At 39.4% G+C, this 488,594-nt stretch overlaps 3 protein-coding genes across 6 annotated transcripts; 1 reads left to right on the forward strand and 2 right to left on the reverse strand.

The window, feature by feature from the left end:
* Window positions 1–112,392: 112,392 nt before the first annotated feature.
* Window positions 112,393–198,193, reverse strand: HIBADH (3-hydroxyisobutyrate dehydrogenase). Its single transcript, XM_074574916.1, has 8 exons — window positions 198,040–198,193; window positions 189,427–189,587; window positions 184,826–184,935; window positions 182,253–182,374; window positions 127,189–127,322; window positions 126,546–126,622; window positions 118,737–118,893; window positions 112,393–113,391 (listed from the first exon to the last, which is right to left on the reverse strand). Exons 1-8 carry the CDS (start codon window positions 198,119–198,121, stop codon window positions 113,233–113,235), a joined length of 1,002 nt encoding a protein of 333 aa, XP_074431017.1. The 5' UTR covers window positions 198,122–198,193; the 3' UTR covers window positions 112,393–113,232.
* A 14,509-nt stretch (window positions 198,194–212,702) lies between these two features.
* Window positions 212,703–280,381, forward strand: TAX1BP1 (Tax1 binding protein 1). Of its 4 annotated transcripts, XM_074574917.1 has the most exons (18): window positions 212,703–213,003; window positions 215,969–216,152; window positions 231,750–231,852; window positions 236,970–237,157; window positions 238,733–238,891; window positions 249,716–249,864; window positions 249,995–250,085; window positions 251,647–251,832; window positions 253,974–254,201; window positions 255,526–255,672; window positions 256,924–257,017; window positions 258,174–258,292; window positions 259,549–259,674; window positions 261,586–261,657; window positions 268,499–268,673; window positions 269,028–269,176; window positions 278,511–278,596; window positions 279,253–280,381. In XM_074574917.1, exons 2-18 carry the CDS (start codon window positions 215,976–215,978, stop codon window positions 279,452–279,454), a joined length of 2,451 nt encoding a protein of 816 aa, XP_074431018.1. In that variant the 5' UTR covers window positions 212,703–213,003; window positions 215,969–215,975; the 3' UTR covers window positions 279,455–280,381. The 4 variants fall into 4 exon arrangements, with proteins under 4 accessions (XP_074431018.1, XP_074431020.1, XP_074431019.1 ...); XM_074574918.1 differs by lacking the exon at window positions 251,647–251,832 and having other exon boundaries at window positions 212,796–213,003; XM_074574919.1 differs by lacking the exons at window positions 256,924–257,017; window positions 258,174–258,292.
* Window positions 280,382–281,510: 1,129 nt separating this feature from the next.
* On the reverse strand, window positions 281,511–480,864 carry JAZF1 (JAZF zinc finger 1). The gene is made up of 5 exons (XM_074574921.1): window positions 480,546–480,864; window positions 370,928–371,000; window positions 312,224–312,420; window positions 290,573–290,742; window positions 281,511–284,005 (listed from the first exon to the last, which is right to left on the reverse strand). Exons 1-5 carry the CDS (start codon window positions 480,658–480,660, stop codon window positions 283,829–283,831), a joined length of 732 nt encoding a protein of 243 aa, XP_074431022.1. The 5' UTR covers window positions 480,661–480,864; the 3' UTR covers window positions 281,511–283,828.
* Window positions 480,865–488,594: the final 7,730 nt, after the last annotated feature.

The following is a 488,594-nucleotide window of genomic DNA, read 5'->3' on the forward strand; positions in this document are numbered from 1 at the left end:
AAAGCCTGTGTGCCATTTGGGTCACAAAGGCAGGTTTTTACAACAGGGCTGTACTGCAGCACTGAGCAACTGAATCATGCATTGCTGGTAAGGAAGCAGTTACTCCTGCATCTATTTAGCTCATTTAGTCTAATCTAACTTCAGATCATGACACCAGGTCCTCCAAGAAAAAAGGCAGTAGCATCACTAATTACGGCTCCCTACTTTTGATGTCATTAGGGCAGCCGACACCCATGTCTCTGACACACCTCCCGATTTTTGTATTATAACATATTCCAGTCGGCCACTTGTGTCTCAAGGACTGTGCCCAAGCATTTGTAAGCTAATACCGCAAAACAGACAGGAAAAGGGACAATGTGACCTCCATTTTCTAATGCTGCTCCACAGAGAAAAAGCCACATTGGCCAGTTGGAGTTTGGTCTGGGATCTCCAGACCCAGATGCAGGAATAAGAGATGCTGCTACTAATCGTGCTGGCACCCAGTGCTGATCTCCCTGGCATTGTCCCAGATAGTATTCCCCAAACTAGCATTCCCCAGCCAAACCCAAATCGTAATTAACACCACACAGGGGCAATCTCCTGAGATTTGGAGCAAGTGATGATCATACCACGCAATTTTAGCATATTCAGAATCTTACGTGATTCCTACATCTAATGCAAATTTTGTACTTTCTTTGTCTTTGGTGCCAGCCTCCCCCTTTAGGCAAAATAAAGATACTCCAAGGTTTGATTTTAAACTTCTCGATACCCAAGTGGGCAATTGGGGTGACATTTCTACACCGTGATGCATGGCTTCATGGTGATATGGCAACACAATATCATTGGTACATACCTCCACCAAGGGCAAAATCATCTATCCTGATAGCCCTAGTCATTTTTTTATGCAGGAGCATAATTCTCACAACAGCATCTCCTTGAAAAAACAGTTGTAAAGTCAAGCATCTGTGTGCATGTTGTTTCAGTTTGTCATAACCACCCCTTCAGCAAGGGATGTTACTTATTGTCTACTTTAATCTGCCACACCACTAGAAATGAAAGAGTTGTTGTTATACCCTCACATTGATGCTTTTTCAGTAAGTCTCCAAGAGGTTATTTCCCAGACTTGTTAAATTTTTGCTTTATAAATTGACAGCTTAACTCTAGAAGAACCCACAGCTTGTTCTGTACATCACAGACCATTACATTTCTCCCAGTTATTTTTTACTGAGCCCAATATGATGCGTTTGACAGCGAAAGACTTTTAAAGCAGGTGCTTGATGTGACCAGTTGTATCAGCCTATGGAGAATCTTGGTAGTATATGTCAACCATGATTCACCACAAAGGCAAACAGAACAGACCAGACCAAAAAAAAAAAAAAAAGAAGCCTCCAGTCTTCTTTATTTCTAATAAAAATTGTTCAGCAACTTATCCTTCTGTTCTTCTCAGCTAAATCACTGAACTTTTATTATCCATTATTTTCCATGAAAGAAGTTTACATACTGTAGTAAAGTACCTCTCTGTCTTCCCTCTGACAACCTAAGTAAATGAAATTTGTGTGACCTCTCAGCGTGAGGTATTTTCTTCAGTTATTGAGCTCTGAGTGAGTCTTTCTCTTACACCATCTCCAATTTTACAGTCTCCCTTCTCAAAGCATGGAAGCCATAACTACCTACGCAGTGTGAGGGTATTAAGCATTTGTTCCAGCAGCAGTCTGTCTTTTTATTTCAATTTAATGTTTCCTGTACAGGCAACCAAGAACTGCACTAGCCCAATCGCAGATCTACAGCACTGCAATGGGACTGCATGTTCACACATTTCTCCACTATAACACTGCCTTTCTCCACCTCTGTCTTCTAGGACGTGTTCCTCAGTCTGTAAGGACAGCTTGCATCCATGTCTTATTTTATGCTTCTCAATATTTAGAATCTATTTGTTTGTCAGGTCAAATTTCGCTGTGACATCCGTGCGCCTCAGCTGCAGCACTGCCCTGTTACCCAGAACAGATTTACTAGGGGAGAAGAAAAAAGGGATTTTAGCCCCCTGAACACCATCTTCTTTTCATAGATGTGATAGCAGCTACGTAGGTATGCAGGTGCCACATACACAATGTGGCACGTTCATCCTTGACAGAAATTTGCTCGACATTGGGTACGTACATACTTCTGACCACCTGATTACAGCAGCCAGTAGTGCTGAACACACCAGTCTCTGTAGAACCTCGTTAGCCGTAATCCCATTTCATGATAAGTCTATACCGGCAACGCTTTTTTGCGCTCTTTAAATCAGCCAATTCTTAACTTGCTTAGCGTAGTCTCTGACACCTACTGATTAGGGACACTGTATAATATGTTAAGATTAGAATGTTGTGGGGTAACTTCCTTACAAAAGCCTAGGCTCAGACATTTGTAAACTAAACCCATAATCTCTTAAAACTAAATCAAATGTGCAATGCCAAGACCTCTTTTTCATAAAACTATGTTGATTGACATAACTTACATTCCTCTCCTGAATTCTTTATTAAATTCATCCCATGTCAGTTTTGCTGTTATTTTATTTTGGTGCCATGCTAATCAGCCCACAGTTACAGGGTCACTTCTTTCTTCCCTTCTGAGTAGAAGCACATTAGCTTTTCTGAAATTTCACCAGTATTCCAAAATTTCACCAGTATTCCAAAATTTCTTGCAAAAAACCAAGAGAGTTCTCCTTAGTCACATCTTTAAAGACTCTGCAAATTTGCTGCTTATTATTATTTCTCTATCCCATTAGGTATTTTTTAATATCCTCTTTAGTTAATAATCTCATTAAAAGTACTAAATTTTCCTCTTTTGTTAAGATTACATTACCCTGATTTCCAAATGAAGATTAAAACACTGATTCTCCACTTCCAGCTAGTATTAGATTCACACTTTTGAGAATATTTCTTCTAGTTTTGGTATACTTTAGAACATTTTCTTACTGCTTTTTATCCCTGGATTTTTCTTACTGCTTTTTACCCCTTTTGCTTCTTATTACCCCTGGATTTTTCCTGTTGTCTTTAGCTTCCTTTGTTAACTTCCCGCATTTTATAGCATTTAATGCATGATAATTGCTGTCTAATACAGTTCCCTCTGCATATTGTATGGTGATTTTTTTACTTGAGATATTTGTCTTCATTTGACTTTCTCCCAGGACTGTTCTGAAGTTAAGAAGCTGCCCTCCATGTAGATATTGCTCAGTATTGCTCATATGCAATGTAATTTCCGGTCTCTAGCCACCCACCAGTTTCCAGTCTAAAAATTAATTCATCATAACGAGGTCCAAAAAATAGTTTTTTTCCATGCTGGACAACATGCCTTTTAAGTTGGGGCAAAAAAATCTGTGATTCTTAGAAACTATCATGATGGTTTACTGCTAGCTGCATGAGATAAAGTAGCACACGTGCTGAACTGAGTTTGTCCAGATGCTACTATTTTTATTCCTAGATATTGCAGACAAATGTTTAAGAGGTAATTCATCCAATTCTTGGGTTTGATTTGGCAGTTTGTGACACATCTGTGTCAGCATCCCTGGTCTTTGTTAGTTAGTACATCAATCCATATGCTTTTGAGACCTTTTAGTTGTGAGTTGTAATTACTAAGTTGGTCTTCTCTCCTTCTGCTTGCTGCTTTTACCTACTTTATCTGCTTATCCAGGTTATAATCTGCATGCGATGCTCCGTTCGCATTTCTCATCCCACCAGATGCTAGTGATGCTGACTATATCTTTTTGCTAATAAGACTTTCCTGTTCCTTCACTGCATTATCCACACACTCTACTACTGTTGTAGAAGAATCCGAAACATTTCTTTTCTTTGCATTCCTTGTTAAATTACTTCAAGGTTTGTTGTTTATTATACCATATTTGCAGCTGGAACCATGTTTGTATCTTCAGCTGTCTTCCCTGGAGTCATTTTACTAATAGCCTCCTGCTGTTCTAGCTAATTCCCAGCCACTCCCTCACCCATGAACAAGACACACTAGTCATACAGCCGCTCTCCTATTAGTACATGTCCCATTATTCCACCAAAGCAAAAGCTTCAGACCAGAAGCAAAGTCCTGAGGACACTTCATATTTTCTGCTGTTTGTAACTTGTAAGCATGGAAGGATCTCCAAAAGGTTTGTATCTAGCTGTTCCTCTTGCTTCCTTCTCAAATCCCCAAAATCTTTCTTTAACCCTCTGCTACTAGTTGTAGTGACTATCAGAGTGGACATTTCTAGGATGAATTCACAAACCTGTCTGCTTATATAGTGCATTGATTCTGTTTTTTTTAACATAATAATTTTGGTCACTTCAATGTCTTTATGCTTTTTAAGCCCATGCTTTCAAAAGCCAATGGCACTAAGTGTTTGGTTTAGCAAAGGATGGCTGCATCCCCATAGCTCTTAGCCAATAGCTAAGGGATTTGTTGATCTCAGTCTATTTCAGTTCAGTTCTTTTCCTACAACTTCTATACTGCCCAAAGCTTTCAGTCATCTCATGTCATTCTGTGCCACCATGGAGACCTTTAGTGCAATGCTCAGTGATGACTAATTAGAAGTGAAGGCACGTGGATGCATTAAACCAAATCTTAAATTGTATCTTTGAATCTGAATAGTTCTTCTAGCACTGTTCTGAATCTTTTCCCAGTTTGTCTGCATCCTTTCCAAAGTGAAGATTGTATTCTAATGATGAATTTATGCTACATATAGTTAAAAAACCTCTCTGTTGCTACCTCCATTTGAATTACCCCTGTGAGCTACCACATCATCTTGGGAATTCATGTTCAGTGATTCTCAATCCTTCAGAGGTTTCAATGCTTTCAATCACAGGCTGCCCCCGATCCACATCCTGTGATAAAGTCAAATACAGGATCAGATGTGGGGCCATTTACCATTTGATCCAGGTAATTTAGTTAAAATGACATGTCCTTAAATATGTATTTATGTTCAAAGAAATTTGCATTCTTTTCTGATGATTCCCCCCACCCCCCCCCCCCAAAATATTGATAAAATTAATGAGCAGTGATGATCCACAGGAGAACTGCTGAAGGAAATGTGATCGCTTTCCCTTAGGTGAAGACTGTCTCCTCTGCTGATCTATTATTAGTTATCTAGTTTTCAACCCGTTTAATATGTGTTATACTCAAATAGCACAATTTTTTTATATCAGAATCTGGATTAAATCAAAAGGCATTCAAAGGCTGCTAGAAATGCAGATATCTTTGCCAACAAAACATATTATCATTAAAAAAAAGAGTCAGATCATATTAACAGGATTCTTCCTTAATAAAACAGACAAAGAAAAAAACACTGTTGGTGACAACTGGTTGTGTTGCCATCTTGTCATTCTTTGTTAGTTGCATCTTATATTACTTTCTGCTCTTTGCCTGGGAGCAACTATTCATTTTAACTTCAGTATGCTGATTTTTTTCCATGGTCTTTGAAACTGCCTCAGAATTATAAGATTTGCTACATGCCTTTAATACATCCTGTATTCTTCAATGTCCCATGGCATTCTTTGAAAGGAAGTCTAGAATTCAATTCCATAGATAGGTTATCTACTTGATTTGATCATCTGCATTTGCAGACTGCTCTTCAATCAAGCACACGTGGGACTTTTTATTCCGCTATTTCAAACTCTTCTATCTGTTAGCAGACAGGCCAGAACAGCTTTGCCAAATGGACTCATTTTGATCTTGCTATTTGAATTGTGCAGAGCTTTGAATTTTAACCTTGGGCACGGCACTTGCTGTGATTATGTTGTATTCAGCGCCACTGCCTATTTGGAATTCACTTCTTATCCATTTCTTTCCGGCATCAGAAGCCAACCCGCTATAGAATATACCAGTGTAGATTTAATTAAGCGACTTAGTAAAACCTTTGTTTCATTAACAGAGCTTCATCGTCCAACCGCATTTTGCTATCGGAGACCAGTGCCAACACCTTTGCGTTGTGTCAATTCTCTCCAGGGTTATTGCAAACAAAGCTGGTCTCTACACCATGCTTCCCCTTGCAGTCTCACATTCAGTTTGGGCATGTGTTTTCAATTGTACGCTTCATTCTTTCAGCACTTATTAGATACTTGGATTAAGAAAACATGCTTTCTGCTGTGTTTCAAATACCTTTGCAACTCTGAATTTGTCTCTCACATTAAAGTTGCGGTGGTCTAGTTATCCTTTATTTTGTCACAGATAGTTTTGTTTAGTCTGTTAGTCTGTTAACATTCATGTGATTTGGCTTTACCACACAGACTGATGACTTAATGGGACAATCATTTCAACAAGGAGGTAGTTCCTGCTGAACAGAATTTATTTCATTTAAAGAGCTGTTTTTGCATGCGTCTTCTTTCTGCTGCTTTGTGTAACACATCCAATTCCCCTTGCATTTACCTTCTTCACTTTAAAAATCTATGCTAAACTTTTCCACACTTCTAATTGTTCATTAGTTTTGCATCCTTCTGCTGTCCTCTTTGCAGTAACACAATATTGCAGGGAAGAGTATACTACTGCCTCTCTCTCATGTTGAAATAATTCCAGTAGTATAATTTTAAAATCCCTTCTGCCCCTCATATTAGGCTTGCCTATAGGCCAACAAAGGTATCTCAGACTTAACTCTAGCAGAGCCAAGGTACCTATCCCCACAAAAAGCTCTGTTCAGCAATTGCTCAACCCCAGAAATATCTTATTCAGCTGCTGCCAGACTCCAATGGCTACTGCAAAGAGGATTGAGGGAAAAAGGACTAGGAACTAGGGATCCCAAACAGCTTGAGAGACTAGGCTGTATGCAACTGACTTTTCTTTTTTTCTAAAGGAAACCCTCAGAAAGGGTATATGGTGTGATCCAGGTGGCCCCCGATGGGGAAACACAACCGCACAGCAGCCCCGTCGCAGGGTGCTGACTCCACTGGATGTCTCTCTGTGCTTTATCACATACACAGAATCACAGAATGGTTCGGGTTCGGGTTGGAAGGGACCGTAAAGATCATGTAGTGCTTGTGCCTGCTCCTCTTTGCTCTTGGAGAGGGAGTCCCAGTGCCTAATGCCGGCTTCTGGATTCGCTGCTGGGACCTGGGGTACTTCTGGAACTCGGGTTGCCTTTTTTATTGTGGCTTTAGTATGCAAACAGTATTTGTAGCAAAGCACACAATACTGAACTACCCTGTTCTGTCAGATGCTTGAGACAGGATTTTTAAAATTGCAGTGAGGAAGTACGTGCCTTGCAGCCACTCTAACACTATTCTTAATAGATACATACTTTAGAATTTAGTCATGATTTTTCCATCCAAATCGGATTCAATTCTATGCAATATTCATTCATCTCCCTTGAAGAGGCACTAGTTTGTAGTCCAAATTGTTGGGTCTAGAACAACTTTTTTCTTGTTTCTGGCAACATTTGCATTTTAAATGGTTTGCTTTTAATAGCCTGTCTGCAAACCTCAGCGTTACACACAACAAATTCTGAAGTATTATTGATCAACGCAGTAGCTTCTGAATCATGCCCGGAGCTTGCGCAGAAATGGCAGCAACAAACAATTTAAAACAAAGTTGTATAAAACAGAACTTGTTAGTGCAACATCCCCCTCTTCAGACACAAGCCTTCTGTAAAGGTAATTAATGATGGCTGTTAACAGCAAGACCTAATTTATAAAGGAGCCAACTTAAGACAATCATGAGGAAATGAGATAAATAATCAGCTGAAACAATAAAGATCAGTCGTGACATAATTGCAGAGCAGCATTCAAGGGCTCAGGAAATCTAATGCCTTTCTCTTCATTAATCAGAGTAAGTATAACATTACAGATGTTACTTATTCAAGACTGTTGTGTGTGCATATGAATGTATACAGCACGTCTCCGAGAGCAGACACCAAATCTACTATCTGTAGCTTTCCTATTATCATCTATGCGTAGAAAAGACTGGTGTTTTGGTTTTTTTATAGCAGAATTCGTAAGAACTTAAAAGTTCAGAAAAGCTGTTTTTAAGCTAATATATAGCTTTGGTGGATACAATAAAACACAGCTTTCGTGTTTCCAGCGTTGAGGAAGAACACTTGCAGTTCTAAAGATCTCCCCCAAAAGACAAATTAAACCAGAAAGGATTGCTTTAACTAGGTTCACCTTGTGGCAATCCCACCTGGGGAAACTCTGTAGCGTATAACCTGGAAATTATGCAGTCCAGCCTGGAGAGCCTTAGGTAATGTAATACTTGCCTGCAGTAATGGAGTGAAAAGCATTCCATTACTCATAACTCAATGTCTTGCCATCCCTGTATATGCCAATAAAACCTCAAACATGTTTTCCTCTTAACTGTGAGCAGTTAACAGACTTTACAAGTAACCATCAGCTATAGCATCTCCTTGACAGATCAACCCTGGCTTCTTCAGCTAGCCTAGTGGAAACAGTGGCTCTCCTTGCAAGTGTAGCTCCTCTTAACAACTGCGGGCATTTCACTTAATGGTTGGGCGTATTTCTCTGCATCCCTTTTATACAGAATTTCAGCTTGGTCTCCTCCTCTTGCAGGCAGCTGAGTTAGTCTTCTCTGCCCCGTCCTACCTACTACAAGGGGTCTTTAACCAGTTGTGTGACACAGGACTAGTTGAGAAAGACATAAAGGGCAGCACATGGGCAAATCCAACCATTCCACAGTATTTGCTCCCACTTCCAAGATCCTTGTCCCAGCTCACAGCTTAAGCTCAGGAAAAAATGTTCCTCTCTTCTTGGAAGTCAAGTCGCTGGCCTGCAGGCCAAATATTCTTGCAGGTAGCAGTAATAGATATCTTCTAAGGAGCAGAGATCTGCTGCATATTCCCCCCTCCCCAACTTGCTTTTTCTCACAAGCTCCTTGCTGAAATATGTGGTCATTGATGTGAAACAGAAAATCTGCCAGTGCATGATGCTCTCTAGCCATGTGTTTTGTTCTAGGCCAGGATGATAACCTTGCCTGTTACTGTGGTGGCCTGATATTTCCCATGATGTGATCCTTCTTTGAGTAACTTCCAACTTTGCCAAACACCACAGAAATTTTCTATGCTGGGTGTACACTTCATGGTGAATTTATATATACACACACACATATATTTATGCAGAAAATAAACTGTCACTTCTAAGAAGGAATATGGAGAAAAACGTGGTGTTCTTCCCATGCTAAAAATGTCTGCTGACCTTTTGTTTGGAAAAACATAGGTCATCTGTCCCCTATCTTGAAGTCTGGCAGCCTTTATTCATTTGTGGCCTTTACTCAAGGATAAGCCTTTTACCATTCCTTTGAGACGCTCTCCAAACTTGCCATCATGCAAGTCTTTGGAAAAATTATGGCTCTCAAGAGCTCTGTAGGAGTATTTTAAGGCTGAGTGGGCTACAGAGCCATACTCTCTCTTGTGTTCTCAGTCTTTGACCCACTGAATCATGACTTCTTCCCTAAGCAGTGACACAAGAAAGTCTCTCTTCCCCAGAACGTTCCACAGCTTGGGAATGAGGACACTGGCATGAGAAGTATGAGACAGGGGGTGTAAATCCTATTAAGGGAAGTAAAGCACAGGCACCTATATATATGTACACATATATATACATATGAAAGTAGGCAGTTCTTTTTCAGCTAAATTTTGAAATGAACTACGGCATTTCAGGTGAGCCAGATCCTGTAGGCGATGGCAGAATGCATCTATAACACTTTGGTGACTGAGCCTCTTGGAGAATGTGACAAGAGTTTCTAGTTCCTGTTCTAGTGAAGGAGTCAGATACATGATGAACTTTTCAGAACTGCTGACCTATGACAACGCTGGGATAGCAGATGCAACTCTTGGCACCTGGGAAGCTTTACAATAAAATAGAAAAGCACATATGAAATTTAGAGGCTGACTGCTTTGCAAGGAGACATTTACAACTGCAGTTTTGAAGTTAGTGCTTAGATTCTGCCCAACTTTTTCTTCAAGGCTATAAATTTCCTGAAGATTCTGCCTGCATGGAGCTGACCCCAGGTGGTTTTTCCACCTTGAAGGCCTTTCTACTGCTCAGTCTTTTGTGACACAGAGGCACTGATTCCTCTCTTCCACCAAAGATGTCTTCAGTCAAAGACTATAGTGCCAGTGCCAGTAATGTGCTCCCAAGGTTATGAATGTTCCCCTGCCTCAGCAGTAGGCTGAGCCAAGCTCTCAAAGGGCAATTGCTTCTAGTCCAGGTGTTAGCAAGATCCCCCCCAGGGTCTTCCTAATATGTATGATGGATTTCTACCATCAGCTTGGCAAATGCCAGAGACTTGTTTGCATGCACAACAAGAAGGGCTACCAAGAACTTGGCTAGGTGAGAGACCTTTGCTGGGTTATCACAATGGGCCTCTGCAGGTGTTGTGAAAATGGACACTGTAGATCCTGCAGCGAGAAATACGATGGCGAAGTCCATGAATAATTCTGTCTTCATGGCAAAGGTTTGAATGATATGCAGTAAGCGCACCTGGAGAGCACAGAGTGACAAATGCAGAGAAAATAAAATAGTAAGTACCTGTTCTTTAGGCTGATAACCTCTTACCCGAATGACAAAATATTTCTGCTGAAAAAACAGCACATAATTGCATAAGGAAAGGTAGAGAGAAACCAATCTAATTTTTGGCTTTTCCTAACTTTGGTTGTTTGACTTCGCAACTTCAAAGCTGTTTCTTTAATATTCTTTAATTCTCTTAGTTTCCAAACACTGTTTTATGCTTCTTTTGTCATCCATTGTCCCCGCTTCCTAGATGTTGGTTTCCTTCCTCCATTGCAGTGCTGAAGCTTCTTGGAGTAAGAATTGCATTTTTAATTAGTGTCTATGTGGCAACTAGCACAGCGGGCAACTGAATCTCATCCCAAACACATCATTTATGCACCTTGTTTGGGTCACCTCACATCTGCTTATATGATTTGTTTGGCCATATGCATAGGTAGCTTCTGCGCAGTTAGAGACTGATTTGAAAATCAGTCAAGGGGCTTGACAGCACATCAGATATGATGGATCAAGAGTTCAAAGAAGGCCATAACCCAGAATTGCTGCTGCTGAACCACTTTTGGAAAGCTGATCCATTGCTCCATGAAAGCAGAGGTTAAAGGGATAGTACATTTGTTTACTGGGAGGGATCGGGGGGGAAAAAAAAAAAGAGACCGTTGTATCGTGTTCTAATATTGACAGAAGGGACTTTATTTAGGTAGTGAAAATGAACTGCAGCATGTGGGAACTACCAACACGCTTCACTGCACATCAGAGTGAAGGAAGTATACAAGTAGGCCCGTGGCTGAGAAAAAACCAGAAATACCCAAGACTCACAACTGTGCAGGCTTTGGTCTGGGATGTGAGAATTTCTTGCATGTTTGTGAGAGAGAACTGCCTCCTTAGCAATAGGGGAACTCAAAAATAAGGCAGAAGGAGAGAGAAAAATAGAGCTGTAGTCAGCTACCAAAATGATTGAAATTTGGGATGAAGTAGTACTATATTCCAACATACCTTATTTTAAGAATGTGATCTGAGACTCTTTTGGTCTCAGTTAGACAGCACTGGGAATTGTGTTGGTAATGAAAGGAAGAGGAAAGACACAGTAAGGTTTGTAGTGGTTTACCACTGCAAGGTATGCTAGTAAGATATTGTATTAGTAGTTTGCACACGGTGCCTGCAATGAAGGCCAAGGCAGAGAACATCAACCAAGGAATGACTGAGCAAGCAGGATTTCAAGGAGAGGAGTGAAGATGTGAGACTGCATGTGAGACGTGAGTTTGAGATCAGAGAGATAAGATGCGAGATCAATTTTCATGAAGAGATGAAAAGTTTGATCCAGCACCCTCTGAGGTCAGTGGAAATGTTTCTATTGACTGGTCCCTGGCCCAGTGGTGTAGGGTGTAATAAACATGATAAGCATGAGTTGCAAGCCAAATGCACAATGAAACACAGACAATGATGAACAAGAGTCAAGAAAAGACCAGCAGCTCCATGAAAGGTTTCATTATTGGCATGTACTGCTGCCAGAGTAAGGCAAGCATTTTATCCCTGCATTTTCCATCCAAATGATATTCATTTAGAGGTGGGTTTAGCTGTATAGCTCTTCTAGTTACTACTGGCACACACTGACTATGAGCCACACATAGGAGTTCTCGGAGGCTTTCCGGTAGTGATGTGGTTGTGATTTTTAACAGCAAGAGTGATGCACTTTAACATGAAAGGAGACTGACATCTGACTATGAAGTGGTGATGTGGATATTTTCCTGATGATTATTTAATCAAACAGGAGAACTGAAAGTGTCAAACAAGTATCAGCAATTTATCAAGAGCCAGTTGTAGAAAGAAGCGTTCTCTGAATCATCAGTGTGATAATTACCACTGACATTTCCCCAAGGGGAAGTGCATTTTTAATTGTTACAAATATAATCACACTTCTACAGCGAAGTGGGAACACAATTGTTTCAAGTCCCTTTCTGGAAATAGAATTGCCTAAATTTTCCATGTGGAAAAAACTTTGCGATAAGAAATTATTTGGTACACCAGAATAAATATGTCATTGCAAAGGTTAACTAAAATACCAGCTACTGTACTCTAATTTCCAGAAGAAAATACATTTAATAAGGGTCTCTGGGTTAAGTCCTGGCCCTACTGTATCTGCAGCTTCCTTAGCTGGGCTGGAGTTGACTGAGTTTTCGTGGTGAGGAGAGGAAGGACTGTGTGGTTCCTGCTGGGTGAGCAGGAGCTGTCTCCAGCTCCCACCGCCCCTGCCAGTGGCCACAGAGGAGCTAACCTTCATGTAACCCAAGGAAGAGCTGCTTGAAAAAGAGCCCAAACACCTCTTGGGGCAAAACATGACTCACCCACTCATGGTGAAAGGCCTGTGGACAGGCCCTCTCAGGCTGTCCCTGATCACGTAGCCAAAGGGACCACAAAAGCTGGTCCTCTCATGGCAGCCCTAATGTGACGAGTCACATGCAATCACTCTAAGGTGGATTTTTTTCAAAGGGCAGATGAGAACAAATTTGCTATGTTTTGCCTCCCTTTAGCTCCCTGTTACAAACAAAAGCCCTTAATTACTCATATTCCCCATTTCAATCTGGCAGGTGTGTAAATTGTGGGATTTTTCCTGACAGGATGCTGGAAGAGTGAAGGTCTTCAGTGCAGACACTAACTTTGCGGGTGATCAGGCTGGCTATCGCTTGTTGTCTGATGAAATGAACTGAGCTAATAAGGAACTTGCCACTGCTTGCCAACTACAACATTGCCTTTATTAATTAAGGTAGCAGAACTGGCCTGAGGTTAAGATAGGTAAGTGTTGCAGGAACAGATTATGTCTTTTACTGGACCAAAATTGCATTTTTATCAGGGCAGCAAATCCTTCATTTCGTTGAAGTCAATAGAAGTAATTTAAAAAAATAATCTCTTAAACTAAAAATGTTATCAGGTGTTTCAGCTTCTCTGCTGGCACAGAAGAGCAATGCTGGGGAGGGGAAGGCTATTTAGTCCTTCCTTAGTAGTGTGTGCTCTGTTATACGATGCTGTCACCATCATGGGGCTGCCCAGCCCTTCCATTTCCCCTTCCACTTATTCAGGTGCTGCGCCTGTCCCTGGAGCATGCAGGTCACAGACAGGCTGTTTTAACTAAACGGTGATTTATAGAAAGCTGCAGTCTTGCTGTTCAGAGGTGTTGATTTAGCTAACAGAGGCTGAACATCAGCAGATAATACAATCTGATAAGTAATCTACACGATTTAGGATTTCAGCCTGCAAATTTATGAGAAAAAAAGCCCCAAAAACCGTTCGGCTAAGAACTATTTGGTTCTACTCCTTTTTCATTAAGGACCTTAGCTCTTCTTCAATTGAAATCAATAGAAATTCAACTCTAGGTTAAGCAGACACCACTCAGTAACACTGACAGAGGTATGCCAATTTAGTGTGGGCTGCATTTATTCTATTAGATTGCAATGCTCTCCTCCCCTTCATAGATAAAGTCAAAAGGGATGTTTTTGTCCTGTGTGAAAAAAGAGACTACACAGAGAAAAGAATCAAACTTTTTTTGCATATCCCCTTTCTACATGCATGCACCATCTTGGAAACGGCACACAGAATTTAGGTGCATGTGTGTATATGGCATTTTCGGAAAAAAAAGCCCAACCCCACAACCTAAAAAACAACCAAACCCCCCAAAAAAACCTCCCCAAGCTCCCCCAGTAAACCAGTTTCTCTTTTTATGGGGCTGTGAGACTTAACCTTCTTGCAGATCTGTTTTATGACATTGCCTACAGCTGGAGTCCCTTCAGTGATGGGTTGTCCACCCTCTTCTCCCCACCCATCACCTCATCATTGCTGCAAAGCCATTTGGAGCTTTTTAATTCCAACTTTATCTTCTGTGACCTTGTGTTTGCTGTGGGTCGGGCACCAGGCGTTGGCTTCTGCTAGCAGTAGGTGGGGTTTCCAGTCCAAGCATTTCATAGGTCCGGGTCTTCTTAGCTGTCAAGATCAAACACGACCAGGTGAATTTATCCTGTTATGGTCAAGTCCTTGTGCTTGACTCTTACATAAAAATTACATCTTTCAACATAGGTCTTCTAAATGAGGCCAGTGTTTCAAGGGGCTCACTGCACTCAAAGGTTCACGAATGACGTTAAGCCTCTGCAGTAAATGCACGGCACTTACATTTCACAGACTACTAAAAGCATGGAGTACTTTCAATTACAAAAATAATTTGACAATGGCAAACAGTTGTTGAAATAATTATTTAAAAAACAAAGCCCTGAAGAATTTGGCAGGAATTTGCTCGCTTCAGACTTAAAATACATACCAAATTCATACACCCACTTTTTCCTGGATGTCTCAAGATCTTGCTTCCAGTGTAAAGTTGGAGAGCTATGAGATCATTCTCCTATGGAAAAAAAAAATTCACTAAAGATGTGTTTAGTCAAACTGATGTCAGTTGATTTGACTGATCACACTTGATGAGATTTGACACATCAGAGCAGTGTGATTCATGAGCTAAGAGAGAAGGACTTTTTAGCAATTTGTTCCCAACTTATAATGTGACATCAGCGCTTCTTGAAAGCTAATCCAACATAGAGTAGGCAACCCATTTTCTAAAGATCCATCTCCATTTATACCGTTCCAGCTAATATTCCTTAGTAAGCCTTTAGACTTTTGTCTGCTTAAGATTAAAACATTTTTTTTTGAATTATGAACATTCATCTCTCCTCAGAGAAGATAAGTGTCCCTTAGGAGGGACATGAGAGAAAGATTTGTGAGACCTAACAGATTTGTACAAGAGAATCATGACAGGTATTTCATAATGGAAAGATCCTCAGAAAGATAATTCTTTAGCATACAGATGAGTTTGCTACCTTAGCAGATGTTCACCTTTTAAATAAAAATATGCTTTTAAGAGATCCTCTGAAATGTCACAGTTATCCCCATTACTAAAAGATATCTTGATTTATACTATTACAGTTGTTGAAACATTCCTAAGCAATAGGTTCTGAAAGCAGTACTTTACCTGCCCCGCAAGACATTTAATTAATTCCATACTTTCATTGTAGACACTGCAATTAAAATAATTCTTGACTACCTCATGGAATTTTAAACGTTTTCAAGAAATGAATTCAATACAAGATAGTGTGTGTGCAATTCTGCAACTTGGCCTCCCAGCTGTGCAATAAATTGCTGGGAGAAACAATTAGTGTAGAGTCATTTGTTAGAGAATGAACCAAAAATGTATCTAAAAATGCCAGTACTAAATGTGCTGACAATTAAGAGCAAATTACTTAGCAAAGATGCCATGTGTTCATATGTTGCTTCAGCTACATGCATTTGATGTCTAGCACCACATTTTTGTTTAAGACATAATTGCACATTTTGTACAATTTTCTATCTATACTGAAATAAGGTGATATGATGCCAACACTTTTTAGGCAGGACTCCCCAGTGACTCCAGTTATCACCATACCTTTTCATTCCAAGGGCAAAAATATTTTTAATTAAATGTGACGCAGGCCTTACTCATTCATTTTGATTATTTTTCCCTTGCCCCCCAGAAAGTTTTATAGGGCAACAGAATGAGAAACAGAAATGACTTACTGTGGAATTGATGTTACGTGAAAAGATCTCTCAGGGGAAGCAGTAAGACTGTCATTGCCCAATCAACTGAAAACTAGACTAGACAAAGCATGCATTAACCCTTTGCAGAAGACATTGCAGCATTGGTTGGGACTTTTAGGATGACCTACAGACTCTCAAGCCCATACAGGCTACTCAGGAGAATAATTTGTGGCGAGCCATTAGAAGTTTCAATAAAAGCACATAGATACACAAAAATTAACTTCACAGTACACACAAATTACCTTCTTTTTTTCCATCTTACTGAGATAATTTGATAGTGTTCAAGAACAGATTTAGTGTTTACATTTTTCAGACGTGCTTGAGTAACCAGGAACTGAACCCTTCCCCTTAAATAAGATCTGACATAAGGAATCACTAGAACTGGAATTGCTCCTTTCTTTGAAGTCTAGAGAACAGGCAGCACGTTGAGAGAGGCCAGTGGCAACGTTTCACCATTCATGTTTAGCAAGACACAGCCGTAGCCTTCCACAGACTGCTAAGGGCAACACGTTTCCATTTACCTGCATTTCAGAATGAAGCTGAAATCAAGATGAAATATGGAGGTGCAGAGGAAGAACAAAACAAAAGTACACTATTAATAGAAAGTTTATCCAAATCCCAAACTGTGACCTAGCTTTCCAAACAATACTATGCTAGAAGTATATCCTTCAAACCAAGAAAACTATTTGTAGAGCAATAGATGTCAAAATCTGTTGCACTTCGGTCACATTTAAATCAGACTTCTTTCAAGATGACTTAATTCACTCCTTCCAAATCTGCTTTGGATAACAATAAATGAAAACTACTGTATCATGCACATGAGACTGTTGTGAATCAATAGCACTTCACAGTTAAAAAGGCAGGGAAGAGATCTATTTTAGCACTTATAGGAAAGAAGCAACTTCTTTTTGACAACCATTTTGCTATACTCGTTAAGTGCCTGGTGCTTTTTTTGAAGGTAAATCAGGACAATGGGCTGGGAATCTGTTAAAAAGGAAGCAAAGGAGCACACACTTCCAACTCTCCCGACAAATCTCTAAGGTTTATTACTTGAAGTTATGTCCAGATAAAAACATTTGTATTGTTCATATCGAATAAGTGTATTGTCTATAGATCTACCTAATAATTTGTAAACATCACACATTTATAGAGAGCATCAAGAATATCTTTACCTGCTGTAATTCATTTGTTCCATATTGGTAGGTCATACAATATGTTCAGATGAGATTGATTGGTAACATAATCCGTAAGAAAATTAAACTAGTTCATCACTGAATAGATTCATTTTCTCCTGCTTATAGTTATTAATTTCAGTTTTTAGAAGCTTTCAAAGCCTTTTACCACCCTGAAAGAAAAGTAAGCGTTATTATCCTTACCTCCACAGAGCCTGGTCTTTCCAGAAATCTTGGCAGAATGAGGAATAATGTCTTGTAGCTATGTCCTTTCACTCAGATCGTCCTTCATAATAGACTTCCATTTTGGACAGTGAAACTGTAGAGTGTGGTGGAGAAGGGGATAACTAAACATCCTTTATTTGTGCAAAAGATTTTCTAGCTAAAATGTTGGCAACAGTTAAGTCTACGAAAATATCATTAGCCTCAGGCTCCCAATGACATACATTTTTTCTGCCCTCTTAATCCCCTCCAACCCACTGTAATCCATTTTTCTGCAAGGAAGCCATCTTATCCAAGATCTTTGTTCTCCATATAATGGGGTTTTCTTAGGCTTCTTGATTTCTTTCTTGCCACCATTCCCCCTGCAACTTACTAACTTCAACAGTACCCGTCTTTCCTGTATTTTCTCTTACTGCCTTTTCATTATCTCCTTTGATCAGTTTTTATTTTCCCATCTCCCTTTCTCTGAGGATGTAAGCATGCTCAGGAACAGTACCATTCCTGAACTTTCAGCTGTAACTGTCTGTGTGGATGATCTCTGACTTCGGAAGCTGCCTCTCTCCAAGCTCACATCTCTCTTATGACCGCTCCATGTCTTTAAACCCTTGTTTATTCTGAAATCTTCCTTTCTAACTAACAGTTCCTAAAGCTACCTGTTTTTCACCCTCTCCTGTCCTAGTTAATTTTGTATTCAGCCTTACTAACCTTTTCCTTTTTGCTTTTCTCTGTTCTTTTTAAAATATTGCAGTGAAAGCTATTATCTTCTTCTGGTAATCTGCAGTGGACGAATCCTTCCATCCTTTTGGTGTCCGTTGTCTTCTTTCATTCCCCAAGTCCACTTCAAACTCCTCCTCCTTGTTTACAGAGCCCCTCTCTGCATGTCTAGTCATGCTTCATCTCACGCTCTTCTTTTCTTGACTTCTTCCATTCCAGTAGCAGAGAAAGACCTTTCCAAGACTTCTTTATCTTTCTCTTTTTGGGGACACAAGCATTCTGACACATTTTCCAATGCAGGGAACACCTTCCTCTTCCTCCTGCCGGAATCCTCATTCTCTCTTTTCGTTCAAGTCCTTTTTTTTTTAAGGATCATTTATTTCTCTGGGCGAACAGTCTACAAATTCTGTTTTCCCTGGGCAACTGTTCTGAATTTTTTGTCTGTCTTTATTTTATTACGTTTTGAAAAACATGCTATAATTCTTTCAACAATGGCAAAGTTCCGTGCCATCTTATTATCAGGGCAATGCAGTGGTTCCTATTTAAATATATAATGCCTTTATATTAATGCACATGTTAAAATAAAGGCATTTTGGCATGGCTCTGTTCAAATCTGATCCAAGTTTGCCATTCACTTTTTTTCCATTTAAAAACATTTTGCTGTCATGGCCAATAAACTTTTTCTCTTGTTGAAAGTTGTGTAAGCTTAAGTCTCAGTTTATTAAAGAAAATATTAAGAGCTTTTTTGATTGTGATCGATAAATGGGTAGAGATATTTTAATAGAAATGAGTTCTTCAGATTATCAAACATGGTCGTACTCAACATCTAGAAGCTAGTATATACAAATTAAGATGGGAAGTAAGATTCAGTCTTTAATTAGCCTTTGGAATAACACTAATAGGAATGCAATGAGTTCTTCTTTATTTTTTCCCTTAAATCAAGATTGGATATGTTATATACGTAGCTTATTTCAGACAGAAGTTCTGAGTTTAACACGGGGAATTCTAGATGAGTTTTGACAACTGACTATCACACAAGACGACTGTTATCCTTAAAGTCTATGAGTGAAGGCCTGGCCCCTTTCAAGTAAATTAAAAATATCCTTGATTTCAGTGAGGTCAAGAGTTTAACCTGGGCATGTATGAAAAATAGGGCTAGTCACGGACAGATGACAGCCAAACCTCCCTCTGCCCTGGGGTCTTCATGGGCCTGTGGTGGATCCCACATGCCAAAACGTCTTAAGACAGCCTCATGCCGACAAGAGTTTCACATGTTTTTCACTGACATGTTTATCAAGTGACATGATGTCTTTAAATGTTTTAAGCTGCACACCCTCTTTTCGTGCCTTGCAGAACAGGAATGGGGTTTGATCTGTGCTTTAAGATAAGCAAGTACTTTGCAGAGTTGAAGTAAAACGTATGACACTCTCAGTTGGTTAACAAGGTGGTTATTTTCTTGTTGATGAGGGAGAGGAGAGGGTATTTTTATTTTGTTTGTCAGGTTAGATTTCCTGAGGGGTTACATCATGTGAAAGAAACCTTTCAACCCTTTCATGCTGCAGCAGAATTTAACGCAGTGTGCTTCTTCCCATGAGGCCAGAAACATATTTCTGAGTGCAATAACCCAGGCTACTGCCTGCCAACTCTGAAAACTAAAATTCTCTATATAGCAGCTCAGGCTTCTTGCCACAATCTCGCCTTGAAGTGTTCACTTCAAGAGGTGCTTGTTTTTCACCACATCACTGAGCGGAACACTGTTGAGTTTTTGGCCTTTCTGCTGGTACCTACCAAATTCAAAGTAGGTTGGATTTGGGGGGTAGCTATATCCAAATCCTGAGGAGCACTAAGGTAGAGATATTTTCCTTTTAGACAGTAAAATACCTCTAAGGACCTGGGCCATCAGTTCTGGGAACTAAGCTGAAAACACTGTCTAATTTCTTGTACATCTCTTTGAATAGTTGACTGTTATCATCAGAAAGAAAAGTAGACAATGAATGCTCTACGGAGAAATGTATTTGAATGATTTTAATAAATTATGCAGGGTTTTTTAATGTAGGTGATCATCTGGCAAAGGTTAGGTTGAGCCCATCACTCATTTCACTTGTGACCTGTCAAGCACATTAAAATACAAACGTCTACTAGTAAGAAGCTAATGCCTTAGACTACAGCATCTCCTCACCTTCCTGCTAATCTGAAGTTCCCAAATGAAATACCAGGTCATTTCCAATAATGACCACACAATCAAATGATCAAGTATAATTAAAACAAGAGATTAATCACTTTTGCCTGCGTCTGCAATTCCTGCTTAAACATTGTCCACATGCCACTATGTAATTAAGCACCTAACTGCCAAACTCTCTTTCTGAATCCAGCATTTCTCTCTTTATCTCTCCCTCCCACCCATCCTGACTCGCATGTTAATGTCAGAGTGGAAAATGGCAGAGAACCAGGGTCTGCTCCCACAGAAGCCAATGGCAAAACTCCCACTGGGTCCAAAGCTTACTTCCCCTATGTGTACATTTTTACCTTCACATGGATTCACATAAAAGATAAATATTTTGCATAAAAACTTAATTATGCCTAATTGAAAGAAAAAAACCCATGCAATGGTCTTTGCTGCATATCAGCGCATGCTTTCCTCTTTACAAGATTAAGATCCATTAACCCCCAAACTGTTAAATCTCATCCAGAATAACAGTGCCTAATGCTAAAGCTGGCTTATAAAGTGTGGGAGGACAGATAAACTGTCTTTTCCCCTGGGTTCTCTCTTTTTCTTTCCCTTTCCTTTTCAAATGACCCTCCCCAAATAATAGAACAGTGTTTTATGTTTCAAATGTACCATATGGCATGACGTGAGTGCAGTTTAATTACATATTAGCATATTCTTACAACAAGGGTTGGCTGTTCAAAGCAGCTTGACAAAACATGAATTAAAATATTTGCATGAACACTTTTGGAGTAAATCTGTCTTTGTTGTCATGAACATTTTTTTTAATCATGGCTGTGTGATGATCTTACTAAACTTTCACAGCATGATATTGGGAAACAGCAAGAAAAAGTAGATCATCCCTTTTCTAGTCGGGATTTTAACTGTTATATTAAGGACCACTGAAATATACGAGTGACAGCAACTCACAGCTCCCTATGATTTTCACTATTCCTTCAAATTTTGAGCTGAAAAAAGAAAAGTAAAACTAATGATAAGGTCAATATTCCTTTAAATTACAAACTAGTGAAATTTGCTGGTCAAGATTTACCCTGCTTTCTGTCTCATTAAGAATGTTTCTTTACTGATACATTTAACCATCCTTGTGCTGTCCTCAGCACTTGCGGATGATCAATGGCATCATTTGGTGTCTTAAGAAGAAGGAAGCAATTAGCAGCAAATTTATATGAAAGATTTCTCTGAACATGAACCCTCTCCTACACTCTGCCTTCTCTCTTATTATTTCCCCTACTATTGCCGAAGCATCACATTTTAAAATATATTTTAAACAAAACAAACTGAAAAATACCTACCCAGACTACCTACACATCGTTTGCTGCCCTCGGATGGTGGCAGGAACATACTTCTCTTTGGTGACTGAAAAACAGTTTGGGGCATTTTTTGCAAATATCTATACATGAGTTTCACGGAATTACTTCTGTGGGTAATCACTCACACAAGTAATTGTTTGAAGGCTCAGACCCAACATTTGTTAAGTGGTCTGGATCTTGCCTGTACTGCCATTTCAAATCCCCAGTGCTCAATGAATTTGGGGCATTCTCCAAACGTGCTCCTGCAAGCCTTTATCAGTTACATTTTCCTCACAGTTTGTCTTGAATTGTTTTTATTTTACTTCCCATGGGTAAAATTCTTGGCTCTTTATGGTCTGGATAAAGCCTATATACCCCTGAAGCCTACAGAAGCGGGATTATGTGGAATTCATACGGTGCATTGGCCGGGTGCTGGCTCCCTGCGCATGGACGAATGGCATCCATGTCAAATCGTTAGTCCCACCAGAATGCTCTCTAAAGTGATAAAGACGACTCGTGTTTCACAGAGATTGGTGGGCCAGCTACATCTGATCAGGCCTTTCCCATCATTTGTTCCAGCCACTCTTGTACTGAATGTTATCTTTGGAGAATTTTTTAAAAATATAAAAAGACCATTCAAGAGTTTGTCAGTAAAATGTATATCTAATTCAATTTGGGGGATAATTTTCATTTTAAGCCTGATTTTAGCCTCAGCTAATTTTCTGTAAGCAAAATAAAAGCTACTTTCTTGCATGAGACATACAAAAATAATACACTTTCCACTGGTAAGTTGTGTGGGAAGAGGAGCACTGCTGCTGGAAGGAGTCATGAGGTCATGAATAATCAGCCATTTTAGCATGACCTCTTTGATAGGTGATCTTGGTCCTAGCTACAAACTTTACCATTTAAAATATGTGCTTTCTCCTGATCCTCCATATGACTAATACAGTGCATTTTTTTTCCCAAACCAAAATGCAAATCATTACTCTCCATGTGCAGAAGTCTCCTCGAGAGTGATCTTCTCTTCTTGCCATTCATGCTTGGGGTATTGTCCTTCCACGTGGCCCGTGGGTGACGTGCTGGGCAGGCGTAGAGGCAGCTTGTCAGGCAGGGATGGAGCTGATCTGAAACCAGAGGGCTCAGCCTCTGCTGGCAGACAAAGGGGAGGAGGAGGCAGAGCCTGACCAAGGGCTGAGAAGGCATGAGGGCAAAGCTTGCAGCCTTTGGGGCAGAGGTGCTCTGGGTTTCCCAGTACTCTCAGTGTCACTCCTTGCCCCATGGGGCAGTAGCCAGGCTGGGCTCTAGCGTTAATTGCAGGCAGTGGGGCTGTTGCATTGGCCTCTGCTAATTGCTGGCCTGCCTGCTTTTTCCATTGTCTGGAGACAAACCTGAATAAGATGTTTATCCCCACGCAGCTGAAAAGTCACTCATTAACCGGGTAAGAAAAATTCTCCTTTTACTTGTTTCTCTTTTGGTAGGATGAACTGGTCTCTTGATCACTCCCTCAGGGGACCATGACACATGGAGGCTGAGAGGGCAAGGAGAGGATGCTATTTCCCCCCACCCTCTGAGGCGGGCAAGTGCACTGCCAGAGGGGACCATATGAAAATGAGGTAGAATGGGCAAGAGTTTCTGGGAGACCTCGGGGAAGGACTGTAGGCTTTGGGTTGGATTAGGAACAGAGCTAGAAAGGTGGTGGCAGCAAATATTGTAGAAAAAAAATACGGAAAGAACTGTCTGAGGGCCAAAGAAGCAAGGACAGGCAACAAGTGAGGGACGGTTGACTGCAAATAATGAAAGAAAAGGAAAAAAAAGTTCAGGGATGTGAAAAAAGGAAAGCCATCTTTGGATTGGGAAGTTCTGCTTTCACATGGGCTCGAGAACAGAGCTGTTGCTCCGCAGGTAGCTGCGCAGGCAGGCAGTGATGCCAGCCTCCAGCCCCATCCTCTGAGCCCGTCAGCATGGCATTGACAAGGCAGCCTATTCCTGCAGGAGTTCACCATCAAAATTACTGGGATCTCTGAGCAAGTGCGTGCCCTTTCCTCCTTCACACCAGGGAAGAGGAAACTATTTAGCAGACTTGGTTTCTTGGGGTAAGCCAAAGTGTTAAGAGAGTCATACCTATCAACCAGTCACATTACTAATAACTCAGTTAAATAGACTTTTATATTAGGAAAACTTTGAAAATAAGCTGTGTGGTTTGGCATATTCTAAGTTTAAAGTGGGGTTTCAGTTTTGCAGTGTATTTCTGAGGCTTTTGCTTAAGATAGCAGAAATCCAGAAATCCATCATATCGGTCCATTTTTACTGAAGGTCATTAGAGGCACCTAAATCTGAACCAGAAAATATGATTTAGATCCGTAGACCAGTACCAGTTGACTCATACCCGAAAGCTTGCAGGTGAAATGTCTCAGCTCCCTAAAACACAGCTGAAATTGGGTTTGAGGTTTTGGCTTTGACCAGTCTCTTTCCAAATGGCTCTTTTGGTGAAGTAAGTTATTCAGGGAGTACAGAGGCAATAATACTGAGTTATAGACTGTATTTATAACTTCTGAGCTCTCAAACAAAGCCATAAATGTACATTCCATAATTCCCAGACAAAAATAAACAGAGCCTGCTATTTCTAATCCATTCCTCCTTTCCCTGGGTGCTGATTAGATTGCATATCCTGAAAGGGATGAATTCAGGCTCTTCTGAAGTTATTTCTTAGAGGTTCTTTTGTGATTTAATGCAAATGTTTTGTAGATTTGAAAGATATATGGCACAGCTGTTCCTTCTGCATATGACAACTTTTGTCTAAGCTCTTCTGAAGGAAAAAAATCAGTTATTCATTTGCCACGGGATGCTGTGTCCTTCTTAAAGCCTGAAGATCATCTTCTCATTCCAGAGTCTCAGATAGGGGATGATTTTGACCGTCACTTATCTGACACTAATTCCATGTTTAGAATACTGAGGGCTGGTATGTTTTTATCTTCTCTCTTAAAAAAGGAAAGACATTTCCTGGGCCAAAATGAAATATCTTGTAATGAATTCTGATAAGCCTAGAATAACTAAATAAATTTCAAGACTTTACAAGTAATTCAAGTATCAGTGTTTCAAATAACATAACGTGTAAGAATTTGTTTCCGCAAAAATAAAGTCCCCATGTGACTTAGCTGAACCCATGTTACTGGCAACTGTCCATATTTTCCCCTTAGATGTTACATTTGTGCTTCAAAACCAAGTGGCTAACACCAACCTCTCTTTGTACTGCTGTCAGCCTATTCACGTGTAAAAGAACACCCCACTGCCTAATCCCTAATGTGCATTGAAATCCAGAGTAGCCATTTCAGGTTTGATGTCTATGGGTCATCTTTACCTTGGTAAGGCTGTGGGTGGTGCCTCCACAGCCTCCTTCCTCCCAGTAGACCACTGCTAAAAGACTAGCACATTAATGACTACAGAAATTTTATAAAGGCAAGTGCTTCCAGCAATCTGAAGATAAACCAATGCTCCTTTGCCATCAGTGATCTGCCCAACTCACAGAAAACACAGGCATTTTGGCTTTTCCTGTTGGGAACCAACGTATGCTAGATCGAAGGACAAAAGCATGTCACAGCATCAAATTCCATTAAACAATACATGGATTCAAGTCATTGAGCATATTATGGGAGTGACAAAAGCCTTAGGTTAATATATTATGTATATGAAGGTCTTCATGTCTGCTAATTCCACACTTCCTACCTGATTAGACCTTCAGGGACAAAAAATGTTAGCATTCAGTGACATTTAAAAACATGCATTGATAATACAAGAGCATTATGTTTGTGCTGTAACCACCCAATACCTGATAACTACAAGCCCAGGAAATTCATGGTTAAATTGTGCTTCAAAGCAATGCAAACACATAAAGATGTGGAAATACAAGTCTAAGTAATAGCAGCTCTGCCCTTTCCTACTGGTAACATGATGGAATAAAGAAAGTTAGGAAGAAGACAGATTTGTGTTTTCAGTCCCAGATTGATTAAACTGATTTGTGGTGACTTTTTTCAGACACCTCTCTCCTCTTGGAAGGAGCAGAATGACAGGTTTTGGTATTTAACAGCATACATTCACAGGAATTACATGGATTACATTTGTTCTTTGCCTGTGATGATATCTTTTCCTCATTCTCCTAGGCCCTGCTGTGTACCTGGGAAATTCCTCTTCCTCTCAGGGCAAATATTTCTCTTTTTTTTTTAAATTATTTTTTGAGACAGGAAATTCAAAGCAAAGGGAGCTGCAAGTATCATGATGGAACTTTTGGTAAGATCTATACTGTGATGGTAGTCTGTAGCATTCTTTTTCTGATGTCTCCAGAAGCAACTATACTATTAAAAGGCAAGTGGTAGAAAGAGAAGGATATCTGAGCTCACTTGCAAGGAAACAAAGAAGAGCTGTCTCCACAATGCCTTCTCTCAGCTGCAAGGAGGCACACAGCTCCCATGAGCTCTCATGAGGTTTACACTTGTGTTCAGTGGAAGCACAGAAACAGAGGAAAGGAGGCTGAGATTCTGGCCAAACATCAGGAAACACTTTCCCACTGCAAGAGTGACTGAGCAACGGCACATGTTGCCCAGGGAGGTTGTGGCATTCTCCTCCTTGGAGATATCTGAAAGCCATCTGGACATGGCCCTGGGCAACTGGCTGTAGGTGGCCCGGCTTGAGCAGGGGGGTTGGACTGGATGAACTCCAGAGGTCCCTTCTAAACTCAGCCATTCTATGACTTTGGCATAGGTGTACTTATTTTACGCAGGTCTAATTCAAGACTTCATTCCTGCCTTACAAAATCACCTTAATTTTGAGAAGAACCAGCCATTTTAATCTGAAAGTTATTTTGTCTTCTAAATTGGATGTTTAATCTTTTTTTTTGTTAAAATGATCAACACCAAAATCAAAGAACAAATGTGATGTTATGGCAAAAGTCTCTTGCAGAGAGAGTGTGGATATATGGGACCTTAAAGTTTTTTTACACAAGCAATATTTTTGTCTTCCATCTTTGAGTCCTGCTGGGTTAACGCTCATGGACTACGATGGAATCATGCATATCTTTCACACCAGGGTAGATGCTGGCAGCAAGATCCACTCCAATAAATAGTCTGAATGCCTTTTATGTCTCTGATGGTTCAAAAAGAGCCACAATAGTATTACAAACACTGACCTCACAGAAAATCTGATTCTGGACCTTAGGTCAGCTTTTCAGGGTAAATAAATTAAGAAAACACAAAACCAAAGAAAATTTATAATAATTTTCATGGGACAAGAACACAAAAAGTTCTGGGCTACATATACACCAAGGGACTTGATTTCAGCTGGTCTTAGCTTGTTCCAGCATTTCTTCCATGTGTTTTACTTATTGCACTCTAATTGACCTAGCCAAATGCTGGAAGAACAGTTCACACAGCTCAAAATTAGTCTTGTTCTTTCTTCTTCACAAGCCAGAGGATGAACAGAATAATTGTAGAGGCTTAATCCCGTGGAACTGTACTCCATTAGATTCCAGCATTAGCAAATAGCTGGGAAAAATTCCCATACTGACATGTGAATAGTGCAAAAGCATGAGTTTTATTAATTCAATCTAATTAAATTATTCACCCCTTATCTATGCAGTAAGTCAAACTCACTGTTATGCTCCACAAAGACAAGAGTCTTAATAAAAACCAAATATTAGAGGTGTTGTTTGACAAGATGCAGCTTATGACAGAAAATGGTTTCCTTTCCTTGAAAAGGATGTCATTATGATCATGTTCACTGATGATTAATTGTAATTATTGTGTTTTGTTTCACTTAATTCCCTCTAGATAGGTTCATTGGATTTCTGCTGTGTATGTGTGTGTGTGAACGTACTTTTTACTGGACCTCTCACTCAAATATGAACGATGAAAACCTTGTATGGATCTGTTTGGAAATGGTAGCCAGCTTTGTTGAAATGCAGAACATCACCCAGCTGGCATAGTGAAAGCAAATGACACTCAAGCTTCAGAGTCTTTGCGAGTATGCTTGAAAACCATTTCCTTTACATCTTTTAATGCTTCACAGCATTGCCTCTAATCATAACTAACGCTTACTTTGTGCCTAATGGTGCAAATATCATGTATGATGGCATTTTATCTGAGGTGGCATAAAAACAGTGCAAGAAATCATTAGAGAAAATGTTAAGCAAATGTGAAAAATCAGCAAAGTTTAAAATGAAATGTTCTCTCTTGATTTCATACATTCCTGGCATAATAATACTGTAGCATATCATTATCATTAGTTGTGCTGCTTGAATTAAGGTTATATAAACCAGTTGGGTATACCCTTGCGTTAGAAGGCGTTCTTGGCAGTCTGATTCCACCACAGCTGTCTTAGCTGCACTTTTATAAGAAGCCCTGGAATGAAAGACAATATATCTAACCACCAGTTTGACCCTCTCTTCATTCCGGGTATGGGTTTGCTTCATAAAAAGATGGAGGGAAAACTTGCATTTCCACAACTCTCCAAACAGAGGCCAGAAACGGTGGGAAATACACAAGTAGCAAGAGATGACTCCGAGGCTCCCTTTAAGGAGCTGAAACCCAGTTTCAAACACTGTCCTGAGTAGCCGGGTGTTGTAGTCAAAATAGCAGTTCTAGTTGTGAAAGGGAATATTTAATCACGACGACTTTCAGGTTTGGGTTTTTTTTTCCTAGTTGCAAATAGTGCTGAACTCTCACTTGAAATCAACATAGTGGCAGGCAGAAACTGGCAGGATTGTGGCTCTGTGCACCTATTTTAACATTTGCAAACCATGACTGAAAGAATAATGTACAGGCTAAATCATACTTCCCCCTCCAGTCTTCCCTCTTCTCCCCCTCAAAATAATTAGGAATTTGTGCTTGTGTCCATAATGCTGTTTCATTCCATTCAGCTCTTCCATAAACTAGCATAGATAGTTGAGCTACTTTGAATCCAAAGCGAAAATTCTTATCTTCTGACAACAATCCATATCCCATCCTCATATAAGCACTACAAATTTAATCTCATTTGTTATACACAAATTTAGTATAGTTATAAAGGTAGAAAGGTGTATATTACTATGAGAAAACAAAAAACCCCATCCTTACACCCCAAATGGTACCGTGCTTCTAAATTGCAGGTGCTATATTGTATGCACTGCCTATGTGTCACAAAAACTCTCTTCTGAGGATGGACACAGATTTGTACTCAGATAAAAATATACAGGACGCACCCAGGATATGAATATTCCCTGTCACTCTTCCACATACAGAGACTGGGCATGTGCACATGGACACGTCGCATGCACTTTGAGAACATCACTTGAGATAATTCTAAGTTTGGTGCAGGGTCTCTGAAAGAGCACCACGTTATTATGCTTCAGGAGAGTTTGCTCACATTTCAGTGCATCTGCTGCACTTCCTGAACCTGCTGGCCTAAGCATGACTGAGCGGTGAGATGCTGATAGTGGTCTCTCAGAATCAGATCAACAAGACAGCCATGACGATTAGCCTGACAAGACTTACAGTTATAGTGTAAACACATACACAGCACAAGTGTTTGGGAAGCAAACGTCAGAGTCATTCATTTGATGTTTGTGTGTACCAATGTATTTCTAATTCTTCCTTTCTGTTTCACAGCATTGGACTACATGGCAGAGAGGGAAGTGAAGTAAACTGAGTCATACCTTCTGATGGAGGCCACCTTGAAACGCAAGCTATGGTTTTAAATGGCAGCTGTAGTCATTTAGCTCATTTAGGCAAGAGGAAGTTCAAAAGGAAGCAGAGCCCTATGAAAAAACTCAATTTGTTTTGCAGGGAAATTTTATATCAAACAATAAAGCCATATTCCTTTTCCGGTAACAATATCCACTACAGAGTTTTCAGAGCTCAGAGTGGTGAAGAAAAAGGAGACAGAGAGGAAACAGAACCTTCAAATACCTGTCCTTCCTGCACGCTTTCTGCTGAACTGAATTTTAATTTTATGTAGAAAATACTTGTGCCATATCTATATTCTGTTATATTCCCAGGCATTCTCTCAAAAGAAAAACCAACAGCACAATGCAAATTTTTATGCACCTAAGTGATATGTGCTCAGAATAGTGATTGGCCCCCTGTGGGATAGGGAAAAAATGAAAATCTTTGCTAATTAGACACCTTTATAATAAGGAAATTTAATGGTTGCCGTTATGCAATCAAGAATGAGAATTTCTTCCATTACAAAGAGCTATTCTTCACTACTATGCCAGAGCAACCACTAATTTTATTTTCAGATCAATAGTTTGTATGTTGAGTTAATAAATGTGAAATGTTAATGCAGTATCAAACAGCAATTTAGGCCTCTGGGTCCTAGTAACATCCCTTCTAATCAGCACGCTCTGCAGTGATATATAGGGCTATCTATAGGGACAGATGAATCATACAATACAGAGAGCTGCTCTTAGCTCTCATAATGATTCCAAGCTGGACAGGCTCCTCCAAAGAGGAGCTGACCATACATGCTTTTTTATCTTGTTTGTCTAATAAAATCTGTATAATTGTGAAACTTGTTTTCTCAAGAGATATAACGCATATTTATTCCCTGTCTCAGGCCAGTTGAGCTAATAATGATTGCAATCAATAAGAAAGTCTTTCATCAGTATAGTTTTCTAATAGACACTTTAAGGGTCTCCAGCTATCAGATGAACCTACTTACATCTTGTGTGTAATTTACCAGAGACATCTTGTGAAAATTACTTAGAGGCGTTAACACTTATTTTCATTTGAAGCTTGTGAAAACCCTGCAAGATCAAGGGAAAGAAAAAATATTTTATCTCTGCATTAGAACTGTAACTAGCAGGTTCAGTTTTCAAAGGCCCCCCTTCACAGCCTCTGAAATTACACAAGGAATGGTTTCATGCCAGCTTTCACATGCAATTCAACTCAAAAACATGAGTTTTACACAGGCCAAAAATATTCCTATGAAAGCCAGGCATGCAATATTGCATTAAAAGTTAAGAGAACATATTTGAAAATTTGCCCCTAATTGTCTAGTCTGCTGTGCTTGCACATGGATTCACTGCCAAGGTATATTTATGGGACACGTGAAAGTCATTGTTATTCTCTTTTTGTTCCTCTTGCCTGCTTTAGTCATTTGGGTTCTCTAACATTTTCCATATGCAGGCGATGATGGCAGCAGAAGGCCTCAATGCGAGGCTGTGTGAGTGCCTGTTGCTCTTCTTGACAACCAGGTCCCTTCTTGGGTCTTCTCAGCACTCAACGAACTCTTTGGCCACATGAAGCCCAGGCTAGCAAGTTGTATTCTAGATTAAGCAACCCAATGTAACCATTTTGTGGTGTCACGAGGCTGCCGGCTTTCCTGACTAGGCCGTGATTCCTGTAATGTTTTATTTTTTATTTGAAGCCCCAGGTCCTAGGACCAAAAGGATCCTGGCTTTTCTTCAAAGAAAATGAGTTTCCAGTCCTCTTCTTTGTGATGGAAGGCTTAAAATTGTAGCTTAAAGGCAAACACGGAGTGTGGAGCTTTTTGTTTTTAAATACTCTGATTTCTAAACAAATCTCCTTATTTTTAACATCTAACTCCTGATTTCAGAATTAGATGTGATAATGATACCGCAAGTTCTACCAAGCACATCATTTCTATTACCCTACTGTTGTTATTTTTATGAATAATAGTGTTTCTATCTCAATGGTTATTTTAAAGTGATGCTTGAAGGTCAGCCAAGCTGGAGTTTGTTCGCATTAAATTTTGTTTAAACAGTTTGCAAATAGTGATCTGCCTCAAATGTATTACAAACACATTATGTAGGATTTCTCATGTAAAAACCTATGTAATTTTTTACTGAAAGATGAAAGTTAAAAATTTTGATAAACAGAACCAAAGGTGCAGACATTATAGCTTCATGTGTTGCTGCTGAATGTTTTTCCCCTTATCATATGGAAAAAAAGGTGAAAAGCATTTCACATCCTTCGCACAGAGGACTTGTCTTTGCAGAACTAGAGTAACTGTAAAACCATTTGACCTGTTTCCATTCAAATTATAAGCATGCGTTTGAGATTCAGTGGGATGGCACACATTTTACTGTGCACAGGGTAGTATGCGATAGCTGAATTAGCACGGAAAGAAGTTCACACTAAAAAGTTTTATTGATGTGGGACTTTAAATTTTAAATATGAATGAGTAGGTATTCCGTTGTGATATAGTCCAAGTTATACAAAACCAGAATTGTTCTGAATATTTGCCATTTTTTTCCTAACCTGTGTAGCAGGCAAAACACCTACTAGAGAGAGAGAATCTCCTATGTCGTATACAGTGAATATAAAGCATGCGTATCTTCACATCAGCAAAGATAATGCGCAGAGACAGATCATTTCAGATAAATGAAAACAAATTAGACTCCAAGTACCGAGCAGCAGTGCAAATTCAGTGTCTGCTTTCTAAATGAATACACTCCTAGCATTGCTACCAAAGTGGTCTGAGGTTTGCCTGTGGGTTATCTGTACAGAGATTGTCAGGACCTTGCAATAGCCATAGCAGAAGATTCAGTCAGTGGTGTAACCTTCCCATCTGAGCCACTCTATGAGTAGCCATGTAGAGTTCAGAGGTCAAATTCAAGACTTTATAGGAAGTGTGAGAAAAATTACCTTTCAGTTTAGGGGTCCGGGAGGAATCCAGCCATTGCAGTAGTCATTTAGAACGCCAGCACAATATATATGCCAGCAGATACCTTGTTATTATGTTAAAATAGAAAATAATGACAAATTTTAAAAGACAGGAAAGAAATCAGTAATATGACTTCCGGTCAGCAAAAAGCTATTACAAATTATCCACAGAGATCTGAGGTAAATATTGCCTCTGAGCATGGTCGTCCATGCAAGATGAGTGTTCCCATAAAGCAGTGATTCTTGATTATTTACCCACTTAAAAATAACCCGAATCTCCAGCAGAGCTGTACAGGAAATTATTCTAATATGTAGAGCCTTAGACTACAGCAATAGCCCCTCTGTAGGTACTCCTTCTCCTTACACCCTTTGGACTCTTGTTTTAAGGCCTTCTGCAAACTGTGCAATGCGAGTCCTGGGTGAGACCTTGCTGCTTAGCTTAACTTTCTCCCCCAAACCCTTCAAACATACCTGCTTCTTGCTGCTGACATAATGATATAGACAACTTAGGCGCTCGTTTTAGATTGTCTATATTTTATTGTGTGTGAGAAAGATACCCGAATGCAAGTAAGATGCTGGCTAGGTGGACTCCAACTGAAAATGTTTTTCCTGCTTTTACATAAAGACCTAGGTACTGACAGAGTACACCATTGCAAAATATTAATTAATCGCTGATGTACAATTAGGTAGAAGAATAATTGAAAAAAGTGATTTATTATTTATGAATTATGGCATTTTAATTATACCTAGACAACTCCTAATAGTTCCTTTGAATAGTTCCTATGCCCATGCACTTTACACATGTGGAAATAAGCATCCAAAATGACTTTCTATCACAGGCCCTTCTGTTTAATCTTTTTAAATACTGGCACAGTTTTTCATGGCAGTAATCTGCATTAGATTTTGCAATGTCTGGGTTCAGTTGAGAACTTTCTGGACCTTGCTTGCATCCCCTGTGAGAACAAGACATTTGTAATTTGAGGACTATAACACTTATCATCATGCTGGGTATAAATAACTTGCTACCTGGCACATACTCCTGAGTATCTGTTATATGTCCTTTTGTAAAAAATATTCTTTAAAAAGAACATTTTATAAAACAGATCATTAAAAAGTCATTGGACTTGCAGAAAGAAGCTCACTTGTATGGTAATTAGTAAAAGGTGTGGATGACTTTTCAGACTACTCTGAAATAATGTCAGTCTTACAGACTGATCCTCAAAAAACATTAGCTGATTTTTGGACTGGAAGGGATGTACTCTGGGGGCCGGCTGCTAAGGGGCTATCACTTGGGAGGGTATCCCAAGATCTGGTTAATGCTTTGCTAAGGAAACAATCTTTTGACTACAGCCACATCTGGGACTCTGTAAATGCATATTCTTATCGCCATTTTAAAGACAGTGCTGAGGTTGAATTTCTAAAAGTAAAGTTTGAGCAAGAAAGGAAAAAGAAAACCATTTTTTCTGTACCAGCTGGAAGGAAAAATTGACCAACAATTATGACTAGTTTATTATAAAATGTGGTACTTCTTGCTGAGATGCGCATGTTGGCAAAAATTTCTTATGCCCTCTATCCTTTGATACATTTGTAGGAAAATATTTACAATGAAAATACTGCCTATTCAGTAAACTATAATTTCACAACAAGAACAAAGCTGCAGCAATTACTTTCCTATCAAGTAATTCTGTGGATTTATACTATCATTTAGCAGGTGGCCTGTTGACCTTCAGCCACCACATAGTTCTATGTGTTGTAAAGTATCCGTCCTTAAAATATAATATTTACCTGATGAGAACAACATTATACTATTTATGAAACCATATAATTTCAATAGTCAAACTCAGCAAGATTTTATTGCTCTTTCCACCTGTAATCGTGGAACAGCTGATTCATCAGACCATAATCACCCCTTATCAATGAACAGCTTCACTAAAACTCTCAAAGTGACTTGTTTTCTCATCATTCCTGCAAGCACTGCCTCTCCCTCCCACCCCCCACTCCCTTTTTTGGACAGTAAAAGAGTTGTCTCAAAAGGTTATAATTAATTACCGTTCAGATTAATACCAGGGAAACATTCATGCAACAAACTCTTCACTGCCTTGCTGAAAGAAAGTTGTATACTTTTAATACCATGAGGATAAAATTCATTAATATCTTAAAAAATTATACATATTTTAACAGTTAGTTTACCTTTTGTCTAAGATGTATTCAACTAAATATTCCTTCAAGGATGGGGACAGTTTCCTCTGTTTTTCCTCATTCATTACCATAGAATACTTCTTAACAAGCTTTCATCTACCTAAGAACTTTTCCCCTTTAAATCTTTTCACAACAGACATCATTCACTATGGTCTGCAGCATTTGTTAAGGAATCAAACATCTGGGAAGCCAAAAATTTTCTTATTTATTCCCTTCCATTTTTTTTTGTGCAGGGACAGGGGAGAAATCTTTCCTTTCATAATAGCTGAGGCTCTATATTAATGCATGACTGTAGTCAAGTCATGCTTCAGGGTTTTAGTGAATTATTTGCAAGGATCAAGAAGGAATACCCGACACTTTGGTATGCAACTGGAATTTGAATATGGATTTTTTTTCTGCCTCTTGTTTAGGCATTTGCTCTGGCAACAGCTGGGGTGGGGAAACTAGGCAGGACGGCACAGCACTCTGAACCTCCTTTCTTGGGTGTTTCCTGGTACATGATGTTATGATTTATTCAGAGTCAAACCCTTGACCAGAGCTGGAGTGAAGGAAGGTCTGGCAGGAACCCCATTTTTTGCAACGTGGAATATCGGTCACCTGTCAGAATAATCTGAATCTAACAAATTCCCTGCCCTGCAGCAAGACGAACTGTTAAACTAAAGAGCACGGTTACATCTGCAGAGCAGTAAATTAATGCTCTTCTGCAGATAGATGGTTGGAGCGTTCACCATAAATACCTCAGACTACCCGTTTTCTCCTAATGGCATACAATCAGTGTACGACTGATGAACTGAAATACTTCAGATTCACCTAAGTCATTGGACTCAAATCTGTCAACAACTGTACTAAACTGCCTGGCTTCTGCTCTGCAAAAGGTCAGGCTCAACAATGCGGAAGATCCCCCGTGGCAAGGGGCTCTGTGAGTCTGGGGGTTTTGTGCCACAGAATTTTAATCTCTCGCTTATGTTTGCAAGGGAAGAAAAATAGCATCATAGGGACCAAAGAAATGCCGCAGTAGAACTCAGCATGGATGACTCAATAAATCCAGGATCCAGGCTTCAGGAAGGACTCCTGATGTCAGAGTGGGTGGCCCCCTCATCTCATCTCTTTTTTTTTTTTCAGTAGAGCAAGTATCTGTTGTACATAACCAGGTGATCATGAGAGGTATTTGTCACTACACTCAAAGTAAGGGTTGGTTATTACTCTGAAGAGAAAGAATTACCTTTTTAGATGGTTTCCCAAGCTCCTACTACAACAACGATTACTCAGAAACTTTTCTATTATTCTTTCAATAGCATTGCTGGGGAGATCGGGCTTTTCAGATAAGCAGCACCCTGCACTGGCAGAGCATGTGAAGGGGCAGGGATGGCCAGAGCAAGCTCCTCTCTGTGAATTCCTTAGCCCTCCCTTGTGTCTGAACCGACCGCCTAAATCAGAGCAGTTTCCCTACAGCTCTATTCTATGTCAAAGTGACATCCACAGTTGTTACTGTATATTCCACACTCCTGCATCCTCCATCCACTACTTTCTTTTGCCAAGGGGAAGGTGATATTTGGCTTTTATAATTGTCTTGCCAATATTTCTTTGAAAAGCGAATATTCTTTGTTTTATTACCTTTGCAAAGTGACTTACATTTCTGTGGTAGTGGTGGCACATTGCTCAGATAAACCAAGAGGAATTTTATTTGATTCATAGCTATATCTGAAGTGCTAAGAGGCACCTAAAGGAAAAAAAAGAAAAATGGAAAATACAGATGGGGTCAGACTCTCAGCAAGTAAAAATTGTCATATCCTCAATGCTTTGGAGTGATCTTGCACCAGCTGAAGTTTGACCCAGCATTGAAAACGCTGGGAAAGACAGTTTATTAGTCATCCCAGGTAAATGGAAAGAATGCTTAGAAATGAAAGACAACACCCTTTATTTGACTTCTTCAAAACATTTTTAGGCTTTACTGTTAATAAGATTAAAAAGGAGATGAGCAATAAAGATATTGGAGCCAAGTTTATTATGAGAAAAAGTACACTTGAGGAAGAGTGCTCTCCCACCACTTAGACAGAAAGTTTGTGTACACATCCTTCCATTCACGTTTTTTTATTGCTGTTTGCCTAGGAGAAAAAAAAAAAAGTGCCTATTAAAAGAATGTGAGTGGGAGTGCATTGCCTCCCCTCTCCAGGTTACTCTCGATGCACTGATCCACGTATTTCCCATAACTATGCAATTTTCTGCCAGTCATGATGGTAGACCCTTCAGTGGGTGAAACATAATACTTCCCTTGAAAATAAAGCAAGTCATCTGACAAGCTGTGTTCCTCCTGTCTTTCACGGGCCATTCAGTGACTTTATTTTGCTGGGGGAACAAGGGGAAGTTTATAATAGGATCAGTTTTGTTTGCAATTTGTTTCTAATAGATGCCAATAAGCCGGTTAACTAGGCTCTAGTTAATGGAAATTTTATTGTTTTTCCCCCTGCAGTGCACATGACCTTTTCTTACAAGAGTTTGTGATTCTTGAAAACATGTATCTGCTGCCTTGCCTTGCCTCAGGGTCTGCTTACAAGAGCAGGGATATGACCATAGGCTGTTCTGAACTTGTTCACCAGCCCTCTGCTTTGAGTAGACCAAAATACTTTGATCATCCTGTCAGTCGCAAATTTACAGCAACATACTGGCTTTTGTTCCATGTGTATTTCTCCAAATATAATATCTCCCTCAAGAAATCAATGATAAGCTGTTAAACTAAAGAGCACGGTAACATCCACAGAGCAGTAAATTAATGGTCTTTTGTGGATAGATGGTTACAGATTTCATCATAAAAAATGGATAAAAGATTACATATCACACAGAGCGAAACTTTTAATAACTCAACATGACTTTTCTTAATGGGTTTTATTCATTTTAATCATTATAGTGTCAATGATGATTATAGCCTTATTAGATTCTGGTGATTGAGGAGCCTGTTTATGAGATATTGAAAATCTTAGTCTGTTCGGAAGTGGAGCTGCAGTCTGTGTAGGTTTGATGTGTAACTTCATCTGCAGAAGTAGGGCTTGCCAGAAGAGTTTCAATTAATACTTTTACTAAATTGCTCCTGTCTGTAGTGACCTAGGTCACAGATGACTTAAGGATTCCACAACATCGGCTTCTCAAAACAGTAGAACAACAAGAGTGTAAATCAAAGAGAGCCAAGAACTAAAAAAAAAAAAAGGAAAATAAAGGAGGGGGAATCATATGGTAAAAGAAGCTTTCCTTTCTAGCAGCCACATAAGGATCCAGCCTTAAGATACCACTCTAGGCTAGGTCTTCCTTCCTAATGATGGAGCTTTTCACACAGACTTAAGCCTATATGAACACTCACAATTAGAATGCCTTTTAATATTATCTGGAACACGAACAGAGCAAACAAAGCCGGTGCAACAACACTGTGTAATTACCTTTGCATTCTGAGGGAGAATTATTGTATCATTTTTTAAGAACTGTTTCTAAAAGTGCACATCTATCTATGTTAATTCCTTTTAATGTGGACAAGAATACACCAGACCACCATTTTTTTTTTGGCTGTTGTTTAAAGCTTGTTAGAAGAATCCTTTTCCTTGTGAGGCCACAGATATAATCTAAACACTACAAAATGAAAATAATGCCATAAGTTTGTTTATAATTAAAATGAAATATTTTTAGTAATCACATGTAGCTCTCTCTCAGGAGTGCCAACTTCCCCTTATAATTCAACAGCATTATGAACTATAAAAAGGTTTAGATAAAAGCCACAGAAATCTATCTATCTATATCAATTGTCCTGAATTAATTCTTCTTTCGGGTCCTGAAAATCTGAGGGGTCCTGCAGATGCATCCTACTTCTTCACCTCATTCTGCCCTGTGGCCTATCCCCTCACCATCAGACAAGTGGGGCTCAGGCTAGCTGGGTCCCTGCAGGTGCTAGCAGGAGGCTTGTCCCAGTCACTTCTGCCTGCCGTCAAGTACTACAGGAGCTGGGAGCTCCTCCTATGCTGGGGGAATTGGCAGGACATCTTCAGAGCTGCCCGTGTCCTTCCTCCCCTCCCCTGTGCTTTTCTGGGTACGTTCCAGGTGCAGCAATAGGCAAGTCTGCAGCACCTTCATCTCCTTGTCTGGCAACTACTGCTGGACAATGTCATGCCTGTCTTGCAGAATTTAGGCAAAACTCAGTGTAATCCCTGGAATCCTTTATCCTGAATAAGGATGTCAGGATTTGTCCTGCTAAGGATTCAATTAGACCTTGCAGTGCCACTGGATGTATTCTTTTTTGCTTCTTTTAAGCTCTAAAGAAATGCTAGCAGTCTTCAAGTATGTAAAAGGCAGTTCAGACACACAGGAAGTGAGCTTTTCTGTGTTCACTGGGGATAAAACAGTGAGTGTTGGGTTTAAATTGCAGCAAAGGAGGTTTAGACTAGACATCAAGAAAAAGCACTGTGGATGGCTAACAGTACAGATAGGGATTGCTTGTTGGTCATGTAGGGAAGCTGTGGAAACGTCACCTCTGGAGGTCTCTTAAACTGCCAGGGGAAGAACTAGACAGCTTTCAGAGTCCATTTTAGCCCATTTTTTTGATGATTTCTAAGATTCTCTTCCCTGTTCACAAGTTTACACTAGTTTCACCGTTTTGTTTGTTTTTGTTTGTTTGTTTTTTTTTTAAAGTTCCAGGTGGTCAAATAGTTTCTAACTTACTTAACCTTACTCCAGATTTGAGTTCTTCAATGTGAGTGTTTCAGGTACTGCATTTTCTTTTCTATCCGTTCAAGTTGTACCAGTCATCACAAACGGGCTATCAATATTTACTTTCTTAAACCACCGTATTTGTTACTGAATAACCATACTTACAATAAAGGATTATAATGAAAATCGCATCATTATCACAGTGCCACAAATGGATGCCAGAGGAAACCAACCTGAATTAAAAAGTCTGGCAAAAATCCTTCAACTCAGTCAACATGTAGTTCCATGCAGTAGCCACGTGGGTCTGTTTGCTGTTCTTGATTCACTCTTCTATGATTCCATTTGCGTTGCAGACAAAACGCTCCAACTGCAGTCCAAGAATGCGCATTTGCTATCTTCTTACAGGTATATCTGGTAGATGAAAAAATACAAACTAAAGTCCCAGTGATTCTCACATTCCTTTTCAGCATGCCAGGTGTCACGTATTACTTCATATGGTTAATTCTTATATTGCTATATTAGGCATCACACATGTACACAACCAAGGTAAAGAAGCAGGCCTTCAGAATTACCATTTCTACAGCTCGTTCACTTGATTCTTCTTTTCTTGCTAAGCCTATTGGAAAGGTAACATATAGAGAAGGGGGAGAAAGGACAAAGCATGTTTGTTTTGGAAATGTCTGGGGATTTTTTTTAATTAACGTGCCAATCACTTGGTAAGCTGCAGGGCAGACTCAGTAGCTGGGACAATCCAAATAAAGCCCACATGCTCCTGTTTCAGTCACCTCCCTTTCCTCAGGGCAGCCTTATTAACTCAGAAATGGGAGCCCAAGGTTTAAAGTAGTGCTACAGACTTAAAAGCAGAAATCTTTCTAGCTCTCTCTGCGCAGATGAAAAGTTGGGAATCAGACTCTCTCCCTCTTGATGTCTCTGTCTGGACCATCTTGTAGCTTCTCAGCTGACCCCATGTCTCTCTCGCTCTCTCCGATTTGCATTTATTTCACAGGAAAGCTGTTATATGCTTTCAGAAAGGACCAAGTACAGAAGCAGCAAATAATGGCCTGCAGTTTGCCATGCCCCCTGTGACCCAAAAAAAAAGGGGCAAACATATTTTGAGCCTTGGAGCTGTCGCAGAGCTCCGTCTAGATCCATTTGTCTGTGCCCTGGTGCTCGCCAGACAGCAAGCTCCTCCTAAAACACAGCCGAAGAGCTCCTCTCAGCTGCCTTGCTCCAGGAGTCGGGGAACGATGCTTTCGACTGTGCTTCTCCCATTAATCAGAGAGCAAAGCAGCCTGCTCCTGGCCCACATCACCAGTAAATTACTTCCCGCTGCCTGCTGGGGTGGGGGAGCGGAGGGCTGGGGCTCTGCCGGCTCCCTGGCAGCCTGCTCTGCCCGTCAGGCACAGACGGGGATGCGCAGGGGCCACCCAGGGAGACTTTCACTTCCTTATTCCCTGGCGTGTGTGCGTGGGGCAACCTTGCCCTGTATTAGCAGGAAACGCTCCGCAAATATATCAAAAGCACCAAGGCAGAAACTTGCAAACTGCGGTTTCTCTTTATCCTTATGGGAAAGGCTGAGAGCACTGAATAGAAAACAAATACCTTTCTGAGCTCTCCCATCAAGTTTTATAGGGATTCCTACAGACCGGGCTTCACAGGTAAGCATGGAGATGAACATGGCTACAGGAGCCTTCAGAGCAGCGTGACAACCAGATATCCTCCTAGTCGGCTTTATCTCGCTAGGTTTTGTCTCCATCAAACATTATGAGACACCGTAAAACTTCACATCATTCCATCAGAAGATGGACCAAGTTTCTCTAGCGTGGGCAAACATTACATTAGGGTGTGCAGGATTTGGCCAAGCATGCTCAAGTCTGCATATGTTACCACCTAGTGACTGTTCACGGGACATTGCAGCATGTTCTGCACAACGTGATGATGTATTAGGAGACGTATAATGCAAGCAAATAAATGATGATTTGTCAAAATGACTTACCAGTGCCATTAAATTAATACAGAACAGCATCAGTAGTAAATTTCGTGATTAAAAAAAAAAAAGCCCTGATTTCTTTAGAGAGAGAAACCAAAAATATTCTCCAAATATTTGGGTTTTCTTCAAGCAGCCTATTCTGTTTCCTGGAATTTGGCTGGTAGGTTCACGGTCCCATCTTTTTTTCTTTTATTGAGGTAATAACTAATCGTTTCTGCTCCATACCTTTGTCATACGTAATTGCCATTTTATTGTTCCCTAAGGTCAATTTTACTAAGACTTTTAAAAAGCTGAATTTAAAATGACTAATGCCGATTAAAAGTAGGAATTCAAGGTTGCAAAGCCTATCACAGCCTTATGCTATTTCCTGTGGCTGTATTTTAAGGTAATTAAGAGCAGATCTCCCTGTAGTGCATCTTTGTAAAGCAACTGCAAGTGTATTAAGGCGCAGGCCTACCTAGTAAATATTCACGCTTGTTTGTGAGGTGGGAAGCTTTTCTCAAGCATTTTTCTAAATTATTCTTCTCTTGTGCATGTGTGTCAATAAAAGTTCTTCCAGTTGGCTATCACCAGAATTAAACTGCTTCCCCCAGAAGAGTCAAATCCAGGGATGGTGGCATGTCATATAGCGGCGGTTTAATCCTACCATCTCTTACTCACCCCAGCAAGGCTGATACAGCTTCTGGTGGGGCTGACCATGGTTCAGGATGGGATCTCCAATCCAGAGCTTCCTATACAGCTGGAGAGGATTGCCTTCAAACTAAAATCTCAGCTATTTCTCTGGATCTGCTACCAGTGCCAGTGTCTTTGACAATACGGGCTACTAGCTTATAAAGATAGTGAGAGTTTTTGCACATTTGAAGTTCAAACCACAAAAAAATAGGCTTCAGTAAGCCCGATGGAGTTAATGAGCCTGGTCGCTGGGCATGGAACTCTTTGCAAAGGTAATGAGTTTTACCTTTCAGCAGAGCTTGCCAGATTTAGTCTATTTCTGCTTTTACTCCAAGGGTTTTACTTCACAGCCCAGAATTCACAGCTGAGAAAAATAAAGGTACAACTAAAAGTTTCTGGAAAGACACTGCACAGCCTGTGAAAAAAAGTTGGCTAAAGGATGACACAGAGGAAATATTTTTATCGTAATTATTATGATTTTTTTTGCAGTTCTATGATGCCTCTTTTTAAAAGTACTATAAACATTATTCGAACCAGGTTCCCATTACCAGGAAAGGTCAAATCTTACAGTAGACTCACAAAGTCAGGCTAGCCATTAGTAAATAAGGGTTTATGGAAAACTCATAAAGCACCTAAAGTGCCAGCGTATGTAATGTATCTAATATAATAAACACTCTGAGGGGAGTCTAGGAGTGGAAAAAATGCAGTTTCTTATTATAAAATATTTGAACGCAGTCGAGACTTTAGAAATTGATCAAACTGCGTGAACCAGAAGGCTTCGTTGCGAAGCCTGAAAATCCAGGAGACCTTTAGCTTGCTGAGAGGAAGCATTTTAGCAGACCCTACAGGGTGAACTGTTAATACAAACTTACATTCACAGTGCTCTCAGAAGTTGTGTAGGAGAGTTATCTGGCACAGCCATTGTTAGATTCACGTTACACTGACTACTGTACAAACAACTGCCTGGTTTTAGATTACAACAACTATACTGTACTGCCAGTGAGACCAAGTAACGCGGGAGGAATGGAGCATATCACTCATTTCAGTTGCCTAGATGCCTTTTAAAGAGAGTCACTGAGAAAGCCAGTCATTGATGGCTGCTTGGCACTGAGTTAGGCTGTTTTCCTGAGCAAGGATATTCCCACAACAGTTATAGTCACCTGGTATTGTACAAACTACCTGCACAGAGGCGTTTGATTTGACACTCCATCGTTGTGCTATTTTTGGCACGCTCCTTCCTAATTTGTGATTAACAAGGATTAGGTTGTTTTCACTTTGTAAGGGCTATTTATAGCTCAATAGCAGATTTCCCCCCACCCCTTCCCACTCCTACAGTGCATCAATGGCACAATTTTAGTCTTAACATGTGATCACAATTATACAGTCATGTTAAGTAATTAAAAAAAAAGAGCTGATTATGAAATACGAAGGACTAACTAGAGACGTATAAACAATGCACTGCATTTATGCAATATTTATTTCTCCTAGAACTAGGTCCTGACAAGACTTTGTATGATGCTTTCACAACATGCCTCCTTCAAGTGGACTATGCTGTTTAGCAGTTTCAAAACACAACAAAATCCTGTGGGACAGAAAGTGTGGAATAAACCTGAACTTGATATAATAGTAGGACTCAATGACCCAAATTTTTATTGCCCCTGAACACAATGGGATTTTTAAGACTGAATTCAGTGGGAGCAGGAACAAGCCTGAAAATAGTTGTCTAAGAGGGAATTTGATGGAGATAACAGGGTTATGATGCATTTGTAAAACACAAGAGAGATCAGTGTGACATAGGACAGTGCCCATAACAAATTGACTGGGGAGTATTCGAAGTGGCCAGTATGCAATCCTGATTTAGGATGAAGTTATTAAAAGGGCTGAATGCTGTAACACCTGTGCTCCCGCTACAGTTAGTAGCTAAAAAAAAAAAAAAAAAAAAATCAAACTTTTTAGTATTTATTTTAAAATCTGAATCTTTGTGAATCTTCAGATAGGGACAGGAAAAGGGATTTAACCTGCCTTCCTCTATATTGCCGACCCCTCAAAAGAAAACAGTCATGTGAGAAGTAGCAGATAAATGGTTCTACCCAGAAATTACTGCAATATACAGGGCTCATCTATGCTGATTACTGTTATCAGTATTACTTTCCAACAGACAATAGTTGTATCTGTCCGAGATAGATAGCAGGTGCATATGTGAACAGCAAGAAGAAACAGTTGTGGATTCAAGAAAAGGTATTGTACATAACGGAGCTTAACAAGCACAGTAGTCTTCCCAACTTCTTCCATCATAGAAGTAAAAGTCCTTTCAAAGTAAGTTGGCTGGATGATGCAAGGTGGGAGATATGTGACAGAGATATTGGCCACAGGTCCAGCAGAATGGCCAGTAGCAGACTGCTGATATCAGTGGTCCTGACCTCTTTGACAGGACAGGTGTATGTACTAAGGGTGGGATCCAAATCCTGTACTACCACCTATCTAAAAAATGAGGTTCCTAGTCTAAGCTAGCCATTGAGAGAAAAGAGAGCTTTTCATCCCATTGTAAGACAAGTGTGAGAAGAGGTGTGGTGAAATCTTTGGAGGGGCTTGTTTCCTTTGGGGGACAACCGCAACAGTCTATACAGCTGAGATGGCAAGCTTTTGGACTGCCCACAGTGCATGAGATGCATCCAATGTCTATGGCTGCAAAAAGTCTGCCTGGAAGCTCCCTTCTCCCTTGCCATCCATGCTTGCCTACTCTGATGCAGCCATATGTTGTTAATGGGTAACTCAAGCCTGAACAGCTAGAGAGCTGGATCTGTACTTGCCTGCTTAGATCCCTGGCTTTGTTTGCTTTCCCAGTTGTGCTATCTTCATGCCCACTTAACTGCCGCATGCAATCCGTTATGCATGCCCTACTGAGCCAAACTTGTGCTGTTCTGTTGCAATTCTCATTTACTCTTCCTCTGGTTGTTTGTCAGCAGATGGGTCCATTACCAAAGCTTTGTTTGTGCTGTTGTCAGATAGCCTCTTCCCTCATCGTTGCTCCGTATAGGGATGTAGCGTGCTTTGCTGGAGCTGTAGGTCTTTGCTGAACCCCAGGAGTGCACTTAGAATAAGCTCTGGGACATCAGAGTGCAAAGATGTGGTGGACAGCCCTACATGCGAGTGGCAATTTCCAGTTCTGCATCTCCCTTGGGCGTTACTCTCAGGTCAGCCCTCCCTTTCTTCCTCTGGGCTTTCCTCCCGCACTGTACTGCCTGCCGGGGAGCCTTCAATGGAGCCCACTTTCTGCCTCAGGGTCTTCTACTGGTGAGAGTTAATGCTTGAAAAAACTGTGGCCCAGAAAAATTGGTAACAGGCTGCAGTCAATAATAAAATGGCCACCTTTGTCATCTGCTACAAACCTATCCCCTACTTGCCCCCTCTCTGTTTTGTCCTCTTAGTAGACACGCCTCTTAGTAGTTTGGTGCAGAGATGCAAATCTCAGCTAGCTTTGATGTCATGAATACAAATGTTGCTTTTATTAACCTTCCAAACGACTGCTACACTGGGCCACATCCTGCTTTTAGTTAGTCAAATGCAAGTAATGTTTCTGCTTGATTTCTTTTCTGTTTTCCAGATACTCGTGTTGCTTTGATATAATTTTACACAATGGTGTTCTTATTTTCATGTGCCTTTTTGATTAGTTGGTCAGTTACATATTATTCTCCTTCACTGATAATCCCTTCACCTTTACTGTACAGTTTCCTACCTTTACTAAAAAGTGAAACATGAATAAGAGCCATTAAGCATAACCAAATATAATGCAATGTACTTTAGGAAGTCATTACACTTGTTCATTTGCATTCTTTATTGCTTGTTTTTCTTATAAAGTATCAGGAAACATGCAGATTACCATTTGGTTTTATTACTTAAGAGCTCCAGCCATCCTTATTTAAGATTAAAGTCATTGTTGCCACAATAGCTCTTCCACTTCATCGCAAATGATTGAGTTTGCAGAGAAACGCGTTCAGCATAAATGGGTTCTGCTGGATCTCCAAGACTCCCTCTTAGATTAGGGCAGGTTTTTAAGTTGGGAAATGACATATCTGAGCTGTGATCAGTTGTGCTACCCAGACAAGTCTATTTAAAAGCACTTTCCATTTTAAATATAGCAATAAAATACCACACTAGCAAACCTTCTTGATAAGAGTAAAAGCAATACATCCAAATCCAATCTAAATTTGACGTTGCCTAGAACAAGAATTCACATTGATAAGTCAGGACTCATTTACAAGGCCATAAATGGGTGGGTAGCTATAATTTGGGTATTAAACTTGTAAAATATATTGATGGCATGCAAGGGCTAAATAAATAATTTACTACACGAAAATTGGAAATCTTTACACAGTACTTAATTGACCAGCCACTCTCCCATGTTCTTGATAGCTTCCTATTTTGCATTTTTTTTTTATTTTTCACACACTGAAATTTCCCCCATGTGTATTTTTTTCCAACTTCAGAGAATGTTCATAAGTTGCTATATTTCTGCAAACATAGCCTGTTTCCATCTTTGTTTCGTCAGTCAATTACATTCTTTTTGACATTTTCATTTGTTTGTTTAAAAGCATGAATGAATCAAATGCCTTTTCTGGGCACGGCTCCGCTGGTGCTATTCTGAAACCTAAAATGAAATTGCCTCAGTGATCAGCCTAACTTTGAATGTTAGTTAAATCCATTTCCCGCTCAAAGCAGACCAAGATACTGTAGTTAATGGGTATTCCAGTGATCACAGTAAGAGTGAGACTGGCAGCTTTATACAAGCTTATAAAAATTCTTATGACCACCTCACTGGGCAGTGTAACTCGGGGTAGTTGCAGAAATGCCAAAGAATTTTGGCTTTAAAGGAGTTTTGCCACCCATAGATAGTGAAAACCTGGTTTTGAGATTCCACACAGGTCCTTGGTTGACCCTACCCTCCAAAGCACCCCGTGGGTCATAAATCAGACCTACTAAATGTATAGGCTTTTATTTTTAATCATCACACTTGTTTTTTGTTATATTTCTCCTCTAAAACAAGACCTCTATGGTACACTCCCACCCCCATTTCCTGTGACCCGAGGAAGAGAAGTGGGGGCTTCCACCCACCTCCCCAGCTATTGTCATTTTCTTGGGTAACTGTGTCACTACTGTACATGCTGGTATCCCTTTGAAGCTCATGTGGATTCTCCATCTCTCTGCTGGAACAGTGAGAGGACAAAAATGTGCCTTTCTTCTCCCCATTAGGGGTGCTGTGGTCTCTCCGTGCAGTGGCTTTCACTGATTAAAGAGTTCAACTGCTTTTTAGAGGAATCATAGAATCATAGAATAGTTTGGATTGGAATGCACCTTTAAAGGTCACGTAGTCCACCTTCCCCCTGCGATGAGCAGAGAAATCTTCAACTAGATCAGGTTCCTCAGAGTTCCATCCAGTCTTACCTTGAATGTTTCCAGGGACAGGGCATCTACCACCTCCTGTGCAACCTGTTCCAGTGTTTCACCACCCTCATTGTAAAAAATGCCTTTCTTCTATCTAGTCTAAATCTACCCTCTGTTAGTTTAAAGCCATTACCAGGTCCTATCACAACAGGCCCTACTAAAAAGTTTGTCCCCATCTTTCATTAAATACTGAAAGGCTGCAAGAAGGTCTCCCGAGAGCCTTCTCTTCTCCAGGCTGAACAACCCCAATTCTCATCCTTTCCTTATGGGAAGGGGAGGTGGATTTAAATTCAGGTTCCTCTTGGCCTGTTTTGGTTCATTCTCATCTTTAGCCATTCACAGCAACGTACTGTGCAAAGAATTATGTTCTAGACAGGCAGCGGTAGTGCTTCCTCATACACGCATCCTTGGAGAGCTTCCCACTGGAAGCTCATGCTAGCAGCAGTTATTTTTCTGCTACAGTCAGCACAAGTTTCTCATGAGATACAAGGTAGAGTGCCAGTGGACTTTGCAGGCATTAGTGATTCCCTGTGAGGGTCCTTTGCCAGGATGAAATGCCATGATGAAACACAGGCCATACCACCCCAAATTATACACCAGACCCGAGGTAAGCACCATAGAGACAAAGGAGCAAATCCGGAGGGAGTACGGCAAATTCATGGTAAGCAAAGGGAGCGCTTTGCTCCAGCTGCTCTGGGCCACTGCCATCAGCTTCCCCATAGTTACAGGCACCCTGAGACTCCCATCTAATTCCACTTTCCACCTGCCCTCCCCAATAAATTCCTTTTAAAATGATAGTTATTTTTGCTCAAAATACTTCCATTGTTTCCTGAGGAATGTCACCCCGCTCCCAGTTGGGACCCTGCCCCACGGGTTGGATTGTCAGCATTTCGCTTGGCAGCCACGTGACCATTTTGGACCCCAGACCTAGCTTCAGAGTAAAACATTTTGGGGGTGAGGGGAAAGTCCAGTATTCCTTAGACAGTGGTAGGGTGGGATTTCAGGAAGTGTTGTTGTACCCAAATTCAGACTGAAAAAGTCTCTTGGCTGTAGGAGAAAGGGTACACGCTGGTGGAACTTACACGCAAGGGAGCCAGAAGAAAGCAAAACTCAATGGTCTGCTTTACACGTGTGTAGTACGCTGCTGCCTGAGGGAGTAAGAACCCACTTACAACCCCGCATGGATTACCCTGGCTTTGTCCAGGTGCATGAAACAAGCAGGGCCACACATCTGCTTATTTCCTCTCTGGGGATTAGAAATTGGGGGGTGGGAAATGAGTAGAGTCTGGGGTCCATTCTCGCTCGCCAGCTCAGCTGAGCTGGTGAGTGCTTGAGGGGGTTGGGGGAGGAAGGGTGGAATATTATTTTATTTCTGGCTTAGGCCAGAGGTAAATGACTGCCTGAGGGAATAGGAGAGGAGAAGGTGTGCTGCTGAGTTACAGTGCCTCCGGGGGCTCCTGCTGCAATGGCACAGCTATGTAACATGCTCCCTGGGGGATTGCATCTGAAATAAAAATGTAGCCTGTTACTTATTGGCATTAATGTTCACTTACTAACGTCTTTTATTGCTTAACTCTTCTATTTTGGCGCCTGGGTAACTACTTAGGCTCTTTTAAAGTCACTGGACCAAATTCAGAGATCACATATCCAGAGATCTATGTAGAGTTCACAACTGGCAGAGCAGTGTGGATTGAAAGTAGTAAATTTAAGAAAGTCTAGGGAGAGAGTCTGAATGAATAAAAGGATCATGGCAGATAAGATTCCTGTCCCCATGCCCATTTACTTTCGATCAGCTTAACTTGACTGGGACCTTGCATCTCCCTGACTTCTCTAAATACTATAAATTATTTCTGAATCTGAGGTGTCTCTCAATGAAAAAGGATGCTGACTCAGAGTCAGGAGTTGTTTGTGGACTCCTAGTGCACTCAAGAAGCCTTTGTGCAATACTTGGTAATATAACATGGAGGTCTTAGCTCTCCAGTAATACAAAGTTCACAGGCAAAACAGCATCCTCATAACCTTATATGAAGCTTTCCATGAACTATGCCACCAGTAAACCTGTCCTTAACATGAAAAAAGCACCCAATATTCAGTATATTTCCAGAATCAAACCTCTACCTCATGTCAAGGTGGTGACGTGCTTCATGTAATTAAATAAGGAAGAATTTCCTTATTTAATTACATGAAGCACGTCACCACCCTGTCTGCACTCGAGTCCATAACTCAGACACTTGTTTTTTTTTACTGGGCATTTCTCTGGGTCCTTGCATCCTGGCCACATGCAGAGAAAACCCAAGAAACAGTCCTTCTCATCCAGCTCTTGTGACTGGTGGCGTTGGCTCAACCCCCAAGATTCCCCATGCACAGCATGGGCATGGATGTCAGGGGAGGATTGTTGTTCTTTTCTGGCCTTGGCTAGCAGACTGGGCTGGGTGCTGGCCATCGAGAGTGCTGCTGTCAGGTTCCTTTACTCCATCCATCACTTGGTGCCCATCATGCTTTTCGATGTCACCTCCCACTCGTGGGCTCTCTCCGTTTTCGGACTCTCTCACATCATGTGCTCACTCTTTCACATCCCTTTCTAGTACTTTCAGCTCCCACTTCCCATCGGTATGTATTCCCCAAAAATATTTTGCACTTTCTCATCTATTTTCCTTCAGACGTAGAAGGTACATCCCTAAATCCTTACCAGATGACCTTGTTATCTGCAGTCGAACGCTGTCGTGAAGCTCTGCTCTGCCACATTGCCCTTGAAAAGGCCATCAGACCTGTTGCCTACAGTGGGCACCCCTGCTCCCCCATCAGCATCTACCCATCCGGTGTTTCCTGTCTTTTAAAAGAGAGAAAAGACTACTTTTTTACTGTTCAGCTCCTAGCACCTTGGGACCAACCTCGTTGCTCTAGCCACTGAAAACATGTGTAACAGTATCTTCCCCAAAAGCCACAGCCATTTTACAAAGATGTAAAATTACATGCCAGCCCAAGGGTCCTCCCATGCTCCTGAGCCATCGCACAGCAGCTGGGAAGGAGAGGGGAGGAAAGGGAATATACAGAGCTCCTCAGTCAGGCAGGAGGAGGAGAAGAACCAGCTCTGTGTATTTAGTTACAGTTAATTATAAGTTTATGACCTTATGATGCAATTGTTGTATCCCTTGCTCAATATACTTTTCAGGCTGAGCACGCTGAACATACAGAGGGGGTGTATTTTATGGCTGCAGTGTTTGCTTGAGCTGTGCAGATAAGAGAGCTGTAGAGAGGTCTCTGCGCAGGACAAAGCGGAGCCATTTTGGCCACGTGGTATTGGCAGGGTCCGAGCATCTCTGCCAAAAGAGCTTATGAAGTGTAGGTGCAAGCCATGCTGATCTGTCGTCCTCTGCTTTTTCCGGCAGCAGGGGTTGAATTTTGTTCTTGCACTTTCAGAGGAGAGGAAAGCTAAGGGAGGGAGGCGGTGTCATTAACCCGTAAGGGAAATGAGAATAGGATTTATTTATTTATTTTTTCAAAAAAGGCAGCTTTGGAATTTGACATTTGTTTCACCCAAAGATTTTCAAATGCTGCACAACTGTTTTTCACACTGTTCATATATATTATGCCCATTTTATGGATCAGCTAACTGATTTGGAAAGTGAACAGTAAATAGAGTGTCATTTGCAGGTCTATGAATAGATTCAAAGACCCTTGAAAACTTAATCCACTTGATCCCACTTAATGCCTTCAAGATGCATTAACAGGACAAAAAGAAGTTTAATTGAAGTGCATCAAACTCAGTTTAGGCACTGTAACCCTTGTGCTTACAAGGGTAGCCACATAAAAAAAAATAAGGAAACATTAGCTTGCATTTCCCAGGAAAATAAGTAAGCGGGAATGTATGCCACATCCTGGCTGGCATTTTAATCTCATCAAAGCGGAGCGTTAAAAATGGCCGTTCTTTCCCTACTGTGCTTTCCAAGATGCACAGCACAAATGTGCTCTGAACACAACAGAACTAATTGAACAATCACAGCAAAGGAGGTCAAAACCCAACAAACAGTGTAGCATCTAAAATGACTCTGGAGGATTTTAACAGATGGACACTTGTAAATCTAACAGGATTTCCTACTGGTGAGAATGCCTTAGGTAAAATTCAGAATGTCTCATTAAATTGTCAGCCAGCTATGAGGCATTGCTCATGTGAATATGAACAGCTATGCAGCTTTACTGTAAATACACACAGCCATGTATTAACATAGGCCTGAAAAGCAACATTTGGATGCGAGTTCATTTAGAAAACCCTTTCAAAATTGAAGGAGGATCAGATGTAGTGTTTCTGGCTGGGATCCATTAGAGATACAGAAGGGAAATTAAGCTGGGGGTCAGGCTTTTTCTCTCCCCATTCTCAAAGTCGTCTGGCTTTTCCTCTGTGTGCACTTCCATGCAAATTTGCAAATTAGTTTGTTTTAGACTTCTCTAAACCCTTTTGCTGTTGCTTTCTTGTAGCCTTCTGTGTTCTTATGCTGTTGATGAAAGGCATCAACAGATCCAACGCAGGTATAATAGTGCTCTGTGTCTCCCAAGTAGGTGCCCTCATGCCAAGAATGCGAATGTAGCTTAGCACAATGCAACAACACAGCGGTTGCACGTTTCCTTTTTTACACGTTTGTTTTACATAGTGCCAGTGATCTGGATAAGGGCAATTAGTCTGTTTCTCACCAAAATGCTGTGTGTGCCCCTTTACCTCCTCCAGCAACCCTACTGCTTATGAGATCTGTGAGCCTGTTGTTCAAATCCACATTCCTGTACAGTCCCACTTTCTCGGTAAGAAATAGTCTCTGCTGGGTTTATTGGCATTTCTCACAGTATCTGAGTTCAAAGAAAATGATTACAAGTTAAGACAGAGCTCTGTTCTTTAAAGCGCCACAGTGTATAGATCTGTTGAGTGATATATAACATAGAACAACTTCCAACTGAGGAAAGCTTAACACAGCTCGGGCTAGCTTGCTGATAGCTGCTCAGCTCCTAGAATTACTGCTTACAAACCATAAAGGCCCCAGCTTGAGTTTCATGGAGGGGGTGGGGGGTGGGGGGGGGCGATGTGTGTTGCGCACACCGCAAGTACAGCCACAGGGCGGGTAACCCGCCAGCTCCCTAACCTCAGCCAAAAAATCTGGCCACTGCCTGACAGGCAGAGTATGTGTACTCGCTGTCTATCAGTGGCAGCAAAACAGCTTAAAGTCAAAAAAGAATCGTGTGAAACCACCGAGTTCAGTCGCGGGACTATTAATGTGCCAGATCGACAGGCTTGGTATCTGTTAAAACTGCCCTTCATTTCTCTGATATTTTTGGCAAGGAAACAGCCCGTAAATATAAACAGATCACTTCCCTCCGTACTGAAAAGCAGGCACCTCGGAGGGAGGAAGCACAGTGCATGTTTATCAGAGTCATAAATTCTGCACAAGGTTTTGGAACCGGCACGCAGGGGCAAATTTCATGATCGAGCTAAGACACTCAAGGAAGGACAAGCTAGCCAGGAGAGAAAAACACATGCAGTGTAACCCCCAAACCACCGTGTACACCTCTGTTGAGGACTGTTTGCAATACTGTGAGTAGGGAAATTGTGCCAAAACATGACACACGGGTCTGTGATTATTGACCAAATCCCTTAGCCGAGAACAGACGCAGCACTCCTGGTCTGGAATAGTAACTGTGGAGTTGTATTCCCATCCAGCATCCAGACAGAGAGCCTTCATCTCCCCGACATCCCTCTCCCACTCCCAAGGCTCTAGTATTCAGGCTGGCACTGGAGAAAGAGCATCGGAGGTGCGTGCAGGAAAACAGGTTATGGTAAGTTGCCCACACTGGTACAAAAATCATGTTTGGTGACAATGTAATTCCAAAGTAAATAGTGCACAGCATATTGTTACGCTTAATAAAGAAAATGCAATCTTAATTGGAGCATTAATAAAAAAAGGTAGGCCACAAATGCTGTGCAGGATACTTCATACTATGTTATATGAATACTTTATATTTACTGCAGCTGATCAGAAGTGCAAATTGATCTTAACGGAAGACTGTAGAGGGGGGACATGTATTGTGATATTTAAAAAAATAAGGATTTTGATTAAAAAATGAAGAAGTTATTAAAAATCCATGGTTTAAAGACTATTTTTTGTAGAGGCTACTATTTATTTTTCAAGTTTAAATTATCTTCATTTTCCCAGTCCAATTTTCCCCATCTTAACTGCTCACCTTTGTTTGAATTCTGCCATCATCAAGCATGTACATTACTGCTTTATCAGAAACTTGCTCCATCCTCCCCCCCCCTTTTATCTTTCAGCATCCTTCTCCTTTCTTTGTACTTAAAAGTGTTTTTCTTTTCACACGTTCCTAAATTGAGCCTGAAGGAGAGAAGGAGGAAAATTACTAGCATATTAATGATATGCTAAACCTTCAAAACAAGAAGGCCATAAAAACAGACATAAAGGTGGAGTTCCTATATTCGTTTATCCATGCTTAGTGGGTGTTAGAGTTCTTTCTCAGCAAAAAAAAACCCCAACACTTGAAACTGTGTCTCTTGCACTGGAGCGATGCTGGTTGTCGTGGTTATGAAGTTGCACAGGCAAAGCAAGGTGGAATCAGGCACCAAATCCCTGCAGTGGGAGAAACCCCTCAGAGCTGCAGCGGTACCCTGCCCCGGTGTGCTGCTGTCCTGAGCGTGCCTGGCAGGTGACTGAGCAATGCGCCTTTCTCCTGCACTTCGGCAAATCAAAGGACTCCAAAAGATTTGTGAGATGTGACATGTTGACAAAAGCCTTGTTGACTCTTCCCTGTTATGGCACATTTATCAATATAGCTACTAGCTCTCTTCTGCACTATAATCTCTACCAGGGTGCATGGCAGAGGAGTCAGACTATAAGTCCGATGATCAACCCAAGAGTCCTTTTTGACACCACTTTTGCCACTTTATATTCAGCTGGCATTAAGACATATTTGATCAGTAAGTTATCTGTACCACAATTCATAAAAAATTTTCATACTTCAGTTTGTTTAGACCTCTTCTGTGAATATTGCCTGACTCTTACTGTTCCGTTTTCCCGAATTGTCCTACAACCTTTATTATTAACAATAAAATGTAAAAATGATCCTTAGATTCATCCCTTTAAAGAACAGCTCTATTGTAAGAACCTTGCTGAGGTACTCTTAGTGAGCACAAATGCAAAGGATTCCTTTAGATTATCAATAACAGTTTTATCTTTCTTAACTGTTCCTTTTATATTTCGTTAGTGTTTTCACCATGCCAGGTCTTTGGAAGGCATCCTGTTTCCAATGAGTTTGTTATTATTAGTTTTTATGGCTGTAGCATAAAATCTGAATCCAGATTTGAACTTTCCCAGATTTTAGAGGTTCGGATTTGGACTATTATAAAAATAGGATCAAGATGTGGGGCCTGAGGCATGGTCTTGAGCCTAACATTGGTTGCAAATATGGCTGTGCCCTTGCAAAGTGACTTGGTAAAATAGCATGGTGGGGCTCCAGGTGCTCGTTTTCAGCTTATTTATTTCACACTGAACCTCTCGTGAAAAAAAATACATTGTTCATGCTCTGCAAATGGGACACAGGAACGGAGTTGATTTCTTTTTAGGTGTAAACATGATCAAGGCTGCACAAATACCGCACAAGGTACAAGGTAGTCTGGAAGCTCTTCACTGCTAACGATCACATAGGAGAAGAAAAGGACCCACGTGTGAGACAAAGCCTGTATGTTTCTCTCTTACAGGGCTGTTGGGTCATCTACAGGGAGGACCTACACATTTGCTCTCTTGTGTTATGAGCCACCACAAGCTCGCTGCAACCAAATTCTGATCTGACTACCAGCCACGTAGCCATAGGGAAGATAGTGCCCTGGCTAATTAAACCCTTCTGAGAGACAGGTATATTACCGCTAAGATGCAGTGACATAGCTTTTAGCTATCTTGTGGTCTAGGCTTACACCTTCTGGGATTGTACCATTTAGTGTATTCTGCAGACAGGCTTATGGACCCATCTCGAGGAACATGGCTGACTGACTGAATTCTCAGTCTCCTCCAACCCAGCAACCTCACTTTAATTTTCTACAGGCTGCTAAGAGTAATAGATGACCTGTCATTCAAATGGCCATCTCTCTTATTTGCCGTACTCTCCTTCTCTGGTATATCCCATACTTTTGCTGTCTGTCAGCCCTCGTTGTAGCTTCATATACTGTCATTGAAACAAGACACATCATAGGTGAAAAAAAATATTAAAATGATGATGTTGTGTTTGTGATACACTGGCCTGTTTTTCTGTCACACCATTTCACATGAGTCAGGTGAGTAAAGAGAAGTTAGTTTTGCTTTTAGGAAGTTGGTTTAATAAAAATAAAAGGCATGGGGAAGGTTAAGTTTTGATGAGCTGTTTTTTAATTCCTTACCACATATCCCAGTTCTGTAAACAGTAAATAAACTCAACAACAGATTCTTCTGTGACTTTTACCTTACTTCTACTATTATTAATTGTCAGAAAGAGAAGAGAGAAGTGAAGAAAGGAAGAAAGACAGAAACTAGCCCAAGAGGCTTACTTTGGGGAAAAAAAATTCCTAATTTGCAACTTCTGCTCATGCATTACCTTTTCCCTGAAAACTCATGGCTTAATGTTAAGTACAGCAGTACCAAAGACCTGATTTACTGTGCACATCAAATACTGCAAATAACTCTCCCATGTAAAGAAGAGAAAGCTTTTCTGTAATTGAGCTCTCACCAAGAAGAAAGTGGAGAAGGCAGGGGAAGACACAACTCCTGACATTATTCAGTTCCTACATGCAAATTTAAAAAATTACCCAGAGAGCAAAGAGCCATAGGTTTTTTTGCCTTTTTGTAGAAAAATTAGCCATTATTTTGTTGGAAAAGATTCATGTACAAAGAGGTAAACTCTGAAGAAATTCTCTGTCAATTTGTTAGAGACAGAAAGCTTTATCTTCCCAGAGAAGCAGAATGTGGAAGCAATACAGGCACTTTGAAGCAGAAGACTGCTTGAATTGGGGGAGGAAGAGAAGGGTGTAAAAAATCTCCCTTGTACTTGAATAGCAACTATTAAAAAGATAAAATACTCTGATAGACTTTTTTTCCCATTTTTTAATCCAAGCAAGCAGCGTGTTTCTCTTCTCTTTACTCAGCAAGTGCTTTGTCAGCAGGACAAGGAAGAATTTAGATTGCATTTTTAACATGAATGCAGTTGCAAGGGATGCATACCACGTTCACAAAGCAAAACCATCTCACTTGGCCCTCCCTGGCTAGGGAGTGTTCTCCCAAGGAGGGCTGAACCTCACAGAGTTGGAAAGCCAAGTGCCAGGTGTCCCGAACATCCTCTCTGCCATGTATCTTGAATATGCTGAGAAAATGTTGGGGCAGGGAGGAGCTGCATCTCCCTGTCGCACTTCTCAGTGAGCAAAGGCTTCCAGCTGCTCTCATGCCACTGCTAATGTGCATGTTAAGAAGGTCCTATGTGGTGACAGCATACCTTTTTTCTCTGAGTATTCCAGGAATTATCAAGTGTCATTGAACTGTCCATGCCAGCAAAGCGTCCCTCCATGGCAGTCATGAGGCATGCAGTAGAAATTTGTAACAAAAATATTTTGGCAATCCATTCATGCTTATAATTCCAGATGGCACTAGTGGGAGAATACCTGATACTCTCTTGCTCTGTAGGCCAACCTGGCTCTCTAATTGAATCCAGGAACAGCAGAAAACAGTGAGACCATGTTGGCTTCGTTGGTTTTGGGGCCTTGAATTCTGTGAGCTCAGCTACGTGCCAGGACTGGGAACCAGTGCAAAATCCTAGCATCCTCAAGGCTACTAAGTGTCCCAAATTAAGTATTAGTTAAAAGATCTTGGAGAATTTTTTAGTTTCCAGGTGAATTCAGTGCCCTGCATGTAGTCTCCAAGTAGGTGGATATTACAATGCCTAATGTTTAGGCACACACCCACAGTGCCTGGGCATGTCTTGCGCAGCTGGCAAGGGTTGCCAATGTCATGATCTACCCTTTTGCTTAAGAACCCAGCAATTAGTGCTTTCCTTTGGGATATGAAACACCCAGGACCAAATAATTCTTCTGACTCCTGGGACATGTATGCACATCATCTTTGAAAAACCATTGCCCCAGGTGACAGCGTGTTCAGAGAAGAGCAACAAAGCTGGTGAGGGGTCTAGAGAACAAGCCTGATGAGGAGCAGCTGAGGGCACTGGGATTGTTTAGCCTGGAGAAAAGGAGGCTGAGGGAGACCTTATTGCTCTCTACAACTACCTGAAAGGAGGTTGTGGCAAGGTGAGGATCGGTCTCTTTTTCCAAGTAACAAGTGATAGGACAAGAGGAAATGGCTTTAGATTACACCAGGGGAGGTTTAGGATGGATATTACGAAAAATGTTTTCACAGAAAGGGTTATCAACCGTTGGAACAGGCTGCCCAGGGAAGTGGTTACATCACCATCCCTGAAGGTATTTAAAAGATGGGTAGACGTGGTGCTTAGGGACATGGTTTAGTGGTGGTTTTGTCAGTGTTAATGGTTGGACTCGATGATATTAGAGGTCCCTTCCAACCGAGACAATTCTATGATTCTATGACATGGGAAGTTAGATTCAACCACTTCTGCTGAAGCTGCTCTGCTATGTGTAGAATAGTTAAATATTCACGGTGAAGAAGGAAGGAGAAAGAACAGCCTATGGTTGGTTTGGGCTGCAGAGAGACAAGTGGAAGTACTAGTGTGCCCTGTGCTACCTGCTCCCCACAAGGTCACCATCCCCCCCTCTTCATTGAGGTCGTTCTCTGGCCTCTGCCACTGAATGGTAACTGATGCTGGGATGTCCAGGGGATCATTGAAGTGGAGTGAGAGGCATGGGATGTACTGCAGGTGGCTGGGCAGCAGCAAGGTAGAAAGAGTCTCCAGGTGCTCCAAGACTTTTATTTATGTCCCGACTTGATGGCCTCTCCACCCCAAAGCCTCCACAGCTGATTTCAACATTTATTCTAAAGAATATTTAATTCAAACATAAAGTGACTAAGCTTCAATGGAAGAAAGAAAGGCTTTCCCACCACAGAGCCCTGGAAGAGATAATGGACAGACAGCGCATGCCCTTGTACGATGCGTGGTCAGATCCCCTTGGGCTTGAGGCAGCAAAGGTACTTAATGTCACAGTGGCACCTAAGTTGTCTTGTAGAACCAGCTGTAATTCTCTTCTAGCTGAAAAACAATCCCATTTACAGTAATTGTACATGTGTTTACAGCTTCCGGAGGGAAAACAAATAAAGCAATTAATGTAACTTACAAAGCCAAAGTGACTACTCCACATGAGGAATGACTCACATGACAAAACAATATTTTCTGAAGTGATCAATTTCTTAACAGTTCAGAAATCAGAAATAAAGAAGCAATTAATGAATATTCTTTTATTTTAAAGAAGTAATTACTGAATATTCTTTTATTAAAAAAAAGGTGTAAAATTAGTTAATGCCATTAGGAAACAAAAATTCTAAAAATTAAAATAAATAAAACTACATGCATTCTACCCTAGGAAGGTTTTTGCCTTAAGACATTTTAGAGTCCCTGAAATGAGTACACACTATAGTATATCCAAGATCCATGGGTTGCGGCACATGCATCTACAATAGCTGTCGCACACAATGCATGTATAGAACCTTTTACAGCAATCCTGCGTCCAGGGAAATACTCTCTTTGACTTCAGTGGGAATCAAAGAGGCCCTTAAGGAGTAGAAGAGTATACCATAACAGAAACAATGCTTAGTTTAAATGTGAATCACAATGCTGCCATTGAGTTTATGCTCAGTTTAACCCATTAAACAATGTAAGATGAGCAAAAATTACTCATTTCCATACTGCTGATTTTGCAGATGGCAGAAACCCTGAGTATGAAATAAATAACTTGCTCTTAATAACTTTCAATGTGGATAATATATTTAAATGTAGGAAGATATAAATGATGTATTTTTATTGCATTGCTGGTTACCTCTCTGTATCAATTCAGATAAATGCAAAAGTTTAAAATTACAAGGAATTGCCTAAAAAAGATTGTCTGTTTGTCACAAGTAAAACGGTGGGAAGATGATACTCTTATGGAAAGTTCTGAAGATTGAGTCAACTGTATCAATATAATCAGTACTGTGTTTCCTGAATGACTGGTCTGGTTGTATAGCTGTGTCTGTACCACAAAAATGCAATGATAAAACCACACAGAGGAAAAGATTGGAAATCACTGTGCACAATCTAAGTAATATTCCTCTACATTATTCTTCATTAGATGGATTTGCTTGTCAATATACCATGTTCATTCCAAAAAAGAGCACTCTGAAAAGACAAGATCACTCTAAAGTGCTCTTAGCACTTGAAAATAGTGTAGCTGTTGAGTGGGGTTTTTTTTAATAAATATAATGAACAGTTCTTACAACCAATGCTTTGGGAGTTTAAAAGATAAATTATTCATATTCGAAGACAGGATGTATAAGAACTAATTTATCTGACATATTAGGGAGCAGCAGGGAAATTGGTGATTATGAAATTTATTTGCTTTTCTACTGGCTAATTTGCAGTTATGATAAATTGTAATGAAACGGTTCTTATTCTTTCTAGGTAAAGCTGTGGTCACTTTCTGCATAGCTGCTTACCTTTGTGAGCCTTTTCATCTCTCTTTTTCTACTGGACTTTGTCCATTCCTCTTTTCATCATCAAATCTTAATTCCACATACAGAACTGAATAAATGATAGAACACACAAAAACCTCTAATCTCCTCTCTTTCCTTCCATCGACCCTAGTTTGTCTGCTTTCTCCGTTTTACTACATTTTTCTTCCACTTTCTTTTCCTGTGTCCGTTTTTTCTTGCCATGACCATAAGGAATTGAGAGAGAGGAAAAGATGTGCTCAGTACCTGCAGGCATATAATCTCTGTGCAGACCTGAGTCCATCACACCCATAACCATCTTGCCGCAGACCCTTTCCTTTGCAATATTCCCTGTGGATGTAGCTGTCTCAGGTGAAAAAAATGGGTTATCAGGTTCTAAGGAAGCATAAAAAATCCAGAGTGTCGGGGGACTGCAGGTATTATTGGGGGCCATTAAAATGTATGAGACTATACCTTGATGTTCTTCTGAAAATCTCTCATGCTTAGAAATGGAGCTGCAGCATTTGCACAAGTGTCCATGTAACTTCTTTCTGAACTTCCATTTTCCACTGGTCATATATTCCTTCCTCCTGAGCTCTTGCACCACCAGATCTCTAACTGTTTTGAGGTTTGTTCTTTTTGGCTCTGCCTTACTAGAAAAATGAGTTATGTCTAAAAACAGGAGCTGGCAAGGGGGGCACCCGCAACAGTGGTGTTGGCCTTGTGAGTGGAGACAGAGAGATTCAAACTTGGCAGGTGCACAAAATGCATCCATGAGACACTGGACACCACCAGCTTCTTTCATGTGGTTCAAAAACCTTTTGGGTAAACTGTGACTTCCAGAGCTTTGAAAGTATTTAACTTCTTTCTGAGTTCAGAGTGTAGCAATCCCCTGAGCTGAAGATGGTCTGTAGCTGGACACGAGCTTCTGCAGTGCCCTGCCATTGAGCAGCAGCTGAGCTCACGCACAGTAATTCATCCTGCATGACCTATTATTTCTGAAAAAGTCAACGTGCAGAGGGTCGAGACAAAAATCACAACTGATAAACAGACAAGTGAAAAAGCACTTAACACGTTTCTAGGATTTGGGATTTGATTCTCACTGCAAATGAGAGAGAAAAAGGGAGAGCAGAACAGAGAGAGGGAGGAAGGAAGACATCTTTCTAAGTCTACAAGAATAAATATCCTCCTGAGCTTTCAAAATCTCCTCTTTCAATGTGACTGCATTATCTTATTTACAAGAAAAATATTGTATTGTGACATATACCAACCTACAAGCATAATATATATCATACCTATGCCACCTTATATCCAATCCAGTTATCTGCATCAGTGCTGTAATCTATTTGGATAAGGATCCAATTATTTGGGAAACAGATGTTGATTTTATTTCAGATACAGTTCTGGGATTATTGTTCCCTGTCTGTTTAAAAATATTAAGTTAAATTATATTTTAAGGTACAGCATGCTTCATTGTGATTTCCATTGTAAATCCTGTGGAATACATGTTAACATTCTGCTTTCTTACGAGCAGAGGGAGAAAATAAAAATTTTCAATATAGAATTTTTTTCTGTGTGTGATTTCAAAGCAGTATGTATGAATTAAACTTGGAACCACCTTCCAAAATAAACCGGTAAACTCATAATGAAACAGATGCCAACAAATTTGTAAAACTCTCTCTGGAGACATACTCAATAAGACTGCAAACTATGTATATTTTTTTATTAGTAATGACTGATTTTTTTGGAATGGACGAAGATTAGATTTGCAGCAATTAAACTCATAACAGATATAATCTCAATAAACAAGTTTGTATACAAAGAACACTGTGCTTTAGCTGTTGCTTTCTTAAAGTTAATTTTGTTTTCCAGCTGCTTCTTATCTGGTCAGAAAGAATACAATCAGGAAGAATACAATCAGACTGGTTGCATGAAAGGCATGTAGCAAAAATTTCTCCACCGCACTAAAAAGACAGTAAATTTGGCTTGCTTTGTGTTAAGGGCTCACTTTAAATCTCTTCATCATTCTACGTTGTTACTTTCAAAATCACCATTTCCAAATTCTCACTGCTCTTAGACACTCTTCTTTCCTAAATTACTTTTCTGAATTTTGAGTGTTAAAGCTTGAAGTTGTTTCCACCTGATCACAATACCAAATCAGTTTTGGTTCTGGGATTGTGATCTCCATTAGGCCCACCAAGTAATTTTGATTTCCCGTTCTTAAAAAAAACCCCAACAAGTGTTTCCAGAGATCTTTGAATGCTCCTCTTAAACAGAGGTGAGTCTGTTTAGCAAGACCAAATGAAGTTTTGTTCACAATAAGTGTCAAGAAACTCAAGACATGGCCTCATACGTTTCCTACTGTAGCGACTCCATTAATATCCCTCCTTAAAGGCCACGTGCATATTGCTGCTCCTCTGGCCAGGATTAACAAGCCTTTCTTTCTACGTGCCATTTGAAGCATCAGGGAGGACTATGGTTAAGAGCATGGAGGTTGCTCCCATCCCGCCACTAGCACAGGTGCTGTTAAGCCCCATGTGATGCTCACGGCAGCTCGGACATTTTCCCACCTTTCAGAAAGGACAGATGTTTCTTTCCCGAGGTGATTCATGGAGCCAGGCAGATGTTGGCATTCGCTATCACTAAAACAGTTGTCACAAGCCACCGGAGGAATGAAATAAAGAAGGTGAAAATACCTACCAGAGCAATGAATACTCCATAAGACAAAATCCAGCATGTTCTGTAGTCTGAAGTAATGATACTTTCAAGTTGGTGTTGATCTCTTACACGGAAGTGTTAAACTTGAGAGGGTAAAAGAGAGGCACTAGACATCAGAGGGTTACCAGGTATACTGATTCTTTACCTCATTTTAATTTAACCCAATATGTACATTTACACTTTATATACAAATCTGCTTTATTTACTAGGTATTTGAAAATCTCCCCATGATACCAATAACCCATCTTTTTCTCTAGGTGAAGCAGGTGAGACTTTAAAGAGGAAAGTTGCATCCAGCAGCACAAGATAGAGTTCTCTGGAGTAACAAACCCCAATGCTTCCTGCTGCTACAATTGCCATAGAAACAGAAATGCCACTTACACCGCTCTCCCTTCTCCGTAATGAAATATTGCCACGTGAGGGGATTTAGAGGGTCGCATGCAAAGGCCTTGATCCTGCAAGGTGCTGATCACCCGTGCTGAGCTGCTGGGACCCTGGTTCCCAAGGTATTTACATATATCACATCTATTGATTTTCAAAACCAAAGGAAGTTGATGTAAAAAGACTTCTGAGGACGTGAGCCCTGTATGCCTTTTAATTCTTACTGAAAGGGCTGAGGGTTTAGGACTTAACTCATTTCCCATTGCTACTGTCTGGGCCTTCTGCTGTCTAAATAATAGGTGTGGTCCCTTCATAAGTCTGCTTGGTATTTATCTGAGGTTAGAATGGGCCACAGAAGGCAGCCACCGATGCAGCGCAGACAGGTGCCAGAGCAGCCCTAAGCACGTTGGTTTACCTTGCCCAGTTCTTACTATTTTCATATCCTTATTTCAATCCTGTCAAGTCAGGTGGCTGAAGCATGATATATTGCTTATCTACTGCTGAGGGTACCAGAAACCGTCCAGAGCAAGTAGCCAGATAACTGTCTACAACTTAAATAAAATTTGGGTTTTTTTTAGATCCACAAAGGGATTTCATTTCTTACAGAGAAAGCAAACTGGGGCAATAATAATCAAAGTAATATTTACCCCTTAATAACTGCCTATTTTTATACCAGTGCTAGAGGTTAATAGCACTGTTATTTACTCCTCTGCCAAAAAGTACTGAAGGATATGAAATGTAGCAGTCAATAAAGCTGAGCCGTCAGATAAATAACATTCATATTACTCTCTGACAAATTCTTTTGCTACACGGGGATATAAATAACACTAAGAAAGCAGTTCCTACATTACAAGTTTACTGATGTGTAAAATGTAATTTTAAAAAGAGCCCAAAGCACCAGGAGCGTGACTGGCTGCAACATGATATATAGAAAGAGATATATGGCATATCTAACACCTGTAAGGAGAAGAAACTGGGAGAGTGAGACATCTTTGTGAAGGTGGGATGCAGCACTAAAGTGGAAAAAAATGGAAAGAGCAACTCCCATTCAGAGAGGCGATGATAGCTTTGCGCACTGAACAAAGCTTCAAAATAATAATGATAATGTTTCTGTTTCTGTGTTCCCAGTCCTCAGAGGGATGCATTGGCCAGGAACAGGCTGGCTCTCATGGCAAAATTGCATTGTGTTTATGTTCATAAAACAGAGGGTGTGATGAGCTCCTGATGCAACACAGGAGATTTACCTCTGAGGGTTTTTTCCATAAGCACCCAGGATGGACCAGGTTGCATCCCTCCAGCAGTGAACTGCCACAAAGAGGGACACAGTCCCCTTTTGGCCAAACCGTCTGAACTTAGAGTAACACTTCATCAGTTCAGCCCCTTGAAAGTGAAAAAGAGCAGAGTTTGCATTTTTATATTGGATTTTGGAGTGACTCGTTAAGAAGAGAGATATAGGTGGGTGGGTAGGTAGGTAGGTAGGTAGGCAGATAAATAGATAGACAGACAGACAGAGGAATGTATTTCCTAGACTAAACAGGTATAAAATACTGGCATTAGCAAAAATGGATGTGGAAAATGGCAGCATGCATGAAATGAGTGTTGGGGACAAGAAAGAAATGTGGAAATGTTCTTCAGTGTTGTCAAATGCTTCATGCAGACTTGTGCCCCTTTGCAGCGTGTGTGATGGAGAAAGAATGAATTGTTTCATCCAGGAGAATTGTACAGTTTCTTTTAATCGCTCTGCCTCCAGTTTCTCTACTGCTTACTCTTTCAGAAGCCTTTCTTTGTGATGCTTTATATACAAAACTATGCTGGCTGAGCTACGTCCACAAAGAACACTGAAAATCAGCGAAATCTTCAGCTTCATCTAACATAGATCATTAAAATTAAGTTCACACCATTATGGTGGAGAGGCCCTGCAGCCCTTCCTGCGCTCTCCTTTGGCTTTGGTCCCTGGCTGGGGAGAGCTGGTGCTGGGCAGGAGGCAGGATCCTGCCTCGGACCCATCTCTGCCCTGCGGGGGAGACCCGAGCTGTTCGACAGTTCCACAGCTCCAGAGGGGCTCCGCGGGACACCTGTGCGGCCCCGCTCAAAATGCTGTGTAACAAGGCTCTTCGGGTGACTGCTTTCAACAGGTTTTATTTTGGAACTTATTGGATAATTACATCCCCCACACAGTCTGAGCTGGGTATTTACAGGAGCTCTTGTCCTGCAAATCGCCATGTGCTGTGTTTTCTGCTGTTTTGTGTCATTAAAGAGAATTTTGGTATCTGTATCATGCTACCTATCAATTATAAAACTTTCAATTATATATACACAATAATTTTTATATATATATTATTTTTATATGTAATTATATATACATATAATCCAAAACAAATTATAAAACTGTCAATTTCCTGAAATTCTGATTTGGGAAAATGTCAGTCTTGTCTAACGTCAGGTGCAATAAGCAAGCCTCTCTGCTGTCACCCATCAAAGACCCCAGCGACATCTGCTCAGTGCCTGCCTTTTGTCGGGGGGAGAGAGAGGTGAAAGAAGGACAGAGAGAAAAAAGAAGGGTGGACTGTCAGCTATTGACCTTACAGCTGAGCTTGGCTATTGCTGAGGTGGATGACTGTTCTTGAATAGTCTTGGATTTTTCTCTTTTTATGAGAGATAATAAAAAGATAATTTAGGGTTATTGCCCGTGATCTTCATATTTTGAAACTTCTTGGAAATATTATGTTGATATTTTAAGGTCTGTGTTTCCAGAACAATTGTGTGTGTCTCCTCTTGTTGAATTCCAAGTGATCATCCTCACAGCATTAACAAGCACACAAAGAAATGAGAATAGGAAAGCACTTTCTAAAATGCCAGAAATGTCCAGCTAAGAAAATTTGTAGCACAAACCAGAAGCGGCAGAGTGTTTAAACTGTAGCAGCATAATGACAAGAATAAGCAAGTGCATTGATGGTTTGGACTAAATATATAAGTAATAAATTTCAATCAGATCTTGACGGTGTGGGATTATTTAGATGCTAGTGGAAAGATGTCCCTTCAGACTTTTCCCTACTAATGGCAAAAGCATTTTTGTAATCCAAACAACTTTACACTATGTCTTCTTCCAAGAAAAATAAATAAATTACTCAAATTAATATTAATTAAGGATATATGGGAAAGTACTTCTGCAGCAGAGGAGGAAGACCTCTCTAATTTCTTTTAAAATGTGTTTCAGATATGGTAGCTGCCATAATCAAAAGGATACATTTCTCAAACATTATGAACATATCCATTTGGGAAGTCAAAACAAATATGATGTAGACCCAGCTTTTGTCATAGATAAATAGTTCTTTTTGTAGCAAGCCCTGGAGTATTTAGAGCAACCCAGCTCTAAATACTCTAAAAGTCCAATGAAGTGTCAACTCAAGCCAGGAGCATTATTATTTATTGTCAGTTAGGACCTTCATCACTTATAGACATCACTGGAAATATTACTGGTGATTGATACTGATGGCAATGATGATTACTCTTGCAATAAGCTTAATTAAAATAATGAAGTACTGTTGCACAGAACTTGGTTGTTGCCCAGGCAGGATAATGTATAAGCAGCACAAGGAAGTCATCAGCTCGGAGAGTGCTTCATATTTCAAGTGTGACATCGCTAGGGAAGCAAAGAGGCATTGTGTGTCATTTCTCCACTATTCCTGCTCCATTTCCTACGTGTGTGCATATACAAATAATTGCTGGAGTAGACACCACAGCAATTGCCTCTTAGATATTAATTCTGACTCTCTACCATAAAGAAGCGTATATTGGTCATAGTGGTGGTATTGTTGTTTTTACAAGATGCTGCAAGTCTCTGAGGAACTTTTGTGTCATCATTCTTCAGGGAGCTCTTCTCTGACCATTTAGTTCTGACAGTTTAATTGATCTTCACCTGCCACTGTGGGTAACCCATGCAGTCAAAGGTTATAAGGGACCTGGAGAGAGGAGAGTAATTTCTGACCTCTCTTGTTCTAGGTAGCCAATCCCAGAAAAAACCCCAAGCACTAAGGTATAACATCATCTCATTATTCTGGGATAGTCGACTGAAGCTATTAGCTGTGCATTTAAAAGCTCAGAATACAGATGTAAACTCTGAACCCTCCAGGCTGGCTGAGCTGGTCTCAGACCCAGGTCTTCCACGGAATGGGAAGCAGCTGTAAAGATCATGGGCATCTCCAATCTTAGAACAGGAAGATCTGCATTTGTAAAGGAGAATACTGTCCCCATATTCTAGACTTCTTGGATTGGGTTAATTAAGACAGTAAGCTGTATAAACATTTAAGGGCAAGCTGGTTATAAGGGTTTTCATAACCAGATTTGTATTTCTGGCCAGTGTGGCCTAATGATTCAAAGATTGAAAGAATCACACATCTGTCGTATTAGGTAAGACGTGAACACTCATTTAGGAGGAAATTTCATAAGAGCTTAGGAAAAAGTCATTTGGGAGCTGGTAAAATGCAATTGTGCAATCAAATTTGGAGCTAAGTCTAGAGTTGCCACCACATTGTGCCATTGAGATGGTCTAATTTTGCATATTCTGTCACTTGTCCTTCCCTATTTCTGTGTCCAAGATCGATGCTGTTTAATGCTACTTTGCCTGGAAGCTTGCACCTTGTCCCTTTGACTCTCTGTAACTTATGAAACATGCCAAGTGTTTGTTTTTCTTCCCTGCTACTTTCCACTTACTTTAATTCACTGAGCACTTCTCTTTGCACTCACACCAAAGTTTTGAATATAACCTTCCTCTTGAGTGAGAAAATACTGTAAAGGTAAGCAATATTTTGTATAAATTACACACTCTGCAAGTGAAAAGGAAGAGACAGATGATGTCGAGATGAAGGAGAAAGGGCACAACTTAGGCACTTTTGTTACTCTTACAGACCTGCAGATTCCTCCGGCACAGGTGAGGATGCATCCTCACCAGCACCATTCCAGTTGCTCCAGCCGCCACAGTTCCAGTACCACCAGTATCCTTTTGATTTATGCCAATAAATTATTTTGCTTGAATAAATTCCCTTTTCTCATTAGTTAAGCCTGTATCCCATCTCTGTTAGAGGAAGGGAAAACTACAAAAGAGACATGCAGTCAGCTCAGTAGTGATGGTTGTAAAACTGGTTTCACATAAGATGTTATCAGGGTTCGAATTTTCTTGTGCATACCAAGAAAGTATATTTGCCTTTGCAATGAGATGTTTTGCCTATTAAACGCAAAACAAAGTGCCAGCTGCAAAGTGGGAAACCACCTGAAACCTCTCCTACAGTCGTTACAGGCGATCATACAGAGACAGTATTTCTTAAAAAAGGGAGAAATGTTTCAACTAACACAGATGTGTTTGGTTCAGCACCTATGTTCTCAGTGGAGAGCAGGATGGCATTTTCAGGAGGTACATTTGACCCTATTCTGTAGCACAATAAAATCCCTGAGGCTTTGTGTCTTGATATACCACTAAGCAGCTGAGAAAAATGTTGCCCCACTTTGGCCGTTTGATAAACTTACAGGGAAATGCATTCAGCAGTAATTTCTAAAGAATTGCATCAGGAGTGGAGCAGCAGAGAGAGACCAGAAGGGAAAGAGGAGAGGAGAGGGGGTGTGGGAGTATGTGTGTGTGTGTGTGTGTGTGTGTGTGTGCTTGGATGTGTGTGTCGGAAGCTGGCCTGCCGGCAATATTGCTCTCCCAACTGTACTCCAGCTGAGAGAAGCCTTATGCAAGAATTACTCAGAGGCAAGAGCGTTTCAGCTAAGCAGGAATAAGAAGTCTACTTGGTGAAAATAAAGAAAACCTGTGGAGTTACCCAAAACGTTAAGGTTTGAGCCAGAATGAGGAATGAGTGGGAAAAAACCCCAAATTAATATAAACCATCCCAGACACTCAAGACTATACATTTGGGGGCTACACAAAGCCAGACAGCTTTATTCACAAAGCAGGTAGGCGCTCAATTTTAAGTAAATGTGCTTAAGTGCTTTATTGAATAGGGAAGAAAATAGGCAACATTTAAATGCTTTTCTACACAGGACAGTGGTGCATGTTATATGAATTGGGGCTTCAAAGAGTTTCCACAGAAAATGTAGTCCTTCCATCAAAAAATCCAAACACAGAAAGGCTGTAAATTTTCCTTTCAGACCCCAAGTGTGTCTACGCAGGCATACTATTCACACCTGAATTCCTCCCTTTCAATGCTGATTTGGCAGTTTTGCCTATAAAATAGCGAAGCAAGGAGTCTCAAAACACACCATCACACATACCTCAGGGAAAGATTCTGGTGTAAGGTCAAATATGAGGACCAATTAGGAAGTTAAGAAGAAAAATTAAAGCATTTCGACTATGACTCCCAGAAGGCACCACAGCAAAGTTCCTGTTTAATTGTTTTTTGAAATGCAAGCTTTCAGTTCTGCTGAACCTTTTTCATTGCAAACAAGAAGACTGTTCAGTAGAAAACTTTGATGACAATCACTTTTTCCTATGTTTGTAATACTTCTGAAAGGACGAATTAATACCAACCCTTTTCTGTCCTAACATTGTTTTTATGCCCAGATGCAGAACATACACATTTCATGCAAACAGGTCATTAAAAACTGTATCTTACTGTTAAAAATTACCTAACTGTTATATATCAAAACATAATTATAAATGAAAAGCCATGAATGTGTGAGAGTATTTCCAGTGGGGCTCTGTGGGGACTCTTTCTCTGCTAAAAAGAAATACTAATCATTTTATATGGAATGTAAAAGTTATGAAGCATGTCCGGTAAGGATGGAGGAAGTGGTTAAATAATGATGAGGATAGGTCAGGTATTATTGTAATCCTGGTAATGTGATGAACTGTAAGCGGTTAAACAATATGCATTTTAACATATTAATTTACAAGGTCATATAGGTAGGAAGAAATCAAGTAGAGAGAATGTATACTATTAACACTGGGAAAAAAGTGATTTTGGAAAGGACTGAGAGGTCACAGCAGACAGACAATTAAATATGATTTCTCAGTGTAAAACTATGGCCAAAAAGTTATGTGTTAACATAACTTCTATGTTATGTTAAAACATAACATAAAAGTTAACATATATAACTGAGGATAAGAGGGTAATATTGTCAATAAATACGGTATCAGTTAATTCATTAGTAGAACGCTATGTCTCTTTTTTAGTGTCCTTCCTCAATAAGGGTATCAAAGCATTTCTTGAGAAAAGATCTACAAGAATAATCTGAGGCCTGGAAGGTTTGCCTTATGAAAGAAATTATATATATTTAGCTTATGAAGGTGAAATATAAGAACTAACTTAATTCTGGTTTATAAACATCCACAGAATCACTGAATGTGATTCACACAGAACGTGATTCTGTAATAGAGGAAGAAGTTTTCCACAACCTGATGTTTTCAAATTAAGATCAGGTTGTTCACTAATATTTGTGCTGTAGCTGAACTAAAAGCGGGTATCAGCAGCTGGGCATCTACAGTCTATGCAAACAGCCTGTTAAGATGAAGTTTATTGCTCCATATAGTCTTCACTGTTTATCGATATATCAGAGGAGGACCATTGTACGCGGCACATCATGGAACAGGCTAGCCCAGCGTGTGTCAGAGGAAGCTGATCTTATCGAGTGCAGAAACCAAAGAGAAGGTAGAAGGTCACACGACCCTCCAGACAGCATTGCGCAGAGGGAGAGGGAGAATAATCATCGCTCTTTCTAAGAGTGGAGAGCAAAGTAGCAATGCTGCGGAGAAGGCAAAATGGTTTAGGAACTTGAGGTAGGATCCTATCCAAATTAGTTGAAAAGCAATACGATGATATTAATTCCAAGTGATAAATAGAAATCAATCCATACTAGAAAGATTGATTAGAAAAGATGATAGAATTTGAAAGATTAACTTTCTAATCATATTCATATTCATAATCATTGAATCATATCTTGTTCTGATCTCACTATAGCTGCTCTGCAATCACTTATCAGAACCACCTGAAACGGCAAAAAAAAAAAAAGATGAAATAAAGAAGAGAATAGAGACTAAGCCAGGGACTGTTATAATGGCATGATATAAATCTTACCAGGATTCTTTTGTTTTCCTATCTCAAAGATGAAATAACAGAAATCGGAGAGCTTGGAAACAGCTAAGTGTGATAAGGAGTATGTAAATGCTTCTTATTTTGAGAGGGTTTACATTAAGGAGAAGATGAATTTAACAGCTGAGAATAGTATATAGCATCATATCTAGTATAAAGAAAATGGGAGACTGCACTTTTGGTTACCCACAGTCTTAATTAAAAAATAAAAGACAGTCAATAAAATTAAGGGGTAACTTTTTTTTTTTTTTATCACTGCCTAAGCCACGTGACACAGACCCTCGTTTTAGCAAAGTACTTAACAGGATTGAAAAAGGTATAGCCAAAAGGTATAGCCTAAAGGTATAGCCTAAAAGAATAGCTGGCATCGTCTTAAAATAAATTTTTAAATTATTTTTTTAAGCATGCAAATAGACCCTCATACCCAAGGACAAAAGCCAGCCGCTAGACGACAGACAGAGGCTAACAAGCAGCTTCCCTAACGGAGCCATTACTCCAGAAGGCCCCAGCTCAGCAGTTCTTCTCTTTTTAGGAAAGCATGTTGAGTGGAAATGTTCAAAGGGGTAGAGAACAATTAGGTGTGCAACTCCCACCCAAAGCGGGGGGAGGAGGAGAGGCGAATGCCAGACTGCCACCAGGCTGTTGAAAAATCTTCCCATGCCTGAAGTTAAGCATGTGCTTAAACGCCTTGGACTTTCACGGTAGAGACGGGACCCTGGATTAGAGGACTCATGGAGTGGATCAAGCATGGGGAGCCCTACGCTGCTGTACAATAAAGCTGAAGTCTCTTTTCCTGTTGTTAATCTCTTTCCTGTCTGTTAGCCTCAAGGCACAGTGAAGAGTTAATTGATTTTCATCCAGGAAAAGAGGACTTCACTGAAAAGTGCAGTCATGGAATTTTTTATTTTATTTTAAGCACCAGGCACACCTGCCAGGCCTCCAATTATTCCTCAGGAGGAGAAAGTCTACTGTTTTTCCTGTGAGGAAACCCTCTGATCCAAGCACTTGTCAGAGGTTTGTACTTCATCTATGCACTGTGTTAATCTGTCTCCCCTTTTAAAACCCGGCTGCTGGTGGAGGTTTTGGGGGTGCCTGTCCTTTTGTTTAGGTGTTTAGTGGTTAGGGCATTTAACCAGAGAAAGAAAAAGCCAGGGCTAGTTTCCTCCTCAGCCGGGGGTGCTAAAACCCGGGGGAAATGTCCCCTGCAGCCCTGCTTGGTTGCCCAGCAATGAGGGAGACAAGGTTTTTGAGCCCCTTGGGCTAGGCCGGCCATAATTTCTGGGGACTTGCCCAGAAAAGGGGAGTTTCCTTCACGTAGCATCTTTTAAAAAAAAGCATTTCGTGTGGGACCTGACCTTGCTTTAGGAACCTGGAGCTGAAGAGAGAAGTTCTGCACCACTTTGTGCAGCAGCATTTGTTGTGAGGTTGAGCTCCAGCACAGGCTGTTGAAGCTGCATCAAGGTGCTGCCTCACTGTGAGATCTGGACCATTTTGGGCGAACCATACACAAGACATTCCCTGGGAGAGCACTCCAATCACCCATGGACGTCTACTGGTGTTGTTCTGAAAGCTCCTCAATTTGTCTCCCAGCCCTAACACAGACAATGTGGACATTGGGTCCTCAGTACCAAACATTTCCCTCTGCAGAACCCCTCCGGTCGCACCATGTTACATGTAGATGAAATCTTAAATGTTCAAAATCAGTCTAATTCTTATTTAAAGTACCTCTGTCTTTTTTTTATGGTTTTCATCAGTCATGTTTTGAGCCGCTACAGCAGTACTCTACCAGAATAGTTTTTATAGTATTACATGGGGAAATGAGACACGCGTTGCTGAGGTTTGAAATTAAAAAAAAGAGAGAAAAGGAAAAAAAAAAAGAAAAAAGCAAAAAATATTTGTGCTAAATTCAAAATTGCACAGGAGGCTATAACAGCTCTACTTTTTTTTTTTTTAAATACCAGCATGAGTTCTGTTGTGTGTCTTGTACCCACTAATGGATTTTAACTTTATTACTATCCAGTTTTATTGGAACTAATCAGAAGACTGTAGGAATGAAAGGACTCCCACATTACTGAAACAGTTAATTTTTTTAAAGCCAGGCTACTGAAGTGCAAGTTAAAAGGGAGGAGCAGATCAAATCCATGTGCGGGTCATTTAAGAGCTCAGTCTCATTTTTGAAATATAGATTATCCAGCATAACATGAATTCAGCATTTCTGTGTAATGTTGTTTCATTGATTGATCCCTTAGGCCAACAGGACTTGGCTGTAGATAGATACCTAAAAAATGAGTTTTAAAACTTTACCGTCTTTTAATATTTTATAACCTGTCAAAAAAAAATCAGTTAGAGGCTCTGCCTTTTCTCAAGTTCCGATATCACGGCAGCAGATCTTCAGCAGAAATGCTGTTTTTTTTCATCCAACTAAATGGTAGTTGCCATTTAGTAGAAAGCACACAGCAAGTCATGACTCCAAAGAAATTCCTGGGTGAACAGTAGCAAAGGTGAAACGAATGGCTAACACCTGCCAAAACCTGCATGGAGAGTGCTGATGTCATCAGCAGTGCCATCACTTCGCAGGCAAAGCCTCCGCTCAGGTCTTGACAGGTAAGGGTAGGAGGCTATGACTTTCAAATAGTCTATTTTAAGATGCATTTTCTGTGTGGTCTTTTAAAGTCTCACTGAAGCCTGGGCAGGACCCAGCCTTTTACTCATCAGGTCCTTATTTATGTTTATTTATAAGCTTTTCCACGGAGGTCATCCTGGTACTATGTGAGTGCATTATGTATATTAATGGCCTTGTCCTCAAGCTACGCTAAGAGTGATGGAAGCGCGATTCCTCCCTCTGACAACGGGGAACCGATGCAAAGAGGGGTGAGGTGATGGGCCAAGGTCACGCACAGAGTCTGAGGCAGAATCTCATGTGCCCCAGCCTCAGCCTTAACTACTGCTCTCCTTTTTGGTTAAGTTATAGCCATTTACTTTGGTGGGAGCTGAAGCTTTCACGACACTTCCCAGGGTCAAGTCTGAAACGTCTGTGGCATAACAGCAATGTGATAGACAGTCAGATGGATACACACGTACACAAACTTCAGGACCGAAGCTTCATGAGCAGTTTCACAGACATCCCTAGAGCTCCACTGGGCACTTTCTGTCAGCAATATGGAGGCAATGTCATCCAACAGACACAAAGGCGGAGGACGAACTCCTGGCTCCACCATAGGCTCAGCGTGGGAGTATTGGCAATTTATTAAACTTTGCTGCAGCGTCCTGTAAAACAGACATTGTGACGCTAGAGCCACCCTGCCAAAGCCTTTTTGAACAAAACACTCAGATCAAAAGCGGTTGTTCAGATTTTGATATCCTTCATGAAGCAATTCACTTTTTAAACCTTGTCACCCTAAAGATACAATACTGTGCCCTAAGAAGCTGTCCACTGGAGCACTGGGAATACCTGGTCGGCATCACAACGATGCTTAATACAGTTAAGCAGCATCAGTAGCAACAACAAGAAAGTATAATATTTGCCCGTTTGGGACAAAACTGCATGTGGAACTAGTTAGCCCGCGTGATAGTAAAATACTAGCAACCTGTATTATGTTGACATTTAATAACCAGTGAAAGAAGATGGGAAAACACAAAGGAAATTGCAGTCCATCCTGAGATATGCTGAAAAGAAAAGCATATTTCTCTCATCTCTTAGAAGACTACCGTGCTGTAGCATCAGAACTGATAGTCCAGGCTAACTGGCAACGGATTTAAGGTTTCAGGACACACAGCAGCTGAAATTGAAAGTAATGTGGACGAAGGTGATGTGTTTAGCCTCAGGAAGCATGGAATTAAACTGTCTGCTGGTAGGAGGTGGAGGGAGGGGGAAAAGCTGGAAACGCAGCAGTCCCTTGTTTCGGGAACAGCAACAACCCACAGGAAGGTGGGAGGGGGAAGGAAAGAGGGGGATGAAACCACAGCAAGTTTTCCCTTCAGTCTACCTAGCAGGAGATTAACAAAGAATATGCTTAATTATTGCTTCCTGCCCACCTGCCTAGTTGCTTCAAGAACCAGAGCTCACTCAAATAACATTCACTCCCTTGGCAAATGCACTCCCAATGGAAGCGGTTACAAATTAACCAAGTCAGTTTGCTTCTCTTACCTAGAAGGAATTGCAATTATTTTGCTCTACCTTTTTTTTTTTTTTTTTCTCCAGACCTGCTGGTGAACTTTCATTTTTCAAGGATCAAAATCTGGATGTCACGCTGGGGTAAATCAGCGTAACTTCTGTTCGAGGCAGTGATATTGTCTGCATTTACACCAGTCAGTCATCTGTCAGTTCTGGATGATCAAATCCACTGTCCTATTTATTGCCTTCAGTAATTCTGTGTTATCCCAGCCAGTGCTAGATTTATTTTGTTAATAATTCATGGGTTGCCTTCAACTTATGACTCTCTGTGCTACACAAATGATATGGAGTAATTAAACTACCTTTAAAGCACCTTGAGTGCTGTTGGCAGGAACAACAGCAAGTATTTAAAAGAATATTTAATACCATGGACTGCCGGCATGCATGCTGGGAAACAAGCTCACATCCCAGAGCCTACCCTGGGCCAATCACAAGAGAATGGCTTAATTGCTTAATCATATAAATTACAGTCACTTAATCATTTTAATCACCATCAGCCAATTAGCTCGGAGTTATGGGCTCTGAGGTAACAGTTATGCAAATGTTTGTTCCACTGCAAGCTATTAACAGCCATATTTTCTATATCAAGCTGACAGTGACTGATGCGAAGAGGGAAGTGAAGAAAGTGAGCATTTATTTAGTATAAACTTCTTTCCTTCTGATTATAATGAAGCAAATTATAGGAATGGCCTTAAAGGAGAGCAGTTGCCATTTTTATCACAGAAATTACCCTCCATCGGTTATGCTGGTGTGGGCATGCTGAGGTGCTCTCCTAGATGTTTTTGCAGAGTACTCCCATGATTGCTCCAGCGTCCCAGCATCTCTGTCGCTATTAGTGAACCGTTTCACTAATAGGATAGGAACAAATGTTAGCGTTCAGTTACTGGAAACCTGCAATAGTGAGTGAATGCTAGTTGGTTATAGTTCATCAACAGTGGATGATTTTCTGGAATACAGATGCGAAACCTTTACTGTGTAACTTTGGGTCTCACACGTTCTGTTTCTGTCAAAATCACCCCAAAGTTTCATCTCCATGACCATAGTGTCATTGTGCTGGCTCAAGTGATATTTACTGCTCGCAGCAAGGATCAGAATTTAGCCACAGCTCTTTCTTATAGGTGACAGAGTACGGATGAGGTTTTTCAGTATTGTACGGATCCTTTGTATTGCTTGGGTAAAATGGGGCAGTGCAGCAAAAACCCAGATGTAAGAAAAACAGAGCAGCAGAAGCATCTTTGGTACAGTAAGGCTCATGGGTGCATTGGAGCTGGGACACACAAGGCTTTTGTCTGACCAGAAACCCACTGGTATTAGTTCTGTTCAGGAAATACGTTGTTCTGCCCATCGCCAACTCAGTCTCCCTTGAAAGGCACGCAGAAGTTTCAGAGCATCATTCCTATAATAAACCTGAGATGGTAAAAAACCAAACCAAACCAAACCAAACCAAACCAAACCAAACCAAACCATGGAATGGACGGGGACATTAGTTAATATTACTCTTTTATAGTATATATTTATCAGCCAAAAGTACACTTAGATACCGAGTGGATAAAAAGGGTGCAACCACCGTGATTCTCTGGAGCATTCAGGAATTTATCACTAAAGGAGTGACACAGCTCTCGGAGAAACACGTAGGAGTTGCGAAGCCTCACATAGAAAATGTTACATTTGGTGTGAGAAATCACAAATTCCCCATTCTCCCAAATGCCTCACTACCACCAAGAATCTGAGTTAAAAGGTTTCCACAAAACTCCATTAGCTTTAATAATATTTTTGCTTGATTTTTGAGTGTGTGTCGTGCTGTTTTAAAATATTTGGAGTTGCAAAGTTCCATATTTGTGGTACTAAGAGGCGTGATTCCATATACATACGTATCCCTGTCATCAGAGTTATGTATCATGGCTTGAATTAAATCTGCCTACTAAGGACATCAGTAGAAAGAATAATATACAGTTTTAAGCTGTGGTTATTTGAAACCAGTTAACCTGTTGGACTCTATAATACTCTTTTAACAAATTATTACAACATCTATTAACGATTTATTAGTCATTTATCAGTTACTCATAAACAGAACCTTAATGTAAGGCATGATCATTTTGGCTATTTAAGTTAAGAGTCGGTTTGGGAAGATGACGTATAAGTTAAGAGTGACTTATTTCAGGACAGAGGGACTGATCTTGTCAGGTAGAGCAGAAAAACCAAGCCCCTCCCTATATATTAACCAACAAAGAAACAACTAGAGGCTGAAAATGCTGCTCACAAAGTGTTTCCTCTTTGGTGCAAGGGAGGGGGAATGAGATATGTTTCTTAGAGTTTCAGCTCAGTCTCAGTGATGCCATGAATAAATCAGCTATGTATGTATTCTAAGTACCTTAATGAACAAAGAGCTACAAATAGGTTGCCACCTCTGAAATGCAAAATATCTGGCAAAGCTGGGGAAAAAATTGCTGCTGCAGCTGCAGATGTGTCTGTACACGCAAAGCAACTCTGATGCCAACCAGTAAAGTCTATAGTAAAAGCAGCCAAGCTGAATGGCAACCGCCCAGAGAGCAATCCCATTCATAAGAGGTCTGTGAGCTACGAAAATATTTGCATACAAATTTTATGGAGGAAATTGAAATTGAGATTAAAGCCTTGATCTTATAAAAAGACTAGACCAAGCAGTGGTCTGTGCCTACAGAGACAGGATCCATCCATGGCACATTGCACAAGCACAGCGCTGTGCCCGCATGGATGGCACAGCCCCGAATGGCCTGGGGATCTGTGCCACAGCTGCAAGAAAACCCAGACCTGAGGCTGAATTCCAGATAAGAAGACCAGGCCAGGAATGACACATCCTTTCCTTGTAAAGGAACGAAATGCCTCATTTCGCAGTTCCAATGCCCCAGTGCTATCGCATCTTTTGATGATCTCACTTGGGAGAAAGCCTGAAAAATTTAAGTGATTTCTGCCTAATTTCTGCCTTTAAGTGATACCTTATATTTCGTTAGCACCAAGGAAGCTACCGTTGAGTAGTGGTATCTTTCATCTGTGTTGACAGGGTCCCCTGGTCTTTGCCGTGCCCTCGGCAGAGATACTTATGCCTGGTAAGCACTGCTTCCTCTGTCAAGGTCGTTCCACAGCTTCACAGACATGCTCTGCCTGAAATAAATTAATAACGGAGCACACCTATCAATATTTATTACAATTACTTGGGCAGAATGTAAAGCAAAGGCTTCATCCATCATCAGCGTGCAGTCAGACCATTGCAATGACCCCAGGACCAGGCCCCCAAAACCTTCACCCGCTGTAAATGGTGTTATGTCCTGTCAGAAGCGAGGGTTGGAGCTGCGGTTCTGCTTCTGCAAGGAAGATGGAGCCAGGTAAAGAGTCGAAACAAGAAGAGACCTTCCTGCAGAGGAGAGAAAGAGCTGCCAGGCTCTAATTAGCCTTCCACTAAAATATTTCCCAATGCCAAAGAGGAAGTGTGTTGCCTAGGATATTCATTTACCCCGTTAGGCTGAAGCCCTCCAAAATCTTTCTAAGGCCACATGCCAGAGGATGTCTTTAAGATGGGGGTTGTACAAAACCTCTCACTTCAGTAGCTAAGTGGTCATATTATAGCCTGTTGCTTTTCAGGTTTAAAAAATAAATGCAGCTGTGATTTTGTATGTGTGCATGCACTCTCTAAAGGTCTTATTTTCTTTCTAGTTTATTGAATGACCACCAATTGTCATATTTTGCATCTGCTACTAAAAAAACTTTTTGGTGGATGTTTAAAAATATGCTTTAATGTCAGGTTTTCTTCATTTTTTACTAGCACTATTGTTTTCCTATTCCTACATTCACTTCAACCAAGCAGTGTGCGAGGAATGCCAGATCAGGCTTCCTGAAAATTAGGCTCAATTAAGCCAGGTGGCCTTCGATTGTTAACGATTGATTAGAAAGCAAAAGACAGATTTACAGCAGATTAGTCAATAACTGAACTTTTTTCTTTTTTTTTGGTAAAAGAGATGTCCTTTCTGCCTGCTGTTATTTTTTGTATTCCATTAAGATGCCTGTATTTATGTTACCGTGTCTCAATAGAAAGGCTTTTTTTATTCTATTGACAAATCTGTCACTTAGAAAAGAACATAATGCCACTGCTGTTTTTACTGATTAGTGATAGCGATGACTATATTAAATACGATAATGATCTTAATATATTGTCATTTAGGTACACGATGGTGCTTGTTTTCTGCTTGTAGGGAGGTCACACTGTACCACACTATTTGTTTTCGTTAGTATGTTGAGGGTGGAGAGGTGTATCGGTGCCTAATCCCAGGGCAGGAGCAATCTCCACTCAGGAACAGTGCTGTGCAAATGTTTTCCTCTCTGATATTTCTAACCTTACAATGAGGACAAAGAATCTTTGACCTGCCTTAAGCAACAGTGTGCCTAAGGAGTGGCTTGCATCACAAACCCAATCAATATTTGTTTCAGGCATTTTATTCCAGACAGGCAAGTTATCTGAGGTTGTGAATACCAGCAAACACAGGTAGATGGCTATAGTCAAATTCAAGAAAGGGCCATGGCAGCAAACTGCAGCCCCAGTGGAATATTAGGAACTTCAGGGAGGAGCATCTGAACAGGAGTTTTCTGAATATCAATTTTGCCCTGAATTCCTGTTTGAAATGAAGTTGGATGGTGGTATGTCCACTAGCTGTAATACCAATTACAGCTTAGTAGCAAGGTAGCTCTGAGAAAGATCCTAGCCACTTTTGGTTTGAGAGGCCTAAATATTTTTGTAATTCTGGCTCCATAATCAGCTGCAAATAGAAGCATCTTACAGCTCATCACCAAAGCATGGTGAACAAGATTTTCTTTTGTTCCTCCTCCCCATCTCCCTGTCTCTGACATCTTCACCAGCTGCAGGAAACAATGAACAGCCGAACGATAACCAAACTCGAGACACGGGTGCATCGACGAAGGCTGGTCCTTGCGTGGCCTGCAGTTTGAAAGCAGACACCAAAACCTGCTGAAAACAGTTGTAGCCTGTTTTCCAGTGACAGTGAGTACCAAAACCCACGACTCTCCTTCAAGCACCAGTATAGCTGGGTAAGCCTTGTCTTGGGCATGTCAAAGCCTTGAGTGCACTCAGTGGCTATTCCCCTTTGGCCCAGGGCACATTTTCCCCACTGGCAATCCAAAAGCAGCGTACAACTGCAGAGTTCTTGAAGGCACAGGGAACTGCAAACTCCTCTTTGACTTTCTCCCTTTGCGGTGATTGCATGTTTGGATTCGAAAGATGTTTAAGGGCCACAGGGAAATTAGGACAAAATCACAGCTGTACTGCTTAAGAAATGTAGGAATAGAAAGGACATGGTTAAATTAATAGGGGTGTTCTGTTGTTCAGATCTGGGAACATGGAATACAAGCCAGGTCTGGGCAGTGAATGTTAAAGCAGCAGTAAAATGGGCAACATTAAAAGTATAAAAGGACTATTATAAACTCCTGATTTAGCCTTCTTAATAAAAACTGAAAGCTGGCATTGCTTCCAGTAAGGGCTACTGAAAGTGTGACTGTGTTAGTACAGGTGGGGCCAGAGAGAGGGAAAGGAAGAGAAAACAGAGCATCAGGAGAAAGCGTGCTTTTATTGTCTGATTTTGGTTTTTATTAGCAAAGTTTGTAATGAAAAAGGGGTAGCTGGATTCCTCCACTTTACATAATGAAGGGGAGCCTGAAGAGTTCCCATAGAGAAAGAACTCATCTTTTTAACATGCTTCATTTTCCATCTTTGAATCCAGAGGTTTCGGGCCCCAGGCATCAGCTAAGGCAGAAGTTAGACTAAGGAGAAACAGAAGAGTTTCCTTCCTTCTTTTTAGGCTGGCCATGAGTGAGAAGTTGTTTGACTTTTCTTAAAGACCTTTTACTGTGCATTGGGGTAAGTCAAATGACCTTGTATTGCCTATGGGATGAAAAAAGCAAGCAACTCTAACCCCACAAAAAACCTGACTGATCCTCTGGAGGCTTCCCTGTCTTTGCCTGTGTTGACTGCACAACGGCCTTCATCAGTATGCCTCCTCGCTGAAGTCCCTTAGCTACATGCTGAACTAAGGTGCCAAGGGCATTGAGGGACAAAATACAACCTATTGGGATATTGTGAGTGGCTTTTGTCAGTGCTGCTTCCACAGAAGACAGCAACCTCTTCTCCAAGTGTGCTAGACTTCTGGCAAGATGTCACCAGTCAGAAATTCAAAGCGCTGAAGGCCTGACCCTACCCTGGGCATTGGCTAAAGGCTTTATTATTAGCTTATGACCAAGCAAACTCTGTTCTGTTTGTTCTTTTCTCATAGACAGAATATTGAATTAACTGATGAATTTTCCCCTGAAGAACTCTGTCTTCTTCCCATTGCTCTTTCTCCTTTAACCCTTAAGTATAGCCTCTGAAATAATTGAGAACTAGAGCTAAAATAGCTAAAAATGAAACAGCTGTTAACCCTGATCTTTCAACTGTTCAATTTTAGTTACTCTTGTAAAGACCTTTAATAAGGGACATAGAGTATTTTTATTATCTTAACTAATTCCAATTATTTTCTCAGTTGTGTCATGCAATATGCTACTATTGATAAAGTTAATGCAGATTTTTTTTCTTAGAAAGAAGTAGGTTAGATCTATTTGTGACTGACCAAGGCATTTGGTTTATTCTTGCCATCTCTCATTGACAGAGATCGGAGTAAAACAGACAAATAATTGAAAGACCATTTCCTCCCAGTTTTGAGTTGATAACGGATTTACATTGACCTATGTTTGCAGTAATGCAGGTGTGAGTCAGGATCATTGAGTATAATTAGTTTCTGCTTCCTCAGTGAACAATACAACATATTTGTCTGCATATAAATGTCTGTATTTACAGGCTTAGGACTTTATGAACGATTTGTCAGATCAGCTTCAGTGAAATGGTGTGATCTGACGATGCTAGGAATAAAGTAGGTGGTATACTGAGTACCTGCCCTTCCACAGAGGGAACACAGTGTTCAGCATCTTGCAGGATTAATCCCTAACTGAGGGCTGTTGTGATTCACATTTATAACGACCAGCTCACCCTAATAAGAAACAAGCCACATTTCAAACTTTGATCTAAATGTAAATTGGCTGCCGGTCAATTAAACAGAAATTAGATCATCACTCACTAGGCCAAAGGCATCAACAATATGTTGATGTATTTCTCAATAGCAATTTCTCTAAATCATTCTGCAGCTGTAATCAGAAAAGGCAACAGAGGTTCATTTCTCTGCTTTCTTGTAGCTCTGTCCCTTTTGGGTCCAAGAGGAGGCAGCTGTGGTCGCGCTCCGGTGCATGGAAGTTCTGGAAATCTGGTGAAAGGAATCAGGTGACGATTTGCAAACTGTGGTTTCTGATGCCACACTCCCAACTTAAACAAGGTCTCGTGGCTCCCAAGCTGGGAGGAAAAGTCTGTTTTAAAGAGCTAGACAAAAAAACTCACTAACTAGGATGGAGGTATGGACACAAGTGTAGGAATTTCTATAGATTTAGACCCCCAGAGATGAAAAGAGTGTGCTAAGACACTATAGGACAAAATGTCCTTATCGTTCCTTGAATTTTAACAGAAGAAATCATGGAAAGAGGTGAGGAATCGGCATCAAGGGCTCAGGGAGATACTAGTGCAGTAAATACAGTAATTGTTCGCTGAGGGAAATAGTATGTCAGGAGTGCTTTGCAAAAGGCAGGAAAAGCAGCTGTTTGATCCTGTGTTCATGAGTAATACATGTCTTACAGGTCTGTGATTGTCTACTATGCATCATGTTCTCTGTATTTCTATTTCTATTTTATTCCAGATAATTATAAGTGTCTAATATTCCCACAAGTACAAAGCTACAGTGATGTACTTTCATCTCTTCCTGAGGTCTTCATGTCATTTTAAGAATAAGAAAACCTTCCCTAACTAGATAAAGTGTTTACTCCAGACCAAAAATATATCCACGACTGTAAGAGACTCTGAGAGTGTCTCCCAGTCCAAAGGGTGTCTGAAGATTCCTGTCAAAGATCAAAGGACTGTGCAAAGGGCACGCTTATGTGGGAATCTGCATGCAGTTTACGCACTCTGCTGGATAAGAAATGCTGTGAGCATGGCTGCCAAAAAATCCCTTTTGATTGTGTTAACCTGGTTTGTACCACCATTGTCATCATTTTACCTTTGTTTTGAACTGAAATGTCAAGGATTATAGATAGACAAATAACACTGAAGGACTGTTAAAATGGACAATTTTCCATAAGAGGCATCCATTTCCAGTGGCCTAGCAACTGCCGCCCTGAAACTCTAACAACCATCTACTATGTATCACTGCATTTCCAAAAAATTACTATCTTTGGGCTGGTCTGAGTCAGGACAAAGGTTAAGCCAGGCCAGTTCAGCAGCAGAAACCGTCCTTTCTGACTTTTAAGGAAGAGGGAAGGATGGGAGATAGGGGGAAGGTGGACCAAGGGTTTATAATACAGAGAAGGAGGCTGACAGGAGATTGGAGGCTGGCAAGGAAACATGGAAAAGTAGAAGTGAAAGCAAGACAGGCAGAAGGCAATTAGCTGGGTGAAGAGGCAGGATTTGGAGACTGAGAAGGAACTGTGGGATGAGAGAAAGGAGAGAGACTGCATCAGAGGCACCACTGAGGCTAGCAGGCTGTGAAACAGAAGTGTGCCTGAAGGGACCAGAGAGGTCACACAAGGCGCTGAGCACGGGAGGCTGGGTCTGACTGACCGAGGAGACAAGAAAAAAGAGTCCAGATATGAGGCAGGATTGAACAGTGAACATGAGGAGGAGGGGCTGCCCAGCTCAGTGAGGAAGGGCGGTGGGGTAGGAGGATACTGTGCTCTGACAGAGATGCTGCAGGAGACACGGCAAAGGATTGCGCTTGAGATGGGAGAGGAAGATGAAGATCTTTCCAGAGCCATAAGTGGTAAATGAGATCCCCCATCTGAGTCTCACTACTCCTCTGTCAACAAATAACTATGAAAACTGGTAAATATTTCTAGTACTAATCTCCCAGAACGATGGCAGCTTAGTACTATTATCGGTTACTCCATTAACTCACCTACTAGAGGTCCAAAGGCCCAGCTCTGCTGATGACCCATAGGAGTGTCAGTGTGACGCCATGTGATGGAGCTTGTTTTTCCATATGCTTTCCTGAAAGCCCTAGGAAATTGGCCTCACAAAAGCATATTAAAAGGACTTTATTAATACAGCAGAGTTAATCAGAGTATAAGCTAGGAAATGCCAGAAGTGCCACAACCAACTGACTGTTACTCCTCTGGGGTGTTGCAGTCCCCACTAATAAAATATCACAACCAAAATTATAATAAAAAAAAAAAGCAAACAGATTTTTTTGGGGTCAGTCATGCTGTGCTCACTTTGAAAATGACTGCATGGTAAGGCGAGATTTTAAAAGTTCCAAACAGAAGCAATTAAGTTGGTGAAAGAAAATATAGCTATTTGCAAATATGCCTTCTCCTCCTTCACTCTCCAGTGCAAGAGTACTCCTAAGGGACCAGTTAATTTCTGCATGTGTATGTACTGTTCTTTAGGTCACAGTACAGCAGACTGAGACACAGAAGTTCAAGCCAAAATTGTTTTGCAATTAAGAAAGTGTTGCAAGGTGAAGTTGTGAGGGGAAATAATAAAAAAGGAGGTCTTTAGTATCATAATTTTTTTTTTTTTTTACTTCAATGGGTCTGAAGCATGTGTTTTAATCTAAGGTACATGCTTGAGAAACATTGTTTTGAATTAGGTCAGACTAAGGTGTTTAAGAGAATTCATGAATCAGGGGCAAAGCTATATACGCTACACATTGTGTAATGCTTTGGTTTAAGGGTCTCTGGTTATCAGAGAATAAAACTGAAGTAAATCATGTTAGTCACATACATTAGGAATAAAACCTGGGAAAGGACTGACATACTTTAAGCAGCCCCCATAGCGGGCATCTTACAGCTAACGGAGTCCCTGCCTTACAACAAGGAATTACTTTCCAGCAGCCCAGTGAGATATCAGCACAAATTAAGACTTTTCCACTGTCACAAAGAACACTTTGGATTGAAACAGGGTCTCCTGAGTCCTAGCCCAACCTTCACAGCCCTAAGCAGTTGTATGTAAACCCCTCCACACTAACTAAAAATAGGCTAAATACATTTTAAATGGCAAGCTTTTGAGAATTGTATTTTCTCAACAACCAGCCATGGAATACAGAACAAAGCAGAACCCAAGTGTTAATTGCTCCAACCCCATAATTAAATGCAGACATACTGTACTCTGACTGTGATTCTTGAAAGCTTGCCCACTTGTTTTTTTTTTTTTTTCGGTCCAGTAAAAGAGAACACCATCAATTTTTTGTTGGAGTAAATGCAGTTTGCGATAGCTGACGTGACAATAGGTTATTGGTATAATTACGATCAGAAATGCCTTCGTGCATTAGCCACAAGCTAAAAAAAACCCACCACGCAGTAGTCAAGCCACTGCAAATTATTCTGCTTATTAACATCCGGTACGCTTTAGAAAGCAGTGAATGCGCATGTGTTTATTTTGCGGTTCTGTCGGGGAACGGCCCTGGGATCAGATTTAGTGCATGCCTGCCTGCATGAGCCCATGCTCTTAGTTGGACAGATACAAGCCTGTCTGGCCCAGAAGCCAGACATTCACATCAGCACAGCACCACCAGCAACCTAATGCGTGTTGCTTCTTTGCTAGTATGTCTTCATAGCTCGTGACCAAAGGCCAACCTACATACATCTGGACAAAAGCATTTGCAATTAGAGCCAGCATCACTCTTCCTCCGTTTGTGTCCTATGATCTCAGCCAACATGAAGAGTTTTCACCTGATCCACAGCCTGTAGGTCCTGCTATCCCTCTCCAAGTCTGACCTGCGCTGTTGGCTCTATTTAGGAACTAAATGCAAGTTGAATATTTATGATTTAGATGTGCCAAGATCAAGACTTTACATCCCAATTAAATTCAAGTGGTTCGTTCAATAAACAAGAAATCCCTTCCAAAAATTGAATCAACACATTATATGCCTTCAGGGCTTGGACCCCATAGGCTACCTTCTACTTGCATTTTATTTGCATCCTGCACATTTTCTTTGTGAGGGTCTAGGTCTGCAAACAAAACCAAAGCTGAGATTTTCATATGATCACTTGTGGATGCTTAAATCAAACACCAAGTTTAATAGGCCACTGTAAAATACGGGCAATAATTTTAATTTCCTTTAGAGGGTGGGCAGCATTAGGGCACTGCTCTCATCACTGCCTGTACATTTGTGAGGTCCCTTCATGTGGGTAGGAAGGCAGAGGTGCTTTTGCCGGGGGGGTCCCCTCTGAGGAAGCCCGGCTCATGTGCTTGCACTGTGGAAGTGCACTGAACCAAAATGCAGGTTACCCCACGTTCACGGCCCACCTCCTTAGTCCTGGCCCCACCGATCCTTTGGGCATTTAATGTCTGTCTCCAGATTCCCATGCAGAGAGGGGTTAAAAGCATTGCTACACTTACAACCCACGCTCAACGGACTTTGTCCCACAATGGTTTCTGCTGTGCCGCAGCAGTACTGGCTGGTAATTTGAAAGGTGCTTTATGATCCCTGCAGAGTGAAATAAACTTGTAAGTGAGAGGTAAAGCCTTGAGCCCGAATAGTGCTATAAAGCTGTTTAACTCTAGCAAGTTAGACAAACTCAAATAATATCCCCTTGGGGGCTGAGTAAATTCTTGTGGGAGAGGAGGAAGAGGATCAAGATACGGTGAGGGAAACACTCGGAAGCTGCAGTGCTGGTGGCAGTATTAGGGCTTTTGCCTGGAACACAGACCGTGCACCTATCGTTCCTCCATCCGCAGGCCACTGGGCTAAGCACCCCACCTGCAAAGCAGCTCTCTGAGATTGCACAGAGGTCTTCTAACTCTCATTTGAACCTTCAAAGTATCTCTAAATCTGATTTGATGATTTCCTGACCAGGTGTACCTGTTGTTTTTTCCCTCCTTGGTATCCAAATACAATAGTGAATAATCAATGAATTTTTTTCCTCCCATATCAGTTCTGTACCCTTCCATCACATTTGCATTCTGCCTTACATATTTCCTTATAAATAAGACACTAAACCTGAGGAAGTCATGGTTGCTTTAGGGAGTCTCTGACACAATTCAAACATCTTCCTGGAAAAATACAAATTGTTCATTTCTAAATTTGTCCTACAGTTTCAAACCAGAAATAGAATTCTTCTGAAGCTGTTTAATACAGTGCAATCATTAAAAGGCTGTGGTGTGCTCAACCAAGAGGCAATAGCATCACTTCGAACAGGTAAACCATCCCTGTAAACTGTCTTAGAGATCCTTATTAATAACAGTAAATAATTACTATTAGTTCTATAATCAAACTGTTTTAGGCCCATGGGAATGCAGAGAGAGAGCCGACTTCTCCAGTGAGAACTGCAGCCATTATTTTGGCAGCATTGAACCTAGATTTATGGTATTCCATTAAGAAGGAATGCATTAACTCTACAACTGTCACCACTGCATTGATGTCAAAGGAAGTGCTCTGCCTGGCTTTGCTGACTTGATTGATGGAAAATAGTATATCAGTCTGGTCGCTCTCTCTCTGATGAGAAAGGCAAGTATCCTGGATCCCTGAAGCTATAGCAAAGCTCCATTTTTTTTTTCCTACTCTTGGATAATTTTCCTGCATTCTTTGGCCCTGGCCATGGAAAAGGAAAAACAAGACAGTTGACTTTTTTACATTGCCCAGAGAGGAAGCAACCCAACAGGCAGAGCAATGAAGTTGAACCTTTCTCGCCTTCCACTCCAGTTCAGTTTCAAGCTTGAACTTTGCACAAACACTATCACCACGATGGGCCAAATTTAAACAGCAAATTTGAACAACTACAGAGTTGGAGATCAGTGAAGATTGAAACCCAGTCAAAATCTTGATTGCAGGATGAAGATTTCTTACCACGGATCCACTCTCCCAGCAGACTGCAAAAATATTGGATCCATCTCTGGTGAATACTTAAAATAGCACCTATTCCTGTAGCACATTAAAAAGGCACTTATTTTTTGCAAAGTGGGGAAGTGCTGCTATTGCTCTTGAACAGATGGAGAATTGAGACACACAGGAAATGTCTAGTAAGTAAAATAACCAGGGACCATGCTCTGGCCCTGAGGCCAGGCAGCACAGCATGGCTCAGCTCTACATACCATAGTCTCTTCTTTCCCTTCCCCACCCCCTCAAATGCAGGGTATTTGAGTCGAAATTGCCTGCTGGGAACGGTCCCTGGCACATGCTCTCCCCTGAAGCGTGTCTGTGAGTTGTCTGGAAGAACAGCAATCAGCGCAGCCAGGACTGCGCTCAGGAGTGTGCTACCAATTAAAGAGCATGGACAACTGCCGGCCTCTGCTGACGCCCTGCTCTGTCTGTCAGGGGAGACACAGCAAAAGGAGCGTTCAAGTCCATAAATACGATCCTTGAGACTCTCTTCTAAACCTACTGACATTTCAGTTTTTAACAGCAGGCTGTACCAGGTGGGTAACATTCTGCGTACGTCCCCAACAGCTTCAGCTGTGGCGTCCCAGGATATTTGCCTTTCTGCTCTGAAAGATTTCAACGAGATCAGGGAGAGCACTATTCTTGTCAGTCAGGTCAGGACAGTAATGTAAGGATTACATTACAGGATACATGATCACCCTTATTGGATTTGCAAATGAGATCCCCAAGTGTACGCACATGCATGTGCGCGCGTGCACACACACATATGCACAGAGCTGTGCACACATATCCACGCACAGTCCAAGAGGCAGTGCCCAACAAAACCTTTCAGAACCATCTCACATAGACGCAGCAGACAGGTTTCTGCAAAAAGCGGTGCCTAAATCTCTTAATAAACCAAGTGGGGTCTTAAACCCTCCTGTGTCTGGCCCTGCTCCTGCCTGGGGAAGGCACAGTGGTTGCGGTGCTGACCAAGGACTGGAAAAATCTGAATTCCTCAAAAACCAACAGGACAGGACCACAGCTAAATTACATACCATAAGAGGTGGAGAAATCAATACAACATGTTTTGTTTTCACTTTCAGTCAAGAAGTAAAGTCAGATTATAGAAGATACCATTCTATCAGCTTCTTGCCCATATGCATTGATGGTTTTGATTCTATGTCTTAAAAAATATCCATAAATTTAGGATGCTTTCTGTTAGTTTTCTTCCTGTGTTATTATTAGAAATTGTCCCTGTAGACTTAAAACTAATGTTCTCTTTACAGAAATAATCTCTATTATTCATAATATTTTTGGCCTGAAATTAGTCCTTCCACAAAGCCTTCCCATCTCAGCTGAACGATTAGTCTCTTTACTGTCTTGTTTCACTGCCCTCTTCTGTTACTCATCTGTTCATACTTCATCTCATCCAAAGCTTTTGCAAAAGCAAGGGGCTTACAATGATCTCATTAATCAACGTTTCTGGAGTTAAGATGTGGGGAAGTCTCACCCCTGCACATCCTCTCATCATTGCTGTGCTTATCATCATCTTAAATTGGTTTGTCAACCAGCCGCTCACCTCAGTTGCTGTTTCTTGCTATGCCAGCATCACACTCCCTATAAGAAATCATGAATTATGGTATATAGAGAGGTTCATATACCCTCGAGCCAAAATAATCACTCAGAATTTTTTACTGACATTTCCCTCACAGCCTCTTGCACTAATGGGTGTTTCTAATTCAAGTTTTTACATTCTCTTTCCTCCAATTTTCATTCAAGTATCATACTTTTATTAAATGTGAGCCAGTGAACTAACTCACTCCACTGAGTTATTTCACAAGTGATTAACATGGATTATTTCTTAATTAATTAATTAGTATTAATTCTGTATCTTTTAAAATGTACTTACATATTAGGATTCTCTGAATTGCCCTGGTGTAAGAATTGAGACTGCAGCATTCTTGTGGTGCTGCTTGAAGTCTGCTTGTATTCACAGCATGGAAAAATCAACGTAAGCCATACAGAAAAGATCATAAACATAGCCGGGTACAGAGCAGTTCAAAAACTGGTCTTTTCCACAATAGGAAGCAGGTTTTTCTCTATATTTGCTTGACCACCATCTTGCCCTTTCTAACACACTTAGTCATCACCGTTTCAGAGTACCAGGCGACGTGATTCAGCAATCTGCAGGCGAAACACAGCACAGATGTGTTTGGTCAGTCTGCTGGCTAATTGATAACACATCAGCTGACAGCCTGCGGGGCAACTGGCTGCAGATGTCTCTCGTTGAGAGCCGTGTAGCTGTGATGACCATTATGAGTGCATTAAGCTTCAGATTTTGTATTGTTCTAAAGGACTCTGATGGACACTTAAATATTCTGAAATAAATATGCTAAACATATTGACTGACTATCAGATTTTGTTATCAAAATCTGCAGTTGCCAGGGGCTTGTTTTTCATATATTCATAGAAGGTATAAATGGAAAGAAGCAGCATAAACTTTATTTGATAATACATATTTTTAATTGTTTGCATAAACCCTGGTAGGAAAGAACTCTGTGCAGCAACCCAACACACGCTCTCATCTTTCTGTTTGATTGCAGATTCCAAATAATCATTGTCAGGACTGGCAGCACACAACAAGCATCTGTGTCTCTGCTTCAGTTTCTATTGCCACGGTAATTATCTGTATGAAACCGGTTCTTTACGATAATATGTGCTCTACCATAACAGACCCAGTCAGTTTGGTGCAATGGCTCTTCGGAGGATTTGACTTTTTATGATATTGAATCAAAAAGAAAGAAACAATCTGACTGAATAGCTGACTCTTGAGCTAAAACATGTTTTATCCATTCATTTTTCAACAAGCTTTCAAGGCTGTACTGCATAAAGTTTATTTTAGCTATCAAAAAAACTATCAAGATGTGTTACTCATTTTAAACAAATGTTCCTATTGTAGTGTCAGATTTACATGTTTTTCTGGCTCTCACTCAGATGGATTCTTCATGGGGATCAAAGTGATAAAGTTCATTACATCAGAAAGCTCACTTAGATCAACTTACAGCACTTCAATGAAAGCGAGTTTCCTTTGCTGGAACAACTTAAAGTACATGCATGTATTTTGATGTTCCTGGTCCCAGTCTTGGGATGCTCTCAGCCCAACTACTCTCCTTGGCTCCAGAGGCACAGAAGAGGTCATGCAAATATTCCAAGGTTGTACCCATTAAACACAGGACACAGTGTTGAAAGTTGTAGCTTTTACAGACACTGAAGTTATTTAACACTCTACCAAGAGCCTGATGCGTCACTCGGGAAGACTTTTATTGTCTTCAGTGGATTCATGATTTTGTCAGCAGGCAGACACAGATTCGGTTGCATATTTAAGGAACGGCCAGCTTCTCCTACAGCATATTGACCTACTGTCCAAACAGTAACATTCCTTTACATCTACTCACCTATTCATGAAAATGAAAGTAACATCAGGTAAAGAATGTTTTAAACTATTTTTAATGGAAAAATGCAGATCCACCCATCAGAACATTTTGTGAGAAGATGTCAATTACATAAATATTACAAAAGTTTGGGGGATCCAGAATGGAATGGCTGGTGAGAGGGAACAGGATAAGTTGTGAACACACAGGGTCAAATTCCCAAACAGCCAGGGTCAAATTCCCAAACACCCACATTTCCTGAGTTTGCTTCAGCTATTGAAATGTCGGATCTTCTGAGCTGGAATTTTTTTCTTTCCTTCAAAGAAAGGAGCTCGAGGCCTCATGGCAAGACGAAAGTGAATGTCAAACATTGGGATTTTTTTCCCAAAACAGAATTCTTGTTTTCCAGCTACCCCTACCTAAGCAAATAAAACTAATGACCTCATCATCTTTCATTTGCATAAGCTTTCTGATTTCATACCACGTTACTTTTTTGGAGAGAATTTCTTCCTGAGCTGATCCCTGTAGCCCAAGATTAGTAGTCAACTGTGTTTTCTAATAGCTAAATAGTTCTGCCAACAGTCACTTAGCACAAATGTAGTCTATGATGCAGCTGTCTGAGTTATCTCCAAATTAGCTTTTTCCACCCTGTGGTCTTTAACTTCTGGAGGGAAATTTTCTTTGACAGGCCCACCTAAAGGGAGCCCCTTTTACAATTGCGAGTTAGGAAGTACTTCCATTCTGTCCCAAAACTTCAATTCCTCAGCCACAGATCCTGTAGTAAATGGAGGAGATGAGGCAAAGACAGGCTTGAAGCATGCAGACTGTTTCATGCCATGATTATAGATAATGTCAATCTACTACTATATTGCCTACACAACTACTGCCAGCCCGTGTGACAGAAATGTGCTGACCTGTGCAAAGATAAGTTAAGTACTCAGCAAAACGGATTGTCGCAGAGTTAGGAAGTGATAGGTTGAAGGCATGTGTTTCCATGGGTTCCTAGAATGCTAACTGTGAATATTTGTAAATGATGCGTGGATACTTTAGATCTAAGCCTAAGTACCTACACAGTTTTGCTTACCAAGTGGCTTTTAAAAATGACCAGCAAAGACTTGCAGATTTATGCTAAATATGGAGCAGTAAAGCTACATGATATTCTACAGCACTTTCCTCTCCCTCTCCTTACAACCCTATTTCTATGTCTGGCATTAGAACCAAGCCCCATTGAGACTACCAGGCATGAACCCTTGCCATTTAGGTCTTAGTGCTAAGACATATTCAAAGACTTAAATCCAGTCCCTCCACTCTCTTGTTCTTCACAACCTGGGGAGAAGATGAGGGCAAATATGAGAATCTCAGGAGAACAGGTGATTTAATGAAATTTTCACCATGTTGAAATGAAATCTTGCTGGAGACCCTTATAGGATTTCCCTGCCATTAAACCAGAATCTGAACCTCAGCCAAAGTTCAGCCTTTAACTTGAAACCCAAACCCTGATTTAAAGCTGATCTTGACCCACATCTGGTCAACATCTTCTGAGTTTACATGCTAAAGAAAGCTTGAGCTGGTTTTGTTCTTTTTAAAGGTGATGTGCTTCTGTATGAAAGGTGAAGAAGAGAGTGTTTTCATTGTATTATTATAGTAACTTACATTTATATAGTATTTTTTTATCCCCCAAATCCTAAAGTGCTTTAGAAAGCATACAAAAGGATCTCTTAATCCACTTCTGAAATACACCACTTAATGCAATACCATATAGCAGCTTAGGAGAGGATGCATGCCAGAAGTCTTTAATGACCACAAACAGACAGGACCTTGGTTTTAAGTTTCACTCAAAACACAGTAGCTCCATCAGCACAGTCTCTTAAACTCCAGACTGGGTCGGCAGTTCAATTCCAACTCCAAAGAGAGATTGCCACCTACTAAATCATGGACGCCACTCCCGACAGCACCACCACATTTCGTGGAGCCCTTCTGCTCAAGCCCTGGTTGTCCGCAAATCCACTCCAACCTGTGAGATGCAATATGCCTATGCTGGAAAGTGTAAGAAAGGGTGGTAAAGGGGAGAACAGTATCAGAGAGGAAATACTTGCCACCCAGTCTACACTTTCTTCTCGAGAAAACACAGTCAACCTGTCAGATCTACTTTTAGTTATCATCTTGTTTATAAAAAACACATAAAGGAACTTAAAACGTAACACTGAGGCATAGAAGTCAAGCTATTCACACATAAAGTTTAATGAATAATTTACATTAATTCATGTATCGATCACATAATCTATTTTAAAAATAAACATAACAGCCCCTCCAGTAATATAAACCAAAAAAATATACATTTCCATGGTACCTGAATTATTGCTCTCCCCAGAAATCCTAGACGCATCCAGTAATATCGACAATTCACAGAGGCTGTTTATTTATCATAGAGCACAACAGCAAAGAATAAGTTTCTGAATCAACCTGAATATTTCGATGACAAATTAATTTTTCACATTGTGATAAAACTCAGGTTTAGGTCTTCAATATTTTTAAGTTACCAATCTTTTAAAAATACACAGAGATGAAAAACAATCCTTGTAATACTTACATGGTTTATATGTATACGAGTTCTATTGAGTAAGAGCAAAAAATGAAAAAAAGATTTGCCTTAAGGGCAGATGAGGAGACCAGCAAACGAAGCCAAAATATATTTCAAAGGACAAGGCTTGCAATTGCTTAAAGCTGAAGGGTAATTTTTTCAAGACTGGCTAGCAAGTTGGGAAGTCTCATTTTTTACATGTCCAACTAGATACATCTCTAATTTTCACTAGAGGTCTTGAATTTGGCACTCCAATTTGCACATACTATTTGAATATTTTATCTGGAAAGTGAAATTAGAGGAAAGAAAGAAAGAACGATTTTTGTGCATTTTATCTACGATAAGAAAGTGGAAGGAGCGGACAAAACTGAATATTAGTTTCAAGTTTCCAACTCAGCCATTTTCATTTTCCAAGTAGAAGGCCATAAAAATAATACAAGAATAGGGTCCGCTTGCATAAATCTGGAAAGCTATGATCTCTGTATCAGGCTAAGGCAGCTGCAGAGGAAAAGTCCCAAGTGATAAGCAGGAGCAATGCTGGGATGCAAGAGCTAATTAATTGAGTTTCATTTAATTCCCTTCAACTTGATCATATACTTTTCCTGTAAAGTAATTTCTGAAGAGCTTAGCTTGGCCCAGAAAAATTAGAGTGCTGCACTAAACTAGGAGAAACAGTATCAAGTCAGCTTTTTCCTTAGTAAACTATGCAAAACCTTACTGTACCATTAAGGTACACAATCCAATTACTAAAATACGTAAAACTGAAATAGTAAACATGTAGTTTGATTAGATGAGGTTATAAAAGCTGTGGTAGTAAAGTCAACATTTGAATCAATCAAGTTTATGAAAATTAAACTAGCAGAGCATGAATAGATTACTTAAGCATGCAAGCATTACTGAAGTATTCCACGTTTATTAGGGAAAATAGTGGAAGTTTTGTTTTCATCTAGAATGGTGTCACCTATAGGCATGGCCTCTGTCACCTCTTTAGTGCTAAATAAGGGAGCTTATCATGCTTAGTGGCAAATGCCTTTTCAGTAATTTTCATTGTTTACTATTTCCCACCAAGGAAACTTTCAGGCCATTATTTTTGGTGCTGCAATGCATTCAAATAATCATCATTTTGCCCACGCAAACAATGACTACCATTTTTGCACTCCAAAAGTGCAAAAGAAGGTCCACCGTGCCAGACCGCCTAACTCGTGCTGAACACAGAAATGTTGTTTCCGAGCTATGAATGCCTGTTTCTATGAGAGAATGTTTCCAAATGAAGCTGTTCAGGTTTCTGCCCTAAAGCTTTCTCAGTTTTCAAACTACAGCCTCCATTGGTTACAATGGAAAAAGGAAATGCAAAACCAAAATTTCAGGTTAGTCTTTGTATTCCATTTGTAAAAATGCATTCAGAAAAAATACCTATTTCAAACCTGAATGCACCAAAACAGATGGAGTGCGGATAATTTCCTCCCGTGTGTTCACATTTCTGTCACAAGATTGTTTCATATACACAAAAGGAAAGGGTCATATGTTATGCAAATGGCAATAAGAAGAAATGCAGTATCAAGTCTGAGAACCCATCGTGTGTAACAACACCTTGAGGGGCACTGTCAATTGCTAAAAGAAAAAAAGGTGGCTGCTGCCTAGGGATGCATATCTGCTCTGTTTATGGCCCTTCTGCTTCCTTTATTATCCCAAATTGACACATTTTCCTTGATCTCTTTCTCTTGCTCCAGAGATCCATTCAAAGGTTATTTTCCCAATGAGGAAGCAAGGCTTTAGGCAGATTTGTTATCCTGAATTTAGCAACTGTAAGGCTAATTCATCCCTCTACTTGGAGGGGAGATATCTTCTCATCTGCTGACCACCTTAGTCTTTTTTTCAGCCTTTCCTTGTGGCCTTTGGCAACAGAGTTGTGTCTCTTGTCTTCATATCAGGGAAGTTAGGCTATCTCCTTTAAACTCTGACCAGCAATGTCCAATTGCTTGAGGGTTTACAACAGTTAAAAGGGACGTTTTTTGTTTTTTTTTTCTTCTTTTTTCTTCTTTTATTTTCTTTTTTCTTTTTTTTTCTTTCTTCTTAGTAGCTGCTATTAGCCTTACCCTCATGTTTCAGTGAGTTTTCTCCCAGCAGGGAAACTGCCTGCTGCAGGGTGCTTTGTTGCTTTCATAAATCTCTAATTAGGTCCCTATCTGATTTAACAAGAAGTCAATCCTGTCCCCAGTCATCTTGAAAGCTTTACAAATCTTTGCTTTTTGAAGATCCCAGTGAGAAAAGAGCCTCCTACCTATCCCACAACTACTCTTTTCTACTTGCTTTGAAGGCATTTCCTATACCCTAACCTCGTCTCTAAATAAAATGAGAGCAATTAAATAGGAAAACATGGTAACATATATTTCTGTGCTCAAAGGATGTCTGTTGAATGGTTAGGAATGGTTCCTGACTGAGGATAAGGCCCTTTACTGGCAACAACAGGGTTCATTAAAACAGGTACAACTCCACAATGCTTTGGCAATATCAAGATATTATTTGAATTTCAGAACCTTTGGGGTTTTGTTGGGATCTTTTTATTTGTTTCGTTTTGGTTTTTTAAAAGATTAATTTACTTTAATGTTATCCAGCAACCACAATTCTAGACTTGCCAAAAGAGGGCCACTGGTGGAATTTGTTAACATTTTCTCCACTCAGAATTTGATCACTCCTTGCTTAGTAGGTCTAGAAGGAAAATGGAAGAAGTAGCTGTTTAAAAGTTGGAAACACAGTCTGGAGATTGAGACCAGCAGAACACAAGCATTGATTGTGCGTTTCAGTTCCCCCGCTGGACTTTTAAAAGGAAATGTAACATTTCCAGAATCTGAAGAGGTTATTTCTGTACATACAAGTGGGATTAAGAACAAGCAGTTTCCCTGATAGCAAAAATTGAAATAGTCATACTCATGTTACCCACCTCCACAATTTACATGACCACTTCTTTTGTGGCTTTTGTCCCCACAGGAAGCCCATCTTAATCCAGTGGTTGCCAGTGCGGCCCACCTTTCTCTGCAGCTTTCAGCTCAAAGGCCGGGACCTGACGAGATTACTAAATACATCTTTCATGAAGTCATACAAAGCACCTTGTGAGAGGTGCTGAGTGCCCTCAACTCACAGGATCGGGTCAGTAGAAAACTGGAAAAATATGTACAAAGCAGCAAGAGCGCGGGGGAGCAGACTGGAGAAATGTCACAGTGTGCTTTCCTTGTTGTCACCCTCTTCTCTCCACATCCATCACTTCACTGCTGTCTATGACGGGATGCGGAGCTATATGGTCAGACCTGACCTGACGCTTTTCTGTTCTTACACAAGACTACAGTTCAAAGAGAACTATTTTGTATGAATTGTTCCATTGCAATTATATGAGCAGACATTCACACAGGAAATAAATCACAGCATTTATTAACAGCCATATTTCCATGAGGTGCAAACTTCGAATTTTTAAAGATTTCTTCTCCAAGCAATTCTACAAGCATTGTTGAGTATAAACAGGGGGCAAGGAAGAACTGGAGACAGAGCTGAGAACATAATTCATGTCAATAAGAACTTCAGTTCTTGACATCACTGAGAAGATAGACACAGAAATAACTTTTATTGCTATGACATAGCAGCAAGTGCCAAAATCCATCAGGAATGCACCTGTATCTCACATTTAGCTATTACTGGGCATTAGTATCACAAATCATTAGTACAAAAAGCTAAAAACCCCACCCCAAATCCTAAAGGACAAATATATTGAACAGTAATTACTGCATCTTTACAAGGCTGGAGCCTCTGTTTAATATTGAATGCAAAGAAGAAGACAAAGATCCAAAGATGCTGTCATGCAGCCTGCAGTGATCCTGACTGTGAAACCCAGTAGCTGGGTGACTGAGCTAGAACATGTTAAAAGCATTCCCAAGGATGAATTTGTCACTATTCCTTGTGAACTGTTTGATGATTAATTACTGTCGCTGTCAGGAAACAGCACTTTCATTTTCCTCCCTTGAATTTTTCAGGCTTCAGTGTTGAACGCTGGAAGGGAATGAGCATGCCTCTCTGCTTGCGCTAAAGGGCTGGACAGTCTTGGACGTGTCCACCCATCATAACCTGTCCTGTTCTTCACCTCCTCTTTGGAAAGCCAGCTGACGCATGCGTCCTCAGCATTGCTCTTCAGGTACGTTTTCCACACGCTGAGACAGCAGCAGGGTGCCACTGGCATGGTTAGGCCAGGCAGGGTGGGGGACCGAGGTGCCTTTGGTCAACATAGTGGCACTGGCAGAAGCTCCAGAGTAGGTGACATTCCAGCAGTAAAGTAACACTTCTGCTGGTGTAATCTATTTATAGCTATCCAAAGCACGACTTTGCCTGTGACAGTGCATGCATGGGATGAATACTTTCCAGGTTGTAGTTTTCACTAGTACCACTAACACACACCCCGTGCAGTTGGCCAAAACACTCCTGGAACTTTATCCAAGATCACATCCAGCTTTCTAATGTGCGCATATCTCTAAATATCAAAGCTAGCCACCTTATCCTAAAAATTAACACTGGGACATCACCAGCGCTAAGGAGGAGCATTAGGATATTGATGTGCAAATGAGCAGACTGGCTGAAGTCTCAGGTTAACTCTAATTTTAAAGCTACTTGGTAGAGACATTGTCAGACACAGCAGGTCGCTTCTTTGGAGCTTGGGTTTGCATGTCAATACGCAGCATGCTCCCTCCTTAAAGGTAGATGGTAACTGGAGAGGGAACATAAGGTAGCAAGGGGCTCTTTTGAGGATGGTCTTTATGAGAACAGAGATTTAATTTTGGGGGGTATAAGGTAAGTGAGCAAAGACACTGGCAAATTCCTACATGTTGAACACGTAGACTAACTGTGGAATAAAAATGAGATTTGGAGATTTGTCACCTGGCACCGTTTTAGAAGCGCACCAAGTGTATTGCAAGGGGCTCACTCATGTGAAAGTCATCCTTTTGATCTAAATCAGAAGAAACACAGTATAAAACCAGCTCATCAGCACACTAAAGGGTCAGGAATCCTGTGGAAAAACCTGTAGACACATTTGCACATTACAGCAATACTGATATCATGTGTGACAGTGACGAGCTAGAAAGCAGGGGTTGGAGGGATACCCCCATTTGTGATCCCACATACAAAACCTCTATGAATGCTCAAAGAAAACAAGCAATCTATTAAAATATATTGGATCTGTTAAAAAACTTGCATTCCACTTTAAGGTAATAACAGAAAACAGTGACATTTCTGCTGCCTGTCTCTTACCTCCTGTTAGGTACATCGTATTATTTGCAAGCAGTGACAAACAAAATTGAACACTTCTCCAAAGGTCACATCTATCACAGTTTTTATTTTCTCATTTGATTCAGTGTATTAGGGTCTTGTTATTTATTCTATTTTACCTGTTTGGTGAAGTAAATCATTCTTCCTCTGGATAGAAACCAAATGTTATTTATAGAATTGAGTGGATATTTCACAGCAAATAGCCTATCCAGTCAATTCAAATTTTCCTTCTGTTCATTATTTGTTTATGATTAGCTTGCTATTTGTTATCTCAAATTAGGGATAGTAGATCAACCTAGATCAATGGAAGATTTAGGCTGCCACATGCAAAATCATTGTACTTCATCAAGTTACAGCAATTGAAATTATTGCCAGTTGAATTCTAAGTATATTCTTCTGCATGGTAGCAGAAAAGCCTTCAAACAGGACATTGCCACTGCATTCAGGGTGGCCTGGCAAAGTTTGTCTTTCACCTTGAGTGTGACTGTCGTGACTCGCAGGGCCATCCCATAAAGGGAAACAGACAAATTTGTAGCACTTAGTACAGTATCACACACACCTTGTTTCCACAGTAAAAATCATTAACTTAACAGTTAAAGCCACTGCATGCTAGGAAGAATTTCTGACTTAGACCCCAAGTTATTTTCACGGTGGCTTTTTTCATGCAGATGGTTTGACCACCAGCACAACTCTTTCCCCTAGAGTCACTGAGGACTCGAGGATCTACCCAGTTGTGAAGTGGTCCTTTTGTGGGCAGAAGGCTACAGTGAAGCCACAGGTTTCTAACCTCACCACGGAGTAGAGGAGCATGAAGCCACCTCATCGCAGACCAGCATGCTTGGGCATCTGTGGGAAACACCTTGCTAGAGGATGTGGGAAGGACCAGGGCTCCATCCCTGTTCCACCCTCTGCCCTTGAGAATTATGCTAACACATGTTTTTGTATGTGACAAAAAACATACTGGAAAGAGTCCAAGGCCATGAAGGTGATGGAGGGACTGAAGCACCTCTCCTGTGAGGAAAAGCTGAGCGAGCTGGGACTGTTCAGCCTGGAGTGGGGTCTGAGTAAGGATCTTATAAATTTATATGAATAGCTGAAGGGAGGGTGCAAAGAGGATGGAGCTTCTGGGCTCTTTTCACTGGTGCCCAGTGACAGGACCAGAAGTGATGGGCACAAACTGAAACACAGGAGGTTCTGTCTGAACATCAGGAAACACTTTTTTGCTCAACACGGGCACAGGTTGCCCAGGGAGTGGAGTCTCCGTCCTTGGAGATATTCAAAAGCCATCTGCAACGGCATCCTAGGCAACTGGCCCTAGGTGGCTCTGACTGAGCAGGGGGGGGTTGGACAAGATGACCTCTGGAGGTCCCTTCCAACCTCAACCATTCTGGGATTCTGTGAATATTCCAAACACCTGAGGCCACAGGGATGACAGATCACTACTCGGCATAGCAGTGGCTGCAGATGTCAACAATGGGTTGTCCTTGTTTACCTCTTCATCTATGAAAATGTTGAATAGATCAGGTTCCTAATTGTGACCCTGTAACTCCTGACTACTAGCTTCTTAATATTTGGCTAACTTTCATCAATAAATTTGTTGATCTCACCTCAACTTTCAAGTCCAGACAATTTGCCTCTCTGTTCATTTTTGAGAGATTCTGTCATACAGTAATACAATTCAGAAGTGACCTACACTGTTCATATTCACTATTGCTTGCAAAATTATTTGGTTTAATGATACAATCTGATTTTCATAAAACACTCGACACTTTCTGGAACTTGAAGAGCCATATTCCAATTTGAATTGTGCCAAAAAAAAATTAATATGGGAGAAAAGAAAGAAATGGTAAGGTTTCCATTACTCCAGAAGCACTCAAAATTTTTTTACTTGCTCATGTCCAAGTGGCACAACTCAAGTCAAAGACAGGAATAAAGATGTGTGCATACATCAAAAATATCTGCTGCAGCTTTTCTCCTTCATATTCAGAAAAGTTCAATACTTCTCAGGTCAGCCATACAGCACAGCTGATGAACACGCCTAATGCTATGACAATTCTTCCCATAGAGATGAGGAAGTCCACAGGAAGCGGAATTACTTTCAGTATCATATGCTTTTTAGTAAATACTTTGGCAATATTCTTTTAGTACAGTACAATTTGTTAGCCTTTATGGCATGCAGTAAATTAATAAGACCTACATACTGATTTTTATTACGTTAGGTAGAAAGATCACAGCCTTCTCAATGTAACTGAGCAACTGTAAATTACTGTTAACAACTACATGAGAGAGAAGGAAGTGGAAAAGTCACCTCCACATTGATGATTGTTTCCTATTCTTCCTTTGTGAGTTTGGGGAAGGGAAGCTTTCAAATAAAATAAATAACTAAAATAAAGAGGAGACTAATGGGTTGGAAACCTGTATCCCTACCAGGGCTACCGAGGACTTTGTAGCTCACCATCAAAGGAATTCTTTACAACTAGCAGGATTGTCAGCCATTATGTTGTTAAAATACATTTTTCATGAATGCAAATGTATTTTGAAATCTTTTAAAATCCAGGGTCATAAAACAAGCCCCCACAGAGAGTAGTTTTTAAATCAAGTTAATATATCTTGTTTCCACAATAATAACCTGGATAGCTCTATAAGAATACAAAGCTAACTGAGTGTTGCAACTCCTGTATTAGAAAAACCACTATTCAGGCCAGTATCAGTATACTTCCCAGAGTCAGCATTTACAATATGCAGAATATGGTCACAGACATGACATTTCACCAGAAGATACAATTCTAGCGTGGATCTCACTTTGGATGACACAAAGAGAATCCCTGCAGAAGTCCATGAATGTGCTTGGATACAAAATCAATGTCAGTAAGAAGAGGATCAGCTCCGCACTGCTGGTAGTCTAAGGCTTGCAATTGCACGTTGACCTGAGGTGGCACAGGTAGTTCTCAAATGTTAAAATAACAAACTGAGGTTTACAGCAGCAGTGAAAAATCAGCTGCTCTGAAAAGACGTACAGGATCTGTCTACAGCAGCAGAACAGTAGGAGCAAATCCGGAAAGCTACACAGTTGGTTTTGAGGAGCCCGTGCCCATGCTATAGGTATTTTATATCTGGAGCTTTCTCCAGACCGTCTGCAGTCTGGTCCTGTGCACAGAAGGCCCCTGAGCAAGTCAGAATGCCTGAGACAGACCTGGAGCAGCATCCTGCTCCATTGCTTCATCCGAAAGAAAACCCACTCGCATACTCTGGAATGGCTCTGCAATGTGAATCCAAGTATGGTAAATGGGTATGGTCAGAACATACGCTGTAAAGCCAGTTCCTGCTCTGGACAACATCCCTGGTTTAGACAGAGCCTTAGAGGCTGATACTGATGTAGCTGTTTTTGAAGGAGAAGACACTCCTTTTGAGAGGAGACTTGATGCTCACTTAGTCAAAAAGCCAGTTCAGGGAGCAGGAGCAAGGTACAAGATTTGAAAACAAGAGTGAACATGAGGACATAAAATCCAAACTCCTTAGTGTTTTGAATTTTGTCTATTGCTTGTGTACCACCTGTGTGAATATTAGGGGTTGCAAAGGTACAAGAGAAAAAAAGTGTGGTTCAAATGGTGCAGGGGAGCCAAGGGAGACAAAACATGCTAACAAGGAAAAAGAAAGAAAAAGAAAGCTATAGCAACAGCTGGGACAGCATCATATGCTGCTTTTAGGGATGAGAATGACATGTCTCTGTGGGCAATGATTTCGGACAGAAAAAGACGTGTACGTGTGATGGAAGAAGCGAGGAGACCACGTGACAGACTGGCTATGGGAGGAGGCAAGTGGGAGACACTTTTTACAGACTGTGATCTGGAGACAACAAGGAGAACAGTCGGTGGGGGGGAACTGGGAACCAGCAGCAAGAGAATCAATAGAAAGGTCAGGTTTACACAGACTAAATTGAAGAGGTTTCTTTGCCCACCTTGGAGGTGACACGAAGCAGTATGAGCAGAGACAGAAACCTAAGAAGCAGCTGAAGACAGGAAGAGGCTTCCAGAAAGCTCAGAAAGATGCAGATGCTTGGGAAGTGCTGGACATGTGGGACAGCTGATGTGTGAAGCCATGCGGGTCCCTGAGCCCACTGTCGCCCTTGGTTGGACTCGGGTGGTTGATGGGACTTGGTCTGGAAGGGAAGGAGGCAGCAGCTGTAAGAGCTCAGGGTCGGGGCACAGAGGGTGTCCCATCTCGGATCACAACTTTGTCCCACCAGGTTCTACTCTTTGCCCACAACCGTACTCAGCACCCAGGCCATCAGAAAAGCAAGAACAGACATGGTGTAAAGCGGCTAGAGACAAAATAATTTTCTGCCTGCTATTTATATCCTTAAGCATAAGATTTTATTATGGCTTGTTGGGTAGCTATATATTTTACCAAGCCCTTTAAAATAATTCCAAGAATTTGACACACCGGTTTCCAAGAAGAGAGCAAAGAATTCCAAAAGGTGTTTTACATGCTGTGAAATTGCAGGTTCTTTCCTTTGTTCTAAATTTACTAGTAATTAATTTCCTCTAGCAATCCCATATTTGAATCTTGGCACTATAAAACCGAGGGGCTGAACACAAGCTTTCAAAGGCAGACGGCTGATGGGCTAATGCAGAGTGCCCTGTAATAATGTAGATTTTATTTTTTGAGGAAGTGTTTGGGTAATGTTCTTATCATAGCCTAAGTGAAAAACTAGCATCTGGCTGATGAAATAAATAAATAAATGAAAACCAAACAGGGATTTACAGGGAAGAGTTTCTAAGTATATTTAGTCTGTGCGTGAAAATTATATGTATTTTCCTCAGTCCGGCCTTCCACCCTATGTTTTCAGGCACAAAGACACTAACCTGAGTTTATTTCTCAAGCAAAACGGGACACAAAATGGAAATAGTGTAAGCAGTGAAAAAACAGATTCGTACCATTTTTCACTGTTAGTAGGTTAAGGCAGAACTACATGATTAACTTTCCTCTGTCTAACACCAGTATTCTGTTTTAAAACACACATACCTCCATTATACTCTTATTTGTATACCTGTCACCCCAAAGTTTGTGGGATCATTAATACAGAAAGAATCTGGTCTATCACTTTTAAGACCTTTCCAGCTGCAGCAGGTTTGCACTGAAGCTGCTCACGCTGGTTTCAGCAATGCTTTGTGGGGTTTTCTCCCCCTTTTGATATTTTTGTCTCCCCACCGGAAAAAGTTGCAGTTTTGCTGCTTCCTTGATCCAGAAGAATAGCAAACCAGGCGAAAAAGAATAGCAAAAGGCTGAAATCAGTTGAAAAGTAATGCGCTGTAAAATGCGAAAGACACTGAAGTACTGTAGCTCTTCTACACTCGAGGGTGAATTTCACCATCTGCTATGTTGTTGACCTCCTTTTGTATGAGACAAAAGTAATTGTGGGGATCAAAAGAAGTTTAAACAGGGAAAAATGTCAGTGCCAAATTTGTAGGCTGCACACAATTTGTGCACGCAAACCAGCAAGCATCCACAAGGCATTTATTTTTATTCTAAGGCGATGAGTATTTTACAGCCTAGCGAAATCCTCTTCAGTGAACGCTTCAGCTCCGGGATCCTTCTCCCGCAGACACCAGTGTTTGCTTCCCAACCCTCTCCCTTGTACACGCTTTCTCCAACCGAGGATGAAAGCCACCAATGAGCAGAGAGAAGTAACTTTTTCCCAGATTTCCAAGTATGAGCTATTTGTCTCCTTCCCACACTCCGGCACTAAAGAGGCTCAGCAAACATGCCAGACTGCCACTCACCAATTGCCTATTAACAGCTACGCAGAGGAAAGGCACTATTTCCAGATCAGGATCCTGCCCCTTCTCACAAAGCAATTTTCTACCGAGATTTCTAACTAAAAGGAACCCAGTAGCTTTCCCTGCAAGTAAATAGCTTGTTAAGGCTGGAAGTAGGGTTTTGTGTGCAGAAATTGTCCTATGCAAATCAGAGCTGATGAGCACTTAACTAATCTGTTTACAGACCAGAGCTGCTGGGCAGGCCTCGGCGATTTTCTATCAAAGCAAAGAACCATTCTTTATGGGCATCTGGTTGTCCCTGAATTGGTAGTTTAAGCATATACCCTTGCTTCAAAGAAAGATCAAAGGATTTATTACTTCTAAATGAGTGCATTATTTCCACTTACTACTTTCTTGTTTGCAATGTGTTATTAACAGCACCGTGGCAGGGTTACCTTAAGACTTGAGTTTCTCATAGATTCCTGAACGTGATTTTAGATGTTATATGTAGCCGATAATACACAGGCTGCTACATCGACGGAGAAGGAAGTAAAATACTAGCAAACACATTAGAAATCCATTTGTGGAAAATGGATTAAAAAAACCTCCAAACAAACGACAAAGCAAACTAGCTATATAAAAATGGTTCTTTTTCTTTTTTACTGTAAATGTAAACAATGAGTCTGTATCAAAATGACAGCCGCGGGTCAGTGGACAGAGCCAGTTTTGGCTCCTCTTCATATGAAAAGAAACACACATCGCTCCCGCTCTCAGAAAAAGCCGAGATACCGCAGTCACGAAGTAGCACAACGACCAGTTCAATGAACAAATTCCTATTACGCCGTAAATGCCTGCCATCCCCATCCTTTTGGCTTACTGTTTATAGCTCCATTTACTTATTAAGTCTGGAAGAAACAAGGGAGACACATTCATTATGTGCTTTCTGGCACTATTGGGAGCACATGGAAAGCAAGTAAGACCTAACATCTTATTTGCAGGCACACTGAAGGCCTACAGTTAGCTCGGGCACGGCACTGGAAAAGGAATTTTCGGGAGGAAGCGCAGAAGTAGATTCCAGGCAGCCAGGGCCAAGGCAGACAAAGCTGCCAAAACTAGAGCCACAAGCGGCCCCAGGGAGAGTTTGGAGAGGCTGGTGTGATGTTTATTGCTCAGGCGGTGGAGTTGGGTGGTGCAATGTGGGACAGGAACCACATTCTGCTGGCTGTGACTTTAGTGGTGGTATCTAAAGACGCCTGCGGACTCGGTGTCTCCGTCTTTATCATGGTGCCAGAGGGAGAGGATTGCGGTTCCCTTATCTGTTTTACAACGAAGCACTTTCCCCTGATAGGCCTAGCAGGTCACACAGCACAAGACGCTGCCTCCTCCTCCTCTTTTATTAAACACAGACCTCATTTGCATCTCCATCACATAAGCTAACAGAGTTATCTATCCAGGGACCAGCAGAGGAGAAAAGTCACAGCAACGAGAGATGAGGACAGGATCCAGTGGCTTTCCAGAGAGAGTAATGTGTTGGCATTAGGCCCTGTGACCTGCCGATCTCCATTTGCTTAGCAGTGTTTTCCTCTCTTTCTCCTGACAGGGACCAGAAATTGGCTATTTTTGAGCACGAACAGCAAATGCAGCTCTAACAGTCAAATACAGGAAAAAATAACCAACTGGCATACTGTGGGCTCTTGGTGCCATGCAATAGATGGGTTCAAACAGGCTGGAGCTTGTATTAAAACCTTGTATGTAGAAATGCAGAGGAATTCATGTCTTAAACCCACGTGTCTGAAACTCCAGCTTCAATCACCTGTAAGTGACTGAAGATAAGTCCTTTTTGTGGCCTGCAGACTGACAGCTGCCTGACACAGTTACACGACACCAAGGGGACTTGCCCTCAGCATCGTACAAACAGAGGAAGAAACAACAGGGCACAGACTGCCAAAATGATGCTGTAAAACAGGCAATAGCTACAACATCCAATGTGTTAGCCCACTAAATATTGGTCACTGAGAGCTTCTAGGCTCTATAGCCTTCGAATAGAATCATAGAATCAAAGAATTGTTTTGGTTGGAAGAGACCTTTGAGATCATCAAGTCCAATCATTAACTCAGCACTGCCAAGTTACCACTAAACCATGTCCCTCAGCACTACATCTACACACCTTTTAAATACCTCCGGGGATGGTGACTCAACCACTTCCCTGGGCAGCCTGTTCCAATGGTTGACAAGCCTTTCAGTGAAGAAATTTTTCCTAATATCCAATCTAAACCTCCCCTGGCACAACTGGCAGCTGTTTCGTCTTGTCCTATTGCCTGTCACTTGGGAGAAGAGACCGACCCCCATCTCACTACAACCTCCTTCCACGTAGTTGTAGAGAGCAATAGAATAACGTGCATGACGACAGGAAAGCAAAAATGACCTCCTATTGCTAGCCACAAACTAGCCACTTTAGGTACTGGAAACAGCTTGTCTACACAGCATTGCTGCCCCAGTATTTGCCCAGCTTCCCAGGAAAGCCCTTGGGACTAGAGAGCTGTAGATATGCAAACAAGCTAGTTTACAGCTGGCTCAGGTATGCCTGCAACCGGTGATTACAGCCCAGTTAACACCGCTAAATCATTTGGAAGAAAGCACTCAAAACAAAATAGGCAGCTCAGAGATTTTAAGATCTATTCTGTAAGTTACTTTCCACATCACTTGCTTCCCAATGGCTGTTGGTGCTACAAGTCGCCTGCAGAAATCCAAGCTAGTTTCGTCATGCGGCTCAAACTGGAAGACAGACAGCAGCAACACTCAATTCTGGCCAAATAAAGCTTATGTCTGACCACATTTGAAGGCGATTACTTTTGTCTGGTTTCTCCTTTGAATTTCAACAAGACAGAATACAATTCATTTCTTTTCTAAAAATACTGTAAGGACTGAAATGTATTGTAATGATTTGGGCATTTCTTTCCAGGGTAGCTGCATTTCAGGTACATGCAAACTTATCTTTTTATCAGTTGTATTTCCATTGTTTTTGTCCAGCACTCCAAGTAATTTTGAAATCAGTGAACTTCATGAAACATAGGTTAGCACATTTATTATCTCCACATATAGCATTTACTTTAGCAAACAGAACACTGTCAACACTAACAGAGGCTCGGTAAAACTAACTGAAGAAACAGACTGAGTTATCTCTGACCTCAAATGAAAATCCAGACCTCGTCTCAGGGTCAAGGTCAAGAGGAAGAGTTGGGTGTAAATGCAGAGAGCCAGACAGCTTTTAATTATACAGTAGTTATGAGACATTTAGTACTTTAGAAAGGTTTATCCACCTGTTTCAATTTACCCCAAGTGCTCACAATCCATGATGAATGCCAACCCCCCCCAAAAATCACTGCCATATGGATGCCTAGTTCCATGTCACACATCTATTGAACGCACCAGCCATAAAACTATTCATTTTCTGTCCACCTAAGAAAACTTTGTGACTGTTGCTATTATTTTTATTGGAAAAAATTCATGTGTAACTGACAGCCAGCAGGACAGGTTGTGACAAATCATATACAGAAAGCAACATATCTTAAAGATACCGGCAGCCTTTAAAGATCATACATCCATTATGCTGTTGCACAGAATGGCGAAGAAATCCTTGCTACTGAAAGCTCAAGCTTTTCAAACGTACCATTTATTCTAATTTGTAGATGTTGAACTAAACTTCTCCCACTACTGAAATATAATTTTTCAATTTTGCAAGGCTTGTGGTAAGAGTTCTAACAACTTGATACTGAAGTCAATAAAAAGGCTTCCCTCTTTAATGTCACTTAACATTAAAGGGGTCTTATCAAAGCTCAAGTCTAAAATACTGCAGAGGACCCTACCTCTACGTGTTGTGCACCAAGAAAACACAACAGAGGTTTCTAAATTGCATCAAAGTTCCCACAACTTATTAGACAGCCTTGTAAAGACAGACAATATTCTCGGCTTCTCCTGAGAAAAGCCGAATTACATCTCTTCTTATATGAAGGAGGAGAAGACAATAATGATGATGTAAAGACATATCAAAAGCAACAGGCATCACTACCAATGAAGTTAGTACCCTCAGAGTTGTGCCTGGGTATGGGTCTTGCTGGTGGACTAAAAGCATAGGAAGACATCTACTGCATTAACACGGTAGCCCTTGTATGATGGTAGCCCTTCTCTGCTTGGTCCAGGGGCAGCCCCAGCCTTTCTGTTCCATAAACTGTTTAATAAATCTTCTTGTGGCAAAGAGCCGTAAGATTTAAACAACTGAAAAGACAGGCAGCTCTGTTCTCAGGCAGGAAGGCACAGCAGCTATTCTGTCCCCCCTCAGCATCTCTCTCATCCACCCTGGGACAAGGCTGGGATGGAGACTGGTGACATCAACTTCAGCACCTCCTGCCGGCTCCGTCCTCTCACAGCCACCACCCCAACTTCTCGTAATCCTGAGCCCAGTAATGTGGCACCACAATCCCTGCCACAAGGGATGCGCTTGAGCTCCTCCAGAGCTGCATCCTGGCCACATCTGCACTGGAATCACGCGGGCATTCAACACACGCTGCGAAATCTTGGCAGTATTGTACTTAATGGCAAAATTCCCATTGATTAAAGCAGAGTCAGAATATCACGTATAATACTTTTACTTGGTCAGAATACCTCCTCTTCCTCCCGAGGCTTGTAAGAGCCATAAATAAAGTTAAAGCAATATAGTACTCAGCAATTTTAATAGAAGGCCTCCTCTGTTAAACGACCACCAAAAATAGTTGCTTAAGATGGGTTATACTGAATCATAAATGAGAGAAGGCTGCTTAGAATTTTTTTTTTAAAACCATCACTACTTTTATTGGTTGTCAATGTTTTCCTGTTAGTCAATAAATGCATTTGATATAGGTGAGTTTCCAAAGTAAGCATGATGGGAGGGCTAGTTTAACATTCAAACTAATTTAAAAAGAAGTTACCTCAAGTTTCCCTTTGGGACATTTACAAAATATGCAGTTAATTTGTTGCACCTAATTTGTGTGTATGTACTGGGAGGTAATTAGTGCAGAAATTCAACCAATTTTACAATCTTTCTGTTCAGCTCAACAAATTACTGTTTTCAACACCTGTTTCTGGCAGTGACAATAGTTTTAGTACTTGCTTAATTTCCATAGACCAGAAGTACCCCATGTGGAGCAAAAGATACATTATATACATACGAACACACAGAATACCCATAGCTAGCATGAATACCACCACCGTGATATGTATCCAGTCACACAATATTCCCCTGCAGAATTAGGGAAAAAATGTGTATTCTAATATAAATTGTATTGCTGGCTTCAGGTATTGGACATCATTAAAGGTTTCAAGGCACTTGCCATAATAAGACTTATTTAAAAAGTTGTTTCTAACTTCGCCAAACTAACTGCTTGTTCTAAAATTTTACATGCTGGCTGTCTGCCCTGAAGCTGGGTTTTTTTTGGGTTTTTTTTTGTGTTTTGTTTTTAATTTCAGCCAACATCCTCCTCCAAGAAGGAGACCACAGAACATTTTGTTGGTTTGCCAAAATAGCATTCTGGCAGCCTTTACTCCAACTTGAGCACCCTGTGCTTTGGAGTAGGAATTTAAAATTTGTTCAGAGGTTGTGGGGGAGGAGAAATGAACCCCAGGAAGCCTAAGCTACAAGCCTTTGGGAGAAACATAAAAATAACAACGAAGTTTCCACATGCTTAACAGAGGCTTTATGATTTCAGAAGCTAAAAGCCTCAAAGAGCGTGTCTCACTGAGTATATTCTCTTTCCCCACAAGTCCCAACATTTATGTGTGCATATAATGTCTTCAGAAAACAACTGATGATGCTTCCTGCAAGCCCAGGGTCACAGGGAAGCCCAGGGCTACCGGCAAACACGTTCATAGCAAACGCTGCTACATGCTGGGGTGGACAGCAGAAGGAAGCATCTCTCAGCAGTCCTGCTGATGCCAGCCAGATCTCCAAGTCAAATACAGAGGAGACAAACTTAACCAAGACTCTCCCACAGTTCCTTACCTCATCCATTATAAAACTTGGAAATGAACAAGGATCCTCCTGGCAAAAACATCCTTCTCTACATGACCTCAAATTAATTATGAGCGTAGGTCCATCCTTTGTATTATGCGAGGCAGGAGTCCCATAGGAAAAATTGTTATAGTATGTGATACTGTTATCAAAGGTCAAAACACACATCGGCAACTATAATTCCATGTTTCTGCATTTTCTAGCACTTGAGTGGTTGACTTTGCAATCTGAATAGTTTTTAGTGCAGGTAGTTTTGTGTCTAATTTCATGGAATGAATGCAAACCTGTAGACACAGTAGTTTTACCAAAAGAGAGACCAACAATTTTTTAAAAGTAAGATTTCTCCCAGTAGTCCTACATTCATATAGAACATTCATGAGCCCCAAATCCCTGAATAACCTAGAATGTCAAACAGTTTTCAAGGAAAACTGAAAGGAGAACAGATCAACCAGTACTGTTTAATGACTTCGTATGATGTTACTAATGTGTTAAAATATAATGTCCAAGTTCTCAGAAGATTATTCACAGACTTGAGCTAATTCAAGCACACCATTTTGTTACCCAAATGTGCACATATATATAAAAGGATCCTTCGTACAACCAAAATAGGAATGTAAACACGTAACTGACCATTAAGCCTAGAGCCTGCAAGTAAGTCTGAACGTGAGTAGTTCCAGCGAAATCAGCATGAGTATTTACATCCATAAAGCCAAGTATGTACCTGTACTTTTGCAAAACCATGGAGATGGAGAATGGTTACGGTAATACGAATGAAAATATAGTACCATCTGCATTTCACAACAAGAGCTCTTGAAAAGCTTGGTTTTGCAAGATAATCCGTAGAAAACCAAGCACATTAAAAAATCAGACCACTTAGTACAAGTTTTTGGTTAATTGTGTGTGTACAAGAGTGCATCAACACAAGAAGCAAATAATCATACAACAAGTATTTACCAGTATAGATTTTTATTTCTTTTCAAAATAATGGGGTTTATTTAGATTTAAAATACTTCAGTAATTACGTAAAACAAATGTACACTTTGTTAGAACTTCTGGTAAGTGCTGTTCTTGAGTTCTGAAAATGTGTGACAGAATACAAGAAAATATAAAATTGGGTTAGCAAAATACAATAATGAAGCTTTACAAGAGGGACACACATTCTATGTTATTTTAACTAAGTCTATCAGGTAAACATGCTGTAACAGCTCTCCACTTAGAAACACGTGCCTATAAATTTAATCTGCAACCTGAATCCCAGGAAAAATTCACTACTGATCAACTCAAGGCTGGTAGGTCCAAGGAAAAAAACAATCCATCTCAAGCTGTGTTTCTTTATTGAACAAATCTTCCCTTTTTCCATAAAGTATTCATTTTAAACTTTAATAGATCACTATATATCATAAAATCACTATATAACATTCTCTTACTATTCAAGATTCACCTAAGTTTATAGCCATAATGTAAGTTATTTTATATGCAAACAGTTAAGTGTTTCATAAAAAAAATATTTATTTATTGCATCTAGAGGAAAAAAAAAACTTTGACGGTTCTTAAAAAAAAAGAAAGAAGAAATCACCGTCTGGCTAATTGCCAAACAATCCTTTCCTCTGGCTTGCTTTTTCAAGAATTATGAAAAAACCCTGGAGTTCGCTGTGATCTAGACAACCAAAGATGATTAGTCTGTATGGGATCAGTATGCACAGTGTTTGATTAAACTCACATACTTCTCAAACGGGCTATCAGGATAAAAAAATGTGGTTTGTTATTGTGTCCATTTCCAAAGGACAGCTCACAAGTTTTCCTCCTCACGTAAAAACTGGAACACAGCTGAGAAGTCTTTTAGGGCATAGCCTTTTGCACACATCATCCTGTAGATCTGATGTGCCTGGGATCCCAAAGGAACTGGTGTCTTTGTGTTGGTGGCAGAAATCTGGGCCAAGCCAAGATCCTGTGGGGAGGGAGAAGAGGGAGGAATAGGGCAGAGAGGAAAAACGGAAGGAAAGAGAAAAGAGAAAAAGTCAGGGGAGAAACAACAAGGATATAAATAGCCAAGTACATATTATAGGTTATTTGACTTCCATTGTGAAGAGAACTCTACTGCCAATAAATACAATACTCCAGCCTTAAAATTTCCGTCCTGGAAGAAGGAAGCCTTGTTTAGTTTTTCATTTTTAAACAGTAACTGTTATTCAACAGAAAAACCCCAAACTTTGCAAGGCATGCGACCTCCTTCCGGAGAGGAGGAATTTTAAGATTCTTGATCACTACATAACCTGGCAGCAATACTCAGACTCTTTTCCCCCACTTTGTTATGTCATCTCCAAACCCCAAATTCCCCTGGCTATTCACTTAAGCATTTCACATAGGTTCTAATTGCATTGTTTTCTTGTTTGGGAAAGAGGACATCTTTCTTTCTAAAAACAGGTTAAAAATCAAGCAGGAGGGATTTGAATAACAACAAAATTGAAGCCACTTAGCCTACATATATTTACTGTAACGTGACCAGTTAATAGCAAAATGAGAGGCATAGGCCACTTTGTGAATATGAATGGTTTGCAGCCTAACTGGAAGGATGTATCAAAGAATCCCTTAGGGGACTGTCCTGGGTCTGCTACAAATCTTGAAGATAAAGGGATACAGAGAATAATTCTACTGCATTTTTAAGCACCAAATTTTGGGGAAAGAAGCAGGGGAGGTTGCAAAGAGGATGAATTTGGAACCTGTCCTCCAAGAGTCCTTGGTCAACTACAGCTATAATCTGAAATAAACAGGACAGAACTCAAAGGCAAGTACCAGGCACTATGACTAACCACAGTTAGCTAAAAATAGTCGGCTGCACGCATGCTGGACAGAAATGACAAGCTAGGCTGGAGGATGTCTTGAATTCTAAGCTGAATCAGACACGAAACCAATCAAAGAAGGAAAAGCTAACAAGGACCTGGATACATAAACAGATCTCTTGTCTAAGTATGAAAGTAATGCTTGGACTTAAGGTTGCCTTTATAAGGTCTTGCTAGAGGAATCAATTTTGCGGTCCACGTTCCAAGAAAGTTGCAAAAGAACCTCTCAGGCGTTATGAGGAAGTGCCTGGATTTTCTGTCCATCCAGGAACATGGTGGTTCATAGAATTTGCTGTGTTTTTATTTTTTTTAAATAACAAATCTTTGATACAGAAGAACTGAGAGACTGTAGTACTGCTAAGAGCACCTTTGGCTTCTCAGGGATGACTTACAAGACAGGTCTTTACTTTCTATGTGTCTGGATTTGAATTAGCACAAGGAAATTCAAGATCTTACTCTACTCTCTAAATGTCACTTCAATCTGTAAATCGGCTCTATAAAGGTCATTCTGATACAAATCGGAATTATAGTTACTCTTCCTATTACCCTTGAATGACTTCAAGGTCTAGAAAAATTGGAAAAACATACTTATCAGATGTCACAGGATCCAAAATATTCTTCATCTGCATCTGGGCAGATCATTCCTTCTTGCCTAGCAATTCTGTTGAAAGACTAATGCCCTGATAAATCTAGGAACAGTTACTTTAACCTCACTTACAGTAAGATATTCCATCACATATTCCTAGCCTCTTCTAAACCCTCTTTCTGAAACCTGTTGCCATATTATCCATGTTACTCAACAAAGCTTAAATCACATCATGAAAGAGTAGAACGGCAAAATCATCTAACACCTAGTGAAGATGCTTGGTTTTAGTAGTGGTGATCGTGATCTGTTTCTCTCTGAAGAGGCATTCACAGAGGCAATCCCTGAAAATTCTGAACAGACTGCTAGCACAAATACAATTTCATAAATCGTGTGTGTTCACTTTAATAATGAAAGTCTGGCTCCAAGATGGTTGTAACATCAGACAGCATCTCCATAATTAAGTGGACAAGGACTCCTTACTCCAAAGGGCAGGAAGGTTGTTTTGGTTCTTTAAACTCCGTTCTATAAATTAGAGCTTTGAAGGAAAAAAAATTACAAAATGTAAGTAAAGCTTATCTTTAGCTTAAGTTGTGAAGTATTTTGCATCTTTTCTCTTGAGGTTGGAGATTCCTTGAGTGAAAAATAGTACAAAACAGCTCTGAAAGAAATTTGCCCTTTGCTGACCCTTTTGGAAAAGTAAAAATCAGAGCATAGTTTATGGCTCCTCTCATACTCTTTGGAACTGACAACATCTTCCAGATGTCTCACTGTACCTACTATTCTAACCACTTTTTCTCAGCTTGGAATAGGGAAACAGATTCTCTTTCAGGACACAGCTGCCAACATATTTTAAAAAAAGCAAAAAAATGCTCACTTTGGAAACACCTGGTTCCTCGGACTCATTTTGCAGTTGATGTAAATGAAACTCTTCCATTCAGAATAAAACTCAAAGGCTGTCTTGACATGAGTCAAGAATAGTATGATATAAATCTATCTCTTCTCAGGATTCAAAGAAGACATTTGATTAGCAACTGTGCTGCAAATGAAAGACTGAATTGCGAATGAAAAAGGCCTGCAATGCCTCAGACACAAAGACAGTGAAGGGAAGTAAACCAGACTTTAAAAATGCAAAATCTTTAGAGCACTCTTCACATTAAGTTGACTAAATTCTAGGTTTCATTGTCAGATTTCAAGACTGAAGAGCTTTTCAGAGATGTCTGACAAAGTTTTCTGACCCAAACACTTAAAATAAGGATCCTTTGGCTCTGAGAAAGCCACTGGTGACAAAATGCTTTTAAGAAAGCCTTTGACTTCTGCCACATCTGATATGTGAGCAGTAACCTGAAGTTTAGTAACTGTGTTTAGGGACTGTGTGTTACTGAGTCACTCTTAGATGTTTTCATTATGGAGTATTCTCTTCTCAACCTCAGGGTTGTACCTACCTCCTTCTCCTTTGAATATAGGTTTTCTTTTTTCTTAAGTGGCAAAAGCATGCTCTGTATTTCACAGAAAAAAAAGTCCCCAACTCAAACAATTCACAAACTGTTTAAGTCATATACCAGGATGAAAGGGATAGTAGCAAAAGCCTTTCCACAAACTAAAATGTCTTAAAAGAGGTCACCACTACGCCAAATAATACCTTGAATATGATCAGCTCTGTCTTGGTTACTTACTCATTCAAGTAATCTTCTGTCTATATAGAACAACAGCATTGTTCAAGAGGCATGAGAGGAATTTAGCATCTCTCCTTATTGAGGATTCCAGCCTAAAAAAGGCCATCTTCAGGCTGCCTGTCAGGCAGGGCTGGCAGGAGGGGCATAGTCAGAAGAGGTGAACAGCAATTACAAGCCTCTCTGAGGAACTCTCCTCTTAGTTATCACTGATGCTCTATAACCAAAAGCTGGCAGTTTCAACAAGTGCAAGCCAAGCTGCTATTCCTCCAATGAAAGGAAGATCTTTTAAGGCAGCTTCCAGAGGACATGAAGGTCCCTCTTAGAAGCAGACCAAAATTAAAGAAAAAAAAACCTTTACAGAGAAATTTAAAAGGAAGGGAAGGAAATATGCACCCCCATCCACTTTATATTATGAGGTTATTCTGGACAAGAGTTATGAATCATAAGAACAGAGATTGCAGGGTGAAACAGGGTACAACAGGCAGAACAGATTCTGAACACAGCACACAAGATGGAAACAAGAGCTTTGACACTGTGCCAAAATCAAATTGCTTATCTCTAATCAACAGGCCTGGCAAACTCCAAACAATAACCTAACACATTTTATAAATCAATAATTTAAATAACATTTTATTGTCCCCTATCTTCAATGACACGAACATGACGTAAAAACTGCTGCTTTCCAGTATTTTAACACATCCCTCAAAAGAAATGAAAGCTCCAGGTTGTTCGTCCATAAACATAAAATGTAGCAGGCCAACCACTGGGGTTTTAAGCCATGCTGCATCAGCAAAATTTTTTGGTGCTACTACATGCAAAACAGTCTGGACCCACTCTGGACAGAATTTGGCTAATTCCTCTGAATATGCAAATACACCAATTGACATAAATGAACTGCAAAATGACAGGAACAGTATCACTTGGCAGGTATTACATACAGGAACTCCAGCACTGTGGAGGTTTGCATGGCAATATCTGAGTTTGATCACCAGCTCTGAGAATGTTGCTGTAGTTTTAAGCACTTAATTTCCACTGTACGTGGAATAGCTGAAAATGGCCAGAAAGCCTAACCAACTGGGAGCGCTCATAAACTGGTATTCCCAAAACCTGTCCTATATGAACTCAAATGCCTCCCTCAGGGCGGTATTGCCATGAAACTAATATTCAGTGTGACATTTCCTGCACTTACATGCTTAGATGACAGATCTCTTCCAGGGATGGTTTTATGATTTACTTTAGGCAATCAAATGCAGAAGTAGTTGAAGAGTCAGAGTTCTATAGCTCCTTCCTCCAATTGTGTGTCCTCATCAGTGGGATGCAGAGCCCTGACCTCCTTGCCTACTTTCGTCTGGCCTCTAAGAGCTTAGCTTTCCTGACCACAGAGTGACTCAGGGCAGTGCTTTTCCTAGAACAGCCAAGAGCATGGCAATAAGTGTACTCTCCTGGGATGGGACAGCTGTAGGTTACAACTTCCTCATGCTGAGATGGACCTAAAACCCAGATCTCCCACTTCATGGACAAAAAATTTAGATTACTAGGTTATTACTCATAAGAAGCACTACTTCTGCCACCAACAAAGACATTTCAGGAGAGCTCACAGAATGGTGTGGATACCTGCAGAATATCAGTCTGCTGGGGTGTGGGTTGAGACCTGTCTGTCTTCTGCATTCCAAATGCCCTTAGGCAGAAAGACAAGCACATAAGCAGTTGGCATAGCAAGCAAGGGGAGAGTGTATGTCCAGTAGCACAGTTTAAGGTATCTGGAATAGATTGGGCTCAAAATCTTAGATGCTTATGCCACTATTCACACCTAATTAGGTCACCTGGATTTCCCCAAATTGCTCTCTTGAGTTTAGGGTCCTAAATTCTAGTCAGCAAGAGGCACCTAAATGGCTTGCTGAACACGTGCCATACACACAAATCCATCAGGACTCCTGGATTAAGGCAGAATTTAAAAAGACAGCACATATAATCTCACTGAGTGGCTCAGAAGTAATAGTAGCTAGAAAGAGGCTGGAGGCTAAGGAAAAGCTGCCTACACAACTCATTAATTTAGAGCTACAGTAAGAGGCTGGATTCCACTCTGTTCATGCACGCATATTTCCCTATAATCATAATTTTTCACTGAGAAAAATGTTCGCTAGAAGCCCAGAGAGAAGCAACTGTACACAATTTACACGCAAGTATTATGTACCTTAGCCATGAGTGTTGTTCCAAAGCCACCTTGATAATTATTAGCAGATGGTACTCCTTCCATCACTCCAGGAACAGGGTTGTATGTGTCGCTTGACCAACAGCGACCTGAGCTCATATTTAGGATTTTGGCCAGCAGCTTTGGGTCAAGGCCTAATCTGTCAAAGGTCAAGGAAGAGAAGTGTTAATGTCAAAATGCACAAGACATGGGTGACTTGTTTTATATCTTAGGACCCTAGCGTCATTTCTCTCCCTTTATTATAAGTCATGAAAAATGACACAGTATTGATATTGGGGGTAGGGATGCTGTCTCTTAAATTAAAGAACATCAATTCACTGTTTAAGCAGCAGGTTTTCAGAGCTTTTTCTCCTTCTGCACTAAGTAAATCCCCTTCACCTAGCAATTTTGAAAGTGCAAGCAAAACAAAGAACTCTGAGAACAGCAGTTCCCTTGTATTTCAATTACTAAAACACATTCTCTGTTCTCCTGCCCACTAGGTCACATACTTGTTCTTCGTATCAAAATCATATTCTTTAAAGCAGAACAAAGCAAAAAGTTCACAAGCAAATGTGGCAGTGTGAAAGTACTTGTGCAATGGGTTTATATGTGCACACTCATGCATTTTTGATGTAAGCAAGACAATGGAAATGATGATCCTGCTCTAATAAGTGAACAAAACCACTACACTTTTCAAAAAATATTACTATGGTATATAACTGCACATTCTTTGCTTTTCTATTATTAAATCTTCATTATACACTCCTGCTTAGGTGGCAAGCCTGCCTCTCACTGTGACATATGTTATCTATTCGCAAACATACATTATAGTTCCGGGTCAACCGTTGATAAGGTTACTGATCCTGATAAAACAAAGCTTGTCCAAGTAGAAACGTCATTTGTTCTATCACAGAGCTGATGGCATAAACTGCTGCTCAACATGGACTCTGAAAGTACTTCAATACTATAGAAAATTAATCCTCTTATGGATTCACATTTATGCTGATATAAAGTTGTATGTGTAATTTTACATGAATTACATTTATAGCAACAATGAGTGGCAGCATCTTATCCGCCCTGTACGCATTTACACTCATGACAAAGAAGAAAGCAAGGGAATTATCTCCAATAACAATCCAAGATGAGAAAAGGACATTTTAAAAGGGATATATGACAACGTACTTTGCCATGGACAAGCAAACATGTTAAAAATAAAATGCCTTTTCCACACAGTTCCAGCTGAGCTTTAACCTTCGTAGAAGTCAACACTCTACATTAGTTCTTACACCACAGACTTCTTGCAGATCTCCATAGCCATGGGGATCCTAACACTGATTCCAGGCACTGTGCTGCTCAAGGTTTTAATGTGTAGGTAAGTAAAGCTCTTAACCAATCGAATAGTTGGTAAAATTTATGCCTATTATTTCAGTAGGCATTTCAGATTCGAAAAAATACATTTAAGACAGTGGGCCCTACAGCATGGTTCCTGTTCCCATAACAGCACGTTTCCTGCAGTTCTGCCCTCCTAATGCAAAGCAGAATCTCTTTCTGTGCTGCAAAGGTAGCTTTTTAGCATTACTGCTGTGCAGTCTTATTCATAACTTGCTGCAGCAGCCCCTGGAATTCAATGGAAAGTCCCCTGCTGGCCTGAATGGGATCAAGCTTTATTCTCCTCCCCATTTTTTTCCAATCCTCTGACTCAACTGAATTCTTTCAACTGCCATTCATGTAAAAAAAACGTATTTTCCAGCACTGATATGTTTTCACAGTATTTTAATTGTACTTTCACCTTGTATAGTGTGCATCAAAGTCTTCATGAAGAACCACTCCGAATAAAGGCTTTTATTGTTGTCATCTAAAAAAAATGCATTGGGAGCAGACAATGCCTGAGCTTTCCAATACACAGAGGTTGCTTTTTTGACCAAATCAAATCTCTTGGCTTGTTTGTTTCCTTATCTTTGTTACATCCAGATCAGTATTTTTAGCCGTGTAGTGCCTGCTTGTGCCGTATCTAGCTGCGTGCAGAGGCCCGTAATTACAGCTGTGAGTACACCGCAAGACAGAGAGCTTATTAGTTCAAAATGCATATAACCCTCCTGAAGAATGAATGCTCTTCTCACAGTGTTCCAACTACCTCTCTGAGAAAGTATACTTTAAAAGATATATGTGTATTATACAGATATGGAAAATATTGTCTGCACTAGATCTGGCATATTTTTGCTCTAGGAAAAGAAAAAGGAAGATAGTGTCAGCTTAAATCCCTGCTTCTTCAAACTTCGTTGCTCTTAAACACCATGCAGATTCTCTTCAGGAGACCTGAACCTATTTTTTTTTCTCCTTTGCAGCAAGTGTATCATTAATAAGAGCAAGTTAGAAGTGCTTTGCATTTCATCTTTCTGAGGATTCATCCACTGGTGCATATATAACTGACAGTTAAAATTAGACATATATTAAAATCAGTTACTGAAGAAGTCCTCTGTCTTCCACTGTGCCCAAAGCTTGTAATGGTCTGAAACCAGCTAGAATATACAGTAATTGTCATTCAGTGAGAGTCTATCCTAGAAAGTCATGCTTCAGTGGAGAAGACTGAGTTTCCATTTGAAATCAACAAATTAATCCAAGACAGGTATCTGAAAGGGCAAGTTTAATAGGAAGCAGCTACTGGGCTCTCAACCATGATAAAATGTTATTGCTGTTTCCCTGTAAATTGGCTGGGAACATATGATACTCTCTGCATAAGAGCTCCATTGCTGTTCAAGAGATATACTGCTCAAGCTATCAAAATGATGACAGTCTGCCAGTCCCCATAACAACTTGCCATTGGACGTGGCAAGAGCTTGTGCATGCGCGTGTGAATTTACAATTACCAAAATGTTCTTCTCCCTTATAAGCAGAAAAGAAGTTCATGTATTAACTGTACTTATAATAGAGCAAAAACAATTGCTTCCCTCAAATCAATGCTTCTTCAATAACATTGCTAATGAACTGAACAGCAGAAACTCAGCAACGGACACACATAACAAAAAAATGGTTGAAATAGGATCCCTTCAAGCCACTGATCAAACTCAAGTTTTGCTGAGCTTTGATAAAAGAATGTGCTGAAATTTTCATACATTCCTCCAAGAGTTTAGTCTGGAACAAACAGAAAAACTGAAATGGCATCTCACAAAAAAAGACATGTCCTGGTCTCATTTTAAGGTGTAACAACTGAAGTAGCTGAATTGTTGAGTTTCCCATCCCAAGGTGCTTTGGATAAATACCACATGAAGTTGCAAATATTCAAGCAGAAAAACTGGCTGCTCACGGCCTGGATGAGCATATGATCTGCTGGATCAAGCACTGGCTGGATGGACGGTCCCAAAGAGTGGTGGTCAATGGAGTTAAATCCAGCTGGCGGCTGGTCACAACTGGTGTCCCTCAGGGCTCAGTGTTGGGACCATTTCTGTTTAACATCTTTATTGATGATCTTGATAAGGACATAGAGTCTATTATCAGTAAGTTCGCAGATGACACCAAGTTAAGCAGGAGTGTTGATCTGCATGAGGATAGGGAGGCTCTACAGAGAGACCTGGATAGATTGGATCAATGGGCCAATGCTAACGGTATGAGCTTCAACAAGGCCAAGTGCTGGGTCCTGCACTTGGGCCACAACAACCCCATGCATCGCTACAGGTTTGGGGAAGTGTGGCTGGAGAGCTGCCTGGCAGAAAAGGACCTGGGGGTTCTAACTGACAAGTGGCTGAACATGAGCCAGCAGTGTGCCCAGGTGGCCAAGAAAGCCAATGCCATCCTGGCTTGTATTAGAAATAGCAGAAGGAGGGAGGTGATTGTCCCCCTGTACTCAACACTGGTGAGGCCACACCTTGAGTATTGTGTCCAGTTCTGGGCACTTCAATATGAGAGAGAGATTGAGGTGCTGGAGCGAGTGCAGAGGAGGGCAACGAAGCTGGTGAAGGGCCTGGAGAATAAATCTTATGAGGAGCGACTGAAGAAGCTGGGACTGTTTAGTTTGAGGAAGAGGAGGCTGAGGGGAGACCTCATCACTCTCTACAACTACTTGAAAGGACATTGTAGAGAGGCTGGTGCTGGTCTCTTCTCACAGGTAATTAGTGATAGAACAAGAGGGAATGGCTTCAAGCTGCAGCAGGGTAGGTTTAGAGTGGACATTAGGAAAAAATTCTTCACAGAAAGAGTGGTCAGACACTGGAATAGGCTGCCCAGGGAGGTGGTGGAGTCACCATCCCTGAACGTGTTTAAGAGTAGTTTAGATGTGGTGTTAGGGGATATGGTGTAGGGGAGAACTTTGTAGAGTGGAGTTGATGGTTGGACTCGATGATCCCAAGGGTCTTTTCCAACCTAAATGATTCTATGATTCTATGATTAGGACTCTTGTAACATAGCTAAAAATGACTTTGCTATTGGTGTTTTCAACAAAGTAAATGCTTTCAAATATCATTAATAACCTCCACAAGACTTTACTCTAGCCCCATGCTGAAAACAGCAGAGCCACAGTGCTCTTGGAGGAATTCTTTTTCAGGGCACTCTTTCTAAAATTTGCAGTAGGGATGTGCCCAGGGCTAATCATCCCTCAGCCTGCGGCACATATTCCTCTCTACACTGCTGATTCCCCTTCCTGCTCATGTCTTCCATCTACAGCCCAGGAATGCTCACAGAAACCAGATCTAGAGGCTGAAACTACGTTTAGACTCAGCCTCAGAGGAAAAAAGTTCTTTTACCGTCTTTCCACTTTATATATCTAAAAAAGCAAGCAGGCACAAATCCATATACAGTAAAACTGCTTGTGAAAGAGCTGTATTTGCAGCTTTTGACCTATATCTGGGTGCTACCACACTCCCTCCTTGTAGAGACGACTTCCTCTACTGTTGGAAGCACAAAAGTGATTTTGCAGTGAGGTTATTGCCACAGAGCCCTTATTGCTCTCCTAATGCCTTACAGCCCAGGCATATTAAGAAACCTTGTCCTATCTTGTGTCACCACATAAGCCCTTCCCCAAGTCTGGGCAGGTGGTTTCTGAAGGGACCACAAACCACACAAGTTGCACTATCATGCTACAAAAAAAGAAAATGCAAATGAAAATGTGAATTCACATCCAGAATGTCTGCCACACCTCCTAACTTTCAGTAGCAACATTCCTAAAGCATCAGGAAATTAATGGAAAAACAAAACAAAGCAAGCATTTCAGTGGTCAGAATTCAGGATGGAATTTTTTTAAAAATTAGTTACGCAATCTAAACCAAATCACTTCCAGTGAAAATGGACATCTTCATTAGTAAATGAAGATGATTAGTAAATGAAGATGATGTTAGAGTAAAGTAGAAAAGTAAGTGTAATACCAATGCAGAAATTACATAGCAATATTGCCAGTTTTTCTGGGAGTTTATTGTGGAATTTTTGCTCAGTAATGTCAGTTTTCCTTCCTCCTCACCACGCGCTATTTGCTACTTATGTTGAAGTCTGGAAAAATTATATAATTTCAAATATAAAATAAATAAAACAATAGTGGATGTCATTTAAAAGTCTGAAATTAATAAAACCGTAACTCACTGCTTCAGAAAATGAAAATTTAGGCTGCATGGTTTATGAAAACATTAGAGAAGAAGTGGTTTATTAATAGAATTAATATCACACTGTTTTGAAGACTCAAGCTCAGAGCATATATTGGTTTCTGGAAGGTGATGTAATAGGACTTTCTAGTTAAATCTAGTTCAGTCAGCAATATTTTGAATAATTAATTATCCAAAGTCCCTAAAACTCAAGATTTAAATGATGTAGTAGAAATACACAATGTATGACATGAAGATATTTTATATTCTATCTAAAAGTTAAGAACATGTCTAAGCTCCACAATTCCCATTATGAATTTTTTAGATATCCAGTGTCCTTTACCATTATTAGGTCAGAGTCAGATTTTCTTCACCAGATATGCATTAATCTAATAAATCAAGTTCAGCTTCCTACACTCTCCAGACTAGGCAGCCACACTAGCCTTTGAGTCTTAGTCTTAAAAAAAAAAATCCAATAAATTTATTGATATAGGAAAACTTCTAATAATAAGAATTACAACTGTTAACTTGCACATTAGAAATCTGTACCCACCAAAAGTGGAAAGCTCTTATTCTAGTTATAAGCAGAAGTAATCTTCTCCAGGATTTAAAACACAGCACATTAAAATCAATGCAAGGGTTCTGAAATACTTCATAAGGCTTTAAATTACAGCCTCTGTCTTAAACCTCATGCAGTTTTGGACTAATTGAGATTCTGCTCTTCATATAATTCAGGTTACAATCAGCAGGATTCTTCTACAACAAGCAGAGTTCCTTTTTGATTACCGTCATTGTAGGGTAGGAAGGTTTGTGTATTGCCACCTTCACACTGGATTTTTGCTTATAAATGCTGAATACAAATTTGGCCAAAATTTGAACTGGAAATGGATAAAATGAAAAATGAAAATTCTAAACACCTTCAAGCTACAGCGGCTGCAGACCTCAATTCATTCTGCACAGGGCTTACATGCCTGGAATATCTGTCTTCCGAACCTCTTGATTTTATTTTATTGTCAATTTTAACTCTAATCATTCTTACAAATGTAGATAAAAACATAATGAAAAATCAGTTGCATATGTTTTATTAAGCAAACCATGACTCAAAATAGAACCTGATGAAAGCTTTACACTACAGTGGATTACAATAGTTGTTTACAATACTACTGTTTTTATTATGGCTTGATGCAGACATGCTTCAGTATCTTACAGACTCTCAATTTTAAAATGTAAATGGTACAGGATATTGATAAACCAATTAGCACTGATGCAAAGCAAATTCCTCTTTTATCTCAATTACAACATGACAACTTAATAGGTCAAGATAGTCTAACATCTGAGACAAGGGCAATTCAATAAAACAACTGCATCTTGATATGGTAATTAAGAGGAAATGTGAATCCATTACATTGCCTCGTGTTTGTGCGCACATGTAGGCATTCTTTTTTATTTATTTAAATATTTGATGCCCTCTTGCTGTTTTTATATTGTATCAAATCCACATGAGCACATGGTCTAAAGCCCAGCTGATAAGCATCTACAATATTTGTAGTTTTAGCAGGCCAATTTTCAGGATGCAACTATGCAGATAAATAATCCATGAATTTTGTTTGAATATACTACCACTTATAAGTCAGGTGCATCACCTGATAGAAAAGAAATAGTACCCTTAGCATTGACAAGAGTGTAGTGGAGCATACTGCAGCTTTTTGACAAAGTAGGAGTTTTGGCAATCAGGACAAACTGCAGTAGTAAAGTCAAACAGGAAGGCAGATTTCTTTTTTATGCTTTGATCTTAATTTGATATACATACTGTACTAGAAGTTTTACTTCACAATATATTTTGGAACAATTTAACTAAGTAAACAAAGCCAAAAAGAGCCATACAGGAGTATAATACTCTGAATACACTGTATATTAGCTTAGAATACAAACAGTTACCTCTATATAACCTCTGCATGTTTATAATGCAAGACAAACGTTATTGTACATCGTACTACACCAGAACAAATAAACTCTTAACTTCAGATGCAGAATGCAACAACCTGTAGAGCCAATACAAGAGAATATTCCTGTTCTGAAGAGTCTTATTTTAGTTTAATAATCCCTTTAGCATTTATAAGAGAATTTCTGGCTTTATCTATGGTTTATCTATGCTATCTAACCATTGTCCCAGCAAAAGTCAACCGTAAACCACGAAAACTGTTAACACACAAAAAATGCTTTAATCCAATACAAAAATCAAACAAACCTGATTCCAAGATTCATCGCCTCAGCAGTTCCAATCATACTGATGGCCAAGAGCATGTTGTTGCAGATCTTTGCAGCCTGAAAGTAAGTTAAATCGTCAATTAGTTTCTGCATTTTCATAGAGCTATCATGTATGAATCTTCTTTAACCAGCTCCCAGACAGTATGATCAAATATGTTCTGACAGCTCTCTTCTAAAGGTAGCACCAGTAAGCACAGATCTACAACAGTATAAAGTCAATGAGAACTGTCCTATGGTTCCTTCAGAGATTAGGAAATACTTTTGTTCTTAGTACAGTAGCTCAGTTAGTATATATGGCATATAGGGGCTCTTTGTCCTTCAGAACATAAATTTAGAAGAACAATTAAAAACCTGTGTTCTCTAAGAAGTATAATCTCAACAAGCCAATATGGAGAAGCACCAAGTCAGATGTTGTGGTGTCTCCAGCTATACAATGTGCTGGAGAAGAATGCCATGAGATTATTTTCTAAACATATTGTTGAAGACGAGTAAACAAGCAAACAAGTACGAAGGTACACAATCATGCACTTAGTTCTGGAATAAAAGAGTAGGTATCATTAAAGAAAAACAAAGCAACAAAAATAAAAGACTGAGATAACTAGTAACCCCTCAGGAGGCATTACCTGTCCGGTTCCAACCTCTCCACAGTAGACCACATTAGAACCCATGCATGTCAGCAACTCTTTTGCAGCATCAAATTCTTGTTCCACTCCACCAACCATAAAAGTAAGGTTTCCAGCTCGAGCAGCTCCAACACCTGAATCAAGTCAACGTTGTATTCAGTATCACTATCTTAAAAAAAACCTTAAATACTTTATCTTATCAGTAAGGGTCTGATGATGTAAAATTTATGTGCTTAATACTTCACTTATGATGAACCTCTCTAAGTCTATGTAAAGTAAGTCTGTAGTCCCAGTACTTACCAGATCAGAGATCTTTATTCTCAAACATTTGATGAAGATAAAGCCACCTTATCTTTCAGGCATACTGGTGGCTAAACAATTCGCAAGACTTACAGAAAACCAGCAACGTCACTCTTTATAGTTCCATATGAAGAAACAATCAACCCTTCCTGCAACTTCGCACCCCACAAAATTCACTGTATCTGAATTACTAAATAAAATTTGTTTTATCAAACTACTCATTGCATATGACTATTGACAAACTATTGCTCAAAGTTAACTCTGCTTTTATCAGCTTTTCCAAATCTAGGCTAATTTTTATCAATGCTTCCTGATTTTCATGTAATCGAACATCTAAAAGACACAGGCATATAAAATCAAACCTTCTGAATCTCCACAGTTTATTATGTTTCTAGTCTGAAGCAAAATTCTACTTAATTTGAGAAACGCTGGGTTAGTTTCCTACACATAAATGTAACAAATATACAATTATGTAAAGAACTACGTAAAAAGAAATATAAAAATGATTCACACACATACACAAACACACTATTCCCAGTTTTATTCCCGTAAGTCTGTCCTGTCTTTAACACAGGTCAGTAAGCACACACCATAGTTCTTTGATTATACAGTTTCTAAACACAAATCCAGCAATTTTTTCATGTGATATTTATCACCTCCATGAAATATTCTATTCTAAAAGAAGCCCAATTCTAATATGAATTACTCATCCATCCTTAATCTCCTCATCCTCAGCATTTAATACGTAGAACTGCTAAGAAAATTTGGCCCAAACTGATGAATATATGAGCATCCTCACTATTTTTCACTTACACAAGAAGCACAGCCAATATACATTTTCTGTGTTATGCATCAAACTTTGGCCTGTTAGGATGTACATCTGCAGATAACAATCTACTTTGAAATTAAACGTGCTCAACTAGGTACAGCGTTCTCACAAACAGAATATCCAAGTGAAACAGTTTATTCTTCTTCCACATGGTAGACCATTTTGTTTCTACAGTAAGTCAGGTTGCTCTCCAGCTATGATTCACAGTTCTTTGTCACCAATTAGCTACCATAATAAACATTAATAAATGTTTTTATTGAAATAGTTTCCAGAGGGTAACTGGAACTGCCTTCACTGAGCTAGATGTTGTATAGCGACAAATGAAAATGCACTCTTAAAAAGCTTATCAGTTGAAGATAGAGCTTCTATTTAAAAAAAAAACCCAAACAAACAACAACAATCAAATAAAACCCCCAATCTAACCTCAAATAGCAAAAATGTTATTCTGTTAGAAGTATATCCCATTTAAACGGGACATTTCTGCTTTCCTTGTTCCCCATTAATAAATGAAATTATGCAATAAAGAACAATAGAAAGAGAAAACAAATAAGGCCATAATGAACCCATCATGGCAACCAAGTTTGTGCACAAAAAGTTCTGCTAAAGTGGGCAACCATAGCAGGCTAATCAGAGCTTTTCTCAACTTAAAGCCTTAAGTCCATGTAACTGCTGTGTCACAGGTAAAGAATGAAGTGGTCAGTATAGGACTTCCTTTCCGACATCAAGGACAGCTACACTGCAGCTCCCCATGCTGAAGAATTTGAAGAATTTTTGTTTGCTTTCTCATAAAAATTTCAATCGATGCACTGTCTCTGTGTGACTGTCTATAAAGGCCACTTTCTGTATCTGTCAAGTTTTTACTTCCCCCATCCTGCCTTCGAACACGCACCATCTTTTGAAGTCACTGGGGAATTTCAGACACATTTGACAGATCAAGGTCTCAAAAATTAAATACCTACCAATTATATGAAAATAGGCAACAGAGGAAAGGGGCTCCCACTGATGAAGTGGTTGATCAACCTATATTACAACCTAGAATCACAGACTCACAGGATTGTTGGGGTTGGAGGGACCTCTAAAGAACATGTAGTTCAACCCCCCTGCTTGAGCAGTGTCAGCTGGAGCAGCTTGCCCAGGACTGTGACCAGTCGGCTTTTGAATATCTCCAAGGATGGAGACTCCACAGCCAACATCTTCCGGTATTTGACTGCCTTCACAGTAAAAAAGTGCTATCTTGTGTTTCAGATGGAATTTAATGTGTTTTAATTTGTACCAATTGCCTCCTGTCCTGTCACTGGGCATTACTGGGAAGAGTCTGGCTCCCTCTTCTTCATTCTCTTTCATTACTTTTTCATACACATTGATAAGATCTTCCCTAGGCCTTCTCTTTGTGCTGAACAGTCTCAGGTCTTGGTCTATCTTCATGGAAGACGCTCCAGACCTCTCATCATCTTTGTGGCCCTTAGCTGGACTCACGCATATCTTTCTTGCACTGGTGAGCCCATAACTGGAGCGTTCATAAGAACTCAGTCAGTCTATTTATACAACACTGCAGCTCCTAGAACAACACTGTTAAGGTACTGAAATGCCTGCAGTGGTAAAGATCTTCCTGCTCAGGTTGAGAGACACCATATTTGCAGCCAATCCTTAATCTCACTTGAATGACACATCCCCAAGCAACTCACAGGAACTGGGCTAAGAGTAAAGCCTAGATTTAGAGAGCTAACAGAGCTAACACAAACTGGTCATTGTCATCTTGTTGGCTACCAGTTTACTATGTACACGACCGCAAAGATTGCTACATTAATAAACACAATGATTTTCATTCCATTCCTCTAGCTATTTTTATTCAAACCACATAATGGCCTTTACCACTAATCCTGTGATCTGACCTGCAGCAAATTAAGTAGACAATTTAAGTCAAAGCTTACAAACAAAATCCAGTACTATCCATCATAGGTCAATAGCCTTGTATCTAGATTACAGACTGCTAAATAGCTTCAGAGAGTCATTTATTAGAGCAAAATTAATGCTGACAATAGTTTTCAGCTGGTTAATCTTCTGACAGCTGCACTCTCTCACTTGTTCAAACACTTACATTTCAAGTAGAAAAAATAAATTAGTTAAGTAGAAAAAAAGAGCAATTTCTTGTATAAAGCAGAAGGCTTGGAAAATTCTCTTTTTAAAAACAAAAACCTGTTTACTTCATGGTAAATTTTACCATCTAGGGTCCTTGCCAACTATCAGCTATTTTATCAGAATTAAACAAGCAACGCAGCAAATCTATAACACTAGCAATTTAAAAAAAAAATAAATTGGCAGGGAGCCTAGGAGTAAAAGAACTGTAACTTCAGATAAAAATAGAAAAAAAAATCATTAGCCAAGAATGCACAGCTTTATTTCACAATCACAGATGCCATACCAACAACACACGCCAGTAAAGTATTATCAGCTTCTAACAATACAAAAGAGAGAAAGGGAGAAAGCAGAGCAGCTAATATAATTTTAAAAAGCTAATGATTATTTTTCATCTTCTGAATTTTTTAAAGATCTCTTACCACCAGTGCTTTATGTACCACTGCTGATTAGGGTCAAAAGTCCTTCAGAATCTATTTGTTCTTTCTAAAATCCAAAAAGCCTCTTCTCATCCTCAGGGAATGGTTTTCTGAGAAACTGTGTTTGTGATTAGCATGTGTAAGATTTCCTCCTCTGCAAAGCAAGAATGCTGGAGCCCATGGCTGCAGTCCTACACTCGGCATCTCTAGGATGATCTGCCCACACCTGTGTGCAGAATCCTTCAAGGAGGTCACAACAGCAGATCCCACAGAGTAGCAGCTCAACACCAAGTCAGTAGGTCATAACACCATCAGAGTTTTTCCCAGAGATATAAACTGACAGGAACAGGTCTGCAGATAAATGTGCTAAGAGATCTAGCTAGTGAGGGAGCATGCAAAAAAAATAATCTGGGAAAAAGCATGGTGAGAAGTTATAGAGTAGCACTGCAGTACGGCATACCCACTTGGAGATGGGTTTCCCACTCAGGTACTAGAAAGTTTTGGACCAAGATCTGAAAAATTATTTTCTTTTACCAGAAGAGGTACATAAAGAACTGCGCTTCAAAGCATCCTCTTGCATCTGGCTAAGTTACTTGTGGGGCAAGGATTAGTTGAACCCACATGCTTCTCACTTTGTTTGCCAATGGATTGCTCAGTGAACCTGATGCAGAGCAACCAAATTTCAAAATTCTAGATGAAAATGTGAATGGAGGATTAGGAGGCCTCATATGACAACAGCAACTGGTCGCAGCAATCCTGGGAAAGTTTGGAGATGAGGTCAAGTTCTAACCTCCAGGCCAGGCAACCTAGTTCAGTAGCCACCTTGCCCTTCCATATTCACTATTCATTCCTTATTACAACACCATCTTACAAATTGGAAAAAGTCTTGTAATTTTCCACTGCTGTTTCCAGTTAAAAAAAAAAAGAAAAAAGTCTTACCTCTATAGCTACATCAATAAAAGCAGTGTGGTTTATTTATTTTTGTTGTTTTAGTTTGTTTATTAAGAATACTATTTGCCAGAAAAGAGATGTTCATGTGAAGATGTTACATGAGAGTATCTGCTTTTGGTTTCAGTTTTATTACTTTGCCATAAGAAGTGCAGAGTGCAGATAAGTTAAAAAGAAGTGATATTATAAGGCTATGTCTTACAGTACCATCACAGCGGTGATGCTGAAAACAGTTATGTTGCTGAAAACAGAGCACCCAAGCATATCCCTGTGTCAAAATATTTAAAGCACTTGTTGGGTTGCACCTGCAGATAAAAAAAAATCGTTGCTGACAAAGCTGAGAAGAAAAACTGCAACATTGTGAATATAAGCTTCTTCAGAGACTCCAAAGGACAAGCTGGAGATGAGGGCTACATCATCAAGAAGCTTAGGCAAAACCCCATCTATTTTGTCATTTTTCTATTCAACATGCCGTCTATTGTGCAATTTTAACAAATAATTTTGTGTTCTAAACTGGATAAAAAATAAACAAGAAAAACAGTGCTAGAGTTTTAATCCTCCCCCGTTTCACAATGTTGCACCCTCAAGCCTAAGAGTTGAGGCTTTGCCTGTTAGGCTTTGGGAAGTGCAAGGGCACACTGGTCCTTTATTCCGATGTTTTTGCAAAAATGCAGCTTAAGCGACTGTAGTTACCTCAAACAAGCAGTTTCTTGTCATGTTTGCTCTGTTTCAGATAGGTTGAACTCGAGAGCCTGCATCTGTGTATCTTGTGCGTGTGTGTGCGCATTTTTAAGGACTAAGCAGTTCTTTTAAAGTACCTGCCAGCTCACATGAAATACTTTGTCTTTTGCAACTCACAAAAAGTTAAATCAAGATACACAAGGAAAGATTAACTGAAAAGGTTACTATTGTTTTGCCGCATATATAAATCCAAATCCAATTAAAAGGCATGTATGGGCAAAATCAGCTACAAATCCCTACTGAAAATAAAAGCAGGATATTTAAAATTATACTACAAATTTAAAATAACCACAAGGAGATGAGTTATTTTCTTAAATTTAAATAGGGTATCATTTTTTTCTACTTCCTTCACAGACAACTCTGCCATCCTCAATCTATTTCCAGGGAAGAAGTAAACGGAACAGTCTCAGAAAAAGACCCCCACAACACCCCACCACTCAAAGGGCTTGTGTTTCTCCCTATTACAAAAATCAGCATCAAAGGGAGACCTATGAAGCTATTCTGCTGCCTATAACTAAAACCCAGTAAATCACTTAATTTGCTCAAAAGAACTTAAATGTTTTAACCAGTCTGCCATCAGCGGAGATAAAGAAGAGGGCCGATGGGACCGGCCTGCAATGTGAGCCGTCTTTAAAATGCAATTGTTCTAATCATTTTCTACAGATGCAGCCTCACAAGGGGCTGCTGTCACAGGGACCATTTACGACTTGTTATGGTGTCTCTATTGTTTACCAGCGACATTCGCTAAAAAGGCGACAGCTGGGACAGAAAGCTGCTCCTCAACGAACAATATAATCCCGTGAAAGTAATCAACAAATTTAAGGGTGTTAATTAACTTTACACTTTATCATGTTCAATTAGTTGTCCTTTCTCGAAAAGATTGCCGTGCACAATCGGTTTAGAGCGTGCCATGTTTGATTTGTAAGTGATCACTGTTTCTGTTTCAAAGTCCATGTCAGATGTTCTCTGGGGTTTTGGTGACACAGATGAATGGCTCCGCACATGTTAGGGGGTGATCTGGTTTAACATAAACCAGCATAACATAACCCCTTGTTAACGTATCGCTGGCCTTTCCAGAGCAAGAACAGAAACGCCCGCGGACGCGCACATACATGCACAAAACCCCCACGGCAGCACCGCAGACGACGAGTCAAAGTTTCATTTTTGTTGAAACGCAAAGACACCAATAAATGGGCAATTTTTCATCATTATATCTCAAAGCAAGACTTGTCTTTTAGGGGCACGCTTGGGATCATTTCTTCCCAGCAAGATCCCTGGTTCTGCCGCATTACGCACTATGCACAAGCGCCTTCGTACATTTTACATAATACACGCTGCCTTTCCTAATGGCAGCTGAGCAAGCGCTGGGCAGATGCCCTAAGTTCTTGTGTGTATCAAATTCTGTGGTGGCTTTTGAATGCCTGTACTGCATTTATAATGGCAGGGATTCTAGAAGAAAATTGAATTAAACTATCATTAAAATTTGCCATTTTCCCTTTAACACACGCATTTCCACTTGCTGACGGGACAAGGCAAAGCTCACAATGAAGCGACAATGTACTTGGAAGTGCACCCTAATGAAAGTCACTGCTGTTTCTCTCCTCTGACAAATAGAGCTTTGCATCACCATACCTCATAAACCAGTGATGTTTGAACAAAAATGGAAATGGACGTTCAGGTCAGTGTTCGAAGATATATACAATGAACACTCAATATTACTGCAGACAAAAGCACGCTTAAGGAAGTAGAAGTGTCTCTTTTACAGTATAATCTAACTACACAATTTGTTAAATTATGGTTGTGCAAAGAAAAAAGCCTAGTGGATTTTTATTCTGCAGCAACAGGCAAATTAAACACACATTATCATCATTATTTAAGCAGTTACATTGTACATAAAAACAAACTGCAAAAAAACCCACCCACAAAACAAAACAAAATAAAAATGCAAAGAAAGCCCAATGGAAAAGTTGTTAACTCTGAAAGCTAATAATGGACTAGGTTAAATATTTAAGAGGGAATTATAGACTATATCAGAAATAGCTGAAACCACAAAACAAAGCAGTAGAAAACATTAGTTTTCTGCTAGGAAGAAGATCTGCAGGGAGAAGGGAAGCGGTCGATAGATCCTTAAATTGGACGCAATAGCTGTTCTTCTATCCCAAGTTGGCAGCTGCTACATTTGCAGACCTGGTTCATTATTTACCCATAATGACCATCAAGCTCCAGTCAAAGTCAGATCACAACAACTGTCAGCAGCTCTTTTAATTAGCCTTGTTTGAATTCAGATAAATATCACAATGGCCCAGCTTCTGCTGAAAAAGCAACAGAAGACTGCAAGGAATAAACTGTGCTGACTTCCTAACAAACAGTATTGTGAAAAAGTCTGGAGACCAGAAGTTTATTTTTTTTAATTGAGGAGGGGATTGTGATGTGCACATTATTATTTTTCCCCCACGCAATATTAATATCACGACCTACAATTCCTGTTTATGGGCAAATTTGTGCATCTCAAATGCCAACTGAAAGCGTTACTCCACAATCTGAAAGGTAAACTTTAAGAGATGGTTTACAGGTACTAATTAAATCTCTAACCTCTGTGAAATCATACGTTTTGAAAAACTGAATCAGAATTAAGGAATGCACATATTAACAGGATTATCCTCTCTCCTAATTTATCTCCTTCTGTTTGTTTATCCTCAGGGAACATAATCTTCTGTTGCATCAAGCCACTCTCATTCTCCCTGTGTCAGCAGCAGAATAATAATTCCCTCCTCCTCCTCCTCCACCCCCGCCTCCCACAAGCACAGGCAAGAATGAATAAGAGTGGATCAGACTGTGTGCATCAGCATTAATGCTCCACGCAGCTATTTTTCCTAGCAGTAGCAGAGACTGAAAGAAAGATGCAAGAGAGGTGCGCAATATGCTACCTGTTCTGGGCAGCCCAGCATGAGAGGGAGTAATTAAACAGATTTTGCCTCCTAGAATAATACGAAGGCAGAAGATGCAGCCAGAGACTGCTTTAGTAGCCTTTTTTTAGCGCTTCCCTTGCTGTCATGGTTGGGTTCCTATTTTGCTAGGTGCTCTCTGAAGACAAAAGGGAGTACCAAAGTCTCCAGTCCCACATGGCAATCTGGGAAGTGTTGCTGTACGTGTAGGGATCCTCAGGGGCCTCAAGGAGAACATGCTTAGGGATTTACATGAATCATGAGGATACACGTATATAAACAATAGGTACATACATGTGTTATCATAGCAGAGGATATCCCTTTTGGGCACAGAAAAAAAATAAGTGAAAATCATCAGCAGCTGAAGATAGAAGGTAGTGTAGAGGGAAGGATAAAGAACCGATTAAGCAAAATAGCCGATATGGTAATGAGAAGCTTTATGCTTTTAAAGGAAGCCTTGAGTGGAATTCTATAGGGATTAGTACTTGAACTTGGCCATGGACACTGGAATAAAAATCTTCAATCTGATTTAGATGTATTATAGAAGGATGCCAAAACACAGAGAAGAATATGCCCTCTCAATAAATCATGTAAAAACTGAGTAGAAGCTGTTCTTAAGGCAGTTTAATATGGAGGGAATGCACCAGGAAAATTTTACAAGACAGTTTTAAGTAGCCACTGATGCCTCCAAAAGGATTAGCCAAAGAAAATAAGTTGCAAAAGGCAAATACACACAGAAGATACTTTAACTTTTTCAACAGAAGTGCAAGCTGAAAGGCCTGATGAGATCGTTCTGTCTGCAGCAGTTTTTTTTAAAAGCACTATATTTAGTTCTGGTCACTGTAACGTCAAAGAGAAATATCAAGCACCTGAAAAGTTACCAAGTACAAAAGGTTAACAGCATTGCAATAAGAAAGCAAATAAAGTACAGCTGATTAAATTATTTGCTTATTTTTAATACCCAAAATACTGTATCAAAAACATTTAAAAACAGTAGTTCATGTCAAGAGATCTTTCTTGTCAAGACATCTTTCCTATTCTCTCCCTTTAACCCATACTCCACCATAAAAGCCCTAGAAAACAGAAAAAGCCCTTAGGCGCTCTTGCTGGAGTACTAGATTTAGCTACTCCTTTATCCATTCCTAACATTTAGGTACGTGGTCTAAATCTCATTTGAGGCTGCAGACCTATTTAGATATACTAAAATTAACAACAATTGCAAGCATCTACAGTCTTGGGCAGCAAAACTAACTGTGTAGAGCTTAGCGCAGTTCAAAACAAGTATTTTGTTTTTTATTTGAATGTGAGCAAGAAGGCTGGACAGCCAGTGAAGAACAGGAGCAGTATATTCCATTTATCCAAGATACCAAAGTTCCAAAGCAGAATTCAGGTCAGTCCAAATGTAAAACACAAGGCACTAGGCTACCTGGTTAACCATAGCTAAGTTCTGAGTGAGCACAGCACCAAATACAAGAGAAACATCAAATACAAGAGAAACAAAGAAAATAATCCATCATCTTCTTGCCCAGCACTACTGTTTGAAATCCTAGCATTTTAGGGGAAGTCCCAAAATGAAACATGAACATGCACACAATTTCTCAACTATGTGGGCCAGTATTAAGCGTCCATGCAACTAAAATTCAGCAGACAGACTCTAGCACAATTCCCATCTTGCCTGGATGAGGCTTCAAGTCCTAGAAATAAAACTTCATCTTAATCACATATTGCAAAAATGAGAACATTTCTTGCCTGGCATTAGAAAGCTGACAGAGCCGCATATTTAACACGTGCTGAGGCCATCACACTCCTGCTTTCCTCAGAAGGTTCCAGTCTATGCAGAAGATCAGCAACCAGAAAATAGACTGTTACAGGACTATAGGAGAAAAAACTCAAAGGGATGAACATTTATAATGCGTCCTTAGAAAAAGAAAAGGCAAAATCCCAGAAGAGCTGTTCTATCGGCTCTAACTAGAATCCACAGACAATATCAAAATGAATAACGACACCAAAACGCCAAAAGCCTAACGTTTGTGTGTGACAGCAAAATCCACAAATAGAACCAACAGCCCACCTTGGCATCCCTGCTTTTGCCACCTTGGCATCCCATCTGTTTTGACTGAGCAACATACACGCAAATTCATGACCAGCAAAACTAGACGTGTGACCCAATTTGCTGAGCTCTGTAAATGACAAAAAGCAGTGAGCCATACACCACCATGTTTTCAGTTTTTGCTAGTTGGACTTGAATGTCTCTATCTGGAACACCTCTGTTCACCTTAACTTCACCTCTGTTCCACCTTAACTCCACAGCAAAATGCAAGTATATTTACACAGGACTGTAGAATAGATGTACAATAACTGAAACCCTGCATTGTAACAGAAAAACAAGGACCTTTGAAGGAAAAATAAACCAGGAATTTTTAATATTATTGTTTACATATTTCTCCAGCATTAGTACAAGCATAACAAGATATTAATCCCCTTTTAATAAAACAAAATGCTTCAAACACTTTAGTCCTTTATGATTTTCTTTACCTTGTTACCCTCATATAGGCCCCCAAAAGCAACAAAACACTGCAGCATGTTTTTTTGCTGAATAAAGAAGGCATTACGCACATTGCTAAAAAAAAAATACAAATAATCACATTGAGGTATACATTTAACCTGCACTGCTCAACAGGTATGGGTTTAAGTGCTCTGCTTAATAAAAGGTTCGCTTTTTAGAAAGCCAGCTGCAGACGCCTAAAGTCATGCAGATAAATTTCTATCGATACATTCATTAGTCCTTTCCTGTTATAGAAGAAAATAAACACATTGTAAACATAGAAAAATAAAGCAAAAAGCATTAAAATGGGGTGGAACAGCATAACATACCTGTTCCTAAGCATTTCTGATTTATCCAAGAGCTGAAGATGTAGCAGTTCCATACCCCAATTCCAAGCAGTAGGGGCATATTTATATTTGCAACATATAAAAAAGTATCTAGTATTTAATAGCAGCAATCTAGACAATATTTTAAAATAAAATAGAAATGTACAACCAGAAAGAAGTGTCAGGCAGGTAATTTTAAAAGAAATCCATCTCCAGTATTTTCTGCTGGAAAGTTGTCCAGCTGCGAGTTTTAATGTTATCTGTTTGGGGTACAGTCTATGACAGGGCAACTGATACAGCTTTACCGACTGAAAACAGAGAGAAATTCTTAACATTAGGACTGAAGACTGCATTGAACATTTTTTAACGAACTTTTGCAGATTGCCCCTTCAAGTGTCATCAGTGGTATAAGGACCAAGAATTTTTTTCATCATTTGAACCACCATCAGAGAGCATTGCTTTAGACACGTCTGTCCTTTCCACAAGCACTTCAGCATCAAATCTTGCCTCCGGATACAGTAAACAGCCCACACAGCTTCTCCTTTAAAATATATGCTTATTTTTAAGCACGCCTAATTCTATACCCATACAGTAACAAAGCATTTTCTGCTGCCCAGTTTCAGCATATTCACAGTTAATTCTCGAAGCTTTTATTCGGCACTGAAAAGGCAAAGCAGTATTATAACGCAAGATGACAACAACTGCTAGAAAAGCTGCCTAAATTGGAAAGATACAGAGCTTCCATTTAAGGAATCCCTTCGTTATAAGGCCTTTCCCAGTTCTATTTCCTGTTTAGGGATCCTCTTCACATAATTCTATTATTACTCCTCTGCAAAAAGTTAGTACATCTCTTTCAGAGAACTAGATTTAGCATTGCCCTCCAGCCTAAAATGCAGTGTACTTTTCAGTGTTCTCAAGTGTACTTGATGCCACTTATCCAACGAGTTCAGACCCTTGTAATTTAATCAAAAGTCATACTTCTTTGTGTATGAACTAATTCTAAGTTTAGTATGGAAATATTTTTAAAAAGAGATACTATTTTTATTATTACTTTCATTGTTTCAGGATGAACAAATATGCAATCATATGGTTTAAATTTACAAATCTTTACATGCTCCAAATGCTGCAGTTTCATGAAACAAAACATATTTTCACATTTAACTGTACTGAATGACAACTTAAGGAGACCCACTATAAAATAATTTGTGTACCTCTTTTTCCCCCCACTAACTGTAAGTATTCCTACACTACAACTTAAGCAATTTTGCAGGAAACTAAATTCGCCATTTTTCTTTAATGTAAAGATATCTAAAGTCAATACTTGCTCTGGTCTTCCATTTAAAAAAAAAAAAAAGAAACGAAAAAGAGTGCATTTTGCCTATGAACAGAATCAAGAGGGTAACAAAGTTAATTATTTCTCATAATCAGTAATTATGATTAGATAAGAGAGTCTTTGGTAATGAACTGCTCTAATGATGGAGGACCTCCATCCTAAGAAATATAATAGTACATTAACATAACTGTGTATGCAAAGTACATAGAACCGCTGCCACAGTTAACTTGTCATTGAATGATTAAATAGGAATTCATAATTAGAAAAATCCACAGTGTAATTTATTGGCCTTCCTGACAGTTCTGGTTCATTAGAAGTTGATTACCAAACACTGACCTCTAGTGGCCTACGGTTTTTTCATGTTATCTTGTTTCTCTTAGCAGATTTTAGTTGCTATTTAACATTTAAAAAAATCCAATTTGAGGAATTTAAAATGTTTCCATTCTTAACTCCTTTTTTTTTTACTTCTCTTAAAGAATACAGTGTGCTAATTGCTTCAGAAAAAGGTTTCCCTTTCTGTAACCATTTACATAAGAGTATAAAAGTGTATATATATATACATGAAAAAAACCCCAACTTCTCAGTTTTAAAGTCAATATTGAGGTTAACATGGTTCTCACGCTAATTAATATTTACACACTGATTACACATAATGTCTTCTAGAAAAAAACATAATATATTAATAAAAGAATCACTTCTCCAGTGTCAGTTACAAAGACCTTGAGAAGCTCATACTTCAAGTAAGCCTTCATATCTCAAAGTGAAGTGCCTCTAAGCGTTGCCATTGAACGACAGTCACTTTTGCACTACACCAAGTTTTACTGGCTCAGATGGAGAGGGCAGAGGACAGGGAGAGAGAAAACTCCCCAATTCTCTGCTCCAGGTAGGAGAAAAAAGCCCAACATTTCATATGAATTGATAAACACATGCCTTGCAATACTCTTAACTCAAATTTCGTTTTTAAAGAACGCAACTTAAATTTAAGTAAGATTTGCATTTAGCTGCAAAATCTTTTAAGCATTAGAGAGTGGAACTTCCCCTCATTCAACATAATAACATATTTAGACTGACTTCTATTTTAAAATTTTCCATTATGATAGATATGTTTTTTCCTTGCACTAGGACAGTGCGATTTTTTTTTAAAGTATGAATGTTTTTTAACAGGAAGTAGCACATCTGAAACTAATATAGAAGCCCCTGAAACACAGTATTAAATAAAAATCCGTAGTCAGTGAATACAAGCAATTTAGATTTCAGTTGTTTTCATTTTGCATCTCGTTCTTTTTACATCACAAACATTTTAGAAATGGTGCGGATGTATTTTTCTTCGCTTCTGTCTAACACGCAACTGGCTACACAAACTATGGCCCTTTATCGGAGAGAAGATAGAAAATAAACTGCATAGTCCTGTTTCATACATAAACAGATTTTTTAGAGAGAACTATTCCGTTCTCCCAGATGGGAGAAGTCCATCACCCTTGCATGTTGGAAACAGCTTTAACAATTGTTATAAACAGAGAAATGGATATAGCTACAGGATAGAGATCCCCACCCCTGATTTTCGCGCGTGTGTGTGTGTGTGTGCGCGCAGATGCGTGCATGCACACACACAGGATCCTAGCTGTTTGTGGCGATGATTTAATATAGTGACTGGATAATGAGCTGTGCTCCCCGCAGCAAGTGAATCACCATTTAATGCTATTATCAACAGTTCATGACCCACCGGCATGAAATGTCAGCCTGATTAATCTGAACACTACTGACCTCAGAGAGGAAAAGCTACCTTGTTGCCAGAATTTAATATATAATAAAATCATACACAGAATATAAATACCCGATCAAGCAACGCCATTAACAGAAAATCTACTTTATTTTGCTCTACTGTTTCTTTTAAACTTGCTAAGGCACAATTATTTTTTTTTAATAAATACTTCTGTTTAGTCAAGCAGGAAGCAATCCGTTAGGACTTATTATTTTGATGTACAGTGAAATGTTTCAAAATGGCTGTCCAAATACAAACCCCAGGTCGATACAAATAAGAAAAAAATTAGAATATGCTAGTGTAGGACTTGCTGCTGTCAATTCATATCAGAAAAGGATCAGAAATTGTTCTTGCTTTTCTAAGGTCAATGAGGCAATAAAAATACCGATCTGTAAATCGGAAACAATTTGAGCGATGCTGCATAGCTCAAAGAAGAAAGCTACCTTAGCTTAGTAAGACCAATATACTTCAAGAAGATTAGAAACTTGTGCCAGTTATATCGATGAATACATGGGGAAACGCCCCACATTTTATTACATTTACAGTAGAGATTTTCCCTTATGTAATTCAGTATCATGATACAGCCCCACTCAACACAATTTGTAGCAATTTACTTATTCCCCGTGAAGAGCAAACCATGAAACAAAGAAAAACCCCACCTTTTACCAGTCACAACGAGGTTGGTACAATTTTGCTATATCTTCTCCACGTCTTTTTAATTTAACTCGTCTAGGAGACTTACAAAAAAATGCAGAACTTTTAAGCTAGCTTTTCAGAATTCTGTACATCACGGTATATAAATAACTCGGATTGAAGCTGGTAGGACTACATGGCATTTAGCTGTCAAATTACATTAACTGACACAAACATAGTAACTACTATGGTTTATTGTTAAAACACAGTACTGCAAAATAGGTGAAAACTACTGTGGTTATTTTTAAAATGAAAACCACAATGGTTTCACCCCTTGTTGTCACTGAAAGGGTTAAGGGATTTTCAGGACAAGGGACTGGAAAAGAACTGAGCAAAATCCCCAAAACAGCCCACATATGAATGGAATGACCGTGGGTGAGACAAGAATTATCACTCCAAGTATTGACTTATAACCGCTGGCAGCCACGGAAAGAAGAACATGTCAAACCGACTCGACTAAAACTTGGACAAAACACGAACCCTGATGTCTGAACTCCCAGTTAAGAGCTCAGCTGGAAATGTAAAGAAGGAATAAAGGAATTCTGGACACTTATGCAGGAAAGTAATTCATGCTGCCAGCGCAGACATATGTTTAAGCTTTGCTTTTCCATTCAGAAACCAAACAGTCCTCGTAAGCCAGTTGACTAGTAAGTGTTGGCTTGTTTTGCCAAGGCTGTCCTACGTAGCTGCAAATGCTGCTAGTTGTGGTGTGCCCGAATGGGTAACAGTATCTGCCACCAGCTTAGAACCTCTTCTGTACCCCTCCTCTGAACTTACAGAGGGAAAGGGGTTTGCCATGGAGTAGCACAGCCCTGGTGCACTCCCTCTCAGAAACATCAGGCATTGTAATAAGAAGTGTTAACACAGAGAGGCTGTGTTTAGGTCTCCCTCAAGCACAAACTGTACCCCTGTCTGCTGGGATGTCCCACATCCTTTCTTCTATCTGTAACTGATGACCACCTTCATGATCACAGTGCCCCTCTTACTGTACTGCAGGTCAGCTCACCTACCAGTCTTGCACTTAGATTGCCTCTTCTGCTCTTACAAAGCTACGTAGCCCCCTTCTGCCACCCAAAGCTGCTTTGCTCCTGTGGTTCCTCACTGTCCACTCATTCTATGAGCCCTTTTAAAGACGTTGTTTGTCATAGCCATTTTTGTTCTATTCCAGTAAACCATATTTCACCACTTTTGCCTCTTGCAGAGGAAGAGGAATAATGGAGGCGGGGGGACTTCTTTCTCCCCGTTCTAAACAGCTCCTTGACACAACCAAAGTCCAGCAAAAAGTGCAGGCCTTTCAGACTAAGGTAACAGCCCTTCACAGTCCTGACTGTGTTGGGTAGACACTACAAGTCACAACAAGTGGCAGAGATTCTGCATACAAACAGGGCGTCAAAGATAAAACAAGTATTAACTAACAGTTTAACCAGAACTGATATGTTGGACAGGCAGATTCCCAAACCATTTTAGAAATATCTTGAAGGTGGTGGTGGCTTACCACAACAGTGGTAACATGAAAGACAGCACTGATGAACTTAGAGAAAAAGGGGACCTGCCATTCTTGCCTGAAGGCAGGCAGATGTCAGCCAAATAAATCTGATTTTCCAAACCCTGTGTAGTTCAGTCCACTTTATTTACCTGCTGTGTTGCTTTATTTTGCTTCTACTCTTCCTCATCATGTAAAATAGGCATATAAAGAGAACAAGACAATTAAAGTATGATAGAAAGATGTTATTTGCAACTCAAGCATTGTAAATAAACTCAGTAAAATTGCAGATATCAACTCTAGAGTGGAGGTGCAGATAGTAATCAAGGAAGGGGATTACGAGGGTTTGCAAGGTGAAGAGGCAAGGATGGAGGACAGAACTGATCCTGTCCAGGAAAAGTTGAAAGGAAGGACCAAAAGCGAAGTAGAGATTCAGTAGAGCACTGCCTCCTCTAAGTAAAATTAAATAATGGTGAAAGTTAAAAGGAACAGATGAGAGATCATTTTGAATTATTGATGATGGCTGCACACACATTTGCACACACACATCCTCACATATCATGAAAATGAAGAAGAGGAAGGTGACCAGTGCAGATATGTGATCTCAAATTTATATCAGATGGAAAAATGCCATAACTATGAAATAAAAACGTAACCCATATGAAGCAACCTTAACAACAGTAAATAACAAGGAAAAGATCCTTATGTACATAAATCTGCTACCAAAAAAATCAGACAAATTAAGCACAGAAAACTTAACAGCGGACAAGAATTACTTGTTACTGCTCAAAGCAGTAAAAGCAACAAGGAAAAGGACGTCAATGAGGGCACAGAAACATTTCTTCTTAAGAGAAGAGAAAAAGGTATTAGCAGCAAAATCTAAATAAATAACAAATCCTTTCAAAAGCCACTTGTTGAGAAAAACAACCTCAGAACTGGTAAAACCTATACGATTCATACACTGGAAGGAAAGAAACAGCCATCCCTAAGGGCAAACAATTTTCTCATCTTGAGACACATTTATTTCCTATTTTTAAAACTTTTGATTTACAAAAATCAGATTGCACTAGAAATGCACTGAATCATATGCACTGAAGAGATGTAATTATTGTTAACACTGGAGAAAGAAGTCAGCAAGTAGCCCAAAGCCTCCCATTTTCAAGTATTCTCTAGAACATTTTGGCATGCATGTAATTGGCTCAATAGATTTGGATTGTTTTTTCATCCTTAGTCACAAAAAAATTAATGAGGAAGCAAGAACCTGGAATAAACAATGTAATTTGGCATGTTTTCTACTTGGTTTATAGCTAACTATAAAATGCCCAAGATGATTCTGAAATGTTAGCAAATGAGAAAACAGTGGCTAGAATAATTTTTTAAAGTATGCTTTTAAAAGCTCTTAAATGAAAAGAAAAAATACATTTGCTTTCATAGGGAGATAACAGTACAGTTTAAAATTAACTTTTTAAGTACACAGGAATGTACACGAAGAAAGAAGAGCACTTGCTTCATATAAACACAGAAAATAAGGTTTTTAAGAGGTTATCCTGCAATCTTTCTGTGCATACTCTGGTCTTATAATATGTAATTAGGAAGCATTCTTTTTTTTGCCCCAAAATGTAGCCCCCTCAGAGATTTGGCGTTTCATTCATAAAGAATGATAAGGAAACTGGGAAGGAAAAGTGAACTCTAGCAATTTATTTCAGAATACAGACTTAATTCTAATAAACACTCTCTAACAGCAAAGTCTTCCTAATTTTTGTACTGTGTCTCTTAGATTAACAGGGGGGATCATGTACACGAAGTATGGCTCTGTCTCCCTTTGTATCCCTTCATCAACAAACTACAGATCAGTGGGGGCTTTACTAGGAAAAATACATAAATATGATCAGGTCAGTACTTAATATAAACTTTTTTGGCTACATATCCAGAGCCTCAGAGGGAAGTCAATCTGTGCTCTCTGTACTACGAACCCTCAAAAAAGAGGCTTTGATGACACTTGCATCTCCGCTTTCCTGGAGAGTGGGGGAAAGAAGGAAGAGAGGAGAGCCGTTTATTGAGAAACTTACAAGCATATTTAATGCTATATAACTGTAAATAAGTAACTGCTCCAAATTTCAATTTAATATTAAAAATGACATCAGAAATTAAATGCCTGAACCAGCTACTGAGCAACTGGCATAAAAGCAAAGCATCCACACCAGAAATTACTAAAATTGGCACAGGCAATACCCAGAGAGTAATCAGATCTGCTAAACACAGCCTAACATTATGCTCTTATCAGGGAAGGTAATCATACCTGCTACAACATTTGAAATACCAGCCCCTTAATCACTTTTGGCTAAACATATAAGGTGCACTTTGGCATTTCAACAGTTCCATTTGCTGTGTGTAAAGTACAGTTTTTCAGACTACATTTGTTGTCTCTGTGCAGCCTCTATATTTTTATCCCAAGTACAACTCCTCACTTTCTTTGTGCAAAATGCACACACAAAAAAAGGAAACAAAAGGGATCAGAATCACCTACAGGAAGCAAAGATGCAGCACTTACTATTAAAGAGGCTATTTTCCACCTTGTGTCAAGGGTTAGCTAGAACTCAACATAGGACACAGTAGAACAATTATTTAGGAATTTCCAAATGTTGCCAAGTTTCTCTTCTTGAGGTAGCTGTTCAGTGTTTCGATTAGAGATTTGCACTATTGTGCCAGGAGGGACTGGTCGATCAATGATATTTCTCAATAATATTATATTTAAATTCATGCCCAAAAATGTTACATGATAGGTTAATGTCCTAAAAAGGACGTTTTCAGAATCAGATAAAAAAAGCACTCAAAAGGTTTCCGCTTATTTAGCATATGGGCTTACAGGGATTATATACACATCAGACTTAAAATATTTCCCCACCCCAAAACAATATATGTCGCAAAAATTCAGGGTGGCAAGGGAAGACGGTTTTGTTGAGTATGCTCTCTACATGCCTATTTTTTTAATCTGATGGACACAAACCAGTGACTTGCTCAGTCATCATTGCTATTTGAACAGAAATGCTTTGAGGTTTCCATTCTACAAGCTAAATCTTGTGAGTTTTATGTTGCAGCATCACAGGGCTCAACAAAATTTATAACTTGTGATTTCAGCCTCCTTTGATGAATAGATATAAAATTAATTAAAAGGCTTAACGGCATTATTCCACTTCTTTGAAAGTGGAACTTTTCGCAAATTACTTATTGCATGCTAAGAATTTATTACAGTCAATAAGAAAAAATACAAGTAAAAATATCTAAAGTCTCTAAAACAATCAAAGTGGTCTTTATTTTGACAATTTTTCTCATTCGTTCTCCATTCATATGGAGTTCTTTTAAGAGAGAACCCTTTCTGGACAGTCTCTGAGGCGGTATCAAAATGCTCTTGATAAAAAAAGCCTCACCCATCCCTCCAAATTGTGAAGTTTTTGGTCTTATTATAACAGCCTAATCTATCTCTTCTTGAGACAAAAGGGAACTCATACATCCTGCAACAGAACAAGATGGATTACACAGATAAATTACAATAGGACATTACACAGCTGATTACAGACAGTGCCAGAGGGGCACCAGCCTGTTAAATCCAGGGTGCAGTAGTTCAGGCAGGGAATTCGAGACAGCCCACAGAGAAGCAGAATAAGGACCCAGCATTAAACTTGTGTGCTAGAGCAGACTGGATGAATAGGATGCTTCACAAGGCTGTTTCACACTGCTCTTGCCAATAGAGAGTCCTCTGTGCACAAGAAGGCCTTTGCTGCTCCCAAGTATCCTGAATTCAGTTGGGTACAACATCCTCCTTCATCAAAAAAAGACTTCAGTCTGACTAAAGCCATGGTGCAAAAGTCCAGGCAGGGAATCCCAGCCCACCTGCAGAGATGTGAACCATTAAATTAGAGAGGGAGTCTTATAGGGGTCCCCCTGCTACCTTCAGATTACGAAGTGGGTAGGGAAGCGCCTACAGCCAGGTTGCCCTGACTTGAGAGTGGTAACAGAGCATGGCTACAGTAGAATTAGGCATAACTGTTAAAGGTACTCAAGCTTTCAGAAGTGGAAGGTAGGAATAGATAAAGGTTGTGATAAGTCATAACCATAAGTGACAGGACTAATCCAGTGAGGAAGGCAGAAAACCTGGTGGCAGAATCGACTGGCCAGGTTTACAAAGGCTGAACATTACCTGCCAGAAAGAAAGAGAACACAGTAAGAAGGAAGGCACTAATGTTCATCTTTGACATAGAATTTTTCAGAAAAAAAGTAAAAGTTAGGGCTACTGGTTTGACAGCAGTCTATGGATGACTACGCCACAGAAACAATCCAGACACTGATGCTTGAAGAAAAGTAGAAAACAGGTCTCTCCTCCAGCCTTCCCAAAAGAAAACAACTTAATAAACTTAGTGAAGCAAGAAGATCCTTAAGAAATTAGGATGGCTAGGGATACCACATCCAATAAAAACCTATTATTAGTTCCCTCAGTTTGTGGGAGTTTGCATACATCAAAAAAGGGACTGCTCAAATCACTAGCCTGTATGTTAGACAGCAGGTGACTACTTGTTTTGACTATGTCACCTTCTAAACAGGGAAAAGTAATATCAATGAAGACAGAAATAATAAGCAGGTGAGAGTATATAACTCCCATTAGTGGTTTTATTACTGGTTTGGGAGTGGAATGACCTGGATTCTAAACTCCTGGTGAACAGGAACTTTCCCAAGTTTGGGAGAGGGGACCGAGTTTAAATCAAACAGCTTAATGCTTAGTGTCTGGGGCTCAGGGATGTTAGGGCCAAGCAACTTGGAACAAGAGAGGGATACTCCTAATTTTTTACATCATTTCTTGGAAGATGACAGAGGAAGAGATTTCTAGTATTATGCATATTCTTTTCCTACCTATACAGAATATTTGTGCATGCTATCCAAGTAAAATAGATGTTGCCTCCATTGTTACTAACACTTTCCTTTACAGTGTATTTCCATGAGCTGCTCCCTTTAACTGAACCTGCTAAATCTAGAATACAGCAACATTACTACCCATGGAAGAAATACAAGGGGAAAAGCTCCAGTATTTTGTCTTACAAATTTATTAAGCGCATAAAAATGCATTTCTGTCACTGACTGGGCATGCTTGGTTAGATGCATATTGTTAATGAAATATTGTTATTGAAACTAAACATGTAGAAACTAACACCAAGTGATAGATTTCCAAACAAAATGCTGGAGAACAGGTTTGTCCTGTCCTTGTTAAAGGATGGAAAAAGCTTTCAGAAGGTTCACTCTCAGCGGTAAAGCAGCAGCTATTTAACAGAAGCAGGTTTCTGAAGCATCTTAACAACTCTCACTGGTGACTTGTTACATCTTACCACTGGTCCCTGCAGGTCCTGTACCCTGACAGGCAGAATGAAAAGATTCTCTAACGGGGCCACTGGCTGTCAGAAGCCACCAGCTGGCCTGCCAGGGCTTTGCAATTGCAGGGGCCAGCTGACAGTCTGGGTGTTGCTGACCATGCTGAGAAACGTGCCACCCAGCTGCTGTGTGGTCACGTCCATCTGGAGATCTCCAGCCAGACAAATCTCTGGGCCTGTCAGATCTCTTCAGCAAGCCTTGTTATGCAAATTCAATTACTCAAGTGTGCCCTATTACTGCTGGCTAACTGCTCCTAGAACCAATCTCACACTGACAGTCAGCTCACATTTCTACCCACCAAAAGTACCTCATTTATTCTTGCTCGACTGTTCCCTTGTATCATTAAGGCAGAACAGACAGAGTCCATAGTACTGTAACCTCTCTGCAGTGGGTTACTATTCCTTGCAAAGAGCTTAGAGAGAAATTAATTTAAAAACATACAGCCTCTAATCAAACATGAGTTAAAGCCACACTACCTCCATAATTTGCCGCTAGAAACGGGAATTACAAAACTTTGACAAAACTCTAGCTCATCTGATGGGTATTTTAAAAGGCAAACAAATAAACATCAAACAGAATATTCAAGAAAGTGATCGTGTTTGAGGTTATTTGCTTTAACGCAGGGGTAACGGTAATGAAAAGCAAGATTTCTCATTTTATCTAACACAGCAGTGTTTAGATTTGTTCAACTAGCAGGACTGCTGCAGCAATAACCACCTACTTATTTCACATATTTATTTACTGAATCTAATTTAGATGTAGTCTGAGCTATCAGTAGTTTTCTCTGACGCAGAGATATGAGAGATTTTACTTAGAGAACTCACTACGTAAGTACAAGAATATAAAATAGAAAAGTTTGGTGAAGATTCAGAAAGGAAGAGTTAAGCATCGTACTGTTGATTTGCTCAGTATATAAGTAAGTTTCCACTCAAAACACCATTGTGATGATGCCTTCATTTTGAAAAGTTATTCAAAAGCTGACAAAAGAAACATTAACAGATAAAACACTGTTAACTAGAACAAACTAGTGTAAGTATCTATATCTAGCATATAAGCCAAATTCAAAACAATTGTGTTTTCCAAATTACCACCAAGCAAAAGAAATATTGTTAGTGAACAAGAACACTAAAGTGGTTTACTAAAGTAAAGAATGCAACTACAGCGAGTACAAGGCATGGTTACTTAGCTAGATCAACACACAGTGTGTTTTACAACCATTTCGGGTCTCAGGGCAGATGATAACGAATCAAACCAAGTCTCTCTAACCTAATTCTCTTCCCCTCCACAGAAATGAATGAAGTCGCCTTTCTAAGCGTTGATTCATCTTTCCAACTCCTTTCAACAGTGAGTTTTGGTAAAGTGAAAAGGACTGGATGGGAGCTTTACTTCAAAAACTTACTCTCAAAAGGTTTTGTCTTCAAAAATGACTGCTAAACAAATTTTAAATAATCAGTGTTGGAAGACTGGGGAAAAATATTAGGATGCAATCCTAAGTAAGACTATGAGTTGATTAATGCCTAGGAACCTGAGCTGTTGTAAAGGAAGGTATGAGTCAAGCTTTGAGAGGAACTGGAAAAATGGCACAGCACACCATGCTGGCAGAATGCTTGGCAGCGAGGGAGCGGGGGAGATGGGAAGAAAGATATATTTGAGAGAGTGGCATCGCTGTGTTAAGTCTTGAAAGGGGAAGATATGCGATGCAGACAGAGATCAGAAACCAGGAAAAGGATTCCAGGAACTCATTTGCAGCAGACTGCAAGATATGAGACTTTAGGTGAAAGATAACAGCAGCGAGACAAAGGATCATGAGAGACCAAGGAGAAGTTAAAATACGCAGCTTGCCAAGGCCTTAGATAATTGGGTCATGGACCACGGTCACACCAATAGTATGGGAAGATTCTAAAACAAATCTGAGTGAAACGTCTGCAATATTTAGAACACACCCAATTTCTTGTAAAAAGAGAAACAAAAGTCAAATATCATAGTGGGACGGGAGTGTGAAAGAGAAAAGTAGTAGCGATGGGGAAGGACACAGCTGAGTAAAACTGTACGACAGCAAAACCCTTCTAAGACTGTAAAATGGTGGGAGGGAGATGGAAAGATGATTTTGTGAAAGAGCGGAAATGATAAAGAAAATGACACATCTGCAGGTACACCAAAAAATGGACATCTGAATTCAGAACAAAACTGTTACAGACAGAAAAAGTGATTTTGAAAGAGCCTTATGTTTATTCTTCAATTTTTATAAAGGTACTCAAATTCAATTGAGCAAGGTAACTTGAGCAAAAACTTAGCATCCTTACTGAAGGATCCTCACAAATGGTGTAAACAACCCCAATTAAGTCAGAAAGATTACCGTTCCCAAAGAAAATTATTTTTGTTAACTTGGGCAGGGGTAGATGGGAAAAAGAGCAAAAGAGAAGTTTAATGGTAATGCAAACTATTGGCACATCTGGTTTTGATTTAGGAGCATTGCTTTCGAAGCAACTTTAAGAGCCTCATTCCTAATGAAGCCAAATATCTTCTTGTGAAAATCAACTGAGGGATGTGCATGGAACTCACATCTTTCTCCCCATCCTCTCCTTAAGGAGGTGGCATGAAAAAGCATTTTCTAAAAAATGGGCGACTAGGAAAGTCTGAGAGAATACCAAATCTAAAATGAGTTTCATTCTACTTGCTAGCCACAAAACCCACAGTATCCCTATTCAGGGATAAATTAGCACTCTGTGAAACTTCTTTTTCACTGAAGTAATCCTGAATGACACCTTCCAGACAAAACGATGTGGACAGCTCTGATGACAAAACCCTCGGGCTACCAGTGTCTGACAAAACCAAGTCAACTTTGCTACAAAGGTTTTGTAACAATAATGCAAATATTGCTGTCAAACTCAGGCTATTCTTCTCTATTTATGTTATTTATTTATTTATTACAAATCAAGATACAACTATATAAATGGAAGTTAAAGGAGCAATACTGACCCATGTTCCATTGGCAAACAAGACACGGACAGATAATCCAAAGAGAGGTATTTCAATAAAATGGAGCAAAACTAATGTCAGCTAAATCAGTCACCTGAGAAGTACCCTCGAGATCATAGTATTCCACCACTTAGTATTATCCAGCACTGATCCACCCTAACTACTTCAATTAGTAATTTCACCTTCTGTGTTTCTTAGTTGCAGAACTGACAGCCGAGTTCCTAATAGTTCTGGTTTCTTGCTAAGAAAAAGGGCATAACTATTTCCCACCAAGAGAATGCATTCAAGTAGATAGGGAGAAATAGCTCCTCTTGTTGACTCTTTCAGCCCAATCTCTTGTTCCCTATGAGAAGTAAGAAGAGGTGCACCACACAGGTATTTCTAAACCAAGTGATAAAAGCACTGTGGCTTTCTTCCAAAAATGTCAAAGAAATCAGAAAGTCTGTTCATGCCATTCTCACAGCAAGTTTTATTCCTGCATTATGCAGGATTCTGCAGTGATGTTTCATATGAAACATCATCTTTAAAGCTCACACGGTTCAAGGTTCTCATTAAAACCGGTAGAACAGCTTAGTCTTCCCCACACATACGTTCAAAAATTCCAGAGTCAAGAAGAGTCAGGGGTTTCTTTTTTCAATCTGAGAGGCTGAAATCTACATGAGAATAACATGAAAATTACTTACTCTTAACCTCTGCTATTTCTTAGATGCCTGATGCAGTGAAGTATGAAAATGTATATGCCTCCTAGATTTTTGCTTAATCATGTCTAATGAAGCTGTGGGTGTTCTTGGTAGATGTACATACTGATTTATATCTTTCATTTAATCCTAACAAGCTTCTTCCCTAAAAGATAACTTACATCAGTGCATTCATTTCATAGATTAATTCTGCACTGCATTAGAAAAAAGCTGAGTGCTAGTTTTGAGTTTGTTGTCTTCGAATTTGGTTGAACGTCCCTTTATCATCATACCTTGAGAAAAGCCAAACGTGGACGGGCTCTTTATTCATCCTACACTATGCCAGTGTATATTCTCATCATGACCTACTTTTGGAGATCTAATTTTTAAAAGGAAACTGTTATTATTTGCACCCTTTACCTTTGTTTCAAACTCTGTTTCAACAGCCTGAAAGTTTCCCCATTTCAGCTGCATCCTTGTGAATGCAGTACAACCAGAATATGTTACCCATGAAACTGCGTAGCACATCACTCATTTCTATACTGGATTTACATTTTAGTGTTATTTTTTCAGACCTGCTTCTCATATACTCTAACATTTATTTGTTTTGTATGCTGATCCATATTAAACAGAAACTTTCACTAGTTAGCATGCAAGGATATACAATGAGTTGCATTAAAAAAAAGAAAATGTCTTAAGTGCATTCAGCTAATTCAAAATCGGGCAGCAATGAGGAGTTAATCAAGTGTCTTTCCCTTAGTGAGTACCACTTTATATTTATCAACACTGAACTGGATTTGACTCCATGCTGCTTGATCACGTATCTTAATTTATTGCCTTACAATTTAATTGAATGTACTTTTGTCATCATATCTCTAAAAAAGCCAATGTACCTTGGTCTTTTCTACTCTCAAGTCTCCAAAATTATTTTGAAGGACTTGTAAAAGATAGAACGTTTTTTTCTTTTTTTCCAGATAACCGGTTCGCAACATGGAGATCAAATTGTGGGGACGGGAGGGAACTCTACCACCCATATTTCCAGATTCATAGAGTGGCAGAAGGTAGTGAGAGGTGCGGAACAGAAAGGAAGGATAAGATAGCTGTAGTTCTGTTTTGAAAGCAGAGACAGATCTCAGAGAGATTAGAGAAGTAAATTTCTCATTAGATCAGAATCGGTTCACGTAGGGCCACTGCTACTCATTAGAGGGCATTTTAAAGGGTTAGAAAGAGCAACCTTTATGTCTAGCAAGCGCTTCCATTCATCTGGGCTGCCAGAAAATGTTTGGTCCTCTCCTTTTGCAATGATTCGCTTTGACTACCCAGCCTGTCACATCCAGTCACTTACTGACGGCAGCCAGTGTTTTTCCTGGGCTCACTGGAATACAGTTGAGAGAAGAGATCCTTTGCACTAAAGGTGGCTTCTGCACGGTGTTGGGATCCTTTCAACAGCAGCTGTTGGGTATCTGCTGTACCTCTCCCACATTCCCAGCAACCACCATGCTTCTTCTCAGAGCCTGTTCTCATAAAGGAATTAAGAGTAGACCCAATGGATACACAAATACTAAGAGCAGACATCAAACAGGCCCAGAAGAAGAGAATGTATGTGTGGTCCTGAATGCAATTCTTTCCGTATTTAATTTGGTGCAAAAACCTAGCTCATCTGCTTTTACAAAATTTGATCCCTTTCTATCAAAATACAAGCCAAAGGAAGAAGATAACAAAGTAGGAACACGTATGTTTCCTTGCCTCAGCTCATTATGAGCAGAGTGCTGAATGTTTTCTGTGAAAACCATTCCTTTATGTACGTGAGATTAATAATGGAGCCTGTAAGGTCATTTTTCAGCAATTTTCAAGTTCTCTGAAAACTGAAGTGGTCAAGTCAGAAATATAATCAAGGCAGAAACAGAAGGATGTCTATGACAAGTGTTCACCTTGTAAAGACACTATGACAAGTAATTTATTCCAAAACAGATGGGAGCTGTTATTTCCATATAGCAAGCTTCCATCCAACTCACTTTAAAAAACACAAATATAGTTAATCTGCAAGATTTTAACACATGTGATCCAAGCAAAGGCTTAAATAGTAAACGCTTCCCAACATTTCACAGAATTTGCCAAAAGACAAAGTATAGACTTGAGATTTTGGAGAGAAAAAACTAAAAATAATTGCAGACATAGGCAAGGACGTGGCCTAACAGAGGCACCTGTAAAGAGGTGGCAAAGGACAACAACTATTCGGACAGTGCAATTAAGAAAACAAAAACAAATTTACAATGGCTCCCTCCAAAAGATATACAAATCTCTAATATGCAAAAGAATCAGGAGTTACTACCTCCTTTATCATTAGGTGAACATCCAGGGGAAGATCTTTTCCCACCGTATTTTTCTCCATAACTTTGATATTTACATTTACCTTCCATTCTACCTACATAAAAAGAACATTTTAAAAGACTAAAACACAGAGGTAAAAGAACATTTACTACAGAAATATCTCTGCAAATTGTTCTGAGAATCTAGACTGTATTACAACAATGTGTATTTAATAAAAATGCACTCTACTGATGCAGATCTGCCTGATAAAATTTTGAACCTATTTTTGTCCCAAACTTTTATTTGTATAATTCTGACATGACGATAGTGCACCACTACCGCTGCTTTATTACTTTAAAAGGAAGTCTGGGCAAGAAATACACAAGTTCACCCTGTACACAGACTTTTCAGCTCTGCCCTTTGATTTTATATTTAAGTATTATCAAGACTGAGTATTAAAAGGTTCATAATTATACTTAATTATTTTCCAGTTTTTAACTTTGTGGCACTGTCACTAGATTTCTGCTTCGAGCATGTTTACAGCAAAATCTACACCATGTCAGACAAACAAGCCAACTACAAAAGAAGTAAACTCACATACTCAAAAGTGTACAACCAGAGCAACAAAAAGTTCCTGCTCCTTTTTACAGCTAACTCAGGTATTTATGTAGTACTACATAGTACAGCATGCGAATACAGCTTCAGACACTACCCAAAATGCAATCAACCCAAAATGCGTTTAGTTTCTTTCTGAAAAGAATTATCTTGAGAAAATTTAAATTTTGATATAATTCAAGATATAAACCACAGAAGAACATACAGGGACATGAGAGCATTCTTGGGAGCAACAAATAGGATTATTACCTTGATGAAAAAAGGACAAATGATATGTCACCCAGTTATGTGGCTGACGCCAATCATAAGTACATCTTTTCAATTTCAGTCATGTTCTCTGGAACAACGGTTCCTTCAAACAGAGTCTCTGAGGTCTCATATGAAAAAATGTTTATGCTAAGTAAATATAAGGAATTTGGATTTAGCATTTATTTTGCTGTTTGAGCAAAAACTACAAGTCACACTTTCTTCTGGAAGGTTGCTGTGGCCAAACAGGCTGTTATCTGAGATTTGTATTTCAACCATTTAGTGGGCAGTGTTAAGTAGGAAGATTTAAGTGAAGCCACTATCAGTATACTTCACAGTCCTGACAAGCCACATCTTCTTTATGGCAAAAGAAACTCTTAGTTTCTCCACTGCTCCCAGCATCTGCTACTGAACTTTGAAGTTAATGAGTCACAAAACTTACGAGTGAGGAGACAAACATGGAAAAAAATGTGCAATATCAGGAATAAAAGATGATGGCAAACTACAGAGATGGCTTGAAGCAGATTTGCAAATAGGAGACTGGGAGAAGGAAAGCGTAGAGTCACAATGAGAACCAGGAGACCCAAGTCACAAATAGGAGACCCAAGGAGAACAAGAAGAGAGATTTATACTATAGCAAGTTTTTCTTGCCTGGGAGAAGCACTTTCACTTGAAACACTTCACTGGAGGAAGTTAAGATGATGCCATATGGCCACCTGGTCAACGCAAGGAAGAGTGGGCCAACAGAGGGTTATCATTAAAGAGGTCAAGAGACACATACAATTAAACCATCAAAGCGATAGCTATACCACAGATAAGATAACGCAGTAGGAAAAAAGGGAAAAAAAGGACGGTGGATCAGAGAATTTAATCTCGTGGAATGACAGGCAGGAACTTTTTAGTTACAATTTTCAATCATTCTAGATAATGAAAGCTTCCTTCTGCCCCCTGGAATGGCTTCTTTGCAATTTGCTTTGCACATGTTACAAGGAGTTTTTCTACTCTGGCCACTTCCACTCTGCTGTGGCGTACAGCCCACTGGATCAGTTTCCAAGCAAAATGAAATCTTACAACAGGTTCATCTTGGCTTCAAAGCAGGAAGCACTGTATTAAATTTCTTCCTGCTTAATACACTCCCTTTTAAGGTTCTGCTGAACACACAGGTCATGGGTTTGGGATAGCAGTACCATGCAGCGAACCGTGTGCAAGATTCCTTCAGTTCTCTCCAAACCTCTGCTGCAATAGGCCCACCATAATGGTGGTCTGATACCACCCCTTTCACTAGAGCAGCCATGTCCTCCCTTTTCTCCTGTCACTCTGTCGTCCTGTTTATGTTGATCAAGCCTCTGCTCTAGCTGTATTAGCCGAGGGATCTATTCAAAAGAATAGCTGCTCTGGCCAGGCCCCCCACAGCACACTGGATACTCTAATAATTGCAGCAAGTGGAAGGGGATAGTAATCATTAGGATAAACACTCTCCTGCACTCTTAGCAAGGACAGAGATGGAAATGGCCAGGAGGGTTGGAACTAGATGACCTTTAAGGTCCCTTCCAACCCAAACCATTCTGTGATTCTGTAATTACTTATTTCCCTTTGTTCTTGAAAGCAACATTCCAAATCTCCCATCATACTGAATCAATTTCTCTCATGTTTAATGACTCAAAAGTTGATAGTGCTGGTCTTGGTGATAAGGTAGAGCCACTGCCAAAAATGGAGCCCACAGGAGCATTTCTATAAATATCTCCCCAGCCACCAGAGAAAAGAGTAGACGAACTTTGGTAAAGTCACTTTAGCTCCCACAGTAAAATCGCATGAGTTGCATAAAGAAGGGTGCTTGTGCTCTAGGTAGTCTGGAAATGCTGCTAAACCTCAGGTGGCAGAACTGGAGGCTATGTCAGGAGGAAAAAATTGCAATATTCCTTAAGATTCATCACCCCAGTGAGTCACAACATTCACTGAGGCAGTACTTCTCCAGCAAGAGTTTCAAACCCCTAAAGCAAAGTTTTCTTTACTGGAAACTCCTCCAGTAATCTCTGTATCTATGCATAGCGCTGACTATATTAAGCTGAAGAGGCATATAGGCTCCTTCCTACAGATCTGCTGGGTAGATTATTTCCCACGAGAACAAGCTGTACTGATGTCATCAAACCAGACAGACATCAACTCTTTTCATCACAAGGTATGAAAAACCATCTCTATGATCTGTACTTTAACTCTGGAGTTGGAGAGGGCCCATGAGTTTAACCCTTATCTCCTGCTACTCTTTGGCCTTTTCACTGAATATTAATGCACTAACCATTTATGTAAGATGTTAAATGTCATTCTCGAAAGCTCTCACTCAAACAGAATTTACAGTCTGTAGGAAAGCTAATGAAATAGCATAGGCTGAAGCACCAGGAATATGTGAAGGGTGCTTCATAACTACATTTTCTTTGTGTTTATTCTCAAGAATAAATACAATCACCCATCTTTCTCAAAGTTAAAAGGAGGCAAACTAGAATCAGTGCTCAAATGAAAAACAGCTGACTGAAAATAAATGTCACTAGCAACAAGTATTTATAGACACAAAATGTGGAAATGACCTGAAGAACCTGCACTCCATGGCATGAGTGCAGTAAAAGAAACAAGTAAAGCGGAGTATCATTCCTACCAAATCTGGCCAAATCTCTGGCAGCAGAACACACGCATACAATGTGTGGTTAGCCAGAAGTCTGTCTGTCCATTGGGCTTTGGACACGGTGTAATAACACACTGCATATACGAATCATGCCAGAATTCCCATGTCACAGAAGTGGGGTGGTGGCAAAGAAAGAACAAGGTCCAGCAGAGCCACAGAAAAAATCCCCACCACACAGCACAATGCAGAAACTCCAACCAACACCCAAATACACTTAAAAAATTACACAGACACTGAGCAAAGCAGCCCATTCCTCTCCCAATAGCACCCCACTGTATGAGTCCCTCACTGACCTGAGCTGATTTCACAGTCTTTACTGTTATTACTAGAGGTGTGCTAATTCTGAAACTAGCTATCCAAGAGACATTCCTTTCCATTGATAAATACAGCTTCCAGCAAATACCATCTACCATATTCATCCACCACCAGCAGATGTATGTACACAAGGTATGGAAACTGTATGGCAGTTACTCCCAGATTATAGATTTCAATTCTGTGACAAGAAAATTAAAGAAAAGTGTATGAAGGCACCCACTAACCACAGTGCACTCTAAGCTAAAATAGATTGTGTAGTTTTCCCCATATATAAATAAAAATAAACACTTATAAACAAAGAGAGCTTCAAATGAAGACACTTGTTGTATTTTCTGCTTTAAAAATAAAGCAGAATCAGCTCAATTATTATGGCAATGGACAGAGGAGGACACTGAAATTTAGGCATAAGGATTTATGGCTCATGTATTGCTTATAGTCAGAAAAGGGTTTGACTGTCTGACCTGTAGCAAAATACATTGGTACTGCTGGTAAGACTGGTAACACATCCATGTGTGCTGCAGGCACTGCTTCTGCTAGGCATTTTTCAAAATAGGTTCTTATAAACTTTTAATTCTTATTCAGTCAGAAATTAAGAGAAATTAATTTCTGAGACCCTATTAGAAGTGCCCCCAGGTAGCATTTAAAAAAAATATAATTTGTACCCCACTTTCATCAATTACTCATGCACCAGTGCATGAAAAAGAGTAATTACTTTGATCATCCATTCCTAGAATACCATAAGGTCAAAGATTCAGTATCAATAGCTTACTTGCACTCTGTCAGGCCTCCAGGACAGTGTTTTTGTGTTATCTGGACACTTAATGTCTTCTGACAGCCAAAAAAGGTCTTCAACAGAAGTTAGTTTGTATTTCCACATTATATTGGCAGCATGGCAAGGCTCTTTCTTTTAAATATAATGTATAATTAGGTGAAAAGCATTACAGAATAACACAATAGATCCTATTACACTTGCTGCCAGAATAACACAATTTGATCTTATTACACTCGCTGCCAGACAGCAAAAAAACAAAAATGCAGCAAACTAAATTTCTAGGGAAAGATAACAGAGGATATTTCTTAATATGCTCATGTTAAGAGGGTTACTGAAGTATCCCTCAACATATGTAAAAATGTGGTCACAGTGCCATAAATTCAGTATGTGGGAAGTGTTGGTACTAATTACTGGTATAGAACCTTGACATTAGACATTGCAAAAAGCAAGCATCAACTAGACTAGTTCTTTGACAGCAAAGAGATAATTATTAAGCTTCCACTCTTAAGGAATTCCCAGGACTTATTAATGCTAGCACACAAGAAAACCCTGATCAATGAAGAATGGAAGATTTTTTCACTGTGATAAAATGACCTACCTCTAAGAAAAATGGTATCAGACAATAAAGACCCACTTAACAACTGCTTTGTCATGGGTTCACTACAGATGTCCTAATCATATAATAATTTTTCATTTTCACAGAAGTATCCAAGGGGTTATTGACTAAAAATGCTAACAGTTCCTTGAAGGCTGCAGAGTTAGAAAAAGAACTATATATTGCCTATTTACTTTCCTTTGGCTTTGTTACTACCTATCCAAGCAAAGACAAGCTACCAAATTTGTGACTGAATACACACAGTGAAAACCGAAAACCACATGCTCTAAGAAATTATAGGATCATGTATCAACTTGTCTGAATTCTGGATCCCGAACACAATTTGACATGCAAAGTGTATTTTCAAAACTGCTTAGATAATGAGAATCTTAAGTTCAGCTACATGTGTCTTTGGATCACTGGCACTGTTCAATATTTTAAGACCAATTCCGAGACTCTCAGAACAGTTATATTTAAAATTCCAACAATATGTATGAGGTATAGTGTTCATGAAACCAGACACAGAAGTTTCAGATCTGTCACAGCCCCAGAATATCAGGACTAACTAGAAAAGTATACCTGCAAAGAATTTTCATTCTTACACGTGCTTCTTTTCCTTAGCATTTTGGGATATAACTCTGACATCTGTATCTGACCTCTGCACACTGGCTACAAAACCTCTTCTCCAGGAGGGAAGTTTGGCAAAGAACCTGGTTAACCAGATAAGGGTGGTGGAATCTCTATCCTTGAAGGTTTTTTCAAGACTTGGCGAAGAAAGCCACAGCGTACCCCATCAAATCTTGGCAACAGCCTTGCTTCAAGGGAGATGCTGGACTAGATGACCTCCAGAAGTCCCTATAAATCAGGAGTTCGCTGAAAATGAGACACCAGGACAGTATACTGGTATTTTCTGTCCCAACGAGTGACATCCCCATCAAATAGATAGATTTCAGAACAGCTCTGGCATGCAAGAAGTAGTCTGGGATGTACTAACCAATATGGCTTTCTAGATTTTCTAGCTTTACAATGCTTTCTCAGGTTGTTTGTGCCCATGACAAAGCCTTGAGGAATCTTCTTCATCCAATAGGTCTATAGTTTTTCTATTAGTCAAAGCAAGCTTATCATTAACAAAGCTATTCCTTCATGGTATAATATACTCATTCAGACAAACTCCTCCCACAAGACATAAAAGCTTCCTATTCTTCATTTTGAGAGAGACATAAACCTTTAGCACTTTGAGTTCATCCAAGCCAGCACCCATATGCGTACAGTACCCTCTCTTCCCTGTGACCTCCTTCCTGGTTCCAGTTAGAAACTCTGGATCCGTCTTACATACATGGATGACACTTCAGCTTTTTCTTGGGCAGTTCACAGTCCAACAGTGTCACACCCTGCCTCCAATACTCATTATAGCATTTTCTACTTAAGATATTTTTCTTCAGGGTCCACCTGTCTAGGAGAGCTGCATGCAGCAGAGACTACATGAATAAAACCACAGGTGAAGCATCTTCAGCACACTGCTCTCACTTTAAAAAAAAAATTCTCCAAAAAAAGTCAAGCACCCCCTGCTCCCCAAGAAACTTTAGGAGAAAATTTTAGGCTAAGGTAAGACTTCTAGGACAGTCTTATTTCTCCTTGCCTTTTGAATTCCTGCCTTTAGAGAATGTTCTTCCTCCAAAACAGTCTCCAACACCTCACTTGCCTGTCCATTTTTACTGTGAAGTAAAAATGGACATCCTCATCCCTTCCATCCTCATTTTCTTTCACCATACACATCCATGCCCTCAGTCATGCAAACTGGCCTGTCAGTAGAAGAAAACCACATTGCTCAGTAGTTCATCGTCATTCAATACCTACAGCTCTCAGGTACTATCTTCTAGTTGCTTCCCATGCATACCCTGGGTAAAGTACTGATTACTCCTACTGTTTGATACTCTTACTATTGATTACTCTTACTGTTACTCTATTGGTGTTCAAAGGATACAGGTTATTTTCATAATATAGGACACAAGTATGTCACTCAAAAGAAAAATAAGGTTAATGGATGAACACAAACATATTCTACAGTCAGGTCAGTCAGCCTTGAAAAACATAAGGAAGATTGTTAAGTATTACAGAATAAAATCTAATTCTATGACAAACTATAGTTTCATCTAATGTAATAGATATAACTTGTACTATGCTGGTTAATTTTTCTGCAAAACCATCAAAATGATAATAAGTTTCCTATAGTCTAGCAATATGGATAAAAACTTTAAAACTGTTTTTTTTTTTTTAAAACAAAAACTTAATTGATTTTTATATAAAATGTTACAAAACCTGACACTATTAAAGAAGGCAAGGTGTTGATACTATGTTTAGAACACAACCACCCCCATTCAACACACTGGGTGGAACTGACAAAGAATGTCAGTTTTGCAAAAAATGGTAACATGTTTTTCCACTGTCTGATCATATTAATCTGAATTTCCTATAATACTATACATTATATATGTTATTTATATATAAATAATTTCAAAGTTATCTCAGTCTTGTGAGGTGTTGCAGTGTTGCAACTTTTAACCATTAAATGATTTTACACAGATACAAAATTTGAGATCGCAACATAATTGTTCCCAACAAACTGAAAATCTATCAATTCTCCTTTCTATAAAATTTTTATAGCAGCAACAAAAATTATTTCACTAGATAATCATTAATGCCACGAAATAATTCAACAAGAAGGTAAGGTGTATACTACTACAATTACTGTCGTTTTATGGCTTCAATACATATTTGTGTGGAAAGCTGAATGCAGTAAACACATCAGAGAATATCTTATTACCCAATAACACACACAGTCAGCTACCTCATTGGCATTATAAAATGATTATTTTAGGTTCTTGTTGTTGTAAGGAAATTTTACACTTTTTGTTGTTCATTTTATTGGGTCATTTCTGTTATATAAGGTAGGGCACTGTAAGATAAGAGAAAAGAACATGAATATAAATGCACACACGCACACTATTTAACATGTCCTATCTACTAGCAGCTAGAAAGTATATAGTCCATAGGTGAGAACTTTAAACAGTTTATGTACACTATTACTTGCTTGAAACATTATTTCTGAAGTCGTTAAAAAAAGTCAAATTAGGAACAAGCAATGATGTACTTAAAATTTCACGATCAATTTTTCTCAGCTGTCACCTAATTTAACAGATGTTTTATTTTTAAGAAAACAAGAAAAAATTTGAAAGTATTTATATCAGCCACCTTGTTCACGAACTAGCAAAGGACGAAATGCATGTTTTCCAGGATGTGTATTATTCCTTCAAGAGAGGAAACCCCTCGCCTGTTGCTCTAATGAGTACCTTTTTTAGCATTTTCAATAGAGTAATAACGTGAAACAGAAAACCAAACACACACATAAAAGATGTTCTCCGACACCTTCTCTTCCCTCTTTCTCATGAAATGAAGCGGACCACAACAACACCATAAAAGAATTAGGATTTTATTTTCCAGTTGCTCTGTTCAACGCTGCAACCACTTGCCTCACCAACACTCCAGCATATACCCCACTTCCCCACAGAACAGCTTTTCTTATTAGAGTTTCTTGGTGTCCTGGGAGGGAGAAGTTCTGCAACCTCGCCACACTTCATCCGGTCAGGCACAGCCCTGAGCAAAGGTACAGGAAAGTATAACTACAGGAGAAAGACGTTTTAAATGAGTAACAGGACTGACCTTTGAAAAGTCACTACGCTTCTTTGAAGACATTGTTCCTAACTGCTCTCTGTCCTGCTCCATTATCCAACAGGCACCAGCTGTGAATTCTGCTTATCAAGCAGGTTCTGCAGATTTCAGTTCTGAAACTCGCTGGTTTTCTGAAACTTATCTATTTTACACCCAGTTCAGAAGACTATAATTCTCTAATCCCAGAAAATGGTGAAAACAATGGTCCCAGGCATCTACTTTAAAAGCCTGAGGGTGTTTTCTGCAGAAGCAGCTTTAATTTCTTCCTCTACGTTTAATTCCAAGCAGATATGAGCTGGAGTATAAACGAGAGGTTAGGAGTTTCCTATGTTATCATTAATGTGGTATCTTCACTTTCTCACTAGCTAGTGTTTTGTTAAAAAAATAAAATAAAATAAAAAATTGGATTTTGTTTTATTTTAGTAGTGGGATTCCAGTACATCTGCTACAAATATGAGAGTCATTGGAAATATGAAGACATTTTTCCCCCTTAAGAAAAGGCCTTTCTTTACTTTTTGAAATTTCATGTAGCGTTAAAACAAAATATTACTAGGAACATCAGCTGCAAAAAATCATATGCACAGCCACATCCTTTGTATACATGTAGACATATCTCAAAAAACCCCAACTTTTGATAATAAAGTAGCCAAACATTTTTCAAATTTTCTAAAGACCACATGCTGCATATTTAAGCATTTCCATTTTTACTGAGCCAAGCCAAAAACATTTACAAACAGAAGGATGAAAAAAAATTAGAAGTGTCTATGTAGGAAATAACTCGTGTAAAGTTTAAAGCAGTAAGTACACAAATACTATAAAATCCAGCCACTCTAAAATGACTGTAGCTGTAACTGATTATAGTAATTAAACATTCCTATTATACACTTTTATTGAATTTTCTATTTTAAAAAATGCTTCCCAAACCACTTTAAAAATGGGCAAAGCAATACACAACATTGCCATGGTTTTGACACAATATGTATACACTTACATATTACTGAAGTCAAATGAAAAGTCAAAGAGAATTGTGTTTTCTGAAGTCATTCCATTCTATGATTCTATGATTAAACGACATTTTATTACTCTGTTCTCCTTTCTTCCCCCATTCCCCAATTTTTATCTAGCTAGCTCAAGCAATGCATTGGATCTTAAATGGATACTATTATTATTTTTTTTTCCTTTAGCCGGACGTTCTTGTTTTTCACCTCTGTGCTGTGAATCCCACAGCAGCTCCCAGCAGCAGCGGTGTCACACTGAACTGAACCGGCAGACAGGGAATCAAAACTGTGTTATGGTTAAACAGGTCTAGAAGCAAACTGCTCCAACTTAGAGAGATTCTTTTCTCAGCAACCATTATTTTTAATGAGGCCAGTTTACTTTTGGAATCTTGGCAAAAAACAGTCATTTACTCTAGTCCTAGAGCAATGACTGCAAACTGGGCAAACATAAAGATTACATGCAATGTAAAATCTGCATGTGCATATCATTACACAAAAAACCCATGATGTGCTGGGAAAGAGGCCTGTCAAGCTATCGTGTTTGTTAATGAAAAGAACAGTTTTATTCCAAACCAGTCTACTGTATCAGATTTGATAAAACAAGTGTTAACTAAACGTCGTCCTTAAAAGCTTTGATGAGAAAATCTAACACGTTAAACTAAGAAACAGTTCAAGGACAGCAGGAGGCAATTCCAGAACACAGGCGCAATCTATAAAGGCAAACTACCACAGCTTTTTGATGTTAAGTAAGTAGCAATATCAGTATACAACAAAGCTTAGAGGCAGACTGTTGTATCAAGTTTAAAAGTTTAATATCCAGGGTCAAAAGCCTCAATTACCTATTCTACTACTTCATTTCTTAGGGAAGAAATCAATGTTGAAGTATGATCTGTTGAAAGCATTAGCTAAGCTATCACATGAAGTTTTCCTTATTTCCTTAGTATCTGAATTTTTAGTATTTTGGTTATGCTGCATCTCAGATACTCAGACTATAGCAAAACATATACGTTTGGACTTGAACAAGGTGGGAGGTCAGAAACACTTACTTTGAAAACATATACATTTCTTAAAATGGGTTATGCCCATTAAATGGCCTAAGAAAAAGGGCAACAGAAGAAGAGTGGCACTTAGTAGAACTGCAGATAAATCACTGCAGTAGCACTTTAAATTCATCCGTTTCAGGGGAAAGCATAAAAGTACACATTCAAAAAATACAAAACTGGGGAAAAAAATTCCGCCTTACTCAAACTAGAGATTTACTATGGTTTTGACTATGTTATTGTACTAAATTTGTCAAACAGGCCACATGACACGTATTACTAGCTATTTAATAATTTAATTGGTGAAATATGATTTTCCAGTTATTTTTCATGGGTTTGTGCTTTCTTTTGTCCATTTATAAAACACTGTGGAGGGTGTGATTTAATGATAATTGGAAAAGGAGGAAAGATATCTTTTTAAGGCAAAAAAGGAAGAAAAAAACCAAGTTCATAATTGTAATTTTTCATCCTTATTTTGAATATAGCAACATACTTTTGCACTCGACACAGGAAACCACATGGATTCCTCTACATGTTCTTCTATGTCTGCCCACTCCACAGCTTTTAGAAAATTATGGTGACCTTCACAGTGGATGAATCTAAGGTAATTCATTAAGTTAAACAGGTACACAATTCTGTTGTTATCACCTTACCAAAGCAAAACATGTTTTGCTAATACCCTGATGTGGCAATTTTAACAGTTTTTACCTTTTGTAAATGAAATCTAGAATTAAATCACTTTTGGTTTTAGAAATATTAATCATCATTACCAGGTATTCTAACTTAAGCCCTAAAAGTTAGAGAAAATGAATGGAGTGGAGGAGAGAAATGTCTTCTGTACAAATCTTTTTATAAATTATCAATTGCCTATTTTGAGCAGGCTGGGCTGCAATGCCACCTGGTGGCTTAGAAAAAATAACAGGGTTCTGTTTGAACAGTGCTTAATGGCTTGGAAAATATGCAATATTCTATAAAAATACCAAACATGGCAACAATGTTAAAGTTAATAATTTGCGTTTCTTAGCTAACAAGTCTTTTTTCTTTCTCCCTCTCTCTCTCTCTCATTTTCACGTTCCCAGTGTGCACTGTTTTAAGTTTTAAAGTTCACATGTCCATATCTAACTTCAGCTGGAACTTTACAATTGTTTCCAATTGTGAGTTGAACTTGCTGATGAGTATATTATACTGTAAACAGTTGTACACATACACACAGAGTCTAGTTCGCACAATTAATGCCAAAAGTTGAATTTTTCCCCATTTGAGGAAAAATCAAATACAGCAGAAGTCTGAAAGGAGGGTTACTGAAATGCTTTGTAAAATTACACTGTATAATTAATTCCATAGTAAGAACGTTTTTATGGTGTGTGTTGGTGACCTTTTATTACCATCAAGTTCACAATGCTGGTGGGCTGCCTTTTAATCCCTCCGCAGACAAAGGCCCTAAATAAACACAGATCCCTTCCTGGGAAAAAGTCCTCTCTGGTTAAATGGTAAGGAAATGAGTAAATCATTAGTAATCTTTAAAGCCAAAGCTATAAACTCAAGTTACCTTAAGTTAAAATGAAAGTGTCCTGCAAGAGTTTCAAAGTTCTGTCACAGATAGAAATCTCCAGCTCTTGACTCCAGACTAGGCGCCAGCTGATAAACAAACAATTTAAGTCAAGAGCTGGAGAATTCCCAGCTTTTTCATTTAATGGCTTTGGCCAAGAGTATTTATTGCCTCCAGTTTTATTCTCACTTAGCTCTAAGAGGAAATTTAAACTCATCATTATCTTAAAGCCCCATATGGGCCACAGTCAGCTCACCTGATAGAGCTCCTTTTACTCTGCATAAGTTCTACTCCCCACTAGAAGTGATGTAATAGTGTAAACTAATTAAATGTAGTTTTAGGCTGACTTTTTAATAGGCTAAATAAATTTTGTTCAATATGGTTTATATTCCCACTTGGGGCAGTAACGATTCCAAAAAGTTTAACTTTACAATTTCCAGTCTAAACTACTAGTAGTTTACTCCATAAAGAACAATTGAAACAAACAAACAAACAAACAGTCTTTGGAATGAGAGCACCCAACTGTTAAAAGCAACTGCAGCTGAAAATTCTTTGCCATAAATTGTTCATTGGCATCAAAAGGTACACAGAATTGTACAGACTGCATAACAATCCCAGTACTTTAAACAAAACATTTCAGGAATGCAAGGACATACATGTAATTAAAATTTGGTGTTTAGTACTTGTTTGGGTTTTAGAATGAAAATAAGCAAACCTATTGAGCTGGGAATAAAATATTAACTAAGCATCTGTGGTTAAGCCAAAGTGTGGAATGCAGTCAGCAAGTCCAACACTGAAATATTTTAACCTAACAACAGGAAGATGGCATCATCCTGTGCCTCAGATGCCACCTTCCTCCTTCTTCTGTTCTAAAAGTATATACCAGGAGGAGGTCAGAGTTCTTTCATACAGATCCTAATGCTTATTTCACCTCAGAGATTTTTACACCCGTCATGATTTAGATTCAGCACTTGCCATCTCATCCCAGGCATCGCTCCCTAATAAAACATATTTGTCCTGCATATTAATAGATTAGAATCTTTGAACTGTGCTTAGTGAAAAGTCTGATTACCATTCCTAAAGGGTTAATAGAACTCAAACTTGAAACCAGAAGGTTGTATTCCCCTCCCACCAGGCCCCCTCCCCGCAAAATACTTTCCTAACCTGACTTGGCTGAAAAAGCCAATTAATTGTTCCAGTGTCTGCCAAGACTTCTTATTTCTTTAAATATGCGGATAGTTTGAGACAGATGGCTATTCCAAACCCAGGTAACACCCCTAAATGTGGAAAGAATGAGGGAACATGAATTATGATTAGTATTTTAAATGGATTTGTAATGAAACGGACGGATATCTCAAACCTACTGTATTTCCAGCTTATATTATTTAAAAAGAAAAACATGGTGTCTAGATGTCTCTGCTGCTCCACTGAGTATACCCAAGCAGTTTAACGCAAATTGCACTAAAATATGTGGAACTAGTTTTTCTGTCTTCATTAGGAACTGATTGAACAGACACTATGATGTCATGTAAAACACACGCACACACGAAGCAACCACCAAGTGACAGACAAGAAACTTTCTGAGCGTGAGTCATTGCAATCCCTACAGAAACTAGTCATTTTAGGTCAAGTTAAGGTCATTGCAAGGCAGAGAAAAGAAACTCTTACGGCAGTTGTATGCCAAGTATCTGGCTTAGCACTGAGTGGAGAACTGCAATTAAATCTTTATTTACTTTTCTAAATGAATAAGAGGTCTAAACTATACTACAGTACTAAGGAAAGCAAGAAAAAAGTCCGTAGAACTCATTTTGCAACATCTCCGCTCATTAAGAAGCTCATACTAACAAATTGCTGCTGACTGAGCTGTACATGGAGTCAATGTAAAGACAAAAGAGAAAATGAAATATTCAAATACTAACTGTTAATAACTAAAATGCTAATTCATATAAAGGTATACAATTTTACTGTATTGTAATAACATAATCTCTTATATTTTAGAAGGGGCAGCAGTTATTTATATTTGTTGATAGCCTTTCCACTATCATCAGTTAAATACACCAGATTTATTGTATGTCTTTTCCTGTAACTTCAGATTTAAGCCACAGGTTTTATTTTTGAAATAATCTCCCATTTGAGTTAACAGGAACACCTGCATGTAATATACTTTGTGCATTTTTGAAAATCCTTCTGTAGTGAACATGTACACTAAAACACATGCGGGTATGAGCCAATACTGACCTATTTCTAAATACTGGGAAAAGTTTCCACAAATGTATGAAAATTAACACAAGAAAAGAAAATCAGGGACTTTTTTTTTTGGAGAGCACATTTACATTTTTCTGGCTATTTTTAGTTTGCTTTCCTTTGTTTGTTTTTTAAGGAAAAGCAAAATGTTGACAGCCAATGGGCTATACTTACAAAATAGGGCCTTCATGCCTGAACTATGACTTCTCCAGCTTAATTTTCCCCCTCCCTAAGTTTAATTTCCATGCAGTTTATTTAAATACATTAAAATTATGGAGTTCTATCTCATCATAGTGAGTACACATTCATAGTGACAATTCAATTTCATAGGAACTACCTAATTAGGGAGGCAAAGTCACGATGGGCTGCACAAATTAGCTCCAGAGTTCTAAGGTATCCAAGTTGCATTGCCCTCCAAAAACACATCCTCAGCTTGGGAAGTTCAGATCCAGTTGAAGCAACACACAGAGGTGACCAAGAGCAGATACCTTCCTAGTGAGAGTTGTCAGTACAGGTACGTATTCTAATAATACTTGGCAAAGTTGCAGACAAAGTTCATGGGCATTAGGAACAGTTAAAACTCTACACTAAAGCTACACACCAATAAAAGAAATACTCCTTTGCAACTGCAGTCTATGCCAGGCACTTACAGACAAGTACCTTTCAGCTAATAAACCTTCTCCAGTTCTCTCATACCTCAAAATCCTGTATTTTTTGTCATGGGAAATCCAGAGCAACAACGAATTTAGAAAATGTGTTTTATTTCATCAGCCAGTATAGAGGATACTCAAGTTGTCATAGCTGCAACCTCATGAGAAACAGTAATACACCTACTAGAGTGGATGAAGGGAGGGGACGTAATTTCTGCTTCAATTAGTTAGGAAGTGAGGGACAGCATTTAAATTGAGTCAGCCACTGTTGTGCTTTAGAGACATAAACAGAGTAGTAATGAAAAATAACAACTTGCAAAGCCCAAATATATAGTTCTGCTTCAAGGTCATGTTTGCTGGAGACGCTGCTTTGAAAATAACCATAAAATATTCTAACCCAATACTATCCCATTTCCAAGAAAGGCAGAAAGAAATATAAGTCATTGTGCTAAGTTATATTTCAACAAGGTTTAAATTATATATCAACAAGGTTAGATGCTGAAAATAGCAAACAATAAATCCTTGAACTTAGGTGACACCAAACAATAAATCCTCTATGCTTAGTTTGTGATGAAGGATATTTCCAAATAATTAAAACAATCAGCTTACAAAAGCTGATTTACAAAAAGCCCAGCCAAAGCATGCCCAGGATGTCAGCTCTACATAGTGCTTTGAAACCCTTGAGTTTCAAAGATAATAACTCAGTAGTATAAAACAGACAGATTACCCCACAAACACTTAACAGACACTAAGGACACACCTCTTCAACTTGCACTAAATCCCCATGGAAAAGGATGGACTTAAGTACATGCTTAAGTGTTTTATGCCGAATTGGAGCTTTATAGATGTGCTCTATTAAGGTACTTCTAATAATTTTCTTTTCCATGACTGCATATAGTTTAAATTTCTTGATCCCTAGCAATAAAGGGATACCAGTGAAAATGTTATTAAAATTAAAGATTTGATAGTGATGAACTAATCATGTGTCTTGTGACGTATGCTGCTCCTGTAAGCTTCTGTTTACAGAGTCCAAAGCTGAAAACAGTATGTTTTAATATATACTAAAGTTTTAGCCTTCAGTGCTTTTAAATGCAAACAAACTAAAGATACATTAATAAAATTTTAAATGAGTTGTCTCTAAAACATTCAAGATTTGGAATTTTGACCTACGAATTCATTAACAACTGGAATTAGGGAGGAAAAAAGCAAGATGGAGAAGACTTTCAAATGCTTCAATGGGATCTAGTGCCCTATGGTTCATTAAGCTGTTGGTATCTGTCGCCATAATTAACTATATTCGTGCTTCAGTTCTCCCTCTTGTTAATAAAACAGAAGACAAAATGCAACAAAGCAGTTTTATTACTTGTTTGTCCAATCAGTAATCTGCACGAACTACCTGAAAAAAGATGACCCCAAAATGATGAGTACGCATGAAGCTGCCAAACCATGTGTTCTCTCCCCACTTTGTCTTACAGTGAGTAGCTTTTTCTTGTAACTCAATAGCAAAGAAAAAAAAAAGAAAAGCTATTGTACTTTACTGCTTCTTGTGCAATGTGATGAAAGCACTGACTCAGAAACTTGTTTTCTATTTTCAGCTGTATTATTTGGTCTAATAAAAGCTTCTACCTCTGTACACGATTTCCCTTCTTTGTATTCTTAAACCACGATGTAAAAGAACACTGGTACTGCGTTACTATGATTAGTACTGATACATTATAGATATGTATTATTTGTGTGGCAAAAATTTAATTAGCATAATAATACAGTACTATGGTAAGAATTTATGACTAAAAAAAGAGTCGAAATTCCTCTGCGGTTCAGCATTCAGCAGCAAGGGAAACCGGCAACTCGCACTACTTTTAGACTCCGAGGATTACTGCACCCAAGCAGTAATTTACACACATCCCACAAGAAATGGCAGAGCCATAGGAAATGCCACTCTCAACCACATAGGGTTGCGTTTGACTGACAACTGCATTCGGCCTGTCTTTTTCCAATTAAGCTCCATCTGTTTCCTTGGTTGGACTGGTTGGCTTGAGGCCTCTCAACAGAACATCCACTGTGTGTTACAGCATCCACTCCCCAAAAACCTTTCCCTGCCAAAAGCCAGGGGATGCTTCCTCAAAGCACGTCATTGGGTAGGGGTACGCGAGACGTGTAGGTGGGTGGGTGGGAGTGGACGTGTGGCATGCGAGCACTGGGAGCAACCTGAAAAAGCACGGTTTTAGTAACTTTGACACATCCAAGGAAGGGTTAATTACCTCCAAAATAAAACAAAAAGCACCATTTTTCTTTCATTATATACTCTGACCAAAAAGCTTCTTAAACCAAAATTAAATACTGTGTTCCCTTCCACTCCCCAGCATACACACTCTAAAATAAATAATGGCCAAACTGATTTAAATGAAATTCTGTAGAAGAATTTGTGCTTGGATGAAAATGGCACATTTGAGCCTGAAGCAAAAGTAAAACCGCCAAGTTATAAACCTCTCAAAGGGAAGGTTTATAATGGAAATGCCAACAGACCCTTAACTATAGTGGAGCTGTTAGGTGCCAACATATAAATAATTTTAGTTTTTGTGGTCACTTACGATAAATTAGATACAGTGCAAGTGGAAACAGTAGGGTTCTGATTCAGTAAATAGTAACGGCCAAGAGTGCATGTTTGGATTTTCAGACAAGTATAGCATAGATTTGATTCTGGCTCTGAAATGGAGTCTATAAGGGACGTTTGGACTTTTTAAAGTAGTAAGCAAGCCATATTCTGAATTCTTGAGGGCTTGTAAAATAAAAACTCCTTAACAAGCTTTGCTGCCTACTGTTTCAATCTTCTAAGAATCCTTTAACCCAGTTGCCAAAAAAATGCTCCATTCAAGATTGGTATAATTGTCTACTAAGGAAAACAACATACTAAGTAAGTGCACATAGTCACATTTAGTATTAAGAGCTGCTAAGCACACTAACACAGTGTGAAAAAAGTGCCAGTGACCAAACAGTAACAGATTAATCACCTTTTTCTTTAATAGGCGTGCCAGTCGCTGCAACGCTAATAGAAAAGCCTTCCTATAGTCCAGTTTGTTCTAGCACAGGAATGATGCATTTAGATGCTCAGGTATGTTCATTTTTGCCCTGGGAGGCGTTTATTGCATTGTTTCATAGCAGTCACGCCTTAGCATGATATGTTGAGGCAGTGAGGGATGCTATTAGTGCGCTCTGTGGGAACTTCCACCTTGGAGAGGGTGGGAGCCCTCAGAGGCAGCCAGGATTCAGGCCAAGCCTGCTAAGAGGATGCTCCATCTCAGGAAACTCCTGCTTGCCAAATTCACATCAGCTTCCCATTTAGCGCTTCCGCTACAAAACCTTCCCACTGCCCCAGCATCACCCCTAACTCCCCACAAATATAAATTACAAGATGAGCATCTGCAGAAATAGTAGAGTTATATACACTCCTAGTTTACTCTAACTAGAGCTCTATTACAAAGCTTCACATGCTGATAACGCTACTGAAGATTCGTTTCTCCAATTGTCCTCCAACTTTAAAAAGAGAGAGCAAATCCCTATTCTTACAGCATACTCGACATAAACCACCTTATTCAAGACAAAAAGCATTTACCTGCTCCCAAATACTGCTTTTGTACTACTAGCAATTGTAGCGATTCTGGAAAATAGTTTAATCAGAAAAATGTTGGACATCAGAAATTAAAGTTTGAAGAGCTAACTATGTATAGTCCTATATCTGTACATATTATCTATGAGTTACTTGTTTATTGATTTCTGAAAAGTCATCATTTTAAGCAAAACCAAGAAATCTAACACAAATGAAACACAAGTAGTATGCTCCTCAGCCAGAACTAAAAGTCTGTTGACTTTCTCTGTACTCACACTGGCAAATGTACTAAGAGTGACGAGCCACACATTCCCGCTATACATTCTCAGAAAGCAAAGGAAAAACTGATTGAAACCAAAATGACAGCAAAATGTATTGCTTCTGACTGCATACGGTTAAACTATATAGTTACTGTGTAACTAGGATCTTACACAGTTTGCAGCAACTCATATCAAATAAAGCAAATGGATAATAATTACATGTCAGATTAGTATTGCTGCCAATGACCTAAACTACACATTAAAAAAACCCATTAGTTTACCAACAGTTAAACATAAAGGGATACTATCAAGTCATTATGTGGATTTATTTAAAATACGTAAAGGTTTTAATAAAGTGTTACACAGTGTTTCACACTTCCCCCTCCTCCTCCCCCTTTTTACTGCAGACAAATTTAACATTCTTCCACAGTACAGAATAATTAAAATACAACTGCTTATAGAACCAGGACCAGAAACTGAACAGTCAGCATCAGGGTTACATTTCCATGAGTTAACTCTGTTCCTGACAAGCCATCCTTGAACTCTTCTTATGAACAGATAGAGGTTAAAACTGTCTAAGGTCTAGGAAATTCCACATACTGTTTCCCAGTGAAACTACAGGAATGAAAACAATAATTAAGATTTAAGGGTTAAAGTTGTAGGTCAAATATAGTACAGTAAGTAATTTTGGTTTCACTTCAGGTCCTATGTTGTGTCTGGCATGAAGAGAACTGCAGTTAAAAACATTTTCTTCAGCTCTGGAACCGCATGAATCTCTGCTGTCCTCTGCATTTCAGTAGATCGAAGTGGGCAGCCAACAGGACTAAATACTGTTGGACAAACTGAAAGGTGAATATTTACATAGTTTGTATGCTCACAGCTGAATTCTAAATGCTTTTCAACAGTAAAAGGCAACAGTAAAATGCTTTTATTTAATCATATGAATCATGGTTGTTTTTTTTTTAAATGTGGTGGGAGGAGGAAGAATTAGGAAATCTTGATATTTCTGCGAGCTCTCTGTGGATTAACCAGGAGCAGTCTTGCTAAGGACAAAAACTCAATCTATTGAATTGTCTCACAATGGGCAATACTACAGTGAGCACGGTAAATACGGAGTAATTTTGAGGTATTTCTTTAAAGCACAGAGGGAGCACTTCTGCTAGAACATTCTCCCCTTTTTTATTAGCACAACTTAAAGAGACTTGTCAAAACATAAAGACGCCCTCCGCTACAAGAGAACTTTCTGCAACAAACCAGTGACTTAGAATGGCTCCGGACTGTCAGAGAATATCGTCGCACATAAATCCCATCCTTGCCCAACTCATCACCATGACTTTAAAAAGGAAACACAAGTAACTCATAATACTAACATCATCTAGATGTGACTCAACAGAAGATCAGCGTTCATTCTTACTGATCCTGGATTCAGCCGTTGAGGGGATCAACAAACAATTTACTTTCAAAGGCCTGCACTACAAGACAAAGGCAGTGGTCCCTGCCTGCAAAGTTTCCCCCATCTGAGTTTTTTCTTCCTACTCCTTTAAAATTGTTTTAAGTGTTTAATGGGCCTACAGAGGAGTCTTCTTCAACACAGAGTAGTTTGCATGAATGTGTCCTAAGACTTTGATTAAGGTACTTAGGATGTCAGTGTTTCTTGTCATGTGTCTAGAGTAAGATCTGCAGATCTCCCTTGCTGAATAAGAGACAAAATAAAATGTGTAATTCTAAATCTTCAGTGGCCCAATCCACTTAAGTAAGTCGATTTTCTCTGGACTTTTTTTATTTTATTATTATTTTAAACAACAGGAGTTGCACCCACAGACTGAAAAAGTCTGTTTAAGGCAACACTGAATTGCACGTACAACTGCTTTGCATTAAGATTAAGAATAAACTGCATTTTCTCCAGTGGCGCCTCCAATGCTTATAGCTGGTGGGGACTGTCCCCACACTGAAGGCTGCAGTGCAGGCACCGTGTACTCCCAGTTCTACTCTGTGCTGCACCTTCCAGTTTGTACTTGGTGCTCTGGTGGGCTGTGGTGCTGGGCTTGGTGCCGACACGTGTGCCATCCACATTTAGCATAGTATGGAATTAGGACTCAGTAGGAGTCAGAGGGTTATTAAGGTCTGGTGCTCATCATCCCCACTATCCCAAGCACAGGAGTCACGCTAGGATTTTTGACTAAATGAAAAATACACACTTTGATCAAGAGACTCCGTTTAAAGTGCAAAAAGAGAGAAAAAGAAGCCTACAAACATTTAAAACCAAACCAAACTTTGTAGAAAGCTTCGAAGTCATCACTGCATTCCAGAAACATTTCCAAACACCACCTGCAACTCCTTAACTTTAAAAGTTCTCTAGAAGCAGCAGTCAAAATTTAAAAAATTAAATTAAATTAATTTTTATTCCCTAGGACTTATGACAGGCTGAAATATGAAGATCTTTCTTACTCTGTGTATCTCAGAACACTTGACAGTATGAGCCAGACATTAGCATTAAAGTAACCACAAGCAAACAGAGCAGCTATTAGGAATGCGGTAACAGCTCACATACAGGCATGGATATTAGAACCAGTTTTACTGAAAAAAGGAATGTTGGCTCTAATTCTGCAAGTTATCCCTTACTCTTTTTCGAAGAGTGCCGCAGGGATTTTTAACTTCCATCTGGACAGTTTTCCGTTAACTGTTTTTGAACTCCATGTGTGAGAACACAACAGAATTGTAGACATTAGAGATGGAAAAGACCTATTAGATCATGTAGCCATCCTTCTGCCAGTTAAAGATTTTTCCCTACAGAACAGCTCCTAGCACTTTGCCCAGTACAGTTTAAAGCATGTCGAGATATTTGGCTTCAACCACCTCCTTTGGAAAATTATACCACAGTGCATGAAGAATGTTCTTAGGAAGTTTTTCCTGGTAGACACAGCATGAATTTTTCTTTCCTTAATAATTTCCAGCCTATTATTCCTGGTAATATCCCACTGAGCCAGTATGAATAACTCATCTTTACACCTTCAAATAAATGGAGACAGATATGTTTCCCTACACATTGGTCACTAGTTGGCCAGACTACACACAGTTTTATAGCCAAAATATACACTATACTTTAATAAAATCAGTCATTCCACCCTTTTAGTCATTGCAGGAACAATTGTCTCCACCCCAGTGACATTTTTAGATGATACTCTCAACAAATCTGTTTATTCTTCCTTGCCTTCTGCTACCTTTTGCATTCTCCATTAAAAAAAAAAAAGCATAATAGACTCAAAGAAAAAAAAAATATCCTCGCAAAGTCAGCACATCAGTAAATGTGCTATCTAACTTTTGCAACAGCAACTGCTGCCAACATCATGATTTCTGCACAGGGTTTACACTTCCTCCCTCCCCAGTGTCAAAATATGCATTTTGCCAATGTGGAACATTTTCAAGATCTTCATTCCTTTCCATCTTCTCTCCAACAAAAGAGGTCTAATAAACTAGCTTTATTTTGACAAACGTCAGTATTGTTAAATAGTTTAAAACATAAGTTATTAGGAATCAGAAGCATTTTAGGCATCTCAGATTTCAAAGTATTTCTTTGTCGTCATTTCAGCTTCCCTAAATCAGTTCACCTAATCCTTCCCTTCTTTTGTTATCAGTCACTTCCTGCAGTGCATTTACCTCACTTAAATTTCAGAATAACTCAATAACATGTTTCAGACTACCTGTAACATTAGGTTGTACATTGTAATTTCTACTACCATCCCTAGACCACAAACTTTCAAAAAAATTAATATGATCAAATGCATTCATCAAAAATGTAAACAGAGAAATTAGGAAACATGTCAGGAAAGAAAAGATTAGGCAAGACAGAGAGTGACGGAAGAAGAGCAGAAGTGAGGTGAAAATGCTATGCTCACTCCCAGAAGCACAGAGAACACTGAGGCCATTCTGAGTACACAGATTCAGTCTTTAAAAATAAAGCACAGAAGCATAAATCCATAAATAATAATGGAGCAAATATTGCTATGCCTCTAGATCTTTTCCTCACCAACAAGAACATCTGCCCTCATTCCTCAACAACAAGAACATTGAAGGGGACAGGGTCAGAATTATTACGTCTAAATTCATGAACCTGCTTTTTCTTGACAGTGTTTCAAGGATCCTAACAGATATTCCAATCACTGCATTAGCAGGCCAAAACCAAACAAAACCTCTCTACCACTGAATACAGGAGATTCCTTATTTCATGTCTTCTGTTTATTAAAAAAACTACATAATCTCTCAAATTAGAGATGTTGAATCAACCAACCGACTCTTCCACTCCCATAAAGTCATAAGACTGTATTTCTCTAAAAATGCACAAAGCTAAAGACACATAGGAAAGCCAGTTAAAAAGTAGCTCTGTGAAGGCTCTCCCAACAGAAGAGAGGTCCATTAACCAGCTTTATTCTGGCAAACATATTGATCATGCTTTCTTATTAAAACAGAATTTACAAGCTAAGAGATGCAATCTTTGAACAACTCATTTTTATTATTTAGTCTAATCTTAAAACATCTTTCAAATCATCTTTGCAAGCATTAGTGTGCACAGACATAGTCTTAAATCTTCTGCAAGGCCCTCTCCTCTGCTTCCCTTGGAAAAGACACTGCCATAAACCTTCAATGTCCATGTAGGAGAAAGAGGTTCACAAGTTATTCTGTTTGGCCTATTTAACCTCTGCTATCAGTCTGATCAAGCCATTGAAATACATTCACTTCTCCAGTTTTGAGAGGTGTCTTTTTTTTTTTTTTTTAAGGTGCAACTGTGAAACATACTGCTTTTTGAAAGGAAATCAAAGAATAGATCTCCACAGTATTTTTAAACTTTCTTTTTCTTTGCTCCATGTTAAGTACAGATTTGGCCATACAGGGAATAAGTCTGCAATTCACTCTTCAAGGACTCACATTTTACTTCATTACTAGGGAGCTGAAGTCTCAATTTGTCAGTGTTATTACTAATATTCTTTCCATCACTTAACAGTTAGCTGGAACTTATGGAAGTAGTACTATATGACGAAACAGTTTGAAATGACAGCTGGAATAGGAACTCCAACCTTTTCTAACCAGCTCCAAACCATGGTTCCTACAAAAATATGTTTTATTCTACTATTTATTACCAACTTAATATGACTACAGTTCTCTACATGACAGCTCTTATTAACAAGTAGCAGTCTGACATTTGATTGATGACTATCTTGGCTAAAGTAGGCAGCGAGGGGAGAGTTCTAACAAAATTTCATTATTGGATCTAAAGAACCATACTTACAAAAGAATTGAAACCAGTTTATCTTATCTTAATTCCAAAAACAGAAAAAACAAATCAGGCTGTTACATCTTTTTGTGAAGTTCCAGCAGAATGCAGTACAACATATTCTGAGCAGAAGAGGAGCTGATACAATTTCAAGAGTCAGTGGAAGGGAAAAAAAGTTGAAAGGGTAATATCTGAACACTAACAATGCTTACAATGAAGAAAGCATCGCATCAGAAATAAAAAGAAAACATTTCACCCACTGTACTTTAGATAATGCATATTTTGTATATTGAATTAAAAAGACAGAAATGTTACAGCAGCATCAGTGAAACTACTAGTAAAGTTTGCTCTGGACTGCAAGCTGAGAATCTCTACCATACTTTCAGTGAAATCAGTCGGAGGACAAACTCGACACAATTCTTAAAGGCTAAATTTAGATCCCTTACTCAGCCAGTAGTGTCTTTAGTGCCAAGTCAGTCTTAAATACACTTCTGTGATAATGTGTGCTTTAAAAGCCTTTTATACACACAAAGACACAGAATCCAATTCTTTGCAAAAAGATAAATTTACTCCTCTAGAATTAAAAAAAATAAATTAAATAAACACAGCTTTTGAAGATGTTTTCTCATTTGTCATAAGCTCACAAAGCTCACAAATCAGGGCAGCACTGCGAACTGTGACACAACTTTCTCATGTGGACCTGCAAGAGATCCTAATCCCAGGGTAAAGCGATTGCTATCTCTAGACAGCATTAGCAGCATTATCTGCATGCAACTACTGGGATGATAAGTATTTTCCAAAGTCAGTTAATACAAAATAACACTATAGTAACTTGGTGCATCAACTTCTACTTAATGGGTCCTGACTGTAAGCAGCAAGTAAATGCTGTAGGCCAATCATATGAAGAAGACGGCACTTCATTGGTGCACAGGCCCATCTGAAAAAGATCAAGGTAAAGAATCTTTTGGGGGTAAAGGCTGCAAACAAGCTACTAAAATCTGGCAGTAATGCTAGACTTAAGATACTTCATTTACAATGTCAAGACAGGATTAAAATCATCACTATTTCTCCATAAAGTTTATAGACCAAACAATTTTCAAAATATTACTTAGTTTGTGAAATAACTTTTTCACAGTGCAGATGAAAATTAACATCCATCAGGCAACACCCAAATACCTAAAAACAGAAGTGGAATTGTCTGGCAATAACAGCTAGTAAGCAGACAGGTCGAAAGACGACAGTTCAGGCATGCTGCTTTCTCTTCCTCCTCACTGTGTCCCACAAATGCCCTCTCTTACGCTTCTGCCAAGTCTACTGCATTGCATAGCAACAGAATAATGCCTGCCAATTTCTAGAGCTGAGCATACGTCTCCATTTAGTGTCTTGTCTAAAGGCCAACAATGCAGTCAGGACGTACAAAAATACCCCAAAGGCTTCATGTGTTAGGTCCTGAAAGATGGCAAGAACAAAGCATAACATTAAAGCTTTTTCTAACAAACATACTTAACTTCTCCACATTTTCAGCAACTGCCTGCTCTAAACATGATTTGTACAGAGCATTCCTTGGCATTCACAAACATTACATACCAGAAAGCTAAGTATCAATTCTTTCCTCCTCCTTCAGAAAATCACTCAATCTGTAATTGATACTAAACACCAAACGATTTGCATTCAAATAAACCACTAACATGCCAAAAGACATTTGTATTCAGACTAGCCAACTGTATGTTATCATATTAACCCGGTCTCAGCATTACCATTTTCTCAAGGAACAAAACATCCAAAACAGTTAGGGTTGTTTTGGAATCAAACTTTTCTTTCTTTATTTCTTTGTATTATAGCATAGTTAGCCTTAAAGCAAAAACTTACGGGTAAAAACAAATTACAGACATTTCCACAATGTAAATAATTCCCTCAGGTAAACAACATATTTGGGGGAAAGCGATTGAAGAGAACTACATAAAAGATGTCAGAATTGCCCAACTGATAAGTAGAAGGCCATACTGTGTTTAGAAAAGGATCAGATAGATATATAATCCATCCACAATATACTTTTTTGCTGTGGTTTTTATTCCCACACTGACAAGTCATCTAACTTTATAAAACAAGGACTAATATTTTGGCTGGGAAGCAAGAATCTTGTCTTCCCCATTACATTCTTCAGTATCGCCTACCTGGGTCTTCCTAATTTCTGTTCATGTTAGAATTTGTACGAAAATTTTGGTATCTAGTGTGTAGCCAAATCCTGCCTTGGTTTTCAGTTGAAAATTAAAAAGATGGTTAGTTTTTGGTCCTCACCCTCAAACCAGGACACCCACACTCATCTTCATGATCTAAAATTCAGGCTATGCTCAGGAAGAGCTTTGACAAACTGTAAGGCCAAATTCTCTTCTACCCTGAGTAGAAGTTAAATTAAAAGGACCATTGTACCATGTCACGTTGAAAGCTCAGTTTCTCCAGGTCTAACACATATTCCTATACTCTAAAAATATTCCTAAAATAACGTACATTTCTTTAATGTAATGTAAAAAAAAATAAATACTGTACATATAGCAATGAAAAGCAACATGTAGCAACAAGGGTACAAACTGGTGTCTGAGATTGCAAATAAAGAGACATGTCCAGTATGAGGTAAACTGTTAATGAAGACTTACCTCCAGAAACTGGAGCATCCATGAAAACAGCTCCCATTTTTTCAACTGCTTTGGCTAATTCTTTTGAAACTGCAGGGTCTATAGTACTGGAATCTATTAGCAATGAGCCTTTCTTCACTTTCCTGAAATAAAGATTAATTATTCAGTATTCATTGCACAAGACATCTGCAACTATTACCATGGCACTGGCTTTCCACAGCATGATAAAATGTACAGACACTTTTTGGTACGCTAATAAACACAAAGTTTTAAACTCTATTGAGCAAGATCTGCTCAGTATGTATACTCCTGAGCATGCATACTGCACAATTTTGAATGACTTAAAGCACAATAAAACCTGAACACAAAAACCCGATGTTCTTCTTAAACACTATTACAAAAAAATAGACAAAAAACATGCACTGGGAAAACCTGCCACCATGCAAGCTTGAGCAGTACATAATATACAGATCATCTAAGAGGCATTCTAAGCAACTGAACTAAATGTTGATACAGCCTAAAATTTCATATATAACAATACAATTTTCTTTCTATATATATATATACAATATCTTCAGTCCTTATCAGAACAGCCTGATTGCATTATTAATCATTGTTACAATTTATTGTACTTAAAGATCATAACTAACACCATAAAAGCCCACTGCAGATTTAAAGTGAAGCATGGAGAAAAATGTTAAGTTTTCCCACTGATAGCTAGTAAATTTAGGCAGAAGAATTGTATCCCAAACTGTAGAACACAAAAATAAATGTGTATGTGTTTGTTTAAAAAAATGCAATTAAATTTTTTTAATGCTCTCAACAATAAAAAATTGATTATATTTTTATCCCTCTTTCCATTCAATTGCACCATGATTTAATGTCTACTGGACCAGCAAACACCACAAAAACAACCAACATAATTTTTCAGTCATAAAAAGGTCGGTAATTTAAAGTTACACATGACAGATTAAAAGCCTCGCTGCACCTTGCATGCTGCTGGCAGTGCAGTGAATTTCACTGAATCGAATTACCTAGAAATAGTCTCTCAATATATACATACAGTTGTGGACCCCACTGTAGCTCCAGACTCAAATAGTGCCACATAGACCGAACTTGACCTTTCCCACAGAAGGGATGAGCTGCTGCAGTAAGTTTGCACTCGAAAACCAGGGTGGCAGATACAGTAGTACATCATCTCCCCTTATTTTCAGGACAAGGAGCAGTGGCATAGGCTCCTTGGTAACACAGCGAGATGACTAAATTAACCCTTAAACGCTACAGAGCATCAATGTTTTCTTCAGTAAAGCTTAAAAAGCTTCAGGAAGTTATCAGTCAGACCAGTCACCAAGGACCAGGTCACTCAGAGTGACAATTAACCACTACTGTCCAATTACACTTCCTTCTTTTGAATACGGAGGCTGAGAAACTGCAGGAGTACAGGACTGCTTTCCACATCCTCTGTTCCCTGCAGTATTTTCCACATCTAGGTACTCAAAAGATTAACTGGCTGTATTATATCAGTAAGCACTGCCAATCGGTCTTCAAAGCACTGCCATCCTGGATACTGTTCTCCCACAGCTGTTTGTCCAGCTTTGTGGGACTGATCCAATTACCCTTCTTCCCTGAAGGGTCTAAGCTACGGATACTTAGATCTGCTCAGTCCTACTTTGTGGGGAATTAAACTATGGATAGTAAGGGAAGGAAGCAACTATTAGTTACTACAGAAAATCCCTCTCCTCTATCTAATTTTCTAATCACTGCACCTTAATATTGTCTACAATCAATAACTAAAAAAGCTATCATCAGTTTCAGACAACCTACTGTACTTTTGTCTGCTGTATGTTTCTTCATTTACATTATTAACCTGGATAGCAGTAAGATCCTACATGATCCTCAAAGGTATTCAATACCCTTAGTCAGCCTTCTAGGAGCAGTGCACACGTGGCCATAAGAGCCTTTTAAATGATATTTACTTTTCAATTTTGCAAGTCCAAAAAGTCTGAGTATTAGAATTCTGCAAAATATGGATTTGAGGCTCTGTGGAAATCCCTCCGCAAAAGTTAAAAAACACTGCTTCAGATTAAACAGCCTCTTTAGATATTTTCTTGTGTAATAAACAGATAATAAGAGTAGAAATCAATAAATCCTCGTCAGCTATTCTATGTTAATGCACTTTAATATTATGAGAGACAATGGCATCTCTTTAGAACATTTCAGTTACAGGATTTCAAATTAAAGAAAAAAGTATTTGAGCAAATAATTGTTGCCAGCAAATATTCTAGTTACACTCATCTGTAGTACGTTACATTATGGTAAAAGAAACATGCAACTGAGCAGGCAGGTTGTCTCAAATTCATATCAATTATTATTCTACTGAAAATAAAATCAAGACTTTAGCCAAAAGCCATTCGAAAGCAAGCACAGCTTAAGAAAACTCATGTAATTAGAAATATCAATAGTGACAAAACAGAGGAGAACATCAAGTGCCCTAAAGGCACAGCAAAAGTTACAGCAACAGCGATCATTTGACAAACTGTGTAACACAGCCTAGAGTAGGACTGGGAATTCTCCAGACTACAGCAAATTCTTACTTTAGAATTCCATTTGCTCCTGTGTAAACTTCTATCGCATTGGGACTAGAAGGCAGCATGGTAATAATTCTGTCTGCTTTTTCTGCTACATCTGCTGGCGAATCTGTTACCTTTTCAAGAAAAAAAAATAATACAATTATACAAACTTACATTTCCTGAAAAAGAAATGTCAAACATGTTTGCTGAGTTTGGTTTTAGTATTTGCAAGTCACTGGTCACAACTAAGCAAGGCAAAAAATCAGAACACAAGACAAACTCTGCCCTCCTAAAGGAAATGTTAATTAATCGGATTCAGCAACAGAAAAATAAAAAAAAAATTGAAAAGGATGTTATGTTACAGAAGTTCCTCCAGAACATCCATCAATGGGGATGCTTGTATCCCATCAACCCATTCATGAATCTTCAATTCATTATAAACCATGCATCTATGCAAAATACTGCTCTACAACGTTTCTAAGGAGGGTCAATACTAAGGATGACAAAAATCTCACTTTCTTCCTTGGTTTATACAGCATTGGAAGATAGGAAGACTGAGTAAAAAAGAAAAAAAGGCTTAATGCACCTCTGAGCCTCCCCTTAAAAAAAAATCAGATAAACTAATTGATGATTGTCACAATATTATGGCTGACATTTTCAAAAAAAAAGAAAATTATCAGCTAAAGCATACTTCACCAAAAATGTGTGAATAAGTTTCAAAATATATTGTTAGCTATTTGTTGTTAAATAAATATACCTAACTTACCTTCCCCAGCTCATTCTCAGAGGCAGGCAGTATGGTATTTAAGACGTGTACACAGCAAGTGAAATACTGACAGCTAAAGTTTTGTCAATGACTAGTTTTAGATAATTCACTTATTTAAAAAATACATTGTTAACAAATTCATAGCTCAGGGAAAACAGCAACAACAAACTACAGCTTATTCTTTTATCTTCAACCCACAAAGACCAAATCTGATTTCACTCATTCGGGTAGTTTTACTGAAAGGAATTAGTTTCCAAGCAGGAAGCAACATGAGCAGAAAGTAGATTTTGGTTGTGGATAGGGCTTGTAGTACTTATTTTCTAGTTATTGTTGCTGAATGATGAAGAGGAACCTTAATATTATAACGAACTATTCCGCTTGATAAATTATTTGCCTCGGGTTTTTAAACTTTAAGAAATGTCTTAAACAAAATTTTATATGCAGTTATTAGTCAGTGTGAATAAATTAGAATTTCCATATCACATGGCTTTAGGGTTAAAGAAATTGCATTAGAAAAAATTGGTTCCTTTCCATAATGTAGACAAATCAACAAATTGATGACCTCGTTTCACCATTCCTTATCTATTTTTAACTACAGGTATTTAACTGACAAATACCTGTAGTTAAAGGCACTTATGTAAATATATTATCTTTTTATATACAATGCTTTTAAGGTCTCAGTATCAAAGAAAGCAAGGTATATACACATTTGTAAGAAATGCTGAATAGCATCTTGAAGGATTTCTGGGATACAGCATGATAAACTTGATTTCTGTTTTACTTACTGTAAAATAAGTAAAAGAAGGGAAGACTGTATATATCCACTGAGCAAAACTCTCTCTCAAAAAAAGAGTAAAGAAACCGGCATAGGTGGGACTTAGAAACACACACTTTCTGTTTTGAAAGAATAAGTTAATACTACAGAAAACATCTGGTAAAATGCACACAGTTATAAAAGGAAACATACTCTAGTCCAAACAACAAAGGTTAGGAGGAATAAATGAGGCCATTATAAGCAGAAAAGCTTCTATACCTGATTAGTTAATTTTATGACTTGCTTCCCTGGAGACCAGAAAGCCTAAAACTTTATATAGGAGTATGACACCTTTGTCTTTAGTTCTGAATATCTCTGGTTTGGTTCAGTCCCAATGTGTATTATTAGAGCAGGAGAGAGGAAGTAAGTACCAAAAAAGTGGGAATTAAAGTGGAAATTGTCATTCTTGGCTTTTTGTTACTGTAAAAAAAATGATTAATAATCCCAGTGGAAACCTACCTACTTGGTTCACCAAGCAGCATACAGAACTTTTTTTTAATTTGGGACTTCATGTCTCAGAAATAAAGTTGAATGATTTGAAAGCTATTAAGAAACATTAAGCATTTGAAATCATTACGAATATATGTGTAACTTCAAAAAAACATATCCAATACTAATTGCTGATTACTAACATAGATTGTACTGTCTCAGAGCAGCAACGCAGCAAGTTCCACACATGTTCTGATACTTGACAGTTCAAGCAAACTCTTGCAGTATGCAACTGGATAGGGGAGACTTTTCTTCATACTGATCATTGGTTTATGCCCTTAAATATGCGCATCCACTTATATTTATTCCAAAATGCTTCCTTATTTTTTCTTTATATTTATCATCAGTCAATTAATAATCCTGTTTGCCTGAAATGCCATCCTCACTGAATACACTGAAGAAAGCTCTATTTTTATGGTGCTTTATGCATCAGATGACTTCAGTAACACTCTCAAACTTCCAAATTTGAGATATGATTTAAAGATATGTAAACTGAAGCTAAGTGACTGTGTGACATACGCACTCTGCTGTATGAGAAAGAAAGTGATAACTATGAAGAAGGGGAAAGAGAGAGCAGAGTGTGGAGGCAACCTACTTGCTCACAGCACTGATCAGTATTCTCCCTTGTTTGCAGCGTGGCAACTTTCTCCAGGTTTCACCCCAAGCAGTTCCGTATCCTCCTGCTTGCCCAGTTTTCCCCTTACTGTTCACCATCAGTAGGTGGGGGGCTGCCTCCTAAAATATATACTACCTCCCAGCTCTTCAGAGGCTAAATAAAGGGGAATCACAGAATATGCAGATTTACAATCAAATGTGCCTCATCCTCCATATACCTTAGTAGTAGCAATTACTTTAAACAATGGACATTTGACAACATTTACTGTCTCTTGGGGGAATCTCTTCACCTCTGCAACACTCCTGATGGTTTTACCCTACCAGCCAGACCAAAGACAAAGCAGCCCTTGGAGCCCAATGTTCCTTCTACAGCAGTTTCTACAAGGCCCTCTGGACCCACAAGTTTCCAAGTCCTGAAAAAAATGCCGGAGTAGGATTTACACCTATAGATCAAAAAGAGGAAGTTATGTTTACATATTTTCTTTAAGTGTGTTTTATTTGTATTTAAGACTACCCATGTATTCTCTTAGTGATTCACAATCTTAAAACATAGTTTGGGCTTTATTTTTAAAAGCATTACAGTTCACCTTGAATATCACATGTGAAGTCTTGCAATGGATGCCAAGAATTCTATTACTGTGGCAATAAGCTATCCAAATGGGCAGCCACAGCAAAGAACATGAATTAAAAATAGAACCAATTGTTCAAAACAGACTTCCATTTGCCCAGCCTCTTACTCAAGACAGGTCTGGCTCATCCCTGAGGGTCTCAGCTCTTTAACAAAATAAAAACAGTAGCTAGGAAAACAAGCTGAAAAGCTTACTTTCTCACTTAAGGCCCAGATTCTGTAATTATTCAGAGGGAGCTGCAGTTAACTATCAACAGGTGCACTACATGATTTTATCTTTTGTGAATCTTGACGTTACTTCATTATTTAAAACAGCTGCAATTAGCTCCAACAGTTTAGACTTTCAAGTCATACAACTCCTCTATCTAGATCTACCTACAATTTCCTTGCCACGGCTGGAAAATTTCCCCCTATCCTCTACACTGTCCCATCAGAGGATTATTTTTGCATTGGTTTATCTTTACTGGAATACATTCTTTTGTTTCTGTGTTTTATGCACCTATCCATCCATCCAACCACAACTATCTAAACTACTGTAGCTTTGAAGTATGTCAAAAACATTCAAACGGGTTTCAGACACTTAGAAAAGGCAATCCCAACCATCTGAGAGACTGGATGCATTTCTGGGTGTATTTAAGGATCAACAAAAGCAATAGCACTGACTGGAATGGGGCCAAGATTTCGCAGGGTATATGGCAGGAAGGTAAACCTCCTTAATGTGATCAATTTCCTTCCCTCCTTTTTCCTTTCCATTCCTTCCTCTTCTCTCACCATAACCTTCCTCACCTCCAAGAGAATAAGCACTTAAATAATTAGATTTTTCCCCTGCCCCTGAGGACTGCACCTTGAAGCAGCAGGAAAGCTCATACGTCCCTATAACCCTTACAGCTATGCCAGCAGGAATTTTTAACTAGGGTCATCAAACCCGAAAAGGTCAAAGTAGGAACCAGATGAAAAGCAGCCCACTGGCCATCTAGACCTGGGGGAGGAGGAAGCAGGAGAAAGGAGGAGGTGAAAGAACAGGCCATCAACCTACTCATAAAAAGGGAAAAAAAAACCCAGCTAGGGAAGTCCAACAAGGTAGCGATTCTGGCTAACGGCATGAAAATTACTTAAGGTAGAATCATGACTTTGCTCCAAGAGAAACCTCCCAGATTCAGATTGTATTCACTAAACTGAACACAATTAATTAATTAATTAATTACAATTGTGATCTTAACAAAGAAAAAAACAGATTATTTAAAAAATAACACATGCAAGAACCATTCAATACATACAGTTACTGTTGGAATAAAGAAAGTTTATTACTATACCTGAGCACCCAAGTCTTGAAATTCTTTACAAGCTTCTGGGAATACATCATATGCAATAACTGGATATCCATGTTTTACCAGGTTTTTTGCCATTGGATTTCCCATGTTACCCAGCCCAATGAATCCAACTGGGGTTTTGGAAGCCATTGCCCTAGAACACACTGATTTCAAAACAATAAATATCAATATATTTGCATTTTAGAGTAATGTGCAACAATGATGTAACAAAAGCTAGCATGTAATCTGTTTGCACTGATTTAGACAACTTAAATAGTTAAACCTAAAAAGGGCAGAAATGTGATTCCCACTCCACATAACTTAAACCATAGATTATAGCTGACATTGTGCCACAAATACCATCCCTGAACGATTTTTTATATAGCAAAAACCTCCATATTTTAATTAGGAAAATGTGAGTGTTTTAAAAAGCATAGTAATAATCAAACTTGAGCAGCATCCCTGAAAGCTGAGGCCTGGGTTTCAGTCTGAGAGGAGCTCAAATGCAGGTTTAAAATATGCAGGCTTGTCTCTGTTTTGTCATGTGCTTAAATACTAAACTGGAAATGCAAAATCAAATTTTATACATATTTTACAGACCCCTTATTTGCAACTTTGGTTGCAGCCCTGGGATTTAGCACCTGTTCTCTAGAAATGGATTGAGGCTGCCATTTTATTTCATGCAGCCCCTCATAGATAATAACTGGACTCTTCTGATCCTGCATCCAGATATAAACCACTAACCTAAAAGCAGAAGTTTCAATAATAAATCATTGCCAATTCTTTGAGCCATGTAATCACTTGCACTACAGTTTAAAACTAGAACTACTACTATAGAACTACTGTTCTATACTCTAGAACAAACTAGAGTATAAATACAAAATGATGAAGTCTTTACAGATATAACCACTGTATTCTATGTGCTGTACTACCAAAACAAAACTATAAAGCATAATCTGCAATCTACAGAAAACACTACAGTTTCCGTCAGTTACTTTTTACAAGTAGTTAGTGAGTATCAAATGCTGGATTGTAAATAGTGTAGCAGGCGTATCAAATGCTGGATGGTAAGTAGCGTTGCAGGCATCCATCTACCGCAATCACTGTCTCATCACTCTCAACACTCCTAATCCAAGGGCAGCACAATTTGGCAGTGCCAAGATTTCTTTGCTGATTACATAAAATAATTTCTCCTTTACAGCAAAGGAAAAACTTATGCAGAATAAAAACTAAGGCATGTGGCAGCTAAGCAGCCAGAACCACGGCTAACTAACTTCGGAACTACTGTAACTCTGAAGTGCATGTACAGAAAATGTGCCTAAGCTGGATCTAGACTCTAAGAGGTCTCAATGCTTAGCAAAGAATCCTCTCTAGGCCAATAACACTTGATTAATCATTTTAAAGTCTTTCTGACTGTAAGCTCCTTCTTAGCCAGCAATGGTCATGCTCTTTCATCTGCAGCACTATTTTGGAAGTGCCACATTTAATAAATCAGGTTCGTTGAGAGAACTTTGGTCTGAGACAGTTTCCACAGATGCTTGCAGCTATTACATAGCTAGAGAAGTAGCACAATTTAAAAGAAAACTGCACTGGGAAAATGCTTAGTGCAAACTGAGATAAGCCAGGAAAAGAGCACATTGCTTTTTTAAGAAGTGCTACATGTCAAATCTAGGAAACAAATTAACAAAGAGCCTAAAACACCATCATCAGCCATAGTAATCATCTTGGAGTCTTTTTTTCTCATAGTTTCTATGAGTCAGTCTTCCCCAATACATCACATAGACTAATCTAAAATTGTTCCTTTTGCTACTCTGAAGGTTCCAGCTACCTGTGGAGGTTCAAGTCCACAATTTCACCATCTTTCTTTCTCTACCTCCTTATATAAGTGGAACTTATTTACCTTGACTTCAGTAAAGGTTTCAAAACAGCCTCCTCTAGCCTGGTAGCCAAATGTGGAAAGTATGCGCTGGGCTGGACTGCAAGGCTGCCTGATGGAAGAAATATTTACTGGACTGTTGGGCTTAAAGAACAGTGATCAGCAGTCCAAAGACTAGCAAAAACCAGTTATGTGTGGTGTTCCTCATGGGTCAATATTGGGGCTGCTGCTGCTTAAAAATTTCATCAATGACTGTGATGATGGGACGTAAGCACCCTCATCAGTTTCACATATGACACCAAACATGGGGGAATAGCTGAAAAACTGCGGGGCAGGGCTACCATTCAGAAAGACTGGAGAAATGGGCCTCAAGAAGTTCAACAAAGACAAACACAATGTCCTGTACTTGGGGCAGAAGATGTCATTGCAGGCTGAGGACTGGCTAGAATCATAGAATTGTCTAGGTTGGAAGGGATCTTTAAGATCATTGAGTCCAACCATCAACGTAACACTGCCAAAACCACCGCTAAACCATGTCCCTAAGCACCACATCTGCCCATCCTTTAAATACCTCCAGGGATGGCGATTCCATTACTTCCCTGGGCAGCCTGTTCAAACGTTGGAGAACCCTTCCTGTGAAGAAATCTTTCCTAAAATTTGTACTCTAGACCAAAAGAGCCACAGGTTGCAGCTCTGCAGAAAAGGACCTGTGGATTCCCGTAGACAACAAGTTGAGCATGAGTCAGTAGTGCGTCCTTGCAGCAAAAGGCTAATTATACTGCCCTACGTTAGCAAGAGCATACCCAACAAGTCAAATAAATCGGTGATTCCACTCTACGCAGCACAATACACAAGACGTGGTCAAACTGCAGACAGCCCAGCAGACAGAAAGAAGTCTCTGCTTAGCCTGGAGAAGCAAAGGCTAACCGGTGTCTTCCACTACCTATGGAGTGGGAGGGAAGAAGAGTTACAGAGCAAATGAAGCCAGATTCTTCACAGAGGTGCACAATAGAACATGGGGCAATGGCCAAAACCTGCAGGAAGGGAAATTCTGGCTGGAAGTAAGAAAAGAATCCTTGATGAGGGGAAAGGTTCTGCACTGGTACAGGCTGCACAGAGAAACAGTGGAACCTCCATCCTTGGAGCAATCTTGGAGCACCCTGAGCAACCTGATCTAGCTTTAAAGTTAGCCTTGCTTACAAACCTCAGTTTTCTTTGTTTCTATGAATTCCAAGGAACCTCATCAGAAGCATAAATCTGGCTACCATGTCTAAGCTCATTCATGTAGACTCTTCGCTTTTATCCCGATTTCTTTTCTCACACCATCTCATGGACACCCAACCAGCACCTCAAAATAAACGTCAAGAAATCTCCTAATCATTTCCAGAAAACTTTCTTGATACCTCTTTCACGTAAGACTGCTTTGCTTTGATGACTGTTCATGGCTATCATCACATCTCATTATTAAGATATCAATTGGTAATTGGACTGCAATGACAAGCCTATTGCCAACAAACATCTCCATCAGTTCTCTAAGACATCTTTTCGCAGTGTAAATATCCATGAAACTAACTCATTCTTCTACTGTAAGGCCTTCCTTAAAAGTCTTCATTTGCAATGTCCCCAGAAGGCACAGCAACAGTTAGGCTGGAATATGAGGCAACGTGCTGACGGGTATTATTAGTTTTCTGTCACTGTATTCTATTATTTCCCCTGTTGTCTGTCTTCATTGATTTTCTCTTGTCTTAGTTCATGAATTAGGGACCATTTTCTGTTCTGTGCTAACTAGAACATATTCAAATCCACAGGAACTGGGACCCGTTAGAGAAATAGTCCAGTTCCTGACTCAGTTTCTGACTTCTTAGTTTGGTTTAACTTCTCATAGCCCAGTGTTAAATTAGCCACTTAAAAATGATACAATTTGATTAACAGCTTCGAAAAACCTCCAGATCCACAGGTACTCAAATATAGGAAAATCACTTTAAAGGACTGATGAAACTAGCTCATAGACGTACCTAATAGAGCTGATTTCAATTAAATTTGAATCAACAGCATTTAGAATCAGGGCATATTTTTTAATGACTACTTAAGACAGTGGGGGTTTGCGAAACAGAGGATGTTTAAGAAGACACGATTTTTCACATTTTCACATTAGACGAAACTCCACAGGTGCTATCACGGAAACTGATGTCCAGCTTGAATATCTAGACACTGTTTACCGTTTGACACATGGCACAGGCTCAGTTTTGAAATAATTGTATAATTCAAACATCTAAGGATTGATAGTCTGCAAACCCACATACACGTATGCTTAACTAATCCCATCAATTGTGTAAGCATTTGCAGAAACCGTCCCTGTGGTATTGAGTCCATTTTACTTCAACCATAAAATCTACAGTAACCTGCTGCAATCACATGGCTGGAAAAATGCCCAGTCCACATTCAACTTCTAACAGAGGGCAGAACATCAGAAGTAAGAGCAATAGAAGCTACTTTTAAAATAATCACTGATACCATGTGCAATTAATTCTCCTTCACTGGGAATAGAACCAGCAATGTAGGCTGATCTATAGATCAAGTTATTTGTAAGCAAAATCAGCTACAGCTACCCTGACTCCAAAGAATTTGGGCTTTTCCCAAACATGTCCCTTGAGGGAACGTGCTCGCAGAGCCCTGTGCCTATGAAGACTCTACTGATGAGAAGCATGAATTTATGACCCTCTTGCCATATTGGGGGCTTACAGACAATACAGATTTGAAAAGTCAGCCTACAATAGAAACACCTAACCTAATCTACAATTTCATGAGAATTTTACCTTTAAAATAATTTAATTTAAAAAATCAGCAAGAGTTTATGAATCTATGGATGCCTTTTCTTGAACAAAACATGTCCATTATGAGAGTAAATTCAGAAATGCACAGATTGCAATCTTAGACCTTAGAACCCCTGGTCTGTCAGTGACCTAAAACTTGTCTTTTGAAGCTTCTACGTAACGATAGTAAAACCAATTTTCTTTTTAACCTGGACAATGACAGTTACAAGTTTAGATCATTTCAGATGTTTTCATTTTACACTATCTCCCAAAGTAATGACTCTTACAGTCTCAAGAAAGAATTTCAGGTCCAGTGGTGCCTTGAATTCACTGCAAATACTAGACTGCACGGACACTATAATATGCAATGCAGAGGACATCTCTTTGTGTTCAAGCAAAAAGGAACTAATAGCTGGATAGGACCACAGGCAGTACAGCTGGAAAAGGTCCAGTATGTTTGTACTCTAAAGGAAAGCACAGTCTAACTGGCCAAGAACAGGACTGAGAATCCAGCAACTCTCAAACTGTAACCTCAACTATATTGTTTATTTTTTGGCTTTATAAACTCTATTTTGAACCATGTTCACCAAAATGTCTAGCTCCTGGGATGGAATCCCCAGCTCCACAGTCAAATGAAAATGATAAATCTGGCACAAGGGATAATAGACCAACATATTCCTGTCCCATATGAATTTCCTAATCAGAGTAGTTGCAACTCATATTAACACTCTTGATCAATCTGGATCAGTGAATCTTGAGCTCTTTTCCAACCCAGTAGGTGTGATTTAACACGAGCCTGGGAAAATGCCCAGAAGAATCTCAACAACTGAAGTTGCTGCTGTTGCTCAGGGCTTTATGAGAAGGTACAATTGCCTATGAAGTAACTTGACAAGGAGAGGGAAACATGATGACAATTCAATTTGAGCCACTAAATGAAGGATTTTGACACTGATTTAGCATCTTAAGTTATGGTACAAGTACAACAGAAGACATCATCCCTTTTCTCCTTCCTGCTTTGAAAGAAAGGATCAGAGAGACCTTCTCTGTTTTGTGCAGACTACTCTATGGAACCTCATAAAACCCCTACTGAAGTAGATCCTGGAGGGAACTAGATGGAGAAACACAGAAGTTAGAGAGGCCAGCTGTACATAGGCAGAATCAGGTCTTTCTGCTCCTAGAAGCTTTTGCCAATGGAATTTAAATTGCCCCAGTGTCATAGGCTTTTAAAGGTTATGCAATGATTTTGAGAACTGCACTCTGCCAAAATCATAATTTAAGAAGATTACAATTTGGCCAGCTTTACATTGAAAACACCCCCTTGCTTTTCCTTGCCTCTGTAAAGGTCTGCTCATGAAAACCAGACATGCTATCTTGTAAAAGTCAGAGTCTTCTTACCTCATTTTTCTTGTCCGTAGCTATACCTCATTAAATGTTTTCTAATACATTAAAGACAAAAACATGTAGTATGTACTTTTCATCTAAAAAGAATATCAAGTGCACACTTGATCCCTTAATTAAGTAATGTGCTGGACTTCAGAGCAGCAGGTCTTTCTGTCATAATCCTTGCTTAGTAATTAATGCTTCTCTGCACCAGAGCATGGAACCATTTGACAGTTCAAAACCAGCTCCTGCATCAACAAAAGTACTATTTAACTATTAAGTGAATGGTCTCTACTACTCATCCAAAACTATTTGTAAGGACATTTTTGTTCTCTAGCAGGGTACCACCTTCTTTGATGAACAGCTCCCTCAGCTGATTAATCTTCATTCACCAGAAAATCTTCCTTTGTCATCCACAATACCTCATTAATACCTCCTTCATCCTCCCTAGTGGTCCCCACATCCATCAAAAATGTACTTTTAAGTAAGGTCATATACACCTTCTCCATGAAGCACCTTTGCCAGTGAGAGCTAGCTGCAGATGACAAGACCACATGGTCTCTATCCAACCTGCTAATACACAAACATACATACCCAAGATGCTTCTCCAAAATCTGCCCTGGTCTATTTTCCTCCTAGATGATTTAACAGCCTCTGGTATAAACACACAGAAGAAACAATGCACCATGGTCTGAGCCAGCTGCAAAGAGTAACTGACCAAGTAACTAAGGAGCATTGAGTAAGTGAAGGAAGACAGCCTGCTCCCCAACCAAACTGTGATGTTGGACAGCTCTTGGAGCTGGCAGAGTTCCTTCACTAGGATGGCATTCCACTCACAACGACATTTGATGAAATCACTACTCAAAGGACAACTTTTAGACTACTCAAAACTAAAGAAAAGGATGGCAGACCTAATAAACGCATTAGAGATGGGGAAAGCTCGACATATAACTAAGCAGTAGAGCTTAGCGGTTAAGAAGGCTTAATGCTTAGACCTTCATCCCGTAAACACTTCTCAGAGTCAACAGGACTTTCAGCACAGTCACTACTGACAAAGTAAGTCAGAGCTTAAACGCTGTGGGTGAAATTCTGCTCTAGGGAAGTTTCTTGGGAGAGTCACAATTTCTCTTTACACTTAGTCACAGTTTCTCGCTCAGGTCTTCAGGCAAAAACAAAGTATATTTTTCAACTTCAAGGGCCGGTGTAGTGTTTTGGGTTGCTTTTCACTCCAAGAAACGAGATCCCTTCCATTTTTCCTACATTAAACACAACTGTTGGAATATTAACCAAGACAGCGGATTTCAGAGCTCTTACAGAAATATCTGACAGCTACCATGCACAGAAAGTTCAAAATACATTGAAAGCTACTGCTTTCAATTGTGGTATCACAAAAGGTACTAAATACACAAACAGGTGCCCTGTATTTAACTTTACTAGCATGTGACCAAGATGCTCGCTGCACCTGAGCTATTACTTAGCACAACACCAGAGCTGCAACTATAAAAAAAATCATGCATTAGCAGAAGAGAGACAGTCAAGCAAAAGTAACACTGGAAGCTAATCTCAAAATTAAGTGTCAAAGACTTTTCATTGATCAGTTTAAATGAGGTTTAAAGGGGAATTACAATTTTTAAGAAGTTACTTAGAAGTAATTAATTCCTGTTGAGATTTTAGAATCATATGATACACCATTTAAAATAATACAGTTCTTCCACTTCACTACTTGACAGGTCTTCACCTATTTGTCTGTTTGGAGCCTAACTACACAGGAACATACACGAGCAACAGACTGCTATCAAAATGAGATGGAAAAGACTACTGAGGAGGTATTTTCAATTATCTACTTCAGCAGCTAAAATACTTGGAAACAGCAGCGTGATTTCCAAGTTAGAAAAGGGAAAAGGTTTGACCTCCAATTCTGCAAGTACGTTCTCCATTCCCTTGCACCAACGAGTCATTTAAAGGTGTTTGCTCCTTCCGCCGCCCAAGAATCAAGCATATCTGCAAGTGAGCGCCTGCGGAGCTGGAACAGGAGGAAGCACTGCTGGATTTACCTTCAGTTTAAGGAAAATAATCAGGATACAAGGATCGCGAGGGTTGAACTGCCCAACGCTAGGTGACAGGTACTGCTAACGTGTCATTGGTGCCACAGGAAGCACTTGTGGGCTCCGATGATTTCCAGGCACGCTATTTTAAGCAAATTATTGAAAACATTTATTGAGCTAAGCCACCCCGGAGCCCGGTACGGCCTCAAGTAACGCGGCAGCCGCTTGGCGGGACGGCGCCGTGCCAACCACGACCCCTCTCAGCGCTCCCCCGTGGGGAGGTCCCTCCCGGGCCACCCTCACCAGGGGCGCTGCACGGCGGGGCGGCCCCGGGGCCCGCCAGACGCGGGGCCGGGCCTGTGGGGCGCGGAGGCCCCGCGGCCGCCACGGGTTGCGCGGCGGCAGCGCTCCCCGGCCGAGCCCCTTGGAAAGGCCCGGCCTTTTCCCCGCCCGGCGGTCAAGAGCGGAGCGGCTGGAGCCGAGGGGAGGGGCAGCTCCTTACCCATCGCTGCGCGGGCGGCGCGCACCCGCCTGTGCCAGCGCCACCAGCCCGCCGGTCCCCCGAGCACCACAGCCGCGGCCATGCTGCGCCCCCGCGCCGAGTGACCTCCGGCCAGCCGCCACCCGCCCGCCGCCACCGCCCGCCCGCTCCGAGCGGCAGCTGCCGCAGCCAACCACAGGCGCCCTTTGGCGGGATCCAGCCAATGGCAGCGCAAAGTCTCCTCCCCACCGCCGGCTGGCTCCGCCCACCGCCCCCGTGACGGATGGGGCCGGACGAGCTCCCCGGAGCGGGGCGGGTCGGGGGCTGGGCAGGCGCTGGGGAACCTTATTGGGGCAGCGGAGCTGGCGGCGGGTAACCGTGTCCTGTTGCCCGCGGCTCCCCCGGGGGTGGTGTTTTCCATCCAGCCCTCCTTCTTGCCTGCGTCTGCCCGCTGCGGCCTCCCCTTCCTGCGTCGCCGCCGGGAGGGCCTCTTGGCTGAGGAGAGGGAAGGCAGGCAGGGTCGCGGTTGTGGCGGGGGCGGTTTGTGGGGCCGGCCCCGGCCGTGTGAGGGCCGAGGTACCCACAAGCATGTGGCAAACGGCGCCCCCGGGGTGCGGGAAGAGGCCGCGTTGTACTGGTTTTGTCAGATGATCGTTGGAGCTTATGACAGGCTTCACCCTGCCCAGAGGCAGTTCACGAAGGCCTGACAGAGGGTTTATCAACATCGATGGAGGCTTGTGTTTGGACAAGCCGTTAAAAGCCGTGCTGCTCGCCCACAGCGTAGCACCTGACAGGACTGGGAGACCTTGCTGGCAGCGCCCAGGGAGCTCCAGGCCCTTCAGGGGTGTGAGGCAGCAGGCCAGGCTCTGGGGGAGGGTGGGCTAAGGGTGGGCAAACGCTCCCTCCTCAGAGCAAGGCTTCAGCTCCAGTCCTGCAGCTGCCACGTTTCTCTCTCACGAACAAAATGGTTAATTTCCTGGCAGCAAAACTGGCCTTAATTTGTTGTGGAGGAATGCTGGGGACTCCCTCAGTCATTAGGTTGCTCTTGCTAGGTCAGAGCTTTTTTTGTAGCTGTTAATGTAGTATCACTTACAGACTTCTGGGAGAGCGTAGTCATCAGGAATAGATCTCAGGTCTCTCAAAGTTACCTATTCACTCAGTTATATGTTAGCAAAGAAAGAATAGGCTCGATATATGAGCCTGGCTTTTCTATCAGTACCATATTATTTTTTTTAATATATTTGCCCCTATAAAGCAACGGATGATACACAGTTACATTAACCCAGCTCAACGTAAAGGAATTTTGCAGGCAGTAAAGAAGGCTGTGGTTATATAGTAGCTTTACTCTGACATGAGTAAAGCCCAGCTTTTCTCATACTGATTTCATACTGTTACCCAGTTGCTTCTTTCTCTCATTGCTTCTCAGCTGAGCACCAAGACACACTATGACTTGAGAAGAAAAAAATATCTCTGCAGCTAAGGCAATGGAAAGAGACACAGAAAAACAGAAAACCTTTAATTTGCTAGCACTTTGCAAAACATTTGAAAAGCCAGAGGCTCACATGTACCAATATTTTCATAAGCTTACTTGTCTGTTTCACCATGCCATTAGAAGTGTGCCAAGTGAATGAAGCTACTGAGCTATGTTTACTTTTCTCCTCAGTGGTGACAAGGTTGACAACCATCTTGAGCACAAATTTTGTTGGGATGGGAAGAGGTGTGATTCCTCATCGATGCAGCTATGCTGGCAGAAATCTGTAGTGAGGTGTAGTCCAAATAATGTTTTTGGAAGTCATTAAAACCTGAATTTTACACATAATCCCATGGAACTTTGAAAATGTTTTTTTTTTGCCTTCCAGCCTGATTCTTCGCTGCCTTACATTTTCAGAGTCATTGCCCTTTTTCCAACTGTCTGTAGACTCCTATCAAGTCTGAACTTAGTTAGAAAAGTAAGTAATTTTATTTTTTTGAGAGTTTAAGTATAGATAGGTGGATCAAGAGAAGAGTCTAGTGCTACACTTGGTGTGGTCCTTGCATCCAGATTTTTAACTCTCAATAAAAGATGCAGCTTTACCTGCATAGCTGCATATTTCTCTAGACCTTTAGCATGTTTAAGAGGGTTTTATTTGCATAGATATAAATAAAGCATTCTTTGTTTAAAAGGTATATAAGGAGAATTTCACTTTGTACCAGCATACTAAATATACACTACAATCACTTCCAAACAAAGCATGAGAAACTGGAAGAAGGGGAGTCCTATTGATAAAAGTGTAGTAGACTTAGCCTTATATTACTTTGCCGACACAGCTGTGAATAAATGGTATTGTTACACACATGTCCACTGTTACCTTACTATAGTTTTTACATTGCTTTTTTACAGAACATGCTTTTGCAGACAGATGAAATACCTGTTATTACATTAAATGAATGCAATGAACACTGATACAACTGCTATTAGTAGTTTAGTACTTCTAAGGTAGCCACTATGGGAAGGAAGCATTTGCAGTAACAGATGATGCAGGGCTACCCTACTGCAGAGCATTTGCAGGAGAAAGGAGAAAATTAAATCAAGAGTGTTGTTGTGGTTTGTATTTTCTCCAAAATGCCCTCTAGTGATGTTTGAACTTTTGGTAGGCTTATAGTAAAGTTAGCTCATTTTGTTAAAAATAATTTTGCCTTTCGTAAAAGTTTGTCTCACTATAAATTAAGCCTTCCTAGGTAATTTTGTTTTGTGTGTTTGTTATTTCTTTGCCAGCCTAATCACATTCTTTCCACACAAAATGAAGAAAAAAGCTGTGTTAACTTCAAAATACTTTTCAATTTAACTAAATAGCCATGAAAGCTTTTGCTTATATTAAAACCCAGGATAAAAATGTTCTGGTTTTTTTCCAACAAAGCAGCAGTATCTCCTTACTCACACCTAGTAAGATAGTGTTTCATAAAGATTTGTATGTGATGATTTCTGAAACTGTTAACTAGTTAAAATGCAAATAAACTATTATTTGTATAGGTTGGTTCTACAAATTATTGGTTTTTCCTGTGTTAAAAATGGAGATGCATACCTCATTTGAGTGCATACAACCCCTACTTTTTAAAGTCAAATGTTTTAAAGTAATGCGCGTAAAGTCTAAAATTGTCTATAAAAATAAATTCATTAGATATTTTAAAATATCTTGAAGTGCCAAAAAAACTTTCCAGAAATCAGTGATTACACTGCAAACTTGCCACAAAGGGGAACTGTTAACAAGTGTGCCTTTGCCAATGGTAGGAAGATTGCCAACATCTAATTGGCTTTAAAGTTTTGTTCTATCAATGGTGTATTGTATCTTAAAAGCAGTAATGCCAACCTTATGATTTAGGCATGAAATAGGACCTCAAAATATCTGACTGATTATGGCAAGAAGGATCTATTTTCTTAAGGAAAATCTGCTAGCCTACTTGTTGCTCTAGTGTAAGTAAAGAGTTCATTTTGTACATTACAGCAAAAAGAACAGCATAAAAATTATAAATGAAAATGACAAGTAGTAAACATGTAACTGGTACATTTCTGTTTTCATTGGTAAATCTTACAGTGCTTTATAAAAAAGAGTATAGAGTCACTATAAGAACTGATCTTTAAGTCATTGTTGCTCCGCCAGTCAGTCCAGTCAGTTCAATTGCTTTTTGACAGCTTTCTATACTAGACCCATGAAATGAGCAGGATTTAAAAAAAAATCCCCACTGCTTTTGCTCCGGCTGCTCATCCCCATCCTTGCATTACAATTTACGGCCCTCTCAGGTATGCTGATATAACTGGTTTTAACCCACATCCTTTCACGCATCCATTTTACAGTCTGCCCCAACAAAGCAAAGGGAAATATATGCACTATGTCATATTATGCTAAAGGCATTTATATTTACTTTTAGAGCCTGCCCCTGACTTTACCTCTATTGATGCGGGATAATTACACTTGATTGTTTTTTTTTTAAATTTTCCATTACTATAAGGAGATTTCCTTTTCAGGACATGGAGTTTTATAGTCTGTGTTGATAACTAAGGACAATTTTCACTGAATTTAGCAAGAGTTACAGGGATACAACACCTTTAAAATGGTACCCTCACTGCAGAGTAATATTTAAATTCAACATTAACACTCCCTAGTTGTAGCCAAAAGAAACTACAGTGGATGCAACAGTACATTTCAGACTTGATTCAAAATGAATTGGCAGCCAAGCCTACGGTGTTTTATTCCTCCTTCTAACCTTTCATCTTGCATTTGTTGCCTTTACTTCTCTGCATTGGAGAGCTTTCATAATGTTTGTAAAATGCAATAAAAGTGCAGTGAAGCTGCTCAGGAATCCCTGAGCTGCAAATAGGTGGAGCTGGGAGAACATTCCAGAGAAATATCCCTACATATTTCCTCTCTGACTGGTCACTGCTGGAGACAGACTACTGGGCTAGAGGGACCTTGAGTCCAACATAATACGACATTCTTCACACTTGTAAATATTCGAGTTGGGATTCTTAGGGCAGCATTAATTTCCTAGCTGTGTGCACTTCACCAGATAACTAACTGGAATATGTAAGCAGCAATGCAAGTGGTTATTTTTACCCACAGAAAAAAAAACTCAACCTTGTGTAATCTGAACTTCTTTCTTTCTTTCTGAATTGTCTGATATATTCTGCAGCAGTATGTAATTTAGTAACCAGCCATGAACTGAATATGCGTGATATTCTGAATATTGCATATACTTACAGGGAAGCAAATTCCAGGCTTCTGTGGGAATGTAGTGCCGTGGGGGAACATAGACATTTTGTTTTGGTATGAACTGTCTGTTTTGTCAAAAGCGTTTGTACTGTAGTTTGGGAAGTGGTCATATCTCACTGGGACATCAGGTGAATGTTAGAAAGGGCAGGTTACTGCAGGGTACCAGTGCATATGTATTTGTACTAATTGATACCAATTCCAGTTAAGCACTAGAGTTTTTGCCCTCTTTTTATCCCTGATAAATCCCATTAAGATGTTTAGCCTAGACTGTGCTGACTGGGTTTCTTGGAAGAGCTGAAAAGATTCAAATACCTCTTTTCCAGAAGAATTCAATCGTCTCCATCAAGTTCTCTTCAAAATCCCACCCAAGTAAAACACAAGAGAGATACTCCATCTAGATGAATTTCATTGGAAAATGGTGTGAAGAACAAGTCCTTTTAATCACAGCATTTTGCTAAATGGAATGTTTTGCAGTTCTGGTTATACGGAAATTCAATCACTACTATCTTTTACAAATAATTAGGATGTTTTATGTGGGTTACTGCCTATAGGTTGCACCACGAACAATGTAGAGCTGTTCCATTTGGCAAGTTGGCACAAAAAAATTCAAAGTTTAAGGACCTGCATAGCATCCCATAGTAATTTGGAGTTGGTTTCATTTTTGTGTTTTAGCTGAAAAATATGTTTCAGATTATTTTAATGCATTTAGAATCTGTTGATGTTTGTGTACAACACCTTATTTTTATAAGCCTATTTTACATGACATAGAAATGCAAAGAGGAGGATGACTTTGGTTCAGACTTAGATGAACAGCTTTTCTAAAAGCAGATGAAGGAAACAAATTCCAAAAGAAATGTTGCTACATATGATAAATATTTGTTATCAGTCATGGTCATTTTATTTTGACTTCTACCTGCAGTGTACTACATATAGAACATATAGAATTGGTGTGGGAATTGCAAAAAACAGTCACTTAATGCCCTTCTGCCAGTTACAGGATACTGACATAGGAAAAGAAAATGAACACGGTAGGGCAACATGGAAAAGTTACATGCTAAGTTGATCTCAAACATAAGGGCCCCGAGTAAGGATGAGGTAATTGTTGCCCAGGAAAAGGTGCATGCTTATATAACACAGAAAAAATAGTTATGTTTTTCCCAACCAACATATGTATATCAGCCTAAAAGCATCAACCTCACATTACTCTGATAATACCCTGAACTAACCTCCTTATGATGTAGAAAGAGGAATCGTGGCACTCAGTCCTTGGGTTTTCCTACACAAACGTGTAAAGCACACTGCTTCAGAAACATTTTCTTTGTGTGGCATGCTCTTGAACAACGTCTTGGCTTTGCCAAAATGGGAGTAAGGTGTATTAGAGGATATTCACTGGCTTGCTAGTACCCAGGAACCTAACAGGAATTAGTACCCGGAACATAACCTATTGCAGATGAAGAGAGCAAATTAACTTTTAACAACGAGACACTCTTACTTAAGTAATATAATTCAACACGAACCAGCTTTTATTGTGTATACTTGATTGCAAAATTTGGACTCAATTTTGTATGGTTTTTGTGTGCAATTAATAAAAATTTAATTCCTTTGGAATTTAAGCTATATAGAGCATATAGGAAACTTTATGTGCAAAAGGACTGAGAAGACTTTTACAAGAACAGCACACAAATCAATGTGGATCAACTTATCTCCTATATTCCACACAAAGACAAAATTACTGCCATTATTGTGGTCCTATATTGTCTATATCGCCTGCATTGCCTAGACTGTCTTGTCCATTGAAAGATTTTTGAAAGGAATTTGTAATAAAAAGATTTTGAATGTATACCAACATGAGGCAATTAGTTGCAGAATCTTTAACAAATCTCCATTCTGCCTAATTGAAAATTTAAGATGACTACACTTTATGTAACATTTAAGAGTTCTAAATACAAACCACACATTTAGTTTAAGTCTAGCACTATAATTTCACCATGTAGCATGCATACCTATGGAATAGCTTGTTTAGTATTAATTTTGTTTTATATCTCTGTTATATATTAATGCATTTCCCTAATGCAGACTATTTTTATAGGTTACTTTTAAGTAACAGCACTTAAGAAAAGTAATAGCTGCAGTGAAAATTTGCAGAAGAAACTATCAGATAACAATACATTTTAGAAGGAATATGCTGCTTGTTCATTAAAAAATGATCCATGCCTCATATGTGCCGTGATATGAATTCCAGTAGAGCAGAGTAATTAGGGTGTTGGTCACCAAAACAATAGCATCATTTGGTAAAGGTCAGCATTATAGTGTCAGAGCTCTAACAAAAAAAAAAAAGGGGGGGGGAGAGATGCAATAATTAGCTTTCCTAAAACAAGACAAGGCAAACCTTTTGTTAATGTACAAATTACTGAAGTTAAAAAGTAATTTAATTTTTGTTGCCTCAGCTGGGAGATAAATTAAGATCATACATTACACAGAGAGATGTTGATTCCACTAAAAGTAACCAGTTAAATCTACTTGAGAAGTACATTTAAGAGTCTCCCCTTAAAACACACGATACTAAACTAAAACTTGGCTCGGATTTAAAACCTGCTACTGTTACAATTACAACCACTACTAACTAACTAACTAAAAATCATACCACCACTAATAAAAACTTAATTTACTATGGACACCTTGAATATAACTAAATATAATATAAATCTGGTCTGTTGTGCCTGCCTTTTGATGTCAGACAACTTCTAGGAAAAGATACACACGAAAAACCATGACAAACTTCCAAAATTTGATTTAGGAAAACCAGAGTTTCTGAGTCAGACTTCCTCATTATTATTATTGCTGTAAAACTGACATAGTATGCCTGCTCATGTACACAAACTGAAGCTTTGATTTGCAAATAAGATGGAATAAAAAATATTTTCCATGACTGATTTATTTGAAAGAAAAATATTTTTTGAATGTTTCCCCCCCCACACCCAGTAACACGTTATCTTCACTGAACACGAAATCAAACTTTGGTTTGTTACTATTAAGAATGAACATAAATGTATTGTTATCACTAGAATAATATAATCCTATTATCATTTTATTAGATAAGCAGTGACAATGTTGTGTTTGTAATAGCCTCTAGAGATAAAATAAATCTAGCAAGGGAATGTCAGTCTGGTCCAAGACAGATTAAATGTAGAGAACTGGAATATAGTTCCCAGTAAACAAACACTTCGATGTCAGGAGGTCATACTTGCTCAGCTGTTCTTCATAAGCCCTATTGGAAATAACTTTCATACCATCACTGAGTATATTTCATGCTACCTAATAATACTGAGGGCCAAATACAGTTGTGATATAAATGATTTCTAAGTGAAACATTGAGTGTGAAATGATCAAAAAGCAGTATGTAAATGGCAGACCAGGATGATGCTAGACATCCAATGGGTGCAATTTGTAAGATCTGCTCTTCTGTGGGAGAAAAAATTCATCCCATTTGGAAGCTTGGGCAAATTCCCATTGACAAATCAGCTGATTTGGCCCCAACAGCCCTGTGATTAATACAACAAAAACTAAGGCTAACTATATTTGAATTTAGAAGAGGACTAGGAAGAATATTCAGCCAATGAACTCTCCCTTGGTGGTTGACTAATTGCAGCAGAATGGGGACTGCAAGTCAACAAAGGTCTGGGAAGAAGAGAGAGAACTACAGATTGAATTTGCTTTTGGCATCTCTTCTAACAGGGAGAAGAATGCCTGGATTCTGGGAATGCTAAAATAAATAAATAAATAAATATAGATCAATGTGTGGCTTACTAAGGGTAAAGTTCTCAAAAACTGTTAAGATAACTTGGTGTTTTTCAGACTCATATACCTCTATCTCCCAGTTTTAAGGAAATGCTGCACTACCTAGAGGCAGTATTAGTAACAGATACTGTTGACAAGCTCAGTCAGGTCTCAGTGGTGGCATTTAAGCAGGCAGTTTCATAAAGCCTTAAAAAGTCTCCTTCAGCACAAACATAGTATATTCAAAATATGCAGATACACAGACCAAATGCTGCCCGCTGACATATCCCAGTAAAGATAACTGAACACTGTCAAAGATAACACACTGGAAAAACAGATTCTAACCAGGGTGTTTGTGTACAATACACTTACTACAGGCCTAACAGATCCTTTTAAAATATTCCTTATACAGGAAATTAATTTGTGAAATACGAAAAGGGATGAAAGTTTTTTTAAAAAAAATATAGGATACGTGTGGTAAAAATACAGTTTGCACTTCTAAGTGGTGCTGATCAAATAAAATCAGAAAGTCTATTACTTTCTGTATGTAAATTTGCACAGCAAATCCAGCATACTCTGTACAATGCTAATAGACAGAATAACAAATAATTGGGGGTTGAATTAAAGACAAATTTTAATTTTAGCACTGTGCTTCCTAGTAATGGATTTGTACGTGATGTATGTAACAATATGGTTATTATTTTTTTCATAGAATTTAAGAACTCATAATGCAGGACTTTCAGAACTCAAGCAGTAGGAGAAGGCGAGTACCAAGACTCAAGGTCTGTTGACTGAGACGTTTTCCATACAAATAGCAACGCATGAGATTTAGACCCCTCCTGCAGGCTGAATGCAGGACTATGGGGGAAAGCAGTGTAAGGCCAAGTCCAGGCACAACCTCTCACAAGTGCACTGCATGACCCGACAAGCACTTCTCTTTGGTGCCGAGTCAAGTGTTAGCATGAACTCCCGCGTCAGTTGGGTGGTATTGGCTGTGGCAAGGAGCTGTGGAGCAGCACCAAGCTGCCCAGTTTGAGCACGTGATGCGACAGATGCCACTGCTCAGGGAGCAAAGAAATGAGAAAAACTAGTAAAGCAGTGGAGACACAAGAACTGCTAGAGTCAGGATATGGGAGCAGGAGACAGCATTAGTATGAGGACTCAGACATCTTTAGATCCTTAGAGAAAAATCCTAAAGATCCGTTAGATCTTTAGAGAAAAATATATACCATTATGAGAGAATAGGAAAGCTGCCAAGCTTCTTGCAGATACAGTATACAGACACTTCTGTGCTCTGTCAGCAGTGGCAGCCAGTGCTGGAGGGGGACCCAGAAGGGGATACATGAAACATGCTGTAGGTAGCTGTGGAAAGTCTCTTTCTACTTTCAACCCCTCAGGGTTAAATGCTGTGCCCTGAGGTACAAGAACTTTGAAATCTCATTGCTTGTTTGTTTCCTGCCACATGTAGTTTTCCTGCCTCTGAAAACAAAATGTTGGTCATTTGGGAGCTTCCTATTACTTTCAGATAGGAAAGATAAAAGGCAGGGAGAAACAGTAAATCTACAAAAGCATACAAAAGAAAGGTATTTACCTGTTCTATATCTGCTAAGATTTAAGTGACACCTACTCAGTGGTCATTTACATCCAGTTCTGTGTATGCCAGTAAGAGGTATGCTAGAAGGAAAAAAAAAACCCTTGCAAACATCATAAATAAGAAATGAAACACTCCCCCAGACCTGGGTCTCCAGTGCACATATATTAATTACACACCAGAGAGTAAAGCCTCAGTATGTGCAAGCATTTAATTCATTATTTGCATTTATTAAAAACATTCCTTTTCACTTTAACAATACAGTAACCCAACAGTGAAATAACAGCAATTCAAATGCAGTCAGACATGCGGTTTCTCGTGCCCATTGTACAGTGCAGCGCTGCCAAGTCTCACACCTTAGGAGTAAGCTCTTGCTCTCTCCTCTCGCTGTCACACCCGTACATGCACACACATACAAAATTTACATGTCTGCTCTCACCTATGCTCTTTGGGGAAAACCCACAAATTTCATCAATCTCACTCATACAGATTTAAAAATCCTGGCAGCTTTTGAATAGCTTTTCTTCATCAGCTGCAATTAAGTGTTGGAAAAGAAATCCAAAATATACAGAGAGAGACTTTCTCCTTAATAGGAAATGTTAGCAATAGTATGTGATTTCTTATATGTTCCAAAGTTTTGCCACGCCATCTTACTGGAAGGCAATGTCTGCATGCCCTGTGATTAGATTTCCTTAAACGCTGGGCAATTCAGTGTTGTCAGCCATAATATAAAACATTATTTATAACTATTTAACTGTTTTAAGAGTATAGTTAATAGCTTTCTGTAACATGATCTTAAAGAAGTTGATTAAGTGTGCTTTACAACGTGACCAGAAAGAGCTTCCGATTAGTGACATCGATATATATATTTTACATCTCACATGGCCCATACTTTTAAAAGTTTGGAGTGTTGAAATAGGAGTCAAACCAAAATGAAATCAAATCATTAGAACCGAAGCGTTTCCTTACCACACTTCATCAATATCATCATGTCACGCCAATAGATTGAATATCCACAACATAAAGTACCTTTCTCTGGTAATAAAAACTAGAAATACACAATTTTTCTGTCACTCATACAAAGCAAAGATAGGCCTCAGGGGAAGAATTCAGGGCTGGATCCAAAACTCATCATGGCTTTGGTTCAGGCTGTAACACAGAAAGTAAACAGAAAAAATGTTAGGCTCTGGATCTGAATAAAAGTTCAAATATACCCAAGGTTAAACAGATGCGATGGGGACCCATTTCTAATTTCAAGTCTATAAATTGCTGAAGGAGCTCAGAGGTTTAAAAAGATAGTGTAGTTACGAAAGTAGTAAATGTTTTCCAAACATGGTTGACTCTGTTCCCCAAGAGTCTGTAATTGCCCCACACTTCCTTTAGCAATTCTGGTTAGCTGCTTACAGTTTTTATTCTTCATTCATCTTGTGCCTATAGAGGGGCTAGTCTCATCCTGGCAAAGAAAGTCTCAGTATAATTAAAAAGCAGAGGGGCTTTTATATCCCAGGCTGCATTTCACACTCCTTTTGAATCTAGTGAATGTTCAAATCCAGTTACTGCATTCACATACATTTTTACCTTATTTAATATTTTTATCAAAACCACAATCTTAACTTGCCATTGTTTATTTGTCCTCATATTTATGCTTAAGAAACTGAGACACTAACAAAAGGGCTCTGCCAGCTTTTTATTTCCAAATAAATACCCTGGTGAAAAGTTTTTCGACAACAAAATGAGACATATATTCTTGTGGAATTGTACCTCTAGATACAAAAAGAGAGAAAACTGATTTATTTTCAGCCTAGAGAAGAGAAGGCCACAGGGAGACCCTATCACTATCTACAGCCAGTTAAGCAGAGGGTATAGAAACGATGGAACCAAACTCTTTTCAGAGGTGCGCAGTGAAAGGACAGGAGGCAATAGACAAAATTGGAACGCAGGACATTCCAATTCGATATACAGAAACTTTTTTACAATGAGTATTTTTAACCATTGGAAGAGGTCCTCTAGTGTTGGTGGGATCTTCATCCTTGGAGACATTCAAAATATGTCTGGGCAAAGTCCTGAGCAACATGCTCTCCTTCGACCTGCTCTGGACATCTCTTCCAACCTCCATGGTTCCAATTCTATGAAATACATAGGGAGAATTGCATCAAAAAGATACTTGACATTCAGCATTTCTTCCTTAAAAAAAAATCACAAATATTGGCTAAACACTGATTCTACATGCTTAGAGTACAATTCTGGTATACCCGAAAAGTCTACCATTTGTCGTAAAATAGTGGCTTGAATGAAAAGGTTTTCCTGTTACTGAAATCAGTGGGGCTGGAAAGGTGAAAATCAATTCAGGAGATGGTATGATTGCCATCATACTTGTACTAAGCTTTTGTAATTGAATTAGTGTCTTAGTGTTAGAGAGTCTCACAAGACGAGGGTTTCACTAGAAATGCTGATCAAACTTCTTTTTTTACAATTTTTAACATTTTGCAGAAAATGTAGGCAAAGATAGAAAAATAGCGAGGTTTTTTTCTACTCAGGAGCAAGTTTTCCAAAAGATTTGTATCAGACGGATGAATTTCAGGAGATAGTATCTCATGATCCCTGCCTGGAAAATTCAGACTTGACCATTAATTCTCAGCGCAAGTGCAAGTTTCACCAGTTCCAGCCACATTTTTCTTGATCCAAATCTTTGTTTCTACCAGTGCAAGCATATTGATTGTTGATCCTGGGATCACAGTGCGCAACTTGGCCATTTGGCTAAAGTCCTTCATTTCCAAAAGGGGCAATAACAAAATGAGAAAAGGCGCTGCGCCGTCTTTCCGTAGAATAGCCATAAATTCTAGAGGGATAAGATTGGCATTTAAACTTAGGGTACAAATACATACATGAGAACACTTACTAAAACATACATTTATTTCAGTAAGAAATGTTATTAATTTCAATAATTGAAGAAATATTTTTAGACTTATGTGGTTAAGATATAGAGTTTAAAACCACTTTTTTTCCTGAAAATTATGGATATAAGCACAAGAAAAGATTACTCTTGATTCATTTGTCCTAATATTTACACTGTACGTGTGACAACCAGCATATATAGTTTTTTACCTCTTACATATGCATTTAGCAATAGAAATAATAACTTAATACTGAATTATGACTAAACCATAACGACCTCATTTGACTGAATGAACATTGATGAACTAAGCACGGAAATACCTCAAAAAAAATAATTGGGGTAATTATTTTTTTAACTAGGAAACAAGAGGGTTTTTTTCTAGGCATTAACTGTAAAAACTATGCTAGCTGCCAAAGAACATGTTTCTTTCAAACCTCCCATTGTATTCCCATAAACCAGCGTTATAATGGTGCTAAATGAAAGCAAAACTACTTGTTAGTCTCACCAACATTGGTACTCCCCAGCTAGTGACTGTAAACCCTGAATTCTTCCCACGTCCCAGCCCACGTGAGAGCAGCATCTTGTGACTCTTAGACAGCCCTTTATCAGGTCACAAGGGGCAAAGAGCAGTGAGGAGAAGAAATGCAGCACAGAGATAAGAAGAAATAGGTCTCCCCGCCCCCTTAGAAACATTCATTGCTTTTCTGATTAAGCAAATTCTGATTACTAGTTTCATTTTCCACTACTAAAATTAGTAAAGGAGAGAGCGTGGCACGTACATACACTTCTTGTATCTTTGTTGTGCTTTGGGCTGTGTAAAAAAAACCCAGTCTTCTAAAGTGACCTATTAGTACAATGCAGGGAATTTATTGCTTTCCAGGGAAAATGGAATAGATGGATGATACTAAGAAATTATTAATTGTGTATACAAATCAAAGGATTACTTAGTAACCTGGGATACACCTGAAGGTGTAAGATTGTTTTCAGAAAGAAGAAGCGCGAAACAAGCACGTACAATGAATAAGCTTAATTACTTAAAAGGGACAGTTTCTGTGCTCCAGCTTGGTTTCATTTCTCTTAGGACTGACCACGAAAAAGCTGGTGAACTCATCAAAAACCTGTCAGTAATTTTAATAATTAATTCTATAATATTATCTGATATCAATTCTAATATAATATTATGTCCCTCCACATAACCCGCTTGTTGAGAAACAATATATAGCATATAACAACACGAAAACATGTAAGAAACAGAAGCAGCAAAGAGGTAAAGGTGATCTTGAGGACGTTGTGGTAGCAGCCAATGCTGGACGTACTGGGAGAAGCCCCACATACCAATGTCCGTTACTCAGCTCTGTTCTTTGCTACTCATCCCTGTTACTCTGGTAAGCGACCTGTGACTCAGCTTTGGATGAAAATCAAGCAGAGTCCGTGTATTTATGAGGTAATGTACTTTCATGGAGACCCGCCAGTGCACGCAAGCAGGAGAACAGCACATAAGCATTTACGGTCACTCTTATCCCACCCCTCCCTCCGCTTGGGAAGACCTGCAAAGGCCGGGAGGTTAAAGGTGGCCACTTACAAGGTGCCAGGAAGTGGGGTGGAGGAGGAGATGATTAAATTAGGGTACGTGGGTATCGTAATGTAATAACGAAGGTGAAGCGAGGGAACTGTGGTAAGGGGTAGGTGCACTTTACGGAGGTAACAGCTGCACGGTGCTACACAGGCCGGCAGCACTACCCTGCTCAGTCCCCCTCCCCACCCTGAGGGACGGCGCGAAGGCCTGAGGGGGCTCAGGCAGGGCGGGCCTGGCCGGACCCCACGCCCGGCTGCGCCGCCGGCTCCGGCCGGTTCCCCGCCCCCTCGCAGGCAGGGCCGGGGCTGGAAGTGACGAGGGCGAGCGGGCGGGGCTGCGAGGCGTTGATGGCGGAGGCTCCGTGTTGATGTCCCCGGCGCCGTCCGCGCCGGTCTCGGTAAGGGCCGTCTCGGGCTTGGCTTGGGGGAGGACGGGGACGAGCAGGTCTGATACCCTCTTTCCTCCCGGCCTCTGGCAGCCGCTGGGGCGGGCGGGGCTGTTAGGCCGCGGGCCTCGGTTCTGCGCCACCGGGAAGCCGTCCCCCCTCTCAGCCCCCCCTCCAGCTGCTTTGTGCCGGTCCTAGTCGGGAAGGGAAGAAGGGGGGCCCGGCTGCCATTGCGGGGGGCCCGGGTGGCCGTGCGGTGGGGAAGGCCCGGGGCAAAGGTGATCGGGGGCGGGCAGGTGAGGCCGCGGCGGCCGCTGACGGGGCAGGGCGGGAGGCGGCAAGGCGCAGGCCGGCCCCGCGGAGCGGGGGAAGGCAGGGCAGGCCGGGACCGGGGGTGTCAGGTGCGCCCCGTCCCGGCGGGACCGCCGCTGGAGGACTGCGGGAGGAGCGGGCTGGGGCGGCGCGGCTCGTCCTGGTTCTGTTTTTCCTGCCTGACGAGCTTTTCCTCCTCCCGTCCTTTTCCGTGCGTAAAACCAAACGCGTTCCCCAGGGAGTCGCTTGTCATGTCAGTAATGAAGCCTAAGTGTAGCTCTACCTCCTCCTCCTCCCCTCTTTCCCAGCCGGTGGCTGCGATCTAATTAAGCAAGCACCCAGCATCCCCTAAACTATCCTTGAACTGTAAGTAGATCGCAGCGTCACCTAAGCTCCGGGGATTTTCCTGCTGGGCAGCAGTAATCCCAGTTGATTCTGCTGTTCTGCACAAGTTCAGATTTGTGAATAGTTCTGCTTTAGGCTTGGAAACCAGCCTCCCTTCACTGGTTTCAGTGAGGATAGTATTCGGCTGTGGTAGCTGGCAACCAGCGTGCAAAAATGAATGTTTGCGGGGGGGTGGTGGTAGCTTTTTTTTTTTTTTTTTTTGGTAATAAGCGCTTAGAATAAATTTAGATTAATCCATTTTTTAAAGTAGACCTACTTTAAAAAAAAAAGCTAGTGTCAGTTGTTTTTGTCGTTAGTGGTTTGTTTACTCTTCTTGTGTTCATCATGCTAATGAAAACTGAAACAAGTCTGTTTCATGTCAATATTTTTTGGTTTCAGGTACTACTAAATTGCTAAAAAGGAATGAATTTGTTGCACTTGGAAAAAGTTAAAGGAATTCTGTTTCTTTTATAATTGTAGAAACTGCTGCTTCATACCATTTATAGTTCAGAGTAGATTTGAGAGACGTCTTAAATGTAATCTTCTGTTTTGAGAGGTGTGGGAGTCTTCAGGATTTTACCATGCTGTAACATTTCCTGCGCTCTTCTGGACTCTGATGTTAGATAGCAGATAGGACTTATGTGTACCCTGTTGTCTCTCAAAAGCCGTCTTTTTGTCTTTACTCAGTGTCTTGCTTGTGTAAGTTCTTGGTCTTGTTATTCGTATCTGTTAATCTTCATAAACTCGGCATTTTATCTTACTACTTGTGTTGTTCAGGGTAAAAACTGCTTTTTATGTAACGTATACCAAAATAATATTATGGCTGCCCATACATATTTTACGTGTTACACAAAATTAGGCAGTAATAAGCTTAAAACATTGAGGGCTTAAACCTAAAAAATCCCTGTTTACCTTTTACTTGTTTTGAATGATGAACACCCGTTTATTTCAGAGCGCATTTTATTTCAGAAAACATGAGCTCTTTGCTACTTCTTTTTTAATTGGTGAAAAGAAATTTTAAAAGGCCATAGGAAATACCCAGAAAGCCATTAATCTTTTAACCTCTTGAGACTTGCAGTCCCTTTTTTGATTGGTTTCTACATGTATCTTCAATGAAAGTAATATATTATGTCACATACTTGTCAGTTACCTCATCCAATGTGTGAATTTGCTTGGTCAATACAAAATTACTTTTAGCAGCAATTGCAAGAATAGGATGGCTTATCTTTCTAGAAATGTGTTGGATATGTAAAGCCTCAGTCCTCCTAATAACAAGTGTTTTGACAAACTTGTGGTTGTACATTCAAATCAAACACTTGAAACTGCTCAATTGCCCATCTTGCATTTTTGGCAGATACTGCCGAATCTGAGGAAGGGACGTTCTGCTTGTGAAGCATCTTGTATGGCTGTAATTTTTAGCACTTGTGTATCCTGAATGAATGGGTGAATGGAAAGCATGATTAGAAGCTTTTGCAGTCCAACTGATTAGTGTTAATCTGTCAAACTATGTGCAAACCTAAATGGTCCCACTATCAATGAAGTACATTGTTTATGGTAATGAAGCTAAACATGCAGGGCTGGGAACGTGTGTTGCAGTGAGAACAGTAAAAGATGTCTACAGACTGCTAAACAGAGGCAAGAGGACTCTTTTGAAGACAAAAAACAACAAACAAAAACACCTCACCCAAACAAACCCCTCCTGTTTAGATAAACTTTCTTGGTTTTTAAACATGTCTTAAAATGGAACTTTGTTACTTTTACTGAGAGGGGAAGAAAAACTCCATATATAAAAATGATGTCAGAAGCACCGGGCAGTACAGATTCAGAGAAAAGTTTAAAGTGGGGAAACTACGGAGCTTGCTTTTTCCGTCCTTGCCACATCCAGAACCATTAAGAATATTTAATTAAATTAGAATCCTGCTTCGTTTTCACACCACCACTTTTATTTCCCACTTTCTGCCACTGTCTCTAATACCAGGGGCATTCAGCTAAGCAATGCTTTTTCTCCATCTTGATGTCATCGCTGAAATGAATGTCCTTTAATTCTGAGAGGTGATTGTTTTGGAGTGATGCTTAGGCAGTGCACTTTGGTGGACTTGGTCTATAGCTATCTGTTTTCAGAACAGAGGAACTAATTGTTAGGTTTCTCTGTCTTGGTTAATAGATTATTAAGATTATAACAGGTTGTTATTATTATAATAGGTTATAATCGATTATTAATATATTTTTACACTTATTTTTCCACTATATTGAAGTAGCAACTTTTACAATTTTGTTACAGATCAATCATGTCATCCTTTCAAGAAGTTCCATCTTCAACTAATGCTTTGCAGACTTCCAATTTTGCACATGTAATTTTCCAAAATGTGGCAAAAAGTTATCTTCCGAACACACACCTTGAATGTCACTACACTCTGACCCAATTTATCCATCCTCATCAGAAAGACTGGGTTGGTATTTTCAAGGTAAGTAAATCTTGTTCTGTTGCTATTTCTCAAATGTTTGCTGTCTTCTCTCTTATCAGTTAAAAAAAGTTTAAAAGAATTCCAACAGTAGAAGCTCTCTCCTAAACTTAAGTGGAACAAGGCTGAAGTGATGTATTGGTTCCTGCTATTAGAGTGTGAGTTTTGTAACAGAGATCAAACTGGAGATCAAAACTAGAGGAATGAGTATGCTGTAAGCCTGCTGGGTGAAAGGGAAGGTGTGATGCAGTCATGTCATGCAGAATTAAATGGAGATTATTTGAGAAGCAATGCGTGGGCACAGAGTGACATTGTGAACAGGATTATATGAAGAGTGTGAGCCATGGTAAGTGTGAAATGTGTGTGGAAAGAACAAAGACTAAGCTGGAGATATCCTCACCCACGTCCCTGACTCGTTTTTGTTGCTAGAACAGGCTGAACGTATTGATCGCTAAAATTGTTCAAAACAGACCCTTGAAAAAAAGAGGGGTGAAGCCACATCTAAGTTGCCTCACATCAGCGATTTGATTTATTTGGAGTTATTTTTAAAGGTTAATAAAGTTTCATTTATGGGATTAGATATTGATTAATTCTTACATCTGCTTCTATTTAAGACCTTGATCTATGTTTCTTTGTTGATATAGCTCTTAGTAGATGATGCTTAAACGCTTTACTTGAATTGTTAATAGCAGTTTTGGTTGGGGCTTTGGCAGTAGGGAAGGGGGAAAGGTAACAGACTATCTTGGTACCAGAGGACATTTCCCTTAGAACTGTTCAGTGTTTAAGAAAGTAAATGCTTTACTTCACTGTAGTCTGCAGATTGGCAATGGATTGTTAGTCTCTATTCAAGATAAGGTACTCTTCTGTAAAATAGAAGTACTATGCTCTGTAACAAAGCATTTTCAATGCTGTGTGCAATGACTATACGATCACTAAATTGTGTGAGGAAGGCATTAACTTACACAGGCGCATTTCTCTAGTGGGAAGTCTTTAAAAATATGTGTATATGTATCTTGATTATCTGCAAAGTTTTGACGAACAGTGTGATTGAGCACACTTGAATGTTTAGCTAATGGCATTAATGAAACTTTAAAAAAAGTCTTTGTCAAAACTTCAAAGAGCATGCTGTTCATATTGCACATAAGCATTTTGGAATTATTTAAATGTAACTTGAGAAATGAATGTTGTGGCTTTGTCCATTGATCTAAGTGAGGGAGGCAATCAGACAGGACTCTAAAATACTAATTAGGAAAACAAAAAAAAAAAGGTGTGAAACAGTTTTACAGTGACTACATGAAATGCTGTGTACAATGGACAGGTATCTTTGATTTCATCTTGACTGTGATGGTAGATTTCTGTAAACTATTGGTGTATGAGTTTTATTCTGCTTTAGCAGTGGTATGTAATACAGCTTTGGCAGTCATTTGAGGAACATGTTGAGCTGGTATGAGCTAGTACTGCTGCTGAAAGAAACTTCTTCTTTTGTGCAGGGTGATTTGTTTCTTGTGCTTTCCCCTCCTTTATGTGAAACAAGCTCTTGTGTGATGAACCAAATCAGGGAATTGATTGAGGTGAAGACTAACATTTTGTGACTGGATTATTTTTTATGGAATTCCCCAACTGAATTTCCAGTTCACCTAATTCTCATCAACAAAAGGGAAGGAAGCATTGTGAGATGGGGAAAAGGATGAATATCGTTTTCTTTTTGTGACTGTGTCAGCTTATACTGAGTTAAGTGGTGTGAATATACTGTCTTCGTGTCGTTATAGTACAGTGAGTTAAACGGAGCCAGCTGTCCAACTGTGTCTGTGTCTACAAATATGTATGAGTAACGTTTACAGTAAAATAAACTGTGAAAGTGTAGTCATCTTGGGATAGACAGAAGTTGTACTATATGGTGATCTGAATGAAAAAATGAGTGACTTCTAGAGAACTGATTGTTCCTGGATAATCAACAAACCACTTGGAGATGGTTTGAAAACTGATGAAACAGGCAGGGTTTTATCATTTATCTTTACTAAAGCACATAAGAAGCATGTGATGCATGTTTAGTAAAGTGATTTTCAGCATAAAAAAAAAAAGCAAATCTTGACTAATTATGCAAACAGTAATTATTTGCCTTCTGTATTGGCCTAGTATGCAAGGGAAGTGAGGCTTCTGTGAGAAAACTCAAAGCATTGATTCACTGACTGCTCACGCAGAGGGAACAGAAGTTCACCTTGTCTTTCTGAAGTGAATAACTTGCTTAGAAAACAAACCTGTTTAAGCTGGTGCCAGCTTAAGTAAGCTTAAGTAAATGTCGAATAAGATTTATTTCCCCCCCCCAGCCCCTGTGAACATTGTGTTGTGTTTGGTTCTAATGTTGGCTTTTGTTCCATTTTAGGTGGCAGTGGCTTCAACTGTATTCTGTCCTGTGTTTGCTCAACTGGTTAGCTAAGATTCTTTTTTTTTTTTTTCATTTAACTGAACAAAATCTATAGGTGCCTTCTTAAGTGAATGGTTTTCATTTAGGTTGGAAGTCCAAGTACGTTTCTTCAGCAGCAATGATGTCTTGAGTAGATATTGATGATTTGTATCCTTGTATCATCCTATTTGTTTTGCAAGTCCAGCTGTTTGTGCAGCTGCACAGTGAAATGTATCAGGGAAGTGATCTGCCAGAAAAATACAGCGCCTCCTCCCCTAGCTTTTACCACCTGATTTCACAACTGGTTTGTTTCTTCAGCTTGGTCACTGTCTGATGCAATGGGCAGCTGTGCTGGCATCACTGTGATGGAAACAAGTGGACTAGGAAGGTGTGTTGGGGAAAGTCTATGCCTACTTTATTGGCATGGCTGCTTAATGTGGAATAACAATTGAAGCTTCTTTTTCGAATCTTTTCTAGAGTTCTGTTCTGAAGAGCAGCTTTTAAGGGTTTGGTTTGTTAGTTTGTTTCCTTTTTAAATAGAAATGGAGCTAATAGTTCCAGAAGCAAATCCTTATTTCATATACTGACTCTTAATTTCTAGCTTGTGAGTTTTTAAACGTTTCCATAGTGTGTGCTACATGTCTGATAGACTGTTTTTATTCCATGTACATTTGCATTTGTGATTGTTGTAGCTGCCATTGGTGTTGTGCAGCTTAAGTGAAAAAATTGATATTAGAAATGGAGTCCATGGTAGGAGCCATGAATTGCTTATAAAAGTTCTGTGTGTCTTACTGCATGTGTTTATTAATAAATTTATGTATTACTTCATTATGTAAAACTTCCTTTTTTCTCTTCATTATATCAATCTTTTCCAGCTGGTATACATTCTTTGTCACTTGCTATAGTTAATGCTTGTGAGTTTTCCCTCCTCACTAGGCATGTTCCCAGTTTTCTGTGTCTGCCAAGTATTCTACTTTAATCACTGAGCATTGGCTTCTATTTTGTAATATGAAAAGATAATGGCTTTGTTGAAAGTACCACAGCAGGTTCCTTCATGTTTGCAGTTGTTTATATAGAGATATCTTCTTCTCAAGGATATTTTACAAAGCAATTTAAAATAAGGAGCCAAGGCAAGGTGAAGTACTGCCTTCCTATTCTCCATCAGAGGTATCAAAAAAGTCTTGTTGGGAGGTAGAACTTTGGACTGAGCTAGCGATTTGTGGCATTACAGCATTATGACACAGAACTAAATACTAAGTAAATCAGGAAGCAAATAACTATTCTTCTAAAACTTAACAGATTCTATCAACTTCTCTGCATATGCTCTAGATGAAATGTGTTTTTTTGTTTTTTCCAGGGTGATTTAGTAAGTTGTTGCTATATGTTGAACTTTTGTAATGCTGAGTGTATGACACTTTGTGGCGGTAGTAGTAGATTTAAAACAGTTCCCAAGAAAGTATTTTTCTGTTGTTTAGAAAAATGCAAACGCAGTGTTTGTGACCTGAAAGGGTAATGTTGCATATAGCAGAAATATTATATAATTATTATATGGAAGAATTATGGGACTGGAGCATTTATTTTGTGAGGAAAGCCTGAGAGACCTGAAGTTTAGCTTGGAGAAGAGACGACTGGGAGGGGATCGTATCAATGCCTATAACTACTTAAAGGACAAGTGTCAAGAGGATGGGGCCGGACTCTTTTCAGTGGTGTCCATTGACAGGACAAGGGGCAATGAGCACAATCTGGAACATAGGAAGTTCCATCTAAGCATGAGGAAAAACTTCTTTACTTTGAGGGTGGCAGAGCACTGGAACAGGCTGCCCAGAGAGGTTGAGCAGTCTCCTTCTCTGGACATACTCAAAACCTGCCTGGATGCGTTCCTGTCCAGCCTGCTCTAGGTGAACCTGCTTTGGCAAGGGTGTTGGACTAGATGGTCCCTTCCACTCCTACCATTCTGTGATTATTTCAGATATACCAATTTTCTTACAAACTAGATGTGTCTAAAGGTGTATTCCACTACCTTTGGGATTGGACCTTTGGCAAAAACTTGCAGGAGGCAGGAAGTACAATAATGATGATGATGTTACCCTTCAGAACAGAAGTCCTGAAAATGCAACATTTTATTCTTCTTGTATATATTAGTCTTTCCTTTTCTTCCTTGTCCCCTACTCAAGGCTTAAAAGCAGGTTTTGACTCAGTCTTCCAGTCTGTTGTCTTTCACTGCAGCAGTTTCTTTTTGCTTTTGTGACTTTTTGGAGGGTCATTTGTAATCAAGTGCCAAAAGATCTTGATTGGTTATGTCCTTGCTTGTTACCCAAAAAAAAAAAAAGTCAGTTTTACAGATAAGTACTGGTCTAGTACTTGGCATGGGTATCCCTACCCTGAGTCCCTCTTCATGCAGTTTTTTCTGTGCAGAAGAACCTGATGGTTCCCAGTGTGGAGTGAAAGGGTAGAAGGCTTATCGTTCTTGATTGGTTTCATAGGAGATCTGGGCTCCCAGAATGATCCAAGACCAATGTCCTCTCTTTATTCTTTTCTGCTTATCTCTGATTAATCAAAATCTGGAGAGGCCCTTAGAGTAATTTGAAATTTGATTTGAAAAATGAATTAATTTAAATTAATTTGAAAAAGAATAATGTGTGCAAAATGGTCTGTCTGGTAGGTAGTCCTAATCTCTGGGTGGTGAAGTCAACATCTTGTGTCTTTATTTCACAATAAAGTGAAGTAATCATATGGCCACGTGATATTTTTTGCATTATTAATGCGTAATGTCCAGATTTGCAGAAGTGTTTGAAAAACCTGTTTGGCTTTTAGGAAGTAGTGCTTACCCCTCTGTCTAGGGCATATGTGTGCAAGTAGGACTGACAGATGTTCAGTATACAAGGGAGGCAGGTTTATTGTACATCTCAAAGGCACAAGGCAAGAATGTTATGGGCGTAATAAAGATACTGCTTCAAGAGAGTAGCGTTAAAGGTGTGGGTGTTTGTGGGATATATCATAATACTTTCCAAGTTTCTGAAGATTTAATTTTGCTGAGGCCAGCAAGCTGGGAAGACTGGCAATATCAGCATGTAATCTTACATATGTTAACCTAATGGCTTTGGTCTTGCTGTGTCATTAATTAACTTTCCATCAAAACTTTTCTGTTCCTCAGTTCTAGTTGGTATATTTTTTTATAAGTAACCTACATTACCATTCTTCTAGGATGTTGACTGAAGTTACAGACGTGCTTTTACATTAAGGCAGTAAATCTATCCCTAGAGAAGAAAAGGAAATTTTTTATTTCTTAATGTCCATGTTCTTGATATCCACAACTTAAAAATGGTGAGCCAATGTTCTGGTAACTTATGCAAAAAACTGAATAACCAGGACTGGGAAGATTTTAGTAACCTACCTGAATGCAAAAAGTGCCTGCTTGCTCTGAGAAGGTACTCAGTATGTAGGAGGTCACACCTGAGCTACTGTTTGTGCATCAGTGCAGTATTAAGTGCAACTTAATTTCTGTCTTTTCAATGTACTAATTTATAGCAAACCTCAGAATTAACTTGTCTGTGGTCAAAAACTTCTGTAACAAAATTTAGCAGTGGATTTGATGGACACCTAAGAAATTGGTTGGTGGTTTTGTTGTGTCACGACAACATAGATATATTTTTGCATAGTACTCTAGGTTATGTAGTCTCCTTTGGACTGCAAATAACAGTACAACTTGTGTGGGTCATATCAATGTCCCAGTTTTGTTGTAGATTGAATTTTTTTCTAAATTTTTTAAGATATCAATTACTTCCATACACAGACCACATTATGAAGTACAGTGCAACAGCTGGATGTGTTATTGACCACATGCATGTAGAAATACAATTTTTCTGGCATGGAATCATCACTGTACAGCAGGGCACGATAGATACAGGAATGTGTAGTGGAGAGTGTGTCCTGTTGTTAAAATAGTCAGGAATAGAATTATTGGAATTCATAATGTTTTGAGAATTGTTATATCCACAAGTTAGAGTGATTCTTTTGGTTTCTGATTTACCTTCTTTGGAAAGATATGTCTTAAATAACTGAGTTAATCTTTTTCTCACAAAAAAAAAGTCCATGTCAATGTTGTTAACTGTTTCTATACTAGATGAAGAGAAGGATAATCTAGGTTTACCTGATGATACCTTTGACAAGAAATTTTGACGTTTAATTCCAAGTGTCATTAATTTTTAAAAAATATTTGCTATGGTAGGTTTGTGTGGTCAGAGACAAAATTGGCATAACAAAGTAGTCAGTAGCTGGTAACAATTTTGAAGTAAAAATAAAATGCTAATTTATAGTTTTCATGAAATGTGATAGTAAATGAATGTTTCACTTAAGCCCTACTCACCCTTTTTTAATACATTTTCATGCTTATCTCTTAAAGTAAACAGTAACTTTGTTAGTCTTTGATCTGTCATAACATTTCCCTTGACAGCCATTTACATATGTACCAAGTTTTCTTTTAGGGAGTTCATATTGTTTCTATATTTATTTTGATTTATACCTAATAAGAGAGAAAGTTTATTCTGTGGTCTAGGCACTCTGTCAATGTCATTTTGACATATTTCTCTGAACTCTGATGTAGAAATACAACCAATGAGAGATGATAATAGATGAGAATTCTGATAGTACCTTGATACTGCAACAAATACCATATGTTCTTAGTGGCTCAAGTTAAAAGATTGCCTGTATGTGTTTGTAACATTCAGCAGAGATGGACTTCTTCAGGTCTGGGCATGAGAGAACATCTTAAGAGTACAGTCTATGGTCTAAACAGAGTACCTTGCAGCCATCTTCTATCCCAAAATGTTTCAGCTTTAGGGCTCCTGCTGTATAACAAATTTTTATCTCAGTATGAGCAGCGAGGTCATGTCTGAAGTAAAGCCTTAAATGTCTTGGACTGATGTAAGCTGAAGTTGTGTGTGGTATAAGGTGATCACAGAGATATTAAAAAAATCAAGGTTGTAGTTTGACTTCATTGTTTACTTATTTTTAAATGTCTATTCCTTAATGTTACTAAAGTGTACTTAATACTTTAATAAGTATTTCTCCTCATGTCCGTGTTCTGAAGTTTCTTATACGGTTTGATTCTTTCAGAATTGGCATCTAGATATCATTATTTGATGATGATGCATGTGTTCAAAAGTATATTGTGTCAGTGGCATGTCAGTGTTGACAGTAAACTATCAGTAATTTTGTCCAGTATGAGCTTCACTGCCCCCAGATGTTTTAATTTTTCCATCTGTTAATTCGGTTAGAAGAACTTGTTACCTGTAGCTGCCTTTTGTGGACTGTTACGGGCTACAGTAGCACTGTTGTGACTTTGAAGTAATGTTACCTGAACTCAGGGTTCTGGCACAAACAAGGTCTACTGTGGAGAGATCACTTCCAGGGATGCTGGTCTCAATTGCATTTTGCTTGGACACTTGTGTTTTCTGTGGTTTGGGTCAAAATGACTGTTTCTTACCATTTGAAGTATGTAAAGGCTGATGACTTACTGTTGTCAGTAATAATTATACCGTATAACATGTATCCAAAGCCTTATCTACTGGCTGTAATTTTGCGTCTTTCAGAGGTGGTTTATTGTTTTCTTGCAGTACTTGAGGTACTTCACCAAATTAATTTCTAAACTACGTAATTTACCCTCTGAATTACAAAAAGGGCGTAACTTTTACTCTGAAGAGTTTTTTGTTTGCTTTGTTTTTGTTTTTTAAATTGGGTCATATTAGGTATTTACAATAAAGGCTCATTAGTTATGTCAAAGTTGGTTCAGCTAAGTAAGTGTTTCCTGGGTTTGCTTTTTTGATCTGCTGTGATTAGTACATGTGTTGTATAGATCGGTAAGACACTTTTAATGCTGCGGAAGGAACATTGCTGCTGTTCCAGTTGTGTAACAGCATTCTGAGGCCAGGGAGAAAACGCCAAGTGGCTTTTCCCTTACAGTGGTGTTTCTTTAAAGCACTCCCTCTCAAGATTGGGTTGACTGACTTTACCAAGGCATTATAAAAGGAAAGAAATTGTACAAAATAGAAAAACAGCGTTTATTTTCCATGTTCACCTGAAACTCCAGAAATGAAAAATGAAGTCTGAAACGATCTTTACGCTGCAAACGCTCTGCAGTTGTAAGGCAGAGCTTTTGTCTTAGAGAAGCTTACGTTTGTTGTAAAATGAATCAGATGACAGCTAAAGGAGATACAGTGAAGTAAAATGGTTATTATTTTTCCTCAGTAATATATTTGGTAACTCATTATTGGCATACAGACAGGCACATTCTAGCTATTTTGTGGAAACGTAGTGTGGGCGAAATGTAAATATGGGGAAACTAATTGCGCTGTGTGGCATTTCAGTAAGAAAGGGGCTTGTATGTGTGGGGCAGCACAGAAGAAGAAAACGTTTTCATGGTGAATACATATCTATTTATTAGTAGAAGGAAAACCTGTCTGGTATGAGTATTGCGGACAGCTGAGTTGTCCCTGCTTGCCCAGCCAAATTGCAAAGTACTCAGAGTCAGGCATCTTAACCTTTACCAGACTTCAGCATTTCCTCTGTGACTACAGAGTTGGTTTATATAACTAAAAAGTAGTTTATGATGTCCTAAATTGAAATAAGCCTTTTTGCTCAAAAGTAGGAAACAGGAGTATAGTGAATGGATTAGTCTTTAATGGCCTATTAAAGCTTTCTGTTTTATGGAGGGAGAATTGAATCAAGTGAGGTTTGTTTGAACAACACGTTGCTTGTACATAACATAATCTGGATATGACATGTTTGTAGGAGACATGATGTTTAGTCATATTTTTGGTCTAAAAACAGGGCTTGAGAAGGTGAAAGTAGGATTTGGTTTCTGGATTATTAATCTGTTGGTTAACATGTAGAAAGCAAGAGTGTTGGATTTATGCACAGCTTTCTAATTTAAAAATGGATTTCGGAATTTGTGAGAATTAAATGTAGAGAAACAGAGAAGCTGGAAGACTGTGTTGCAAAGCAGGTTGGTAGCAGAGACTTTATTTCTAATTCTGATTATAATGTGTATTTCTTTTTTTTTCTTGTTGGTTTAGGGAAATTGTATCACCTAAGTCTTATTTGCTCTTTTGTCTAATAAATAAGGACGTTAATATTTGAGGTTTTAACTCTGAGCAAAATGTGTTCAGAGTTTTCAATGAATTCCTTAAAAAGTAATGATATCAGCACAGCCAGTCAATGCATCAGATGATGAACTTGAGTTCAGAACATGTCTTGTGCGTGCTTTAACAGGTCATTCTCCTTTTTCTTCCTCTGAACTTCAGAAGGTTTTGTGCAGGAGTTCTTGTGTAATTTGTACTGTTTGTGTGCTTGAATGTGGATATTGTAATGTCTGCCATTACCGATGCCAAGTTTTTAAATTCGACTAGCAAACTGTGCCTCTTGTACTTCTCCTGGCTCACAGAAAGTTTTACAGTGTCTCCCATTGAAATTTCTCATTTAAGATTTCCGATGGTAAGAAAGTACTAATGTGCATTTGTTTCAGCTTTAGCGCTTTGATTGGAACTTGGTTTTATGTTAGTAGTTGACAGTATTTTTTGTTTGCTACATTGTGTTTTTAGTTGGTTTTGGGTTTGTTTTTTTTTTTTTCAGATGGTATGTGAAATTATTTTCATTAAAGGAGTTACAGCTGAGGCTTTTGTACAACAATGGAATCTGTAGCTGTTTTGATTGAGATACTGTTTCACTTGAGTTGCTTTCATTTTGGGAGTCTTATTCTAAATTTAGTACCTTTTTTTTAGTTAAGTGCTTTTCCAGTTAACAGTATCAACTAAATATAAAGAAGCATGTTATAGAAGTATTTTTATCTGAGTTTTGTATGCCATTTTAGTTAGCATTCTAATGAAAGAGTTGTGTTGTTTTGGGGGGAGGGGGGTGATGTTGTGTATGTTGTGGGTTTTTTTGTATTTTTTTTTTTTTTAAACTTTGGCTTCATGTTTCAGTACATCAGAATATATTCTTCCTTACAGAATAGGACTGTAACTTCACATGAGGCCCAAGCAGGACTTTAGTGTGGGTTTTCACGTTTCCCCTCACTTCCAGTTTTTTAACAGCTTTTAAGTTCTAATTATTAATGTAAATAAATGTGTTCGCAGCTTAAGTAGTTAGATTGTAAATTTTTAGAACTTGGCCAGCAAATGAGGGACACAAAAAATTAAACAATGTAATTGAAGACTTGATTTCAAATATATTTTTTTTTATAATGGATATAATTTCAATGATTATGCTTCTTCATTGCTACTTAAGTTCAAATACAGAAATGAAGTTTACGAATCTTTCTGCAAACATTTGTGTGATTTCTGTAATGTTTTCATGAATACATGTGCTCATTGTTAGTCATATCAGCTGTTTTGGCAGTTGAAATGGTCAAACTCTTGTTCTTACAGGCCTGAAGATTTTTCTCTGATAACAGTAAAAGACTTTGCACTTTGTCTGCCCTTGTTTTCTGATGCGTTGTGCTAGTGCTGCTGTTCTTCCATTTTATTTTTTTTAATAGAAATAATATCGCAAGATGCTAGTAAATTAAATACTTAACCACTTATTTCCATTTCTTTCTTTTGTGTAAAAATTGTTAGGGTGTCCTGGAGTTTTTTTTGTGGTGTTTTTTTTTTTTTTTTAAACTTTGAGGCAACTGGAATTTGAGTGTTGCGAAAAAGGAAGGCTAATAGACACAAATTTGTGATAAGAAGTCTATGAATTATTTAAATAGCATCTGCACTTTTTAACATACATTCATGTTCAAGTAGAATACTAGAAAGAGTCTGGACATAAACTAAAGCATCAGCCCTTCTTTTTTCCATTTTCGTGCTGAGGGCTTCTCAAATATTTGATAATTTCTCTGCTTCTGCTTGTCGGAGTAACTTCCAATTCTACATACAAGCCTGCATTTGAAATTTATCTTCTGCTCTCTTACTGTTCTGGGATTTTCCTGGAGACTCCTGCATAGATAAAGCTTAGAGATATGAATAATCAAAATAGATTTAGAATTGGTTTATTTTCATAGGGTAGATTTGGTGTTCTTGCTGTTTCAGTGCAAGTACAGTGGGGTCAAAGGAGCCACATCACCCCAAGAACTGGAGCATCAGCTGCAAAAGGCTTTGCGAGGTGGCAGGATAACGTTTATCTGCTACTTGAACATTGTTCTATGGAGAAAATATTTTTGAAAATGAAAGGCTGATCTTAATTTATCTGCTTTTAGCTTAACAAAATTTACCTTAGAGTTTTCAAAGTATGAAATTAAGGAATTTGCTGGCCAGGGAACTCTCTTTAAAAGTCTGTGCTCTGGTATTGCTGCTTCTAAATTCTATCGCTTTCACAGAAAGTGGCATTTAAGTAATTGCAATATGCAGTTTTTTAAAACTGCATATGCAATAACTAAATATATTTATTTTTTAAAATGTTTTCTCAGTTTTTCTCCAGTGTACACTACTGACTGGTATTATTTACCCCATGCTAACTGTATTTAACACCACCTACTTGTTGAATCATCTGATTTCTCGAATCCTACACTATTACCAGGAAGATGCACAAAGCGCAAATTCTTATGATTATGAGATAAGCTTCAACTTGCCCTTTTTCAGTATGTCCCAAGCAGAAGTGTATGGCCCTGTTGCTGTAATGGTCTTTTTAATTAAAACAAACAAAAAAACCCAACAACAAAACCACCTTAAATAGGAATTTTTCTCCTGTCAATATAGTCCAGGCAGGGCCTTCACAAGAAAAGGGTTCTTGTCTGGGATCTGGACTCTTATTTCCCTCTGGAGACTAACCTGGAAGGTAGTCTGTGTTAATTGTAATAAGTTTTATTGCTTTGATCAGCAGTCAGAGAAACTGTCTAGCTTTTCAGATTCCTTTTGTTAAAATGAAAATATTTTGTCGAAGCTAATATGCCTGATGATGAGGAGGATGCTGTTCATTTTGTTTCCAGAGCTGCAGTGTTTTGTTTTCTTCTTGATACAAAAATCACTGCAGGGCTGTTGATAAGTATTCCCATCTTCCTCATCATCATTTTCACTTTTTATTGATTTCCTTTGTAGGTTTTGCCACTAGGCTTTGTTTATCTCAATTTTTATTTACTTCCTCTTAAGCAATATTAAAATTTCCTTATATAGTTTTGGCACTATTTTTAGGCAACTATTGGTTTTCCTTCTAAGCTGAAAAGAAAGATCTTTGTCAAAGGTCACATTTAGATGATTACTGAGCCATCCAGTGTGTGTTTATAGTCTTATATCTGTGATAGTATAATCTCTTCTTCCAGGTGACAGGTGGTGGGACGGGAGGAAACAGCCTTGGGTTGCACCGGGGAAGGTTTGGTTTGGGTTTTGGGAGAGATTTCTTCACGGAAGGGGTTTTTAGGCATTGGTGCGGGTTGCCCAGGGAAGTGGTTGGGTAACCATACCCGGAGGTGTGTGAATGTGGTGCTTAGGGACGTGGATTGGTGGTGAACTTGGCGGTGCTGGGTTGACAGTTGGACTTGATGATCTTGAGGGTCTTTTCCAACCTAAACCAGTCTATAACTTGCATGTGCCCATTAAGAAATAATTGGGTTATCAGGATCATAAGAGTGTAAGATGGGGGAGCTTTGGTAGGGAAAGCAGATGATGGGTGAGAAGAAATAGGGGGAATTGCTGGAGAAGATATGTGCGGGTATTTTCTTCTTCTCAGGTTATCGCCCACTAGCTCTTGGTGTGTCTCAGTTTTCCGTTTACTACTAATCTGTAGCCCACAGATTAGAGTCACACTTGAAAATATGGCACCTGCTGAAAAACAGGCCAGGAGGGTTATTTGTTCTCTACATAATTACTCTTTTTGTTTGTATCAGTATGACTAAGGTTGTAAATAAAATAAAAATCCTTACGTGGATTACTGTTACAGGTAAAGTATTTGTAAAAATAAGTTTTGGGTTCAGAATGGATTATTAAATTTAGAAATGAACATGCGATATCTAAAAAAAAAAAAAAAGCTAAAATCCCAGAGAAAAACTGAATCAGGAGTTGATCTCTAGAAGGACCATTTTTGGTTTTATATTTACTGTTCGTTTTTTTTTTTTTTTTTTTTTCCTTCTCACTATGTTTTCCAAAGTGTTAATTTTATCAGAAGGAAGGATGTTATTTTACTGAGGAAAATTAACATCAGAATCAGAGTGTGTGTGTTTTTTTTAAACAGACATAATAATAATAATTCTGGACATAATAATTCAGTTTCCCTTCTGAAGTTAAAAAGAACAAGGTGGGGACTTTTCACTCCGATTATTACTTTTAAAAAGCTATCTGCTTGCTTTATTTTAGGGCAGCAATGGTATATGCCTCCCTTTTTTTGAGGTAGAAGCAGCTTCAGCAATAAAGGGTTATTAACATCTGAGTTGGATTTGAAGACGTGGCTAATATGAAAATTCGCAAAATATTTTTCCTCGTGAACTTTTATAGAGGAAAAATTGCCTTCACCCCCCTTTCAAGTTACTAGACGAGCTTCCCATGTTACTTCTAAGATATTTAACAGGGTGGGAATAACAGCCCCAGGAAATCTCATTTCATTGACATCTTTAAAATCTCCTTGATAGGACATATTATAGAAATCTTCATAACTTTTGCTAAGAATAGGCTTAAGATGTAGTGGGTGATTCCATTCTGGTGGATGTGTCATGAGTCTGCACTGCTTTTATCTAATGAATGTTGTCTTAAGGAAGTGACTCCTGTTAGCAAAATGAAATTTTCATCTGGTTTTGCTGTCATTCATCCTTGTTTTTTAAGAATATAAAAAAGGTGTGGTCATCTCAACTAGTTGTTTTTTTCCAAACATTAGCTTTTCCCACACTTCTTAACACAAAGTGAAGAAGTGTAATGGACAACTATGGAATAATCTATTCAGAATTTTTGTTACTAATGCTAATTATAATTTACATATGTAATTGCTGTTGAATTACTTTCAGTTCTGCTGTTCTCTTTGTCTATCTAAATATCTGGGTTTTTTTTCCTGTTTTGTGTTTTTGTTTTTTTTTTTTAAGCTGACAACTCCTTAAAAAAACAGTTCTTAATGTTTTTAAAACACAACATTGCAATGAATCCTTTATAAAGGAGGATTTGGTATGAACTTGAAGTTCAGAAGTTTTGTCTGTTGATGGTAATTTCATCTTTTTTGATTATGTTTTTTTGTTTTCTTTTCTTCCTGTTGAAATGCTGTCTTACCTGATAAAAATCGGTAAACAATTTGTTTCCTTTCCTCCTCTTAACTCTTCCAAGACAGCATACTCAGCAACTGATAAATCATACTACACCTGGCTTTTCACAAGATTTTTTGGTATTTTTTTAGTCAGTGGAATAAACCAGATAGATTTATTCTTCTCCTTTTACTGTTATGCTATTATTAATATCCATTGCTTGGGGTTTCAGGTTTAGATGCATATTGGAATATGTTTCCTCAGAGGATAGCATTTCTTACTGTATAGAACTGCATTCTTATGAAAAGTCTGAAAGCAAATGTTTATTGAAGTTAGTGGGAAGACTGCACCGACTTAGCTGAGTTAGGTTTTCATGCTTATTTTTTTTTTCTTCCCTGCAGACATAGCATGTATGTATGGAAGAATTCGCATTCCAGCAAAATGCTGGTCTTTAGTATTGCAGAAGTTGTCCAAGAAGTGCTAGTTCAGCCCTGTCAGATTTGGCCTTTTCAATATAAGAGAGAGCTAGTTTTTCTTTCTTTTTGTTTTCTCATGAGCCTGTTGGATTGTGGACACAAAATAGTCAGCATTGGCAGAACTTACACTAAGAAAATCTCACTATAAACTTCAGAATTAATCTTTTTGTATTTTTAATGTAGTAATGCATATCTTTATAGGGAAAAAAATAATGTACAATAGTAGTTTAATGTATAGTGAAAACTGTCTGGTGTTTTAATTTATATAGACCCTTTTATTGCCTTAGACCCATTTATTGCTTTAGGTAACAAGCTTAATAAAATTCATGCTAAATCTTTGACATGCTTGTTAAAATATTCCTGATTTGTGAACATTGTTAAGTATCTTTTTATTGCATGTTGAAGCAGAAATATGCATATTACAGAATGTTGTAAAGGCTAGACCATGGTATCTTAACTGTGTATAACAAATTCTTCTGCTAATGTTTTCTCTTTCTTTTTTTTTGTTGTGGTTTATTTTATTTTAGGTTGGTTGGAGTACCGCAAGAGATTATTACACATTCCTTTGGTCACCTCTGCCAGAAAATTATGTGGAAGGATCAACTGTTAATTGTGTGCTGACTTTTCAAGGTGAATATAAAGCAGTATCAACCTGTGTTTTCCCTCCTACACAGCTCTTTTAAATACTTATCTGTTCATTACAATGCTGAGGGTTGTGTAACAGTTCTAGACTTTTGCAAACATAAATTGGAAGAGAATCTTCCACACTTCACTGTCAAGGAAACTGTAAGGAGAAGTATGTGACTTAGTATGTTTTTACGTAGTAATGGGCAATATTCATGACTGATAGAAAGAGAAGCTCTGCTAGAAACGATTGAAATACAGAAAGTGACTTCATTTAATCAGCAGCAGGGTTTTTTAATCTCGGCATCTCTTAACACGTTGTGTCTTTATATTGTCTTTAGTCTCTGGACTTTAAACATCATTCTCAATGTAAAGTGGTTCTCCTCAAAGAATAAATAATGCAGATGACTGGTGAAGGTTCAGAGTTGCAGAGGACCTTTTGACAGTGAGGAATTGATGAAAATGACTGAATTTTTTAAGAAAAGCATGAAAAACAAACCAGAAAACGTTACAGCACTGTACAAATCTATAGTATAACTGCATTTTCAACACTGTGATCAGATTCTCTCTCTCACCTTCGCGATCTTAAAGAAGATCTAGTAGAACAAAAGAACAAAGTGCAACAAGGAAGATAAAAATTAAGAAATGTCTTCTATGTAAAGGTGTGGAGTTACAAAGATGAGAGCCACACTCTTCCCATTAAGTATAAAAAGGGCCAATGGCCATAGATTATGGCCTGGGAGGTTTACATCTGACATTAGGAAGAACTTTTTACCAAGAGGGATTAGTGCAGCACTTGAACAGGTATCCCTGGTTTGAAAGGATGGGAATTCTACACAGTTGCTTAGACACAGCCATGGTAGTCTCAGACTCATGCTGACAACAGTTTCTTGAGTGTGAAGTTGGACTAGGTGACCTTCAGAACTTCCTTCTTCCAGGTTTTTCTGACTGGGAAAGGGAAATAATAGGAAATGACTGATGTCTCTCAAATCAGCTACCTGTGGCATGAGCGGGTTATCCATTGTTCATATTTAAAGAAGCAGGAGCCTTCGATGTAAGTTACCAAGTGACAGGTTCAGAATGGAGATAGAGATGATACTTGTATAACACAATGTGAGTACTTCTTGCCACAGGACACTAAAAATGACAAAAAATCTACACATATTCAAAGTTGTGTATAAAAAAGAGCACCTCCATTAAACTTGTTTAATGCTTTTCTGCTTACTAACAGAATTTTATGTACCATCTTACGTTCTTTTTTACTTCCCAGAGTTGGCCTTAGTATTTGTGTGTGTTTGTTGCTTAAAATATATAGGAAAAAAAAATTTGAAGTCCCGAAACGACTACTGTGTTAGCTTGTTGTCTTGTTAAAGCTGCAAATAGTAGCTGCAATTACGGATAGCTTGGATGAGTCTGCTGTTCTTTCTCTTAAGCCAAGTAATTTTTTCTGGTACTTTCGATAATAGAATAGAAGCGTCTAGGTTGGAAGGGACTTCTTAAGATCATCAAGTCCAACCATCAACCTAACACTGTCAAAACTGCCACTAACCCATGTCCCTAAGCACCATGTCTACCTGTCTTTTTAAATAACCTCCAGGGATGGCAACTCCACCACTTCCCAGGGCAGCCTGTTCCAATGGTTCATAACCCTTTTGATGAAGGCATTTTTCCTAGTATCTAGGCTAAACCTCCCCTGGCACAATTTGAGGCTGTTTCCTCTTGTCCAATCACTCACTACTTCGGAGAAGAGACCGACCCCCACCTTTCTACAGCCTCTTTTCAGTTAGTTGTAGAAAGTGATAAAGTCTTCCCTCAGACTCCTTTTCTCCAGACTAAACAACCCCAGTTCCCTCCACTGCTCTTCATAAAACTTGTTCCCTAGACTACTCACCAGCTTTTTTTTGCCCTTCTCTGGACATGCTCCAGCACCTCAATATTTTTCTTGTAGTGAGGGGCCCAAAACTGGACACAGTATTCGATGTGGGGCCTCACCAGTGCTGAGTACAGGGGGGTGATTGCTTCTGTAGTCCTTCTGGCCACACTCTTCCTGATACAGGCCAAGATGCTGTTGGACTTCTTGGCCACCTGGGCACACTGCTGGCTCATATTCGTCTGTCTGTCAGCCAGCACCCCCAGGTCCTTTTCTGCTGGGCATCTTTCCAGCCACTTTTCCCCAGGCCTGTGACACCGCATAGGGTTGTTGTGACCCATGTGCTTGGCCTTGTTACATCTCATACCATTGGCCTTGGCCCATCGATTCAGCCTGTCCAGATCCCACTGCAAAGCCGTCCCCCTCTCAAGCAGGTAGACATTCCTGCCCAACTTGGTGTCATTTGCAGACTTACTGAGGGTGCACTCAATGATCATACCTACATGATCTGACCATTTTATAACCTTGAAATCTGTGAAAAGCATGTGCGCTCTGTAGGAACTGGAAGGAAGTCAGTTTCTTCTACAGTTACCAAAATTCACTGAATGAGTGAAATTGGGTTGGACTGAAACTAAAAGTGACCTAGAAACCTAGGACTCTACATGCCCTTATCAGCCCTTTGTACTTCGGAGTTTTACCACACATGAGGAGACCAGGTAACTGTCCCATCTGTTACATTCCATGCTGACAGTACTCCACTTTTATAGAGCTGCCAGATTTAATCTCCATTCAGACAGTCGCCCAGTTGTGTTTGGCAAGATATTTTAGTGCTGCTGAGATGAGATCAGTAGAGCTTACAAGATCTTAATTAACTGAGATAAATAGTAAATGTAGTGCAGCATGCTTAAATTTTATTTTTTTTTTTTGTTATGATCAGGAAGGTGTGCTGGAAGAAAATAATGAGGAATCTGTTCTCTCCAGTGTTAGACAAGAAAAAAGACTCCATGTAGTTTTAAAATCAGTTTGTCTGAACCGATATTAAAACTTGCTAGAGCAGCGAAGTAGGTTGTTCTTAATTCATTTCTGCATAGCGTCACCTTATTTAATTTAAGCATCGAATCAGGTAAACTGAACTGCAGTGCTATATAGGAAAGTGTATTCAGGTCCAAAAGCACAGAATCCTGAGGTTTTGAGATTAAGGTACTATTCCCTGAGCTACAGTTAATAAAGTATAAGACTAATGGAAACATGAAGTACTTGATACAAATGCTGTTGGTATAGCACATGTAATGTTTCACCATTTGTGGGAAAAGTAGCTAAGAATACAGGGAAATGTCTTCCAGAAATCTGGAATAAAAATTGCTGAATACGAATTAATAATAAAGTTAGAAAGGGAGCACATTGTATTGTGATGGAATACGAACAGAAATGGGCGCCATCACCTGCTGGATTAAACATTGGGTGAGGATTTACTGTGCTGATATCATGCTCAAGCTGGCTAGGGTATCTGGTAATTAAGTGTTCAGAATAAAACCAGTTGGTTTTCTTACCATTAAATGTGGTTTCTTGCATTTACTAATAAAGGTAAAAATCTCATTAATTCTGGAAATGATTATTTAACATCCACAAATATTACCATGTGAATTCAGGTGATGTAAGAGTCTTGATGTTGAAGCTTTAGTGGGCAACAGTTCAATTGAATAGTCAGACAGAAATTCTCCTGAATTAATTTGCTAGCAGCATGCAGTATTACATAGATAGAAGAAATATGAGTTATTCTTACCTTGCAAAGTATAGAAGAATTTTTTTTTTAAATTAAGCTCTTTGTAAAACTCTCCCTGCCTGCACCCCGTCCCCCTGTATCTGCAGCTTGTGTCATCCATTGATAGAATCATAGAATGTGTTGGGTTGGAAGGGACCTTTAAAGGTCATCTAGTCCAACCCGTTCCAACAGGTCCATGTCCTTCTTGTGCTGAGGGTTCCAGAGCTGGATGCAGTACTCCAGGTGGGGTCTCACAAGAGCAGAGTAGAGGGGCAGAATCACCTCTCTGGATCTGCTGGCCATGGTTCTTTTGCTGCAGCCGAGGATGCAGTTGGCCTTCTGGGCTGCAAGTGCACATTGTTGGCTCATGTCCAGCTTTTCATCCACCAGTACCCCCAAGTCCTTTTCCGCAGGGCTGCTCTCTATCACGTCATCCCCCAGCCTGTATTGATAATGAGGATTGTCCCAACCGCAGTGCAGGATCTTGCACTTGGTCTTGTTGAACTTCATGAGGTTTGCTCGGGCCCACCTCTCTAGCTTGTCCAGGTCCCACTGGATGACATCCTGTCCCTCTGGCATGTCGACCACACCACTCAGTTTGGTGTCATCGGCAAACTTGCTGAGGGTGCACTTGATCCCCCTGTCTATATCATTGATGAAGATATTGAACAGCACCGGTCCCAGTACGGATCCCTGAGGGACACCACTTGTCACTCCACTCCATCTGGACATCGAGCCATTGACTGCTAAGCCAGTTTCTTATGCACTGAACAGTCCACCCATCAAATTTGTATCTCTCCAACTTAGAGAGAAGGATGTTGTGGGGGACAGTGTCAAAGGCCTTGCAGAAGCCCAGATAGATGATATCCGTTGCTCTTCCTTGTCCACTGATGTCGTCGCTCCATTGTAGAAAGCCAATAGGTTGGTCAGGCAGGACTTGCCATTCAGAGCATTCCCATGCTTTGGCATTTGAAAATAGCAAAAGTAAATAGTGGTTACTCCAAAAAAACATGCAAAAAATTGAACCAGGTAAAGCTGCAGATGTCTTGTCACTGCATGTTATTCTGTGTTTGTTGTCTTTGGTTGTATAGGTATTTCAATGCCAAAAATCACTTTGTTCTGTGATTGTACAACAGTTACATAATAATGTGGTTCTGATCCAGCTTCAGGGCATCTGATTGCTAATGATTCTGTCCGTTTCGAAATATATCGACAGCAGCTATTACCTAATGTATATAAGGTGATGTGTACATATAGCACCTACTACCTATCCCTGTTCTAGCACTTGTCTTAAAAGCTCAGAGAAATTGTTGGGGGATGAAAGTTACTAAATAAATGACTCTTCCTTTCTGCTGTTTTGATGATTTAACTGTGCCTTACTGAAGTAATGAGATTCATTCTCAAGTCAAACATGATCTGATAATCTATTTCCAGACAGAGGCTTTTATGTTTGTGTAGAATGTTTCTTCAAATATGAATTTATTTTTATAGGATATTACCTACCAAATGATGACGGAGAATTTTACCAGTTCTGTTATGTGACTCATAAAGGAGAAATCCGTGGAGCAAGCACACCTTTCCAGTTTCGTACTTCTTCCCCTGTTGAAGAATTGCTCACTATGGAAGATGAAGGAAACTCTGATATGTTAGTGGTGACTACCAAAGCTGGACTTCTTGAGGTTTGATTCAAAAATTCTGAAAATTTTATCTTCATATTTTTTTTATATATACATACATTTACAGGTATTGAAGCACAAACCAGGAGGAAAAAACCTACACACGTATGTGTAATATATATATTTCTGGCTTGTTCTGTAGTAAAGATTTTAAACGGTTTAGAGGTGTGGTATAGCACTAAGCATAGACTGGGAAACCATAAGAGAGTAGATCGTTGCTCATCTCTCACATTAGTACTTGCCAACTAACTGGAGGCGGGGAAGATACCCTTTTTGTGAAATAGTGCTCGTTGTAAGGAAAAAATAATAAATTACAGAACCAGTATACTTTAACTTGTCCACAAGTGAAGAACCCTGGAAACTAAGCTGAATAATTACAGGTACCTAAGTATATCAGAATAGCTCATGTTTTATTTAAAGCAGTGTTCTGTGTGTCATATTCTTTGCCAGGCGGATGTGGTTAGACTTGTACGTTCACATCCAGAGTCAAGATGTTGCCATTTGCTTGTTGATAATTTCTAGGCTGAAAATGAGGTAAAAAAACCAACCCAAACAAAACCCCAAAACCAACCAGAACCAAACCAGGTTGAGTGTAGGAGTTGCTTATTGGAAAATTGCTCAATACAGTTTCCTTACCTTGACATCAGATGTTTTATCCTTTTGTCAGTTGCGTCTAGGGACATACATGTATGTATTCGATTTATAGTTTTCAGAATTTAGGGATAGGAAACCTAGTACAGAGATACATCTGGAATATATTTGCTTTTCAGGTATATACACTCATGGTACTAAAATTAAAGAAAAAAGATTTTTTTCAAACGTTTTTGATTATCTTGGTTCATAGAATGGTTTGGAATGGAAGGGATCTTTTAAAGGTCAGATAGTCCGACCCCCTTGCAGTAATCAGAGAAATCTTCAACTACATCAGGTTGCTCAGCGCCCCGTCCAGTCTGATTTTGAATGTTTCCAGGGATGGGGGGGGGGCACCTACCACCTCTCTGGGCAACTTGTTCCAGTGTTTCATCACCCTCATTGTAAAAAAATGTCTCCCTTATATCTAGTCTGAATCTACCCTCTTTTAGTTTAAAACCATTACCCCTTGTCCTGTTGCTACATGCCCTACTTAAATGTCTGTCCCCATCTTTCTTATAAGCCCCCTTCAGGTATCGAAAGGCCACAATTCCTGTGCCAGTGCTTATTTTTGGCTATGTGTGCATCCATTTTTTTGGGAGTGAAATTCCTCAAACATTGGTTTAGAGTGTGTGTGTCTACACTCAGCAGTAGCTCCTCCGTAGTTGCTGTCACTTGGGAACGTAAAGGCACTTCGCCTAAGGAGGGAAAACTTCAGTATAAATCAAGACACTGCAAAGCGTGCTGTCTAATGGTAACATTGTACTAGTCAGTTAAAGTAATGAAACTTCAGAAACTTGGGAATCAGGAGAAAACTGTACAATTACCTAGTCAGAGGACACGCATTTTGTGTTTCTGCTCAAACACTGGAGTAATTTGTTATCCACTTATTTGATAGGAATGACAGGGAGAAAAATTACCAAAAAGCAATCTTTTTTGTTTTTACAGTTTAAAATTGAAAAAATAATAAAAGAAAAAGAAGAGCTATTAAAAGTAACTTCTGTTCTGGAAAAGGAAACAGCACAACTCAGAGATCAAGTTGAAAGACTGGAAAAAGAACTTAACCATGAAAAGCAGAGATGTGACCAACTGCAAACAGAGCAAAAGGTTAGTTGTTTAACTGATTAAAGCTGACTCGTAATGTCTGTAATCCTGCTTTTTCAAGAACCAGTTAAACTGCGTTAAAATCAGCTATCAAAACCCCTCAGCAGTCAGATGGACATTTACACTAGAATAGGTCAGTTCCTATTAACCTCCTGCCACTATTCCTTTTATGTCGTAAAATGGTTAAAATATTTAAGGCTTTTGGTACCAGGCTTGGTAAGATAATCGATGACAACTGTTACCAGATGTTTGACATTTAACTGTGGAATTCATAGTGGAAAGTAGTTGACAGTTTAAAGTTTGCTTACATTAACTTAAAATGGAGGAAGGTTTTTCAAAAAACTCCCATTAAGGAATAGCTATATAGAACACAGGGTATTGAAAATGGTAGAAAAATTTGCTATTAAAAAAAAGATCAAAACTTAACAGAGAATGCTACTGCCAGGGCACATAAAGAGTGAAAAGTAACTAGTCACTTCTCTAAAAGGCTTCTCAAATATCTGAAGATTTTCAAAGGGAAAAGAAGCACAAACCTAACAATTTACAGTGTTAATTGATAGTGGAAATATAAAATTAGCCTAAAACAAAGTAAGCTTAATTTGGAATTCTACGTATGGTAAGGAGGAAATCTAATATTATAAAAAAAGCACAAAAAAGTTGGATCTAATATGTTTTTAAGCTGCTGCTTTTTAAAAAACAACTTTTAGGAGAAGATTAAAAACATGTGGGAGGGAGGTGGTGACATGGACAAATTTGAAGTAATGAAGCCTATATAATTTAGCTGTGGACAGCAGTTAATAGGCTATTTCTAAGTACTAGTATGTATATGTCAACAGTTCTGCATGATACACCTTTAATAGGAATTTGTTGAGGGAGTTTGAAACTGTTGAAACTTTGTAGTTTACTTTTGAATGATCATAGTGAAATAGAATGTTGGGTAAGTAAAAAAGAAAGGGTAAGAACTCATTTAGGAAAAAAATTTTTCTATAAAAGAATGATTTTAATTTCAAGTACACGGGAGAACTAGCTTAAATCAATGAGATGAGAATTATATACTTAAAAGTATGCATTTAATGGGTTTGCAGAATCACAAGCTTGGTGGATAAATCTGAATGAGCTACATAGATACATTTCATTGTCACTTAAGGTTCTCATTTAAGGAAATATTTGAAAGTAAACTGTCAGTTTACCAACACATTAGTTCTACGGTGCGGTTTTGGAACAATTTGTCAAATGGGATTTTGATGGGTGTTCAGCAAGGGTACAGTTAGACTGTATAGGAAGAAAATGTCTTGATACTTTCTCACATTTTACTGTGAATTTCTATAATCAAAAATAGTTTTGCCTTTAGGATACCAGAACTTAGCAATTAGGACTTAACTTCAGGAATGTGTGTTGATTTTTTTTTTTTTGTTTTGTTTTGGCCTTGTATTTTGTTGAAGTGATGATGCAGCGTGAAGAACTTCTCACTTGTATTTAGCTGAGCTATAAGTAGATGTCTAATCTGAGGCTGCTGCAGCTCTTCACCTGTCTAGAATACTATGGAAGTGTTCTAACTCATGCAGTTATTTTTTGTCTCCTAAGACTTTGACACAGTCTTACTTTACACCTTTTATGTTCCATTCTGTTTTTCACTTGTTTAAAAAAATAACAGGTTTGCTGAGTTGAAAAAATCTTTCATTTGTTCATATACATAAGTAGAATATAACTTGAGTGTTACTCTTCGTATATGCTTGTTTAATTTAAATCAGGTGCAATAAGTTGGTTTTTTCATCATCAGAAAGTTTAATAAACAATACTTTCTATGCAGCTTTCTCTCTAAACTTTCCAGTCTTAAAGACGACTTCCCTTCTTGCTCTCCTTGTCTCCCTACCCCAATACATGAAATACAGCAGTGGGTCAAGGGATTATATGATTTATCTTTGCTGAGAACACATACAGTGTGTTAATAGATTGATTTAAAGATTCCTGAGGAGCAGTTATGCAGCACTCAGTTGGATTACAGTACCTAGGTTTTATTTTCATTGTGGTTTGTTTAAAAAACCAAAACCCCCAAAATACCCTACCCCAAATAAAACAACCCCACAAAACAAAACACACACCCCCCAACAACCACTGAAACAAACCCTCCAAAACCACTCCCCCCAGCCTCCCCCCAGCTAGTCGGCTTCATGTGATGTGAATAATTGTTATTGGCAATAAACTTAAACAATGCATGAACTTGGATGTTTCTTATATAAGACTACAAGGGATAACCTTGAAATGCTAGCAAATCAAAATGTATTTGTATTTCATAAAACAGCAGAATCTTTACCTATGCTTAGTATGAGCTAGGTTGTTTTATTTTGGCTTGTTGGGGGTTTTTTTGCCTTTTAAGTTATGGAATGGTTGTTTTAACTAAGTAATTCTGTGGGCTTTTTATTTTCTTCTTTTATTGCTAGTCACATACAGGTGGATTTTTAGTTACGCTCTGAACATTTGATACCTAAATAGATAAAAAGTGGAGTTGATGAATTTAAAATTTGTATTTTTTATAAATGTTTAACTTAACTAAACGTTTACCTATTTGGAGTTCTTTTAAAATTCTTTCAATATACATTAGAGCATATTAGGCTAAAGAAAAACAATAAAACAAAATAGGTCATATTAGAAACTATAATTATTGTAGACACTGTATCATTTCCTTTGTAGTTTGAGGAAGCTATAAGTGTCTCTTAAAACCATATTAATTGTTTTTCCTTTTTGCAAGCACTTCCATCAAGAAGTGCACAGATAATATTTCTGCTCGTCCAAAGAGCCCTCTAAAAAAAACCCACAATAGTATCAAGTACTATATTTAAAAAGCAGCAATCACACGAGCAAAGGAAGTGGATACGTCTGTACGTACACATGCAGTTTATTCTAACTGACTGCAGTGCACAGATCTCTTTATGCTGCTAACGTATTGACAACTGCTATTTGTTTGTTACCATTTGTGTTGTGATAAGGAGGCCCAGGAGTTATGAACCCCTTCATACAAAATACTCGTCAGTCTGCCTCTTTTCTAAAAATCTTACTCGGTTCCTTTGGAGCAAATACTACGGGTATCTGAGCTCATGTCTTTGTCTTTTGATCAAATACCTTATTAGGCTACCTTATATTTTTATAATTAAAATTGAACAGAATGTGGATGTTGTGGTTAGGGGTCATAGCACATAAGTTATCTTACTGTGGTATAGCGTAAAAAATAGAAGGTAGATTAATGATGGAAAAGCTCTGTGTTGATAATATGAAAATGTTTTGTTCAAACACAGTTTTCTTAAAATCCCCTTTTTATTTGTGTGTATTCGTATGCCTTTAGACTACTTTCCTCTTTTTGGTATTGATTTTCATCAGTCCTTTGGTTTCTCAAGTAGCTCAGGAGTAGTTTGGATCACTGAGAAATGTCTGTAGAAACATTGATTTCTTGATATAGACAGGTTAGTTGTTGACAGACGATGTCACAGCTATATCCCAATTAGTGTTTCCTTCCCACTCTTGATTATTTGATCTTTCTTCCCTATGTAGTTACTCTCATAGAATTCTGGGCAGTCTTCTCTCTGCTTTTTCCCTAGTTGGGGTACTTTAAGTGACCCTTTAGAGGACATCTTTGGGGAAAACATTAGGAAGAAACAAGCTAAAAGTAGATCAATCTTTTAAGAACATAGCATGCTAAGCAATCTGTTCAGGTGTAATACAGTCAGTGTTCCATGAAGTGTGAATATTGGGCTCTATGCATGTTTTAAAATGGCTACTTAATGCAGTATGTAGTTGTTCCGACAAGATCAGTTTAGGGAGGGGATAAGTGAATCTTTCCTGTTCTGTCCTTTCTTCTCCTGCCCCCCAGTATGCACACTCTTTTAAAAAGGGCTGTATTTTCAGTTACAGGAAAACATAGTATTCCTCTGTAGGATTTTTTCATGCCTGTTAAACCATTCCTAGACTTTGTTTTTTTTTCCCTAGATTACATTAAATTATCTCTTACCGAGTGTGAAGGTTTAACTTAATCTGCTGCTACTCTGTGTGGGAATTCAGAGGAAATGCAAAAGGATTGTAAATGTTTCAGAAATGTCACATATTTTTCTTTCAGCCTTTTGTTAGTGTTTCAGAGTTAATTTCTACTTACTAGGATGATGTTCCCTGATAGCATACCTTTATTTAGAATCATGCTGTATTTACAGCTTGCAACTCTACTAATATAACACTGTTAAAACAATGATGTAATTATTATGATTATTTTACTTAAGAAGATGACACATGATACACGGTCACCAGAACTATTTCAGGTTGCTTTCAATATTTTGACTTTTCCTTAGTTTCCTACTAAGATAACTTGTTCACTCGTACTTGTGTATGTGGAGTCACATTAGTAAGCTGCTTTAACCTGAATGTATTTTACTTTTGGAAAAATTGCAGAACGTTGACTCAGAAATGGAGTGTGTTTTTAATCTAGACAAATAAGAATACAAATATTAGTACTCTATATGTATTATTAATTTGAAAATACATACCTGTGTAAATAAAAAGAACCCATGCTTTTCGGTCTTTGTGCTCCCAGTTTCGTGTGTACTTAAACGGTGTGTAAGCTCTCTGACAGCAGTGCTCTTGCCCACCGTTTTAAGATTTAATAATATTGTGCTGAACGAGAGAAACATGCAGTAGTTGTTTCAGTCTTTCATTGGTTGCTTTTCTGACACTGCAATGTTGTGAACACAGGTTTTGTACTCTTCTATAGAAAGCAGAGCTTGCAACTGATGCTTTTGCAATCATTTGTCTCCCTCTAGTGGGAAGAGAGTACTTCAGAATTGATTTCTTTAATGTTACAGTGGTCACAAGTCTTAGTCCTGTGGCAGTAGTTTCCCTAAATGTTTAGCTTGAGTCAGAAGCAACAGATTTGCAGATTACCTGCTCATTCTTTGATGCTGTGAACATCTGAATAGTGTTTCTGTAATGACAGTCGCATAAATTGAGGCAGAAGTGAATTTACTGACTTGATAAACTTGTTATTTCATGCTTTTTGAAAGTTTAGTTCACCATTTAACTTTTCAAAAATGGGCTGATTCATCTATCTGATGGAGAGTTTTAATAGGACATCCATCTAAATTCACGTTTCTACTGACAGATTCTACTTGCACAGTAGTTTTATTCACTGGAGAGTTTTATTCAAATACCAGGGAATCATATAAGTTGGCTTTTGATGCCATTTTATGAGAGTTTCTCTGGTTAGATACAGACAAAATGCTGTTGTACTGCTGACATATCACACTGCCCAAGTGCCCAGTTCAGTTTGCATTCATAAAAGGAAGTGAATCAAGTGGGGTTTTTTTCAGTACCTCTTTAAATCAAGCTGTGTTGGTATTGTTTATGTATGCCCAATGTTTGAAAATCTGATGGCCAGGGAAATGCATTATTAAACAAACAAAAAACCACAAAAGAAACAAAACTAACCACCCAAAAAGTAAAAACCCAAACAACCAAAAAACCACCCCCCAACCCCAGAACAGAAACACAATAAACCACACAAAACCCCCCAATCTCCATGTAAATAAGCTTTTAAAGATACAAATTAAACACTTGGAATTGCTCAGGTTGGCACCAGCAGTTATAGCACCCAAGGGTGCCGTAAACATCCTGTGAAGAGAAAAATGCAGTTTTATTGTTTTCATGAGTGTTCTGTGTATGAATATTTCTTAAACTGATTAACTGAAATTTATTTCACTGGATGATCAAACAGATTAATCTGAGAGTTTCTTAAATGTTTTAGATAGGTGTCCTGCCTGCGCTCCAGTTCAAATTACGTGTTCATGAGAATGACTCTTTGCAAAAGTTACAGCTTATAGTGAAATTATAAGATGTTTTAAGAAATTAACATTCTGGAATGTAAATGCATGCTGCAAAATCACAGTGTGTCTAAATACTTCAGCCGCCTCCTGCAGAAACTTGCACATCTGTAGTCTTCATGACAGTAATTGGGGGACTGATGTTACTTAGATAAACTTTCATAGAGTTAGGCCTTAGTTTTGTAGAGTTTTGATCTGTTTAACAGTGTTAGTTGAAGAGACTAACGCAACTAAATTACTACTACTGTGGCGTTTTAGGTTTTTGGAATAGAGGGGCTTCAGTGTTTTTAGAGCAGTATTTCTATTGCCAATCATAGTCACAAAGATAAAAGCTTAATATTGAGTTTATTTGGAATCGGTTTACTGTTTTACTTTGCTGAATGCTTAAATTTTGTTCTAGAAAGAAAAATTACAACTCCAGGTTTCCTTTCAGAACATCTAGGCCCTGTGTGACAGGGCACTGAGCACACTCAGATTTTGCAATGGCTCCAATGGCACTATGTTGTGGTCATCATTTGTCCTCAGGGGTCCTTTAAACACAGAGTATGATGTCAGCCAAGTGTTTTACACAATTCGGTTGGAGTTGCTATGATGTCAGTGGGATAAACAAAAGGTTCATCTAGACCCCCTAAATTCTCTACGGGGCGTGAGACATAATGGTTCCCCTGTCATTACATTACATCCAGATAAATCAATCCACCTAAAACTGGAAAGGTGCTGCTGTTTTTTTTGGTGTGGTTTGTCTGGGGGATATTTTTTTTTTTAAATAAATTGCCTTGTGTTTGGTGAATTGACCTCTTTGGTTTTAGAGTTGAATAGCCCATTTTAACCTTTCATTCTTCCTCGTTACAATGCATGCATTCTGTAAAAAGTAAAATAAAGATTGCAGATCACAGAATCATAGAACGGTTAGAGATGGAAGGGTAGGAGTAGGAAGTAGGAGCATATATTAGCTGTTAATTGAAGGTGAATATTTCAGATGTGGAACAGCTTTTGAAAAGTGGATAGGGAGTTTTACATGTTACGAAGATAAATAACCGTGCTGCCCATTGCCATGCTGCAAGATGTCACAGCTGGAAATAGTCTTATGTTGTATTTTTCAAGTATTTTACTCTGTCTGTTGGATCTTTCTCTGCCTTAAGTATGTTGGAAAAATGCAGTGTGTATGGTCACAGGAAAGGGTGTCTGTACTGCTTTGCATCCATTGACTGGATCGTACTCTGAAGTGTTTTACCGGTGTTGCAAAAATCCATTAGAAGTAAGAAATAAGTAGGGAAAACATGTTGTTCTTGGTTGTTAAACGTACAAATTTTTGCCATAGTCTTCTGTTATGAAAATGAGAATCTAGAAACTTTGCGTCTATTCTCAAATAAAAGGTTATTAGTCCTTCTGTAATAAAAGTATAATAAATAGTTTTTAAACATGTTTCAGGGAAGATCACAGGCATGATCTTTGCATATCCTTTAGACAGAGCTTATAATAGCTTTATGAGGTTTCCATCAGTGTATTTACGATTAGGTTACACAAACATAAAGCAACTGATGTATAATCTACAACTTTGTGATATAAAGCTCCTGTTCTTTCAGTAGCTGGCTGCAAATGCACTGCAAGCAAATCACGTTCTGTGTTTGCCAGGGGGAGGACAGTGTTTCATGTGATCACAATAAAACTGTTTTTAATCTGTCTGAAATCTTTTGCCATTTTAGAATAGCAATAAAGATTTTGGTGCCCCCGTCTTTCTTCTCATTCCCTATCTGAAGGTACATCAAAATTTTTAATGTGGAATTTTGATTCTGGGGAAAATAAATTCACTTGACGACTATGTTAAATTTTTTTTGTTTTCATTTGACTAGTGAGGCTCCTAGCAGTTATAAGAATTTTTGTTTTGGTAGCTTTTTGTTTTGCAGCAGTGAAGAGGACTTGAGTAATTTCTGGCTGCTTGTTCTGACCGTTGTGATGCAGTTTGCTTCCCCCCTTCCACCCATAAGGCTGTTGCAACGCTAGGGAGGGAGGGGACAGGGGAAGTTGCATTTGTAACTGAATTAAAAATACAATCCAGAGTAAAAATAACCTTAAAACTATTGGGTGTTTTAAAAACCATTTCATTAAAATGATTCATGCTGTTGCTGTGCTTCTCTTTCTGTTAAGAAAGTGGAAGAAAAGGTATAATATTTGTAAATGTACCAGATAAATTAAGAGAAATTTAGTGAACAAGAATTACAGAAAGTAGTTATCTCTTCTGTAATAGAGGTTGTAGATGTAGTTGATGTTTTTATTATATTCTTCCCCTTTAGACTCTTCCTAAAACACAGTCGACTTTTACCTGTAAAATAGTCTAAGAGTACTCATTTTAAATTTTACAGGCTCTGAAACTGCTGTAACCAGAGCATACGGGACTAGGATTGCAGCATCTAAATTGAATTGCTAAGAATTCTGTAAAATAACAAGTTGTCTCTAAAAATTAATCCTTTTTCTTTCAAAACTGTAGGCTTTAGTTGTATCTAAACAAGTTTATTAGGTGAGAATCTGTTAAGTATGGAACTTTTACATTTTAATACCATGTCCCTATAGAATAACTACCAAAGCAGCATCAATTGTAATGCTGTTTGTGGAGTGAATTTTTTTCAGGCTATTAATTCCTTTTAATATATGTTACCTTTGGCAGCCTGTTTGAACTGTTTGTACAGTTTGTATATATAATGTATCAGATTAAATTCTTTTGAAGGCACTTGGGTTACAACAGTTACAGTTATACCAAAGTGGTGTTTAGAGAAAACACAGATATGCATTGAAATAGACTTTTTACTGTACTAGACTTTCAAAACAGGGGCAAGTAATTAGTCTCCACTGCACTAGGGAAGGACAGGCAGTTATAATGTGTGGTGTTGCTGCTGGTTATATAGCAAGTTTTACTTGGAATACTGACTTTAATTAAAATATCCTGCCTTCATTACACCAGGTACGTATATTTTTTCGTTGCAGGAAACTGATAGCTCTTCAAAAATAAAGACATTATGAAAATTGTGGTCATCTCCCATGCTGTTTTCAAAAAAGATGGTACACTCACGATCCCTTGAAATTTTTTATGATATTAAGGCATATACTAAAGCCATTTAGAGTTTCAACAGTTGTATTAGGCCTCTTCATTTTTTTTTTTTTATAGTATATGTAACAAAAATTAAAATTGCTTTATGTGCTGGTGTAGTGTTTAGGAAGTGATTGAGTCATCATCAGTTACATTTGCCACCCCCTCAGAGTTAACACCCCTTATCCCCCCCAAAAAATCATAATGCCAAAACTTCTGTTTAGTTGCTTGTAAAAACAGGGCTTAATTACGCTTGCAAACAGTGTATTTTGACAATTAATGAGTAAAACCAGTCCTCATTATATTTTATTGTACTTAAAACATTGTTAGTTAGGTTGGAATCTAGCCAGTAGGGGTTCTCTGTAAACTCTGGCTGATGTGTTTCTCTTGATGTAACAGTACAGTTTTGTTGTTTCAGGGCATTAAGCTTTGTTTAGAAATTAATAGATGAACTAGTGTTTTAATCCTCCAAATGTATAGCAGAAAGACAACTTATACCTTAGTATCCGCACAAACACTAAGTCATGCCGTAGGCAGGCAGGTCAGTCTGTCTTGACCTTGTTTACACTTTGATTCATACCACTGTCATGGTTGATACTAAGATGAGCTTTATTGATGTTTGATATCAGAAATAGTAGCATGGTATCTCGGTATGTGTGTTCTACTTTTGTGTTACTAATTTATTTTCTGAAGAAAATAGTATTATATTGAAAATAATGTTTCTCTGGATTATTTAATGATCTGACTTTAAATGGCCATTTTGCTGTGGTGGAGATGACATTTAGCTGTCCACTGCCTTAGAATGGTATGGACGTCATTATAATTACATAATGAATGTAGTACTTAACAGTGGCTTCCCATCTTGCATCTGTCAATTTTCCCACCCACACCCAAAGGAATCTGCTTTGGGTGTTGCCATCATCCTCTGTTTTGGCTTCCGATCTCCAGATGTGAATCCTGCAATTGTTGCATGAGCTTCATTGAGCTTTGGGAGACCCTCTGCCTGTTCTAGCTAGGAGAATGTAGTGTAGTATTTCTTTTTTTTTTTTTTTTCCTCCTCTTGCCTGCAGTTGACTTTCCCATGGCTTACTTGAGTGATGCAGCTATCTGCTCAAATGCAGGCTTTCCTTCTTTTCAAGTAAAAGAAAGTACAAACAAAAATGGAAGTTTTTTATGTGTTCTAAGCTAGGCAGTCGGTCGTTAGCTTGCAGGAAGGAGAATGTAAAAATATTTGAAATATGGTTTTATTTGCTTATACTCTGAAGTCTTTGGTAGTCTCTGTGCAACTGAATGCTTGCACCAAAACAAGCTCCTTATTAATGTATTAACTGTGCATAGCAAGTTTAATGTATTTGTATATATTGAATATATATATTCAATACATATCTATATTTGAAATGAGATTGTCATGCATTTTGAGGAAGAGATCTAACGACCATCTGCCTTATGTTGTAGCTTTATGTGTGCTCTAAAAGCACTGAGCGATTTCAGACATTTTACTTTCACAGTTTTCTAAATAGGCTTCAAATATTTTAATTGTATAAATGTGATACTGTTTAAACAGAATGCTCATTCATGTATGAATGTGGTTCTGCGTATTGCATTAATAGATGGATGGTTTAGAATGGCAAGCATGATTTGGAATGTATGTATTTTGATTTTTTTTTTTTCTCATGATAAATTAATGTTACTGAATACAGAAATGGTAACTAGTGATATGTCTGTGAAATACTTTATTAGAAATAAAATCTACAGTAGGCCTCTGGTTTTTTTCATATAGCTTAGTAATAGACAATACTTCTATACCTTAGCATTAGTTAAAACAGCATGTTGTTCTGAAGATATGCTTTCTTAAATAACATCTATTTGCAATCTTTTTTAAAGAATGGTGTTCAAGCATCAGAAGCTCTTAAAACTGAAGTTGATGATTTGAAGAAGAAGCATGATGAGGCTGCTTCAAAAGTTCTGCAGCTTGAAGAAGATATCATGACTGTTACTCAAAAAGCCATTGCAAAAGAAACTGAGTTAGACAGGTATTTTGTCCTTACCTTCCTTATTTTACTGTTTCTTTCCACGGGTGTTTTTTTTAAGCTAAAAGTTTTTAATCTATACATCGATTTACTGTATTAATAGTTCTGTACTATTAATTTGTCAATGCCTTAGCCTGAAGGACAAACTGAAGAAAGTGACGCTTGAGAAGGAGCAACTTGAATGTGTGTTGAAGACAGAAAAGGATGAAAAAGAACTGTATAAGGTAACTTTATTCCTTGTATCTGTATACACTGAAATGAAGTAGTTTGAAATAAAGGTAATAATGTTTTATGGAGAAGCCTAATAAATCGAATTTGTGGAGGAAAAAAGGAAATTGGTAACTTCTGTGAACAGATTTGGTTTTTAAGACAGTTATAGAGGTTCTCATTTAAGAATGAATGAGGAAAATAGCATCTGAATTCATCCTGTGATATAAAAAGGTGTCTAAGAAGGAGAATGGATCACCAGTTTGTTAAAATACAGGCATAGTAACCAAAAATAATAGCTGCTAGTGAGATGGTTCTCTAGTTAACACAGTGCATCACCCAGTAACTGGTTTTCTTAACACAGTTAGGAATAAGTTACCTTTTACTCTTCTGAGTTCTCCCTACAGACTGTGTTTTCTAGATCCCTATTCTTGAGTCTTGTACATAACGTTGAGAAACTTTAGTAGGATCTATATTGCATTGATTTTTACTAGCTTAAATGTTTTATTTTGCTGGTATTGAGAGACACGCATATTTAAGATAAAAGAAGGTGCACTCTCCTCCCCTCCCTGCCCCCCCCCCCAAAAAAAAGCCAAACAAAACCCTAAACCTGTAAGTCTTGACAGTAGTCTTAAACTTAATCCAGAGTGTCTAGCTAGTTGAGGGCTAGCTAGTTGCTGCTGGAACCATCCTTGCAGCAAACACGTATATTTAATATCAGCTACCAGTACTAGCCTGCCTAATTTGATGTGATCATTTGCTTAGAAAAGTAGATACAGAAATGGATCAGGCTTTAGGGATGTCAGCCCTTATCTGACTTGAGTTGATGGCTATTAGTTTTCATACTCTTGAAAGAAAAATGTTTCTGTCTTACATGCTAAAATAATGAAATCCTTAATTTGTATGAAACAAATCAGGTTTATTTAAAAGATTACTTAAGTTCATAGCGAAATGTCATTATATGGCAGACTATGTTAGATATACACCAGAAGTCAAAAAATCTCAAAACATCTTTCACAAGCATGGAATCCCTTTGTAAATAAGGAACACAAACCTTCTAGTCTTTGAGTGGATAACACTTTAAAGTTATCCTTTATTAGATATGATATGGTAGACTCAGTGACATCTTAAAAACAGCTCTAGAGTTGTTAAAGTAGTTGGCTGTCTTTGGAACTGGATATTGCTATTGTAGTCCTGTCTGCTTAGATGATTGCAAGTAGATACTACTGGAAGTTTAGTTTCTCTTTAGTTTTCTTCAAGTCATTTCTTCGTTCATTGTTCTTAGTTGTCCAGTGTTTGTGAAGAGAGGAGTTAATTCTGAAGAGCTTAATTTGATGTGGACAGATAGCAACCTCTAGCTGTAGAGTGGAGCTGTTGTTAGATGATCAAGCTGAAAGAATGCCAGCCAGAAAATCTGTGCTGGAGGGCAGTGATATTATCAAATGTTTAATTTTTCTCTTTACCTGTTCTGATCTGTCTCAGAGATGAGTTAGAATTTAGTGAACACTTAAATGGACAGGTGAATAGTAGTTTTCATAACGTGGAAGAAGAGTTTGACATTTTTTAGCGTCATTACAGATACACTTGAAGAACACAGAAATAGAAAACACCAAACTAGTAAAAGAAATCCAGACGTTTAAGAATTTGGATGCAAACAAAGAAAACATGATATCATATTATAAAGAGGAGGTTGGCAGATTACAGCTATTTATAGCTGAAAAAGAAAATATGAAGAAAGCTTTTTTGCTGTCCTCGTCAAACAAGGTAAGCATTATTAATATAATTGGCCTGATTTAAAATAAACATATTTAAGGTTGTATGTGTTTGACAAGAGAAAGGAAGAAGCTGAAAATATCACCAGGGTGCAAGAGGATTATGGTGTTCTCGGTAGATGCAGAAAATGAGCAAAAGAGTGAATTCTATTCTAGTTTTGCAGATTCTGAGCTTGTTGATGTATCTCACATGAAGTGTGAGATGAACTACATGTGAAAAGTAATTTGTGAGTTCAGTAAAAATGCATCAGTAAAAGCGGTGCGCTTTGAGTTTCTTTTAACTTCATGAAAAAGGAAGGAGATTGAGGAAAAGGGAAAACTTAAGAGTGTATGTACGTTGTGACTGCAGAGGATGATGGAGCAGAAAAGAGAAGACATCGAAAGATATGCTGAAGGAATTATTAGGTGAATGTACCGTCAAGATACAATGATGTAAAACCTGAAAAAGGATAAGATACCATGTAAACAGACTAAGTTGACTGAGAACTCAGCAATAAGTGCCAGTAGGACTTATAAGGAAGAGGCCACTTTTGCTATGCAGTGTGGTGGCAGTGTGGTGTAGTAGGAGTGTGAAGTTGCTGAAGAACTGGTATCTGTGCTGCCGTGATCCAGGTGCGGTTACTTCAGACTAGTTTTAGTGTGGTGCTACGTATAGAATACCCATTAGGTGTTTGTTCCTGAGGTACATCTTCCTGTTTCATTTCATCCAAAAGGAATGTAGTTTCTATGCCCTGAGACTGTTCTGTCCCGTGATCTAAAGTGTGGTAGGTAATAGTGGAATTGACTGGGAGTTTTGCTTTGCAGATGTGCTCTTGATCCAAACTAAAGAGTTAATTTAGACACAGCCTTTGAGGCCAGCATGGAAAAGTCAGTTTATGCAAGTGACTTTATCGTGTGTATCTTGTCAGTCTTCCTACAGAAAAGGCAGTCTGGATCTCAACAGAATAGGAATTGTGTTAAAGTAATGTGAGTTACGAATATAAGATTTAAGTAGAAAAGTAGTGCTGTTGAGATGTTTTAGTCTTTGACTGCTGTGCAGTTTTGCTTCTGAATGTGTTAAACTACTACTGAAGGAAGAATATGTAGGGAGTGTGTGTTCTGGTATGGAAGCAACCAAATGTTTGTCATTTACTAATCTTGAAGTGCTTGTGATGTTTCATCTTACGCTGTGTGAAACTGCGGATATTTACTGAAATATGTGACTGATGCATCACGTGCTGTAAAAATAGCAAAGGGACAGGACTAGGGCATTTCCTAGTCCATCCATCTTCATAAATGTTTACAAAATATACTAGTTTTCCTCTGGACTTAATAACATAAGTGATTATTCAAAAATTAACAAATAATGGACTAGAGATACCTGAATTTATGTCTAGACTCAAGAATATGAGATGATTATGCCTTCAGGAAGCCCAGAGGCTGCAAGTAGCTTTGAAATTTTTTTTTTTTTTTTGGTGATCCTGGGCTTCTCTGAGGAATGAGAAGCCAGTAGTGCAGCTTGGTCAGTTGGCCCTTGGGCTGCCCTGTGGAGCTGCAGCAGTGCTGAGAGTCTTAGTGCTGCATGCTGCAGCTTGCTCTTCGTTACTTTTTGTTGTTATTTCCTTCTGAGTAGCCTGTTTCTTGGGAAATGCAGCTGTGAGGAAAAACATCCCAAAGCTGCTTTATAGTGTCTTACATCAGCTGGTTGTAGGCATTGTAAGACTTCTTGCTCTGTTGTTACCTGCAGTGTTTTACTGTGGGATAAACTTTGGGTTTGAAGCTGGATGGCCATTTGTGCATGTTAAAAGTTCTACGATCACAAGAACAAAAATGTTTTGGAAAACAGAGAGACTATTTTTTGGCATATGTTTAAAACTAAAGCTGAAAATACAACAAAAATCCAGTATAGATAAAATAATAATATTTAAATTTGCCTTTATGTCACAGCAAAATATGTTTGAGCACCAACTGTCAGCAAAGAAGGCAAATGGGGAAAATGGTGTACTTGTGTACTACTACTTGGTTTAGTGGTTTTGCTAAAGCCACCAGGAAAACTTGATTTTTCTTTCAAATGTTTCTAATCCCTGTACCAACTTTTATTTAAGCTTCGAATTAAAAAATTATGGATTCTCTTCCCTCTCTTCTCTTTCCCAGGACAATGCAAGTATTTTAAAAGAACAGCTTCGGAAGGCTGAAGATCAGATTCAGGCTAGCAAACAAGAAGCTGTCCTAATGTCAAAAGAGCTGAGTGATGCAGTAAATGTGCGAGATAAGACGATGGCAGATCTTCACAGTGCACGTCTGGAGAATGAAAAAATGAAAAAGCAGCTTGCTGATGCTTTAGCTGAACTTAAAAAAATCACAGCTTTGAAAAATGAACAGGTAAGTTGTCAGTATTTAGTACTGAAGTTAATATGTATTTATGAAACCTGTGAGAGCTAGCTTTGCTCAAATTGGGGAATAAAATATGTTTCTGGATGTTTAGTACAAATTATTATCAAATTCTCTTTTGGCACTCAAGTTGCTACCTTAAATCAAATGCACATTAGGTGATTTGGAAGGTTGGTAAGAAAGAAGGTTTCTGCTACTACTTACAGCAGCTCCCTTCCACGCCCAGATTATTTTCACAGAATGACACAATATTTATCTATATTATTTGGAATCCTCTCCCTTTACTAATTCTTTTTTGTGAGCCACAGTAGCATTAAAAATTCATTCAGGTAAGAATATAGATTGATTTTATTTTTTTTTTATTATGATCTTTCCTCATTGATGAATTCTCTCTTGATTCTTATGAGTCCCTACAATATTTGTGATTGAAGTTAATTTGCTTTAGTATTTAAAGTATAAAAATATTAACGTAATGGAAACTGTCCTGACTTTCTTCATCTTGGATAAAAATCTAGTGAGCAATTTTAAGTTTCATCATTCTGACTTAAGTGGGTTTTGTACTGGATCTTCCATAACTGCAACTGTATTGGATTAATTCACTACAGCAATTTAATTACTGTTCAGCTCAATATATTTTTTTTCAAAATAGTGTAGTAAATAGGAAGTGAATAGTACAACCCTCAAAAGAACTATTATATTTACAGTATCCAAGAATGACGTTTTTTTCTAAGAATTTAAATTATATACGATGTCTTTTAAATGCATCCTGAAAGTAATAGCAGATCATCTGTATGACTCAAGTTACCAGAAAGTATCCAAGTATGGCGTATATCCAGTTGGTAAATGTAGTTTGCTTAACTCGTGTATCAGTGTTACAGCTCAACTGAACCACTTCCAGTAGAAACATAGTCTGTGGGATAGAATATAGTTGTGGTCTGTCCATTTTTGCCACGTGGCTATATTTGTCTATAAGAGAGCTGGAACACCTTCTGGAAGGTGTTCAGACTTTTGGTATACATTCCAACTTTTGGTATACATTAATCAGCCCATAAAATAAGTCCCTCTTTATCTGCCTCTGGTATTATACCAGTGTGTATTTACTCCCTCAGTGTGTCCTGCTTGAAATGAAGTTCAGCACAGATGCTGTGTCTATCTGTGCTCTACTACTCTGTTCCTTTCCTTCCCACAAAGAAAACAGGAACTTCTTCTGTACTTATGTAGAACTTTATGCTTGCTTTAATTGAAAAAAGATTTTTTGGGAAGTAGTGGTATTTGAACAAGAGGAAGAGTAGTTTCTAATTACTTCTTTTTTCAGGAAACTTCAAACACAGTGGAGCAGGAACTGCGCAGAGAAGTTGAAGATCTGAAGCTTCGTCTGCAAATGGCTGCTGACCATTACAAGGAAAAATTCAAAGAATGTCAAAAACTTCAAAAACAAGTAAACAAGTTTACAGAACAGGCAGTAAGTAGAATGGGAGAAATTGCACTGGCTTTTTGTAACTTTTCAGCAACTACTTAATTTCCTTCTGCAAAACATTGTGCTTTTAAAAAGGATTAAAACATGGAGTAAGCTCTTCAGTTTACCATTTTTTTCCATAAAGCTAGATTACTTCTATGATTCTTTTTAGATAGTTGTCGAAACCAAGCATAGGATTTATAGTAACTAGTGTATGTAGAAAGCTAACAGAGTTTGGATAAATCTAAAAGCATAACATTGTTCAAGGAAGAATTTTGAAAATGAAGCAGGGAAAAAAAATCCATAATTACTACCTCTATTCAGTACCACCACAAAAAAGCCATCAAATCTCCAAACCCAAAAGTGGGGGAAATGGAGGACTTGGAGAAGGATTTCAAAGTGAAGTGGGGAAAAAATTTCCATGACATGGTATATAGTTGTATTCCATATGTATTTTTTATTCTTATCGCTCTTCTGAGCTTTGTTCCATAAATAAATGAGGCTTTTGCAATGATGATGTGAGTCTTGTGTCACCTAGTAACTGAGCCTGTTAGCAAATTTAAAACAGACTTGTGAGCAGAGTTTTTCAGAATTTTGTGAAAAATGATGTCTGAATTGTAAAGGAGTTCAAACGGGGGAAAAGGTGTATGAGCAATGGGAAGATGTACAAATGTGCGTTCTTAAGAAAAGCAGACTTAAGTATTTATGCTGTCCACAGAACAAATGCAGTAGTTACCTAGCTTTGATCCACAGATTACTTTTAAAAAGTTGTCTTCTCATCCAGAAGGTCAATGGTGAATGAGGTGTCATATCACGAACACCCGTGGCTTTTCCTTAAAAATCTTCCACATATTTGGCTATGTTGTACATCTGCTAACAAACACCAAATTTCACTACTTTGACACCAGAAGTCCAGCACTCATTAGTAATACAGACTCAATTTTCTAATGGAATAGTGGATGTAAGTTGATGGATTTAAGTATAACTTACTCTCCAGAAAATGAGAGTTTTCTAATAATTTGCGTAGAAATTGCTGTTTCCAGGGAAAAAGAACTTCATAATGTAAGATTATTAAAATCATAGTCTGATGCAATTTCAGTATTAGTAGAATTAAATACGTTTGCATATTTATTATTACCTCCTGTTCTAATGAGCAATTCTATCTAGTCTGGTTTTGGAGGACATGGTAGTGCAAGATATATGTTACTTTGTGCTTTAATATAATTAAATACCAAAACAAAATTTCTTTTCACCAAGAAAATTGCAGGGCATCAACAGAAACTGACAGGTGCGTCTAACATTGAGACAGCTACTGCCGTCGTTACAGACAAAAAGTTATCTGCATCTCCAGGTATCAACAGCTTAAATTTTGTCTATTTGTATCAGCCTGAAAGTGTTGTCTATGTGAAGTAGTCCCTAACAGTATGTATAGTATAAAGTAGATGGACTTGTTCTAGTAAAGCAATGATTAGAAATACGAAAATTCATCCAAAAATCTTGTGTCTTTTTTCAAGTAGTAACATTCACAAATAACTTAATGTGTCTTTTCAAAACAGCTCACTTGGTATTTGTTAATGTCGGTAGGAATGAACTCTTGAATTTCTGCTTGATACTTAACACAGAGCCAGGATTGCCAAGCTAATAAACAATTAATTAAAAAACCCAAAATCCTCCCCAAATTTGCAAACTGTGTACATTAGCATGATAATTTTGCAGTCCTCTTACAGTGACAATCCACTGTAGCATTGTACTGTAAAACAGGCAGTAAAATAGGTAGTAGTGGTTTATTAGAAAATTTTTAACTAGGTTATAATTTTTATGAACTGTTAAGTTCTTACAAAACTAATCTTCTAAAACATAAACATAGAATAGGTTAAAACTAAGCCTGGTTTATTTTTCAGTTTAAATTGATAAATGCCAGTAAATACTGACTAATTTTGTTTGTGTTACTTTGTAATTCACACATTCTGCCTATAGAGACTGTACATTGTAATTTCTGTCAGTTCCTCCCATCTTAAGTAAATAAAAGTGTTTCCTAAAGCAAGTAAAATCCCAGCAAGCTCAATTATAGTTTGTGATGGGATGAAGTAGATTGCTGAGGCACTTCATGTTTTTGCAAAAGAATAAAATATCTAGCATGATATCATAACGTATATATTCTGGTGTTTATGTTCTTAGGAGCTAAGGGGAGACAAGTCTTTCTGTTTTTTTGTTTTGTTTTGTTTTTTTTTCACCTTGACCTTTGTAGTATATGTGTGTGTATATTTATGTTATGTTCATCTTCAGCGTGAGAGAACTGAACACAGACATGCCAGTATGACTGCTGTTCTTACGTATCGCTGGCCACATGATACTGATTGTCTCTGATAAACTGTTTGCTTGGATAACATGGAGCACTCTGTTCTTGATGCACTGTCAAACCTGGCCTGTCATCTCTCTTACACAAACTTTATTATGGAACAAAAAAAAATTATCAATATTCTTGTTTTTTTCTTCAATGTTCACAGTTAGCCCCATTTCATCTGACATAGTTTCGGAATTCATGGTAAAGGAGCAAATACGTGAAATGAATAAAGAAATTGCTGAGAAAACAGAGAAGTATAAGAAATGCAAGCAAATGTTGGCAGTAAGTAAATGTCTGCTTCGGAAAGCTGAGCAGGAAGTAGCTATAGGTGCTAAGTCTTAAAACCACAAAGCCTACCCAGCTGAGTTGCCTTGCTTGTTTGTGTGATACGCTGCGATTATGGTAGAAATCTTAATATTAGAAAACACATTTTCATTAAGTCAACTCTCAATTACGTGTGATGCTGGAGGGTCCAGACAAAGACCCCTCAGGAAAACCCAGATGCAGTAAAACAAATGAACAAAACTAATGCTATTCCTATGCTGAAGGTTTTGAATACGTTTTTTTTCCATTATCTTTTAAGTGTAATTGATTTTTATAGCAACATGCTGTATTTGATTTATAAGCCAGCTGATGTCTGGAACAAGTATAGCAGTGTTTATCTGATATGCTGTTCAAGTACAATAACTCCTACAAATTTGACTGTCTTGGGCTTTTACTGCATGTTGACGTCCAAATGGGTGCTGCCTACTAACTTGGGCTCAGTCATACATAAAGGCATTTATATGGTTCTCTGGACCCAAGTTGGCACCAATAGTGCTGTAGCCACAATAGTAACGCCCTTCAAATATTACTACCTGTCAGTCCTAACTTGATTTTAATATAACCAGTTTGTATGTATGTATGATGATGGAGTATTGCATCAGTGATGCTGGTGAAAAGTTGACTGTTGTAGAATTGTTTAAGAAATGCTTTCTGGCTGTTGTCTTGTCTCTGTTCGTCTTATTTCTCTTATTTATCATGAGATTATTCTATTTTAATGTGCTCTCCAGGATGTAACAACTGTCATGTAATTCGGCTCATTATCCTGTCTATGGAGAGGCTGCGTTAGCTTCTGCTGGCTATTGCTTCTGTAGTGGTGCTTGAGGAAAGCTTTGCCTTTGACCTTCTGGATGAAAGATATTTAGGGTGTAAAAGTTAGTGTGGGGAAAGGTTTTGTATTGAAGTGAGACACTTGAAAGGATGATCATGATTACAGCGTAGTGTTAGGATACAAAGAAACCTGAAACTGAAGCTAAAGAGGAATTATCGGCTTGTTGAAGAATATCAGGCAAGGAAAAATATGTATTGAACGTCGTTTATGCAGTGCTCAATGGTCCTGTCCTCTTCAAGGTCTTGAGACAGACATGATTTCTTGGACAAGCCATTTGTAAATGATCTCGTTCTAAAAGCGTGGTTGTACAGTGTAATTGTTGGGGGTGGGAGGGGAAGTCTCTTAAAATTGTAAATATTTCATGCCATGGTATAAACTACTTTAGGAGGAGAAGATGAAATGCAGTATTTATGCTGATGAACTAGCTAAACTGGAGCTGAAGTGGAAAGAACAAGTGAAAACCAATGAGGGTATAAAATTACAGCTAGCAGCGATGGAGGATCAGTATAAAGTAAGTTGCAGATTTTGTTTATGACAATGAATGGTCTCATATTAACATAGTTTCTAATAGTTCAAGTAATGACGACTTTTAATGGTGAAAACCCACTAAATGTATTTTGCTGTAAGTAGAAATTCTGTTTCGCGCTTGTAGAAACAACACAGACTTGTAATGATTTTTATAAAGACAGACAGATCTGCTAAGTATCTTACTAAATGGCTGTCAGTCTTTTAATATTGTGGATTTAGACGAACCTCTAAATGACATTAATCTTGTATTACAGAAAAAAAAAAAGGGGGGTAGAGAGTTCTAATTTCCTATTACTTACTATAATACTAACAGGAATATTGATTGGTGTGTTTGTCCAAAGCCTTCGTATTGCATGCCGCATTACCGGTGTAGTAATGTCTAATGCATTTTATCTGAATTAACTAGAGAGATGCAAGATGAATGATATATTGTTTTTAAAATCATCGTGAGAGAATTACTTTAATTTGGAGGATCTCAACTGTAGCTTTAGTAGAGTGATGTAACATGCATCAGAAGTCAAGTGTAATGGGCAGCTTGAGTTTACAAGGGGCCTTAATCTTTGAGGCTTATATTATGCTAATACAGATGTTGAAGTGGCTTTTTGGGTCAACAAGGACAAGATAAGAGCAACAAATTTCCGTAAGACCAGCTTTTATGCTTGTTTTCAGTCTAGTGGTGATAGTGTAGTTGTCAGGATAGAATACTCTGTTGCCTACTTTTGCCCATTGTGATGAGCAGCGATTAAACTGAACTGTGATTATATCAAATCTAGTAGGAACCCCCTTCCATTAGAAATTACAGCACTTTTTTCTTTATAAATTACTGAATTACCCTACAGCTCATTTCAGCACTCTGTGTAGGCTCTGCTGTCCTTTTTTGACACTTTTCAAAGCTCTAATTTCAGTTTTATAAAATGCATGACTCTTTCCAATTGATTTAATTTTCTTAATTAGTAGTGATCGATTGCCATGCATAATTTAATGTAAAATAAGTTTGTTTTTAACTTCTCAACAGCAGGAGTAATAAATAACTGGTTCCAAAATTGAAGGCATTTTGGCTGCAATTCAAAACTTGTTATCATTCAGGACGGTGCAGGTGGGGGAGAAAAAGTGAGCTTTTCTTCCCAGTCGGTAAATTTCTCTCAGACCTGAAGTAGGAGAGGGAATTTCAGATATGAAAAAAAAAAAAAAAAAAAAGATACGCAACTTTGCAGAGCATTGAGTTTATATGCTAGAAAAACAAGTGGAGAGGCAGTATCCAAAGCAACCAGAATCCAAATAAAGTAGCCCTTTGTAGAGAAAGATTATTTAAATAATCATTTTGAAGCAAGGAGGAAGCCTGGAAGAACCGTGCAATGTGCCAGTTGCAACTTTTCCCAGAGCACCCAACAGAGACACGAGGTAGATGTTTGTGAAACAAATTTAGTGTCTTTGAAGTAAGAGAAGGTTTTGGTGTTCTCAGTTCTGTGGTAGGACATAAGAGCTGGAGAGAAATGGATGCAATAAATCACTGAAATGGTTGCCAACGGATCCCTTTAGAAATAATGAGATGAGGTTTACAAACCTGCGACTGTTTCTGGGCAGTGCGGTCCCTCCTGCCACTAGTATTACTGGCGTTACTTCTGGTTTTTAACCTGGGATTTTGTCATTCCACAACTGTTCTCTGAAGCGGCATAAAAGACTAATGTGCTCCTATTATCCAGTAGATAGCTTAGGGAGAATTCTTTGGTTTTGATTTGCAGTAGCACTAGATGTTGCATGTAACTATATTAGACAAAATAATTTCTATCTGAAAGATGAACTTAATCACTAAACTTCATGTTTTCACAGCATAACATGCAGGGAAATAGCTCCTGTTCACTAATACAGGAACCTTAAACTTCTTTTTGTATAGGTTCAGCTGGCAGAAAAAGAGAGACGAATAAAGGAACTGGCATCACAGTTGGAACTCTTCACCAGTGACAAGGTATGGTCAGGATTCCTGTTAAACTTTGTAAATTAACACTTGTGAGGCTCTCTGGTTTGAGGAATTGGAATTTATTTTTAAGTGAGAATTTGCTCTTTAAACATACTTTTCCATATCTTTCCATATTTCTTTCTCTCTTTCCATATTTCTTTCCATCTTTTTTTTACTTTTCCATATTCTTTTGGATATTTTGCCAAAATGAATTAGCATTTTAAACTACAAATTCTGTTAATAATACTAATATATTTTTTAAAAGTGTATACCAACTTGCCGAAACTGACTCAGCGTTTGAAAATATTGCCATTTATTGTTCTGTAATAGTGTTTTATAATATTTTCTACATAGTTCTAACAAAAATGTTACATGTCAAAAATTATTTCTTTGTTTCTGTCTAGAATGATATTCCATCCAGGATCTAAAATAGTTATTCTGTTTGCAGATGGGGATACTCTGTGTAAATTAATAATCTGAGATTGCAGCTAGCTATACAGTTCACACGGGAATTCCTACCAGTTTTTGTCCTATATTCCTTTCTCATCTCTGCATTAGTGTTTTTCTACAAGTTTTCAGTGGACTTCCAGTCTCCTTCCTGCTTTACTTCTAATGAAAGAGGTTCAGCCGTGTTGTGTCTAGAGGCTGATACCAGTTTAGTGCTGCTTGTCCAAATAGAAAAGATTATTATTAGCTCATGCTGTAGCCTTTCAGGCTCTAAGGGAGCATCGGTTAACAAAACTTGCAGGAATTTCATTTCTTTGAGACAGACTGTCACTGATACTTGCAGGAGTTACTGGCTGACAGGCAGCACAATTAGTAAACCTTATTCCCTTTGGAATCCTGGCATAAGACATGAATGATACATACCTAGATTGACAGTTTATTTTTGCCATCACCGTTGGAATTATTTTTGTTTTTATCCAGCGTTGTCCCGTAACTAGAGATGTAGACATTTCAGCAGTATGATCGACAGGTTTTTTGTGATGTGTGCATACAACCAAATCCTTTTGACATCTGCTATTTCTTATTGACTGCTTGTAATAATAAGAGGACCTTGACATGCGACAGTAGTGACTTCGGTAAAATACAACTGGAAAAATATCTTTATCAGAAAAGAAAGATACACACACAGTACTCTGATTTTTAAATACTTGATAGAAAATCACAGAATGACAGAATGGTTCAGGTTGGAAGGGACCTTAAAGATCATCTAGTTCCAACCCCCCTGCTCTGGGCAGGGACACCTCCCACTAGACCAGGCTGCTCAAAGCCCCATCCAGCCTGGCCTTGAACACTTCCAGGGATGGGGCATTGACAACTTCCCTGGGCAACCTGTTGCAGTGCCTCACCACCCTCACAGTAAAGAATTTCTTCCTGATTTCCAATCTAAATCTACCCTTTTTCAGTTTGAGGCCGTTACCCCGTGTCCTATCATTACACTCCCTGATAACAAGTCCCTCCCTATCCTTCCTGTAGGCCCCCTTTAAGTACTGGAGGGCCGCTGTAAGGTCTCCCCGGAGCCTTCTCTTCTCCAGGCGGAGCAACCCCAACTCTCTCAGTCTGAGTTCATAGGATAGGTGCTCCAGCCCTCCGATCATCTTCATGGCACTCCGCTGGACCCGTAAAAGCAGGTCCATGTCCTTCTTGTGTTGAAGACTCCAGAGCTGGACGCAGTACTCCAGGTGGGGTCTCACCAGAGCAGAGTAGAGGGGCGGAATCACCTCCCTTGACCTGCTGGCCACGCTTCTTTTGATACAGCCCAAGATGCAGTTGGCTTTCTGGGCTGCAAGTACGAATTGCCTGCTCATGTTGAGCTTCTCATATGCCAGCACCCCCAAGTCCCTCTCCTCAGGGCTGCTCTCAAGCCATTCTCTGCCCAACCTGCATTTGTGCCTGGGATTACCATGACCCAGGTGCAGGACCTTGCACTTGACCTGGTTGAACTTCATGAGGTTTGCACAGGCCCACCTCTCAAGCCTGTCAAGGTCCCTCAGGATGACATGCCTTCCCTCCAGTGTGTTGACGGTGCCACACAGATTGGTGTCATCGGCAAACTTGCTGAGGGCTACTTTCAGGAGTTCACTGTCTAATGAAATTAATTACCATTACTGTTAAACCAGACATTGTGAAATATTAATGCTAATGTTCTAATGTTGGAGGTACCTCTGAGGGTGATATATGACAATTAAAGCTAGGTTTTACTGAAAAGTGAAATAATAAAATGTCTTTATTACATTCAGATAGTATTACATGATATTGTGGAGAAGTTAGGATTCTTCAGATTACTTAAAAATCCAGTATAAACAGAAACTTAGTAAAAACAGGATTTTCCATGCTGATAAATTGAAATTAAACTAATCTCAGATTAAGCTAGTTAAGCATTTTGTAAAATTCTAGATTCTCAGGTAGTTGGTACTTAAATTTAATAGATCTCTCTCATATTTTGCTAATTCAAAAGGAAGCAAAATAAAAGTTGAGTTTTGATAAATCTAGTTTAGCTGGAGGGAGTAAGTTTAACTACCACACATAAGGAGAACAACTGTAATAATAATGTATGGAACTTATAAAAGCTTGGAACTTTGTCTACTAAATTTATAGATATTTACATTACAAAGAAGAATCAAAAGTGCCTTGCTAGACTGGAACCATGATTTAAAAGGTTGAGCACAGTATAGTAAACAACTTTTCAATTTATACTCCATTATCAGTGTTTGTTTATAAATGTCACCAAACATTCATACTAAAAAGGTTCATTTGCTGTCTCTTCAAACCTATAAAATTACTTGTTTTGTATTTTATTTACATACTTATATAGCATTTGATTATTTTTTTTAAATTTTTTTTGATCAGTCTCTACCCTAGCCATCCAGCTTCTGGATAAGGCTGTTTTACAGCACCTTTTTACAGTCACTTTGATCTGCGTTCTGTTTTAATCTTATGTGATGCTAAAATTAAAGTATTAATGCCACTGCCTCTCATTCTGAACTGGTTCCATATTGCGGAAGAAATTGATTTTAAAAAGGAAAATCTTAATTTCACCGATAATTAATTGTTCCTGCTTTCTATTGAGTAAAGATTAATTGTTTAGATTTTACACATTCACTAAAACTTTAGGATGTAATCCTGACCATTTAACCCTAACCATTTCAATCATATACACAATTTAGTCTATAAATTTAAAGTAACGCTAGCATAGTTTTATATCATATCTACAGGAAGATATTTTATTTGGAGAGTGTTAGGCAGAAATTGTGTTGTCCTGTATCATAAGGTTTTTCTAAAAGAAAATACTCATTACTGTTTTTACAGTTAGTGCTCCAAAAAGATAACTTCCCGTAAGCTGCCCTACTGTTTGTAGATACTACTTTTTTCCTATTTGAAAATGACTTTATGATGTTGCCGTTCGAGTCCAAACCCTTTATGTCTGAAACCTGATAGTGTGTGTATAACAACAAGTGTATAATCTTCGTTGTTCTTCATTTCAGTGGTGTTTTGTGTTCAGAGTAGTTATTGGTATATGATTTTGTATTTTTCTATTCTAGAGTTTCATCTGAAGTTTACCTGTTTTTAGAAAAATATATTGAGTTTTTCCTTTTAATAACTGAGACATTTTACTTCTCATGTAGTTGAGTTGGTAATTGAAGTCTTGGTTTTAAGTTTCAATTTAAAGCTATTTCAGGAAAAGGCATACTTCCATCTTTGAGGTTTTTTGTTAACGTTACATTAGCAAATATTAAACAGGAACCCAGGGAACCCTGAAGAAAATGCTAAGCAGAAGGAACAACGTGATTGGAAAGCATGTCTGTCTTAACAATCCCTGTTTTTTAATTATTATTTTCATTTTTTCATCTCAGAATCTTTTGCTTGGTTCTGAATTGTAAATGGCATATTCCTTTGGATATTCTTGGCATACGTGCTCTCTCTCACCCATTTTATTAAACAGAAGAATGAGAAATACTTTTCTTTGGATGAATTACAGCTGATGTACCGACCACACTTTAGTCACTTTAATTACTGTTTTATAACATACATATTGGCTTAGAGTTTTAGTGGTTTATAAGTTATAAAAACCCTTTAGTAGTTTATAATAATTACTATCTCTATGGATTATATGCAAGAATCTAGAATTTCAGGTATTTTCTTTTTTGATGAGTTTTGTTTGAGCTTTTCTGAGAGAATTACTTGCCTTTCTGACACAAATATTTAAACAACAGAATTCAATAAAGCAGGCCGTTTCAGCCCCTCAATAAATTCAGCATTTTTATATTTTGCATGAAAACACTGGATTTTGGCAGTAAGCTACACACAAACCCTTGCTAAACTGTAAACATATATATAGAGAGTAGGTGAGGATATAAAGGAGGAGGAAGAAGGATTAGAACTTTGCTCATTAAGTTCATAGACATCAAATTATTTGTCATTGGAAGCGTAATAACTTTGAAACCTGTGTATGAAAATACAACTTCTCATGCATTTAAAATCTACTCATTTGTAATTAGACAACTGCAGTTTTGTTCCACATGATGCTTGTAGTATAAATATTTGCAATATGTAACCTAATCTGGATTACCTTTGTGAAAAATAGCACTAATTTCTATTTGTTAGTATAAATGGAAAATACTAACCTTGAGTTTTACATCCTAGAGTCAACTGTCGGAATTCTATAAAAGACAGAGAATTAATCAATCAGTCTAGCAGTTAGTGCTGAGTTTACATATACATTCAGGGGCCTTTGCACTACTGTTAGTGGCATGACCACCATACCTAGGTTATTGTACAGAATGGTAGAGCAAATTGTCTTCATTCTGACCCATTTTAAAATTTTTGTTAGCCCAATGTTTACCTAAATCCCGTTGATGTTCAGTATCTGTAACATGGTCTCCTCCAGCTGTCCATCAAGTTAAGAATCTCACCTTCATCATTTTTCTGTTAATGTTTTCATGTGTGCATAGCTCTGTGCTTTTTTCCATGCTATTTTGTTATGTTGTGGAGAGAGATTTTCACTGAGTAACAAAATTTTTTCAGGGTGCTCCTGCAAACTAACCTTTCCCTCATGCCCACTAAGAAGCTGAGAACTTCATGCTATTGATGTAGAAACCACTGCTTAACGTATTGACCTATCTTGTTACTTTATTCTTCTCTTTTTTTCCCCTTTCTCTTTGATTTACATTTAGATTGTATTTTTTTTATAGAGTACAGTCTGTCTTTTTTTTGAATGCAAGAACAAAAACGTACCAACTAGATTGTCTGCTTTACAGTGCAGCTCGAAAGTGTTCTCATATCTTCAGTCATTGCAAGGCTCAAACCGCTTCTCAACACTGTAGATAATACTATATATTAATTTAAAAACCCCAAACATCCCTTTTTCTTCTTTCTGCTCACAAAAAGAAATGTGCGAAAACTTCAGCTGTGTTAGCAGTGACTAGGACAAGGCAGTTTTTGGCTTTCACAGAATGATAAGGGTTGGAAGGGACGTCTGGAGATCATCTAGTCCAGCCCCCTGCCAGAGCAGGGTCACCTTAGAGCAGGTTGCACAGGAACACATCCAGGCGGGTTTTGAATGTCTCCAGAGATGGAGACTCCACCACCTCTCTGGGCAGCCTGTTCCAGTGCTCTGCCACCCACAAAGTAAAGAAGTTCCTCCTCATGTTTAGGTGGAACTTCCTATGATCAAGTTTGTGTCCGTTACCTCTTGTCCTGTCACTGGGCACCACTAAAAACAGACTGGCCCCATCGTATACTTGGTATAATGGTAATAGAAATATTTTGACATAATAATAACAACTAAAAACCTAATTAATTTCGAGTGGAACATGATCACCAAGCAGAATCACAAATAAGGACAAAATTGTTTCAACTGGTTTAACATATTTCATCACATATTTGAAAATCGAACAGAGAACAAGGAAAAGCACTTGATCTTTGCCTCTGTAGGTGTAGTTTTAAGTGAATATGTTTGATAGGATTTCTGCATTTGAAGAAAGTAATTGTCTTCCAGTTTTAAACACAGCTTCGTCTAGCACATCTGCAAATTATGTACAGAGCTTGATGTGCATACACGGCTGTGTGTGCAAGTAAGGGTAACCCTAAGGAAGTTAAATTGTAGAGAACACACGAAGGCTGCTTCTGAATTCTCTGTGCTGGTTTCTTTCCCTCTGTGTGTGTGCATGTGAAGGACAATGAGCAAAAGTTCTTCTACCATTCTTCATTTCCTACTGAAAACTACAGCCTTGAGTTTATTTTACCTAATCTTGTTAAACTTTGTGCACATAGATCAACATTCTGCTGTTACATATCAGAAAGGATCCAGTGAAATGTACGTACTAGTTCTTAAAATATCTGCCACTCACAGATTCATAGGGAATTATGTCAAGTATGTACATACATGTACTTCACATACTAAAATGGTACGTTCATGAATGGTATGGTATGACATGAAAAAAGAATTATTTTGTTTTTAATAGTAACTTTAAAAAACTTTTCTCATTGCATATTATCTTTGATTATTATTGTTAGTCCACCCATTCTTTACTATTTAATTGATTTTTTTTTTTCTTCATTGTAGAAAGGATGCAGATATTTCTTGAAAATTGTGGCAGTTCTGTTTATGTAATTTACATTAACTGGTGACAAAATGAGAAAAAAAATTAAAAGTATCTTCTTTGTATTATTTTCTTTATTGACTGTTTTTGGTACATGTGGTATATTTGGCACTAGATCAAGATGAAAAGACAGTGGGAAGGTTAGCAGATATATCTTTAAAAACAAATCTAAGTATTTCATTAAAATTTCAAACTTTGCTAGGACTCCATAGGTTAATTACATTTTTAAACTTTGCATTTTTTAGGAACTTGGCAGGACACCAGGAAATCAAGCTGGAAGGATGATGGAAGGACAGATTTCACAACAAACATTACATTTTCGCAACCCGTATTCAGAGGAAAATGGACCAGTTCCTGCAGTGCCAAGTAGACTACCAGTATTGCAATATGGAAACCCTTATGCAATTCAGGAAAGAAGAGGTCAGTAAATTCCACACCCTGTCCTCCCTGTATAATTCCCCTCTCGCTGTTTCAAAAGCAATGGCTCATTTAATGCAGGTTAAATACCAACAGTCTTTGTACTGGTACACAGAGCCTTTATTGATTGATGAGAATCAATAAAGTGCCTTTATTTTACTGATGAGAATCAATAAAGGAAAGTTTTAAAGAAACACCTTTGAAGAAGGTGATTTCTCTTTTATTATTTTATATTCTCTAAACTGAAAATGTGTTCATGTGTTGATTTTTTTTTTTTTTAAATGTTAAGGTAGCACATCCGTAATCTCAAAATACTAAGTGTACTGAACAAAGATGCTCTAATTAATTTTTCTTCAGATGGAGCAGATGGCGCTTTTAATCCTGATGAGATCCAAAGACCACCTGTTAGACCTTCCTTTTGGGAGCTGGAAGATGATGTAGTCTGTAGTCAGCCTTCACGCAATCTTAGTCGGCCTGATGGTTTAGAAGATCCTGAGGACAGCAATGCAAGTTATCTTTTTAATTATTTTTTTTCCTTGATAAGTTTACTAATGAGTAATCAAGAGTTGCACATAGGTTTTCAGTATCTGATAATCCCATTTTATTGTTATGTAAATCCAGAGTTCATTTTTCTTTTCCCTGAACAATGTTTTACGTGAATTTTGCTTGCTTTGAAGGAGAAAATTCTGCGCGTTAATTGATGATAATATACTTGTTCCCCCAGTCTCTTGAGGTGTACTGACAGCTTGTTTTGCTATTAGGACAGTAGCTTCTTAATCTTCTAAAATACTAAAGTAGAAAAATCCAAGTAATCACCACGCATTCTTATTTTTCTCTTCTGTGTGGTAGAATGAGCGCTCAAAATGTAGCCAGGTCTTACTCATTTTATAATTTGTATGTAGGAACTAAATTGTAACAGAATGAATTAAAAATTTAAAGGATTCCGATACCAGTCTTTTCAGTTAAATGCTGAGTGAAAATTTGTTTTGTATTGGATGCTTCATTCTAATGTATTAATCTTTTGTTCTGTCTTTTGCAAATCTGCATTTATTAATTTCCATTTTGATGGTTTTTTGCTGTTAGACACGTATTTGGAAGAGCTAGTTGACTGTTATCTAAAGCTGATTAAATGGAAAGTGACAGATTCTCACTGATTTATTTTTTAGGGCTTTGTGTATTTTAAATGAAAACTAGTTAGCTTTTCGTTTTGATACAGTTAACTTGCACGTTCTACTATAAAAAATGGTTTTAGTAAATTGGCTTCTGTAATAAACCGGTCTGTAGGTCTTCATCTGAACAGGAACAGACGTATTACTCTTTCTTCTTCTAAGTACTCTTGCACCTTAAAAAATATTAAACAAGAAATACCTTTCTGCAAAGTATTGTGCTCTTTGCAAGTACAGTGGTATCATGACCTGTTTCTCATTTAGTCTAGTTTGCCACATTTAATTGCTATTAACCTTTGCAGAAACTGATCAGTGTTCAGACAGGCATGATTTTAGCCCTGGTGCTCAGCACCTATAATGGAGAAAAATGTATTTCTCCCTCCTACCTTTTGCCCCCGATGTCCATTACTGTGAATAATTAGAGAAACTGTCAGAACTTTTGCAGCCTGTTCGAGATCTAGAATGTGAGCTTACTGCTGTTGCCCACCTTTACTTCACATTTTGCATATTTAATCTGATCATTCTTGACGTAGATATTACATATGACAAGCTCTTCTCTTCTTTAGTCGATCTGCATCAGTTTAATTAGCAGGGTGTTCTTTCTGATCTATGTGCTTTGCCCTCTTGCAAACCCGAGCGAAACAGTGCTAGAGTCTTGTGCTTATTTGCTGACACAGCTTGGATTTTTGTAATGAGATAAAATATAACAGGCTTAAATAAAGTTCAACTTGAGAAAAGGTGCCTTTAAATCAAATAATTTATCTCTTTATTTTTGTACTTTCACATGAGATTCAGTTGCTTGCTCCTCCCAAAAGCAGACTGTATGTCTAACATGGAAATGAGTAGCTGCAAGACTCTTTCTGGAGAGACTTATAATATCCCAAAGATAAAACTGTTCTAATGCAGTACTTCAAGAAATAATGAGGGAAAAGTTCCATTTACGTAGGTAATTCATTATAAAAGAGAGGCTTTTGTTTGTGCAGAAGAAACGACAAATGTAAAATGATAAATATGAAGAGTGTACCATTTGTCGTATTGGTTTTTAAAATAAGCTGTTTAAGGTGTAATTCCATGCATTTTAAAACTGGTAAGGTGTAGAGCTTTTTGTTGGAGGAAGATTCCCTCCCAGAAGAGGCTTGGAGGTCTTACTGCTCTGTTTAAAATATTACTGTTGTATCGACTTCTTTTGCCTTCCTCTCCACATTTCTATTACTACACGTTCTATTAGTTTAAGAACTTGAGGGTGTTGTAGTCACTTCCACCACTCCATGGCTGTTTTGGTGGTGGTTACCTATGATGATGAACATGTCCACATTATTTATCTAAGATGAGAGACCTAGCCAGCATCTAGAATGGGTCTGGCATGTCAGACTTACCTGCTGTAGTTGCTCTTTACATTCCTGTTCAGTTGAGTAACTTTGTAAACAATGTGGATGACAGAGGAGAAGACTTGAATGCTTCTCCCAGAAGTGTTTTCTGGACAGGGAATTGGGTAGAATTGCGTCAAACCTACAAACCCCATTTCTGCACTGTTACTACTTTGACCTTCTTTCATTGTAAATGTTGAGTTACGCTACTTCCAAGTGCAACACGCCTTCTTTAACACCAGGGAAAGAAACTAGAATTTGTCTTTGTGCATTTGTCCATTTGCACATTTCCACTCTACATGTTGATAGTCTTTGAGTTCTAAAGCCTTTGCCTTCATTGGACCATTCCGGCACGTAAACAACTCGTACAGTGTTACGTGTGCTGTGAATTGACCTAAGTGGAGTACCCACTTTCTGTTCATCTGTACTCTGGCTTTTGCTCAAAATAAAATTCTTTTCCAGTTTGTTCAGATTTTTATTTTGCTGCCTTGCCCCCATTTTTTATTTCTTTCTGGATATTGGTTTTGCTTTCTTCTGCTAACTTCAGCCATACTTGACGTGTGGTAGAGGTGTTAGATACTGACTTCCTACAGGCGTTTTGACAATTGCTTGGGAGAAGAGAGACACCTTAATGAATTCGTGTTCTAACAGGCTGATCGGCCTGAATACGGCTGCAAACTGGTCATTAATCCAACTAAACAGAAAGAGAATGCGAGGTGATGCGGGGGGAGAAGTGTTAGGTGGAATGCAAGACAAATCCAGAGAAAGTCAGAACTTTTTCGTACTCTCTTTCATGGTAAAACTTGATTATTTTACTTGAACTGAAGTGTCCTCTTTAGTGAAATATCTTGGACCTCTCCAAATTGATACTCTGTACAAAACTTCTGTACAGGAATCTCAGGTGTCTCCTTATTGTTTAAAAGTCTTTGTAAGGTGTTTTTGCGTGTTACTTGTTTTGCGTGTTACTTGTTTTGCGTGTTACTTGTTTTGCGTGTTACTTGTTTTGCGTGTTACTTGTTTTGCGTGTTACTTGTTTTGCGTGTTACTTGTTTTGCGTGTTACTTGTTTTGCGTGTTACTTGTTTTGCGTGTTTTTTAATGCAAAATCTTTCTTCATCAGTCTTGTAGCAGACTTGTTTGAGGTGCTGAGTTTACTTTTGCCTAAAGGAATCTTGTGTTCCTGGGTAATGATCCATGTATACACTTTTTGTCTTGTATTGAAAAAGATCTAACTCATGGTACCTTGTCTGCAATACATAAAAAAGATCACGTTTCTATGCTATGTCATTTGAATTGTAAATTGCTTACTACTACGGATAAACCATAATACATCATTTCTACGTCAACAGAGAGGTTCTTCTCTATTTTCCTTCCCAGTGAAGAAAAACTGTCAGCCTGTTGAGCTAATGTGGCTGCCATCATGTGTACTATTTAGCAGCACAGCTCTTAAAAAGCCCAGTGAGGCAGCCTTGGTTGATCTTTCTACCTATACCAAGGATGAAATACGAATCTTTCAATTATATTTAATAGATCAGAGGTATGGCACAAGATGGTAACTAGCCTTTTGGCAGGTGAGGGGGAAGAAGGCTGCCAGCTTGGTCTCTGTTCTGTAAGCTTCTCTTTTTACTTCTCAAGGAGGCGTTTTTGTTACTGCTTGACTAGCAGTATAAGATCAGGTGATGGTGACACTTTTGCTATATTGAAACTTATGCTGCCTTTGCTGTCTTCAGTTACTCTTGAGTCGTAGACCGAGTAAGGATACATCTGCAAATGCATTAGAATTTTTGTATAAGGTTGCTATTGTGTTCTGACTTGGTTTCTCCCAAAACTTTGTTCCGTGGGAATGGGTGCTTCCATGTATTTTGTTGATGTGTAAAAATATCAGTTTTGTATGACTCAAAGACTTTCCAGAATTCTTCATAGCTTTGGCTTTTGGAACTCTTAGGCCAGTTAAACCATGATTTCTGAGAAGGATAAGCCAGTCTGTGTTAATCATGCCAGATGAGCAGGCACACAGTGGGTGATTTTATGTAGAATAGTTGACTTGCCGCAAGTTCCTGCCGTCATCTACTCAGCACTAACTTTCCATTTGCTCATTCTCCCGTAATCGACCAAAATGTAATCATTTGGAGCAAATAATTTCTAGAAGCCAGGTACGTATGGGAGAGAACCATAAACAAAACTTATATAGATATTTAATACTAAAGTGTGAGTTTTAGAAAAGTAGTCCTGATTACAGTTGGCAGTAAGCCCAGAATAACTATCCTGAGACTCTTAAACAATGTTGTTAGTCCCAGTAAATTTGTGGGGGGGTGTAACTTTTGGCAACTGCCAGCCAGGTCAGGATATTTTTTTTGAGAGGAATCCAAAATGGCCTTTCTTCTAGCAAACAACAAAAAAACCCCCACTACACTTTATTAGCCTGATCTTACCCTGGCAGCCAGTCGCTGTCTTCTGCATAGGGTAGACATAAAAGGAGCAGTTGGTATCCAGGAACCTCTTGGGAGCCCAAACTGCTCACCGAGAGGGAGAGACCTAAAAGAGTTGGTTTGATTTCACTCACACAGCAGAGCTGAATTGCAGAAAGGCGATGTGTGTCCTCTTCTTTCCATTTTACCCGCGCTATATGTTAGCACTGTGGCTGTTCATTTGTTGTTTAAAGCTTAAAATGGGCATCCCTTTGCTTACTGTTGCATGTCAAAATGAGCTGTAGAAATCAGAGACGGAGATTGTTCCAAGTCTGTGGCTTTTGTACAGCGTCACATAGTTTTGTTTCTAATTTCTCTTTGGCAATCTTGGAACTGATTGCAATTGTAATCAAGAAAGCAGTACTTGAGACAAAATTGGTTAGTTTTGGTAAAACTAGGTGAGTTGCAGTTATTTCTGAAAATTAATATCTGGCTTTCCCTTCTTCCTCTTCTAGTGGCAAACCCCCTCCTTTTTACGATGCTTTATTCTGTAATACCATATATATCTTTGAGTCACATAATCTGTGGGACTCATTGTGGCAATTTGAAAGAGAGTTACAGTCAAGCGATGATAGTTAAGTCATGACATTAAAGGCATCTTTTATGATTTGTTAACCTAATTATCCAAACTTCTGAATTCAGAAAGCCTGGCACTTGTTACGCTGCATAACCACAGTGCCAGCCCGTGGGTACGTGATATCAGACTCTTCGTAAGGACCCGAGGCCACGTATCAACTGTGTTACATCCCTGCAGGGCACTGCAGAGGTCTTGGACTGAGCACGTGTAGCCATGTCCCTTGTCATCAGCCTGGAGTGCAAGAAAGCTGGCTTTGGGTCTACATGAAGGGCAGATTAAACTGTCTCTTTCTCAAAATATGGAGTATGGGCTTCCGTCCAAATGTCTTGGATGACTCCACCGTGGGGTCTTGCGAGTAAGCTGATGCCAATTCTTAAAATACAGCCTAGGCCGAGCCATTGAGGCCTCCCCACAGATATTGTCAAACTCTTTCTGTAAGGCAGCTTCAGCTAGCCTTCTCCTTTCGGCTTTGGGGTCTTCAGGGGATGCTTTGTTCTACCATGGGAGAGTGGCCGGTTTTCAAATATCAGGTTGAAGAGCGTTTGTAACATCATTGGTTATGCTAGCTGGAAGAAACAGGGCGCCAAGTGATTGTGAACCAAGATGAGTGAGACCCGTTCTCCCTTTTACGGGGTAGTCTTTAGGAGTTTTGTCCATCTGAAATGACAGAAGCAGACAGCTGTCGGAGTCCAGTACCATGGGACGCTTTCTGTGTTTTCTAGAAGTTCCAAGTTAGCCAAGGGCAGTGCATGAGAATTTTTCGTTATTGGTTGGTTGTATACTGTTTAGCGCAACTTGTAATTAGAATAGCTGTGAAATACTCTCAGACTAAGACGAAGTTCTCATCGTTACTGTTTGACCATTCTTTAATTATATAGTAATCTCTCTAATATGTACTTCAAGGTATGCTCCATATAGATCTGCATTCTTCTTGTTTGGGTTAAGCATAACAAAAGGTTACGAATTGATCATTCTTTGCGTACTTGGCCAAAAGCAAAAGTACACTGAAGAGACAGACTTGCCGTATCTTCAACAGCATAATATCAATATGGATTTAGTGTTGCCGTTCTTCTGTGGTGCACAGGTCAGAAGCTACTAGAAGGAACACGCAGTATGATTTTTACAGTTAATCGAACTGGGTCGTGAGAAAGCTTTGTCCTTAGGACGTGCCACACTTAATGTTACTTTGACGTCGGAAAAGTTAGTAACTTGTGCTTGCCTTGTGTCGAAGGTAGAGCCTACAAGGCCGCAAAACAGGGTGGTGCCTGTGTGCCCGGGTAGAGGCAAGCATCGTACCCAAATCAGTTTTTCAAAAAGGAATGAGGAGGAATGATACATTTGTCCATGGCAGGGTATCACACTTGCCAGAAGCTGAAAGGAAGGACTAGAGATATAAACAGTTTTATCTTACCAAGTGACTAGCAGTAACACAAATGTGTGGGCTTTTCTTTGGTTTGTGGTTGGTTTTTTTGTTTGTTTTTAAAAGAGGAAGGAGAGGGGGCAAAATACTGAACAAATAACTATAGAGTAAATAATGTGAAAAGCCCCCACAAAACAAACTAAAAAAAAAAGAGGCCATCCAACCTATTAACCTGTTAAAGCTTTAGATAAGGTGGACAGGCAGTGCTGATTTTTTTTTGAATAAACTTTTTAAATGGCAAAGCTTCCTATAAATCAGTTTGCATTTTGTTGATTCTAATTAAAATCTTGAGTTTCCCCTGGACTGTGGTAGCGGAGCAGAAATACGCACGTGGGGGAGGGTATGCTAAAGCAGGCCGCTTCTGCGGGCACGGCCGATGTTAATGGATGGAGGCATTTGATAAGGTGACTTCAACAACGTGTTATGAACGTATTTCATTTGCCACTCGGTACATTTTAATCTTTGTGTAATGCCGGCAAAAAGGCTGAGAGGTTTCCCTTTTCTTCATAGGGGAACTAAAATTTCTGTATTATTCTAACATTTGTATGGAAGATGGATTACTTCAGGAAGGATGAGTTCTGGGACAGCTGGGCATTAGGTTAGCAGTGTCTTTCTAAAGACCTTTTTTAAAAGGTGGGTTTTGTTGAATGCGCTAATAATTTTCAATGAGAAGAGAGACCCATCTATATCATGTTCGCCACATAATTTTGGTTAATGCCCTTATATACCAAATTAATATTTAGCCTTGGTAAATCCTGACTCCTTATTCACTTTAAATGAATAACCCTTAACATATGGAATAATTTGTCGTTGGGTCTGCTGATCTGTCCTAAACAAAGGTTACTTCAGGGATTTGAGCCCTTTCACCAGAGAAGTACCTCGTCCACCTTGTAATTTGTAACCAAGTATTAATAAAGAATGCCCTCTGCTCAAGAAGTAACTCGGTGACAAACAATAAAGAATTATAAGAAAGTTTTTTTTTTTTTTTCTAAAAGATTTAAATGTTAATTAGGCCTGTTGTTTGTAGTGGAACTATTTTTTTGGAGGAAGATGCAGATTCATTTTCTCAGGTAGGTCCTGCGCTGCTTACAGTCCGGTAGTCAGCACATTTGTCATGTTTTTGGTACTATAGAAGCTGTAGCATTGTAGCACAAGAGTACTTCAAATAGTTTTTCTTCTTTAATATATACATCCTACCTCTCTCATGACAAAAGGAACGAATAATATAATTTTAAAGCCCACGTGCGGGTGCAAAGCAAGCAAGTGAGACGGGAAAATACGTCTGTGGCTCGCATCTGTCAGAGCAAGCCCCGCTGGCTGCTATATGGAAATGTTAAATGCTTGAACCTAAACGGCTGTTGTCAGGAAAAGAAAAATATTGAGGGAATCTTGCTGTCCTGCCCTGCTTCTGTTGGTAGTAGTAGTATAGTATGGTAGCCTAAAAATGAGATAGGTTTGAGTATATGTAATAGCTGTCTGTCCGAGCCATACAGCATGTATGCTGTTGTATATGGCCCCTTGCACATCCTTTTTCGAAGATCTGCTAGATAATTCATAATTTTTGCATGTAAGGCGCCTTTGAGATGAAAAGGAAAACTAACTAGGAGCTGGAATTTAAAAAATCTTGCTGAATTTACCTGTATTCCCACCTTGAAATGAGTAGGTTTTGTGCTGCGTTATCTAATAGCGGAATAGAACTGAGATGCTGAATAACGGAGAGTTTTATACTGCGTAAAGAATGGGTTTACAAACACAGTTCTGATTTTCTTCCTGCTTATTTTCTTTTTGTGCCATTTACCTCCCCTAGTTGTATTTGCTTACATCACTGTGCTTATTTAAATCTTAAATCATAATAATGTCATCGTAGAATAAAAAAAAAACAAAACACAATCAAAACCCTGCAAAATATGTGTTTTGACCCCTTGCTGGTCAGAAGGGAACTCTTGAGAATCCGGTCACTGCAGGGATTCTTCGTTTTTTCTGCTGAGGCTTTCCTGTTGCGGGCAGATTCCTTTCTTTCTTTCGCGAGAAGCGCGGAGCGGCGCCTTCCCTGGATGCCGACCTGCCTCCCTTCACCCGAGAGAAGCTCGGAGGCCGACCGATGCTCGTTGGTGTGCGTTGGTGGGTGTCCCCCAAGGGAGAGCAGCCCCGGCGGAGCTGAGGAGAGGAAGCAGCCAAGCATTTCCCTGATGCTCCCGACAGTGGCGCGAACGTGTGACACGCGTGGGAGCAGCCGCCCCGTGTCCCACCAGCCACGGTGGGAGCAGCGCAGGCGGGTCACTCAAAACTGACCCATGGGAGGCAAAATGTGTGAATCGCAATCAACGTCTCTCCCCTTTCCCGCCCCCGCCCCCTCCCCAGCCCCTTGCTAAAACTTTAAACTGACAGATTTTTAAAGTCTGACTTGACATTCCATGGTCTAGAATTTATCTGTGAGTTTTGGCTCTGGGTAAAGCGCCATTACGGTTTGTGCTGCGCTGCCCCGCGTTCGGTTTAACACGGGTTTTTCTGCTCCGACTCGGCCCCCGGGCGTTAGGGGTGAGGTGACGCCCGTTTCCTCTGTCACTCCGTCAGCGGCGGCGTTGGAGCGGCGCCGGCACAGAGCTCTGCTCCAGGGACAGCGTCAAAAGGCAGCCCGTGATTAGCTTTTCACGTCCATTAACCACCTCTCCCTTTTGTAGCGCTAAAGTAAAACTTACTCTGCAGAGATTATAAAACAAACGGTAAATCTCAGCCGTGTTTATGCTTGGTAACAAAAATGTATTTGGAGGGGAAAGAAAAAAGCTGTTTCTAGTGGGTAGTATTTAAAATATTTCCTTTTTTTTATTATTTTTTTGAAATAGGATGATGACAACACTGTACCTTCTGCTCCTGATCCTCCGAGTCTTCTCTTGCATGAACGTGGGACACGTTTCTGCTTTGATTCCAGGTAAATGTTGTCTTTTATTGGTCTTTAATGGCATGGATGGGTTTCTGTATAACTGGACTTTTTTTACTTGAGGGTGGAGATGAAAAACCATTAAGCATTTGCGATGAATGTTTGGTTTACAATTAACTGTCAGAGAATATGCTGAGACTGGGAAGACTATTCGTGTTACACCTTATTTTGACGGAACAGGGACAAGTTTCTTCAGTAAATGAGTGAATGACTTTTGGTTCCGCCCCCCCCCCTTTCCAACCTAATTGTGAACCTAAGTTTAGAGCTTTTATAAAGTGTTATGTTTGCTAAGAGCGAGCATTTATGAGCAGAGAGAGTGGTTTCCCATGAAACTGCTTGGCCATTAAGACTTTCAATAGATTCGTATTCAGCGGTAGCTGGAATTATGTCAAAATTATGTAGCTTTTAAAATGCCAGCTTATTTTGGAATTCCTCTGTAAAATGACTTTAACTGTATTGAGCACTTTCAGCAGAGACGTTTAAATTAAATGTACGATACTTGCTCAGATACAAAATCTGCTCATATTTGAGCTTGTGGTAAAGCTCTTAACACGGGTGGCAGTGGGATCCTGCTTTTATATTTTCTTTGGCAGCAACAGATGAATGAACTCTTTTCCTTTCTTCTTTCTGTCCGCCTCCTCGTGCAGTTTTGAGGTGCACAAGAAGTGCCCTCTCTGCGATGTGATGTTTCCGCCTAACTACGACCAGAGCAAGTTCGAGGAGCACGTGGAGAGTCACTGGAAGGTGTGTCCCATGTGCAGCGAGCAGTTCCCGCCCGACTACGACCAGCAGGGCTTCGAGAGGCACGTTCAGACGCACTTCGATCAGAACGTATTAAATTTCGATTAAATCCTTTGTTTTACAGCGTAGCTTAAAACCCACCACTTCTGAAGTAGTCCACCTACGGAACAGAAACAAGCGCAGCTTTTCCGTAACGGTGCAAACTTCTGCTTACAAGCTAATTTACTCTAATTGGAGCCGTGGTAAATCGTGGCTGTAAGCTGCTGTTGGGTTATCTCCTCTCTCTACCTAACATTACACTTAAAAAAAACCCCCACAAAACCCCACCTTGTTGTGTAAGTAGCTATTTATTCCCCGATTTAGTGGAATTCGTAAGGAGACGGGAATGGCTTAGCCTCACAAAAAAATGAGACCAGCTTCACGATGCTCTTCTGCTACCTAAGAACCCGTGGTTTCTCTTGACCGTGTAAGCGAGGCGGGATTAAACACGGAAGGAACAGCTGTTTCTCCTAGCCAATTTGTGTAGTTTTTCTTTGGGTAACAGTTAAATCGGAAAGTTCCATTACTTACCCTATGAAAATATAGTTTTCTAGTCCATTTCTGAACTGTAGATGCACGTACTGTGAGATGACATGCTTGCAACAAAGGTAACGGCAAATACTTCACTTTTCCATACGGAGTGTTTGCCTTAAGGGATAATGGTACGTGAAGTACACTATACCTTAAGGCAGCATTTTTGAGTTGAAACTGCTGTGCTTAAATGCCTCAAAGTAATCGTTTAAAAAAAATCATCGCCATTATGTTGCAATTGCGTTCAGTAGGAGATAGCGTTATATTTTCACAACAGTGAATTGTGTTCCTTTTGGCTTAGGGCTTTTAAAACCTTCTGCGTTTTAACTTTATGTATTTCTTTCCAGTAAGTAAAAAAACATGTGTGTATATCTTAACATTTTATATTTACTTTAACTGTATTAAATTTGCTTTCCACTCGTTGTACAGTAGTCTTGTTACATTAAAAGCAAAATTATTCATGGAGTCCGTGGGCCTTTTTTTCCTACTGCTGGTTTTGAATTTATAAAGCAGAGTTTAGGCTTTACGTGCTTAGAGCAAATGACGTTGCAGCTCTGTACGACAAAGAAACTGTTGCTCACGTCCATTGATGCTCCTGGGTTGAGAGGGACAGACTTGGGGATAAAGGTTTTGAGGAGCGTCTGTTCCTCAGTTCTGCCGTGAAGCCGTGCGGGAGCCTGTGCCATGCCAGAGTCGCGCAAAGCTGCGTGACATGGATAAACCGCAGGGTCTTGGGTAGCAGCTGCTTCATCGGGCCTCTGCTTTCCATTTGAAATCTTAGATTATTTGTTTTTTTTAAATGGGAACTTCAAGAGGTGGTCTCAGGTAAGGCATGGAAGTGCTGAAAGAATATTTTCGTCCATTTTCTTTCTTACCATCACTCCACAGCATGTGTGAAAACCCTTCGTTAGGACAGGCTAGAAAACCAAAATATTATTAGCTATCATATTATTAAAGACTTCTGGTCTCAGAGGCTGGTATCCCACGCAGGCAGGACAACCTCAAAACCCGGTGGTGCCGAAGCAAAGCCTTCGCTTGGGGGCGGGGGCGGGGGCGGGGGGGGTGTGTGTGTGTGTCTGTGTGTAGATACAGGAATGACTAAAATAGGTTCCCTGTTAAACTCCCACCCTGAAGTGGCTGCTTAAAACCACCCACCCAGGGAGTTTGCAGATGCCTGACAGAAGCCAAACACGGCTACGGCAACCTCACTGAACCAAACCGCTAACGATTTCTCCTCTCACAGCGACAGCCACTTTGTTTCTGAGAACCCCGAGAAGAAAAGGGGACCCATATCCTACCGTTACAAGGGGCTTTCGTAGCTGCAAACCCTGGTGCGAGGCGGGAAGGAACCAGCCTGTGAAATCTGAAGGCCTTTTGACTGATTGTATCAAAATAATCTTTTTTTTTTCTCTTCTCTCCAGGCTGTGGCAGTCTGTGTAATTTTGTGCCTGGATGGTGTAGTGCTTGAGTTGCTTCAGGTGTTTACTGAGTACAGAGTCTGATGATACCAAAGTAAAACACACGAATAAAAAAGTACGTCCAGCCCAAGAACTTAACTCTTTAGGTCAGTAACAAGCAAAGAACAATCTTTTTTAGGTCAGAGGCAGTTTATTTTAAATGTGATTTGATTTACATTTATAAGCAGCTTTCTTGACAGGAATTCTTTAAGTTGCCTTCAGTTCTAAAACAAACCTCTGTCACTTTCAAACTTAAAGTACTTTGTCCCCAACAAAACATATGAAAATATAATTTAAAGCACACTTTTCACAGACACAGTACAATACATTCACTATACACAGTATAACAAAATAGTCCCATCTTTACCTGTTTAATAATACTGTCACAATGAATAGGTAAATAGAAACTGGAATTTCATTTTTTTATAGTCGAAAGGAATTTACATGCAACAATGACGTTTTACGACTGTTTAGCTGTTGAAGGAACTTACCCAGCCTGGAGTTTCTTGCACAAGGAGCAGAGCCAAAAAACCTGTTGTCTTGGCCAGATTTGTTGCCAAAACTGGGGAAGGTGGGAAGCGGCCGCCTGGGACTGCACCAGCAACTCACGTCTGGATCATCCTTCAAACCCGGCCGCCAGCGCTGTCACCTCGCCGGGATTTGAAAAAAAGCCACTTTTTTTTTTTTTTTTTTTTTTCCTTCGAAACGCTTATTCATTAGGATGATTCCTTAAGTGTTTTAATGAGACTTTCACTCTGCTGGAGAATAGGTAATTGTCATCCTTACAAAGTTTTCCTTTAAAGCTTTGGGGAAAAAATAAAAATAATAATAAAAAAAAAATAGAGGGAAAGCTCATTCCTCCTTTTTGTTGAGCTTTTCTTTTGCACTTAAAAAGAGCAGGACCCAAGCGAAGGCAATGGCTGTGTTTAACACAGCGGGTCCCTCCTCAGCCCCGGCGCTGTAGGAAGTGTTTGGGGGCTGGGGCAGGGCCGGGGGGGGTATGGGGGGGAGCCCACCTCCGCCCCCCCCCAGTAGCACTTGTGAGAGAGGGATGCTGAAGGCAGGGCGGTGAGCCACAAAGGCGCCCTCAGCTACGGGCCAGACGGGAAAAGCGCTCTCACCTTGGCTTTTTGTTTTCAGTCTAGTCTCTGACCACCTGCTGCAAGAAGCACTTAAAAAATCTTCAATAAGGCTCATATGTCATATTTTTCAGCAAAATTAACTGTAAAGCTAAACAGACGCTTCCAAATGGAACGCGGTGACCTACGACAAGAAGCGAAAAAAAAAGATAATGCACAAAGAAAAGAAAAAAAAAATATCTCCAAATACGATGAAGATGAGGGAGAGGCATTAGTAGAAACTCCCTTCGCACAAATAATGGACCTCCTTAAACCAGGCGCAGAATTTCTAATTTTTATTTGCAACCACAGGCACATGCTCGTACGGTAGTTGCAAGAATTGGCAACACATAAAACATTAAATCTGTTGGCAATAGAGAACTACAAAGTGCTTTAAAACTTCATCTGAGATGAAGAGAATTGTTTCTCACACACACATAAATTTGCACTTAAGTATTTCCAAGTGTCTTTCGAACGGATACTTCAGGGGTAAATGTTTAGTTGGACTGGGAGATTGGTCCGCCAAAGTCTGATGGGCATGAACAGAGTATGTCATCTTGTACAAGAGAAAAAAAAAAAAAAAGTAGTAATTTCTAACACTAAAGTGATTGTTTACTAGTTCGAATGGCAAGATTTTCAGCATTTCAAAAGGGAAAAAAAAAAAATTTGCAAGATAATATAAAATACAGCAAGCACACCTTTTTATGTATGTTATTTAAGTATGAAAATATTTTTAGCATATTATGTTAAACATTCTTTCTTATTTATATTTCCATTACCTAAAAGACTTGCTACTCCACTGCTAACTTCGTTATGTAAGGCATGTTAACGAGCGTTTTGACGAGGGTGGTCTGGTTTTGGTTTTGCACACACAGGGACAGATGCATCGCAAAAGTCTTCGTCACATTACAATCTGGAAAGGATGGTCAGTGCCAAGCTCTCCTCCTCGCTCACTCCTGCTCAACACTTCGGTACAACTAAATACGCGACAGGGCTCCCCCCCCCGCCCCCCGCCCTAATTTATTTATTTTGTTTGTTTGTTTTTGGAGAAAAAAAAATGTTCTGAAGAACCTATAGCTTTTATAGCACCTTATCTCAAAGTAATGAAAATGGGTATGATGATTACATGTGCAAATGTACAAAATCATTAACTCTACAAAGATACATCATTCCAAAATTACAGAAAATTTTAAAGCATGCATTTAATTTTTTGTTTGTTTTGTTTTTTGTTTTTTTTTTTTTAAAGGGTTGCTGAATGCTTCCCCTGAAAAAAGGTGGCTGTTCTCAAAATCAGCAACTGCTGGTGAGGATTTCTTGGCACGTTTGTGACCAGCATGTTATTGCTGCATCTTCCTGATAATCTCAGCAGACACGGGGGGGTGGAAGTTGATTGTGTGGTGCCGCAGGCCCTGAGCTGTCTTGTAACTCTTTCCGCAGCGACATTTGAATGGTTTGCGTACGCGGATTTGCGTTCTGTGGCCGTTCTTGGCATGGTACTTTATACCGTTCACATTCTGCGAGTGAGAGAGTAAAAGGTTAGTGGTCAAGAGGTCTGATAAGGGCTTAGCTGCCAGTTAAAACCGGAAAATTTATTAATGTTACGGGCAAAAATCACATAAATTGCTAGGAACTCCTGCTAGGTGTTGGGCATGTGTTGTGCTTTCAAGATCAGAGGTGGGTCAAGAAACAATCTGTGCGGTTCTAGTGTATGGCACTTACCTACCGACGTAATCCCAATTTTTATCTCGCCATATGGCATTTTCCAAAAAATACCATTTAACGGGCTCACACATGGATGCTCTTTGCTTCCTGACATTTTTTCAGATAGCACTGACCAATTTTATTCAGAGGGTCATTTACAAGCAAACAAAAGAAATGGCATGAAGACTCGAGTCACACTTCTTCAAAAAAGCTGAAGCTGCCCCCGTGGTGTGTTGGTTCCGTTTTGTGTCATTGTTTCTAGATATGTCTTTAGGCACCAGCAAATTCTGATAGTTTACACATTGTCTCCAAAAAATCAGCTGCGGGGAACACTTAAAGAGTTACACGGGGCACTTAATCCAGAGAAGCCATCTTCCAAATAGCTATTGTTTGGGGATATTCTACAGCTAAAACTAGAGAACTGATCTCCGCTAGTTTGGAGAGAAAGAGCAGAAGACAGCACCACACCGCACCGTCACGCTGGCAAGGTCAGGAAACAGGCAACGCTTTTGCTAATTAATCAAGAAACTTATTAAACATTAATCAAAAGTCATATCCCTGTCCTCCTTTTCACCTATTTATGGCATAAATGGAAGAAGCTGTTGTGGTCTCAACAGCTGTTGTGATACTGCTTTATGTAGGATTCACCTTACTGGCGTCTCTCTTATCTGCTTCCACTAAAAGAGCTTGGATTTTGGGATAAATAGGGAAAGGCAAGCTGTCCTTCATTAGAGCTTCTCCTAGGAAGAAGTCAAAGAAGATGCCAAGACAATTTGTGACCAAAAGATACAGCTCCGAGGCTGTACTGTGCGCTCTCTAAAGTTTCCAGATACATATCTCAGTGTTTTTTAAAAAAATATTTTAATAGTTTTAAGATAAAAATCAATTAACAGCCTGGATATTAATTAACCCACTAAATTAAGTTTTAAGGATTTTGTCTTTGCTGAACCACTGCCTGTAAAACGTCCCCTTGGCCGTTAAGTTCAGTTTTATCAACCTGCAACTTACACTAAGTGGAAGCTCCAGTCTGGGACTCACAGCAATTAGACAAGTTCGACAATGTGTTTAAAAAAAAGAAAAAAAAAAAAAAGGAAAAAAGAAAAAGCCTCCATAAACGGAACACGGAACAGAGCTACAACTCCAAAACCTTCAGCAGGCTCTGTATACATCAGAAAGCACACCCCCGAAAGGCATGAGGTTAACACCTTCAACAACACCACCCCCCCCGACCGACAACGCTTCCTGTTCTCCCCTACCTCCTAATCCAACTTGTTCTGGGGCAGAACCTGGGGTGTCATGTCCCACTCCTGAGAGGGACAGTCCCCTGCGTGCTGCCCTCCGCTGCCCTGCTCCATCCACAACCCACAACCCCAGGCGAAAGATGCGTAAGGAACCTGCAGCTCCCATCAGGGAAGCCGGGAGGAGTGCAATGGTGCAACTGCAAGAGAAACCACCCAGTCTCCCAGATAGCGACACTGTTCTCATCTCACAACATAAAATCCTGCTCCTTATTTATTACATGTTAACTGTGCCACGGCAGCATTGTATTTTTAATCTTTAAGCAAAACCAGTTCTCTGGTTTCAATCCTAAAGTTGAGCGTGGTGTGGTTCTCATCAGAACTCGTAATGCCCAGTGTAGTCTGTAGGGCAGGAGTGGCATTTTAGGGCAGGCTGGGTGTCTGGAGAGGCTGATTTGTGGAAAATCCTTTAGAACGAAAAACTTTACCTAAAATACCCACCCTGGAAAAAGGGTATGGTGCAAAACTGCAAGCAACTGCTCTGCCCACAAATTCACGCTTCTCTCCTCTAGAGCATCCAGGCACTGAATGCTCCACTTTGAGTTGCAAATCCAGCCCGCAAATTGTCCTTCACATCCTTAAAAATCCTGGAGGACTCCTGCACAGCTGTCAGCTGAGATGTGGGAGACAAAACCCTTCAGTCTCCACTACAAAGCAGACTTACGAACGAGCGGTTAGTGCAGGTTACTCCTGGGTGAAAAGCACTCGGAGGAGGTACCACTAAGACAAGAGCATGTCAGAGCTACAAATCGTCCTCAAGAGCAGTCAAGTGAATTCCCTGCAAGTTATCCGAGATCCTGAGGCACCTTTTAGGTGGTTTTGCACGTAGTTACATCCTTCAGCACCTGCAGGACCGTGGGGGCGAGGGGGGCGGGAATGTCACTGGACAGCACGAGGACTGTCATAAGGCAGCTTGATGGTACTCAACACCTGAGTACCATCACGGACCTGCGCCTTCGAAGAAGAGAAAACTTGGGGGTGACCTGCTAAACTGTTGCTACTGCAGTGACATTTTAAAAACGAAGCTATCCCTAAATCCTATATATATTTTGGGAACTACAGAAACCTGTTTAGACATCTAAATGTTGTAAGAAATCACTTTAAGATACTTCTAAATAAATCTGCAATCACAAATATCCTCACTATTCCACGCCAATGGCACTCTTTTCCTGATCCAGATTTTTTTTTTAATGATCCACTCAGCCTCAAGTGCACCACGCGCTTTGATGAAGGGGGAAAAGTACTTTGAGGCAGAAAAATTTAAGGAAATGCTAAACCAGAAACCTACGTGGAATGAACTGGGCCATGGAAGGTTTGAAAAGTAGGAAACCACGCCGAGTACGAGGAGCAGTATAACGTGAAATTTGACCTGTACTCCTGTCTAAAAGAAAACTGTTGTTAGAATTACAGTCGACTCTTCAGCACTTTTTCCACTGCTGTAATGTAAACACTTTGTTGTATGTCTGGGCTGTTTGTTGAGGTATGGCAAAACCCACTGCCAAACTCATACATCACTTTTATTGCTCTGGTTACTTAGGTTGCTCATTATTTACTCTCACAAATGATTGAGGAAGAAGATGGCAGTATAGAAGGGCACTCTAAAATCTTAAACAGGAGGAAACAATTATTAACCTGGGACCAGATCAGGAGGAGATAGAGAAGTTTAGACTAGCACTGCCTGGTTTGCATGGACACAAGGGCACTTGCTGGGCAGGGCCCTTGCATGGCAGTACTAGTGAGGCTACCACACTGCAGAAGGTGTGAGAGCTCCGCCAACCCTTTCACATAGGAACACAGACATCAAGGATCATTTGGGAGGATTTCTTGCTTCAGGCTTGGACATTCGTATATGTTTTTGTATCTCCTGGCCGCTCCCCCTGAAGTTTTCTTTGTGGGTCCAGTTCCTCTTGCTCAACTTGCAAGCTCTGCCTTGCTCCTTTCTTTCAAGGAAATTCCCTTCTTTCCCTCTCTCACTTCAATGTTCTGCCCCCCTAAGCCCTGCCGAGTCCCACTGCTCTTAGATCAGCCTTCCCGGGGGTTTGCCCACCCAACAGGCCTGGGATCCTTGTCCCATTTACCTGCCAGAACAACAAGCCCAATGCCTTGGCATTCTTCTCCTCTTGCCCAAGGCCAAAAAGCAGCCATGCATATAAGCTACATTTTGTATGCATGGAAATCTATTATCCTTTTGTTATTGTATTTGCATGAACTAGAAAAATTATGGCAAATACACTAGGGTTTTTGCTGTAATAGTATATATGCATTATTTATATCTATCTATTATGTATCAAAATTCATTTGCTCTTTGGAAGTTGCCTGAATAAGTGTATCTACATCATATACACATTTTGAAAGTCTTACTCCAGAGCTGGAGACCAAATAACTGGCACACGTAGGTGGTAATGAATAAAAGGGAAACTAATTGCTACCTTCATCAAACCACACTTTTGCTCTTACAGGTAGCGTTCTGCAAAGCACGTTAACTACTCAATACCCTTCTGGACAGGGCATCTAAATGTTTATGGCTCACTTCTCCTGCACTGCCTATGGGAAACCGCCGAGAGATAGCAGCCGGGCAGGAGGCCAGTGGGGTCTTCTGATACTCATCTGGGCTCGTGTATAAACATGTTCTCATTACAGTTTCCATTGTTCGCCCCAGCCCCTTCCTTGGGAGTATTTGTTGTACTCATTCTTGTCTTATTTACCTTTCCATAATGACTTTTCAGTGCAGAGGCCATCTTTTATCCTTGTACATTGTTTGCAAAAAGGAGCCCCATCCCTACTGGGTCCGTTAAGCAGTACTGTAATACAAATAACATACCTAAAAATAACACTTCTGCCTCTCAAACATACGTCACCTAAGGCCAGACAAAAGAAAACTGTGTATATATCCTTCTTTCCTCCACGCTCCCTAAAGGAATGCATCCTTTCTCAGCCGTAAAGTGAGCCTGGCAATTACTGTATGTGCATGTCCGTGTTCCTGTTTGGAGCACTATAATTGTTTTACAGCCCTGACTGTGATTATCCAGTACCCACCAGAAAATCCCCGTGCTTTGATCACAGGACTCCCTACCCAGACTCTGCAAATAATTCATCAGAGGAGGGGGTTAAGCAGAAGGAAGATGAAGAGGAAACAAGAAATGCAGCTGACACAAAGCTAAAAGGAAGGAAACAAAGATAAAAAGAAAAAAGAAAAAAATTAGGCTAAAAAGAAAAAAGGGAGGAAACAGAGCCCAGAGAAAAGAGAAATGAGGTGAGGCAGAGTTTAACGAAACGTATTTTCGTATCAGGAATAAACAGAGGTGACTCTCGTAGGAAAATACGGTACTTTTTATTTGCTGCTGCTCTCTGCCTGTCAGCCTCTCTAAGGGTCGTTAATTTGTTCCCTGTCCGACTGTTCTAACATTAATGGTGTACAAGATATCCCTTAGACAGTCCTCATGCATTTGAGATGAAGGTAGTGAGATAGCAGAAGCAGGCAGAAACAGCTTGCTTATTTGGGCAATAAAAAGACAGAGGGCCGGCAGTCAAACAGAGAACAGACAGGATATAGCAAATTACAGGGTTCTCCTTCTAGCCTTTGCCATTAAGTGAATGTTTTCTGCAATGCGTAGATGCCCTGTGGGCACAGTGACTTCTAACAATCACCATGGCTTATTTGCTTCCTGAGCTAGGGATTTAGCATTTATACCATAACCTTCGTCTGGCACAGCTTCTACCACACGCAAGAAAAGTATTAATCTTGAATAACATGGGTATATCTGCAAAGTAATACTTGCAAATAGTCTGAAAACATCTTTCCCTCTGCCCTGCCCTTGGAGACGGTGTTCAGTTTTTCCTGTAACTCAAGAAGAGAATAACCATTACATAGTTCAGGCTAATCTCTGAAAAAAAGACTTGGTATGTCACTAAGAAATGAGCACATTGCTCTCTCACTCCTGTTTTAAGTGAGTATCGTCAGTTTTAACTGTTCTGTATAGGAATGATTGTGATTTGCTCTTGTGATTTGCCAGTCCAGAACAGCTGCAGCATCACTAAAACACGTCTGCATCCACTACACAGTTTCACGGACAGTTTATTCGTTCTTGTCACAACTGTTTTATTTCAACAGTTATTGATCTTCCTATATTTCTCTTTCATATTTCTGTTCTAAGTCCCTACTTTTTAGTTATTTAAAGGAAAAGCCATAAAATAAAACTAGTATAAAAACAACCCAACCACCACTTCACCATACTGAAGTCCAAGCTGTTCAATACAATTTCATCTGTCTCTGCACCGGTTCACATGAAGCAATACTCCTGTCCTCACAACATCACGGCATGTTCTATACCAGCCAGCTCAAGGTTCAGAGTTAAAGATGCTTTACTACCATAAACAAACAAAAATTTCTCATGATGGATAGTAATTAAGAAAGGTGCAAAGGGGAAATTACTTCCTAGTTTGTCACGCAGAGGGAAGCACGCTCTGCACGTGGGGCTGGACACAATGACATCTGTGCAGGTGGGTCACGGGGACTTAGACCCAGGATGGAATGATGCCGGAATTTCTCCGAGGCCCTGCCTTCCCGAGGTGACCTCTGACTTGCAAAACATTAACCACCAGCCTTTGGCACATCACGTTGGCCAGGAGAAGTACCCTGGGCACAGCCTCACTCAAGGAGAGGCCACATCTCCAGCAGCTAAGCAGAAGGAATTAATTCTGGCACTTACGGGCAGAAGCTTTTTATTTAGTGTCTCTGAAAGGGACCCAAGAGATTATTTTGCTGGTAGTACCTCCTGCATTCTGCAGTTAATTTGTCTAAATAATAGCAAGCTAGTTCAAATGTGTAAAGCAAACGAGTCACTGTATGTAATCTCTCTTGACAGGCAGGGATGCAAAAGGCTACATCCTCTGTAAAACTAATAACTTGGCTGTGCCTGAGAGGAAACCAGTGAATAAAATATGCACTCTGCTAAAACACCATGAAAATAAATGTGAAAAGTCTATTAAATGAGAAAGGTACAAATTGATTTGAGAGGCCTCCCCCCCCTTCCCCCTCCACTACATCAGTGAGAAATAAGGTAGGTCTGCACTACTGCTTACCTTATATCTTTTTTTACATCCAGGAACAGGACAGGCAAAAGGTTTCTCATCCCCTCCATTCATGCACATTGAGCTAAGGATAGCTTCAGAGCTGATAGCACTTTCTGTAGTCCAGGACTCATCACTGTCTGATTCTTCATAGTCTACTTCCTCCTCGTCATATTCACTACCTAGAAAAGCGGGGTAGTGAGATAAAACAAGAATAAATAAGAGCACAGCAAGATAACACATTCTGCATTTATTACATCAGTTACAATGACTTGTAATTTCCCCACTTTTGTCTTTGCTGGAAGATAGTTCTTTTTAATTTTATAAACCTATCTTTCTTATAGTTATTTATTCCTTCATAAAGACACCAGCGGTTCTTTTTCTAATAACCAGGACAGGCATTATTAATATATCTTCATAAACTGTTAACTGCGTGGCAGAGAAAGTTCAAAGGACTGATTTTAAAATGCAGTTTCATTACTCCTCAAACACCAGGATCCTTCCTTCTTTCCCAGTGCCTGAACAGAAAATGTGGGTTTTTTTCTCCCCCCCTGCAATTAAAGCTAATTTTAAGGCTTTTCTTTATGCAATACAATACTGAAGAGCGTAATTCTACAGATCATAAACAGTGTAAAATAATATGTTGACAAGTCCTAATGCATTTACTAGCCCTTTGGAATTAATAGGAATTATAGCACAACATTAATAAGAATTATATTGTAGCAATTATAGTTGTGAAATTCATTCCCTCAGGTGTGGGGATAAATTGCATTGTGTGGCTGCCCTGAACAGACCGCATTATGTTCCAGATATGCTACGACAGCCATTTGAGCAGCTGGTGCTGAGTTTATTTATTATTTTTAATTGCAATAACTCTGAAGAAGTTAAATGTGAAACAAGAGAAATTAGGAAAGCAGAATTCCAACTATAAAAATACAGTAAAATAAAAAAAAAGCAGGGGAGGGAAGAGCCCCAGCTGATTAAAAAGAAAATATATGCACAGAGGGAGAGAGAGGGAAAGCTGAGGGAAACTTCTGTGGTGTCAGCAGGAGGTGGTGCTGTGTTTCCCCTCCCCTTTCTTCTTTCCCTTTTCCAGCTCTGCTCAATTTTATCCTTTCTGCTGAAAGACGATTTGGCTCCAAGTGCTGGAATAGCTCCCGTTATTAAAGACAGTTATGTGACACTTGCATGGCTCTATTTGCTTCCCTCATATGCCCTTTAAGTGCACGCCTCTAAGCAGCTCTACCCACCGAGAAGAAAATGCAGACAGCTGCCTTATGGCACTTTAAAAAAGAAATGTCCCGACTTCACAGGGAAAACCCATTCTGCAACGTACAATGGGGTCTTTGGAGTTTTTTTGCTTCTGGCGAAAACTAAATGCACACTTATTGTCTCAAATTTTTCCCTTCAGATTCCCCCTCCCCCAGTACTCTCACACTCAGACTCGGCACATCTCCATCCTTGAGTAAAAACGCATGTCAACTGGTAGCTGCAAGTACTGGGGGCTCCTGAGCTTTAATCAGATACTGTAAGTTTGCTTACAGATGTCAGGCTATCCACGTTTCTTTCCTGTGGTTTTCATCCATACGGGGTGGTGCGCAGATGAGGAAAGATGGATGGTTTCCCACCGTCAACAACTGTCGACATGAGCGCACGCACACACGCTCTGCAGCACATCTGGAAAACTCTGCCCTGCTGACTGCGACTCCTTATCCCACACCGAATGAGCGAAAGCCAAAGAAAGCATTATTGACCTCTTAAAATATTTCTGAACTCTAGGAACAGTTAACCTAAAATGAAGTTAAGAGTTGTTATAGTTTAATTAACTAATAAAAAAATGGAGGCAAAACCACAACTCTGCTTCTATGATTTCCTGTCCTTGATTGTATCTTGATGGAAAAAATTCCTCAAGCTGTTCCTTTCAAACTTTTTAGCTCAGTGGGTTTTTTTTAAGCAAATGCAACAGAAAACCCTATTGTAAACACATGTACGTACTCCCAGGATGAGAAAATATACAACAATTCCGAACACTGACACCAACAATTTCTGCCATTATAATCACCCCCCTTATAAGCCCTCGTAAGAAGGGGTGATCTCCTCCCAAATAGGATTTCGTCCTCCCAAAGAAAACATCATTTGAGACTGTACAACATCTATTAAGGATATCACTACGTTTAGTGGTAACCAGGAGCACGCTTTTATAAAACAACAATCAGTGGTCTATAAAACTTAATATGCAATATGGTATATACACAGAACAGTAGGGAGAAGAAGCAACCATTCCAATTATGCATTTCCAAGTTTTCCTGTACTTGCAGGGCATCCTTTTATTTTTTCTAGTAAGCTTGTACAGTAAGACCCAATTCTGTAACAGCTTTTGCCCATGCTTCACTTCTAGGTAGACACATTGAAGAAGGGAGGCAGAAAAAAATAAAATACATGCGTAAGCATCTGTGGGGTCAGACCATCCTTACGGTTTTCTTTTAATTAGCTTACCTGAACAAAAATGCAAGATTTTGCCTAGTAGAGTCAAAAGAGTTGTTTAAACAGTACAAGTGAATGCTCCATTGTCTTAAGTTTTTAAATACAAGCTTGTCACTATGGTTTTTACAAATATGATAAGCTTTTTCAAGTACGAATAACCATACAAATATATATTTCTTCTTGCACAAAACAGTAATAATAATGGTGCCAAGTACCTGAAAGGCATATTACTTTATATAAAGCTGGAACTGCAGTCTATCACTGCTTTTATCTAACAGTGTCCCACTGAACTCAATTGCTTGCACTCTCTTAAAAAAAAAAATAAAAAAAAAAATCCCAAAACACATTTAAGAGAGTCCTGGTATAAACAAAATGCAAAAAACCTTATTGTCTTGAAAAAAATTCATTAGCAATAAAAATTTATCCTTTAAATAATTATGTTGTTTCAGTTGCCATAGAAAAAACAACACTGATTTAGTCAGGCTTTTAACTGATTCCGCCTCAGAATTTAATTTCCTCAGTTGTCAGTGTCTAAGAGCAGCAACCCATGTGGTGCCTCACTGATCGCGTGCAACACATCAGAGAGGGGGAGGGAAAAAAAAGAAGAGGAAAAACAAAAAAACCAAACACACAGGTTGGTGCTGCCATAATAAACAGCCCCCGGACGAGGTATTTTAATTAAGTACTGTAAGGCCGAGGACGGTAGCTTTGCGAAGCCGTTCCCACGCCGAGCAGGAGTCCCTGGCCTTCAGCTACACGTCAGGTGTACAAACTGCTGCAACCTGAGCCCCCGGCTGCCGCTGGCTCCTTCAGGCAGCTCGCCAGGGTACCAGCAGCGCGCTGAAGGGGAAGCGACCAGCACTGCACTTTGATCAAGATATAGCTTGCTTGCTTGCCTTCTTTTTTTTTTTTAAACTTGGTTGGTGTTTCACAATAATAATTGTAAATGTTTACTTTGTAAAAGGAAAAAAAAAAATAAAATTAAGCACCTTTGCATCTAACCTATGGCCTGTTCCAGGGTATAACAACTGTGTGACTTGGACAAGTATTTGCAATAACTCTTAAGAGAGCTCCGAGAGAGCTGGCTCACTGATCTCTGCTTGGACGTTGCCATGCACATGGAAAACAGGACGCTCTGCTGGGGCACGCTGCCCTTCTGGGGGACTGAGCAGAGCCGTTCCTGTAGCACGTGTATAGTAACGGCTTTACCGTTTCTCGGCTTGCTTGGAAGGCAGACTGATCATTCCCCTCCACCAGTACTCAAAGGAAAAATATCAGAATTAGGCTTCAGAAGTCTGAACAGCAAAAAAACTCCCCCAAAACTCAACAACACGCATTTCTCTAAGAAGAAACGTCTAAATATATGGAGGTGAAAGGCTGATAGAGAAGTACATGCTTTCCGCAAGGTGATACACAAATACACAATACTATTACCGTAACTAAATACTAGTTCTTGCAAGAAAACTGCCTTCTCCACCTCCCTCCTCTGGCAATGCTCTTTCTGAGGCTCCTTCCTAGCTTATTGCTTTTTACCATATCCAGTTTCATCATCTGGCTTTCATTCAGAGACCCTACATAGTTCTACCTCAGCCTAACCTAAACCCAATGCTTTATCGTCCAAATGGCTCAGTAACATCTTCCTACCATTGCCCCCACCCTCGCATGCAATATTCCCTCAGTCCTGGCCCACGAAGCCACTTCCCCTCTCCTCACACCAGTGGCCTTGCCAAAAGGCTCACTTCATCTGTGCTGCCCCCAGCGGATTAAAAATTGAAACAAAACAAAACAAAGGCAAGGAAAGAATGCTAGTTTGGTTGGTTTTTTTTTTTTCTGGAATTTTCCATGCTGAGACAATGCCACTGCTCCTCAAAGAGGAGGTGGACTCCATTGGTGGATATGGACTCAAGGTGGGCACAGACTTGAGGCAGACACCACTGGGCAAAGCTGGCATAGTATGCCGTATCACAGCCAGGTTTACATAAAATTACCAGTTAGGAAAAGACAGAAAACATACAGGGTCACAAAGTATTCTGTCAAATTATTTCTCTTTTAATCTTTATGCTGTGTTTAAACACAACTTATCACAAATGCAAAGGCTGTCTGCATCACAGCAGTTTATTTGCCAAAAGTGAACGCATGAAAAGGGATTATGGTTACTGCCTGCATGGTAAGAAGCCTTTGTAGGGTGATGAAAAGCAAAGTTGCACCATAAAGATTTGCTCTGCCTCTTCTTCCAGTCAGTTTTGCTATCAGCGAGAACATCACTTAATCCTACAGCAAAGATCTCGCCTCTCGAATGCCCATATACTACTTTTTCCAGTAGATGAAGTCAGTAATTTAAATAGCTCAGAAACGTTTTGCAGAGTGTTAATCATTCGACATTCTGGAACAGACAACATCCCAGCTACACTGCTGAAAATCCAGAGCCTTATCTTTTACGTTTCTGGGGTTTAATCAGTATTCACACCACTGTAGCCAAGTTATTCTGCCTTTTGCCTAAGTGAATTCATTCCACCATGAGATTTACAAAGGATTTTTGCCCTCAACTTTGAACAAATCTTGGTTCTAGCAGGTGCATATTATTTGTAGTTATGTCACTTTTTAAATCTAAAGATGGCTATACTGTGCCTTGAAATATAAAGAAGGCAAAGCTGATTAAAACCAGCACAAGCTGTGTGTGCCATTACAATGAATACGATCTATCTTGACCTCTGATCAAGAACATTATGAGTCCTTCCTTTCTCCTCCCATGATGAAAAACAAACCCAAAACATCCTTGCCAATTATTTTTGTGAGGAGAAAGCATACATTTAAGTATACAATGAATAACTATGAGCAAATAGCTTACTGCAGTGGGAACCAACATTGCTAGTGTCACTGAAAGTTCATGGTAATTCCAATGATCTCTCATGAAAATCTAGCTTCACACTTTGTCCCGTGCAGGACGTGCAGTTTGTATTTTATAGGAACAGTTTTATGAGAGCACTTCTTATGCTAAGAGAAGTTTGCCTTCCCATATATTGTGACAGCTTCCTTGATAAAAAAAAAGTGAATTATTAATATTATGTGAAATTTTGGCCTAACACTAAAGCACGTTTATGAATTTGTCAAACTTCTCTCTGTGCCCACGGATGCACGCAGTCTCCTCTACGCTCACCAGCAGGGAGAACGTTCCCACAGCGGATACTCACTGTTGATCTAAAGACCTATCAAGTCATTCAACATGAAGTATTCTTCCTTTATATAAAGCACAGGAAATAAATGCTAGGGGCAACGAAAAACAAAAACAATACAATATGTTAAATAACATGCATCATGACTGCTATGCAAGTCTTTAGAAAGTTCCATTCAGATTCATTTCTTGTATTTTCAAAAATACTTTTATCCTTCACGTGCATGAAGATGATGTAAACACGTATGTAATACAACTGAGGAAAACCCAGGGTAGTTCAAACAGAGCCCTGTGTACCGCTACAGACACTGGTATTTTAGATTGCAAGTGCAATTCCAGTGTTTGGATAAAGCACCTACATAAAGTGAGCGCTAGGTTCACCACGGTGAGGGCTGGAGCCTTTCTTCAGCCAATGGGCGCAAGTACACACAGTTAAAAGTTTTTTCCTTATCCCAGTAAATATCTCTGAACCTCGTTCCTGGGAGAGGAGAGGCAAATCTGTTCTCAAAGCCAAATGCATGCTTGGCAGCTCCACTGTCACTCGAGGGAGCTGCTTGAGATGGTTATGGTTTGTCAAATGGGCCCTTGCCAAGGCTGGCAGAGACCTCCATCCCTCTGTGCGATCACAAAAGAGCCATCAAAATAACAATTACAACTTATTATTGACTTGGCCTTGGGCCGAGCTGGGGGAGGGGGGAAACGGGGGCGGCGCAGGGCATGTCCTGCTGGCCGCTGCCAGCCCCCGCGCAGCGGGTCCCGCGGGCTGTGTGGTCTGCGGCTGTTGCTGCCGGGCTGCTCTCACACACGCTCGCGCCGGGAGCACGTCCCTCATCTCGCACTTCAGCCGCCTGCCGCTGCCAGCATCCTGCTCTTCCTCGTGGCTCTAGTCAGAGCAGGATTTGGCCAGAAAAATGTCTTCTGGAGAAACCACCCTTCCCTTCCAGTCCTCTCCTAGCTCAGATCAAGTATCAAGCGCTAAATAATGAGCTGTTTAGGAACTATTACTACTCAGAAGAACTAATTTTCTATTGTCTCTGGATGAAGCAAGGCTCAGTTAGCAAATAAGCACCAAGAGAATTTAAAAAAGGTACCTCATATAATGATGTGAATATGGATTCAAATACAAAGAGCAATATGGTTTTTAACGTTTTTATGTACAAGGTACTTAAAAGCACTAGAGAAACTAAGTTAGACAAAAAAATAATTCTTGTTTGTTTGCATCATTTGAAGAGTAGCTTTTAGCCACTGGGGTCTGCTGTACCAAAGAAAAGAACCTTTACGCAAGCAAAGATATACGTAGATGTTTCTGGGCATCCTCTACCCTCTCTCACAGTCGCCACCGAAATGGCAACTGTAACAGTCAGTCAAAGAGACAGGCACAGAGACAGTCTGAAAAGATTCTTTCCACAGCTATTTCGGAGGGCGGTAGCTCAAACAGGACGAACCCACAAACAGTTACGCACCCAACCCATGGATAACATTGGTGTTTTAAATGAAATGGTAGATAGGTCGATTCCAACATTTCAAATCACCTTTAGGTTTCATTTAAATGCTCAGTGTAAACTCACGCTGTATTTCAACTGATTGAAGATGTATTCAATTACAAGGTTTGAATTCACTTTGTAAAGCATGCAGAAACTTCAGATCCTATAGGTAAAACACAGAACCAAATATACTGTATACTTGCATAGAATGACTTCAGTTGAGCTAGCCCATATGGGAAATCATCCTAAAATCCTGGAGGTAAAGCTAAAATGAGAAAGGTACAAAATAAACATAAAGGTTTTTATTTAAAGTACTATTAGTATGACATTAGTATTACATATTCACTGTCAGTAAAATTGGGTATTATTTACACATGATATCTGCTCACCATTTTGGGCTACAAGAGAAAAAGAACTAATAACACTTGGGTTAAAAAAAGATGGTCCTCCAGAGCCAATATAGAGGTTGGTAGAGCAGCTGGACTCTATCCGGCCTCAGGAGCAATTGTGTGCCATTTTCTATCTTGATATATCGGTATCTTGATATTGGTATAGCAAAGAACAGTCTTTAAACCACAGAAAATCCCAATCCAGAAATTATAAATCCACTAAAAGGAGCTTGCACACCTATATAAGCAGATATGTTACGACTTATTGAATATATAAATGTATGCAAATAAAACATATATGTAATAAGCTAAACAAGAAAAAAATGTTCTCCACTTTCAATTACTTGCGAAACAGCAACTAATCACAAAAACATGCATGTAAAGAACCAATTCTGGAAAAAACAGTCAACTGATACCATGGCATGTGTTCTGTAGAACAGGACTTTCTGAGAACGCCGCAGAGGTGCTAAAGCAAATTGTTATAATGTCACTGCACAATGTGCTGTTGAGGTTTTATGGCCACACTGCGCCAATAGTCTCGGGAAGTTATTTTGCATTCTTATATAAACTTTTTTCCCCAATCCTGTTTTCCACAAAAAAGGGCTTTCAATAATGTACAATCTTCTGTTTATACATAGTACAGGAAAAACATGATAAACCCAAGAACACAATCTCTACTTTAAACATATTTTAAAACTAGATTTCTACAACTTCATATAAACAAGAATAAGCTGTTAAACACTCACCAAAAAAAGAGCATAACCTTCCTGTAATTAAATGGCAGTGTTTTACACGGCACTTTTTTTTAAATAATGAAAATAAAAAAAGTAAATAAATAAATCAATCCAGCAGACCCCTCCCAACTTGAGGCTTAACCTTCAAATTAATGTAACAGTAATAAAACCTATGCCAGCTGGAATCCTTTCTTTCTCTGGCTTTGGCATGAGCAGCAAGAGCAGGTATATATTTGAAGAAAAACAAAGTAGGACATTCTCCACCTTTAGTCACGGGATGTTAATTGAACTCTGGCAAATGTTTAAAGATATTCTCAAAATGTTCAAGAAAGAATTAAAACCAGTTGGGGCTGAGAAAAAGAAACAATCCATCCTTCCTCCCCCCTTCTCTCCCCCCAAACATCTGTTCCAAACACACTCCAAAAACCCCAGCGAAGAACAGTCATAATTAATGTTATTTTGGCTTTTTAGTTGCTAGGCCTGCATTCTGAGGTTAGAAATACAAAAATACAAGTTCAGGGCACTATTACTGTACTTAAGGACTCTCCTGATGCATGTAACAAAAAGGCAGTTTTTCTTTTCTCTTTTCCCCTTTTTCATAAAACCAAAGAAAAAAATAGAAACCGTATCAGGAAACAGTTTCATGTTTAAGATAAAGGATTACAATAAAAAGTACCTACATAAATGAACTACAGTTTATGAAGCTATGAAAATACATTTGAGACGCGTTTTATAACGTTGGGTTAAACATGCTTTACAGCTGTACAAAAGCTATTCAGCCACTTACAGTGCAGGCTGTAAAACTGCTAATGCACACAGTCCTCACCCACCCCGACTGCGCACATCAGCGCACAAACCCAGCAAGGATGCACTGAGCTACCACCAGGCTCCAATCCATGGAATTGCTATCACTGTGCAGGTAGCACTCACTACAGGAGGAACGCCGCTGATTTCAGCAGGATTCAGCTACGTGGGGATTTCCAGCATGCTCCTGGGCCGGACCTTAGACCTTCCTGATGTGTGAATGGGCTGAATCATGCCAAAGGGATGGCGTGGGAGGCTGCCCACGGAGGACCAGGGTACGGCGGAGCTGCACAGACCCAGGGCAGCTCAGCGCTCTTTCAGCAGCTTCGGGCTGAGGGAATTTTGTGCTTATTAGCCCCAGGAGGGTACAAACCCCTGACCAGCACCGAGGGAGGCAATGGCAGATTCTCCACTTCAATGCACTGAAGGGTGGGAGGATTTATTTTGCACAGAAATATACTTAACGCTTCTCTCTACCTGCTTTTAAATGCTCTGACCATCTAGATTTAAGAAACTCCATCAGCACAATTTGAAAGATAGCCCTAATGACAATACTCAGAACTACCAGTAAGGACTAAAATGCCTATTGATTACTGAGCCAGGATCAAGGCTTTTGTCATCCTGCCTACGCACAAAATCTACAGGGAAGAGCTGATAAGTTTTTTTAATAAATCCTACTTCGGGCTTCTGAGAAAGAAATGCATTTTTAACACCCAAACATACGAACACATTCAGTGGGGAGTCGTGTTTCCTCTTTTTTTAAAAAAAAATAATTCTGATAAAATTAAATCTGCAACACTGTGCCTGGTATGTTGTCACAAACCTTTATTTGAGGCTATCTCTGTTTCAATCAGGTGTACAAGACATATGTTAGCAGGTGTGAGTTGTTTCAGATTATATATCACTGGACAAAGTTGAAATGAAAGCACTTTTCAAGTTGTTATTTTCCATTGCCCCTTGGCTTCTTGTATCCTTTGGCATTAGAGGCAGAAGTGCTGAGAAACTGCCATGAATGATGCTGACTGACTATATATGGAAAAACCTTACAAGAAGGAGCCTATGCGAGGCATGGACAAAGCACCAGGCTTCATCTTCAGCAAGAATTAGGGTGGTGTTTTTCAACTGCCAGGCCAAAAGCACTAAAGAGACAAGAGAATATGTAGTTTTGAGGTCAGCAAATGTTTCATAGCCTTTAGGTTCCTTAGTAACATACAAGATCTACAAACCACCCTGTTTTCCCTAGAATTTTACATAATTTTGATGATCATATACTAGGTAACATCGACTCATAATACACCATTTCCCCAGTGAAATAAACCTCTCTGTGTTTTAAGTCATCAAGTGTGAAATGGTGAGTTAGTTAGTCCTTGCTTTTTTCTACTTCTGATTTGCTTTGGCTACAGTGCAAGGAAAACTCAAACATTTACTTAAGTTTCACCATCTTCAGCACACTGAAGTGCTGGCCTAAATAAGTATGCTTTTTTTTTTTGCTAGGCACTGTAAAAACTCCTTGAAAACCGTAACTGCTTTCAGCATGCAGACGTACAGCATGAGTACAAATAGAGTAATTTTTTCAGTTCTCAAAGCACTACAATAGTAGAAATACATCCTGTTCAGTCTTGCAATTTAATGTTTTTTATATATATGTATATATGTGTGTATATATATGCATATACATAGACATGATTTAAATAAGCACCTAAAAGTTCTATGTGCCCAACTAGTTTCCAACTTTCTGAAACACATTTGTGCTTTCAGTTAGCAATTTTCAAGGTAATTAGCAGATTACTTATAAAGCTAAAGAGTAAAAAAAATTAATAAAATAAATCCTTCCACCAATTGGCCCTTGCAGTATAAACACACAAACATGAATACCGTCATTGTTACCCTGAACCACTGAAGTTCCTTTTTGAGTGTCAACCTATTCCTACATTAAATCAGTTACACCACAAGCTGCGAAAGACAGGCACAATGTGCTTTCTACAAAATGTATATTTTTTACACATTTGGAGGAAGAAAGGTCCGTGTGCAGCAAGTGTGCTTCTACATCAAAAAACCCTATCACAAATTAACACAAAGATGATCTTTACTTTAAGCTTATTGTACATTTTCTGTTCTAGACCCTGTTAAAAATGCTTTGCCGAGTTAGACTACTACGATGGGGATTATAAAACAGTTCCTGTGCTTGGAAGTACTTTAAATCTACAAGCCATGTTTCTATCGCTGCTTTGTAGCTCAAAAACCCAAACTAGTGATGATTTTATGAGTTGCTATAGTCTAGACAACTCGGTTACTTTTCAATGAAATTGTTCCTTGGGGAGAGTACTGTGAAAATTCCCATACAATTAATTACAGGTATGTGCAACTAAAATGCAATTCTACAGCACAGTAGCTTTACAATTGCCAGTGCAATTTATGTCTGTATCAAACAAGAATGCTCTGAAGGGGCTGGGAAGACCGAGTACAACAAGCAGGAGGTTACATATAAAGCTATACCTGTAGCGAGCGAGATGAGATAAATAAGATGCAGCGTTAAATTTCTGATGAGCCTTCTCCTCAGGCAAGATTCAGAGTTCTAGTGAAAAGCACAAAATCTGAGAACTGTGTCAGTCTTCCCAGAACATATTTTTATAGCAAATTGGGCTCACCACATTTTTACTGCCAAGTTAAAGAGCAAATGAGAAATTTAACAGAATTATAAGGGAAATGCATGCATTATGCAGGAAAAGGAAGAACAGAAAATGCAGAGGACAGCTATGAGAAGAATTGTGATTAAAACAAATAGCCGTGATGTATTTTCCCCTCACAGCACAGCCCTACTGTCACCCATCAGCTATTTTTACCTCGATCTTACTTTCCTCTATATACGGTTACAAATGGCCTTTTTGCTTTAAAAGTAACTTCAATTGTTATAAGCACCACTTCAAAATAATTTCATTTTGTGAATGTAGTATAGGCCTTTTTGTACTCTAGGTTATAAGTTAGTTTAGGATAGAGTTAAAAAAAGGACTAAGCAGGGGAGGTTATCATGATATGTGTTCTTGTGAAAACCGTAGAAAAGGTTAGGTACGGGAGAATCCCCCTCATTTTGCCCCATCTTTACAACGTTACAGCCTTGGATCAGTGGGAAACCCAAACCTCTGTAAAGACAGTCAGTCATGCGTTGAGTTGGCTTGTCTAGCACAACCCTGCAGAAATACTCCAGAACCTGCACCCCAAAAGCTACAGGACTTTGAAAGAACTGTAGTCACGCACTTGGGGCCCTATGCTCCTTGCAAACGCTTCACCAACACTCCTCTCTCACTTGGTCCATCTGCACTGAATGAAGTGGCCTTTAGGGAGTCCCAAACCCACTGTAAAACAAACCAGGTAACTCCTGTAACGAAAATGGGAGCTGGGGTTTGCAGAGTCCTTAAGTCTCCAGTTTTGCCTAGGAGACAAAAAAAGGACACCACGACCTCCCTTGTAAGTGAAACAGCCATCAAGCCTGGGCCAACTCTCATCCTTCCTTTTAGGGCCCAGCCAAACTGCAGAGCAGGTACCCAGGTAATCCCACAGCTTAATTTCATTAATGGCATGTAACAAAATGGTACAAAGGAGAAAAATCAAGATACTCTTTGGTAGATCAGAGGTAAAAAAGAAATAACGTAAATAGAACAGTTCGGTCTGTAAACAATTGTCCTGTTTAGATTTCTTAGGCAAAATCTCTCTCCCCTTTCCTTTCTGCACACCTGTTCCACTTCACCTCCTGACTCTTGACCCTCAGCATCACCTTGGTGCTAGAGCCCCCGTGCTCCTATAGGGTGTTAATTGTTTATCTCCAACAGTAAATATAAGAAGCTAATCCATCACTGGAAGTTACTTCTACTTATGGCCACTGCTTTGTCAGAATTCCATGAAAACTGATCAAGAAAACAGTTACAGGAGTCTGCTGGTGGTCCCTCAGAAGAGGAAACCTCTCCAACTGCTTTGGGACATCAAGAAACAGTTACTTCCATACAATCTAGCTGTACTTGGAAATCACTGAGCCATCAATTTGTGCAGGTTTGACTTAGATAATGTTCTTGGTCTTCATGATAATGTCAAGCTGTTTGATTTGGGGCTATAAGTTAGTCATTATTATTTGCTAGGCAGTCACGCCTGAAATATGACAACAGCACTGTTGCTCGTGCATGCAATATGACATCATCTTGCTCCAAAGATCCTCCAGGCTTAAGTTTCAGTATGTTCTGGGAACACAATTCTTTTGGTTTGCTTTGGTTTGGTTTTGTCAGTGACTAACCAATATAATACATACTCTTGCCTCTCTAAGGAATCTGGACAACCACCTGACAGCAGACGACTGCTAGAAAAAAAAGATCCATTTCTGAAGCGCTTAGCCAAGTACAGACAAGCACTTCAGCATTCTTCAGAAAGAGCTGAATATGTACAAGGTTAAACCCTGACTCCCTAGAAGGGGAATGTGGCATCTAGCTCTGAAAAAACATCTTTTAGCTGTTGCTGGGAACAAATCCCACCTGTGCTAAGAAAACCCCTATAGGAAATAATTGCACTTTCACTTATTATTTTTCATTGTTATTGGAAACCTCCTACTATAGCTTTATTCCTTAAGGCAGAAACTAGAAACTGCCACAGATTTTACTTATTATTCATGCTCAGTCACGACCTCAGCCAAAAGCTCATGTTAAAATCTCATACCGTTTCGAAGCACACACATATATTATAGTTAACTCATATGTTGATCAACTGTTTTGCACAATGCCATTCATTATTTTTTTAATTATTATTTATGTATTTATTTTTTACAAGAACACCCATAAGGCTCTGTTAGAATAGGTGCCTCAGACTGCTAAATGCTGGGCAAAAATATGTATATATTAATTAGCGTGCAGGATTAATATAGGCCCCCAAACCTGCGATTAGATGGAACCGTTTTGGCTCCAATAATTATAAAGAAAGTTCTCTATCGTCATCTGCACAGAAATGTGAAATCCTGGCATGAGTGAAGTCCCTCAGAGGGAGGTTTTGCTAGAGACCACAATACGGTTGCCTCAAGATATTTTATCACAGATTTTATCATACTTTGTAGGCCTGAAATATCGAATGCATTCAGACAAACTTTCATTATGTTGGAGAACAGAATTTGGTCTTCATTTTGTGAAGTAATGGCTTAGTTATTTGCCCATACTGTTTATACAAGAGTGGGTCTATATATCTAATATTTAATAAAAACATAGCATACAAGTTCTTCAGTCTCTGAACTGGCAATTAGGCAAGTAGAAACTTCTGTCAATCTGAACAACTAATGAGATGGTTCCTCAGACATCTGAAAGTGTGTTTTTTCAAGCTGCAGTAGAACTTGGTTGATTTGTGCTTTACTATGCTAGACACCCCATAAGTCAAACACACAAAAATGTAGCACTCTCAGACCACTTCTCAGCAACAATTTAATAAAAGAGCCCTGGGATTTGATCTCATATTTCTACTTTTCATTATTTTTTCAATTCCATCCGCATGATACTACACTACATTAACATAAGGTGCAATAATTAAACTTGAACATTTAAAATATGCTAACGCAGGTGAAAAGTTTTTGAAGTGAATGGCTAAAGTTTGGCTTTTGTGCATACATAAATATTTAAGCTTGCAACTCTGCAAGTACAGAATATTTCATTCCAGTCTGACAAAATGTTTGTTAAGTGCTCAAAGACAGGCATTCACCTCCACAGTATTAGGTGCTTAACATTAATCATGTGCTTAAGTGCACATGATCTGGATTTGTAGCATGACTTTCGAAGAGCTATCTATGTGTACTTGTTTTCACTGACTTGTCCTGACTCCCAAGTCTACTTTCAAGCACCTTTAAAATCTTAATTGAAGAATACTTTGCAGTACACTATCCCTAAAAAAAGAAGCTCACCACAAAAGAGCATGCTCTCTCTAGCCACAGCAGTATTGAGCCAATCTGCATTGCCCGAAGAAAAAGCTGTTGCACGTTATCAAATGAATAGCGGATTTAATGGTTCACAGTCTACTCTGATTCTACTTAACATGAAGTTCAGAAATGCCACCTGCTGACAGAAGCCAAAGAGATTCTGACATAAATAGCAGTTCTGCTACAAATTCAGATTAATTTGGCTACATATTAATAGCACATCCATAAATAAAAAAAAGTTTGAGCACCTAACTCCTCCTCCTCCCAGTCCTCAATTCATATTGGGGGGGCACCCCTGTTATTTTACATTTCTACTGTCCACTTTAAACTTATGAAGTAGCTTAGCTGAGCAGATCTCTTGCTGGATTCTGTTTAATGTGCTGTTATAGCACTCTGCGTAAGAGCTGTCTGTGCCATATGATTACTTCATTGTTGAAAGCATAACATATGGAAACTGTACTGAAATGTTAGCTGCTTTGATACCTATGAAAAGGAACGAGCTTTTGCATTACAAGACGACAACGCATTTTTTAAACAACTTAAAGTAACAAAAATTAAACACACATTTAGAATCTAAACCATATTAGATTCTGGCATGCCTGTTACTCTATTTCAATGCCCAATTCAATGGCTGGTTACCATCGTGTTTTTGATTGCTATTACCAGCAAACAATGGGTGGTTTTCTTTCAACTTTTGCATTCTTGGAAAAGGGAACAGATTCAAGAGAAGGCCCTTGGGATTCCTTTATGAGTTATCCATGAAGGCAAATGCTATACAGCAGAATTATGGCAATGATATCTCATGTCATTGAGATAACATTACTTGAAATAACAAGTTTTATTGGGAAAACTCATAAACTGCCACAGACTGATTTGCTTCCCAAAACCAAAGCTCCCACAACAGACAAGTCCTTAATGGACCAGAAACAAGGTGCATCCTTACAGATTCATTTCGGAATCCCAACTGCCTTTGGCAGGAGCAGAAAGGAGATCTTTAGTTGTAAGACACAGACCTTCCTCCCCTGTAAATTAGTCACCCATAGCGGGACCAATGAAGCTCTAAATTATTTCATCAGTAGCAAGAACTCCCATTAACACAAGAAGGAAGCTGTAATTTTTTGGTCACTATTTTGCCAGTAGTTGCATTTGAATCCTGAACAAAATCCAGCTGAATAAGAAAAGAGATTAATAGTCTGACTTAGAAGAATCTATTAATTTCATTGAATAAAAGTTCATATACACACTATTTTAAGCGTTTAAGAAGCTATTCCCTAATGATGTAAATGGGACAAACATATTTAAAATCATTGTAGATATTTAAGAATGCAGTCACACTAGGTATCGAAAGTACTTCTAACTACACCAAGCTCTGAAAATACCCACTAGGTGAAGGCTGATTTTTTCTCTTGATTGAAAATACATTGAATTTCACTTTCTGTCTTTAAATCACATATTATATAGTCATGCTTCATCACTAGTATGATTTATTAGAAAAAAAATTGCCCCATTTCACATGATGGGTTCCAACTGGCTGGAACCGCAGCTTTAGGATTACTGACACAGTTACAAAGCGGTCTTGGTTTCAGTTTAAGAATATGCTCTATATATCTAAAAAACTACTCAGTTACTACAGATCTACTAAATTATCTTTCAAGTAGTATCCTCACATGGTAAATGTAATGGTTTCTACATCAATAGTACTAACTTGAAAGTCTCAGTCATAGGGTTTTTTTTAAAGTATTGCTGTACTGAATTTTTAGGCATATTTGCTCACAGTATCACTCTATAGATTGTAGATTCCTTAAAGGTTAAGGCCAATCCTACAAAATGCTTTTTACTCCAAATTAAAATTAATTATTACTTTCATGTCTTAGTAGAAAGAAAAAAAAAGAGATTGAAAAGTTAGGTTATTTCTGTGGGTAGAAAAATGGGGTCACTTTTATAAATATTGAGATTGGGCTAGTGAAAGAAATTTTAAGGAAGTTTGCCATAGTAAGAAAAGGTAAGATCTTTCAAATGCAGTCAATCAAAAATGACTGCACAAATATGACTCCCCAGAAAGGCATTTATTCTAATTAATAAGATAAACTAATAGTTAGTCACCTCTTAAATGACAGCTGCAAATCAAAACGGGACTTGCCAATTCTCTCATGGGGTCAGCTATGACCACCCATGAAAACTTCGCTCTTTCATCTCCTTTACAAGTGGCAGGACTGACAGACGGCCGCAGCTATTCCAGCCAACCATAGCATCCTCAGTGCTCGCTGCCAGGACTGGCTGCCATCCGCTGCCCAACGCGATCAGGCAGTAAGTAGGTCTATAAACCTATTAAAACAGCATAAATGTTATAACTTGTAATCTATTAAAACAAAAATAAACAGGAAAGGAGGTCTGAGAGCCAGTTTCTTCAGAGCAAAATATAATGCTAATTATGAGGTTTTCCAATATTCCAGTTTTGTTTTTTTTTTTGCAGGGGGGGAGGTAAGACTTAGGGTTGAGCCATTAAAAAAACGGTTTATAGTATTAAACTCTTGCTTTAGGATTTATAAGAAGGCAAAAAATTCACTCCAGGCTGAAACTTACAACCCCAGGCCTGGAATCATTTAAAAAAAAAAAATTGTCATAAATATGGAAGAAAAAACAAACAAACACAAAACAGTGGTTTCAGATGATTTTTGGCACTCCTTCAATGCAAAAGTGGGTTTATTTTTTATTTTCTTTTTAAGTCTGAGACTCATTACTATGAGTTACTTTTGTAACTAGAATTGGGACTAGGTTATTTTAATAATGAATTGCCAATAAGTTACTATCACTGAATCTTTTTTAAAGCTTTTCAATATGAAGAGATATCATAGTTTTCAAAGGAATGTCAACGCTCTGACTTATGCTCAAAAGCCAGGAAGTTAGTGGTGGAAATTTCATCTGTGAGCCACACAGATGTATGAAAACATTTAAAAAATTAACAGCGTATGTTAAAGATGCAATGTCAGCCCCATTTTTATCCATAACTAGACTTCATTAGTTTTGTGGGTTTAAAATTGACGTTTAAAAATAAAGGCAACATAAGTTTTTGTGACTTAATTGAGCGCTCCTTAAATAAAGAGATATTTCAATGTTTGCAGACTGTTAACGTCTTTCCAAAATAAGCTATGTGCTGGTGCTACTTAGCTATATTTCCCTATCACCCTAAGGAGTCTGTATTGCTGATGGAAGCCATTTCTTTTGCTAAATCCTGCCTGTGAACTCTAACAAGAGCATTTAAGCCTACTAAACAAAGTCTCCCAGGAGACACTATTGTTAAAACAAAAACTGGAACAAATTTTTAAAGTGAACTTTCTGCAATCATTAGAGGATGCAGGTCTTAAGAAGAAGAGAAAACTTGTTATAGGAAAGGGAACAAAAAGCCAAATGTAAGCAGAGAGCACATGCCAGTCACCCCTGAGGGAACAGAGGGGAGGTATAGAAAATTAACTGCTGCATTTCTACTTCCCACCAAAACCACAAATGGGCCATTTCAGGGGACTAACACATACAGAGTCTGCAGATAAATACACGTCTACCTCATTACCTGAGAAGAGCCTTAAAGAGCACACTTCTTTGCTGAATACTTCTGCTTCTACATGAATAATCTCATTTATGCAGAAGAAGGTGCTATACATATGCATGCAACATTTGCAGCATATATGTGTGTCAGCTTGGAAGCTGCTCAGCTCTGTCTGCGAATTTGGCCCATAGTCTTTTCGCATGGATTTTTACTGCAAAACTTAACAAACATTCTCTGCAGCCAAACCACCTTGAACTGTTTCTTATCAAACTTCACAAGCTAAGTGGGTTCATGTCTGGCCAATACATGGATGAGAGGTCATTAGATGAAATTATGCTCTGCTGAAAAATGACAAGAGTAGCTTAACAGCATCAGCAAATGGTGGAACTTAGCTCTAAGGACGTGCACAATGGTGACTGGGATTCAGGCAGCTGCTGGCTTCACCTAAGGTAAGACTACCACACCTAGCAAAGCCAAGACAAACAGCATACCTAAAGGGAAGACACCACATGGAAAATGACCAAAAGATTAGTGAGGTTCCTGCTTTCTACTTCAAACAAGAAGGGCAAACAGCCATATAGGACAGACACTCTCTGCTGAGGGACATCCATATTTGTAAGTCGTTTCACCAGCCTGTAGGGCATGCTTTGCCTCTAGCATCTAAAGTGGCATCATCTTGGTGATACGCCATGTGCAGTAACAATGCCAGACACACTTCTGAAGTTTGGTACCCTAATAGAGTATTGAACAACTGAGATGGGAGATAATAAAAGAGGAACTGCCATTCTGAATGTTTCATTAATAAACTGGGTGAAAGCAATCCCACTTTATTATTGACAAAGTATAGGTCTAAAGGAGGAAGACGACAACAATTACATTTGGATTCTATAATTATAACAAATACTTAACATCAACCCAGATGATCCCTTTCAGGCAATCTAAGGAAAAACAGCCTCTTTATTTTCTGAAGTTACCACAGTATACATGTTTACCTTGATTCAGAGACGAGTTAACAAGAGTTTGCTCGGAGTACAAATCAAACAGGATCACACAGAAGGAATACTGCAATATTCTTCATTCTCACTGGATGCAGTGGAGGGTATGCCTGTAGGGCTTGAAAGTTGTGTAGGCACTGAGAGGCTGAAATGCAGGATGATTTACATGCTCTAGATTGCTTCCCTGAAACAGATCATGCCTAACCATCCTTGGTTTTATCACCTTGCTAGTCAACTGCCATATATACTTACACTTGAGGGAAAAAGATTTGCATCAGCCAATAATAGACATGTGAACTGCCTGTCTAAAATTAGTTTGCTGGCCTTCCTGGGCTCCCTCTGCAGGCACTGCACCCACAGAAAGAGAAACTCAGCCACAGCAGGACTTGGATCACCCCATCTATGTAAATTATAGCCATCACGGAGAACAAAATCCTATGCCAAGCAAACACTGCAAAAAATTCTGTAGTTATCAGAAAAATCTCAATGCTTATTTTAGGTCCAGAAAAACTTTTAAGGTGACAAAAATGGAAATTCGGGGGTGAGGGTGCTGAAATGCAACTCAGTTGATAGTTACTTAAAAAAAAAAAAATCTTCAAGAGAGAATATATGGTTTTGCTACCAGGCTACTACAAACCCTAACCTTGGAACGGGGCTCTAGTGGGGAACTTGGAACAGAGGGTGCAGAAAGCGGAAGCTGGTATTATTTATAATCTGGCCGGCAGGATTCCCAGAAACTCAGTTTGCCAAAACAAGCTGATTCTCCTAGCTACAGGTAAAACAACATTCTGAGTAACTTCAAAAGCTTGAAAAATATATAAATAATAAAAATAAAAGTATTTCAGTAGACAGATATTGGCTTTTTTTTTCCTTTGGTATGGAACATGTTTCAAAGAGCACATTGCTAACCAACGTTCCTGACAGATGTGCAAAGTTATACTACCTGACTACATAATGAATTAGCCTTCCCAGGAGGAGCTGTACAAAAAGTAAAAGAAAGCAGAAATTCCTTGACATCTGTAGGATGTCAAGGAAATGAATCAGTTTGTTTCAAATAGGAGATAATGAAGAAAAGCTTACTTTTAAAATTTTCTCTATTACATTAGGATTTTATCATTTAGCTGTTCTCAACATGCTTCCCTTTTTCATATCCAGGGACATGCTGAACAACCAATTCATTTCAGAACTTCCAGACAAGAGTGTCACAAGGACCACTACAACTTTTCAATTTAATAATTAATACTAAAACATTAAATAGCTTAGATAAAACACATGGCATAGCAGTTTATCAAAGCAGGGATGCTCATGTGATTTCCTATTAAGATAATATGTTGAGCCTATTTATTACAGAACAGAATAGATGTATCATATGAATTTAGCTTTTTAGAAGGAAATATTGGTATTTAACCTTAAGTGTATGAGAATTATCTGACAAGATCTCTATCCAATGTAAACCAGACTGACTTAGGCCAAGAAATCTGGTTCAGCAGAGCAAGCAATTTTCTATAATCAGTACCAAAAAATTCCCAGGAATTTTATACCTGGGAAAACCACGGGAATGCTTGTTTTAGAAGAAAACACAAATCACTTTTTTCATACATTGATTGCTTTTTTTGACCATAGTTTCCTAATGAAAGTCACATCTACATGATGACAGCAGCTGAAGATTCCTCCCTGTCCACTCATTTATTTATTAATTCAACCCCGCTTAAAAAAAAAACAAACAAAAGAGAGGGAAGGGACAGGGGGGGAAGATGGGAAGATCCCGACCACTTTTTCTTGTATCTTAAACTGACACTGTACCACGTGCAGAACTCTCTGACTGATACATCAGGGGTCTTTTGCACATTTGGTATTTCTGCTAAGGTTAGTTTCTTTGTGTAATAATTTCAGCTGCGATTTTTAAAGTTAGCGTCCTTCTCTGCTTTAGCAGAGTTTGGAAACAAATGCCCACACATGTTTTAGAGACTGCAAACCAAATGCAAATAAAAGAGCCCAAAGCTCTTCTGCTTTATTTTTAGGGGGTTCTTCTCCCCAGTGCCTCAGTATGTCTATTGTTCTCTAAATGCCACACAGCAAAACTACTAGTTTATTTGGGATAAATCAAACAGTAGGTGCTTACCTGTAGGAGTACTACTGCGAAACGAAGAGGAGGGAGTGATTGGAGGGGTGACTGGAGGAGTAAGGCTTCCACTGCTGTGGCGAGGTGGAGTAGATACATTCCCACGGGACACTGTGCTTGATAAGGTCAAAGAGAGTTTTGGCTGAATCTTTTTCTTCAAAGACTCCTGCTCACGTCGAGCTGCATCAGTCATAAATCTAGAAAAAGGACAATCACGAGGATGAGAGTCTTGAAACACTGTTCACAAGCAAACTTTAGGTAAAAGTAAAGTAAGTATTTTTCAGTGACCAAATCAGTGACCAAATGGAGCTTCAAACTCAGCCATGGCAAGTTCCTCCACAACACAAGATTTCAAGAATATAAACCTCTCCGTCAACAGCTTTATTCCAGTGTTCAAGATCTGGGCCATTTGCTTCTGATTTTGATAGAACTTACATTAGACATTTGGATCACGTGCAAACACACAAGTGTTTTTAAACTCCAACCAGAGATCAGCATTGCACACAGTATTTTAATAACTATACTCAATCCTTTACAGTAACTACACTCAATCCTTCTGTGAAAAAGTACCTGAGCAGCTATAACAGAGGGGCATTAGGGGCAAATGTATTGAATCCAAAGGTCAATGGGGTAGTATGAATTAGATTGTGTAGATACATCATTTCCAACTTAGGATAATCACATCCTTTTTCTAAACGTTGTAGACAATGTGGCCTGACATAAAAGATGTCTAATTATCAAACTGGATTTCCCAACTCTTGAAAACCTAATGAGGCCCCTCTGTAGAGCTTCGGTACATGCTGCTGAAGGTCTAATGCAACTAAAGGTTCATCTCCGTGGGATGCTGAGAGGGAATTCCAGAAGCATGATGCAAAGTGTGCACCGCAACTGTTTGCATGGGATCTCTCACCTGGAATAAAAGTAGCTTTTTTCACTTTTATTCTGATTCTTTCCAAAAAAGAACAGGTGAAGTGAAGAAGACCACTTTTACTCCAAGAGTAAACACAGAGTTATACCAGAACATCTGATAACTGCATTATGATGACATTCAAAGCATCACTGCTGGCACCTGTATTAACCCTCACTTGAAAGGACTGGGATTCCCCCACAACAGGATCTCTGCAACTCAGACTTCATGTGCTTAGCATTCGAGCAATATTTTAATTCTTTGTCTTTTCCCTGCACTGCATAAGGAGCCAGCTTGAAGGATTCCTCACAAGATGGGCTAAAGCAGATCATGTTGTCCATGCAGTCCTCTGGCCTTCATGCTAAAGTACAAATTATACCTGTCACTGAATAAAACAATACGCACTAGCACATGATGCAGATTAATAAATTAAGTTACATACAGACATTTGTCTGACCAGGTTAGACAGAGTAAACCAGGTTTTAGCCAAGACACAAGCTTTACAAAATGAGCTCTTGCAACCTTGGCAAACCATGAAGGGCGCATTCAGAGAGGTGAGAACGCTGACCTCACCTCAGAGCCAGCTGTCACCTGGAAACTCGCATTTGCAATCCAGTAAGGAAAAAGAATGACAAAAATTACCAGCAATTATTTGCATTGGACTAACTGAGGGTGACCTGGCTTTCTTTGAACAGTCAACACTCTCCTCCTAGGAGCATAGGAAAGAGAATGAGGCAGACTCAGGGACAGAAGTGGCCACAGAAAACAAGTCTGTGGAAGAAAGAATGAAGACGCTGAGTTGTTGTATTGGGTGTAGGTGGCAAGGTTTTGGTAGTGGAGGGGCCTGCAGGGTGAGAGGAGGTCAGGGTCTGCCTCGTGCCAGCCACAGCTGGTTTCAGACAATGGACGCACCGCATGACACAGCTGAGCCCATCACCAAAGCTGGTGGCACCTCAATGAAAACATATTTAAGGAGGGGTAGAAAATGCTGGAGGGATAGAGGAGGAGGGAACAGAGAGAATGACAGAGCAATAAGGTCAGAGGAATAGGAGGTGCTGCATGGTGGAGCGCCAGTACACCCTGGAGGCACTGCAGCCTGTCAGTGACCAACATCAGAGCCCAGGACAAGAGCGACAAACACGGGGCAGCAGAGAGAAACCACTACAACCTGACCCCAACCACCAGAACCACTTGTTGCCTCACCAAAGGGACTGAGTGTGGCCTGCAGTGGTAGCAGGGGAGGAGACGTGTCCAGAGTGACCCTGGGAAAGGGGGAGGAAAGGTGTCTTTTTTTCACCCTAAGTGTTTTAGGGTTTTTCTTTTGTTTCTCAATAACCAATACCCAAATCAATAATTAAATATTTATGCTAGTTGGCAATAAATTAAGTTAAATTCCCTAGGTCAAGTCTGTTTTGCCCATGACAGTACTTGGTAGAGTGATTCCCTTATTTCAGCCCATGAATTTTCTCGCTCCTGCTCCTCCTGTTTTCTCTCCCATCCCATGGGGACTGTGGATGTGGGGGTGAGTGAGCAAAAAGCTATGTGGGTACTTGGTGCTAGCGGAGGCCAACCCATCACTCTATCAAATTTCTTGTCATGCGACAACTATATTTGCTATGTGACCAAACTGCCTGTCATGTGACTTGACGTTTCATATCATATGAGAAGACATGGAAGCAATGCCTGACCTATGTCCAGAATCCAACAGAGGACTGGGAGATCCACCTTTAGCTCCTGAGGAAGAGCAGCAGACCCTGAGGAGAGGGAGGCAGAGGGAATACTGCCACACCAGTCATCTGGTTCACAGTTTATATCCTGGCATTGTATGAAGGATCCAGCCAGAGGCTGGCTGGACAAACTGATTCTGCAGACCACAGTATGACAACAATTGCACTGAACAGGACCATCAGGTCACACTGGGTCTCACAGCAGTACATGACATCTGCCACAGCATCTGCAACATGGTGCTGTAGGACAGTTCGGTTTCTTCTCTGGGCCTCAACGAACAGTTTGAATTCATATGAATCCCTACATTCATTTAGGTTCCATAGAACCCAACATTTTGTGACTGCTCACAACACATGAGCTGTTTGGGTGGAAGCTGGGTAGATTCTGCTGGCTGTGAATAGAAATCTACTGATTGCACTTATGGAGAGACCTCTGAAAAACCCCATCTCTTGTAGAACAGTAAGGGGTGCATGGAGAAGGGGAAGGAAGAAAGAAAAAAATGGGGTTTTAGGCATCTGTGTGAAATATGAAAGAAAAACGTGGCCTAGATATCAAAAAACCAGCTCTTTTTCAAAAAAGGTTTGTGTACTTTCACACAGCCTCAAAATACTGTGAAATAAAATTTTACGTACCATTAAAGCAATAAAGATGTGTCCTGTCCATCCAAACCATGAAGGCATTAATAAGCGGATCTTTGCCATGATACATAACATCAACACACAATCCGCAAACCTTAATAAACAGGTATATGACATGACATTTTATCTTCTTTGAACAGAAACAATACATCATGTCAAACCCAGATATGGCATTTTTATGAAGTTAATATTTAAAAAGCAGATATCCATAGTAACAGTTCAGTTTTAAATTCTCTTCTCCAAACAAGGGTCCAGATATTATTAACAAAACAGTCCCCAAATAAAAGTCTAAATTTCATTCAAGAAAAAAAGAAGTAAAAGGATCTTAATAAAACGGGCATTCAGCACACATTTGCTTTCCTCTAACTAGGAAACATCTAATTCACTATTTTTGGAATTTGTACTATGATGTGTGCTTGCTTCTGGATGGGAAGCCCTATTCCTTAAGAAAATGTTATGGCAACATTATAAATCCTTGAAAACTTGGAAGATAACCTCAAGTGTGAGATATTAAAAGCAGCAGCATAAATGCTGCTATTTAATAAGCTCAGCCACAAATAACAATGTTAAAATAATATTGAGGTAAAACCAGTCTAGTTGAAGACCATAAAAATTAGGAAAATTTGAAGTTATAGCTGAAACTTCTCCCCATCCTGTTAACTTGCTCCCATTTGGGCTAAGCATGTTGGGTATATTCCAACACATCATTTGTTGTCTACACTGTGAACCTGAGAGAAATAGAAGACAGAGTCTGTTGTGAAGTGCAGCTCCTGATATCTCAAGTATGCAGTTAACCTTTTCAGATCCAAATAGTCCTGTACACATTTGCTGAAGCACTGGCAGTGCTGTGGTTTTGAAAAGGAAACATTTCTAAATGGATTAAAATAAAACATTTTTCAGTATTTTAATTGAAATGCAGTATTATACTTGTGCCTAACTATGGTGGTGATCTTCAAAGCTTACAATATAAGCGTTTTCACGATGGGTATAGAATGACATTTCTAACTAAAGCTTTAATTTTCATGTTGAAAGTACATTATGGTTGCAACATCAAGTGCTCAGAAATGAAACATGCTGGAATTAAGGTTGAATACTGGTCTCTAAATTACATGATTGCATACAATTTTCCCTGCCTCATTTAAATGCACAAGATGTGTGTGAAACAGAAATGAACTGTAACTAAGAAAGGCTGCTGTAATACCACTTAGGTTAAATCCCATCTCCTTGCTTAATAGTCTCTCTCACCATCTTCAGATCCATCTCCTTGCTGAGCAAATCCACCTCTGCTATTTTTAACTCTTATTCTTAAGTCCATAACCCTGTCCCTCTAGTTCCACCACTGTGCAGATTTTAGTTATCTTCCCTGTTGCACAGGATTGTGTTTACACCTCATAAGCATCTTTCTCCAAAACCAATATACCATGTAGGCTCAGTGGAATAAGGAGAATCATTCAGTTCTCAGCCATTCATTGACCCTGTTTTGACAAGCATGGGGATTGTGTGCTTTCTTGCAGATGGCTCATAATGTCAGGGAGGAGCCCGTTCCTTAGAAAGAAATCTCTTCTATCCCCATTTTTCCTTTCCTCGCCCTTTCACCTTCCTAATAATTCAACTCCCTGCTCCAAAACACGTAGGTGCAATGATTTCTGAATCAAGTGCTTGCAGCAACTTTAATAAACACGAGCAAAATATAGTATTTCCCCCTCCTCTCATTCCCTGGAATGGTTCAAGTATTTTTATTGAAACTTTCCCAAGAAATTCAGCCTGAAGGAGACACCCAGCATGGAAAATTTCAGCCCAAACAGCTGAATGTTGGCAACATAATAAGCAACTGAAACAGTCTTATAATGGAAAGTGTTGCACAACCTTCCATATAGGTGGCAATATAATACAAACAGCGTTAGCTGTTGTTACCAACATAAAAAGTCACAAAAAAAGCAGAGGCAATATTAAAATTTAAAAAAGCCTTTACAAATCAAACCTTTGCAATGTTTATAAGTCCTGGTACCCCCAGAAGCTTTGGAATCAAGAATGATCAGAAGCAAAACACGCTCTCACAGAAATTTTCTTGAGCTGAGCGTGTACCAACTATTTCAGGATCATGCCCCAGTATGACTCATATGATGACGTCACAGTTAGTTTATCATAGAACTCTTACTACATGCAATTCTAAGACAATTTTAGAGCTCTGGACTCATACACCCAGACTGAGGGTAAGAGTAGTTATAAAAGTGAGTTGCAAATAAACTGAACATTTTTTACTTGAGATCTCACTTGAAAGGGGAAAAACCAAACAGGTTCCCCTTAAGCATGTGTCTTCTTGATAATGGTCATAAGGGCACGAGGTGCCCTTTCCTCCTCTTCCTCACTGTTACAGCTTGCTGATGCAGGAAGTTAGCCCTGCTTGGACCAGATCTGTGTCTACATACATGGAGGTTTACACAGTGAGAAAAATGCATCACAGCTACCTTGTGCGATCTGAATATTAATTTGATACATTTCGTTTCGTTATGATCTAGTCTCTAAAACACACACAGAGGAGATGATGTAATCACAAGTCTGTCGCTCTCCAGTTACTGCATACGCACATGAGAGAAGGGAGCAGGATTATTTTGAGTTTGCAAAACAAGTAGATTATACTGCGGAGATGCTGAAGACGAGCACTGCTCCATTACACTGTCCAGTTGCACGCCAATTTAAAAAACAATAAAATCACAGCACTACCTGACAATAACATACATACCTTGCCCTGTGCCTCACCACTGACAAGCTGCACTAAGCCACAACAGCTAAAGGTATCAGAACAGAATTAGTTCTGACCTTTTCTCATTATCACACAGAAAATTATGGAAAAACATTGATAGTAACATTCAGCTCATATCCACGTTTGCCTAATTTGGCAAACCTGTACTGGGAAAAGCCTGTCACCTTTCCCAGAATATAAGAAAACATTTTGCTGAGCTTCCACCACTCCTATTTCATCAGGCTGCTCCTTAACGCAACACTTGGTCAACTTCAAGATTGATTGGAAAGAGGAGAAAAAAAAATCCATGGTGTTTTATAGCAGATTTGTGCTACCTTCTGGTTGTATTATATTTAAATCAAAAGTGGTCAAACTTACTTGACAGATGGGGCACACACTAGCTTAACTACATACTGAAAGCCCCACACAAATTCCCCTGCTACTCTTTACACCTACTAGAGCAAGGTGCTGGTTATATCTGCTTTTCCCCCTCAATTTTTCCCCACTTTTGTCTCAAGATGTTTATGCAATTCTTTGTCAGTGCTGTACCAAGAGAAATAAGGAGGTGGGGATGGTAATTTTGGCTCCCAGTCTTCCTCATCACATTAGCATTGTTTAGGGGAAAAAAAAAGGCTGGGAAGGAAAGGATCTCTAGTTGCATAGTATTTTAAAACTTCAGGAGACCTCTACTTTGATGAGGGATTAAGAAGATCCACTTCTCAAGGCAGGACCCCATTTCAGTAGGGTGGGACTCTGTGGACCCTGAAATGCACTAGTGAACCCCTTACTCAAGAACTGTCCTCCGCACCCTTTGCTGCCTTTATAAGCTAAGACAAGGCAACATGGCTTGGTTTAGCTAGTTCTGGGAAGAAGAGAGAACTGTTAAACTGTACTATTATTGGGTTAACGAGAAATCTGGTGAAATCTAAATGGTGGGAACTAAGCAGTAGGTTGTCTTGTCTCCTGAGAAGAATGAAAGCCTTTTTTCTCAGTTGAACGTCACAAAACTGGGCCAGAGCAAAGACAATCGATGTCCCCAGTAATGCCGTGCCACACTATTTGTGATAATGAGGAAAGAAATACATGAGCAAGTTTCATACCATTCATAACTCAAATTAGTTGATGAACACCCTTGAGCACTTTCACATACCATTCTTTGTAGTTTGGGGGAAATAGAAGTATTTATTCTGCAGCTCTGTACAAACCTCTCTTGCTTCACAGAAACTATCAACCACTTTTTTCTTTAGAGAAAGAAACAGTTTTAGCAAAACTCTAAAAAGAAATGTTAGTGTGAAAAAGCCCCATTAAGACGCATGCATAATCACACACATGCCTCCACACTATTTAGATTACAGAGTATTTGCATAATGCTAAAGCATACGATTTACACAAAACTCCCCTTTGCTTGTTTTTTCTGATTTCACAAGAAAAAAAATCAAAACTGGGGAAGAAACAGCACAAGATCATAATCTCCTCTCAATTATTCCCCCAAACCTATATCACATTTCACATTAGGCCCTAACCAGACCAAACAAATCATTAAAGGGCTTTTCTAAGTTTCTGGAAAGAACAGTTTCAGCCCCGTATATATTGTAGAAACACCACGCATCTAAGTTGGACTTCAACATGTACATTCATCTGAGATCAGGTCTTACAAAGGAACTCAGTGTTCACTCAGCACCAGCTGCACTCAGACTCATCTACTGAAAGCTTTCCCTATGTCCTAAATAAGGAATATTTATGAAAAACTGATGAGTATCTTAGAGACAGGACAGAATCAGATTTCTTTTTATTATTAGTCTTAGGAATAATTTATTGCTAATAGAATTCTTTCATTTCCATTATTCAACCTGTTTTCTCAAGATGTAAAAATATTATCACCACAAAATCAGCTATAGTATAATATACATTTTTCTGAATATGTGCATCTTCAACAGATGTAGTAGAGATTATTAGGATGCACGTGTACCTTAAAAAAAAAAGTTAAGAACAGACTATGCATTGCATTTCTGCCTCATCACTGAAAAGACTTGAATGCAACATGTGTCAGTCATTTTCATATTGCTGTCAATAGACTCAAAGCTGCAACCTTAGGAAATCTGTTCAATATGAGCCAGAGTTCAGTGTACTTTAATTGCCTGCTCTTCACACATTCTTAAAAGATACAATAAGATGCAATAAAATATCCACCAAGTAGATATTTTGTGCTTCTAGCATGGGAAATGAATTCAGAAGATTGAGTAATTTCATATTTAAATATATGTAAGTGGAGCTAATGGGCAGTGATATGCCAAATAATCTATTATCACTCAAAAGGAATAAAAATAAAGCAGCAATTACCTAACCATCCCAAACCATATACTTGCCTACAGTAAAACATGTGTGTTTATTCACTGTTGATCAATACACGCAGAGTTGAAGTACTGGAAAGGAATTTAGTATCTCTCTTGATTTTGGGAATATACAGGCAAAACCATCAGTGTCAATTAGATTTCACATTTAGGTTAAGATAAATCCCAAACACTGGACATAAGCCCTACCTTCTAATTTCATATTTAATATATTATATATTTATTTTAATATTTTCTGTTTGGGAAAAAGTTCTTTTTCTTCTGTGTTTTTGATGCGTTTTTTTTTCTCCTTTATTCTATTAGTATCATGCTTACACTTATTGTAGTCTATCTACTTATTTGTACTATTATCTACTTTTCACAGAGCACCAAATAATCTTTAATTTAAAATTTAAAAAATGTAAAAAATTAAATCAGTGTTCTATGTTCCCGCCCACCATAAAAATAGCTGTTTACTTTTGGTTTTGCTTTGGTTTTGTTTTTTAAACAACATGGTCTTTTGGCCTTTTCTTTCTTGAATTTGTGAAGGTCATGCAGCAAATGTAAGATCCAGGACTGCATTTTATTTTGTGGGTTTTTAAATTGACAGAAAAAACACACACTGGATAGATATCATTAGAACAGTAATGTAACCAGGACAGATGCAGTCTTATTTTAGATACTTCATTCATAATGAAAATTCATTACTTATCCCCTAGACTGATGACGGGGACTCGAGGAGAAGCCCACATCATCCTTCTGCTATTGTTAAAATAAACAAGTAACATTACTGTGTTTAAAAGGAACAAAATTAGAGCTCACCGAGATCAACTTAAGACAGCAAGACTAATTTCCAAAACAGTAGAAACATATTGCTAGTTCTCTTCCTTTCCTCACCCACTCCTTCCTCAGTTTTTTCCACTCTATTTTGAAGTAAATGAGTGCATTTCAGAAATGAGCTATAACTTCTCTACAACTTCAAAATTCTGTAATTTCCATGGAGCGAGAGGCAATAGTTAAGCAAAAGAGATAATTCAAGGAGGTAATTAGCAGGAAGGCAACCGCTGTTTGGCATGGTATTGTCACCTCTGTCACAAACGGATAAAGAATTTAAAAAGTTGTGATAACCCTCTCAAGCACATCTGATCAAAGTGATCACTGTGCTGTGCTCTGCCTTGACATCAACTTATTTATCAAACTAATTCCAGAGTTTTGCCATTAGCAAAAAAGAAGCATTCAGATGGTGTAAAACACTTGCAGACTTTCTTGCAGTTGGGATTGATTTTCAAAACGCTGCAGCAAACCCCTGCCTTTAGCGTAATGCAGCAGTCGTCATTTCAGAAATCATCCTCCTTGCATTTACTAAAAGGTTTATTGGGACATTCATCAGCCTTGGCTTTGCTTACGGCTCTTAATGAACGAACCAGTCATCGCCTGCTGCTAACAAGAGATACTTTATGGATTATTGCTTAATTAATTGTTGAACATAACTTCATGAATCCTTACATTTCAGTTTATATCCTTGTTAATATACAAGGATAATGTAATGTCACACAACTATAAAATGTTAAGAGACCAAAATGAGAATCTTAGCAGACATCAATAACATGAAATATAAAGGTGTATTTGTACATTTGAAGTATTTTTTAAAACACATCATTTTAAAAATGCACACTGACAGTTTTTAGATTTTCATCAAATATACAAAACCCCCAAATTAATTTTCTTAGTATGAAGTTACTATAATGACTAAAGATGGTCTCACATGAAAAAGTACTGATGGCATCTTTTCAGTAATACTCTAACTTAACCTATCTGTTATTAAATTAAAAAATTTAAAATATTGTTATTTTGCATTTTATGACTTATTAGACTACTCTGTGCTTTCACATGAATAAAGTGAAAAATTCTTAAAGGCAGAGTAAAAATTTGACTTTTATTTTAGTGGGAGGAAAGTGCGGGGGAGTTAAATTGTATTTGCCTTTTTATTTGTATAAATTGTAAACTTTAATAAATTTCCCATCTCCTTGGAGAAGATGGAATTATGCTGCTCATAGAATAAAAATAAGGGGTCTGTATCTCCCAAGTTTGACTCGAATCTCAAAATAGTTCTTATGTGGGACTAAGTAGTGTACCAGCCCTGCTCTGTCTCTCTGCACAGGTTCCAGTATTGTCAAATTGCCTAGTTCCAGTAGGACGTTTTACTTTCAGATGTGCTTAACCTAAAATATCATATTTTTTTCCATTACTGGTCCACCCTCTTTCCTTCTTGAAGAGCTTATTATAACTATTTATGCAAAAACAATTTATTTCAGTCAGCCCTACATAGAAATAGATCTGTGTACGCATGACACGCACTTTTACTGTTGGACTTGGTTTCGTTTTATTTGATGCCTCAAGGACTTTAAGCTTTAAGAAGCAGGGAGATGAAATGTCAGATATTTTATTCCTGTAATGTTCCATTTATGTCCGGGTATTCTTGTGTCATGTCTTCTGAGAACTCAAGTCAACACCCAAAGACAGATTCATCAAGCAAGAATTTAAAAATAGATATTATCACAACGCATTGCCTATTAGCTATAAGGATGTCTAATATCAATATGCATAAATAAGCCAGTCTTCGGTATTTTACACAGTAGTAGTCAAACACATTAACGAACACATTTTTCAGTCTTTCAGAAATGTGTCACATACTGTCTGCAGTGGCTCCTCCAGCAGCACCGATACAATAAGTAATTCAGAATACCCATTCAAGAAAAACATGGTAAAAAGAAACCATGGTAATAAGGTGCATAAGAAATTAATTCTTAAAACCTATAAATGCTAATTTTCTTTCAGATACAAAGACACCAAAGTAACTTACAATGCATTCACTGTTTGATTTTATTTTAAAGAAACGCTAAATCTGTTTGGGAGAACACTGATACAGAATATGATCCTCCCCCATTGAGAAAGAGCATTCGGCTCAAAAGATGCTCTCCCAGACTTAAAATGTAAGTGACGATTTAGATGGAAAAGCATTTTTTAAAACTGATTTATAAATCTGTATTCAGAGGACTGGGTGGGGTAAAGCTTATAATGGAAAATTGCAGCAATCTTAACATTAGGAATGTGAAATGTCTGGTCTTAATAAACCAAATTTTCAGGCATCGTGAGTTTTTTGGAAGGACGATAGCAACTTACAAAGAAACCAGCCCCACTAAAATGGCAAACTGAACGTTCCCAATTCTTTCGATGCTGACTCTGTTGCAATGAGTCACACATCCATAAAAACGATACAAAAGATTCCTCCTAAAAGGCAAGAAAGTTCAGGTGAAGGTAGACGAGGGAAAGTAGAGAAGGAAGAAGATAACCATCATATGTGTTTTTGCTCTTTCATGCAAAAGGAAGAATGAACTCCCTTTTCTGTAATTATGTGCTATTTTAAAAACGTACCTTTCTACACTTTAAGCTGATTTGCCTGGAGGAACAAATAACTGTCGAAGTTCACAGTTCATTATGTAATCACCGTATTAGTAGTTTGGGGGGGGGGGGAAGTACCTAAGAATCAAGAATAACTCCTGAGGTCCCATTATTCAGCTATGAGGTGCAAAAGCAGAACACTGATTTGCATTTTGAAATTTTGTCCCCTTTAGTCTCAGGGTGTACAACTGTACCAGACCCAGGCACGTACGTGAGAGCCGTAAATCCCCCAAGTTTCACCCTGTCTAACAGAAACCATTCCCTCGCAACCCTTGCCGTCAGCCACCCTCCCACCTCCAGCTCGCAGTGATCTGATGAAATCAGTGAAACCCTGCTAGGATGCGGAAGAAAAGGACTGACATCTGAATAACTAACAATGCGCTGCCTCTCAGGCAGACAGCAGGGAAGTTCCTTCAGCGCTGTTTGATCTGCTTCGCCGGCGTTATTGCAGAAAGCTGGTTTTTCATTAGGTAAGGAAAAAAACCAAACCAAACCTTAAAGTTGAGATGCAGCCTGCTAAGCGAGATTACAAATGCACCCTAACACAATGATTGAAGAGAAAATAGATGGTGTAATACAGAAAGGCCTAAGACTTGCAAGTGGAAAAAAGTATAAATGACTATTTTAATTAATTTCCTAATGTAAAACACAGCTGTAGTAATGTTGGCAAATATCACCTGCCTGTTTTAAGTTTGTTAAATGAAATCATGCTCTTTAATTGGGTCTTAATGTACAAAAGTATGTTTTATTTACTTTTTATTACAATATCAGTATTTTAACTTTCAGTTTGCTTGTGCAAAAGCTTTATAAATTACTTGAATCACTTAAATCTGAATACTATAATCTGCAGTTACAATGTACCAGTTTGAGTTTCAACAATTAAATGCCTTTTTTGTGGACTCCTGCTGCTATGTGAACTAGCTGTAGGCTATTAAAATAATGAGTCCGGACTGAGTCATCTGATCTCAGCCTTGGTGCAAAGCCTGAGGAAAAGGACTTAGCCCACAATTCCTAGTCTGTTTACCAGACTAAGACCAGACTGTTGGAAGCATTATCCCCGCGCTCCCTTCCCCGCCCCCCTCCGCCCCATCAGCCCGACGCCGAATGCACTTTTGGCCGGGGGAAACGCGGTGTCACAGAGCCCTCTGCAGGCGGGCGAAGCGGAGCCGCCGCACCGGCCCGCCCGCCTCACGGCCCCGCTACCGCCCGCCTCACCGCCACCGGCCGGCCTCACCGCCACCGGCCGGCCTCACCGCCACCGGCCGGCCTCACCGGCCCGCCACCACCCCAAAACATGCCGCCTACTCACTCCCCCGTCGGTAAGAGTCGCCTTTTCCAGAAGGATCTGGAAAGTACCCATCATGGGAAGGCGGAAAGTTCGCATCAACAGCATCTGCCATTTCGGGATGCCCCGAAGACCTTGCTTTTTCGAAGCGTTGATTTACGAAGCCAGGAGACACGAGGAGAGGGGACTTGGTGGCCCAGGAGATCCCTGACAGGCCCCTCGCGCCATGGCTCCTAACCACCATCAGCTCACACGCCGCAAAAACACCACGGTTGATTTGGACACCCCAATAGATAATTTGGCTTTAGATAATTTGGCCTCATGCAACTTGACATGTGAAACTCTGTGTCAGTAACAGCAATGAGGAACAAAACCTAAAATATGCACCATCAGAAACATCACCAGCAGCCCCATCACAAAGGGGTCAACAAAAATGTCTGACCTCTCACATCCTCTAGACGAATCCAAAAGCACCAGCATTCACTTTTTATTGTCAATAACACAAAGTACATCTTCTTACAATGTCAGTGTACAAAATACACACAGACACACATGGCACGTGCACATGGTGCTGCCTAAAGCAATATCTACCTCAGCTCAAACTCCAGCTGGTATCCAGGGACTGCTATATTCTATATTATTTTAAAGTTGGTTTGTGTGCCAAAATGTAAAATTTATCAACTTCCTTGATCTTTCCACAGTTTTTGATGCTGTATGAATATGTAAAGGCAAGATAATTAAACTGAGAGCTTTCTCTAACAAATCTCCACAGCTTTTTTGGTAGATTTTACCATCTTCATTTCCACTTACCACTCTTCCGGAAAAGAGCAGAGCTCTACCTTTTACACTTCTTTCTTTACACTCCAATTACATTTACATATATTACCAATCCATACTTGCATTTCTGCCTTGCTACACCCAAGTGACCTGCGTACTCTATGCATTATTAGTATCATTCCACCACTCCTTTTGACTTAGGGTCCTTTTGATCTCAGCCCTCCGTTTCACACCTCCGCTCCAGTTTAGGTCTTCTGCCCTGATTAAGAATCCATGTCCTGAATTTAAGGAGCCCTATATTGTTGCTTGTACATGTGTTCAGATATATATACACACATGCACACGCACACATATACATGTATACACATATACACTCCATTATATGCATAAATATGAATTAAATATACGTATGTATATTAAACATATATGCATATTCTTTTTTTCATTTTAATAGCCAAGTAAAATCACTGTTTTGGAGGGCCAAAATAATTAAATAATGAGGTTTAAAAAAAATTGTGGCCAAGATAATATGGCTTTTGGAGAGCTCTTACTCAGGCAGTACTTACCTAACAGGATTCAGCACACAACACAATTATCACTTTGTGTGATTCCTGATGGTTCTCTAATGTAAACCCTGATGAAAGAATCTGTTTTGAGAAGAGGACCACAGCATTTATATAAAGAAGGGAAATGTTCTAACCCCTATAGTTTTAGATTTTGTTTTTGACGTGGTTTAAACTCTAGGAAGTTTGCAAATGCATTTTGAGAACATCTTAAAAGCTCACAAACTGGAAAGTAAGAAAAGAAAAACTTAACCATTACTCAAATTTTGAAATACTGTAATAAATTGCGATCAGGTCTGACATGATCTTTCAATTTCTGAGGTTGTCAATAATGAGACACGATACCACGGATACAAAATACTACCCTGCATCCCTTTCTGCTTCTGGAAAGGCTGTCAAAGAGAGGGAACATGGGCAGAGGAAATTCAGAAACAGCCTCAAAACATTGCTACCCACTATCTCCATTCTTCAGTCAGTGCCTAAGCTGTTATACCACAGTTTCTTCCGACGCATATTCAAATTTCTCTTTTATTTCAGCTACCTGCAAAAAGCTAGTCTAATAAAATGCTTTAAATGCAAATTTCTGCTTATCCTATGTAGATCTTAAACCACACCAACAAGCTCTGTGCAAACATTAGCCATGTTTAATTGCTGACCTGGCCGACTACAGGGACTTGAAACCTCTGGCCCTCTCAGCCAGCACAGCGGTTCCCACAAGAGTATGCTTAGTGGTTCCTTGATGGTCTACAAAATTGTATTAAACAGCAGGTCATTAGAAGCCAGAGGGTAAAATTTGGTGAATTATGGTCTGAGAAAATATGAATGTTGATTCTGGTCTGCTGAGCTGCTACACTGGAGAACCACCGGCCTGGTCAAACGGCACAGAGGCCAGGGTTTGCTCCTGCTTCTGCCCTGAGCATCATACGTGAACCTCCACGAGGTTATTTCACCCAAAACCCTGACCTGGACCAAGCGGCCCCTCAGCGAGGGGTGGGCGTCCTCTCACTCAGCAAGGTCACATAGAAAGAAACAGAGTTAAAACGAAGACAAGAAAATACCTTCTTGTTGCTTGCTTGTCACAGCTATTTCCCAAACTTTGATTTACATATTAACACAGTACTCCCTTTGAAGACGGGAGGAGTTGGGTTTGTTTTTCTTTTTTTTTTTTAATCTTTCGGGTATTGATTTTCAAATTTAATTTCTATTAAACCTCCCCACTCAGCTTCCCACTCTGCCCACCTTCCAAGTCTGCTTTGGGCATATTCCTACCACAAACTACCCACCAAATACCAAGAGACTGGATAGATACACGTCCTTTTCTTTTTTCCCCAAAACCTATGCCAAGCACCAGAGGAGTCATTTTACAGCCTACAGGCCTGGCAAACAACGGATGGGCTGCTGTCAATATAAGTCAATAATAGCTACCACTAATGCATTTCATTTATTTACCAACATCTACGCTAAAAAACTTATCACTTTGTGTCAGTATAGTGCACTGACACAAAACACTTTGCTTCTTGCAAATCTTTAAGCAAGAGCTTTTAATCTTCAGATTATTTAATCCAAGTCCTCAAAAATTTTTTAGCTGTTTCTAAGGCTGGCTTCTTAAAATGGTGGTTTTTTTTTCCATTTCTGTATTTATCAATTAAAAAAATTCTAAAGGCTGTTCTATTAATAGGATCAAGGTAGAGCTCACAGCATGGGTCAGAACAGATTTTTAAAACCTATTTTTTATAGAAATGATGAAATGAAATACAATGATAACAAATATTTCAGAATTTTTCTTGGAGCTGACTTCCTAGAAAATCTGAAAGACAGTTCTAATCAGTCTTTCACAAGTAGAGGGGGACAAAGAAACACTTCAAAGAAGGAAGAAGGATATTTTATTTTTTTTAAGTCTGGCAAATGCAGAAGTTGTTCCCTTAATCATTATCTTTTTCCTTTGATGCTAGTGTCCTTTTTTTCTGTTCAAACTAATTTTATAAAACAGGTTTTATTCATGGAAGCTGATTTTTACTTGAACTGACACTTCTTTATAACTCTCAGCATGACTGAACAATATAGGAACAGTAGTTTGCAACAAATCTTACTCAAGAACTTTTAAAGCTACTGGGATTTTCTGGATCACTTGGGTAGATTTGCCCCTTCATGCAGACCCCTTTCTATAAAGGGAAGAATCCAAAATTGCCTCGATAGTATTTTCCTACGTGAGTTGTATGCGAACGCTCGCATATAATCAGAATACTTAAATTCTTCTCTACCCCCATAATCATGTCTATTGTGCTGCATAATTGAGAGGAAAGAATAACAAAATCCTATATGCGGTGCCCATACCTTTTTTAAAAGGGAAGGCTTATAAAGGTATGAATTTTTTTAAGGCAAAATATGAATTTAATAAAAATATGAACTTTAATCACAGCTATGAAAGTAAGAGTAATACAAATTATTAATTTAAGTGCAAAAAAAATTTCTTATATTGATTTTGGTATTGTCTGAAAGCCCTAGATGTCCCTTGAAAACAGATTCAGTGAATTTTTCAATAGCTGTGGAGTAAGTACTGCAAAGCTGTCAAACACTTAACCCTACTTTGATAACCCTAAATGAGATTTTCAGATTAAACATATCAGAATGAAGCTATATGTTGCTGAACATACTCCTGAGCTGGAGTATTCTTTACCCTAGCGGCATCAAAAGACTAAATAGATGCAATATTTTTATTTGCTTTTGCTGCAAATGTAGTCTACCAAAATGAAAAGTAAAAAAAAAAAAAAAAAAAAAAAAAAAGAGAGAAATGTGTATTTGGGGTAAAAACAGTGACACTTAGCAACAGAAGTTACCCACAACACACCCCACAAGTTAACTCCTTTCCTCTTAGGTAATAAGCTTCACAGTGATACAGGCTGATCTATTTTCAGGGGCAACATAACAGCAGCAACTTGCTGGAGCTGCTCAGCACCATTTTTATCCTCATCCCCCACTGACAGTGGAGTAATTGAAAACACTTGCATGAGGTGCTCAGCAACTTGCAAAATAAAATACAAACGCCAGCAAGCTTCAGCGCTGCTCGAATCCTGCACGCAGCGGAATGAAACCATCAGGGTCACCACAGCACTTGAGTGGGAGCCAAGGTAAGTAGAATAAGATGGGAGTGCCACTGCAGAAGGACTTGATACTGAGGGTGTTCACATTCTTGTCAGTGGCAACTCAGCAGCACATGGCAACCTGATGAGACAAGATGCTGCAAAGGTGAATTAACATGTGCAGAACTCAGAAGGACAGAGAAGTTTGAAGTACTTAAGGTGGGTGTTTCACTTAGAATAGTCCCATGATAACAGAAAAGAAGAGTTGGTTAGAACTCAACTACCACAATGGAAGCTCAGTGTTAAGAAATAAACAGGTAAAATGACACGCTCATTCCAAACATGTCCTTCATGGCCCTAAATCATCAAGATTAGTAAGACATTGCCCAATTCTCTAGTTAAAAATGACTGTGTCAATGTACGCCCATGAACTCACTGAGAAAACTCTCTCTAGATCATGATCATTTGACTCTCCCAGTAACTTCCCAACTGGAGGGGAGCATCACCCTTGCTTAGTCTGATCTGACATTGCACAACTGGAGAAGCACTTGAGCACACCACGTGCCTCCGCATACCGGACTGTCAACAATGGGAGCTGCATAAGAGCTGGCATGGTTTATGGGGATAGAGTCCCAGTAACACGTCCAGGCTGCTCCCTCATCCTCCCAGGGGTATAACTGCTAACTCTTATGGCCAGAGCACAATTTCAACAACGCTGATTCTTTCTTCCTTCAGAATACAGGAGAGCACAGGTGATGGGGATTAAGAGAGAATAAAATTTGAGTATCTTCAGCATAGCAGAGAAAAACCACACCACAGTGTCATGATTTCATGGCAGAAACACTATCACGAAAAGCATAAAATTTAAAGCAAATTCTGACAGAAAATAATCAAAACCCCTGAGCACTAGCCCTCCTGTCCCCCAACGCACAGGACTGATGTAGGAGTGGAGGAGGGAAGCTACTCAAGAGTAATATTGGCAGTGATGAGCAGACAAGAGCTAATGGAAGAAACAGAACAGTTCAATCAGCCATGACATCAGGCTATCTGGCCATTATCACATTAAAAATCCATTCAAGAAAACAAAACAAAAATAGAGATGAAAACAGATGCTCAAGACTCACTTTACCAATGGATTCATGACTATCATTAGCTGATAACACTCTAAAAAACAATCTATGCAAGCTAAACATTATTATCCATATTAATTGGTTTACTACTGAGAAAACTGCCTCTCTGCCAAATTCTGGTTCTAAACCAGATAGGCATCTGATTTCCTTTCCAAGAGTTGATGCAGTGGTTGACTTGTCTTCTTAAGCCTTTGGCTATCACAGCAAGTTAGAAGTTGGAAAATAACTTCATAATTTTTACCCATTAAAAAAGGAGTCTTCTCCAGGGCACGCGAACAGCATAACAGCCAGAGAACAAGTCTGAAATATTATTTTAGATGAGCGTCTTAAAAAGCTCTAAACTTTTCAAAGAATAACTTAATGATCCATTCACTGTGGATTATATACATACATAAAGGCCCTTACATTTAAATAAACAGAGGGATAACATTGTCTAATGGATGGGTGTTGGAAACATTCTGACTTCAAATTAAAAATCCCAACACCTAGTTAACAGTAAGGAAAACTTACCAAGTGAAACAAAGTTCGTCATTTGGCTTCAAATCAGTATTGGATGTTTTTATAAAATGTATGCTCTACTTCCAATCACAAGTTACAGAGTTTGGGCTATACTCGCTTAGGCCACAAAAGAGTACAGCTCCTTTCCAGAAGTGGTGAGGGAACTTCCTTGCTTGTGTTACATCTGAAGTAAAGCCAGGTAACCGTAAGGGTCCATTCTGTACTATCAAAAGCTTTGTAAACTTTGATACAGAGAATTGATCAGGGGTCTGTTCACAGCTTTTAATTGTGAGTATCTCTGTAGAGCCATCTGAGCGAGCTACTCCTTCATGAGATATGCAGGAAACCACTGTTGTGTAGTTGGGAAGAACCCCCTTCTGAGGTTAGCTACCAAGATCAAGTTAACCTTTCCAAGTCTCCACCAACTCATCTCCATGCAATACACAAACTTCCTAAACTACCTCTCTGTTCCAGTGTACTTCACTCACCTAATCTTGCTGGTTTACTACACTGATACTGCCCTTGATGCAGAGAGAAGGGCTTAATTTGGCTAGTGTCAGCTATCTCCTTGAGAAGCATCTCTCCCCTCCACTGATTATGGAGGGAGGCAGTTCAGCCTTCCCTGGGGAGTCTAATCCTAATTTCTGTGAACACCATCTCAATGTCAACTACCAGATACTGATCAAGAAGATACCACTGACCAGATCAGCAATCTTTCATATCACAGTTCATTTTACCCTCAACATTAGCAGGTTTCCCCCGCGCCCCCCCCCAGCCATTTTTTATTAAAAAACTCTGAAACAATTTGCCAGGGAAATTACACAGAAGAGTTAAGGTAGGAAAGAGAAACCTGAACATCCCAAGTAATTTTTCAGGTAAAGCACGCATAAGACAAGCAGTAGCTGTCACCACTCTTTAGAGTTGGTCTCTAAACTACATGTTTCTTGAATACGGCTTATCTCATGAAACCACAAGTAAGAGCTACCTTCCTACTATCAGATACTTAGGAACAAGTACTTGTATAACTGCAAAAGATGATGGCATATGTTTGCACTTTCGGCAAATTTCAGGGAGCTTCCTCTAGCACAGAAGACATACATAAAGAGTTTTTATTCCAAAATGCGAAATTACAGACCATAAAAGATGTATAACATTGACACTACAGTTGTCATCACATGGTGGTTCTCTGTTGCCATCATAAGAACTTAATTTAACAGGTAAACAAAAGAGATATTTTGTTGTACAAAACCTTGCCTTTTAAGAAACATGAAGAATAGTTAGTCCTGTAGTGGTTTTGTTTCACTTTTATTTTTTCTAATTGAAAACTTGGCGATAATCAAGACAGTCAGTATGAAGAACCATAAAGATTTAGCTCTCTACATGGCTTATTTATTTCCACTTCGGAATAAAGTGCTTCCAAATATTCTGGCTATTTCACCACTGTTGTTCTTGGTTTTGCAATTCTTAGTCAAGGAAACGAACATCACTAAGAAACTAGTAACTACATGTGGGAATAAACAGCTGAATCAGAACGTACTTTTCCCATTCCTCTATCATCATCATCCAGGAACTGACGAAAGAGCACACAACTGGTTTCTCTGTTGGGATAATCATCACCTCTGGGTTCATAAGATACTATCTCACTGTCTTCTTTAAAAATAAAAAAGCATTAAATAATTAAAAACAGGACATGTAGGACTCTGATGAGAGAAGGGTGCGGGGGTAAAAAAGGACTAGTTTGAAATTTTGTTATAGAGGTTAAGCTGAATCTGGGAGATTCTGAGTTTCTCCTCACATACACCAGTGAAAGAGGGGCACACCTCAGAGTGTGAGAGATACCAGTTCAGAGAAAGAAGCAGCTGACTTCATGTTCGCTGGAGAACCTAGTTTCTATTTTATTTACTTACAGGCAAAACTGCAATACAAGAAAGCATCTACATCTCTCCTACCTGTTGAACTCAACTGGGGAATGCTTTCCAACTGTGCTGTAGCAACACGGCAGTGGAAGGCAACACCACATGAAAACAAGCAACCCCAACCAACCTCTGTGGATGACTTGCCCACTATTTCATTAATTTTTTTCAGTTATAACCCATTCAGTTGAGTTTTTGGGTGCGGCTGCTAGCAGAACATACACACCTGTGTACTCTCGTATTGCCTTCATAAAACCAGATGCATTTTCCTCATTTATTTATACAGTTCTATGTTTTCTCTGGCTCCTCAATAGAGCACTTCTTATGTAGAAACCCACTGCTGTTCAGTTCTAAAAGCCAAGAAGACAAAGCCTACACCAAACAACTCACCACCTTCAATGGCAACAAACTTACTGCCCAAATAACAAGCTCATTCAGGAAATTCCTTGGCCTTCAAATCATGACTTGCATTGTACAGTTTCTGCAGTGCTTAAAATTTTAAAATTTTGCATTTTAGTGCAAGGTCGTAACAGAAACTGAAAAGAATAATTTGATTTCTCTTCCTAATGTTAATGGGATTATTTATATATTTTAACAGTTAAAAAGCTTTTCTTCAGGTCTTTCCCAAGTTTAAGGCTATCTGTTTTCACTTAGGGAACAGTCTTCTGCCAATATTTTTTGGTACATTTGCAACTGCTGAACAATGAAGTGAAAATATAATTGCTAACGTGGCTTAAGTCTAGAATAAACACACGATTAATAATATTTTATTTAGGTTTAACTATATTTTTCTTAACTTTTATAGAAACCTTGACTCATGGCATATTAATGAATTTTATTAGATTTAACAAGTTGTAGAAGATGTCTTATATCAACCTAATTCCAACTTTATTGCTGACAATCCTTTGCAATTCACACTCTAATGAGAAATAAAACATAATTCTAACAGGGGCTGCTCTTAGTACATTTTAGCCTAATCCACTACAACAGATTTTATTTGTCTCTTAAGTATTGAGCTTCCCATCTAGAACCCCTCTGCTATTTACACGCAAAAGACCACACTAACAACAGATTTCTGTAAAGAATGCAAGGGGACCTCTTTTTCCCCTCTTACCCTTTCAGGACTTGATTATTCTCACATGTTATAAATTGCATCTGGAACTAGGCAACAGAATATCCATTTTCAGGTCCAAAGTTCCTTCTCTACTTGTTCACGTGGTCCTGCACTTAACCCAAAAGTATGGCAAGGCTCCGCCATTGCCCAGACAATTGGGCTGGCTAAACCAAACTGATTTAAAAAGAAAACAAAAATATTTATCTTTAAAGATTTCCAGGTTACTTCTTGGTAAAATAAGGAGAAGCAGCTTTACAGGACAAGTTATACATTCCTCATGTAAACTCCCTCAGCCAGTGCATATGGGGAAGCAACACAGAAAAGGTAAGAGCATAGCCTGAGGCTGTCTCTGTCCTCCCCATTTTCGTCTCTCAAGAGCATCTCATAACCACATAATGACCCCTCAGCTTTCAGACAGTCTAAGTAGCCTTTGTGCAGTTTCAGGAGTAAATCTGAAAAACAACAGATGAAACCAAGCTACTTTTATGAGCTGTGTTAGTTTTACTGTTTTTTTCATTCTTCAGCATCTTTATTATTGGCCAGTTCCCCAAGATAACTGGCATTCTGCTTTGCAAACAAGATGAGATGAACACTTGCAAAAAGTCACTCAAGAAGAGCTGAAAGCAGGGCCTAGGTTTCTGCACCCAGTCTTAACATTTTTCCATGTTGTCTTTCAGAAAGAAAACTGCAACATTACATGCCCTTGTAAGCTATTCTCACACTGTAAATCTGTCTTTTCATAAAGTTAAATGTGGAAATTTAGGATTTTACTAATGTCTCCCATCTGACAGACCTGCTATTTTTTCATAATGAAGCAGCCAAAACTAATGAAATTTTTAACAATGTCAAGTCCCTAACTCAGTCCCTGCAGACGCAGTGTCACTGTAACGTGGGGCTGTTCTCTCGGAAAGCATCAGGTCGCAAGAAATCTCTCCCAGGTGAGGATAACGTCCAGTATCTGATGGCTGTCACACCTGTGTGTTATAGGAGTGAAAGACAGACATCTGTACCATGACCAGGCATCTTGGATGGGTGTGGAAATATAGAATGAGTAACACTAACTGAAGTAAGGGTTCTGCTACTATCTTCTTTCACCACAATTTTGTATTTTGGGTAATGACATTAAAAACCACAGACACTAAAAACATTTCTCCATTATTTGTTCAGGATCCCAAATACGATGAAGCTCAGTCTGCTTGCCTGCATTTCAAAGCTAATGCTGAATTTAATACGTTTATCTTTTCCGAAAAGTCAGCCTTGTTGTCAAGTATGCCTTGGATCCGGGCAAGAGATAACATCTGCAGATATTTTTCCTGGACATCACCTATTTCAAACTAGCTCATCTCAGTAAAAACTAAAAGAAGTCTCTGTCTAATGCCTGCTGGTAAGCCTACATGGATGTTCCAAGTATCTTTTATCCAGTTCCCACAAACCCCTCAGAACTGTGGTTTACGTGAGGCGCTCAGCTCCCAGGGCAAGGAATGTCTTTTAATATAGGCTTGTACCCTGAAGGGCAATGGTCCTAAATCTTAAAGGAGTGCTCTAATGGAACCCAGTAAAAAAAGAAGAAAACGTAAAAAAAGGGGGGGAAGGCCCAGTATTATGTTATCAACATTAAGTGTCAGAAGTCAATGACACTATAATTACTGAACAATTATTGAAAAATAAGTAATTTCAGTGACAAAACATGTTATTTTAATGGTTCTGAGAAGTCCTTGAAAACATCGTTGCTGATTATCACTCTTTGCCACACCTTGCCAGACCCAGCCTTCGATTCTCCTGCTGTCCCTATGGAGGTGATGGTTTTGCAATCCCCCGGCCTGGCATAACTCCCTGCTGCTGTCAGGCAAGGCGGACGGTTCCACCTTTCTTTCCACACCAACCTGCCTGTTCTCACCACTGTCTCTTCCCAGCAGAAGTGTTTGTGCGCTTGTGGGCAAGCTGGAACATGGACCTGGTCCAAGTGAAAGCTAACCCAACCAAAACCATGTCAGATGCACAAAGACAGCACACAAAAGGATCAGGCAGCCCAAGCAGGCAGAGGCAATCATCCCTTTCTGCAGCAGCACTGACTTATGCCAAACGAAAGTGATGACAACTTTAGACTGACTTGCCTCATCACGGACTCTCTCCAAATATTCCTCAAATAAATGTTTTTGCATGACAAGTCTTTCCATTGCCTGTTCCCATACACTAATCCAGACATTGGGCTGGACGTACACCATGGGCGCGATTTCTGAGGTACACTGGAGAAAAGGAAAGGACTTCAACTGTGCAAAAACCTAACAGCTATTTGTCACCACGTCATTCCCCAATTGTGAGTCCACTACCCATCCAGCTTAAATTAAAAAGTTATGTAAAGAACAGAGCTAATGAAGCTGGATTTCCTAAGGACATGCAAACCACTTCCTTCAACTTCCTACTGCAATAAACACCAGCTCCTTCTGTGTCTTTTGCAATTCTCTCCTCTTGTCTTCATTTTCCTTTGTGACCCATTTCCCTCCACATTTAGGCCCAGATCTCCTTTCACAGTGTTTATAGCTGTTTCAACCACAACTGGAACCTCAGACAAATCTCTAAATGTTCACTGTCTCCTACTGACTTTCAATAGCTACAGTGTTCTCTGAAAATGAGGCTCATGCAAAGGCATCTACAGTTGGGTCCTTCAAACTGCTAGTCACTTGGAAATCCTCATGTAAACTCCCGACTCTTGGTATTGAGCCCAGAACTCCCACCCATCTCAGCCAGTACCCCCGGGAAACCTTCTGAGGATGGGCTGGGGTTTGCACTCAAGCCAAGACCTTGGCTCTAATCCCGGCTGCACGTAGCAAACAGCGCAGATACAGCAGGAGGCAACTTCCAACCCACCGCAGGGAGGGCAAAGTTTAAATCTGTGCAACTTTCACATGCAGAACTCGAGTGTGACCCACCTATAAGGCACAGATAAGGTGGTCAAGACATACCGCGCCTGAATCCCCTACCATGTACTGCCTCTGTGATGGAGCAAAATCAAATGGTCTACGCAGGACAGAAAAGTCCAGCTGTAATCTTTCATTGAAGAAGCCGACCTTGCGTGGCCTTGAAGCCAAGCAGGTATGTAGGACGACCAAGTACGTACTGCCCCTCTAGCAGCGCATGTGTGCTGCTCCACAGAAACCTGCAGTTTACAGGTTGCGAATTTGGAGACACCAGGGCACATAGAGAAGGCTGTGGCTTAGCCACACTGTACCACACACCACATCTACATATCGTCATGGAGGATGCTGTCCTTTTCTCTGCCTTGTTAAGGTTCTCAGGTGCTTCTGAAGTGATATTAAATAACCAAACGTGGTAACTAACTTCTGGTTAGGTAACAAGGTGATAAAAAAACCCCAACTTTTCTACCGATTTGTTATTTAAAAAGATGCTTCCAGGGTAAAAAAACAAAATGAAAAACAAAACAAAACCCAAAACAATTTAAAAATCACTGTTACATTTTAATACATACTATCCTAACATGCAATTTCAAGGGCAAAATTTTTAATGGAGCATTTAAGATGCTTTCCTAAGAAGTCTGGGGCTTTGACATTAAATTTATGACCAGTCATTGCATGACAATTGTAATTAATATGCTAGGTGATTTTCTGACTTGCTCTTCCAAGAGACATTATTATTTGTAGTCTGTCAGTGTAACACATAAATTATGAGCCATGTTCACCTGTAATAGACTGAAACGAAACTTCAAAATTGACATTTATGAAGAAAAATGAAAAAGTCCTTTCCACCATGAGAATGGGCATAGCGCACAGTCTGCAGTAGACTCAGAACAGAAGTTTAAGTTATGTATTTTGAAATACCTGCCTGCCAAAAACAATTACATGCTTAAAAATAGATTACTCTTTAGTCACAAGATCTCATAAACTGGGCAATGTCATGCACGATCAAGGAGTTTTACACACACCATATTTTTTTCTTGCATACTGAACACTAGTCTGCAATCATTTTTCAAGACAGTCATGCATATTAGTGCAACAAGAAAGATGTCTTAAAGGAATGAAAATAATTACCTCCCTGAAACAGAGCACAAACTATTCATAAGAAAATCCCCCTACTTATAAAAGGTTTAATATTTTTCTTAAAAAAAAATAATAAAAAAAAATATATAATTCAACCTAATCTTGTCTTTCCATTAGAAAGATATACTGAAGTTCAATTTTTAAATCTTGTATAACATGAAATTTCAAACCAAAATGAATCAAAACAAAACCAGAAGCTCTTTAAACCAGACACACACCAACCATCCATGTACCTTGATGATCTAGATAAGAAAAGCATTGTGTGGAAGAACATGCCCAAACATTCGCTAGATATTAATTTGTAAATTTGAAACAGCCAAACATTCTTTCAAAGCTGTTGACCATTACGCCTACAGAAAAACATCCTCATGCTAGGTAAACTCATTTAGAAAGCCTAAGCTTTCATGGGCTTTTACTCAATAATGGAAGTAATTGGAGAATATGCAATATGTACTTTGCCAGGTAAAAAGCAAAGAACTTTTATTAAGGTAAAAAAAAGAAAAAAGGCATCAAAACAAACAAAAAAAACCCCCACAAATGAAAAGCCTGAAGTAAGTGCCATGAATCTGTATGACTAGAAAAGTGCAGGTATGCTAAGCGTCTCCGTATTCCAGTAACTTCAAGTGGGAATCTAGAGGAAGCAACTGCAGCTCTGAGGTTACCTCTGCAGCGTACCCACATTAGTGCAGGGAATGCTCTGGACTCCAGGTGTCCCGAGCCCTAACACACACGCTGGAAGGGCAGATGAGAGAACCAGAAGCAACTAAGCTAAGCATATATTATCAGGTCATAGGGAAAGGCATCCTTTAAAGCAAAGAGTGAATCCTGGTTTTCCACCCTAATGGGCTCAGCAGGTGAGCCGTGTGGATCAGCAGGAGTTGTGGTCTTGAGCTAAAGTGTAGATTTACTTAGTCACTACGTGCTCCCTTAGGTGTAATACAATAGTGTGATATTTTATATTTCTGAGAAAAAAATCCTTAACATGGATCGGAGAAAACCTACAGTTTTAGACAGACCTAGGCAATTTAGAACACCTTCAACTTGTACAAGTACTCAAAATCTGATAGCTTAAAAAAAGCTTAAACCACAAACGTAAACTGAGAAGATCAAAGTGAAAACTAAACCAAATTTTATCCTTTTCCATACTTAAGCCTAAAATAAGTGCAAACACCAAAGCTTATCTTTAAGCTTTGTGCCAATCTTTTGGTTTGCTTCCATAAGAAAACCTAACTTTAATACTTCCAAGTTTTAAAGTAATCAGAACATTTTGACAATTTGAGTTTGGAAAATATGAGGCACATACACAGTTCCAGGGAATGACCCTGCAGGGGGTCATTGTTTTCGTTTTCGTTATGCAATCAGCCTTGCCTCTGGCATTTATGTCAGAGTTTGGAGTGAGGGAGTCTGGTTTAAGATTATCTATCACAGCTACCCCTCCCTTGGTCCTCATGTGCAACCCAGAGAACGTAGGTAAAAAGCAAATATATCCACCTTGAAGGGAGTTGTGGGCTAACTGCAGACTGAACCAACGGCATCTCTCCTCTTAATTCCTGTATTGTTCTTTGCTAGCCCACAATCTTGGGGTTACATTAGTTGCCCAGGTTGTAGAGACTAAAGGAGGAGCGATAAAACTCTTAAAGTTACAGACGCCAAAAGAATTACTGTAAATACAGGGGCAGTAAAAGTCTAACCAAATGGTCTCAGATTAACAAATATGTCTGCAGCTTACTACTACTGATCGCAGTATTAGTACTGTAACTATATAATTATTTTTGCCTGGTTTTAAAAGGTTTAGTCTTTGAATTAGTACAGTCGATGCATTCAGCCTACAAAAACATGTCTGTCCAGATTGAGGATATTTTTTTGCACACTTGTGGACAAGATGTTGGCTTCATTTTACAACCAACATCTTGTCCACATCAGGGGAGCGTTCTCACACAGACATGCATACCATGTGGGCTACCTGCTGAGTTTTGGCAAGCTTGGCAGGCTCCAGAACATAAAGGGTAGGCAGTTGTAGTGGAAAAAAACCTTCATGGGAATTTTTTTTATGTTGTGAAAAAAGAAAAAGGAAAAAAAAAAGCAAACTGTTTCCCAATGAACCACACTGTGAGCTGGCATAAGGAAGATAAGGGCAGGAAATTGGATGTAAAACTTGTGCATAGGTCCTTTAACAGAGGAGGCACTCTGCAAGTTGCCAATGTGACATACACATTTCTTTTCTAAAATTCAGCCACTTTTTTTCTTTTTAATTAGCCATATGGAAAGTTGAAAGACTTGTGAACTTACAGCATCAATCCCACATGTTGAGCTTAATTTCTGAGAGGTTTTACTCAATCTTGTGTCTTTAATTTATTTTTATACTCACATTTATACACCGTTAGACAAAATAACACACGTAGAACAAGATATGCCTTATGCTATGAGCATAGTTCAGTATTACTTAGTTCTTACACAGAGGTGCTAAAGTGTTTCAAATTAGGAAATGAAACGCACCCTACAAGTGGTTACGTTTTAGTGTTCCACCTTGGTAAATTTTACAAATACTGGTGTAGTCAACTATTTTTAGTTTCCTAGTATGATGTAGAAAGCAAAGCAGCATAAAAATTATTGAAGCTGTAAAAACAGCAACAGCCGAAAGCAAAAAATGCAACAGCACCACCTAAGGTCCATCTAAAACAGTGCAAAAAGTCATCTGAGGTGTTACAGATTCCTTATTCGTATTTATACAGCTGTAACATGCATTATAAAATTGTAGCACAGTATTTCTTCATGGCTTGAGTGTTGGCTAACCAAATCCTGATACATATTTATTCACATTTAGATTTCCATACAGCTCACAGTACTGTATGAATCAAAGGGTGTGGGTTCAACTGGTAAATACATTTATACTCCTGATATTTCCGCTCTGAAATTAAGTGATATTGTATTTCAAATACATCATGGGCAAGGGAATTTTTTAAAGCATTTTAAACTGTTGTGACAAATTATCTAGCCTAATCACTGCTGGTGAAGTTTCAGAGCATACAAGTGCCCCCAGACACAGAATTTCTATTTTCTAAAGTAACTAAAGTATCAAGGTCACTGCAACTGTTAAAGTGAAGAACTTTTTTCCATGTTCCAGCCTCAGTAGATCCATGAACATATTTATAACCATTTGTTCTGCTAGCTATATGATTCTCTACTTCTCTCTAAGCTGTTCTATCCTAGCCCTGGTTAACCTCTAAATGAAATCTAACCTTCTCTTACGCACCACTTTATTCCCTTCACTCTACCTCGCTGCCCTACACCACACCCCAAATAAGTCACAATGCTCACTGCAACAGCGCTGGTCTCACCTTACTTCCACTGGAAATAACTCTTCCAACACATCACATTTGGTCTTTTATGACTTGCACATTTACATCAATCGCTATATTGTGGGATGACTGAATAGTGTTTGGTAAGATGATTAAAGTCTGTTCCTAGTGAGGAACACAAGCATGCTCAAGTTACTTTTTATTTTATTCTCCTATTATTTTATAACGAATTAATTTCTCATAACATGTGGTATCATGTAAGTTCAAGACTTCTTTTAATTAATCAGTGCAAGACCACTACAGAAGACAGACAAATGTTATCTCTTCCTCTGACCTTTTTCTTTCCTTGTTTGTAAATTAACACGACACTACCAAAAACAAGCAACCTTTCTCACAAACGTGCATGTAAATGATGTAACCAGTTTCAGAGAGTTCTGCTAATGTAAGAGTTGTATTATAAATAGATAATCATTATGAAAAGGAAGGTTAATACTACATCTTCCGCCAATATTGCTACAGGAGAGGTTACGCATGTCGCTCAGCTTGTCAGCTGCAAAACCTCATGTTGCCAAAACCAGCTCTTGCAGAGAAGATGGCTGCATGCAGAAAGCAAAGTCACTGAGGGCATTTGTCCACACCACTGCCAAGGCAGGTATACTTAATGCACCGCCGCGCAAGTTATGGGCCACTCGGAGCAGATGACAGGTCTAGGAGCTATGTGGAGAGAAAGCTCTTTAAAGAAATGCCCAAGAGACAGACATTTAGATCAAGCAAGCCTGACCTGGTATGCTCTCTTCATGGCCCAGGCACTCAGCACCCCTCTCTGCCTGCCACCCTTTATTTATCCTTACCTGACAGGCATGCACCTAGGAAACAACAGCCCAGAGGTTCTGCAGGGTGCAGAGCTGCCACGCTTCCAGGGAGTGGCCTCCCTTCTTTTTCCTATTTTATTCCAGGCACAACTCCAGCCACTGTCCCTTGTATTTAAACTGTGAAAGAACTATTTGAAACCAAATTCCTAAATAATGCCCTCTGAGCAGATATGATTCCCAACCTGCCTGCAAACAGAGCTCTTCCACTGTGCAGTATTTAAGCTCACACCTTCCTAGAATTTCTGTACTGTATTAACACAAAATTAACAATACGTCAATAATGTTAATTTGAAAACTCTACCCAAGACTTGGGCAGGGTAGACTGTTGGGTCCACAAAAGCTGTGTCTTAAGTTAGTGGTCCTCAGCACTCATTGCCCCATGCCAATAGTAGCAAACTATTTATACGCTGCAGTCAACATAGTGCTCCACTCTCGCTGTTGGCCACAATTGTAGCTTTAATATCCTGTGGCCCAGGCATAAGAGTCTCATACACAGGGTGTTGTTCCCACAAGCAAAAGGCTCCTTGTTACTCGAGTCGGGTAGCAGGTCACTTCATTATCTAGAAAATAATCAATAATAATCAATAATAATAATTACTACTACTGGAATGTCTTCCTGGCAGTCATACAAATAACACAAAAGGGTTAAGTTGTTCACTGGTTACAATCAGACATTTCAAATGATTAAAGAATAAAGATTTCTATAGGTATAGCAGAAGAGTCAGTGGCACAGAAATTTTATTTCAAGTACCTGCCACGAAAGAGACCTGCATGACAAAAGAGAGATTCTAGTTCTTTATTCTCCACAAACAAGATACTTCATTATTGATGCATCTACGAAAATTCACCATTTTCATGCCTTCAAGGGGAAACATTTTCTAACTATGCCTTAGAGTCAATATTGAGGAATTTTGCAATTCCTGATCCAAAAGCCGCGTTCTCACACAGTAACACAAACACCTTCCTTGCTCTCTCCTAAGACAAAGGCAGAGCATCTCTTGAAAAAACAGTCACACATAGCCCTTTAGAAGACAATCTATGCTCAAAGGTTATTAAAGACTGTTAATAATTGAAAATTATCTATTTACTTTCTGGAATTGAAATAATACTTCAACATATTTTACATTTCCTACAGTTACCCTTAAAATGTATATATTCCTAAGATTTTGTAACATATTACTTTTTAAAGTATAATTCATCCATGCTTCATTCTCTCAATTTTACCCACGGGAATTTCACAGTAATTAGCGCTCTCTTTGAGCAGATGATTACTAGAGTCCTATTATAAAAAAGGACCACAAACTCTCTTTCCAGAACCAAAATAATGAGTTAACCACAAATGCTGCCAACAGAAAAGTGGAAACATCAGCCACTGTACATGAAATATTCAATGCCACAAAGCAAATCATAAAGGACTCTAAAATGCAAGGCTGCTAATCTCAAAACACGTTTTTTCAGCCGAGCAAAGTTGACAATATAAAGTTGTAGACATTTCAGTAATAACAAACTACTTATTTAAAGCCTTCTTACAGAGACAAATAGTAATTTAAGATCTTACGGAAGAGAAGGAAAATAACAAATAGAACACATCATCTAAACATGGCTGCTAAAACTGCTTTGTACTGCTAAATAGATATGAGATGCCTAACCGGGAAACCATATTTTATAGGTAGCTACTGCATTTCAACATCTCTTGAAATTTCTTTTTGAATACAACATATATCTATTAATTATCCATTTTTGCACTAGCTTTTTTTCAAGAAAACACACTATGTTTATAAATGCTATGTTCTCACTTGATTCTGTATCCTTAGGAAGCTATAGGTGAGTATGGAAGTGCTGAATCCTTAACATACTGGTTTGTAAATGGCTTTCAAAAACATTTTTCAAAGTTGCATATTTTAATAAATGGGTGTCTTTAATTAAATGGAAGTACCATAAACTGTCCACGTGTGAATCAAAAACAAAAGCTGTGTTAAATTAAAAGTGCAGAATCTTACTAATGCTAACAAATTAGGTCTGCCTTCAGGATACAGTATTTCTCTCTTTAACGTGTCAAATTATTATGGTGGTGATAGGAATGGAACAGCCGTGCTAAATCAGCTTTTCAAAATTAATATTTCTTTGCAATCAATTAGGAATGAAATTTAAAATTTAAACAGATACCGAGTACAGACACCCCTGCACAACATTATTTTCTTTCATAAATAAGCTCATTTTAGAGACATGATCTTTTTGCCAATATTACATGAAATTAGCGTGGTAAATATTGAAATAAAATGTTTTTTAAGTACTACTTGGCCTAATTTTTTTGCAAGGCCGCACTTAATCTTTATTCTTCCATAATCAGTATTTATTGTGTGACCCTGACAGCTTGCTACTGCTGTGATAAATTATCTGACTCAAGTCAGATTAAAAATGCAACCCTGAATCCTAATTATCTCGGCAGATCCGCTTAGTAATAGCATTTCTTGTCAATTCTGGAATCACAGCATGGGTGTCAATTGCAACAAATGCCCAGGCCCCTCTCTGAAGCAGGCTCCCCAGAACGCTTTCTTATCTGCCATATGTAAATCTCAGATGCTCTGTACCCTTAGTGACCTTTTATTAGCAAACTGACAAAATGATAAAGCTAGTCATGGCAAAACTCCCGCTACCAGACAATTACCCACTACAGTTCCAGTCCGTGGGAGATCAACAAGACATTGTTAATTGTGATGCATTTTATTGACTTCCCCTACTAATGGACCCTACAGGTCATCCAAACCAGTAGGGTTAGGCGTTTATTTCACATCAGAAGGGGACAGCAATGTAATTGTGACCCACAGGAGGAGAGCTTCCATCCTTTGTTTTTCCTCTTCAGTAAGATGCCCAACATTTGTTTTTAAAGAGACTGATGAAATAATTTACTTTTTTAAATATATACATATAAATATAGGTGTTGGCAAAGAATGATCTGCTTCAAGAATTTACAAAACTGAGATACTCTCCACAGAAGAGCATCGATCAGAATAAAACACCCAGAACTCCCTCCCATTGTCTCACCATACCGTAAACCTTAATCAGAACTGAAATCTTTCAGGTGAGAACTGGATTCAGACTCCAGGACATCCATTCTTGGCAACTTATTGAGGCAAACAGAAAGAATGCAGGCAAGTAACAGGAACAGGAAAACCAAATAACCCTTTCACCCACAAAGTTTATCTAATAGGATGAGGATTCTGCAAAATGCTTCTGCCTGTGCATACAGGCGCTTTGTAGATAAACACTGCTCAGTCTCCAGAACCACCCTGCAAACTCACAACATCTTGCAGTGCCTCCATTAAAATGTTATACACACATAAGGCTTGCAAGTAAGAGAGGAAAAAACAAGCTGAACCTTCCTGCTCCCTCAGAGCATTCCAGGGACCCCTACACCAGAATATCATCCAAGAAGTTTACAACACACCCCCAGATGTTGCACTAGAGATTTAAAATTGGAAAAGTCTGCTCTGATTTTGGCCCTAGTCACTCCATTCCAGCTACCTTCTGGCTGGCTGCAGCTGATAAAAGCATCAGGCTCTGCAAGATGCAGGATCAGTCAAAGCCCTGTCATTTAAGAAGCTAATGCATGTTTGCTTTGTAATACAGTTTATTTCTAAAAGCACAACTTGGCCACTAAAATTACTTAAGATTTTCTCAATTGCACGCAAGGAGATATTTGGAGAGTGCACACTGAGCTACAACTCCTACAGTCCTGTTACCAAGGATATGGCTATTTAAACAGTACGAGAAAGAACTAAACTATGATGATGATGTGTTGTGTTTTGAAAAGATATTCTTATGTGACTCTGACAACTGGCACTCTCATGTCATCAGTGCCTACAAAAGGTAGGCACCATGGAGAAGAGAAAAATAAGAAAAGGAAAAAAATGTTTCAGTTCAATCAGTTCCCAATATGCATTGCTATTCTGAAGTGGAGACAATTCACATCATCTTGAAGAAAAAGAAAGACTGATGAATTCTTGGGACTGATTTCAAAGTGAGCAAGAAAGAGGTAAACTATGATGTATTTTCTTACCATAAACAGAAGCAAGCAAGAGAAAAAGAAAGCTTACAGAGCAGACAGGAAACGTATGAAGCACATGAGAAAAAAAGATAGCCAAAAGGTGGACACCGAAGACTTCAACTGAGATGTGGGCTTAAGTAAAAACCTTGACATACAAAAAAAAAAGCCTTTAGCTACATTTTTGTCCACAGCCGTATTTGTGATTAGTCACTGTGTCCAAGGTAGTTCTCACTAGTGCAACTGTGTTCTCTGTCTGGGTTGTCCTTTCATTGTTCAATTTTGCACCTACAAAACACTTACAATACTGCAGGATTAAAGACCATGACAGACTGACAACCAACCTTCATACTGATGAAGCAAAACTAAAACACCACCCAGTCTTGCATACTCTTTTATAGGTTAAGTTCTCTGCTCAGTTAAATGATTCCAAATGCTGGGAAATGAGTCTATCTCACTGTATATGAAAAACTTGTGAAGATTGTGTCAGTTTATAAATCAAGAAGATGGAACAGATTCAAATGTCTATATCAAGTTGCATAACATTCTTCCAATAACATACCCTCTGAAACAGTCCCACAGCAGAGAGGAATATTTGGTTCAGACGCGATGGTTCTCTGAAGTGAAGCAAGGAGATTGCAATCCCAGCTGCAAATGGAATGAAATAACTCCAGAAACTTTGAAAAAAATATAAAATGCTTTGAAAGAAGATATTTCAGCACGGCATTATTTCTTCCTTCATAAGCGAGTTCAGTGTAACGACCTGATCTTTGTGCCAATAGTATGTCAAATTAGTACAGCAAATATCGAAATCAAGTGTTTCACAAGTTCTACATGGCCTGATTTTCTTTCAGGCTGCACTTAACCTTTAGCAGTCATCCTTTAAAACTACTCTTTGTTTCCCCATAAAGAAAATGTTCTTGATTGCTCTTTAATGGTTGTCTAATTGCCTCCTTTGCTAAACTACTAGCTGTTTGCTGTAGCTTTGGAGGTATGCAAGCACAAACATCACACTTGAAACAGATGAAGCTGAATACAGACTGGAAGATTCATACCATTTTGCCTTCTGACTTAAAAAACAGAATGTCTTTCTGTTCTTCGGAAGCTGAACTAGTTACCATGGTAATATGATAGAACTTCCATATACTCCAGTATAGCTGACCCAAGAATATTAGACAGTATAAAACCATTCAGTATGAAAGAAATACCGAAGTCACGTAACTAGGTATCTTTCACACTCTTCCTGAAAGTATATCGATCTGAAGTTTAGTATCACAGACCAGACTAAACATACTAAGGTATTCCCTCTCCTCTTGTGCTTACACACATTCAAAAGGAATAATGAAAACACTCCTGATTCACATCCACACACAGCGAAGAGCATAATTTGTGCAGCAAACTTGCTGTGTCAATTAAAATACTTCTACTGCAAGCTACGCTCAAGTCAGGTTTCAATTTGTACTCCTTAAATATGAGATTACTGTAACTATGTTTGGCATCCAGAAGCGCAGATCTGTCCAGAAAATACCATGCTGTTCCCCTTGCTGCTTAATTTATTTTTCATATACAATATACTGCATACATCCAACGTGGTTTGTATTCCACATAATGCATCTCAGGCAACGAAATCTACGGTGTCAGCTCTGCAGGACGGGTTCTTCATTTAGACTTCAACCCTATTAGCACAGCTCCACTGGCTCTGTAATATTGCATCTGTGCTCTTACATGAGAAGCTGAGAAGGAAGGGGGATTCCTCAGCTGCAGAAGGGGAAACCAAAAAGAGCCAGTACTGAAGAAGGCAGTCCTTTCTGGTTTACTGCTTCCTTTCCCCTCGGTAGCACAGCGCATATATAAAAGTTTGCCTTTGACCCAACTCCTCCCATGTTGCTGTAAGACCACACACCCTCGCCTGCGGACCTGCTGTATAGAATCACGCTTCTGCCAAGGGATGGAGTGGCTACATACCAAAAAAGTTTTATAGAAAAATGCTGCATTTGTTAAGTTCACATGACTGAGAGAACATATGGCCCTTAATCCTTCACGTTTTTTTAAACGATCAGTGATATACTTATTAAAATACTTAGTGGTTGTATATGTAATTGAGATAAATTTCACTGAAGATATAAGCTAACTAGGTTGCCTGAGTTACTCTTATAGCAAACTCTTAGATTCACACTACCCCCAAAAAATTCCTCATGTGAACTTGCATTAGTCAGCAACTGAATATTTGGTGACTGATACTCCCAACTTCTGGTGTTTAACAGCCACCCACATATGACAGACAACTAGTTATCTACAACTAGTCATCTACACCTGAGCTCCTTCTTTTATTTTTATTTTGAAGTACAGCGCTGCTACTACAGATCATTGCAGTGAGTAAGGTCTTAGGAAATGCTACCTCCTAGCAAAGAATTGGTGATGGAAGAGAAGCATCTTAGGTCTCTGCAAGTGACAACATTCTCCTCCTTTCGGGGAAAACAACCAGAGCCCTGCAGCAGCAATCTCCATCTCTCACACACAGTCTTTATGGCTAAATACAGGACATCATCTTGAGAATGACAGGAGGGCATCAAATTTCTCCCACTGACCGCTTATAAAGCCACAGTTTTCCTTTCACAATGTTCTGCTGTCTGCAGCATTTCCCTGGAGATCTAGAAAAAGCCACAGCTGGTGGAGTTTCTCTGCAGCAGCGCCAGAGCTCGGGTACTATTAATAAATCTGTATAAAGCACTCCCAAACAATCCTAGCCTTGGCTTCCATAAAGAGTGTGCTTCCTTCTAAAAGAGACTGCCCCTCCCAGCAAACCCAGCAGGTTTCTTGGGTGGCAAAAATCACTGCAAAATCTTGTGTCTGGGACAGAATAACCCTGTGCTGAGGTACAGCCTGTAGACTAACTGGATGAACAGCAGCCCTTTATAAAAACAACTGGGGATTCTGGTGGTCAAGGAGCAGAAAACGAGCCAGCAGTGCATCATGACAACAACAAAACCTAGTCATGGCTTGTGTTGCATTTAGTATGATGGCAGCCAGCAGGTTGAGTGAAGCCATTACTCCCCTCTACACAGCACTCCTCAGGACAGATTTAGAAGAGTATGTCCAGTTCTGCAACCCCAACAAAGAGGGGAAGTGATAAATAGGAACCAATTCAGCAGGGAAGCACTGAGATGACTGAGGCTGGAACATGCAAGATGTGAAGAAGCTGAGCAAGCTGGCTGGTTTTGTCTAGCTAGGAGGTTGAACCAAGCTCTCCTCAGAGATGTGTGCACATAAAAAGGGCAAAAGTCAACAGACAGAAGTTTTAGCACAGAAAATTTCGATTCTATATAAAGAAAAAAGGTTTCACAAGAGTACCTTGGTACTGGAAAAGGCTGCATAAAGAGACAAGATCCTGATCAGCTTCATCTAACTTTGAGGTTAGCCGTAGCTGGGGCCAGGGGCTGGAGTACAAAACCTCCTGGGATCCTTTCCAACCTAAATTATTCAGTGTCTAAAACAGGACCGATATCCCTCCTTCCCTAGAGGAAAAAGAGATTGTCTTAGCATGTCCCTCCCAATTACAACATTTATTTATATATTTAATACTGGATCTCATCTTAAAACCAAGCCATTAAAACCTCAAGTGCCTGAAATACAGGTCTGTGATTAAAGAATAGTTGCAGAAAAACTACTTTAAAACTTCCACCATATTCTTCAGTAAGTCAAGAGCCACAGCTTACTGCTAAGGTCTGGGTAATAGGATTACCCAGGCTCTATCAATTACTCTATCAAAACAGAGCTCCTCTTTGATGTTAAGTACTTTAAGATCCCCATATGGAAGGCAAAAAAAAAAAATCTTAGCCCCACTCTGCTACATGTAAAATGTTACCTAGTGAGAGACTAGTGTACGTTATTTTCTTAGCACTGTACTCCTCCTCTGCGGTTTCATTATGTGACATTTTCATTCATTCCAATATAAAGTACGTTTCAGAGTATTCGCAGTTGTAACACACAGACACATTAATCACCAACCTAATACATGTCCTGTGTAGTAGCTTTATTATCTTTTCAAAGCAGAGCTGTAAAAATAGAGAAACTGTGATCTTTTATGCTATCCTTTAATAAAGTTATTTTAAAAATGCTATAAAAATGGTTTCAGTTTTTTTTCCAAGCTACAGCTTAATGCAACCAACTCTTGTACATCCAAAACAGTAAAGTCTGAATAAGTAGTTTTAAAAGTCCCTGTGGACTTGTAATCTAGCAAGAGTGAAGAACTCTAACCACTAGAGACAGAAATGGGAAGGAATCCCGAGTTTCAAGTTCCAAAACACGCCTGTTCTTTTGTCATTCTGACAGGGCACCGCCTTGCAAAGTACTCTCACTTCTGTGATAAATTTTAAGCGTCTACTCCCGTACGCCAATATTTATGTATTTAGGGCAAGGTTGAGTTGGTTGTTTTTTTCCTTCCTCTTCTTTAGGCTCAGTATCAGCCTAACTCCTCATCCACTTAAATTAATGACTATTTTACGCTCGCCAAGACTGCGCCAATGCGCTGCCTTAGTAGACCTGTGTCCTCTTTCATGCAAGGCATGAAGTGGACCAGACATCAAGGGTGAGCATTTTGTCCTCTGCCAAAGCAAGTAGCGGGAACTTGAACGGCAAAGCACCTTGTGCTTCAAAGAGGAAACGTGCTTCCACCCATACAGGTTGTCACTGTTCCCTTCCCTCCCTGCTCCTTCTTCTGCAGGTGCACGGAGGGTACATCCATACATTTATGACTTCCAAAAAAAATATCACTTTCAAAGATATAGACCTGAAACCTCAACTCAGTTTGGAACAAAGCCAAAGTGTTACAAAAATCCATGCTGGTAATAAAACCAGCAGTTGACAGCAGCCTTCAAACTTGGTCATTACATGCCCCTGTGTGTCCTAGTCTCCTCCGGTGGTAGCAATACACATTAATTGAAGAGAAAATAGTGTACTTGTATTACATGCAACTTTCACACCCATGCCTTGGGAAAACTAGCACTTCTGGACAGAGATCTGCCACAACTGTACAACTTCCCAGTCGGGATATTAGCATGAACTGAAGTCGGACTTGAAAAAAAAGTTTTTCTAACTAGAGATGATTCATTGGTATAAAACCAGTACTATTGCAACAGACTTTTACCAATCCAGAAGGAAAACCGCCCCTGAGCTATGTGTGAAACAACCACCCACCCACTCCCAGTGTCACAGCGTACAGCTCTGGCCAGCATACTGGGGGCTTTGTGTGGCCACTAACCCACAGCAGGAGATGCTTCTGCCATTTTCTAAAGAGTCTCAAAATACCTCAACTTTTTTCCCCAATGAAAACTAAAATTAGAACAGTGAAAGCAGAATAAAACTTGCATCTCATCGAGTATAATTTTAAATCCATCATTCAATGGGTTTTCTCTCTATTTCCAGAAATTTCACTCTGAGCTCGAGAAGTTTCCTTCCAGATGCTTCAATAGGAAACTACAGGCTATTGTAGTAAGTTTTGGGTTGGGCAAACCAACATCTTCGTAAGAAACAGATGTAGGTGAAAAACATTTATCATCTTTCTCAGGGAAGACAAGGGGACACATTACTCTGAAGCAACTATACCTCTGACAAGGCCCTTGGCCTGAATTAACCACCTGGAAGTATTTCGAGACATGTGATCAGCACCCTACCACAGCCTGCGAGCAAACCCATCTAAACGGTGGCCAAAGGGAGACGTGGAGGTGGTGACTGTTTTCTTAAAGTGCTCTGCTGTACAAAGCGAATGTTCCTCTGAAATCACCAAGGAGCTGAGGCTGTTCGGCATACTGGAAGGCAGCAGTTTTCACGGTATTAACAATCGTGAGGCAAATCCCCCTTCCCCTCTACCTCCCCTCTTCACTTTTTTATTTTTTTAAAATCAGAGCTATTCTGAACTTTCAAAAATGAAAACAATTTATCAAAACAAGGACAAAATTTAACTCATATTTTATTGAGCCCTTTAATTAGGGGGGAAAAAAGATGAATTTGTTCACTTTTATTTTTACATCTGGTAAAAAGTATGGAATTCAGGTATTTTGTGCCAAGTTTTAACTAGAAATTATTTTTTACATCCAAGTAATAGATGACTAGGGAAATGGAGTGGCTCAAAATGCAAATGTGGGGATATTAATTATTGTTGTTATTGGGACATTTACAAGAATAGCGAGGCACTATTTTAGAACCAGTAATGTCTAATCTTTTAAAACTACTGTAACAAAAATAGAACTAGAATAAAAAAAAGCATTAAAAAGTGAATTCCCATAATATTTTAGTTTGTTTTGTCTGAAAATTTATTTGAAGTCTGGAAATGCCTGGTGCACGTATTCAGTATTTTATAACTTAATTTGTTCAAAAAGAACGGCAGTATTTTAACGAGGTGAAACAATTTCACTGTTAAAGCACTGCCTGCTTTATCAGTACTAAAGAGCTCACGGAAAAATATCTAATCTTTATAAGGCAGAGACTCATAATTTAACTGCCGAGAACAAATGAAAAGTGTAATTCTTTTTTGCTGCTTTAGTGGTAGCATGTGGTGATACCAAAGTATTAGCATAAGCCAGAACTTGCTCCCACTTTTCTTTCCAGGCATGTAACAAATATCTGATGGCTATGCAAATTTCACCCAAAGCAAAGTTGTCCCAGCTGGCAAGCCATACGTTAAAAGGTAAATTACACAAAGCTGAGGCCATCTGGACTAAAATATTCTCCTGTCAATAGGATTTCAAGCTCACTAATTCCACAGAAATAGGGACAATATATTAAGTGTGGGACAATGATATTTTGAAGTGTGGGCTTTTTACCAATCACCATTAGAAAAAAAAAAAAGAAATTAAAAGATGAGAATGGACTACAAACTAATTTTGGTATTTTCTCAGAATATAATTTTTTTGAAGTTTACATGACCTAATTTTAGTTGTATTGTATACATACCACACATTCAAGTTCATAAATGTCCATTTGCTGACAAATGGCAAGTTCAGGGAGCCAACAGATCTAAGCTATTATATGAATATCAAGCACAAAGAATTTGAAATTTGAAAGAAATCTCCCAGCATATACATTTTCACACAGCTGTCAGTACTGAATGTTTCTGTGCAGGCTTTTACTAGAAAGCAACCCCTGACAGAGCATCTTGATAGTTTTCTTCCTTGTTTAAACCAGATGCCAAAGCAGAAGAAAAGGAAAGTGTAGGAAAGTGAACAGTTGAGAGCAGAAAAACTAACCAAACCTTTATAAACCACTTATGTTAGTGGAAATTTCTGCATTTAATTTACGTTACATTGCCCATCTTGTCCAGTCTTGAAAAACTGATCTCTGTATTACGTATTATGGAATTTAAAGTAACATCTGTTTCATTGAAATTAAATTAACATACTTCTATTTGATTAGCTTATTAACTGTAATTCTCAATATGCTGCAGGAACAGACACCAACTAGAGAGATGCAGATGACACCACCACCTGTCTGATATAAAGTACCTTTTATCACAGATACAGAGGGATCTGTCAAGAAGTCAGCCAAAGCATCAGACAGATTAGGAAGTGACACAGGGGCAGAAAAATGACTCGCATCAGATCACAAAGCAGGTAGTAGATGGGATGGGGAACAGAACCTGTGCATCTTGACTCACAGCTTCATACCTTCGCTAATGGCTTTAGCAAAAATCAAGTGATGCAAGGAAAGAGCAGTTTGTAACTCGTGCTACATTAATGGAGACAGTATTTGACAAAAAATGCATTTAGGTATTTTACATGCTTCTGGGAGTATTTATTATACTTGTCCTCCAATTTCCACAGAAAACTTTTTTCATTTCATCCCCAGAAGAGATAAATGGAAGAACCGAAAGTGTATATTCATCTTAACTTGGCTACTACCAGTAATTTTCTCTTTGGTAACAGTGACTAAAACAGTCTTCATCAAAAGAGGTGCAACAGAAGGGATTTCTTGCAAAACACCTCAGTTCCTCTGCAGCTCACCTAGCAGTGATTGAAAAACACATATTCTTAGTCTCAAAGTTATAATGCACAAATAGGGGTAAAGAGCAAATATGGCCCCCCTGTAGACCCCACTCTCTTCTTTCACTTTTCTTTCCTATCTGGTGAGATCCTATGCTCCTCCTCACAGCAAGGAGTGTTTGATACCCTGTCACCACCTCTTAACCTACATGATGCTTCTTAAATCACACAGCATCTCACCTAATCAAATCTAAGTCACCAGCTCTGTCCCTGTTGTTTCAATGCACCGAGAACTACAAATGCTCCAAAGTTATTAAGGGGAAAAAAAAACACCACAGAAGCAGAGCCTGAGTTGCATTAATTTCGTTTTCACAGGAAATTATGAGGGGAAAAAGAAGAGAGCCAAATACAGTCAGGCAGTAAGAGCTACAAGGCTAATGGTGGCCAGTTCTTACAACTCTGAGCCTCTTTGGCTGAACTGCTTCTCAGGGACTATCTGGTTTTGTTCTCCTAAAAGCTGTATCACAGACACAATCATGAAAAAGCTACTTTCTGTGAACTGTTGCTTTCACGTGAGTCTTGTCAGTATGCCCTCTTTCTGTACATACAGTTTTTAGACTTGATACCCAAAAGTAAATGTTTATGTAATTATCTAGCCAAGTCTTCAGCATCTGTCACTTGAAAACTGGGGTTATAGTTCAGATATTGTGGACTAGTTGTTGAAAGTTGGCAGAAAACTTTTGGCTACAAATTAAACAAGCACGCAGACCCATCTGAAGACCCACTGTTCAAGACTGAGAGGATTTGTCCCTTTAGATACCCTTCTCTGTCATGGCTACCATGAGATACCCAGTCCCACTTTCAGCTTCACTGACTTTGCCTGCCTTTTTCTACAGCATGCAGTATCTTCAGGGAGACAAGTGCCAAAGAGACATAACTGGAAGATTTAATTTGGGAGGTTTCTTGCATATCTGGGTGATTACTCTTATTGTAAGTTCCTCCTGGAACTTTTTCTACCTTATACTGTTCTTTACAACTCCCACTGATCCAAAGCCAGCTTATAGCAAGGCACTTAATTTCTCATAGATGTTTAGTGAATTCCCCAAGGACTAACCAGTAGTTCTGGGAAGTACTGCGAGAAACGTTAGAGTGCCAAACAGAAGGCCGTAGAGAGTTTTCCATTAGATGATATGGACAGAAAACAAATTGCCCATGACCAGCAAAAATAATGGAAACCTGCTTTCTCTAGACTCCTACGTGCCAAGGCTACTCCAGGGCTGCATTGCCAGACAGAATCTAGCAGCTGAGTCCTTTACCTCAGCACCCAGAGCATTCATTTGGGTCTTTCTTGCCCAGCCAACAACTTATTAGATGAAGATTAGATTAATTTATCTAACTTTTAAGACCTCTACCCTACTGTTAAGCTTAGTAAAAAATGGCCAGAAGGTTCCACATCTCTGATTGGCATGAAGTATGGTGCATTCCCAGAAACCAGGCTTCCTACATATGTTTTGGGAGATCACTTTTTATTTGTTATTGAATCTTCTTTTGCCAAATACATGTCCATATACTTTGGAACGAAAACCAAAGTTCAGCAGCTTCAAATGCAAGCTAATTTTATTTTAGTGTTGTTGACAGAGAAATAAAAATTTCTTCTAGTCAGGGGAAAATGAGGGAGAAATTTTAGTTGTGGGATACGAGTACTTGGGGGGAATAAAAGTAAAATAAAATAAAAATGCCGCTATTTCTTAGCGGCATTACCTCTAAAGAATGATACCAAGCCCTAAATATTCAAATATGCATCCATGCGACTTCTCCTGTGATACAGTGCTCACAAGGCAGAGCTGCAAGCACCAATGTCAGCAAGTATCTTCTGAGTATGAGGAAACAAAGTTGCCTCAGCAGTGAGAAGAAAGGTGGTTGTAGCATGGTGGGAGTAGGTCTCTTCTCCCAAGTAACAAGCAATAGGACAAGAGGAAATGGCCTCAAGTTGCGTCAGGGGAGGTTTAGATTGGATATAAGGAAAAACTGCTTCACTGCAAGGACTGTTGAGCATTGGAACAGGCTTCTCAGGGAAGTGGTTGAGTCACCATCCCTGGAGGTATTTAAAAGACATGTAGATGTAGTGCTGAGGGACATGGTTTAGTGGTAACTTGGCAGTGCTGGGTTAACAGCTGGACTTGATGATCTTAAAGGTCTCTTCCAACCTAAATGATTCTATAATATTTACTAGAGATGATTCAAAATAGAAAGCTTTCCTTTTACATCTACTCATAAGGATACAGAAATAACCCTTCAATGAGAAATTTAGTGCCTCCCTTCTCTAACTGCCAAAATGAGATACTGTTCCCCACCCATCACACTGAAGGACTCTTCCCGCACTCCATTTGTGTATCCCCTCCCTTGTATTCTCCTTTCTTTGTATGTTTGTCGTTCCATAACTCAGCTGGACCCAGTCCTTTATTCCCCCCAAGTACTCGTATCCCACAACTAAAATTTCTCCCTCATTTTCCCCTGACTAGAAGAAATTCACCACAAAACTCCCATGTTTGTACCCGCAAGGAGAAGCTATCCTCAACTTTTGCCCATCAGCCTTTCCACGACCTCTCTTTCCTGTCAGCAAAAACGCTACCTCGCATAATGGTCCAATCCTGACACTTGTGCTGCAGCCCAATAATGAACAAGTGGGAGCTTCTCAAGTGTCACGGGAGATCCCGCCTACACCTGCCTTTGCTCTTCATGCTTTCGGGAGCACAAAAAGTCTCTTGCTTTCTGTATCCTTCCTACCTGATGATACTATCAAACCGCTTACCACACCTGGCTTTTTAAATTACTTTACACAAGCCCAAATTCACTTTCATTGGAGTTTGAGCAAGCAATGTCCAGCTTTTACTGAAGTGACCAGTGTGAAGTGACTGAAGGCTGAAACCATATGAAATCAATACATTTCTTGTGGTTCCTTCAATGCGCAGTAAGCGAGCACAGATTGGCTGCAAATTCAACCCAGACTTACAAACCTCAGCAAATGTTCTTATGAACTTGATCCAGCCTTCAGGTTTGTTTCATCCAGTTTCAGGTTTCATCGTGAAAGTTTCACTGTGCCCTACATGCTGCCCCAATAAACGATGTCTCAAACAAAATGAGGACATCAGCAAAAACTAAGAACTCTTCAGATAGCAGTGTTTTAGTTTTATACCATATGTGAGAACATGCACTGACAAGCAGTATGCATACAGTTATCACTGTTACAAATCAAAAATTGTTCATGGTTAATGGACTTCTACTTTATTACAATTTTTGCCAAGAAACTATTTTCAAGAAATGTGGACGGAATACCTCTGTGCCGTAGTTCTTTTCTTTCCCCATCATATTCATTTACTACAAAACTGTAAGACTTGTCATCACAACACAGGCACAAAACCCCCAGCATGCTTTTTAGACATTTGGAGTGTGAAATAACTTAGCTCAAACTTTACTGAAGTAGTATTTTCTGCCTGCATATACCATCACTGAAGTAGGAAAGGGAAAGGAAAAATAATAATGAGGAAACTGAACATCTTTTATCCATCACATGAATACGAAGCCAAAATGCTCTTAATTGACTAGCTCATTGAACATACGACATCTTTTCCTATAAAGCTTGCACTACTGGCATTGTTTCCTTCCTTCTCAATCGTATTAAAACAATAATTAAAATAAGAAAACCCCTAGACTTACTATACTTTTAGGAAAGGACGTAGGTTGTTATTTTATATGCCATATCACGTAAGCAAAACCTTGTACACTTTGTAGTCTAAAATCAAAACTAAATCCCTTACATTCAGTTTGGGGAATTATTTAATCCCTGCACAAAAATATTGTTAAAGAAAAAATAAGCTTCACAATATTAATGGTCCAAGTCATGTAGGAAGATAGTCAAGTTCGATCTCTCACAAGCAACACACTGCTGAGATGACTGAAGTTAGTCCTCATTTATGCAGATGTGATTCGTAAAAGAAGTCAATCAGAAACTGTGACAAGACGTTTCCTGTAACAGATTTCAAGGTGAATACACCTGAAGTCAATGTGCTATTCCAGTCAAGGGCCCTTACTGGACCGGTCTTAAGTCTGAAGAGAAATCACTATTGACTGAAAGGGATGTACACTGGTTTACAGTAGAGCAGTGGCACTGTCTACAATTTCTGGCCTAGCTGTGCTGAGTTACACGGTTCTAACTGAACCAGATGGACAAAATCAAAACTACCAGCCATATTTCACAGGCCCTTAAAATGTATGGTGCAAATGATCTATTATGTGCCCAGGACCTTAGGTGCCAACAAGAACAAATGAGGTTGCACTACATGGAGCATTAAAAGAAAAATTAGGAGTTTTTACCTATTGATTGTATGTGTCTTCTACTAGCACAACGAAGAATACAGTAATTTTATGTAACTGCACTACAGGCTTCTATAAACCCTTTTTCATCTTTCTACATTAAACAGCAACCAACGACAACAATAAAAAAAAGGGTAACCTCTGGGTGCATAATGACTAAGACCTGTGAAAGAGAAAACAATAGAAAAATTATAAAAAATAAAGGGATATATTTTACATATACAAAATTAATGGGAACGGAAAACCTGCATTTATGTGAAATCCCCCACAAAATATCATTTTTACAGTATATTTAGCAGATTATGAGAATTACATTAAGCAACAGGAGGTTTTTTTTCATTATTGAAAATGTTAATGCTCCTGGTTTTATTAAAGAGTTGCTATATGCACTGGGTGCAAATTCAGGGTATTTCTAGGATCTCAACATAGGATAGTACTTCTCTAGTTGGTCAGATCCCAAAGATCATATTAAAAGCATAAGCTCAAAGTTTCAGTGCTGGAAATATTCAAAACAGGCTCTTATATTTAAGCTCTGTGGTTATAAAGTCAGCATTAATCCTGATAGTCCTCTATACAGGACAGAAACTGTCTGGCTACCTCTTGCAAACAGCACTGCACAACTGACCTGTTTTAAACTGCTTAACTTTTGGTGAATATTGACCTTTTAGAAATGTAAGGGAATGAAATAAATAGTAGAAAATGAAGTCACACATAAATGCATAGACTCACCTTGAACAGAAGGATGTTTTGGTGGCTTTTTTTTTAACCATTTATTAAGAGTGTTTCACATTGGAAGTTAGTGCAGGGAAAGAAACTGCTTTCAAAAAAACCCCTCTGGTTTTGTTGAAATTACTTTATATTGTGTGTAGCAGCAGGGGAACTTACTAGTACAAACTGTCGAGAAATGCACCACCACCACAGGAGCTATGGGTGAACTGGATGTTAACAGGAATGGTCTTGCTATCTACACTACAAAAGCAAGTAATAAACCCAACCTATTCCCAGCTCAAGAGTTCTTGTGAAAAGTTCCTGATTCAAGGCACACAGTCAGTCCCCAACACTGATGGTGGCAAACATGAAATGTTACTTATACGCACTGTTGAACAACCTCCCTCTTCTGCCCCTTCATCAGTGTGTAAAGATGCACCAAGATTATGTGCTCTACTCAAGGCCAATACGCTGTTAGCATTGCCCAGCCAGCAACAGAGGGAGACATAAGAGACTGTGGCAGAAGCCTGAAGAGACTGGGGGCAGCAGGAAGGGCAGAGAATAAAGTAGGAGCAGAAGCCAGTTACAAAGTATTAGTAATCCTTGAGGCTGCAGGCCTCGTTATGACAGTTTCATTAGAAATATGGATTAACACACTTGATACATTAAGAAAAAGGCCAGGAAAAGATTATATGGAGGAGAAGATGGAAGAAAAACAGCAAAACACACACCAAACCCACCAGATTCAGTAATCTCAGTCTAACAGCATTAAAAGAAAGTCAAAGGAAAATTACTCAAATCTTTACTATTCCCTGTAGTACACCCCAGCAGCAGATACCAAAGAAATAATGGTATGTTGAAAAGGGAACGTCATACTATTACAGGAGAAGAGTTTAACATGGGCTGTCATGCAAATTTAGGATGATGAGATTAGTGTCACCTAAATACCTCTCCATGCTGGTACAGATGGTAGTGCCAAAGCTGCAGAGCACATACCCCAATCCACAGCTCTCTGTTTCAAGGTGTCTTTCACATACATTTCAAAGGTACTCTAAATAAAAATGACTAGCTAAGTAAACAACCATGCAAGGCAAACTCACTACAACCCCTCTGTAAATCAAGGACAAATCAGCAGTGGACTATCTACACCTGTAGATGGAATTACTATTGTAATTATTTCCATTTGTGCCTGTATCCTTATACACCACTTGGGGGAAAAAAGATGTGCTAGATTTAAAAAACCAAAAACAACAAACAAAACCCCAACAATAACAAAGAATGAAAACCTTTCTCAGTTCTCTGGGAAATTAGAACAAAAAAAATCTAATATCTGCACCGTACTGCTTCAGCGAAACCAAGACTCAGAAAATATTAAATCAGCCTGACTAATTGTACTATAATCAAACCAAATTAATTGAATAAAGCCTCCCTTCAACAGCACTTGTTCACTGAACGAAGCAAGCTTTTTTACTGTTTCAGGCCACCTTAATTCAACACAGGTCGCTTAAACAATGTGCAATGCAAACATACACAACAACTATTGTTAAAATGGATTGGATTAGACTTTAGAAGAACTAACCTTTCAGAAGTCAAAGGTATGTACCTATCCACCTGTATTCACAAACAGGTTCAACAGCTGTATATCAGAAGTAACCCATGTATGTGCATCAGTTTCAGGGTTTTATTTCTACCTCATAGTGCAAATTCTCACTTCTACAGCCTTGTAAATTGTCTTTAGTTTTTGAGGTGTGGACAAAAAGTTTCAGAAAAATCCAAGGACAAGATCAGAGCAATCTATCCTCTGTTTTTGCGTTCATAACAACAAAAAAAGGTAGTCCCATGTTTTGCGTATGTCTCTACACTACTGAAAAATTATTTTCTGATTACGTGATGTCATACTATCTTAGCAAAATTAATTAAATAAAAAAAATAATAATTCACAGATGATGTGCCAGGGCACATCATCCTCTTAGCACTAATACCACTTTGCAATTTCATGAGAGCAGCTCCAAAGGAAAATCAAAAGCCAAATAAAATTCAGTTATACAGGAACCTTTTCTTCTTACTTCTGTTTTGATCATATTAAAAGTTCCTTTGCTATAGAATATCTGCTCACAAACAAGGCAGGCAAGCTTCACTAATTCCTTGTCATCATATATATCCTCATTGCTCTCTCTGACTCATGTTTCATATTGATCAGTCGCTTTCAGATGACTTCAGTTTTAAGCTTCATTTTGTTTTGCGTTTCCACGGCATGACGCCTAGTTCATGCACAACACAGGTTCCTTCCAGCTCTGCACTGAAAGTGCTTGGTGACTGTTATAACCTGTGTTATTCCAGTCATAGATCTCAGAGAACCATCTTCCAAGAGCATTTTGCTGATAGAGAAAACTCCCTTGTTGGCCTGCTTGAACGCACCGCTGGCCTCATTAGGAACAAAAGGGAAGAAGCCAACTTCGTCAAGCTCTCCACCTGGTCTCCATTTCTTGGGACACTGGAGTATTGCAGAGGAAGTGGTGGGATGATGAATGCATCCTTGCAGGATATACAAACTTTCTCTCTGGCTCAAAATCAAATTGAGAGGTCAACCCAACCACAAAAATATTTAATGAAAATTAAGGCTTAGAGTAACACTTCGGAGTAGATTTTATGTAGCAGAAGATGACATCAATATTCTTTCCACACGAGCCAAGTTCTCCAGTGCTAAGAATATTCTCTCATCTGCACTTAATCTCTAGACTAGGCTGTAGGCTGTTCTAAAGCATGACCTGGACGGCCTTGGTATGCAGCCTCCAAACTGCAGCCCTACTTCTAAATGTCTAGAACAAGATATAAAGACATACTTTGTGCCACAACTCTATTTTGTTATGTGGCCTTTATGCTCACACTCCCTGTCCTTCATTGAATACCAGCAAGACTTTGCAAATGACGTGTGAGCGCCCTTACCTGGAAGCGTTAGATGCAAAAATAAGAATGAGGGAGAAAGGGAGGGAGACTTCAAGTCCCTACAGACACTTCAGGAATTATTCCAGAATGTAGTTCGTTACATTTTAATAAATTACAAATTAGTGGGATATTCATTATGGGAAGGAATCTAAAAATACGCAAAGTACTAATATATCTAAAAGCTAATATAGAAAAACCAAAGTAATGCAATAATTTGCATTTTGAACTACTAAATTTATTTGAAAATCTTATTTTTAGTCTTACTGTAGATTAATCCAACGCACCCCTTTTTGCAACTAATCTAAACGGGTAGGTAGCATTACCATGAAAGCGTGTTATTTAAAAAAAAAAAAAATCTGTAACATTAGAAAAAGCAGCACAATACTCTTGTACAAAAGATCAGTGATAAATAAACTTTAGATTTTAAAAAAATCGGGCCACAGTCAATATTATCAGCAGCTGGTCTGAACCGCCTTGGGATTCCAGGGATGGTAAGTTTGCCAATCTGCAAGTCATGACATGTAGCATCAAACAGTCACATCAAGCTTTTAGCAAAACACTGGACAGCAAGGACCTTTCCTAAAAAGCTATCTACTCCGCCTGTAATTTTCTCTTGTGTATGTAACGTTTTGTTGCTGTTGTTGATCGTGATTTAAAGAAAAAAAAAGCATATTGGGATAGGAGGTAACTGGCTGTATACAGCAGCCATTTCTGTGAGTGGTAAAGACAGGAAAGGCAGCCACTGTTTTCAGCCATTTTCTCTCAGATTGTACTTGAAAGAAAACAAATGCATAAATGTAAAATGTTTGCCCAACCTTCACTCTGAAATCAAAGCATTAATAGAATTTCCACAAATTCTTATTTCTGCAGAGGATATGAAACTGGCACATTAGCACGTTTTTCAAATAGCTTTGTGAGTATGTTAAATTACTGTAATATAAAGAATGAACGTACGTTATTACCAGAGTCCAATAAGAATAAGAGCCTCATTGTGCTGTCATACACAGAAATAGATACTGAGAGAGCTGTTACCCCACATAGCTGACAATGTAATATCTGAATACAGTTTTTTCATACAGCTAACATACAGTCCTTCTGAAAGCACTACTACTGCTTACGATCAAATTTAAACATCACAGAAATGTCCTCCTCCTTAAAGCAAGGGAAACTGAAGAATTTCTTCCTCCTCTCCCCAAAATGAAGTGACCTGTGAAAAGGTAAATAGCAAATATATGCAGAAAGCTGGGAATTGAAGCAGACAAGAAACAGTGCCAGAGAGGCAAGATGATTTCTTCATCAATTTCAGCATGCCACATTGACAAAGATGAAGAAATACCAGTAAAGACATGAATCCCGAAAGTCTAGAGGATTTATACTGACAGCCTGAGTGTTTACTAACTAAACTACACTCAGAGGTGTTTATAGGAAACACCCTAAAGGTACAATGCTGACTCAGCAATGCTTCTTTTACTTGAAATTGACAAGATGGAATTTTTTCTGTCCCTGAGTCTTCCATATGAGCATTGTCAGAAGACAGCCAATTACCTCTCAAAAACAAAAAACCAACCCCACAACTAAAAGATGTTCTTGCAGTGTCCTACACGTTTTAATTCATCATGTAACTTTTATTTCAGGGCACAGCATTAGGGCTTTTCCTTAAAATGCCGATCTGCTTTTTGATCTTTACTGCTGACATGAAATAAAAGAGCTGTACATTACATAAATCTTCAGTTTTGCTTAGCTTGAAGCTGATAAAAAGAGAAAGAGAAAACAAAGCCAACTGCATAAATCCTTCCAAACCAAAAGACATTCCCCTTACCCCAACTAACATTCATTTCTGCACATCTTGTTTGAATTATCATCTGAAGTTAGTCTTGTTCCATCTCCAGAACAAGTCAAACAGCAGAGCATAAAGATATGGCTATATGAATAAAAACACATGATCTACTTGGTCACTGAAAACCTAAAAATAAGCTCAGACAGAAAAATGTTATCTAGCAATTGACTTGTTACTTTGATCCCTTCGTTTCTGTATTCTGTCACACGCATTCAACCCAGCAGCTACTGGAAGCATCGGCACGCACCTTCAATGTGCTGCAAATCAACAGCCTGAGGAAATCGCTGCACTTACAGAGCTGTGATATTCAATTCAAATAAGACAGTATCATATTATAGGAAGGAAAAGTTAAATTTTAAGACAAAGCGCAAGAACTGTGGCACTAGGGACTATAAAACGTAGCAAATCTGAACAGGTGGCACAGCAACAGTTTATCAGATTCTCTGGCTCTGATTTTCTTGTACAGAAAAACTGATCTCCACTAGGATTCATAAAATGGGAAGGTCTTTCTTGTCTGTACCCTTTTGCTTCTGAATCATTACATGAAAGTTAAGACAATGTTTGCTATACTGAAAAAAGTTAGGATTGTTTTTAGTTACTTTTTTTAATTTCGATTTTTCATTCAAAAAGTCAAATTAGCTATTTTGAGATTAAAAATAAGTTTTTAAGGGTTTTTATATATTTATTTGCAGCATGCCTCGATTAATCTACCACCAATAGTACACCTTCAAAGTTCAAATCTCAGGCCTGAATTAGAAAGACTTGAAGTCTGATCTTCTGCTTATCAGGTGAATGCTGCAGTGAATATTTATTTTAAAGGAAGATGCCCACTGTTTCAAAGTTGTTCCATTTTGCTTACGCCTTCTGAAAAATCATCCATTACAAAAGCAAACAAGGAGAAACAAACTTACTTCTCTCCAGCCTCATGACTTCAACCTTGATTCCAAACTGTGTCCCAACAGACATTCCAATGACGGTACACAGAAATCAAGAGGGAAACAGGAGAAATGTCAAGAAGAGAAATGATGTCCTAAACCAACCTAGTCAATAGTCTTATGATTAAAACACTCCTAAAGGATGAGAGAGGCGTGAACTGAATCTTGGTTTTCCACACATTATACAAACAACTTAACGCTCACGCTCTTAGAAAAAAGGAAACAACAGGATTGCACTGCTGCTGAGAAAATGTTCTATAGAGCTTTTTGGTGGCACATCCAGTTATTGGGTATGACCTCTGAGAGACTACAGTCTTCTTTTTTAACTACTGCTGATAGCTTACCCCCGGAAAATATGTCATAGCAGAACCACAGGAAAAAGTGCAATGTGCTGCAAAAGCTGTGTATGCTTTAACATAAATCCCTACACTTACTGAAAGCACTTTTAACTGTTACAACTAAATGCATACACAAAACCAACTGTCAGAGGAAACACAATGAACAGATAACGGAAGATATCCCCAGTGATAAAGAACAGACGTGAATGAAAGTGGTCAACGGCAGAGTGAACCTCCTGTACAGAAAAGAGTAAGAAGCACTTTAAATTTCTATCCAGCACTGAGCACAGGACCTTAAAAATGTTAAGGTCAAAGAAAGAAAGGACAGTATCATGTGGCTTGGATGCGCTGCTAAGAAACCACATAGATGTAGTCAAAGGGCACTGCCTCCAAATCCAAAACATTCTTCTTGATATTGCATTAGTAACATAGTGCTTACTAAATATATCACTACCTAAAGACTTACCACCTTTTAAAATAACTTTCAAATGATCATTAAATCCTATGGTGTTGGCTGTTAATTTTACTCCTGGAAAAAATAGGTAATAGCAGTAGAACCAGAATTAGTGAGCTGGACAAGACACAGGGACAGTTTGCAGTGGTTAGAACTTTACATGCAATTAATTCCTTTCACAAATGCATATGCTCACAGAAATGATTGATTTTACTTCTTGTGGTATTAAAAAAAGAAGCAGAGCAGGGAAATTTGTTCTTGAGAAGTCAACAACCATTGAGAGGAAGAGGAAAGGAGGGGAGAAGCCTGGAGCCTACAAGAATTTGTAAATAGTAACAGTGAGGCAAAATCTTGCTCATTAAAAATAAAATCTGGAGGGAGGAACAAAAATGTTAGGACTGGCTCAGAGATGTGCACAAGAATAAACCTTATAGACATTCAACAGCCTCATTCAACAGATTGCCCACAAGAAACACGGAAAACATTCACCCCAGTGCACTGTAACTGCTTGCAGGATTAATGTTTAAAACGTATTTTATGATATAACCTTTCTTGTATGACCTCAATTATCAATAGAAAACCAGTGTTAAAACGTAACACAGAATTAATGTAATTAAAAGTATTTAATTACAACATGCTTTCAACATTTCCCTAATACAGCTATTATGTGATTTGCAGTAGAAAAACTATATTAAGGCACCTTAGTTTCAGTTGTAGGTGCATTCTAATTTCCCTTTTTCCCCACCAACATGAAAATTTTTTAATCAAAGGAATATCTGTATCTAAGGATCATGTATTTTATGGAAACTGTATTATACGTGCATTTAGTTGTTCTGTTTACAGCATACGCTTCCAATAATACAAATTACTATGGCACTTCTTACCTTCCATTTTCAGGGTGAAAGGAATTTACCACAATAAATTATGCTTTCTTCCTATTTCTAGTACTTACCATCTCAAAGTTGAAATACATCCTTCAGAACTTAATTGCAAAGGATTTTTCATTAAGTTTTGGAATCAAAGCTTTCTATTTTTAGCATTTTTTTAGTATTACCTTTTTAGTCAGAGGAAGTATTTGTATGCCTTTGTTGTCTTCTCACTTGTGCTAATAACACTGGGATGTTTGTTTTTGTTTAAAAAAAAACACACAACCTATTCCCACAACAGCTGCTTTCATCACTAACAGGTAACCAGCAATGTCCATATTAAACAAATCTTAGAAGACGCAAATACTGAGGAGTCTCTCTCCATTAGACTGCACAAGCCTGAAAGCTTTGACAGTATGCTGCAACACCAGGGCTTCACGTTCCACAGTAATACAGCAAACTTGAGACCCATCATTGCCAAAGTCCCAGACCAACACACTTAGAAGCACAAACAGCACTATGTAGGTTCCAATAAACACCAAGCAAAAATCATAGTTGTGCTAATTAACTTAAGGCTATAAATACTGTACCTGCCTAGTAGTATAGGCAATATTAATGACTGCCGCCAATCACTGCATGTCAATGCAATACAAAATATAAAGGTGTCTTGACCCATATACAAAGGAAATACCTCTCTGAAGTACTGGAGGATGTTGGCCCCCGTGCAACTACTCCTGGCAGATGACAGCCAGCATTCCATTCATGTAGTAGCACCACTGAACTCCTTGCAGACAAAGCACTCCTGTATTTACAGGATGGAAGCAGATGAACTGCATCTGCTTTGGCAGTAGCATGCCTTACTGACTCCAATTTTGACTTCTAAGAAAGCAAACTGAAAGTTAGTAGGAAACAATCATCAGTACTGGGGAGTGCATTAAGGCTACACTAAACTTTGAGAAAAGGATTTGTGGCAATTCAGTCAGTGCCTGGTGCAAGTGTTTGATGTAGCGATAATAAACTGTTATGACCTATAATTTATATTTTGTCCACCGGTTTTAAAAGGAACGTTATCTGTCTACATGAGGATCACACACTATGGAGTCTGCATCTGTGTGTAGTTACTGAAGGCTGTAGTGGCAGTAAATCTCCAGCAGAGAAAGAGACAGAGCCTTATAGATTCAGACGTTCACAATCTGAAGGCTGTTTCAGAACTTAAGGGCACACACAATATTGCCATATTAATATGCCTGAGAAAATAACCAGGGGTGGAAGGGAAATGGAAACAAGAGTATGTTTCAGGTTGGAAACAAAGCCTCCTGTACTCTGCTGTCTCTACTATCTGCTTTACTGATAACTTTATCCTCCCAGCTATCAAACCAGACAACCTAGATTTATGTTTTGTTTTCGTTTACCTTATAATGGCCACCATACAACAGGGCAATAGGCAGAGCATAAAGCACACCCACTTAATCTTTCTACCACAACATATATTAAGCGTACATCTTATACAATCCTGACAGTCCCTGAGAATCAGAAGTCCCTATTTTCCCAGGCTCCACAAAAGCGTATGGCCCACACGGAACATATTGAATATACAAACCTGCAGAGGAAGATTGTTTTAAGGTCTGGAACTCACAGCAGGAACCAAGCTAAGTTCAGTTCCACTTGGAAGCCATAAAAGCATGGGTTTAAAAAAAGTGCAGCAGTATCTGGTGTTTGATATCTAACAGTATGCAACATGTTTATGACATGTATTAGTCTACAAAATCTGAGTTCATAGCCTGGGACAACAAAGCAGAGCTCGGCTCTGGCATATGTAGTGGGAAATAGAAAGGCATGTCTCGTAGTGTAATGGATATTGCCGCTCCCTCAAGAGCTTGAGCTGCATAGAGCAGGTGGTTCAATGAAAGACATCAGCACTTTGGAAAAAATTAAAATACAATTAAAAGAGCAATTAAATAGCAGCTGGTTTAAATAAGAGTCTATTCAGATGGGTTTTACTGTAAGAACAACTCAATTCAGTTCTGCAGAATTATTTCTCAGAATTGAAAGGGAAGAAAGTTTAGATAAATACGTAGTAACTAAAACTGTCTCAGTCACACAGCGCTAGGTTAAAAATGTTACCAAATTAATGAAATTTAGATGATGTATCACTTTAGAACTACTTTAAAAGTAGTCTGATTCCAAGTCGGACAATCAGGTCCTGTGGCACTTTCTGTGGTCTTAAAACAGCTTTTCCCTAATTTACAAAAGAACCTTCCCTCTCCCTCACATGAAGTAAAATAACCACAGAAGCAACAAAAGAACGAGCCCAAGTATATAATGGAAAGAGCGAAACATACCAACACATACAACAACACACCAAGCCTACATCTTGAAAAAAAAAAAAAGAAAAAAGTTTTATATATTACATGAGATCAACAGAAGTAAGTGTTAAAAAGGGTCATGGTTAATTTCAATATATGCTTTAAAGGGTAGGACTGTCTCCAGGAAGAAGGAGTTACTTGCCAAGCAGGAAATCATATCAATACGAGCTATTCTTAATCATCATAGTCTCATCCAGTGGAGAAAATGTAGTCATTTTACCAAGTGAACACCACTTCTTATTTTCATACCTCAAAGTCTTCTCCTCCTTCCTCTCCCCCCACCCAACACCCTTTCTCTACAGCAAATATTATATGAAGACAAATGGTGGATTCTGTGTTTGAAAACGTTTGTTGAGTTTGGGGTATTTTTCCCAATTTTAACATGAAGTAGAATTAGAAAAGTGTTATGTATAACCCAGTGAGAGTCTGAATCAACTCAGTCTATACTGAACTAAATTTTGCGTTAATTTTCCAGGCTCGTGAGTTTGTATCTCATCGTCTTGACAGCAAAGATACAAAAGGAAACTGGTGTCCCATGTATAAAAGCCAATAATCCCATACAGAATATTTTCCAATAAATGGATTTCCAAAATGCAACTAACTGCAAAAGGAAAAAGGGTTTTAAATGAGGAATTGCACTTCCTCTACAGTGTTCATTTAGTACTAGAAGACAATTTGGCAAACATACTGAAAAAGGGGCACTGCAACTGAACCAGACCTTGCCATCTTTCCCTTCCACTCAGCGTGCTCCATGGATCATTCTCCTCCTTACTAGGAAAAGTAATCTGAGCTACCTCCATTGAATTCTGCAACATGCTTAGGTGAGAAGGAAAATAAGGAACAGCTCTCAGGCTGCTCTTTACGATAACAGAGCCTGAGACAGGAGCAACCCTTCCATTCCTCCATGCTGGAGTACTCTGGAGGTTTCAGTTCTGCCATCAGCCAATAACTACAGAGCCAAGGCTTTAATTTCTTAAATTTTTCAAAGTTTTAGGTTTTATAAGGCTGGTAAGCAAGATTTTAAAATATATACACTGTGGTTGAAAAACTTCCAAAGTACTGTAAAAAAATCTCTTACATATTAGACTATTATCAGTTCAATTTCACTTTCAATTGAATAAAAATTTCTTTCTACACTCACTTGTGGGGAGTACAAGAAAGTAGAAAATTAAGCAAAGACAAATCATCCTGTTCTGCACAAGATTTAGATGGAACATAAAAGGCTAAAATCTCATCCCCTAAGTATTTTAGCAGTGCAGCTGAATGGCTACTTGTGCCCTATATAAAAGTGATAAAAAATGTAGTTAAATTTTAATTCAACTGTCTTTCCAAAACAAGTGTTACCATGGCGTCATATAGCATGAAACAAAACAGAATGCATACGTAAGCATACCATTGGCATACGCATATATACACATATTGTGCAAAGCACGATCAGTTATACCTGAAAAATAACCATGCTTACCTGTTAATGTAACTTAAAGCAACATAGGTTGGTTGCTGAAGTTCTTGTTTCTCTAATACACGTGGGTCTGTATCTGGAATAAAAAAAACACGCACTGAATTGAGTTTTCTATATTTACATTGAAACATATGGGACTATACACTGCAAAGTAACATAAACAAAGACAAGAGATATAAAATAGCTCAATCCAGTTTATCCATACAGAGTATGCTTAGCACAGCACAATCATTTGTTCATTCATTCATAAACACAGTATTGCATTACTTTACACAAGAATTTGAAACATCAACAGTGATGTAATTTCCAACTGTCACACAAGCTTTCACAATCCCCCTCATAAATATTAGTTTTCACGGCTTTCCATGATTTACAGTGTTAAAATGATCAAGCTTTCTTTTTTTTTGACGTAGCTATTTCTAAATATGGTTGACACATTTTGAGATGTGACAAGAGTGATTAGATCTCTTAAGATGGGACTTGATACTTTTCTTCTGCTTCTCTGAGTTTTGCTTTCTCCCTTCTCTACAGCTTATTTTCTGAAGCTCTCAATCAGAAAAGTCAGACAAAAATGCACTTGAAGCAAAATGCTTGCCAAGCAGAGCATTCATTGCCCACCAAACGCCCTGAAGCAAACATGATCCTATTCCCTCAAGTGCATTCACTCTAACTAAAGAATATGTTTTCAATCACTGTTTTCATTGTCCTTTTCAGTTAAGTTCTGTTTTATCTAACAAAGAAGTAGTCTTGGTTTAAATTTCTGAAACCAAAAATAAAGGAGTATGCCCATAGTTTACGTAGTTCTCTTACACAAAAAAAGAAGAAAAAAAAAAAAGGATTACATCGAGGTTTCAAATACAGCCTTGCCCGACATTTTAGAAATGTACCTTTAGGAGCTGGGCATAAGCAGTCTTTAAAAGTTCACAATGGAAAATGTGCATCATGCCTGTGCAGATTACTACATAGTCATTAACAACATATTTTATGCATTACTTTAAAAGCAATTCTGGGTGCAACTTCTGCATTTAACTATAAAGAATACAAACTGCTTTTACTAAGTGTCTCCCCATAGCACTGCTGCTATCCATCTTTTACTTGTGAGAAGCATCTACTTTAAGTTGGGGGGGGGGAGGAGGGAGAGGAAATTCAAGCAAAACCTGTATTCTCGATTGTTCTTGCTTCGTCCTACAACTTGAAGCATTATTAATCTTTAAAAGCTCATTATCTTGATGGCCACAGTTTTTTTAACCTGATCAGTTGCTTCTGATGGGTTTTGTGGTTTTTGTTTTGTTTTTAAAACACAATTGTTTTGAAATCTCTCTCTGCTGCCCTGCCTTTTTAACTAAACTGAATGGGGACTGTGCCCAAGGTAGGTGCATTGGTAACACCACTGCCAAAAGCAGATAATGTCTTTATTCAGTGAGAAGGGATTCCCCTGTCCCACCCCTTCAAAGATTCTAATCTTTCTTCCTACATCTGCTCCTGCAAAGCTCAGGCTCCAGGAGTTGCTAACATGCATTTATCGATATGTCCCTAAAGAGATAAATACCTTTAAGGAAGTTCAGAGAAGAGGAATAAAAGCACAAGTGCCAATCCAACCAGCAACCCGAAGCCTGTTATCCTTAAAAGGAGCACATCTTGGTGGTGCCTGGGGAAATGCATCAATTACCAGCATATCATGCTGTGCTCCATATTGAGCTAACCAAAGACAGAAACGCACCAGCTATCTTCCGCGTCATCTTTATAATTCACTTCTCTGAGGCAAAATTAGGTTCACGCAACACACAAAGATCTTTTACTTGCCTTTGTTTCTACAAAACCCCCAGTCATTTAGCAGGCCAAGCATACAACTGCTGTCACTGTGAACTCGGTTAGTTTTACACCTCGGCGGTGCATGGCCTGCCACGAAACTGCCTCGATCCAGAATGTCAGAATGCCTGCAGAGCACTAGTCCCAGACAGGACTATCTGAGAACTACCTCAACTCAAGTTTAGGCATCTGTGGTTAAATGACTACATTTCTACTAATCCAGTTCTTAAATGGGATTAACCTCCATCTATAAACAACAGTTTCTTAGACTGAAGTAGACAAAATTAGGGCTGGTTTACAACAGAGTACTACATGTATCTGCGGGAGAGGGACAAGGGAAAGCTCTAATGAAGAGTCTACCACCTTTCTGCTGCTCGCCAGCAGCTCACCATAACACCAGCTGAAGATGAAAATGCAAAGACAAAACCCAAAAGCCCCATATCTTTTGGAGGAGCACAAGTCCTGTCTCTCAGTAGGTGCTGCCTCACGCACGAGGAATGCACTGCACAGTCTCTATTCACTCTATTTCCCCCTCCACATACCAGACTCCAGATGTATTTCAAGTCGATTGCGCTGTATAGCTCAAATTCCACCAAAAAATAATCCAGGAGGTGGTCAAGAAAATCTTGTATGAATTTAGCACTCAAAATGCTTGACAATTTTTATTCCTCTTGCAACCAGCTGCTGGGTTGCTGGTCATGAGAACGCCACATTCACTTCTGCGTTGTAGCGGGAACTGTACATATTATTTCTCTTTTCCAGCTATAGTAACATAAGATAAAAAGGAAGCACAGAAACTTGTGCTGGGGCCACCGCACAGCCCTCAGAGAGGATCAGAAAGGAGCAAAGACTGGGCCAGCTGTGCCACGGGTATCAGCAGCCACATGGCCACAGCACAGCCCTTCCCCAAGTGGAAGGGCATAAAGACTATACCAACAGTCCCACTGCACCCACCAAAAGCCGGCACAGCCTTGCTATCCAGGGCACACGCACACTTTGCTCACCACTGCCAGCTTTTTTCTCACTGACTTAAAATGCCACCAGTCCATTCCTTCCCACCTCCGTTCCCTCTTCCTCATCCTCTGACCAACCTCAGCCAGCGCCTTCCCCCTCTCCTGCCCCTTCCTAACCCTGGTTCCTGCTACTCATCCTGCCTCCACTGTCGTTCTCTCCTGCCCTTGCTGCCCACTCCTTTCCCTTCAAAATGTCCCCACATACAAACAAGGAAAAAAATCACATGGAAACGCCTATAATCACTTGTTCAGTCTTGTACCACAGGACTGAACTTATATACAATTCTTTCCCTGTGCTGCCCTCTTCCCTGTGGTCCCTGACTCCTGGCACTTATTGTATCTTCCAATTTTGACAGTCTCGACTTACTTTCTTGATGTTAGTTAGCATGCTTTTGAGCACAGGGTGAATCTACATTATTGTTAACAACTACAGAAAGACCACAACCATCCTAAGCTTGCTAAACCAAAAAAAAAAAAAAAATTTAGAATGATTAGCTGGCCTTTTTTTTTTTTTAAAGATAGCAAACACAGCTACAGTGAGATTAAGTAGCAGTATTTCCTCATGCTGAACTTTCCAGTCTGGTCTTCCAGTGCTGTGCTCTCTCACACCTAAACACATTCATACAGACACTAACACCGTTTTCTAACAGACCCTGCCCAAAGCCACAGCCTCTGAACGCATGTTACCCCACTGACCAGGACGCTGTGTATCAGCCAACACTCAACTATCCGAGTCGAGGATGACAAGCAGCGGAGGCAAAAATCTGTTGTCAGTCTCACAAAATGGCCCTGTATAATGTAAAATGTTTAGTCAATGTTTCTTCAAACATGCATAGGCTGGTGTGTCAGCCAAAAGTAGCCTAAACAGTTTCCAAACAGACACCTATAATGGATTAAACACTCACAGATGACAAATCTTTTTCTTGGAAAGTATTTAAGCAGTACAACCTAGGACTGATCTGAGCTCACTCTCTCATAAGAAAAATACCCAGACAGCACACACATCAGAACAAGTACAGGTTTTAAAGGAACTGGTTGATTAGCATTACTTTAGTTACCCTCTCTTCTTGAATTAACACAGCCTATCAAAGACTCGTTACTTCATTAGTTTTGCAGCAACACTTTAAATCTGGTAGAACAAATTGCCACCCGCTGTACATTAGTTGTCTTCATTGCTTGTCTCTTCTCATAAGCACTACATTCCACTGATTTCATTCCACAGTGGGAAGAGAGAAAGCATTATGTACTTTCTGTAATGTTGTGAGATTTTTTTAGCTATCTTCTCTTATTTTACTATGGTGTTAATATCTTGGAAACCCTGGGGTTTTTTTTCTTTTTCATTAATGACATGTTATAAAAATTAAATTTTTATTTCATATAAACTATGCCAGGGTTTTGTTACAGGTCCCCCCACCTGACTCTTAAAGGACTAAAGTGTGGGTCCTAACACCAACAAGAGAGAGTTACTCAATTAATCATCCATAGGATTAGACACCTTCAATTTCTCACATCTGCAAACTGTTTCATACTGGGCAACCAGATAAGTAGCATGAGCATATAATTAAGGCTAAGACTGTAAATTGCTCCATCTTTGAACTACTCAAAGGAAGCCACGCATCTTCCGTGGAGCATATTCTCACAAAATGAACCCCTGACTACTGAACCAAGCTATGATTATTAAGTCTCCTCACTCTACACAGAAATAACTCACAGCTTGAAAAAAACCGCAAAATCCTAACCTGGTGAAGTATTTTAAAAAGAGCAAATAATAAAAAGACATATGCATCCTGTGTAAGTAGATGTCATCAATTATATAAGTTTATTCTACATCAGTATTCCCGCACAAAAATACACGCCACATCTTCGTTACTATATCTAGAACAAGTTTTGCCCTAGAAGATACAAGAAAGTTATCATAAGCAACTTCACATGAGAACTTCACTTTCATAAAGTTCCTGCATTTAAATCACTGTGAAAAATCAACTTTTCACCTTATAAAGGGCACACAGAAAAGTGCTAACAAATTTCAGTGGCATTATTTTACAGCTGCAAGCTTTCTTCTTGCAGGGACTACGAAAGGTCACTACCACTAGCAAAGTGGTAAAGATAGTCTCAGAAGAAAAAATAATGACCTAAAGGAGGTAAAGTTTAAACTACTCTTCAAGATCTTGAATACAAAGTAGCCAGTACTGCTTTTACCCCACTGTGCCACCACTTAACAGGCAGAAGTTGAGGTCAAGATTGACAAGAGTCCAGGTACTTAAAGGACTTACGAATCCCTGTTCACATACAAATGAAGTGACTGGATTTTCAAGATTTTTTTGGTAACTGTAACCCTCCAACAGACTCACTGATGTTGTAAATATTACCCGGGGGGAGTGTGGGGTGGGGGGGGGTGTGGGGTGGGGTGGGGGGCAAGGGTCCGTGTCCATATCTTAAAAAGACTTAGGTTTGAAAATCACATCTTCTATCAGCCATGCCATTACTTAAGCCAAATAGTTGCAACAAAAGCAGTAAGAGAAACTCCCCTTGTCAGCCCAAGGGAGTTATTTCTGTTTCTGTTTCATCTCAAAAAGAGCAACAAAATGCCTCAAATGCCATGAAAATAATGGCCCTGCAAAGGATTTTAAAAGCACTAAACTTCATATTTACAAGGACCAAGGACTTGCATTACGATCTGTCTCCCAAGTAACTTGGAGATGTTTATGATCTCACCTTTCTGTGCAAGATCACAGTGGAATGAACTGCCAAGCCAGAGGTCCCCCAGATTCACAACTGGCTTTGTCAGAACATCCGTACACACGTTCCACTCGCCCACCACCAGCTTCACAGAGTGCCTGTCTTGTATTTCACTTGGCCTTGAAAACTGGCTGATATAAGTCCGCTCAGCTAATTAATTAAAACCTACACTTCCCTTGAAACTAGCTCGCTTCACTAATGATGCCAAGGCAAACATTTCTGTTGGCTTCCTCAAAAGTCTGCAATTGTTCTTAACATGGATGTAGCTTAAAAAGCCAGAAACAGATAAATTCAACGTTACTGGAAATCATTCCCCATCCAAAACCTCCAATTACAAGGAAGCCACTATGAATATCACAGTTTCAATTCCAAATGCAGTGTTATTCAGGTCTTCTTATGAATTTAAAGGATAAGATCGCAGACAACTATGATTTTACAGATACTAACACAGTCCCCTAATTATATCTTTAATAGAAAAAAAATTTCCCTTATCTCCTAAAAGGAGATGATGCTCTCTACACTTCAAAGACAGAACACTGGAGGATAAGTACCATGATTCTGCAAGAGTTTTAAACCTACTTGACTGGAAGAACACCTTAATATTTACAAACAAGTTTAAATTCTTTCCAAGTTCATGGTATTAAATGCCACAGAAGTGGGTTTACTGAAATGTGTGAAACAGATTACTTACCAAACTCTTTCACATTTCCAGATTAAGCTCTCATTAAATAGATGACTAAGCAAGCTACATTCAGACAAGTACAAACAAGAAAACACTGTCTTTATTTCAGTTTTCCCAGTTTCAGTGAACTCCACAGGCTTCAGGATATTTTTTGTACGAAATTCTCCCTGTTTGGTCTATGCCAGACTTGCAGAAATTTCTCAGTTAGCTGCAAACAGTTTATTTCCCCCGCATCAACTTGCTCGTAAGTGCACGAAGCCATGCAAAAAAAAATCCTGAAAGACACAGCCTACACAAATACAACACGAAGGTCATGAAACTGCAGTCTTTCTGGCCCGCTGGGAGACAGCTCTATCAGGCTGACGGTGCTCTACTGGCACTCTGCTGCTGGTCAAACCGAGCCTGTGTATTTCCACCTAGCAACTGATGGATTATAATTGCTGCGTTAGTGCAGGAGTACAAAACCAAGGTAAGGCATCATAGGTCACAGTCCAAAGTTTAAACTACTGTGGACCTCTCCTAAAGCTTGCACGCACAAAAAAGTTAGCATTAATTTAACAACTGCAAATTCCATATTACGCATGTAAGCAAGTGGTTAGCAAAAAGAAATACCAAAGAGAAGATTTATTTGAATGAAGGCTGCCTCAGGAAAAAAAGCCAACAAGTACATATTGGGAATGCACACGCAGGCAGCTGGAAGGCACAGAAAGCAGAATCTGCTGACTTAACACCCTGCTTTAGCACACACTAGTCTCTTCACAGAGGTGCCCTTCACAGGGAAGTGAGGCAGTCTTCATTAAAGTTCTAGAAGAAAATGAGAATTTGTAAAAACTGGGTCTTCATAGGAAATGCACCCTGATCATAGGGATACTACTCCAGCATTTTACCTTCACTATGTGTTACGACTGCGGAACCTGTAAGAAGCAGACAGAGAACGTCACTGCAAGAGGGACCATATAAAAATGGGGGGCACAGAATTTTGAAAGTAGCCTGCTGAAAATTAAAGCACGAAAACCTCCAATAACACCACAACCAACAGCATCAATTCACTGCTGCAGACCAACACACGTGAAACCCCATTTTATAAGACAAATTCCGTGAGACACAAGAACTCAGAGCTTTGTCGTACAAGAAACAGTATCTTGCTGGGTGATAAGGTCATATATGCTACTTCAGATAACCTACACAGAAAGAAATCTGTGCTTTGGTCTTACAGCAGAGTAGAACATTTTTCATATAAACAAACAGAAGAGTAGAACATTTTTATATAACACCATTACTGAGCAATCCTGTTTCATCCTTGCAAGCTGCCACTATTTAATTCAGACTGTGAACTCTTAGAAGTAAAGGCCATCTCTTACCTCCCATTGCCCAGTCAAAAAGGGTTCTGATTACAGCTTCACATGTGCTAATTTAATGCATAATTACTAAAAGGAATTCAGGTTAAAATGGTGGCTCAGCAACACAACTGAGCAGATCATTTGACATTTTCAGTTTTTAATTTAAAAATCAAATAGCCAAGTAAATGTAAACAAAAGGATTTGCAAATCTTCTGAAAAGTACCTTTCATTTAAAAAAAATATTATGATATAACCATACGTAAGAAAAACATATTTCAGATATGGACAACAGAAAAGAGAAAGAATGCATGAAGTCGAATCACGGATTCTGAATCTTTAACGTGCTCTAATTTCTGCAATTAAGTTAATTATTGCACACTAGTAAGTGACCACAGTGCTCCTCAGTTGTTGAAAGCAACCTTTGGATCTGTCATGCTGTCTTCAAATAGGCAATTAGAGTGAAAAATGAGAGCGTGCATAACTTTCCTGTGCCATATATTACATATAAATAACACAACACACAAATAAGAACAGGACAGAAGTTCTCTACCCAAACACTTGATCAACTTAGTCATGCCTTCATCTGTTCGTTTGAAAATATATTACTTTGCTACTCTTGTGGTCCTTATTACAGACAATCTACTGCCTTAAGAAGAGTTTTCCCTGGCAAGAAATTAAAAGAACTTTCCATCCTCTGTCCCTAAAATAATTTGCATCAACTGAGTTTGGACAGCACCAAATGTGCTACGATAAACACGAGGTAGCGGACAGATCCAAGCAACTGATCTGGTGGTCCTTTGTTCCTCAGCGGGGCAATCTGGTTGACCAGAACTCACCTAAGGTTGCCCTAAGAGTTGCTTTCTTTCTTTACATGAATTTACAGTACTGTAAAACAAGTGCAGAATTTAAGAAATTATTTATTTAAAAGATATTAAAAAAAAAAAAAGGATTATATACTGTAAGCATGCTCAGTGGGAAGCTTGGAGGTCACATGCAGCCTGTGAGGGACAGCTCTCTGTCCTTACATGGTGTGTACGCTCTCTGCGTACCATCCTGCACCCAAACCCCCTCTCTCCAGCACTGGAGCACAACTAGCATCCTCTCTCAGCAGAGAAATCCAAGCTGTGGCCCTTCCTGGTCCCATTAGAAGCTGGGCTGATTATAGACATACAGACCGGTCCACATGTGCCTCCTCAGACCTCTGGCACAGCTAAACAACAGGCTACCACCTACAGCCTGCGGTTACCTCTGACAAAAGGGATGGCACCTGATCAACCAGTTTTTAAGCCAACTCCCATGTGCCCCCTCCTCCAAAAACCCAAACAAAACTCCAGCAGCAACTATGAAGCACGGAGCTGTGTAGGAGGGTATAACCCCAATTCATTAAGAGAATAGTACTCTGCACCGTGATTGCAGACATCCTCATAATATTCTCTGTAGCTCATGTCTCAGAATATAAAAAGTAAGGCTGTAAATCAGATACTTAATTTCTATTCAAATGGAATGTAATTGCTGGTAACTAGCTGCAGAGCTACAGATGTCAGAAAAGGCGTTTCATGATCTTTCAGGTGTAGTGAACTGCAAGCACAATTCATGTGCTGTGATGCTTTTCCACTTATTATGTTAATTAGTTTTTATTTGAAACACACAATTATTGCTGCAACCAAACACAATAATGAATGGTTACTTTTAATAGGTAGGATATTCATTAATCAAATCAACAGGAGATCAGCAAAGTGCTGGAAAGGTCCTATAGAGAAGGAAAAAAAAAGAAGTCTGCTGCTACTTCATTTTACTTCTTAAATTGTGAGATGTATTCAATTTTTAAGCATTTGAAATGTTAACATCTTGCTTGCAACTTCTAAGTGCAAATATACTTAATGAAGCTTGAAATAGAGAAAAATTAGAATGCCATTTTCACAGAATTTCCCAACATTTAATTCAAGTCAAATAATCTGATGAGGTGCCACTGGAGAGTGTTAAAATAAAAGGTCTATTCACACTTAACAGTCAAGCACACAGGACATAACATATATTACTAATCTCTAAAATGATCCCATTTCAATAATGAAATGAGTATTTTTATTCCTCACCACACTATGATGTTTCTTTCGCCTGAGTTTTAAAAACTCATGTACTGTGGAAAGGCACTCACCTTTAACTCACCTGAGCTGGAGAAGGTCCCTAAAAGTAATTAAAAGAAGTCCAAGATTTAGGGATATTATTCTATACTGCAACAATAATAAAATTACATTTATGGCATGCAGCACCCTCCTCAAACACACACACCAGCACGATGCTCTTCTTAATCACTTTTGTAGGTCCTGACTGCACTTGGTGCCCTCTGCATGAGTGGCAACACCACAGCTATGTTGGCAGAATCCTCTAACGGGGACACAGCAAGGGCACATCAAAAGGGCTTCTCTTGTTGACATAGTTGTATCACCTCCCCAGATGACACAGGAGGCCAATAAAAACACCCTGCCAGCATAGCTGTGAGCCCCCATGGGCAAGTGGGTATGGGGATGCCTGTCGGGGAAAGTGTTTTTCATTCCCTGTGCTGACAGACTGGAGAGAAGGAGGAAAAAGGCTGGAGGGCGCTTTCCAATGCAGACCCAGTCCTGCACGCAGTTTTTCTAGGTGTTCATTCAAAAAAACGTGTTTCCAAAATTCACACTTTTCTCCCCTCTCTAAGGTCATACACATCATTACCCATTACATTTGGAAGCTGACAAAAAAGAAAAGTGAGGAGCATTCATCTTGCATTCAGCATTTTGCCAAAATTATGAGGAAATAATTTCTTGAGTTGGCAATGGACTGATTGAGGGCTGAGATTAGTGGGTTTCTATGAGAACCCAGGCCTGGCCTGGGCAAATCCATTGGGAGGTTTGGCCTTTTTTGGGCAAAATCTGGTTAACTAGTAGTAGAAGAGCCACCTTTACATAAACCACAAGTCTGTGCTTTTTCAAATCAAGCATGTGAGATGAGTACATGCTTAAATCCATATTCTAGGATAAACAGTTTTGCATAAAACAAGCAGTTATTTCAAAACAGCTAGTTTTCCTATTAAAAAAAATTGAAAATTTATAGGCTTGTATTTTGCCTTTTTATTATTATTACTCAAATACTCAAACCCTTGTTCTCATCTAGTTTTAATAATGAAAACCTGGCTAAACATTCCAAAATAAATAAAACCTAGTATTACTTTAAATAAAAGTTCAAAATATATATCTTGACAGTTCTGATGCTTGGGGGTTTTATTTCCCAAAGTAGTAATGATCTCCAGGAGTTAAAATAATATGATTATATCCCAACTCCATGGCCAGCTAAACCACAATTGAACTTCAGTGGCACATATTTCATCTGCAATGTCAGAAGATCTCCATTTCAGACTATCAACATAGCACTAAATTTTCAAGTGTCATTGAAAACGGGCCACTTCTAATTTTGGCTGAAAGCACTAAAATGAACCACTATAGGCAGCACAGCTAGTATTTCACAAATTAAACCTCTTCATCTTTACCAGCAATCAAAAAGGAAAGATTTTTACTGTAAGTTATTTACTGTGTCTTCACTCCTCTGCGAACAGTGGTTGTAGGGTTTTTTGGTTTATTTCTTGAGGGAGGGTTGTATTAGAAGGAAACAATACATTTTTTTCCCCTGAGTCACTAAAATTGCTGTAAGAAGCTTAACTTCTGGGCTACTACTTTGCACAGTCTTGTAGGAGGCAGGTTAGATTCCTAATCTTCACTTCGTGCTGACAGGAACAGGGAGTGCATAAAACTAGGCCAATTTCTTGTAAGGAAGAGGGAAGTGGCATCATTACCTAGCGTTACTCAAGAGAAGCCCCCTCCAGAAGATGGCAACCATGGCTGGTGGAGCCAGAGGCTGATGGAGCAAGGATGGGAACCGACTGTGTAAGAATGCCAGGTGCTCATATAACCTTTATTTCCTGCAATGTCTTTTCCAAATTTCATTTGGACATACTGTGTCTTACACAATTTTATTTCATTGGAAATAATTTCACCACCAGTGTGCCTTATCCAAGACTATGAACAACTTCACCACTGTTGTCACCGGTGCTATGCGTGAAACATCCAGCAATAAGCCTACCCCATGGCGAACAAGAAACACACACGCATCATGTAAGAGTACATTTCTTGCAGGGTTTCTCTCTCTCTAAGAGGAAGACGTTGTCACTGAAAATATTAGGTGCACTATTGCTAGGCAAAACATCTACTACTCTGAAAACAAACTGACAACTACTTTTATTTAGGTTTATTGCATCTCTTCTATAGCACCTTTTTAAAGTCTAATATTCAATCACTGGGATAACAAGGACTGGTATGTTAGAAATTCTTTAAGTGCTTGAAGTAATTCTTAAAGTAACCATAAGCCTTGAGCAACAAGACCATTTTGTTTGCCCTTAAGTGTTAATGGTGGAGCAGATCCTCTGCACTTTTATACCTTTGACACCTGCTCTTCAAATTTCCTTCTCTTGAGAACTAATAAGGTAGAACAGATTATTTCACTTAACTAAAGTTACCACCTCAGTTCCAGTATCTCCCAGAGAAGTTGTGGATGCCCCATCCCTCGAATTGTTCAAGACCAGACTGGATGGGGCTTTGAGCCACCTGGTGTAGTTAGTGGAAGGTGTCCCCCCCGTCCATGGCAGAGGGGTTGGAAAAAGATGATCTTTAAGGTCCTTTCCAATCCAAACCATTCTATGATTCTATGATCTCCACCCAGTGGAAGCCAAGTGTGTTAAGTGGCCTGGTGCCCTCCACTGACTGACATCTGCCCACCTCGGTCCAGCTCCTATGGGGCAAGAGTTTGCAGAGCAGAGAAGAGGCGATGTCTCACAGCTTGACTGAAACTGGATGCTGTAATTTGCCATCTCAGCACAACGGTCTGAACCGATACAACATGAAGATAAAAATGAGGTCTTACCCTCACCCAACCACTCATGAATTGAAGCTTGTGGAGGGATGAGAGGAGACATTTTCTGGCCTGGGGAAGGCTGGGCCAGTCTCCTTTCGTGAAAAAACTGTGGGTTTTCAGCAGAGCCAAGTGACTCTTCTTACCATTAAGGCCACTGGAGATTTCCACAGGCTGAGGCACCCTGGTGTGTGCCACCAGCAGGGGCAGGAACAGAAGGGGAGCAGAGCTCCAACCCACGGAGACAAAGTCGCTTTTAAACCGACCAACCTTCTCACAACGGGCAGCAGCAGACACTCCTTCACGGGGAGACACAAGTGGCAAAAAACCGCCTCGTACGAGCCCTTAGCAAAGGACGGGAGAGAAACGAGACATTCAGCTCCGGTGTGAGATGACATACCACCGGTAGCGGGTCGTTAAAGGGACGGCGATCGGTTTGCACCGGATTTACCGCAGCCTTTGCAAACCTCCCACGCGCTTCCACGCAGGGGCGAGCAGCCCGCAGAGACCGAGAAGCGCCGTCCGGCCGCCGGCGCCGCCCGCCCGGCTCCGCTGAGGAGAGCCAGGCCCGCCGCGCCCCCTCATGGCGGCGCTGAAAGCGTGGCCCGGGCCGCCGGCGCCGCTCGCCCGCCCGCCGCCATTTCCCTTCCCGTGCGCCACTGAGGTCTGGCAGCCGCCGGCGGCTGCCGTCGTTTGACAGGCGTTATTTCACCTGCCCGCCAACAGCAGCGGTGTTCGAGGCCTTTCTCACCGTCCGAGTTTTCTCCTCACAAAACACCGGTGGCAGCCGCCGTGTTTCCCCTGTCATTTGTGGTGGGCACATAGCCCCTCAGGTGCTCTACACCAGTGGTGACGGGAAGGATGGTAGGGGAAGTACCATATTTTATAACAGTAATGATAATAATAAAATCTGCCCCCCTCAGGGGAGGACAGAGCAGTCAGTCAGGGCAAGCGGCTGAGAGGAAACCTGAGGGTGACAACCTGCCAGGGAAACACGGAGCACTGCAAGTACCACGTCAAGGCCCCAGCTCTGCCACTGCAGGCCACACAAAATGGCTTCCCCAACGAACACCGCAGGTACGCCAGTTCACCTTCACAGCAGAGGAGTGTGCAGCAGCCTCGGCCTTTATCGCCATTCAGTACCATTAAAACATTTCTCTTAAAATTTACAATATGATCCCCTGCATAAGTACTAAGTGTGTCACCCCGCCTTGGCTATTTCTTTTCAGTCATTTCTTCAAAACAGAAAGGTATTGAGATACTTTTTCTACTTCCTGTAGCCCTGATGTAGAGAAAATGCAAATCAGATTGAATCAGGCTAAGCTTCAATGTCTCTGAAAGACAAAACTAAAGGCAGGGGAAGATGAATAATCAGTTTAAAATAGAAAATAAATTCAGATAAGCCTAAAACTTTTGTCATTAAGTGGAGATTTAAGGAAATCAATGAGCTTAATAATCAAAGATGTTTTAAAAGGCCAAGGCGTGTTCTTACACATGATATTTTTACTTTATTATCCCAATCAAGAACATGCTGTGTTCAACAAATAAAAATTCCCCAGTGTGAACACAAAGGAAATGCAGTAAGTTACCAATTCCTTTAAAATTCTAATACTCTCTTTGCCCTCACATAGAATTCGAATATAGAATTATTAATCAAATAGTCACACCAATGAATACAAAGTTAGCTTTCTATAATTAAAAAAAAAAAAAGTATTTAGAAGTAAGACAACAGGAAGACTACTCACTAAAAAAGCTCACAGAACATTACATCCAATTCTTCAGCTTCCACAGTTTTGCCTGACATTTGTGTAAGCTGCAGTGTCTGTACTTCCTTAATGTTTCATGTAATAGAAAGTAACAGAAGGGCACTGCACTATTGGCAGGTGGAAGTGGTGCTCCAGGTTCATGCAAGTCAAGCTCAGGAAGGCTTCTCAGCAGAGAAAGCTCATTTTCTGCTTAGGAACACCTAAGAGGATCAAGCAATCTAATAAATGCATCAATATGTCAAAAATATGTTTTAATTAACTTAGGGTAAGGTAAAAGGTACAAAAGAGAAGATTTCCTACAAAGAGTAAAATGTCTCCTTGCACTGAATTATGTATGAAGAAAATACATTCACTCATTTTTGCACGAGCTTGCTATGTTGTATATTTCTGACGTCTTGCAAGAATGCAGACAAGCAATGCCTCGCTCCTAGCTCAGTACAGCTTCAAAAGGCAGTAATGCTCTGTTTCAAAACTGTTAAATTTACTTATTTAGAAGTCTGTAGCCATTTGAAAAATGGATTATTCAGAATCACCAAAACATTGGTTATTTTGCTCTTCTTAGGTATTGTAAGTAATTAGAAACAAGAAGAACTTGGAAACAGGTTAAGTGGTAAAGGAGAACATCAGTGATGTTGAAAACTCAAGCAAGGCCTTCTTATATCATGATACATAAATATCTACCATATACACCTTTCCTGGTATCTCAAAGAAAAAAATGCACATTCTCTAAACAATCCAGCTGCTAATTTTATGTTTAATTGTTGCCAAAAAAAATTGCTTATTAAAGTGATGGTTTAGTACCTTCTAAATTCTACTGTTGTTACTACTAAACAGCAATTAACTGTTAGAAGTTGATAGTGTTATCCATTATTACAGCAATAAATCTTAATATTATTTTTATTCTGTACTGTTCCTCCTCAGATCAACAGCTGATTATGAAATAAAAAGTACACATTTGTCAAAATGATTTAAGAGATATGATAAAACGGAGACACTTAGATAAAGGTTATGATGTCGAATTTAAGGACAATTTAAACTGATGAATATTTATTTAGCTGTGATGTTACTTACTCTGTTGTTAAACACAAGTTATAAAAATTCCCTAAAAAGCATTAAATAATTTGGTCCAAAAAGACTACCAGTCTATAGAAAGACACTTTCAACTTTAAAAATAGTAATTCTTTCTCAAAACGTATTTCAATAATGATCTCACAAATGTAATTGCACGTAACATTAAAAAAATAACATCACCTTTCCAAGTATGTTACTATATGCAACAGCAGATGGCTTCTCATTTGTAGTCTGTTTCTCTATTCTCAAGAAATAGCCTAAAAAGTTTAACCAAACTCTTTAAAATGTTTCCATCAAACACTTATTTAGAAAGGTGTGGCCTATTAAAAGGGTACTTGTTGAGAGGAAGAGCTTGTTGGGTTTGCCCTTTCTAAACAAACTAATGAAAAGAATCCAATTGGCAACAAAATCTTTCTCCAGGTTCAATAAACATTTGCATATCAGGATCAGGACAATATAACTGCATTCCTGATGGGATTGTTTCATGATATTTAGCTAAAGCTGCTTTGATCTCTCTTTGTATTCAGGACTAGCATGGAGTAAATTGGTGTGGAAGTTGGATTACAGAAGAAATTAAGACCGCCAAAAGCATTTTCCCCGCCCCTCCCAACAAGTCTTTTCTATTCCCTACTCTCCTGTTTATAAATACATCTGCTAAGGCTAAGTACCTCCCTCTCCATTCAGTTTGGATTTTAGCAGCTTTTAATATTCATTGCTTAATGCAGTGTTAGTGTGCTCACCCCTTGCTCTACAGAGTGGTATTGATTTGCAGTGAGAAGCAGAGAAATGCCTAGTAACTCCTCTGTAATTTATTCTAGCTCTAAAGCTTTTCACTACAGTCAGTAGGCTACCTAATAGCCTAGTCAAAATGAAGACAAACATCTTCTATGACAGAAAACTGCTGGGAAGGTGGCATGAATTAGAGAGTATGGAAATAAACACCTTAAACAAACCACCTCAGTGGGAGACTGACATTGTCTGTCTGCCAATGAACTGCAGACAAGATGCTTAGAAAAGCCCCATAACAAAGAAAAAGCTGCATATTGTTCGAAGGTTCCCATGTCAGCACCACCCCTGAAGCCAGAAACATTAATAACTTTTCTTTTGCTTTTCTTCTTTCTGGGGAGGAGAAGGGAGTTGAAATCAAAACAAACAAACAAAAGTATCTAAAGAATACTGCTTTTACTGCTATCTGTCCTTGCCAAGTACTAATGCAAAATGCTGGGGTTGAGAGTTTCTTGTTTTTGTTTTGAAATGGGTAACAGAATCCTACAATTTAGCTGAATAGTAAAAAGCATCAGACACTCCTTACCAGAGGCTCTCCACGGCATCAGCTCAGAAACCAAGTTTGCCAATATGATGAGGTAATTAGCCTTGCTTACATCTTTTCCCCTAATTAGATCTACCTTTTTCTCCTCTACATATTTGCAAACGCTTTACTAAATTTAGTAACAATCAAATGTACCCAACCGTCAGCTGTCAAAAAATGCCCTCTGTACTGCCTTGGCAAGCAGAATTTCAATATGAGCAGTCAAAATGTAAGTTTTCCTATTGTTGTATCACTGGGGTAAACACCTTCCAGCTTCCAAGTGTGAAGGCATGAACTGGCATATCATTCCAATACAAGATGAGACCAAAGTACTCCAACAACCCATTGCAATCTGACTTCAACAAAAATAAATCTGGTGGAGCAGGCTGTGGAAGGAAGGCACAAGAAGGTACAACATGCTCTAACCTGCCTCAGTCTAAATCATCAGTGGACTAGGACAGAGGAGGATGACAGGAGGCAGGCTGGCACTACAGTCATGATGCAGCCTGAGGTAGCGTCTGCTAGAAAGACAATAGTCCATTCTCCATGTCCATGCAGTAAATGGTCTCTCTGCAGCTACCAGCTAAGATTATAAATCAGCATGTTTTGCAATATTAAAAGCCAGTCCAGCTGCAAAGGAACCAAGATCATAAATTCTTTTCAATGCACCTTTGGACAGCATCAGGCAGTGGCAAGGCTTTCCTGAGAACATTAGACAGCTGTAAAATAGCTGCTTCAAATTTAGTGTCTATTACAGGAGATGGAAAAGACCTGTATGAACTATTTAATTAACAGATCAAGCCAGTAAGACCCATGAGGAAAAAAAAATCAGCTCTTAACAAAAAGGTTCTGTTTCTTAAAAAGATTACATTTTATATTCTATTTGATGTTTTTGAATTGAATTAAGACAAAACCCTGGGTTGAAGAACATCTCCAGATCTTATCTCCCCATTGCTATTAATGCCTGTCAAGTTAACAGCAGGGGTACAGTTTGAGGTATTTGTCAGAAGGATCAGCATGCTAACTAGAGGTCTGAGGAATCCAAACATAAGCTCTTCCTCACAGGCATGAAAAAGGTCATTGCTAATCGGTTTCTTTTCTCATATGAAGTCAAATGACTCCTAATCTCTAGCTGATCAGTTCTTTTACCAAAAAGGAAAGTAGACTAGTTTTTGTACAACTCAACAGCAGCTGTAGTTCCCCTCGTGTTATTTATGCAAACCGCATCTTTGCTGTACACTAGACATGGTTATTTAAGAGCAGGTTTGGAGTGGAAGGGGAAAGGAACACTGTAGTATCTTCCATGACCATTAAAGGATCCTTGAATTCTCTGTCTAACGATGATCAATCGCTGCAACTATTGCTCAGTGCTTTTATTGAGACTTGGACTCTGAATGTGAGAAGAGCAGCATGTTATGAAATCCAAATGGATGCCATCAGTAGGAGAACCACAGCTGATTTTCTTTAAGTCCAGTTACGCTCAACATGAACCAAGAAGGGAGCCTACTAGCTAGCACATTGTCTGGAATAGTGGACACGGACACAGTAACAAGATGTGCCACAGATCTCTAAGACAGGACCCCTAAAGAAGTGAAGCAGATGTGAGAGTTTCGTGGACTCTGTTGAACAGATTAGGAGATGACATAGAATATTATATCCTTTTCTGCTTCTAACAGCAAGTCCGGACACAGTCCTGGTCTCCAGCATAACCAAGACATTTTAGATATTGTCTTCTGTCCAGGTATGAATATCTTCATATAATAACGTAACAGCTTTGTTCCTCCAGGTTTAAAGCAAAGATGAAAAAGAACTGTCATGAGGCAACTGGAAAAACATTGCACACAAAGTATTGTTTTAGCTCACCATCACTAATGGTAATGCTTATCTTAAAGAAAATTATTAAGTACCAAAGTTAATTTTGTTCCAAATTTTAAATAACAGAGTGAATGTTCTGCACTGGCCAGGATCAAAGGCTACAAGTTCCATTTCCAGCTCAGACACAGATTGTGTAACAGTCCTGACAAACTCATTTCTTTGATCGACTCACCTCTTTTTTATGCTTCAACCCTTCTTCTGTTTGTTGTGTATAAAATGAGATTCCTTATGCTACATTATATTTGCTGGCACAACTAAGTATCTACAGACAGTGAGATGTGAGCATAACTGTACCTGGTGCCCCTGCCCAAGGCAGGGGGGATGGAACTTCTGATCATCTTTTAAGGTCCCTTCCAACTCTATCCATTCTATGATTCTATTTTAAAATCTTGCCATAAACACACTTCTTTTCACACTTCCAACAAAAATAAAATGCCATTTGCCTACATTATTACCAGTAGTATTAAGACAGTCATACTTTACCACTGTAAACGAAGGCACAAAGAACTCAAGCTGTAACGTACAACGCTGAGGAGAAAATTTAAGAGATTCTATGTATATAACACTAGTCACTGCCTGCGTCCAAACGTTCAATGATCTACAAGTACTTGGAGCCACCAAAACAGAGTGATGAGGGTGGGTGGGGAGGATGACACCCGAAACCACCACTACCACCCTGAAAATCAAAAAGAAGTACTCAGTTTGAGTTCACTGTCATGTTCCTGGCAAAATGTCTGCTGAAGCACTGCAGAGAATTTTATAGGCCTAGAGGAGACACTGAAGAAATACAAACAAATCAATGAATACCAGCAGTGAGAGATAAACAGTTTCAAATGCTTCATACAACTAGAATCACTTTGCAGCCAGATTCATTGCCAAGATGAAAACTTAGAAAGCTTCTGTCAGACTATGTCCAATTACAGTGCTTTATGAAAACACAGGGCATACAGTACGCCTTGATGAGAAAAAACAGTGTATATATAGGCTCATCATCCTCGAGCAGAAAGCACTGAGGTAAGTACTAGTTGTTATGGATACGTCTGCATAAGTAATGGTGTTGTTGCATCTAACCTTCAGTTTTCGTTTATTTTCTATTGGAGGCTGTGGGTGTGTGCATAGAGATTTATGGTTTATGTTACAAACTTTAGTCTGCCACAAAATCCTGAAGTGTTCTTACACTGCGTGACTGAAAAAACACATTCAAGAGATGAGTTTAATGTAAAACCAGAGAAATCAAATATGATATTTACAATACTTTAAAAAAAGTCGCTGCTAATTGTTCTTTTAATCAATTTGTGTATTGCTCAGTTTTAGAACTATTCTTTTACAAGCAATGAATATAAGCTCTTTCTCACTGAGTACACACAGTTACAAGAATAGTTTTTGTGACAAAACAGATACACAACTCGTTTGTGTGTTCCTTCTGTCAACTGACCTCTTACACTAAGAGCTGTTTTTCTAATGACTGATGCTATACTGGGAAAAAAACCCCAGCCATCATTGATGACCTCAAAGTTACTAATGAGGAACACACAAGCTAGAAATACCATCATATTCTATACATTTTCCTTTGTATGCTTAAAAGACAGGAGGAAAGATTGTAAGAACCACAAGAATCAACTATCAGATAAAACTCTAAAGCAGTTTTGGTATTAATACCCAGTAATATAAGATACACATCTGAAATGAGCTGTGTGGTTTTGTTGGGGTTTTTTTGTTTGTTTGTTGTTTTGGTTTGAGTTTTTTTTAAAGTAAATTTAAATTTCAGTAAGAAAACTCATACTAGTAAGAGACAGTCTGTGTTCTAAGACTTCCTGGTAGACAGATAAATCTGACAACTCCAGAAAAAGTTCGTTCATGTGTTTTGTATTTTTAAATGAAAAACACAACTTTCTTTGTCCTGTTTTAGGTAATAATTTTTAAAAAAAATAAAAACCTTGCCAGATCTGGAAATAAGTCAAGTGAAAAAAATCAGATTCCTAGATTTTTATCCCAGTGAAGCAACTTCATGGGTCTGAATTATCAAGACAATGTATAGAGTTTGGAACCTATGGGCCTACAAAGCTCAAAGATGATGATTTGAAAAGCACTGTAATAAATTAAAACCGTGGCCTGTTTCCTTGAGCCTCCATTCTCTTTTAAACCCAAGCGTGAAAAACTTTTTCCTCCTCTCCTTCATGCCTCACCTGTCAGCAGTCCATAAAAGTAGTTTGTGCTTAGGTGCATGTTTTGGTCAGATGGAAACAGAGCAACAATAGAAAGCCTCCTGTTCTCACTTCCAATACTTGGAGCCCAAGAGGCTCCATCAGCTTACAAGAAGAGTTGAAAGGAAGTAATCTTTCAACCTCTTCAACAAACAGTCTTTGACAACTCGAATTTTTAGAAACTTCTGCTTCTTACAATCTCTAACAAACATCTACTGTGTTAAAACAATGAACAGTTTTCAGAGACCTGTAACCCGGCGAAATCTGAACAATTTTCATTTAAAAAAGTCCTCTTTGCCATCTGTTAAATTCTAAAAATTGTTCCAAAACAGAGATATGGATCATCTGAATGAAATGGGTGTCCTTTCTTTAGATCGGGGAAACACATTTTTTTCCTCATTTTCTTTAAAAATCACATGAAACTTTTTATTAAAAATTACAAACAAAGAACATGTCCAAAAGCAGACATGGAACACAGAAACATCAGTCCAAATGGCTTAGATGTGGAACAGGTATAATTAAAAACATTTTTGAAATAGAAAATGGAAGTTCACAGAAAGGTCTTACCACAATTTCTTTACAAATCTCAGGTGGCTCCGTATTTTAAAAGTTATCTCTTGAACATGTGTAGAACAAGGAACTGTCATAAACAAATAGTCTTACCAACAAAACAAGAGCATCTTGACAACACAAACACAGGAGATAACTATCTAGCAGAACCTTTCTTTCTTCTCCTCTTCTAAGTATTTCTTTAACCCCTCTCCTTTACTTGAAACAAGAGTGGAGAGAAAAACCTGCCAGATAACTTTGCACCTTATCTATTTAATACAAGCCAATCTCTGAAAGGGAAAACTAAACCCTTCCCAGTTCAGAATTTCCCAGCTTAGTTTGTGCCAGCCTCTGGCACCATCAGCATTTATTTCTTGTACTATTCTTCCAAATTTCCTTCAACTTTTTGACTGCTCCCTAAGTTTGTTTTTTTTGCAAAACTCGTAATTTCACCTATCTCCATACATACAATCTGAAACATTCTTTGAAGTACAGAGTCAGCAAAGGGAATCAGTTCAGACCAAAGGGACAGCAACTTCTCAGATGTATGTGTTTTCTGACCCCATTTGATGTTTATTTTGTTACCACAATCAGTTGCACTATTATTTCTTCTGCAATAACAGGATCAACTGAATACCTTTTAATACGAGTCCTGCTATTTTTTTAAAGCTTCGCAAATAATTTGCCATGGAACAGAATTTACCACCATCCACCTATATATGGGAAGGATGACTGAAACTGAAGTAACAAAAGAAAATGCAGGAAAAAAATAATCAGACCAATACGGAAGTAGTATTTTGAATAGGATTTCTGGCTGCATTAAGAGATTTACCTAGGAACTGGATATCTGCAATTCCAAAATTACGGCACGTTCTTCAGAAAAGTACTTAACTCCAATATACCTCTTAAGTCAGACAGTCAGAAATCAGTAGCAAAAAAAAAAAAAAATTTTTGCTTTTGCGAAAATCAATGCTTCAACTAAAAAAGCATTCTTTTAACAGTTAGTTTAGTATTGTATTTTAACAGTTTATTTATTTGCATATTTTGATGACCAAAAAAAAAATAAATCCTAAAAATGCATACACTCCTAAAACTAGCTCAAAAGCATCAAGAAATTTTAAGCTAGGAATGTCAGCCTACTGAAACAAACAGAACTCCTAAAAACACCAGTTCCAGAAGACTGGAGCATCTTCTAGATGGAGGTAAATTCTTTAAGTCTCATTATGATGAAGCTGTTCTCCCATGTTCTCAGCAATGCTGGGCCATAAGGAACTTCTCACTCCATTGGACAAGCAGCAGCATTTCTTTCCCCCTAGCCCCAGCCACATCTCTCAACTCTTTCTGTGAGGACTCCCAGTTTCAGGAATAGGTACATTCAGTCTCGCTATGCCTGGAACTTCATGTACCAAATGAGCTACTGGCATTTGGCTCTGAGCTCAATCAGAAAATACTGCTGTATGTGAGAACTACCATAACTCTTGTTTATTTTACCCATTCTAATGTGTTCACTGTCTCACTCTCTCTTTCTGCCCCCTCCAGCCTGCTTATAGCAGCTACGCAGCAATTTTTTAAACTTCAGAGGACATCTGAAAACCAACAAAAAAATGGTCTCCAAAACCAAAATTCAGGTCTGTATTTGACCCGCCAAATGAACAAGTACTGTCACCAAAAGACAAGCCAGACATTTGAGCTCTCAAATGCTGCCAGGACAGAGAGCAGCTCGCCTGTTCAGATGAGCACCCAGTCTTTTGAGATCTCAAGAGATAAACCAGACAAAATGCTGGACAGGAACAAAAGGTACAGTAACAACATAGAAGAGCTGTAGCCTAGGATAAGAACACAAATGGGGGAAAAAGGCTTTCTGAATTTAATAATTTTGCAAAGCCAAATTTAACTCATAAAAGTAAGTAATTTGAAGCTGAGCATAAGATTTTATCCTTCGTTTCTCATGGCTTTTGGAAATAACAGAGTGCATCATACCAACTCACGACTGCAGAATAAATTCTAGAAAAACTGTTTGTACTTTGATACTTTACCCATCACAAGTTTGGAAGGAATGTAACTATGCGAATTCAATTTACAGCATGCTATATATAGTGATAAATTCCTGCATGTCACATGGAAAACTGTTTCTGTCTTTGTTGCTGTTTCTTTCCTAGGAGGTGAGAGAGTAAGCAATACTATTCAAAACCAAAATTAACTCAGAAAATAAGAGATACAAGAAAGGAACAGGTATTTACAAAACAGTTTTCCAGGTATTTTAGACAGTTATTAAGATGGATTTGTTTTATATGCTATAGCCTCTGGCATAAGCTTAGAAGAACAAATGGCTTGATCCTGCAACCCTTATTCACACAGCTTAATCTTACTGCCTTTGAGGAGCAACACACATGATAAGAGGGTAAACAATGGAGGCCCTGAGATCAAATAACTCAGATAGACAGATACCAAAGTGAACTACGAAGAACTGAGTCTAACTGGCTAAGAACTAGGTGCAAATAGTACTGGAGACGCTTGTTTTCAGAATTCTTGTGATGTGTTACATTTATCTTTTGGGCTGTCAAGCCATGATGACAGCACTGGCAGCAGAACACAGAAGCTGAAGTTAGAGAATGCTCTTATCAGATGCTCCCACTCTCTGATATAATCACGGCAGTAGTGGCAGACAGACATAGGCTGCCCCGTGAAATCTGGCACTGCTTTCCACAAACTGCAAGCCAAGGCAGCACCATAGCATATTGGTAACAACGTAGTAAAAGTTCAACTCTTGAAATAACTGCCATAGTGGAAAATAGGAAAATAGGTAGACTGCACTGGGCCACAGCTACAGAAAGAGCAGAGATTTTACTTTTCAAAATATTACTGCTGTCATGCAAAAGGACTCTGGGGTCAGACCTCTCCAGCAAAGCAGTCAAAAATGGAAGCAATTAATTTGTCATTACTGAGTTTATCAGCCAGGACAAAATGAAGCGTGCAGGAACTGTACCCTGCAAAGCCTCAGATAAATGGTAATTTGCTCTGTGAAAAGTTCATGAGGCAAAAACAAGACCTCTGATACATAATACATTGCGGCTAAGAGAGGACAAGGGTGGCAGTGCCTCTGAGAACAAGCTTCCTTCTAAGTCAGAATTCACTTTAAGTTTCAACTAAGATGAAAGTTAAAATTCTTACATCTGCTCACATTTGTGCTAAGTGATTGTACAGTGAAAGGTGATGCAGATGAGAACTTGCAAAAAAACGAGAGCATGTAATTATCAAGGAACAGGAAACCAGTTGCCCAAAAAATAATGTCAAGGAAGTGATCACCAGGGACAACAGCTGGCTAATACATGAGTATGCCCATAAATCTTGTGAGCTCATCAGCTATCACAACCTTGATTTTTGCACGAAGTGTTAAGTTTTGTCCCACTTTCATACCTTCCACTCATTTTCCACTTCCTAGGTATTCAACAAAACCACTTCTGTGGAAGTGAGAAAGTCCATATATTCAACCCCTCCGTGGTTTCACGATAGCATGCCACAGCTGCCTGAGCTGCTATGGCCTTACACCTTTCAGTACAGGATTATGACATCTTTCAACAAAGCATTTTTGAGTTTAAATGGTTTGTCTTAAGGCTCTCAGCAGAGAACTGCAGGGCTTCATGAATCATTGCAAAGATGGAAGTACCTGCTGTCAACAAACAATCACATCGCAACTGTTTCACATAAAACCAGTGGACAGACGTATCCGGAGTAGTCCCACTTTGCATTGCTTTACCAGTGGTTCAGAAAACAAGCAGCCGTGGAAGTTACAAGACCACACACCCTAGGTGAATAAAGTATTTTCACTGTGATTGCTTATGTTCTTTTCAGAAACGTTCATTACTGGAATTTTCACTATTAGGGGCACTGATCTGATTTCTGTTAGACATCTTGCTATGTATGTCCCACTCCACATCCACAACACAGACCTTACTTCCACATAGGCAAAAAATGCCATCTAAACAATACCTCATTTCAACTCCTTTGTTTTCTTTATGAGCATACTGCAAATGGGTATGTTCCAGCAATCTCTGTTTCTACCAGACATTGTCTGGGAGACCCTAGAGCACCAGTGGCACTCCTCAGAGCCCACTAGCAAGGATGTCTCCATGGTGACAGTATGTTTTAGATGTGTTAAATATGATGACCGCATAGTATTTTAGAAGAAGGATGAAGATAAATACATCATCAAGTTTGTGAGACAGCAGTGAGGTATTTCAATGACTTCTATTACCTTTAAAAATACATACTAACTTGACAGTGCTAAGAATCAACATGAACCCAACTGATAGAAAGCGTCTTCAACTACAGAAGTAGTTGGGAAGCACCGGAAAAAAAAAAAAAAAAAAAAAAAAAATCACACTTTCAGTTTTTCATGGGATTAGCAATGGAATCTAGTTATGACATTTTGACAACACAAGCACTTAGGTGCTTTGTTTATCAGCTTTTGAAACTTTAACACTTTGGAGCAAAATAATGTTTTGATGAACACAGCAATATCATATGAAGATTGTTCAAGTGATTAGCCATTTTTCTTTGTTACATTTCAAAAGGCAGATCTATGCTACAGACCTAGAAAATGCTAGAGTATGTCACAAAGGTAACATCTTTAGGAAAATGTAATATTTCAGGGAATAAGTGACAATATTCCGAGTTGTGTTAACAGAAAATGTCAGATACTACTCTATGCAGCTGCTCAGTTTTTTCCTGGATTTTGTTTTCACGCTCTTCCCCCTACTTTCCCCACATATATTCCTAGCATTTTATTTTCTTTTATAGTTCACATGCTAAGCCCCTATAGGAGTCTCAAAATTATATTCAAAACTCTGAATTCCAGTGTAATGCAGCAGACTACTACGAAAAAAAAATTACCTGTAGTTCTTCATAATTTGTGGGTTTATGTATATATTTGGTAAGTTTTACATATGAAAGAACTTCACTAACCCTTCTCTAAAGTCATCTAGAGGTAATACCATATTAAATAGTTTTTCTCTTTTATATGGAGTTTCTTTCAAGATTAATACCTCAAATACCCAATCTGGAGAATTTAGCAATGAGCAAACACAACCAGTTCTACAAACACCATCTGCTGTGCTCCTTAGGAATGAGAAAGCCTTTTAGGATGCTCAACAGACTTAATTTTTAAGAATCATGATGTGGAGATAACCCACCATCTGTACAAGATATTCTTAGGGCAAGCCAAATATTCTGTTCCACGCAGATTACAGAGAAATGCACATTATAAGCCACATAGTTGTAATTTAATGCAGCTAGGAGCCACATCACAGACACAACGCGATGCTTCTCAGTAGGTGTATAAAGGAACTATGGTTTCATCTCTGAGAAGAGAATATAGTTACATAAATACATTATATGGTGCCCAAGGTTAAAATTAACACAATTTCCAAAGTCGTCACATTCTTAGACAAAGAGTTGTAACTTTCTTGCTAGCATTTCTCTCAAAAACATTGTTCCACATCAGACCTCAAGAGTCCAAATCGAATCAAGGCAGACAATTATGAAAAGGACACAAGGCAAGACAGACAAAGGAGAAATCAAATTAGACATCTGCTGTACAAGCCACAAAAAGAGAGACCAACAAAACATTCTGCATTTCACTCCCACATCCCTTTGTTCACTCCCCTCTCTTCGTCCACTAGCACTACAACACTTCACATTTTCAGGTTGAGTTGTAACAGACTCAAGACAACCAGTATACTACTAAGGTAAATGTATATATTTTATTCTGACGTATTATATAACACAGGATAGAATAATACAAACATTTATTTCCCAGAGAAGATGTTACAGAAGTAACAGATGAGTAAAGTCTCTGTTTCCAGTTTAAGTAATCTCATACCTGTTACCATGACACACACGAAAATGCTAGGAAAGCTATCAGCTAAAAAATGAACTCTCCCACAGCAGCCTGGTTTGAAACTCAAGGTCAGCAAGTGTTGTATCAGCCTGGCATCATGCCTCAGGAGCCTTACACAGTTATTAAGTCTCTCTTCAGGTACCCAAGGAAGTTAGAAATTCAAATGGAGTTTCAAGAAGAACAAACACATACTCCAAACCTATTAAAACAATTTAGGGAGCGCTAAATACAGTAATTCCCTGCTGCAATTATATTAATGATGGTGTAAGGGAACTTCACATCAAGAAGCCTCAGGAAAGTCTAACAGTAGTTAAATACATTGGAAGGCTATTAAAGGAAATCTGCATTTATTTTATTTAAACCAGCTGCATAAAAGTTCTGAAGGAATAAGATGTAGTTATTACCATAAGCAAAGCTAGAAGTTGCTCAGATTCAATTTGTAGCCATTTTAAACTGAAATACACGCAGTCAAGAGCCAAATAGATGTAATTATCACAGCTCTGTTTTATTTATTTATTTAAAGTTATCCAACTTTCCTCTGAAAGTTAACATTTTTAAAGGAAATATTTTCAAGCAAAGCATGAATGTATTTTTCCCTGAGAGCAAAACAATTAGCACAGCAGGTTTTAATCAAGTGGTTTACATTCCCATACCCTGAACTCTCCAACTACAAGCGTCACAAATAATATCTCTTTTCAGATATCAACAGGCTAAGAAATGCCAGTTGTAATTACAAACTTTATGAAGTTGACAAATGCTTTCATAGTAACAACTGCTCCTTGCCCCCATGAACTCTCATAAACCGGGGCTAAACCTAATGGATTCAGCCCTTCTGTAACCATACTCGAGCAGTTCTCAAGAGACCGTTTTGCACATTCTCTTACACAAAAGTAATTAAACAGCATCAACCTAGCAAGTTACTTGTAATCTAGGAATGTTTTAGAGGATGAGATCTACTTTAAATAAAAAAGCAGTAGATCTATCATTGATTAAGAAAGACTATAACCAGTAACCTCACTTTGCAGGTTTCCAGCAATTGTATGGGAAGAGCACAGTGACTTGTTTCCAAGTACTGTGGCAAATTTGAGCAGCATAGGTGTATCCCTCAATAGCAAAATCTTATAGCACTTTAAATTCACTAATATCGCCCCCACTTTCACCTTCAAAAACCAAATTATGCATTCACTCATTACCTTTAAAAAGCATCTCCATAGCTACTTCTAGAATGATCTTTTTAGAATAAAACTTCTCTGACCTGAACCGACATGAACTTATCCCAAAACGCAGTTTAAAAGATCGACTGTTCTTTGAACATGAGGAAAAGCCAAACCAGTTTCCGTTGGATTTGGTGTATGTCACTTAGACCATCCGTTTGCACTTCTGGTGGCCACCCTACCTTCCACAGTAGTTCCTCTACTGTCCTCAGACTCTTCCCTGCCACTTCCAGAGCACACACTCTAAATCCCATGAATGCTATCCTCAGCTTCCTCACAGAGCCCCAGGACATCCCGCTGCTTTAAACAGGCAAACCTATGCCTGGTACTGGCCAGGCAGAAACAGCCCTGTTTGAGCTCCATGCACACCACAACTGACGGCCAAATAAAGGGAAACTCGACAGTTTTCCTCCTCACTTACTCTGCAGAGGCAATAATATCCCTCACCCCCGAAGTCTGCAGAAGTTTCTGGAAACTTACTATCTTTGAGTGAGATTTCAACCCACACTTGAGTTGTAGTGCACACCTGCCAACACATTCAAAAGCCATTAGAAGGTGATACAGTGGCCTTTAACTTTCGTTCCTAGTGAACCTAAGGAAGTAACCAACTGCTGTCATCTTGCAGGAGGGGCTGGGTAAGATTTACTGCAATTAAATGTGTGCGTGTGTTTTATTAAAAAAAAAAAAATTGAAAAAATTGCTTAGCATGTTACCACCTCCAAGGTTTATTACTTCCTCTAGCCATAAGCTTTGTAGAGAATGTAGAAGCAATGGTGACTTGACCCTGACATGGCCTCCCCTCTTCTACTCCCCCACGACCTATTGCAGCATAACTCTAAAGACAAAAGGAGCAACATTCAAACCCTTAAAACCAGCAATAGCCTGCTTTGGCAGCCTCTTATTTCCTAAGCATCTTTGCAGCAGCATGACTGCTGTCCTGGGGGTGATTTTCAGTATGTTTGCTGTACAGTGGAAGCCTCCATGGCTAGGAGTGCGCACACAGTAGCATTTTGTTGCCGGTGCAAATGCAGTAAGATCACTCTTCCTGTTTTTAAAGGCAAACAGAACAGAATGTTCAACCACACTAAAACTGAAAAATTGTTCCAGCTGTTACATGTTTTCAGTCACTTTCTCTTGCTGTCCTCATACACCGGATCCACTTCCTGTAATTACACGACAAATATCTAATGACAAAACTGCTACTTGTTGCAAATCATTTGTAATAATTCAGCCTTCTGGTGCTGCAATGTGAAACTGCCGATGGGGGACAAACACTCATGACACACAGCCAAGGTTATGAAGCAGCATATGATTCCTAATAGCCATGGCATGCTTCCAGCTATGTTAGGTTAGAGAATGACATGGGAAGCCACCAGATTGTTACTGAGACACCAAACAAAGAACAATTTCAAAACAGCCTTGGGGAAAGGGGCGAAGCTGAACACCTAGACTGTGTGAAAGGTTATAGGGTATTTATGCTACAAGCCATAGCAGTTTTTTTCCATCTCACTTCTCTTGCTTAACACTCCAGCTTTAGGAGCAATGCACTAAGGGAAAAAACACCAATCTCTTTTTCACACCCTTAAATAGATGATAAAAGCTATGGGAGAAGAGGAATCATGACTTGAGTTTTAAAATTCAGGCCTTGCCTATTCTAGCAGACCACAGTGACAAAGAACTAGTGAAACAATGAAACTGCAATATGAAGAAGCATCAGAGTGAATTATAATTAAGTGCCGTATCACTGCTTTCTTCTTCTTTCCAAATCTAATACCTAATAAACATTTTGGGAAAGCAATTGTGTTAATGGCTCGACAGTTCAGACCCTGAGGTTAAATACAAGACCTCACAGTAAAAATCTAAGTCCCATAAAAGGTTCTCCATGAGGGTTCTACCTAATATCATACCACCAGCAACGTATGAGGCAGCAAAAGTAATTCAATTTAAAATAAAATTACCTGGAAGACTTATTATTCCACCGAACTCTTAAGGCAAACTCCTTTATATTCTAAATTAAGAACGTGAGTCAGAGAATACTTAAAACTATGTTCAATTGTTTCTTTAACACAGAATACTTCAAGACCTACGGCAGGTACTACAGTTTTAAGTGATTTTTAAATGAACTATTCAGAACAAGTCTGACTCCCATACCGTAAACCTTTATGGTTTTGGCTGTCAAACAAAATCCAGCCTTGTGGTCTAGGCAGATCTGTTTAGGACAAAGTCTAATGGCCATTTCCATGTCTGGCCAATTAAGTCAGCATGAAAGAAAGTACAACAGTACAAGGAAGATGAGAAAAAGACCATCCAGTGAGGTGGGACCAGTGTGGAAATTAGAAGACCATGGTTCAACCTTCATCTACCCACTCTAAACAGCTAGGACAAACTTCTTTTATTTGCCCTACCACAAAAAGGTCCTAAATGCTAGCTATCCCATTCAAAACTAGCTTAATTTATAAGAAGGTGGATGAAGTGAGACCATATTATAGAAGAAAATGCTATTATGAACCAAATATGTTAGTTCAACCAGGCTGTATCCCTAGACCATAGCATTTTCACATATAACATGCTCCCATTTTCCCTCAGAAAAAGGAGAACAGGACACAGCAGAGCTACTGAATAGAGAGAACGGAGGAGCAGAAAGCTCAAATGGAGTTTCCTCATATTGCCCTCTAATCTGCTGTGTGACAGAACTGCAGGCTAGCTTTATTCCTTTAAAACACAGACGAACCTGGGGACTATTCAACAGGAAATGGAATACCAGTTTAAGCATCAGCAGCACACATATCCTCCGTTTCCCTTTTAGCCCTAAAGGATATCTTCTGATTAAGTTTAGAAGCAGAAGCAGCACAAACAGCCATAGGAGGACAAAGCTCTGTTTATTAATGCAATAAAAATAGACTAACTCTGCATGTCACACTGCAGTAACAGGCACTGAAATAGTATTTTGCTACCTAAAAAAAAAAAAAAAAAGCGCTCTCTCAGCAATACTGACAGCATTCGATACCCAACAGAAAACACTGCAGCCTCTTCAACCCTTAGCTCATCTATCACCAAAGAACACATCTCTATCACTTTTGGATACATTCTTCCAAATCACTGTCAGCAGTTATTCTGTTTAATACATGAGAAAGCAGCCATCCCTTTAAGTAGTGGGACAGAAACACTTACTCATAATGTGCAGCCTAAATAGTCCATTTCTGCTTTTTTGTAATGGACTTTTGCTAGCAATGATACTTTCACGTGAAACCCAGCATTAAAAGCATAATCTTTACAATCTGATTTACTCTCAGGCAGTACATATAACTTCCTCAAAGAGAAACCGGTGAGGATTTTATTTGGAGCTGCCACCCAGAAGACATTGCTTATACTAGAGCTGTAACAGCATCCACAAGGAAAATACAAATGTAAAGCTCGAAGACTTTTGTGAACATTACAAGTAAAAGAATAATCCCCAATTCCTTTGTACGAAGGGGCTGTTTTCCCCTCAGATTCTTTGGTATACAATTAGGTTTATGCCACTATGTTTTCCTTTCTCCTACGGTCTCTTAATCCAGAAAAACAGCATCTCTCTCCTTTATCCCCCCAACCCCCCTCTTTTTTCCTTTTTTTTTTTTTTCCCCTCCTTAATTTTTTAAAAGGCAACTTAAGGGAATGATATATTTCTGATATTTCTATTCTTGAATCAGGGCTGGCTGAAATCAGCCAATGTATTTAAAGGTTGGAAGTGGAAGGAGAAAAAGAATGATAAAGCATGTGATTTGCCTTGCTTTCTAAAAAATAGAAAACAAACAAAACCAAGAGAACACAAAGAGTCAGTTAATGTCATCCTGGCCAAAAAAGGAAAAAAAGGTTGGAACAGACTTCTCAAAAGTACAGCGAGGAAGGACTAAGATGAGAAAGTTCTGTTCTTGTACAGCCGTAAATTAGCTAAACCCAAATTAGATCATGTTTTTCTAACTTGAAACTGTTGAGTTGCATCTTTCCAAGAGGGGAAGAGGGTCATCTTGTTCCCGGAGTGGAGTTGCTGATGTTATCAACCTTCAGCAAAGGCGGCAAATTTGCACTAGTTACAAGATCTAAGTCCAAGTGCTAAAGTTTTCACATGATCTGCCTATATGCCAGAAAGCCTGGGATTCAGAAATTGCATGGAGTGGATAGGGCCAAAAAACACCCCACAAAGCACTGTCATGCTTACCTATCTCGTATCCTTTTGAAAAGTGCAGATCAACTTTGACTAAGGCAAATAAGCAAGAACATACAAAAGCGGTCTTTTTGACCACTGCTACTGAAAATAATCAGAGCAAACCATTAGTTCTGGACTTCCGTGTCTAATTTAATCTACGAGCCAATGTGAAGATAGTTGTGGCTACCCTGGAGGTTAAATCTAATTTACTCTGCTTTGTTCTACATTTCTGCAGCCTGTGGCCAGCCACATACTGACATGGGTATGCTACTGCTACTACACTTGAGCTCAGCACATCTAAAGCTACCTTAATTTTATTACACACTACTGTCACTACACTGTCTCGAACACCATTCCTCTTCCTCCATGACCTCTTCACACCCCTGCCACCTTGTTCGTTCAGCAGCAGCTTCATGGCAGAGACAGGATATCTTGGGTGAATTTATCCCCACAGGGTAACCAATAAATCCTCTAACAGGGGACATGGGATTTCTTGGCACCTCAGTTTGTTCAGGGTACAATTCCTCCCACCAAAGCACAGCAGTAAGAAGATGCAATGGGTAGAAGTACTGCAACTGAGATAACATGACATGTTACTCTAGAGACAAAATGCACAGTTCATTGCTTTTGTCCAGGAAAAAAAACCCAAAACTTCATTCACTAGGAACATTATGTTTGGCAATCCGTGTTAGCACAGTTTCAGTGTAGGTTTGCAAAACATTTTGAAACGTTTCTATCTATAGTGCAACCAGATTTTTTTAATAGCATTGCTTTAATCAGAAAGTCATACTTCTGCATACTAATTTTTATTGCCAGTTTCACTTACACGCATAAAACAAAAACGCCACCAAAGCCCAATGGAAACGTGTATGAAATTTCCCTATGAAGGTCATTGTGCAATGAAAAAGGGTTATAAATGACACAGTCCATCAACATTTAAAGCCTGCAAATAAGAACAATTAAGATCAACTACAAAAGGGAAGTTAAACAAAAATCACAGGGAAAGGAATCACACCTTCAATTGATTTAAAAGGGCAGTAGAAACCCTGGCATGTGATTTACTGGCAGAAACTAAACACTCTAGTGTGGGCTAGTTGTAAAGAAAAAATATTGTCATTTTTTTCCAGTTTGAAGTCTAGTGCGCTGAATCTTAAGAAAGCACAGGTTCACCCAAAGTGCAAGCTTCTTTTGATGTTAAAGGCAAAAAAATTAACCTCCTCCATATCTTCTATATTAAAAAAGTTCATTAATGAAAGGCTAAATGTTTAATTCACTGGGATGGTTCTGGTTTTTGTCATTTTTGCATAGTTAACAAGATCATAATTCAAATAGGTCACACATTGTAAATATCCTCACTATATTGTTTTCCTTTCCTCTATAATTAGACCACCTTTTGTTACCAAGAATCCTATAAACTGTTTAACTGTGAATGGTTGTAAACTGCTCGTATTAAAAATTAGGCATCTCCTCCTCCCAACTTTGTACAATTGGAACTGCATCCCAAGAAGAAAAACCTATGGCACATAAAATCAACATTACATCTCTGACACCTCTTTCTGCAGGGGTTTGACCCACATTACATCATCCACGCACTTCATGCAGCTTCTGTCTTTTTCTCCATCCACACAAATTACTCTTGCCTAGCTGTCTACCAACAAAGGGAGACGTACAAGCCCACTGACAGCAGAAGAGACTCAAGCAGTCCAGCTGCCGTTGAAAATAAAATCACTCGATCTTCACCAGAGCTGCAGGAAGGGCAGAATAGCAGCTATTCCAGCAGCTTCTTGGAGGCAAAATCAAACTTGCTGAAGTCCTGCTTGCTCAGGCCAGCATGTAGCAACAGCTAGGGAGCCCAAGAGAAAAGACAAGGTTTCCTAAGACCCAAAACATCTCAGTGTTGCCCTGCTCTTCATTTGGATATTATTTTTTTTTTAATATTGAGGTGCTTTCTCTAAACTCTGGCAAGACAAAAACGTAGTCCTTAGGGGAATTGTGGCCCCATTCCCGAATGACCTGAGTCACTGCTGCCCCCCGCAGGTATTTCCAAGGTTTTATTCATTGTGTTTGCTTCCTGCTTAACTTCTTGCCATCCCCTCTACTCCTTGAAATCAAACAGCAGCAACAGCATTCTGTGTTCTTTTGCGTTACAAGTTACATTGCATATTTTTTGGAATAAGTAGGGTCATAAGATTTAGCCAGAATTATTTTTGCCTATGGGTATTAAAACCCCATGAACTGACAAGGTTCACTGAAGTCATTAGTACGATTAATGGATCCTTATGAAGTGTACAGTCCTCTTAAATACATAGATTTTATGGAAAGGATAGTTTGAACTGCTTAACCAGAGATGTCAGCATTAGTGGTTGATCAGTAAGGTACAGCAAAATGCTCATGAAAATTCTCAGAAACCTGCCATGCTTATTCTCAGGTCAAATGGACCAGAATGAGGAATATACATATGTAGTTTTAGGAAAAACAGCACTTCCAGGTTATTTTTTTTTCCCTACCTCATCTGAAAAGAGAAAGGAAAAAAAGAAAAAATTGTGGAAGGAATCTGTGTGGGTGATTCCATCATTCACCTACCTACAGGAGACTAAATTATTTTCCTGAGGTTAAACATAGGTTTGATTGGGTTCTTTTTTAATTGCAATTTTGACAACAACTGCTGTCTGACCTACTCTGCATAAATTTTGATGCTGTGAGTAACTGTTTTTCAAGAGCACATAGTGAACTCTCATCCACTATTCAGTGGTAGTCTAAAAAACCCCACATTTTTGCCTGAAATGGTAGATTTTGAATTGACATAGCCATTACATTTCACAGAAAAACACACTTGCAGAAGCAACTTCAGCTCCGTCACATTTCTGGTAATTTGGTCAGAGAAAGAGATCATGGATTTCCAGATCTCCCAGGAAGAGCTGCAGGCTTGCAGTCTCCTTTTCTTGCTGGTGGCACTGTTAGTGCTACAGCTGAGCCATCTGTAAAGGAAAGTGAAGACAGACAGCATTGTACAATGGGAGACAAATCTGAATTCCCATAATTAGGCAGGGGGGAAACCAACCAAAACCAGCCAAACCCGAAGGATTTAATTCACATGAAACAATAATATTATTCAGGAGTAGAAGGTAATAGAACGAAAAACAGTATTAATAAATTTAAAAAGATGCTAAATCCTCGAGGGGATTAGTGTCTCAATTAAGTACTATAGAAAAAAAATAGCATAATTCTTCAGTAAGTACATCTATGCCCTGTTAATTTGCCCAGGACTTTGCCATAACAGAAAGCACAGAAGAAAAAGCCACGGAGATTTGCATTGCAGTTCCCTGGCTGCTTCCCAGCACATTCCACTGAAGGGGTCAAACAGCTCCCGTGACCACTGTGGGTGCAGATACCAGACAACACATCCCCAGCGCTAACAAAGGTATTTTAAAAAGGTGCCAAACTGTTGTCTTTCATGATACCCCAAAACAACCGTGAAGCTCAGTCCAACATTCATTTGTAAACTTCAAAGAATATTTTTCAAGTATGTCATTGTCTAACAAAAATTTTGAGGTTTCCCTCTTCCTATTCTCTACTGTATTTCAGAGTTGTTTTTTTTTTTAAAAAAAAAAAAAAGAGAAAAAAGCTCCTATAAAAATAAAACAGTATTGGATGCACTACCATCATTACAATAACTAAAAGAAAACTAAACCTCTCTATTGCAAACTACTTTCCACTTGCAATAAAAACCTTGGTTTTCTCCTTTTAACCCCCATTAAAAGATCAGAGGGAATGCTGACATACAAGATTTGGCAGGCACTCAAGAAAGAGTGGGTACCCCATCAGACATCTCCTGTTCTTAAACACTAGACATCAAGTAAAAATGAATCTTGGCCTGATATCAAACCTTAACAGTAATCTATGGTAATTTAGCTGTTCATAAACGAAAACGTTCAACCTTTTTAAATTTTACCTTCAGGAGAAGTGAAGAGAAAGGGAAGAGTAATTTAATATTGAAAAACAGCTTGCTAAACAAGTAATTTCATTATTAGACTCCTTTAATCTTGTTCAGAGCACCAATACAGTTTATGGATAAGGAACCCGTATTTGGATATCGTGATTTACATCAGTCTCTAAATTACCAATATTTCCCTTGAATCTTGGTTCACATCCCATTTTCCACTTACACTATTTTGCCAGGGTTTCTTTCCTGGTACTATTGGCCTCCCCTTTCTTTTAATAGAGAAATATTTGCTAATGATAAATGATTCACCCTAGTCTGTCATAGAATATGAAATATTTCTTGCATAATCAGAAAAAACATCTTAACTAGAAGCTGGTAAATCACCTTTACCTTTGGTATAGTGCAAAGCTTAATACCAACACTGTAAATCATGTCAACATTGAAAGATGGCAAGCTTGCTAGCATTATTAACAATGGTCACATATTACAAGCCTTGGAAATTTAAGTTATTCCAAATTCACATTCAAGTTAGTTCCATCAAACCTCTAGACTTCACCTAATGCTGTGCTCTCTATTTCTTCTGATATAAAAAACCAAATCAAAACCGAACAAAAAAAAAAAAACCAAACCAACAACCAAACCAGGAACTGTGAATTTAAATGACATCACCCACAATCACTTTGGCCTTAGACAACAGTCCTATGAATGCTTCTGCCGGTAGAATACTAACAATGCAGTTCCTTAATGGTTTGGAAACCTAAGGTCTCAATTGATTCAAGAAGATAACCTGTGATCATCCTCACGGAAGTAGAAGATACAGTCTCGAGCTTTTCCAAGCCATCACACCATATTAGCTGTGAATTTACAGCATCTAGGTGTCTTAACACCACCTCCTCCTCTCACATGGAGATGTCTGCCTTATGTGCTCAGGTGGGTGTATGAGTGCAGAGAATCCAATCTGACAAAAAATAACCATTTTTTTTTCCCAGCAGTAACTCCAAGATGTTATTTATATACAAAATCTAGCTGGCTAAACTTAATGCTGGAAGTCATTGCCGAACAAACACAACAGTTGTATCTCACCCACGGAGAAGTCCCTGACTTCTTAAAAACGTATGCAAATACAGATACATTGAATTTATTACAACCCTGCAATAGTCATAAAAGCTTTGTTTGGGAGGTAATCCTAGAAAGACTTGTCTGTTGTCTCCAGAAACATTATATTTTAATATCAAGTGGACTTTCCTCTTTCAGTACTGTAAAAAATATGGAACATTTGACAACTATTAACAACTCTAGTATCAAATATGGCAAAATGTAGATCCTGAATAAGGGTGCTGAATTGAAATCACTCCATTGATATTAAACATGCCCCATTCTTATACATGGGATTACCATATTGTATTTAAGTGCTACCATACATTCCTTTGCAAAGCATGTACAGAATGGGAGTGTTTATTATGGACATTTTCAAGGGCACAACACTAATTAAATTCCAAAGAGACAATAAAATCAACAGGAACTGACATTTAGCTACCAAGTATATCTCAAAAATAGCCATCCATCACAATGTCAACTTGGGAAAGACAGTAACTTGAAGTATTACCACCAGTTTAATATAGCATTAATTAGCTACCAGTGTTGCTTGCCATAATTGAAATTTTCATTCCATGATGAAAGCCAAAGTTTTGTATTTTGCACAGTCTTCATAAGAGATTGCTGTTACTGCAAATCATAATGTTCTAGAGATACTTTAAAAAACCCAAAACTCTTCTATTAAGTTCATCTATTAAAGATTCAAACACAACTTTTTAGCAAGTATTTTTAACAAGCTTGGTTAGACAGCAAATTACAAAAAATTGATAGAATAAAGACTGGATGAAAATGCCGTAACAACTTAAATATATTGATTGCAGAAAGATATTTTCCTACTGTAGCAGTTCTAAAACCTTAGCATTTCTACTGTGAATTTGACTTTCCATATACTAAAAAACCAAAAGCAAACAAGAATTTAGTGCAATTTATATAGTGACAAAATTACACAATTACATTAGAACATACAGAGGGTCAAACAAAGAAGAAACTGAGGAGATGAGGACATAAGGAATACAACTGAAGTTAAACGTATATTTCTACACACGCACTCCTTACCAGGACACAATAAGGACACTCCATAAAAGGCAACATATTTAATTTTACTTTAAAAGTAAATTTAAAAAAAACCAAAACAAAACAAAACCAGCATCTGAAGTTGGAGCAGCTGTAATAATATGAAAACGGCCAACAGTTGTTGATGTCAAGCATACAATGACTATTCAGTGTTGGACTGTTATATACAGTGTAGGAGTTTTACAGTTCCTATGGGGAAAAGGGAGATTTCACCAGTTAGAAACATACTTTTTAGAATATGATATTGTATAGAAACAGACATTCACTTTTCTTTGAATCCAGAAAATAGCAAGAGTAAAGTACATCATGTAAACAGACTTACTGTTAAAAAAAATTCCAATAAATGCTAATATTCCTTTAAAATATTGTTGATAATTTCAGAGTAAAAGAAAAAATAGTAAAAATGAAAGAATTAACACTTACGTAATCCGGGATCACACATGGCATATCAGAAATAGCAATTAAAAAAATAATCTTATTTTAGGTAATACATCTGAAAACACTGTCCTAGTAAAATCATGCTGACTTCAGCAGCAGCAGAAATTCATCCCCTCTATGTTAACTCTATTGGGTCAAAACAGAGGGGCTATTCTAGTGGGGACTCTCCTACTGATGTGACAGCTCAGATTTTAAATGGCTTCTCTTCACTCTGATCAGCGTGTCAATGCCTCAAAATAGTCCCAGCAACTCTAGTGGAACAGAAAAAATAAATTACTTTTCAGTATATAAAAATCAGAATACCAGAAAAATACCAGAACACTACTCTATTTCTACTTAAATCCTTGGGTCATCCACTATACATAAAATAAAACCCAAACATGTGGAGCTTCACTCTTAGTATGATCAGAGTATGTTATTAATGTATTCTGGGATGTGAAGGTCATTAAATTAATTCAACTTCTAATTCAATTTTTTTCCTCTTCAGAAGTAGCGGAGACTTAATTTTGAAAGACTGCAAAAATAACTCTTAGTTGGGAAACTCTCAGCAATAGAGACACTGAGCAAACAGGCACGATGGGGTTACCGAAAAGATTTAAAAACCTGGCAATAACTAGATTTTGCAAACCCTGTCCAAATTTAGAACGTAGGGACAGAAGCAGTACGTATTACTAAATTATACTATGAAGAGCAAAAAACTACGTTCTGTTTGCTAAATACCTACAAGCACAACAGTGAAGCATGTGTTGTGAAGTATTAAAGAGCATTTTCTCTGATTCCAGTTCTAATTTTCCTTCAAAGCATTAAGGAGGGAGATTCCCACCAGCCAGCCTACAGGGTTCAGCTGGAAATAGCATCATACGACTAAAGGAGGTGTTCTACAGGGAGGGAATATGTTGCTTCTCGTGAGTAGGAGAATTATCCCAAGACATGCATGCTTTATTTATTTTGGGCAAAACTCATCCTAAATCACAAGTGTAGACATGTTTAATGACTCCCTTCTTCCCGCTTTAATGCTGCACACTAGAAAGCTACAAAGCGCACCTAAGAAACTTTTAATGAGGTACTACTGTAATATGGGGTTCCACACCCTGCCCTACTGCAGAGGTTACCACAAGTATTACTGTCTACAGACTTACAATAGGTGTTAATCAACTAGAGTAGGAAGGTGGATCTTCTCAGGATTCATGTACGAGCTCGCTAGTTTTACCTCTCACGACACAGATCAGCTCGTAAAGAAGGGCATGGGATATCCTGTCTTGAAAGAACATCACAGCTCCCATCACTCCGGCCTGTAACAGGGGACGGATTTGCTTGGTATTTCAAATATTACAGTTATCCATGTACTGACAGTATCCAGGAGAGGGCAGGAAGGGAGGGAATTTCCTTCCAGGCCGAGTGCAGAAAGCTAGGAGCAGTTGCACCGCGTTTACAGACACAGTAAAAGGGAGGAGGAATTTGAACTATTTGGCAGTCTCTGCTCAAGAGAGCACCAAAACGAAAGAACAGAAGTAGTATTTTGCAAGGCTCAGGTGCAGTTGCAGCATAAAAGAAGAAACCTGCAAGAACTCATTTTGTACTTACATTGTTAAAACTAAAGGTAGTATTTCAAGTAAATATTTATGCTACAGAGAAACATTAGAAGTACTAAAGATTACAACAAATATTACAGGCTTGAACATTAGGTAACTAATGTATACAGAAATTATAATTGGTTTAGACATGTTACACAAGAAGTTGCTGTAATATTTCAAAAACAAGTGAAATCACAAAAGAAAAATCAGCCTACGAATTACAGAGGTTTTTACAATCACTGCAGTTGTAAACAGTATTAAAATAATGCAGTGAAATTACCAAGGTCCTCAAATATGACCTCCTGCCAATTCACTTCTACTAATAGCAATGAAAAAAACCATGAGGGGATAATTCAGAAATGTTCACGAAAAAGGGTTGCAAATGCTGCTAAATTTTTGGCTTTCAGGCGAACAGCATGAGAGGAGAAAATTCCTCCTCTCAAGATAGAACAAGCACAAGTGGAAGTATGCCACAAGTGGAAAGAGATTCATGCTTAAAATAGTAATAGGATTAAGTTTGGGTGGTGTATGAATTAACAGGCACAGAACATGCACACACAAACAGAAAAGAAAAAAAAACAACTTCACAAAATAATGCCAAGGAAAACTCGAACAATCATTTGCATGTGTTTTAGCTAATTAAATTACATTTATTTCTGTCTGGCTATATATAAAAAAAGTGTACCTTTTGCTCGTCTACCAGCTAGCAGGAAAACCAAGACTAAAAAAACACCACCAGCCCATGTATACATTTTATATGCATCATTTTATACTACCTATCTATCCAAAATACATTTTTTTAAAAAATAAAGGAAAATATATCTGGAATTTCAGCTACACAAAGTTTCTAAAAATTTGTCAAAAAATCTGAGCAACAGTAATTTCTGCAATTACTTTTGTGTGAACAACCAAAGACAGGTTTTACAGCAGCCTAACTTAGCTCCCTACAAATTGAGATCACGATTTTCTTTCAGTGGCACTTGTTAAACCTACATTTGATTTATTTTCAGTAAATGAGCACCTTCTCTTTTATGGCTGTTACATTACCCCAGCCTTTACACCACCAAGCACTGTTGAGATACAAAATACCAAACGCTAAGTAAGAAATACCTGTCACAGAAGGATGGCCTTGAAATTCCATTTGCATGTTTTTGAAAACATTACTGGCCTCTATGAGAGTTCACGAGTAAGTCCACTATCACTATCAACTCATGCATTCAGTGACTAAAATTTAGTCTTTCATATGGTGATTTTGTCAGGAAAAGAAAAATATCATAAACAGAGGCTCACTTCTCAGCAGACAGGAAGCAATATGCAAACTAACAGTATTTTAAAGTAAAATGGACCAACAGTAAAAAACCAAGACCTTCTCCCCTTCATCTTCTGCCTTCTTTTTATGATCTTTGTGAGGCTTTTATGAAGAAAAATACCCCTCTGCCCCTTCTCTTTAGGCATAAACTAGACTATGAAGCAGAGCTACCTTGACCTACTCTTCCTTCATCGTTTTTTTTTTTTTCTGGTTAAAAGCAATTAATTTCTTCTACAGAAAATAACTGGCACATTGTTGCCTGTCAGATTAATTTTGGATCCATATTTTTTTTAAATAGGGCATCAATAATCATGGTGCTCATTTCGTCAGAGCTGTCAAGCCAAAATTTACCCACTTTCTCCATGCAAAACTTGGAGGAAAAAAAAAAAAGAAGAAAAAAGAATGCATTGTACATTTATTTCTTCCATTAGTCACCTTTCTCCAATGGGTTCCAATGAATCCCTGTCATCTCTGGTTTCTCACAGCCCGCTTGGGTTTTTTTTCCTCCTTTGTAGTCAGTATACAGTTCAGAATAAAACATTACTATTTTTTGCTATCTGCTTGTCCATGTGCGTACATGGAAGTCGATGCTTATCTATATGGTAATATGATCGAACTACACCAGAGTTTAAATGTACGCAAAGCTTTAACTTTTTTTTTTTTTTTGGAGGGGTGTGTGTAAGTCAAGTCATACTTTGCTTAGAGTGATTCTTAAAGGGAAATTCAATGGGAACTGCAGGTGCTTAACACCTCAAGGAAAAAAAAAAAAAAAGTAAGTCACTCTAAGGAGAATACATTCTGAGGATTCCCCCTCCCCCATAATATCTAGTCAATCTAACCTCAGCTTTCCAATCCTAAATCCCACCACAACAGGACAGATTGCTTAGGGGATGTTGTGCAGATGTGTTTTGTAGCACTTTGCATGTTATTGAGATAAATCCAGCAATTTAGAGCTGCAGAGTAGGCTTTCCTTCAAGGGATGGATTTCTGTTAAGTCCTTATCTGCATATAGATGTTTATTTATGATCCTATTACCTGCAAAATTGTGACCAGCACTTTTCAAATATTCCTTAGGGTTTCAATTGTGAGAGTTAACAGGCAAGAATAAAAGCAGCATTTTAAATAGCCTGTGTTGAAATTTTATGCCCACTATGAATTGCTCTCCAAGAAGTGCCCCAAAAGTAATCAGGAAAAGAATGTTCCTTTGAGGTGCAAAACTGTGTCCAGAGAAAAAGCAGCCCGCCGACCCCGAGTCCTTCACCCCACAGTCCCTGTCAAACAGCATGGAAGCTTCCCCCACGATAATATATGAACAGGAAACTTCAAAGCAATGTCGCAGCTTTGAAAGTGTAGTTCAAGGCTAAAAGACGATTCTGTAGAAGGACCAGGGGTGTTTAGTCGTACTACCAGACAGAACAATAGATTCAGGTACTGCAGTACAATGTTGGCAATGTTTAAGTGCTACCCAGCTGCAAAATACTAAAACCAGCTAACACCACATGCATCCACACACAATTTAATGCAAAATTCTAAGCAGTCCTATAATTTCACCGGAATAAACACACCTTCTTAAAAGAAGAAGAAACCTCCCTCCTGTCCACATCCACCATTGCATCCTTCTTCCTATCTGAAGATGTGAAAGTGGATGGATGAAACCAAGGAAGAAGCCAGCTATTCCAAAGCAGACAAAGTCAACTGGTATACATATTGTTACTATTTAAATATCAAAACAAAAAATGGCTATCACAGCTTATTTTTGTCTAAAAGAGACACGATGCAGTGAAGTAACAATCAAGCAGTTCCACAGGAAGTTGCCTTATTAATGTAGTGTAATCTTCAGGATTCTGCATTCACCCAACAGAAGAAAACCAAAGCACTTAATGACCTATTTATCTTCCCAGGAGTATTTTTCAAATTGAGACATAAATAAATGTTTTTACAATACAGACAAATTATGACAGCAAGTATCCATCTTTTTAGTGAAGGTTTCACGATTTAAAAACATCTCTTCCATCAGAGAACTTTCTCCCCGGGTAAAAGCTACCAGTAAATTCTGCACAAGAGATGACAGTACTTATTTCCTTTTTTCGTTTCATTTTCTGCTAGGATGTTTACCAAAAGTTCTCACAAAGGGCAAAATGTACCTCGCACCAATTTGAAGTATTCATCACTTACAGATCACATACCAATGTTCTCCCACAAAAGCACAGGTCCACACAGGTTGTGAAAGACCTTATAGATACTTATCTCCATACGATCTATTTTTGGAGTTACACCAATTGCCTTGAAGGTTATCTTTCCTTCTGAATTTCTTTCAAGTGTCTTTATCGCTTTAATGCATCTTGGCAAGCCTGCTACTTCCTGATATTTTGAAATAACTTTGAGTTAAGTTGAGAGATTTTTATAACAACTAACAAAGGAGCATGTCTTTAATTAATGTCTATCTATCTTTTGGTAACTGGAGTAAACTTTGTTATGAATAATGTACTTCTCTGCACTCTAATTTTCAAATTGGTTTCACAACAGTTTTCACAAAATGAATGCCTTCAACTTTTTGAGTGACATCTACCAACACCACACATCTCCTTAGCATAAGCGCATTGCCAATATCCCAATATGTCTGTTTTGAACCTGCCTACTGTATATATTTCTTCTAATACTTTCATTTCTTATTCTAGCTTAAAGTTTACCTTGAAACCCTCCGGTCTTTCAAACAGGAGACTGCTAGGCACTGATTGATAAAGTTGCAGTACCTTCTTGCAGAAAAGCTATTATTTGATATCATTACCTGATTTCCTCTTGAAATGCTGAACAGCACTGCTACGAAAAACAAACATTTTCCAGAAAGTCTTTGAGCCATCTCAGCTCTGAAACATTGTTTCCTGCAAGGTGTCCTCTGAACTACCACTTACTCCATTCCATCTGATCCTGCTCAGTTTACTGATAGTGGTGTTAATTCTCCTCTAGATGGAACATGACAAGAAAGTAAATGAAGAAAATATATCATCTCATGTTCCTGTTAACAGCCTTCCTACCAATTGGAGATACTGCGTAAAAAGGAAAACAATATACACCTAAGCTTATCCAACTTTAAGCTTTATTATTTTAATTGGTTTATTAACTAATCCTACTCAGTGATACTTTATTTTTGATCTCTGGCATTTTACACACAAATGCGTAAACCATCATGTTTTTGACTTGAATATGGGTCATTTCTTGCAAATATCAGTATGTCTGCTGATCTCTACTACTACCTTCCCTGCTTCCTCTCCTCTGTAACTCACAAACTTCTCTGCCTGCCCCATAGCCAGGCTGCTTCTCTTCCAGTCCAAAGGAGCATTTTCCACCTAAAAGGGTCAGCTCTCGTCCACCGAAGCAGAGTTCCACGTGCTCATGTGAGATATGTGGCAAAGGCACACAACACAAGCCTTCTCTTGTTCTGTTCCGAGAGAAAAGAACAGAAGATAAACATTGGAACTCTCTAAATGGAAACGCTTGAGGGTCCTTAAAAAGTCACACGGAACCATCTCTTCCTACAATAAAGATTAGTATTTGCAGTCAGCTACGTGCAAAATAAATAGATACTCCCCTATGTTTTGAAGTACACATTGGTCTTAAAGGGTCAATATGACTGATGGACTGTCTCTTCATAAATATATGTGCATACACTACCCCTGTGGCTGGTGAGCATGAAGAGGTTGCATGCAAGAACATACCATCGATACAGAATTTGAAATACTTCTTTAATATCTTTACTAAAGTTAAAACTACAGATACTCACTGTAGAGGAGACTCTGAAAAAAAACAAAAACAAAAACACACAAACAACAACAACAAAAAAACAACACAAAACCCCCTCAACCTGTAGATTACAAAGCGTAATAACCACATATCCTTTTTTCATAAGAGTAACACTGACAGCAAGATTTCCCCATGGGATTCCTGCATTTACTGGTTTTAAATAATAGAATAAGAACCACAACTTAATGTTTTAACAGTCTGCTAGAAGTCATTGGTACTGGATTTAGGGTTTGGTTTTGTTTCCTAAACTTGTACTAATCTTATTTTTATTATCTATTTCTTATTTTTCACCTAATTTCATTCTCTTGTCGTTTTACTGCTGATAGGAATACATGCCTGGTCTTCTGATTTATACAACTTCATTTTGATAGCTGATCAAATTACTTTTGCGGTAAAACCTAGTCTCAAAGTAACAGCAACATCTAAGCCAAATGTAACTAACAGACCTTGCTACCTGTTCTTACACAAAAATCTCAATCATTTACAACTATTTCACAAGAAGGTTGCGATTTTGTATTCTTGGCTTTTTTTAAACAGTGAATAAAGAGTGAACAGTCATTGACAGATAGTATGCAGAAATCTTTGTTCAGCTTAAATCAGGAGAATTTTAAACTGTTATCAGGGAGAGGACATGATTCCACAGTTTAAGAGACAGGAATTCAAGACTCAATGTTTCAAGAGATCAAAACTCTCTGAGTCTTTTATTCATATAATTTAAAGAGTTTTCTGAAGATGTTACTTCAGAAATTCAGGAACTGAAAACTCATTCGATGTTCAGGTGGCTACCAAGTTGCCAATTATTGTTTATCTGAGGTAGGGAGAAAAAAAACAACTCAGAAATTCATCCCTTATGCACACCAGCAGTTGCCATCAATGTGCAACGGCCCAGTCTATACCCAGGACTGCTGAACGCGGCAACAGTCTTAATTTTGTTGTGCATGGGATATCACAGCTGAAGAAGGTTATTCTAGTTTTTGAGACACCAAATTAAGCCTGTGGGCTTTGTGTTACACTGAGCTTGCACTGATGAATGAAGTAAGCTCCTTCTTTATCCAGCCAACAAGCAGAAAGGCTTCCACACGTGAGTGTGATCTCACGTGATCATATTCTTATATCCTGCCCTGGCTGTATTCTCGGTCTCAGTGCCTATATTTACAGATAGATAGAAAACACTGCATATCATACTGTATCTTGACTAGGTAGTAAATTCTGTGTGTAGGTATATATATACATATATATATGCACACATACAATACATCTATGTATATATACGTACACATGTATAGACAATAAATATAGATATATTCACACACATCTACACGTGCATGCACACATTCATTCATAGGTAAATGACCACTTCATAAGGCCCGTGTTTTCAGGGCACCATTAAGGTAATTACAGGAACTCAGACAGCATTTTAGGTGTGAGGACATAGCATTCCTGTGGCACAGGGAGCTGAACAAAGGGCAGAATATAAATGTGGAACCTTAGAAAATACAGACTGAGGATTTCTGTCTTTAGTATTTCAGTAACTTCCAGCTTTTGTAGAGGTATCATAAAACTGAACGTACAGTTCAAACATTTGAGTAGGTATGGGTGTAGAGGAAGGTCAATACATTAGATATTACAGTTTCAGAGATGGAGCTCACAGCAGTATTAAGGAGACGGGCTTGCGCATTTCATCAAGGTCTGGCTGCCCTGCAAACAGTAAATCAGTAGTGCTTGTACTTCTGCAGATGGTTAAGTCCAGCAATACAACGGCAGGCGCACAGAATTACCTAGCGCTGTTGTGCACAAAGCATAAGGCACTGTCAAATTTTCTGCTACTGCAGAAAAGGCAACATTAAACATTTCGTACAGCTATTCCCTATATATCCTCCATAGACTGCATTAACTGCTGTCAAGTTCAGCAAAGAGATTAAAGAGAGATCAGTCAACCATTTCACGTGCATGTCGGAGAGGAACACAGTATGAGAGTAAAACCCTGTACCTGCATTTATCCTCTCTTGACTGATACTAGGCAAACAACTGCCCAAAGCCATGTATCATATTCAGCAAGGAAAGGACCTTCTGTTTTCCTACCTTAATTTGCTAAAAGGCACAGAGGGCTGCCTCCTCTCACACCCTCCTCCTTTCTGCCACTCAGGAAAACATCCCATCTCTGCATCACACAAGCAGCGGTTTGGCCACCACCTCTCTGCCCTACAGTTTCTGCTGCGAGTTATGACAGCAGAATCTGAGTATATTTCTCTGTAGAGCTCCAACACTTTATTTGCTTTAGAGTGTGGAAGAACTGATAACTTGACATGTCAAAGCTACTTCTACTTTTCTCCTGCTTCCAAATATTTTTCCTGCAATTTCTTTCCTCTTTTTTGTGCCCTCCTGCACTGCAAATATTCTAATTCACAGTCACAGCACTTCGGGCTGATTAAAGTGTTTGCAAGTGATGACAAAAATATGCTCAAACCGCAGACGGCTTGCAAGGACAGATCTGCCACGGAGAAGAAAAATAATTTATGAGCAGAACCTGCTTTAAATTTGCTGTAGAATCATTACCTTTACCGTCTTCAATGTATCAGGAAAGCAAATAATTGTAATTACAGATGGGACATAGCTCTTGCATATTTAAAATACTCAGTAATTACTGGAGTGAAGGAAGTCAAGTCAAATGCAGCAAGTAATTTTTTTTCTTCCACAGAAATAAAGCAGATTTAATATTACCCTTGTCTAAAATTCATCCAATTCTTTAATTTAATATTTGTTTAAATTATATTAGTCTTAAAGAAAAAATCTGACTCCTACACTTTAAAAAAAATAATTGCTTTAGGGAGATACAATGACCTTTCAATACATATTTTTTTTTCTTTTTCCTTTTCTTTTTTTTTTTAATGAGAGATTGATAGCACTTTTTCGATGTAGGCACTGTGCCTGTGGGCAAGGTGCTGGCTTCAACAATTCTCCAGCTACTGCGGCCCCCTGTTAGGCCCTGTGCCAGACAACACCTTACCCAGAAGAACTAAAAATGGACCACTGACTTCACTTGTAGTCTTGCCCAAGCCAGGCTCACAGTAGTGGTTTCAAGACAATCCTGTGGTGCAGCCTGACACACAGTTGTTGCAAAGGACAGGCTCTCTGCAATGAAAAGCAAACCAGCCATGCTTCATGAGCTCAAGTGAGGCTCAAAAACTTCCCACAAACTCATCTCTGGTGGCAGGAGAAGTTTCGACTGAGGTGAAAACATGAATAAACACCAGAGGATCAGTGTGGAGAGGAACGCTGCTTGGCAAGTTCATTCTTTGATATTTCACACAGCATTAATTCCTCCTAAATACTTGCCTGTGCTTACAGCACTCCTCACCTCTCCATCACAACAGGTGACAGGTCACCGCACAGCCTTTACATCATCTGAAGGTATAAAAGGAGTCTTTCTCCAGAAAATTTAATAGGAACACCACCTCTCTCACATCTTCATCCCAAAGGCAAACTTGGTTACAATTGTCCAAAAGATGAGACCAAAAATGATGAGAGGGGACCTCAGGTGGTTAACTAGTCCACTCATCTGCCAAAAGGATCAGCTGTATCATTCCCAACATTTGTTTTAATAACCTCCAGAAACAGAGATACCAGTTTCAAACTATTTCCATCACCCAAATCTTTCTTACTGCAAATTCAAGTGGTCACTTTTTGTCCAAATATGCATTTGGAGGGGTCAAAAGGACAGAAATTTCTCCCTGAAGCATCAGGTCTGACCCACTGAGGGCTCTTCTGGGAGCTGGCACTAAGCTTGGCTGGTCCACTTGTTTTGTTGACTCAAAACGGGACTTAACCATTTCAGCTCTGGCCTTCCCAGCACCATTCACAGCAGTGAAACACAGATTCTGCTCTGTATCTCAGACTGAGGGGGAAGAGGCCAGACACCACCGGAAAAGGTCAAGAATTAGTCACCACCAGTAAGAAAGTCAGCACTAGGAACTAACAGCAGAAAGGAGTTATTGATTTGCTCCCTGTACTAACTCACACCACCTGCGGCATTGCAAACGAAAGCACAGAATGAGTGTTTGGTCCAGAACCAAGCTCTCCAGAACCCAGTGCGCCCATCACTGTTTCCTTGGAGCCAATTCCCTTATGGTTTGGCATTCCTCTTACAGTACTTTTATCTACACTGTGGCGCTCTCATAAGGAGTTGTGAAAAGGCTGAGCACGGACAAGACCGGGGAGAAAGACAAGATGAACCCTGTGGAGAAGCAGACATTAGCCAAGAACAAACACCGCAGTTTGTTGTTCTTCTCTCTGTTATTCAACGATTTGTCCCAGTATTTTCTGAGGAATCAAAATTAAGATAACCGGTCTGTAATTTCCCCTGTCAGCCTTTTAAGATGTAAGAGAGTAAGTTGAGCTTTTTTCTAGTATATACATATATCAAAATTCCTGAAATGGGTGACAGTTACTTAGAAAGCACAAAGTACTTCCCTTTCCAACTCACGACACAGAACCAAGCCTTGGAAATGCCTTTATGCATTAAGCTAGGAACACAATTAAAAAGTTTTCATACTAAGCAATCATTACTCATAATAAGACAATCATATATTGTTGAGCCACTAATGCCATTGATTTAATCAAAGATATAGCAAAACACAATTTGGTCTACCGAATCCCACACAAACTAAGTTCACTTTCTACTCCCTTCCCCATCTTCATCTGAAAAACTAGAATTTACCTGGGGAGGCATCAGAGCAGATAGCTGTCACTTTTTTGTTCTTTTAGGTACATCTTTATAGTTAGACTACACAACAGACCATCCCATCCACCCCAAACACAACCAATAAAAAAAAAAATATCCCCAACATACAGTTTGCCAAAAAACTCTGTACATTATCTACTTTTGTTATCTGCTTCACAGTCTAGTGAGGCTCAAAACAGGCAATGGAGCCACAACTTTACCAACTAAGGAAAAACAGGGAAACAAATGAAACATCCAGCTGAGGAGTATCCCTCAGGGAAGCACTAATTCCAGTGAAGTCAACCCTAACACTGAGCAATGGAGGAAGCAACAAGCAAACTTGAAAATCCTAATTAAACAAAGGAAAAAAAAAATAGGATGAGCCCACAAGTTTTCCAACCCTTTGCTTTTGGTATCAATGAATCACATCCAGTTTTGAAATTAACTCAAGCTAAGTCTTCAGTAAGAATAGTACCTTATTGTAGAACTGCCTGCTTTCTGGAGTTTTTTCTACATATTTAATGTGTTCTGATCTGTACAGATGTTCCCTTTTCTTTCACCAGCCAAATCTGTAAAACTTAATGATGAACTGCTTATGAATTTACCTAATCTAGGGTTTATATAAAGGCATAGGCACTTTTGACATTTAAAAATGCATTTTAAGCCTTAATTTGACAATAAATGCTTTGAATCAGAAGTATTAACAATGCCATAAAGACAAAGCTAACAGATAAAATAACAGCGATTTGGTAAGGAATGGGAGTATCTCTGCTAGTATTAAAAAAAAAAAAAAAAAAAAAAAAAACACCCTCACATAACATGTGGGAATGACAGATCCTCTCCAACTAAAAAGACAAAGCTGACGTGCTTAAAGTACATGTTTAAGATCCTCGACTTGGCTTAACTCAAACAGCTTTGATTGGACGGGGTCCCTCAACAGTATTAAAACTGTTCTAATTGCATTCTTCAAGCCAGCTGAAGGCTGACAGCTTCCGCTCTCCCGCTCGCTATCAGGGCACATCAAGGACTTCTGTTATGAGAGGAGCACCTGGTCCAAATTTATTTCAACAGCCCAGAGCAAAATGGGAAGGTGCTTAATGTTCAGCCACAATGGTGACATTTTTACGATATGTCCAAAGTTCAGAAACAAACAAATGAAGGATTTGAAAGGCGCATGAACAGAAATGGTGACAATAAAAATTCAACATTAATATATCAATTTTAAAACATATACCACCCATATTCTTGAGGGCAAGGCCAAAAGTTCAAAGCAGAGAAAAGAAGAAATCTGTGTAGCTAGCTTGGCAGGAAAAAAAAAGTCTCTATAACTTTTTGAAAGAATTGCCGACCTTTTATTAAAAATGACATACTTAATTTCATCCTATGTTAGACGATTACGAATAGTACCACTCATTCCACCCAAAAGTGGTGGCACATTTCAGTTTCAGCAGAATAACAAGTGATAAGAAAAGTTTTCTACTTTTTACGTGAACTTGGCTGGTTTGTGCCCCTCCCCCCGCCCCAATGTTAAAAATCAAATTAACTGGAGGGGCAAGGGGAGACGCACAGAGGCTAATATTCTAAAATCGTCAGATCAGGAGTGAGAGATGAGTGAATCATTACTGAGAAAATTATCATAGCGTTAAAGAGGCTTTAATAATGTTTCTCAATTTCTTTAAAAAATACCATTGCTATTTTAAATCAAACCTTTATTAACATGAGACTCTTGTTCAAGTCAAAATTAGGCCAAGTTTATTTCTGCAGCTACAACTAAATTAAAATTATAGTCATTATGTAAATTTATAGAAGATTTCTCATGTACAGAATAACTGAGTATTAGCGCACTAAGCTTTTTTTTTTATTTTAGAAATTGAAACACTGAAAGTGCCTCACAGTAATCAACGCATATCCACACAGTAAAGCAAAGACTACAGAAAAACACAATTATGCAATGACATAGGAAGTGGCAATTAACTCTTTATAAGTAACGGCATTTAGGAACAATTTTAAATGTACATCGCAAAACCAAGCGATTCCGTACTATATATAATTAAGATCTGAGTTCAATGCCTTGGAAACTTCTATTTAGGTATAAGAATATACTGAAAAAGAGAAAGTAAATTCTTTATTCAGTATACTGGTTTTGTACTCCAGTAGAAAGCATCTATTTCCTTCTCTTTGGCAATTATTGGCTTACTTTCCAATCAGTACGTATGGCCAGATTTGCTGCCTCATATAAAGTTATTAGTATGCACACATGTGGTACTTTTCTTTACCAAATAGATAAAAGTGTAATTTCGGAACTGACTGAGAGAATCTGCAGTACAATCTAAACTACTGAAAAAAGACCCCATTCGAGAAAGACTGAAATACCTAACTATACAGGTAAAAATACACCATCTTTAAAAATGAATCCCAAATAATTTATGGAACAGTTAGTGCTGCGATTTCTTGTAATCTTAAACTGCAGCTCTGCCTTCTCGTGCAATTTCCCCTCTATTCCACATGGTAAATTAGAGAACATTGCCCAAGCACAGACTTTTCTTGATAGTGTCTGTTGATACCAATCATCAGTATTGTCATGACTATTGTGCTTGATCAGCAGCATACTTCTCAGAAATATTTTCCTTCTGCTTGCTTCCTATTAACCGGGACAAGCTTCCCTAAGGTCTTTCTCAAGAACAGCCTGGCTTTAGGAAATACGTTTCCTTATTTTACCTACCTAACACTTAACATCGACATTTTTCAGATAGAAATTTTTAGCGTAGTAACGAATGTCTTCTTTTCACTAAACAAGCAATGATTGTTATTAAGAAGCAGCATGCAAGAGCATTTAAAGATCTTTAAAAATCCAAATCCCAAGTCCCTACCCCACTTTTCCCCAAAGCCTCTAATGAAATAAACAGGTTTTTTAAACAAAAGAAAAATCTCAGGAGGAAAGAGGGAAGACGTGTCAGGAGAAATAGATGATAGTGGAAGAAAGAGTTAACAAAAACTGCAGTACACCTCAAAATGAGCTATAAAAGTTCCATAATGAACCTTCTAGTCCTGAACTATCTCTCAGGCGCATTCACTTATATTTCTTTATGTTGCCATCTCTCACTGCAAGTATAACAAGAAACTTAAAATGTAATTTTACATGTAGGTATATCACCTCAAATTAGCAACATAAAATTACTGACATTTATTCTAAAGAAAGCCCTACCGGCTAGAGGTAAAATGCTGAACTAGCATCTGTCAGTACTGCTAATTGAGGTAAGGTTGGGAACTATAAAGTACTATTAAAGGAATAAAATAATACCAAATGGAAATGCTGAGAAGGTACACTACCTTTTGACACTCTGAGTTATTATCCCGATTAAAGTAGCTAGTATGTTTGACTCTTAAAAGTGCCATGAACAGTAATGTGCTTCAGAATTGCAAGGAACATTCTTATGGGCCGCAGTGCCTGAAAAAACACATTAACAAATTCTTGCAATATAATAACGATATGTTTGATGTGTTTTTAATGAAGTATTCCATCTTTTGTAGTTTTAAAAAGCATCCGTCTTTTTTAGAAAAAACACATGAATGCCACATTTTCCCCTCCAGCTTCAGCAGTTCCACCTGGTCCTCTTCAGCCTAAGTTTCAAGCAGATTTTTGGACCACAAGCTACTTGCCAGATTCTTGCCATCATCTTGTGAATGATGACAACAGAATAAAATCCAACACTGGACTCAAAGGTAAAACAATTAAATCTAGAGGAATATTAACAAAACTTATCCAACTTTATCTTTTTTTCTTGCTTGGCCTATTTACCCATTTGACACCACAGTATGACAAAACCTGTAGAGCTCTGTCTGTTCATTTGTGAACACACAGCAAATTTTACTGTGGCATTTAGAAGTCTTTTAAATAAATTCAGTTTATCAGACATTCCTTCTTCCTTTTTCAGAAGGAACAGCAGGGGAAGAAAATCAAAGATTATTCTGATCCTCATAGTCTGACCTATGCCTACAATTTGTTGCTAGCCACAGCTTTTAGAAAATTCAGAGACTTACAAAACGCCACAGTACAAAATAAAGGCAACATAAAGAACATTCAAAGATCAGAAGGACCATGCTTCCTTTACTGCTGTGACTAGATGTGGTAGGTTAAATTATCAGCAGCTACCTCCTCTTTGAGAAAAATGCTGAAACCTGAGGGTAATGCAGACACAATAGTATGTCTACTCTCCTTGAAAATATTAAGCTGTATCAGTTTAAAAGCAAAAATTTATGGCCAGATCTTATGCGATTATTTTTGTACAGACTGCATGCACGAGGGAAAAAAAAAATACGGTATACATTTCTGACTTGCTAAAAACTTTCATAGTAGCACTAGTTAACAAAGAAAAAGTTCATGCCTTTGCCTTCACCCCCCAAATAAACTGAAAAATTTCAACTGGTTTAACATTTGGACATACTAAAATGAAGCCAAATAGAGCATACTTCATAGCTGAGCCTGGGAACTATTTTCAGCTTATGAAACTTATTTAGGTTGTGCACAGAAGCCTTAACCTCATTAAGTTCAACAAAAAGTAAAAAGTCCTGTCCCTGGGGAACAACCACCCCAGGTACCAATGCTGGTGGCCACCCAGCTGGAAAGCAGCTTGGAAGAAAAGGATCTAAGGGTCTTGGTGGACACTAAGTTGAACATAAGCCAGCAATGTGCCTAGTGGCAAAGGCGGCAAATGGTATCCTGGGCTGCATTAGACAAAGTATTGCCAGCAATGCTGAGCAGAGGTCCTTCCCCTCTACTCAGCACTGGTGAGGCCACACCTGGGTACTGTGTCCAGTCCTGGGCCCCTCAGTACAAGAGAGACATGGACATACTAGAGAGAGTCCAACAAAGGTCCACTAAGATGACAAAGGGACTGGAGCATCTCCCCTATGAGGAAAGGCTGAAAGAGCTGAGGCTGTTCAGCCTGGAGATGAGAAGGCTCAGGAGGGTCTCATCAATGTGTATAAATATCTGAAGGAAGGGTGCCAAGAGGATGGAGCCAGGCTCTTTTCAGTGGTGCCCAGTGACATGACCAGAGGCACGGGACACAAAAATGAAACACAGGAGGCTCTGTCCAAACATCAGGAAACACCTTTTCACTGTGAGGGTGACCAAGTGCTAGCACAGGTTGCCCAGGGAGATTGTGGAGTCTCCACGCTTGCAGATATTCAAATGCCATCTGGAGATGATCCTGGGCAGCCTGCTCTAGGTGACCCTGCTTGAGCAGGGGGGGTGGACCAGATGATTTCCAAAGGTACCTTCCAACCTCAACCATTCTGTGATTCTGTAAAAGAAGATTTTTCTGTAAAAGAACATTTTTATGTGCACTTTACAGTTACCAAAGAAGTATTTTCCATATTCTAAATGATCTGAAAGTCAGTTTTCGTATGGGAGACTGCACGTATGCACACATGCATGTACATATACACACAAACATCCTCACTCCTTTTAAAGGACAGACGTTCAGTATTTAATTCTTTCACAGTCTCAAGAATCCCACATCCCAAGGCCCTCCAAAAAAATACCTAGCTTGAAAAGTCATGGTGAATCTACTGCATATGAACAGTTTTTGAGAAGGGGAAAAGGACACAGCTATTCTTGAGTTAAGAATGTCAGAATAGTCTGTCAAACTAATGAAGGAGCTACCCGCTGTAAAAGAGTCCCTGATTTCACAAAAAGAATAAAGAAAAGCCTCAAAAGCCACCAGAGTTCTCCCGTGTATTTTGTCAGCATTCAAGTGACATCCATACTTCAGAATTAACAGAAATGCACCAGTTAACTGGGGCATTAAAGCAACCTCCGCAGAGCTGGACAGTTTGTAAAGTTCATTAGCACCTAGATTACCTTCCCACAGACTCTTTGAGCCCCTCACAATCTTCTGAAAGATCATTAGATTCTGACACATTGTTCTTATATATCTAAATGACCTTTCAGATATGCTCTTCAGGTTCTCACTGTTAACACTGCATGCCAAATGTCACCAAAATTTTTTGAAGTTAAGTGTCACCAGAAGACATTTTGACAGGCCATTTTGTTGCTAGATACAGCAACAGAATTATGTTACACTGGGGGTGAGGGACTGAAAGAGAGAGAAAAGCATCTGCTCCCTAGTCAGGTACACCATTCCTTCTGGTATCTCACATAGCTGTCAGCATATACACAGAGCCTTATGGAAGAAGCAGAGGCTGCTACTCCAAGTAGCTCAAGGCTCCCGGCATCCAGGGACGGCTTTTCTCATAAAGTGGCCAGTTCCAACAAATGCAGACTGATACACTGTTTTCCCAGACCTCACGCGTACTTTGGCGTACGATCACTGAATAATCTCACCTCTTCTGAGGAGCAGGCTCAGTTTACACCCCACCACATGAGCAAAAAACAGGGCACACACCCTGTAGTGTTCCATGACAGTTCACACTGCCAGAATGAATATAACCACTCCTTCCTGCAAGTCCACTGTACGTCTAGGTGTAGAGAAAGCAGACACACTAATACTTTAAGAGGATTAGGGAAGACAGGAGGGAGGGCCAGGGCATCCATTTTTATTGGAGAAGGGGAAAGACGCATTGCTTCATCTGTACCAGTCTGAGTGTCTTTCTTTTGACTTGCTAGTCTTCCCCTTCCAAAGAACTTCCCGGCAATAAGATGACCCAGTTCAAACAAACATCAGAAAAAGTTTGCCACATTTTCTGAATCAATCAGTACAAATGAAAACCATGAGAAACTGGGTGTGAATGAGCAAACAAGCATTAAAAGACAGGGGCTCATATAGCTTCAACTTCCCAGGGACAGCCAAGGACAATTTTCAACAAAAGGAGTTCCTAGTAACTTCCAGAAAACTGAAATATTTCTAACAATTATTCAGCAACTGGAAGAGTAGGAGACCTTGGGTCAGAACCGCTTTCTGATGCACGTCCCTTCTCCCTTTGAAATTGTCGTCTTTTTATCAGCATTATCTAGTGCACCACGAGCACTCAGGACCATGGGCTTACAAGGCAGGAGAGGAAAAACTCTTCCTATCCCAGGTACATGGCTGCACCTTCAAAGGTATTTCAGCAGCATTTGAAGACAGTCCGTCTGACTACCACCAACATCACAGGATGCTTATTGCACTACAATAGTGTCAGAAAAACATGAAGTTCCATAGAAGTCGGACTTCTCAGAGCCATATAATTCATAACATTAATTTGCTATTAGACAAAGAGCTTACCAATGGAATTTTACTGAACAGGTAATGAACAATCGTGACCAACCTGCTGGACAGGCAACATAAAACAATCTTTTTTACACAAACGAGCAAATTATAACAGCAAATAACTTGCATGAAATTTCACACCACACACACTGAACACATGAACTAGACAGTGGGGTGTGCGTGTGCATCTGCTCCACATGCTACCTGTCAAAGCAGACCGCCTACGGCTTAGTCAGGAGGAGACTTTAAAAACCTTGTGAAAATACAGATGATAAAAGGAACCGAGAGGGTGGTACAAAGTAACTACCTTCTCCAAATAAATACTCTCCACAGCTGTAAACTAGATTTTGAGTTCCTGGGGAAGCAGGAACAAATCCTCAGATAAAAAACACGTCTACTTAATGAATAGATACGTGGGAGCAAAGAAAGGCTGACATTTCTATAGCAACAGATTTAATGGTGCATGGCAGTATTTAATTCCACCTTTTCAATTAAATTTTCTGCCTTTCACTGTTTTTTTGCTTACAATGCAAACTACTTAGGATATTTGTCAGGGTTTGGGAGTACATAGATTTGAGAACTCCGAAGCAATAATGTAAGTGTAAGTCAGCAAAACTGGGTTGACTTTATTCCATCTACAAGCTTTCCCCCAGAAAAGTTTCCAGAAACATGAGCTGAACCTTGAAGTTTGTTAGATACTCTTTCCCAGGCCTTTATAAACCAAAAGCAATAAAACATTGTAGGCAAAGCATTCTGATCTTAGACACCACGTACAGTACTTATAGCAACAACCCTATGGAAGTCTTGTTATTGCTGCCTATTAAAAAAAGAAATCTGAAAACCAGAAAGTCAAAGCCTTGCTGCTGTGGAGTAAAAGAATGGCCTTTTTATGGTGTGCTACTGCTGCCTTAAGGGGTAAATCCTGTTTAGGGCAAACCCTAGAAACAAAAAAGCCCAGCATCGTTGTTGTATTAAACAGATCCCTCTTTTTGCTGATTTTATGGCACACGTAGAGCCAAAAACCTTCTTATCAGAACAAATGCTCAACTACTTACTTTGAGCCAATTAAAAAGGATTGTAAGATGACTTTTAAATTAAGGCTTTCAAGATATCCAACCAGCCAAGTAAACTGTGAGAGCCGGATGCCCGCCCTCAAAAGGTTTAGTGCTAGCGTCCCACCACCCACTCCCTCTTCTTTCATAAATAAAGTTATTCAAGATTCCAGGTTCCTTCTTTGATATATACAAGCTGCTTTTTGGGAGGATTGGTCTTTTTATTTGCAGACAGAGCAGGGGTAGAGGGAGGAGGGAGAGAGAGGAGAGAATTAGAACTATGTAGCTTCAATTCATACTACAAATGGAAAAACTGCAGGCTCCTAAAAATCATGGTCATGCTAGAAATTATATGCCAAAAACCCAACAGTGAACAAACTAGAGAGCTAATGTCAGTGAAAGAAATTAAGGTGTCTGTCTGAGGTTAGCTTGTATCTTTAAAACAAAAAAAAGCTAAGCTCAATTCTTTATCAGAAGCTGTGGTATTTCAAAGCAGCAGGACTTTTAGTAACGGAAACAACCATCATCCCAGACTGGTCTAGATTTTTTTTAAAGGTATTTAAGTACTTTAAGAAAGAAATACCTTTTAATGGATTCCTCCTAAGCTATTTCTATCAAGAATTCATAAAAGAGATAACTAATTTGACAACTAGCTTTGTTTTAATCAGCAATGGGAAAGAACGGGGGAAAGAAGTAATGAAGTTTTCCTTTTGTCTTTTTCAGCAGTCTTTGAAAAGCAGTTACATGCACAGCAAGAAAAGATTAATAAAATTTAAGACACATTAACTAATTATGTTGTAGTGGACCGATTTTACACTACTTGTAAATACATCCTCATTGGGAAGAGGTGTTACATATTAAGGTCCAATCATTATTTACCATATCGCCAGGTTTGAATATGGAAACACCATCCTGGTATGTTACAAATACTGTTTCCAGTTTTCTTTGAAATCCAAACACTAGTTTTACAACATGTAAAAGCAAGGAAGGAAAAAAAAGCCCCAACCACAAATATGTATTTTTAAAAAACCCAAAACACAAAAATACATTTAATATTGAATTCAAGACCACTAAAAAGCATGCAAAACTACTGTAATTTAAGAAAATTAACATCTTACAGTGCTGTTTATCACCAACAGCACAGAAACCTCTGTAAGTCTGTTCTACTGTATTAGGCACAAAGAACACAAAACATTACTAAAATAAAACCTCTAGCAGGTAATCATAAAGTATTTTAAAAATGGTGTGTTTTTAAGATAACACATTAGAGGCTGTTTAAAGCTTTTAAAAAATTCATCCTTTGAAAAAAGATCACACACGGGGTCAGTGATATTTTGCTAGCAGAAGTCTGTATAGGTTTACTGAAGTTAACTTAGCCCAGGTGAGGATCACACCCAAATCCCTGTATTTTACTGAATATGTTTTTAATGCTTTTCCCCCTGACCTTCACACTCCGTCGCAGCAATTATATTTTATTTATAAATTGGTGTTTAGTGTTGGTTTATGTTGTGGATAAAACCTTCAAAGTATTAACACTACAATAATTTTTTTAAAAAGTTATTGCACACATACCGTGTTCTAAAAATATTTATGACAGAAGTATATACACGTATGTATGTGGCTACATATAGACACCCATGCAGAGCCCAACTTCCACTAGGGAGCAAAAGGTAGCGGCCTTTCATCTCCAAACCAAAGTCATTTCTCAGCTACAGAAATACCACATACAGATGAAAAAATTAGCAAGTCTGGGTTTTTTGCCTTTGCCCAACTGATTTTTTTAGTATATCTGTATTTTAAATGACTTGCTTACAGTCTAGAAGCCTATGGTATAAATTTCATCCCAGAGTGAATTTTTATGATGGAGTTATAAACCCCTAAAGAAACAGGGTTTACAATGGAAGTGCTGACATAACTAACTATAGCAGCACTAGCAGTGCCTCTGTAATCAAGGCACATTATATTTATGAGGTAGGTAAAAGTCTGTAACCATCAATCACTGGAATCATATTGACAGATTCTAAGTTTGAGGTCCAACAGAATTAATGTATTCAGTTTCTCACACCATTGATATGAAGGGGAGAATTTGCAGGCACTTTTATGGGCTCCGGCTTTGACATCTTTACAGAAATCAGTGAGGGGCTGTCTTGCTGAAACATTCGCTAATCCGCTGCCTCAGCATTTCTAGGTTTTTCACGAACCTTTCACAAAATGCTCAAGAAGTAGATTGTCTAGAAACCAAAAGTGACCTTATTCATGTAAGTATGCTTCATGAGCTGGTCATTACAAACATTAATTCTACGTATATCCACCAGACATTTAAAATTATACCTAAGAATGATTAATCACCCAAAGAATATCCAACTCCTAAATTATAACTCAACATCCCTATATAAAACAATCTAAAATGTCAGCACCTCAGTCTTTATGATATCACACCGTTCCAATAATTCTGTTTTACAAGTAAATTCCTATTATACATTAATAAGTGCTGTTGGTGGCTAAACTTCATGCCTTTGAGTAATGACCAGGTTGAAGGCAATTAGGCCGGCCAGGTGCAGCTGGGTTAGGTACTAATAAAAAGTTTTTAAATTTTACTATTTCCGTTTGGATTTTGGGGATGCATTCCAATCTGCCCAAATTAGGGAGGAAATTGTTTCCACGTTTTCAGCTGTTCCATGGTCTGACTCTTACTGACCGATAGCCCACAAAGTTTTGGTTTTTTTTTTACTTACACACACACTCTCACCCTAACTCGCAGGACACAATGTTTTTATTTTTCATCTTGTCAGACAAGTACAATAGAAAACTAAGAAACTATTAAATAAGTTTGCAGAAAGAGTTTTCAATTCAGTCAGTCACAGAGTTAGCTGGGCTTGAGCTAAACTTGTCTGAAACCAGAAAGTCTGGGTTGGTTTTCAAACTCTTTTTCTACATATAAATGTAGAATAAGAACTGAAACACAGCCATTTCATCCTCCCTCCCTCCATTCCTCTGAAAGTCCAGACTCTTGTGAATGCGTTTTCCATAACATGGTAATATTTATTTTTTTTAATTACCTGAAAACTTTTTTTTTTTTAAATCAAGTTGACTTAACACCATTTACACTGATTTTAAAAGCTGTGTTTTTATTGATGTAGAACGTGCAAGGTGCTGCCAATGCCTGTGGTTTAGGTCACAGGAGGAAGGCTTTCTGAAGTGACACCACTGCAGACCAACGCACAGGAGAATTCTGCATGTGCACACATGCACACTTGGGTACACCTTCCTGCTCTCTCACCTTCATATACATTTTCATGTGTGAATCCTACTCCAGGACAGCCTGAAATTGAGCACGGAGAGCATCACACAGTCCGTGGCCAGAGGCATCAGGAAACCTCCAACACTTCTTCTCACCAGAATATGCTCAGAAGGCAAAGCTACCGCCAGGGACCTGAGGAGCTCATGGGCAGAACTGTCCTGTTCCCCGCGGATGAGTCCTGAGGCCTTGCATGACCCTCAACTTCTCCACTGCATTATAAAGTCATTCTCTCACATGAAGCTTTACTTCTGGAAAATGGAAACCATAGACATGGATACTTTTTTTAGGTGCTCAAAGCAACATTTGTTAGTTTTCAATTCCTACTTGTAAACCATACAGAGATGCTGCTTTGGCTCAGGAAAGATTTATGCCACAATTCATGGGTGACTGGGAGACTATTCTCCAGGAGGATCAACAACAAGCTTTCCCCATTCCTACAGGCCAGAAAGGCATCCTCAGTGAAGCCTGGGCCAAAATGCTGTTTAACAGGGACCTTAGGTCTGACTGACTACAGCCACTTCTGCATGAAAGCTCACAACAGAGCGGCCACACCGAGAACCCATCGCACCAGTGGGTGGGTGACTGTAGAGACACATTTTTCTCCTTCCCAATGCCCCAAGTTCAGTGCAACAGGCTCTTGGATAAACAGATTTGTTTTCTGAACTCTTTTTAAGCTCCCGTCAGAAATTTAACCTAGGAAATCTATGAAGGTCCAACAGCATTAAGGGAAAGGCATCACTGAAATGCACAGGATTTAGCCACACAACTAAACTGCAACCTCTGCTCGTTCTGTAGCTTTTGCACAGATTTGAGCCTAGGGGAAAAAAAGAAAAGAAATCACGGATTTTTGAAACCAGAACAAAAGTATAATTCTATGTGCCAATTTAAAAAGCCATCATTAATTCCTATGACTCTATAATCTGAAATTAAACATGGCATACATTGACTTTTTTGAAGGCATTATTTTGCAGGCAAAAATAAATAGTAATGCAGCTCGCAGATTTGGGCATACAGGGAGTTCAAAGAAAAGAACCTGTTCTGCGTTCCCACAAGCCAGCAGTGCCCTGAGGAGGGCAGCATACAGGCACGTATTTAAGTACACCGAAAACTGTTCTGAATCACATGCTTTACTAAAACTGCCTCGCCTTTCAGGGGATTAGTGAAGTACCACACACACAGTCAAACATCGTCATAAAATGTAGGTAAAAAGACAGCAGGATATTAAACTAAAGCTCACTAGAAAATGCCAAAGCCTTTGCTTTCATGAGTATCAACAGGAACAGATTCTTAGTATCTGTAGTATCTCAGAATTTCTTCACTCTAAAGTACTGCCAGTCTAATTTTAAATGTGCTAAACTAAACCAAGAGGTTCAAGAAACAGATCATTCTATAATACTGATTATAGAAGTAAAATGGGAACAATTATCAAAATCTTTAACAATGTATCTCCTCACCAAGCTCTGCACATTTTAAAAATCAATTCCTTAGTTGAACTTGTTCAGTAAGCTTCATGAAAATAAATCAAGTTTAAAATAGTTTAAAAATACAACGAAAAGGCATCTGTTTCCAGACAGTTTTCTCAATTACTTAACTAAATCTCCAATTCAGTTATGTTGCCATAAACATTACAGGAAGGAGTATGGTTTCCAGTTATAAAGATTCTCAAAAGTGGTTACAATGCTCCGAGAAAGCAAGATTATAAACACACCACACATTTGCTCTGTTTGTAAATAAAACTGGAGGTGGTGTTTTTAAGACTTTTACTATGGCATTGTCATAACTGTCCAGTCTGTCTTTTCCTATCAGTTTTATTTTTGTCATTGACTTCAGGATGATATTTTGTGGTGATAAATAAAATTGGACTGTAAATAGAGAGTTATTCCTTTAATAGCTAATTACAAATTATTTTTTGAAGCTTCACAAAAATTTGGAATCCAGAAGTACAGGTAGTATCAGCATTGAAACGGACTCACAATTTCCGAGGGAGAGCTAACTTATTTAAGGAACAGAGTAGCCATCAGCATTTTAAAAGCTAATTACAAAGCTGGTAGCCAAAGGAAGAAATTCAAGGAGCAGGAGGAGCTGCACTTCGCCAAGCAGCTGCATTTTGCGCAGCGCGGGGCAATCCGCTGCCTTGCAGTGCCCTCTGGTGCTGCTCCTACAGAAGTGGAACATCTCGGGGCACCCGCAGCTCCTGGCAAGAGAATTAAACCCGAGTGTCATAAAGCCCCTGTCGAAAATTCTCCAGCCTCTATATTGTCACACATGCACATATTTAATGTAAAAAGCGTAACTGTGGGAAAAGCACTAAATTGCACGAGGCGTCACTTGAACAGAATTCTACAAGGAAATATAAACCTACAACACAACTGTTCTCTGAAAAAGGAGCATCCACCAAATTATCCCAGAATATAAAAATATACAACAAGGGAAGGTCAAAATTATATTTCCACCTGTTCACAAAACTCCAGGTCCCATGTTTCTTTTAGTTTTTGGAAGCTACAAAGGACACAGTCCCCTTCTTCCCAGCTAAAAGACTGATAAACAACCATAACCTTAATCACAGAAATTTAGGAATGCTTTATTTCAGTGCCAGTCATGTTGTGATTTTTAAAAACAAATAAACAAACAAAAATTAAATGAGCAATACAGACAGATAGATGCTTTCAATAGGATACTCTCAGAATGACAAGGGATGCTTATGAAACAACACAAAGGGACAATAGGAAACTGTGCTTAGCTCCAAAATAAAAACAACTTCAAAGCTCCTTCTCCTGAAGACATCTCAGAGTAGTTGGTAAAGACTGGATCGAGCTGTCCACATGCAGTACACTTCCCCCGCCCACACGCGGGGGCTATCTTGGTTTGGTTTGCTTGTGCCTTTGTACCCCACAGGCACATGCCATACCTCGAGGGAAAAATCCAGACATGGCTCAGCAGCCCCAAGTGCCCATTTCCCCCATGGAAGCACCTCCAGTGTCCCAGGAGGGAGGCATCAGTCCAGCACCACTGCAGAAGAGGCTGCCTACGCTAAGCTGAGCACTTCCATAGTGAAACGCGGGAGCAGCCATCTTCAGTCCCTAAAGCCAAGGGCAATATTGTCACCAGCACGAGGATGCAGAGCTGTATGGTCCCCAGATCCTGCACACGAGATGAAGTCAGCCCAAGCATTCATGGCAACACATCCATCCAGCCAAAGCTTTGGCTCAGGATTGCTATTGGGAACCTCCTCTGCCCCCCTCAACAAACATGGAACGTTAGGAATATTTTGGGCCCCTCACTACAAAAAAGACATTGAGGTGCTGGAGTGTGTCCAAAGAAGAGCAATGAAGCTGGTGAGTGGTCTAAAGAACAAGTCCCATGACAGAAGCAGCTGAGGGAGCTGGGATTGTTTAGCCTGGAGAAAAGGAGGCTGAGGGGAGACCTTATCACTCTCTGCAACTACCTGAAAGGAGGTTGTAGAGAGGTGGGGGTCAGTCTCTTCTCCCAGGTTAACAGGCAATAGGACGAGAGGAAACAGTCTCAAGTTGCACCAGGGGAGCTTTAGGATGGACGTTAGGAAAAATTTCTCCATGTTGTCAAGCATTGGCACAGGCTGCCCAGGGAAGTGGCGGTCACCATCCCTGGAGGTATTTAAAACATATGTAGATGTGGCGCTTAGGGACATGGTTTAGTGGTGGACCTAGCAGTGTTAGGTTTGGACTTGATGATCTTAAGGGTCTTTTCCAACCTAAATGATTCAGTGAACATTCAAAACAACCATTTAAAAAAAAAATAAAAAATAATGGCCTAACATAACCTTCTTTCTGTGTATCTCAAGTTTTCTGCAGTTACATGGGAAGGTCATATATATTTTCCAACATTAAGCCAATGTTTCCTACCAATGCTGGAGCAGAGATGTTAGCCACTAATGTTGTTACAAATTACTTCAGAAAGCTAAGCTTAATGCAGCTTATTGCCGAGCTAGCATTTAAATAAAAAGAACAGTGTTTCTGAATTTAGTTACGCCAGAAGATTCTCAAATCACAAATTATATGCACTTGAAGCTGCAAGCAGCGGCAGGCACGTGTATTTAAGATTTCTGGAATAATCAAACTGCTCAACCTAAATTGAAATTATTGTTATCTATTAATATTAGTTCTCTTCCTACACTGAACAAAAATGTAGTTCCCTTCCTAAGCTGTATGCGTTTTACTTGCATCTAGTGAAACGTAAAACATGTCTTTTCAGTTCCTGCCACAAGTACTTACATTAAATGCCTCTTTCACTTCAGTGAAAGATGTTCCAGTATTTTCAAGTAATGTTTCTTCCTCTTACAATAATTCTTTTCAATTGTATTATTTCAGTGTTTCTTCAGAATTCCAGACGGCAAAAACATGACAGAATCTTTGTAAAACAGACAATAAAACTGCTAGTAATCTCAGATGAATTGCAGTCACTGTATTTGTGTTTTATAACTGTGAACATCCAGGCAATTCAATAATGCAAGAAAAAAATAAAAAAAAAAAAAGGGAAAGAAAAAAAGATCGCTTTCTAAAATGATTATTAATGAATTTTAAAGAATTCCATTAATTTTGGTGGGTCACTGAAAAAAATAAAAGTAAGTAAAATAGAAGAATCCATCATTTAAGTGACAGAGCACACACATTTTAACACAATAGGCACTAAAAGGCATATTTTTAAGATGCCACTTTGCAGAACTGTGCAAGAAGTTCCCCTTCTGAGCAACAAAACACAACATCCAGCTTAGCCTGGGTTGGCGGCCCCTACCAATAAGCAGAGCAATAGCCCGGACAGGAAGGCAATGATCAAAGAGACATGGTCATACTTCACTGAAACACGTTATCCTAAAAAGTGCAGGAGGAGATTTTTCTCCATCTTCCTCAGAGAATAATGAATGTAGGAAAGCAGCAGGAACAATAATTCCTTTTCTTCTCTCCCATAAAGCTGAAGCTGTAAACTACACATGAAGATGGTATATTACACATGAAGAATAATCATCTCAAAAGTAGGATTTGCAAGCAGCGTTCTTAAACTTTTAAGTAAATAAAACTAATGCTACGATAATCGCAACCCCTACAGAAGGAATTTTATTAAAATAAGTCTCTGTGACTAACCCCAGCTTGAAATACAAAAGCTGAGAACTGATAGATTATTCTCCATTGCCCAGAGGATGATTATCAGAAAGACGGGCAAATGCTTGGACTTTCAGCACTATCTATTTTTTGGCATCAGCACTGTCCTGTCCCACCTTTTACTCTAATCAAAGGAGTTTCAAAGGAGTTAAGGTTTCTGGGGAAGAGTTTCACTTTTTTCCCCTTTTTGTTTTCTTTAAGACAGTAAAAACTTGGAAGCAGTCTTCTCAAGTTTATAAATAGAATAACTGGAAAACAAAAACAAAAACCCAAACCAAACCCACAGCAGGCAAGATGTTACTCTTAAAATTAAGTACATCAGCCCGCAACTCATGGAAGAAGTCATTCATTCAAAGAGAGCCATATGGTTGTACTGTAAAGCTTTACCACCAAGAGGCTTTCCCTTTCTGTCCTCAAAGTTGCTGTAACTTTGCTAAAAAGATAATTAAGGACTGGAATGAGGGCAAAAATACAGTTAATGTTAGGTTTCATTAAAAAAAAAAAAAAAAAGGTGCACTGCATGCATCACTGACCCCTAATGCCTTACGACCACGTCTTACGACAAGTGACAGGACAAGAGGTAGTGGACACAAACTTGAACATAGGAAGTTCCATCTAAACACGAGGAGGAACTTCTTTACTTTGCAGGTGGCAGAGCCCTGGCACAGGCTGCCCAGAGAGGTGGTGGAGTCTCCGTCTCTGGAGACATTCAAAACCTGCCTGGACGTGTTCCTGTGCAACTTGCTCTGGGTGACCCTGCTCTGGCAGGGGGGTTGGACTAGGTGATCTCCAGAAGAACCTTCCAGCCCCTATCATCCTGTGATTCTGTGAATGTGAGCACTAGCCAGGTGTCACTAGAGTTATGTGTGCCATCAGAGGTGGAATTGCAAGGTATATGGTGGACACGGCCACACAGACAGTGACCTTGCCAGCTGGGGTAGCAAGAGTCATGAAATCACAGAGGTGCCAACTTCAGCCATGGCCTGAGAAGGTCCCAAGAACGCCCGGAGTCATTTACTCCATGGCACCGGTGGTTTTGATACCAACAAAGGATGGCTTAAAACTCTGCCTGGCTACAGCATCACACGATACTATGTACTTTCTGATTCCATTAGATTTTGAAACTGCACTAATTCACACCAAATGGTCCAAAACACAGATGTGCAGTATTTCAACCCCAAAAACTCTACATCTGCCTAATATTGCACGGTACTTCCCTCCACCCCCGCAAAATAGGAAAGTTTTGCCTCTAGAAATGAAGGTGTTCAAAGACTAACTGTAAGTATACAGAAAGCACTTTAAAGTACGAACATGGTACAATTTTATTTAAGACACTTTTTCTACACTGTTTAGGAAGAAAATGGAAATCAACACACAAGTTGAGGAGACGGAGCACAGATTCTTCATCTGCTTTTAAACACCCTGACTACCTGCAGAGCTTCTCCTCCCTGGACAGGACACATCTTCCAAAATGACCTACCTGACCTTCATGTTCTAAGCTGTAAGAACACGGCTCTCTGTGCTCTACAGCTTAAAAATCAAGCACTGCATTGAGATTAAATTGGAATCCACTGCGATCAGACTGCAGTTTAAACTGGTGAAAAAGGAAAAGCTTTTCATTGCATTCAACACTCCAACCGAAAACTGGGATTATTTTTTTTCTAGTTGCAAGAGTAAATTCAGGAGCTGGATCTACTCATTATAATAGGCCCGTTACTGGTTTGTATATACCTGCCAGATCCACTGCAGCTGAGCATCTACTTTGACAGGATTTAGGGGCAAAGTGATGGGAAAAAATATCACCAGAAGTTGTAGAAAATGGGGAGGGGGTGATGGGGGAAGGGGGTGAAGAGGTAGTGTGGCAATTCAAATAAGCTTTTATCTTTCAAAATATCACGAGCCTTTCACAATACTTCATCATTACCAAAACAATAGCAACTAATCATGGTTTGAAACTAGGCAAAACAGAAGTTAAAATAAAATTTACAAAAAAATAAAAAAGAGAGAAAACCCACCGCTTTTTAACTCTCTTAGTCTTTCTTTTATTTTGCTGCTGAGTTAAAAGAATATGCCCAAAATCCGTTCAGAGGATTATTTTTTATAAAGGAGAATTATAAATCCCTCAAACAGAAGTTTTAAAAGAGAGTAGTAAAATTTTAAAGTCTTCAAATGGCAACAAGGCAAAACCTGACACAGAAAAAAATCTTCATACAAATACCGTACTAAAACATCTGCTGGTCTTTTGGGGCAAAGTTATTTGTTTTTTTTTTTTGCTTTTTGGTTGGGTTGGGTTTTTTTTTGGGGGGTGGGGGGAGGTGATTTTGGTTTGGTTTTTTTCTAAAGAATGAAAGAACGCATGTGAGTTTCTTAAGGATTAACAACATTTTAATAGTGACACAGAAATTAGTCTTACTATTAGCAATAAAATTACATTAAAGATGGTATTAGGAAGTTTCTTTTTTAAACATAATGTTAGGACTAGCCAAGCCATTTCACAAGTCTTTGATATGCATGACATCTGTTAGTAGAAATAAATTAAAAAGACGTTCATCCCAATTTAGTTGAACAATAAATAATCTTCAAGTATTTTCAGAAAGTTGTGAGTACACGTCTGTCTGGGGCTACAGATGGGACTTACGTCAGTATAAAGAACATTTATTCCCCATACCAGGTCAAGGAGAAAGTTTTTGATTACCTGCTTAATTTTCACTGCTACAATAAGATTTTGCCAACAGGACACTTGGCTGCTCTTCACTCTGCATTTATAAACATGAACCTATTTTAAAACCGTGCCTTCTTAAAGCTGACAAACACAGTAACAGTCCTCTTCGGTCACCAGTGCTGCACACCAAACATGGCAAAGCACTCGTCTTCTCTGTCACTAATATGAAGTGAGGAAGTCGGATTTCATTCATGTTAGACAGAAAGCAGTGAGCACAGGCAGAAGCGTACCGGCTGCAGAGTGACTGCCAAATCCTGTTTAAACCAGGTATTATCCCTGCAGGCATAACCTGCATCAGGTATGAAACCTGAAGTTAGGGAGCAGAGTGACCACCCCACACGGCCCCTGGCCCAACTTCTGCCTTCTCATGTCGTATCAACACGCATGGGTATCACCAAGAGACGGTGTGGTGGAAACCCTGTTGAAAGCTATGGAAACTCGTTTTAGAAATACTCTTCTCCAATGTAGCCTTCAGGAAATTTCTTTTGGAAACTCTCCTAATTGCTACCGATACAGCAGCTGTATTCATTGGAGGCACAGAATGAATCAGACTTCAGTGACATCTCAAGCCTTTTTTCAATGTCTGGTCATGAAATTTCAAACACTTTTTAGCTGTTAACAGCTCTTCTTCACCATGAGTTTTGAAAAAAATAAATAAAAGATCTTCACTTTGCCATTGCAATTTATTTTCAACAAGTCAAAGAACGTAGAAAAAAGTTTTGGAAAACCTGAAAGAAAACATTTAAAGAAGGGTAACATATGTAATTAACATATTAACCTGACACTGACAGTGACTAAAGCAGCATTCTATACGTAAAGATATAAAAGAAGAGAATATAATTAATGACAAACTCTACAGACTTACAGAAAGAAGATCAAGTCCAACTACTGAATAGCTTTCTCATTGCTTTGACAAAGTTAAACTTCTTGTTGATAGAGTCAGTAGGATTTAAGTCACAAATGAAACTCCACAGTAGGTCCTTCTGCTGATATCCAGGGATGCACAAGAGTGGGGGAAAGGGAAGACAAAAATAAAACCAGCAACCCCAAAAGAGTATCCTTCAACCACAGCCTTGGCCCTAAAAGCTGTAGGCTGAAAGGAGTATTTCTCCCACAGCTCTCTGCCTGGGCAAACAGAAATGAAGATCTGGCAGCAGCAGAGACTGTCCTAACCCAGATATACCGCGCATTACAGCACCCAAAATAAAGTCTTCCTCCATACAAGTAGCGCCAAAACAGCCTGCGCAAGTCTAGCACCACCAGAATGCACTCGCCTGTTGGAACGCCAAACAAAATCTTTTCCACAGCTACGATCTGCATGTCCCCTCCTCCTCACCATGGCCCGGGGGGACAGACTGCAGTTCTTTAGCAGGGGGAACCCATGAGACCAGGCTCACCGATTCCCTTCTTGTGCATGAAGCGTGGTGGCTGCTCTCCTTGGCACAAACCGAAGCAGGGACGGACAACCTGAGCCAAGGGTCTGGCTACACCACCCACTTCCTTCACTTGTCATAGCCAAGTCAGGCACAGACATCCAATACAGCCACCAGCTCCTGGCCTCCACCACAGCAGGACACGGCCTCTGAGGGCTCTAGTCCACACACCAGCACGTAGGGAAGGGGAACAGAGCCCTTCTTGGGTGAGGAACTGAAACCACATTATTTCTCTATCAACTAGAAGCAAGTGCCAAAACCCACTTACTTCACCCATGCTGGATTTAGCCTGTAATACTTCATTCTCTCTCACACACCCCACACCATCCCCTCAACAAAAAAAATTAATTGCCCATCATAAAATCTTAATAATTCTCTTCTACCCTAACGTTTGGGGATGCTGGTTACTCAGCTAACATCCTACCACAGTGCTATATAAATTTTTAATAGAGTTTTAAACTCAAATCCCCACTTCACTGACTGAACAAACTGAAGACCAGTTTAAATCTCAAAAGGTTCCTGTAACTGAGAAGCCATCACAAGCAGATGAGCTTCTACAGCAGTATCATCAACACACTAGTTCTTAGATCCTTATTATGCAACTTTTTGAAGTTTATGTTACACTAAGCAAGTTACTACTGACATGTTTGCTGAAGACACAAATCCTGAGATAGAGAGAGAAATTGCAGAATGTTGCTGATGGGAATCAGGATAAAGGAAATGGAAACTGGTCTGTGTGTCAGAAGTCACCTTGAACACCTGCAACATTAACAACATGGTGAAGAGGGGATGTCTGTCTGGGAAACATTTGTTTTGGAAAGACTAGGGAATCAGGGTGCTACCTGATTCCTAACTACTGGGTAGTGGGGTGGGAAGGCTGTAATAGAAAGATCTCAAATTTTAATCCACAAGAGTCCAAATTCCTAATAAAGCAGATGTTTTTAGTAGTGAGAATAAACTGCTGGAAGAGCTTACCATGTATTAAGATACTAGAAATGTTAAGACCAAGATCAGAGGATACGTGCTTGCAGAAGAGTATTAGGGCAAAGAAGTCCTGTAATCAGTGCAGCGCAAGAGGCACAGATCAACACTGTGAAGTTTCCTGGTCTGCCAACCAAATTTTGATAGCAGTGTTTTTTTGGGTTTTTTAAGGCAAGAATTTCAAAACTGAAACAGGCGCTGCACCCAAGGGAAGAACACACAGCTGGCTAATACTCAGCTCTGAAGCTCAAACATAAATCACAGTTGTACAGAGTCACTTTTATCTGTGCCTGTGAGCCAGGATTATCTACAGAAGCACGTCGAACAGAGCTAAAACTCCTGCTGCTCAAATGCACTACCAAGCCCAGGAAATTCTTACCCCACAACTCATTCTTCTGGAGCATGAGGTCAGCCCTGGAAGAGCCGAGACTTCCCTTATGCAACAGGAATCCAAAACCAATAAATAAACAAACAAACAAACATGTAAGACTTAGCCATTTTCAAGAAAACCAACCTGACAGAGTGGAGAATCCCAGTGAATAGCACGGTATTACTTGTCTTACCAGTTGCAACATGCAAGGTGACATCACCACAACAAAAACAGTCAGAAGAACCCACATCGCACAGGCATGAACCTCTTCCTCCCTCACCCTACGCAAGCCAAACCCACCCAACCTCATCATGCTTCTGGACCCTTCCTGTGATGACACATGAATGCCTCCATGCAAGAAAGCAAGTACTTCACTGTGACTAAAACCCATTGCAAATATTTATCTTTCCGCTTATGCATTCCCACACATACCCAAGCTATCGGCATAGTGTTTATAATGCTCTTCTTCCCCAGAAGTCGTCTCACTCCCACAAATTTGGTCCTTTGAAAGAAATTCAGGATCTTGACAAAACACAGATTTTGCTGCCTCACATGCACATAAAGACATTCAAGCTTATCCTTTGCTCAAAATCAGGTGTTTGTCTTGTGGTTTTCTTTTTATTTAACAGTTGCAAAGCTTTGCCAATCTTCATTATTAAATGGGAGAAAAAGATTGCTAGCAGCTCGGTTTTGTCACAGTGCAACACCCAAACCATTGAAAAAAAAGTCCACCACAAACAAACCTTTGCTGGTTCGTTTTGACAGCTGTCATTTGTAACAGCATTTAACAGTGTAGAAGTTGGAGGTGGGAACCTTCCTGATTTCCACACCAGGTTACGCACAGGAGGAGAGTCCCAAAGCAGCATCTAATCCCTAGCAAAGTTTGAGATCTAGCTAACATTTGTCCAGAAGACCACTCCAAGCCAGAACATGGCAAACCTAGCCTTCACATATGCTGTGACTACATCCAGTGGTTTTCTGGGCACTGGCTCCTCCCCTGTTCCTCTATGGAGCAGAATTATCCTCTTGATAATCCAGTAACAAACTTACTTTGGTAATCTTTCCTTTGCAAGAAATTTAGGAGGAACAAGCCCTTCTCAAATCTTTAGCCAAAGACGGAGTAACAGAAAACAAGGCATTAACTTGGCCTCTGAAACTAGGCTCCAAAAACAGACTTCTTATTGCCTGGACCTACTGGATGTACTAAGACCACCATCAAGGTTTGCTTTAAGACATTCTTCTTGCTCTTAAAGCCATGACACAGGATCGTACCAATATTCCTCTAAAGTTACATTATTGCCAGCTAAATTTGTCATGTTGACTATCAGTTTAGGTAATCCAAATGAGCATCAACACCTAGAGTAGTACTTTCTTGAAAACCATACGTGAATTTTGTTCCCTAAACAAGACACTACGGAGTTCTGAGGACATGAAAAAATTGTTCAAATACAAGAATCCAAGTCAGGTGCAAAGTACACCACCAGGAACAACGTTGTTCTTTGTGCCAAATGAAGACGACTGAACTCGGAGAGGAGAAAGTGCTTTTTTGTGTACATGGACTAAAAATGTTTCTGGTACCCACAGTCACGACACTTCTTACTCTGGGCTTCCAAGGCAATGCTCATCAGCAGCATCCCATCTGATGTACGAGACACGGATGCCAACCAACGTCCTCAAAGTAACTGACCTGAAAGCTTTGACAGCTACACTTCAACAGGAGCCTGGCACATGCCTGAATGCACAAGAAAATGCAGTCTGCAGCTGTACCTGGGTATTTTCAGTTAGCCCAAAAGCAAAGCGAGAAGCCGAATAAGAAGTGAGAGACACCACGTTGCCAACAGAGAACAGAAATATCTAAAAGGACCACAGGGCTTACAACGTACAGACCTGAGAAAGGCTGCGCTGCTTAAATATCACCGGTCATCAACAGCTACGTGAATTTACCAATTTAGCTCTTTGTTAACAGTGATGATAAAGAACAGAACTGAATATGGGAAAGGCTGAAATACAGGCATCCCCGCTGCCAGTTCTTGTAGCAAGGTGTTAAGAAATCAGCAACTGTTCAAGGTGATAAGGCTAATGAAAAGCACAAAGACTGTTTTCTATGTAGAGAAAAAACCTGGAAAGACACAGTTCAAAAAGCTGAAACATTGTAAAGGGCAGAAAAGGATGCAGAAATAAAAGCACGTGAAGTCAGGCATTATCCATGCTTGCCCATACAGTAGATCACCCTGTTGCAATTGAGGGAGCTTTTCAAATTGTACCAAAATCCCAGCTAGCTGCTTCCTCTACAGCCAGGCAAGAACAAGAAACAGCAGCTGGTAAGAAGGAGGAGGGAAAGGAATAAAAAGAAAAAAAAAAAAGGAAAAAAAAAAAAGAAAAACTTTTAACCTACACCTGGGGGAATCAAGACTAAGAATCTTAATTGACTCAATTAAATCTGCAGAGAACAGAGATACTGTAAATACTAGAACTGGCTTGGAAAAAGGAAGGGAAAAACCCTCCAAGGCAAAACATTCTTTTATTCTATGATCTCCGTTGTGCCATGCAATTCAGAAGACAGAGGTTTGCCCCAGGGCTGCATTAGGGGTTATGCTTTGTGGTTTACAATTTTGATATGCTATTTCTGAGGTTTCTCAGGATATCTCATGAGAGAGCAGGATTACAGCGTATGACAGAAACACTTGTTCTATTACAGAAGTTCAAATCTGGGGAAGAACCCATTATAATACACCGAACTGTCAATCCAACTGCCTGTTTCTTCTTGTAAAGGAGAAATGGGAAAGCAGAGCCTTTACTTCTTTTTTTTTTAAGCTATCAAACAGATTTACAACATATCAATGGAAAACTATATGATAGTTATCAGTCTAACTAAAGAATTGTGGGGTAGGGGTGGGATGGTGGTGTCAGTTTTTATGGTAGCACCATCGCTACATAAACTGTACCACAACTCTGGTACTCAGCCTCCTGACCAAGCATCCGAGAGAAAAGCACTTCATATGAAACAGAGTCAGAGCAAACAGAAAACACTAATGGACTCAGCAATCTCATTATAAAGTGCATCCCACACATTAGCCAGGGAATTTTAACATTTCAGCTCCAAAAATATACACTAAAGCCACGACAGAGCACACAAATGCTGCAATAAATATTGCAAGTGTCAGTCTACTCAACAACAGAATGAAAGACCTGGGTTTAAAGAAAGGGATTTAAAACCTGTGTGCAGTTTATGAACTGCACAGAATAAAGTGAAAGTTTAGCCTCAACCCCCCCCCCAACATTATCTAAACCAGATGTTGGCTTCCCAACACTCAATTTATGATAAATTGTTTTAATATTTATACCTAGCACAGGCATTGTAATAAATCAGACAAAGGGAAAAACATAACGAGCATTCTGAAGTAAAGAAATCACATGCTCCCGCTTTGTAAAACCAGTTTGGAAAGCAGGGGGAATAAATCTCACAGTGGCTTAATGATGTTTTCCTTCACCTGCTGTGTCACCAACTATGAAGCCAAGAGAGGGAAAAAACAACACCAACACCACCACAAAAACCAACGTTATTATCAACGGCAACTAAATGCTGGCTTATCAGCCTTCCCCCGGGCTGGGGGGAGACGAGCCCCCAACGCTGGGCGCGGAGCCCCCGGAGGCCACCAGGGGGCGCCCTCCGCCCGCAGCGGCGCCCTCAGAGAGAGTCTCTTAAAGGCAATATATGCGTGTGTATGTCTATGTGTATATATATACACACACATCCACACACACTCTGCGTAACAATAACACGTATATAATAATACCCTCCGCAAGCAAGAGAAGTAAACATGACTATCACGACAGGCAGTGTGAAAGGCGGATTACCTTGTAATTATTACAAGGTGAATTACTGAATTATTGAATTAAATTATTGAATTTCTCAGCTGTTACCGTCGATCATTCCAAGCAGCGCTTAGCATTGCTACTGCTCATTTAGGAAAGTGGCCTTGCGGTCTGGCAATGTTTATTTAGCTCAAGGTAAAAAGCAAGGCTCTCATTGCCAGCTTGTGCCTCTTCTCAAAATACCATGTTCAGATTTATGCTTCAACAACAGGAGAAAAAAAAAATAAATTCAATAACCTATGTTCAGGTTGAAAAGTAATAATGCATCAAAACAAATAAAAGAGATGGGAACCAAGTACTTCTGATCAAAAGCTATCCAACTTCACCTGTGAGAAGTAAGGGACAGCGGGGCACAGTGATGCACGTAGGCACGTGCAGGGTCCTCAGGGGAGACGCACCATTTTATACCGCTCTAGAGAAAACTTAACATGAAGATCTTGTCCACAAGAACATCAGTTTGCTGTCAGAACATTTTAATTCAGTGTCCTACTAAGTCACGGTGGCAGACCGCTTATGTCAGGAGCGGACATTGGAAGGCAGGCTTCTTCCCCCAGAAAACCATTGGTTTCAAGCATCTTTTGCTGTCAAGAGGCTTCATCTCCATACCCTTCCCCACCTCCCAAAAGAAGTTCGGATGCTGCCAATGAAGCGTCAAGTGACAGCTTTGGCACTGCGGGGAGAGAATGCAGTTATGGATCAGTACAGGATAAATAACGTAAGCTGCAAAGAAGAAAGAGTTTGTGTCGTGTTGTATTTAAAAGATGCAAAATACCAGTTTCTGCCTGAAACATCTTGCTGATACAGAGGGCAGGTACTGAAGCACGAAGGCAGACTCTTCGCTTCCCCAGATTGAAGGGGATCTCTCCATTTTTTCCACATCTAAGAATAAAGAGTGCCACAACTGCACTGAAATGCTGTTTCCAGCACAGCGGGACTCATGCCTTTGCATGCTACCCACTGGGCACGGAGGGTCAGAAGAAAACAATGGGAAGTAATGAGAAGAGAATGGAGAAAAAAGCCTGAGCGGGCTTCGGATCCCGACAGTAACGTGAAGAAGTTCCTCACTTTTCAGTAGTGTCATCATAACCCTGGAGAGGGCCAAGCCAGCTCTGCCTCAGTAAGTGATTTACAGCAGGTGCCTCACGCTGACTTTACTGGGCATTTGAGACATGACCAAGAGTCCCAGAAAGTAGTAGGAGGATCTCCTAGCTTTTAAATTTAGGAATCTGTTGTTTTTACAGTTCCCGTTCTTTTAACGGATTTCTACTGGCAATATTCCGCTGGGGGGGGGGGGGGGGGGGGGGAGGGAAAACACACACAAAAAAAACCAAACCCAAAACAACCTCAAAAAAACCCAAGCAAATAAAAATACACCACCATCACCCCCAACAAAAAAAAAGGCTTACAGGCAGTTGGAAGCCACACTGAAAACAGGGCTTTGATGTTCTAGGTGCAATTCGCAGCAGCCTTTCTCAATGACAACTCGGATGAGCGCAGAAAGATCAGAATAAAAGCAGCAATGAAGTCAGAGCACTGGTGAATCCCCTGCATTTCACTCTGCTCCAGCCCACTTGCGTGGTTTTGCAACTCTTCTTATCGTTCCTACTCTGCCTGAGTGTCAGCAACACCGACCCACCAGTTGGTTTTGTGCACTGCTGGATGTCTGAATGAACCAGAGCAGGAATCCAGAACTGAAGTCTTTCAGCTCTACCCATATTAAAAAAAAAAAAAAAAAAAAAAAATTGAGGTCTATATTCCATTTGCTACCTGTGACAATTAATTACTGAGGATTCCCCATTACGAGGCATTGTTTTATTGACAAGCCTGTGCTGCCAGGTAACATTTGCTGCTCCGTTCAACGCATGACCAGCCTGACTGAGGAAGCAGAGATACCACAGGTGACAGGTCACCTTGATAACCCACTGCCTGCAGGTGCGAAAAGGACCGGAGAGGGCACTGCGCTTCTTGCTGCTTTTGGGACTGCCATGGGTACAACAGACACTGGCCAAATAAAAAAATCCACTCCCAAAAATCAACACATAGACACCAAGCATGGGATAGTACTGCCAGAATGAAGTCAGAAAAAAAAATATCTCAGTCTAAATGTAAAAACCTGTTCAAATAAGTAATCCTTAGGAAAGTGCAGGTGTTGCTGTATTACATTAACTGGATTTGCTACAGGAAGCAGGTAGTACATTTTGTGCCAGGCTACCACCAGTTTGAAGAACACTGTGCAGTTTCGGACAATAAGCGCTGACCAGGCTGGATTCAAAGCCTGGGAACTCCTTGGGCCTGGGATTTTGCTTCTGCATTTACAATCAGCAGCAAAAGGCACTCCCAGGTGCAGACACCAAGAGGACCAAGGGATATGTTTTAAAGCGAGAGGCACAATACACTAAAAAGATGATCTCAGCTAATTTAGACAGCTACTTAAGTTTGGATACCACCATATTAACCTCACCTGAACTCAGTGTGCCCTTTGAGAAGGTTGTATTACAAGAGTTACCGAGGTCCCTGCCAACCTGAAGGACTGAGGGATCTTAATAACCTATGATGATCCAGCGGGGACAGCTTAAAGGAGAGGCAGCTGACATACTTCCCCAACATCAGACAGAAGGATATAGATCCAGTCCTCACAGGTTCCCAATCTCTTAAGCGCCTTAGGGTTTTGCTTTCCCTTTCCAGGCACGGCAGAGGCCAGGAAGCCACACCATCTTAGCAGATACTTTTCTTGCCTTCAGAGAATACAGAAGTTGATTCCCAGAGGCATAAAACAACCTAGGGAGATGTCAACCTGGCTCTGAAACCTTGGATGCAATCAGCCTTGAAGGGGCTGGAAGTGGTATCTGTGCCAAAAACTTGAAGGTTACAGAGGTCTGACCCAGAGCAGGTGCAGAAACTTGGGTCAGGAGAGAGGATGCAGACCAGCAAACTCCACCACCAGCTTCCTGGGGGCACTCTGGTGGCAGACAACAAGCTTTAAGTGCTGCTTTGGGGTACCTGGCTGATCTTTTTGAATGGGCTGGTGGCTTTTTTTCCTGGCTGAAAGCAGAATTTTTTGAGAGTTAGTCCAGAAGTAAACACCATCAAGTACAAGAAGGGATACTTTGATAAGACTGTTACTCTCTTTGAAGGCTAAGGTCCCAGCTAGCTCTGCTTCACAGAGAGTTCATACACGTGGCACAGCTGGCAGGTTAGCAGATACTCTCCTTAAACATTTGAAAAACAGCCCAAGGAGGGAACAGTTTCCATGGCTAGTTAAGGACCAGAAAGTGATGGTGCCCACTCAGAAGACATGTCTGAGATTGGTCTCTCCTACATTTTCACATACATGAGAATTACACTCCAGAGGGAGGATTGTTTGAGTTTTCCTGCTGGGCTGGAGATGGAAGGAGTCTGACCAACTGAGTAGTAGAAATTTCATTGACACGGGAGTTGCGTCAGCTCCAAGGCAAACTATTCCAGTTATCCTCTCTTTTCCAGTTCATGCAGAAGGCACACAACACAAGTAGTTCATTCAATGTACATGATGTTGTTTGGTGCTGGGCCCAGAAAAAGCAGCGTAGAAGGCAGGAGAGCTTTGTTGGACCTTCTGGCAGAATCCCATACCTGTGATGCAGTATCAAAGGCAGCAATTTACAGCTGTGGCTACAGCTTGGGGGCTATTCAGAACAGCCATACATCAACCCATAGATGTTTAAGAACAACAACATGAGATTTCTTTCTGGTATGGAAATAAAATGGAAAATTGTGGTCTCGTATCCTTTTCTACATTGTCCATTATGCTGCTGAAGTGGGCATGCAACTCCTTCATCTATGTGAAGCTCATCACATAGAATCATAGAATGGTTCAGGTTAGAAGGGACCTTAAAGATCATCTAGTTCTAACCCCCCTGCCATGGGCAGGGACATGACCCACTAGACCAGGTTGCTGAAAGCCCCATCCAGCACAAAGTCCAATTATAAGGTTTTAAGAGAAGTTACAACTATGAAGAAAATTAGTTGAACAATAATTTCATGGAGGAATAAAAAGACTCCAGAAAAGCTGTCTCCATATACCAGAGAAAGCATGTGAAACCAGGTTACAGGGAACAAAAAATCATGACTCATCACCACGCTAACAAAGGATTAGAAAAGTGAGGCAGAACAGTCATGAGATGATGCCAGACACAGTGCTGGGGTCCAGTTCATTTCCACAGCCGAGACCAGAAGAAAAACACTGAACAATCTTTGTTTCACAGCACAGTGGTATATGAATTGAAACACAGGGAGCAGCCAGTCCGGAATGATACAGAGGAGACAAGCTGCTGAACTAAGCCTACGCCATGCTGCTAACAAACCTTCTGCTGTTTGGAGTGATCGTCATTGTTAATTGGGCACCATATTAGGGCCCCAAGCCACAGAGTCATATAGTACAAGTCCCTGCCTCAAGCCCCAGACAGTATCTATTGCATCTGTGGGGATATACGTTCTATGAATGAGTTGTGGTTTGCCATCCACTCTTACGCTTCATGTTTCTGCCATCCTTTCACGCGCCAGGACCAACCGTGCAACTCAATGGCATCAGCAAGGTAGGATGGACGGGGAACTGACCCTCTCCACTGACACAGAGGGGCCAGAGGCAGCAGCCCTGCACGTGTGCGAGTGGCCAGAGGTCCCAAAACAACAGGTAGTTGAAAAGGCAGCCTTTTCTGATACATGGGTGTGAACATACGATTCTGTCTCCCTTACACACACACACTATGGAGTGTTTCACCTTTAAAGTATGCCTTCAGACAGCCTCATACAGAAATTGGATATAAAAATAATGTTAAATAATCATTTTCATACCAGGGTGCCAAAAATCATTCTCTTGGCAATACAGCAAGAGAATGACATAAGTAATGATTTAGCAAAATCGCATTCAGCAACCAGCTCAACCTCTTCATTCCTCTAATAAAAGAAGTTTAGATTATAATTAGAGCTCCTACAAAGAAACAAATATAAGGATGCTGACTTACCATAACATTAAGTCATAACACACACACACACACACATCTATGCATTAAAATATAATTTGGCAAAAAATACTTTTGAATGAAGCTGGAAAAACTAAGTTTTGAATAATATCTTAGGAGACAAACCCAAATACACATCAGTTTTTGAATACAGTAAACACCCGATGAACAGTATTCTGTGACACCATGAAAAGAGAAAAGACAGAACAAAAAAGTCCTCTTTCTGTCCCCTCCTCTTCTTCCTCCTTTTTTCAGCCTATTCTCAGTACCTACTTACAAATTATCAACCATTTTACAAGAACTTGTGCTGCCTTCTGAGGAAGAAGCTGCAGAGCCACAAGAAGCCCAAGCAAATAAAAACTATCAACTGAATATCACTAGAACTAATATAATTTTGCGTCTAATCTCACCCACGCATGGAATTTCATCATTATAATGGAGCCAGTATAACTGCCTTCAATAATCAGCCTTCTTCCTCTTCCGTAAATTGAAGACCTTGGTCAAATACAACCAGCCTCTAGTATTAATAGTATATATGAGAGCTTTGGAGAGGTCAGAACTCTGACCAAGAATCAGCTACAGGCTTTATTGAGATTTAAAGATCTTTCTTTTCTTTCTGTGCACCTTGAAGTACCCATGGAGCTGAATTTTAGAGACTTCTATTTCAAACAGAAATATTGATGTTGCCTCATCAGAATTGGGAACCTGAGTAGAACGCGCCCTTACCCATTAAGCTGCAACATTTTATGGGGAAGGAAGTTGTAAATCCTTTTACTTCCATGTTAGACTATATTTTCTATGTTGCAGTCACTCAAACAAAATACACTGGATATCTCATGCCATACAGAGTTCCATGATATATTTAAATTGCTGTTAACAATTAATCTATCACCAAGAAGGATGAATATCCGCTTTTAGGGCTATGCAATCATGCTTACCTCCTGCGAAGAGGCTTAACACAAAGGAATACACTGATGAGATACGAAGATTACACACTCATAGAAAAAAAAAATAAAAAGTGTTTCCCCCACATTTAAAGTTGTGTTATAATAAATACAGTAGGTCAATACTCTTAAAAACCTGACTACTGCAGTAAACATTCAAGAATCTACATAATTTTTCCAATTATATTAGGAGACCCCTTTGGTTGTCTACTGCTATTGTGCTTTTATTTGTTCTGCAGAAGGATACCCACAAAGAAATTAGGCTTACTAAAATCATGTAAACTTGTACCTGCCAGCACCTAGCAACAATACCATCACTGGAAACTCTCATGAAGGAGGTGCATAAAAACACCTGGAAATTTAACACGATGAAAACAACTTTACACAGGGAGAAAGTAAATCCAGTAGCATCACTTGACAGTAAGCAACCTCAATAATTACTATCGCAATGGAAGCTGATTGGTAAGGTAGAGGAATAACATGGAGAGTTCTTTGAAGCTAAAACAAAGCAGCAAGTAATAAAATGAATGGCTCCACAACTCTACAAGCATATAATAATATACAGCCATAAAATGCTGAAGGAAAAGCACAACTAAGAACACGTAGAAAGTCCTGGGCTTCCTTCCTGAAGATAAAACACAGTGAATACATGAGTGAGTAAGCACTGCTGTAGATCCAGGAAAGGAACTATAAAGAGGTTCAGAGATGGTACTGAGATCAATTAAAAAAAAAAAAAAAAAGTCTTGAACAGGGATATTTTTTTACTAGTAATGAAAATTAAGAGGTCAACAAGTAAGTTCACCTACTTAAAGAGCCTCTGCTATGTCAAGAAACCCTTCTAAAGAATTGGAGTATAACACAAGTTGCATTTGTGCATCCCCTTGTCAGCAATGGACAAATTCAAGTACGACAAAAAATCCAATCCAGCACCCAGAATAAAAGTTTAGCAAACAGCATTAATCAGATAAGAACATTTTTTGAGCATCTTCATGCCTGTAAAATCAGACAGTATTTCAATCTCTAGTACAATACTGTCCAGGAAAAATCCAAAACAAAACCCCACACCTGTTCAGTACTGCAGTCACAGTTCCAGGGGAAAAAAAATAAAAGTGGGGAACAGAAGTTGTAAAGGAGTTGTAAGCACACGGTTAGCACCAGCTAGCAGTACACCGTGATCTTGCACTATGTAACACAGATGCAATATCAATGGCCAGCGTCCCAAAAGGCAACCGCATACGCTATTTGAACATTTCACATAAAACATGGGAGCAGTGGAAGGTATTAAAAGTTTCTTGGAAAATAACAGTCACTTAAAGTAATATTTAAACAGAACTACTAGACAGCTTTGCTAAGTAATAGCTCCTGTCTTTTGTTATGCATCCCACCTGAGACCCTGCCCATACCTTACAGCTGTCAGGCTTCAGTGTAAAAACAAAACAACAACAAAAGGTAATTTCTCCATAAAGATAGCCATTTACATAAAGTTTTATGTAGACGCAGTTGACATCTATTAGTGTAGTCTGTCTCAGCACGAAATCTTGGTGGAAAACGCTAAATGAAGCTATGTCTTGAAGAGAAATGAGGCACGAATGAGACACGCAAGGAGTGAGACACAAGCTCCCACCTGTGCACACACACACTTTACACCCCACCCTCCACACTGAAGTCCTTAATACTCTGCTCAAATTTGCTCATTTAGTGTTTTCTACTCTGCCTGAGCACGTTACAAGGCTAACTGTTTAAAAAGATGGCTAGAGCACCTAAATTCTCCTGGCTATTTAAAGTTACTCAGATTCACCACATGTAAGCATGGGGTTTTGTTCTTCCTATTCCTGTTGTATGAACAAGAACTCTTTCTGTTACACTGACGTACAGATATACTCCTCCTTTGTTCTTTCTCCACTTTCTTCCACCAAGTACATCCGTTTTCCCTCCAAAAACACAGCTCTGAGTTGCTCCACAGCAGGTCTCAGGCCACATAGCGCGTACACCTTTCCTCCTGGAGTCAGAGGCTCCAAAAGCCACTGAAGAACTCCACGTTCACAGCTACCAACACGTGAAAATTAGAAGTATGCAAATGACAATAAGCTGCCTGAGCTTTCTTTCCAACGACACTGCACCACGAGGGCCAATTTTTTTATTTTTTTTTTACTTTAACCCCCACCCCTCCCAAGACAAATAAAATGAATAGTGAGAAAAAGCTATTTTCATCAGTATTTTCCAGTAAGGAATGCAACAGGTGCTAAGAGCTGAAGGAAAGCCACATCTGCTCCACTGCAAGGGTAGGCCCCGCCTGATCAGATTTTATAATACATATTTTGCACATGCACGGATTACTCAGAATCTGAGGAATGCAGCCTATACCGCTGGGAGACCGTAAAAATATAAGGAATCCATGGTCTTTCCTGCAGCATGGATGTGGAATGCCTGTACTGTTTACGCAGCGTTACAATAATAGTAGCCAAAAACTAACTGTCAATATGATTAAAGCCAGTGGCATTCCTAGCCCCAGCCAGAAAGCCGTGAGGTTTACACGTCGCGCCGAGACTTGAATCCCTTTAAGTTCTGCGCGCAAGGTAGGAGCCCATCTGCCCACTTCACTTGGCCACCAAGGTGGAAGGGTAAGAATTACCACCGCTTTCAGAAGGGATTAAAAAGGGATAATATCGGGCCCCGGGTTTGCAGAAGTCTGGATGCCCAGGGATGCTGGTGAGCTACTGACGTGTGAATAACAGCTACTATCGTTGCCTGCAGAGTCACCACACCACCAGCCTCTGACTGACTGCCTTGTAAAAAGCTTTGGGGCACACGAAGCAAGAATAACAGCGTATCTACAGCAAAATTGCATTCTGTCTGGTTTGGTGGGACAGGGAGGCATGAGAGTCCCTATTTGGCCTTGTAAGGAGCCACATTCCTTCAATTGCCTTGTAACAAGTTTCAGGGGATAGCCACATTTATATGCGCCACACAGATAATGCACTTGAAATGCTTTGGGACTGATATGAATAGGAACTATTCTTCCCTTTAATTAGCATTTTTGCCAGATGAACACTGCTGTGAAGTGCCAAGCTGTGGAGTCCTCCTGCAAGTTCCAAGCCATACACGACTGACGGCCAGAGCGTACCCGAAATCGGAAGATTTCCTTTTGCAGCTACGATTCGTTTTGCCCACTCGAATGAAAATAACGCAATTATCAAAATGATCACCCGGGATAAGGACAAAAACAGTGTACTACACAAACCCCGAGGAGTCATACATAAAAACAGCTGAATTCTTGGGCAGCTGCGTGATGTTCTTTGAATGGTGACTAACATTATAAACACCGACCACGAGAAAGGGAAGTGCATTAGTATACTTCCAAAGAGATAGCTTATCATGAAAACATCCACAATTTATCGGGTTTTTTAAACAAGTCAAACGGCTGATCTTACCCATGATCACACACACAAAAAGTAGTCATGGATGACTATTAGACCATTTACAAGCATATTTCTCCAAAACTTCACCTTAAGTTCTGAGTAGGAAAACTGTGCGACTAGAAATGTAGTGAAGGCATTAGTTATACTGTTTGAGTGTTGGTGTTCTTGTATTACCAGACGAATTGCCAATTAAATAGAAAGACAGTATGGATTAAGAAAAAAAAAAATTACAAAAACATTGGCTTGTTTCCTAGCAACAGCTCAGCTAAAATTACTTAACATTTCTACTCAATCAAATGTAAATTTGACTATGTTATCCCTTAAATGTTGATTATAACAGCCCTTTTCAAATGCAAATTCAATGTGTAAAGTGAATGTAAACGTTGACAAAGCTGATACGAAAATCTCCTGATTAACATCATTTGCATGTACACAGCAACATTATTACAAACCTTCTAAAGACACAAGGAAATGGAAATTGGATAGAGAATCACCTTCTCCATCATCTCCTTCCTTCCTGCTTTGTTTAAGGGCAACACAGACAAAAATACAAAGCCTTTTGGATTGCGCGCAAAATTCCACCAGTTTAAAAGTGCAAGGCATGAGCTGTATCTGAATGCCATACCTTGTGTTGTTAGCAAATACAATGGAGTGAAAAATTCCATTTTATTTCCCAGTCACAGAACTGGCTCGTTATAGGAAGTACATATAGCACAGGGGAGACTGTAAAATTTATAATATCACGTAGCCATTAACAGCTTGCAAGCTTTCTCGCCTCTTTTTGCTGCAATTGTTGCACGAAAAAAACCAAGAGGAGGTGGGGGGGAAAATGAACATAAGTTACTCCCCAAAGCCTGAAAGTTTGTCCTTTGCACAGTTAATCAACTGTGGGATTTAAACACCTTAGTCAGGTATGCATTCACTCAGGGCCAAATTATTCTTGCATAAGACACAGAAGATGCTTCCAAGGGGATGTTAAAACATTTTTTTTCTTGTTGCAGCATCCACAATCAGGGCATTAAAATACATAGTTTTACAATATTTGCATTACACCAGGCTGGTTTACCACTACTTAGCCAAAAGTCAACAGAGAGCTAAGAACAGATGCAGTGTACCTTCAGCACAAAGCGAGTACTCAGAATTAACCTCTTCAGCCGAGAGTATGTTCTAGCAGAAGATACCACCCTTCCTTCTTAATCATCTCAAGAAGTCTAGTAGGCTCAAACACAAGATTTACATCTACAGACATTACACAGACTTGTGTTTGGCAACAGGGGGAGATTTTATTTTACATACTGATGCAGGCAGGTGCCTTGACAGCTCACTGTGACACATGTGCTACTCCAGCATATTTACACCATTAGGAGTTGCACGGCACCAGCTACATCAGTGCAAATTGGATAACTTAGCATACATCAGCCACCTTCTAATTTTTTATGGTGCTATGTTTTTGAAGAAAAGCAGAAGCACTTTCTTCCTCCACTGCACAGTTTTTTAATATAGTTATTACAAGCCTGTTGAGGATTATCTTTTCTATCCCCGATTAGAGTTGCTACTTTAAGTATTTTATACAGGACATAATCCCCTCACTCTACAGCCCCAGGCTGCAAACTTTAGCAATGTCTGATCCTAAAAGCTGAAGTAGAAGACTTCTAAGAAATAGATGAGCACAACAAATGAGTATTGAGAAGGCACGATCAGTAAAAATGTTTACATCCACATGGGGCACAAATCATGCCCTTCTCAAAAAGCCAATCCCACCTCAAAATCATGGGTCTGAGATAGAGCCAAAAGTGAGTTTTGGGCTTGACCAAGGGCTGGGAAGGGAGGGAAACGGAGGATGACACACACAAGAATACTTCATCCTCCCATGCCAACTCCTGCCTGCTCCCCCACAAACTTCTTACATGTGCCAGACAACGATTAGCCAGAGTCCAGTTTCAAAGTTATAGGTCATGCGTGGAGAGGAATCCTGATCACACGTGAGCTGGTCGGCTTCAGCAAAGCCTGAAGCAGCAGGATCTCTAGACCTTACTTCACTGATCCTTCACCCTGATGCCGCACGTTTGCTGCTCCATCCAAATCTAGCTTCTGGTAGGAGAAACGAGCAGAGTAATGCAGACTTTTGTGAAAATCTTGAGATACTCTATTTTACGTTTGTTTGGAAATTTTCCAGAAACCCTTTTAGTATAGTAACATGAAAATTAATACTGTTCTCTCCTTATTAATACATTTTTTTCAAGTGACTTCTACAGTCTGAAAGCAAAGGTCGGTTACACTGGGTTCCAACAATCCACTGCACTGAAAATGTAGGTTTATTTGACCATATGGTACTATAATTAAACACACAGCAAAGTACTCTTTGATCATATGACTCCTGAATAGATGGCTAACAACCAGATTTTTCCAAACTACGTTTTTAGCTGGAACCCTGAAAAAAAAAATATCTGAAAGACCTACATCATTGACTGCATGATTTACCATTAAATATACCATCGGTGTACATGATATGACAGCTGTGCGTTGAAAGATCATTAGCGTGTGATTTAGTGGCTAACTGGACTCTCACCTCAAGACCATGACACAACGGGTCGGAAGCTCATACCCACGACAGTGACTGAAAGAGATAAAGCAGTAGTTGTTGAACCAGCAGCACATTTGCAGTTGGAAACTAAAATAATTGACTCTTATGCAACATATAAAGTTCCTGGAGAAAAGGCACATTTACGAATACCGTGAGAAACATTTGCTACAGAACAAAACTATGTAAACAAAACAAAGGCAAGACATGCACAAAACGTTATCCTACACCATATGGACTATCACTGCCAAGAAAGTTCCACAGAGGAAGATTTTAAACAACTGAAACTTAAAAATCAGCAGAAATTAGTTGAATGCAAGACAGGGAACCAACAACCAACCATTACTTCTGTACAGAGACCTCAATAGAACGAAATAGTTTCCCAGAAATAGCCTGAAAGGACTTGTTGAGCCTTAGATGAGGCGCTATAGAGACTCCTAAAAATTGAGAGTGCAGTTGTTCAAACTGTATGATTCACTAGCGTCCCCGGTTTAGAAAAAAAATAAAATTTCTTAGATTAATCAGTGGCCCAACTTTTACAGGGGAAAAAAAAAAAGTTTTATTCTGAATAAAAACCACCAGAAGTCCATAGCTGTACATAGAACTCCTACATATGCTTAGTGCCAGCATTCAATTCGGTATACTTACAACAATGACAGATGTCAAAAGTTAATCTGAAAAAGGTTTTATTGCCACTCATCACACCCTTAAAGACCAGAGCAAGTCAAGTTAAACGTTCCTCCTTGAGTTTCACATGCAACACAGAAGAGCACAAAACATGGTCCACTGGACACTGACATAGGAAAGAGGAAAACTGTAAAAAGAAAGCCGAGAAGAACTAGCCCAGATTTAGACAGGAAATTCGATTAAGATTCGTAAACATTGCAGAAAATTAGTTTTTAACACATTGTATTCTTAATGGGAGGCCATATCAGAATGTGTTTTAAAACAGAAGCCAAAACACTTATAAGCAGTTTTACAAGACAGAAGACCTTGTTCAGTCTCGTGCAGATAAGGCACAATTCAAGACACAAAAGGATTAAGGACAGACCACCGCAAGAGCAGCTAAGGGTGGGAAGCAGCAAACTCAGAGGAGGGAGGAAAATAAACTGGAGGAAAAAGAAAACAAATGACTGCAAAATATTAACACAAGCTCCTAACTCTCCTAGTAAAATACAGGAGAAAACAGTTCCTTTCTAAGCACCTACAGCCAACAGAATCAACCCAAAACCCTGTTCTCATCTGGGAGGTAAATACAGTCAAGGTAATGTAACTCTCACTCTAGCCCTCTAATACCCAGAGCAACATTTACCTTTAGGATAACCTACAAGATAATAGAAAACCCTCTTTTAGTCTTTGGATATTAGTGTTCATGTGAAAGAAGTGATATGGATTGAGGAGGAGCAGAGCTGGAGTTTATATAAAAGCTTTGTTATAACCACCCACAGTTTTAAATCACCCTTGCAAGCACTTTAATCTCTAATTTTGCAGGCAAACCTCTCTAGATTTGAAAGAGGAAAAAAAGAAGAAAGAAAATAAACCACACACACACAAAAAAACCCCACATACCTTGAATGTATGTGCTGCTTAAGAACAGCATGGTGACTTAGAAACACTGCCCTGCCTCATGACTGAGAAGACCTCGGACAGTCACCATTCACGCCCTCGACAGAAGGCGGGAGTGTGTAGGTGTGGGCTGAGGAGGAAGGCAGAAGAGAAAATAAATACGAGCCAGCTTCGTGACAGTGTCAGACTCCGCAAGGTGGCCTTAGGCCAGACCACAATATGGTTTTGATTCATAGAAAGTGAAACTACAGTACATCCATAGCCTGCGATTTCTGCCATCGCTTCTTTTATGGGCAGTGGTTTCTACAGATGAACTGATTCGAGAATAAGTGGCTTCAGCAAGGAACTTGAAGTTAACCTGATATCACAGGCACACTCCTTTCCAGCTACCCAATCACCCGCACTACAGAAGTACTATGCACAGAAAAATAACCACATCACAGGCTGTCCCTTGTCTAAGAAAGGCAAATGCAGGATAAGCACACTGAAAAAGTATTACGAGGTGGCAAGTAACACTCATTAAGGGACCAGCTGCTCATCAGCACCCACTTTGATTCCCAGTGACTTCACAACTTAACCTTACTTTCTGGGTGAAAAGCAATCATTCAGAAATCTTTTACTGCAGCTCTGTTTTAAAAGAGATAGCTAATCTGTTCGTACTAGCAAATGAAATCCTTTACCCCAGCCTCAAAGACTGCGTTTAGTTCAATTCTTGAAGTTTATAAAGAACAGCGAGGATAGGTGAGGCATGAAAAATAAAATTAAAACAAAACAGAAGAGAGGAAAAAGTTTTGCTAACTGCAGGAAAGAGCATTCCTTCTACAGCTTCTGTCCAACAACCGCTTACGTTTTATTCATCAATTCTTTCTCCTTCCAGTTTCTCTCTTTCTGCAAAGACAACCTGCCAGCACCACATTATTGTTACTCAATACAAAGTCAAATATAATCCCAGGCCATTAAAAAACAGATAAAGTGCTCCTCCAACAGCTAAAACTCTAGAGTAAGGAAGTCAGGAACAGCACCTTGTTACCCACCTAGGGTCTCCATCTCTCCCTTAACCTTTCTAGGCCTATTTTTGGCATAGTCTCCTGGTCCAAGCACACAATGGAAGTGTGAACTAATCACTTCACAGAAAAACTGAGGGGAAACAGAGGCAGAGAGACAGGCGGTTTCCCTTTGCTGACCTCTAGCTCAGAGCCATTTTTGCACTCCTCCGAGACCCCACCATCCCCCCTGAAACTGTGTGTCGCTGCCTTCAGTGCACCCCTGCCTGCTCTGCCAGCCTCGGCAGCTTTACTGGCTACACACGACATTCTGCTCATCTTCACAGCACTAAAGCGCTGTATAACTTCTCTCTTATCCTCACCATCTCCTTCAGGGTATGACTTCTTTTAATGTTTGTTTGGTTGGTTTTTTTCCAAGCCAGGTTCCAGTACTACTAATACAAATCTTACAGCAGCTTCTGGTTATCAGTGTCAAAAAGCCAATGAATTATTGCCAAATTCATAGAGCTACAAGTAAGAACGTATAAGAGAGTCATTAAGTCCTACTGCAGTCAGATGATGTAGAGCAAAGTTGTTCAACATTCGCCACATCAACAGCTCTAAACAGATAAACTTTAGAATAGGAAAATAAAAAAAAAAATCAACAACAAAGAAAAATAAAAATAGAAAATTCAAAAGACATCAAGAAATAAATACAGCAACTAATAAAAACAATAAGTCCTTGGAGCATTTAGTAAACCTTGGATTCAGAAATGGTCTCACAGACACCACTCTGAAATTAAAGCTCAGACACAACATGAAGCTTAGAAGTTAAAATACTTGGCTGCTGGGATAAATATTTATGGTTCACCTCACCTGCCCACATACTTGGACCACTTAAGATTTTCTCCTTCACAACCAACTGAAAGGAGATAGTTATCAGAGCCTCAGCAGCAGGATTTGTGTGAGAAAAACAATGCCGAGAGCACAGGTATTGTAAACAACCGTGGTGTTTTTTTTTTTAAAAAAAGGGCAATCAGAAATAGAAAGTATTTATCTACTCTCTCTAGAGTAAAACCCATTTTGAATTCTGTGATCTCACCTCCTTGAAAGGGAAATTGGACTTCAGTTTCCTACCCAAAACAAAAGTATCTATTTACATGTAACATATTTACATGTAGACAAAGGAAGTGTAAACATCCTTCATGCATGTGTATGTTCGTTTTTATATATTTATGTATAGGCTTATTTATGAGCCTACATCTCCTGATATGCTCATTGGGAACTTTTCAGCAGAGAAATCATCCATATGCAATCCAAAAGCATCTGGGATCATCCAAAGGTCTGGGTTTTGAGAGGCGCAAATTACCTCTTTGTGTCCTAGGCACAAATCCTTCCTGCCCACACATCTCCCTGGCATCTCAACAATTCCTGTGAGGAGAAGACCCAGTCCTGCCACCAGCCCAGGACTGGTTCCACCTCCCAGGTTGGTTCACCTCCTGCATGGTTTGCTAAGCCATGTAATCCTTGCAGTTACTTCTAAATGGAGAAGACACATTGCCAAATATTAGTTTATTATTACAGTCAATCAATTGAACTATAATTCTACCATTGTTATCCACCAACACTTTTCCTGCTTAAGTGCAAGGTATGTTTACTTTATTACTGAGGAGCTCAAACATTTTCTTTCATAACAAAGTATTCCCTTCCTCCTCCCACCTAAATCAAGATGAATGCTCATGAAACAGACCAAGATCTGGAACAACATTTTCACTTCTACAGTGACATGGCCAGATGCAGGAAAGCTGGGAATTCATATATTCACCAGTTTTAAGATCGGTTGAAAGATTAGGAAAAAAGAGGAAGGTGGCAGAGCTTTCAAAAAACCAACCAACCAAAAAAAACCAACTTCCACATGCCCAAACACAACACCCAACACCATCATACAGAGTTGGCATTTTATTCTTTTCTCTTTTACAATATTACTGCTGAAGCAAAAGTTCAGGATTTATTACACCAAATGAAATAGCCATGAAGATCAGATGGCAAAACAAGTAACACAAATCTTATAAAACCCCAGACCTATTAGCACTGTGCAGGCAAAAGTATTTTGGATCTTATTCCAATCTGCTTTGCAAAGGGCCTTCCTATTTCCCTCACCCCGCCAGATAGAATCTGCACCAGTCATGCTCGTTCTCAGTTACCTAAAAACACGCAAATTCCACTTCTACACTGTATTTAATAAACAGATTTGTTTCCTCTGTGGTCCATATATACACAGAAAAGCATTGGCTATCTCTTACAGGCAATGATTTATCTGTTCATCTAAAGCAGTGGGAAATGGCAAAGAAAAATATAGGACTCTCAATCCTCAATCCAGATCAACTAACTTTAGAGCTGTATGCAGAGAAGAAATGATGGAAGTTGGAAACAACGCAGAAATCCCTATCTAGTGGTAAGGCACTGGTGATTCTTCGAATCACCATTGTTTGGCACATTCAGTTCTTTGGGAACACTGGATATATGGTGAAAAAGAAAACTTAATCCCCAGGGACTCCTTGTATTCACAGCTAGCTATGGAGAGCAGTGCAGTGCTCGTAACCCACACTCAGGAGACAAGGAGCACTGTTTTCGTTTTCCTATATCCAGTTTAAAATAGTACCAATTAAGCTGACACCACCACAGGCATACATCAGCAGGAAAAGATTGTATTTATCTGAAAAATCTTTACTCCTCATCAGAAGACCTCTGTATAAGCTGCTCTCTCGAAATTGGAACTGATAAAAATCAGCCAGCCACATACACACACACACTCAGCATAAGACCTGCACATCACAAAATGTGCAGGAACTTCTTCCTTCTCAGGAAATCAATCATCAAATTCAAGCCTCAAACAAACATTAAAATACCGCAAGCCACTATGCCGTTTATCTAGCTCCTTAAACTGTGACCATCACTGCAGTTATCTGAGCATTTGAACACAACTGATGAACGGGCACTTAGCAACATATCTCATTATTACTACGTTTTTGCACCAGGCAAACATACAGGCTTTTCTCTGTTCTCCTCCAACCAAGATATCTGCTAAAAAGTCTGCATTTCCCCAAGCCAACCAATGCGTTATTCAAGCCATTCTCATAAGGTCACGTCATCGTTACTGGATGTCTTTCATATTACAACACATCCTAAGCAACAGAGACAAAATTACGGCTAAACAAGTTCCCACTATATTAACAAGGCCATCAAATCACTAGAAATGCAATGTTCTCAAATGTGTGCTACCGCACAGAAAGAGCTCTGTGCTCTCCCCTGCACCATCTCCAGAAACAGCATCCAAGAAGGGAAGATGGAGGAGCTTCTACACAGATCTACCTCTCGCTACCACATCTTCTCTTTCCTCAAGCTGTCAGGTAGGAAGAGCTGCCAAGCTCAGTTTAGTCAGTGTAAGTACTACAGGTTTTCCACATAACAGTCAATTATCTTTGTTTAACTAAACCATATACATCAATTTTAAAAAGCTCTCAGTACCAAAAGGAGACACCGCAAAAGACCATCAGTTTTCAGAGGGTGAAGGGCTCAGCACTTCCTAAATTTCAGCCACTCCAGAAAAGTATCTTATGCTGATTATGCAAAAAACAGGACATGTGTTGTCATCCCCCAAATCAGTAGTTCTCCCCTCTCAAAGTAAAGAAAACTTGCAGCGTATCTATGGATATATGACAGTCAAAGTGTTGCAAACAGAGCAATATTAGAGCTATGCTTTTGGTTTTGTTTTGGGGTTGGGTTTTTTGTTGGTGTTTTTGTTTTTTGTTTTGTTTTGTTTTTTTTATAGAATCTTCATGGTTGGAAGGAACCTTTGAGATCGAGTCCAACCATTCCCTGGGATGGACCAGCCCAGCAATCACCTGTGCAACCAGAGGCACCAAACAGTGCGTGTGTCTCAGTGTCAGCCAGCACGTGATGTTCTGTGAGATACCATACAGGGAAGTTCCTCTTTTGTTGAACTCGCATGGATATATGCTCAACTGGAAGTGGCAGTATGTTGTTCTGCCCAGGTAAACTCATACTGCTTAGGACATGATTACTCACTAGCTGTTTTGTTAGTAGGAATCCTTTTCCACATCCTACTGCCCAGCCACGACACCACAGAATCAACTAGTAGAGAGCATGGAGACAGAAGACTGTGAGACTTCAGCTTCATCTACGTAATGACCAACGACATATGATGCTCCACTGTGCAGCAAGGACACCGACAGAGAAAGCAGATCTCCTTTGCCATGCTGTAAGACACTTTGGGGCTCAAAATATAGAACACAGAGCAGTTCAGCCTGGTGCATTGTTTCAAAATGGGGGCAGCCAATTTGCTGTCTCAGATGCTTGTGAGATAGAAGTCTGCCTTGGAAAGGAATCCAAATCAGACTTGTATCTACCCAAACAAAAACGTGAAACCTTCTGGTAACTGTCTTCATGCTTCTGTTCTGCTTGTAGTAAAGACAAAAAAACCACCAACAAACCAACCCACAAAACAAAAAACCCAAAACCTTCTTTTCTTGAATGCTTAACATTAGCTCTGCCTACTGAATTCTAAAAACTGTCACCACGCAAGATGTGTGACTGCTTAACTCCAGAGGTTCAAAGGTGGGAAGCTGCAATGGGCTAATGGTGGGTAAATCTGTGTACAAGTCATGAGAGGAGGCCCACAAAGAGAGTCTCAAAATTAGCTGCAGACTGCCTGCCAGAGAAGCTATTATTAAGAAGTCTGTTCTACTAAGCCACCTACCCATGACAACAAGGTAGAAAGCAACCAAACAGCAGCCAGATGGGAAGGCTTTTATGATCTTGGAAAGAGAGCTATTCTGATGGGGAACACTGGGAGGGGAAAGCGGAAGGAAAAAAAAAAGGAGTTGGGGGGGAAAGGAAAAAAAGGAGTTCTGCTACAACAGCAAGAAAAAAAAATAATGTTTGTTTAGAAGGGATAGGCCACCAGCCCAAGGTTTAACGAATCAAAGGACTCCAAACAGGATGGCTTTAAAACTGACCTGAAGAGAAAGTCTACTGTATTCTTAGAAGAACAGGAAGAGGATATGTCATATCTGAGAAGGAGACTGCTTATTTCTTCACCAGGAGTGCTTCAGCGTAGACAGTCAGTAGCTGAGAACCAGTGCTGAGAACCCTGCCCTTTGGATAGAGCATTCAGTTCTGAGCAGCAAAACCAAGCAAAAAACGTCAAGTCTCGGGTGTGTAAAGTTCTGCTTCAAAATGAAAATATCGAGGGGAGAAATCTACATCCAGATCATTAATGCTGCTCTTAGGAATGTGATTTACTTAAAATTAATCTTAAAAAAGCACCATGACAGGTCACCTGCAGAGGAGGGAAATTCAAAATACTAAGAGGAATTCGGTGAGCTTGAAAAGACAGCTACGATAACCTACATGAATGATCCGATAGGAGGAGTAGTTTAGTAATATGGACGAGAGGGGTTTTCAAGATAAATTCGATAAGGACTTTGAGGACAGTGTACTGAGGATACTTTTGGCATCTATTAAGACCTCTGAATCTCCCTCAAGTACACACCTCTGGCAGACCGCATGAGCAACCCTGAACATCCAACCCCAAAGTGAGTCAGGAGAAAGCGGGTGGCCTGTACACTTGCTCCTGAATTAGGGATATGTCTGACTAGCAAGAAAAAACCCTGGCTTCTATTCAGGCAGGTAACTCTGCCCAGCTTTTGAGATTCAAAAACCCCAACCAAGACATCCTGTTAAAGAGCTCATTAAAAAAAGCAGGTTCTTCTGCCTTTCATGAACTCCTTTCCTTCCTTTGCTTCAACTTCAGATTACTTCATCTATACTCCTTGCTATACTCTGCTTCTTTGCTTTCTCTAGAAGGAAGAGAGTGAAATTCAGGAAAAAGATAGTAGACATTAGTGAAGAACAGAGCCAGTATGTGCAGATGAGAGTCTCCTCAATCCTGAAATGAGCCATTTCAGCCTTAGTTCTTCAGTTTGAAAAGACAAATATCACACATGCGGTGAAGCTGAGAAAGGCACCTTCTGTGTTCATCAGGTTAAAGTACTAACACAGGGGCCTAAACAATAGAAGTACAGTATATCATACTATTATGCCTGTCTAGGTGTCCCATTCCTAAGCCACACCTGCCCTACAGAGCATCAAAAATAAATAAATTGGAACAGTCAGCATTCACAAGAAAAGAAGGCTTTGAGATTTTACAGGATGAAATGGTTCAGTGGTTTCAGGACAGAAGAACGGCAGTAGCAGTCATGATAGAAAGGGTCAAATAAACCACTCGTCTGTGGAGCAACAGCAGAAAAGAACAAAACAAGTCAGAAGGGTTGGCAGTACGTAACCACAGACACCAGCTGGAGATTATTTCTTTTTTTAAAGCAGTAACAGAACAACAGTAGGTAATTTCTGATTTGCCTAAAAACCCTAAACCAGGTACCCACCAACTCTACCACAGAACGCACGCAGAATGCCTTTGTAAAGCATTCCACCATAAGGTGGACGCTTACTAGGCAAGGGGCAAACCACTTTGGGGCACCCAGGACCAAAGCCCGTGGTCTGCGTGTACGTGTAGCAGAACGCTCTGCTGAACATAATTGCTTATCAAAAGTTAAACACCACCTGAGCAGAGTTTCCTCCATGGACAGTAACAAGTAGGTATGGAATTTATAATCCCTTTACTTCCACGGCCAGTCAAGGCTTGACAGATAAGAAGAAAGGTGGCAGGGAACGAGGGGAGTGGAATTTTCCTCGTTTAGAAAGCAAAGCTAGGAGAGAACAGGAGAAAGATGTAAAGGTCCATCTTTGTTCCACTGGTTAACACAGATAAAAAAAATAAATTATTTTTTATTTCCACCCCCTAGTATGTATGTAATTTTTTCAGTCATAGAACGGATGACTAATCCCATGCAACTGTCTTCCCGAAATACAGCCACTGGAAGGTTTTTTCTCTTCTTACCACTGCAGCTTACTATCTTGTGTCAATTTGCCAAAACCAAACTAAATATGTGAGCTCTTTCTAGCCATCTCTCTTCAGTTCCCACTTTTTACCCTAACCACCTGCATCTCTGCAAGCTTCTGAAAGCAGCATTTACTTGGTCTTCAATTACAATTAATGTTTTAAAATTACACATGCAGAAAGATCAGTGTGAATTATTGTCCCTAATTATTGATATAACAAGTCTAATGGAATACAATGACTGCATAATAAATTTTAAATTATCACACCACATAAGTTAACAATACTTTCTAGCAAACTGTATACTCAATTCCGTGCCATGGTTCTAATCCCGCACCACCACTAGAGGTTATAAACAAATACTAATACGTCTTCAATATTTATGCACACCTGCTACTACAGAACAAGCAATTGCAAAATTACGTGTTTGGGCTCAATCTTGAATTGATGAGGTACCAAGTATCTTCAGCAGCCACTTACAGCATTGCAGGCAATGCTCCACTCCTTTACAGCGTTAAGGGGTTGGGGTTTGGGGGCAAGAGGGAGCAAGGGGATTTAGTTTCCGAATGCAAATTCTATGGCTTCCATATAGGCAGGTTCAGGGAAGAGGCATCCCTTCATTTCCAGAATACTTAGTGATAGTAATACTTAGTAGTTGTGGCTGGCACGCCTTTGCAAGTGCTCTTTGCAAGAAAAGAAGGGGTCACTAGCTGTACACCCACCATGTTTCAGAGGTCAGTGGAGTAACGTAGAATCAGGGTGATACTGCTACAGGAACTGCACTTTTTATTTAAAAAAAGAAAGGAAGGAAAAAGTCAGGTTGACATTGAGATAAAATATGCAGCTACCAATTAACCCAGCATATGTCCAGAACATCTATTAAGCTTATAAATTAATGTTCATTTTTATTATATTTGTTTCAATATTTGAACTGTATTTAAGGCCATACATACAGTTCAGTTATAGCAAGAACAGATACAGAATTTCTCACTCAACTCTGTCACAATGACTTCTAACTCAGAGATACGAAAATTACTACAGAACCAAAATTCATCAGCTCAAGGCTTTTTTTTTTTTAAATAAAAAAATCTGTCCACTTAATATTAAAATACAAGAATGCAACCAAAAATATGCACAGAAGGTAACAGCAACGAATACCTTTTCCCCAGCCTGGGCATCCAATTATTGTCACATACCTGAACAAGCTTCTTGATATTTACCCTGGCTCTGGAGGCAGGTTGAGCAAGCCACTAAAAACTCCTTGGCATATAATTATGTTCCAGATCACGGTGTCCAACACAGACTTTATCTCCCCGCTGAATCTGGTCTAAAGACAACACTGGGTAATTGCCCCAAGGTAACTGTCAGCAAAGACAGGGTATTTGCTCTGTTCTGGAGACAGGCTCTTCACAAGCTCACGAAAAACTTGCCAGCGAGAAAAAGGTTATTCTGCGTAGCTGAAACGAGAACAAGATGTTACGTACAGGTAGGCAACTCTCCAGATAGCTGCCCTAGGACAGAGACCCGATCTGGAACCACTGTTAAGCATGGCTGCTGAAGAGAAAGCATGAGGACTGACAGAGCTACAGCATGAGTCTTTCCCATCTATAAGAGCATTTACATAGTTCAGGAGTATTTAGTCAATTTAAGAGGAAAATTAAGTAAGGAAAAACGCAATTATTACCAATGCTGGGACTGTGTGGAAAGAGTCCTACAGCACAGCTAGAAAGTCTCTCTAAGGTATAGTAAGTGCTTACACTGAGCATTTACTATACAAAAAGGAAGACTCTAACATAGTCCTTTGAAATGGAAGTACATACAAAAAACCCTACTGTAACATTATCATCCAAGCCTCCACAACCACACCAGTACCTTCCCTTGTGTCCTCCCAGGAGAACAGAGAACTTACAACTACAGTAGAGGACCCCAGATCATCCTAGTTCTTCCCTGGAAGGCTGTGCAACCACTGGATTTTATTTTAAACACCTTTTAGCTTTCCTTTTCCCTCCAAATATTGTAGTAGTTCTAAGCAATTTTTAGTGAATTTGTTACGGTTAATGAAGCTGTAAACTGCCCAGTCTATTGTGCCACATCCATGGTACTCCACATTTGGATGAATAAGCCTGAGAGCGTGAAGCAGCAGACTCCTGAGCCTCTTCCCCTTTCTGTGCTGCAGAGATTTTTCGCTCCTCTTCCACAAATCCATCTTTTTCACATCAGCATACTCATTAAGTGAGTCAGGAAGTTCTTGCAATATGGCCCAAACAAATTTATAGGGAAAAGCAGTTATTTGGGGTTTTCCTTAAAAATCCACTTATCTTTTCCCTCCCTCTATGCAAAAAAAAAAGAAAAGAAAAGAAAAGAGTTCCGATAATGAAGATGTGAAGCCTCAGTAAGAAGGTTCTGCAGGCAACCCAAGAGCATAACAGCATAAACAGAAAGAAAAGTTCCCTGGCCCCAAACTGAAATATGGACAGGGATACAATTGGTTTATTTTTATTTTTTCTCATCAAAGCTGGGACCTTAACAACTCTCGCTTCACCCAGTTATCCCAGTACAACAATCAGCGATGCCTGCGAGGTAGCAGAAGCTCCTCAACAGCAACTTACAGAAGCTGCAACAAGTGTCCAACAGATTGTTAGGAAAAACATGTAAACTTCAGGGTTTCCCTATCATTTTGTCACCGAATTAACTTGGATCAATGTCAGTCCTTTGATGTGAAGACAAAGAAAGCAAGGGTAGACCTCAGTAATTTGGTATGCAGCGTTCACCTGCAAGCAGGCAAGCATCTGAAGTTTACGCGAAGCCTTTCAATGCATTTTGAGGTCCCCCCCTGTAACACTAATAAACACACACACTCTCTGATGAAGATACACAGCAGGACTGCATCAAAATAAATGACTGAAATAATGGCATAGTGTTGTTTTCTTCACTGAATGCCACCGCCTTCTACCACGTAAGGGGCCGAGTTCACATTCACGTACCCGTGCCAATCCCATACAGCAGTGAAATCGGATCTCTCGTGCCTTAGATGTACTACCTCCCAGTTTCTGGGTTACAGCTTCACTTGCTTCTACTGGGATAATTCCCAGAAAGTAAGCTGGTGACTACATTACATGCTGCTGAAGAAATAAGTGATACATTACATCTATTTCTCCTTTCCACAGCATACACGGATATTTGCAGTTGGACTAGGTGATGGTTGCAGTTCCCTTCCAACTGAGATAGTCTATTCTATTCAGCAGTTCTGTTTTTATTCAATGAATATTTACTACCTGTCAAAATACGTTGGGGAAGAAAAACTTATTTCCAGAAGGAACAGAAACATTTGCAGCTTACTCAAGTTTGACAAAGTAGTCTTGCAGGGAAAAAAAGAAAAAAAAGGAAAAAAGGGAGGGGAGGGAGGAAACTCAGAAGTGTGCAAATATTTCCTAAATTAAAAAAAAACATTTTGTTGGACCCATTTCAGCAATGCCAACATTTCGAGATGAAAGTGCTCAGCCTTTCACAACAAAAATCTTAAAAAATAAGATGGCCTCTCTTAGCACGCAGTGAGATCTTATCAGAAGAAGTGTTTCAAAATTCATCCACAACTAAATTATTTTGGGCCACAGAGAACTGACCAGCTTAGCTTCAAAATCCCATTCATTTTTTTCCATTAAACTGATACATTTCTTCTTTTATTTATACTCCATCCTATGTAACACAAGATGGAATGTTAAAAAGGTACAACTAACGCCAGTCTTTAAGTCAATTCATTCTTTAATGAATTACAGTATCTTAAATTGCACAGTAGTAATGTACTCCATCCTGGGCACTCATCAGAGACACAAACAGCACCCCGGCGCCATCAGCATCTTTGGTGAAGAAATGCATTCACCTTGTTTATCATGGAACAAAGTTAAGACGGAGCCTCCTAAGAATTCAGGGTGATGTACACAAAAATCAAACAAAATTATTTCTTCTATTCTGCAGACCAGAATATTGCTCCAGCCTCTTGTAGTAAAGATAAGTTTAATAAACCATATGTACACCCCCAAAGTATTTGCAAAAGTCTCAGGATAGAATTAGACACTGAGTAACAGGAATTGGTTCTTTAATTGTGAACTTATTCATGGAGACATTCCTCTAAAACCAAGGACTTTTTTTTGTTAAATACAGCTGATTTATCAAACCAATTCTCTAATTGCCGCCACTTCAAATTAACAATAAAATTTTTGTCTCTGCTTTTCTCAAAGTGTATATAGCTGCTACTTAGATACTTATCATCTAAATGTTGAATTACTGGTGCTTACTAGAGACAAATAAAATCAATTCTCAGTGAAACACTGCTTATTCAAGAAAAAGAATTATAAATAAAGAAAAAAAAGCAGCACATTCAGGAGCAATATAAAGAGTACACTGGAAGCAGCTGGCCTCCAGTGCTGCTTTCTTTTGCATTAAAGACTTCTGCAGCTTGACACAAAATACTTCTGATTACTTGTTTGTATTTGCATTATATTATATAGGAGGAAGGAATGGTAGGTAAGATTATCTCCAGATTGAACAGATATGTTTCTTCATCATCTAGCACCACCTCTCCCTCAAATTATTTTTTTACTATACAATTCCTGGTCTTTTCACATTCCCCAAGAAATGAAGGAGTGATAAAAAGATAATTTGAGTGGCAGCCACCTGATTATTTTACTTTTTTTGTAAGGATTGCAGGCTAGCTATGAAACATCCTCTCACGCCCAGACGAGTAGATGTGATAATCACTGTAAGTTTTCCCCCCAAAGTATGCCCTACACAAGTGAAGTATAACACAACTGCTACAAGTTTCCTGATGTTTCTTCGGTTTTTCATTTTCTGACTCCTATTTGTTTAGGTCTGATAGTGGTGTACAAGAGGAGCAATCCCTGCTGCCGGCAGGGATGTAGCCCTGCAAAAGGCCTCACACCCAAAGCCACTCAAGCCGACAGAGGAAAAAAAGCAAGATCCCTCTTGGTTTCATGTGAGGCCTTGGATCTTAGAAAGGAAAAAAATCAGTTTGCAGCATGTTCACAGGTGTTTGCTTTCAGCCCTTTCTTCCTGGGAAATACACCATTCAAACTTCATTCCGTTCAAACACTTTATGCTTTAGCCTCAACATACTTGGTAACCTCAGATCAAGAACATACTTCACGTCACAGAAGTATCAAAAATCATGTTGTAGTTAGAGTTTAATGGCAACTCCATTTACCTCCACATGACTAATATGACCTAGACGTTGCTACAACATTGCACCTACATTTTATCACTACCAAAGAGCACACCAAAGAGCAAAGGAAACCAGACCTGGAACTGGAAAAGAATCCAAACCCCTGTTTTGCTCAAGATTATGAGTAGGGGAAAAAAGCGCTGACCAGAAATGTTAGTGAAAAAAGACTATTTGATAGAAAAGCCTTCCTGAAGTTTCCTCGCCACACCAACTTGCAAAGTGAATGAGCACCGTCCTTCGACGTCCTTGGACATCCTTCCACATGACTGTGAAATGCATTTTCCATAAATAACAAAAGTTACAGCTGTAGAAGTACTGGGCAGAGGATGAACTTAGAATCAACGCAGCCATGATTAGGTTTTTCTAGTTGCTTCCCATGAGGAATAATTAGTACTACTGCTGAGGTAAATACACGTCACTGTTAATTTATTTTGCAAGGCCACAGGTTTACAGCAACGAAGCACAGGTCTGTCCTCTATTTCCAGACACCGAACAGAGCATCCCATATACGTAGTTCCCACATCACACTCAGTGTAAAAAGCCTTGGGTTAAGATCTACAACCTCATCAAAACAGCCCATCTCAACTCCAAATGTTAATTTACACATTGAGCAAAAAGCTACAAAGAGCTACATGACAGTAACCACTAAGACGATGTTCACACTCTTCTGAAGAGCTCAGCTTTAAGCGAATGAAATCTTTCATACAGACTTAAGTTTGCGTGACCTTTCATAAATGCTGAAGCATGTAGCCCCTCACCCTCATTACTAGCAGCACAAAGGGGGTTGCATCTTTTTACGCTTGTTTCATACAACGTACTGTGAGCTCCAGTATAGAAGCTGTCATCTATCTCACACTGCACTTTACCCAATCTGCTGGTGGAAGTTTGGACAACAGAAGAGAAGGGAGCAAAGCAAACATTTTAGCAATACCAAATGCCAGTTTTGCACGTGCTCACAGCCAGCTTGTAATCCAACAGCTTTTACTATCAAAGTGAGGATGCAGCCCAACCTTTATTAGCATTTCTGAGAAGATATTGAAAGGGCCAACTTTAAGCAAGCTGCATACATTCATCCGGTGGATTATTAAACCACTCGACCTCTTTGCTGCGGAATTTGGCCCCTTGACTGCTTAATATTAAATATGCATTGTACTCACTGAAGGTAGCAGATGCCAAAGTTACCACCAGACATGGAATTTCAGAAGCCTCCTTCCCCCTCCATATGACCTGCACTTTCCAGATGGATCATATTTTATACATAAGATTTTGGTCTGTCTCCTGCAGCTATTCTTTCATTGAAGAAGTTTTATTTTTCCTGCTAATCCTATCACTTAGGAAAGCAGCTGCCTTTGCTCCCACCGTAAGTACTGTTCTGTTACAGGTCCCATCCTAATATTTGGGAATTGGTCAGCTTTGATGAGAAGCATCATAGCTCACAGTTCCGACAGTAATACTACACAAATACCTCACTGGAAACGATCCAACACCGGGACTTCTTGCAGGGTTATGATGAAATGTTCAGCGACAGTAGATCATCTTAGTTTGTGTAATTACTGTATAAGCAGATGGTCTTTTTTTTTCCCCTTCAAATTCTTCTAGCAGTTTCAGTGCAATACAAACTCTCCTTCCACTAAGGTAGAAGTGTCTTCAGATTTATCTTTTTTATCTCTTGCTATCCACCCTTCCATCTCTTTGGGCCCACCACCATATGTTCAGACACTCATTTCATTCCCATCCATTTCCTCAATGCTCGTGAGCTGCAGAAAAGCAGGACAGCTCAAATAAGTTACACAGCAGCTACATAGGTGCGTACGGCATGTCAGTACTTATCACGAGCCAAGTGAACACATAGTGCCTCATACAAGCAACAACCCCACCTGCACACGCAATTAAAAATACTCTTCGATTACAAATACAACGCAAAAATAAATTTTAAAAAATTACATGGTCAAAATATGATTAAGAGATTCAGTTTAAATATTGGCTCTTCAGCATCAGAGTAAACTTTGTATTTACAACTAGCTTTAAGGAGCTACTTGACCCCCACTCTAAAGGATGCAGTTCAACTATGGGCAGGTTGAGGAAGAACCAAATCATGGCGGGGGGGGCCCAAAAAAAACCCAGAAACCAAAGTGTGTGACTCTCTGGACTTCTATGAACAGCTGAAAATGCCCCAGAAGATTACTTATACCAAGTTAACACTTACATGTAATTTCAGAAACACTCTGTGGAACCAGAGGCGCCATTCCTAGCATCACAGCCAAAGATACTACCAGGAGTACAGAAATGCCATAAAATTCGCCATGTTGCCACAGCTGAATACTCAGCAGTTCAGGGTTGGTGGATTTTGGGGTGGGTTTTTTTTTTTTGCTCCTGTCTTGACACTACTCTGGGGAATTGACTGGATTAAGTCCATTCCATTCTACAGTGTGAACCTGGCAAATAGCAATGCATTAGGCCTTTTACTCCCCAGACTAGAGACACCAGAAAAGTCAACCAAACTACCTTTGGGATCAGAGGGGGCAAAAACAAGAGGCAGGGAGGCAGCCTAGAAAGGCAGACTAAAAACCCCCCCTTCTCGGCACACTTGCAGAGAAGATAACAGCACTTCAGGTTGCTTGGACAACGTGCTGGTAGAAAGAGCTCACTGAGAAGCATTTACTAATCAGCAGTTTAAAATCAATGTCTATTTTCAGCTGTGAGCCACAGAAAATGTGAATACAGTCTGTTTGATAGTACTGCTTCAGACTTACAGAGTTCCTCCTGCAGAACGTGATCTCATTGCAGAGGACACTGGTGGGGCCTTCTAAAAGACCCCAGAGCAGCGCTCCCGAGCTAACCCAACTCTTCAAAGTCTTCAATACAAAAATGCAAAACCCAGAAAGCAGCTGGTATATGCTGACAGGCACATAGCACCATCTCAGCATTGGATATTTCATCCAACAGGCGCAACTCTCCCAGGTTATCCACAGTGATACTTTTTCAAGTAACTGGCAATTTTTCAGGTGGCCACTAAGACATAGGAGAAAAAAACCAAACCACTGTATGCTGAATTATTTCATTACCATATGATTATTCATTTATGTTACGTTATGAGTAAGGAAACCAACTACAGAATCCCTCAGAAACCAAATGTACTCTGTCCCCAGAATGCCACAACAGTGTTTCCTTATACGAAATTGAGTTTTATTTGCAAGGATGAACAAAAAAAATAAAAATCCCTTGATAAGTATTTATGCCCACTTTTTCAGAGACACAATAATGACCAAATTCTTACCAGCTCTCCACTGATAATGTGTATGATTATTAACCCCACCGTGAAATGTGTCAGAGTGGCAGCCAGACCATCAAGAGCCCATGCCATACGCGCCTCCTGTTCGCAGCATGAAGTTTGTTATCTGCGCCGTAACACTGTCTGCCCAGCAATCGCCCACTTCAGTTTAAACTAATAATGGAAAATAACTCAATCAAGTTTTCTTTATTCCTGCAGCACATGCTGAATGTCCAAAGCAACATATGTTTTATATGGTGTGTTACCCTCTACTCTATATGCCAAAAACTACAGCCAATTTTTAACACGACAAATTTCAGTGCACGTTTCTAGACCTGTATGACAGGAAACGTTGAACACTTTGCATCAGACTTACTGAGAAAGTGATTCCAACATAAGCTCCTATTCAGACATTTATTCCTTTATTTCCCAGCTACCTCCAGAAAGGTTAATCACCTTTGGGCTGAGCACTTATCTGGTCAGTTTTCATAGATTCTTTTCCTTCAGGCTGTGCCAGGAGCCCCCCACAAGCACCAATCAGTACAGCTGAGCCTCCACGTGCAATCTGGGACCCATATACAGTGTCATCGGTCCAACTCCCTCCTGATTTTTCCGGTGTTTGATACAGGTGAGTAACACAACATACCCTCACGTTGTATTCACAAGCAGGTCAAGTTTAACCTGCCATCACTATGAGGTGAAGCATTAAAGATGAAGCACAAGCATCCTTACATCATTCTCCACCAGTTTGTACTCCATCAGCTGCATGTGTGACACCGTGTGTGCAAAGTTTCAGTTCCGAGTCCTGCAAGTGTTGGGACATGACACACTCAATTAAAGGTATGTGCGTGCTCCATCTGTAATACTTTCTTAATTTTGAGATAGGAAAAAAGTAATAAATACTGGCTACAGAACTAAAAATACAGTTATTAAGAAATGGCAGTATTTCAACATATAGTTCTCCTCTCTGCAGAGAGGTCTAAAACACAGTGATCAGGGATTAAAAAGCAACGCACTGACCACATGGGCGGGACTATATCTTTTCTGACACCCTGTGGGCTGTGGCACTTCGGGGCTGATTATCTACTTGAGGAACACGCATGACTACTTACGAACTTTCATTTTGGGAAACTGTTTCCCCATAACTTTTCTGGTACAATGTGATGCACGGCGTAGGAAAATCTAAGAATCCGAGATTAAAAAAAAAAAATAAAACCACCATGCAACAATATCACAACCGTATGCTTGCACCACGTCAAGTCATAAATTACAGAGTTTTGTGGTATGTGGTTTTGTTACCTCATACTAGGCATCGTGATAATTATGGGAACCACACCTTTCATCTCGCTGACCTGTAACACTACATTAATGTAACGTTACACTCACAATTTAAACTTCAGGGAATTTTTTTCGGGTATTCAGGCCTGCCTATTAAAACTTAATAAAGTGAAATGCAGGGTAGGTTCATTGCTTTGTAGTGGCACATTGTTTCCTTACGCTTCTAGTGAAACACGGGAGTCTCCTGTCTGCCAATACCTAAAACTTCAGTATTTCCCCCAGATTTTAAAAACTTGCGTCTGCTTCAAAGAATTTGCTCAGGTTCCGGACAGTTTAAGCGCTGTGTTTTATTAGCAAAAAGAGAAAGTCGAGAAGTTTCAGAGGGGAAGCAGCCTATAAAGCCAAGGCAGCACACACCTGCCGAGGCAGAAGAGCGGAGGTGCCGGGGGCACGGCGTAGGGACGGGATGCTTTGCTGAGAGGCCGGGGCGGGCGGCGGGGTGCCGGCCGGCAGACCCTCCAGTGCCGGCCCGCCTCAGGCCCGGCCAGGCCGGTCCCGCCGGAGAGGTAGAAGGGGGGGGAAGAGGGAAAGTTGGCGCCCGCGGCCGGCCAGGAGCCGCCGCGCCACCCCCTCCTCCCCCGGGCGCCGCCCGCCCTGCCGAGGGGCGGCCCCGGCGGCCCCTGCGCACGCTCCCGCCCGCCGCCCATGAGGCGCCCTCGCCGGGAAGGCACTGACGAGTCATCGCCCCACCGCCCGCAGGCCTCCCCGCCCCCGGCGGGACGGGCGGCCGAGGGGACCGGGGGGGTGGCTGCGGCCGCCGACCGGGCAGCGGCCGTTTCGCGGCGCGGGGCTGGGGGTGGGGGTAAGCCCACAGGTGATGAGGATCCGGCGCGGCGCTGCCCGGCCCGCCCTCCGCGGCCGGCCCCTGGCCTGGGCTCCGCAGCTAACGGCAGCGGCTCACGGCGGGGCCGCCCTTGCCGCCCGCCCGCTCGGCCGGCCCCCGGGGGCTGCACCGGCGACCCGGCCCGGCCCCGCCGTTGCCACCGCCTAGCCTCCCTCCCCGCCTGCCCGCCGCCGGGCTCTCCCTCCACGCCCACCGCGCCGCCGGCCCCGGCCTCCCTCACGCCGTCCCTCCGCCGAGAGGCGCCTCCCGCGCTGCGGCGGCCGGTGCGGCCGGAGCCCGACCCGTCCTCCCCACCACACCTAGCAACAGCGCTGACAGGACGCAGCGGCGGCGGCGGGAGGAGGAGGAAGCGGAATGGCTGCCGCGGCGGCGGCGGCTCCCTCCCTCCCTCCCCGGAGCCCTGACAGCCAGAGCCGGGGCGGAAGCAGCAGGCGGCGTGCTGTGCCCGTCCTCCTCCTCCCTCCTCCGCCGCCTCCTCCGGGCTCCTGCGCTCCCTCCTGCCAATGCAAACTAACTCCCCCTCGCCAGGGCCGGCGGGCTGCACGCCTCCCCCGCACCCACCCATGCCGCCGCCGCCGCGCCGCACGCCGCCTCCCCGAGGAGCCCTCCACGTCGCCCCGCAGGACCCCTCCTGCCACTCCTCGCCCGCCCGCCGACCGACCTCCCTCCCTCCTCCGGCGGCCGCCACCGCGCCCCGGCTCCCGCTGCACCTTGTGCCGCCCCCCACCCTCCTTCCCCAGCCCGCCGCCGCCGCACACGCGGCCCCCACGCCCCCCCCCGCCCTGCCCTGCCCCGGCGGCGGCCCCGGCCCCGCCGGGCACTCACCGATGTGGTTGTCCTCGATGTGCTCGATGAGCTCCGCCAGGGTTGGGAAGTGGAGCCCGCAGCCCCCGAACCTGCAGGCGTTGGAGAAGAAGGAGGCGGCGGCGATGCCTGTCATGGTGTTACATCGAGATCCCCCTGCGGTGCCTGCTCTGCCAGGGCCGGCGGCGGCAGGGCGGGGAGAGGCGGGGGCAGGGGGGGAACGGGACGGCGAGAGAGAGAGATGGGGAGCGAGAGAGAGAGGAGGGTGGGGGTGGGGAGGAGGAGGAGGAGGAGGTGGCGGCCGCGGCGGCAGCAGCAGCGTCGGGAGCGGCGGAGGGGAGGGACGGGCTGGGTGGGGGGAGATGAGGCAGCCGCAGCTGGGAGGAGGGACCAGCGCGGCTCTGTAACAGCTGTGCTGCCCCGGCGGCGGCCGCCGGCGGCGGGAGGAGCAGGGCACCCGGGCCGCCCTCCCGCCGCCGGGGGACACCCGCGCCTCCTCGCCGCGGGGGCGGCGGAAGCCGCCGTCCGGCAGCGGGCGGGGGCGGGTGAGGGGAGGAGGGCGCGCCCCGCCGCTAACTTTCCCCCCCCCTCAGCCTCTTGCAGGGGTCGGGGGGCTGCTCCCGGGGTCGGGGCTGGGAAGGCGGCGTCCGCCCTGGTGGGCTCTGCCAGCCGCTGGCAGCTGGCTCCGAGCGCGGCCGTCACCTCCGCCGCACCGGGGGAAAGGGGGGGGGAGCAAACCGAGGGGCGGTCGCTCCTTCCCTGGGGCCGCCAGACTCAGCCCTCACCTGCCCAGCGACGAGCCGGGGGCACCTGCGGCCGGCCAGGCCTCGGGGGCAGCGGAGTCTCCGGCTCCCCCTCGAGCCGCCGGTTACAGCCCGCGGCCCGGAGCCTTCCCGCCCTCGCCCGATGGTCGCCAGCGTGCCCGGTTTGGCGGGACGGGGGCGTGAGGCGGCGGGCCTGGGGTGGCGGGGGAGTTGGCAGAAGTGGCGGAAACACCTCACTCCCGAACCCTATTTCGACTTTTTTTTTTTTTTTTTTTTTCGTCTCCAGAAGGCTATTCAGCAGAGAGGCTGACTGATTAATTGATTTTAATGAAGGTCTCCCTAGGCTCAAATTCGCAGACAGCTTTATTTAAAATTAAAAGAGGGGGAAAAAAAAAAGTGAGAGATTGCTCGTCAGGAAGGCTTTTTTTTTCCTCTCCACTTCTGTTTTATAATCATCTCTCTTCTTTTCTATATTTATACAGTTCTACAATTTTATTAATGATTTTGAGCAAAAGCGTGACTAAAAAAAGCCTCAAAATCTGCATAAGACTCTCTTAATTGTACAGACATAACCGATTCCACAGATCCCACTAACGGTTAACAGTCCCAGGCTGTTCTCATCTCTGTAAAATTAAGCATGTGCGTAAGCATAAGCAGAGCCCTTGCCTGTTGCATTAACTGTATTGCAGGTGGGGATGTTCCTGGCATTGCTGCAGCAGCCAAAGAATAGCAAAGCCTAAAAATGCAGTAGGATGGTTAGTGAATGGAAAGATGAGGATTTGCCCATTTGCTTGAAGCATGAAAAATCTTGGAGCTAGTTCCTGGTGTCCCGTATATTAGAGAGCTTCCTGTATGTGGTGAGAAAACAAGCTTTATCTTGCAGGTTATTTTAGTCATTTTCTTCCACATTCACTTTAATGTTTTTTCTGATGTTTTGCCTTCATCAGATTGTATTTTTCTTGATGTATGCATCCACTCAATTTAGTTTATAACAAAGAAAACAAAGCAAGCACAAACCCTACTTTCCAGCAAAAGACCACGTGAAGAAGCCTTTTCTTACTTCAACATGTAGAGCTAGAGTTTGTAAATAGAGTTTGCATAGCTATGAGATGCTGAACCATACAACAATACTGCAGATTTTACACCTTAAAAAAAAATGGTAACATGGACACAGGGTAGTCCACAGTACGTTTTCAGGTTTGACTGCGGTCAGGCTGTAGTCTAGAAGGTTGGGGAATTGCTGCTGTTAGGCATTTCATCAAGATGTGTAATTCTTTTGAATAATACAGAGGGGTTTGGGATCAGACATCTGTCATTTGATCCACCTGTTTCGAGCATAGCTACTTCACAGGTTACTGTTCTTCTAATATCTCCGCTGTCTCTCTGATCTTATCGAAGGAACTTGGTCACTGTGAGTTGACTCAGCGGAGGAGGAGTTGTTCCTGCTTAAGACCATGAACCTGGAAACTCATGCCACACAAGCTGCTGTCACGAATGATGCTACAGAATCAGGTTTGTGCAAGTGCCCCTGTGGATCAAGACATACAGCACTGAATAGCGTGTGGGGAAGAGGAGTAAAATGGTAAGGTAAACGTCTTCCCTAATAAGTTGCAGTTTTGGAGACTGAATTTGTACAGTCAAACACATAGGCCTGTTTCAAATGACAGTGGGTTTGGTGAGCGTGAATCCTCAGCACTGTTAACATTATCAGGACTGTAGATTTTACATTTTTGTTTGCCTATGAGTAGGCACTCGCCAGCATAATTCAAACAAAATTCTAAGGCAGGAAATTAAGATTAATCAGAATGAGTATTAAATAAAAGAATTTCATGTGGCTGATTATCAAGGTCAATAGATGTGTGTTTTAGTCTATTTGTTATGAAACAAAACTGTGATGGGCATTGGGTTGGTATCGGTAACCTTTAATAGCTATTAACAAAGAACACTGGTCACCTACAAAGAAATTCAAGTAGTTTTGTAGCTATCAAGCCATAAACATCCATGGTTAACCACCTGCTAGTAATAGACAATGTAACGATTGCTTTCTGATTGTGTGAACTTGTTCAGTTAGCTGCGGGTCTCTTTTCATTCATTGTTTGCTAAATTCTCTGGATTTTTGAGACCTTTTGAGCTAGGGAGAGCACTTAACTCTTGCAGCAGTGGAGAAGAGCTGGTAAGTCAGGAGTTATTCACTATCCCATAGGGTAAGCATTCAAGTCAGTGTCTTTTTATGTAAGTACTCCTCCTACTCTGTAGGGCCTGGTTTTGTAGATACTCACCTTTAACGGCTTCATTAGAAGTTAGGGTAGTTAAACCACTTCATATTTTTCTCCCCTGTGATTTAAGTACTTGGAGCAGTCTCCCTGTTTGTTTGTTTTTTCTTCCGTAGAGTCAGAAGGATTTTATTCCCAGCATAGTTAAGGGCCTTCTTCCCTGGTTTCCCTGTCCAGGCAAGGGACAAGGCTCAAGACAGACAGGCATGAACAAACTCAGTGAAGGTGCGCCGAACTTAACTCTTCTCATCCCTGATTCACCATTGTTGCCATATTACCATCTGTGGATTACAGCCAAAATACATTATGTCTTGAAAATAAGCAGCGTTTGTAGAAAGAACATGTACTCTTCCCCACGTACTTGTTGTTCTTTCCTCAAGGATCCGGGAGACAGAGTGGTTTTATCAAACTTCTTATCAGTAGTTTACCTGATCCAATATATTTTAAAGTTCTGTATTATGAATGATCATTTTCTTATTCAAGCTGTACTAGGATAGAGAACTAGGGAATCCGTATGACAAACTGGCAAACTAAGAGAAAGTGCTCAGAAGTTGTCCCTGTCATTTGGTTCTGTGGGAAAAATAAATAGAAATTGGGCCCAAGTGATTTGTCAAGCCAAGGCTAAGTTGGTAGGCCTTGTTTTATTTGTTTTTTGAAGGCCCCCTAAGACCCTTCGTTTAACAATCATCGGGCAGACTCTCAGGCACAACTGAGAGCAGGACTGCCTGTGAAAAGAAGGACCTCCGTACACTGCTGAGAGCTGATTAACTAAGTAGATTTCTAGATCATCTCATTATTTCTAGATCATCTGATTATCTGCTTATAAATGCGTATATTAGGACTACATCTTTTCTTCACTAGCTTCCTATCTTTGTGCCTCATTTTAAGTCCATTTTGATAATGTAAGAAACTTGCTTAGAGTTATTTTAATTTATTCTTCCTTAAACTGATGGGTTATGGTCCTGGATCCCTTATCTCCATAGGTGATCTGGCTCATAGACCTTTTTCAATCACTTATGACTGTTGGTCTTTCTAATAACTGATTTTTGCTAATAACTTAGTAGTTATAGTGTGGTAATTAACTGCTGTAACTGCTGACCTTTATCTGAGGATAGATTGCTACCAGCCACCCATACTGTTCTAGATTCCTGAAAGCTGATTGTTCTGTCCTAATGCTCTCTGGAAGGCTAGAAGTCAGTCTGAATTTGAAAAACTTGGTAGTTGCTGCCCTTGGTGCTTTGAGAGTGATCAGACTTTTATTGAAGACGCCACCCCTCTGTCAAATAGTAAGGAAAAGCTAATACTTGCTTCAGAGTCTTATTTAAAGCATAGTTTAAGTACTTGTTTTCAGCTATATTTATAATAGTGGAGCGTTACTGAGAAGATTGTTATGACTCTTGCACAAGGATCACATGAATCAGTAAAACTTTTTAAAATTACAGGCTCACTACAGTTCTGATTTTTACACCATTGAAGTCATACTTGAAAATATCTATTTGTGTTTGTTCTAAATAAAAAATAAACCAAGAATAATTGGATATTACAAAGAAATGGTTGGCAACACCTTCCCCTAAAAAATTTACTGATTTATTTTTCAATAACAATTTTAATCGTTATTTCTGCTTGCCTCTGCATACTGGCCATATAAGAACTGTCTCACAATTTGGGCAGATTTCATAACAGACATATCACTGCTGCAAAATCATTATACAAGTAAAACATATTTCTGCAGTTTGTGTCATGAGAATCCTATTTTTAATTTATACCACTGAATTAGTTTTCTCTTGGCAGTGCACTGTGTAGCTTCAGGGTGCAATGGAAAAACAAAACGCTAGGCTGGGAAAGCACTGTATTCCCCACTAGTTCCAGATGCCCCAAAACAATAGATAGAAATCCTGCTTAGCTGAACTTTCTGAGAGAGTTCCACATTTTCAGAAGGACAAAGCTTCAGATAATCAGGAGATCAAAGCTGCCTCTGTACTTCCAGTTACCTGTAACCTAGAAAAAATTAATTTTCTTGTCTTGTTTTGACTTCTTCAGGAAATTTGGAGCTAATACGATGTTATAGCATAAACCACTGTTACAGTGTTAGTCTGCCTTGGAATTATAAAATGCAAGCTATTTCAATAGTCTCTTGTAAGAACCCGCAATTACATAGGTATTGAATAACCTACTCTATTCTTACTATGGATTATAGTGGAATACTTTACTAAAACCTTTTATGTTGTTTCACTCAGACAATCGGAGATAATTAACATATACTTTTTTTAAATAACTGGCTAGAAAAATAACACAATTTTGTACGTTTATCTTAATGAAAGGTAAACTTGTTCTTTAATGAAGGTTAATAGTATGGAGTGAAACGTTCAATTTAATAGCTTTTACAGCATCTCAAAAATGCAAAAGTCTATAGTTCTGAAATTTTTGCCTTTTCCACTTTCACTTCCTAAATTGAGTACCCAACTTGTAACTGGATTTCATGGCGTCTACTGACATAATAATTCATGAAGTCAATTAAAAAAGGCAAATTCATTCCCAAATCTATTGAGGTTATAGTATTATTTTCACAAAAAGAAACCCTAAATTAGAGCAAGCACTTCCTAGTTTTCTTTGTTTGGAGTAGAAGTGTCATCGCAACTGACAGAATGTGAAACTTTTGTCCGCTGACCCTGAAGATCATTGAGGATGCTATAGTCACAGGCTGGTTTAAAGCAATCCTAAGGCAGCTCTAACTTACATCAGTGATCTGGAGTGCAAAGACACGGGACACAAGTCTTTCATGGTTTGGTGCCATCTCCCGTTTTCCTTCCGGTTCACCTATTCCTCTGCTCCAGATCAAGATTCACCTAGGAAAATCCAGGTCCTTCGTTTCTGGATCTCCCAGTCACAGGGAGCTGTGTATTTTAGAGCCTGCATATTCAGAACAGACTCTCTTCTGTTTAGCCTGAGAATTTCCCATTTTAAAAATTCTTCATTGAGCCAAGAATACCGGCGACAGGGAGAATTCTGCACTGAGGCACGGATGCCAGCAAAAATCCACTTGCTAAATTGTACGTAGGGTCAGAAAATTCCCAGTGTTCAAGCAGGCAGTTACACAGGGAATTCTTCCTGTTCTTAAAAGACATGGCTTTCTCACATTCTTAAGCTAGGTTACGGAGAAAGCTTTGGCATAAGTTTAACTTACAGCACTAGGGATGGTTTGTAGTCTCTAAGAAAAGGAAATCAGGTAACTTTCTTTACAGGAGGCTAGGCAATCGTTGCCTGTGGAGCCTGACATCACTGTAAAGGAGATCCACAGTTCAGAGTAAGATCTGGTTTTAAATGAAAGAAAGCCCCATTTTCGTAAACCACTCAAATGATCTTCTGCGGTGAACGAACTGCCAGAAGCTCAGCTGCAAGAATATTGCAAATCACTTGCAGTCATCACTGAGGGTGGTTTGTCCAATAAACATGTATTTCTTATGACAGCTTAAATCGGACGTACAAATCACATGCCTGTTATCATCACACGTATCATGAGGACTGAATATGGCCACTACAATTCTGAACAAAAGAAGAGAAGAACATCAGCTAGTGAAAATTTCTGTAGTTCTCCCTTAGCAGCTGAGGACCTCTGAAGAGACTCTCCCCTCCACTGAGCAGATTGCTATGCTTGGTTTACTTAGAATCACCTGTTCAAATCCACAAATACATTGCATCATTGGAAGTAGATACTGAACAGGAATTAAGCAAAATCTCTGAAATACTAAAGTGGTGCCGTGCCAAAAATTCCAAAATGAGGAAACTCTCAGGTGAATGGTACAGTAGTAAGAAAAAATAAAAAGGAATGGGGAGAAACTATGTGAACGGTTATCTGAGAGAAACATGGGAAACACGATCAAGAATGGGGGATCTAACACTTCCACAAAGACAGTATTTGCTGTTTGCCATCCTAGGCAAGGGATGCAACTCTGTATCATTGAAAATGGAAATGTCCATCGAAGATAAGTGCCAAGACAAAACAAAGATTCCCTCTTTTCCTTCAGAGGAATGCATGCTTGTGAAGGCTTCAAGCATTCCCCTGGTACCTTTCAATGTCTATTACATCATAAATCTTATGTTTAAAAAAAAGCTGGCGTGTTTCCCCAAAATGCATCCTTTTCCTCACCTGCATAATAATGTATAAGGGTTGGAAGCAACGAGAGACTTAATTATTTTAAATCCACACTCATTTTGTGTATATTCTGACTTGTGTATACTCACCGTCTTCATTGTGATTTTAGGTATTCGGCGCTTTGCAGAATTTCATCTGCAAACAGCTGCAGAAGCTCCTGCTTTACATAACCAAAAAACTACTCATCATAGTCTTAGAAAGTCATGGGTCTGCTTTATAAACAAACAAACAAAAATGCCTACGCATAATGCAGTATTTGGAAACAAACTTGGACATTACTCACTCTTCAGAACATCTCCTGATTTAGTTATCTCGCGTGAAACAAGCTAACGTGCTTCTACATTCAATGCCAGGAGCTCCTAGTGAGGGAAGGCGTGAAATAAAAGAGGATAGATTTGTGGTGTTTTAATAAGGTATTACTGCACACTGGCAGAATGCTAAAGTCTCTCACCGCATATTTCCAGCTTTTATATCTATATCCTGCAAATTCACCATATTTCAACCTAAAGAAATTACTCACTGTCCAACAACAACAACTTTTTCAAACTACAGTACGAAAAAGAAAAAACAATGTTCTATGGGCCTAGAGATACTTAATCTTACAGAATGAAAAAAGGCGTATCCTAACTCCCACTCATTTTCAGTTTCTTTCTTACGAAACTCTCAATGGAAATATATCTTTGTAATAGCGTCTGTGTGTATCGACAGATAACAGTCTCAACATCTTCAGTTATTTTTCCCACCTCTGTATGTTTATATTGTAACTAGACTATAGCCAGCCCCACAAAAGTATCAAAAGGCATAGTGAAACAAGAATCATTATCCCTGCTTTTCTCCTGTAGGTAAACCAAACAGAACAGATATTATTTGCAAGAGCTCA

The sequence above is a fragment of the Larus michahellis genome, chromosome 2 (assembly GCF_964199755.1).
Source record: "Larus michahellis chromosome 2, bLarMic1.1, whole genome shotgun sequence".
In the NCBI taxonomy this organism is placed as follows: Eukaryota; Metazoa; Chordata; class Aves; order Charadriiformes; family Laridae; genus Larus; species Larus michahellis.

Coding starts and splice junctions, on each gene's coding strand:
- HIBADH (XM_074574916.1), bottom strand. CDS start 198,121: ATGGCCGCGGCTGTGGTGCTCGGGGGACCGGCGGGCTGGTGGCGCTGG. Junction 184,936..189,426: donor TTCAAGACTTGGGTGCTCAG/GTATAGTAATAA, acceptor TTTCTTGAAAAG/GTAACAGATTCGCCAGCAGA. Junction 182,375..184,825: donor GGAGCAAATGGAATTCTAAA/GTAAGAATTTGC, acceptor TCTTTATTTCAG/GAAAGTGAAGAAAGGCTCAT.
- TAX1BP1 (XM_074574917.1), top strand. CDS start 215,976: ATGTCATCCTTTCAAGAAGTTCCATCTTCAACTAATGCTTTGCAGACT. Junction 216,153..231,749: donor ACTGGGTTGGTATTTTCAAG/GTAAGTAAATCT, acceptor ATTTTATTTTAG/GTTGGTTGGAGTACCGCAAG. Junction 238,892..249,715: donor AACTGCAAACAGAGCAAAAG/GTTAGTTGTTTA, acceptor TCTTTTTTAAAG/AATGGTGTTCAAGCATCAGA.
- JAZF1 (XM_074574921.1), bottom strand. CDS start 480,660: ATGACAGGCATCGCCGCCGCCTCCTTCTTCTCCAACGCCTGCAGGTTC. Junction 312,421..370,927: donor GCTTTAAGTTACATTAACAG/GTAAGCATGGTT, acceptor TCCTTTTTCTAG/ATTTATGACTGATGCAGCTC. Junction 284,006..290,572: donor GATGTAAAAAAAGATATAAG/GTAAGCAGTAGT, acceptor TCTCACTCGCAG/AATGTGAACGGTATAAAGTA.